Genomic DNA, 576,716 nt, shown 5'->3' on the forward strand with positions numbered 1-576,716 from the left:
GTGAGGGGACTGGGGACCAGGAGCAAGATGAGACAAATGAGACTGACAGTGCATATGTCTCTGTTCAGTTTTAAGTTGGTAAGGAGAATAACAGATTCTACTTGACATCCCGAGAACAGCAGCTGTCAAAACTGTCAGTCAGTGGGAGATTGATTCCTTTCAATTACTTGTTGAACCAAGAAGTTAAGAGACAGAAAATGTCTGTGAGGCCATCCAACTCACTTCAAGTCCCACCACATTAGCAAATTTACTTGTTAAAGTCAGCATCTGAGGGCACAAGGTGAGTTTATTATTATTTTGTGTTGACATAATAGAAAAGATGGGGAAGAACAACATCTATTCATTCATGCCACCATTTCATTCATCTACTCAACACCCTTCCCCCTCCACCTCCACCCGTAAGGTAACACTGACTTTGTGCCAGGCCAGGTGCTAAGTCCTGATGATACAAAGATGCGCTGAGTACTAAATGCTGGTCATTCGAAATTGGGAAGATTCAATCCCTGTCCTCAAGGAGCTCACCATCTTCTATGGGAGTCAGACAGAGGAGCCAGTGATGCAAATGCACTGTGATAGGTGCCCTCACTTGAAAGGTGTGTGCCAGGTACTGATGTGAAGCAAAAAAGAATGAGGTGATCACACCTTACGGTATTCAGAGAAGCCACCCCTTTCCAAAGTTAAAGATGCTGAACTGGATCTTGGAGGAAGAGGAGGAATAAGCTTCTTGCTCCTTGTTCCAACAGGGTCTGAACCCTCTACCTTCAAGCCAAAAGACACCAAATAAGCACATCTCACTTTATTATTTCAAAGTTGGAAGCATCTTAGGGAAGTAATCCAGCTTCATCATAATCATCTGAGAAAATTTAGGAAATACACATTTCAGAACTCTGATCTCCAACAGAGTTTCCGTTTCAGTAGATCCAGAGGGAGTTTCAAGAATCTGTACTTTTATGCAGTTCGGGAAGTAATTCTGATGTGTGACCACATTTGAGGATTACTATCAGACAATTATTCTTAAATTGTGGTCCCTGGACCAGCAACAATACCATAACCTGGGAACTTGTTAGAAATGAAAATTCTTGGGCCCCATCCCAGACCCATGGTATCAGAAATTCTGGAGGTGAGGTCCAGTAGTGTGTAGTTTAACAAGCCTCCCACATGATTCTGATGCAGGTTCCAGATTCAGAACCCCTGCTCTGAGGCAACCAACCAGTTCATCAGATGATACTCCTACATCGTAGCTGAAGAGAGTTCACTGAATGGATTTTGTGTATAGTTATGGGCAATTTTCAGAGAACCAACAAGGGATGCAGCAGCCCCAGATTAGCAACATTTGAAGTGGTTATCACCCCACACCCAAAAGGGCACAGGGAAGGAATGATGTTATAGGGATTTGATAGGAGATAAAATATGAAAGACGCTTCATGTTACAAGACCTGCCCTGTCTGATTCTAATGGAAGTAAGGAGGCCATGGTAGGAGTGGAATAAATACACAATGTGTTCTCTTCTCTCACCTTCCAAATTCTTACCTGTGTCTTCCACTTTGCAAACCCAGCCTGAACATAAAGGACAACTATGCCCAGGTGATTAAGTCTGGGGAGATCAGTTTCCCATGGCACAGAACAGAGCAGAGAACTGCAGAGAATGAATTAGACATAGGAACAGAAAACAAAATGTAGACAGCATATAACCAACCTCCCATATTCTCCTCTCCTCCAGCTCAACTGCCAGCATTATCTTTTCTACATTATAAGTCACTTCTACTGTGTCTATCTCCTGACTCTGCTTCGTCTACACAAACTTCTAACTTGTTACTGTTTCTATTACTTGTATCCGTTGTTCCATGTTCTAGAAGGAAGAGCTCCGGTTCTTCGTTATTTGAAGATGCCCGTCTCATTCCACCAATATCATTAACTCTTTGGATTAAACATATGCAATTTCTTTTACTGTTCCTCTTCTGACAGTGTTTGGAGTATCTTCAAGTCTGATTACCCTGTTCACAGTCCTATTTGCCATGTTCCTCTAGTTGTAAAGATCTTCCTTGCCTTACAATGGGGTTACCTCAGGATAAACCCATTATAAATTGAAAATATTGTAAGTCAAAAATGCATTTAACCTACAGAACTAAGTCTCGCTTAACTTAATCACGTTCAGAACATTTAGGTTATCCTACAGTTGGGCAAAATCATCTAATACAGAGCCTATTTTATGATTAAAGTGTTGAATATACCATGTAATTTATAAAATACTGTACTGAAAGTGAAAAGCCAAATGGTTGTATGGGTACAGAAAGGTTGTAGATATATTGGTTGTTTACCCTTGTGATCGAGTCACTGACTAGAAGCTGTGGCTGGCTGCCTCTGCCCAGCACAGGGGAGAGTATCGTACCACATACTGCTAACCTGGAAAGATTGACATCCAAAATTCAAAGAATGGTTGCTGCTAAATACATATTGCTTTCGCTCCATGGCAAAGTTGAAAAGTTGTAAGTTGAACCATCGTTAAATCAGGGACCATCTGTACTTAGAAAACTCTTCTTTATATCTCCCACAGAAATCTGCACAGACCAATCCGATTCCATAAGCATTTGCCCATCACCCAGTACATGGCAGGTAATACGCTTAAACAAATGAAGAGCTTTCAAAAGCCCTGGCTTCAAGCTCCTCACTGTAGGACCTGTACATAGGAAATGTTTCTAAATTGTATCTTGCTTCTCAGGAGCTACAAAAACCTTGATTTCCATTATTTCATGTATCTTTCATGTATTCTACTGAAGTAGAAACCAGTAACTAATATGATGTCATATTTTACTTAGGGGTTGCAACATACAATTAGATACTATCTTGCCAAGGTCGTAGTAAATGGGAGCATAGCCCTGAGTTCTGCTGCTTCTCTGTCTTGGTCAACTGTGGCCCCAAAAGTTGAACTGCAGAAAGGATAAGTGCATTTTATTTTGAGGAAGAGATATATTACGTGCTGCTCCCTTTCGTCTTGATTTCCATAGTTTCTGGAGGCTTGCACCTCGATTTCTCTGCCACCAAAACAGAGAATAGATGCCTACTTTCTTCACAGAACTTGAAAATTAACTAATTTGTGTTTTGAAGAGCCCAAACTATCCTTAAAATTATCAGAAAAGATGCAATTCATCATAATAACATGATGGATTCAGAATCTTAGGGCTGGAGGCCTTTAGAGAAGTTTTGATGCAACCATCCTTAAATTTTTATCCCACAACAGAATCACCTGAAGAGCTTCGAAAACTAGATTTCAGGCCTTACTCCCAGCATTTCTGATTTAGTAGGTAAAGGGTGAGGCCTGAGAATTCACATTTCTAACAAGTTCCCAGTTGATTCTCATATAACTGGCCTGAGAACCATGCTTTGAGAACCACTGATGTAGTCCATCCCTATATTTTAAGGATGAGATCACTGAAGCCCAGAATAATTATGAAACTTGCCAAGGAGACAGGGACATGACCAGAAGTTGAGTCTTTCACTTCTCATTTCAAGTTTTCCTCCATTACAAAACTGCTTCCCTCTTATGAATGGCTATTTCATTTAGGTTATTAGTATCAGTTTTAAGTCACTGGTAGTACCAAGGCACTGCCTTCCCACTAACCTACCCAAAATAGACACACAATCAATTAAAGACTGGAGTTTTACTACACAGAAATGGTTTCAAGATAAGCTTCCTGTCTGCCTTTTAACCAGATCTCAGCCACCAAACCCCTCCTAAAGAGAAAACCTGGAACCAATATTCTTTCCTTTTTTTAGTTTTAATAAAGGACTAGTTTACTCCTGTCTGATGGCAGATGTCTGAACACTGATTGGAGACTTTGAGAAATTCATTTAATCTCCCCATGTTTCTGCTCTCTCCATCTGTAAAACGGGGTCAGCTGTATTGTACCTCGTGTGCAAATCTGTGTGCTGTGAGGTTTAGCGGGTAAGTGACTGCAAAACATGTTGCAGATGGATGTATTACGGAGGAATGCTTAATACCAAAGTGAGATGTCATTTTCTTTCGCTCTGCATCTGTAGTTTGTAAAACAAATGATTCTAAATTCACAGTATTTTTCTCACATGTACTATTTTTTCCAGAGTGATATTTTCCCCAAGACTCATGCTGACTTCAGCTTCTGGAACCTTGTAGGTGGATCTGCTAAATTAAAGACTTGTATTTCAATTTTCTGTATAACACTGGTGGGCTGAATGCATCACAGTGACTGAGGAAAGTAGAAAAGATTTCTAGTCCTGAGGGGCACGAATAGAACTCTGTGGGTCAAGGATCTGTGAATCTAACCAAATGTGAAGCCATTTCTCTACCAAAAGGTATGAACAGAAGCATCACTGGTACCCTGGAAAAACCTCAAATGTAATAAAATATAAGTCTAGCTTGCTGGATGATAGAAGGATAGATAGAGAGCTAGAGAGAGAATTAGATTTAGATATAGATATAGATGTAGTTATAGATATGAAGACCACAATAACGTTTCAAAAATCATTAAAAAGTATACAGGATTTAAGTTGTGATGATCCAGATTTCAGTTCTGGTTAACTTTCATTTTATTCATGTTTAAGATGCGTTAATAACATCTCTCTTGCTTACTGGTAAGCCTGTTAAAAGAATCAAATGAGATAATGAAAGTGAAAGTTCTTTGTAAATTGCTATCCTTATGTAAGGTATTCTAGTTATCAACATTCTGCATTCTTTAATCTTCCTCCATTTTCTACATAGAAAAGTTGACATTTTTATATTTTGAATATCCTATGACCACATGCTGAAACAGTCTTTAAAGGAATAAAGGTGACTGAAACTAAAGCGTGAACTGAACTCCAGTATGGATATATATCTGTGCATGTATAGGTTTGTGTACATACATGTGTGTATACGTGTGTGTGTATATATGTGTAGTTGTAGTTCAAAGGTTATTTCCAGCCATAGAAATATTTGTGGAGGTCTTGTCTGGAAATTAAGAGAGGAAAGAATGGCCTGCTCTAAGGGTGAAATAGACCTGGTGGATACATCTAGAGAGATGTTGCCTCTCCTTAGAGCACAGGTCTGATTTACTCAAATTCAGACCCTTTCTCCATTTTCTATAACGCAGGATTACAAGTTGAAAGGTTAACATTTTAAGTAATAGGGCATCTTCTGTGAAGTGTCTTAAAATGTGTGTTATTAATTCCCATAAACAAACGTGGATTTTTAACTCATTACCTCAAAGCGGCCTCAGCTATGTGTAAAACCCAGTTTTGATTATGGCTTTACCTACGCTTGAGTTACATATAGTTTATTCTAGGAATTTCACTGTCATCCAGAAACATACTCACACAGAAATATACAGCTCTATGTGAGAACTGAATTACATTAAAACAACCCAAAAGATTCGACGATAGTGCTCTCTGACAGTTGAGAAATTGCTGGTGGTCTCATATGCATTTACAATTATTTACAACTGACTAATCCCTCACATCAAATTTAGGGCACAGCAGATAAAGACCTGAAGAACTGCAGTGGTCTAGTAGGGAGAGCAGAACTCCCTTGGTCTGACAAAGACTCTTAAATGCAAAGTTCTCATTTACAATCTGAGGATAATAGTGTCCATCTCAAGCATTATCAAAAGAGTTAAATGACCAAAACACACATAAGGCACCTGGCAAAAATATACAGCCTCTAGGATATCATTTTTCTCTCTTTGATAAGTTTGATCAGAAGCATTCCATCTAGAATTTGGAGATTCTTCTCACTCAGAACAGTGAGATATGGGGCAGATCAGATGGAAAACAAGTAATTCCTCACATGTAGATGAATTGAAGTGGTCTGGTGGTGAAAATAAAGCTGCAGAAAAAGAAAGATTTTGTTTTCTGCTAAGAGAATGGGGTGATGTGGAGTTTTTTTTTTTTCTTTCTGTTTCTTCCCAGCAAGGTTTGGGTGACAAGAAAGGAAAACACAAGTTTTTAACAATGACCCTAATATTCAAAACTACCAAACCTTCCAGTGTAAGAATCTCCAGACACACTAACTGAACAATAAACAAATACATTAAGTAATTCTTCTCTATTCAGTGTTCTAATCTTCATTAATAAATAACGATACCTCATACGAGCTTCAGAATTTTGTAACACACTTATTGAAATCAAATTCTTTATATAAACAAGGACCTGTAAAATGATTTGACTTAGGTCCTACATACCCGAGGAATGTCTCTGGTCCTAATCGTCCCCCCAAAGGGACAGCTGTGTGTCGAGCCTGTGACTTAGGAGGAGGACAAGAAGGAGGAATGGCATTATTTCTTCCGGCTCATGAAATCACAGTCTTAGAACCACTACGTTAGAGCAGAAAGTCACTGGGTCCATTTGGAATGCCTACAGCCCCACCTTGATGCTATCATTGGTCTCAAAAGGTTTATACTTGGAACTTAGCCTAACATAAAAGAAGAAAGTAGCGCCAGCTCCCTTGTCTAAACTTATTATACATCTTTCTTATGATTCTATCGAGTCAAGAAATTGATTTGCCTTAAGCAGGATTTTGGAACAGCAACACCAATACATTTTAGGGTGCAAAATCCTTTTTGCAAAATAAATCTTCAGAAAAATCCAAATATACCAAAAGGTTAAAATGGGGGTGACGAGTTCTAAAGTGGGACTAGGTTCTTCAGAGCAAAACTACATTAGCCTCTGAGGATTCTCTAGGGAGACATACATATGAAGATGCTGGTTTATGGGTGTAGCTAAAAATGTAAGCAAATAAAGAGACTCTGGGAACTTCTGAAGATATTCCATTTCTATCTCCTCTTAGATTAGTTGCATTCATGGCTGGAGTAAAGGGTAATTTTAAGAAGGGATTTTGAGACATATTCAAGGATCTTTGGATGACATCTTGACCTGGGGACCATACATAAGACTTAATGAATCAATATGACACAAAGCATTTTGATCAGCAAGATAATATTTCTCCACTCACCCCCATTAAATGACTTTCTGGTCCTGTTTAGCTCCTTTAAGGATCCATCTGTTTCTCAGATTCTGCATAATAAACATTCTCCTTTGTTCCAAGAGTTGTCTAGTATGCCCTAGTAATGGGAGATGTGTTGTCTTAAATCCCAAAGCACTGCCTTTGCCAGCTCAGTGTCTTGATCCTAGCTCTGCCCTTTTCTCCTTTCTCCTCTCTAGCCACCTCCCAATGTTTTCCCCTCATCTCTGGATGCAGAAATGCATGCTTTCCTATGTCTATTTTTCTTTGGGATAAAGCTGTAAACCAGCAAAATCTCTCAGTTCTTGTGGGTGTTGGTTTGAGAGCAGTTCAGCAACTTATGTTTAAGGTCAATAGCAAAATGATATCTTTTATTATGAGCATTTCTTTTGACAAACCTCTTGTCTTTGTCAAAGATTAAATCATTCAACCTTATAATAACCCCACTGACAATCTTTACCTCTATTTTTATCTTTCCTGGAGGCCTATGCTATTAATAGAAAACACACAAAAAATTAACATTTATTAACTAATGTGTAATTAATGAATTTATTTGTTAAATATAGTGCTTTCTGACATTTTATGTGTTTTAATCCCTAAGAACAACAATGTATTTCTGTTTCCAGTGGTAACATCCTGTCTTATATACACAGTAAATTTAATGGATTCTCAGATCTATTCTACTGAAAAAATTGTATCTCTATCGACCTACCTATCATATAAAAAATTGTTAAGATAGGATGCTGTGATTTCTGTTCCAGGGGTCTAGGAAAATTATTTTAGAATTTGTTTTTGGTCGAAGCTGCCGTCTTTCCATATCTATTGAATAAGAAGCTCAAATTTGGAGACTGAAAGTTAATTCCTTGAGATCTTTTTAGTAATCACTAGAGTTGTTCACTGAATATTCTAGGCACATAGTATAACTGCATTTCCTTATCCTCTTCAAATAAGACATGCCTTTTCAGCTAGCTTTGGCCAATGGAATATGATCATATTGATGTGTGATATATGTCATTCCCAAGCAGAAGTCTTCATGCCCTGACACCTGACACATCACATTCCTTTCTGCTTGTCATGGTAACTGCTGATGTCCAGGCAACAAAGGTTCTGTTAGCTTGCATACCTGGGTCAGGATGATGTAGAGAAGACCCTCCAATAAACCCACAGTGGATTTGCCTTATGAATGAGAAACCTTTTGCTGTTTAAGTCACTGAAATTTGGAATTATTTGTAAAAGAGCACAACCTAGATTATCCTGGTTGTATAATCATCAATGTTATTCACTCTATGACATCAGCATAGTTATGGTAACATAACACAGTTTGGTAATACAATAAGTGTGTTGCCAAATTAGTTGAACTTCTGTGGAGTCCTCTTTAGTTATGACTGGTGTTGGGTGGGTAAAAATGAATGACAGATCCTGTGCACTTGTAGAGAAGGCAGGACATGTACCAAAAGCTATGAAACAAAACAGTATGTATTCAGGACCCTAAGGCAGGAACAAGGTGCTAGGAAAGTTTGATTACTTCCTGTTGGAATGTCATGGAATCTTCCAAGAGGATGTGACCATGAAGCAAGCCTTAAAGGGTGGATAGGATTTGAATATACAGAGATGGTAGTGACGGAGTCCCCACAGTAGGATGTAGGGTGAACAGTCCCAAAGCAAACAAATGTAGGGCATGCTCCAGAAGGGTGAATGTGATTGCCCACCCTGGTGAAGTAATGTATTATTGACACCTGGGGGTTAGATTCTCATGTTAGGAGCCAACCTCTCCTTTGGGATAAGGAGGGCTGCTCCTCAAGACCAATCAAGTTCTGCTGGCTTCTAAATGACAGAAGCACCATATACGTGGATCTGTCTTCCTCTTCCAGCAGAGTGAGACATTTTACTTAGTGTGACACAGAGCCAAGACAATTTATTTCAAACAAGTGGCTGCATACACATTTTTTAAAAGAACTGAGTTAGTTTTTTTAAAAACTAGTTAGTTTTTAAAAACTAGTTTTTTTTTAAAAACTAGTTAGTTTTTAAAAACTAACTCCGAGCTGAGTTAGTTTCCTTTTCATCAGTTTACAGTGTCTAATACAGTATTCTGTTTATGTCTCAGTATAAGTTTCCTGACATTTTCCCTTCCAAAGGCAGAATTAAGCACTTTTATTTGCCCTCCTTCCTTTCTTTCCTTCTTTCTGTCACATATTTATCAATAGTCTACTAATACCAAGTAGTTATGATTTTTCTATAGGATTTTCTCTACTTCTTCTTGCACTTAGCAGTTTCTAGCATGTGTCATGCCTGGCCTCGAGGATAACATTCATGCCTTATTCATCTTTGTATTTCCTTGCCATTTACTATCCCCACCCAACACAGACACTTCTGGTATGTACTAGATATTTGCTGAATGAATGGTTTTCCCCCTTGTTTTCTTTGTCTATTCTTTCTTACTCAAGCATGGACACCACCGCCCATTGTATCTGCCCCAAAGCAGATGTGACCAATTTTGACCACAGTGGGCACCCAGTCATTAGAGATCTTTCCTCTCCTGTGCTAACCAGGGGCCTCAGCCATCCCATTTCAGCTGTGTAAACGAAGAGTCAGATCGCAAGGCTGCCAGGATATTTGTGGTTAAACCACTCTACCACCTTGGGATCGTGTTAACTCTGTGTTATGGTTTGAGGGATGTGTGTGGGTTGACATTGATTTGACTTAGCCTCTGCTTTTTTTTAAAAAAAGCTGTAACAGGATAGTGTGCTTCAGGTTCACTTTGTTAAAATAAAGCTAACAGCTCTGAGAGATGGTTTTGTTTGCTTTCTACCACTGTTTGATATAAAACTTGTGCCCAAGGAAGGTGAGAGGCCATGGAGGCATTCTACTTGAGAGGAGGCAACTTCCTTTCTGGCAACCAGGCTGAATATAAGCTGAAGAGTCCTTGAAATAATCAATGGTGAGGAAAAGGGAGGGGGGGCTGACTTCTTTTAGAGTTAATGTTTGCCCCAGGATATGAAGATTTCACGTTAGAAGCAATTCTGGTGGAAAGGGTATAGTGACCATGTAAAAGGTGTATATGGAATCCAGCGACAGTTAATAGGTTCTGATTTCTCAATAATACCTTTGCTCTCTTGGGCTCAAATTTATTGACTCAGTCTTGTTATGAAGCTGGACTCTCTGTCTCCTTCCTTTGACATCGTTTTCTTTTAAATGAGAAATGCTCGAAACTCTGTGTATGCTATCCTTTAAAATGGGAAGCTGCTGATCGCCATTGATGGTACCTTCTGGCAGTGTGAACAGATGCACATTTAATCATTTCTAAGCTCTTTCTGTAAGATGAATAACTTGATTTAGGCATGAAATCAGCCTAGTGGAACAGAGCAAGCTTATAACAAATCCTAGAAACTTTTTTTTTTTTTGGACGTGCAGGCTCAGCGACCATGGATCACGGGCCCAGCCGCTCCGCGACATGTGGGATCATCCCGGACCGGGGCACGAACCCGTGTCCCCTGCATCGGCAGGCGGACTCTCAACCACTGTGCCACCATGGAAGCCCCACTCCTAGAAACTTTAAGACTGGAAAAGTTTTGGAGGTTATGGTGTCCAATCCCTGACAAATGAAGAAAACGACATTCCAGATGAAGAAATTACCTTTCCAAGACAACACAGCTATTCAATGGCAAATCCAAGAGACATAGATTGAAACTGTGCTCTATTTTCAAATGTGTCAAGGTCAGGATAGTCAAAGAAACACCGAGGAACTTCTAGAGTGGAAGAAACTAAAGAAAAATAACAACAAAAGGCAACATCTTTTTTTTTTTTTTTTTTTTGGCGGTACGCGGGCCTCTCACTGTTGTGGCCTCTCCCGTTGAGGAGCCCAGGCTCCGGACGCGCAGGCTCAGCGGCCATGGCTCACGGGCACAGCCGCTCCGTGGCATGTAGGGTCTTCCCAGACTGGGGCACAAACCTGTGTCCCCTGCATCGGCAGGCGGACTCTCAACCACTGCGCCACCAGGGAAGCCCAAGGCAACATCTTTGAGTGGATCTTTGTTGCAATAAAAGAAATTGTTGGAGCAATTGGCTGGAAGGTGAATGAGGTCTGAGGATTAGATGGTTATAATGAATCAATGTTCATTTCCCAATTTTAATGACTATATTATGGGGATAAAAGAGAATTGTCAGAGTTACATTCTAAAATTCTCAGGGGTGATGAGGCCTCATGTGAGCAACCTCTTTTCTAGTGATTCAGGGGAAAAACCCTGTACCATTCTTGCAAATTTTTTTAAGTTTGAAATTATATTTTGAAAATGACAAAAAGAAAAATAAAAGAATAAATAATTTTTGAAAATGAATTCCTATTTCTTTGAACAATAGAGAAAGATTTGTCAAAAGACCCCCTAGGGTTACCCAACAGATTGCAGCCCTTTGAATTGCTCTACTTGCAACTGTCTATCAGTAGCAGTTAGAGAATCAAAGTGTTTTTCCTTAAGATAGTAATCATGGACTGGGAACTTACCCCTGTTCTTCTCATTGACATCTTTCATCTACAATGGAATAATGGCTCGTTAAAATATACCTTTACACTCAGTACTCTGAGGTAAAAAGCTACTTTATTACATTGTACCAATGCTTTGGTTTTTATCTCTTATGTCTCTTTCAATTTAGTGTAGCCCCTCCTTTCCACCTCTTGTTTTTATGCCATTTCTTTGGCAGAAATCCAAGCCAATTCTCCAGTAGGCTATTCCTCATCCTGAATTTGATACCCACATGGTATCACTTAAAGTTTTCCTTGCCGGTGAAGGCAGAGTGATATGATACCCGTGTGTTATGTACAAAGATGGGTAGCTCCAGTTTGGTTTAGTAATCAGTGACCAGGGATTTTCAAGTTCTATCCTGGTTCTAGCTCAGGGTAGCTGCCTACCACAATATAATTTGAGGGAAGTAGGAATGTCTCTTCAGAATTCTTTAAATCCCTCAAAACCACTTAAAATTAATACCTTAGTGAGAAGATAGTGATAGCAGCATGGTTTTTCAATCTTGTTATTCCTCTGCATAAAAATAGAGCAACTAGAGAGCAAAAGCAAAACAAACAGTTAAAACAAAAAAAAACCCATGAGCAATATATACAATTAAACTGGCTAACAAAGAAATGCTACAAATGCCAGACTACACCAACCAGCCAAAAGATCAACCTCTGAGTAGGTAAGACAGAGGGAATCTATCTGACAGATGTAAAAAGTGGAAAATCCCAGAGTAGACCATGGATATTCACTGTAAATCACAGCAGGTCAATTTGAGAACAGGACTGAAACTGGTAGGTGTTTATTTAGTCCAATATCAGGTGAGTGCAAGGAGCCTGTGGTAAGTAGGGTCAGGAGAGGATGGAGCAGTCTAGCCCCCACTAAATCATGAACCAGCCAGGATTCCTTTCCAGGACAGATCCTTAGACAGGGGGGACGTGACCATCAGACTTGAGCAAGATGGTACAGGAGAGACAAAGGAATGAGAAGAATCAGATAAATGTTGGGAGGGAATCAGGACCAGGAAGTCTCAGAAAGCAAACCAATGACATGTTTTGAACATACAAGAAAACAGCAGGAAATCTGACCCATCCCAAACACTTTGATAGCAACACTTTATGCCAAATGAAAATGAGGAGCATATATATGGTATACAAGAAGACATAAGCTGAGGATTTTATATCTAGCACAACTGACTTTCAAGTAGAAAAGGCAAGCAGAAAGTTCTCAACGTTTATGAACAAAGAATATTTTTCCCATGAGCCCATTCTGAGGAATTGCTACAGAATAAGCTTTCAAAAGAGACATCATCATAAAGTATGGGGTTGACTATTAAATAAATAGTTACTAGGAGAAGTAACAGTAAATGGGACTTAAAGGGGAGAGCAGGGGATTCCCTGGTGGCGCAGTGGTTGAGAGTCCGCCTGCCGATGCAGGGGACATGGGTTCGTGCCCTGGTCTGGGAGGATCCCACATGCCGCGGAGCGGCTGGGCTCGTGAGCCACGGCCGCTGAGCCTGCGCGTCCGGAACCTGTTCTCCGCAACGGGAGAGGCCACAACAGTGAGAGGCCCGCGTACCGCAAAAAAAAAAAAAAGGGGGGGGGAGCATACAGTAGATAATGGCCGCATGTTCAGACAGAGTAGGTATCGCACAACCATAAGACATAGGGAGAGAACAGGGAGAAAATAGGCAAAATGTTTACCTGTCCTCAGTAATTGTATTGGTGGTGGTGGCATTAGTATTGTTCAGAGACTGCTATGTGTGAGAAGGAGATAAATAATCGTGGGCTATGCTATTTCTATCAGCTCTTATGCCACTGAGAACCAGGATTCTCCTTTTGGAAGAAAAGGGATACATATATAACACAGAAGAGGACAAGTAAAAGGGCTGTAATCCTGAATTTGAATTGCAAGGGTCAGTATGATCTCATGAGGTAATTTATTTTAAATATAAGTATATTTCCTAGTGCTTTCCATTAAAGAGGCCTAGAAACAAAGTCCAATGAAGTAGCGTTGAACCTTACTACTACCCAGTTTGTGATGCTGAAATGCCATTTCCCACCAAAAGAAACAGGGGATTTTTGGAGAAATGAGTAATTACAGGTCTGGGGCAGGAAATGTAGAAGATGATCCTGGAACATTTTATCCTAACGAAAAAGCTATGTCATGCCAAAATCAGGGATAGAATTTGGGTCTAATAACTTCAGTCCTCTAAGCATCTTCCTTGCACCATATTCAGCCACTCTAGTGCAACAACAAACTTCCTCCATAGGACTTGCCTAGATTACATGCAAATCTTTGTTTAGAGGCTCTTTCAGTCTCTGACCTCTCTGGTTCATAGTTATGGCTAATTTTATGGCAAGGACACCTGTTCCTTGGGATCTAAACTCTAATCCACTGCAAGCTCCCTGCATATTGGCAGAAGTAATGTCCAGCTCCTATCTACTTGGGATAGATCCAAACAGGTGTCTTAGAGGCAAAAGTCCCCTTATCACATTTCAAAATGCTTTGGCATGTGGTAATGTCCATTACTGAAATCCTTCTTGAATCGGTGCATGCTAGATGCCAAGATATCTTTGAATAGGCGATTTGAAAAATCACTCTTGTGTCTTTTTGATTTATGCATTAATTAGTTTGATAAACTTGATTTAACACCTACCATGAGCCAGGCACTGTGCTAGGCTCTAAAAGGAGAGCCAATAGCAAAACATATCTGAGTCCTACTCTAATCAGCCGACAGTCTCTTCATCATGACCATCACAGGGAAGCTCATAAGGTGAGAGAATTTGTTCATGATAGACAATGAAGGGCAAGCTCTATCATGAGTCTCATGGGAATATAGCTTCAAAATGAGAACTATAGACCAGCAGTTATCTCCTTGAGAGAGGCAGGACAATGGTTTTTTTCTAAAGAATTGTGAGTCCCCCCCACCATACACACAAAATCATGGAGTAAAGATACACTAGACAAAATCAATATATTTAGCACAGTGTATGTGTGTCGAATTCCTGTAAATATGTCATATTTTAGTAGGCATTGGAACAACAGCCATGCTCATTCCACATTGACGCCCTTCTTCCAGCTGGATCCTTACTGTATAGTCAGTCACCCCAACATCTCCTCTTCCAAGCCCAAAGTCCTCCCGAAGCAAGCTCTGACAGTTATAATTGTCCACTCAGACTTGATGTTTCATATATTTTAATTTTGTCTCTTCACTTAAAGGGGAGGACACGAAAGATGGATGTGTCCATGAGTTGGGCAGATAATAAAATGACCACAAAATTTGTTTCTTAAGTAATGCTCAATGCATTAAGGAAGACATTTTGGAAATAATCTTACTTTGGGTCTTTCCATAAAACAAATAAGGAAAGTACAAATATCTCTTTCATTAGTTAATATTTAATTCTATGTCATGTTTGCTTAAAATGAGGAGCATCAATTCCTTCGTGCAAATTGTAAGCATAAATTTTATCATCCAGCATATCGCCCCTCATGTTTCGTTAAACCATGTGAAAGATGTAGATGTATCACTCACATAAAAGTCTCCTTCCTCCTTCTCTTTGTTTTCTTTCATGATAAAACAAGGGCCTTGTTTGTTTTCTCTCTTTTATTGGCAGACAGCAGTAATATTTTTTGAAAAATTTAATCTGAGGTCTGTATCTTTCCTTACATTTATCTGGCTCCAGTTCTTTTTCACAAAGAAAGATTTGTCTGTATTCTTTAGAAATTGATGACCGAGTGTCTAATTTTTTTGTTGTCTCAAGAGATTACAGATTATTTTAGCATTTTTCAACAAGTCAGACTTTATTTTGATATCTATCATAGTACTTTGTGTAATAATAATAATAGAGGATCTTCTTTGTTGAATAAAAGGTACAACTATAGCAATGAGAGTTTGTAAAAGTTTAAAGCCAGGTAAAACAAGGTTATACTGTTCCATAGCTGTGCTGAATTTAAGACACCATGGCAGCTGGTAGAAAATAAATGAGAACTGAAATATAATAGATATCTAGTGTTTGACCAGCACTACTCCTAACACTTCTGCAAATGCTTCTGAATATGGTTTTTCTCAGGAGATACTATTATATTTTCTTTATTTCCCTCAGTGTGAGTTTAAGGCTTTGGCCTAAGAGAAAACAGTTATTGTTCTTCAGCTCTCTCCTTCTCCCAGCTCCTTCCCCCTTCCCCTCCCCACTTCTTGCCTCCTTTTTTCCTTCCTTCTTTTCATTCTCCCTTTCTTTCTAACTAAAACTTAGAGATACATTTAAATTTCGCCTTCCTTTATCCTCTTTATCTTTTTTTCCAAAGGTAACTACTGTCTAAATTTGGTGTGTGTCCTTCTTATACACACTTTCGTACTTTTTCTAAATATATCTGCTTTTAAATAGTAGGAAAGTATTATTTTGTGTGCCTTTAAAGTTTACACACTTGGTGTGACATTCTCTGTGTCTGCAGTTTGCTCTTTCACCCAACCTTATGCTTGGTTGTGTTTCCATAGTGGGTGCTTCAATAATGACCCAAGTCCCTTTCTCAAAGTTCGGGAGGAGGGCACAATACCCAAACTGAAGTGAGAGTGGAATCCTGCATTTCTTCCCTCAGTTGACTAGTCTAGGACTGGAATGACCAATTGGAATCAGATGTTTTAATTTGAGACTAGGGAAATGGGCTCAGTATCCCTATGGTGGCAAAGCAGGGAGATGTGACCTGGGATTTGCCAGCATCCACGTTTCTAAAAAAGGGAGAGGGGGGTGTGATCAGTGTGAATAGGGCAGCAATCAGAATGAAGCAGAGAGGAAAGATGGAGAGAGTACTGACAGAACTCAAGTCCTTGGTCCCAGTCATCTCTGAGACTGCCTGCTTTTACAGTTTATATGAGCAGTGCATGCTTCTTTTTATCCTACTTGATTTGTGTTGAGTTTCTGTTACTAGCAATCAAATTTTTTGACTAATAAACAATATACATATTTTTCTTTATGAGAGAGAGAGAACTGGTATTTGCTGAGGGCCTACTATGTGCTAGTCATTATATAATGAATTATATGCGTTATTCCAATTAATCCTTATAGCAGTGCTATGAGGTAAATAGTATTATTTAAAATTAAGGAGTGCATAGCTGAGAAGCTGACATATAGAGAATGAAAATAATTTTCTTAAGTCGGTTAGCTAGTACATGCCAGAGCCCAGATTCACATCCAGGTTTTTCTGACTTTGGAATCCATGCTGTTTGGCTGTCCTACATTATATCATGTTAATCAGAAGGTAAACCAATTCAAAATGCCAAGTCTCTAAAGCAATGTGATTTAGTGGAAACAGGTCACTTGGTCAGGAAATTGAGTCCCAGCTCTCTCTTTTACTGGTTATGTGATACTGGACAAGCAAAATTGTTCTTTGATTATTTTCCTTCACCTACAGCAGTTTATCTTATGCATAGAATGTGTTATATAGCCACCATTTGATTAATATAAACTCATTATTTTCCAAGTAAAGCATGGATTTCCAGAGAGCTTCCCATAATCCCTGGCTCTTCATCCAGGGCCAGGTATTTATGACAGTGGGGAGGGTTAATATTTTTATTTGTCTGTAGCTAAGAACAAAGATAAGGTAAATGACCTATTCAAGGATTCAGCCCCCAAAATCAAACCCACAACTGATACAGGACACAATTCTTAATTTATAAAAATCTACCAAAAATAATAGCTATGGGTTAGCAGTGGGTTTTCAAACATATTGTTTTCTAAAATTCTTTTGGTGTCAATTGGATAATAACAATAAATCTTTGTTTAGCATACATCAAAACTAATATAACAGTACTCCATTCTGAAATTATACAGAATTATTTTGTTCATATTTTATAGGTTAAAATAGACTTTCTAATACACCATAACCTCATATGGCAGATTCTGAGGCAAAATTTAACCTTCAGGCAAGGTTTGGTCCTACCCAACAACGTAAGTATCTTTAAAGTATTTTTATCTATTAAAAAAAGTTGCACTAACTGAGAATGTCTTTTCCTAAGAATTGTTGTTTACCTGAGTACTGTGTAGGTGTAGTCAGGTTTTTCACACATCCCACATTCACCTAGAATTTGAGTGAATATTAATATTTCTTCTTTTTTTTTCTACTATAAACACTGTGTTTGAGATTTTGCATTGGTCGAGCTTTTATAGTTTCTGTTAAACCCATTTGAATATTTTGATCCTGTCAGATTTTCTCCTATTGACATGTCAACATTGACACACACAAGGCTGTATAAAGAACAAGAGCAAAAAGGCAGTTAAATTCTGTCACACAACTGGCTGGTTACTTATTGTGAACACTGATGCACTGATGAAACTTTCAAATCTAACTTTTCTCTCCAGATTTGTGACAAAAAGCAAAGACTAAGTTCTTAAATGCCTATCACTTTCTGCAGGAAAACAATATTTTAGGTCAAAACTGGTACTGCCCATCCTTTATGTGTAAAAAATCAACAGAATCTCACACACTAGGACACATCTCTCTCATCCTCTTGAACCACACAGAAAAATAAACCTATGGTATTTTAGGTTAAAAGACATTTTCTTCCATACCTATATGAATTCTTAAAGGTTTTTACTGGAGGGTCTTAGGCTACCCCAGATTCCTACTGATGGCTAGAGATACTCACCAATGCTATAGATAAAACATTTCAGCCTCGTGAGTTCGTATTGAAACCGAAGGTAGATCCTTTAAACTATAACTTGCTTAATAATAATGAGCTGAACCTGCCTTCACTGATCAAGCTCGCTTTAATGTTTTTATGAAAACTTGCATGTGTCCTTCAAGGATCATGTAGCCTAAACAATAAGATGCTTGCCCAAGTTGTTTCTTTAGGAACTTGGAGTCAGCTGTGTCTAGTTTGTCTAGTTTGAGCTTGAGCTGGTTAAGACTGGATAGGACCACCAACCCTCCAACTGGGCATGAGTGAGCATCCAGCTGGTGACCTTTTGACGTCAGAGAGCTGAAAACGCCATCCTCAGAACATGCTAAGGCAGCCATTTTCATCCCAAGAAGAGGCTTGTAGCTTGGTTGTGTCTGCTGCACCTGCACAGAACTAAGATTACCTCACCTTTTCCTTATTTTCAGTCACTTTCCCCACTACCTATACCTCAGCTTTACCCTATAACTACCCCGACCCCTCTGCTGGGGGAAGTGGAATTGAGATTTGTTCTCCCATCTCCTTGCTTGGCTGCCTTATGAATAAATCTCCTCTCTGCTGCCAACCTCAGCATCTCAGTGTTTGTCTTGCTATGTGTCAGGCGGACAAGCCTGGTTCGGTGATACTATCAGTGCCTTTTTATTTATTCTGATTTTCCACTGTGAAGTTTTTCAAAAGAGAGAATCCAGAAGGCGTGATATGAGAATGGCTGTGGATGACTAGAATCTGAGGATACAAAAATAAATTTCCATCAGTTTTTATTCTATGTCCCTGATAATTATACTTCTAAAATTGTTCTCTAGATACAAGTTTCCTGGAAAACAGACAGTGATTTCATCACATGAAATATTATTTTTTTGGTTATAAGACTTCAAAGGCAGGATGTATTTCTGGAATGGAGACATTTCTGGGTCACTGTAGCATTTCTATAAGCACTCCCGCCCTCATATGTTCCTTGGTCTTTAGCTTTTAGACTGTTCTCAGTCTCTCTGGGTATCTTTTTCCTCTTCCTCTACTTGTTTCTTAAAATGTTCTCAAGGGTCCTGTATGCAGCCATTTTCTTAGTCTACAACAAATGCAAACTTCCCATGAATTCTATATTTTTTTGACTCCAATATCTCTATTTTTGGTACCGATTTTTTCTTAACAGCTCCAGACCCATATAAACAAATGTCCCCTGGCAATCTCTCTTATAGGGACCTCAAACTTAACATGTCTGGAAACTGAATTATCCTCTCTGCTGAAGTAGAAGTAAATTGGAGTGACTGCCTGGCCCATGATATTTCCTTCCACCTGAGTGAATAAAGTTGAAGGTTTTGGTTGGGCCAATCACATTCTGTTTTCCAGAGACTTGAAACCTGAGTGAAGAAGCTAGAAAATTTAAGTGATTAGAGCTTAATCATTTTGATGGTAATTCCAAGAAAACTGCTATTGCCAGGCAGAGAACCCAGAGGTGTCCAAGTTTCTGCCAGAGTCTGTTTATGCTTCTTATTAATACAACATTAAAACCTTCACCTCTTCATGTATTCTTTATATTTAATAACTGTACTATTATCTACCTAGCTACCCAAGCTAGAAACTGGAAATCTTAATACTCATCTTCCTCACCACATTTAGTCATTTACTCAGGACAGAGCTAGGGCATTTTAGGCAGAGATTATATTCTAAAGTCTGAAATTGTCCATAGTCAAAATTTATCCTTTAAAGTCCCATAAGATTTGAGACTACCTTTATGTCTCTCAGTAGATCTAATGCACCCAATTTTTCATCCAGGGCTGGAACAGATTGCTGTTTCTTTAACTGAATAGCTGATGGAGTAGTTAATTTGCATTTAGGCCCTAAATGTCTGCAAACTTTAAAACATTAGTCTCACATGCAGCCCAGTGAGACTGCCCATAGAATCCAGGGCACTCAGGGACTAAAGCTGACCAAAGAAAGAAGAAGGGCATGTCTCTCCTTCAAGTTCATGTTCATCACATGAACTTTTTCACTCTCTCTTTCTGTGTGTATTCTCAAATTAAATGAGCATATTACAGAACCCTGCTGGGTCTCCTACATGTCTCAACCTCTCTATCCCCCTGTTAGTCATTTTGATTCAGCATAACACTTTGCTGGAATAAGAATTATTTCCCCCATTTATAGGTAAGATATTAGAGTCCCAAAGTTATCAGATTGATTGAAATTACACAGAGGGTTAGAGGCAAAGCTGAGCTTCTGATCCAGAAATATTGTGCTGTTTATACTACATGATATAGAACTGCATGGAATACACAAGAGAATTTTTATGGCTGAGATAATTCAAGTTGACTTGATGGAGAAAATGACATTTGATCTGGCCCTTGAAGAATGGACATAGCATGGACAAGCAGACATGAAGAAAGAGAATTCTAAGTTAAGGGAAGATCATGAGAAAAACCCTAGATTTACCAATTCAGAATATAGTTGGGGAAAGATGAGAACAGTTCAGGAGTTTGTAATAAAGTATGCATAAAGGGACGTAGGAGAAAACAAGTCTGGAAATGTAAACTGAGAATGGGACTTGGATGCCATCAATGAATAAATAAAAGAATGGGAGGAAAGGTGAAAAGAATTGAAGAGGGTAGTAAAAAGAAAGGGAATGTGGAATGGAGGGAGAAAAGATGGAAAGGAGAGAGAAAAAAAGATGAAGTAAATTAATCTGTTCAATAATATGCAACACGATTCTTTACCATGTCCTGGGAATCTTGCTATGATATGGAACTACTAAAACCTGGTTTTGACTAGTACAGATGAGATACATGTTTGCTGGCCACCCCGGTTAGAGGAAGAGATGAATAAAACCACAGAGTAACCTCTCAGGATGATAAAAGATTATATAGTTTTTTAACATAAAACAGCTAAATGTAAAACCATCAATGCAAATGAATTTCTTAACTGAAGGTTTAGTGTAAAAAGTGAGTTACAGAATGATTCATTGATATAAATGTATATAAATAGAATACCACTTATGCAAATTTTAAAGCCCATAAAACAACACTAAAATGACTGGATGCACACATTTAGTAAAATAGAGAGTGCAGACGGAAAGGATATATACTAACTTCAGGACAGTAGTTTCCTCTGCAAAGTAAAGGAGAGAAGGGCTAGCTTTAAGTGGATCCATATTATTTCACTTTTAAATTGAAATGAGAGTGAGAAAAAAAGAGATAAATCTAAAACATATTAAAAAAAAAAACCTTTAACCTTTAAGAATTCTGAACAGAAGATACATGGGTATTTCTTATATTACACCCCTATTTCTTTGTATATTTGAAATATTTACCAATAAAAATAGAAATTAAAATAAACCACTGAATATTAAATATTAAAATAAACCACTGCATCATCTCACTGAAAAAAAAAGGAAGAGCAGAAAAGAAAATTATAGCAGAAAACCAGAGTGGCAATGTAGTGTAAAACAAGATCAACAACTCCAGAATTTGGAGATGTATGGAAAGTGTTGGTAATTGAGAAGTAAGCTGGGCCTCTTGGACGAATTCTTTCCCTATACCTTCCCTTAAGTACTTTGATGGGAGAGGAAGTGAACTCAAGACCTTCAGAAACACATTTACAGGTAGAATAAATATCGTTGGGAAATATGTTATAAAGAATTCTAGAAAATTCTGGCAGTATAAACCTATGCAAATGACCAAGAAATGAGATAAAAATAAATATTTTATCCTCCTTTAAGCTTCTAAGCTTAAATATTTAATACATATCAAAAATATCAATAAGAAAAAAAATAAACCAATTCAGCAACATAAAAATTCCAAAAACCAGAGAACTTGGTTTATGGTAGAACTGGCTTTGCATATCATTAAGGAAATTAGGCTCCATTCAATAGATGGTAATGAATAAACAAGTTTATATGACTGAAATAAATACGTGAATCTAATTTTCTACTTGAAATCATATACAAAGTCTTTTCTAGGTTGAGTAAAAACTTAAATGTTAACACTTTAAAGTTGTAGAAGAAAATAGTGAAAGATATAAAAATAAGACAAAAAGTATAAACTGTAAAGAAAATTTTGATATATTTTATGGCATTAAAATTAATATATCTGGGCTCTTGCCTTTGGTCAAAATAGAATAACAGAGTCTGGATTTCCCATCTCACTTGAAACAACAACAATAAAACAGACAAAACACATAAAACAGTATCACTCAAGACACTGGACATCAGGAAATGAAGGACAGTGATCCCTGAGAGACAGTAAGTAGATGAGGTGAGCCCTATAATTATCCCAGCTTACTGCCTTGAGAGTTTCCAGGCTGCATTGAAATAAAAGGGATCCAAACAGAGCTCAAAGGTTTCCCTGAGTTGAGCAGATGGAACTGGGAGTCTGATGAAGCCAAGGAAGCTAGAGTTCACAGGGCAGAATGCCAGAGAGAAGAGAGGGCTGCAGGGGAAGAGAGCTTTGGAGAGGTGCAGATAATTTCCCGCAAGCATTCACCAGAGCACTGACTAGCATATGCATGTGAGGAAACTTTTTGAAACCAGGGGTGGAAAACATCTGAAAGTGTTATGAGGGGAAAGTAATTAGAACTTATAAAGAGGGATAGTGTCTGTTCCCAGCAGCAGAATGAAAATACTCATAATTCAGAAGGAAAGAAGACTATTAAGAAGGATCCTGCCTCAGTAGCAAGGGAAAATTAACCCTAGACTAAATGCTGTGTAAGACCCACCTAATAAAGCTAGAAAATTTTGGCAGTATAAAATCTATGCAATAAAGTAAGAATGAAGAATTACTGTTTCCCAGTAATTTAACTGTGTAACAGAACAAAGCCAGACTATATTTTTTGAGAATACAAAATGATCCAGTACCCAACAAGGTAAAATTTACAATGAAAAATTACAAAACAAACAAAGAGGCAGCTGAAAACCAATCAATCAAAGCTGACCTAGAAATGCTAGAATTATCACACACATACAAAATATTAAAATAGTTATTATCACTGCATTTCTCAGTAATAGATAGAATAAGTAGACAATCAATAAGGATATGGACTGAGCAACACTACCAACCAACTTGACCAAAATAACATTTCTAGAATACACCACACAACAACAACAGAAAACATTATTTTCAAGTGTGAATAGAGCATTTACCAAGCTAGACCATATCATATTGTAGCCATAAAACAAAGATCAATAAACGTAAAGGATTTAAGTTAAATAAAGTATGCTCTCTGATCACATAGAATTAAATTATAAAGAAATAACAGAAAGAACGCTGGAAAATTCTAAAACTTTTGGAAACTAAATAACACTTCTTAATAATTTAAATAACTTTGAAATAATTCATGGGTCAAAATCAAAGTCAAAATTAGAAAGTATTTTCAACTGAATAAAATGAAATCAAAATGTGTCAAAATGTATGAGATGACACTAAACTATACTTGGTAGTGGTGTTTTATAGTGCAAATGTCTATAATATAAAAGAAGGTGTCAAATCAATCCTCAGCATTAACTTTAAGAAATCAGAAAAAGAAGAGCAAATTAAACTCAAAGTAAGAATAAGAAAGACGATAAAAAAAATCAGAGCAGAAATCAAGGAACCAAAAATCAGAAAAACAATAGATAAATTTAATGAAACTAAAAATTGATCCTTAGATCAATAAAAGGTATAAACCTTTAGCCAGACTTACCAGGAAAAAAGGAGAAAAAACACAAACTACCAATATCAGAAATGAGAGAGATAATGTCACTACAGATCTGGCAGATACTAAGAGGTTAACAAGGATGTATTATGAACCACCTATGCCAATACATTCAACAACTTAGATTGAAATGGACAAATTCCTTGAAAAATACAAACTACCAAAGCTCACTCAAGGAGAAAGGTATAACCTGAATATATTTCATAACTCAAATAAAAAAGAAATTGAATTTATTTATTTATTGAATTTTCAATAAAATAAATTCAATTGCTAGTGAAAACCATTCCCCTCACCCTCCCACACACAAATATAGTCTAGGCTCAGATAAATTTTATTAAACATGCAAGATATAAATAATATGAATTCCACACAAACTTAGAAATTTGAGAAAGAGGGAATATTTCCCAGTTTATTCAATGAAACAGGCAGTACCCTGATATCCAAAAAGACAAAGACATTACAAGAAAGGAAACTACAGGCCAATATTCCCCCAAGAAAACATGTAAAAATTCTAAGCACTATTTTGAAACCAAGTTCAATACGATATAGGAAAGAACACGCATCATGACCACTGCATCGTGACCATTTATATTCTAGAAATGTATGCAAGGCTGTTTTATCATTCATCTAGTAATTCACCATATTAACTAACTGAAAAGAGGAAAAAGCAAAAGATCATCTCAACAGATACAGATAAAGCAATTGACAAAAGCTAACTTTGATTCTGGATTAAAAACACTCAGCATTCTAGGAATAGAAGAGAACTTGCTAAAGGGAAGCTAGGGAAAACCTACAGGTAATATACTTAATGATGATGGACTACATGGTTTTCCTCTAAGAAAGACAAGTTCTCTGCTCTTGCCATTTCTATTCAACATTGTACTGAAAGTTCTGATAAGTGCAATCAAGCAAGAAAAAAATAATAGAGGTCATCCAGATATAAAGGAAGAAGTAAAATTGTCTTTAATCACAGAAAACATGATTATTTAGAATATTTGAATGAACCTATAAAAAACTACTAGAACTAATACAGGAGTTCAGCAATATTGCATGATCAATACAGAAATTAATACATGATACATAATCAATATACAGAAATAAATAAATAAATACCTTAATATTGGCCAAACAAGTTGAAATTAAGAACATTATAATAACATCAAATATATGAAAACTAAAAGGTAAATTTTGACAAAAAATGTACAAGACCTGTATACTGAAAAGTATAAAACCTTGCTGAAAGAAATTAAAGAAGACCTAAATATATGAAGAGATATGTTCGTGTGTGAGAAGCCTCTCTATAGTGTTAAAATATCAATTCTTCCCAAAATGATCTATAGATTACAATCAATATCCAGGATAATTTTTTTTCTTTTTTTTTTTTTCTTTTGGTACGTGGGCCTCTCGCTGTTGTGGCCTCCCCTGTTGCGGAGCACAGGCTCCGGATGCGCAGGCTCAGCGGCCATGGCTCACGGGCCCAGCCGCTCCGTGGCATGTGGGATCTTCCCGGATAGGGGCACGCACCCATGTATCCTGCATCGGCAGGCGGACTCTCAACCACTGCGCCAGCAGGGAAGCCCTCCTAGGATAATTTCATTGTAAAAATTGGAAAAATGGATTCCAAAATTCATATGGAAATGCATAGAACCTATAATATCCAAAGCAACTTTGAAAACAAAGAACAAAGTTGGAGGACTAACACTACCTGATCTCAAGAGTTATTACAGTTCCACAGCAATTAAAAGGATGCAGCATTGGCATAAAAATAGATTGTCAAACTGCCAGATGCTAAGGTGGTCAATTAGGATAATGAACCGAACTTAAAGCAACAATCAAGTTTTTATTCACTTACTGTGACAGTACAAGCAAGAGGCACAAGAGAAAAGAGCTGACTCCCCAGTGTCTATTTTTCCCCACAGAAGACACTGGGCAAGTGTCAGATGATATGCAGCAAAGGGCAAGGGTCAGATGATATGCAGCAAAACAAGAGGCTGCTGCCTGTTTATGGACCTCGAGTGCCAGGGTTTGGGAGGAGGGAAGGGCTAGGAGTGAAAAAGTGATGAGTCAGAGTGAGGAAAAGTCTCTCAGCCAAGCCCCCCAGCCTACATATCTACCTCCTTTAGTAGGTCTCAGTGGAGGTGTCTAGGAAGAACCTCATTGGAGGCCCCAATAAGAAGGACTCTAACTAGAAGAGCCAGGGCTAGTAATGAAGATATGCATGTGGTCATGACTGGCCCAGAGGGGCTGCATCCCTAACTGCAGTTCCCTCCAGAGACTACAGTAAGTGGCTGCATATCAACCCTGGTGTGGGAAGGGCAGCTTCCCCCATAAGACCTATCGGGCAAAGCCTGTAATTGCCTGTGATTGAGCCCCAAGGATCACACATAGAATTTTGGCCAGCAGCCGAACTCCTCATAGATCAATGGAATAGAACAGAGATTGCAGAAATAGACCTATACACATACAGACAACTAATTTTTGACAAAAGTGTGGCAAAGGGATAATCATTATGAGAGAGTGTTGAAATAACCAAAGATGCAGATCCAAAAAATGAACTTAGAGCCATACCTCACACCATATACAAAAGTTAACTCAAGATGGATCACAGACCCAAATGTAAAGTCTAAGCAGTATTTATATGTAAGTCAATATATATCTATATACTCTCTATATACTAATAACGACCAAACAAATTGAAATTTCTTTAAGTAAAACCTAAACCTATAAAAGTTATGGAAGAAAACACAGGGGGAAATATTTGTTGTATTGGGTTAAAGCAAATATTTCTTAGTTATTACACCAAAAGTACAATCTGTAAAAGAAAAAAAAAAGATCAGAATTAAAACCTCTGTCTTCTGAAAGACACATGCAAGAGCAGAAAGACAAGAAAAACTGTGAGAAAATAGTTTCAAGCCACATATCTGTAAAAAACTTGTGTATAGCATATATGCTCTTAAAAGTAAAAACAGCATCAAAAAGTCTACAAATAATAAATACAGGAGAGGGTGTGGAGAAAAAGGAACCCTCCTACACTGTTGGTGGGAATGTAGGTAGGTGCAGCCACTATGGAGAACAGTAAGGAGGTTCCTTAAAAAAACTAAAAATAGAGTTACCATATGATCCAGCAATCCCACTCCTGGGTATATATTAGGAGAAAACTCTAAGTTGAAAAGATACATGCACTCCAACGTTCATGGCAGCACTATATATATATATATATATATATATATATATATACACTATTCAGCCATGAAAAAGAATGACATAATGCCATTTGCAGCAACCTGGATGGACTTAGAAATTATTATACTAAGTGAAGTAAGTCAGACAAAGACAAATAACATATGATATCACTTATATGTAGAACTTAAAAAGCATGATACAAATGAACTTATTTACAAAACAGAAACAGACTTACAGACATAAAAAACAAACTTATGGTTACCAAAGGGGAAGGAGGGGAATAAATTAGGAGTTTGGGATTAACATATACACACTACTATATATAAAATAGATAATCAGCAAAGACCTGCTGTATAGCACAGGAAACTATACTGAATATCTTGTAATAACCTATAATGGAAAAGAACCTGAAAAAAAATATGAATCACTTTGATGTACTCTTGAAACTAGCACAACATTATAAACCAACTCTACTTCTATAATGTTTTTAAAGTAAAAACCACACAAAAATAGGCAATATATTGAACAGATAACTCTCCAAAGAAGATATACAGATAGCAAGTAAGCACAGGAAAGGATACTCAACCTTGTTAGACATAAGAAAAATGCAGACCAAAATTCACATGTAGTACAGTTACATACTACATCACCATGACTCAAATTAAAAAGATTGACCATATTAAGTGTTTAAAAAGGTGTGGGAAAACTGGAACTCTTATACACTGCTGGTGGGAATGTAAAATGATAAAACCTCTTTTGAAATAAATAGTTTCCTAAAAGTTAAATAATTTAAGTGGACACCTATAATATAACCCAATCATTCCATTACTTACATATCCATTTATGAGATATGCAAACATATTTTCATACAAACACCTGTTATGAAACTTCATGTCAGCTTTTTTTGTAATATCCAAAATTGGAGACAACCCAAATGTTCATCAATAGTTGAATGGAAAAAATGCAGATTGTAGTATATCCATACGATGGAATACTATTCTGAAAAAAAAAAGTTATTGATATATGCATGCAACCAAATGGATGAATCTCAAAATAATTATGTGAAGTGAAAGAAGCCAGACAAAAAGGAGTACATACTATATGACTGCCAAAATGCAGTCTTAACATATTATCATAGAGCAGATCAGTGGTTGCCTAGGGAGGGGATTGAGGGCTGTAGGCAGCAGGGCATGAAGGAGGGATTGCAAAGGAGCATGAAGAAACTTTTGGGATTAATAGAAATGGTCATTATATTGATTATGGTGATAGTGTAATGGATGTATAACATATGTCAAAACTTAACAAACTGTACACTTTAGGCATGTATAGTTTATTCTATGTCAATTATATTGCAATAAAGCTGTTTAAAAATTATTAATTTCTGTTCATGAAAATATATAATTTTTTCTTAAAGATAATTATCAGAGAAGAGTCCTGAGCTTCACATGTTGTTGGATGGCAGAGAAATCAAGCTAAAAACTGGTTATTCTGAGAATTCCCTGGGAATGATGACTCTATCCATAAAACCGATCTTCGCCCCCTCCCAGGGTCTTGCTCTCTCTTCCGCAGATCATCTCATGATGTCTCAAAACCAGTAATGTTAGGCAGAAGAGAGAGCAAGACCCCAAACTTGGTCACAGAAAATTCCCTCAATTTCCTTTCATAACAGTAAGACTTTTCTGAAGGTTTCAGGACAATTGACACAAATTGTGAAACAAAAATATGGAAAATGAATATGTGATTGTTATCAGTGGAGTGCTGAGCTGGCTTCCACTGGCCCATGAAAGCCAACTGTTAAATGTTCAGCAGTTTTACAAACTAGTGGTTAAACACAGCTATCATTAGAAATTAAATTATATATTTTACAATTAAATAATATTAAAAGCAAAGATAGCAAACACACAAAACTCATCATTTCCTACTTAACTACACTCACTATTATGTGTGCTTTTGAGGTTTCCATCTCTTCCCAACTCCACATTCAGTGACATCATGTTTATAGTTTGAAATTGGCCATGGTGGGAATACTTACTCCACGGAAATCAGCAAATACTACAAATCAGAGCTTGATTTATTGTTCTGTTGATAGTTAAGAAAATAATGAAAAAAATGTCAATACAAATTAAATTAAAAATTATTATGTCTGTAGTCATTATATAGTAAATAGCACAAAAAATTGAGGAAATCTTATTCCAGTTTCTCAAAACTATTATCTGATTCAGCAAATAAATTTGCCCTGGTATTGACAAATCAAAGTTGTAAGAAATGTCTTTTGTTTCACTTCGGTCTTACACATTAACAAAGGCAAAAACATCAACCAGTATTCATATTGAAACCATATTCATTCATCAGTTGCAAACATGAGTTGGCTATACAAGAGTTTAGCCAAAACCAGTGGAAGTATTCCATTGTATATTCTATTATTATTTGTAAATTTTGTGCTATGTAAACAAAAACACTGTATCACTAAAATGTATTATAGGGCTTCCCTGGTGGTGCAGTGGTTGAGAGGCCGCCTGCCGATGCAGGGGACACGGGTTCGTGCCCCGGTCTGGGAAGATCCCACGCAAAAAAAAAAAAAAAAAAAAGAAAAGAAAGAAAAGAAAAAGAAAAGAACATGTACAAGATGTATAAGACTTGTATGCTGCAAACTAAAATGCTGATAAAAGGAATTAAATACATTAAAAAAAATTTTTAAAGCATTGCTTTTGTAGTACAAGGAACATCACTTATAGAGTTAAAAAGCTAATGACAAATTAGGAAATAGGTGCAATGAATATTTCATAGAGTAGTAGCTTTAATCTATAAATAATTTTGCATATCTATATGAAAAAGCTGATATTATAGCAGAAAAAGAGAGTCAAAAGTCATGAACAGAAATTTTACAAAGAAATCCAAATGGCCAATAAAATACAATAACAATCTCACCTGTAATAACAGCAATTAAATCTAAAATAAGACATCATATTCACTTTTAAATTTAAAGATTTTTAAATGATGCTCTTGGAGAAGGTGATATGGGGAAATAAAGGGACTCTCAAATACTCTTGATGGAAATAAATTGGTACATACTTTCTGTAGGGCTCTTTGAAGGTGTTTTCTATGTCTCTTGACCTTACAGTTCCACTTCTAGTAATTTATACTAAGGTAGTAGTTAAGGACATGTAGAAAGATGTAGCTAAGAGGAGGTTTGTTACAACTTTGTTTTAATAATTATATATATATATAAATAGACATGTTTAATAATATATATTAAATACAATATATACATTCAGTATAAACTTTCTTTATAATAGTTTAAATAATTTTTAAATCTAACAAGAATGAATTGGTTAAACTACTTATATACATACTGGATACTAAGCAACCATAAATATTATATAAAGAAATATGAATAACTGTCAGAATGACTGATACATAATTTTTTTATAATTTTGGTGTCAAAAATAGCAGGTTTTAAAACTGTATGCACTATTATCTCACCTTTGACAGAAATATATATTATGTACACACGTGTACACATATGCACAATTGAAGGATACACTAAAGAATATTAAAAGAGTTATTTCAGGAAGCTTTATTTCCTTCTTTTTTTTAAGCTTATTTGTGTTTAATTGTTCTGCATTGAGCATGCATTACTTGTACTAAAACCATCTCTACACTATTTCAGCATTTTATGAGTTTCATAACCAGGTGATTCAAGGACTTGTTAATGTTCAGAGTCTTTGGGATTGCAGCTGTTTTGCTTATAGATGCATTTGGAAGCAGCTTAGTAGGGTAAGTATGACCTAAGAGGGCACTCCTGGAAGGAGGAGAATTCCTTGTGTTTGCACTTTTTTGGGCTATGCAAGTGCTGTGCTGGCTTAGCAGCCTGCAGGTGGCTGCTCTCCCTGTGCCTTCGTGTGGAAATGCAAAGAGACTGACTCATTTTACTGAATCATTTTACTGGGGATGTAACTCTGGGTTTGGTTATCCACAGGCATTTCTTCTCTGACTGAATACCCTGGGGTAGGGTTTATTCTTTCTTTCTTTTTTTTTTTTTTTAACATGTTAACAGAGGCTTTTCTAGCCCAAGTGAAAGGTTGTGAATGATGGGGAGGGAGAAAACACCCTCTCACTTATATCCATTTACAAGGATTGGGGCAAACTGACCTGGGTTTGTGCCCTACTTTGGCATCTCTGAGCAAAAATCCTCAGGCTTCTGACTACAAAGTTAGAATTTTGACTGCAGGATGATGGTTTATATTTAAACCATCTCTATGATTCTATCCATTAAGATGATCCTAGAGGGGCCTCCATACATCTGTCAAGAAAGGTCCAACACAAAGGTTACTTTTGGAAATAAGAGAATGTAGAGTTTGCTGCCTAAGACATTTGGAAGCTTTCTTCTGCATCTAAATGTGAAGTCCTGTTTGTTAGGATCTCTGTTCTATGCTATGAACAATCTCCCCACCATTTCTTCAGTTGAATATATTGACAAATGCATTATTAAGAGCAAGCAATTTAACATTTCAACTTGATAACTTACACTAAACTTTAAAAATGGCCCAGGGTCTATACTAGATGCTAAGAAGAAAAATGAATTAGGTAAAGTCTAGAGGTCAACTCAAGTAATAGAGAGTCCACAGGGACTTTGTGTGAATAAGTTTAGGGTGTCCATAAAGTTGGAAACATAGGCATATATGTATAATGTCAAGGACTTCTCCAATATATAAAAGTAATAATGTAATATCATCTATGTCTCTAGACTTTAGTAGATACTTTATTGAATATAATATGATAAGTACTCTGGTGACAGTATAGAGTCAGACCCTAGATTCCAATGAATAATTATTCTGCCTGTTAGAGACAAGTCAGGAAAGAGATAGAGAGGAGGTTACATTAAATAGGGCTTTGGAGAATGCGTAAATGTTCATAAGGTGAAGGCGATAAGGAAAGGTATTCCATGTAAAGGTAACAGCACTGGAAGTAGGAACAGACTCTGCTCTTGTAGAAGATAGAGGTCAAAAGAACTTTCAAGGAAGTGGACATGCAGAGTATTGTTTATTGGGGTTGGGAGGCTGGAGTATTGAAAACTAACTGGAGACATCACGGCGTTAGTTTCCTTCCATTCATGACCCTTCCACTGGCGGCCAGAGGTTTAATGATCATCAGATGGATGCTGGTAGGGAACATAACTAACAAATTTTCAGAGAGTGGGCTGGGCAGTTAACAGGGGTAACATCTTCTATTTAAGAAGGATTAAGGGCAGATCAGAAATGTGCCTGCGTGATAATCTGTAGTGGTTTCCAATGGTATCAGATTAATGAAAAACACTCACACAGTGCCTGTCATAGTCCCCTGCAGGGCTGGAGTCTGACAGGAGAATTTCTACAGCCAACATTCTTGAGCCTGAGACCTGAAGGCTTGGTCCAGTTAAAGTCCATGGTGAACACTGCAGTTGAATAGGATCAAAGCCCAAGTACAGGGTTGAAGTGTAGAAACTGGTGGAGGAATCTCAGAGACTCACCTGGCATCACCTGGAAGCTTGTTAGAAATTCAGACTCTGCCACAGCCCAGTCCTATTGAATCCGAATCTGCATTTCAACAAGGTCCTCAGGTGATCGTATGCTACTGGTCTGTAGAGCACAGGTTTGGAGTTTAAGCAGCAACAGTCTAAAATGCTGGGTCTCTAATTTGGATGTACACTGAGATTACCCAGGGAGTTTTAAGAAATACTGATCTCTGGGACACTCCAGCAGATACTGTGATTTAAATGGTGGGGTTAGAACATCAAAGGACAGAAGATCAGAAAGGTAATCAGGAAAATTTGTCACCAAGAAACAGCTCCTTGCTTTCACAACTAAGTGAAAATGTGGATCGAATGGATGGATGAACAAAATGATGGCTGGCTGGCTGGCTGGCTGGCTGGATGGATGGATAAGAACAGGTTAGAGGATTGTGAGATCAACATTTACAGTTTTGATCAGAAATTTTGGGAGTGTACTCCCTTTCGATAAGCTTGGGCCAGCATTTCACACAGCCTTGACTGCAGACTGAGAGAGTACACGTATTAAAATGTAGATTCTGGCCACTCTCCACATCTTGAATGATCATCTTTAGAGGTGAGACCAAGTAATCTGCATTTTCTATACATGCTTCAGGAGAACCTTATAGGTACTAAAGTTTAACAAGTGCTTGGGTAGATAAAGCCCTGGCTAACTGTAGAGAGGCAATCTAAACTTAATTATTTCTCATTGAGAGGGCTCTTGGTATTTATTTGGACAGGATGATTTTTCATTGTGCGGTATTGACCCACACACTGGAAAATATTTAGAATCCCTGACTCTGTCTACTAAATGCTAACAACATGCCCTAGTCATTGTGACAACCAAAATACCTTCTCTTACATTTCCAAATGGTGCCTCTGTAGGCTGGAAATTGGTAGCTCAGACTCCGAAGTTCCCTGCCAGGATCATGTGAGCTTTGCCTATGTCTAACACTTGACTAGGTCAGAGATAGAGTTTATGCAAGTCAAATCACACCTCCTGAAGCTGTGGACACGTGCAATCGAGGAACTGTGGAGTGAAGTGCAAAGAACTCTGAACCTGTAATCAGAAGGCAGGGGTTTGAGGCCCCTCCCTAGCTGTGTACCATCAGGTTACCACTTTTTTTGCTTGGGGTTTCCCACTCTATAAAATGGGAATAAAAATACCTGGTTCAGTTGTCTCATAAGACTCTTAGGAGGTGATGAATATGAAAACACCTTAGACATAATACAATTTTATTTAGATAAAACTTAGTATTATTATAAAGAATTTACTGTTCTCTCTATTACATGGGAAGTCTCCAGTGTGGGTGTCAACTTATACCCTGACAGCACCGCAATACTGTGTGTTTTAGAAGTTCTTCCACAGCCTTGTCTGCCAACCCACAAGCCCTTTCATGGGTTAAAATATGTGTATCATGTTGCTCAAATAAAAATAAACTGCAGCTGCAATTTTAAAGGTTGTTTTTGATTCTAGCTCCTGCATCCTAAAGCCTCTTAGAATTTCCCCCATACACATTCAAGAGCAGGTGGTCAATGGGAAATTCCCATAAGTCCCCTGCATAGCTGTTTTTAGCCTGCCTTCGATAGTGAGGTTCTGCTCTATCAATTTCTTTTTTGCTATCTCTTCCTGTGTATATTTTCTTGCTCTCATACATATTGCAAAATTATTATGTAAGCCTGTGTGCCAGATATCATCCTTCCCCCGCTTCCATATCTGCTCTCCATCTGCTCTTTGCCCCAGGATCCTGGCACCATGGACTACATAAACATGCCTTCTACCTTACAGGTGAGTTCAGCCAGTATGTATATCCAGTAGGAAGTCAGAATGGGGAGGAGAGTGAAGTGAGGCTCTTTATTTCTCTGATTCCCACTTCCTGCGAAATTTACTCAGGCTGGTTGTGTCCCTGCACAGAAGGCTACCTGCTCTTTAGAAGGCAGCTTCTCTGCAGGTCTTTCTTTGTGCAGGTGAATTTCTCCCATCTTGTGACTCTTTGGGTCTTGGGATGGGATGCTGCCACTGCTGCTACTCTCAGTTTCCGCATTAACTCTTGTATTTCCTGTAAACTCCACCTACACCTTTGTATTTATTCTTTTTGAGGATAAACCCACTTTGAATTATCCTATTTTCAGTGCGACATCCACGTCCTGTTGGAACCTTTACTGATACACTGGCTCACCAAGACACTGGTTGGGGACCAAAATTAGCCATGTCTCTGCCAATCATTTGCCAAGGGACCTTCCCTGTTAAGGCTTTGGTCTTCTCCACATATAATGAAATACAAATTTTGGATTGTGTGATCTTGAAGGTACATTCCCCAGCCGCCAACTATAGAGTTTATAATAGAACAAAGTAAGAGAAATTATTCTATAGGTGTGAAATTTTGCCATGATTATCATTAGCTAGAATTTGCATACCCGTGTTCTCTTCAGTGTCATTTCATCAACTGGGACTTGTGGCATCTGTGCAGATGGAAAAGGATCTTTCTGATGTTTGAATTACTTTGACACTTATTAGTGTATGTGAGTCCTGGTGGGCGGTGGTTTTGATCATTGTTTGCATATTTGGAAATGGTGTACACATTAAATTTAGAAACGTCTGATTGTTGGTCTATGTTGTCCAAATTTGAATGGCTTCAAAAAGGAAACACAGCTTTCTGTTCTTTTAGACAACATTCATCATCGTCCATCAATCAATCAACTAGCTGTCTTGGAACACTTACTGTCACTCATGCTGATGCCAGCTTCTCAGTTACCATTGTTTTGACTCTTCGGAGGCAAAGAAAAGCACCCTGAGAAAAGGAAATGACAAGGAATGCTTGGCCATGGCGACCGTTCATTTGGAGCCAAGAGCAACGCTGTTGGCTCCCTTCAAAGCAGTGCTACTATTTTGTCATGTTACAATTTTTAGCAAACCTCCCTTGAAGGAACTTAAATCAGAAAACTTGTAGTTTACTGTTGTTGGCTATAAATGGTCTATTGAGCTGATAGGGTGACCTGTCAAGACATATTCAAGAATAAAAACCCACTTTCATTTCAGCAATTCCTAGTGAATTCAAACCTAGTTTATGTTGCTCCTTTTTCTTGTTCTATCAAAGCGCGGTACATGACATTTTGTAAAGATTATCTTCATTATCTTATTTCACCCTCATCATTATCTTGTGAACTTTGGTTGTGGTGACATTCGGTAAACAGCAGCATCCAGACACAAAGGTAAATTTTCTGCTACAAGACCAGTGCTGCATTACGCTGTGCTGCAGATGTGTTTCTAGCCTCTGAGGACTGTTACGTGCTTAAAGTATAAGCTTTCTCTACTCTTTCCAGTAGCCCAGGACAGTAAGACCACATAAAGCTGCCTGAGTGAGACAGAAGACAGAAATATGCAGAGTCACATGAAATGGCAAATGTGAGGAAAACTCCTCAGTTCTCTGGCAAGAGGTGAAGCTCCCCAAGCCAAGAAGGCAACTTTAAGTCCAATTCAAGCTTCCATTCAATTCAATCATCATCTGTACACTTCATTAAAGTAGGACCATCCCACATCTTTTCAATAATCAAGCTCTGTGAATTCTAACGGCACAATGTCATCTATAATCAGTCCTTCTTTCCACATCTGCAGCATCTCCCACTATCTAGGCCTTTATTATCTCTCTCCTTGACTTTACAATGACCTCGGTCTTAAATGGCACCCATGTCTATCCTCACACTTCCATTCGATTAGTCTTTCTGTTGTCACGGTAGATGCTCACCAAAGATTTGCTTGAAGGAGAAGATAATTTGTTTGTTTAGAGAAGCTGATTACAGAACATACATGATAAGGACAACAAAGAAATATTACAGGAGTACTACAAGTTGTCCCAGCAATAAATCTTTCTGGATAAGATCTAAGGAAGTTCTTCAAAGAAAATTTACATTGCAATATATTGTGTCAATGCAATGCTCCCACTCCACACTCTGTATTTAAGCTAAGATACTGTCTTAGTCTGCTAGGACTGCTGTATTAATATACCACAGACTTAAGGCTTAAACACAGGAAATTTATTTTCTTGCAGCTCTGGAGACTAAAACTCTGAGATCAGGGTGCCACTATGGTTGGGTTCTAGTGAGAACCCTCTTCCTATCTTGTAGACATCTGCTTTCTTGTTGTGTTCTAAAATGACCTTTCCTTGGTGTGTGCCCTTGGAGAGAGAGAGAGAGACTGAACTCTCTGGTGTCTTTTCTTGTAAGGGCACTAACCCCCTCAAGAGTTCCCCACCCTCATGACCTCATCTAGCCCTAATTACCTTCCAAGGGCCCCATCTTCAAATACTATCACATTGGTGATTAGAGCTTAAGCATATGAATTTGGGGGAACACAGATATTCGTTCATAAAAGATGCTTTGTTTTGTGGGGAAGATATATTAATTTAAAACTTTATAGTCTCAAAACCTAACTGCTATTGTGACAGCTTTGCCACCAGTCCTTCCAAACTATTTGCAGCATGGTCATGGCTGTGCTCTGTTTCTGGTGACTTCTCTCCAGTCTTTGTTTGCTTCACCAGTGCTTCCCCAGGCTTAACTGTCCTTTATTATCTGACACTCAAGGCCTTCACTTTGAAAATTCATGCAGTTCCTGTTCTTGAGTAAGAAGAGGACTGGCATTATTCAATTCTGTCATCTGCCAAGTGAACTCTGGCTTTTATACAATGCAATTCAAATTCATGGAACTAGAGTTGGAGGTGATTTGAAGCTGGTCTCTATTACTTACTAGCTCTGTGGCACTGGGCAATTCACTTTTTCCCCTGGAAATTATTTCCCCACTTGTGAAATAATCACAATAATATCTGCCTTACCTACACATGTACAAGTTTGTGAGAATAAAAATTAAATAATACACATTTGTTGACCTAAAACAAATAAGCTGCCAATTATTTCTCCAGCAAAAATGGGTTTATTTGGGATCAACAAAGAATTTCAATTCTGGGTGCTATCATGTCATGAGAAGTCACATGCAAGTCCCTGGCAAAAATGGAGAGAACTCTTTTAAAAAGGAGAAAATGAATCTGGGAGGGCTATAGTAAACAAAGAGTACCTTGAAGAAATTGAGAGTTCAAACTATAGTGGCTTTTCATTGGCTGAGTTGTCACAGTCTCTCATTGGCTGAGCTCTTGCCAGGCAATAAGAGGAAATCTTCCTTCTTCCTGTTGGGCTCTCCTATCATCATAGGGTATGAGAACTCCTATTTCTGACCTCTTGACTCTATTTTATCTGAGGCTTCTCCTCGTATATTAAGTTTTACACATTAAAGTGACATAAATTAAAAAATAAAGTACAAATGTTAGTTGTGACCATTATTATAAATAAAAAAAAATAGAGAACAGGGGTTTATTTCAAAATAATATGTAGTCCCATGTCAGTGAGAAGTAGAAAGTGAAAACTGAAATTTTCCTTTGAACAGCAGTATTCAGTCTGGGATTCAAGTACCTCTAGAGGTATAGAAAGCATTATAAGGGGTACAGAGAATGAAGAATTTTTAGTTAATCAATTTCTAGATCCTCAATATCCACATCTCCTCTTTCTCCATAAGAAAAGTCTAGGAGCTGAGAACTTCAGGCAGTTATCCTTTCTCTCTGGCCCTTTCTCTGTGACCCTTTTCTCACAACAACAAAAACTAAGGTCTCCCCCATCTTTCTATGCTGCATTGCCCCAAGGTGTAAAAATCCACAGGGATCCTGAAGCAAATGAATAATTTAAAATATCGATATTGAAAAATCTATTTTAATCAATTGATTTGATTGATTTTTATCAGTTACCATAATAACTGTTATGATAACCAGAAGTAACATTTTGGCACTGAAGTCTTACGTCTTTGAGACATTAAAAATAAGCTTAAATAGGGCTTCTCTGGTGGCGCAGTTGTTGAGAGTCCACTTGCCGATGCAGGGGACACAGGTTCATGCCCCGGTCCGGGAAGATCCCACATGCCGCGGAGCGGCTGGGCCCGTGAGCCATAGGCTGCTGAGCCTGCGCGTCCAGAGCCTGTGCTCCGCAACGGGAGAGGCCACAACAGTGAGAGGGCCGGGCACTGAAAAAAAAAAAAAAAAAGCTTAAATTTATATATGTGTTTTATTGCATAGAAATAGAGCTGAGTGATCATTTAAAAGACTTTCAAGGAGAAAAATATATTACAGGAGGATGTAATTCTAAGAGGGCAGTAGAATGAATATATGATTGAAAGGAGAAAACAGAATGATATATTATTTCCAAATATTAAGGAAGAATTTGCTCATGTATTTTTAAAAAAATGGGTCTACATATCAAACCACTATAGTATTTATATTCTATTAGAATCAACTGTTTATTTAAAAGTAATAGTCTTATTTACAATGTCAATATTTGCAATACTCTTAAAAGTATTACACTTGCAACTATCCCAATTTATGATAAAATTTTTAATATAGGGCTTAAACTGTGAAGGAAGGTAACATAATTGTTCAAAATTACCTTGAGACATGCTTCAAAATCTTTGAAGACCAATGCTCTAGTCAGTGGTTTCAAAAGTTTGGTCTCCAGGCTAGCCAACATCAAGATCAACTGAGAACTTGTTAGAAATACAAATTCTGGGGTCCCATCCAGAAGCTTTAGAGGTGGGGCCCAGCAATCTGAATTTTACAAAGCACTCCAGGTGATTCTGATGCAGGCTAAATATTGAGAAATCTTTTCAAACTCTTGCGGATCTCTTTCCTAGGATATTTGTCTTTCTCTTCCCTTGCTTTCCTTTTTAAATTCCTCTTCTCTATAAGAAATAGCAAAGTTAATGAGCAATGTGGATTTTAGAAACGCTTGTGATTTATAAAGTATCTGCCTGGTAAAAAGCAGTCATAGCTGTAGGCTGAAATACGAAGATGAGGTGATAAAGAATCTAGATTCTAAAAGCAAGTAGTTGGAGGAGTGGCCAAGATGACAGAACTGGAAAACCCTGAGCTCACCTCCTCCCACAGGCACCAAATTACAAGTATTTACAAAGCACCTATCAAGGAGAATGACCTGAAGAGCAGCAGAAAAGATTTTCCACAACTAAAGAGATAAAGAAGGAACCCTAATGAGATGGGTAAGAGGTGCCGGAGGTGGTATAGTCAAGACCCATACACCAGGTAGGCGACCCACAAATGGGAGGATACTCACAATTACAGAAGTACTCCCAAAGGACCGGGGGCCTGAGCTCCACATTGGGCTCTCCAACCTTGGGGTCCTGCAGTAGAAAGATGAGCCTTCAGGATGTCTGGTTTTGAAGATCAGTGGCGCTTACATATGGGAGAGCTGGAGGGCTGTAGAAAACAAAGACTCCAGTCTTAAAGCCTATTAACAAAATCTCACAGGTTCCCAGCACAGAGGCAGTAATTTGAAAAGAGCCTGGGTCAGACTCACTGACTGATCCTGGAGAGCCTTCCGGAGACGCAGGCAGCAAATGAGACTCTCTCTGGGGACAGTCATTTCTGGGAGCTCATTCTACCACGAGGACACTGGTGCTGGCAAGGGACATTTTGGAGTCCTTCCTCTAGCCTGAGAGCACTGGAAGCTTACCCACACACCAGCAGGCTGGCACCAGAACTGGGACCTACTGGGCTGCACAACTCGCTATGCCAGTAATGGGCCTTGCCTACCAGCCCACCCACCGTAACCAACTCTGCCACAACAGAAGGGCCCTTACAGCCCACATAGGGGACAGCACTGAAGCATATAGCTCTGGGGAGCAGAAGGAAGTGTGCTGCTGGGACAGTACTCAGCCATTAAAAAAAAAAAAAAAAGTTTTCCACAACATGGATGGATAGAGCGTATTATGCTAAATAAAATAATTTAGACAGAGAAAGACAAATATTGGGTTGGCCAAAAAGTGCCTTCAGTTTTAAAGTAAAAATAAAAGGCACATTTTTCATTTTCACCAAGAACTTTATTGAACAACATATTCACTCTTTTTTTCCACTACCTTCTGCCATTTTTCAGGCAACTTCATAATTCCATCTTCCTAAAACTTTTTATCTTTTTAAGCAAAGAACTGTTCCAGGTGTCTTTTACAGTCTTCCAGGGAGTTGAAATTTTTTCCATTAAGAGAATTATGTAAAGACTGAAATAAATGGAAATCCGAAAGTGCAACATATGGTGAATACGGCAGATGAATGAGAACTTCCCAGCGAAGCTGTACAGTTTTTGCCTGGTCATCAAAGAAACATGTGGTCTTGCATTATCCTGATGGAAGATTATGAGTTTTCTGTTGACTAATTCGCTTTTTGTCAAGTGCTGCTTTCAGTTGGTCTAACTGGGGGCAGTACTTGTTGGAATTAATCATTTGGTTTTCCAGAAGGAGCTCATAATAGAAGACTCCCTTGCAATCCCACCAGGTACACAACATCACCTTCTTTGGATGAAGGCCGGCCTTTGGTGTGGTTGGTGGCGGTTCATTTCGCTTGCCCCACGATCTTTTCCATTCCACATCATTGTGCAGTACCCACTTTTCATCTCCTGTCACAGTTTCTTTTAAATATGGAACGTTTTCATTATGTTTAGGTAGAGAATCGCATGCGGAAATACGGTCAAAAAGGCTTTTTTGCTTAACTTATATGGAACCCAAACATCAAAGCGATTCACATAACCAAGCTGGTGCAAATGATTTTCAACCCTTGATATGGATATTTTGAGTATGTTGGGTATCTTCCATGTGGTACAATGTTGTTTGTTCTCAATTAATGTCTTGATTTGGTCGCTATCAACTTCAACTGGTCTATCCTACCCTAGAGCATCATCCAGCAAGAAATCTCCAGCACGAAACTTCGCAAACCACTTTCGACACATTCGATCAGTCACAGCACCTTCTCCACACACTGCACAAATGTGTTTTTGCATTTCGGTTGCGTTTTTACCTTTCTTGAAATAATAAAACATAAGTGTTGCTGTTTTTCTTCCATCTTCAATATTAAAATGGCTACCAAAAAATTCACCAATTTTGATGTCTTTTTTTAAATGCACGCTGATATGATAGCTGTCACATACAATCTAACAAAATTGTTTTGAATGAAGTTAAAGACAACTAAGTACTACTAGAGCCATCTTATAGAAAAAAACGAACGAACCTTTTGGCCAACCCAATGCCACCTGTTATCACTTATGTGTGGAAATCTAAAACAAACAAAATAAAGTGAAAAGAGACTAATTGATACAGAGAACAAATAGGTGGTTGCCAGAAGTTAGGGGGTTGGGGGGTGGGCAAAATAGGTAAACTGAAGGTACAAACCTCCGGTTATACAATAAAGTCATGGGGATGTAAAATACGGCATAAGGAGTATGGCCACTGATACTGTAATAACTGCATGGAGACGGGTGGTTACTAGACTTATCGTGGTGATCATTTCATAAGGCAGACAGATGTCAAATCATTATGTAGTACACCTGAAACTAACATAATATTGTACATCAACTATATTGCAATTAAAAAATAATAAATGACACATACGTAAAATAAAAAGCAAGTGGTTCAGCAATCTTTTAATTCTTATTATATTGTTGAAAGCTGGTTGAAAGGCCCAACAGTTACACAGTTGGTTTCTTAGATAAGGTAACTGTCTAATCACTTTCTAATTGCCCCTTTCAATCATGACAGTGCATTAGCTATTGTCTTGAGCATTTAATCAGAGTCCTGACCATACTATAAGGCATATGCTAATGTAATAATCAACTAATTGGATAGATGAGAGGCTACCCTGAAAGGTGAGAAAGCTGATTGGGCCTGGGAGAGTAGGGAAAAGGCTAAGCCTCCTGATACACAGTGTTGCATAGCCTCATCAGTCATTCTTGGGCCATTCTCTCAGGAGGAATTTCAACAGTTTCACTGTACTGCCTTCACCGATGGCCTCTGCTTACTATCCCACAACTTCCAGGACTTCTGCAACAATCCCAGTGATTCAATGAAAAACTACTCTCTGCTAAGTACATTTGCATTGCCTTCATTTTCATCAGACACAATTACCACTGCTATCCTCAACTCTTGTCTTTCACATTGATTGATTTGTTACTATGTCCTAGACACTGTACTAAAGTGTTAGACATATCAACTTTGTTGATCCTCACAACTCTCTGGATTATGTATTGTGTTGGCCAAAAAGTTCGTTTGGTTTTAAGGAAAATAAAAGACACATTTTTCATTTTCACCAAGAACTTTATTTAGCAACGTATTCATTAACCGAACGAACTTTTTGGCCAACCCAATACTTGCATTATGTCTATCTCGTAGATGAGGAATCTGAGGCAAAATAGTTAAATAACTAGCCTATGTTCACACAGGCTAAAATATTAAGGCTGAAATATACACCTGGGCAAGCTAACTCGTGTGCTCACTTAATATCTGTTAGAAAACACATGAATTAATATATATTCATTATTTAATTGCAGCCTTACACCATCCTAGAACATAGTTTCTATCATTATACCCATTTTAAAAATAAGGAAATGAAGTCAAGTCAAATCAGATCATTTGTATTTGGCAAAGATGGGGCTTGAATCTAGGTCTATCCAATTCCCAGCCCTTGCTCTTTGCCACTATGCTTCCTCTGTATGTTTGCAGATTCCCATGCCTGGGTGCTCCTCATTAAATTAGAGAAAACAAAAAAGATCAATAGGAGGCCACCAATAGTGTAACTGTAGGAAATATGCATGCAGACTATGTTGGATTTGTCCGTGGCCACAGCTGAATTTGCAGTTTGGTGTTTTTCAGACTCTGACTCTCCTCACATTTCACCAAGAGTCTCTCCGTGGCAAAACCTGACTTTCCCTTGATTTCTGTAAGCCAGATCCGGTCACAGTTCTAAAGACTCCACAGTGTTTGTTTTTCTTTTTGTTTTTTTCTGGAGGAAAAGAAAAGAAAAAGAGAGAGAGGGTGAAGGAGGGAGGGAGGAAGGAAAGAAGGAAGGAAGGAAGGAAGGAAGGAAGGAAGGAAGGAAGGAAGGATGGAAGGAAGGAAGGGAGGACTGTTCTCTTTCCAGCCTCAGCTGCTAAGATTTTCCCCCTTCTCATCCTGCATTCTGGGTGTCAGTCACGTGCAAACTTTGCCCTTCACTGACATGACATGTGCTTCCAAATCTCAGTACCACTATACATACACACCTCAATACCTTCTTCTCTCTCCTCCATGGTTAAAATCTTCATTATCATTCAAGAATCAGTTCAAGCCTTTTCCCTGGTAATGTTCCCTTCCTCCTTAGGAGCTCTGTAACACCTTATTCACACCTCTTTTATGGCACTTAAACCTATCTTGACTCATTTCTTAGAGTCCTATTCTAGACTATGAGTCTCTCACAAAGAGGATTATATGATACAGTTAAATTCAGGAAAAAATGGAATAAACCTGTCCCCTGATTTGGGGACATTTGATGACAGTTTATTAAACCTATGACGAGGAAGTAATGCTTGAGCTTTCTGAACAAGATTAATAATTATGTGATTGTATTAGTTTGCTAGAGCTGCCATAACAAAGTATTAGGCTGAGTGGCTTAAGCAACAGAAATTTATTTCCTCACAGTTCTGGAGGTTAGAAGTCCAAGATAAAGTTGCTGGCAAGGCTGGTTTCAGAGTCCCTTCTTCTTGGTTTGTAGACGGCCATGTTTTCTCTCCATCTTCAAATGGCCTTTCCCTCCGTGAGTTTCTGTGTCCTAATTTCTTCCTTGTTTACAGTCACTCACCATATCAGATTAGAGCTCATGCATATGACCTCATTTTACCTTAACTACCCCTTTAAAGTCCCTATCTCCAAGTACAGTCACATTCTGAGGTAGTGGGTGTTGGGACTTCAACATGAAGTATCTCCCCATGAGTTTTGGGGGCATACAAGTCAGTCCATGACACTGATGGATCACATATCATCTCTATATCGTAACTTTTCTATAGTCCAATCTTTCAGCAAAATAACTGTGTCAGGGTTCTTCCAGCTATTTCAACTTTTTTGTTTTTTTGAACCGCGTCCTTACAGTAAATTTTCTCTGTTGGAAATATGCATAATATGTATTGTGACCCCTAATTTCCTGAATGGACCCTTGTTGATATAGCACATTAGAGAGTGCTGCCTGATCAGGAACCCAGGAACACACACGTGTTGCCATCAGTGTTGCCATGGCATGAGGTATTTCCAAAGACAAGGTAAAATGATCTTTTTCTGCCTTCCACTTTCCAGTTTTCGACCAAAGTTTTCTGTTCCCATTCACAGAACTTAGGTACTTGTCAGCTGGCAAGGCAGTAAGGAGATGTTGGCTCTGGTTCCCTATGAGACAGAAGGGGCAGGGATGGAAAAGAGACAATAACTTGCACATTTATTCTTCCTCAACAAAACAGTAAATTCCATGATTGTAGTGATTTTGACAGTGTTCTCCTTATTGTTTTCTTAGTTTTAGAACTAAGTCTGACAATTAATGCTCAATAAATTTTTGTTTAATAAGTTATCATCATTTTTATATGAGGACATTTATCCATTGGTTACCTGTGTAACAAGTCGAGGAGACAGAATTCATACTGTTGATATAAAATTGTACAAATTTTCATTTGCATAGAAGAAATACTATGCTGACATTCTACTAATGATAAGGCAGAGGGGTAGAAAAGTAGACTGAAAACAGCCCTTGAATGACAGTTAAGAAACCTAGGATCTAGACTATACTCTGTCTTCCTTGACCATGTGACCTCACTTCACCTTTCTGGGTCTTAATCATTGAGTCAACAAAGTTGCCTTCCTAAGTGCCTTCCTTGGGTTATATGACATAGATATGGTTATATATAGCATAAGTCAACTTTTCCAATAATTCACCAAACCCTATTGATTCAAAATATATCCCAGATCTCTCAATGACTCTTCATCTCGTCTGCCACGAGCCTAGTCTAAACTACCATCATCTTCCCTTAGGTTACTGCAATAGCTTCCTAGCTCATCACCCTGCTTCTGATCTTAGCTCTTTCAAATAGGCTTCCGCAAAGTAGCCAGAATAGGAGATCTTTTTTAACGCAAATGTGATTATCATACTTTCAGGCAAAAACAAAAGAAAACAAACAAACAAAACTTCTTTGGATTCCCATTCTTAATAAGATCTTCAGACATATTACCCCATCTGACCCAGTCTAACTCACTAACCTTATTTTATACTACTTTTCTCCTCACTCTGACATACTATATTTGGTTACTAGGAAGCAACCAATTCACTTTTTCTTCTCAAAACCTTCTCCTGTGCTGTTATCCCTTCTACCTCATGCGCTCTTACTCCCAGCCTTTGGCCCACTCTGTTTTACATAGCACTTTTCATCTGTTGCACTTCTTTATAGATTTATAACTATATTTTATAATAACTTGTTTAATGCCTTCTTTACTACCAGAATGAAAGTTCCACAAGAGAAGGAAAAGTATGTTTTGTGCAGAACTAAGTCTCCAGTCTGCAGCCAGATGCTAAGTAAACATCTCTTGAATGAATGAATGATGAGGAAGTTATTGAAAAATTTTAAACAGAAAAGAGGCTTGACCTGATATATAATCTTTCTAGAAGCTTACTCTGAATTTTAGTTTCTCCAATGTAAAATGAGGATTAGATGATATATAAGGTCCCTACCATTCTCACATTCTATGATTTTGTTCTCCTAAATCTGTAGCAAAATTCTTAACGTTCATCTGATGTTTCACTTATTACGCCTTGTCTATGACATGGGTAAAAAATTGGTGTTAGAGCTCATGACAAACAAGCTAAAGTCTGCATCACTGAACACAGGATTATGGATGCAAAGTCAAGGGCTACATGAATATGATCTTGTTGATTTCCAAAATGGACTTTCTCCCCCCCTTTCGGATTCCTTTGAGTCAGAATGATTGGCAGGATTAGAGAGACATCTCAAACTCTTCAACAATGCCCTTGAATGCGGGCTCACACATACTTGATTTAGATAACTAGAACCCTTTACATTTTTGTTTAAACTCATTAGCATGGGGACATGAAAAATCCATGATTAGTAGTGGTCTGGAGATAAATTTAACTACCTATATTAGACGACATTTTCAGAGGATATCAGGTTTAGAAGATAAGTAGCAGCCATCCCGCCAAAGTCTATCATGTAGTTAAACATTTGCTGACTCAGCACAGTTTTTTGTTTACATACATCACACACTGTGCTAGGTGCTGTGAACATGAATATACTACATACGGGGAAATGAGGAAAAAATAACTTTTCCAGCATGACATTTGGTTGATTAGAAGAGTTAAGAACAAGAATTGTGAGCCTTAGTATTTGGTCCCTTTCCATGACGACAAGGATGGGCATTGACTAGAATTATGCAGGAAGTTCCTGCCAAAAGAAAAGAAAAGTTGCTGCATCTTATAACCCATACTGCAAAGAAGGAAGCACAGCACATGGTAGGCCTCTTTGGGTTCTATAGACAAAGCATTATACACTTAGGAATACTACTCTGGCCCATATACTATGTGACATGGAAGTCTGCCAGCCTTAAGTAGGGCCTAGATCAGAAAAGAGTTCTACAGCAGATCCAGAGCACAGTAGAATCAGCCCTGTCACTTGGGCAAAATGATACAGTAGACTCTATGGTGTTGGAGATGTCAATGGTGGGAAAAGATACATTATGGAGCATAGGACAACTTTCAGTTAAAGAACTGTAGCACAGACTCTTTGGATTCCGAAGCAAGGCTACGTCTTCAGCAATAGAGAATTACAGACCCTTTGAAGAATAGCTCTTGGCATGTTACTGAATCCTGGTAGAGAAAGAAAGTTTAACCACAAGTTAGCAAGTTACTAGGAATCTGGAACTATGCATTACGGGTTGGGTTCTCAGACACCCACCAAGTAATAAAGTCAGATAGGCCCAGCAATAGTTATTAAATTGGAATTGTGCCTGAGCAGGACCAGGGATATAATAAATTCCATGAGTATATAGTTCAACCTTCCCTGCCACTCACCACAGTTGTACAAGTAACCCTCCTCTGGCTTATACTTATGACTATATGCGGATCTTAAATAAGGAGGAAAAAAACCCAAGCTTGATTACAGATGAATGAACTTGATTTCTGGGTACATACAAAAATAGATGGTGCTGCATTACAACCACATTCAGGGGTAATCCTGAGAGACAGTTGAGAATGAAAATATTCTCAATGCATAGAGCTGAGCAGGAACCTGGTTATACCTTTTATGTGGAAGGAGATGTGACCCAATGCGTTAATGTACATAGATCCTTGGGTAGTGACCAATGGCCTAGATGTCTGGTCAAGAATGTTGGAAAGAAGAGATCTAGGGTATGGATCGTGGTATTATAGTTACCTCTTTTCCTATTTCTTTGTAATTTTGTGTTCCAGTGATCTATTGCTGAGTGACAAATTACCCCAAAGCTAAGTGACTTAAAGCAACCACAATTTTATTATATCTCATGATTTTGAGGGTCAGGAATTCTCAGACAGAGTCAACTGAGAAATATTTCTGCTCCGCATGGCATTAACTGAGGTCATTTGATAGTACTTAACTGGTGGATGGATGGTCTAGAGGCCCTTAGACAGCTTTATTCACATGTCTCATGCCTTGACAGTGATATCTAACAGGCTAGGATTAGTTAGGACTATTGACAAGCATACCTACATGTGGCCTTACCAGGATGGTGACTTGAGGGTAGCTGATCTTCTTCATGGCAAATCAGGGCTCCCAGAGAAAATGTTCCAGGGGGCCTACTTGAAAGACTTTTGACCTAATCTTACAAGTCCCAGAATGTCACTTCTGTCAAATTAATTGGCAAGTCGCTAAGGCCAGCCCATGTTCAAGGAGGAAATTAGTCCCCATCTTTCAGGGGGAAACGTAGCAAGTGTTTTATGGCCATTTTTAATTAACCACACTTGTTATTATATGTGAAAAAAGTTTTTTTTACCTTCTTGTTGTCTGGTGCTTTCAGGTCTTGCATTAGACAACTGTCGTCTACCTGTCTACAACAAAAAAGATCTTCCTTATATAGTCATAAAATTCAATGTTCCTTGGGGGACTTTGCTTAGGATGGAAGAAGCCATTTCCCATCCTTTCATCTGGACACATATTGATTTCCTACTATGGACAGAGTAGTGTCTAGAGGCAGTTAGTCAGAGTGAGGATTAGATCTGTGAACTTGATCTAATCTGTGAACTTGAGCAAACTACTTAAACTCTTTGAGCTTTAATATTCTTATCTTGTAAATAGGGGCAAAATTACATGCCCAAAGTTCAGAAGTCCTTATGAAACTCCAAAAGTATTATTAATGTATGGGAAAATATTATAAACTAATTTTTTTAAAGCAGCCTTTAGTAATGTAGCTATTAAGTCAAGAAAATAAGACACAATTGAAGTCAGATAGAACACAATTACACACACACACACACACACACACAAATCTAATACCAGGTATGGTGGCTGCCTTAAAGTAGCATAAACCATAGTCATGTTGTTTCAAAGGAGAGAAAGAATATATCTCGTTGCAACAGTAGGAAAACTTTATTATTATTATTCAGTGATTCCACTATCTCGACTTATACAGGAATCTAATGGGTGATATCATACTAAAGTTCAGAGACATCACAAAGTCTCTTCAGCCCAGCCATAACTGGAGTTTTATGGAATGATGCTGTACTGGGCAAAAATGGTTTGGCTTCTGGAAATGCATCTGAACAATTCAAGGCTCTTATTAGATTTTCTCTGTTTCTTTAATGCTAGTAATAAGACCTGCAAAATAATCTGATGAAGAAAGCTAAGGTACGCAAGATTTCATCAGAGCAGGCTGCGCCCATGGCCTCTGGGAATTTTCATACTGTTGTTCCAAGCCCTGGGTGCCTATCTGGAAATCAAGAGCCCCAGCACTTCAGTCATCAACCCAGCTCCACATGGCAAAGGAGCATGTTTCCTGCATCAAATACAACTTGCTTCAGTGAATTGACTCAGATGTGGTATTTTAATTGGCCCTAAATAGAATTATCATTTAATTAAAGCAGAGGCTAATTAATTTTCTGAGTCATTGTTTGTGGAAAAGATGCTATATTCCAGTTACAACCAACTTAATTGAATAACATCAAATACTCAATTTGGTGCCTTCAGGAGGTCTATTCTGTTTCTTCTAGTTTCTTATCCAAATAGATACTTTTTTATTAAGAATAATTGAAGATAGGGTATTTAGATTTATAAAATGTCACAGTGGAAAGGGACTTCACAGAACTCCCTTAGCGTGGACATTGAAGAGACAGTAAAACTGACACCCAGAGAGTAAAAAGGAGCTATCCAAGATCACACAGCTAGTTAGGGCTGGGTCAGTTCTGAGACCAGTAGATCCTGACTCCCATTCCAGTGCTCATTCCATTATACTTCAAAACAGGAGCTTTCTGAGAGAGGACCAATGGCATGCCAACATAAGAAGCAACCTCATAGACTATTTTTCCAGTACCAACACTTTATCACTGGGGAAACTGAGGACTAGTGGAATAAAAGACTTACCCCAGTCACATAGCTAAGCCAGGATGACAGCCCCAATTTACACTCTAGTAATCTGTCCATCATAACCTGGTTTTTAGAGTCACCTAGAGAGTAGATGACCCTGTTGTGGTAATGAGCATGGATGTGCCCAGAAGAGCCATTTTTGCGATTACTGTACATTGCAAAATAATGACTTTGGAAAGAAATCTCTTCCATGAAAGTAAAAAAAGGTTGAGTGGTGTGTAAGCCTGACCCACAATCTTCCTTAGGCTTAGTGCTCTGCCTAAGGTAGGCCTCACTCTTTCAGAGACCAGTTCTCCCATGAAGATGTCCATGAAAACTAGGACCTATGGCCATCCTTCCCTCATTGGGCATCCCCTTGGCACTTAGGTCCAATCTGCATCTCACCCTGCAAATCTGAACTTACTTATAAATTCCTTGCATGTAGTTCTCAGTCATTGTTTTAAACCTCTCAAAGAAAGGGTGTCAGCTGTCATTTCCTTCTATCACATCCTCTCGTTACCTTCGTATGTGAACAGCACTCAATACGCACTCAGTATAAACTCACTACAACGATTCCCGAAAGACCTGGAATGCAGTAGGTTAGCAAGGACTAGAGATCTAAATTGTGATGGCTACTTACTCAGCATGGAATAATCAAAAGAATCTCTGTAGAAGAAGGAGCAGGATTTGAATCCAGATTCTTGTACTTATTGGTATTCGGAGCCTCAATTTCCTCATCGGAAAATGGTCACTATACTATTTACTTCAGGTGCTGTTGTAAGCATGAAATGAGACAAATGTATGAGACATTTGCACAATGCTTGGCAAATAGTAGGTACTGAAGCCATAAATCCTAGTTCCCATATTGCCTCAGAGGTTACAGGTAAAAATGCTTTGCAACTTCCTTGTTATTAGAAGGCAAGGGCCCCAACACTCCTAGTGAGTTTTTTGTTCTTTGCAACTTTGCCAAATATATTGGTCAGGTAGAGAGAACCATGCTCGATGCTCTGTTCTGCCCCACTCTTTGTCTGACATTTCCACATTAATATGCAGTTCACTGACCTTTGTTTTAGGAGGAAGTGTCTCCTGCAAAGCCCATGAGTTTGTCTCAATTCTAATTTAGATTGCCATTTTCTCTGACTAAATCAAGACAAGGAAGAAGCTAATGGTGAGCCGCTGTCAAAAGCTCCTGGGCATGTTTCTATCTTTCACACAGAGGGAGGAAGGTCAGTGTGCTCCTGTTAAGGTCAGGGTGGAGCCGCAGTCTGTTCTTATGTCACAAATTCAGCTGAAGTGAAGAAACCCGCCCTGCCTGAAATGGTTGTCTTCATGCATTCACCCTTAGCGGTGAGTTATTGGTTATTCATAATCCCCAGCCGTGCCCTGGGGAAGGAAGGGTTGTTGCCAAGTCCTCCCTTCAGAAGCACATGTGTGACTCTTCTGGACTACAGATCAGGCTAAGATGTGGGTGGCTGGCTGTGTGATGAAGGGAGGTCAGTGAGATCTGCCAGCAACTGTTGCATCAAGAGTGTTATGGGTTTTCCAATACCCAGACCTCCCAAATTTGGGGTTGCTGAATTGCTTGGGCTTATTTCAATGATCAGTCTGGATCTGCAGGTCTCAGCCAAGGGTTAGGAGACATCATAACTGCTGTAAAAGGGGAAACAGCCCTTAATGAACTTCAGGGACAACCCTACGAGGGAAGTGGAGTCTTCCTCAAAACGCCTGAGGGAGATTGCAAAATCCAGGGTATGGGAGATGGAAAGTGAGCTGTGGATCAGATCTACAGACAAGCAAGAGCAAGGCTGGAACAAATAAAGGACTCTGTAGAAGAGTTTAACTCCTCAGACACAGGCTTTGAGAGCGAGGGTTATTCCCATGGGATAAGGCTGTCAATCTTGATGTCCCAGAGTGGCTCTACCAGGAAGGGTTCCCACAGATGAGGCAAGGCTGGATCAGACTATTTCCTGGAAGGGTGAGGAAGACCTAGCTTCTCTTTGTCCAATCTGATCTAGAGCAAGATCTCACCTCCTCTTCTCCATCACCCACACTAAGAGGAAGCATCAAGGCTTTCCCAAGAGCAGGAACAAAGAAGGATTCCCTTAAGCAGCAAAACAAAGCAGAAAAATCATGAAATTTGGAATAAGGAAAAAAATCAGTTTTAAATTTCAATTCCTCTCTAACTAGTAAGTGACTTAGGGCAAATCACTTAATCCTTAGCCTCCACTTTCTCAGCCGTAAAGGAAAGAGAATGCCAACCACAGGGTGTTGATGTGAACATCAAATTAGATCAGATATGTAAGCACACACTCTATAAAGCATTGTTAATGAAAGAGATATTACTCTCTCCTCCTTACTTAGCCAATTTCTTTTTTCACTTTTTCTTTTTTTCCAGTGTTGATAAATACTGAATGATGACCGAGTCAAAGGAAGGCAGGAAGTAGTGATATCTAAGTAACAAGAAATGAAAAGATCCTCCCCCCAAAAAAGCTTAAATTTCCTTTCCTCTGGGGTAAAGGAAATGTATGGAATTAATAACATCACATTTTTATTTTGGGGGGAAAGGTGTTTTACATGCTCTATTTCATTTGATTCTTACAAAAACCCTTTTGAGTGGGTATGTCCATTTCTATTTTACAGGTGAGGAAACTGAACCTCCAAGTCCAGTTACTAACCCAAGTTTGCACAATTAGCAAGTAGAGAATCTATGACTCCTAACCCCAAGCACTTTTCACTCTGCTGTCTTAAGCAATTCACAGATCCTTTGGGATGACAAAGCAAACATAAAGAAATTCCAAGAAATTGCAAAGGGGTGGGGCGCTGATTTAAGAAGTCTTCCTGCAGGAAATTTGAGGTGGATTTTGAAGAGTATATAAAATTTGGGCCAGAGCAGGAAAGTAGGAATATATTCCAGGCCTGGGAAACAGAATAGACAAGGACTCAGTAAGATGCAGACGATGTTCAGGACACTGTGTCTGAATGTGTGCTAAATATCTTGATTCCTGAAGGAAGTTTCCTAATGGTTTTCAAAGCCCTGAATCCTTTTCCTGGTTCAGAGGTAGGAAATGCTAGATCACACTTAGAGCAAGAAACCCTAGGCTTTCAAAGATCAGTGGGGTGATGGTTTACAATCCTTGTTGCCTAAATAACCTAAGGAATTATGAGAAGTCCCTACAGAGGCTGCCTTGGTGAGTCTTGGGGAGAGAAGAGATCCCATCCTTACTACAATTCAAGAACATTTCTAAAAAAATTTAAATTAATTATTTAAATGTCTGAGTAATTTCTTAAGTTTGAAAACCGCTGATCTAAGAACAAACCCCGGGCTTTTGGAGAAGGAAGAACAAACCCAGAGAGGGAAAATAATTTGCTGAAATTCACAAAACTGTTTCATGGAAAGCACAAACTAGAACTCTAGTCCAGGATCCTTTCTCCTACTTAGATGAGACTCTTCTTGGGACTGCAGCAAATCCAAATCTCAAGGTACCATCTTGTTTGGTGGTAAATTTTTAAATTTAAGAACATACTGAGTTGGAATGTTCATCAGATGCCTGAATTGCTCCTAAAGCATTATGAGCAATGGACTCAGTTTTTCTACTGTCTGAGATGTCCTATTATACTGTTAGATGGTTTCTAGTCTTTGTAAACTGTTTCTTTATATTAAGCCTTATTTTCCCTTCCTGAAACTTTCTCTCCTTAATATTAGTTCTAATTCCTCTTTGCCAGAAGGCCATTTACATTTCTCCATGAACTCTTTCTGATCCAACTTGAACATCCTCAAAAGGCTTCATTCCTCTTTCTTAAAAAGGCATGATTTTGTCACCTTACCTACCTAACCAAATTCCTCCTAAAACTTTCCAGGATGTTTGCTTTTCTTGAAAGCTGTGGTGGCTAAAACTGTACCCTTGTTATGGTCTGACCACAATATGCCATACTTCCTCTGTTTGGAAACACCCTGCCATGAATGTAGCCTACATTTGTACTTTTTTTTTTTCCTTTAAGTGACCACACCATTGTGGCTTAAAAAAAAAAAGAAAGCCCTACATCGTTCACCTGTGCTTTTGTTAATCACATTACCCTCCCTTTGTACTTTTGCATTTCTATGTACGATCCAAATGCAGAGTTGTTTAGCTGTCCTTTTTAAGTTTTGAAATATTCGATGTGGCTTTTTTATCTACTTGGGAGATGCTTCTTTCTGCTCCGAATGTGTCATTCTCTACACATCCTTTGTTTATCTCTGAGCTTATCCTTAGTAACTTTGTAACTTCACTGATTTATCCCTCTCTTCTCTTTCTCATCATCAGTAAGCTTGCATCAAAACTTTGATTTTAGACAGTTAGCAACAAGAGAGTCAGTGAGGTGGGAGTAAACAAGGGGAATGTGAAACAGAGATTTCCTCCTGCCACAATAGAGCTCTTGCCAACTGCTTTCGGTTCTTGCTGTTTTTGATGAATCAAACTGATTCATCAACTCATTTAAGATGTGAGGACCTGACGGTTTCACTTCTCTCCTGCTATCTAATTTTCACTCCATCTGCACTAATGATAATAATAATAATGTTGTGACCCCCTGGAAATCACTTCACATTCCCATAATTATCATTTCCTCTGTAAACCAATTATGTGACTCAAGTTCCTTCTTTGGGAGAAAATTTCAAGGAATTTCGTTGAAGGGAATTTGCTTGCTGTCTTAAAATATTTCAAGGGCTATCAAGGGTAAGGATTAAAATGTGGCTTCAAGAGGTAGGATTAAGGATTTCACTGGGTAGAAATCACAGTGATGCATATTTCACTTTAGCACAGAGAAAAGAACTCTATTAGAGTCCATGCTATGTGTAAATGTTGCTGTTTGCCTGTGAAAAGGTGAGTTTCCTATCAAAGAACAAGCTGAGGCAGCAGCTGGATTTCACCTCAAAGCTTATGTGGAAGATTCTGCATTAGAAAGAACGTTTGATGACATCTCTTTTTTTTTTTTTAACATCTTTATTGGAGTATAATTGCTTTACATTGTTGTGTTGGTTTCTGCTGTATAACAAAGTGAATCAGCTATACGTATACATATATCCCCTATTTTACATTTGGTAGTATATATATGTCAATGCCACTCTCTCACTTCGTCCCAGCTTACCCTCCCCCCTCCCCATGTCCTTAAGTCCATTCTCTACGTCTGCATCTTTATTCTTGTCCTGCCCCTAAGTTCTTCAGAAACTTTCTTTTTTTTTTTTCTTAGATTCCATATATATATGTTAGCATACGGAATTTGTTTTTCTCTTTCTGACTTACATCACTCTGTATGACAGGCTCTAGGTCTATCCACCTCACTACAGATAACTCCATTTTGTTTCTTTTTTATGGCTCAGTAATATTCCACTGTTTATATGTACCACATTTTCTTTATCCATTCCTCTGTCGATGGACATTTAGGCTGCTTCCATGTCCTGGCTATTGTAAATAGTGTTGCAATGAACATTGTGGTACATGACTTTTTTTGAATTATCATTTTCTCAGGGTATATGCCCAGTAGTGGGATCCCTGGGTCATATGGTGGTTTTATTTTTAGTTTCTTAAGGAACTTCCATACTATTTCCATAGTGGCTATATCAATTTACATTCCCACCAACAGTGCAAGAGGGTTCCCTTTTCTCCACACCCTCTCCAGCATTTATTGTTTGTAGATTTGTTGATGATGGCCATTCTGACCAGTGTGAAGTAATACCTCATTGTAGTTTTGATTTGCATTTCTCTAATGATTAGAGATGTTGAGCATCCTTTCATGTGTTTGTTGGCAATCTGTATATCTTCTTTGGAGAAATGTCTGTTTAGGTCTTCTGCCCATTTTTGGATTGGGTTGTTTGTTTTCTTGATATTGAGCTGTATGAGCTGCTTGTATATTTTGGAGATTAATCCTTTGTCAGTTGCTTCATTTGCAAATATTTTCTCCCATTCTGAGGGCTGTCTTTTCGTCTTGTTTATGGTATCCTTTGCTGTTCAAAAGCTTTTAAGTTTCATTAAGTCCCATTTGTTTATTTTTGTTCTTATTTCCATTTTTCTAGGAGGTGGGTCAAAAAGGATCTTTCTGTGATTTATGTCATAGAGTATTCTGCCTATGTTTTCCTCCAAGAGTTTGATAGTGTCTGGCCTTACATTTAGGGCTTTAATCCATTTTGAGTTTATTTTTGTGTACGGTGTTAGGAAATGTTCTAATTTCTTTCTTTTACATGTAGCTGTCCAGTTTTCCAAGCACCACTTATTGAAGAGGCTGTATTTTCTCCATTGTATATTCTTGCCTCCTTTATCAAAGATAAGGTGACCACATATGCATGGGTTTATCTCTGGGTTTTCTATCCTGTTCTATTGATCTATATTTCTGTTTTTGTGCCAGTATCATACTGTCTTGGTTACTGTAGCTTTGTAGTATAGTCTGAAGTCAGGAAGCCAGATTCCTCCAGCTTCGTTTTTCTTTCTCAAGATTGCTTTGGCTATTCAAGGTTTTTGTGTTTCCATACAAATTGTAAAATTTTTTGTTCTAGTTCTGTGAAAAATTGCTAGTTTGATAGGGATTGCATTGAATTGCATTGAATCTGTAGATTGCTTTGGGTAGTATAGTCATTTTCATAATGTTGATTCTTCCAATCCAAGAACATGGTATATCTCTCCATCTGTTTGTATCACCTTTAATTTCTTTCATCAGTGTCTTATAGTTTTCTGCATACAGGTTTATTGTCTCCCTAGGTAGGTTTATTCTTAGGTATTTTATTCTTTTTGTTGCAGTGGTAAATGGGAGTGTTTCCTTAATTTCTCTTTCAGAATTTTCATCCTTACTGTATAGGAATGCAAGAGATTTCTGTGCATTAATTTTGTATCCTCCTATTTTATCAAATTTATTGATTAGCTCTACTAGTTTTCTGGTAATATCTTTAGGATTCTTTATGTATAGTATCATGTCATCTGCAAACAATTACAGTTTTACTTCTTTTCCAATTTGTATTCCTTTTATTTCTTTTTCTTCTCTGATTGCTGTGGCTAAAACTTCCAAAACTATGTTGCATAATAGTGGTGAGAGTAGGCAACCTTGTCTTGCTACTGATCTTAGTGGAAATGATTTCAGTTTTTCACCTTTGAGAACAATGATAGCATTTCTTATAAGGTCCTTATCAATCTGACATTCCAGAACTCTGGAGGGATAGAATAACACGAAAGGAGAAGAAAGAATGTTTTGCATACTTTTGCATCAGTGAAGATATACTTCCTACCTTTTAAACCCCTCACCTTCACAGTAGCAAAATTCCAAGCTCAAGAACAGACCCTGTTATATCCTCTCTGAAGAGTTACAGGCAAAATGCCCAGCATTGCTGTGCCAGCAGGAGTATTCCAGTAACCCCAAATAGCAGACTTCTCCTTTCCACCTTCCCTAATGTCTTGTGCTAGCGGAGGGGCAGGAGAACCGCAATGGAAGAAAGCTGGGTTTGACAGTTCACAGCACTTCAGGTTGGTTGGTTTGTTTTTCAGTAGCTTACTGCTACCAAGATTTTCTCTCACTCATTATGTGCATGAAGTGAATGGACAAGAGAGATATGATCATCACAGACACTCAGGGACAGAGGCTGATGGAGGCTACATTTTGGTACACACTTCCATGATTGCAGACACAAAGAAAAAAGAACATGGTGAATCATGTCCTGACTCTTGAAACTTCTACCCAGATTCTAAGGTGATAGCAGTGGTATCATGCCACTTAGTTTTGTAATTCTCTGTGTTTTTTCCCCTAAGGGATTACTAAGCATCCCAGACAAAATATCTTTCACATTTCAAGAGAAATATTATCAAAGACATCTGTTTTTTTTTGTAACTCAGCCCCATAAAACAGCATCAGCCAGAATTTACATGTTCAACTCTCCCAACTCTTAGAAATGGGAGAGAGATAGTACATTTTCTCCATACATTTTTAATTTTGACTTTTGAATCCTAGAAAGTTTAGATCTGGAAGGATCCTTAGAGGTCATTGATCTTCTCACTTGGTAAGTATAGAAACTGGAGCTCAGCAAGAAAGACTGTTGAGGAGCATGGGAGTCAACAGTGGAGCCTTTATGCCATAGATCATGTGATGCTTTTCCCAGCGCTCATTCTAATACATTTGTTATCCATGCTCAGCGCTATTGGCAGATGTGGTTATAAAATGCATACTACCTACTGCACAAACATAAGAAGTAACTGAGATCAGTAGGTTAAGCCACAAGTGTAAAGAGCTACCCACGGGACCTGTTTTTTCAGTTTTTTTGGCAAGGTCAAGATAAGTAACTAAAGAACAAAAGGACATCAGACAACTGAGTGGGAAGATTACCATTAAATGTGGAACAAAGATCAGAAAAAAAAAAAAAAAAAAAGCCAAGGGGAAAGAGCAAGCTAAAAAATTCCACAGGGACACTGGGATCTGTTCTTTTGACTATGCATGCCAATGAGAGCCACGCACAACAGTATTTTGCCATGTGCACACATGCAGCCTAATTGGAACATTGTCATTGAGCTGAGTGACACATGGTAGCGTACTTTGCATGTTTATGAGCTATTGTTAATGCTGCCAACTTGATTATAAAGGAGCTTTGTTCCAAAGGCTTTGTTAATTGAGGCAACACTGTAATGTTACAGATGGCTTATAAAAGATGCCGATGAAATTGGAAAGTTAGTATCGAGATGCCTGGTTCATCACCCACCAAGCTCTGCAAATCCCACAGCTGGGGTCCTTTAACTTTGACTGTGAGGTGAGCATTGTCCTAATGTCTGGGGCCAAAATCCATTCACTTTTTTTGTGTATTTATCCATTCATTTTTCCATCCATTTATTCAACAAGTACACCTACTTATGTTGGAAACTCAGCTGCATCCACCAACAGGCAGGATAGTCTGACACTGGCTTGTTAATAAGTTTGACCAGACCCCTTCTATGTAATCTATCTATTACCAATATATTGATATCTTGATTCCAGTCTACTCACGTACTTGTTTCTAAGTTTATCAGATTAGTGTTCACACATATGTGATGACATTTCCTCAATGTTCAATGCCTCTAGATATTACAGTTAAAATTAAATGCATAATGAAGTAAATATGGATTTCCATTCACTATTTTTTATTTCATTGATATTTCCAAAGGTATAAGAAAAATATAACAAAAGAAAAAGGTAGCATGAAGCTTATAATATCCTTCAAGTTTTAGTAAATATTTGGCTATTGTCATCTGTTGTCAATGCAAACAAATATGTATTTATTCTGTTGTTATGTAATGCCATCATCTTGGCTTTTAATGTAGGTTGCAAGAAACTACTTTGGCATTTTAGATAAAGCCTTTATAGATAATCTTACTAAAATGTTTTATTTAAAAATTTCATGCTATGAAAAATTATATTTTCTGTCTAAGTAGCATATATGCTTTTTCTTTTTGATAATGAGATTTATGTATCGGATAATGTTTCCTTTTTTGCCTTGGCCGCCTGGAAACAGATTCAGATGTGATACTATGCTTATTCATAGAACCATATCAACCTTTCAGTTTTATATGTTTATTTATTTCATTTTTACTTTGTACTGAATTTTTTATTTGTATTTAGTAAACAAATTTCACAAATAGCCTTTTTTTCCCTAAGCCATCTTAAACTCTAGCTAAAACTGAAAATAAATTAAAATGTATAAGGATCATAAAATAAACATGTGTTTACATATTTAAAATTGTCTAATAAACTTTGGATTTCAGTCATGATATAATAGTTTTTATTATACTGAAGACAAATATAACTATTAAAATATGTATTTCTTTTTCACATCTTTATTGGAGTATAATTGCTTTACATTGTTGTGTTAAAATATGTATATTTTATGTTTATATATAAAACAAGTATTCGAAGGCATTTAAGAACAAATAATACAGGCATGATCTGAGGGCAATGAACGCTGAAAGAATAAAAGCACAAGTATTCAGCTTCAAATTCACCTGCCAGATCCCCTGGAAAGATTTTCTCATTTGCACTGTAGGGCAGCTAGGGGTAGGTGGTGTGGCGCCTGAGAAGAAAGCAGCAGTCTTACCAGGAACAGGAGCCAGAGGTTGAAGTTTGTGGCTACAAAAGTGGCAAGGATTTAAGGTAAGAAATCACAGAGAAGTGGAAACCCTACAAGTGAACTCCAACATATGATATAAATATTTCATTGGAGTTTTGGCTAACTCCAATGCTGGACATGAGCAGGACTAGAAATCCAGAAGGAAAAAATGCAGAACAGTAGTTTGGAGACTACAGACATGGTCAGAGATTTAAACAACCATGAAGTGTTGGGAGCACAGAGATTCGGGCTCAAACCCCACCAAGGTGGAAGAGCTTTGATAAATACTCAGGCTTTCAGTTGAGAACCCAGAAAGGACCATGACTAGGAGATAGGACTGAGGGTTGTGTCTTCAAAGTATGAGCAAAGCTGAAATAGAGCTGACCTAACAAAGTCAAAAACCAGTCCTAGTAAGACCAAAGTGATGTACAGGTATTCTATCTGCCTGCCTGAGGAAATCTTATTCCTCTTTGGAGAAAAATAACGTTATTCAGAATGTCTAAAGTGCTTTACTCAAAATATCTGAAATCAAATTAGGAATTATAAAACATGGTAAAAGCAGAATCAAATGACCAAAACCTCAGAGAAAAATGTAGATAATTGAAACAAAGCCATAACATAGTTATCAGATGGGGACTTATAACTAGGATTAATGTGTAAGAAAATAGAGGAAAAGATAAATAATTTCAGCAGTAACTTAAAATTTATGAAAAGGTCAAATGGAAATTGTAGACCTATAAAATACTAAAGTAAACTTACAAATTCAATAGATAAGATTGGTAGCAGATTAGAAGCAAAATGATGGAAGATAGTGAACTACATGACAGATCAGTAGAAAATATCCAACCTAAGCACCAAAAGGAGAAAGATGAAAGATAAAGAAAAGCATCTAAGAAACATATGAGACAATTTTTTAATATAAAAAATAAATGGAATACAGAAGGAGAACTGATAAGAGAGGGAAAGAGGGAGAGGACTAGAGAGAGAGAGAGAGAGAGAGAGAGAGAAACAGAAGTAATAAGTTTCTAGTTGTTTTTCAAAACAAGTGAAAGGCATAAAACCACAGTAAGCTCTATGAACCTCAAACCAGATAAAATCAAAAAGAATATCTAATGTACATAGAAGGAAGCACAGGGCTCATAGTACATAAGCTTATTTCAACACTATGAAGCATTGCATAACACCTGAGCCTGGCCATTAAAAAGCTGCAGCAATACCACTAGTAAACCACCATGTCCCACCAAATCTTGCCTAGTGCGAACTGTAGGGCTGGACTTAAACTAGAACTCCAGAGCCTATGGAGAGTATTAATCCAACCTGGCCTGTCGTCTGAGGTGTATAAAGTCAAAAGAACCTGAAAAAAACATACTCAGGGGTAAGGCATTCACCCGAATAGTCTGGACAGGGGCAGAAATCAGACTCACAGAAATCCATGCATCTATGGGATAGAATTTGCATGTCTCAGACTGAGTCAGCTCTTGGGAGAAACCAACAGAAGGCAGGTCCTGGAAACATTTCCCAAGGTTTAGAGGCTTAACTGCTAAGAATCTGTATGGGGTATCATGATCTAGACCACAGCAAAGCAGAAACTGAAGAGCTCATACTGGTTTAAATAGTGCCCAAACGTACCTCTGAGTCCCTCCAGCTCCTTGGCCCCCTTTCAGTCTTCAAATTTGGAGCTTGCTTCAACATTATATTCACCTCTTCAGATCTCTCTCTCTCTCCCTACCTTTACTTCAATTTTTGCATGCATAATTATCTTGTTAACTGGTTTCTGTTTTCCTAGTCTTTGCTCTTAGAATTTGCCTCATGTTGAAACTTTGACCAATTTCCTGCTGCTACCAGCCACTTCACTGCCTCAGCCTCATACCTGTATCCAACTTGGCCTAAATGGAATCAATAGTCTTGGATTTCAGACTCTATGAACTCTCTGGACCCATCAATTTCCATAATTTACAAGGGCATTGGACTTACAACCATGGCCTGCTTTCTCAGAGGCTCTCTCTGTTCTTTTCAGCCATCATCTTCATTTGGAAGCTGGAGTACTCTGAGAAAATCATGAATTAATCATCTTTCTTTCGGAGGCAGAAGAATATCCAAAGTGAATAATGATGAGAGACCAAAAGAGTAACAGCAACAGCAACAGCAGCAGTACCAGCAGTAGTGGCAGTAATGTTCAGTGAGGCCTGGGAGCTTCTTCCTTATGAGCTGTTTCTAGGGTTGCAGATTAAAGAGTTTACCAAAGGCAAGTCATTAATAGGTTCTGTGGTGCTAATCCATATTTTATAGTTCCTTCAGAAGAGTTTCCTGCCTCCAGGGACACAGAGCAAGGCTCCATCTCAACCTGTTTGGTAGCTGGTTTTATCATTGCCTGGGTAAAATATCGAATTTGAAAATTGTTTACCCAACTTTGTACTTCATTTGTTCTTTCCTCTCTTTTGAATGTATTTATTTCTCTCAGCAATGATTGAAACACCTTTATGTAATTCATTTACATAAGCTTCCTGGGACTATTGCTGAAACAGGAATTTTTCCTATTTCACAAACAAATGGGTAACATCTCATTCCAAAACACATAACTGAGAAGTAGTAGCATGTTGAAGAGGTGAAAACAATTCATTTGGAATCATAAGACCTTATGTTTGAGAATTAAATTTGTCTTTTACTTTTGTATAGGAGGAAGTGCTGAGAGAACCCCAATCCTGAGAAGAGTTTGATAATACTTGTTTAATTGAATAAATACAAATAACTTATGCAGTACTATTGGGGAGGGTGGTGGAACAAGGGAAAGGAGGGCATGGGCTCTAATTCCAATTCTACCTTAAATTTGCTACATGACTTTGAATAATGCATTTAACCTCTATAGGCTTCAGTATTTTATCTTGTGAAATGAGAAAGCTGACTGAGTTAAAAGTTAACATTTATTAGACACTTACTACATGTCAGTTATTATTCTAAGCCCTTTATATTGAAATTATTTAAAATAACCCTAAGAGGAATGCAGTTTTTTTTGTTGCACCCATTTAACAGATGAGTACACCAAAGGACATAAAGTTTAAGCAACTTGCCCAAAGTCTAACAACTCGTAAGAAGCAGAGATGGGGGTGGGAGTGGCGGGGAGAGAATTTAGATAGTCTAGCTCTCAAATCCATTCTCTTAGTTATTACCCTCTTCTGCCTCTTTATACTGTTCCCCACTATTTTAGATGTTCTCTAAAGCCTTTATTCTAATTAATGTTGGATATAAGACTACTAAAACTTCTGTTAGGACTGTTCTCTATTAACTGAAGAAATTTGCCTTTTAGAGTTTTTCCAAAGGTAGTTCCAATAAATGTGGCAAAAACACATCTGCAGAATCTGGCAATTACATATTAGTATTTAATCTCCCTATCAGGTTTTTATTTATTTATTTATTTATTTTCGGCTCTGCTGGGTCTTCGTTTCTGTGCGTGAGCTTTCTCTAGTTGCGGTGAGCGGGGGCCACTCTTCATTGCGGTGCACGGGCCTCTCACTGTCGCGGCCTCTCTTGTTGTGGAGCACAAGCTCCAGACACGCAGGCTCAGCGGCCATGGCTCACGGGCCCAGCCGCCCCGCGGCATGTGGGATCTTCCCAGACCGTGTCCCCTGCATTGGCAGGCAGATTCTCAACCACTGCGCCACCAGGGAAGCCCTCCCTATCAGCTTTTGAGGTCACCACAAATAAATTTTTTAAGATCAGCACATATATAAATTCAAATGTCCATTAGGAAGCGCACATACCATCTGATGCAGCTGTCTATGCTATATAGAGAACCTAATTGAATCTCTAATCAGTATAACATGTGCTGAATTTTAGTGTTGTGTTTCTATTACTTTGTGATTTGAGATTTGCACTAGATGTTTTGTAAAAAGCTTACACTTCGTTTTCTGTCTAGAAAGTCGGTGCTTATTTTTGGTCCCAGCGTTGATGTTTCAAACCCTTCTTCAGTTCAGGTTTAATGTGAGTTTTTTTAGACTTTGCTCTTGGATTTAAACTTCAATCTTGTGAGTAGCTAAAATCTGCGCTTTTGTGAAGTCCAGGAATTTTTGATGAGAAGGAAATAGGGAATTTCTAAATTGTTTTCCTTTTAGCACCCTTGAAAAAGCCACATGCACTCATTTACTTTTTTTCAGAAATGCCCAGATCTAGCTTCCAGAAATCATTCCCTCACATGCCTCACATGTCTGGTTGGAGTATATTTGGATGTCAAGAACCGCTTGTTTTCCCGGAGCCTCCTGCTTTGGGAGTGCTGTGTATCATCTTTGCGCCTTCCTGGGCACCTAAACTCTTAATTTGCTGATTGCTTTTAAAACCATAAATACTCTGAAAGCCAAAGGATTCATTCAAAAATTCTGAATTTACCACCTTGAGTAAAAGCCCTTATTCTATCAGGTGACTCTCCTGTCTTTAGAATATTGAAAGAGTAATGAGAGGAAGTCTAGATAAATAGCTAAACTTTTCCTCAGTCATGAGTAGTGTTCATACACACATTATTCAAATTCAGAAATGAAGACGGCATTGTGTTACAAATTATAGTATTTCTCGGGGAATTCATAGATCTATTTCCCATATTCGGGGCAGTCTAGTGGGTGATGAATACCTGGTTCTCGGAGAAAGCAGGTGGAGCTCTGATTTGCAGTGTGTGTCAATTTCATACTCACCATGGCCAACTTCAAGCTACTGATAGGAGTCACTGAACATGAGACTGTAAAGAGTTGCCTACAATTTGCTCTTGTGAGGCACTGCGAGCTGGATCTGGCACATCCCTGCTATCCCAATGAGAAGTTAAATACTGCTTTCAAATGATGCATGACAGTAATGAGTGTGAAAGAGTGGGAATCAAAATCAAAAGATGTGACTTCAAGCCTTATTCTGCCACTGATTGTGTCACCTTAAGGAAACCATTTAAACTCTCTCTCTCCTCTCCACTGAAAAATGAGGACAAAAACAGCTTTCTTGTAGGTTCTCAGAAGGAGTTCAATAGTAGCTTGAAGTGGTAGCACTGAAGACAAAGAAAATAAAGTAAAATGACTAATTAAAGATTGTCTTTGGCGGGGAGGAGAGTAGATATAGAAAGAAGACATGTTGGATGTTAACTAGACTTACGTGATCAATTTGAAACTGAATCATTATGTTGTACATCTGAAATTAATAAAATGCTGTATGTCAATTATAGCTCAATTTTTTGAAATGATTAAAATTTTTATAAAAAGAAAGGAAAAGATTTGTGAACAGGAAGTTATTGGAAGAGTTAGCTGGCCCGAGTGTTTATAATAAGAGCAGAAGAAAATTATTCACGAATGGAACAAGCTCAGACACTCCAGACCTTCTGAGATGATCAGACCATCACAAACATTATCTTGGTCTATTCAAATGTACCATTGAAGGGAGAGTCCACAAGCCAAGAAAGGAAGGAGGAACTCAGAGCCAGCCTGCCACGAAATCCCTCAGATCTTTTTTACGCGTGGAAGTTGTGAAATGCTTTTTGCGTATATAATTAGGGAATGAAGTGGAATAGATAGCTACAGCTCAGTTATAATTAAAATATAATGCACAGTAAAATCACCTTGTGCGGCCAGTGATGCATTCGCCCAAGAAAATATTAATTCTCTTTGACTGTGTTTTCAGCCTCTTCTTTGGGCTGCAGGGAATGGCTGTTACATCATGACATGGATTTCACACACTCTTTTTGTACCAGAAGTTCTGTTTGCAAATTCTGGATGGCCCTGTATTCAATTATATAGCTCATAGAGTCTGCTGTTTCATAATGAACAGTCTATCGTTAAAATAGAGGCACATGCTTCTTTTTAATAGCACAGAGCTAATGTGCTGCTATAGATATAGGCTCCTGGGTTAAGAATTCATTTATACGCTTCTCAGCTGCACTAGTACGTTAGCTCTGAAGGATAAACGTCTAATGCAAAATACAGTCTCTTTTTTCCTGGAGCTCAGTTGCTAGGAATATAAGAAGGTTGAAAAACAGTTATATAGGAGTAGAGGCACACATGAAAATTCCTGAAGTCCTGTGTGTATATTTCTCCTCCCTTCTACATAAGCAATAATGCAGTGGTGGAAACATCACTGGGCTGGAAGCAGATGGCTGTGATGTTAATCTCAACTGGTTTCTAACTGCCTGTGTATTCCCAGGCAAGTCACTGACCCTCTTTGGGCCTCTTTTCTCCCTATAAAGTGAGGAAGTTGGACTACATATCAATGCGGGCCTTTCAGGTTCTCTTTTCTTCTTTCCCCACCCTGAGTTTACCGTATGACCTATTTCATCTATAGTAAATATACTATTACTAATTCTAATTTTTCTTGAGAGAAGCATGGCGAGGCAGAAGGGTTTCTTCCTTTGAGAGTTTATTTTATTTTGTTTTGCTTGCCAAAGGAGGTGAGATGCCAGTGGCTCAAACTGATTTCTGCTTTTCTTTTGCCAGGAGCCATTGGACACCCCATGTAAGTAACAGGTAGTCACTTTTGGAGGTTTTATTCCACCCTAGTTTTTATCGCCTCCAAGAAAAAAGAAGGAAAAGAAGCACAGTTCTGAAGTCCCAATTTTGTTCCCTCTATTCTCTGACTTATTTAGACATTTCACCTACATGTTTTTTCTTTAAATATTAAACTACTTTTTACTATTATAACAAAAGTGTATAAGGCATACCTTGGAGATACTGAGGGTTCAGTTCCAGGCCACTGCAATAAAGCCCAAGTCTAAATAAGGCAAATCACACAAATATTTTGGTTTCCCAGTGCATATAGAAGTTATGTTTACACTATAATCTAGTCTATTAAATGTGCAATAACATTATGTCTAAAGAACAATGTACGTATCTTAATTTTAAAATACTTTATTGCCAAAAAATGCTAACCATGATCTGAGCCTTCAGCAAGTTACAATCTTTTTGCTGCTGGCTGTGACAATTTCTTAAGATAAGACAACAGTGAAGTTTGCTGCATCAATTAACTGTTCTTTTCATAAACAATTTCTGTAGCATGCAATGCTATTTGATAGCATTTTACTTACAGTGGAATTTCTTTCAAAGTTGGAGTCAATCCTCTCAAACCCTGCCGTTGCTTTATCACCTAAATTTATGTAATACACTAAATCCTTTGTTGTCATTTCAACAATTGTCACAGTATCTTCACCAGGAATAATTTCCATCTCAAGAAACCACTTTCTTTGATCATCCATAAGAAACAACTCCTCATCTGTTCAAGTTTTATTAAGAGATTGCAGAAATATAGTCACATCTTCAGGATCCATTTCTAATTCTAGTTGTCTTGCTATTTCTACCACATCTACAGTTACTTCCTTCACTGAAGTCTTGAATCCTTCAAAGTCATCCATATGGGTTAAAATCAGTTTCTTCCAAACACCTGTTAATGTTAATATTTTGAACTTTTCCCATGAATCACAGATGTTCTTAATGGCATCTAGAATGGTGACTTTTTTCCAGAAGGTTTTCCATTGATTTCTCCCAGACTGATTGGAGGAATCACTATCTATGGCACCAATAACCATACAAAGGATATTTCTTAAGTGATAAGACTTAAAAGTCTAAATTGCTCCTTGATCCATGAGGTACAGAATAGGTGTTGTGTTAACTGGTGTGAAAACAATATGAATCTCATTGTACATCTCCATCAGAGCTCTTGGATGACCAGGTGCATTGTCAGTAAGCAGTAATATTTTGAAAGGCATCTCTTTTTCTGAGCAGTAATTCTCAACAGTGGGTTTAAAATATTCAAGAAACCATGTTGTAAACAGATGTGCTGTCATCCAGGCTTTGTTCTTCCATTTATAGAGCACAGGCAGAGTAGATTTAGTATAATTCTTAATGACCCTAGCACTTTTGGAATGGTGAATGAGCATTGGCTTCAGCTTAAAAGTCACCAACTGCATTAGACCCTAAGAAGTGAGTCAGCCTGTCCTTTGAAGATCTGCAACCAGGCATTGAGTTCTATTCTCTAACTATGAAAGTCCTAAATGACATCTTCTTCCAGTAGAAGGCCGTTTGTTTACATTAACAATCTGTTGTTTAGTGCGGCCACCTTCACTAATGATCTTAGCTAGGTCGTCTGGATAACTTGAAGCTTATACATCAGCACTTGCTGTTTCAGCTTGTACTTTTATGTTATAGAAATGGTTTCTTTCTTTATTTTTATTTTTTATGTATTTATTTTTCTTTTTGCGGTACACGGGCCTCTCACTGTTGTGGCCTCTCTTGTCGCAGAGTACAGGCTGTAGACGCGCAGGCCCAGCGGCCATGGCTCACGGGCTAAGCCGCTCCGCGGCATGTGGGATCTTCCCGGACCGGGGCACGAACCCGTGTCCCCTGCATCGGCAGGCGGAATCTCAACCACTGCGCCACCAGGGAAGCTCAGAAATGGTTTCTTTCTTTAAACTTCATGAATGAACCTCTGATAGCTTCAAACTTTTCTTCTTTATCTTCCTTACCTCTCTCAGCCTTCATAGAATTGAAGAGAGTTAGGGCTTTCTTATGGATTAGGCTTTGGCTTAAGGGAACGTTGTAGCTGGTTTGATCATCTACCTACTAAAACTTTTTCCAAATCAGCAATAAGGCTGCTTCACTTTCTTATCATTCTTGTGCTCATTCGAGTAGCACTTCAATTTCCTTCAAGAACTTTTCCTCTGCATTCATAACCTGGCTAACTGGCACCAAGAGTCATAGCTTTCAGCCTATTCTGGCTTTCAACATGCCTTCCTCATTAAGCTTAATCATTTCTAGCTTTTGATTTAAAGTGGGAGACATGTGACTCTTCCTTTTACTTGAAATTTAGAGGCAACTGTGGGATTATTAATCGGCATAATTTCAATATCGTTGTATTTCAGGGAATAGGGAGGCCCAAGGAGAAGGAGAAAGATGGGGGGAATGGCCGGTAGATGGAGCAGTCAGAACACACACATTTATCGTTTAAGTTCACCATCTTATACGGGCGCCCCAAACAATTACAATAGTAACGTCAAAGATCACTGATCACAGATCACCATAACAAATACAATAACAATGAGAAGATTGAACTATTGTGAGAATTACCAAAATGTGACACAGAGACACAAAGTGAGCAAATGCTGTTGAAAAAATGACACCAGTAGACTTGCTCCATGCCGGGCTGCCACAAACCTTCAATTGTAAAGTGCAAATAAAGCAAAATGCAGCATCACTCAATGTCGCAGGACTTCAGCCCTCACCTGGAAAAGATGTTTTCGTTTTTATTCTCCCATCAGAAAAACTAAACAAAAAGAAACCAGAGACAAAACAAACAATCAAAAGCCCTTCTTACTCTTTCTAAGATCAGCCCCAACTGTTAATTTTCCTGCCAAGTTCCTACCGACAATTTATCGTAAATTAAATGGTCAGCTACTAAATGAATAGGTTAATGGAGCACTTGAAAATCATAAATTTACTTTCCTTAACAAAGAATGAGTAGAAAAGACAAAATTATTTTACTATTGTAGGGAAGCATTGTGCAAAGGACATGGTCTTTGGAGTGAGAGTCCTGTGTCTGGATTTTAGATACGGAACTACAATGGGGTGTGACCTTGGATAAGTTTTTTCACTTCTCTGAGTTTCATCTTCCTCATCTGTAAAACAGAAAAAAATGAAACCTAGATTGCAAGGTAGGTGAAAGGATTAGATCTAGTAAATATAATGTGTTTGGTAAACTGGCACTCATTAAATTATATTATTTACCTCTCATCTACCTGATAGATTTTTAAAAATATGCTTTCACTCTTCTTCACCACCACCCCCACCCAAATCCTTACCCATCTAGCCAAATTGGGAGATTTTTTTGGTAAAAATTAAGAAGTAGAAAGAGGACTGGAAATTTTCCACATGAATTCAGATGAGTTAAGGAGAAACCTAGGCCTCTGCTAATTTCCTTTCTTGGATATTTAGCTGAACATAACCTCTAGGGAGATGCAAACAAGGTCTTGGCTAAAAGCATGGTGAAACAGGATCTCTAGGCTAACAAGAACCCAAAATGTAACCATGTGTTAGAAAGGTTTAGATTTCTTGTAAGGTGGGGGGAAGGAAAGTTGGGATTGAGTTTGGGAAATGGGCCATTTAATTAAACTATATTTTATTTTGTTACTCCCTAGGCAAAATATGAAACAAAACTGAGAAAACCACAATTACAGTTTGTAAAGTTTGTAAAGCCTTCACATTAATTATCTTATTTGATCCTCTAAAAATCCTGGGATACAGATAGATGAGAAGTTCACTTTACATGTCTTATTTACCTGGGAAGAGAAGAGAATATGCCATATTTCCAAGGCTTTGAACAAGTAAGCAGAATGACTTTCCTTAGACGCACACCTCCAGACATCCTATTTATCTTTCAAATACAATATAATAACAAATAAAACAACAATGAAAAGTTTGAACTATTGTGAGAATTACCAAAATGTGATACAGAGACACAAATCATACCAGTGACCAGGCTCTGATGTATTTTTTCCCCAGTGACTACCATGCAGTATCTCAGAGCTTTCTAGCAGCTTGGTTCTCTTCTAGGGGTATCATTTGTCCTCACTGAGACAACACACAGACTTGAAAGAGAAAGGCATATGACCTCCTGAGGGCTCAATTTCCTACAAATAAAATGAAAACAAATGTGCCTGCCTAGTCTACTGACACCAAAGCCAAGAAGGAAACTCTGGCTCCTAATGTGAGGCCACTGCTCATTACAAGTCGATATACTATTTCATTTAAATTTGACAAGAAGTTTCATATAATTAGTAAATATTTTCTCAGAAGTATGTTTTTGTCAAAGGTCTCTCACTGTCATTTGGAGAAAATACAAGAGTATCTGAGTTATCCTTCAAAATACAAAAGCCAGATACATACCTTGAAAGTCCCATTGTGGCTGAGTTATTTGTACCTGCCTCTGTGCCCTCATAGTAATATCTTTGCTTCAACGATGAATTTACACTGTATTATGTCACAATTTGCAAACTTGTCTCCCTGCTAAACAGTGAGCTCTTTGAAGGTAGAGCAATGTCTGATCTTCCAAAACCCAGTATGGATCCTGGGACCTAATATCAGATCTATAAATATTTGTTCAATTAAATGAAGAACCATGATAAACCCTCAAGGTTTCTTTTTCTGGTAGTATGATGGCTAGGAAACTGGATACAATCTCACTGAAAACAACTAAGTATCATAGAAAAGAAGTTCTTAATCTTATATGCATCAGTGAGCTAGAGAAGTAGTAAAATATCCTCTTGATAGAGCACTAAGTGAAGGTAGGAACACAGGAATATGATGGAGTACCAAAGGTAAATTTCACTCTGAGGGTGTTAATTGACCATTGTGAACTTGAGTTTTAGTGTTCACAGTTTCAAAGGGCATAAAGAACAAAAAATAAAATGTCTACCCAATATAAAGAATCTACAAAGATATCAACCTGCCATTAAACTGGGGTATCAAACACTACACACAGTACAAAATATTGAAACAAAACTAAACATGTATCCCCTCTCACCAGGATGACGTTAGGGGAAATCAACAGCCACAAACCTAAATAAGAGTAAAAGAAGAAAACATCACTACTCACAATTTAGCATCTTAAGCAGATTCTTGTGCCAGTTTCAGCCTAAATTCACAGTATGTTATTGATCCCAAGGTGTAGAGATGAAAACTTATTTGCACATTGACTGGTAATTCCCAAAGGTACCTGATAGAAGCAAATGCAAATACTCTCTAGAGAAATTCACCTTCGTTCCAGGTCTCAAAACAATTGTTTTGCCACAAATAAAACTGATTAAAACAAACTGTTCGCAGTTAAAAATAACAAAACACACAAGGAGACAAGGCACCATGAGTGAGAAGCGGTAAAAACGACAGAGCAGAGCTAGGCCTGATAATAGGGAAATTATTAGGTAGAGTCTATAAAATAACTGCTTAATTGTGTTAGACAGGTTTCTGAAATGGTCCTCAATTATTCCCACCTCTTAGTATTCACTTTCTTATATAATTTTCTCCCCTTGAGTGAGAGAGCCAGATGTGGTGACTTACTCTGAGGAACAGAAGACATCAAATGTGATGGAATGTCGCTTCCATGATTGTGTGTGACTGTGACTTCGGTCTCACCAGCAATCTCTGTCTCCTTGACTTGCTTGCTTTAATGAAGCTAGCTGTAATGTTAAAGAGCAGCTGAGGGTGACCTCCAGCCTACTGCCGGTGAGAAGCTGAAACCCGTAACCCAACAGCCTGCAAGGAACAGAGTCCAGCAAACAACCATGAGTCAAACCTCGAGATGTAGATACAGCCCTGATGGATACCAGGAGTGCAACGCTGTGAGAAGCCCTGAAGCAGGGGACCCAGCTGGGTTGTGCCTGGATTTCTGACCCATAGAAAATGAGAACTAATAAATGTATGTTGTTTCAAGCTGCTATGTCTTCAGGCAATTTGTTATGCAATAGATAATTAATATATTACTATATTTAAGGAAATGAAAGCAAGCATGAAAAATACATGTGGAAATTTAAAAAAGGTAAAGAGGAGCTAAATATTTTTGAAAAAGTACCAAATAAATCTTTCTAGAGATTAAAAAGATACAAAAAAATATAACAAAAGCTTGGAGGAGGGGCTTTGCAGCAGACTGACACAGCAGATGAGAGAATTAAAAAATTAGAAGATAAACTTGGAGAAATGGCCCAAAATGCAACATAGAGGGACAGACATAAGAAATAGCAAAAAAGAAGTTAAAAGAGAGGGATAGCAGAGTACAGTCAATATTTTAAAATACGCTGGCTGATAATTTTCCAGAACTAATAAAAGATATCAACCAAAAGTTTCAAGATGGTCATTAATGTAAAAACTGGTGAATTTGTCTAGAGTCTGTAGTTTAGTTAACATTAATATTTTTAATCTTGACAAATGTATCATGGTTATGCAAGATATTAACACATAGGGAAGCTGGGTGGCATGATACATGGGAACATTTCTACTCTCTTTGTAACTTTTCTGTAAATCAAAATTATTTCAAAAAAGTCAACTCAGTAGAGTTATTTGTGAGAAGGTATTTATTGCAGCTTTATCTCTTATTACATATAATTTTTCTCAATTGTAAAAAATTGAAGAAAAGTTGAAACTTTTATTAGAGTAAAATTGCTAAGTAAGTGGGAGCATTTTAAGCCAATAGACATGAAGTAGTTTAAACTGATTATTATGAACTATTGTGAGTGTATAAAAATTTCTTCTATTATAAGGTTAAGTTGAAAAGCAGAATATTTATAATAATGGTGTACATGTCATTATAAATATACATATACATATATATATATATATCTCCAAAAGTCATTTACATACATAAATTTGTATGCTTTTAAATAAAGTCTAGAAGGAAGTGCCAAAACATAAAATAGTGGATAGCAGGATAATTATGTTTTTCACTTTAATGTATTTACATAGTTTTTAAGATAAGTATAAAATGTTTTTGAATACAAAATACAGTCTCTCAAAACTAATGATCCTAATATTCTATTATTGGTGGTAAAATTTAATGAAAGGCTAGCAAACATAACTCAAAACTTCATTTGACTTGAAGAACGAACAGTGAATTTGGGAGGTTTAGTCCTTATGAAAAGAGGGAAAAAGTTTTAAATTGCTTAAGATATAAAGATATTTGATCACAACAAATTCATACGTTATGAGTTAATTAACTACTATAACCTGGCTTTTTAAAATAAAATGATTATGGAACTAATCAAGTTCCTATTTCTAAGTAAAGCAAGGAAGAAGGAGGTATGTGTGTTTGTGTTGGGGTAGAAGATGTGGATACTCTTGAAAATCCCTGAAAAGTCCTGAGGAAAGACATTTATTAAGTATAACATCAGGCCAAATGAAAGTTTTGTAAGGAATTAGAGCAGTGGAGAGAGTCCATTGTAATAAGTTCGGTTCATTAATTCTCATCTTACCAGCTCATCTGTCATCAGATTTCTAGAAATGAATTTCCTTGTGATTCATCCTTCAGCTCATGGGCTAAATTCTTGGACACGTGATAAGCCAGGGTTACTGAGGCCATATGTCTTTCATAGTCAGAAACACAAGGAGACAGGCAATGATTAAGGTGTGAGATCATGACAGGTCAAAATTCCAGAGTGCAGGTGATGTAAAAAATTTTATGTATTTTACTTTCTTGGGCTGTTTATTCAGCTTGACTTGGTTCATTTTGTACCTCATTTTCAAACAAATTTAAGGCAGAATGTGGTTTATATATATTATCAGTTATTTACATAAATTGTCCCTGAAGGTATTTATCCTATCTTTTTTCACCTTGAAGCTAAAGCTCCAATCAGCAGTGCCATAAATTGTTACCCAAACACTAAGCCCTGATTATTCTGTCAGGATTATAATTATTTTAATATCTTTCCAAAGAAACCTGCATTCACAGCACTTCAGTATTAAAATCAAAAGAGTATATTTTAAAAACGTCACAAACTTCCAGCCTCTCAGTAATATACAATAGTCTTTCCCCCAACATTTTTTTTTTTTTTTAATTTATTTTTGGCTGTGTTGGGTCTTCGTTTCTATGCGAGGGCTTTCGCTAGTATCGGCGAGCAGGGCCCACTCTTCATCGCGGTGCGCGGGCCTCTCACTGTCGCGGCCTCTCGTTGTGGAGCGCAGGCTCCAGACGCGCAGGCTCAGTAGTTGTGGCTCACGGGCCCAGTTGCCCCGCGGCATGTGGGATCTTCCCGGACCAGGGCTCGAACCCGTGTCCCCTGCATTGGCAGGCGGATTCTTAACCACTGTGCCACCAGGGAAGCCCTCCCCCAACATTTGAAACATCAAGTATGGACTTTATGAATGGGTACAACTGGTTTCAATCTTAGGACTCAGGAAAAAAATGCTGTAGTTTCATATGATGATTTTTTTTCTTTGTCCTTCTCATACCGTCTAGTTGAGATACCACCAGCCTGATTGTATTGTGGGGCCTTTAGGGACTTTCCACCTCCTCACTTGTTCCCGTAAACCAATTCTTCTCCCTATCGTGCGCCACTCCTTCTCCCTATTGAAACCAATTCTTCTCCCTATCGTGCGCCACTCCTTCTCCCTATCGAAACCAATTCTTGGAGTTTTTCAGTTGACGGGGACTTGCCAGACAGCGGGTAATTTTCCAGTTGCCCGTAACAGGTATACGCCCTAACCGCCACAATGAACAGACAACTATAACGGCCAGAAGGTGGGACAAAAGTTCCTAAGCCAATGAATTCAAAAGTCACCACATTTACCCAATCATTGTGAGAATATACCCGCCCTATGAGTAAATAAACCTATAAAAAGTATGTGATTCCGCCTTTAGGGGTTCCCCATCGGCCTCCTGCGTGAGGTTCAGGGAACCCCGGTGCATCGGCTCCTAATAAACCTCTTGCGTGTTGCAACGGCTCTCGACTCTTGGCGGTTCTTGGGCGAGTTGGAATCCCTCGTAGACCGCTTGGGTCTAAAATTTGGGGGCTCGTCCGGGATCCCCACTCGCCCCCGGGTCACAAGAACATCGGGAGTCGGAGGTATCAGGTAGGCTCGAGCCCAATTGTCTGTTTGTTTGTCGTTTGTTTGTTGCTAGCCGCCATTAGGAAAAAGCCGTGCGAACCGGCTTGCTGTGGAATCTGTATTGGACTCCTGGCTAGGCAGACGTGCCGAAAGCTGGTGTCCACGGGCCCCGGGGGACGCCCTGGTGGTCCATCTGGAAGGAGAAACAAATTTTGTCTCCCCTTCATCTGGTTCTGGCAGGTTATATAAGCTGCCATCTGAATTTGAGTTGGTTTCGGGTTTAAGTTCGCGGCGGCTGGTTCTGGCAGGTTATATAAGCTGCCATCTGAATTTGAGTTGGTTTCGGGTTTAAGTTCGCGGCGGCAATATCAATGTGTGTCTTTTGAAATTTTATTGTTTTTCTGTACTATTATCTTTCTTTTGACGGACGACAATGGGACAAACTATGATGACTCCTCTTTCTCTTACCCTAAGCCACTGGACCGAAGTTAGGGCTAGGGCCCACAACCTTTCGGTAGAAGTAAGGAAAGGAAAATGGCAAACGCTGTGTACCTCTGAGTGGCCTACATTTCAGACAGGGTGGCCACCCGAAGGATCTTTTTTGTTAGATAAGGTTGGGCTAGTCAAGTCTAGGGTCTTTAACACAGGACCCCACAGACACCCAGACCAGATACCATATATCTTGGTCTGGGAAGATCTAGTTCTCTCCCTGCCTCCGTGGGTCCGGCCCTTTGTTTCCTCAACAGGCACGTCTGCATGCGCTCCAGCACAATCGGAGATATTGGCCCTGAAGAAAACCCCAGACACGGAAAAGTCATCTGCTGCCCCGGACCCGCCAAAGGCGATATATCCTGACCTGCAGTCTGATTTGCTTCTTCTAGATTCCCCACCTCCTTATCCTCTGGCCCTAAATCCCATGTCGCCCCTAGGACCCCCAGCTTCACAACCCTCTGCACCAGTAGGGCCACCTGTTATGGCGGAAAGGGGGGGTCCCTCGGCGGGCACCAGAAGCCGGAGGGCTGTTTCCCCGGATTCTACTGCTTTACCCCTTAGAGAATATGGCCCCCCCGATAACCACGGGAATAGGCCCCTTCAATACTGGCCCTTTTCCTCTGCAGATCTTTATAATTGGAAGATGCATAACCCTACTTTCTCTGAAAACCCACAGGCTCTTACTGCTCTAATAGAGTCTCTTGTCTTCTCCCACCAACCCACCTGGGATGATTGTCAACAGCTCCTCCAGACTCTCCTCACAACTGAGGAGAGGCAACGGGTTCTCCTGGAGGCTAGAAAGAATGTGTTAGGCGCCAATGGACAACCTACCCAGTTGCCTAATGAGATTGATGCCGGTTTTCCACTCGTCAGGCCGAATTGGGACTTTAATACCCTGGAAGGTAAGGAGCACCTGAAAATGTATCGCCAGGCTCTGGTGGCGGGTCTCCATGGAGCGGCCAGGCGCCCCACGAATTTGGCTAAGGTAAGAGAGGTAACTCAGGGGCCCCAGGAATCGCCAACCGTGTTCCTAGAACGCTTAATGGAGGCTTTTAGACGATTCACTCCTTATGATCCAACCTCTGAGGGACATAAGGCCACCATAGCAATGGCCTTTATTGACCAGGCGGCCCCTGATATTAGAAAGAAGTTACAAAGCCTGGATGGCCTACAAGGTTTCTCCCTTCAGGACTTAGTAAAAGAGGCAGATAAGGTATATAATAAGAGGGAGACAGAGGAAGAAAGGGAAGAAAGAAAGCAGAAGGAACAAGAGGCTCGTGAGGTAAGACGAGATAAGAGGCAAGAAAGACATTTGAGTAAGATACTGGCCACTGTAGTCAGAGGAGGAAACAGTAGAGACAGAAATAGACAGGAAAGGCGAACAACGGATAGAAGGCGGCCATTAGACAAGGACCAATGTGCCTACTGTAAAGAAAAAGGTCATTGGGCAAGAGAATGCCCTAAAAAAAGGAACGGGGGAAGGCCAACCAGAGATAAAATCTTAACATTGGAAGAGGAAGATTAGGGAAGTCAGGGCTCGGACCCTCTCCCCGAGCCCAGGGTAACTCTTAAAGTGGAGGGGGAACCCGTCCAGTTCTTGGTGGACACCGGAGCCCAGCACTCAGTCCTCCTCGATTCAAAGGGCCCCCTTTCAACTAAAAGGTCATGGGTCCAGGGGGCCACTGGAAATAAGCAGTACTCATGGACCACCCGAAGGACAGTAGATCTTGGGGTGGGACGAGTAACCCACTCATTCTTGGTCATACCTGAGTGCCCATACCCTCTGCTAGGTAGAGACTTACTCTCTAAGGTGGGGGCCCAAATCCACTTTCAACCAGAAGGGCCCACCATAACTGACAACCAAGGGAGATTACTCCAAATCTTGACCATGAAACTGGAAGATGAACACAGGATATATGAAACACCCTCGCCTCCACAAGCTGACATGCAGGATTGGATGACTAGGTTTCCACAGGCTTGGGCAGAAACTGCCGGTATGGGAATGGCAAAATATCGGCCCCCTGTGGTGGTAGAACTTAAAACAACCGCCACCCCAGTGACGGTCCGCCAATACCCCATGAGTAAAGAAGCCCGAGATGGCATCCGTCCTCAAATACAAAGGTTACTGGAATTAGGGATCCTGGTAAGGTGCCAATCTGCATGGAATACCCCTCTTTTGCCAGTTAAAAAGCCAGGAACTAATAATTACCGACCGGTACAAGACCTACGAGAGGTAAATAAGCGGGTGATGGACCTCCACCCCACGGTACCCAACCCCTACAATCTCTTAAGTACTCTTCCACCTCAGCACACTTGGTACACTGTTTTGGATCTTAAAGATGCTTTCTTCTGCCTGAGACTTTCTTCTCTCAGTCAGCCTTACTTTGCCTTCGAGTGGAAGGATCCAGCCTCTGGGATGTCAGGCCAGCTGACATGGACTCGCCTGCCACAAGGATTCAAGAACTCCCCCACCATTTTTGATGAGGCTCTCCACCAGGATTTGGCATCTTATAGAGAATCCAATCCCCAGGTAACTCTACTTCAATATGTCGATGATATTCTTTTAGCTGCTGAAACCCAAGAGGACTGCATCAAGGGAACCGAGAGGCTGTTAACAGAACTGGGAACATTGGGATATCGGGCTTCAGCAAAGAAAGCACAAATATGTCAACGACAGGTTAGTTACCTGGGGTACTTGTTAAAAGGAGGACAGAGATGGCTTTCGGAAAGCAGGAAAGACACTGTTGCCCGGATACCGGCCCCCAAGAGTCCCAAACAAGTTAGGGAATTTTTGGGGACGGCCGGATTTTGTAGGCTATGGATTCCGGGGTTTGCTGAATTAGCAGCCCCTTTATATCCCCTGACCAAAAATGGCATCCCTTTTGCTTGGGGTGATAAAGAACAACGGGCTTTTGACCGAATTAAACGAGCCCTACTATCAGCCCCGGCTCTGGGGCTACCAGATGTTACTAAGCCTTTTCATCTGTACGTGGCCGAGAATAAAGGCATCGCAAAGGGAGTACTAACTCAGAAACTGGGCCCCTGGAATCGCCCGGTTGCGTACCTATCAAAGAAATTGGATCCTGTGGCAGCAGGATGGCCCGCCTGTTTAAAAATAATCGCCGCGGTGGCCGCTTTGGTCAAAGATGCTGACAAACTGACTTTGAGGCAGAACCTAACGATAACAGCCCCCCATGCATTAGAAAGTGTAATTCGCCAGCCACCCGACAGATGGCTAACAAATGCCAGGATGACTCATTACCAAGCCCTGCTGTTAAACTCAGATCGTATTAAGTTTACCTCAGCCACAGGACTCAACCCGGCCACCTTGCTACCCGACCCTGACCTGGAAAGCACTACCGTCATCCATGATTGTCAGGAAGTACTGGCTGCAGCACACCGTAGCAGACCAGACTTGATGGATCAGCCCCTCCCCAACGCCGACGTTACCTGGTTTACTGACGGAAGCAGTTTCCTAGAGGAAGGTAAGCGTCGGGCGGGAGCTGCCGTGGTAGACGGGAAAGAGGTCATCTGGGCAGCCACATTACCGCAAGGGACATCGGCCCAACGGGCTGAACTAATCGCCATGACTAGAGCATTGGAACTAGCAGAAAACAAAAAGGTAAACATCTATACGGACAGTAGGTACGCATTTGCTACCGCCCATGTCCATGGGGCCATTTACCAACAAAGAGGGTTGCTCACCTCGGCGGGCAAAGAAATTAAAAACAAAGAAGAAATAGTGGCACTGCTAGCTGCCCTCATGCTCCCCACTAAAGTCAGCATCATTCATTGCCCCGGACACCAGAAGGACAATACCCCGGTGACAAGAGGCAACAACATGGCAGATAGGGTGGCACGAGAAGTGGCTCTACGGGAAATCATACTAGAACTATCAGATGAGAGTCCTGGGAAACCGAATGATAGGGGAACAATTACCCCAGCCGTAACTAAAGGAACATTATCTCCTCAACAAGCAAAATCCATGCTACAACAGATTCACAGATGGACACACTTGGGAACCAAGAAGATGGTATCCCTATTACATAAGACAGGTTATGATACCTCTGGATTAACCAAAATAGCTGAGCAGATTGCACGAGAGTGCATTCCATGCCAACAGGTAAACTCCCATAAAGGAAAACTTGAGGTGGGAAAAAGGCTCAGAGGAGACCGCCCAGGAGCCTATTGGGAGGTCGACTTCACTGAAATATGCCCTGGAAGGTACGGTAACAGGTATCTTCTAGTTTTTATAGATACCTTCTCAGGATGGGTAGAAGCTTTCCCGACGAAGAAGGAGACAGCTACTGTGGTGGCCAAAAAGATCTTAGAAGAAATTTTCCCCCGGTTCGGGGCACCAAAGGTAATAGGATCAGATAATGGTCCTGCCTTCGTCGCCCAGGTAAGTCAGGGTGTGGCCAAATACCTGGGGACTGATTGGAAATTACATTGTGCCTATAGACCCCAGAGTTCAGGACAGGTAGAGAGAATGAATAGAACTCTAAAAGAGACCCTAACTAAATTGTCCATAGAGACTGGCGGTACAGATTGGACGGTGCTCCTTCCCTTAGCCCTGTTCCGGGCTAGAAATACCCCCTCCCGCTATTATCTTACTCCATTTGAAATACTATACGGGGCCCCACCTCCTCTTTTTACGCTAAGGGAGAAATTAAGTCCTGACTGCCAGAATAACACTGACTTATATGCTAGGCTGTTGGGACTTCAGTTTGTCCAAAAGGAGGTGTGGTCCCAGCTGGCAGAGGCTTACCGACCAGGAACACCAGCAGAGGCTCATCCCTTCCAAGTCGGAGATTCCGTGTACGTCCGTCAGCACCGAACCCAGACTCTAGAGCCTCGGTGGAAAGGACCATACATCGTCCTGCTCACCACCCCCACGGCTATAAAGGTAGACGGCATCGCTGCGTGGATCCACGCTTCACACGTGAAGGCCGCACCAGCATCTGCAACATCGGAATGGCGAGCCCAAAACACCAGCAACCCGCTCAAGCTCAAGCTTCTGCGATCATCAGATTTATAACTTTAACTTTGTTACCCCTACTGACTGTGAGTAATTTTAGTCCTCACCTGCCCCAGCATTTAACCTGGCAGGTAATTTCCCAAACTGGAGATGTAATATGGTCTGTTAGCCGTACTGCTGCTCCTTGGACCTGGTGGCCAGACCTTTTCCCCGATGTTTGTAAATTAGCCATAGGAGCTCCCAATTGGGACACAGCACACTCCCATGATCGTCAAAATGCCCCATCCATACCCGGTCGGGCCGGCCAATACGGCTGCCAAAACTCGGGTACGCGACAGAAACTTAGCAACCCTACCTTTTATGTATGCCCGGGATTTCATCGCCATAGGTCCCTAAATTATCAATGTGGGGGAAAGGAACATTTTTATTGTAAAAGCTGGGGGTGTGAAACCACAGGAGACACCTATTGGAAGCCCACCTCTGGCTGGGACTTTATTAAGGTGACAGCCAATTATACACACCCAACCAACCCCTTAACTTATAGGCCTGAATGTACTAAATGGTGCCATCCCCTTAAGATCTCTTTTAGTGAACCAGGAAAAAAGGATAAAAACTGGATAAATGGCCATTCATGGGGAATCAGGTTTTATAAATAAGGATATAATGATGGATTACTAATGACCATCAAACTAAAAATTGAAACCCCTACTCCAGTTCTTATAAGCCCCAACCCTGAGATAGGGCACTCTTCGCTACCTTTGGCCCCTCCCACAGCGTTACCAGAGATAAGAAACCAAACTTCTGAGCCAAAAGGAATAACAATCAAGCCCAAGACCCCCCGGGACCGAATGCTCTCATTGGTCCAGGCGGCTTTTGAGGTTTTAAATGCCACAAACCCGGAGGCTACCAAATCATGTTGGCTTTGCTATGCTGCTCCTCCCCCTTATTATGATGCTATAGGATATAATTCTAATTATAATAATGTTAACACTCCAGATCAATGTCGATGGAAACAAGAAGGAAATAGTAAATTGACCCTGGCCTCAGTATTAGGAAACGGTACATGTGTAGGAACGCCCCCCTCGTCCCACCGACATCTTTGTGCCAATTTAAGCCTCCCACAGGGCTCAGGGTATCTCCTCCCTCCTCCGGATGGATGGTGGGCATGTAACACAGGATTGACCCCCTGCATTTCTTTAGCGGTCCTTAAAGCTTCAACTGATTTTTGTGTGTTAGTTCAGCTGGTCCCCAGACTCATTTATCATTCAGATTCATCCTTTCTAGATGAATATGAGGGCAGAGGAAGGTTTAAGAGGGAACCCATAACACTCACCCTGGCTGTACTCCTAGGACTAGGAATGGCAGCCGGGGTAGGAACGGGTACAACAGCCCTCATCCAACAACCCCACTATTATGATGCCTTAAGGCAAGCTGTAGATATTGACCTCCGGGCATTAGAAAGTTCCATAACTCAGTTAAAAGAATCCCTCACCTCGCTTTCAGAGGTGGTAATGCAAAACAGGAGGGGATTAGATCTGCTGTTCCTTAAGGAGGGCGGACTATGTGCTGCACTAAAAGAAGAATGCTGTTTTTATATTGATCATTCTGGGGCTATTACCAAAACTATGGACAAACTTAGGGAGCGCCTGGACAAAAGACAACAGGAAAGGGAAAATCAAAAAGGATGGTTTCAATCATGGTTTGATAAATCTCCCTGGCTTACTACTTTAGTTTCCACCTTGTTAGGGCCCCTCATTATTTTATTGTTGCTTTTAACTTTTGGACCATGCATTCTGAATCGCCTGATAGCCTTTATTAGAGAACGCATTAGTACGGTACGTTTAAATGCTAAGGCAACAATACCAAAACTCGCAAAAAGAAACTGAAATTCCATGATTGAAATTAGTTACAAAAAAAAAAGGGGGGGGAATGTGGGGCCTTTAGGGACTTTCCACCCCCTCACTTGTTCCCGTAAACCAATTCTTCTCCCTATCGTGCGCCACTCCTTCTCCCTATTGAAACCAATTCTTCTCCCTATCGTGCGCCACTCCTTCTCCCTATCGAAACCAATTCTTGGAGTTTTTCAGTTGACGGGGACTTGCCAGACAGCGGGTAATTTTCCAGTTGCCCGTAACAGGTATACGCCCTAACCGCCACAATGAACAGACAACTATAACGGCCAGAAGGTGGGACAAAAGTTCCTAAGCCAATGAATTCAAAAGTCACCACATTTACCCAATCATTGTGAGAATATACCCGCCCTATGAGTAAATAAACCTATAAAAAGTATGTGATTCCGCCTTTAGGGGTTCCCCATCGGCCTCCTGCGTGAGGTTCAGGGAACCCCGGTGCATCGGCTCCTAATAAACCTCTTGCGTGTTGCAACGGCTCTCGACTCTTGGCGGTTCTTGGGCGAGTTGGAATCCCTCGTAGACCGCTTGGGTCTAACAGTATCATTGCATTTTTATATTTTCTGGATTAGTAATCATTAAGTGCAGATTTCTGATGAAAAATACTTGTAAACTATAAATGAGAAATCATTTTAGTATAAATCTTAATTCTCTTTTTAAAACTCTTTTTTAAATTCTTTCTATATTTGAATGACAGGTGAGTTTCATGAAGCATAGAAGAGATTTGTGAGCCCAGTTTAGCTAATTGATGCTTCTCCTTTTTTCTCTTGGAAAACAGTAATATTCAATGAGTTGACACCATTAACAGAGAGTAAATAAGAATTGAATTACAATGCTTTCAATGAAGTGGGTATGTTATCTCTCATTGATGTTTTTTTCAAAGAGCAATCAAATTGACTAAGCTCAAGGTTGGCAGATGTTCTTGAAGATTCTGTGTTCTTTGGAAAAGTGCTGCCCTGTATGGCTAGCACCCAGGCAACCTCGCAGACTCAACAAAGCTAAGTGGGAACTTACTCCTTTTCTTTTTAACTGCATCCAGACCCTTGTAAACAATTCTTTGTATACAGATATATGTACACACAGAGATTTAATTCCTTCATGATTTTGGTTTTCTTATTTATTTCAATATGGGTCTAGGGGTAGAAGCTCATGTGTAGGACATTTAATCTGCAATTGACAATAGGAGTCGGCTTTCAAAAGACAAGATATGTCTTTTTTCAAAAGACAAGATAGAGGTAAGCTCTTTCTTTCTTTTTTTTTTTTTCCATTTGCATATTTTCATTCTTTCTGAAGCTGTGGCCAAACCCCATGATACAAGAGGTCTCTTTGTGGGCAGGTTAAATGCCTCACAGAATAGTGTACTTCGTGAGCATATACGTGGAAAAATTTGGATAAATAAATGAAGCTTACATTTTGCTAATTTCCAAGAAGTTACGAGGAACCCACGGAGGAATATCTTCTCATTGTTGTGTCATTCTTTCCATTTAACGCATTTGAGTAATTTATAAGATTCTTGTTTAAAGTAAGTCAGTAGTTGAAGCATGTTTAATATTAGCAATTTTGACAAACTTTATTATTTGCATATATGCATGTGAGAAATATTTATATATTGAAGACTTCTTTTTTAGGTTTCAATGTCAATTTATGAAGTGAATGTGCTCCATGAAAAAGATCTTGTAAGTTCTCAATAGTAACTGGCTTTAAACATCAATGAGTATTTTCACTACACTTTTTTTTTCAGAAAGTATTTTTATAAAGGCATAATAACTGCAGCTGTGAGGTAATTTTTTCCCCCTCTGCTGAGATTTTGACAGCTATACTATCCTTTCAGACTTCAGACAAGCTACCTGAGGAATTATTATTATTATTATTATTTACATCTTTATTGGAGTATAATTGCTTTACAGTGGTGTGTTAGTTTCTGCTTTATAACAAAGTGAATCAGTTATACATATGTTCCCATATCTCTTCCCTCTTGCATCTCCCTCCCTCCCACCCTCCCTATCCCACCCCTCCAGGCGGCCACAAAGCACCGATCTGATCACCCTGTGCTACACGGCTGCTTCCCACTAGCTATCTACCTTACGTTTGGTAGTGTATATATGTCCATGCCTCTCTCTCGCTCTGTCACAGCTTATCCTTTTCCCTCTCCATATCCTCAAGTCCATTCTCTAGTAGGTCTGTGTCTTTATTCCTGTCTTACCCCTAGGTTCTTCATGAAATTTTTTCCCCTTAAATTCCATATATATGTGTTAGCATACGGTGTTTGTCTTTTTCTTTCTGACTTACTTCACTCTGTATGACAGACTCTAGGCCTATCCACCTCATTACAAATAGCTCAATTTCGTTTCTTTTTATGGCTGAGTAATATTCCATTGTATATATGTGCCACATCTTCTTTATCCATTCATCTGATGATGGACACTTAGGTTGTTTCCATCTCCGGGCTATTGTAAATAGAGCTGCAATGAACATTTTGGTACATGATTCTTTTTGAATTATGGTTTTCTCAGGGTATATGCCCAGTAGTGGGATCCCTGGGTCATATGGTAGTTCTATTTGTAGTTTTTTAAGGAACCTCCATACTGTTCTCTACAGTGGCTGTACCAATTTACATTCCCACCAGCAGTGCAAGAGGGTTCCCTTTCCTCCACACCCTCTCCAGCATTTATTGTTTCTAGATTTTTTTGATGATAGTCATTCTGACTGGTGTGAGATGATATCTCATAGTAGTTTTGATTTGCATTTCTCTAATGATTAGTGATGTTGAGCATTCTTTCATGTGTAGGCAATCTGTATATCTTCCGTGGAGAAATGTCTATTTAGGTCTTCTGCCCATTTTTGGATTGGGTTGTTTGGTTTTTTGTTATTTAGATGCATGAGCTGCTTATAAATTTTGGAGATTAACCCTTTGTCAGTTGCTTCATTTGCAAATATTTTCTCCCATTCTGAGGGTTGTCTTTTGGTCTTGTTTATGGTTTCCTTTGCTGTGCAAAAGCTTTGAAGTTTCATTAGGTCCCATTTGTTTATTTTTGTTTTTATTTCCATTTCTCTAGGAGGTGGGTCAAAAAGGATCTTGCTGTGATATATGTCATAGAGTGATCTACCTACGTTTTCCTCTAAGAGTTTGATAGTTTCTGGCATTACATTTAGGTCTTTAATCCATTTTGAGCTTATTTTTGTGTATGGTGTTTGGGAGTGATATAATCTCATACTTTTACATGTACCTGTCCAGTTTGCCCAGCACCACTTGTTGAAGAGGCTGCCCTTTCTCCACTGTACACTCCTGCCTTCTTTATCAAAGATAAGGTGACCATATGTGCGTGGGTTTATCTCTGGGCTTTCTATCCTGTTCCATTGATCTATCTTTCTGTTTTTGTGCCAGTACCATACTGCCTTGATTACTGTAGCTTGTAGTGTAGTCTGAAGTCAGGGAACCTGATTCCTCCAGCTCCATTTTTCGTTCTCAAGATTGCTTTGGCTATTCGGGGTCTTTTGTGTTTCCATACAAATTGTGAAATTTTTTGTTCTAGTTCTGTGAAAAATGCCAGTGGTAGTTTCATAGGGATTGCATTGAATCTGTAGATTGCTTTGGGTAGTAGAGTCATTTTCACAATGTTGATTCTTCCAATCCAAGAACATGGTATACCTCTCCATCTATTTGCATCATCTTTAATTTCTTTCATCAGTGTCTTATAATTTTCTGCATACAGGTCTTTTGTCTCCTTAGGTAGGTTTATTCCTAGATATTTTATTCTTTTTGTTGCAATGGTAAATGGGAGTGTTTTCTTAATTTCACTTTCAGATATTTCATCATTAGTGTATAGGAATGCCAGAGATTTCTGTGCATTAATTTTGTATCCTGCTGCTTTACCAAATTCATTGATTAGCTCTAGTAGTTTTCTGGTAGCATCTTTAGGATTCTCTATGTATAGTATCATTTCATCTGCAAACAGTGACAGCTTTACTTCTTCTTTTCTGATTTGGATTCCTTTAATAAAAGGAAAAGAAGAAAAGGATTCCTTTTCTTCTCTGATTGCTGTGGCTAAAACTTCCAAAACTATGTTGCATAAGAGTGGTGAGAGTGGGCAACCTTGTCTTGTTCCTGATCTAAGTGGAAATGCTTTCAGTTTTTCACCATTGAGGATGATGTTGGCTGTGGGTTTGTCATATATGGCCTTTATTATGTTGAGGAAAGTTCCCTCTATGCCTACTTTCTGCAGGGTTTTTATCACAAATGGTGTTGAATTTTGTTGAAAGCTTTCTCTGCATCTATTGAGATGATCATATGGTTTTTCTCCTTCAATTTGTTAATATGGTGTATCACATTGATTGATTTGCATGTATTGAAGAATCCTTGTATTCCTGGAATAAACCCCACTTGATCATGATGTGTGATCCTTTTAATGTGCTGTTGGATTCTGTTTGCTAGTATTTTGTTGAGGATTTTTGCATCTATGTTCATCAGTGATATTGGCCTGTAGTTTTCTTTCTTTGTGACATCCCTGTCTGGTTTTGGTATCAGGGTGATGGTGGCCTCGTAGAATGAGTCTGGGAGTGTTCCTCCCTCTGCTATATTTTGGAAGAGTTTGAGAAGGATAGGCATTAGCTCTTCTCTAAATGTTTGATAGAATTCGCCTGTGAAGCCATCTGGTCCTGGGCTTTTGTTTGTTGGAAGATTTTTAATCACAGTTTCAATTTCAGTGCTTGTGATTGGTCTGTTCATATTTTCTATTTCTTCCTGATTCAGTCTTGGCACATTGTGCATTTCTAAGAATTTGTCCATTTCTTCCAGGTTGTCCATTTTATTGGCATAGAGTTGCTTGTAGTAATCTCTCATGACCATTTGTATTTCTGCAGTGTCAGTTGTTAGTTCTCCTTTTTCATTTCTAATTCTATTGATTTGAGTCTTCTCCCTTTTTTTCTTGATGAGTCTGGCTAATGGTTTATCAATTTTGTTTATATTCTCAAAGAACCAGCTTTTAGTTTTATTGATCTTTGCTACCTTTTCCTTCATTTCTTTTTCATTTATTTCTGATCTTATTTTTATGATTTCTTTCCTTCTGTTAACTTTGGGGATATTTTTGTTCTTCTTTCTCTAATTGCTTTAGGTGCAAGGTTAGGTTGTTTATTCGAGATGTTTCCTGTTTCTTAAGGTAAGATTGTATTGCTATAAACTTCCCTCTTAGAACTGCTTTTGCTGCATCCCATAGATTTTGGGTTGTCGTGTCTCCATTGTCATTTGTTTCTAGGTTTTTTTTTTTTTTTTTTAAACGGTACACGGGCCTCTCACTGTTGTGGCCTCTCCCGTTGCAGAGCACATGCTCCGGATGCACAGGCTCAGCGGCCATGGCTCACAGGCCCAGCTGCTCCGCGGCATGTGGGATCTTCCCGGACTGGGGCACGAACCCATGTCCCCTGCATCGGCAGGCGGACTCTCAACCACTGCGCCACCAGGGAAGCCCTCTAGGTATTTTTTTATTTCCTCTTTGATTTCTTCAGTGATCACCTCGTTATTAAGTAGTGTATTGTTTAGCCTCCATGTGTTTGTATTTTTTACAGATCTCTTCCTGTAATTGATATCTAGTCTCATAGTGTTGTGGTCGGAAAAGATACTTGATACAATTTCAATTTTCTTAAATTTATCAAGGCTTGATTTGTGACCCAATATATGATCTATCCTGGAGAATGTTCCATGAGCACTTGAGAAAAATGTGTATTCTGTTGTTTTTGGATGGAATGTCCTATAAGTATCAATTAAGTCCATCTTGTTTAATGTATCATTTAAAGCTTGTGTTTCCTTATTTATTTTCATTTTGGATGATCTGTCCATTGTTGAAAGTGGGGTGTTAAAGTCCCCTACCATGAATGTGTTACTGTTGATTTCCCCTTTTATGGCTGTTAGTATTTGCCGTATGTATTGAGGAGCTCCTATGTTGGGTGCATAAATATTTACAATTGTTATATCTTCTTCTTGGATCGATCCCTTGATCATTATGTAGTGTCCTTCTTTGTCTCTTCTAATAGTCTTTACTTTAAAGTCTATTTTGTCTGATATGAGAATTGCTACTCCAGCTTTCTTTTGGTTTCCATTTGCATGAAATATCTTTTTCCATCTCCTCACTTTCAGTCTGTATGTGTCTCTAGGTCTGAAGTGGGTCTCCTTTAGACAGCAAATATATGGGTCTTGTTTTTGTATCCATTCAGCCAATCTGTGTCTTTTGGTGGGAGCATTTAGTCCATTTACATTTAAGATAATTATTGATATGTATGTTCCTATTCCCATTTTAATTGTTTTGGGTTCGTTATTGTAGGTCTTTTCCTTCTCTTGTGTTTCTTGCCTAGAGAAGTTCCTTTAGCAGTTGTTGTAAAGCTGGTTTGTTCATGCTGAACTCTCTCAGCTTTTGCTTGTCTGTAAAGTTTTTAATTTCTCCATCCAATCTGAATGAGATCCTTGCTGGGTAGAGTAATCTTGGTTGCAGGTTTTTCTCCTTCATCACTTTAAATATGTCCTGCCAGTCCCTTCTGGCTTGCAGAGTTTCTGCTGAAAGATCAGTTTTTAACCTTATGGTGATTCCCTTGTGTGTTATTTTTCCCTTGCTGCTTTTAATATGTTTTCTTTCTATTTAATTTTTGACAGTTTGTTTAATATGTGTCTTGGCATGTTTCTCCTTGGATTTATCCTGTATGGGACTCTCTGTGCTTCCTGGACTTGATTAACTATTTCCTTTCCCATATTAGGGAAGTTTTTAACTATAATCTCTTCAAATATTTTCTCAGTCCCTTTCTTTTCCTCTTCTCCTTCTGGAATCCCTATAATTCGAATGTTGGTGCATTTGATGTTGTCCCAGAGGTCTCTGAGACTGTCCTCAGTTCTTTTCATTCTTTTTCCTTTATTCTGTTCTGCAGTAGTTATTTCCACTATTTTATCTTCCAGGTCACTTATCCGTTCTTCTGCCTCAGTTATTCTGCTATTGATCCCATCTAGAGTATTTTTCATTTCATTTATTGTGTTGTTCATCATTGTTTGTTTCATCTTTAGTTCTTCTAGGTCCTTGTTAAATGTTTCTTGCATTTTGTCTATTCTATTTCCAAGATTTTGGATCATCTTTACTATCATTATGCTGAATTCTTTTTCAGGTAGACTTCCTATTTCCTCTTCATTTGTTAGGTCTGGTGGGTTTTTATCTTGCTCCTTCATCTGCTGTGTGTTCTTCTGTCTTCTCATTTTGCTTATCTCACTGTGTTTGGGGTCTCCTTTTTGCAGGCTGCAGGTTCGTATTTCCCGTTGTTTTTGGTGTCTGTCCCCAGTGGCTAAGGTTGGTTCAGTGGTTTGTGTAGGCTTCCTGGTGGAGGGGACTAGTGGCTGTGTTCTGGTCGATGAGGCTGGATCTTGTCTTTCTGGTGGGGAGGTCCACGTCTGGTGGTGTGTTTTGGGGTGTCTGTGGACTTATTGTGATTTTAGGCAGCCTCTCTGCTAATGGGTGGGGTTGTGTTCCTGTCTTGCTAGTTGTTTGGCATAGGATGTCCAACACTGTAGCTTGCTGGTCGTTGAGTGAAGCTGGGTGCTGGTGTTGAGATGGAGATCTCTGGGAGATTTTCGCCATTTGATATTATGTGGAGCTGGGAGGTCTCTTGTTGACCAGTGTCCTGAAGTTGGCTCTCCCTCCTCAGAGGCACAGCAGTGACTCCTGGCTGCAGCACCAAGAGCCTTTCATCCACACGGCTCAGAATAAAAGGGAGAAAAAGTAGAAAGAAACAATTAGTAGAAGTAGAAAGAGAGAAAGAAAGGAAGGAAGGAAGGAGGGAGGGAGGGAGGGAGGAAGGAGGGATGGAAGGAAAAAGAGAAAGGAGATAGAGTAAAATAAAATAAACTAAGATAAAATATAACAAAGTTATTAAAATAAAAAAATAATTATTAAGAGAAAAAAAAGAAAGAAAATTAAAAATACAACAACAAAAAAAGGACGGATAGAACCCTAGGACAAATGGTGGAAGCAAAGCTATACAGACAAAATCTCACACAGAAGCATACACATACACACTTACAAAAAGAGGAAATGGGGAAAAAATCATAAATGTTTCTCTCAGAGTCTACCTCCTTAATTTGGGATGATTCGTTGTCTATTCATGTATTCCACAGATGCAGGGTACATCACGTTGATTGTGGAGCTTTAATCCGCTGCTTCTGAGGCTGCTGCGAGAGATTTCCCTTTCTCTTCTTTGTTCTCACAGCTCCCAGGGGCTCAGCTTTGGATCTGGCCTCGCCTCTGCGTGTAGGTCGTGGAAGGGCGTCTGTTCTTCACTCAGACAGGACGGGGTTAAAAGAGCCGCTGATTCTGGGGCTCTGGCTCACTCAGGCTTGGGCGGGGGAGGGAGGGGCACGGAGTGTGGGGCGGGCCTGCGGCGGCAGAGGCCAGCATGACGTTCCACCAGCCTGAGGCGCGCCGTGCGTTTTCCTGGGGAAGTTGTTCCTGGATCCCGGGACCCTGGCAGTGGCGGACTGCACAGGCTTCCCGGAAGGGGGGTGTGGATAGTGACCTGTGCTCGCACACAGGCTTCTTGGTGGCGGCAGCAGCAGCCTTAGCGTCTCATGCCTGTCTCTGGGGTCCGCGCTTTTAGCCGCGGCTCACACCCGTCTCTGGAGCTCCTTTAAGCAGCGCTCTTAATCCTCTCTCCTTGCGCACTAGGAAACAAAGAGGTGAGAAAAAGTCTCTTGCCTCTTCGGCAGGTCCAGACTTTTCCCGGGAGTCCCTCCCGGCTAGCCGTGGTGCACTAACCCCCTGCAGGCTGTGTTCACGCCGCCAACCCCAGTCCTATCCCTGCGCTCCGACCGAAGCCCGAGGCTCAACTCCCAGCCCTGCCCGCCCCGCTGGGTGAGCAGACAAGCCTCTCGGGCTGATGAGTGCCGGTCGGCCCTGATCCTCTGTGCGGGAGTCTCTCTGTTTTGCCCTCAGCACCCCTGTGGCTGTGCTCTCCACAGAAGCTCCAAAGCTTTCCCCCTCCGCCACCCGCAGTCTCTGCCTGCGAAGGGGCTTCCTGTTGTGTGGAAACATTTCCTCCTTCACAGCTCCCTCCCACTGGTGCAGGTCCTGTCTCTAATCTTTTGTCTCTGTTTATTCTTTTTTCTTTTGCCCTACCCAGGTACGTGGGGGGGTTTCTTGCCTTTTGGGAGGTCTGAGGTCTTCTGCCAGCATTCAGTAGGTGTTCTGTAGGAGCTGTTCCACGTGTAGATGTATTTCTGGTGTATCTGTGGGGAGGAAGGTGATCTCCGCGTCTTACTCTTCCGCCATCTAGCAGCAGGTAAGCTCTTAACATTAAATCTGTACTGATTCTGCTGAACCATATGTATAAAATAACATATCACTTGTAAACTGGGAACGGAGTTGGTCAGAACATCAGACACTGCACTGTCAGCTGTAAGAGGGAGGCTGTGTCATCCACCTACACAGCTACTTTCCACTCAAGGATAGACAATGTAACCCATTCACAAGGTAGGTGAAAGCCTGTCTTGATTTGGATTGGTATTAATTCACATGATTGCAATACCCTCCTAACTAATCTTCCCATCCCCCTCTTCCCCCACCTCCAGTCCATTCTCCACAGGAAGGAAAGAGTCATCTTTTTCAAAACTTTCACTGGATCGGATCACATCTCTATGTGAAACCTTTCAAAACTGTTTCGTTACTTCTTAGAATAAGACCCAGACTCCTTTCCTGGCTTGGTATAATTTGGCTTCTGTATATCTCACTCTCCTCTTGTGCCATCTGCCTGTTGTTCGCCCTGGTCTGGTTGCACTGTCTTCTTTCAATCGCTTAAATAGTGCAGCCTCTTTCCCACCTCAAAGTCGTATGTGTGCTCTTCCCTCCACCTGGCGTGCTCTTCCTTCCACTTCACATGACGCACTCCTTGCTCCCCAGATCTCAGCTTAAACACTGGTTCTTCAGAAAGACCATTCCCACCTATCTAATCCAAAGTAGTTCATATCACTGCCACTGCCTCTCCCTCCCATTATTCATAATTCAGTCTCCTCACTGGTTCCTTTAATGGTACTTGTCACATTTACATAATTTTATTTGTTTACTTGTTTGGTCACCTTTCCTGAGTTCTGATGGAAGTTAGCACGTGACACAAAAATCTTCACACATTGTGCCCAAATCCATATGTCCGTGCCCCTGTGCTAGACCTCCTTGCCTCCTATCTTCCTGCTCTTTTCTTTCCAGACCCCTAACAAGAGAGTCAGGCCATTGCTCACTGCCCAGACATTTTTTTACATCTATTTATTTTATTACTTCAGGTCATTTCTTCTTTCTTCCTCACAAAGTGGGTGACCAGGTTTACTAGTCACAACTCCACTCTTTGGTAACATTTTTCCTCCCTAGTGGCTTTCAAAGCCAACTTCAAATGTGCTGGAAGCAGCCACTTGTCCATTTTTGGCCTTCATCCACTTACCCAGTTCATAAATCATGTTTTATCTTGAGGAAGAGGAAAGCAGTTCCTGCCAGGAACTGGTTGGGCACCATCAGCCAAACCTCAGTATTGCTAGAAGCCGGCCTGGAACTCACATCTACGCCTTGCTGTCCTCCTATTAAACACCAACACAATTTCACAAAGCATCAGTGTTAGACAAGGCCTCCCCATGACTATGATGGGTCAAGACAAAAGTAAGACCAGTCTGTAATCACTTATAAACACTGTAAAAAAGATGAACATTGGTCAGACCACAAAAATGACCACACAGCCCCTTATCACAGCCGATAGGATGGTGTGGCTTCTTTGCCCAAGTATAGCTTCAGCTTCACTTCGTTCATCCTGTCTTATAGATAAGATTTATCAAGATGCCCATTCATAGGATTGTCCCACCTCCTGACAGCATCCAGTACATAGCAAAGTCCCAACCCCTTGAACACTCCCCCACATAGGCTAACACAAACCCAGATTCTAGAGTAATTTCTTTCTAACACTCTTACTGAGATGTCCAATGAACCCCATGGTGTAACTTCTTCCTTGCTATAACAATAAGTCCTACTTGTTCAGCTACAGAACTGTGTGGTCTGTGGCTAGAGGGCATCGACAAGCTCTTCCACCTCCTTCAGCTGGTCTTAGGTGCAAAGTTGAGGAGGCTTTCTGGTACAACTGCTATAGCTGACAGGTGTGTCTGAGGTACTTTCTCATGGCTCTGACCTAGTTCTGGTCCTGCTCAGGCCCAATATGGGTGTACCATTTTCATCTTTTGTTTGACTGATTCCAGGCTGACTTTATGATTCAGAAGAATGGAAATCACCCAGCTGATGATGCGAAGTTATAGATACATGGCCATTTAGTACCCCATGGTCAAGTATTCTGTGGCTCTCGAGACCTGGTAAAAACCTGGAGCTCTTTTACCAAAAGACGTATTATTTTATCTACCGTGGGTCGTGTAAACTTACTCCAGAATATTAGGGTTTGCATTGTGATTCTCTCTTCGGGGCTTGCCATAAGTTTCATGCTGCATATTTTTCCACCAGACACCTGAAGTCTTCAGTGTTACCCAATACTTGGGCCTGAGCACTATTCCTAGGCATGGGATATGTTTCCTCCAGAACCCAGAAAGTGCTATCAGGCTCCCTTGCTTCCTTCTTTATGGTAGGGGATGCAACGTGCAGCATTTTTTATTTTTTTTTTTTAGAAGGCATATTTTGGCAAACTCCTGACCACTGGATCCCTAAAGACTTCACCGAATTATCAGGATTCTGAATCTTTGTAGGGCTTCTCCCCCATGCCCTGGAGCATGTGCCTTATCAAGGCTTCCAGCAAGGCTATCTCTCATTCGTCTTGCCTGAGCAGCGTGATGTTATTGATATAAAGCATCCGTGTGATGTTCTGTGGGTTGACCAGGCAGTCCAGATACCTTCATTCTACAATACAGCAAAGAGCAGGAGAGTTCACATAGCCTTGAGGCAAAACTATAAATGAAGATTGTTGCATGTCCCATGTGAGTATGACCTGTTTATTTTCTTCCTTTATAATCAGAATAGGCAAGAATGCATTTACCAGATCAATAGCTACAGCTCCTATACCCGAGAGCTTGTTAACCTGCTCTAGCAGAGATATCACCTCTGGCATAGCTTTGCAATCAGAGCTATTACCTGATTGAGCTTTCAAGAGTCTAGGCTTAGTCTGCAGGACCCATCTAAGTTCTGCACACATTGAGAACCTAAACAGAGATATGATCAGGACACTCCCTCCACCACTGTTCCATTCCTTACACTATTTAATGAGATCACTAGTCACCATCCTTCCTGGAATGTGATATTACTTTTTATATACTCTTTGGCCAAGTGAAGGAGAGGGCAGTTTCAGAGGTGTTCACTTGAACTTTCCCACTCTGATAGCTCTTACTCCGCAGGCCAAAAACCCAATGTGGGCATTACTCAGTCAAGTATATTAATTCCAAGTACTTGATGACTTGGTAAATGACCACTGGGTGGGTCTCCAGACACAGTGGACCCATTGTCTGGTGGATTTGAACCAGAATTCCATATATGACCTGATCACGTGAGCTCCCACTTCAACAGGGTACCGTGACTAACTTAAGGTCTCTGGGTATCAATGTCAACTCAGATTTCTTGTACTCAGGTCAATAGCTGTAAGCAAGACTGACTATATAATCTGCAAGGTCCACTACTAATGAAAATGTGCGGCCACTTGTTTAAAATTATTAAAAATTTCAACAGGGTGACAATACAGCATTAAACCAAGTTAGGAACCCTTCTAAATACAGAGCACACCCTTGAGGCCGGCCCTGGCTCTAGGTTTCTTAAGGGGAACCTAAAGGCATTGCCATGGCACATACTTGCCGTAGCATTAGAGGTTACTTTTTCCCAGGAATCCAGCCAACTCTTCAGTCAAAGGATTCTGTATCTAAAAATTGACTCAGGTCCACAAATCAAGCAAGAGACTGTGACTTTGTGTTGGATGACCACCTTTAGCCTCCCACTCCCCCATCTTGCTTTTCTCTGGCTGTAGATTTAAGCAGAACCCTGGTTGGCTTAAATTTATTTTTCCTGTCCATTTATTTTTCCCCTAGGTTGGCCATGACCATCTCCACAAACTCCCTGCAGGCCAAACCCCCTTGGCCGCACCTCCAACATTTCTGGTCATTATGGTACTTATGATCTCCTGGAATCTGGCAGCTAAGTGCCACTATCTGGACTCTATTACCTGGTGGTAAATGGACATCATTGCCGTGAATATCATTGAGCCCAGCTCTGTGAGCATCTCTCCTACAAGCAGCCTTGGGTTGCAGAGGAGAGCCAGCACTGAACTTAGCACATTTCTCATGGCCTTGGAGGACTGTGTGTCTTCTTGGCCCATCTAACATATTTCCCCTGGGAATCTTCTGGCTCCTCACAATATATCCTTCTAGCATGTTTACCTCCCTTAGACTCTTTATTCCTTCCTACCATCTGCCAGAAAAACTCAAGCAATTCCTCTTTACTCATCATTGTTCATCACTTTTTCCAGAGTTATAAGAACCACTCCAGCAGTGATCTTGCCCCATCCACGATGGTTCTTACCAAGGTTTTAAATCCCCTGTCATGAGAAAGTACACCTAGGTCAATGAACTCTTTCTTATGTAGTCTTATATTCCAGCCCCCTCAATCAAGAATTCTCAAAACCCAATCCCAGGGATATTTCCCTGACTTTTGTTGGTACAAGCTAGATAATTCTGGTAACTCCTTTGGTATATAATTAATTTTTTCCCTTATTATGACCAGCTGGGTTATGCTGTGCTGTGCTTTAACTGTATTTAGGGTCCTTGCAGCCAAGAGAGAAGGTAAAAGCATTCTTGATGTGGAATGTTTACTGCTTTTATAGGAAACACCTCTGTAGCAACTTCCAATATGAAGGAAGTTCTTACTAGGAAAGGGTAGTCCATTCTACAAGCTCTGAGGGTTTAGGGGAATGCTACGGTCAGAATATTTCTGTCCCCTCAAAATTCATATGTTGAAATCCTACTGCCCAGTGTGATAGTATTAGGAAGTGGGGCCTTTGGGAGGTGATTAGGTCATGTGGCTGGAATATTCATGAATGCAATTAACGCTCTTATAAAAAAGACCCCACTGAGCTCCGTAGTCCCTTCCACCATGTGAGGACACAACAAAAAGTCTGTAATCCAGAAGAGGGCCCTTCCACAACCATGCTGGGACCCTGATCTCAAACTTCCAGCCTCTAGAATTGTGAGAAATAAATTTATGCTGTTTATAGACCATCCAGTCGGTGGTACTTTGTTATAACAGCCTCAACTAAGACCAAAACGCCTACAGAACCAGCTTATCAGAGGCATCCACTTAATGTCCCCAGTCCATATTTCAGGGTCTCAGGTATTTCCAACCAGCCTTGGCTGACCATTCAAATGTCTCTTGAGCTCTGTGACTTGATCAGGAGCTCAGTCTCTTGCTTAGCTTGTTTATTTTTGCAAAGAGGCCCTCACGTCTATGTAAGCTATCAAAGAGGCAATCTGACTCTCTTACTTAGCCTTTAACTGCCTGTTAAGAGCCCTTTGTTTCTCAATATCCCTCTGCAGAGTGTCAATACAACCGAGCAGTAATCATACAACTCTACTTCCTTGTAGGAACTGTTTTCCCTGTGTCTTCCTAAAAGCCTGAGTCTTAGAAGCTGCAAGTCTTCCCCTACAGTGGGTATTTTCCCAGGTCAACATTGGTGTGATCTATAGCAATTGGGCCTCCATCTTGGAACAGAAACAATCCAGACTCCACATAGCTCTGGATGCCATTCTGTTTGCTTGACGTGTAGAGAATGAGTCAGTCCTAAATATTCAACTTCTGTCTGCATTCTTGGACCACTCTCAGGACCACTTTTATCACTTTGTGTTCTCTGAGAAACAGACCCCGAGATGGAATCAGATGTGCAAAAGATGTACTAGGAAGAATGTCTTTGGAGGATAAAGAAAAAGAAATCAGAATAAAGGGGGTTATGTCAGAGGGTGATAAAAAACTCTCTCTGAAAAAACAAGAAGAGGAGAAAATTAGGAGAATTCAGCAGAAAGAGTTTCAGACCAAAGTTTAGTCAGGCCAATGAGGTATTATTGACTCAAAATCACATTGGAGGTGTCCCATGTGTTGCAAGAATGGTCCTGGTTTGGTAGCCCCACTAGGTTCAGTGCTTGGCTGGGAGGAGCCTGGATGTACAATGGCCTCAGTGAGAAAGCAGTAAGGATGGAAGGGGCACCAGCTGTGGCTGTCAGTCAGTGATGTGTTCCACATTAGAAGAGCTGAGCTGTGTATTTCCTTGGCCGCTACATTCGCATCACAAATGTCTCATAAAATCCTTTTTTTTCCCCTCTTGAGCCAGTGGTTGGCAATGGACAGAACTCATTGCGAAACACTGCACCCTGACTTGGTGACTCTGGGCCACACCATTCCACCCTCATCCGCCAACCCACGTAAACTCTCTGAGTTCCGTTCAACCTCGAATTCCACACTTCTAAGCGTATTTCAAATCAGGGTGAGCATTTATTTCCCATTTCTTAGTAGAAATTCTCCACATAGAAACAAATCCATCAGGAAATTGAGACTCATTCTTTGACACCCATTCATCCTGGCATAATTTGTGTCACCCTCTTATTGTGTACACCTTCCAGAGACAAATTCTACAGGAAGGTATTTTTAATGGTTATTAATGGTGGGGTTTTATTTTCTTCTTTTGAGTATCAAAATGTAGTATTTTCACTGTACAAAATTTGAAAACTACAAAAAGGTATCAGCAAGAAAATATTTTCTTCACCCCATAACCCCATCCACTCAGAAATAATAGCTGTTAAGAGTTTATTAACTTCCTTTCCTTGTTTTCCCTTTGTGATAGGGTCCATGTACATTTTTCCACACCATGAGAATACATTGCCTACATTGTTTTATTTCTTCTATTAAAGGGCTTTTAAAATTTACTTTTTAAATAATTTTGTCTTGATGTTTTGTCTTGATTATTAGGAGGAAAATAAGCAAATTAGAGGAGAATGTAGTCTAATAAATACTCTCTCTGTCTATAATTATTGTGTATATATATTAATATATATTTATTAGAAATATATTATATATATATAAGTATATGTGTGTGTATATATAAGTATATACACATATTATAGGTAATATTTGTAAACATATATATTTGTAAATATACACATACACATATATCTGTATATTATACATATAGACATACATATATCTCTGTATAAATATCATCACTATATCTTGTCGCTCTCTCTCTCTTTCTTCTCTCCACATATTTCTCTTTATAAGGATCTCATAATCTGAAAAAGAAAGATGATTTTTACTTTGAAAATATATGTCTCACAATCATTATTCTAACAAAAATGATCATTCAGGCCCATGGGGAAAATTATTTACTCTCTTCGGAAGTATAACATAAGTGATACTGAGTAGGGATCCAGATGGTCTAAGTGGATCAGTGGCTGAGTAGCAGAACAATATGTTACGTACCCAAAGGCAGCCAAGAGTAGTTATGTTTTCAGACTGATGTTATTCCTGCAAGGTTGTGCTTTAAATTTACTCCTTAGAAACTTGGCACAGAGATGTTTCTGTAAACAAGACCCATTCAAGGGTCATCCCATGTGGATTCCCCTGTAAGGATACCCTGAGAATCACTTCCATCCCACAGAAGCATTTGATCAGTGCATCCACTCCCACATGCTTAAACAGTGTACACAACCCAGATTTCAAAATAAGCAGAGTTAACATTCTTGACTCCCAGCCCACATGTGGGTGCTCGTCATGAACTCAAGCCTTCCTTTAGGAGTTGGCATTTGTGGTGCTTATGTTATCACAGGCTGACTGGCCCAGGGAAAAGTCACCAAAAGACATGTGCTGGAGACCATGCATGGCCCTCCAAGACATAAAAATATACACAATGCATTCTGGATCTTTTGGCAGGGGAGCGGGCTGTCAAAAGTATGGTGATATTTTCAGGCAAACAGGTTTACCTGAGTTTCAATCATGAGTCTGCCACTACCTGGATGAGTGATGAATGCAGAGTCACTAACTATCTAGAGATAATAAGACCTAACTTGTCTAATTCCTAGAGTTTGTATTGGTTATCTATTGATAGGTAATGGACATGAGATATTTAATAAATGCCAAACACTATAAAAATTTTGGGTTTGTAGAGGTGCTGTAAGGAAAGAAGATGCAGTTTATATTTACCTTTATTTTCCCAGAGTCCTGCACAATACAAGGCATACCAAAGGCATTTAATTCATGTTATTTTATTGAGTAAATGGACTAATGTCTGGGAGTAAGTGAAGCTGGGTCCACTGCCACTGATGTTTATGTGATTGTGTGACTATGAGTTTGTTCCTTAAGCTGCCTGAGTCTTAGCTTCCTCATGCATACAATGGAGGAAATGACACCTCTTGTCCTAGTATTAATACATCTACATGACTTTTGGGAGACTGATGAGATAACTTCTATGGAAATGTTCTGTAAAATTTGAATCACTATGTACATGATTGTTATTTTTAAGTCATTTGCTGGGGTGTTTTTCGAAGCAAATGATCACTAAATTCCTTTTTAACTTTGAGTATAGCTTATTTTTTTTAAAAAGGCATTTATTAAATGTCTCCTAGTTCCTCTGTTGGGAGCTGTGCTCCATTGGAAAACAGTATATCTCACACAGCTACATACCAGAAAAGCAGCCGTTCGTTTAGGAAATAATCACACCATAGCTTTTGGTTGTCACTAGTATATACAGATCGGATCTTTTTTTTCTTGGCCCACACCCACTCCTCTTCCTTCCACAAAGGATGGCTTTTGTGGCTTCCTGATAATCAGGATTCAGAAAATAAGGCGCACATTTTTGAATGTGTGTCTGAGGGAAGGTTCAGCCACAGCTGTCTCCCTTGGGCTCAAACCTCAGGAAAGTAAATAAGAATGCTACATTCTATCCTCTCCCACCTACACACATGTTTCATGAATTCTAGTAAACATATTCTTATCTCATCAATTTAATCAGGCACCACATACCTCAGCGAGCAAGCTGGTCATCGGCAACTCAGGGACACAGCTCTGCAAAAGTCTTTTGTTTTTTTAATCTGTGAAGCTTAAGATGCAAAAAGGCAAAGAAGATCGTTCTCAACTCTACTGGAGGCCGGAGACTGGATCTTATTGATCTACTTTATGCCCACAGCTCCCAGGACGCTGACAGGCACACAGAGGAAGACTTTAAGGAATATGCATGTTGAATCTATTAATCAAACATCAAATCAGTGAGTAAGTACCATAGAGTCTTGCGAGAGAATTATACTGGAAACCACTAGAAATTCAGGTCTCATTACAATATCATCCCTTCTCATTTATTTGTAATAAGTAATCAAACAAATGCATTAGATTCAGAGTCTAGAAGCTGAAGGTCAATTTATTTTACATATTATCTTTTTCCCTCATTCTTTTAACAAATATATATTTTGTACCTATGATGTGCTGTGTGTAACAAGAGCCTAAGCAATTACTGTGGATGAAAAAAAAATTCATGTAAGTAATTGGTTGCTTAGAAGTTCACAGAAAAATAAATGGCCCTTTAGCACAAGTGTAGAACATCATGTAATACATTTTTGTGGGCAAATATTGTCCTTGGTTTCCTCCTATTTTTCTTTCTCTTGATGTTTATACTGGTTATTGATTTTATCATTTACCTACATATTTAATTTTTTAAACTTTTTCATTGTGGTAAAAACCACATAACATAAAACTTACCAGCATAGCCATTTTTTAAGTGTACCGTTCACATTGTTGTGCAATGACTCTCCTGAACTTTTACATCTTGCAAAACTGAAACTGTACCCATTAAACAACAACTCATTTCCTCCTCTCAGCCCCTGGTTACCCTGTATACGTATTTTTTAAAATTTTTTATTTTTTTTTTTGCGGTACGCGGGCCTCTCACTGTTGTGGCCTCTCCCGTTGTAGAGCACAGGCTCCGGACACGCAGGCTCAGCGGCCATGGCTCACGGGCCCAGCCGCTCCGTGGCATGCGGGATCTTCCCGGACCGGGGCACGAACCCGTGTCCCCTGCATCGGCAGGCGGACTCTAAACCACTGCGCCACCAGGGAAGCCCTGCATATGTATTTTTAAATCTCCTTCTGTGTATTTTATAAGCTACCTCAAATCACTCTGGAACAAAGTGATTTCGTGTAGATGGATAGATAGATAGATAGGTAGATAGATAGATAGATAGATAGATGATAGATAGATGGACTCTCTGTAAATGTAGCCTACAAGCCACGAGGCTTGTGGCAGTTTAGTTCCTCGACCAAGGATTAAACCTGGGCCACTGCAGGGCAGTGAAAGCACCGAGTCCTGACCACTGGACCACCAGGGAACTCCTGAGCCTACAAGTTTATAGTCATGGACTCTCAGGATTGGACAGAATCTTAACATCATATATTCAGCCTTATCTTCTGCAGCCCCAATATAAGAATTAACAGACACACTTGCTGTTTACAGCACTGACAGACATTTGTGTTCCTACAAACACACACAGTATAAGGATAAATACTATTTAATGCAACTCTCATCATAAAAGACCAAATAATGTATGGGGCATTTATAATTGTGTATGCTGAACAATAGACAGGGAAAACCTGGTTTTGATATTGATTCCCCTGCTTTCAAGTTTGTATGCCTGATAAAAGGAGGAAAACTTTCCACAGAGAAGTTTCAGTCTCTGTGCAGTTCCAACCCTCCTCCACTAGTCACACATTTTCCGGGGCAGTTATTGTTGGAGACATGCATATTGTGATGTGTCCTCCAGCCTGGGTCTTCAGTGACACCATGCCTAGTGTCATGGGCAGGAGGAGTATATACTTGGAAGCCATTCCTATACCAGGATGAATAGCAATACTTTAACTCTACACAAACCCAGCTACAGACCACATCAATGTATTCCCCCAACCCAAACTAAAAGTATCCTCTATTCAACTTGCCCTTTCCTGGATCTTAGAAGTCCCACGGCCTCTCTATCACCACTCTGTGTGAGATGAATGGTGATGAAGGGGAAATTGGAGTAGAAAGAGATGGTAATATTAGAAGACTGTATTTAAAATTTCTCACATTTGTATATTTTACAGAAACAAAATGGCCATGTATACATATTACTAAGATATTTCCTAGAACCTTAGAGGGGACTATGTAAGTAAGAGGTCTTGACATTCAAACTTTCTTAGGTTCACAGTAAATCTGTACCTGAAATGAGGCTTGGAGGAAACCCTTCAATGGGCTTTAAAAACTGAGCAATTCCTGATATGATGCACTGAGATGTACACAATATCACAGTATCACAGATGTTTCTGCCAAAAGTAGAGAACTCAATCTAATCATGAGGAAACATCAGTCAAACCAAAACTAAGTTACATTCTACAAAATAACTGGTTTGCATGCTTCAAAAATATCTGTCATGCCGTAAAGACTTGCGTTTGCCAGGGAAGGGTGGGAGACAAGAGAGGGTTGGATTGGGGGTTTGGGATTAGCAGATGCAAATTATTCTATATAGGATGCATAAAGAACAAGGTCCTGGGACTTCCCTGGTGGTGCAGTGGTTAAGAATCTACCTGCCAAAGCAGGGGACACGGTTTCAATCTCTGGTTCAGGAAGATCCTACATACTGCGGAGCAGCTAAGCCCGTGTGCCACAACTACTGAGCCCGCGTGCCACAACTACTGAAGCCCGTGTGCCTAGAACCCGTGCTCCCCAACAAGGGAAGCCACTGCAATGAGAAGCCCACGCACCACAACAAAGAGTATCCCCTGCTCCCGGCAACTAGAGAAAGTCCGTGCGCATCAACGAAGACCCAGTGCAGCCTAAAATAAATAAACAAATAAATGAAAAAATAAATACATTTATTAAAAAAAAAAGAACAAGGTCCTACTGTGTAGCACAGGGAACTATATTCAATCTCCTGTAATAAACTATAATGGAAAAGAATATGAAAATATACATATATATTCTTCTTCATATATATGTATATATATATATAACTGAATCACTTTGCTATACAGCAGAAACTAACACAACATTGTAAATCAACTATACTTCAATTAAAAAAAAAATCTGTCATGAAGCACAATGACTGAGGAACTGTTCTTGATTACTAAAGACTAAAGAAACAGAACAATGGAATGCAATGTAGGATCCAGAATTTTCTGTTGCTATAAAAAAACGTCATTGGGACAATTGGCAAAATCTGAATAAGGTATGTAGAGAAAGTAATCGCATTTTATCAATGTTAATTTCTTCATTTTTTAACTGAACTGTGATCATATAAGAGATTGTCTCATTTTAGAAAATATGCACCAAGACACTTAGAGTCAAGGTGCACCATATCTGCCTCTGACAAATGGTTCAGGAAAAAAAAAATGCAAAATGCCAAATAAGGACTTCCTGTGTCTCCTTATTTATCTCTCTCTCACGTGGGCACTGAGCAAAGGAGGGGTGGGAGTCAGGAGCAGCCCCCATACAGCTGTTCAGGGATGTCTGGAAAAGAAGCCCACCCACATTGCTCTGGAACACTGGGTGTGACTTGGAGGGTATCGGGTTTGTCTGTTAGGGACACTGCCAACCTCCTCCAACCTCCTCCTTCCCCAATTGGCCTCTGTGTTTCCTTGCATGCCCTCTGATTAGAAAAGTGTCCCTTTCCTCAGACACTTCTCTAAAGCATCTTCTTTCTTCTCAGTAGACTCTGAGACATAAGCTTTATGCACTTTTGTTCTATTTGATGAATTCCGGTGACCTGTAAGAAGGTGGAGGTCAAATTAGAAGAAGTACATGGCTAAGCTTGCAATGCACTTGCTTTTTCATTGATATAAAAAAGCATTTGACCCTAATCCAGTACACTTAAATTCTTGGCCCAGCTTTACTCCTACTAGATGTCCTACTTCAGCAAATATTAGATTAATAGAGCATAAAGCTGGGAGGGTTGGTAGGATCCCCCCCAAAAACAGAACCTGGTTTCTACTTCTATGAAACAGAGATTGTGGAGTTGAACTGAAGTTATGTCCAGAAAAGTGTTTTAAAACTAAAAACCATTAAACTCTTCAGTTCCTTTGATTTGGGTGACACTCGATGAATTTACTCGGCCACCTCTTATGCTAGAAAGTTCTCTCCTCATCCCCATATTATAAAAGAAGGGCAGGTCAGGATGACTTGGAGAAGAGAGGACCTGAGGTCCAGTTACCCTGACAAGAAATTCAGCTTCTCCAGTCACACAGCCACAGACAGCCAGAGCTCTAAGGAATGTGAGAGATCATCCACTTTAAGCCCCTCGTGGTGGCATCTGTTGTTTTCTGTTGCCCTGAACCTATTGCCCTGTCCTCGCTTAATAGAACCTCTATTTTCTTTCAGAAACTCTCTTTGCTCCAGTCTTGGTAGGGCTATCCATCAAGGCATTCAGATTTCTCCTGGCCTAACATGGCATCTTCCTTCTGAGAATTTGAATCTTAAGGTAAGTGACTCAAGTTTAAAAAACAAAAAACAGAAACCTGTTGGGTCTGACTTATTGCTATGGTGGCACTACGAAATGACTCTATTCGTTCCTGTTACTTAGATCTCTGAAGCTATTCTGGTTCCAGCCTTTTCCTAAATCTTGTTTTTCAACTTTCTCTTCCAGTCTGTGAATTTTCATATTTTAATCTATTTTTATATTTTTAGTTTTACTTAGCAGGAGTTAGTTTCCATTGCTAATAACAAAAGAATCCTCACTGGTACATCCTTCCTCTTAAAGATCAAGAATGTAAGGCCCAAAGACAGTAGGCTGCTTGCCTAAAGTCAGGGAGGAAGTTGGGACCAGAGCCCAAACCAAACCAAGGTTAGTCAGTTTCTCTCTACATCTGCTGCCTTCTCTAGAGCTACAGCAGCCTTGGAAGGAATGAACTATTCCACATCATTAAGGGACTCAATGGAATGAGTCATTATTGAGCTCTTAAAAAGTCTATTGGACTTCTGCTTTGGGCCATAATTGAGGATATGAGACCAGAATTTGTTCTTAATAATGAAAAAAAAAAGGAGCAATCCACATGTTCAACAGCCATAAAAAAGAACCAGTTACTGACATACATAACTATATGGATGTATCTCAAAAACAATATGTTGAATGAAAGAACCTACTAGACACAGAATGCATGCCATGTGCCTCCATTTATGTGACATTCTAGCACTGTGAAGTCCAGCATGGTAGCCACTAGCCACATGTGGCTTTTTAAATACAAGTTGATCAAAATTAAATAAAAATTAAAATGCAGTTTCTCAGTCACATTAGCCCTATGTGGTTAGTGGCTACCATGTCAGACAGTGCAAATTGTCGACTATTCCCTTCATCACAGAAAGGTCGATTGGATAATGTTGTTCTAGAAAACATACGTCTGATACATAATGACAAAAAAACAGGAAAGTGATTGTTTAGGGTCAGTGGTGAAGAAGGATTAACCACAAAGGGGAGTTTTTAAGGTAATGGAAATGAGGGGATTTGGGGGATAATGAAATATTCTATGTCTTGTTTGTGGTAAAGACTATATGGTATATACTATGTCAAAATTCCTCAAATGGAACGGTAGAATTAGTGAATTTTATTGTATGTAAATTATACCTCAATAAAGTTGATTCTAAAAAGTCAAGTGTTTCATGGAAGTACTTTTTTTTTTTTAACAACTTTATTGGGGTATAATTGCTTTACAATGGTGTGTTAGTTTCTGCTTTATAACAAAGTGAATCAGTTATACGTATACATATGTTCCCATATCTCTTCCCTCTTGCGTCTCCCTCCCTCCCACCCTCCCTATCCCACCCCTCCAGGCGGTCACAAAGCACCGAGCTGATCTCCCTGTGCCATGCGGCTGCTTCCCACTAGCTATCTAGGAAGTACTTTTTTAACCACTTATAATAATTATTAGATGTGTGTTTTTTTTATTTTGTTTTTTTTTTTTGCGGTACGCGGGCCTCTCACCGCCGTGGCCTCTCCCGTTGCGGAGCACAGGCCCCGGACGCGCAGGCTCAGCGGTCATGGCTCACAGGCCCAGCCGCTCCGCGGCATGTGGGATCTTCCCGGACCAGGGCACGAACCCTCGTCGCCTGCATCGGCAGGAGGACTCTCAACCACTGCGCCACCAGGGAAGCCCCTAGATGTGTTTTTGCAAAGATATAAACATGTTATTTGTCCACTAGACCGTATTTTGCTAGTCCCTGGAGATACAGAGATGAATCATAGCAAACCCACCCTCAAGTTGTTCACGGTCCAGTACAGGAGATGGGTCTTACGCAAAAATAGCTCAAATCCAGGAAGAAAGTAGCAGGTGCCCTTTCACAAGTGAAAATATCATGATTTAAGACATTAGAGGTAGGGTAGCTTCCTTTTACCTAGAGGGATGAGAAAGGCTTCCTGTTCTTTGAAGTATTTGTGAGATATATGCACATGGGGTTTAAAAACATTCTGGATGGAAGACAAAATATGGTCCAAGGTGGGGGACAAAACAGAAAAATATGTCACCCAGTGGACAGAGTGCATAAAGGAGAGCAGTTAAGAAGTAATTCACATGGATATAAATGAGAAAGGTTTGTGTTTTGAATACCTGAGTTTAGCAAAATGCACATACTTGGTTGCTAGGCGCTGAAAGGAAAAAGTGTACTTTTATCTTACATTGTGTCCAGAGTTCCAGGCCCTCAATGTTACTGTTTCCCTAAGCTCTTTACTTTCTCCTCCTCTTCCTACAAATCAAAAATCTTCACAAACAACATAATTCAAAGATGTAGGTCATGGTCAGAAAGGCAATTACCTTCTCCCAGCCTAATGCGTAACTTATTCTATTACAGTCTCTACCTAAAAGACTTAAGGTGTTGGAAAAGCATCTAACTTGCACAGCAAAGAAATAATTTATGCATTTGTATAGTGACCGGAGCCCCCCTGGGTGAAGAGGGTTGTAATATAAATGTAAGTGGCAATTACGGTAATGATAGTATAATTGTCACTTATTTTCCCAGGTTCTGGATGGTTGTGTGCCATGGGTGTGCTGTTGAATCCTGGAGAGTTTGCCTTTTGCCCTTGGTCAGGGTAGCTCTCTGCATTTATTTTCACAGTGCAGTAGGAACCAATATGTTTCATAATTATTTACCATTTAGTATCTGTCCCTCTTACCTAATAATTTTAGGATTTTTAAAAATAACAGCTATTGATGTCAGGGCATACATTTTAAATGGTCTTTTTTATAAATTAGGCTATAAAACTTTTGAAATTAAAAGCATACTAGGGCTTCCCTGGTGGCGCAGTGGTTGAGAGTCCACCTGCCGATGCAGGGGACACGGGTTCGTGCCCCGGTCCGGGAAGATCCCACATGCCTAGGAGCGGCTGGGCCCGTGAGCCATGGCCGCTGAGCCTGCGCGTCCGGAGCCTGTGCTCCGCAACGGGAGAGGCCACAATAGTGAGAGGCCCACGTACTGCAGGAATAAAAAAAAAAAAAGCATACTAAGTATATTTGCGAGTTAATAATTTCTCTGGGAGCCTAGAGCCTCTGTTGGTAAGTTAAAATATTTGGAAGAACGCTGCTTATTTCCTAGAAGTATATAAAAGTATATAAAAAGCCTGAAAAGAGCACTAGGTCTTGCCACTCAAAGTGTGATGCAAGGACCAGCAGCAGCTGGGAGCTTGTGAGAAATGCAGAGTCTCAGGCCTCACCCCAGACCTACTGAACTAGAATCTGCATTAACAAAGTTTCCAGGTGACTCGCAGGTGCATAAACATTTGAGAAGCACTGCATTAGGGACCATTATTTCACCTCTCATTTTATAAATGGGAAAGGCCAGGCACTTGATGGAACTTGGCCATGCTCAAAGGAAATTGAGTATTTTTAATTTAAGAACTCTATATGCTCCGGTCATCTGTATTTGCTAATAGCAGGGAATAAAGCCAAATACTTTAACTCCAATTAACAAATCTATAATTAATTAGTAAAATGATCTTCCCTCAAATTTCCCATTTTGTAGAACAAGCTGTTTGAATTGGCTGGGGCTCAGGCCGGCATATTTGTGAATTTCACAATTCACAGATGTTAGACACAGGCTAAGTAAGGAAGAGAATGTCGAGTTTTAAATAGCTTCTCCCTTCTATCCTGGCTGAAGCAACAAATAAAATATTTTTATGAAACATATTTTGAACCAAGATTTCTCAAAAGGAGATGTCAAATTGCTCTGGAAATGACTTTAGATTATCTTACAACTTTGATAACTTCTGATGTCACCAATTTACAGGTAACCTATGGTTGGAGGTGAAAGGAGGTTATGAACTTGCCATGTTAGTGACACTTGGGCACGCTGTTGTTTTTTGTTTTTTTTTTTTTTCCTGTTGGAGTCTATTTTAATTTAGCTTCTGAAACATATTTCATTCAATATCCAAATCCACAAAACCATGATAGGGTTACAGCCTGTATTCAGAAAGGAAGTGAATTATTCTGTATGTAGATTTTTTGATATTATATTAATTTTTGGATATATGAACAAGTTAACGGTTTTACTCCAAAGTAGCTCGAGCCAAAGCAAAACCAAAACCAGCAAAAACAATGACATAAATAAGAGAGTGGGAGAGACTGAGAGAGATGGAAAGAACTCGAATGTTTTCAGTAACAGGCAATTTGAAATAATTTTGTAAGCTTTAAAATAGTTGAAAATAGTGCATTATTTTCCATTTTAATATTACTTTAAGAAAATTATGTGTGTGTGTTTGAGGTAGGATATTTGAAAAACTCAGTAAAGGTTATTATTATTTTTTAATTAGGGAAAGCAAAGCTAAGGGGATGTGAATGGGTATCTCTTTTAGTTGAGACGAAGAGTGAGTTCTAGGTTAAATATAATCAAGGAATTTCCCTGTCTTTGCTATTTGAGATTGTGACCACAACAGGCGGTTGGCTGAAAGGGAGAATGAAGGGTGGGGGGAAGGGGGGGGGTGGAGGTGGAGATGAAGAAAAAAAACAAAACAACTTCCTAAGCAGCTCTGTGAAATATTTAGTTCCAGAAGCAGTTACAGAAGCCCTCAAATCAAATCAGTATTCAGAGACAAGGAAACATTAATTAGCTGGAGCAGGGTGGACACTCATTAGCTCTTGTTCTGTTGTGAAAGTCCAGGCTGCTGAAATTAAACTCTGATGCCATTCATGCCAGCATCCAATCACCAGAGAGACCAGAAGTTCAGAGATGACTCCAAGTTGCCAACAAGTGTGGCCACTATACGACAAGGACTCTAAAGCCGTGGTAGAGGGGGAAGAACAACTTTAGAGAGGATGCCCAGCTGGTAAGATTCGACTGTTTCTGATGTTTTAGTCCCTTGATGAATCTCATTGGCTCAAATCAAGAAACGCTCCGCCTCTTTGCAAATGTGTGTGAAGGGGGGAAGTGTCTACACTTCTATGTCTGATAGCATTTGACCCTATTGCTTTTAGCCTTCTGGCTTTATATCTATGTATACACAGGTATATGTGTATATGTTATAATACTGTTCTCCATTTGTTGATATCAAAGAGAGTTGAAGGAAATGAATTTTGAAACTTCACGGTGTGCCACCCTACAGTACTGTCCCGACCCTTACATCCAGCGGTGAGTTTAAACGTGACGTAACTTCTATCAAAACTTAATTGGAGTGCCTTGTGTATGATGAGTGTTTCTGCTGTGTACAAAGAGCAGCCTCTCTTTGTTTATGAGCACAGTGATATTATTTTGCACTTTCTGTGGACTTAAAGTGGTCTGTGGGCATCTCTTCTGGTTTTCTTTTTTAGTTCCTATCTGGATGTACAAAGTAACAAAGTTTGTAGACCATCTTCCCATGGTTTCTTAAAAAATGGTCACACCATTTTAAGATGTTTAAAACCTGTTATTTGTCTGGATCAGCGCTCACCAACCCAAGAAGAAGACATTTCACTGGACAGGAATAGAATAGTCTGTGGATGATCTTCAAGTCAAAAGAAACACAGAATAATTTTGATTTATACCTTAAAAATAGATAAATAGCCATTGTTATACCAAACAGATTGTGGCTTGTTATTTTGGCTCTGTGGCATATTTTCTTCTTGATTTGTTTCATAACAAACAGCATCTTTTGACAAGTCTGACTTTTAAAACTTAACAATTACACTCAATTTTATTTCTGTTTATAGGAAGGAACGTTTGCCTAGCACTAAGAGGGAATATTAGTGAGCATGCACGATGTGTGTGTGTGTGTGTGTGTGTGTGTGTGTTTCAAATTAGAGTTTGCTATTTTTAAACTGGTAAATGAAATCTGAACAGTGTTTTTCCAGTCATAAAGTTATGGGAGATATTCAAGTCGTATGTAGCAGTGTGATGTTAATTTAACAGTATGAGATTTGATGTTGGAATTTCATACTTTACTTTCTGAGACTAATGAGGGAGGTCCTCTGATGGCTGAGAATGGTGTGGGTCCAAAGGGGTTAACTTGTCATTCACTATGGTGCCTATTAGAGCCTCATCCCAGCAGTCCAGTGGGCTCTCTGGCCAGGACTCGGGTCACGTTGCTCAGGCAGTTAAGGAAACTGTGTGATCTTTTTTCATTAATAAGATTTGTTACCCTGTAAACATGAATGTGGACTATGTAGACATAGCTTCTTTTCCTGGGAGATTTTTGGTGGGCTGTGTGAGACAGCAGAAGAGGAAAAGTAAGAGAGAAATGTAAATGGAATGGTTGACAGAGTAAGAAAAGAAAGGAAGGAAAAAGAAAGAGAGAGAGGAAGCAAGTTTGTGGTCCTCCAGGTTGAAACGGGAAATGTGAATGATGATTTGATTCCTGCCTTGCTGTGTGCCATGAACAATAGTAGCAAAAATGAATGGCTCTGGAGTTCACGTTCCTACATAAGATTTCGTTGGTGTTGGGGAGTGGGTGGATAAAAAGCAAAACACTAAAGATTTTCTAGTTCTCAAAATTTTTTCCAGCCTCAAAATTTTCTACTTCAATAAAATCTTTGAAATACTATTTCTAAGAGGATAATTGTGATGAAACATTTGCTGTATAACGCTTCCCTTGATGGCATCTTTTTTTTAAAGTAGGTACATGGATCTATCTCAGCTCTGGAAGAAATTTTTTTCTATTGACTAGCAACCCACATGTCAATCATGTACACCTCTGTCCAGAGGTATTTCTAGTGATTGATGAGGGAAGCCTGTAAATATAAATACATGAGGAAATTGCTTTTCGGAGTGTCCCGGAAACCAGCTAATTCATGGAGCAAATATCACCTCAGTTTTTGTCAGATTGTAAAATTTAAAATAATAATAGTACTTTAAAAATATTTTAAATTTTGCTGAATTCCTGAACTTTAATCATGGTGAGTGTCACTTTTGGGGAAGGGGGGGCATGTTGGGGAGCTGTGAGATGGTGGTGCAGGGTGGTCAGGGAATATTTATTTGCCAAATAAATTGTTTTAGGCAAGATTTTGTACTTTCCATTTGTAATAAAAACTTAATCCGCAAGTAAACGAAAGAAAAGTATTTCCTGCCAAGCATCTACTCTGTGCAAGGCACTGGAAATACAAAAATGAGTAAGATATAGCTGTAATGCTTATTTATTTAACTTTATAGTACTTAGATATTTAATAACATATATTTGCCTCATATATTTTAACTGCTTTGTCAGATATTTCTAGACTACTTAGTGAATGAATGAATGAATAAGTGGGATATCACTATAAGAAATCTATAATAATATATATTGTCGAAGCAAGAATCAAACAATATTCTCTTTGATACCTAAGGAGTGAATGAGTTTGAGCTGTTTTTTCTAAGCAGACAACCCTTGCAGTTCTCAGTTTACAAAATCTATTTTAAGTAAGACCAAATTTAATCATTCCATAATCATAGTCATCTACATAGTTAAATTTGTCTTTTTCCTGACCTTGTCTTTAGAAAGAAATTATAAAAGAGAATTTTCAAAAAAGGAAAGAACAGGATTTCTTGTTATTTCTAACTCTAAGCTACCTTAATGCATAAATTTCTTTTTATCATAAAATAGAATAAATGAGAGCTGCTATTATCATTTACTGCTGAATGTCAATGCCATTCCTCAAAAGCCAATTTTAATATACATTTCAAAGTATGATGGTAATCATTCTCTCAGTTAAAATTGAGATTTCACCCTCTGTTATTTTTTCCTTTGCACCTGAACATATTGACACATTATGGATTTAGTTGTGCTCTGATGTGGATGCTAATTTACTGTAGTCTTTACAAAAACTTTTCTGAAAATCAAAACAGTACTTAAGCTATAGAGCTTAGATCTCCCCTTTGATGCTATTGACCATTACAAGAAGAAGAGAAGGTGGACAAATCACAAGTTTTGTCATTTTATTGCTAACTTAATTTTAACAAAAATAGATGAAATTATGCAAAATCAATAAATAAGAGCCAAAGGGTAAGATACAATTTCCTTATAAATTAAAACCATATACAGTGAGTTCTGTTTACTTTTTATTAGTAAATATTCAAAATGAATCTAAAATTTAGCATTTTACAAGTTAAACTTTTGTTAATTTATGGTTTGGGTTATAATTTGGGTCTTCTTGCACACTTTAGTTTTTAGAATTGCCGCCTAGTTTTTAACATAAATCTCTTTAACCAAGTAATTCTAAAAGACAGATTAAATTCCTCCAAATATCATTTTAAAAATAAACCAGCTAAAATGATAAAAAGGAATCCAGATTAAATTTTGAAACACTGTGATAGCTGAGGACTAAAAATAAGAGAAAGTAAAACATATTACTATCTGAACCACTTGTAAAATGATTTTGAGTTATTTTTTTCAGTCACCCTCTACTCAAAAGAAGCTTGAACTGTTAAAGTACTGTATGGATGAGTAAGAAGTATTTCCTGTGTAAATTACATATTGATTGTGAATTTTATGCTTTACTAGCTTAAAGGTCAACTTTATTAACTGTATTTTCTAAATATATTCCAAAAGGAGGAGGAGGGGAGTGGGTGACAGCGAACTTACAATGGATCATTTTATTTGTCAGATGCAATTGCATAAAGACAGATGTAGTCCTGTGTTGAGCGTCTTCCACTTGCTTCTCCACATCCACCCTACATCCTTCTTGTTCTGAATCCCAGGAAGCTGACTTATGAAGATTGCATTGACAGTTCCTTTCTCCTCTGGTTTCCTCTTGGGTTCAACCAGTGGGCACCTCTAGTAGGAGATCGAAGGGCAGGAGGAGAGTGAATTTGGGGTATATGTTTCCCTGCTGTTCTGCTAGGTTTTCTACGAAAGGCTGCAGGTCCTGTAGGGGCTCTAACCACAGTTCCGGACGTCTTGAGTTTGAGTAACTGCTCTCTCCTTTTCCTTCGAGCATAGGAGTGGTAACAATTTCTAGCCACTGCTAACTCCAAAAAGCCATACCATATCTCTTCTCCCTTGATCAATAGTTCCTTTATTAAACTATCTCCAACTGCTCTTTTATCAAATGCTCTTTTTCCTCCCAAGGTCATACCCAGTAGAAAAACACGTGAAAAATGTGCCCATAGTGTTGTTTATGTGCACATGGAAACTTCAAAATTTGATATAACATTTAATAATATAATTGCTGATGCCAATTAAGGATGTAGCCATCCATTTCAATGAGCAGGCCAGTTTTTAATGAGGCTAATCCATTAATTTTAGCTAGCTCCAGAGTCACTAAGTTTCTTTGTCTGACTGAAAGGAATGAGCTGACATGCTGCAGTCTGTGTAGGTTGTTATGTCAGTACTTGAAATGAAGCAAGGCAGAGGACAGGAAGGGCTGGTTCATAAAGAAATACAAAGGTACAGTTTATCAGCAGGGACTAATGTAGCCACCAGTTGTAGTCAAGAAAAATCTGTCTCCAACCCTTATAATTTTCACAAGAATACATGTCAAAAGACCTTTATGACCCACTGTAGTTAGCCAAAAGTATGATGTATCATAATTCTGTATGCTGCTCCTGAGCTGTGAGTGCATTTAAATGGCAGAGAGGCAGGGAAGTGTGTCAGCTGAGGGCACATAGGACTTGTCAAAAGACTATTATCCAATAGTCTTAACTCCACCACTCATTGATTATGTGACCTTCACAAAATCACTTAAGCTATTTAAGTCAAAGTTTCTTCATGAGATAAGTAGGGATAACAACTTCTGGCCAACTGTTCACAACTAAGACATTGAGAATTAAATATTAACCCAACCAAAGTCTGAAATGCATCCCCGTAGGGTATTGCTCAGCTCTTGTGGGTATGGCACAACAGTGAACTGGAGATTCCTTCCCAGCGACAATTGTGTCCTCATGGAGGCAAACCTTAAGTTCCATTTTGCTCTATATCATCTTTAAATTAAGCACAAAGATGATTATGAGTCTTGACATGACCTTGACTTGTCCCAGTTCTTCTGCTTTAGAACTGAGAAATCTAAAACCTTAGAGAGGTTAAGTGATTAGCCCAAAATCACACACACAAAAATAGTAGCAGAACCAAGTCTAGAATTCAAGTCTCTTCCCTGTTCAGTGCTATTTCTACCACAGAACATAACATCTTATTAGATCTGTATAGAACTTTATAATTAACAAAGTGTTATTCAACACAGTACATAGCTGATCCACTGTGGCAGGTATGGTAAGCCAAATAATGGCCTCCAGAGATAGCCACATCCTAATGCCCAAAACCTGTGAATATGTTAACTTACACAGCAAAGGGGTATTAGGTTGCAGATGGAATTAAAGCTGCTAATCAGCCAATCTTAAAATAGGTAGATTATCTTGGACTGTCCATGTGGAACCCAATGTAATCGCAAGAGTCCTTAAGTGGAAGTGGGAGGTAGAGAAAGAATAAAAGTGATGTGAGGTGAGAAAAGATTCAACAGATTTTGAACATAGAAGAGAATCAGGATCCAAGGAAGGCTGGCTGTCTCTTGAAGGTGGAAAAGGCAAGCAAGCACATTTTCCTTTACAGCCACCAGGAGAAACACAGTCCTGCCAACACCTTGATTTCAGCCCGGTGAGATCTGTATCAGGCTTCCAACCTATAGAACTGTGAGATGATACATCTGGGTTGGTTTAAGCCACAAGTTTGTGGTAACTCGTTACAGCAGCAATAGGAAACGAATTCACCACGTAATGGATTTTTATCCTCAAATTGTAGGTATGGAAACTAAAACTTTGTTTTGATTTGTTTGTTTAACTAAAATATTCCATGAGCTTATTTATTTTCTTGGTGCTGAGTGGGGAAGATAGAAGGTATGAGTGAGATACCATCCTAGACCTCAGGGAATCCAAAGAAGAGCTTCACACATAGAAATACTACAGTGAGGGCTTCCCTGGTGGCGCAGTGGTTGAGAGTCCGCCTGCCGATGCAGGGGACTCGGGTTCGTGCCCCGGTCTGGGAGGATCCCACGTGCCGTGGAGCGGCTGGGCCCGTGAGCCATGGCCGCTGAGCCTGCGCGTCCGGAGCCTGTGCTCCGTAAGTGGGAGAGGCCACAACAGTGAGAGGCCTGTGTACCGCAAAAAAAAAAAAAAAAAAAGAAATACTACAGTGAAATGTCTATTTAGGTCTTCTGCACATTTTTGGATTGGGTTGTTTGTTTTTTTGATATTGAGCTGCACCAGCTGTTTGTAAATTTTGGAGATTAATCCTTTGTCAGTAGCTTCATTTGCAAATATTTTCTCCCATTCTGAGGGTTGTCTTTTCATCTTGTTTATGGTTTCCTTTGCTGTGCAAAAGCTTTGAAGTTTCATTAGGTCCCATTTGTTTATTTTTGTTTTTATTTTCATTTCTCTAGGAACTGGGTCAAAAAGGATCTTGCTATAATTTATGTCATAGAGTGTTCTGCCTATGTTTTCCTCTAAGAGTTTGATAGTGTCTGGCCTTACATTTAGGTCTTTAATCCATTTTGAGTTTATTTTTGTGTGTGGTGTTAGAGAGTGTTCTAATTTCATTCTTTTACATGTAGCTGTCCAGTTTTCCCAGCACCACTTATTAAAGAGGCTGTCTTTTCTCCATTGTACATTCTTGCCTCCTTTATCAAAGATAATGTGACCATATGTGCATGGGTTTATCTCTGGGCTTTCTATCCTGTTCCATTGATCTATATTTCTGTTTTTGTGCCAGCACCATACTGTCTTGATTACTGTAGCTTTGTAGTATAGTCTGAAGTCAGGGAGCCTGATTCCTCCAGCTCCGTTTTTCTTTCTCAAGATGGCTTTGGCTATTCAGGGTCTTTTGTGTTTCCATACACACTGTGAAATTTTTTGTTCTAGTTCTGTGAAAAATGCCATTGGTAGTTTGATAGGGATTGCATTGAATCTGTAGATTGCTTTGGGTAGTATAGTCATTTTCGCAATGTTGATCCTTCCAATCCAAGAACATGGTATATCTCTCCATCTATTTGTATCATCTTTAATTTCTTTCATCAGTGTCTTATAATTTTCTGCATACATGTCTTTTGTCTCCTTAGCTAGGTTTATTCCTAGGTATAGATTGCCAACAAACACATGAAAGAATGCTCAACATCATTAATTATTAGAGAAATGCAAATCAAAACTACAATGAGGGGGCTTCCCTGGTGGCACAGTGGTTGGGAATCCACCTGCCAGTGCAGGGGACGTGGGTTCGTGCCCCAGTCCGGGAAGATCCCACATGCTGTGGAGTGGCTGGGCCTGTGAGCCATGGCCGCTGAGCCTGTGCATCCGGAGCATGTGCTCTGCAACGGAAGAGGCCACAACAGTGAGAGGCCCGTGTACCGCAAAAAGCAAACAAACAAACAAACAAAAACTACAATGAGATATCACCTCACACCGGTCAGAATGGCCATCATCAAAAAGTCTACAAACAATAAATGCTGGAGAGGGTGTGGAGAAAAGGGAACCCTCTTGCACTGTTGGTGGGAATGTAAATTGATACAGCCACTGTGGAGAACATTATGGAGGTTCCTTAAAAAACTAAAAATAGAAGCACCATATGACCCAGGGATCCCACTACTGGGCATATACCCTGAGAAAACCATAATTCAAAAAGAGTCATGTACCACGATGTTCATTGCAAGTCTGTTTACAAGAGCCAGGACATGGAAGCAACCTAAGTGTCCATCGACAGATGAATGGATAAAGAAGATGTGGCACATACATACAATGGAATATTACTTAGCCATAAAAAGAAATGAAACTGAGTAATTTGTAGTGAAGTGGATGGACCTAGAGTCTGTCATACAGAGTGAAGTAAGTCAGAAAGAGAGAAACAAATATTGTATGCTAACACATATATATGGAATCAAAAAAAAAATAGGTCATGCAGGACCTAGAGGCAAGACGGGAATAAAGACGCAGTCCTACTATAGAATGCACTTGAGGACATGGGGAGGGGGAAGGGTAAGCTGGGACAAAGTGAGAGACTGGCATGGACATATATACACTACCAAATGTAAACTAGATAGCTAGTGGGAAGCAGCCGCATAGCACAGGGAGATCAGCTTGGTGCTTTGTGATCACCTAGAGGGGTGGGATAGGGAGAGTGGGAGGGAGGGAGACCCAAGAGGGAAGAGATATGGGGATATATGTATATGTATAGCTGATTCACTTTGTTATAAAGCAGAAACTAACACACCATTGTAAAGCAATTATACCCCAATAAAGATGTTAAAAAAAAAGAAGAAATACTACAGTGAGGTGCAAGGAAGGGTAGAAGGCCCTGGCCGTGCAGGCTGGGGACTGCAAGTACGAAGCACCCCTCTGAAGGCAGCAAGTTTGAAGGGTGACTTTGGTTAGTAGCCTCTGTTAAGGTTTCTCAAAATGCTTCATAGTGAAATACATTTGACTCTTAGGAGGTAACTGAAACTGTGATGCCCAAATTCAGATTCAGGAAAATATAGTAATATACACATTCACTTCTGATGCTGTCAGGGATTCAGAGAGCTGTTACATCGATACCCTGAGACTATGACTTGATAAGTCCAGGTGGAGCTTCGGAATTGCATTGTTAACAAAAACAAACAATTTTGATTCATGAACGTCTCAGACCACTCTTGGGAAAAAACAGCTGCAGGCCTTCTGGTGGTATAAGTTTCCCAGTTAATTTTAGGTTTAAATTACACTGATGCCTCCCTCTGAGAAATTGAGGGTGAGGGCAAGGAATGCAAAAGCAGCATTTTTATCAAGCACACCAGATGATTGGTTTGTATGCACACCCAATTTTGAGAGAGTGAGACAAACTTGGACCCAATGTCCCAGTTGAAGCTCGTAAAAAGGTACCCCCAGTGGTATGAACAGCAGAGACCACGTGCCTTTCCAAAGGCAGACTTCATGTTCTCACTTTACTTAAAAGCCAAATGGATTGTGAGATTAAAGTGGCAATTTTCAATCTGTTTCAAGTCAAGAGAGCCAAGTTTTTGATTAGCTGTTTTGTAGCTCAAATTTGTCCTGACAGGGTTTCTATCTCCTTTAAAGAACTCACCAAGGAATACTCCTCAAGCAACAAGTGATGGATGGATAAAGCACTATAATTATGATCAAAGTCCAAAGACTCCAGCCTATGTAATTATGCACTTCCCAGCCTCTGAAAGTCACTTTGTTCCATTTAAAATAGGATGAGACATGGACATGGGGTGGTGTGTACTTTTCGGTTTGTCAAGTTTTGGGAAATGACAGTTATTAACATTTCTGTTTTACCTTAAGCCATAATATTTGGGGGATAATTTAGACGAGAGAGTTGTCACTCTATTCTTATCATTTGCCTTCCAATCTTCACTTACATTTGACTCTTTTTATTATGAATTAGACTCTTTCAAGTTCAGAGTGAAATAATTAAGCTTAGAAGAATTATGAGGGCTGAAAATCTCCTTGCCACTTTTAAATTTCTCACATCTTTTTCTTTTGTTTCAAATGAGCAAACTTAATTTCTCAAGTTGAACAGCACCCGTTCGCACTTTCCATGAACTCGTGCAGCTCTCTCATAATTGAGGGCAATACCAGCATTATAATAATAAGACTGATAAAGCATTTCGAGTCAAGAAGTACAAAATTGGGGACTTCCTTGGTGGCACATTGGCTGGGAGTCCGCCTGCCAATGCAGGGGACACGGGTTCAAGCCCTGGTCCGGGAGGATCCCACATGCCGTGGAGCAGCTAGGCCTGTGTGCCACAGCTGCTGAGGCTGCACTCTGGAGCCCTCGAGCCACGGCTGCTGAGCCCGCGAGCCACAACTACTGGGGCCCGCACGCCTGGAACCCATGCTCCGCAACAGGAGAAGCCACCACGATGAGAAGCCTGCGCACAGCAACGAAGAGTAGCCCCCCACTCGCCACAAATAGAGAAAGCCCGCACACAACAACAAAGACCCAACACAGTCAAAAATAAATAAATAAATAAAAAGAAAAAGAAGTACGAAATTGGAAGCTAGTGTGATAATTTAATCAACCACATGGTTACCTAGAGTAGATTTTTAAAAAAAATTTATATACTTTCGGCTGCATTGGGTCTTCATTGCTGCACACGGGCTTTCTCTAGTTGTGGCGAGTGGGGGCTACTCTTCGTTGCGGTTCACGGGCTTCTCATTGCGGTGGCTTCTCTTGCTGAAGAGCATAGGCCCTAGGCGCACGGACTTCAGTAGTTGTGGCATGCGGGCTCAGTAGTTGTGGCTCTCGGGCTCTAGAGCGCAGGCTCAGTAGTTGTGGCACACGGGCTTAGTTGCTCGGCGGCATATGGCATCTTCCCGGACCAGGGCTTGAACCCGTGTCCCCTGCGTTGGCAGGCGGACTCTCAACCACTGCGCCCCCAGGAAAGCCCTAGAGTAGATTTTTAATGTAAGCTTTTTTTACAGATGGTGATATAGATTGAAATAAATAATAGAATACGTACAAATTTATGATGGGGTAACACTGCAATAGAGACTTTTGCCTCTAAAGTTAAGCGTGTCATGCCTTAAGATTGTTGATTGTATTTAACTTATCCCCCATGTTGATTGTATTTAACTTATCCCCCAATCATATCCTGACATTTCATCAAGGTGGTCAATTTTTAGAGCTTCCTTAAAAATATCAGGCTTTAGATATTTTATTTGAAATTCAGCATTAGCTTTTCTTTTCCTTTTCTGACTCAGTTTTTCCATTTCTGTGCTTGAACTTAGTAGTGTCATTTACTTCTTAACTACCTAAATAATTTATTGAAGATTTCCATGGGAAAACTCACTTTCTTCCAACTGTTTTCATTGCAACCTCCCCTAAGTAAAAAGTGCTAATAAGATGTATGTTTCCATTTTATTTTTCTTTTGAACACTTTTATCTCAGGCAATGAATGAAAAACTTTCTTCTTGACAGGATTTTCAAACTAGATTATGAGAAATCAAAAGTCAGCATTTCAATCTAATGTGATATATCTATGCACCTGCACAAGCTATTTTTTAGTATCCTGTAGAGGCTGATGTGGCTTTAATGAATATTTCAAGCTTAGTGAAGAGATCTCACTGGATGACTTCTCTTCACATCAGCATTGGTGTGAATGTGGCACACTTTATAGAATCTTATGTTGAATCATGTCTTCACTGAGTGAAAGGCTTGTCTGTGAAAGCACTACTTGCCCTTCTATCTGACATTTGAGGACCCACCTTATCTTCCTACATAAAATGTATATACAGTTTTACCTCTAAATCTTGAATATTTTCCTTCTCTACTTTTCTCCTCCCTTTCTTCTTTCTCTCTTTCATAGAAGCTCTGTGTATCTTTGCTTCTTGGGAATGTAGAATATTCCTGAAAAAACTAAAAATATCACAAAACAGTTTTTTAAAAACTAGTTCAAGCTTTGCTCTGCAGAAGTAAAATTGGGGCATTTTGTGAGAGAAATTATGACAGCCACATATCAAAAAACTGACAAAATGTATAACTTCTGGATTTTATTTAAAAATATGTTTTAGTATTGATATCTAGTTTATCTGAGTTGCTAAGCAGATTTTAAAGGAGTTTTGTAACTTAGCAAATATTTAAATAAACTGATAGATATTGTTTGTTGGGATGACAAGGAGGAATAGAAAAAAGGAAATGATAAAGGCTTAAATAGTCCAAGCTTATTGGAAACTACAAAATTATTCAATAATGTTCAGTAAATATTTATTAAATGAATATATGATAAGAAGTTTAAAAATTCAAAGTTTTTTTTTTTTTTTTTTTTTTTGCGGGACGCGGACCTCTCACCGCTGCGGCCCCTGCCGTTGCGGAGCACAGGCTCCGGACACGCAGGCCCAGTGGCCATGGCTCACGGGCCCAGCCGCTCCGCGGCACGTGGGATCCTCCCAGACCGGGGCACGAACCCATGTCCCCTGCATTGGCAGGCGGACTCTCAACCACTGCGCCACCAGGGAAGCCCAATTCAAAGTTTTTAAGTACTGGTTTTTGCTATATCAGATCTTCTAGCACCATCTGAATTAAGTGCAAGTTAAAGAAAGATTTTTGAAGCTCAGGTCGAAACATAAATGTCAAAGCACTTTAGATATTCTCAGATGAAATATTCAGATAAAAGTATTTGTGACTTGATATTATTGATATCAAAAATTATTAGAGAAATGACATGTTCTCAACAATAGTAGAAGCCAAAAAAACAAATCTAGTAAAACAGTTGTTTTCCATGTCATCTTCTGGCTCCATAATTTTTATATATAAATTATAATCATAGAATAATTTCAATATTCTATTACATAAGACCTTTCCATTTGTCATATATTTTGTATTTATGATAAGTAACTGCATAAGGATTTCATCGTATCAATGCAACTTAATACATTTATTTCCCTTATTGAATATTTAGGTTGGTTATTATACGTTAAAAATAGTATATAGCCACCTTTTTTGAGTTATTTTCTTGGGTTCATTTCATGAACCAAATATTTAAGGAAAGCAACTAATACATGTTCAATCTATACAAATTGCTGTGTAATTTACCCTTGTTATCTCATGTAATCTGTTTTTTCTTAGCTGTGTAATATGCCCAGTTTGCAGATGAGAAAATGATGCTCAGTGAAATGACTAGCTGAACCAAGATGACTTAACTAGTATGTGGAAGGAACTCTTTGTATTTTCACTTTTACCTGAGTCAGAATTTGAAACCAGGACGACCTGATCTAAAGTCTTTTCTGTTTCCCCCAGAATATGCTACCAGCTAAGAAGTAAGAGGGTTAGCAAATAAAAGTGTATATACTTTTTCAAGTTTCTGGAAAACATTGTTCATTAAAAGGGTATGCCAATAAATTTTGCCTAAGAGTTCCAGTTTTAGATATTATTTTTAAATTTTGCTAATTTAGTAGATGACATATGGTTTTAATTAGCACTTTTTTATTATTAACTAGGATAACTACAGAAACCACGATTACTAATTTTCTAGGATCTCAACTTCTGATCCTGTATTTTTCAAAAATGAGGATGAGACATAAGCCACTAAATATCTAGTATTTATTGAATTCTTATTATGTGTCAGAAACTGTTCTAGGCACTTTACACATTTAATTCTCAAATCACTTTAAGAGGTATTTACTAGTATTATCTATTACTAACCAAGAGACAGTAGTATAATGTTTAAGAGACTGGTTTTTGTGACCAGGGTGCCTTGGTTCAAATTCTCTGCCAGTTGTTAGATCTCCTAACTTAATCTCTGTGTTTGTTTTCTCATGCATGATGATAGTCCACCTACCTGAGTGAGTGGCTTTGAGAATTAAATGAGTTAATTGTACGAAGGACTTAGAGACAGCAACTGGCACATAGTAAGTGTTGTATAGGCGATAGCTCTTATCCTTATTCTACAGATGAAGACATTGAGGCACAGAGAGGCTGTGTAATCTGCCCAGGTTAAAATAGCTGGACACTGGTGGAGATGAGTAGGATCCTGATTTCTATAACATTATTTTTTTATGGTCATACCTTAATTAACTCTCAGTAGATTCTATGTAGGGATGAATTTTGTCCTTAGTTTAATTGTTTTCTAACTGTTGTTGTTTATTTTGAATCACTACTTTTGCTCCCCCATTGCTGTTAATAATTCACAAATCCCTCATTCCCTAATTTCTGTTATGAAATTTGGTGACGTAAATAGAATCCTCTTCCACATTCTCTCAACTCTATCCAAATTAATTCAGCCTTTTTTCCCATTTCCACTACCCATGTGACATTTTTTCCAGTGTGGTATTTTGACTTGCCACCACCTTGACCTTTTGTTCCTTGTACTCCTCTGCTAGCTCATCTTAACTGAAAGCTGTTCTTTCTCTGAAAATACCCATATTACCCATTGTTCTTCAGTAGAAGCAAAGTCTTTTTATTCAGAGGGCCAAGGGATGGACCTAACATATTTCACGTTCAACACTGCTGTTTTCAGATCATTGCTTACCCACCATCACTCATTAATTTCATGTCTTCTGAAACCTCTTCCATCAAAGTGATTTACTGAACTTCATGACAATACACTGACTTTAGGAGCTTCTCCTCGGTAACTTGGCTCCATTTTCTTCTTTACTTCTGCCAACTCTTTGGGAACTTCAGTATCCTTTTGATGTCCTTCCTATAATGTAGTCTCACATTTCCTTGGCTTCCTTAACTCAAGGAACTCCCATTTCTGCTCTGTTGCAGTTACTGACCCATATAACCATGTCCTGGACTTCCTCATTACTGGAAGTTATTCCAGTCCCAAATCATACCACCTCACACTTCCATTTCTGATCAAAATCTATTGTCCCTTTCCCTCTCTCACACCCCCAGCCTGCCCTGAACCTGTTCTGTCTGCACACTCTCACAGGCCCCCTGCAAAAACCCCATCCCTTCTTCAAGGTTTGTCTTAATTACTGTTTATTTCATAATGTCTTCTGTGCATATTTCCTTACAAGTTTCTGTCCACCTACTAAACCCTCACTACTCAAAGTGAAGTACATGGAATATTACAGAATCTGGGGTCCTGCATCAGTCCTACTAAATGAGAATTTACATCTTAACAAGAACTCAAGGGGATTCATGGACACTAAATTTGAGAAGCACTGCTCTAGCCTAGTAGTTCTCCAGGTATAATCCTGAGATCACAGTAATAGCAGCACCCAAGAACAAGGTAGAAATGCTGATTCTCAGGCCCAATCTGAGCCCTACTGAATCAAAAAAAAACCTGGAGTTGTGGCCCAGCAATCTGTATTTTAACACACTCTTTAGGGGATTCTGATAACACTGAATTTTGAGAACCTACTTATACAACTTTCAAGTGGTGGGACTGTCTTGTTTATTTTGATATTCCTTGAGTGTATATAGAAGGTGCTTTACAAATGCAAAATAAATGAAGAAGTGAATGGCTGAGTGAATAATGCTTTTGCTTATCATTGCAAATAATGTGCTATATTTCTTTTCTCATATGCCATAGAACTTTATTTATATTTCTGTAAAGGTATTTATATGTATTTACTTTAAAAAACTAAGCTCTTAATTATTTATGAATATATACCATGTCTAATATTGAGTCCTGAACATAGTAGGTATTCAATAATTGTTTAATTCAGTTAGAATGTTTTTGTTCTACATTTTTATATTTTTGTTCTCTCTCCCTCACTCCTTATCTACCTTTCCCTTACTTGATACATTGTTTCAGATCAAGTAAAGGACCAAATAGGAGATACAAGGCAGGCAGGGACCTGACCTATTGGAATTCATATCCATATAACAACAGAAATAAATCTTAGGGAAAAAAAAGTTGATAGAAGTGAAAAAGGTAAATGAATTGGGTTTGAGACTAGAGGTGGTGGCTGGCCACACCTATAATCTATTCCCTGACAAAATGGCTTTGGTTGTCATGTCAAACCATGTGAGAATGTGTGCAGTGCAAACACTACTAGAAACCAGAGGCAACTTGGGTCTGAAATAAGCTTCGCTAGTCATAGGGAGGTCTATGATTTTCATTGCCTAAAGAACTCTGTTCAGTCTCAACCAATGAGAATCCTGAAATGAAATTGTCAGGCTGGGTAACTAATGCTGCTCTTGGCAGCAGCAGCCCATGGATTCTTTTCATTGAACAGGGACAGACTATAAATAATAGCATTTGTATCACACTTTGTCACTTCCAAGAACTCCAGAAGCACTGACAAATAGACACCAATGTTCTATGCCAGGTTGCAGGTGGACATACAGGTTTTGTATACTCAGGGAGGAGGGCTGCTGTAACCAGATAGGAACTCAAATAATGATGTGGTTCTTCAGTTTAAGATTTTAGGCTAAAAATGACTATTCTGTCATTTTGGACTTTTTCTTTATTAGTCATGCCCTAAAATTTAGGTCTTTATTGGGGCATTAAAAATTTCTAACATAGTGAATATCTGTGCTAAAACAATGACTGCTTCGTATGTCTCAGTTCTATGATGAACAGTTCACCAAGGTCATTAAATATGACCCATAAACTAATTCCAACTGTCTCCCTCATAGAGTGCCCACTTCAATAGGTCTTCCTCTGGTGGCTTTTCTAGTCACACACTACAATCCAGAGGGCTGATGGAGGGGATCAATTGATTGTGTTTGCCTAGAAAGCCATTTCAGACTCTACATGGTTGTTCTCTGGAAGCCTAACATCCCTTTTGCCATTTTCCTGATCCTACGAGGTATGGTTGCCTGGCCATTGTGCACGCAGCCTTCCTAGGAAGGCAAAAGCCAAATGATGGGACATTGTCTTACATACATAAAAAAAGCCTCTGCCTTTCTACCTTTCCTCCACTCACCATCTTGCTTTAGCAGTTTCCAGAATAGAAAAGTTAACACTAAAATTCATGAGTTTCAAAATAAGTGGACTAAAGAATATGTATGAGTTTTAAAGATATTACTATTTATTTCATTTGCAATGAGAATTTTGCTTCTTTTAAAGAAATCAGTATTAAGAAACCTTATGAGATCAACTGCATTTTTTAAGAAGCTTACAGATTTCTGCATGGAAAGATTAATTTCAAAGGTTTTTACAATATTTCTTCAAAGGTTTATTATTATAATCTGCTACTTCAGTGGGAGTACATATTTTCTATAATTTTAAGCAAAATATATTTATAGTATCAAATTTTTGAGCAAAAAAAATAAAAGAGGAAGGAGGAGGAGAGAAAGTCTTTCAATGGCAGTGCGTGCTCAGATGTCATGGCCTCTTATTTAATTGCAAACTCATCCCCTTCCCCTTCCACATTTCCAATCCCCAGTTCCTTACTATGCTATTTTGTCCGTATAATACACATCACCTTCCAAAATACTACTTCATTTACTTATGTTTATTGTTTCTTACCTGTCTCTCCACAGTGGAAGGTAAGCTCCATGAGGATATTTGTCTGGTTTATACCCTGATTTATCCCAAACACCTAGAAAAGAGCCTGGCACATGTGGATGCTCAGTGAATAACTTGTTGATTGAAAAATTACGGAGAAGCAGTTAATTTAAAAATCCTTAGTCGCTGATGCTTTCCCTGATGGCTAAGGTACAACTTCTTTAAAATGACCGAAAAAATCTGATTGAGAAAAGGAGTTTCTTCTTTCATCAGGGATATGAGGCTTAAAAGGGTGGCGACCCAAAGTCATAGAGCTGGTCAATGGGAGGGTTGGGACTTAGTTAGCATCTCGCACTCAGGATTCAGTGTGCTTCTCACTAAACTTCGCCGCTTATCCTGTTTGTAAGCCTGGATATCTTGTTTGTCCAAATCTCTCATAATTTTTCAGGGTTTTATTATGTAAAACCCTTTCACATATAGTATTTGAGCCACAGAGCTATTATTAGTTGCATTTTATAGATAAAGAAGCTGAAGATAGGGAGCCAGTGACTTGTCAAATATCACACAGAAGTCTAATTGAGGGCAAAGGCAGGACTAGATTCCTGGAAGCTAATCTAATAGCCTTTGTTATTACACATTTCTCTTGCAACTGTTGATTTAACAAATGTACTGGGTACCATCTATGCATCAAGCCCTATTCCAGGCACTAGTGAGCAAAAACTCATCCCCGCTGTCATGGAACTGATACCTTCAGTTCACAAATAAACACATGATGTGCTGGGTAGTGCTAAGTCTCTGCATAAAAGCGAGGCAGGATAAGGGCTATGTAGAGAGAATGACAGGTTTGGAAGGAATCCTATATGAAATGGGATATCATCTAATAAGTCCTCTCAGAAGAGGCGACCTTTGAGTAGAGATCTGGAGAGAATAAGGAAGAAATCTGGGGAAGAGAGAATTCCAGGATGTGAGGAGATTGGAGTGGCTGAAACAGCGTCGGCAAGAATGGAGAGATGAGATGAGATCAGTTGTTAGGGAGCAGGGCTGCAGCGTCTAGATGTAAAAAAGGGTTGACTTTTCTCTCATAAGAATTTTATTGTCTTACATTTTAAAGAATTACTTTGGCTGTGTGCTATGTGGGAAACAGACTGTAGAGACCAGATCTAGGGGCTATTGCTCTAGATGAGAATTGATGATTCTTTGTACTAAGGTGATAAAGAGTGGTAGTATCAAGGATACATTTCAAAAGCTGACCAATAGAATTGTTGAAGCTTATAGAGAAGGACCTTATTTGGGGCTTGAGTGTCATCCATAGAGAGCATCTGGCTTCCACAGCATGGTGTTACCTCAGTGAATTCATGTCAATTCAAAGCTAACTCTCCAACTTGAAAGCTTAGAGTCCTGATGCTTCAGCACAAGATCATTTCTTTGTTAACACTCAGACTGATATATGAAAATGAGAAAGCCAATGTATCATCTCTCACAATGGGAAATATGGCCATCTTGAATAAGCTTCCTTCGGCTGATAAGCATATTCTTTTCTTGTAGACATATTGTAGGGGACAGCAAATTAGATTCAGGATGTTGCTAGATGAATATGACATGGCAGAAAAATGGAGGTCAATGGATAACTTCATAGCCTGATAAATCCATCTCCATATAGCTAACTCCATAAAGATATACACACTGAGAGAACCATATAGATACTCATGTTCTTGAGCCAGAATATACATGTGTCAGGACAAAGCTGGAGACCCAATAAAATGTACCTCTCTTCTTGTTCCTCAGCCCTGACAATAACCAACAAATTCTCTATCCTTGACTACACATTTTTCCTTTAGATATGTTAGTATATTTGATCAGATTTCACTCTATTTTTGGCCTAAGATCATTTCTGTCTCTTGACTTTGCCAATGAGATCCAGTATATTTTTGTTTTGCTCACAAAAGGCAATTAATCTTATTTCTCAGTTTCTGAGTTGTCTCCATTATTAGTTACTATTATAAACTCTTATATAATTCTCCTAAAACTCTACTCAATAATTATCTGCTAAATTTAGACCAATTGAATCGAAACAAATACAGTTTTCTTTTCAAATCATGGTACCTGCTGGTTGTTGTGGTGGTGGTGTTCTTATTATAATAATAAAATAACCTAATTTCCAGATGTCTCAGTTCAGTCTACCTAAAACTAGACCTTTTTGGATATATGGTATGATAGTTTTTATGAGCTGTAATTATTAAGCAAAAATTCCTTTAATTTTCTTAAAGCTTTTGCCCTAAACCATGTTTTATTTATAATAAGATGCTTGTCTATAACCTTTATATATTTAATGATTAAATATAAACAGATTCTTAGTCTTTGTTATTATTATTATTTTTTTTGCGGTACGCAGGCCTCTCACTGTTGTGGCCTCTCCCATTGCGGAGCACAGGCTCCGGACGCGCAGGTTCAGCGGCCATGGCTCATGGGCCCAGCCGCTCCGCGGCATGTGGGATCTTCTCAGACCAGGACACGAACCCGTGTCCTCTGCATCGGCAGGCGGACTCTCAACCACTGCGCCACCAGTGGAAGCCCTAGTCTTTGTTATTTTAAACCCAAAAGAGTATGTTAGAAGCATCTCACGTCTTTCATGTGGTTCTCTGTACTTGGGGGAGAAATGGTTAAATTTCAGCCCACCCTCCCCTAGGGCTGAAGAGATTAAATAATCAAATGATGATTAGATCCTCTCTTTATGCGTGTTTGTTATTCATAGAACATTCTATATACCTAATCTCCCATTTATTTGTGAGACATCTTTGTGCTTATTACCTAAACCTGGGAAAGCGTTAAGACCCATTTGCCAGCAGTGTGTCTTACAGTAAAAAACCAGTTGAAGTATCCCACTAAACATATGAAATAGTTACTTAAGTAAAAGAGTGTTAACATGAAGGTTTTGAAGTTTTTAATTTGTAACCATTCTAAAGAAGCAAATGACAAGGGATTGTTCATGACAAAGTGAAAATATAGATTATTAAAATAGAAATGTATATTAAAGAAGATGAGTTATATTTTCCTTTACATGCTATAGGACAATAAAAATCATTTTAATCTTAAAATCAAAACATGATTATTTTGTTTACTGGCTTTAATATTAGAACATAAAAGTATCTGAGGCTACTTGATACTCATATCTTTTACGATATTTACTAAAGGGTAAAAAGTGTACAAATTGTTGGTATATATATAATTATTTTTGAATAAGTAATTTTAAGAAGTATTTTTCAGCTGAATCTTTGTGGGAGAGATATATTACTAATGCTTACCTTGAAAGAGACTAGAGTTCTCAGATATGCCAATGTTGTAATGGCTTTTTTTCCAAAAACATCTATCTAAAAAAATATCCTAAAGAAATGATCAATAGAATAAGTTGGAAAATCTAGAAATCATAAAGCCCTTTCATATTTGCATTAATGACCTACGTATTTAGAAATCTCATGTACTGAGATACCTCACACTCAGATTTCAACATAAAATTTCCTGGCCCAAGTCTTTTGTGTCATGTCCTCTTATTTTCCATGGTCACATGCCCTCAACGTACTTTTTTGTTCAGCTTGATGAGCTAGAAGGGATCGTAATTGAGTTAGTGGAGAGAAGCCAAATTTTTGCTTTTGCATTCCACTGAGAACACCTGAATGGGAAGGTCATGGGACAGTTCTTGAAATGTAGCACCCTGCAATGAATTTTATAGTAATATCAAGCCTTGATCATCAGTTAGCAAGAAATGCCATAGCTAACCTTCTCATAGACTCACAGAATTTGTGGAAGTGAAAGGAACATTTGTCATAATTTTTAAAGCTATCTTTAGTCTACTGGAACAAAATTAAATGGAAGTTGAGATATCTGCTTCTGTAAAATCTTTAAAAATTAGAGAGACTTATGGTTTAATTTAACTCCAATATGCAAGGATCTCAGAGACTGTAACTTCTCTTACAACAAGAAAAGGCTGGACTGAAAAATCAACAACTTTTCTTGTAACTATTAGAAAAGTGAGGTTGCAAGACAAATAGCCACCATAAAATCTGAAGAGGTAGGTTCATGCAGAGAGAAACACAGTAGAGATCTGCCTAGCTGCATCAGAAGCCATAAAGTGGTGGGATCATTTAACTGATTAATTGCTGGAGGTTGTGTCCACTAGCTTAAAGCAAGAGACCCTTTGAACTGCAGTCTTGGAAGAGACCCACACTTTCCTGGGCTTCTACTGGGAACCCCACCAGGTTCTTACTATGAGGATCTGAGTAAGATCCCCCATGGAAGGGAAAGGAAAGAGAAGCCAATGTGAAATAAAGTGTTCTCTATAACATCACAAGAGGACTATTATCTAGAGGGAAAGACTACCAGAGGCTCATCAGTTGGTAATCTTCCCTCTCAGGTCCCATCCACCCTTAATATCTTAGTAAGGAGGAAAAATAACATCATTGAGAGGGGCCAGGGTTTCAAGAAAATAGATTGGGAAAACTGGAGTCAGAAAACGGAATAGAGGTCAGGAGTAATAAAGCTATTCTAGTGGAGAAACACTTGTGAAGATCACATCCCTGTGGTACAGATCCACTAAAAGACTGAGGTTTAATTAGAATCGAATAGAACCTTTTTCCTCCCCAACACCTTATCACTATACCAAATGGACTCCAGTATAACATCAGTAGATTACACCTGAAAGATCTGCGAGTAAGAGACTTTCACAAAGGGATGCCCAAAATCGAAGCAAGAGCTAAAAATAAGGACACTGGAGAAATTTGAAGCCTCTGACACCTATACCTACGGAAAGTTTAATCACAGTCTGACTTCTAGCAATATTAACATAAATCATTAAACTAAAGGAAAGTTTACTTTTACATGTCCAGCTTTTGACAAAAATTTCAAAGCCTGTAAAAGGTAGGAAAGTCACAGTTTGAAGAACAAAACAATCATAACCTCAGATATGACACAGGAGTTGAAATTATCCAAGAGGAGATTAATGTGTTAAGGGCTCTAAGGGAAAAAGTCAAAAACATGCAAGAGCAGATGAATAATATAAGGGAAATGGAAAATTTAAGAATCAAAAAGAAATGATAGAAATCAAAATAATGTAACATTATGATTTATTCCAGGTATACGAGTCTGGTTCAACATTCAAAAATCAGTTTATGGGGCTTCACTGGTGGTGCAGTGGTTGACAGTCCGCCTGCCGATGCAGGAGACACGGGTTCGTGCCCTGGTCCGGGAAGATCCCACATGCCGCGGAGCGGCTGGGCCCGTGAGCCATGGCCGCTGAGCCTGCACGTCTGGAGCCTGTGGTCTGCAACGGGAGAGGCCACAACAGTGAGAGGCCCGCATACTGCAAAAAAAAAAAAAAAAAAAAAAAAAAAAATCAGTTTATGTAATCAGTCACATTAACAGGCTAAACAAGAAAAATCACATGATTATATCAATAGATGCAGAAAAAGCATTTGACAAAATCCAACATGTATTCATGTTTTAAAACTCTCAGCAAATGGTGAATTAATGGAACTTCCTCAAGTTGATAAAAAATATATTTTATAGATATTTTTTGTATGTATCTATGCAAACAACCTATAGCTAACATCATACTCAATGGTGAGAAACTAAAAGCCTTCCTGCTAAGATCAGGAACAGGCAAGGATGTTCCCTTTCACCATTGCTTTCAATATAATATTTGAAGTCCTAACTAATACAGTAAGTCAAAAAAGGAAATAAAAGCATACAAATTGGGAAGGAAGAAATAAAACATTTTGTGTGCAGATGATATAATTATCTATGTAGGAAATCCAAAAGAATCAACCAAAAACAAAAAAAAAACCCAAAAATCCCTCTTGGAACTCATAGGCAGTTATAGGAAGGTTGCAGGATATAAGTTTAATATACAAAAGTAAATTGCTTTCCTGTATACCAGCAGTGAACAAGTGGAATTTGAAATGAAAAACAATGCTATTGACATTAGGACATAAAAAAAGAAATACTTAAGTATAAATCCATCAAAATAAGTACAATATCTATATAAGAAAATCTATAAAACATGGATGAAAGAAATTTTTATAAATGGAGAGATAACCCATGCTCACAGAAATATTTAATATTGTGTCCTTCCCAACCTGATCTATACATTTCATCCTTGAACAATGCAAGGGTCAGGGACTCCAATCCTCCACACAGTCAAAAATCCGTGTATAACTTTACAGATGGTCCTCCATATCAGTGGTTCTGCATCTGTAGATTAATTAAACAAACTATGGATCATGTATCATACTACTTATTTATTGAAAAAAAATCTGCACATAAGTGGACCCAAGCAGTTCAAACCTTTGTTGTTCAAGAGTCAACTGTATATTCAATACAATCCATATCAAAATCCCAGGAAGTTACCTTGTTGATATTGACAAACTGATTCTAAATATTATATGGAGAGGCAAAAGACCCAGAAGAGTAAACATATTATTGAAGAACAAAGTTGGAGAACTTTACATTACCAAGCTTAAGACTTAAAGTAATCAAGACACCGTGGTATTTGGTGAAACAATAGATAAATCAGTGGAACAAAATAGCCCAGAAATAGACCCACCTAAATATAGTCAACTGATCTTTGACAAAGGAGCAAGGTAAGTACAATGGAGTAAGGTAGTCTTTCAACAAATGGTGCTAAAATAAGCAGACATCCACATACACAAGAAAAAAAAAATTCTAGACACAGACCTTATACCCTTCATAAAAATTAACTCAAAATGCATCATAGACCTAAATGTAAAACTTAAAACTGTAAAACTCCTAAAAAAAAAACAGGAGAAAATCTAGATGACCTTGGTATGGCAATGAATTCTTAGATATAACACCAAAAGTGTGATGCATGAAATAATTAATAAGCTGGACTTCATTAAAATTATAACTTCCACCCTGTGAAAGACAATGTCAAAAAAATGAGAAGACATGCCACAGACTGGGAGAAAATATTTGCAGAAGACACATCTGATAAAGGACTGTTACCTAATATATACAAATGACTCTTAAAGCTCAATAATAAAATGAATAACCTGATTAAAAAGTGGGCAAAAAACCTGAACAGACACCTTACCAAAGAAGATATACAGATGACAAATAAACATATGAGAAGTTGCTCAACATTATATGTCTATGGAGTTGCACATTAAAACAATGAGATACCACTGCACATGTACTAGAATGGCCAAAAAGCAAAACACACCAAATGCTGGCAAAAATGTGGAGCAGCATGAACTCTCATTCATTGCTGATGGAAATAAAAAATGGCACAGCCTCTTTGGAAGACAGTTTGTCAGTTTCTTACAAAACTAAACATACTCTTAAAACGCAATCCAGCAATTGTGCTCATTTATATTTTCCCAAATGAGTTGAAAATGTATATGCACACAAAAACCTGCATATGGATGTTTATAGCAGTTTTATATCAGTCTTATTCATAATTGTCAAAAGCTGAAAACAACCAAGATGTCCTTCAGTAAGTGAATTGATAAACTGTGGTACATCCAGGCAATGGAATATTATTAAATGCTAAAGAGAAATGAGCTATCAAGACATTAAAAGACATGAAAAAACCTTAAATGTATATTACCAAGTGAAATTAGCCAATCTGAAAAGGTGGCATAATGTATGATTTCAACTATAGGACATTCTGGAAATGGCGAAACTATGGAAATAGGAAAAGGATCAGTGGTGACCAGGATTTTTGAGGACCGAGGGTTGAAGAGGCAGAGCACAGAGGATTTTTAGAGGAATGAGAGTATTCTGTATGGTTCTATAATTGTGGATACTTATCATTATATATTTGCTCAAAGCTATAGTTTGTACAACACCAAAAGTGAACCCTAATATAAACTATGGACTTTGAGTGATAATTTGCCAAGTTAAGTTCATCGTGTCACAAATGTTCCACTCTGGTTGATGATGGGGGAGACTATGCATATATAGGAATAGGTAATATATGGGAAACTTCTGTACTTTCTGCTTAAATTTGCTGTGTACCCAAAACTGCTTTAAAAAATAAAGTCTTAAAAACAAACAAAAAGTATAACAAGAATGAAGATTACCTTTTATGGGTTCATCAGTAGAGTCATCAGCAGCTCACAGCCAGGGGAAGAAGCAGTGAACTGGAAGATGTCAGTAGAAACTTCTCAAACTGAAATTCATGGAGAGAAAAAAAACAAAGGAAAAAAAAAAAAACCATCATCCAAGAACTGTGAGACAATGTCAAAACATGTAACATATTTGTAATTAGAACACCAGAAGAAGAGAGAACTAAGCAGAAAAAAATATTTAAAGCAATAATGGCTGAGAACATTCCCAAATCAATGGAACAAAGAACTGCAGATCTTGGAAGTTCAGTGAACAAGAAGCAGGATAAATGCCCAAAACCGAACACACACACAACATGCACCGATTCTGCAGGAATATCATATTTAAATTGTAGAAAACCAAAGATAGAAAATCTTGAAAGAAGCTGAGGGGGCAGGGGGCACAGAGGGATTCTTACCTGTAAAGAGCAAGGATAAGAATTGCAGTACACTTCTCAGAAATTGTTCAAGCAAGAAGTAGAGTGAAATACTGAAAGTGTTGAAAAAAAATACAACCCTAGAATTCTACATCTAGTGAAATTATCCTTCAAAAGTGAAAGAAAAGGCTTTATCAGACATATAAAAACTAAGGGAATTCATTGCCATCAGCCTGCCTATAAGAAATGTTAAAAGAAGTTCTCAAAGCAGAAGAAAAATAATATAGGTAAGATGCTTAAGTATCTTCCTTATATGAAGAAAGGAAGAGAGTTGTGGAAAGAATAAATAAAGGTAAAATAAAATATTTTTCTTATTCTTTATTGGTCTAATGAAGATAGTTTAAAACAATAATAGCTACAATGTACTGTGTGATTAAAACATATAGCTAGGTAAAATGAGTGATAGCAGTATCCCAAGAGATGAGAAAAAGGGAATTGAGAATTTTTGGTTGTAAGGCACCTACTACATGAAGTAGTATATTGTTATTTGAAGGCAGATTAGATTAGTTGAAAAATGTAATGTGAACTCCAGGGTAACCACTAAAAGAATGTTAAATTATAATTGATACACAAATAGAGGAGATTAAAATAGGGGTCGTTAGGGAGGGTCAAATAACAAACACAATAAATAAAACAGTTACAAACATGGTCACTATTAACCCACCTAAACCAATAATCACTTTAATGTGAATGGTCTAAACATACCATTTAAAAGACAGAGATTGTCAGAGTGCAATGACAAAAACCAATACCCAAATGTATGTCATCTATAAGAAACCCAACCCACTTTATTTTTCTTAAAGATTTTTTTTTTTGATGTGGACCATTTTTAAAGTCTTTATTGAATTTGTTACAATATTGCTTCTGTTTTATATTTTGGCATTTTGGCCACGAAGCGTGTGGGATCTTAGCTCCCAACCAGGGATGGAACCTACACCCCCCTGCACTGGAAGGCGGAATCTTAACCACTGGACTGCCAGGGAAGTCCCAATTAACTCACTTTAAATATAAAGACCCAGATAGGTTAAAGGTAAGGGTATGGAAATAATATACCATGCTAACACTAATCCAAAAAAAAAAAGTAAGGAAGGAAAATAAGCTGGAACATTTATATTCATAACAGACAAAGCCAAGGAAGTCTGACAGGCGTTACATAGTAATAAATGGATTTCAGTTCTCCAAGAAGGACGTAATATTACTAAATGTGTATATACTTGATAATAGATCATCAAAATGCAAGTGGCAAAATGTAATAGAATTAAAAGGTGAAATAGATGAATCCACTATTATAGTTATAAATTTCAATACCAAAAACTTGAAGCAACCAAGATTTTATTCAATAGGTGAATGGTTAAATAAATAAACTGCAGTATATCTATACAATGGAATGCTAGTCAGCCAAAAAAAAAAAAAAAAGAATTATGGAAGCATGAAAAAATGACATAGATTAATCTTAAATTCATATTGCTAGGTTAAAGAAGCCAATCTGAAAAGGCTATATAGTGTATAATTGCAATTAAACAACATTCTGGCAAAGACAAAACTATAGAAACAAAAGAAGGATTAGTGGTTGCCAGGGATTTGGGTTAAGGATATTACTGAATAGGTGAAGCATAGAGGATTCTTTTGGGCAGTAGAAACTATTCCCCATGCTACTGAAATGGATACATGATAATGTATGCATTTGGATACATGATACTGGATACATTTGGATACATTTGTATCCAAATTTGTACTGGATACATTTGTACTAGATACATTTGGATACATTTGTACTGGATACATGATAATGATGCATTTGTCAAAAGCTGTAGAACTTTATAGGACAAAGAATTAATCTTAATATATACAAATTAAAAAAAATCATTTAGGAGATCAAGAATCTTCCAATGGAATGTGGAATGTGACAAACCCATATTAGAATTGTATAGAACTTCTCTTTGAAGAGGATGGAGGAAAGGTGCTGATCTAAGTAACTTTAGAAATGAGTCTGTAAGATGAAAGGAAAATGAACTGAACATAGAAACTGTACTCTAGTTGACAAAGTTGTTTCCTGTGAAGATATAGGTTAACAATTCTGAAACCACTATATATGTATACTGGAATTGAATAATCAAATTAAGGGATGGTGCATAGTAGAACCAGATTTCCCAACAATGTAGTGGAGGTTATGGATAAGCAGTGGGAGGAAACTAAAATTATCCATGTAATAATGCATTCAAGTTGGAGACATCGGTATGAATTCATGTATATTTAGGTCAATATAGACACAGATGGTCACATATAGAAATATTTATGGACATGTGTATATTTAAGGGTTAGCACAAACCTATACATCTCCTTGCTCTATCAGCTGAGAAACAAGAAGCAATAATATCTCAGTAGCAATGGGCACACTCCTTAATTCTAGGACTAGGCATAGAAGCAAGAACACTGCAGTAGCAATGAGCACACCTAGTACTCAGGACTTTGTTTTTAATACCTATTTCTAATATTAATGTCTCTTGGAAAAATGGCTGATTCTTGAACTGGGGCAAAAAATATACAAGATAAACCTGGAGCATTTTGTAGTTCTAGAAAGTAAAGATTTGCTTAAAATAAAAACAAAATGAACCACAAAACACAGGGATGGGCTTTTCCAAAGGGACAAAAGCACTAACTGAGAAGCTTCCAATGCCCAAAGCGGGAACAATTTGAGTAACACAAGATGTGGGAAATCGAAATCAATCTTGACAAAGAAGAACAAAGCTGGAGGTATCATGCTTCAAGTTATACTGCAAAGCTATAGTAATCAAGGCAGTATGGTATTGGTGCAAAAACAGACAAATAGATCAGTGGGACAGAATAGAGAACCCAGAAATAAATCCATATGCATATGCTCTATCAATGTATGACTAAGAAGGAAAAATATACAATGGGGAAAAGACAATCTCTTCAATAAATGATGTTGGGAAAACTGGACAACGACATATAAAAGAATGAAACTAGTGCATTTTTCTTATACCGTATACAAAAATAAACCCCAAATGAATTAAAGACTTAAATTTAAGACCTGAAACCATAAAACCCAAAAGAAAACATAGGCAGTAAGATGTTTGACAAAGGTCTTAGCAATATATTTTTGGGTTTGTTTCCTTAAGCAAGGGAAATAAAACCAAAAATACACAAATAGGACTACATCATACTAAAAAGCTTTTGCACAGGGAAAGAAACCAAGAGCAAAATGAAAAGGCAATCTACTGAATGGGAGCAGATATTTGCAATTGATATATCTGATAAGGGTCAATATCCAAAAACAATCCAATTAAAAAATGGGCAGAAGGGGCTTCCCTGGTGGCGCAGTGGTTGCGAGTCCGCCTGCCAATGCAGGGGACATGGGATTGTGCCCCGGTCCGGGAAGATCCCACATGCCGCGGAGCGGCTGGGCCTGTGAGCCATGACCGCTGAGCCTGCGCATCCGGAGCCTGTGCTCCACAACGGGAGAGGCCACGACAGTGAGAGGCCCGTATACTGCAAAAAAAAAAAGGGCAGAAGAACCTGAATTGACGTTTTTCCAAAGAAGACATACAGATGGCCAATGGGCAATGAAAAGATGCTCATCAATAACCAGCAGGAAAATGCAAATCAAAACCACAAAGTGATATCACCTTATGACAGTCAGAATGACTGTTATCAAAAAGACAAGAAATAACAAGTGTTGGCGAGGATGTAGAGGGTGCACTGTTGCTGGCAATGTAAATTGATACAACTACTACATTAAAAAAAGTATAGAGTTTCCTAAAGAGATTAAAAATAGAAATACCATATGATCCAGTAATCCCAATATTGGGTATTTATCTGAAGAAAATAAAAACACTTGTTTGAAAAGATATATGCACCCCAGTGTTCATTATAGCATTATTTACTATAGACAAAATATGAAAGCAATCTAAGTATACATCAAATGGATGAAGAAGTGAGTGGATGAAGATGTGGTGTGCTTAGACAATGGAATATTACCCAGCCATAAAAAAGAATGAAATGTTGCCATTTGCAACAACATGAAAGGATCTAGAGGGTATTATATTAAGATAAAGACAAATACTGTATGTTTTTACTTATATGTAGAATCTAAAAAAACAAAACAAACTTGTTAGATAAGTTATTTATCTTATTCTGACATTGAAAGAAAAAGGAAAGAATTATTTTTAAGCAAATGTCTTACTTTCCATTTCAACTTGTCTTTGTTTGCGGGGGGGTTAGGATGGTTCTTTACTTCAATTTTTTAAACATATGTGGATTTAGGATGTAGTTTAAAGAGAATAGTACTGAAAATGAGGAAACATAGTTGGAATCTAAATTTGACTACCAAGGGATTTCTGGGACTCATTTTTTTCCCATGTAAAATTGAGTGATTTTACCCTAATCTGTGGCTTCTCTATGGCCTCTGAAATTGCAGATTGAGCTATCGTAAAATGGACATTTTTCTAGGGTGTAAATTTATGGTTTTGACCAAATCACTATGTGTCTGTTACTCATAAAATGGCTAAAGCTCTCTGACCCTGCTGATTTCCGTAGCTTGAACACTCATTCTGTGGAAACCTGGAAGATGGTATTCTTGACTAATGTTTACAAATGTCAGTAGGTACCAAAATGATTTTTAAAATACAATTTGAGTTCTTTACAATAGTGACTCTAGTTAAAAGTATAGAATAGAGTATGGAAGGACTTCAGAGTTGGCAAGCACCATAGAATCCAGGTCTTTTAAGCCCCGTTACATCAGTGGAGGAAATTTAGATTCAGAAGAATGGATTTACAGAAATACCAAAGGATCTCACCTTAAAGCTTCTACCCTATTCTTCACAGTCCACAGAGATGAGCGGCTACAGATCTAAAAGGATCTAAGGGCCAGTTCTAGGCAAGATGAACTAACTATCTAATTCATAGTTTGAATATTTCATTTCATTCATTGTTTCATTCACTTATGCATTTAGCAAACAGCAAGTTTCTAATATGGGCCAAGCACAATTTTACATGCTTTGGATACAGGGGAAAAAAAAAAAAAATATATATATATATATATATATATATATATATATATATATGTATTATACCATTTGGTGTATATATATATATAACAGTTCTTGAATACCTACTAAAATGCTTTAGCTCACTTAATTCTCAAAACATTTTAAAGACCTAACATCATGGAGACTAAGAGACATTACTTGCACATTAGTTGTCCAAGGCTAAAGAGATGGTGTGTTACAGATTTGGCCTTCAAACTCAGATCTGACTGCCCCTCTAAGAGTATATTCTTTCACCTTTCCTGTCTCTCTCTCTTAAAATCTGCACTTAACAAACTGAAAGTTTTGGGGTGGGGGGAACTAGACACATAAAACAATAATATACATGTCAGCAACAACAGTAGCATAATATCTAGCAAAATTACTTAACACAAATTCAACAAATCATTTATTGAGGGCCTATCTCATTACTCACATCTTTTTTGTAAGCTAGAAATAGGAAGTTCAAAAGAGCTATACTCAAAGGCATACAGAAAGATTTTTTTTTTTAAATCACAGTGGCAAAGTTTAAAACTAGATGAGACCTTCCACTTTACCTGTTATCGCTTCCCTATTTTCTGAGAAAAACCTGTTCCTGCAGTGAAATATGTCTTGACCAGAACACACAAGAATCAGAGGTAGTTTGAGGAATATTGACTCAGAATTCAAGATTTCTGGCTCTAAAGTTTATTCAAGATGTCATTTTTCAGTTTTCTTTTCTTTTTTTTAATTAATTTATTTATTTTTGGTTGCATTGGGTCTTCGTTGCTGCACGCGGACTTTCTCTAGTTGTGGCAAGCAGGGGCTACTCTTCATTGAGGTGTGCAGGCTTCTCGCTGCAGTGGCTTCTCTTGTTGTGGAGCATGGGCTCTAGGAGTGCAGGCTTCAGTAGTCGTGGCACACGGGCTCAGTAGTTGTGGCTCGTGGGCTCTAGAGCACAGGCTCAGTAGTTGTGGTGCATGGGCTTAGTTGCTCTGTGGCATGTGGGATCTTCCCGGACCAGGGATTGAACCGGGGTCCCCTGTCAATGCAGTTTTCTGCCTTGGATAGTAAATATAATAAAGTTTCATCTACTTTCATAATGAATGAAATAGTAATATTTCTTTCTGTATAATTTTAATAAAATCCTTACCCTTTTATGTGTGCATGTGGTAGAAGGCTATAATTTTAACAAAGGCAGAAAGGAGATGGCTGATGGGGAGACAGTGGCATGCTGGAGCTAGCTCATACCTGTTCAGAAGAGCTGGTTATTAAATTTTCAGGAATTTTGTAAATCAGTTGTTAAACATAGCCATTATTTAAAAATAAAGCCTATTAACATAACTAAGTAAATAATATTAAAAATAAAGGCAATTAATAATCAAAACTCATTACTTTTTAATTATTTTACTACAAGAACATAGATAATAGTAAAATGTAGTAAAATAATTAAAAAGTAATGAATTTTGTAAATAATACTAAAAATAAAGGCAATTAATCAAAACTCATTATTTTTAAATTATTTTACTACATTTTACTATTATCTATATTTTTTATGTTTATATTAATTGCATTTGTGTGGTGAAACTACTCCCTTTTAAGAGTGTGTTACTACCCATCTCTTCTCAACTCTGCATTCAATGGCATCATTTTTATAGCTTAAAACTGGCCACAATGGGAGTACTTACACTATGGAAATTGACATATGCTCCAGTTCAGGGGTATTTTTCCCCAGAGATTCAGTTGACAGACATGTATCAGCATGCCACTGGGAATAGGGGAATATCACAAATACTGATCAACGACTGCTAGCCACAAAGTCAAGCCTAGTCTGGTATTATGATCTTGCGTTTATACCTATTAAACTGTTTTGGTACTGGATCAGGTCCCAGTTTGGTATGTTCTGTGTAAAAATCCCAAATAGGTTGGAGTCTAAGCAACTTGAGGATGAGGTAAATGTGATACTTGCTGCCATTGCATCTTCAAACTGTGAGGGGACATGTCTAAGGGCATAAGCCAATGTGTTGAGGGCAGCAAAGCAGGAAGAAGGGAAGAACTCCAGTCCTTGATAATGTTATTGACTCACTGAATCAATGAATTCTAGAATCACACTTCAGACATCTGGTTATGTGAAAAGTGTATTATTTTAAAGCCACTGTTGATTGGGGTGTCTATTACTTGTAGCAGAGTGCAATCTAACTGTTATACCAATTACCCTTTTTATAGATAAAAGTCAGCTAATTACAGACGAAACAGTTAGGAAAGTTCACTTAAGGTCTTATTAGCACTTCTATTTTAAAGGCTTGGTTTTTAAATTTTAAGTACAACTTTGACTTAATTATAGCCTCCAGTATATGAAAGTGTTATTTGAACCTAGGTTCTTTATGTGAAATGTAACCAGAAGGAAACCTTTAAAAGTATGAACACTCCAAATATATGTTTATATAATTATGACTACTAATGACTATGATGAATATCTGATATCCAACTTAAACTAGTTTTCCTTAGCAAAGAAAGTAACAGCAGAAGCCAGTTATTCCAAGATTTACTGAGCCTTTCTCATTTTTGGAGGTTGTTTATAGCTGTAATATACTTATGGAAAAAGTTATCAGTAAGCATGAATCCAGTTATAAACTGATGAGTAGCACCTAATTAAACATCATTTTTTCAGTTCCTTGGAAATTCTAATAGCTATAGAAACAACATCTAGTGATCCAATTTTATACTATGAAAAATGTGACCCTATAACAGATAAAGTCCATTTTGGTTGAATAAAGAAGAAGTAAGCACTTTACTATAACCCAAAACCCCCCGAGGAGTGCTACACAAAAGTAAGACCAGCTAGTATGAAAAGACTGATTACAGGAGGTCATTCTTTCTATGCAGTGGAGAGACAGAGGATAGAGAAATGAATTTCTATGGTAAGCATGGTGCCGCATATTCTACCAAAAACAATAAAATTGGAAATGTTCAAAGTAAACCTACAGTCTGAATTCCAATACTGCAGTGAAGGGAGAAAAAGAGGGAACTAGAGGAAGAGAGAGAGAGATGAATATTAATAAATGATTTGGAACAGGTAAACAGAGTAAAGTAATAATACATGATACAATATAGGTTAATATACAATTTGATTTACCCTGTGGGATGTCAAGGATCTGGAGGGCAGCTGAAGAAATTCTTTGCAGCTTCTAAGGAGAAGAGTAGAATGATGTAATACCCTAAATTCAAGTTTATTCTATATGGGTAGTTCTCTAATAACATAGCTTGAGTATCATCTTCTAACTGGCTCCAGGTCTATTAAAAGATAAAATGTTTTCATGTGTTTATTCAGTCATATGCTTTTGCAAAAACAATATATTTGGTATTTTAAAGTGACAGTAGAGGAACTTATGCTTGTGACCATGTACAACACTTTAACATTGGACAAAACATGAGAAAACTCTTTTTAGATATTGGACAACAAATAGTGCAAGCCTGCCGTTCTTGAAAGAAGGAAAACTTACGAAGGGTGTTCCATGACTGTCCTGGCTCTCTACCAGGGAACGATTTCCTTAACGGTGACAGAGGGAGCTGAAGCCTAAGCGGACTTCAGGGGTCCAACTGAAGTTAGAGGAGAAATCAGAATTAAGAGTTGCTGCAGCAGTTGGAATCTGTAGGAGAGGGCACCAGGGAGGGAGGAGTTGAGCTGAGTGGGGATCCCAGAAATTGTATGGGTGCTTCTATCAATTCTCTGGCTAAGAGCTGAGCTTACTTACCAAGCTCAGGAAGAGACTATGGGAAGAATGGCAAATTAAGGATGAGCTGCCATTTTTGCTGAATAAGTTGGCCCTTTTCTTTTCTTTTCTAAATTTAATACTCAGTGTCATAGAGGTTCTTAGGAAGTGGGTGCCTTCCTATATTGCTAAAGATGTTACAACATCATGGGGGAAAATACGATAATATTTGCCAAAGCCTTAAGAACGTCCACCATTTGACCTATGAGTTTCATTTCTGGGAATTGCTCATAAGGGGAAAAAAACAGATATAGACTGTGTACAAGGTTGTTAATTGAAGTATTATTTATAATAGCAGAAAACAACCCAAAGAAAATCAATAGCGAAATGTCCTCTCTGGCTTTAGCTAATTGATTTTGCCTAGGATGCCTTTCGCCCTTGTTCTTCTCTGAAAATTCCTACTCAGAAGTAACACAGGCATCAGTCCTGCCTCTGTGAACTTATGGTGTTCCCTACATACTGCAAGGGTTCCGCTTACCCCGCTGCACCAAAACCATCCTCCCACTTCCCACACTAGACTGGGATTCTTAGAGACGATGGGTCTTTTTATCCATGGAGGCTCAGTTACTGAATGATACATAGAGAGTATTATAAATGTTACTAATGAGCACTGGGAATCATGCCAGGCACTTCCATATGCTATTTCATTTAATTTTCATAAAAATCTTATCCTTTAGGTGCTTTTATCATTTCCATTGTACAGATGAGAACATTCAGGATTATCAATTAATTAATTTACCAAGTCCATGTAGCTATTAAGTGGTAAAGTTGAGATACAAGTCTAGGTTGATCGTAATCCACAGCTCTAATTCTTAATGATTATAAAGACATTACCTAAAAGAATAATAGTATCTAACTTATAATAGATAACCACGTTCCATGTATTAAGTGCTTTATATGTATCTATTCATTTAAGCTTAACAACTTCGCAGGATAGGTATTACCATTATACCCATTTCACAGATGAGAAATGGGGCATACAACAATTATATAAGTTGCCCAAGGCCCGAGCTAATGAGTGACAGAGCTAGAATGAAGCGGCATCCATTACCCTTTGCTGTCTTGTAAAGTTCTTACCATTTGTATGATGCTTTGATAACAATTTATAGCACATGGTCAACTCATTCGCTTCCTTTAGAGACAAATCTTTCTTTGAAGACCCAGTCTCTGAAATATAAAATGTCAGGGCAGCAGACACAGTAGGAACCATGAGAAATGCCACTTCTGAAACATGAAGGGCTATATTTCTTCCTTAGCATCTGGTGAATCAGTTCCATTCCCTATCATATTTAGCATATTGAATATCCCACCATATAGTCGGACAACTTCAGTTCCCAAACACAGCCAAAAATGATGACTTCATCTTCTGTTCCTTCACTGGGAACACGGTCTCCTCTTTATACTTGAACATGAAGTCATCGCAGTAGCCCGCCAGTCGTACCCCCATCTCACTACTTCTGAATTTGTAGAATCTCTGTTTTGCATGACCTGGAATAGCCACATCTCAGCACCTGCTCTCAAAGTGTTAAAGTGCCCAGTGTTCTCATCAGAAGGAAATCTGCAGAATTCAGACATGTCACCTACGATAAAAAATAGGTTCCCTAAGGTTTTACATTCAAAGTTTTAGGGACTAACAAGATTTGATTACATCCTAGACATCTGCAGTTTCAACAACTGCAGTACAGCAGTTGGTGAAATATTCTGACTGCAGTACGCGGTGTGAATGGGTGAAAGAGAACCCATAGAATGACGTGGTCTTCCTCTAGAAATGTGACAACCTCAAGACAATACAGCTATCTTGCCCCCCCCCCAAAAAATTCTTTCATTATCTTCCATTTAGGAATTCAACATTTATTTTGTACCTATGATGTGCCAGGTACTTTGCTAGGTGTCAGGAATACAAAGCTGAGAAAGATACACTCTGTCTTCAAAAACCTAACATCCTGTAGCGAAGAGAGAGAGTTAATGAAACAACTGCCCTACACATTATAAATGCTGTGGTGGACAGCTAGACAAGGGGCTTTGAAGGTAATATGGACAGAGCGAACAATTCCCCTTTAGAAAGTCAGAATTGTGGAAAAGGGAATTTCAGAAAGCGGGAACTGCATGTAAGTCGACATAAAAGTGAGAATATGGCTGTATTTTGAAGATTGTGGGTAGTTTATTGTGTCCAAGGCTGATGGCAGGAAATGGGAATAGGGCAGAAAGGAAATATGCCATCTTGTGGGTAATGTTAACAGCTTAGACTTAATCTGTGTATCCATAGGGCATTACGTAATTATTTACTCTCAAGAAATGGAAGTATAAAGAAATGCAGAGTAGAAGTAAAACGGAAAACTGTTAGTTAATAATGTGCTGTGAGGAGAGGAATGGTAGTGAGTTAATGGGAGTCTCTCACGTCTTACTCTATAATCTATATATATTTTTTTTTTTTTTTTTTTTTTTTTTTTTGCGGTATGCGGGCCTCTCACTGCCGCAGCCTCTCCCGCCGCGGAGCACAGGCTCCGGACGCACAGGCGCAGCGGCCACGGCTCACCAGCCCAGCTGCTCCGTGGCATATGGGATCTTCCCGGACCGGGGCACGAACCCGCGTCCCCTGCATCGGCAGGCGGACTCTCAACCACTGCGCCACCAGGGAAGCCCTATAATCTATATTTTTTTAACTTCCATGGTAAGCATGGACTAATGTAGTATGTCTGTAATGAAGACAATAAAACAAATAAATACAGAGAAAAAAAGGAAGAGAACAAAGAAGACCATAAGTATGACAGGCCCTAAGGAACCTAGAAATGAGGAGAGCCGAACAGAATGTGGAGAAAATAAGACTTTCCTAAAAATCTATGAGATTATTTTCAATATAGCCAAAGACAGGAACCAGTGAATAGGTTGCCATAGCACAGAAGAGACCTCAGAAAGGGCAGGAGATTGCGTGGTGGGGGGCTGGGTAGTGGGGAAGGAGAAAAGGGCGTGAAGAGGGTGTTTAGGGACTTGCATGAGTATGTTTGTAAAGACCAAACACCAAATGGACTGGAGATGTTGTGTTTTTGTCCCTTCTTTCACTTACTTCCCTGCTTTTGTCCCCTGCATGTGTTCCTTCCTCTGGCTCCCTTGGTTTTGAATACTTCCAGCAGTTTCTTTCTTGGTCTTCAGTGCTACTCCCTTTTCACTTCTCCTGCCTTTGTTCTTCTCACCTGGCTTCTTCTATGCTCTAAGGCCCAACCAGATGAAGTTTTCTAGAGCCCACTTCTTTTAGGTCTTCTTCCTCCGAATAACTCTAGCACCTTTGTTGAACTTCTCTTGTAGTACATGGCTTCCTATATGCTTCATAAAAGCATAAAAGTCTTAGATAACAACCAACATGGAGCTTATTTCTAGGACTGGTTCATAGTTGATCTTCAGTAAGTTTGTGTTCAGTGGAAGAAAGAGAGAAGGATAGGAAAGAGGAAAGAAGGAAAAGAAAGCTCTTCCTCTCTCAGCTGCTTTTTCTATAGAATTAGAATTGTGATAACAATGCTTATTGAATGCATTTTTCTCTTCCTAGTGGTCTTACCTTGAAAGGGTTGAGGGGTGAATGAGAAGTCGTATATTTCTTCTTCAAAGAACAACCACCGTGAGACAATATGATCTCAAAAAAGATGAGAGTAGCTAAAAAACAAATGAATAGGGAGAAGGAGAAGGGAGCAGTGAGAAGAGCCTTGTTTTGGGAATTGGAAAGTCCATATTTTAGTCTTGACCTTGTACCAAATAGCTCTGCCGCCTAGAATATTGCACTTCACATTTCTGAGTCACAATTTTTCCCCTGTAAAATGAGTTTGACTATTGAGGCTCTAAACTGTTTGATCTTTGTGGTAGAAGGACAGGGAAGGAGGGTGCAAAGCTGTGACTAGTCCTTCCAGGAGAGGAAAATAAGTCAAGTAGGAATGTGTGCTTGAGTGTCCAGGTCCAGGTCCACTCCAGGCACTGATTTCTGAGTTTTCCCCTTGAAGCAGTATTTGCAGCTTCTTCTCCTCAACATAGGCTGGGAATGGAAGAGAGTGAGTGAGTAAGAAGTAATCTAAACAAGACTGACTGGAAAGGGAACTCTCTCAGAGGCAGGGTGGTAATGCTTGGCAAAGAAACTGAGACGAGGTGTAGCAGAATGTTCTCGACTCTTTGGGACCATAGACCCTCACATCTCGGCTTTCAGAGAGTGATTGGCAGATGGCTTTCACTGTGGCTCCCTCAGAAACAGATTCATGGACCACTAGAGCTAAGTAGGATTTTAGAGTCCACCTGATTGAAAATAAATCAAAAAAGCGCTAAAGAACTGAAAAATAATTACAAATTTCACTAACTTTCCAGGCAAGGGAGCATACTGCTACCGAAAAAAAATCACTGAAAAGTTATTAAAGGGGAATTCCTGATTTTTAAGTGCTAGAAAGAGAAGTTTCATGGTGATTGGGCTACTGAAAGAGTGGAAATTTGCTCTCTGGGTAAGGGAGAAGTAGTCTATAGGTCTGTACACGGTTGGGCAAAATAAGCCTCATCATTCATTGGTCAGGAAAGAGTCTTCAGTCAGGTTTAATAGAGTCTGGAGAAGCAGGATCCCTCAAAGTCCATGGTCCCTTACTGGCTCACTGGGTTTGAATTAGTTGTGATGAAATAGAACTGTTTTGATACTTCCTAAACTAATGTTCATGTAAATGCAAAGCTTTCCTTTTACAAAATCCAACCCCTTCATTCTAGAGTTGGGAAAACCAAGACAAGAAATGGGGAAGCACTTGCCAGGTTTGAAGGGGCTTATCTCTGTGTCAGGAGTCCCTTTGTCTTTTACCCTGAATGGCAGCCTGCTGCAGAATTATGATGGCCCCTTCCCAGCTCTTTCTTCATTGACGTCTTTACTTCCTTTGAAAACTGGGAACCTAGTTTGTGCTCTTCTTTTATAATTTCAAAGGAATTTGGAATTAGGCATGAAAATGAAGTGGGCTACTACAAGAAATAGTGAGACTGTCAGTGATGTGACTTGCCCACGGGATAACAAAACAATGGCAGGGTCACTATAAAGAAATATTAAACTTCACATGTGTGGTTTACTAGATGCCCTTTAAGGTGCCTTCAAATTCTAAAACTCTGTATTAGAGGGCCTGTGAGCATTGTATTTCCATTATCCCATGAGTATGGGATACTTTGCTACCATGAGTATGTTGAAAGTAGAAATGGTGTCTTATTCACAATGCACTGGAATGTAGCAGGTGTCCAAAAAAATGTCTGTTAAATAACTGAGTGAACATGTAAACTGTGGAGCAGACGATTGGAGATCTCTTTGGAAGGATATCTATCAGTATTAGAGTATGTTATTGCTCTTTATTTTCTTTTCATTTCAGAGAAACTTTCAATGCTGTGTGGTCTCTGCAATTTTATTAGAGGCAAAGTGAAGCAATGATTAGATCAAAAAGTCCAAAAATATGATACAGTGTCTAGTTCCTTACAAGGAATTGGGGGTTGGGGGTATTAAGTTTAAAGAAATATTTTCATTTTGAGAGAAATACACTGTAAAGTGCCTAAGAGGTAGTCTTGTCTATCCTCCCCATGTCCCCCACCCTCCTGCCCCCTGCCATTGTAGAGATGAGTAACTTGAGAACTAGAAAGAGATATACTTTAACTCAAGTCTTCAGATCTCCAGGTCTCAAATATTTCGAAATGTTACCAGTGAATGTGAGTATAGGGTGTGATCTTTCCCGAGACAAGAAAGATTTATTCTGATGCTTTTGTGCCTGGGGAAGGCTCCTTGATTGCAAACACTTGGTTGCTTAAGAAGATGGGGTTTACATTCGTTTCCGACACTGAAAATATTGGCTATAGCACCCCTACGTCCAAGAAACAGCTGTTTGGTTTCCTCTTGTTCTGAAGTTATTTCCTGACCCATTCTCTCCCTAAACCCAACTGAGTCCTTATCACTGTGCTCTTTAACAAATGAAGATATGACTGCTGACAGGGTTCAATCCTCTAGGGGTTTATGGCCCCAAAGCTTGGCAAGGGAGGTGATCAAAAAACTGATATCCACTACTAGCAACCCTACTCAACTGTCACACCCTAGGACCTAGCCAGGAGCAAACACGATGTCTTGTCTATGTAAGCGGTGACTTGAGAGGTCCAGCATGGTTTCTGTTTAGAGCAGGTGAATCTAGCTCTAAATGCTTATTAGAGAGATAAAGCTGTTTCCATCCCTACATTTCTCCTTCTCGAATTAAGAATCTCAAAACATTAGAGCTGAAAAGTACCTTCCAGGTCATCATGTATTAATTCCTCACTCTAAAATTGGCAGAGACTAAGCCCCAGAGAGGGAAAATAAACCTCCTTGAATCACACGTCTGCCATGGCAAATGGGGTTTCCTGACTCCTAGAATACCTTCCAGTGTACTCTACTGCATCCATCAGCGACGTAGAATGATAGATTGGCCAACATGTATACCTTCCTTCTTATAGGTGGAGAAACCGAGACACTGAAGTACATTTAACTTGTTCAAGGTCATACATCTACCTAATGGCAGAGCTTGTTCTTAACAATTCTTTACCTAAAAATTTTGAGTCCGTTGATGGGCTTCTAGGGATTCCATGGACTGTTCGTATGTGAAAGCGTGTCAAAACTGTGTGCAAATGTATGCGTTTTTCTGAGAACACTGATAAATTTCATCAGATTTTCAAAAGGGTCATGACCCCAGAAAGAATAAATATGTCCTAGATTACCCACTTTTCGTGGCAGTTAAGGTTTTTTAAAAATGTCTTACGGCCATACATAGGAAAGAGTTTCTGTCTTGAATTTTTGGAAAACTCTTTCCAGTAGTTTATCTCCTTGTTAAAGTGATATTTATACTGAAGGGTCCACTTGAGACGTTATCAGCTACTTTATGGGACGAGGAATTGAAGGAGAATATGGTGGATATCGAAAACAGGTAAGGCTGGTTTCTTTTCTAAACTCATATATTGTGTCTTTATATTTTTGTCAGGGAAAGTCCTTGGTGTTTTCGTCTGGTAATGGTAATCCTTGCCTTCTTTCCTCTACCTTGCCACTCTCCCTGCCACAATGAGTCACCCAACCAGTTAAATATCTTGCACTTGGAACGAGACGGCATGGGTTTCAAATTCAGGCTCTGCCACTTGAGAGTTCTGTGACCTTGGGAAACTTGTTTTTCTTTTCAGACTTCCAATCTCCTGGAACACCTTTCAGTCAAATGAAGTCAGATGCTTTCTACTATGTGGGTAAAATCAAATACAGATACAAAACCCAATGAAGACTGTGTAGAGTAGGTAGAGTACCTATTAACTTAATCTGCACATCTACCATCCATCTGATGAAGGTCAGGTTATCCATGAGAACAGGATTCTAGCTCTGCCATAACTTGCTTTTTATCATTGGATCAGTCACTCTCCTCCATCCCCCATCTCAGGACCTCTGTTTCCTTGTCTGAAAATTAGGGTCATTAAAACAAATAATCTCTCCTTTATTTCTAGCTCTAACATTCTGTGGTCTCCCCAGCTGACAATGAAGTCTCGTTGGATCTGTGAAAATTATTGTCATTCCATGATATCCCCCCAGCCACACCTCGTATAACTTCCCACAGACACCTTTCTTTGAATTGATTTTGGGTGATACCCTCAGAATCCAAGAACTAAGTTCTTCAAGAAGGAACCCAAACCTGGCTGGAATAAGGGGTGGTGAGGTGAGGAATGAGGCCTTAGGACTGTTACTGGCATCCTTAACTGTTCTATTATATTCTTTTTTGCCTAGGTCTAGACCAACTCATTGTATTATCCATTTTTATAGAATCCCTCTATTAATGTAGTTTCTGATAATTACAGAACTATTTTTAGAGGCATATTTAATTCTTCTGTATGATCTCTTGTACTTTCAACTAGTGTTGAAACACATTTCCACGTGTTTGAAGTTTGTCCTGATGATGTTTGTTTGACCAGACTCTTGAACCCAGTGTGTTATATAATAGAAAGCTAACTGGAGTTGGCACTATCATGAATTTTCAGTCTCTGGTCCATCATGACAAGCAAAATACAAAGTGATTTAAATTATTCACAGTATATTTATTAATATAACCTCTGACACATAAAAAGGCAACTAGCTGTGTGTTGGAACTCTGGGTCTCTCAGCCTTCACACTATTGCCATTTGGGGCTAGATAGCTCTTTATTGTGGGGAGCTCTTCTGTGAATTAAAGGATGTTTAGCAACATCCTTGGCCTCCTTCCACTAGATGCCAATAGTATGCCTATTCCCAAAGCTGTAACAACCAAAAATGTCTCCAGACATTTCCAAATATTCCCTGTGGGACAAAATCACCCCTGGTTAAGTACCATTGCTTTAAATGATCCCTTTCTCTGTTTAAGCTTCAGGGTTCCCATCTGTAAAAGGAAAGCAGCCTCCCATTCAAGGAGTCTAAGAGTCTATACCACTGTCCTCTGGAGTCTACAGCACCAAATGTTCTCTTGTTCTCCTGCTATCATCCCTTGGGTTTCTATTGTTATTTACTATATAAACAACCCAGTTTTGTTGTAATTGGGTGGCTAACAGAAATGCAGAACTACAGAGCTAGAACCACTGAAGTAGATCATCTTGCCCAAGACACTCATGTTTGAGTGTGAAAATCAAGACCAGGGATAGAAAGTGAGCTGCTCAAGGTCAAGTTTGTTAATGCCAGGACTGGAACACAGCTTTCTTACCCTTTCTTTCTGCCATAATTCAATTTTTTTTTTATGGTTTTGGATTGTCATCTTCAGAAGCATCTTTAATCTTACCATAAGGGTGTTATTTTTACATCTCTATTATTTCATTGATAAACACCAGCTACAATTTGATACTGAAATGACTATTTAACAAATTACTGAGTTCATCTCTACACTAGTATTATCTTTTTTCCAGCTTTATTAAGATATAATTGGCATATAATGTTGTATTAGTTCAAGGTGTACAATATGATTTGATATAAGTATATATTGTTAAATGATTACCACAATAAGTTAACATTCATCAGCTCACATAATTAGAAAAAATTTTTCCCTTGTGGTGAGAAATTTTAAGATCTTCTTCTCTCTTAGCAATTTTCAAATATGCAAAACAGTATTGTTAACTATAGTCATCATGTCGTACATTACATCCCCAGAATTTATTTACCTTATAACTGGATGTTTGTTTCTTTTGACCACCTTCACCCAGTTCCTCACCCCTACCCTTCATCTCTGACAACCACAAATCTGGCCTCTTCTTCTATGAGTTTGTTTTTTTTTAATTTGTTTCTTTAGGGACTTGGCATTCGCTTCAACAAATATAAAATACTTTTGAAAGTTTGGACGTATTTTTCCTATTTTGTGTTGGGTTGGGAAAGAAAGCTGGAAACTGCATTTCAGTGACTCTAAAACATTGAGTTTGAATGCAAGTACCATCAGTTAATTATCCAGTTGTCTGTTGTTTTTTTCCAAGGCAATGATATAAAAATTCCAGAATGACCAAATGTTGGCTAAGTAGAACACAGCTATACTTAATCAACATAGATTTGATCTTTGAGTTAAAAAAAAAGATTATATATATGAAAAATTCTAGAGTTTGCAAAAATATAGGTATTTTGACATAGCTTTATGCATAATAGCATTGATTTTGTTGAAAGTTGCCTCTGTTATTACAGAGAGAATTTTAATTTCTTTCCTTGGCCTGAAAGCAAAAGGGAAAAGGAAACTAGTCTTCACGTTTAAAATTTTGATGTTAAGTGGGTTAATTAAGCTTGAGTTATGATACTTTACACAAATGGTTACCAATTTGGATTCTAGCTACTAAAGGAATGTGTTTTAAGTCATCCCAGTTTGGGCAGTATCTGCTTTTAGATACAGAAGAGTTATGTGCGCTGATGCTGTTTGGTGACTAGGGAACACTTGTCTGATTGCAGTGCTGAGAAGATAAATCCCCTTGTACCTTTCAGAAGACTTAGTAGCTTAATCTGCATGGACATTTGAAGTGTCTGGAGTGAGACCTGATAAAAGGCGGATCAACAGGCTGTGCAGTAACTTGAGGTTAAATGCCTGCCCAGCGGCTCCTAAAGATGATTCTTTTGATTTTTCTAATTGAGGTTGTTAAACAGCAGCTGTAGTGGTGAGCGAAGACTAGCAGGATGGTTTTCTGATATGTCTCTGTTTTAAGTAATAGAGTCTTTATGAAAAAATGGTGCCATCATTCACAGATTCTGTTTCAATAAGCACTTACTGAACACCTTACTCTGGGGTGGGCTCAGTGTTTGGTGCTCCCCTACACTGTTTCATTTGGTTCTCCCTACAGTGTTGCTGCTTAAGCATTATTATTATTTCCAAATTACAGATAAAAAAATGGAAGCCCCACGTGGTGAAGACCAATAAATAACATGGCAATTTTCTACTTGCAAATGCAGAAACTCCAGTATGGGATATATAGTTAGATAGGTATCACCATTCGGGATCAGAGGTTCTTAGGAATTACTGACTGGGCAGCTATGACAAAATAACATGTCTTATGCGCCTTGAGGTGGTCAGGGTAAAACTTCCATTTTCGTCTTTTGGCTGATGCGCGCTAATGAAAGGAGTTGACACACAGAGAACAGGACCGTCTAGTAGCACTGACTTCTTCACTTCCTGAAGTTAAGATAGTGAGTTCTTTTACACCCTCTAAATCTTTCAGGGATAATGATTATGGTGATGATAATAATCACATTATTCCATTCTAGGAGCCTAAGAAGGCTTGGGTCATATTAACTCATTCCAAATCTTTTTGACAGTTAATATAGTACAGAAGTGATGTTATAAACTGTGGTTAGGCAGTTTACCAAGGTCCATCCAAATCAGAGAATCTGTGATTTGTGACTTCCATAAAGCACAGTTAATCTTGGTTTCCAAGTGTCTAAAAAGAGCAATAGAGTTTGAAATTAGAGATTGGAACTAGGTTTACGAATAATGGGAAGATGATATATGGGCTTATTATCTTTCCATGGCTTACGATAAAGTGGATTAAATAAGACTCTAGAGATGAGTCTAGTTTAAAACGACTCGCTACCTCCTGCTGTTAGCTTATTAGCTGCTAAGAATAAGTTATTACTCCAGGACTCAGTTTCTTTGATTGTAAAAAAAGATAAAATAAATTGTACCTGTCTTAGATGGTTAGTGTGAAGATTAAATGAGCAAATGTATATAAAAGTGTTTAGAGTCTAGCACAGAATAAGTCTCAGTAAATATTATTTATAAGTAGTAGTATTGTATTGTACTTCAAAAAAACCCTTGTATTACAGGGAGATGACTCTAGTAATTGCTCCTAAGGGTTATATGTGTCAAAACAGAATTAAGAATTTGTCTATCTCTGTGAGGAGATGAAGCTATGAAAATTCCTCTCTTGACATTTCTAAAAATCACAATAAATGATAAAACAGAAATTTAAGTGAGGCAGACCCAACACGAATGAGAGATCAGGGAAGTCCTACTGATTACGGAAAACCATCTTTCAGGAAGTCAGAGATAAGGGTGTATGGGAACAGACTTGCAGTAACATGAGGATATGTATAATTTTTAAGCTGAGCAGGGAGTGTGGGAGAAATACAAAACAGTAATTATTTGGATAATATTTACTCCTATGGAGAATAAAAATGAAAAACAAAAAAATAAAAGATTCACAAGGCTCAGAGGAAAAAAAGCCTGGACCTGAGCTTGCCGATAGGGAGCCCAATTCCTTTTCTGTCACTTACTAGATAATGAACTTGGTTGGGTTGCTCAGGGTGTCTACAGTTATTTTCCTGTTTTGCAAAGCAGGGGTGATAATGCCTGGCATGGAGTCATTTTCAGTAATGTTAGTTGAATGCATTCTTTGAGTCTGAACTACCTCTCTTGATTTGGTACTAGGTTTTGGTTTTTTCCTTTTTCTTCTTCTTTTCCCAGATCAACACCACATTCAGGATTTACCCTTAATAAACTGAGTAAGTGGGTAACTTCTCTGCAGGTTTGAAATTCCTGACTGTGATGCATTATTTTACGGGGCATCCCTCATAGTATAGGGTTGGCCACAGAACTCTCCTCGAATTAGCCCTGGGGGACCTGTGCTTGAGAATTAGTCCTGCTGAATTGGCCTTTGGGGGTTCCTTGGATCTGAAGCTACATTAGTGGGTTAGTTACTAAGCTTCCAATGGACCGCTTGTTGTTTTAGTAGCTTCCCTGGAAGAATTAAAGGTTTTAGCTGGATGTGAAACATCAGACAGAAACTGTAGGGAAGATTTATTGACAATGAATCTCAACTTTCCAAAAGTTCATTTGAAACCAACTTCCTTCTTATTCAAAATGATTCAGATTTGAAACGCTCCAGGGGCCTCTCCCGGACTTTAGAGAATTAGGGAGCTTTTTACCTGCTGTCATAGATTATCTCTCCATTGTTTCTTGACTTGTTGAGGGGGAGATTTGATTGGTAAATCGCCTCTTCCCTAGGGCCTGAAATTCTTTACTCATTCAGAAGATAAGTAGGACTCCAACAATACATTCCACAAAGCTTTCTCCCCTGCATGGATCCCAAGGTAACCAGCCCGAGCCATGCCAAGGGTATAAGGAGCGGGGCAGATGCCACAGGGAAAGAACAAAAGGAGAAAGATGAGGTTGAGTGATGCTGGGGGTTGCTACGCCTGCTACTGTTTTTAGCTAAGTACAGAATCAGGATAGAGTAGAGCAAAAAGCACAGACTTGAATTTGAATCTTTGCTTTGTCACTGGAAATGTGATCTTGGGAAACTCAATAAACTTTCATGTTCCTTTTCCTCTTCTGTAAAGTGCACTGAATAATTTCTATCTTGAAGTGTTACTGATATTATTAGAAATAACATATGTATAAAGAATAGTAGGAAATTAACAAATCAAATCATTAACAACAGGTGTTGAGCACTGACTCAGACAATGTGTGCCAGGCACCGTCTATGTGCTCCATATGTATTTTCACATTTCAGCCCCTTGAAATCTACAAAGTAAGTGTCATTGTCATTTTTACTTGGCAGATGAGAAACACTAGAATTGGTGAGTTTCAGTAACTTTTTTCCAACCAGCTGGTGAGTGGTGTTGCCAGAACTGGAACCAGGACTGACTCCAAAGCCTGTCTCATATTAATAAGCCCCTTTCACTGCTTCTGTTTTCATGGGGCCCAATTCAAAGTTCTGTCTGTATGAAAAGGAAAAGAAGAGGCACGTGGCTCTCTGCGTAGGGTTTGCATGTGATGGGATTGAAAGAAGTGGTAGAGAGCAGGGTTGTTTAGGGTTTTAAATAAAAGTAGTTTTCAAAATCCAGTTCCTTAAATCCTAAGCAGAGAAGAACCAGGAAGTGCCTCAATGCTCTCTACTTTGGTCACACAGTCATCAGTGATCCATAGGAAAATTTAGAGCTCTGCTATTTGTATTTCTTTCTCAAAAGAAAAAGAAACAGAGGCTCAGAAAGTGATCATGACTTATCCAGAGTGAGGTAAGTCAGTTGGGAGAACAGTTTACCACACCTTGTGCACCCTCATTCAGGCCTCTAAAGAAGGAACCACAATTAATGAGATAGCGTCAAGATCCCCAACACTGATAGGAACCTGCTAGCTATCACTGACACTTTAGTGTGGATTAAAGGCACCTTGTTGTTACCTGTCCCAGAGAACATTTCTCTGGGTTCATATTTAGGCAACATGTCCTTTTTCTACTTACCAACCAGATTTTACTTATAGGTTAGGCTAGTCCTGTGCAGTAGGCTGGAAGAGAGAAGAGCTACAGTGGGGGCAGGAAAGTAGGAAGGATGCAGGAGGGTATGTGACGTGTGGATGCATGTGTGTGGGTTTCTGTCCTGCTCTGACTTAAAAGGTTAAGTGGTGATGTCATGTGGACTCATGCTCTTTTTCTTTCAAGAATATACATTTTCTGGTTCTCTATGTGGCAATATTGAATTAACTTTTTAAACCCCAGTTCCTATTACTTCCCACGTGAAGCTACCCACAATTCGTAAAGTAGTTTTTTTCGGCTTTCTAGACAGCCCAACATTTATATAACATCTCCCCAGTGTTCAGATCCCAGTTTAATTGTCCCTGTCTCAGGGAAATGCCTTGATATTAGCCTCATGCACCCCTAATACATGTTTTTTCTGTGCCCTCTATTCCTTTCTTCATGTACTTGTCAGAGTTCTATGAATGTTACTAGATTGATTGATGTCTATCTCCCTCACTAGACTCTAAGTTTAAGGAGGCACAGGTCTCTCGGGTCCAGAGCTCTAATTCCTCAGGACCTAGTATAGTGCTCAGCATGGAATCACTCAATAAATATTCCTTGACTGAATGAGTAGTTTGTGTCCCTTTGCATTGTATATAACTTTCGCATTTCTGGCACTACCATTGAATTTTGTTTCCTTAGGGTTTAGCACAGTGTTGACACTTAGAAAATGCTAAAAAAAAAAGTTTTTTAAACATTTTTGAAAGAGTAAAATGGATAAAATTGGTTAAAATCCCTCCCCCATGGAAGTTTTGTAAATTTCGATAAATCCAGGCAGCTACAAAAATTCCTAGGAGTGACGTTTTCCTCTGAGAGGAAAAATATAAAAATCACAGAAATCTAGTGTCCCAAATATTTGTAAATTGTTATGATTTTTAGATTTACATTTATCCAGCTGTCTGACTTCCCTCAAGTGTTGTCCACATCAGTATCGTGTTTTTATATATAACATAAGGTCATTAAAAATCTGATTTCATGATTGACAGCCCAGGTTTTTCTGTCCCCAAGCTGTCTGGGAGGGTACATAGTAAAGGCTCAAGGGCTTGGACTTTGGTATAAAGAATGTGTTATGGGGCTTCCCTGGTGGCGCAGTGGTTGAGAGTCCGCCTGCCGATGCAGGGAGCGCGGGTCGTGCCCCGGTCTGGGAAGATCCCACATGCCGCGGAGCGGCTGGGCCCGTGAGCCATGGCCGCTGAGCCTGCGCGTCCGGAGCCCCGCAACCGGAGAGGCCACAACAGTGAGAGGCCCGCATACCGCCAAAAAAAAAGAATGCGTTATGGTCTCAGCTCTGCCACTTTCTGGGTGTGCTCTTCAGGAAAATTGTCTAAGCACTCTGAAGCTCAGTTTCCTCATACGTAAAATAGGGATGGTAATAATAGCACCCATCTCATGGGTTTGGTATAAGGGTTAAATGGTAATAAGGGTTAATAATGCACAGTGTCTAACATATAGTAATAAGTTCAGCGAACAAGTTTAAGCTAAAAAATAAAAGGTATCTAGCTATCTCAGTTTCTCAAAAAATGTTCTCCCAATAATAGAGTTTTTATTATTTAAAAGAATTTGAGTAACTATTGTTTTTAGGACTTTGAAGCCAGAAAAGAGGAGACCATGCAATCAAAAAGATGTAAGTTATATGTCTCAATAAGTGTACAATATATATGTCCTCAAATAATCAATATTACATCAAAAATGAATCATTCATAAAATGATTCCATATGGTGACATCTTAATTTGTAATAGGAATATCAATGCCACAAGAGTGGTATCATCATTTCTAGGTAATTGGATTTATGAATTTCTGCGTATTTCCACTGAAGCAGAGGAGTTACAGCAAGGCACTGCTGGGGAGTAGAAAAAACCCTATGCCCTGGGAATAAAGAAACTATGGATTTGCTCTTACCTAGATCACTGCAGACTTGAGCAAGGAAGTGTCCCTCTGTGGGGTCTTAGTTTCATTGTTGATGAAAAGAGAGGGTTAGTTGGTCTAGGTTTTTTTAATCTTCCTTCCTCCTTACTTCTGAACTTATATTTTTTCAAATGAAATTTTACTAGAAAACAAAGACAACTTAAACGAATGCAAGCTGAACTGCTGTTCTCGATGCAAGTGGAGAAACAGCTATTTATTTATATATATAATAAATACATATTTATAATATGTATTATAAATATATATTTTATATACATATATTTATATAAATATATATGTATTTTTTCACTTCAGCATTCTGGCTCTGTTCTTCATTCTTAGCTTGCTGTTGGTGTTACCTAACGCATATCATTACTATAACTGGAGTTTCACCTTAGCACAGAACTGCCGTTCTCACCTGGAGGGATGATGCCTTCCACCCTCAAGTTAAATCAGAACCTCTAGCGGGCCTGGAGAGCATGTTGAGTTCATGAAACAGATTTAATATAATATAGAATTTCATATTTGGAAAATTGAAAAGGAACCTATTGCTTTCAAGATGTTGGGTAACGGAAAATCCTCTTGAGGGTACACTGGATTCTCCAGGTGTGTGAAAGATTTTTTTGTATGTCAAAAGGTGTAAAGGAACACTGGTTTAGACCTGGAAGAAGATCATTTGCCACTTTAAGTTGCTTATATTCTGGAGAACGTATCAGTCTGCTGTGGATTAACCATGCCAACAGCCCTTTCACAGTAGCTGTGACACTGCTGGGCCTGGGAGATCTGAAAAGAAGGCAAGATCGACTGACTTGCAGAGCTAAAGAAGAAGTGATTAATTCCATATTGCCCATTTGGACACCACGTCTACCAGACATGGACTGCTCGCACCTTGTTCTGAAATGTGCTTTTTAAATATGGAGAAAATCTCTCTATCACATTGTAATATGTCGCAATTGCCCCCTAATATCATCTCCACCCTCCCCCTTCACACACAAGATGACAACTATGGCAAACATCTCGGCAAGAAAATAGATCAGTTTGCCACTATGACCTTAATCCTTAATTCTGGTTTTTGCCCTAGAGACTCCTCCTATCTTCTGCCTGTGAGCCCTCAGCTTCTGTGACATCCAGCCATACACCTGCTGCTGGTATACTTCTCACCCATCCAACACCTATAAATCAGATCCAGGATTACCTAGATCCTACATATCAGCCAGGTGAAAGGTAAAGCTCTCTAAGACCATGGAACATAGGTTATCACCAGCTTTGATTAATAGGTAAGGTAGGACCTGAGAGAGGGCTTGAAACATTGCCTAAAGCAGCAGCAGTTCTGACCCCAGAGCCCTGCTGCTAAAATGGAAAACCCAAATAGGCCACCCAAACCCAGAAGGAATAACCCTCCACATACTGCATAATCTCTTCTACCCATAAAAAGATCTTCCAACTGTACGTAATAAGTCTCATTTCATTTTGTTTCCTTTTGGTTCCTTGAAAGCACTCTCCCGCTAGCTCGCTTTCATTAGATTTTAGCAATATATATGTGGATGAAGCATTTCAGCTTTTTGATAATTGTTGTCAACACTGATTGCATTTTAGAACCATGCTATGATAATTTTTAATAGCACAGTTTTATAACATCAGCTAAAAACAGAATTTTAAAAAACGCCTCTGTGTTTTATCACTCCAGCAAATTAAACATTTTTATTTTCCTGTTCCCTTCCAATATCTAGCTAGATGCTTGCATAATATTTGAATAGCTGTAATCACAGCACAGACAAAATTGTATTACTTAAGTGTATCATGTATGCATTTTTCTGAATCTGCCTCAGAGTGATCATTTTAAGGACCGCATATCATTGTGCCGTGTAGATTTGCCAGCATACGCTAAAAAACAGTCTGTTACGTTGATTTTAGGTGAGTTGTATACGTTTTGCTATTATTAACAATTCTGTAGTCATCATCTATATACGTTCATGTATTTTCTTTGTTTTGAAAATTGTTTTCTGGAAGTAGCTTCAGGGGTAGGTTTGTTGTATCAGAGGGTAAGGATGTATTTATGGTTAAAGCATATGCAAATTTTTGCTCTTTTACATATTTCATAGTAAAACCTTATTAAGGCAGAATGCCACTAATTTGAAATTCAGATGATTACCCTGGAAGATTACTCTTTAAAAGACAAAATAATATTATAAATATGAATATATCATAATAGTATAATTACTAATATTATAAATTCAAAATGCAAATCAAAACCATGGGATATTACCTCACACCTGTTAGAATGGCTATTATCAGAAAGATACCAGGCAACAAGTATTAGTGAGCCTGTGGAAAGAAGGGAACCCTTGTGCACTGTTGGTGGAAATGTAAATTGGTACAGCCATATGGAAAACAGTATGGACACTCCTCAAAAACTAAAAATAGAGCTAACTTATGATCCAACAATTCTACTTCTGCATATTTATTCAAAGAAAATGAAGACACTAACTTGCAAAGATGCATCACTCCCATGTTCATTGCAGTATTATTTAAAATAGCCAAGATATGGAAACAATTGAAGTGTCCATTGGTGGATGGATGTATGGATGTATAAAGAACACACACACACAAAATGGAATGTCACTCAACCATAAAAAAGAGTGGAACCTTGCTATTTGTGACAATATGGATGGACCTTGAGCACATTATGCTAAGTGAAATAAGTCAGACAGAGAAATACAAATACTGTACGATCTAAAACATGCAAACAGACAAACAAACAAAAACAAGCTCTCAGATACATAGAACAGATTTGGGTGAAGGCAGTCAAACTGTACAAACTTCCAGTTACAAAATAAAGGGTTATACAATAAATAAATAGGTCATGGGGATGTAATGTATATCTATACAACTATAGTTAACTATAGGCAACTATAGTTGATAATATTAATATATAATTAATATATAATAATAATATTATATATTATTAAATATTAATTATATATAATATATAATAATTGTATCTTATTAATTAATGTTATATATTATTAATTATTATAATATATAATTAATATATAATAATATTGATATATATTAATACTATATTGATAATATTACTATAATATAGTTAATAATATTGTATCATATATTTGAAAGTTGCTGACAGAGTACATCTTAAAAGTTCTCTTCACATGCAAAACTAATTCCATAACTATGTGTGGTGATAACTAGAACTATCGTGGCGATCATTTTACAACATATACAAGTATCAAATCATTGTTTTACACCTGAAACTAATTAATCTTGTATGCCAATTATATCTCAATCAAAAATTAAATTGAAAAAACATCAGTAAAGCAAATTTAAAGCCTGTAACTGGATAAAGTATACACGGGATCCTTTCTGTATTATTTCTTAAAACTGCATGTGAATCTATAATTAATTCAAAGTAAAAATATTTTTAATTTTAAAAATTAAAAAATAAATAAAGGGCTTCCCTGGTGGCGCAGTGGTTGAGAGTCCACCTGCCGATGCAGGGGACGCGGGTTCGTGCCCCGGTCCGGGAAGATCCCACGTGCCGCGGAGCGGCTGGGCCCATGAGCCATGGCCGCTGAGCCTGCGCGTCTGGAGCCTGTGCTGTGCAACGGGAGAGGCCACAACAGTGAGAGGCCCATGTACCGCAAAATAAATAAATAAATTAAAATTAAAAACTAAATAAATAAATAAAAACGTTCAAAAATTGTACTGTACTTATATAAATAGAAATTTATTGGTAATTAAAAGTGGATCTTAACTATTCTTTAGAGTGACTTTCCAATATTTTTGATCAGTAGCCATAATAAAAACATGCTGTTTAGGTAGCATATGTACACTGTGCACACACACACAAACACATAAATATCTATAAGGTGCACCACAAAATTTCATAAAACAATACTTACCCATACTACATGCAGTGGGATCTGATATATTCCATTTGTTCCATTGTGATTTATTTCATTCCAGAGTCATCTATTGCATGCTCTCATTCTCCCTCTTTCTCTCTCTCCCCCCCGCCCCGTTTCTTTCCTTAAGCTAGCTGTAGCCCACCAAATTTATTTCATGATCTTGATCAGTAGATTAATAAATACCCTTTGGAAGCAGCTTTGCCAATATGCAATATGTAGAACTTAAAAATGACTTACTAACATTGAATTCAAATATCTATATGTACTATCTATTTTTTTTTTTTTTTTTTTTTTTTGCCGTACGCAGGCATCTCACTGCTGTGGCCTCTCCCGCTGCGGAGCACAGGCTCTGGACACGCAGGCCCAGCGGCCATGGCTCACAGGCCCAGCCACTCCGCGGCATGCGGGAACTTCCCGGACCGGGGCACGAACCCGTGTCCCCTGCATCGGCAGGCAAACTCTCAACCATTGCGCCACCAGGGAAGCCCTATATATACTATCTTTTAACTTCAAATTTGGCACCAACAAATAATCCCTTACCAGTGGTAGCAGTCATAAGAAATATATTCAGTAAAGGAAACCAACTTGTTCTGTGAACAAAAGTATAAAAGAAACCATAATCTATCTTTCTGTTTCCTCTTTCATTCATTAGCTAGAATCTGATTTTTATTTCTGTCGCTTGTACATTTTATACCAAAATCTAAACTCTGACTCATGGCATGTAACAGCATTCAGTTTGGTTGCTTAATTTCTTCTTTGGCATGAATAAATCTGAGGAAAAACTCAAGTGGCATGTACTTACTGAGATATGGTATGCCAAAGTAGCTAGCAATGTCTGACATAAAGAAGACCTTTAAAACGTGTCTGCTGACTACAAATGGACAGATTGTAAAAGGGAGTGTATGCAGGAATATTTAGAGTAGGCTGGCCGGGGGCTTAAATCCCCAAGACCACCTGGTACTCAGAGATTTAGTCATTGATTCTTTCATTATCCTCTATTTTACTAGACTACAATGAACATTGCTTAAACTGCTAGAAAGTAGCATAACATGCAAGGGATAACATTCACTTATTAGAATATTTAAAAATATAATTACTGCTAATAGACTTCTTTTTACCCACAAATTGCTCTATGGCTTAAAGATATGGACAGAAGAGTAGTTATGAACCTTTCCATTGTTCAAGAAATTGTAGAGTGCCAGCTAATTTTTTCCCATGTTCCTACAAAATGCAATCATCTCATGTATGCAGAATGTAAGTTATTATAGTATGTCTTATTACATTCCGCCATGTAGTTACTTGTCCCCATGTAGTTATTTAGTGTTCAGCCCTGTTTTTTCTTTTTTTCCTTTATGTCATTTTTAATCCATTATAATATAATACATTATTTATCTTGTACATCATTTAAATTTAAAATTCAGCTGAAATATAGATTTTTTTTCCCCACATGATTAAGTTAGTAATTACTATCTGGCTTTATTGAAAGCAAGGAAGATACAATATTAAATAAAATACTACTTGCCCCCTTTTGATAGGATTTAAATTTGCTTTTATAACAAATTGTTATGATATTTTCCTACTTTTAAACTAAATAGCCTTTTTTTATTCCAAAAGAATTGAATTCATGAATTAGTTATAGCTTTGCTTCAAAAGACTTTAGCAAACATCAAGATTATATTTCTCTATAAACATTTCATCATTTTGTCTTAATTTTTTCTGTTCTTTTTCCATTATAGGGACAAAATCTAAAACTGAAGTATAATGTTAAAACTTTGTCTTTATGTTAAATTAGTCCTTACTTAATATAGCTTTATTTTATTAACTCTTAATGGAAAACGTAGTAAAGAGAACATTGATTTTTGTTGTTCATGGTGTTTTTTTAAAGAATTACAGTTGCAGATTTTTGTTGTTGTTGCTTTATTTAAGAATTACAGTTGCTTTTTTATTTACGATATCTTTACTAAATATTTCTGTAGATCATTGGCCTTGTCTTCGATTTATAACCTCAAAGAGGATACCTTGAGACAATGTAATAAGGGGAAAGCTATAGTAAGGAATTATAAAACAAAGGGATTGTGGTTCTTCTTTAAAGAGTTGGGCCATAGAACTTAACCTTTGTTCCCATCTTTTTTATCCATACAATGGATACCTGTGACCTTGCTTATATTTCATAGAAATATTTGGAAATGAATAAATATATATGTCAATAAGTGCTTCAAAGTCTTGAAATAAAGACACATCATTTATTTAGTAATAGCAAGAAAAATGTGTTGTGTAACACCCGGATATCAAATACTTATTTAAATCTATTATGTTTTTAAAAGTGTCTATTTTTCACTGGACTTACATTGTACTATTAAGTCATGGAGATCTGTTTATGTGTTGGGGGAAACTGATGAAGGAGGAAAGAAAAAGAGAAAATGCACTAACTTGTCCTTATGTGCTACACCTTGTAAATATACTTTCTCAGGTAATTCTCCTAACAACGCTGCTAGGTATACACTATTACCCCCATGTTGTACAGGAGGAAAATATAGCTCAACGAGAGCAAATAACATGCCCATGTCTCCCGATTGATGAGTTCCTAAGCTACAATTTGAACCCAACTATAAAACTCAGCTCTACAGGACACCACGAGGTTTCTCAACTTTCAAATTGCTGCTCTGGAAACTTCTGTTTACAGCTAAAATAGGAAAGGGCAGGGCTAGTTTAATTAAAAGAAATAATTTATAATATTACCCAAAGCAATTTCTTTTTTAGCTTCTCTCAATGCTGCCATGACAGTTGTAGCTGAAGATTTGGATCATTTCTTATTTTATCTTGCTGGTTTGCCCAACTCTAGTTCCTGAGCTTACAAAAATATACTTGCTAAACATGAGGGAAAGGGCAGGACTTATACTGCAATTTCTCTGCTTGGTTATTTATGTAATTAACATGGTCATTTCAGAGAGGGACTGGAGATTGATGAGAGGAGGGGAGGCTTGATGGAGATAGGGAAATTCCAGATGACAGAGATTGCCAGATTTCCTGCTGGCCCTTTATTACCAAAGTCTGCCTCCTACTCTTCTTGCACAGCTGTGTGCTTCATTAAATAGAGATACCTACAAATCACAGCAGGGTTAAAATGCAGAGCAGGGGGAATTCCTGTACACTGGCTGCTGCCAAGTTCCTAGAGTTTTAACAGCACACTCACCAAACTGCTTCCCTCCCCTCCAAAAATTAGAGATAGGTTCAATATCGAGTGTATTCACCAAGGATAGTGCCTCTCTGTTCTCTTGGAGAGTTTGAAACATCTTGTAGATACATTGGTAAATGTGCCGATGTCCAACGCAACATGGTATGGGTCTTGCATTGCCAGATATGAGACTTTTGACCTCGATGTTGCCATTAGTCTTCCAGTTGAGTCAGGGACAATTACCTAATCATTTGAAACAGATTTTCCCATTCATAGTTTGGGTGTAGTGCTTGTCAGAAAGCTGCCTTATGGGATTTAGGGCTAAGGACCCTGTTGCTACTACTGGTCAGGGGAGGGATAAAGGGATATGACTTAATTCAACAATGTATATTGAAAGTGGATGTGTGCAAGGCACTGTCATGACTGAAGTAGAGGATGACAACATAAGTAGGAATGGACTAATATACACTAATAGGGCTAGTGTGAGGGAAGCTCTGATGAGTGGTATGCTTGAGTTTTTAAAAAGGCACAATGGGCATATGGGGGGAAAATGCAAATTTCACTTGGATGGATTGGAAAATTTCAAGGGAGAGGTAACACTGCCTCAAGACTTTGAAGGATAGATAAAGATGGAGGCACTTACAGTGGAGAAAAAAAAAGTATAAACAAAGGTACAGAGAGTGGAGTTTAGTGGATTATTAGAATGGTCTGTTGCCTTGTGTTAAGTAGTAGCGTTATATAACTGCATTATAGTACAATCAGTATTGTTTGGCAATTAAAAATTAATGTAGTTGTCTTCATATGGGCATTTTTGTCTCCAATCAGGCCCATCTGCAGCTTATCTTACACCAAGTGTATTCTTGTATTTATGTTATGTTCATTGCACATATAGGCATTTAACTTTGTGACCCTTCGGACTTGAATAAAGAATATGAGAGAAATAGGCAGATTGATGGAGCTTCTGTAATGGGAGGATATTTGTATGGTTGTTGATGGATGGACAGAGGATGAACAGGAATGTGAAGGATCAAAGTGAAGGGTCTGGAGGTCCCTGGAAGAAAATTAGTAGCTAGCTGTTAGGCAGAATTTAAGTCTACCTTCATCTGGAGAATTTCAGTACCCAATCCAGACAAGGAAAACAGAGTAATTCAAGTTAATTGCATTTGTTGAGCACATACTTACACAAACACTACAATAGATACAGCATGGATATTGAGATACGGTAATATATTGTCCTGTCTCCAACTACAAGAAACAGAGACAGACATGTAAGCAACTATTGCACAAGATAGAATTCAGTAAGTGCTAGTAGTTTGCCACGAAAGTATAGAGGAAGACATTTATTTTGACTGGGGAGGGATAAGACACATTTAAGAAGAATTATATTTGAGGTGAGATGCAAAGATTAGCTGGGTTGTTGATTACTAAACAAATGTGGAAAGGTATTTTTGATTGAAAGAAAGAGTAGGCCATAAAATGCAAGTACTATTTCAGAATTAAGACTAGGATATGAATTATATTTTATTATGAGATGAGATTAGGGTCAGATCATCAAGTGTCTTCAAAGCCATTTCATTGAGTTTGGACTTAAAACTTGATCATTGAAGATATCTGAGAGGTGAAGTGAAACAGGTCTATGTATAAACTCGGGGGTGCTGGGGGGCTCCATTATTGCCACAGCTTATAGCTCTAAGATAGAGCTAGGCTTGTCTGAGAATTCCCCAGACAACCATAGCCTAGGGAGATAGGACTGGATTGTAATTATTGATTATTTGGCTTAAGGGTCAGATATATATTGAGATGCACAAGCTTAGCTCTTAATATGGGTTTGATGGCCACTCCTTCTCCAACCCCACCTGCTTCTGTGGGCTCTTATAGCATTTTATTTATTCTCTCCTATTTCTATTACTTAACACACTGCCTGGTAAGTAATAAGTACTCAATAAATGTTTGCTGAATGAACAAACTACTGATTTATTTTAACAAGTGAGCGAGAGCCTGGTGATCAGAGCCTGAGTAAACAATCTGTACATGAGCATCTCATATTGAGCAGGACAGAAGACTAGCCTTTGATTCTTTCGCTTTTGTCCTTGAGTACTTGGATAAATTACTCATTTCCTGAGGGAGTTCTCCTTCGTTTGAAATCGTTAGGGAACACTCTTCACTGTGCTTTACCCCCAATGGACTGAGCCAGTTGCAGCTTCAGAAAGTCAAGCTTCACATCTCCCCAATTTATTTCCTCTTCGAATTTTGAAAGGATCAGAGTTTGAAGGCTGCCATAAAACAACTAAAATTTTTCCAAAAAAATACTATCTTATAAATACCAAGGTTGAACAGATAAATTACAATTTCCTACCTAGAACAAATTTTCTGAGATAATTGTTAAATTCTTAATATTATATTAGGTATATATTACCTGGAAAATTTTTATACTCCTTTTCATAATTGCAGTTGATGCTTTCATAATATTTATAATTGTATATTATATTAATAAGTCAATAATATTATAATAAGTGCAAATCAATTTTTAAGTCTTTTAAGAGATATTACAAATCACTAATTAGGAAATATTTGATCAGTGAAAAGTTTTTGTCCACCATGGAAAGAGTGGTTAAAGTCTAGTCTTTGTTCTCTACAAAGTATGTTTTTAATATTTCCCATTTTTGCTTGACACATCTGAAATCAAAAAGCAATTTGGGCAAAGTTTGGTTTCCAACTCTCCAGTTTATATGGGGCATTCCCTGATACTCAGTGATATATTGTTGTTATCTAGAGACATATTAAAGACACCATGTAAATGAAATTGTCTGTGTGTGTGCATGTGTGTGTGTGTGTGTGTGTGTGAGAGAGAGAGAGAGAGAGAGAAATGCATGACAACACAGGACCAGACCCTCATAAGTTGGAATGTGGAAGAGGCACTATTACATTTTTAAGTGTTCTCCCTTCAATTTCTGGGCTCATCTCTTCCCTGCCATGCCACTGTGAAAGATGGTCATGTTTCCAGCATTCTCTCCTAACCCTGGTGCTCTGCTTGTCCCGAAAGCTTGCAGAGACACATGCAAAGAGATTAGGACTCAGCTCTGGTCCCTTCAAATAGTGTAGGCTCATTGCTCAAGCCATAGAATATATCAGAGAATAATGTAGATATATCAACAATCAAAGGATGAGTATAGAAAAAAATCTTGCTTTGGCAGAGATTTGATAAAGTGTGCATTTACAGTCAAGTGCCTGGAAATTCTACATGCTTTAGTGCTGCTTAAATGATTTCTTCTGTGTCTTAGAGACCTCTCTTTTAAGACTTTCTCTCTCCTTGGTGTACACCACAGTCTTTGGTAGATTCCCGTTGCTTGGGGATCATCCTTACACCTTTCCAAAGTACTCTCAAAAATGAGAGGTCACTGGTTTCTTAGGAGAGGGTATGAGAGAAAGGAGTAAAGAGATGCCAAAGATTTCCTTCAGCATATGATTCTCAGAATTAATGAGTCAATTTTACACACACACACTCCTCCATTTATATAAAAGGCATTTTTTAAAGTGCTGTCTAGATTGACATATATATACTAATATGTATAAAATAGATAACTAATAAGAACCTGCTGTATAAAAATAAAATTAAATTAAATTAAAAAAGCATAAAGTGCTGTCTAAAAACCAAAACCAAAAAAAATAAAATAAAATAAATCCAAGAAAGATTTTTTTGGTGTGTGTTCACCAAACCGTTTTATTTTCCTTTTGGGCATAGTTAAATATATGTTCCAGCTTCCCTTAAACTTAGATGTGGCCGTGTGACTTGTTTCTAACCAGTACAGTATGAGCAGGAGCGCTGCATGCTACTTCCAGACTTCCTAAGGTTACAAGAAGATCCTTTGCTTGCCTATGCCTCTCTCTCGCTTTGGTACACTACCAAACGTAAGGTAGATAGCTGGTGGGAAGCAGCCACATAGCACAGGGATATCAGCTTGGTGCTTTGTGACCGCCTGGAGGGATGGGATAGGGAGGGTGGGAGGGAGGAAGATGCAAGAGGGAAGAGATATGGGAACATATGTATATGTATAACTGATTCACTTTGCTATAAAGCAGAAACTAACACACCATTGTAAAGCAATTATACCCCAATAAAGATGTTAAAAAAAAAAGTAAGTAAATAAATAAATAGATGGTGAAAATGAAAAAAATTTAAAAAAAAAGAGCCTTTGCTTGCTCTCTATCTTCCCCTCGCCTCCCCTCTCCCTCCCTCCCCCCCCCTCCCTTTCATTTTTCTCCCTTCTCCTCCTCTCTTCACTTCCAGGTTGGATAGATAGGACCCAGAGGAGTTTTTGAGCCCTAGAGGATAGCCTGGCTACTAGATGGAAGAATTCAAGATCTCTGTCTAGAACTTGTAGGAAACCTGCACAGGAGAGTAGCCTGAAAGGATATATCCTCCTAAGACTGTGTAGTGAGAACTAAACTTTGATTGTGTCATTTGTTTTGAGACTATGGCATTTAATTTTCACTGTAGTTAGCTTTTACTCTAAAACAAGGGTCATGTAGAGTATGTTCCGGTCAGCCAAAAGATGAAGTTCTCAGGGAGAATACATTTGATCTCTATGAATGTGCTACTTTTGTTCTTCTAGGGAATATGCCTTGATCAACAAGAAGACCTGCCAAATATGTACAGTCAGCAGGATTATTACAATTTCCTACTGCCATTGATGGTGAATGACTCTATACCTTTAATAAGGTCACAAGTACTGAGTCTGACACCATCCCTGCGGTGGTTTGGGGTCCAGCCACCATGGTATATAAATCTGGCACTAAAATTAGAGCAGTTAGCCATGTGAAGAATTTGGGTTCTGTACCTAAACCACAGTGAACCTTAATGCAGAATGGTAAAGATTTATCACTGTATAAATCTCTGTGCAGTGATTTGGTTTGTTTTTCTTTTGTTAAAAAAATCAAGAGACCATAAAATTGTCTGAGAAATGACTCTGTGTCTCCGTGAATACTGAGGCTTCTGTGAACTGAACCATGCCCCTCCGTATAACCCCTGTGACTCATCATTCTCAAGGGGATGAGGATTTAACTTTAGACCACGGTATAGAACAGGGATAACAATTACCTCCCTTTTATTGAGTACCTGCCTGGTACTGTACTAAACACTTTACTCTTACAGCAACATAACACATTAGGTGTTTGTATTTCGTGTTCTCCAAATGAGGAAACGGAGGTTTAGGAAGCATAAGGAACTTGCTCAAGGTCAACCATCTGTAGTGTGGCAAAACCAGAATTCCAAAATTCCTGTTTCCACTAGTGCCCAGCCTCCTGTTATGGACATATGGACCTTTAGATTATCTTTAATTGTATTCAATACCTCCCCTTTATATATAATGTCCCTCTCATGAATATATTTTTTGTCACTTTTATTTTATTTTTGAAGTATAATTGATTTACAATGTTGTGTTAGTTTCAGATGTACAGCAAAGTGATTCAGTTATACATGTTTATATATCTATTCTTTTTCAGATTCTTTTCCCGTATAGGTTATTACAAAATATTGAGTATAGTTCACTGTGCTATACAGTAGGTCCTTGTTGGTTAACTATTTTATATATAGTAGTGTGTATGTTAATCCCAAACTCCTAATTTACTCTCCACCCACCTTTGGTAACCATAAGTTTCTTTTCTATGTCTGTAGATCTATTTCTGTTTTGTAAGTAAGTTCATTTGTATCATTTTTTTAGATTCCACATATAAGTGATATCATTAGATATTTATCTTTCTCTGTCTAACTTGCTTTGCTTAGTATGATAATCTCTAGGTCCATCCATGTTGCTGCAAATGACATTATTTCATTCTTTTTATGGCTGAGTAATATCCCATTGTATGTATATACCACATCTTATTGATCCATTCATCTGTTGATGGACATTTAGGTTGCTTCCATGTCTTGGCTATTGTAAATAGTGCTGCAATGAATATTTTGTTGTAATGAGTTGACACTGTAAAAGTTTTCTCAGATTCTCAGTCACTGAACTTTGGATACATCATGGAAACAGTGTGATCGTTTGCACATTTTATGTTCTCCTTAAATTGTTTTGAATTTGAAACTCGAAAGATCATGGAAATGTTACTCCTGATCACTTCCCTTTTAAAAAGATAGAATTTACTGCTTTTTTTTTTTTCATTCAATGCCAACATTGGAATGGTCCTATTAGAAAAGGAACTTTTCAGCTTTCACATCACTAAACACAGTGGAGATGCAAGAAAGCTATGGCTCTCATTGTGACTAGACCGAGTAATGTTATGATAACCTGAATTTTGCAGAGAAACCTTTGAAAATGACCCAAAATAAAATAACAATTATCTCATTCACATTCTTTTCCCATTGTGGCACTAATCTATTTTTTTGAAAAATTTTTACCTATCATTCCACTTGTCTCCTCCCAAAAGCATTTGCCAGAATCTCCAAGTATCATTAGATGTAATTCAAACCACGGATTGCAAAAACCTCTGAAACATGATCTCACACTTGTACAAACCAACAGATGTGTATACACACACACAAAAAGCAGTAGCTTTTTCTGCCCTAAAGCTACTCCTATGTTTCAGCATCTCTGAAATTAAATAGGTGCTACTACTATTCAATAACCTTCCTAACACACAAATACCTACTATTATTTGGACCAATTATAGGTCATCTCATAATAAACAATGTACTAAATATTATCTTTCACATGGATCAAATCATGTATTCATTTGAGACAGGGTGTCATGTAATACTTGTGACTAGGTAGTAACTTTGAAAAATAAATAAATGAAGTTTTTATGAAAAGAAAGATGTGGAGAACATAACTACAGATAGCAGTTGACTGCTCCTAGAAGGATCTGGATGAAATGGTAATTGAAAACAGATACACTGCTTTCATACAGCTGTAGTTGTAGTTTTTTAAATACAAATATGCTGAATTTAAATTTTCCTAAGCTCAATACACTAATAACATGACCTCACAAGCCTACAGGTCATAGAGAATATCTGAAATTAGGGTGACAGATATCCTGTTTAAATGAGGTTGGTCTCATTAATCTAAAGTAATCATGCTTGTCCAATCCCTAAAGCTGTTTATTGCTTCCATAAAATCTGGGAATTAGGCCTGAGGATATATATGTTCTGCACTGGATAAGCACCTTCCTTTAGAGCAGTTTTCTCTGTTTCTGTTCTTGTTTTCCTGTTAACTTGAAATTGGATCCAGCCTCCAAAAGTCAGTTTTGCCCTAAGCTTGGAAAGGGAAGACAGAATTAGTAGCAAAAGCCAACAGGTTATATGCAAGGGATAGAATTAAAGAATGAGTTAATGTGGAAAAGGAGAAAGCTCTTTGTCATCTGCTGTTTCCCTCAGGCTCCAGGAAGCTAAAATCAAAAATTGTTAAAGGCAGGTAACAGCACAAGGGGATCATCCGATGGACAGAGCACACATGTTGGAAAAACAGTGCTAATCTGTAATGAATAAACTACAAGAATCTGTCGTGAGCAGATCTAGAAATGGACTTCAAAAACATTGATTTCGGGGCTTCCCTGGTGGTGCAGTGGTTGAGAGTCCGCCTGCTGATGCAGGGGACATGGGTTCGTGCCCTGGTCCGGGAAGATCCCACATGCTGCGGAGCGGCTGGGCCCGTGAGCCATGGCCGCTGAGCTTGCGCGTCCAGAGCCTGTGCTCCGCAACGGGAGAGGCCACAACAATGAGAGACCCGCGTACCGAAAAAAAAACACCAAAAAAACCCATATTGATTTCCAAGTGTCTGGAGGGAATTCCCAGAGACAGCTTTGCAGTGACCAGAGAGCCAAGATTGAAGAAGACACAAACTCCTGGAATAGGAGTGATTTTATGTTTATTTTGGAATAAAATGTTTACAGGGAAAAATTAACCTGAGAATACTGCATAAATGACATTAAACAGGCTAAGAGTGAAGACCCTTGCTATATTATTTAGAAATCTAACGGTTACTAGAGAAGATAATCATATGGTTAAAGAAACACATAACATTTTGAAGTTAGCCAACTAACAGTGATTTGGTTTTCCATGGGGACAGAGAATCTATGAATGTGAGACTGAATGTGGAAATGCTTTTGAAATTTACCTTGAATCACTTACCTTAGGGGGAAAAAAAAGCAGCTGTTACAAACCCCTGGGAAAGGGGCATATTTAACATAAATAGGAATATAGGGAGGATTTAGATGAACAGATGTCTCTTGTTTAAATGTTCCATGTGAGGAACTTGGATGTCTCTCAGCCACAGACATGACTGAATGAGAAGAGGAAGATTACACAATTGCCACAATCGAAGAGGATGGTCAGGAGAAAACAGTAGCAAAGACAAAACCCGTAGATGCAAGAGGGAGAAAACAGTCCATAGAGAACAGTGTTTCGATGATTAACATATACAGATTACCATGTATAAAATAGATGAACAACAAGGGCCTACTGTATAGCACAGGGAACTACATTCAATGTCTTGTAATAAGCTATAATGGAAAAGAATCAGAAAAAGAATATATATATATGTGTGTGTATATATATACACACATATATGTATATATAAAGCTGAATCACTTTGCTTTACACTGGAAGCTAACATAACATTGTAATTTATATTTCAAAAAATGGTTATTGAAAAAAAATTTAAAATAATAAATAAATATGTAAATAAAATAAAACAGTGTTCTGAGTTGGTTTGGTGGCAGTGAGGGGACTTGTTCCTAGGGAAGCTGTGCTCCCTCTGGTAACCATAACTTTCTTTTATATGTGCTCTTCCATCTTCTAATTTAAAATGAATCCGTAGCTTTTGGGTAGGGGGGGGACTTATCTTGTTCTGAGTCCTCAGCTTCCTAATCTGTTTGTGGAGCCCCCATCAGGCTCATCTGTTCTCCCTTGATTACATGTCCGTACTTCACACATTCATATGTGCCCTTTCACATCTAATTTATCAGAAATCCTGTTATTACCCTCATATCATTTTTATAAACATTCCACCTGACTGACTCACTTACCCAGTCTCTCCTTTATAACTTGAAGTATTGAGGATTATGCTGTTAAAATTTTATTTTGTATGTCAGGGTCAGCAAATTTTTCTTGTAAAAGGTCAGATAGTAAACATTTGCAGCCTCGCAGGCCTCATGGCCTCTCTCACAACTTCTCAGCTCTGGCACTGTGGTGTGACATTGTCCATAGATGGCACCTAAGCAGGGCTGTGCTCCAAAAACCTTCATTTACAGAAACAGTTGATGGTAGTTTTTGTGGATAGTAGTTTATAGACCTCTCTTGTAGATGAGAATCTTCTATTTTTCTTGAGTAAAATTTCCTTTGAGAGTCTTTTTCTATGGCATTATGACCTCTCCTTTTCTTATTGTTTTTGAAATATCTTTTCCTGAAATGTAGATAAATGTCTTTAATATGATCATTTTTCATATACCTTTGAATCTATGACCAACCTGGGTTTGTTCTCTAAGTTGGTTGCCATTTAAGAAGCACAGAGCCATCAAATCAAACTTAAAAGAATTTTCTTTCATTTCATTTCATTTTTTAAAAATTCTAATTTATTCTTTTTCTCTGGAAGGATATTAAAAAAGACCCAATCCATAACTTTGAGTGATAAGTTCCTTTCTTCTTTACTCTTCCCCCATTTTCATATACATTACACTCTATTCATCTCTTCTCCACCAAAACCTATCCCAAATCCCCCCACCCCCAAGCTCAACCCACAAAATTTTCATTTTTTTACCCTATCACCTCTTTGTTCTTCCCTTTTTCTCCTTCCTCCATTCAGAAGTCAAAGAACTAGGACAAAGAGGGAGAATCTAGGCTACTGGAGACCAGGTCAAAACCCATGAACATTCCTGATTGTTTTTTTACCCTGTCAAATATTACCTTTATGATTTTCATGATCATTATTAGCTTAAGTATCAATATATCTCAATTACTTGTAAAACACACACACTTATACACAGTACCCAGAAAGAATAACACTGTAAGGAGCCTCAGAAGCCGTCCTACCTTCAACCCCTTTAGAGAGTGCATCTCTTCATTAAAGACTGGAAGCTGGCAGGGAGAGGAAAGGGAGAGACTCCAGCTACAACTTCTCTGCTACCCACTCACTGGCCAGCACCTTCTGGAAGACTTGGCCATCTCACGCTAAGACAAAGCAGGCAAACAAACACAAAAGGCTCACAGGACCACACCGCCACCACTCTGTAGCCACCTTCTGAGCATCATTGGACAGCTGGAGCGGGTAAGGCCAAGAGCCCGTGCGTAGACAAGTTTGCTCTCTCCAAGCAATGTTCGTAAAGGCAGGCTGCCTGCAGGAGGTGGGATGCCCAGAAGCGAAGAAGGCAACTGCCATCAGATGGGGTTGCTATAAGAGTGCATCGAGAGGGAAGATCTTTGTGGAGATTTGGAGGCCTGAACTGAAGTTGGGGCAGAGGTAGTTCTTTCTATAGGTAGGAAATTTTAAGAAAGAAGTCTTTGCAGCCGTGGTGTTGACTTGCAATGGGCAGTCTTCCCCAGGGGTCAGGAATAGCTTTGTGTAGATGCATTGTCTGGTGTCAGCTGAATGCAGCAAAACTGGGGCCGATTGTGTAACAGTTGAGGGTCAAGAGGTTTGGGGCCTTAAAATAGGAGAATTAGCAAAATGGGAAGGAAGCTTAGTGATCATCTAGTAATCCAATAACCTTCTTTTACACATAGGGGGAAATCAAGCCTTGAGAGGAAAAGGGATTTCCCCCAAAGTTACCTACCCTGTTAGTCTGCACAGAGAAAAAGAATATGGATCTTACCATCAAGTGTGTTTTCCTCCGGATTGCTCTTCATGATTAGAAATATTAACTTGGTGTGGAATGCAATAGGATCCTTGAGTTATTCTGTGAAGATGGGTAACAGGAAAGGGTAGTGAGCCATCTTGCTTTAGAAGTTCAGCTGGAACTTTGTTTCATAAAGTGGTTTCTCCAAACCTCCTGGAAGATGTCTCCATGTTTACTTCACATGCACAGACTTCTCTCTCTGGGAGTAAGGATCAGCCAGCAACCCAGGTGATTCTGATTTGCTTATTTTCCCCACTTGAGAATCACCAGAGCTAGACGCCAATGGTTCTTAGCCATGCCACACATTAGCAGCTCTTGTGGAACTTCTGAATTTTTCAATAATACTCCTGCCCAGATTCTACTCTTCAAAACTCTTATTTAATTGGTTTGCAGTAGTGCCCATCCATCTATATTTTAAGCATCTCATGTCTCCTGATATGTAGCCAGGTTTGAGAAATAGGAGACCAAAAGAAGCCTGAATGTTTTGGCCTGGGTTGGGATAATAGCACACAAGTGGAGAGGTAAGAGTAGCAGTTTGGAGAGATGTTACTGAGGATGAATTAGACCAGAAGAGGGCCATTGCTCAAGAGGAGAGGAGGAAAGCAGGGCAACAGGCTGGGAGGCCTATTTGGGAGAGTAATGAGGTTCATACAGACTCAGGTGGAATCACTCGGCAAGCCTGATTAAACAAAGACGTCAGGGCTTCCAAGGAAAATGTGAGGACAGATCTACCAGCTCTGAGCTGAAGTATATTTGGTTTCCTCAGCAAGAAGGAACGGCAGAGGACAGATGACTCAGAAGGAAGTTTTCTGAATTGGCAGGTAAAGAAAAGATAATAGTGGGGCAGTTCTAGAAGTGGGAGTGTGTTTTACTGTCAGAAATGCTAAGGCCTTTGTCCATCAGATAACAAGTTCAAACGTCTCCTGTAAAATGAATAATAGAATCTTGGGACCAAAGGGCCTTGGAGATCATCAGAGCCAGCCTTGTCACTTCACAGGGGAGGCACTGGAATCCCAGAGAGGGTCAGGGACTTGCCTAAGATCACCAGGAAGCTGGGGCTCTGACCTCTGTCTGTCCTGGTGTAGTCAGCACAGTGTAATGGTTAACAGCACAGCCTGCTGGGTTCGCTGCCCTCACCAAGTGTGTATCTTTGGGGAAGTTACTTGTGCTCTTTGTACCTCAGTTTCCTTATCTATAAAAATGAGGATTATGAGAGTCTACTTTATCATAGGTTGTTGGGTAGATAATAAGAGTTGATATCCATAAATTTAGAACAACAATGCGTAGCATGTAGTCTGTGTTCTATGATAGTAATTATAATTGTTACACTGTACTGTTTTACTCAAGTGATAAAAAGCCATCTTAGTGGACAAGACTGTGATAATACCTTGCCTATTTAAGGATACAGATTTGGAGAAAATGCAGATTTCTCAAGGTATTCTATTTTTGTTAACAACTCCAAAGGGATAGATTTCAGGTGAATTCCAAAGCTGTGTGTTCTCATGTGCGGTTTTGTTAAAGCGCAGATTCCTGGGCCTCATTCCAGGCCATCTGAAACAGAATCTCTTGGAGGCAGGGACGGGAGCTCTGTATTTTCCAAATGTGGACCAGGTGATTCTTTTGAATGTTAAAGTGTGACACCTACTGCCCCTTGCTGGGGAAGTGGAATAACCTCCTATGGTCAGGATCAAGGCCTTCCCCTCTCCATGAGAGATAGGTGCTATTCTCTTTTCACTGTGACAGATACGGAAATTGAGGCTCAGGGAGGCTGAATAACTTGCCTAAAGTGACTGACTTTGTAAATAACAGACTAGAGACTCTGAGGCCAGATCTTAAGACCCCAGAGTTGTCATCTTCCCAGTTATCACGTGATCTTGAGGAAGTAAAGTACCACTAGGCTTCAGTTTTCTTATCTATAAAATGAGGTAATACTGGTATCTACATCACAGATGTTGTGGAAAATGAATGCACGCCAGGCATGTTGCAGAGTACCTTGCCCGTAGAAGCAATCAGATATTAACTGTTATTTCTGCTATAGATGTTGGCATTGTTATTTTTACTCCAACTTCCCAAATATTTCCTTCAATAAGCATTTGCTTGACACCCCCTTGGTACCAGATACTCTGCTAGACTGTGAAACCACAAAAGCCAGAAACTGAAAGAAATGAGATTCCTATCTCAAAGAACCAACCACTCAGTAGAAACTGTAAATAGGAGACTATACTGTAAGAAAAGATGTGATCCTGATCAGAAAGAAACTATGAAGTGCTGTAATGATTTAGCAAAAACAAAACTTATCTACCAGGCTCTCTTAGAAAATATGTCATTCTGGGTGGGTGAGTTTTTTTTAGATAAATCCTTTAAAGAGCATTTTCTTTTTCTTTTTATACTGGAATATAGATATTTCTGAAAATAAGACATACTTACTTTGCTGTCCTTCTAAACCAAGAATAGTGTGTACCATGAAAACTGTTGATGACTCAAGGGTACCATTGGAAACGTTATTCATTGGGTTGTATCATCACACCAAAGTCCTCAGGGGCTTCTGGGGTGTACCTGTCTCTTTGTTCCTGTTTTTGGTTTTAAATTTTTTTCTCTTTTATTGTTACAAAACATCCAATTCCTTCCTTACAGAGGTTATTGTGATCTATCAGAAAGAATAAAACTTCAGAGTTAATCCAACCGGTATTTGTATACTAACCATGCTAGTCTGCAGGAACTAAGGCCATTCATTCATTCATCAAATGTTTATAAATGCCCTATTATGTCAGGAATTGTTATTTATGGGGATACAAAGATAGATTCATGTAAGTTTTTGCTCTTGAGAGGCTATAATGTGGAAGTTTCTTAACCATTTATAACTATAGTTTCCTCACATCTCTCAAGTAGAGTTAAGGCAATAGCCAACATTGAAATGTCAGAAATTTGGGGGTGTGGTAGGAGAGGGGTACAAAATACCTATATTAGTACGGTAATGGCTTTTTTCTTAAAAGCAAAAATCTTCTTCAGATTTCTTTCAGTTCACGAAAACAGGCACTAATGTAGTTCTTTAGTGAGAGCGAAGTGACATAACAAGAACTTTCAGAAAGCAGGGGATACTCTTTGCTTTATGCCAGTTCGACTTATGAAAAGTTTCATCGGAATGAGGTACTTTCAGAAAGCAGGGGAAACCTGTATTTCCAGGTGCAGTTCTAGGTCCTGGGATGCAGCAGTGAACAAGGCAATCTGCTCCCACTGACTTTGAATTCTGATGGAGGACTGACATGAGACTGACATGTATCCAATAAATACATAATACAATTGCAGATAAGTGATCTAAAAAATATATAGAAGAAGTGTGTAGAGAATGAAGCGTTTTCTTGGGTTCATTTATTTGTCTAAATTCAATCTAGTACATTCCTCAATCCTAAGAAAACGCCTCTGGTTTCCATTTCCCCATAGTCCTTCCAGAGCTCTGTGCTCATATGTCTGAGCCACGGATGTTACACGAACTTCCCATCTGGACTTCACATTAGTGCAAAACCATAACATATCCAAAACCTGATGTCATGGTTATTGTATCTATTCAAATATCTCCCAAATTCTAATTTGGGGGCGGTTTATAGGTAAATGCCTGTGTGTAAGCATGCATGTGTCTATGTTTGCATGCTGTAATGCTAAAAATGATATTATAAGTACAGTGGACTCAAGTCTCCCTCATCATGATCTTCTACCAGATGCCAGATTTCAGGTTGAGTTGATCAGAGTATTAAGTGATAAATTATTATAGGAGAGTGACGCCTGACAATAGCATTTTTTTAAGTTCATGGATTTAGAGAGACAGCTCAGCTGGTGAAAAATTTTAAATGTACGCTTTCTTTCTGCAGTGGGATCCAGGAAGGCTGGGGCTTAGCACTAAGGCCCTATGGACTTCCTGTGGGACTATCCATAAAATCCCCATGAGTCCTCATTTATAAAGTATACATGCTGAGAAGTAAAGTCCTTTCCTATTCTGTTGTTGTTGTTGTTGTAAGAACCAGGAGATCAAAAATATCGTTCTTGACTTCCACTTCCTCACTTGTTAGTTGGGGCAATGCCATTTCAACATGAGTAAATTACAATAGAATGGACTAAGGACCAAAATACTTAAAGCGTGCCAAATTGAGGAAATGAACTTAAACAAAAAACAACAAAAAATTGTAGTTCTGTGAATCCATTTGGGCTGCTATAACAAAGTACCACCAACTGGGTGGCTTCTCAACAACAGAAATTTATTCCTCACAGTTCTGGAAGCTGGGAAGTCCAAGATCAAGGCACCAGCAGATTCAGTGTCTGATGAGGTCTCACTTCCTAGATCATAGATGGCTGTCATGCCTCTGAAAATTAACATGGTGAAAGGGGCAGGAGAAGTCTCTCGGAGCCCCTTTTATAAGAATACTAATACCATTCATGACGACTCTACCGTCATTACCTAATCACCTCTCAATGACCCCACCCCCAAATACAATCACATTGGGGATTAAGTTTCAACATATGAATTTTGGGATGGACACGGACATTCACTCTATTTCAGTAGCCCTTCTGAGCTGAGTTTTGTACTGGGTGTTGGCAAATGTAAATAATAAAGCTTGGGGGAATATAGTGGAGTATAAGAGGTTGTAATTTGAAAAGGCTCCTGGCTGAAAACATGTAGGATACAGCTGGATGAATGATTTGCAAAAGGGGTTCATCCCAAAGGAATAAAGGATATGAGGGGCAAGCTCTGATTAGGTTTTGTTCAGGGCACAAAGATGAGAGACTATAAATTCTGAGTTAGGGAAATGTAACCTGATGAAAATGCTGTTTGTCTAGACAGATGATCATACATAGGTTAGGAGAGAATTCTGACAAAAGAAATGAAGGCAGGAAGAAGGTTCAGTGGGAATTGGGAGTGTGAGAGAAGGGGGCTATAAGTCAGAGAAATCTTACCTTTAAGGCTGCAAATGCTTAGGACAAAGAGTGGGACACAAAATATGAATCCTAGAGGATATGGTTCTTAAGAGAGGAAGAATTCACCTCAGAGTTAAAAACTGGTGATTGACACTAGATATACAGACTTTGATGAGAGAATTTGGGGCCTGGGGTGCTCAGTAAAGAATTATAAGGAAAACGAGCTGTGGGCAATCAGGTCTTCAGACAGGTAGCGATGAGAAGAGAAAAGTCTTCTGAAGATGAAAGGGTGGTTAATTAACTATGGTAGAAAGGAGAAGAAATGAATGTTGAAAAATACAAGAGTTTCTTAAGAATTAAGTTTATCAGTTCAGTAATATTATATAAAAAGGAATTCCTTGGTTATGTTACTTTGTTGTTTAAATTGTGACAAATCAAAAATGTTAAGGCATAAGATATGCTCTAAATGCAATTTACCCATTGAATTTTTTTTTTGTTAGGTTTTTTTCCTTTTTTTCTTATTTGATCTACAATATTGTGTTTGAGGTGCACTGAAAAATGATTCAGATATATATATATATAGTATATTCTTTTTCAGAGTCTTTTCACTTATAGAATGATCCAAGATACTGAGTAGAGTTCTCTGTGCTATACAGGAGGTCCTTGTTGGTTGTCTGTTTTATATTTAGTAGTGTGTATATGTTAATCCCAAGCTCCTAAATTACCCCCCTCCCCACCTTCTCCTTACTCATTTAAATTTCGTTTGCCAAAAATGAAGCTGGGATATAGGTTTGTCTTTGGGGTGAATAGATAAGGAAGAGACCAATCATTTTTCAACATGAAGCTGAAAAGAAAAGATTTCCATCCAACAACAAAAAGTTCTTAATGGGCCTGATTTAGATTATGTGAGTGACTTCCCGAAGGTGGATTCATCTCAAGTATTTGAATAAATTTACTCCTCCAGGGCTCTTGGGCACTGCTGGGTACAATAAAGAGGCAGTTTACTAAAAGACATCTGGGTGTTCTTCAGCATCCTTAAAATTAAGCATGACAATTAATAATGATAATGATAATAATAGCAGAGTAAACTGAAACTATGGGAATGTTTCTGAATGAAAAATATAAAAGAAATTGTGTGATTTAGAATGCTGTTGAGTCCAACCAGAAGACTTGCTCTGGAAAAGATCCAGAGAGGATGGTAATACAAACTTAAGACATAATTTGATGGGTTGATCGATTGGATGGATGGATGGAAGTAAGGTTGGAAGAAAGAATGAGAAGCCATGTTCAGAGGTTTTTTTAAATTAACTTTTATTGAAGTATAGTTGATTTACAATGTTGTGTTAGTTTCTGCTGTACAGCAAAGTGAATCAGTTATACATAGATATATCTCCACTCTTTTTTAGATTCTTTTGCCATATAGGTCATTACAGAGTATGGAGTAGAGTTTCCTGTGCTATACAGTAGGTTCTTATTAGTTATCTATTTTATATATAGTAGTGTGTATATGTCAATCCCAATCTCCCAATGTATCCCTCCTCCCCCTTTCCCCATGTTCAGAGTTTTTAACAACATTTATCTGTGAACTGGGGACATTCCCAGAGTATCTGAGTACTCTAGTGTGGGCAACAGAGACCTCAGCTGTCTTTTCTTACACTACATTTGTCAGCTACTCCTGGCAAGATGGAAAATCTGCAGAAAGGCCAGATATTCTATAATATCACTCACGGATTAGTACTAATTTCCCCACACCACTTCTTGCTTATTTTGAGTGCCAAGGATAATTATTGTGATGAAACAGAATTAGTAGGCTATTTTGTTCTCTTATAGAAAAGAAACATTCTGTGAAAAAACCTTCATATTGTGAATGAAAATTAGAAGTCATATATGTAATTTATTTAAGAATGAGCTTTGAAGTTATACAATCCTAAATTTAAATTCCAGCTCTATCACTAGCTGAGAGACCTTGAACAACTTCCCTATCCTCTCTGAGCCTAAAGATGGTCATATGTAAACTGGAAAAGCAGGGCCTATGAACTGAAATCCTGGCACAACCAATGGTAGTTCTTTCCTGCTAGTCACCAAGCAAGTAGAGCACAGGCCAAAATGAACGCCCCAGTCTGGCTTTCCTGTCCTTGGGAAGGCCGTAGTCCAGTGGGAAATTAGGAGTTGGAGCACAAAAGGTAAAAGTTAGACAAACATTGAAGGTGTTTTATTTCCAACACTAAACTATGAAAAACTTTCAAAAAAGTAACGTCTCATTCATTCCCTACATAATAGATACTCAACATATATATTGTTGAATCATTTGCACATAAACCTTTACTTGAGATACGGTATTAAAGAAGGGCAGCAACAAATTTTTACAGAAAATTTTATTATTTTTTAAAAATCTGAGCAATTTCACTACATTATTTTTTTAAATGTATTTCAGGAACAGAGATAATGGTAAAATAATTAGGAAGTGATCAGTTTTGAGTATTTGTTATCTTTCTTTTTCTAAATTATTTGTTTAATATTTTATAATAAATAATAATAATAATTGTGTTTAACAACTAGCTAGGAAAATTCTAGAAAATTTAGCAGTCTGCTTTCATTGGCCAATACTCCAGCACAACAGTGGATCCTAGGGTGAGTTCTTCAGGTCTAGACCTCAGTTCCCTTATGAAATAAGGGAGCAAGGCTAGACAGACTCTGAGATCACAGCCAACATTGACATTCTATGAGGTCCTCGAAGATTTAAACTCATGTGTGACCCCATCTTCCCACCTGTGAGAGCAGTTGGTGAGGCGGCCCCTCCAGGTCTGTTCTCATGGAGATTTTTGGTGCCAGATTCTCCCTCTAGCAGAACAGCTGACACCCAGTCAAGGGGACCTTTGAGTCAGGAAATCTAGGAACAGCCCATGTTCTTCTCATCTGCATCACTACTAACTGCTGTTTTATTTCATTAAGTGAATTGGGGGACGTTTGTCTAGAATCAAGTATATTTCCTAGTTTTATAGCTTTAAGTTTGGATGATCTAAAGGGAACTAAGGAGGCTTTAAATATTCAGAACAATTAATGGGAACTGCTGCAAGAAGCTGAGTTGGGTAATTCAGGATGAGAATTAACATCTGATACATAAATTTATTCTTACTGGACTGTGAATAAAGACCGACGTTGCGTATAATATAGCAGAATGAACTGATTTCTTTTCAGATTTCAGCTTTTCCATATATTATATAAATACATATAATATATGATGTATTTATTATATATATATGTATTTTCATATATATATGAAAAACTGCGCTGGATGGTCTTTGAGATCTATTCATTCTAAAATCCATCTATAACACTAAGGTTGTTTTGAACTTTGAAATTTTAGAGATTTGGAGACTTTTCAGGAGAGCTGAAAGAACCTAAATGTTAGACAGACTCCAGTGATGACTTTTAGGCAAGAACAGGAAAAGTGAGAGGGAATACAGGCTGTTATCAGATACCCCTTGGTGTTTTCAGGTCATTTCTACACAGTAGGACCTTTCTTTCTTTCTTTCCTTTTTTTTTTTCTTTCTTTCTTTCTTTCTTTTCTTTCTTTCTTCCTTCCTTCCTTCCTTCCTTCCTCTTTCTTTTCCAGGAAAAACAAGCTGAAAAGAAAAAAAAAAGACTTAAGACTTGCTGTCTTTGGGTGTGACTTTTTTTTTAAACATCTTTATTGGAGTATAATTGCTTTACAATGGTGTGTTAGTTTCTGCTGTATAACAAAGTAAATCAGCTATACATATACATATATCCCCATATCTCCTCCCTCTTGCATCTCCCTCCCACCCTCCCTATCCCACCCCTCTAGGTGGTCACAAAGCACCTAGCTGATCTCCCTGTGCTATGCGGCTGGTTTAATGAAACCACTTGAACAGTGATTGGTCTATGAGTGAATTGATACTGAGATTCACCCAAAGGCAAAATGTTGGAAGATATGTAGGACTTTACCTCATTCTTCCTGCCCTATGACACCAACGGATCACTTTCCTTCCTTTCTCTCAAAAATGATTTACATATTTATTCAGAAATGGAAATCAGTAATGGGTTTGCAAAGAAGAGACCTTGAAGATCCTCAAGCCTAGGCCACTGATTTGTTTTTTTTAAGGGAACCCTTTCTTCAAATGAAATCTTGCTCAGAGCCCTAATACACCTAAGACAGGCAAAAGACAAACTTCATGGTGTTAAGGAGAGAGGAGATCTACCAGTATGGCCATTTCTTTACATCTGGTGAATACACTGAGGCACGTAGGGTTTCATGAAACACAATTTGATAACCACCAACCTATCCCACAGCCCACCCCCATCTTTTGTTATAAAGCCCTCTTGATGCCTGAGGTCCTGGGGGAGGAAGTTGCCCAGTTTAATGTAGCAAGCCTGAGACAAAGGTGATCTAGGAGAAACTGAGAGGTGATGGGGGCATTGTTTTGGTCCAAGGACACAGATACAGGATGAAAGGTTTGAACTGGATTGAAATGAGGGATAATTCTGGTTTAATGTAATTACTTCTGTGTGACACTTTTGCAACTTTAGCAGACTTTTCAAATACACTATTTAATTAGCTCAATTCAGTAAGTATTGCCTGGTTACAAATTATATAGTATTTGACCTAATAGAACCAATGTATTGATTGTGTAAATGTGAACATGTATAATACATTTTCTTTAAGTAAACCTTTCAAGTAAGGCTTTCAACCACCCTTTGAAGGAAACATAGTTGAAAAAAGTAAGGTACAAAAACGTTAAATAACTTGGGAATGGCCTCATAGAATGCCAACGGTAACCTGAGATTTGAATCCAAGTCTGTCTCACTCCAAAACCCATGTTCCTTCCACTCTAACCTCAAGGAACTATCAAACTGCAAGAAATGCAAAAATGGGAGATATAGGCTTAGCCCTGAATTACTTAAAATCCTCTATAGTAATTTTAACACAGGCAAAAAGCTAGCATTGACTAGATCCAACCAAGAGGCCAAGAAAATTTAAAGAAAAAAGATTATATTTCAAATAAGCAACCAGGAAATACGTTGTGAGCAGGAGAGCACTGAGGATTGGGTAGGCATTTGAGAGGCAGTGGAGTAGACATGATGATCCGTATGTCACATTCAAGGAAACTGAAGCTCACAGAGCTGAGGGACATTTCCAAGGTGTTGGAGCTGGTTAATGGTGACGTCAGAGATACAAGGAAGGTCTTTCAGAAGTCAAAGAGAAACTAGAGGGAAAATATGAAACAAAGAAATAGCAGAGTAAGCACAAAAAGAAACCAGAACTTCCTTGTAGAAATAGTGAAAGAAGTAGAAACACTAAGTGACTATGGAGCCAACAGTATTTTTCTCTCTTTTGCTTTAGAGGAAAGTGACAGTGTCTACTTCCATCTAAGATCCTTCTTTCTTTTTGAATCAGCCCCATACTGCCTGTTACTTAAGATCTAGGTTATGTTAACTGTCAATCTCTGAGAAACTACACCTATGTTTCTGCCAACTTTAAGAAAAAATTCTCCTTTTTTGTATTGAATGTCACATACTGAACATCACTGTTACTGAGAATCTACTTCATGTTGCTGAGTTCACCTTCTAGTGCTCACCTGGCTGTCAGGCTACCAGTCATAGTGTTAAGGTCTTTGGGTATTAGCGATATGCTTATGGGTCCACGTACATGACAATCCATATGACAGTTTGTTTACTTTTTGGAGTTTGAATAATTCATATATTTGTTCACCTCCGTTTTTGTCACTGGTTAGGAATTGTTTTTACTTTTATTCTCCCCACTTCCTTCTCCTATCTTATTTGAAGAAAAATTTTAATGTAAATCAAACATATTCAAAAGTACCATCTATGGGAGAAATCTTCTTAACTGTCAGTCAGTATTAGATCTATTAAATTTTATTTCCTTTCTACTCACTAGTTGGGAGTGTATAAACCAAGTCTGGGTTCCAACTCCAAAAAAAGAAACAAAGAAAATTAATTTACCCTTTCAATTTAAAGATATTGGATTTTCAGATGCTTTTCTAATTATAGACAGATTTTCTAGATGTGCCCATCAGGGACATCATAAACTCTGATAGCCCACTCTTGTTTCCAATTCTACAAGGCAAACTTTCTCATTCCTTATTGCACCTGCTCTGCAAAGGTCATTGTATTCACTCTCATGGATTTATTTTCACCCTATGGTGAAGATATCTGCTTCTAAACTTCTAGCCCATTTCTCTCCCCAGAGTTTAAAGTTTATTCAACTGTCTGCTTCACTTTTTGTATATCCCATTGGTCCTTCAAACTTAACATGCTAAGATGGATCTCGTCATCACTCCTTTCTTTCCAAGCTGGATCTTCCAACTGTGTTTACTGATTTAGTTAGTGGAATCATCAACCACTCAGTCCAAGAAAGCTGGAAACTTGAAGTCATCCTTGACTCTACTCTTCCTTCTTCTTCTGTCAGTAACATAAACAATATCTGACAACCTTTTCACTAATAATTAAAATTTTCTCCATCTTTTCCATCCCCACTTCTATCATCCTATTGTCTTACCTGGACTTGTGCAACAACCTCCTAAATAACTTTGCCCATAAACCAATAAGCTATAAATCCTTCCTCTATACAACTTCTGGATTTATCAATGTAAGACATATCCTATTTCAATCTAATGCTTCAAATCCTTTAATACTGTAAGGATGGATACACTAGCCTACATATGTGATAAAAAATTATATACAAGTAAATACACATAGACACACATGTAGTAAAGTACAATAAAACTGGGAATTTCTGAAAAAGATCAGTAGATTATATCAATGTTAATATTCTGGTTCTGATATTATATGATAGTTTTGCAAGCTATTATATGATAGTTTTGCAAGATGTTACTTCCCATCGGGGAAAACTGGATAACTGGGACATGGATAATCTCTATATTTTTTATTACAACTGCATGTGAATCTACAATTATTTCAAAATAGAAAGTTCATTTAAAATATCTTACAAAAAATTCTTCAGTACTCACTAGGCGTATTGAAATATTTAAGCTTTTTAAAAAACATATCACATAAATTTCTACTTCCCTCTCCAGCTTTATCTCCTGGCATTCTCTGCCCCAAATTTTTACACTGTGCTAACAGTGCCATAGACTGATCACTCTGCACCATTAGTCCTTATCTGGCCTGACTGATTTCTTCTCATTATTTAGGGCTCTTTCCTTGATCCATCAGATGAGATGATATATTTCATCATTGTGCTTTTATAATATTATGCACACTTTTAATGCATTTATTAGAGATTTGTTTTCCTGCTTTACCTTCTCTACCAGGACTTTCTAGAAGGTGACGTAGTCTTATTCACTTTTTATCTCCAGTGCCCATTATCTTCTTGGCAAATAATAGATGTTCTCTATATATCTGACTTTAGTAAATGAATGTGCATCTCCATATAGCTTAAAAATCATCGACAATAAATCCAATGCCATTATCTTCTATTATGTAACTAGACCAGATCATTCATTTGCAAATTTAAGGTGATTGACTATCCTATTACACTGTTTATTTAACTCTCTATAATAATAACAGTAATGATTAAGAGCTTAGCTAATTTCATCCTGGAGTAAAATTAGTCTACTGATAATCACAATGAATCACATACTAAGATGAGATATGCACATAAAATGCAGATTTGGAGAAGGCATCTCCTGAGAAAGCTCGTGTTTTCTTTCACATGTATAGGGAGCAAGGTTAATTTTTTATTTTAAGTAAAGGCAAACTTGAGGACCCTACAACAAAATGAAACAAACAGAAATACCTTTCATTTGCAATCTATTCAGATGTTCGCTTATCCCTTGGTCTGACGTGGAATTCTATACTCCGGTTAAAAACCACCCCCACACACATTAAGATATGTAACAGGTGATTAAAAAAAAAACTGGCTCTAGAGGTTTGAGTTTATTGTCCCTGGGCCTGATGCTAAGATGGTAGTTATGAGGGGGGTGATTATGCTGAGGGTGAAATTTTTTTTTATCTTGTTTTTTTGTTATTATTCACACTTTAACATTAATATTGTTAATAGTGATAACAACACCATTATCTACACAACCCCTTTTACAGTTTACAAACTAAGTTTATATACATTATATCTCTTCTGTATCTGAGGGTGAAATTTAAGTTTTCTGAACTCATTTTCATTTTCTGATTTTACTTTTTACCTGCTGGAGGCTGAATGGGCAGATAATCAGTTGAGACATTTACGAAACGGATTTAATAATATGTCAGACTCGCTGTCAGACTTAATGAGGGAATGTTTATTTTCTTTTTGAAATCGGCAGAACGTAGATGGATAGTGGAGGTGCAGAGCATAGCAACTTTATTATTTAAGAATGAAGAGCTTTGATAGAAGACTTGATTGCCTGATTTTATGGCAAAATGGGATCCTTGCCACTGCCTAAAGAAACACCGGTTGTGTAACTTGTAAAATTTGCTGTGTATCCCTGCATGATTTTGAAGATTCACTTGATTTTTTTGATTGACTATACTTTAATTTTAATATCCAGTATCCTAAGTACAGAAACTATAATCCTAGTTTCATTTTTGTCCTTTTAAGGTTCGTAGAAACCCCAGCCCATTTCTCTTGGAAAGAAAGTTATTACCGATCCACTATGTCCCAGAGCACACAGACAAGTGAATTCCTCAGTCCAGAGGTTTTCCAGCACATCTGGGATTTTCTGGAACAGTAAGTATCAGATAAGCAAAAAACTGTTGAACTATAAACAGGTAACTGTGGATGATCGAAGTATTGCTTACTAGGGCATGTTTCTAGAATCAATAAAAATCAGTTAATGTTGTTGGGAAAAAAATATTCCCTGCAATAGTATCTCTGTGTTCAAAATTCAGTGGAGATTTATTCAGTTTCCAGCACCAAAAGATCATTATTGTTCTAAGGTGGTATAATTTTGGAGGATCAGAAGCCTCTCCTACCTAACCCAAAATAACTTCCCCAATGACTCTCTGATACTGAAATTTGTTCCTTTGGCTTAAAGACTCTCATTTACTGTTACGTTGCAAATACCCTCTGAGAAAGTAAAACACTAAATTTTGTTGGTCTGTATGCCTTGCTAGGAAAAGATCTCCTTCTCAAGATCAGGTTTGGAGATGTGAGTAAATTAAGGGAAAGATGAAACAATATCAGAGCATTGGGGACCCAAAAGGTTAGGGTGTATCCCTGATACTTTCCTTCTATTCTGTGTTCCACCTAGCAGTCCTTTGATGAGGGCAAGGATCATGACTCCCATTTTACAAATAGCGCTTAGATTTGGAATGCCAGAGATTTCACATCTGGTAATTGGTTGAGCCAGGATTCAATCCTAGGGTTTTTGACTCCAGTCAACAAGCCTTGCCAACTTTAAAGCAAATAGAACTCATTGTTACCAACTGAATGAGTGTGTTTTAGTCCCTTTCCACACTTAACACACTTTTGTTTTCCTTTATGGTAGGCCCATCTGTTCAGTTCAGCCCATTGACTTGAACTTTGTGGATGAACCATCAGAAAATGGTGCAACAAACAAGATCGAGATTAGCATGGACTGTATTCGCATGCAGGACTCAGACCTCAGTGACCCCATGTGGGTGAGTGGCATGGGCTTCCCCTTTAAATCTGTGGGCCATGCGATCCACATCTCTGTTATACCTGTCTCTTTCATGGCACATGAAAAGGCAGGTGGCTCTGAATGGGCAAGGCCATTGGAAAGCTAGTCAATGTGGTTAGCAGAAAAATAATTAGGATCTGTGGGATCTGGGTCTGCTTCAACTTTCCATGAAGCATACGTTTCCACTGGTATGGGGAAGGGGGTTGGAGATAATTCCTTGCATTCTTTTTTTTTTTAATGTCGGTTCATTGGTTTGTTTATTTATTTATTTTTGGCTGTGTTGGGTCTTTGTTTCTGTGCGAGGGCTTTCTCCAGTTGTGGCAGGTGGGGACCACTCTTCATCGCGGTGCACGGGCATCTCACTATCGTGGCCTCTCTTGTTGTGGAGCACAGGCTCCAGACGTGCAGGCTCAGTAGTTGTGGCTCACGGGCCTAGTTGCTCCGCGGCATGTGGGATCTTCCCAGACCGGGGCTCGAACCCGTGGCCCTGCATCGGCAGGCAGATTCTCAACCACTGCGCCACCAGGGAAGCCCTCCTTGCATTCTTTATCTAAATTGCTCCTCATGTCTATCCCAATTTAGAGAAGATGGTGCCAGCCCAATGTTTTACAGTGGGTGGAGACAGTCAGAACCAAAGCCAAGATCTGAATTGTATACAAAGTACTTTCCACTATGGCAAACTGGCTGTCTCATAGAATTATCCTTTTTTAATGACGGGGGATGAGGTAAATTGTACGCAAACACACAGATTCAAGTAATGGAGTAAGAGGAAAGAAGCTAACTAATATATAAAATAGGCTCCTTTTTGGCTTTACCACTGAGTCCCTCATGACGTTAGACCTCAGTTTTTCCTCTATAAAGTGGCAGAATCTTACATGCATACACCTCCCAGGCAGCTAAGGAGTGTACGGGTTAAGGATAGTAAAACATTTTTCTGAGGCGTTTAGATGAAATTTCTTGTATTTGTGCAGTCCATCATGCTAACCGGTGGGTTTTCTTTTCTTTTTTTTAATCATTCATTCACCACACAAGCCCTCCTGTGTTTTCTATAAAAAAACAAAAATTTGTAGAAAAATGGAAACAAAAGGAGCTAGAAAGAGGGTGGAGTGTCATAGAGTGTCTGCTGATGTGATTTAAAAGAGCACTTTATAAAGTGCCATGACTTTCTTTTTGCAGGGGAGGGGGTGGTCACCAAATTGCTTTATTTGAAAGATGGTACAGATGAAAGATGTTTTGGTGTGCCTTGCCTCTCTGGTCTGATGTAAGATTTTCCTGGAATTCTCACTATATACTCTTTAATATAGAGAAGGGGAAGTGGGGGAAGAGGACAGGAGACAACCAAAAATAGAAATTGTAACTTTTCAAATGCACTGATATTTTGTCACCAAATTGATAAGTGAAAAATACATTTCTTCATTGGCCCGTTCCATCTTAATATGGATACGAGTCTCAATTATCCTTGAGCTAGAAGAAGGAAACTGACAGATAAATCCAAGGGGCAGGTAATGCAAGGCCTTGGAATGTGTGATAATTAAATATAAATATTTATAAATATATAAATTCTGATTTGACAGTGACTTAGAAATTAAGATATCCCCAATTCATTTAATAATATCACCTCCTAAGCTAACAGGTTTGCCTAGGCTGGTGCTACCTATCTTTTTATATTCTCTCCAGGCAGGGATTTTCTGTTTCTCATAAAAGCAAACCAAGTTATTTAGTTTAAAATGCAGAATCAAGCCTTCTTATTTACAGCTCTTCTTCTTATTATCTTTTCACATACTGAAACATGTGGTTTCTTAATGTTCCATGTTGTTTCTCCTTTGTTTTATTAGACATTTTCTCCTTGAGAACATCTCATTCTTTTTCTCCTGTCTAGCCAATCCCTATCCATCCCTCAACACCAAGCTTGCCTTACCTTCTCTAGAAAAAGATTCCATGTCACTGTTCTCTACCAGTCTAAATTAGAGACTATTCCTCTGAAGAAACCTAGGTATATTTTTAATCATATTACTTATGACACAATATTATAGTTGTTTCTTTCTCTGTCTCTAAAGGGGACAGGAACCATATTTTGTCATGCCCAGTATTTGTTACCATGTTTGGCCCATAGTAGGACCTCAGGAATTTTTTTACTTAATTAATTAATTTATTTATTTATTTATTTTGGCTGCACTGGGTCTTCGTTGCAGCTTACAGGCTCTTTGTTGTGACTCACAGGCTTTTCTAGTTGTGGCGCACGGGCTCTAGAACATGCGGGCTCAGTAGCTGCAGTGCGCGGGCTTAGTTGTGGTATGTGGGATCTTAGTTCCCTGACCAGGGACTGAACCCAGACCCCCTGTATTGGGAGCGCAAAGTCTTAACCACTGGACCACCAAGGAAGTCCAGGAATTTGAAGTCATAAGAAATGAGACGTGGGAGTTATCTAAAAAGTCAAAATGTTCTCTTTAAAACAGTCCTATTCAAAAGAATTTTTTTTCAACGGTGGAAATGTCCTATATTCCTATTGTTCAACAGAGTAGCCACTAGCCACATGGCTCCTTTGGACATCTGAAATGTGGCTAGTGCAAATGAGGGACTTAACGATAACTTTAGTTAATTTAAATTTACATTGTTTCATGTGGCTAGTTGGTAGTTTATTGGGTAGCACAGCTCTAGAATATCACCAATCAGGGGGCCATTCTCTGCTTCAACATTCACAGCAGCAAAACTTCCTGTCCTGTCCTCCTCGTGTATTCCTGCCCTTTTGATTATAGTGCGTCAGTATAAAAAGTGTTACGCTTTTTCTTTATCTCCATTGTTTCCCCAGTTCTGCTTGAAAGTACCCTGATCTGCCATTTGAGTTCTAAAACTTCAGTCATTTAAAGTTCATTTTGGTGCTTTCACAAAATAGCTAAAGGAATCTTTGGAGAAAACCTAGTGGAGTATCTGAGAAAGTGTCAGCTAAGTTATACAATGATCTTAGAAGAGGGTAAGAATGAAGGAGAGAAAGCCAAGAAAATTCATAGATATAACTGCTCTTGTGATAAGTATCTTGTTTAGCTAAGAATGCACTGCCTTGTGGTTTTTTAGGTTATTATTATTTAAGAAATATTTAAGACGATTATTCATAGGTATTCAAAATTTTTCCTGAGCATCAGCTATGAATATATACACGTGATGTTGATTCATTTGGAATTGATTTTTACTTATGCTCATAAGAGCAGTGGCCTGATTGAAACTGAGAGTATTCAATTTGAAATTGATCTAAATTTTCCTCTTGGATGTCTGAATTACAAATTTTCGAAGCTATGGCTTTCTTAGGCTTCATTACTGGATGATGATTAACACGTCTGATATTTTATTTAATCTTTCCCGGAACTTTGTGAGATAGCAATTATTATCCTTGTTTTATAAATTAATAAATAAAAAAAGGGGGTTAAAAACCTTTCTAGGATGACATGTGTAGTCAGCAGCAGTGTCAGTATTTTGTCCACCTCACTGGGCACAATCTTTTCTCTTCTCAATCTTTCTCTAAGGTATTGTATTTGAGAGGAACTTGACCTCTATTTCTTCTTGAGTACCTCTTTTTCTATGAAATTGAGGTTTATCTGTGTGGGTAAACTTCCACGCCTCCGTCATGAGATAGTCATGCCTTAGAGAGTCACCACACCTTTCCCTCCTCTGGAGAGGCACAGGACACCACTGCTAACTAGGAAAGATGGAACAGAGTTCTACCATCACTTACTAGCAACCTGGAACTTGAAATTGTATGTCAGATTGAGGGTAACAAGAAATCAGGAAATAAGAGCAGGATAGAAATATTTGCAAGGAGCAAGGGATTGAAGTGATTCAGGAAAAGCTGGAAAACAAAATGAAATGGGGTTTTGCCAGTAGGGGAAACAAAATACGTCACTTGGGAACAACTGCATTGAGAGGAGTGTACAAGTGGAGTGAGACTGAACTTAAAAAATAAACTTGCCTGTCTGTGGCTGGTCTGTTTTCATCGCCATAGAACTGAGACATTGCTGTTAAAGTATAGTTCTATATGAATCCTGGGTTTTCCCTTGTCTTAGGACCATTCCAACATCCTCATAGATGTCCATGTGAGGAGGCCACATGGGTGAGACTAGGTAACAATGATAGTCCTAAGCAACAGGAATGGCAAAATAGTGGACTAGCTCAGGGTGTAATAACTGGTGTTCTGGTTTGGAAAATAAGAACTAGGAACCTCTGAGATTCCTGGTCCTTCTAAACTGAGAGCTGCTGCAACTGGTATGAGGCTCTTTTCTTCCATTACTTGGTAGCATATTTTCACTTTTCTGTGTATGAGTTAATAACTAAATAGTTCCAAATCTCTGTACATAAATTACCTTCCTCTTACATATAATAAAAAAAAATATGGGATCCCTGCCAAGCGTTCTTTCACTATGCAAGAAATATGAATCTGTGGACTTGAAATGACTTGTCAGATTATTAAGGACAAAAATCTTAAAATTGAGAATGTCATCCCATTTTTATTGATTTTTGAAACAACCTTCACCTTAAGAACTAGTCATGAAGAGGAGTCCTAATGTTTTGCTCTGATTATGAACAAAGGGAATATGAATTGCAAGGAATGTGTGTGCCTCTATCATTAGGATGATTTTGGTGCCACTGAAGAATAAACTACATTGGATTAGCAAATGGAGGTGAACAAGATTTCTCAAAAAATGTTATAATTTAGGCTATGTTTCCAAGATCCTTACTGTTTCTTGATTCTGTTGCCTAATATATTACTTTATATCTCAGCTTTGCCTTATTTATAAGCTGTCTAAGCATGCCTGTCATGTCCTTAAGAGGTGGATGATGATATTAACACTTAAATGTTTTCCTGGAATGATGGATGGAAACTATATAACACTTACTTTTGTACTTTTGTATTTCTTTATTCTTTGTACTTTGAAGGAAACCCTATTTAGTTGAATTGGGTTTTTCCCTAGGGATTTTCATGGTAATTATCTAAAACCATCCATTTTTGTAAATTATTATTGTAGCAACCAGTTATAAATGAAGGGTCTTCACCTGTACATACCAAAAAACAGTGTTTTTGTATTTGAAAAGACTTAGGTCACAGCACCTAGCATAATACCCTGTATCTTCTATGACCCAAGATTATATAAGATTTCAAGTAGACTGTATAAATGAGATCTAGCCACAGGCATTTCTTTAGAATTTACTTTCCTGTATGCTATGTTCTTTGTGATACAGATGAACAAATCATGGTCTCTAGCCTCAAGAAGACCATAATATAGCAGAAAGTCAACTGTGTATAAAATTACTTTTGAAAAGTACTCAAATGTATGTATTTTTTAAGGCACATAAAAAGAAATTGTTTATTGTGCCTGAGTAAAACTGCAATATGTTACAGAGGAGGTGCTTTTCATTTAGGCCTTTGAAATACGAGTCAAATTGATCAAAAAGAGGAAAGCAAAGAGTAGTTCACGTTTAGGTATCCATTATGAAAGTAATTTATTTAAAAAACTATAATGTGAAGCTCACAAGTTTTAAAAGATAAGACTGAAAATTTTGGGTAAGGGGAAATGTATATAGAAAAGAAAGACAGAATATAAATTTAAAAAATTATAACACATGACAAAGGTTTAATTGCCCAAATAAACTAAACACTTAAAAAACTGGGAATTCCCTGGCACATCCAGTGGTTAGGACTCCATGTTTCCACTGCAGGGGGCATGGGTTCAATCCCTCATCAGGGAACTAAGATCCTGCAAGCTGCTCAGCCCAGCCAAAACAAATAAAATAAAATAATAAGAGAAAGATGAATCTCCCCCTTTGGCAAAGAGTATAAGTGATTCACAGATGTTTCACATATATAAAATGTTCAACTTCTCTAATAATAAAAAATTGTGAATTGAAACAATAAGATTATTTATCATCTATTTGATCAGCAAAGATTTAAATTCTTGGTAATATCCAGTACTGGTGAGAGTGTTGGGAAACAGTCAACCTTTTTACTTCTGGTAGGAGTATAAATTGGTATATTTGGCGGGCAGTTCGCCCATTCTCATTTATTTAATGTTAAATGTACTTACCCTTTGGTCTATAAGTGCCCTTCTTAGAAGTCTTTTCCACAAAACGAAAATATATAAGTAAGTATATGTACAAACACACACACACAAACATATACAGCAATGAAGGCTTCATTGCAGCATTGTTTATAATATCCAAAATGATATGACCAGATAGAATTCTATAGACTTTGAAGTTTTGGGGGACTTCTCTGGTGGTCCAATGGTTAAGACTCCGCACTTCCACTGCTGGGGTCTTGAGTTCGATCCCTGGTCAGAGAACTAATATCCCACATGCTGTGCAGCATGGTCAAAAAAAGTTTCTGGACTGTGAGAGAGGAAACTGCAGTTTAAAGCAAATGAAGGTTAAGCCCACCATTGAGAGATGGTGTTAGTAATTATGATGTGTAGTCTTTTTCATCTCGGCAATGCTATTATTCATGAACCTCAGTGTGATTTCTGTATTTGTGCTTTATGTGAGGCATCCTTTATATTCTGATAAAGATTATGTAGAATTGATATTATTTCTTGTTAAATGTTTGGTCGACTTTGGCTAGTGAAACCATATGGGCCTGAATATTTCTTTCTGGGGAGTTCTTTAATTATAAATTTAGTGTCTTTAATAGTTACAGGACTATTGAGATGATCTATTCAATCTTGGGTAAGTTTTTATAAATTGTGGGTTTTGGGGAACTGGTTAAATTTATCAAAGTTTTTGAATTTATGTATGTCGAATTGTTTGGTGTAGTCCCTTATTACCCTTTTAATGTCTGTGGGATCTGTAATATCCTCCTGTTTCATTTCCAATATTGGTAACTTGTGTCCTCTGTTTCTCTGTCGGTCTTGCTGGAGATTTATCAGTTGCATCGATCTTTCAAAGAACCAGTTCAGCTTTTGAATTTTACAGTTATTTTGTATTGTCTTTCTGTTTTTATCTTCATTATTTTCGGTCTTATTTTATTTCCTTTCTTCTGCTTCTTTGGGTTTATTTTGCTCTTCTTTTTAAAGTTGTTTCAATTGAGTGTTTATATTACTGAGTTGAGATCTTTCTTCTCTTCTAATGTTAGTATTTACATTTATAAAATTTCCATTAAACACTGCTTCAGCTGCATCCCATAAATTTTGATATGTTGCATTTTCACTTTTGTTCACTTTAAAATATTTTCTGATTTCCCTTAAGACTTTTTCTTTGACCTATGTGTATTTCCAAGCATGTTGCTTAGTATCCAAGTGCTTAGATATTTTGTTATCTCTCCATTACTGACTTCTACTTTAATTTCATTATGATTAGAAAACATAATTTCAAATTTTTAAAATTTGTTATGCTTTGTTTCATGAGACAAAATATCATTTATTTTGGTGAATGTTCCATGGGCACTTGAGAAGACTGTGTATTCTCTTTTCTCTGGGTGCAATGTTCTATAAATGTCGATTATATCCAGTTGGTTTATGATGGTATGCAGTTCTTCTATATTCTTGCTTATTTTCTGTCTACTAATTCTATTGATTACTAGCACTCAATTACTTCTCTCTATGGAGAGAAGAGTGTTGAAGTCTTCAACTCTACTTATGGATTTGTCTCTCCTTTCAAATCTGTCAGTTATTGCTTCATGTTTTTGAAAGTTTTGTTTTTAGGTGCATCATATTTAAGTTTGGTACATCTTCTTTCTATCATTGTATAATATTTGTCTTTATTCTTGGTAGTGTGCTTTGCTCTGAAGTCTACTTTGTATTTATTTATATTAATATAGCCATTTTACCTTTCTTTTGATTAATGTTTGCGTGGTAAATTTTTTTCTCTATCCTTTTACTTTTAACCTGTATTTATCATTATATTTGAACTGAGTTTCTTCTAAACAGTAAATAGTTGTATCATTTTTTATCCATTCTGACAATCTCTTTCAATTGGTTTATTTACATCATCTACATTTAATGTAATTATTGATATGGAGTTTTTTGACCTAACATTTATTTTTTAGCTTATTTTGTCCTTTGTTCTTCTGTTTCCCTTTTTTTTGCTGCCATTTAGATTATTTGACCTATTTTTAGCATTTGATTTTAATTGTTCTATTTTGGTTCTGGCTATATCTCTTTAAACAGTTTTTAGTGATTACTCTAGAGACTGAAATATTCATAATTTTTCACAGTCTATTGAGAATTAATACTTTACCACTTCAAACGGAATGCAGAAAACTTACCACAATATTGATATTATAACCCTTCCCATGATGTTGTAGTTGTCATATATATTTCATCTATGTACATTGAATGCTGCCTCAGACAGTGGTAAAATTTTTACTTTCAACTGTCGCAAGCATTTCAAAGAACTCAAGAGAATAGTCTGTTTTATTGAACATGATATTTATCATTGATATTGTTCTTCCTTTGTAACAAAGTTACAGTTCTGACTGGATATTATTATCAGAAAAAAACAGGGAATTCCAAGTATCCTTTTGTTCATCAGAATGAATTTTTTTCAAAGAAAAAGAGATGCCTGTATTTTCTAAGCAGGACCATAAACCACGTCAAAGCTTTAATTTGCTGAATTTTTATTGATCAAAAGGTTATAAACATTCCCTCCATGCCTCCCTCATTCTTTCCTCTCTCCCTGTCTCTACACACACACATACACACACGCACACACGTGCACACACACGTGCACACATGCACACACATTGACTCACATATAACTCAATTTGAACATCTATAGATATTTTCTAACATTATAGAATTATGTATATATATGTATATATATGGCACATACTCTGTGAAAAAAGTGTTTTTAAGTAAGTCACTCCAGTCAAGTTGCGAGGGACTGGGTAACAGCATTGCTACCTGAGTCACGCAAACATTCTAAATCTTCCTTCCTGCATGTCTTCTCTTGGCTCAAAAAGTGGAAAGGCTATTTCATACAAGTAGCAATAATTTTCTATGTGTCCTGGTCTCTTAGGCACCAGAAACGCACGATGTTACCCAACTCTAAGTCTGACACTAATATGAAGAGCTCACATCAAGCTCTCCATTTTCCTTCTATTCACTTCCTACTTTGATCTCCTTTAGGCTTCCAGAGCCACCCTCACCACCCCTACTGTCCTCCTTTGTTTACTTCTATACATTCCCTTGCTCCTTTCCAAGTGTCTTGCTCCTTCCCATCTCCACCTCCCCCTTTTCTGGTCTTCCAGAAAACCACTAGAGTTTAGTGCAGGCAGATTTGATCAACAACTTTTTTTTTCACTTTGATGACTGACTACCTGCTATTTAATATAGGGCTTTACAATGTATTACTTACTTTAGAATTACAGCATGAGATTTATAGTCAGACACACTAGAATTGGAATTCTGTTTTTACCAATTTTAGCTGTGTGAACTTGATAATCTCTATGAGTCTCTCCTCCCTCTTTTGTATGGATGGACATAATATCTATCATCAACCTTGAGAACTGTGAATTTTTTTTCATTACCTGATTTGTTTTCATTCAGAGTTCCTGGTGTATAAATATACAGTCAATTAAAAATTATTATCTTTGTTATTACTTGCCTATGCTGATTTTCATAACAACTCTTGTGAGGTAGGTGAATACGCGTTACATTTTATAATAAAATACAAATTAAAAGATAGCTCTGATTATTAGAGCAATGCACACTTATTAAAAAGAATTTTAGAAGTAAGTATCAAAAGTGTATAGAATTCCTACCTAATGATAATAATTATGAAAATTTTAGGTTTTTTTCCAGTTGTTTTCCTAAAAGAAATAGATTTTATAAGACATATTTGGATCATGTCATATATAAATTTTGTAACCTGCTTTTTCTTTTCATTCTATGGTGAACATTTTTCTCTTATTCACTAATCTTCAAAACAACATTAATCACTGTATGTATTATATATCACTACATAGGTATTACATAGGTATGTAATGATTTATTTATCTGTTTTTCTACTCATAGATTTTTTTTTTTTTTTTTTTTTGGTGTATAATTGCTCTACAGTGTTGTGTTAGCCTCTGCTGCACAACAAAGGGAACCAGCCACATACATTCCCTGCCTCTTGGACGCCCCGCCCAATCCCACCCATCTAGGTCATCACAGAGTACTGAGCTGAGCTCCCTGTGATGTACAGCAGGTTCCCACCAGCTATCTATTTTATACATAATCGTGTATTTATGTCAAACCTAAAGAAGAATATGTACATACAGAACCCTATTGTGCTAGCTGCTTAGAAGTGTAATTATTAAGTAAAATGTATGAACACCAGTGTTATGGATATATATTATCAAATTTCTTTTCATGAGTTTTTATATTTTTACAACTTACACTCACACCAACTGTGCAAAAGTGCCTATAAAGTGGAAATCAATTTTGGTTATACAATCTCTTCTCTAAATAATGCAAATATGTCTACATGACTAAAGGAGTTTCCAGTCATTTGCAGATGAAGATGAAATAATCCCTCTTGATACATTTTTAAGTGCAAAAGGGATGGTAGTTTTGCCTGGAGATGAGTAAGACATCTTAATAGAGCATCTATGAGTGGGGTGTGTAGACCTAATTAGAATACAAAACATGTGAGGAAAGAGATGGTAAAAGAGGGATATACAAAGTATATTTCCAAGCTTTACCTTAGGATTAGTGCAGAACACGGGACTGGGCGTATTTTCTCCTTTGCCATCCAGCACTTCTTAACCCTTGCTTTTAGTATCCCTAGCATTCTTACCCCTTGGCTAGTACCATTAAACAATCATCAACCATAATTTGTGCCATATAAGCGCTTATGTATTAGTTCTATGGACACAAATGAAACGAACAAGAACATATATTCTGTAGAGCGAAAGCACTCTAATTTCTGGAAGATGGGTTTGCAGTTACTTATGTTGCTTATGAGGTGGCTCAGAATCCACTCCATTTAGATTACGTTCAGGTGTCACCAGAAGAGCAGACTGTTTTTCTGTTCCCTTCTTTGTACAGTGTAACCAATCGGAAGGCACCACTTTGTTCAAGAGTGCCAAGCCAGGGACTTTACCTTAAACCCAAGTATGCATTTCAAACCTTGAACAAACAGTCTGCTTAATAAAATAAGGGAAAGGGTTTTCTTTTTCTCTCTTCTCTAGAAATTCACAAACATCACTTGACAGGTGACAACTCCTCCCTTACAAAAGGGGCTGTTTGCTTTTTGCTTTGGTGTTTGGGTAAACTGCAGCACGCACTGGCAGAGAATTTATTGCCTAGGGGAAGGTGTTTGCAGTCACTGTGTTTAATCTGAAAAGAAACCCTTTTCCTGCTATCCCCTCCCTTGGTTTTGGAGGAGGGAGAGTTGGAAATGATAGCCAGGGGGGAAATAGTTCCCCTAACACCTGTCTTTGGTGTAACCTCAGCAATGTTACTTAAGACACTGTGCTCAGTGTGTATGCATTCAGAATGACAAAGTTGAAGAGGGCAGATAAACAAAAAGGGATTTCAGCAGAAACACTGGAGCTGATTCTGACCTTGCATCCTCTTAAAAACCAATCAGGTTGAAATCCTAGCATGCTGGCTTAAAGAGAATCTGATTTGTTTGAAATAATACTCATACTATTAGTCACCTGTCCTTCCTTTGGTCACCAGTTTATTTAATATAGTTTTAATCTATAAAACATGAAACAATCTAGAATATTAGACTGAGGAACTATAGACATGATCTAGTCCTAGTCCAGCCTTCCTTTAATAGATAAGAAAACTAAGATCCAAGTTGATTACTGCTGGCTCCTCCAACATTTCCAGTAAAGTTTGTGGGAGGGAGTCAGGAATGACTCAGTTTTCTGGGTTTTCTAAACCTGCCTCTATCTACTATTAGAGATACGTGAAGAGCTCAGCCTCTGGAGGTAGATGGCTGCCTGCATTTCAATCCAGTTCTGTCATTCACTATTTGGATGATCTTGGTATGTTTCTGATTCTAGTATGTTTCTGAGCCTCGATTTCCCCACCTGCAAAATGAAGATGATGCTTTTGGTGACATACCGTAGAAGAGCTGTTTAGAGAATTGAGAGAAGACATGTACAGCAGTCAGCACAATACATTGCTTGTGGTCAGTTTTCAATGGTGATTGGTTGTTGCTGTTACTGTTTAGAACGTGATAATCTGGAAACCAGAAATTATTCATCTTAAGTAGAGCAATTCCTGATGAAGGAAAAAAATCAAATTTGCTTAGATTTGTATTTTTGTATTTCCATAAAAAGAAAGTAATATTTGAAGATATGCTAGCATGCTGTAAGAATCTGTCTAGCCCATCCTTTCCCATTTGAAACTAGAGTTGAGTTTTCTTCAAGTTAAAGTAGAATTTTGAAGCATATTTCTTTTAAAAGCTGCTCATAGAATTCAAGAAAACATTTTCACTTTAATTATTAAATATTATTAGTTTTTCAGTTATTTGGCTGTCATTCAGTAATCTTAAAATAGTAAAATATTACCTTTTCCAGTCTACTAGTTAAAAGCACACACTTTGGGTATACCTGGGTTTAAATGTTAGTGTGATAATGAGGTCAGAGCTGCAGGGATTCCCAGACATGTTAATTCAGTGGTTCTCAGTGTGGTCTCAGGCCAGCAGCATCAACATTACTTAAGAACTTGTTAAGAAATGCAAATTCTTGGGTTCCACTCCAGATGTGCTAAATCAGAAACTAGGAGAGAGAGGGCAACAATCTTTCAATAAGCCCTCCAGTTGATTCTCTTATTTGAGAAACACTGGTGCAATCCATTGTTTTAATATACCTATTTTAATAGGTGGGGAAACTTAGGCTCTGAGTGGAGAGTGACTTGCCCAAGGGAACACAGCCATAATGACAGAGAAAAAACTTCTAGGTCAGTGTCTACTTTAAAATAGATATTTCTAGCTGTGATTCATCTTAAAACATGTAGAAAGCTCTGCTGGGTTATGTCATTTCAAAAATAAAAAGTTAGACTGTAACACTTTAGAAGAAGTAAACATATTTATTAACTGGTTGGCTACATGTCTTTATCAGTAAGATATTTTTAAACAAGATCGCACACCTGGTTTGTTTTTTAATTGTGAAGGTCGTTCATAAGAATCTTTTCCCTGGCGAAATGACGAAAATGTCAAGTTTGTATTCTTGTCAATTCAACAAGAAGTTACTGATTATTTACTAAGTTCAAGATATTCTGCTATGGGTACATGTTTAATAAAAGAGCTAAAAAAAAAGAGCTGAGTATATCACTACCTATAATATAGAGTTGGTGGGGGAGACAGATATGAAATTAATGAACTAGATTATAAATGAGCTAACTGATCATACCTACTGAGGGATAAATAGAAAAGATATTGAACACCAGGCCAGAGTTTGGTCATCAGCAATGATTGCTGCGCTGTATAAGTTCAGTGGCAATATTCACATCGTGCTCTTTATGAGCAGCTCAGTAGTTCTGCCATCTAGTTAACATTTGATGCTTGCTATACTTGAGATAATCTGGGGAATTAACAAGTAAACAAAGAGCACATTCTTATCCCCCAAACCTCCCAGTTTATTATGGGACAGGAGACACATACAAACAAATCTTTTCAAGATAGAAAATAAGTACCGGAGGAGAGTATAGATAAACTTCAGGAGGAATTCTGTTGATCATTTCTATCTCAAAGCTCAGGAAATATATTGGCCATGTGAAAGAGCAGGGAAAGAAATTATTCTAGGTAAAGAGAACCATTCAAGTTAGTTAGGTTAAAGGCTTAAGCGTGTGAAACATTCAGTGGAAGAAAACAGGAAATTGTGATGCTTAGAGAGAATACTTGCCTCACTTGGAGTAATGCAAATTATTATTTTTCAAAATTTCCTGGACCCACAGAACATATGTATCCACTGTCAGTTTGAGACCCCTTGACTTAAGTGTAGACATGAATTTGGTAAATTGTAGCATGGGAGGAGGGTCAGTTTGGTTTGGCTAAAACCCAACAAGCAAGAGGAGTATGGGAATAGACAAAGAGTTGAGTTGGGTTCACTTCAAGGAAAACAGTAGTACATTCTAACCTGGTGGCCTTGCTGAACTGATTATAGGGTACAGAATGTGGGTGACTAGAGGATGGGTGGTTGGAGGCGTGGAGGCGCCCGCGCGCTCATGTGATGTCAGACTCTGCCATGCCGTGTGCTCATTGTCAAGAGACGTGAGTGTGTTGGGACTATGATTAAGTCTCTCTGGATGACTGTTCTTTTCAGATAAGGACTTGTTCAACTGTCTAGTTTTTCTTCCCCAACATTTATTCCGAATATATCAAGGGCCAGTTCTTGGAGTAGGAATAGTGAGTCCCTTCACTTTACAGCCTAATGGGAGATAAAGGTGCATATCCCACTAATTAGAAAACAAGAACCATGTTGACAAAATGTTGGACTAGAGATATAAAACAAGGCTGATAAAACCTTACCTGAATTAATTATTTCTAATTAGAAAGATTATCGGACTTTTCCTCTGGTAAAAGGTAAAATGTAAGTGTGTGTGTGTGTGTGTGTGTGTGTGTGTGTGAGAGAGAGAGAGAGAGAGAGAGAGAGAGAGAGAGAGAGAGAGAGAGACTCTTATTTTGTGCAGTATGACCCTCTCACTTCCTTTGTGGATATAGGTTAGCTGAGTGGGGTGCCTATCAGAAGTATATTGTCTGCAGTGATGTGAGCTTACTTTTGGTCCCTTTTGTCTATCCAAGTTATTCTTTGTGTTTAGGAAAGACATATAATTCACCTATAGATTAAAAAAACAGTTACTTCATTGTGTTTACTTGTCATCCTCCCAAGAAGCTGAGAGCTCTTATGGATATTATTCAAGCCATTTCCCACCACACCCTCTTAAAGAGGTAGAAAAAGAACAAGTATTTTTACCACCTCAATTTTGTACCTCCATAGCACAGGGTGGTGAATCAGAAACTAATTTAGAAATAAAACCCATATGATTTGTCTTGGAATAGGGTATGGTTTGTTCTGATGGACATTACTATCTGCTTTCTTTCAAATGAGAGCTAGATGGTTCTATAAAATATGGCTTTTAAAAATAGCCCTCTCTTCAGTGGTTAGGTAGAGTATCAAGATGATTCTTCTATAACCTCAAGTTTATAGTGGAACCTTACGGATTTAGTGATGTCAGCTTCTCTAGATGAAGGGAATCAGCACAAACCATCTCTGCCATTGAATTAAATAGATGTGGCTCAGAGATATTTTATTTGACTTTCAGGAAGGGTCTGTTAGAAAAAGAGACAGCTCAGCTGTGGGAAATTGACCAGAAGAAAAACTAAGGAGGATCTAGAAGAAGAAAAACAAAATCTGTTTTGTGAATAATCAATACTGGGAAACAAATGTATTCCAAAATGTTGTCTCTTTTTCTTGAGGTTTAAGAATTAACACATCACATGTAAAATTAAGCTCTCTGGAGGACCTTTGGCATAGGAAGGAAATTTAGGGTTTTAAATATGGGGCTTTAAAAATTTACTATTCTTTGTATGTTGAAAGGCACTCAGACGTATAGCAGTCATGAGTTTTAGTGAAAAAACAGTGGCCTGAGAGTCGGGAGCCTTGGCTGCTGCCTCGCACTGCCGTCCCTAACTGGCTTTCTGTTGATGGACAAATAACTTCCCCTTCTTGGGTCTTAGTTTTCTTATGTGTAAAAACATGGAACCAGACTAACTGCTTACTCAACCCTTTCATCCTCTGTGATAGATAAATCACCAATCCCTTGCTTCTGAATCCAGCTTTGCTAGGACTCCTCTTGTGTCTTAATGTGGGTACGTAGCACAAGCAAGCACATTTTCCAGAACCATTCCTGAAAGGACCTGTAAACCAGTGTGTTCTGTTTGAAACGTGGAACAAAACCTGTCCTACACAGTAGCTCTGCTGCATGGAATCTAAAGACTTTGTTACGATCTTTCTTTTCTTTTGGTTCTCTAAGGGCAAGGAGGTTGGGGGGATTTGGTAAAAAACAGAACACAAAAGCAACACTTTTATGTCTGAGAAAATGAATACTTCCTAATCATTGTTTTTTTGTGGAGGCGAGGTGGGCAGTGAGGGATTGCACTCATAAGATTAGTCATAAATGTGAATGCTGTCTGGAGCTGGTGAAAGGAGAAGTAACTCACTCCTTCTGTTATTCTCTCACTCCCTCTAATGTGCTACCTCTGTCTTCCTCACAAGTCCCGGAGGCAGTGTTCCTTCCAAACAACTACCCGCCTAACCAGTTCATTGGAATGTCTTTCTGCCGACTGCCTCCTCATTCAGATTTCTTCTGAAAATGAACCTCTCTAAAAGCATAAATCACATTTTAAAAAAAAGTGGTAAATGTTGCACACAAAATTTCTCCTTTGGTTTTAAAAAATGCACAGATCCACCTACCTACCCCTCCTTGAAATAGCAAAAACAAAAGCATTTAGGACGATAGTCACCTTACTCTTTTTAAAGAGAAGACTTTTTTCTTGGTTGCATTTGTTCTTTAAGGTGACAGGAATTAAGCTCTTTTGATGCAGTCTTTCCTCTTTATCACATGCATGCCTCGTGATCCCTCATCCTGCAGCCTAAGGGTGATTTTATGAAAATATTAACTCATGTTATCTTTGCTGGCATTTTTTAATTAACAAACAATAAAATTTGAAGCAAAACTTATAAACTATGGATGAACACAAATCTTGCCTTATAACAAGTTTTGCCTTCATATGCATATAAAAAGGACTTAATCTAGGAGAGAAATTTAATAATTACTGAGTACGTACTGCAAAACTTTTCTTCTTTGTATAATAGCATCTTAGGCAATAACCAAGGTGTCAGTGAATTTTTTTTTCCTTTTTTTTTTCCTGATCCAACTGCCTATCTAGTTCTACCAAAAAACCCTGAGTGGGAAAGAGTCACATAACATTTTCTTATTCTGATTGTGTACAGTTCCTAACTAAATAGGGATGGTTTGTAACTTGAATTCATGAAAAAAAAAAAAGTAAAAGTGTGCCAATCTATCAATTTGTGTAGTGAAAATAGGATGCTATTCATAGTGTCCTAGAAATTGAATTTCTTGCCGTATCTGATGAAAGTCTGAAGGGTGAAGGATAAAATAGGCATTTTCTTTGCTGCATTTGTTTTTGAAGGAATTCTCAGAATCATTTGAGGTTTGGCAAATTTGAAGTGTAGTTTTGATTTCTAGTTCCTGTCCTGTAACAATGTAATGAAACTATCCTATTCGTCTATCAAGAAGTTCATCTAAAGAGTAGCTCATGGTTGGAAAACCACGAGTCTCAGTTTTTACCATGAAGAGTGTAGGGTGCTAAATTATCTGATAGACAATAGAAACAAGCCATTATCTTATGACTGAATTATAAGAAGAAAGAGACTCTTGGTTCAAATATCCCTGTAGACTGTGCAGTCTATACAAATAAAAAGACTATTGTACAGAGAAGAGGATGCTACCTTAGAAGTTTGGAAACCTAAATTCTGGTCATGAATTCTATACTATTTAGCTGAGTGATCTGACACATGTCACTAACTCTCTCTAGTTTCAGTTTCTTCACTTATGAATAATCTAGATAACTGATATTCAAATCTAGATAAGTTGATATCTAGATTTAGATATCAAGGGTTTCTTAGAATAACCCATAAAACTGAACTCTCATGCTATCACATACAACAAATCAAGTAATATTTTATTATTAGAGATTTATGTCAAGGGCTAAATACTTTGGGCTCTGGGTTCAAATATCCTGGGCATATTGAATAACTAACTCTCTCTAAGCTTTAGCGTTTTTGCTGTTGTTATTTTTTGTTTTCTTTTGTAAGATGGGATTAATATGACTACTGTGAAAACAATGAGATAGTAAATATAAAGAGATCATTGCAACAGCATTGCTCAATAAATGTTGGCTTTTTAAAATATTTACTTTTTATTATGGCAGTCATGGAACACAAAGGATTGTTTTAAATAAGCACAATTTAAGGGGTAGTTTTGTATAGAAATTATAGTGCTTTACCAACCTCAAGATCCATTTTTTTATTTTGGTATAGGTGTTATTATTGTGTAATTCTTTTTAAAAAAACAATTGAATCCCAAAGATAATAAGTAGTTGCAAATTATTATTTTAAACTCCCTTTACAATCTCTGGATAACTGTTCATCAAATTGCTCCAAAATCCTGAAAGATCTATATATGTAGGTATGTATCTATCCATACCATTCTCTAAAATTTTGATTCTATGTAATGATAAAGTTAAAAAGCAGAATAGAAATTTATTCTGGGTGAAAAGAAAAGTAAAATTTTATTTCATTAAATGTTATCTATAGTCAGTCCCTTTGAGAATACTGGGCATAAAAAACAAAGTTATGGATGTTGTTATATATGTGTGTATTTTTGTTGCAATTCATGTCTGAGAAACCAGCTCTTCCATCTGTTTGGATTAGAGATATGTGCCCAGTGGATGCAAGAGCTATGTTTGTTCCTTCCTTGGTATTCTCCCACTTAGTTGGTATTCATTTGAAGCATAATCATTTGTTTAGTTTTAATCCAATAGACAAAATAATATGGTCTCTGAGTAAAAATGTGATTATAATAAATATATACTATAGATAGTTGATGTACCCTCTCTGAGATGCATCAAAAGAGAAATAAAACTTTTCTTAAAAGACTGTACCCATTTAGACATTCAAACATGCTCCACTTCAAAGTGGCCACCTTGGGCAATTCTGTTCCTGGACCATCTCCTTTGTCACTCATCTTCAATGAAAGCTTAGCAGGAGCATAAGAAAATGTGTCCTTATTCTAACGCTAACTTTTTTTCTGAATTAGAATCATCTTATCCAATTTGATCACTCATTTTATACACTAAATTTGGCAGTGCTGAATACATTTTTGGTTCATTTTTTTAAAGGTTGGAAATTTGTCACCGCTGATTACATTCCAATAATGAGTTACAAACTGATTCATAAATGACAACAGATTGTTCACCAGGCTCAAAGTTCCATAAAAGCAGGAACCATTACTTTCTTTTCTTTAAAAACATTACAAAGCCTGGCATCATTTAGTTTTGGGCCAATGTTTTTTGAATGGTTTGGAGATGCAGCGGGCTCACCTCTTTAAATTGTGAGCGCCTTAAGGAAGTTAGTTATATGATCTGAGTCTTCTGTATGCCGCATAGAACCTGATGAAGACGCTATACTAAGTGACCCTTAATCTGTTAATTTAAAATCAGGTCAGTCCTACTTTCTCATTGTCTTGATGTAACTTTTGAAAACTAGATACAATCCCTCTAACAATTTCTTGTCTATCCTTTTTGGAAGTTTGCCATCCCCCTATGTTTTCTATGGCTTTTTTTGTTCATCTGGAACGTGTACATATTAATTTAAAATGCTTCTTTGACATCTATTAAATGGTTTGCAATAGATTTAAGCAACAGAAGTTTGGGCATTTGGGCAATTGTCAAAAAGTTTTGTGCCTAGAAGGCTGTTCTTTTTTTCTTTGAACAACATTTTTCTCTGACTTCATGCAAATTTGAAGAGGCTAATCCAAGTCATCGCTAAAGATTATTAGGCAGGACAAAACATTTAATGTTGCAAGTTTTCTCTTGAAATTAATCAGTCACTTCCACTGCATAAATTATGTTCTATGCTGGAGGTTTTAGTTTGAATGAATCAAAACTAAATGTAGTAAGGATTTAGAAAATGATACATATTCATCAAAAACTGACAAATAAATAAGATATCTTATGTTTGAATAACCTTCTGCAATTTAAAAAAGTTATTTCACACCATTATCACTCTTGATCTTCACAACTGCATGAAATGTGTATCTAGTGCCATTCAAAGTACATTAACTCTTCGGATTTGGGTGTAATTAAGTGTTATTAAAAGCCATTTAACTTCATTAATGTACAGGTTAGTATGTATGACTAAATAAAAGGCATCCATAATATTTTATATTGTTAAACAAGTGAAACTATGGCTCTTGTTCTGGAGCTCCAAGTTAAAAAGAATAGGATCTCAAAGACACATTTTCTTTAACGTTGTTTCATAGTCTACCTGCAGGTGACATTTATAATATTATATGTTATAATATATATAATATAACCGTGAAAGATATTTTCGGCACTGACCACCTAATTGGTCCTGAAGAAACCATCACTTTATTACTCATGATTGCCTTCTTTTCGATAATATTACAAACTCTCTCTTAGACCTCCTGAGTTAAATATTTGGGCATACTCAATTGTATCAGTACTACTTAAGAATGAATAAGGGTTTGCTTGGTTGATTGCTGGTTATCAGAGAGTGAGATCTTGGGTGTAATTCAACTAACTCAGAAAACGTCTGGGCAACATCTTTTCATGTCGATCAGTAGGTCAGTTCTCATCAACGTTCAGCAAATTCATTGAGTCACTTAAAATATGTTGAAAATTTTCTCTGTACAAGACCCAGTTTAGTATTTGTATGCCCAACCTAATGGTTTTAGTCGGGATATTTTCCTCAGTAAGATTTGATAATGTATTGAAAACCTTGTTTGTTGAGCATAGTGAAGTGATAAATTGTGCTTTTGTTTACATGACTAATTGTAAGGGTTTGGAAACACTCCTTTGATGTACTAAGAGCAGTTAATGAAGACAGTTAAATAAACAAACCTTTCTAATGAATCTAGGAGTTCATACAGACAGACTCTGCTAATTTGCTTCTTGTACCTGGCCCAAACTTTTATGTATCTCTTCCCAAGAGGAACACCTATTTTGAATTTAATGGAAAACCAGATTGTCTATCACTCACTTAGAATGTCAGTGCTAGAACTGGCTTTCGAGATCATCTATTAGTTAATCCTTTTTTTTTTTTTTTTTTTTTTTTTTTACCAATAAGAAAACCGAAGCTCAGAAAAGTGAAGTGACAAGCCCTAGATTACACAGCCAGTTGGTGAAGGAGCCAGCCTAGAATCCATGTTTTCTGATTGTTCCCACCACACTATGGTGCTTGCCTTTAATGTTTTAATCATACGTAATATATCTTGAACCTAACTTTGTATTTCACCAATTAATATGTACCAACTTGAGACTATCAAACTTTTTTTGGATAATGTTAAACAGTTGCTCTCACATTGTCAATTTTGCCTAACTGCAACTCATATTTACTTGGAGAAAGTATTGAGACTTTTCCTCTAATGTGTTTGGTGTTCACTCAGTGTCAAGTTTAGTGCCTAGACCGTCATGTTTGATGGAAAGGTAGATTGAATTTCTGCCGCATTGTCAGGAACTGTGTTCTAAGAGCATGCCACCCCCAGTCCCCAGATAATCCCGTCCTGCAGCCTTGGTGGTGTAATGAATTCGTCTTGCACGAGTCTGCTGCTTCTGGAGGGCTAAGCGGGGGATCAAATCCTCCCTTTGTAGTGAGACAAGCTGCCGGAGAAGTGATTGATATTGCAGACAGAAGTAGGACTTCAAGGAAGGAATAAGCAGATAAGTGGGGGTAATAAGTAGATAATACTACTACTTTGCACTTAGTGTCTTTTATCTGAGCATCTGAAGGCAGCTGTACCTTCAAACATCAAGGCCCCTCAGTGTAAAGAGAGAATAGGGTCTCTCCATTTACTCAGCGGGCGCCTCCACGATCAATAAATCAGTGAAAAGATTTCCAAAGGAAGACCAGTGGTAATTTTTTTTTTTCTTTCTCTGGGAAGCTAAGTCACCAGGATATGAAGCAATCACTCTAAATGTTATCTTGATCTTGGTGCAATGTTCTGTATGCACTTTCCCCTACAATGTTTGTATCTGAAAAAAGAAACTTCTACTGTATCAACTAAGACATTTACTGTATTTTTTAATCCCTTCTGATCATGTCAGACTATACCCCCTTTGAGTCTCATCCTTGCATTTGTTTTACTCCTGAGAAATTTCCCTTGTGAATCTTATTTTAGGTCTAAATCCTTATATCATAAATCTTTCAGACAGCTTCAAGCCATTATGTCTCCAAGAAACCATTGTGAAGTGAAGCTGTGTTTAATAAGGTGGATGGACTCATATCTCTTTGAGTATGCCTTCATTAATTTTGTACACATCTTGTTAATTCAGACAAAGAGGGTGAGCTGCCAACCAAAACTGTTTCCTTTTAGCAGACCATGACTCAAAATTCAGAAGCCAGTCCTTAGGAGAGCTGAAGAACAATACTGACTGCCACATGTTTTTTGTACGTTAGGTAACTTTGTTCCTTATTAAGTAGAGATTAGAATAATTTTCAAGATGTTAAACCACCATGCATATATACTAAGGGACATTGAAAATATTGTTGAATCATCTTCTCCATCTTATTTTTTTTTTGTTCTTTTTTTTCTGTTTTGTTTGCTAGTTGACTATGTTGTGTGAAAAGGAGATTTTTGTTGTTGTTTTTCTTTAATTATAGAAAACTCAGGGTGAGTGAATGTCTCAAAAGTTATCATACATCTAACCACGAAAGTAGTCTGGCCTTTAGCTCCATAATTACAGTATGAAAGTAACTGGCCTAATTTTAGGTGGAAAGGAGGACACAGATTCATCCAGTCTGTGTCCCCTGAAGATCAGAAAAATATCACTTGATATGGAAAACAAACAACAAAACAAACAAACAAACAAAAACAACCACTTAATTCATGGCTAGATGTTTCATGTTTTGTCTAAACACAAATTTGTTTTCTTTTAACAAACAGCATTTCCTTTAAAACAAATTTCAGGGCTTCCCTGGTGGCGCAGTGATTGAGAGTCCGCCTGCCGACGCAGGGGACGCGGGTTCGTGCCCCGGTCCGGGAGGATCCCACGTGCCGCGGAGCAGCTGGGCCCGTGAGCCATGGCCGCTGAGCCTGCGCATCCGGAGCCTGTGCTCCGCAACGGGAGAGGCCACAGCAGTGAGAGGCCCACGTACCGCAGGAAAAAAAAAAAAAAAATTCATACTTGGCAGAAGATAAAAAATAACTATATATTCAGTAGTGCCTCTACAGACATCTTTCATTGTGGCCAAATTCTTTTGTGAGCTCATGGGTTGAGACAGTGAAAGAGAAAATGTGAAAGCAGTTGTATTCATCTGGGTGTTTGGGGGAAAGTGTGTGATGAGGAGACCCCACAGATGATTGCATGTATCACTTATTTGGCAATCTCAATCTACTGTTGGTTATTCTCATCTCTTTTCTTTTTCCCTCCCACTTTAAAGTTTGTAAAACACATTGTCTCATTTGACAGTTCTCACTGTTACCTTGTAACTGAGGTGATGTATGTGGTGGTATCCCCATTAGTCAATGTGAAAATGGAGTTTCAGGTCTCTGCCAAGCCCACAGACTTAGCAAGTATCAGGACCAGGACTTTAAGGCAGGCCTTTTGACTTAGAGCTGCTGCTCTTCCAGCCAGGGATCAAAAATATTCAGGAAAAAAATATTCCAGAAAGTTCCAAAAAACAAAACTTGAATTTGCCACAGCAGCAGCTATGTACACAGTGGCTACATTGTATTAGCTGTTATAAGTAACCTAGAGATGATTTAATGTATATGGGAGGAAGTGCATAGCTTATATGCAAATGCTATGCCATTATGTATAAGGGACTTGAGCATCTGGGGTTTTGGTATCCCTTGGGTTCCTGGAATCAATCCCCTGCAGATACCAAGGAACAACGACATAGCACATCAGTCTGTTAATATGAAGGGCTGTACAAATGTTAGTAAATACTGTCATCAAATATATCCTCAAGACCCATGTCCTCAATTGGCCTTTTGGGTGCAAGTCTTTCTACAGAAAGGAAATAGAGTTTAAACCTATGTATAAATAAGTCATTTGCCACGAGCTGAATTCACTTACTTTAGCTTACTAGGTAGACAAGCTTTTCATAACCCCAAACTCTCTTCTCCCTCAAGTCAGTCTTACTTCCTTTTTTATTTTTCAGCCCAAACCCAGGGGATGCTGCTTCTCTTGCTAGATGCCAGGTTTTGTCCTTTCAGTGTAAAGTGAAAACTACCTTCTACACAACTCCCTGATGTCACTTTTCCCTCTCCTTGTTTCCTCTTAGTTTTGTCTTTCTATTTGCTTGAGCGTGCTCTTTTCTTCCAAGCTTTTGTGAGGTAACTTTTCAATATACATGAGTACCCATTATACTTCTTGGAGTATCTGAAGCATCATGTCATCAGTTTTTACAGATATCTAACTTGCCTCTTTCACTTAATTCATATTTCTTTTACCTTTCAGGAGGCTCAAACTTAAAACTGAAAAACTTTTCACCAGAGAGAAACAGCGATTAATGGAGATTAACATTTACTAATACCTTCATATGTTTATTAGAAAACCCATCATAGTGACCAAAAGTTAACAGATTTCAAAGCAGAACTTGAGGCAGCTGAATGGAGTCCATGAGATGCAATTCTGGTACCCTTAGAATGCAAGCCATGGCAACATATGTAAACACATATTTCTCTTAGTTAAATGCAATGGGTAATGTAATTCTTTCAAATGATGCAATACTAAGAATGAGGAGTGCCACTTCATATTCACAAAGTAGTTGCAAAGCTTGAGAAACTTACTTTCCATCTTTGGGTTTTATATCGTCTGTCTCTAAGATGAAAACTTTGGGCTATATGATTTCTGAAGTTTCTGAATGATGTGATATTTTTTAGTTCTATTTTTACCAGTGCTTAGAATCACTGCTCCTGTTGCCAACACTAAAAGTCAGGCATTGTCTTTCATCCCTTATCTTTAGAATACCACATTTCTCTCCAGAGAAAGTGATGGGACCCTTTGTCCTTTGCCTGCTCTTCTTGATGGGGCAAGAGAAGAGAAAGTGTGTCTACCTATAGTCCTAGGAAATAATGGGAAAAGGAATTATGAGCAAATTCTTAATTGCTTGCTAACTACTGAGACCCATATGAAGAAATGGGTCCTTGTGTTTGAATCCCTAAACCATCTTGAGAACAAACTCGAATATCCTTTCTAGGCCAGCCCCAGCTGGGTTAGAGTCCTCCAAGCCAGTGGATCTGTTGGAGGACTGGTTTTGCTTTACAGTTCTAAATTTAAGTGTTAGCCCCAGATAGGCAGAGCACTGAACTCTCTAATTAGCCTTGCAGGTCAGTCTTTAAAGAAGTAAGGGCACAGCATCTAGTAGTTTAAAATGGCATTCTGTGCATTGTTTGCTGAAGGTCAGAGGGCAAATGCTGTTGTGACAGTTGGGTGAACTTGGCAGGCACACTTCTCTGGAGGGGATGAGAGAGGGAAGAATAGTTGATGTTGATCTTTGGTGATAGCAGTGGCAGAAGACTGTCCCTTAAACTCTAGAGTCTCTTTGATATCCTTTCAATTCATGTGGAGATTTTCCATTTTTAATCCAAGGAATTAGAGAGATAGAGTCACAGGAAATAAGAGATGATCTAGCCCAAACCTTTATCTTCAGGGAAGATTTTTGCTTCTTTGTTTTTGCTTTTTAAATGTAAAAGCCAAATTTATTGAACATAATTTATGTACAAAAAGGCATCCAAGTATGTGAATGAATCTTGACAAATGTATACACCTCTGTAACTGTTCCTTCTTTTTTTTTAATTTAATTTAAAAGCCAAATTGATTGAACTATAATTTCAGGGACATAAACTCATAAATCAACTCATAAATCATAAAGGCTTAGTTCCCTTAAGTATGAGAAAGATAAAGATAACTGGAGTCCACCACAATCGTATTCGAACATATCTCTCCTATACCACCTTCCATCTCCCATATCTCGCCAAGCTCACCTAACTCCATCTTATTCTTCTGAATACATAATTTCATGTTTTTGTCTTTTGGCCCATGCTTTTGTTTTCATTCAGAAATGTCTCCTTTCTCTTCCTCCCAAATCCTTCTCAACCTTAAAGACTCAACTCCTTATCTTCAAATGGGGAATTAATCAGTCCTCCTGTGTTTCCATAGAACTGCTACTTGTAACTTATCACTTAGTATTTATTTTAGTTACTAGTTTGCATACATTTGTAAACATATTAATTTTTCTTACATATGTCTCTTCCACTGGATCAGGAAGTCTGAGGACAGATAATCTTATTTTTTTTGAGTCTTATTGCAAGACCATGCACAATAAAGGGTTCGGTTAATATTAGACATGAAAAGTATATGTGTGTATGTGTGAAAGAAATAATATGGTCTCTAAATTATGGTCTCAAATATCCCTTCTAGCATTAGTGTACCCCCAATGGATCTATTATTTCACATTAAGATAATAACAAATCAACAAATTTTTAAGCAGCTACTATCTATGTTATCCTTGACTTTTGTTTTTCTATCTAGATTGCCTATTTAGAAAGGGAGAGGAAGTAATACTCAAATCTGACCATTTTCTCAGTGAGGTGTACCAACATGAATGTTTGACCTATTCCTCTCTAGAGTAACAGTGGAGATAAAAGGGGAGGTGATCTGCTATTTGAGGATCATACATGAGTTTTAGTTTACCTAAATAGTCTTCTAGCTATTGACCATGACTAAAATGTATTATGGTTGCTGAATAAAAATTGTAAGAATATGAACCATTTGGGGAATGAGTTGGGAGAGAAGAAGATGAATGTTATCTTTTAAAGAGATGCTCAGACTGAAGTATCGGTATCCTGGTTCGGTCATAATCCTACTCACAGATTCAGGACACACCACTTATACTGTCATTGACTTAGCCCTTTGACAATGTTACTTAAACTCCTTACCTCACAGAGAATCTATCTGAATTACAAAATCTAGTGCATAAAAAGGAATAATTTTAAAAGAGGAGCATAAGTAGTTGATTAAGATGGGAGTAGTATATATGCATTTCATTCACTGAGCAACTGAGTTACAAGTAATGCCTCAGTTTTATTTTCATTTTGTTGGGGCAGCTGCTCCATCTACTCTATAGCGTGTGTGTGTGTGTGTGTGTGTGTGTGTGTTTTCAGATTATGTATAATGACGTCTGACTTTGCACATTTCTTTCTGTGATTTGAACATAACAATTGCACTGGGTTCCATTTGAAGAAATGATTTCTTTATTAGGAAGCTATTATGCTGAGTTTCTCTTTACTTTTAAGCAACGTATAGTTGAATCCTGAAGTCAGTGTCAGTCTTTATTGGAAATTACCTAGAGTTTTTAGACGCAGCTCTCCTCTTGAGTGTTTTTTTTTTTTCTTTAATCTCTTTGAGACAGCTGTTGCAGAATTGTCCAGTTAATGATCAATGCAGATAATGTTTGCTTACAAAATCAAACTCGTGGCCTCCTCGGGCCAGAAGATCTGGCTTAACCACTCAGGTCACGGAGGCACACCTACTTAGTTGCACCCCTTTTTAATCAAGTGGTGAATCAAGCTTGGGAAGCTGAAATTAAGTCAGTTCATTGTGTCTGTAATAGTAGGAAGCTCAGGAGATCAACATGAAGGGGAAAAAGCTGCTAAAGGGGAAAGAATATCTTTGGGAGTCATTTGTGGCAACAGGACCGCTCATTTTTCCTGCCTAGCATGCAAACAAATTGATTTACTCTGAGGCTGAATTCATCCGCATTGTTAAGGCCTGTGTGTGACAGGGTAATCTCTTCTGTGAGAGGCAACTTGTACGGAACAGGAGCACATGCAACCTTAAGCATAGTTTATGTGTGAATTTGAATATAACATTTAACCCCTCTGTAACCTGATTTCCTTATCTGAGAAGTGGGAGTAATAATTCCAGGCCTGCTTTGCAGATGTGTCTGATGGATCAAACCAGAACAGTCATCTGGCAAACAGAATTTGAGTGCCTATTCTGTACACTTCCCAAGCTGCAGAAGTGCAGAACTAAATCTGGCATCACCTTTGTCCTCATATTTTAGTGTGGGACTCATGAAAACAGAATTAAAAAGCAATGAGGTGAGATCTATAATAATATAGGTATCCATAGAATTGGGTAAAAATTAAGAGGCCAAAGTAACTGGCTGCTTCGAGAAGACAAGGAATGATCCAAAGGTGCTAGCACCATGCTGGGTACATAACAGACACTCAAATGTTGAGTAAAATAGAGGAAACACGTTATATGGGAGTTGAAAAATGCATTTGAGTTTGCCTGTCTGAGAGGATGGAGGAGCCAGGGTGTACAAAGCTGCAGCATTGGGAAATATAAGATCTATTTGCTCTTAAACTGCAATGTATGATATACATCCTAAGGCTCTTACTATAAATCCCCTAAACTTCTGCACCCTTCTTTGTCCATTAATAGGACTTTTTAAATAGAGGCACTCCTAGACAGAAACATAGACTACTTTAAAGCTAGAATTGATCATGGGATCCATACCACCACATTGTCATGTATGTACTCTTGATGTTAGATTTGGTTTTCCTTTTTGATAAGCAATCCCCAGGGTTTACCTCCAAACCTTACCTATGAGACTTCTAATTCCATGTATGCTTTACTTTCTTCTGTGTTCAGAGTCTCTGGTACAAAAACAACACCAAGAAGCCACTTTTTTTTAATGTTTTTATTATTTTTTTGGACCAAGGCTTATTGTACCCCACACTTACAGTGAGTGGTACTTTTACTCTCATGGCCTACTGTCACAGAGTGAAGATTACAGCAGCCTGGTGACATCTCTGTCTGAAAGAGCAGCCAGTGCATGCTGCTTTCTCAGTTCTGAGAAAACACCACAGTTTGTCATTCCTAAATTACTTTTACCCCTCTGCTGAAGGTAGTTAGGGACATCATTTATACTGGGTCCAGCTAGGACTTCAGTCTTTCTTGTTTTCCTGATCATTTTGACTTCTTTTTAAAGTGTAACTTGCCTTATTTTACGTAGCATTTTTCTGCCCAAACAGACATTATCACAACAGTTGCATAGTAAGAGTATAGTTAGTATCCCTTAGAAGTGTATGGAGACCATAAGTGTGTGGGTTTATTTCTGGGCTCTCTATCTTGTTGCATTGATCTATACATGTGTTTTTGTGCCAGTATCATACTGTTTTGATTACTATAGCTTTGTAGTATAGTGTGAAGTCAGGGCGCATGATCTTCTTCTTTGGCTATTTGGGGTCGTTTGTGTTTCCATACAAATTTTAAAATTATTTGTTCTAGTTCTGTGAAAAGTGCCATTGATATTTTGATAGAGATTGCATTGACAGAAGAATGTATAAAGATGTGAGATATATTACACACACACACATACACACATATATATATACACACACACATACAGTGGAATATTACTCAGCCATAAATAATAATAAAATTTTGCCATTTGCAGCAACATGGATGGACTTGGAGGGCATTATGCTAAGTGAAATAAGTCAGAGAAAGACAAATAATGTATGACATCACTTGTATGTAGAATTTTAAAAATACAACAAAGTAGTGAATAAAACACAAAAGAAGCAGACTCATAGATATAGAAATACAAATTAGTGGTTACCAATGGGGAGACAGAAGGGGAAAGGGGCAATATAGGGGTAGGGGGAGAAAAAGGGTTATTATGGGATTATATAGAGTCATGTGTGTGTGAAACTTTTGAAAATTGTGAAGCACTATAGAATCTAAAGAATCTTTTATTCAATTAAAAAAAAAGTGTATGGAAAATCTGAGACTGTCAGGCTGAGATAGGACTTTAGAAATCCCATAGGAATTGGCCAACCCTTTGCCGTACCTGTAGGGGGCTAAGAAACACAGAGGCTAGATAACTACTTCAAGGTCAGATAGCAAGTCACAGGGTGCATAAAGTGGAACTTAAAATATATATATATATTTACATGTATTTTATACACACACACCATGTTCACGTACACCACTTTTTCATACTTAGGATCTAGATGTAGTGCAAGTGTGAACAGTGCAGCAGAGAGGATGAGTGAAAACAGGGCTCCAAGAATGGCTCAGTTCAACCCCCATGGTCCCTGATACAAAGGTAGTGTGCACACTGGGGAGATTCAGAGATGAGATCATTGAAGTTTTCCCAAAGTTACAAACCAGTGACTTCTCCATTCTGTTGCCTGGTGCTATACCGTGTTTAACAGTGAGAGACATTTCCTATAACTGAAGATGAGTGCAGAAATAAAAGAAAGACATTAGAACTCACTTTCTCTGAGAGTCTGAATTAAAAGAGACAAAATGTGATATTTCCCTGGAGTTCGTCCAGGACTCCAGAGTAAATGCACCTCCTTTTTATTTTGCCTATGGATTTTTTTTTTTTTTTTTTCCTGGAAAGGGTGGAGAGGACTTATGTAAGAAAGAAAGCTGAGTTGCCTCAAAATACAGCCTCCAGGAAGAATGAGGCATCCCCTGCCCAACCTATATTCCTGCTGAGGAGAGAAAAAATGAGGAACTAAAAGTGAAGCCTAAAATCTCCAGCTTGATAGAAAGATTGAAAGCTTGATAGAAATCAACTGGTCTATAAAATCAACTGCTTTCACCAGCTCTTTAAAAAGGAAATACTGCAAGGAAAAGATGTGAGATATAAAGTTGATAGAGATGTTGTCTGTCTTCATCAATAGTAAAATTTAGAAGATGGTTAAACAGAAAAACGTGAACACCAAGGAGACTAGAATCACAGTAATATAGGATGCGAAATGCGTAACAAACCTAAATCCAATTAACAGATTAGAAAACTGCAAGATAGATGGGGAAATGTCCTGTTTCCTGTAACATAATCAATTTACTGGCAGAGCCAGAACTTAACCCAGAGTCCATGACTCTTGGAGCAATATCCTTTCATGCATGATCCTTAAAGACAAGATGGGTTGATTTCCCTATAGTTATTAGGTAGGGTAAATTATTTAAAACCCATTATCATACTGAAATATATCCCAGTATGGAAACAAGGAAAGGTGATGTGTTATGCAATTAGCTTGAGTGAATACTTGTTGATTATCCATCCACTTAATGAAAAGGACTAACTCTAAATGAGAGTTGAGACCTGGACCCCAGGTTTCTGCTGTTGATTCCAGTGCTCTTTCCGCTCCTCCAAGTTGGCAATTGACTGAATTGTCTATGACCACTTAACAGCAGCAGCAGCTATTTGGAGGGTATGGCAGTAAGCAGAAAGGAAAGGAATGAAATATAGTTTTAATCAGAGTATCTATTGAAATACTAGAAGATCTAATGTTTAAAAAATAAGAATTTTGGGGCTTCCCTGGTGGTGCAGTGGTTAAGAATCTGCCTGCCAATGCAGGGGACACGGGTTCGAGCCCTGACCCGGGAAGATCCCACATGCCGTGGAGCAACTAAGCCCGTGGGCCACAACTACTGAGCCTGCGAGCCACAACTACTGAAGCCCATGTGCCTAGAGCCCGTGCTCTGCAACAAGAGAAGCCACCGCAATGAGAAGCCCGTGCACCGCAACAAAGGGTAGCCCCCGCTCACTGCAACTAGAGAAAGCCCGCGTATAGCAAGGAAGACCCAACGCAGCCAGGAAAAAAAAAAAAAGATACAAAAAAAAAAAAAAGAATTTTTGGAGGTATTTAGTAGCATGTCCAGACTACAGATATGAATAAATAAAAGGATAAAAGGGTTCTGAAATCCATTTAGAACCTATTATAAACTAATCACTCCTATAGGTTGGTTAGGAAGTTTAATGTTGTAGGGTGATATTTTGATTTTATAGATGAAGGTTCAAAGAAGATAAGTAAACATACCAATATTCAAATACAAGTCGGTGTAGTTTAAAGATCTGCACTTTCCAAAGGTGACCAACTAATGGGGATGGAGATCAGTATGTTCATTTTAATAAATAATGTATAATAGCAGTAGGAGAAAGTTAATTTTGTTTGTTCATTTTTACTCTAAAATATTAAAAATATAGAAAATAATTATAGTTGCTAATGATGTTGTGGCAGGGTGAGCTCTTTTATATTGACGGTTTAAAGAGAAACTGGTATAATATCCGGAAATCAATTTAGTAGTATCTATTGGCCTTTAAAATATTTAAATATCTCATAATCAAATAATGCAGCTTCTAATAATGTATTTTAATTAATAGCGTAGTACAGTTTTTTTTTTTTTGCGTTACGCGGGCCTCTCACTGTTGTGGCCTCTCCCGTTGTGGAGCACAGGCTCCGGACGCGCAGGCTCAGCGGCCATGACTCACGGGCCCAGCCGCTCCACGGCATGTGGGATCTTCCCGGACCGGGGCACAGAACCCTTGTCGTCTGCATCGGCAGGCAGACTCTCAACCACTGCGCCACCAGGGAAGCCCGCGTAGTACAGTTTAGCTTTAAGATTATAGTGTTAAAGAAAAATGGAAACAAATCGAATGCCCAATGAGTGGGAAATGGCTAAATTAATTCAATAGCCCTATACAGCAATTTAAAAACAGGGTTTAATTAAAATACCTGAGTAATGACCTGAGTATGCAATCATATTAACAGGTTAATTTTTAAAATAACTATATGCATACATACATTTATACAGACACATATACACACTTTTAACAAAATATATCTTTAATATGTTCTATCATATGTTCAGTTTGTAAAGCATACAATATATGGAATATATATCTTTGGAAGAGAAAATACCAAAATTTTAACAGTGGTTACCTCTAGGTTCTGGGATAAATGGCTAAGAAGTCATTTTTATATAATAAAGTAATCAGAATTTCTATTTCAATATATATAATACTAAACAGCAAAGAAACTTGAAAAATATATGACAACTATGTCAGAGTTAATATCTTTATTACTAAAGAAAACACTACTACTCCAGTGAGGTAGGGATTGGAGGGGAAAGCAAAAGACATTACTAGATCATCTAAAGAAGGAATGCAAAGGGCTAAGAAACATATTGAAATACATTTAACTTTGCTCACAATCAAGGGGATTCATACTAAAATAAGAAAATGTTTGTTTTCATTTGTATAGTTGGAAAAGATCATTCTAATACTGTGGTTCTTAACCTCATGCAAATGCAATTTGATTCAGCCCTTTGGAAAATAACTTGATTCTGTACCTATCAAGTGACTTACGTTCATAAACTTTGACCCAGTACTTTTAGATGTAGGAATACGTAACATGGGAAAATGCTCATAATACCATAATAACTAAAAAAAAAAAAAAAAATGTTGAATATAATCCAATTTTGCTTACAGAATATGTATATAAACATAGAGAGGGCTTCCCTGGTGGCGCAGTGGTTGAGAGTCCGCCTGCCGATGCAGGGGACACGGGTTCGTGCCCCGGTCTGGGAGGATCCCACATGCCGCGGAGCGGCTGGGCCCGTGAGCCATGGCCGCTGAGCCTGCGCGTCCGGAGCCTGTCCTCCGCAACGGGAGAGGCCACAGCAGTGAGAGGCCCGCGTAACGCATAAAAAAAAAAAAAAAAAAAAAAACATAGAGAAAAGACCAAGGAAACTTTTAGCAATAGTTCTCTATGAGTGTTATGCTTATAGATAGCATCTATTTTTTATTTTTATTTTTCAGTTTTGGGCTGTAAATATCACATTATTTTTATAATCTAAAACTTTTAAGTGCAAATTAAAGACAGTATGAAAGATGATCTTATCTCTTTGCATATGCACACCTATTTACTTGGACTGTTTTGGATCCCTTCAAATCTCGATTTCACCATTTAGTATTTATGTGCATCTCAGTATTTTCATTTTCATCTGTAAGACAGGAATAATAGCAGCACATATATCACAAACTTTTATGAGAATTAAATGAGTTTGCTATATATAAAGTGCTCTGAAGAGTATCTGATCCACAAAATATACAAAGAGAGAAACTAAACCCTGTCTACTATGTTACCTTCTACTTGAAGGTTTACAGAAAAAAACAAAAAACAACCAACCAAACAACAACAAAATATATATAGCTTGAGTACATCTATAAGATTTAGGACAGAACTTAACTCCCCTTCTGTACCTATGAGGCTTACTCATCTTTCAGAGCCTCACTAGGGACCCTAAAATGGATATGATTTTTTTATCTTGCTTTGGAATTTAGCTTTAGACTTAAGAGAAAATTGATTTGGTGAATTAATTTAGTGGCCTTCAATAGCGTCTACAAATGCGAATTCTTCTTACCTGTCTGGAGCAGAAAAGGAAGGAAATCACTTGAGAAAGATTAGAGCTGTGAAAGTTACTCACTGTGTCTTGCTGGTCACCCTTTGACTTTATGGTGGGTGGTATTAAAATGATCTGATTGATTTTGTTCTGGGGCAGCTTGGAAAGTCCCAACATTTCTTAGCTTTCACACAAGCTCTATAAAACCCCAATATTTTTTGCCTGTTTATCATGCTGACAATTTTCCTTCTTGACAAATAATTATTGAAGATTTGACATACTATCCTTGGGTTGAAAGCATCATTTTTCTCTCTCTTCTATTGCAATTAGGTGCTGTTTATTGATTCCTATAGCAAAGGCATCCATGTCCTAATAAATACTTTGGGTAAAGAATCCATTTTCAACTTTCTGGTTTTTTCTTACGGAGCTAAATTGTTCAACTGGACTTATATTCATCAAGCTTTTAGACATGAAATGTGATATGATGACCAGAAGTGTACTCTGACCTCAAAATTCATAGCCTCATAGGGGAGACAGACAATTACACAGATTTTTTCATTGTAAGGTAGCATTTTATTATTATTTTATACACATTCATATAAAATAAGAGAAGACTGAACTTCAACTAAGGAATTGGAGAACTCAGATTCATTGGAAGAATTTGAAAATGTTTCAATTTATCAGATAAAGAGAATGAAGGCATTTCAAACTGAGGGACCAGATTGAGCAGAGGGACAGAAATGGTCAGCTGGGGCCAGCATGTAGCAAGCAGAGTGGAAAATAGGGATGATGAGGCTGAGAGGGTAGCTTGGGACCAGCCTGTGAAGAAGGATCTTGAGTGCCTACAAAAATAATTGGTTTTGGGCTTCCCTGGTGGCGCAGTGTTTGAGAGTCCGCCTCCGATGCAGGGGACGCGATTCCGTGCCCCGGTCCGGGAAGATCCCACATGCCACGGAGCGGCTGGGCCCGTGAGCCATGGCCGCTGAGCCTCTGCGTCCGGAGCCTGTGCTCCGCAACGGGAGAGGCCACAACGGTGAGAGGCCCGCGTCCCAATGGCATGGACTCATCCTGAGGAGTAACATGATCATAGTTGTTCTTTAGGAAAGATAAAGTGATGGTGAGGGGCCTCTAGAGGGAGGGAAGAATGTAGAGATATTGCTAGATGTTCATTTTCCTACGTCATTCAGGTAAATTTTTGGTGAAAGCATAGAGGGTAGATAAATTTAGAACTAGGCACATATTCTTTCTTGGAATCTCAACTGCTAATATAAAAACAAGTCACCAGTCTTTGTTTACTTTAATAAATGACTAACTAAGCCTCTTCTAACTTTTCTGTTCTCTCAATTCAATAGAACTAGAGTCTTCATGAGGCGAACCCACTAAAACACTTATCTCCATTTTTATGGCTTCATGAAACCTAAACATTTCCTTGTTCTCTATACTTACCCCAAGCCACGGGGGGCAGGCATAGATCTGAAAGACAAAATTGCTTCCACTTTTTACTTCCTAGAATTTTATAGGTACCCTGTTTTCCCTACCCAAGCTTACATAGTGTGGATTAAGAACTTCAGACAAGTATTTCCTGTGTGCTGAAGATGTATATACTTGCTTAACTTTCTTACATAAAGATATAAAATGGAGACATTGATATTTGGTATATTATAAAGATTGCATGTCAAACTAGAGAGAAAATTATTCAATAAAATGATGAAGATAAGTTATATATTTTGAGTGGAAGTGTATCTTCATTTATTTCTCATACCAATACAAATTCTAGAGAGTGAAAAGATTTGCATATGAAACAATTCAAAAGCCGACAATAATATGAAATGATAATACGGCTGAAGGATTTTATAATGTTGGGCTGGCAAAGAGCTTTCAAACTATTTTTGAAAAGTAATAAATTATAAGAGAAAAATGATATGATAAATTCAGTTATGGAAAAAATAAAATTCTTCTACACCAAAAAGCAAACCATAAATCCATATACGAGTTGAAACACCAGAAACACACACACAGGAATACACACAGTGGAAAAATATTTGCAGCACTTATGATAAGGGTTCATATCTTTAATATACAAAGAGCTCTTACATGAGTATCTGTTAAGAAGGATATTCAACAGAATTTTAACAGTATTATTTCAGGAAAACATACATGTTAATCTTACATCTTGAATGACTTCTCCTTCCAATGCACTAGATTTACAGCAGTGGCATTTTCATTCAAGGGATAGTGCTGACTCCTGATTCTGAGGCCATGAAGCTTTGAGGAATTTGAGGGAAATGGCTGAGAATGAAAAACTGTGAGCTGTGAGTAAAGTTAAATAAAGTTGTTCTGAATCCTGAGGACTTGGGAAACCTCCTTACAATCTTTGAGTTTATTTACCTGTAAAATGGGGATAATAATACCTATATCATTAGGTTATTAGGAAAATTAATGCATATTAATAAACCTTTGAGATCCAAGATTAGCATTGTTGCATGGCAAATACAGAGAATGGTTGCTTCTCTGTAACCTTTTGCTTAAGTAAATGCATGATGTTTACATCAGGTATTCACACTAATTCTGAAATCAAACGTTATCTGATGTACTTTGATTCACTCTTTTATGAAAATGTTTGTGCTAAATTCAAATTTAAATGGATTAGTAGCTATTAGTGAAGTTAATAGGAGGATATCCTAGAGCAAAAAGCATGGATTTTCCCCCTAGTACATTGTACCTTTTTCTTTATGTCATTTAAGCATCTTAGTATCCGTGCAACTCAACTGCTTCATTGTACAGTTCAAAGTTGAGCAAACTGAGGTACAAATATCCCAGCAAAATAGGAGAAATGTAAATAATCCTCTAAATCACTTCCATGAATTCTGGACAGAGACTCTTATCTTTATAATGGTCTTTAGAAATCATTTAGTTCTGCCTCTCATTTCACAAACGAGGAACCTGAATCCAGAGTGGTTAAGTAACCTGCCCCAAGGGCACAGAATTGGTAATAGTTCCTGTACCTCCTAGTTACTCCTGTAACCCCCAGTCCAGTACTCCTTCCCCTCATGTACCCAAAACACACAAGTAGCCTCAGCAGATTTATCATATCTTACATGTAAGATACACGTATTTTAGATTTTGGTAGTTATGTAGATAGAGATCATAGTCTGACTGGCATGTGCTGAAGGCTAAGGTGGTAGATAGAAAGAATTTGATCTTTTTAATCCATCACATTCTGCTGGGAATCTTTTGACTTCGCGAAAGATGAAATTTGCTTACATTTGATAGAATATCATCAACATCTGAAACTGTGGACCTTAGATTTAGGGGTTCAAGTGGTTACACTACTCTATTCATGTAAAAAAGAATTCAATAATGACTTTCTGGGCAGTTGTGCTAATGGCATTTACTCCAGATTGATTTCCAAACCTGACTCATTCAGAACTTCTTACTGGGCTATAGAAAATACAGATGTAGGTGTTGTATCCCTGGAGAGTCTTATTCAGTAGATATGGGGCCAGGTCAAGAAATCTGTTTTTAAAAAGCACCTTGGATGATTCTCAGGGTCATCCAAGTTTTTGAACCACTTAACTAAGCACAGCTTTAAGGAAACAGCTAACTGCTTTCTACTATTGACCCAGAAGCTTGCAGTGGGTGTATAATTTAAATTCATGGTACAAATAATGAAATTGCATTTTTCAAGTCATTTTTTTTTTTTTTTTGCCTTGTAGCTACAGCTTATTTGGTTAATTACAGGTAGTAAGAGATCATCTTTCCAATATTTCAGTGAAGAAATGAACATTTTGTCTGATATAAATTTGTAGCATTAGTGTTGTCATATTCTTGGACACTTGAGATCAAATGATATTACTGAAAAATTTTTGCAGAAAAAGAAACATTCTTACCAGTAACTTAGGGGCTAAAAAGTAAATATCACCCCATGATCGTATTATCCCTTATGTGCATGCATTTTATGGATGCAAAAAGTGAAGTAAAGAGGAGGCAAATCTAAGGTCATGAATGCATTTGCACACTTTATTTTTAAAGTTTATATACTAACCTATTCTGGCTTCTAATTTTTGTCTAAATTTTAGAATAAATCTAAATATTAACTTACTGTACAGATATCTTGTCCAGTTATAACTTTCACGCAGGACAGGGAATTTGGCTTCCCAAGTGTGGGGAGAGGAGTGAAGTTTAGATATAAATCTAACTGAATTATGTAGAATACTCGACAGCAATGAGCATATTTTAGTGGATCGCACAATAACCATCAGTGTGCATTTCATCTTCACTAAATCATGGTAAGCAAGGCCAGATTCTCCATGAATGTTGTCACGTATTTATGTAAATATATTTTTAAGGCAAAAGCTAATTGGTCTTTCAGACTTTAAGATTTATTCTTTTTATTAGTAATTACCTGTTTATAACAATATTATCTTTGAGCATTCATAAAAACTAGATACGGTAGAGAAAATAAATATTCAAATAGATTAGCTATTGTATTGACTCCATGTTTCAAGAAATATGATAGAAAGAAACAGGTGTTCTTTTTTAAAGGGCTTTAAAAAAATGGGCACTTTCCCCAGGATTTCTATTTCCTGTACATAATGTGGATGTTTGCTTGTTTTCACAAGTTAACGGGACCAATGGTTTAAATTGTTATTGAAACATGCTCTGGACGATCAAGTGGCTTATGTTAGCATAGCTTTGCATGAAACCACTGGCGTTTCTTTTGGGAGAAGAAGTTGAAAACCCTTCGCCTATCAGGCAGTGGATTTTAATTTTTATATTAAGGACATATAAGCATGGTTTCCCCAAATTTCCAACTGTGTAATCATTCTTGAAACTCCACATCTAGGTTTAAAAAGCGAAAACAACGAAACAAAACTTTCAGAAGCTTTCCCTGAAGTTTTACTTTTCAGATGCAGAGTGTAAAACAACTTTCTGAAGTGCCTTCTGTAAGTCCTGGTGGTGGTGCGGTTTGTGGTTTGTTTGGGGAGATTTTGTTTTCAGGAAAGAGTGTACTTTCTTATGAAAGAGACAAGGGAAAGTTTTACCTGTCTCTCTCCTGTTTTTTTTTTTTTTTCCTCCCCTCTCTTTTTCTTTTAAAGATTGGTGATAAGGAATTCTAACTACTTAATGAGATGGGAGAGGCCTCACTCCATTGGAGTGGAGGAGTCCAGGTGGAAGTTGATGGATTGGACAGGTAAAGAGAAGAGTCCCGCCCCCTCATGCCTATAGTTGGGTATATATTAGGGAACCTAGAATTATGTACAGAGAGAGAAAGACAGAGAGGGACTTGAGGTCTGTTATCTTCTTAGTAGATTCCTACTGTAAGGGTCTCAGAGGGGGTGGGGGGTTGGCAAAATCCTGGAGCCAGAAGAGAGGACAGCGGCATTGATCAATCTTACAGCTAACATGTTGTACCTGGAAAACAATGCCCAGGCTCAATTTAGTGAGGTAAGGCTTTTAGATTTTAGCACTCCATTTAGAGATGCTATTTCATTTCTATTTTTTAAATAAGAGCTTACATATTGGTGGTTCTTGGTCACCCAATGTAATGTTTTTGCAAACTGTGTATAGGAATCTCTTTTCTTGGTTAATATTTTCTGTGGAGACTGTAAGATTCTTCTTTAAGTAAAAGATGAAACAGTAGGAGAAAAGGGAAAAGAAAAATTTCTGGGTGATGTTATGCATTTGAGGAAGCCCAATATTCAGGAGTTTATAAAATCACTTTGTATAAGAACAGACTGAGAGAGCAGATCACATTCTGCCAGATACACTGACCTGACTCCTCTCTGTTGGGTATTCATGTATCACTAAGACAGATTAGTTGATTGTGTCTCAACTCAGTTAAGTTCTCAGTTCTATCTTCAAACTTCATCCTTTAAAAGCAAATGATGCTTTTTTTTTTTTTAAAGTAATCAGGTGAGATGTTTTTAAGCCATCTTCATTTTGAATTCTGTCAATCCAGAGACCCACTTAAATCCTGACGGGACTTCACTCAAGTCCCTATTGTCTGGTGATTGACTTCGACTTTGTCATCGACTGTAAGATGACAAAGTTATTTTGGAGCAATGCTTTATTAAATATTTATACATGCATACATGTAAATGTATGTTATAGCATATAGGATTTTATTTATAGAATTGATGTTTGCCTCCCTGATCTCTCCTCAACACGTTTGTCACAGGGATTTAAATCTCTGAAGGGATAAGAAAAAAATCCTAACGAGACTGTAAGGCTTTGAGGAAGTTTCCTAGGGTTGAGGGAGGTCTAACAACAATATTAGTTTACATTCCTCAGAATAGGGCAGCTGTGTTGACACTAATCAGATGAGGGGGAGAATGCAGTGTGGAGAGAGCTAGTCCAGTGTTTCAGATGAAAATGTTTGCAGGTGAATGCTTGGAAAAGTAGACTGTAGTACTCAAATAGAGCTCCTTAAAAATCAAAACAAAGTGTATAGTACTCAGACAGACAGCACAAGGAAGCGTCCCCAACAGACAACAAAGCAAGGCCAGCGCTATCACATATTGACCACACTATTGTCTAGACACCTGAACTATGTAAATATAGCAGGGGAAATATCGAGTTATCTAAAGAAGGAAAAGGAAGTGCCTATTTTCCTTTAAAACATGCAAGTAGGCTTGCTTGTCCTCAGTGGAGAAACTTGAGTTTCTTGTTTTTGCTTTAATATTGAAAGTTAGCTTAAAATGTTTCTAAGCAATATTTTTTTTAAAAAAACGGAGGCAACTTGTATGATGATCTTGTTTCTATTTGATCCAATGTTGTCCAGTTTTGATCATTAAAAAAAAGATCTGTCGGTCATATCATATCTGACTTCGTGTTCATGAGATATTTCACGCGCAGTCATTTATAAACAGGCTGGGATCTCTGTGTGTGTAAGTAAAGAAAGGTAGAAGCAAAAGTTGATGTAGAAGTAACTGTAAGAAAAGTATGAAGTTGATGTAAAGTGGAAAGAAATGATTATTTCTCATAAAAGGAAAAAAATTGCATGAATACTGTGAAGAGAAGGTATTTGTAGTAATGACTGCCTTTTATGGAGGTAAAAGTGTCATGCTGTATGTGAGAGTACGGCATACGCACAGTGGAAGAAAATACCTTTACATGAGTCGGCGTTTTTCAAAACTTTAAGGGATATGTGATCAAGAGGCAGCAGCTGTCTGTTTTCTCTTGAAATGCTGCTAATGTACATAGAGGCTACTGATGAAGAAACATGGCGGCATTTCTCTACCCTCCTGTGTCATCTCGTGTATTTCTATCATGATTTTTGTATCTGTCTGCTAGTGTGTGTAATATGCGTTATCCCCATGGCTTCGTTTCCATTCTATTGCTTAGACCGGTTTTCTTTTCTGCATAGGGTTATCTTTTAATAACTAGCCCTTTGTAGAAATGCAGTTCTACATGTAGGTATGTAAAATGCCTGGGACCACAGGGCCCTGAGAATCCAGAAATTTCATACACAAGTTATAATGCTTTAGCATTCACCTTCTGGTAACATTGATCAATAACTGTCAATATGGAATCAGCCATTTATGATTATCACAGAAGAATTGTTCAAAAATGGTCAGATTAAGAATAAAAAGACATGTCACTCGCCGTAAGAGTGAAAGTTACTTGAAAACCATAACCTGTTCTCTGACTTCAAATAATTTTTGAATTTAATTTGCTAGCAAATTCTTTGGATCGGTAACTCAAAAACGATATAAGAACACCGTTCTTCCCCTTTCCCCTTTTCCACAATTTTCCAGTTCTTCCCCCCGCAAGCAGAGCTGGATTTGGGAAAGCTGTTACTGAAGAGGAAAGGGTCTGGAAGGGAGGGGAAGGTGAGCAGGATATAACAGGCAGGGCTTAAGTTTCCACCCTTGGGTTGCAATGAGGAGGCCTCAAGCAAGCACCTTTCCAATGCGCCGGGGTGGAATGATACAGCCTCTGGGATTGGTCTCATACTTGGAGAGCGAGGCACTAAAGAAAGGAAATTGTTCATAGATTAAATTTTAGTTCCATTTTCTTGCCAGAAAACCTGGGCTGTGTGTGTGTGTGTGTGTGTGTGTGACAGACAGACAGACAAAGAGACAGAGAGAGAGAGAGAGAGAGAGAGAGAGAGAGAGGGAGAGAGTGTTTGAGAGCCCTCAAACTCCTCCTTAGAAGAATGACATTTTATTAAAAATCCCCATCTGGGCTTCTGTATGAAGATGGAAAGGTACTTTGGTGAATGGGTTACAACATTCAGGACTTCAACTCATATAATGAATCACCTCATTTTACAAATCAAGGTTAATGATTTCTCTTTTTGTAGTTGAGAGAGCTATAGATATAAAAATGAGTCCCTGTTTACTTAACTTTTTCTCTTTAGACAGAAATACACTCTAAAAAGGGCCACTGTGATTCATGGTAAGTGCTCCAAAAAGAAGTTTCCGTAAAGAACTGGTATGCAAATCTAGTTGAGAGTGAGAAGAAAAGCGCTGAGGCAGCAGTATAAACTCGGAGTGTTCAGGTCATTGCCAATTAATTGACCTCTGGGCCTGCATTGGCAAGGGAAATAGTCTTTCATGTTCCAATACTGTTTCCAAAGGCTGACTCACATTTTTTCCCATGGGAGTGGTTTTTCTCTTTATAGTTAATAAATGTATTCTTTTTAGCTTTCCCAAGTTGCACCTCTGAGATACTTAGCACCATAGGTAAAATCACAGTAGGTAAGAAGCAGAAGCAGCAGACTTGATTCGGGTGTCAGCCAGGCTACGTTCCTCACTCCATGCTGTGGTCTTAGATTGCACTACTTGTTTTACAATTGGTTGCCCTCAAGCCCAGAGGGGACTGGGAGAAAGAGATCTCAGATCACAGATCATAGATCATACTTTCCTTCACTGCTATTGGAAAAATGAGTGGTGATAATAAATCACTTATCCTTTACCTAGATAAGGAAAAAGCATGTTTGGTTTGTTTTGTTTTCTAGAAGAGCAGTGATCCTCAACGGGGGTGTGGAGTGTACAGTAGGAAGTATGAATGAATGGCTGGTTAACTATAGCAATCAAAAAAATACTGGTTGTTCTTTCATCACACCACATATATTTTCTGAATACAAAGTTTGTTAAAATTTTCTTAGACAATAAGCATATACAGAATTTGGTTTCTTTTTATATTAGCAATTGTTTCATGTATTTTATTTTTTTCCACTTTGAAAATTTTTTTTGAATTTTATTGTATTTTTTTATACAGCAGGTTCTTATTAGTTATCTATTTTATACATATTCGTGTATATATGTCAATCCCAGTCTCCCAGTTCATCCCACCACCACCACCACCACTACCACTCCAATTACAGAATTTAGATTCTATATTCTTCCTATTAAGGGAGGGAGTATATATTTGAGGTCATGAGATTTTATGTTTATCAAGGAAAGATATGGGTCAAACAGTTGAGAACTATGTTACCACAGTGTACCCAAGCTTTCTTTGAGGTGCATGTAATTGCATTGGGAGGGACTTGTGCTTGTGAGATAGAGAGGAATGGGTAAAAATCCTCCCTTCACAGTAACAGTGTGAAATTAAACTTTTCCTCTGTTGAATACATTTTAAACTTCTAATTGTTTTATGTCAGTAGATAAGGAAGAGCGAACACAGATACCCAAAAGACACCTCAGTGGAAAATGACTTGGTTATTTCCATAAATGTCTTACTGTCTTGAAAATGAAAGTTTTTCCAAGTCCAATGGACTCAGAATTTTCTTTTAGATATATGATAAGCAAAAAGTCAGACGACTGATACAGCATTATTGTTCAGTGTCAGTTTAGGGAATGAGCTGCCTGTGAAGGATGTCCAGTAGGGTAGTGGATTTTGGTTCTGGAAGAGAATGGATTGAAATGTCAAGGTAAAACAGTTGATACAAGAGTTAAGCTTAAATCTTATTCCAGATCTTCTCTTAAGAACACAATTTGGAGGCACAAGAAAATAGGGACCTGTGGCTTATTAATGTGTTATCTCTATAAACATTTTATAATTTTCACTTATACCTTTGAATTAAGTTGAAATTTGTTAATATTCACGAGGAGTAGTATTGAGGAAGAGAAACGTAGGTTAGAAAAAGAACTATAGACTTACTCTTCGTAAAGAAATGTTTACTGAACATCAGTTACATATAAGATGGTACATAGGATACAAAAATGAGTAAGAAACCGTTCCTACACTGATAAGTTACAGTTCATAGGGGGAATGAATACATACAGTTATAATTAATACAGGAGAGATCTTAAGTGTCATATGAGACATGTGAGCAAGAGAATATAAAGGATCAAAGAGAAAGAGAGTATCTCAAAGCAGGAGGATCACAAAAGCCTACATGTATATGTGTGATGCAGACACACTTGGAAGGACAGGTAGAACTTTCTAAAGTTTTAGAAATAAAAGAGGGAAGGGGGATTTCAGGTGAAGAAACAGGCGCCAGCAGAGGCACAGAAGTAGGGTGAATACTGGGGTACTCCGAAATGTCAGATAGTTCTGATGGAACTGAAAGGATGAAAGAATTAGAAAGTAAAGGGAGAATTGCAAGGTAGAGCGGCTCACGGAGCACCGTAACACATTTAATATAGTGGCAATGATAAACCATGGAAAGGTTTTAAACAGAGGAATGGTGTAATTGGGGCTGCACTAAGGTGCACTTGCGGGGGATAAATGGCTTTGTTCAAGGCTGCCTAGAAGTATAAAAATGCATTTCTCTGAACCGCACATTGGGTGCTCGTTTTGTAAGAATATTCATCACTTCTCTGGAACCTTTCGAAAGGGTAGAAATGGATTGTTTCTAAAGTCTCATGAAACTTGTGTTTTCCCTGCCATAGCTCTCTTTAATAGCTATGGTTCCTGCCATAGAGAAGTTGGGCACTATTGGTCTTGGTTTGTCCCTATTTACTCTTGCTATTTAAGTGTAATTATTAATAGCACCCCTTTTATTTTCCAAAAGTGTTCCATTTCGAAGATAAAATGTATGGTCATCCTGTAAGTAAAGATCCACTATTTATTTTATTATTTCTCCCCACTCCCCACCCCAAAATAAAAAAAAGTAGTATATATTTGGTTATAAACTAGGTACAGTGTCTTTGATATCCCAGCCACAAATCATTTCGATTATTTCCCTCACGAAAAGGAGCATTTCCTTACAACTCAACACTTACTGAGAGCTAGTTTAGTGCAGTGACGGTGCTTGTGCCAGACACTGGAAGGAAAGCAGAAATAAGTAAGTTGCAAGCCACTGGCCTCTGAAAATTCACAATCCTAGTGTGTACGTAAGGTATTCATAAGTGACTCCAGTTTAAAACAGAATGTGGTAAGAGACACCAAAGACTCTCAAAGACAGCGAAATGGGTCAAACCTGCTCATGACGAAGGTAATATTTCACATAGTTTGAGAACTAGAATTTAGCCACAGGGAGAGGAAGGAAGGTCATTCTGGGTAGAAGGTAGAAAATTAATAAAAATACAAAGAATAACTGCACAGGACCAAATGAAGGAGCACGCTATACTGACTTGAAAAGAGAATGTTGATTTAAACACTGATCTATGTTTAATATGTATGTCAAAATGGAAAGCTTTTATAAGAAACAGCAAGAAAACATGGCAAGGGCTTTTATCTCACTAAGAGCTAGAACCCATGAATATTCTGAAAGCGTGGGCAGTGTTCGGAATTCGAGATTCAAAACTTTTTCTACATGCTCTAGGAGTGACAAGTGTCATCCTGCAAGGAGGGAGAAAAATTAGTCCAAATGATTGCTTGGTCTGGGCAAAGTTAATTGTTTCCTGTTCCCATTCCTTAGACCTCTATAGAGGTAGATAAGGTGTCTCGCTCTTACAGGGACTTGGTAATTACATACTTAAAGTAATCAAAGCTAGGAACAAACTCTAGACTGATTTTCTATGTTAATTAGGATTAACTTTACTTATTAAATAGTCATCTTAGCATCAGGATGCGACAAATCTCTTCCCTGATCACTGCTCTAAAAGCAGATAGTGATCCTGGAGCTAAATGTGGCACAATATGCCAAGTATGACTTTTGTTCAAGTTGAGAATCCCAACTGGGAAATAATAGAGCAGACCTGAATATGAATGTATCATTTAAGAAACAACCCCCCCAATTTACCCCAAAACAATAACAATACAAAATCAAGATCTTGGTATCACAAATTTAAAAATCTTTGCCATAAATTTGTCAAATTTCACTTTGGACAAGGATATACATTTTCATTTAAGATTTGAACAGAAAATATTGGGGGAAGGCATGTCTTTACTTCTCTTCATATCATCGCCTCCCACAATCTCCTTCATCACGTCCATTTCACCCAGGAAGAAAATGTAGGCAATTTAAAAGATAATGGTGGGGTAGGCAAGGGTAGGTTCTTGGGGAAGGTAACTCAGTCACTTGATTTAAAGGCAAAGGGAATGGGTAGGAGGGAGAACGATGCTCTGTGATATATGGGGGGATGTCCAAGATTGTATCTCATTCCTTTCTCGTCCTTACCAAGCTTAATCCTCTTCTAACACAAAGTGAATTTTGTTGAAATGTGTTTTGTTCTGCCTTTAACTCTGCAAATATTAGGGGAAGCAGTGAAGTTCCACAGATGACCCTGTTGCTATTCAACCTCCTTTGCAGAAAAGATTAGTTACCTAAAATGTCTGTAAGGTCTTTTCAGAAACAGTACCTTATGCTTCCGCACATTTGACTTTTTTATTTGGTCTGACATTGTAGCACCCCTATCCTATCCCCAAAGCATTCCTTTCCATTTTCTGCGGGAAAAAAGGCTTAGAAAGTTCTTCTTTCTAAATTTATTTCATGTTTGAAATAATGACTAACTTTATTCTGTTTCAGTCTCTTTTCCAAAGACATAGTAAAATTGAACCGTCCTGTAAATTCTGAGATAGCTTCCCCAGATAGTACTTACCTGTCAATGTAAAATTCAGTAACTAGTGTTAAGATAAAGCACATGTTGATTCTAGCTAAGGGAATAACTGGCAACAATAAAACATTTTTGGAATGTCAGTGGATGTGTGTAGAGTGTAAACCGATATCTTATGCAAAACTTGTGATCTGAATTGCATCTTGTCTGTGTTTCTTAAATGGGACAAAAAAAAAAAAAGTTTTCCTTATAAAAGCTGAAAGAGGGAATTTTGAGTCAAGCTGTGGTGTGTTGCCAGGGGCGGAAATTTATGAAACACTCTCGTCAGCTCTTCTGGAAACACTACAAAAGAAATAGTTCGACTTTCTTATTGCTGCTAAAGCCACTAATAGGTGCAGTTCAGTATAATACCCCTATGAGCATTACCACCCCCAAAGTGAGCTTGCCTTGGAAAGAACTCTGTACAGGCATTTTCTTTTTCCTTTTAAGCTTGCGCAAAACACCCAAAGGGGCCATTTCCAATCCAGGCAGCGATCTTTCTCAAGTTCATTCTTTCTCAGATCACAGAGACAATGGGGAATATGCCCTGTTTACTCAAATCAGTCTGGATTAGTGTCACTCTATTGATGGAATCAGAATTAAAAGGAAAACCATTACTCTCTCAAAGGGCAACATCAGATGTTTTGGGAATGGCTTGATTACTTTTGAATAGACCATTTGAGACTCTGTCACCAGACTAAAGTTGAGGACTCCACAAGATCTACACAGAGAGAAACGTTAGTAACACTGGGTAAAGTAGAAAGCCCACAATAAGCCTTAGGCCTGGGAAATTATTTCAGTAGATAATCCCAAAGTGCTTGAAAGCCTGAAAATCAGAATAGTGAGAATTCAGAGAAGTTACTTTTCCTGCCTTCTTTCTATACGCCAGCTCTACCCCTCAAATATTTACCTTCAGGTCAGATCCTTTCCAGTTTTTAAAGCCTTGCTAGGGGCCTGCTTCACTCTTAAAAATGTCTCAGATTCCACCGCCCCCCCACCCCCCCATTCAGAATCACCCGACTTCCTCTGAACTCTTTGTACTTCTCTGTTCCTCCCTCATTGGTCTCCCGGTCTCTGGACTGGAAACTGTTGGAGGGTAGAGGATATGTGGTATTTATCTCTGTATCCTCCCCGGGGTCACCAAATAATATTCCTGAATGTGACGGAAGCATGCGTCTGTTGCTGCTGCTCGGAGGGCTATCTTCAGATAAAAATGTGGCATAAATACCTACAGAAATGGCTGTTTGTAACTGATCTGTACAGAAAGCAAAGCAGCCTGGTCTCCGCCTGGATGTTCTGAATCATATGGTTTTCTCTGACATCTTGTAAGACTTTTTTTTTTTTTTTAATGAGTCCAGATATTTATTTCCATTCTATTTCAAGTGGCAAGAAAGGTTTTGAAACACAGGGCAGTTTCCTGAGTAAGGAATGACTTGTTCTCTAGCAGAGGTAAACAGTGTAAAGTGTACTGCTTTCACTTAATTGATTACTCGGGAGGACAGGGAATTTGTTTGATTTTTCTACAAAACGGAACCGATTAGATTTTTATCTCGTTTTGTACTCACTTTTTAAATGTGTTTACTTGCTTCCACACCATTCCCTTCATTCATTTTGTCTCCTGATGTCTCTCAATCATCACCAGGGATGTGGGTGGTTTGCTCTAGGTGAATAAGCTTGATGATTTGCAAACACTTTCACATTTTATTTTCTATGGTGTTATTACTAAAGGATGCCTGAGAAAACTTTAAGTCATTTTGTTCTTAAACGTGGTGCCCCAGGTTTTTTTTTTTTTTTCTGTCCAAATAAGACACTAATGAGCTGTTGTAATTATTAAACTGATTGATGGATTGTTACTTTCATAATGGGGTAAATAGAATGAAATGAATAGATGAGTGTCTTTTCAAAGTAAGGCATGTCTTTGGCATAGCTGGAAACTTTGGTCTTATTTTGCAGTTAAAAGTGAATCTTAAAGGAACACTTCAATGTTACATAAGTCACCATGTCTAATTACAAAGCATAGTAAGTCACTGAAAACTTTATCTCAAATAAAATGAAAAGTGTAGCAATCAGCAAAGAACTTGACAAGCAAAAGCAAATTAGAACTTTAAAAACAGTGTTCCCCATTTGAATATGTACAGATTGAGTAGTATAGTCCTTATTTCATGTTTTAGTTTTCCATTTGCAAATAAAGGCTAGTGTTTCAACCTGTGTGTGTGTGTGTGTGTGTGTGTGTGTGTGTGTGTGTGTGTGTGTGTGTTATAAAGTCTGGGAAATGAAGTCATGAATTTAGACCATTTACAAGAAATGCTTTGTAAGTCTGATAAACTACAATCTCAGTTCCTTAAAACATACTTTTGTAAGCCCTTAATTATGGCATTCTTCTAAACTGAATTCTAGCTAACTGGGCAGAAAATCATGGAAATTAGAGAGGGAGGGACCAATTTTGTGGCCTCTCTATCAGAAACTAACATCTTACTCGAGGCTTGTGTCTGGGTGGTTTCTCTATCTGCAGGAAGTAAATCATTATATGACCACAAAGATTTTTATTCTTATTGCTGACCTAGATGCATGAGAAACAAAATCTAGACCATCAGGTAAGAAACACTGCCTTGGCACAAAAATGTGTATGTGTTTATTTCAAGGAAGTAGAAGCTCATTAATAAACTTCCCAGCTAGGTGTGAACTACCAAGTATTACTCATGGCCTTGTGAGTGACAGGACTGGCTATTCTGCTACTAGTTCCCATAACAGCTGAAGCTAAAAGCACAATTCTCACCTACCAGAACAAATCAAAACACAAAGTAAAGGTCACTGAGATTATTTGGAGATGCACTGTGACATTCAAGGGCAGTAGTATGTAAAGAGGCGACTCTGATTTGGAGACAGACTTACTTCAGAGTAAAAAAGCAATACTTGTTTGGGTCATAGTTGAGTTAGAATAAAATATACTTTCCGAAGGTGATTTTTATTTTGAAATGTTTTGCATTTATTCTTTAATATTTGCTGAACACCTACTATGTCCCAGGCATGGTTGCAGATATTATACTCAGCACTAAACAGATATCACCTCTCATAATTGTTTAGCAGAGAAGAGCAACATTAAAAAGTACTTATACAGGGGCTTCCCTGGTGGCGCAGTGGTTGAGAGTCCGCCTGCCGATGCAGGGGACACGGGTTCGTGTCCCGGTCCGGGAAGATCCCACATGCCGTGGAGCGGCTGGGCCCGTGAGCCATGGCCGCTGAGCCTGCGCATCCGGAGCCTGTGCTCCGCAACGGGAGAGGCCACAAAATTGAGAGGCCTGCGTACCAAAAAAAAAAAAAAGTACTTATACAGATAATTAATTTTCAATTATAATTATGTGATACAAAGGGGAAAGTTACTGTGCCCTGACCGTGTGAAACCAAGAATACCTATCTGGGCCCTCCAGGAAGGTTTTGACTTGGAAATGACATTGAAGCTAAAACTGAAAGATGAGTTGGGAAACAGCCTGCAGGTGCAAAAGGCTTGAGGACTGAAGACGTTTGCCTTTGAAAAACTGAAGGAATGCCATTCTTTAGTGAGCAAAGAGGACGGTTTCAAATAGTATGGTGTAGGGCAGTTTAGAGATTTGAGGCTTGTGTTCTAAGAGATTAGAAACCTGCTCAATGTGTTCAAGCATGAGGGTGGCATGATCAGATCTTCAGGGAGTTTCTGGTGCTAGCTCCAAGGAGCTGGGTCTCCAAAAGAATGGCTGAAGTTTTATATACTGTCTTTAACGAGTGGAAAATATTTTCTTTACGTATAAAATAAGTATGCTTTCATTGAGTGTAACTCTTATTTATCTTTTTCTTTTGAATTTTATTTTATTTTTTTAATACAGCAGGTTCTTATTAGTTATCCATTTTATATATATTAGTGTATATATGTCAATCCCACACTCCCAATTCATCACACCACCACCACCACACACCACTGCCCCCGCCCGCTTTCTCCCCTTGGTGTCCATACATTTGTTCTCTACATCTATGTCTCTATTTCTACCTTGCACACCTGTTCATCTGTACCATTTTTCTAGATTCCACATATATGCGTTAATATACGATATTTGTTTTTCCCTTTCTGACTTACTTCACTCTGTATGACAGTCTCTAGGTCCATCCATGTCTCTACAAATGACCCAATTTCATTCCTTTTTATGGCTGAATAATATTCCATTGTATATATGTACCACATCTTCTTTATCCATTCATCTGTCAGTGGACACTTAGGTTGCTTCCATGTCCTGGCTATTGTAAATAGTGCCACAATGAACATTGGGCTGCATGTGTCTTCTTGAGTTGTGGTTTTCTCTGGGTATATGCCCAGTAGTGGTATTGCTGGGTCATATGGTAATTCTAGTTTTAGTCTTTTAAGGAACCTCCATACTGTTCTCCATAGTGGCTGTATCAATTTACATTCCCACCAACAGTGCAAGAGGGTTCCCTTTTCTCCACACTCTCTCCAGCATTTATTGTTTGTAGACTTTTTGATGATGGTCATTCTGACAGGTGTGAGGTGATACCTCATTGTAGTTTCGATTTGCATTTCTTTAATAATTAGTGATGTTGAGCAGCTTTTCATGTGCCTCTTGGCCACCTGTATGTCTTCTTTGGAGAAATGTCTATTGAGGTCTTCTGCCCATTTTGTGATTTGGTTGTTTGTTTCTTTGTTGTTGAGCTGCATGAGCTGTTTATATATTTTGGAGATTAATCCTTTGTCTGTTGATTCGTTTGCAAATGTTTTCTCCCATTCTGAGGGTTGTCTTTTCATCTTGTTTATAGTTTCCTTTGCTGTGCAAAAGCTTTTAAGTTCCGTTAGGTCCCATTTGTTTATTTTTATTTTCATTTCCATTACTCTAGGAGGTGGGTCAAAAAAGATCTTGCCATGATTTATGTCAGAGAGAGTTCTTCCTATGTTTTCCTCTAAGAGTTTTATAGCATCCCGTCTTACATTTAGGTCTTTAATCTATTTTGAGTTTATTTTTGTGTATGGTGTTTGGGAGTGTTGTAATTTCATTCTTTTACATGCAGCTGTCCAGTTTTCCCAGCACCACTTATTGAAGAGACTTTTCTCCATTGTATATCCTTGCCTCCTTTGTCATAGATTAGTTGACCATACGTGCGTGGGTTTATCTCTGGGACTGTAACTCTTACATAAATATTCCAAGCAGAAATCTGAGTGACTCCGAGTGAAGGATACTTAAGAAAGTGGGTAAATCTCAAGACAGATTGACTGGTTTCACATCTGGGAGCTCTGTCACTTACTACCCTGAGCACTTCATCTTGTGGAGCTTCAGTTTCCTCATCTGTAAAATATGTGTAAAACGTGGGATAATAATTCCACTTAACTCATTAGAATTAAATGAGTAAATATGTGCAAAGCACTTAAACACTGAGGAACATAGTAAGACTCAGAGAGAACTTAGTGGTGGTAGCAGAGGAGGAGGAGTGATAGTAGTAGTAGTAACAGCTAAGATTCTTCTCCCAGAGGATTAAAATATGGATGCTAAATAGGGTTCAGACTTTTTTAATCTTGATGGTCACCATTATTTTATTGAAATTGATATGTCTTCAGTTTCATATCACGGTGAGCAAAACTACCTCCTGTGATAAAACATTAATCACATTTAATCACCCCAGTGTTTTAAGTCATAATTTCTTATATGGTTTAGACAGATACATTATCAAAGTTATTTTTATATATTTTAAACCCACTTTAAAAACCAGCAAAGCATTATTGATGAATCTTCTAAAGTGACCATGGTATGCTTTCCATATAGATGGTAAAACCCATCTCTAAAGATCTCCATTACTGTGTACTTTCTTCTCTTAGCATTACCATGTCTGCTTAAAAAACTATTAAGACAGGGATTGTTATAGATTGAAACTTTCCTCAAACACATTTTTGACCCAACTTTAATAAATAACTCCTGGTTCACTTTAAAGAAACTGAAACTCTGTATACTTTTCCCTATTATTTTGATCAAGAATTACTGAATATTAAATTATACCTTTCTGCTAAGCCCAATGCTTCCTTGGTATGTAATGGTGAGGTCAGGTTTTCTTAGAATTGAGATGCTCTTGATTATAATTTTATTTATTTGTCATTATTACTAAAAGGGAGTACTTAATGAAATCATAGAATTTAAAGTTTATTTTTCCTTAATTGAGCTCTACACAGTGTAATTTAGCTAAATTTGGATTGAGTTCTAGCTTCTCTACGTTTTACACTTCCTAGCTTTTCAAGTACTATGGCTAATATTTGTTGACACTGTTGTCTACCTGATTAGCCAACTTTGTATTTATTTGTCTCACCTGCCCTTGTCAGCCTTGGCTGGAGCTTTTAGGGAGCTCTCTCCTAAGTTATGGGATCTTGGACCTCAGAGGAATCTTGACACTTTGTGTCAGAGCATAACACATTCTAGTAAACTCTTTGCAGGCTGTCTTTCTAGGCTGTGGGGTTTAATGCTTTATTTTTACATTTTGTTCGTTGTAAGGTATGAGTATATTTTACCTCCACTCACTTTCTAGGATCATTTGGAAGACAAAAGAAGTGAAATATTTTATATCTAACAAAACCTGGTTTTGAGAAAAACGCGATGCTGAATACATTCTTAAGGTGAAAAGATGGTGCTTTAATTTAACATTAGAATCCAAATATCTTCTTGACCTCAAATGAAGCACATTCAATCAATTGTGTTTAATTCTAGCATAAAACAAACCATCATTCTTTGAGGTGAGGCAGGTGGTAGAAGGCTAAAAAATGACAAGCATTTCTCCCTCAGGCAGTGCTTGTTTAAAAGTCACTATTCTGCCAATATTTGGGGATAAAAATGTAGTACTGTCTGCTAGAGCATAATCCAATGGATGCTTTGCAAAGCCAGGGTCATGAAGAAAGCTGTTTTCTTTTCCCAGGAGGGGCTTTAGAGTGTTCAGAAAGCTCTTCCATGAAGCCTGAGGTGAAAGGTTTTATTAGCTGAGGAAACTATATATGCTGCCTGAAATAATTTGGATTTGTAGGTTTGGTCTGGCAAATCTGTATGAAGAAAAAAAAAACAAAAAACCCCCAAAAAAACAGTTATCTCATTTTTTTGAAAGCAACCTCATGGCATTATTTTTACATAGTATTGTAGATGAGAATGGTCATCCCTAGAAAAATGTTAGGACTGGTGCACCATTTATGTTTGATCATCAGATTCAATCTCCTCAATTTTATACAGATTTTACTTTATAGCAAACTAAGGTCCAGGTTGTTTAAGTACGTTGCCCAGGGGTAGATGGCAAATTAGCGGCAGTGTTGGGCCTTAAACCCCACGTTACCCAAGTCTAAGTTCAGAGTTCTTCTGCATTACTAGAATCCATTCACGAATCGAAGGAGCACTGAAGAATGTTTAATTCCCTAGCCATCTCTAACAGTCAGTCAAGGATTATAAACATAAATTTTTTCACATGAAATTTGGGCAAGTTATTGTTTCCTGTGACAAGGATCCATTTGAATTGAGGTAAATAAATTGATTATATGTTTCCAAAGTAACCTCTCCTATGCCTGATGTGGTCTGCATTCCCATTTTTTATTAATCTCTTGCCATATATTATTGACTATCGTTGCCATAAATTAGCTATTACAGATAGTAATAGCTAAGAAAGGCGACAAAAAGAACTTATAAAATTTCTCTTACACAGATACATTGGAGGAGAGAGATTTTCAGAAATGCAAATTATATCTATGTTCCTGTTTCATTGCACTGGTCATATGGCTTGATTGGAATTCTTTTTTGATGTTAAACTATTTTACAGGAAAGTAATTACAGAGTCAACTTTAATTAGGTATAAACCCAGGTTTATATTCAATATTAATTCAATATTAAGTTTTGTTTACAGTGATATATACTGATATACGTTATTGCTGAGCTGATGAGAAGAAAATTCAGGCCCACAGTATATTCAGAATTTAAGATCATTTAACAATGTAACCCAGGAAGGAAAAATAAAACGAAACTAAAGCAACTGCATTTATATAGTACGCTTTTAAAACAACGACCAGTCAGGAGAAATCCCTATTCTTTATTGCCATTTTAATACTAATCATCAAAACTGAAGAAATAAATCAGTCTGTAGATGACTATGGGTATGCGAAAGAACTTACGGGAGGAGAAAAACAAACAACAAGGAAACCCTGTTTCTATATTTGGGAATGGTAGTTATACTTGCTCTTTCCTAATGGTGAAAGCAGGCAGTTTGAGATTCAGCCCCTGGTATCCCTACACTTACCATACCAGCTCCATGTTTTAGAACACCCCCCAGAGTGTTCTGTGATTACCCGGAGTATATGAAGTTTCTGTGACCAAGGTGTGTTTTATCCTTTCTGTGGGCAGATCAGCTAGTTTGTGATGAAGTTGAGTACGTTTCAGCTACAGATGTTGGTAATTTTCTAGGGTCCAGGCAGTGTCTTCTATTTCAAAGTTATTTTATAGGAACTGAAGCATCTGTTCGAATTCAAAGGAAATCCACTGTTTTACTTTATCAGGCTTATAACAGATATCAGGCAAATCGTGTTCATTTTCACCTTTTATATGTTGTGGAGAAAAGACTGTCTCCTCTTTCAGACATGATAGGGTAGATATACAACACTGTTCATTCATTCACTGAGTCCCTATAGAGTATGTTAAGCTTATTCGAACATCAAGGTACCTTATTGCTGGAAAGGGACAATCTACTTCCTATTACATTTCAAATGTTCTAATAGCTTTTGTTGCATAAGAAACACATGGGACACAGAGGACCCCACAGAGTCCTTCTCAGGGCACTTTTTGGTACTCACACGAGTGTCGTGTTTTAACTTTGGAGACTATTTTACTTGTCGTCATAAATAGGCATCTCATTAGCATCCCAGCAAAACACAAATTTCTCCCTTCTGTGTTTCTGGAACTACTGAAGTAAACAAGGGGTACAGGTACTGCTTCCTTCATCCCGCCAGCTTCACTTTGGTGGAAAAGAAGAAATAAATATTATTCACATTAACCTGGCACAGAGCTAGCTTCATAGGCTGCAAAGTTCGCAGTCATGAAAGGGCCCTGTGCTTTGTTTAATGTTCTGCTCCCCCCCTTATGAAACTCTTAATAATTTATGAACAAGAGGCCCTGTGTTTTCATTTTGCGATGGGCGCTGTGAATTATTTTGCTGGTCCTACCTACCTAACACTTGTTCTCCTTGGCTGTGCTGGTCTGCCCTCTGCCTCTAATTGTACTTTGTCAACACGTCCACTGTCTTCAAATCAAAGAAATAAGCAAATAAGAAACTCTTTTGGTCGTTGTCGACTAAATGCTTTTAAAATTAACTTCAAATGTACGAATTCCTATGGCAGGTTTATGATATAAATTTTTAATAAGGCCATGGAAAGTCTGCAAGAAGATTTCTAATCATACAATTCTTACTTTGGTGGGTTTGTTGCTGTGTGTTTCAGGCTAGTTAATTCAAAGTTAGTGTTGTTTTTATGCTTTTTTTTTTTTTTTTTAAAGACAATTGAGTATACTACTTAGCTTTTGTTTCTTTAAAGTAGAATTTGAGGAAAGCTTAAAATGAAATATGTTTTCCCATTTTTTTCTTGAATAGTCAGCAGCTCTTTGCTCAAACCTGAGAAATCTAGTTTTACATTATATAAAGTGAGGCGTCAGCCCTGGAAGCAAATCCTATTGTGAAGAAAATATTTCACCCGAACTTTTTGGGATTAAAAATTATGGCATGTAGAAGCATAGCCATCAACACCTATTAATGGCTTGAAATACAGTTTCTGCTTCTTTGGTGCCACCTCATATGTTCAGTCTCACTGCTGTCCCAGGGACGTCGTCTTTGTACCCCTGAGGTAAATGGAGTTTCCATTTCTCTTATGTCCTTCAAGCAGCACTGAGTGTTTACTCACTGGCTTTTAAAGCTGGGTCCCCAAACTTTTCTCTTTACATTTATTGGAAAAAAAAATTCAAAGGGCCATGTTTCTTTGTTCTCTTCCAAGCGCACAATTAGCTTGTTCCATTCTGTGTAGCTAGAAGGAGGAGGAAAGGGTTGGCCCCACAGGCTTTTTACTGCCTGTGAGAAAGTGCCTGGCGAATTTCTTTGTCCCCTTTGTCAGGGGCGGCTACCTCCCTAATTGTACTGCTCTAGGGAAGCACGTGCCTCTGGGAGCATTATCTGATTCCTACAGGACGCTCAGGAGTGCTTTGTATACTGACCCTTAACTTGAACACAAATAATAATTTCAATCCCCTTTCTAGGCTGTTGCCGCAGGCTTGGACACCTAAGAGCTTTCATTCAGCCAGGGGTGTGTACGCCTTCGTCCGGGCCTCAGGTTTTAGTTTTGTCTCTCACAGCTGTCTCACCTGCAGTTTGCCTCACCTGTCAAGAGGGGAAGCTAAAGATGGAGGACAGGCCTAGGAGCTGTGGAAGTCAGAGGGGAGGGAAGGCGAGACTAACAGCTGCTCTTGTCAGCAGGGGGATAAGTGTAAAGAGATTAATAGTTATTTGAAGAGCAAATGGGGACATGGCATTCGGCAGTGGAATGCGAATGCATACATGTAATGGAATGGGCATGCAACCGTTAACATTTAGACAGATGCTCTCTGGACTGAATGGAATGGCAGAGTCCTTTCTCCTCCCCATGTGAAATACTTAAAGTTTAGTAAAATCATTTTCTTACGCTTAAAGTTGAATTAAAATTGTTTTCAAGCATCCGTTTCTTCGTGAGTTTGTTCTTCTCTGTAGTTTGACTTAATCTGGGACTCTGTTATGTTTCAGTTGAAGAGCCAGACTCCTCATTTCCTTTATAAAATATGTACCCACAGGACTGCCTTTTTTTTTTGCTTTTCATTTGTTTTCCTGTTGCTAACTTGAAGAAACAGTGAGGTTTCCACGTGTCAGAAGATTTCACAAAGGGAAAATGGTACACAGGCTGGTGGCCCCTTCTGGAAATGTGTCCAATTTGACTCAGGAATGACTTGAATTATCTTATCAGGCTGACAGGTGTGATGGTGTTGGCAGGGCCCTGGACTTGGAATCGGAAGATTTGGTTTCAAAATCCCTACTCTTTGCTTATTAGCCGATGCTTGAGCAAATCACTTCCCCTCTCTGACATTAACACAGAAAAGATTTTTTGCCGATGAAATGAGAAGTTAAATCATTCTTCCCATAAACATCTTATTGAATACTTACTTGGTGCCGGTTTTCCTAGAAGAAATAAAACACGTGGCAGAGAAGCTATATGAATTAATGTACTTCTGAACTATTTCAAACATAGAATCTTAATCATAACTAGATGATATTTCTCTCACACACGTTCTACTCTAGAAAATAGTAAACTGCTACGAAGAAAATGAAAAAACAGATGAAAAATTAGGCTGTTTGGATGGTCTGCTAGCATGTAACCTTTTAAAATATATAGTTGCCTCTCCCTATCCCTGCTACTCATTCCCCTCCAGTCTTCATGAACCCAGTTCCTGGGGGCAAGTCGGTACCCTGAGACAGAATTTAGAATGATGACTAAAAGGAAATTTGGAGGACAACTGATTTTTCTCAGTAAACAACAATTTGATGCTTAAGTCTCCTCTAGAACATATCTATCTAGTGGTCTTTTTCATTCTGAATACCAGGACAGAAGAAGAAGAAAAAAAAAAGAGTAGCAGTCAGTATTCATTTATTTTAAAGAATTCATAAGCAGCTACAGAGCACTGGCACTTCTTGCCCAGTTTGCAAATGAGCACGTAATCCACTTTCAAATGCTCTCGGGGAGACTGCAGTCTCCAAAGCTTGCCCGTGAAGCTGTGTGAACTGTGCAGGTCATTACAAAACATACACACACCTGGGGTTTCTCTTGGAGTTTCGAACTATGCATGACAAATCGGTCATCTTCCCTTGAGTGCGAAGTGTTGCGGACGTGAGGTGGAACTCTGTAGAAGGCACTCACCAAATGATGCCTTTTTGGCAGCAAGGATCTGCAGCTTAAATGGCTAACGTGGGGGGTTTCTGGGTGTCCCGCAGCCACAGTACACGAACCTGGGGCTCCTGAACAGCATGGACCAGCAGATCCAGAACGGCTCCTCGTCCACCAGTCCCTACAACACAGACCACGCCCAGAATAGCGTCACGGCGCCCTCGCCCTACGCACAGCCCAGCTCCACCTTCGACGCCCTCTCGCCTTCGCCCGCCATCCCCTCCAACACTGACTACCCGGGCCCACACAGCTTTGACGTGTCTTTCCAGCAGTCCAGCACCGCCAAGTCCGCCACCTGGACGGTAAGAGCACCGGGCACCCATGTGTCCTTGAACCTGATCCCCAAGTACAAGGGTCTTCTCCATTACCCCTCCCCCCTTCCCCGGCTCTCTCCCCCATCAAAGCTTAGAGCTCCATATTGAATGGTGCAAAATTTCTCCCTGTCCTCTAAGGACATTTTGGTTTGAAATATTCAACACTGACCCAGAGAGAGAGAAAGTGCCATTTAGTAGGAACAGCCCTGATCTGGGAACCAAACTGCGTTCTGGCTGGCTCCTAGCAATTTCAGTTGATGCGTTCTAGCCTGCCTCACGCTGTTGGGAGGTCCTTTGTGTGAAAGATTTTTTTTGGAAAAACGTAAAGCATTACGCCAATGGAAAATACCGTAATCATAGGATATGTGTTTGCAGTCTGCAGAATGTAGGCGTTACCAGTCTCATTATTTTGAAAAAATAAATGACCCAGTAAGGTACGATTTAAAAAAAAATGAATAAAATCACAAACACAGTGTAAAAAGAAATTAAGATCTCATCTATTAAGGAAGGGTTAAATTTGTGCATGTGGGTTCTATAACATGAATCATAGTTTATTGATACATATGTATCTATTACATGTAGAAGCAAGTTTCCCTCCCAAAATCCTCCTAAACCACACATTAGGGGCCTAAATTAGCTTCAAAGAGATTCTGATGAAAAATGTTGAAAAAAATCTTATATATAACTTTTCTAAGAAAACATGGAAATACTTTTAAAAATTAAAAAAGCTACAAGAATGTTGATTCTATTTCAGAGTTTATTTTATTATAACATGAATAAAGCTTAAATATAAGGGAGGAAACCTATAAGACTGGTTTTAACTGGTTGATCAAAGAATGCCCAAGACCAAAGTGACGCACATTTTGTCAAAGAATTTAATGTTCGCTGGGATTATAGAAATGCTTCCAAACGTCATCGTCTTGTTGAGAAGTAGCTTTCAAATTGTTTTAACAGATTTTTCCCTCTTTGGCAAATAGGTTTCTTTGGAAATCATTTCTGTTTGTATGTTACAGTATCCAGGCTCTTCTCCAGTTGTACAGTTTATAAAATAATCTGCATTAGTAACACTAAATTCCAACATAATTTCACACGTGTCCCCTCATTTTGACCTCACTTTTTTTGTGAGCTAGGTAGGGCACATTTCACAACTCCCATTTTACTAGTGAGGAAAGCTGAAAAAACATGGGGATTCGGTGGCATCCCTAAAGTTACAGAGACTTTTGTGTAGCTGGTCCTATTTCTGATTCTGCCACCCTCCTCCCACTAGATTATGTCCTTTCTTTTTCTTTTCACCATTTCACATCAGGATGTCCCACAATTGTCTAAAAATTTATCTTAGCGCGTTTCTTCCATAGTTTGAGAAGCGGTGCTGTCATGGTTCGTATTTCAACCGTAAAGTAGAAGTGTTAGCTTAAAACTTGATCTCTCTTCCATGTGCATTTTTTAGTCAATTGTGTCATACTATTTAGTCTCTTTTATATTAATAATTGTGGAGGTGGACACTCCAGGTGAGTAAACTTAGAGTAAACTTAAAGATATATTGGTTGATTGATCTAAGTAATATCTTGCTGAAGAACCACTAAAATAACCATTTTATAAGTGGATCACTGATGTGTTTTTGAATAGGGGTCACACCAACTGGATGTTTACAATCACTGAACTTCAAAGCTAACAGTTTTTCATCTGACATTTGCAGAGCTCTACTGTATTAAGGGTGAGCACATCTGAGGGATAATGGGCATGTTGGGGCCATTAAATGAAGAATCACTGCCCTCCTAAAATGGCTTAAGAACCTTGGGGATGGAGCATGATGGAACATCAATCTTTCTTCCTCCCCCCTCCCTCCCCACCTCATCATACAGAAGTCTTAACACTTTTTTTCAGTTTCAGTGCAGTTCTGAACCATCTTCCATCAAATCCCCTCTCTCAGAGAGGTACACTGTCTCAAAAAAAAAAAAAACGGTTGGGGATACCTACATAAGTGGCAGGTTAAATGTAAAGAAAACGGGGCTTCCCTGGTGGCGCGGTGGTTAGGAATCCGCCTGCCAGTGCAGGGGACACGGGTTCAAGCCCTGGTCCAGGAAGATCCCACGTGCCGCAGGGCAACTAAGCCCGTGTGCCACACTACTGAGCCTGTGCTCTAGGGCCTGCGAGCCACAACTGCTGAGCCTGTATGCCACAACTACTGAAGCCCGCGCCTAGAGCCCATTCTCCACAACAAGAGAAGCCACTGAAATGAGAAGCCCGTGCACCGCAACGAAGAGTAGCCCCCGCTTGCCACAACTAGAGAAAGCCAGCGCGAAGCAACAAAGACCCAGTGCAGCCAAAAATAAATAAATAAATAAACAAATTAATTAATAAAAAAAAGTAAAGAGGGACTTCCCTGGTGGCGCAGTGGTTGAGAGTCCGCCTGCCGATGCAGGGGACACAGGTTCGTGCCCCGGTCCGGGAAGAGCCCACATGCCGCGGAGCGGCTGGACCCGTGAGCCACGGCCGCTGAGCCTGCGCGTCCGGAGCCTGTGCTCCGCAACGGGAGAGGCCACAACAGTGAGAGGCCCGCATATCGCAAAAAAAAAAAAAAAAAAAGTAAAGAAAATGTTTTGTAGAGTACCCTAGTAAAATTTCCTTACATGTGACAGCAGTGGTATCAGGACCCTAAAAAAGGGGTAGGCACTGTGGTGATGGGAAAGAGCATCTCTTGAGAGCCAGAAAACCTGGATTCTCACTGTGATCATCCTCGTGACCTTAGCCAAGTTACTTCATCTTTCTAGAATTCAGTCTGTGCCTCTGATGAGGATGAATGGGGTGAAAACTACTTCTTCTTTTCCTTAAGATGAGATAGTATTATTAATCAACATAGTTTTTAGAAGAACTTAGCTTCTAATCAGTTCATTTGCCTGCCATTAATAAGTGACCTTGGTTAAGCTGGTTTGCCTTTCTTGGGCTTCTGTTCAGTTGTCTACAGTGTATGCTATAGATACTACAGAATAAAATGATTGAATTAAATGTCCATTCCATCCTACTAGCGTATCACATGGTATTTATATTTTTATTCATGTTCTTTCTTGTTCGCAATTAGACTTAGTTTAGGCCCAGCTACATTTCATCTAAATCCAGCACATTTGAACCCTTGTTTGAGTAACTCCTGAGATCACCTAAAAATATGTAAATTCTTAACCATGGGCACCAGTGTCTTATACATAGCAGCACCTAACTCTTCGAGCCAAATTATATATCCTCACACTTATACACAGACCTTACATTTTTAAGTGTTCTCTCATGCGACTTGGAGCCTCAGAACCAAGGCTGTTACCCCGTTTTAGAAATGAGGAAGCTTCGAGAAGTAAAGGTTACATGGCTGATCACCAGCCAAGGAAATAGAGGAACCCAGGCCTCCCTCCTTCCCAGTTCAAGTCTCTCCACCATCTTATCTAGACTGTCTTTCTCTTGATTGACAGAAGGCGATACAGACACTCGCAGGCCCTGTGTAGTATGGAGTGAAGCCACCTGACAAAGGACAGATTTTTTGTTTTGTTTTTTGTTTTTCTTCTGCAGTACGCGGGCCTCTCACTGTTGTGGCCTCTCCCGTTGCGGAGCGCAGGCTCCGGATGCGCAGGCTCAGAGGCCATGGCTCACAGGCCCAGCCGCTCCGCGACACGTGGGATCCTCCCGGACCGGGGCACGAACCCGCGTCCCCTGCATCGGCAGGCGGACTCTCAACCACTGCGCCACCAGGGAAACCCCAAAGGACAGTTTTTATGCTACATTATACAACACCTATTTCTTAGGCATCTGTGCATTTTAAAGCAATTTTTCAAAATAAAGACACTATATTTTAAAAACTGCCCACAAACTGGAAGCAGCAAAAGCAGCTGTCATTAGGAAGGGTCACATGTACCTCATATTCTTCTGGTAATTCTTTAGTAAAAATTTTGTTAGTACCATTTTATCACTTGTCATCCTTTTGTGTTGTTTGCTCTTTCAATTTCTGGTTTTACTAAGAGTCACTGCCAAAATATAATTAATATATTTAAAGTATATACACATATTTCCTTTGTTTTCTCTGTTTCCAATAATGAATGTGTGTTCCCAGTTCCATAAAAATATGGTATCTATTTTAAAATTCTTCCAATGAAATAAAGTGAAGAGCAGTGACATTCTTCCATATTCTCTCTTTCACACACACACGCACACACACAGAGTCACACCCAAACCAACACGGAATTTAGGGCTTGGGTTTCAGATTTTCTTCTTATTTCCACAGTGTAATTGTTACTTACTGATAGAGGCCTAACATTTACTATTATAAAGTGCTGGTCTAGCATTATAGCTGGAACTCATCAGCCACAGGCCAGTTGACAGTATGGTAATTTGGAAATGGCAGGAAACTTAGGTGCAGATTTCAACCCTGAAATTTACTAGCAGCATCTGGGACCTGCTCAGAGAGTTCAATCTCTTTGAACTTGACTTTTTCCACCTACAAATAGGGATGTTCATACTTTCCTTATCGTGAGGATTACATGCCACATGTAGGTGCACGTATCAGCACCTGGCTAGTCATAGGCATACATGTGTTTACTGAGTCTGAATTTGAATCCCTTTGCTTCACGAGCTTATTATAGTTTTGTTGAGGGTTCAGTTGTGCCGCAAGTAATAATTTGAGAGAATGCAAAGCAAAATGTCTTCTCCTTTTGTTTTTTCTTAGTGCTTTTGGGCTATTAGCATGCATACTCCAGCCCCACAAGACTGTGATATTATCCACTACTCAGATGTGTGAATAGATGGCATACGATGATATCAGGCCTCCCATGTGCAGACTTCTGCAGGTTGGCCGAGCTGCTTTCCTAAGTCTGTCCAAGCAGATGTAGGCTCTCCTTGCCGGCGCTAGGAAAGGTCTTTTCCAGCTTTAAGAACCTGTTGAATTCCAGCATTTATTTCTCATTTATGGGGATGTCCTTTTTTTTTTTTTTTTTTTTTAATTCTCCGTGTTAAATAAAGAATAGCAGTGGTTTTGTGGTGGCAAAAGTATTGGAGGCAACCTACACACTCACCAGTTGGGAACTGGTTCCATAAATTGTGGCATATCCACCTGACAGAATACTCGATGGCCATTCAGAAGAATCATAGGTACCGATCTGGAAAGCTTTTGGAGTTGCTGGTGAGGATGAGATAAGCCTTCTACGGCACCTGCTTGAGCTTTGAGAGGACGGGTAACGACACTACTTCTGGGGGCAAAGTGCTTTCTTTTGCTGGACTCCAGGGACAAGGCTTTTTTTGTGTGTGAATATAGATCAATCGGTCTTGATTATCAGTGTCACACACCTTTGACAGTTTGAGAGCTCTTTTCCCCACAACCCAGGACACACAGTATAATCTGTGTGCAAATACTGGGAAAATCCTCAGGTTAGTGTTTTTCTGTTGTGCTCTCCGTCTGAGATAATGACCCTGGACTTTGGACATACATCCCTTTTTGCTCTTGTGACTTTTTTCCCTTCATAGATGTCAAGGTCTTGTAGTGCAGGCACCTGGACCTAGTTCTCAGAGCCATGTCCAGCATATAATAGGCCCTTAGTAAATATGAAAAGACTTTGTTTTCTCCTCGTGGCCAAAGGAAGTAATTGCAGTCCCAAGCAGTATCCCTCCATTCTGACCTTGACTGTTAACTGTCCATTAATTCGATGCCATTTGCCTCCACCGGTGATTTAGAGAGCCCTCTTTGCCTTCCTAATCATGCCAGCCTCATGTCATGTTCAGAGCTTTGAAGATTCTGACTTGAGCAAGTGGAGATTAGGGAGGTGGCATTTGAAAGGGGAACAGCCAGTTCTCCGGAGAGTTTCATTGATCCCAGCATATCGGGTCTTGCAAGCTCGCTCCCCTTGGCTCTTCCACAGGCGAGCTGAGATGCCTGCCTGTGGCCCACCCTCCCTGTCATCAGGTTACCTGTAATGTAAGACTTCCAGAAGAAGGCTGCCAGCTCTGCAGAAATCTAATGCAAGCCAGCCCATTGCGTGGCCCTCTGGAATTTGGGGACTCTTAAGAATAGCCCATCAAAGGACATGATGTACAGACAAACTTTTCCATGGTGAATATGATTTATGCTTCCTTGCACAAAGGAAACGCTTCTCTCACCAACGCTTGAGCCTTTACTGGGGCTGGTCTTAACTGAGTGGCTGTTAGGTTTCATTGCTGAGGGACAGAAGTCAGTAGACTTATCTCTTGCCAGTGGTACATTTGTTAATCATAACAAGGTTATTTTCACTTCTTGCCAGAGCTATCCTCTAAATCTCCAGAGATACAAAAAGAAGTGTCTTTTTGTGCTTCTCCCATGATAAAGAAAATAATAACATTGAGCATTGTCACCTGTTATCCAAGCTATTTCTTAGTTGATGAGAGTATTGAGGAAGAATGTCCTAAATAAAGGGTTTGGAGATTCTTGGGGACGGTTCATGTTACTTGTTTAACTCTAGGTTTTGGACTTTAAAGTGAATTTCAATTGTAAGCCATGCTATAGGGGTGTTGTCCCCACATCCAGAGCAGAATAACTTAGCAAGTTTGCCCTAACTTGTTTAAATTAACTCTAGGTTAATGTATTCGTGATAAGGCGACTTCACCTAATCTGATGTTTAGGGCCCTCCCAGACTGTGCTCAGTGATTTCCTGAATCCACGGTAGAGTTTCTATTTAAAGGAAAAATATTTTATATTTATTTATTTATTGCATCTAATGTTACGAGAACTGACCACTGATTAAGAAGAAATAAATAGCAAATTTAACTAAACTTGCCTTTCTTTTTCTACTACAAAGAGAATAACAGCAACCCCCCCTTTTTTCCCCTTCTTTTTCTTTGTCCTGTTCCTCTTCCTCTTTCTCCTTCTCCTTCACTTATATTATTATTCATAGTAGTCAATTTCGTTTTGTAGATATTACCAGCCACTTGGTATTCTGTTTTTCCACTGTGGCTTTGGTTTCCCAGAAGGGTGGATTATTATCAGGAGGATTGTGGTATAAATAAATTACCATGGAAATTTCCATCAAGAGCAGGGATCCGATCATCAGGCCCATTTCCCTAAAAAATCACTTCCACTAATAATGGACTACCTTGAAGGTGGCAAACCCAAATATCTGTGGCACTAGGGGGTAGTGTAAATGAGTCAAGTGGTGGGGATGGAGACAGTGGCAAAATGAGCTTACACACCTTCTCTGCAAGGGAATCTGCTCTGCAACTCCACCCTGTTGTCATGGGGGAAAGTAGGGCTGGAGTTAAAAGATGAAACTTTCAAGAGCATCTAGAAACCTGGATTTGCATGTAATATCTCCAGATCTTTAAGTGGTATATTCATTTTAAAAAAAAAAAGTTGTAAAAACCAAAAACCAAACAAAACAATAGTCAGACTGAAGGCTGTCTTTGCAGTATATTTAACAGTGACAAGGGACAGTTCCTTAAAATTTAAATAAAATAACTGGAAACTACAGCAAGCATCTAAGGGGAAAGTTACAAATAAATATATTCCATTTGGAAATAGTAATTCTCTGTTCCTTTCAAAAGTCCTATAGATTGACTGCACCCTCCCACCCCCTACAATAAACTAAGCAATACATTATCAAAGTAGATCTTTCTCAGTTTGTTTTCGTGCAGTTAATGACCTTCCTACCTTCATATTCCTATAAAATTTATTTTATAAAATATAATGATCTGCGCGTTGGATCCTTGGCATAAGGAGAGAATCTTCTGTTTGTTTTGTTTTATTTATTTATTTTTGGCTGCATTGGGTCTTCGTTGCTGTGTGCGGGCTTTCTCTAATTGGGGCAAACAGGGGCTACTCTTCTTTGTGATGCGCAGGCTTCTCCTTGCGGTGGATTCTCTTGTTGCAGAGCACAGGGTCTAGGCACGCAGGCTTCAATAGTTGTGGTGCACGGGCTCAGTCGTTGTGGCTCATGGGCTCTAGAGCACAGGCTTAGTAGTCGTGGCACATGGGCTTAGTTGCCCCACCGCATGTGGGATCTTCCCGGACCAGGGCTCGAACCGCGTCCTCTGCATTGGCAGGCGGATTCTAACACTGCCACCAAGGAAAACCTGTTTTGCTTTAATACTTAGAGAATTAATGCTTAATACTTAGAGAATTTATGGGACTCCATAACTTAACTAAAATTGGCCAAAGCTGTACCCAGAAAAGGCAGTGAGATTGAAAGTGCTTCGAATCAGTTTTCTCAGCTCACTAACCAATGGCTCATTTGTAATTAGCACATAGAGGGTGTGGCAGAACAAAAATCACCAGAAAATTGAGGTATAGACAGAGAATAATGTCACTGTATTTTTCTTGAGCCATTAAAAAAATACTATATATCATTCAGTTTGACAGAGATTTCTTCAAGTCATCCCTGAATGATGGGTGCCATTTATTGCTCTCAGTGTCTTCCCATATGTGAGCTTTACACCTTCTCCTGTTTGCATTCCCTGATGTTAACCATTTCCATAGTGTGATCAAGTCTTGTAACTGTCCCCACCCCCTCTGGTGGAGAAGGGAATATGTATTTTTCTCATGAGAGGTATTTAGCAATCAGCTGTCATGTCATGGGTAAAAGCAACTACATATGAAATAAATCCTCATGGTTTTATAGCAGCAGCAATTAGTATGTCTGTTAGGTCACTGGAGCCTGAAGGAGGCATGAGATAACATAGCTCTCTGTTCAACAGCTTCTAATTCTTTGAAATTAAAGAAAAGTTTATTGTAGAACAGAAAGGAAAATCTTAGACTCTTTGAAGCCCTGCAGATGCTTTGTAGACGTGGAATGGTTTTTAGCACAAGGGGTCCTGTAATTAGGCACACAGGGGCCTAAAGGTACTGATCTCAGCAGCCATCTCTCCTGTGGTTTTTAATAAAGATTACGACCCCATCATCAGGCTGCCCTCAGCTGAAATTTAAAGGAAATTGAGAGTAGCCAGAGACCCTAGGTCTAATTTACTGTGAGGTGAATTAGGGAGGGATTCTCACTTTATAAATAGAATCAGCCTTCTCATTTCACTTTGAATCTAATAATGAAGACTCATGATTTCTTGGTTAAAAAAATAAAACAGTATAATTTGCCACCTTGTTATTTTATTAGAAGGGTCTGAAGAATTGGAATGTAATTTCTAATTGTTTTATGCAGAGTTAATTCTGTGTCTTCAAGTTCATCAAACAGGTGTTCTTTTGTGGGTTACTCATTTAGTTTGCATTTTTGTTTTCCTCTTTATGCTGTTTTGCCAGTATCATCTGCGCTAAATCTTGTGGAAAATATAACAAATAAGATGAGGACACCATTTCAAAAGACTTTTCTTTTACTTGGGGTGGTTTCCAAGTTGTATTAAGTCAAAACAATAATGATTGCTTACTTAAGGATCCTCATTTGAATTTGAGAAGTCATCTGACAGGCTCCTGAAGAGTGTGGCTCATTAAGTAGAACACAGAACTCCGAAGGACAACTTGTGGGCACTAAAAAACTCTGTGATCTGGGGCAAGTGACTCTGTTTGTGCTCATCTATTAAATGGGTATTGTAATATTTTCTTGGTAGGATTGCTGTGAGGCTTAATTAAAATTTACAAAGTACTTTGGGAGCCTGAGAGGTGAAACTCTAAAAACACCGTATGTTATTATCTTAGGATCCTGCATTTTTGTTTTTAGATTTACCTGCGTGAATAGTACATCATATCCATGCTTACAATTCAGGCAGTTTTTCGAGGTTTTCCATTTATAAGCAGACATGAAATGAAACTGTATAGATCTATAAGTCCCTAGAAATAAGTGTAGGATAAATATATATGTTTGCATATGTGTGTATTTTTTTTCTAATGTAAAATAATTTCTTCTTAAAACATGTTTAATTAGATCCTGTAATTGTTAATCAGATAATTTTTTTCTTAGAGTCTCAGTGCTTTATTGGTAATATTTCAGCAAACCAGTAACAGAGTTTTAAGTTGTGATCATTTTGACTAGGTCATTAAAAGAAAAATTTACTTTTTATTAAAAATGCAAAAATACATACATGTATTTACATAAATACAAATATTTTACGCTTGTTGAGTAACAAAGGAGTTAATTTACTATAATTTGGGCTTCAAAGCTATACCTTCTTTCTCTCTCCCCCTTTTGCTTACTTCTTTCCTTCTACTCTATCTGTTAATTTGAGATTTTATGAATCTAGAGCCCTAACATTAAACGTTATAAATTGCCTATCTCTCTCTCTTTTTTTTTTTTTTTACTACTTTGTATTCTTGGAAAAGCAAATTTCATTTTCCCATAAGAACAATGTTATAATTATGGATTACGTTTCTGAACAAGAAATTGTCATCAAGTAAGTCATAGATATGATTAACTGTATGTCATAAAAGCAAAGTTCTATAAGCTACGGTAATTGTTTAAAACAGCAAAATGATTTTCATAGTTCTATAAAATTTGCTTAAATATCATGTATGCCTTGACCTATGTGTGTTAAGTTTACTTATAAAATCCTAACAGTTCTTTTTATAAACTTGACTTATCTAAAACTGATATGCTATTGTAATAAACGTTTAAATTAACATTTGACAGACCAGAATTTTGATGCATTTGACATGTAATGATTTGAGAAGCCTATGTTTCTCAAAATAGGGGAATTAGAATGAATAGTTACAAAATGTATTCCTTTTGCTAAGAATTATATTCAAAAAATTTCTGTAGTATAGACCATTATTTATTTTAAGACAGTGAATCAATTTTAAAAGATATGATTACCAATTTTGCACTTAAGAAAAGAAAAGAAAAACTGGATCCTTTTGAATTTGAAAATAGAGTTTTGGTGTATGTTTACTATCCCTGCCTGCCACCGCACTCTCCAGAGTGGAATGGTCTTGAGAGGAAAAATTGTCCCCCAAAGCAGCTGGTCAGGAGAAAGGCTAGGAGTGCTACTGGAGAGAGTTCCGTTCCTTTGCATTAGTGATTGATAGTGGAGGTGTTTGAGGACACAAATTGTGTATTAGACCCAGGGTTTGGTGTTTCCCTCTAAACACTATCAATTCAAGTTTATCACCTACCCTCACTCTTCCAACCTTTTTGTATGAAACAATGGAATTAGTGGGGAAGGCCTTTGGGAAATTGTGTTTAGTTGGTAATTAGATAAAGCAGATTGCCCAACATGTAAAATACAAAGCATTTTCATAATAGAAATTTGGAATAACTTTTTTGTACTTCCAATGCATAGGAAATGTCTCCTGTTGTGATAATTAATAATTCCTTTTCTGAACTAATCCACATAGATAAGTAACCTCTTTTTCCTTTACTTATTCTCACGCCTAGCATGTGTTGAAGTTATGCATGTATAAATAAATGCACACTCTTTTTAAATGCTTTAGTCTAACTTTATTCCCTTTGAGTTTAGGAAGACACTTGGCAAATAACTATTTTAATTAGCCTTTCAAGAGAAAATCATCAGCCTCTAAAAGTTACCATGGATAACTCATTCTTTAGGCTTATATTGTCCTTTCATAATATTCACTGGTAATGGATTATGTTTTATGTTTATCTTCAAAGACTACAGCTTACACTTTTGTATATAATTGTAACAAAGGCATATCTTGCAGGTATTTATATTTTATGTCTGAGAATCATCATATAATTTAACAAATAGTAACTCATTCATGAACATTTTGGTGCAAAAGTTGGAATGACAAGTGATGAGGAACTTGAGATCTAGGGAAGAAAAGATGTCTCATTCAGCAGCAGAACCAGAAGAAAATATAGACTTCTTCCTGTCTAGTTTCCTACTCATGAAGCAATTAAATATATAGCTATTTGTATAAGTTTCTATAATGTATTCATATTTCAGTTCTCAGCTATAATGCTTTTCTTTGCATAAAAATTTTAGACATAGGTGTTAAAAGGTGTAAGAATTGTGCTGGGAACAGTCTTTTTGTTAAGTTTTCATAGAATCTTCTCAGCCTTCACCCAAGTGTAATTATCCTCTTAGATACTTTGGGATTAAGAGTGGGAATAGAGAGAGGAGACTCAAAAGAAAGAACAGGAGAGAGAGGAAGTGAAACGGTTTCTAAGAAAGTAGTGAGTGGATTCTTCTTTAAAGGAAAATGTGTACACTTCGAATTTGTAAGTTCAATGTTTTCTAAGACACTTTTGTAGTCCTGATAGTGTATTTTCATGATATGGACTTCTACTTTGAGGAAAAGAGCCAAACCAATTCAAATGGAATGTTCAAATTCAGTCTAAAATCTTCACTTCATTGATTACTGCATTCGATAGTCTACTGGATGTTTTTCTTTGACGTATAAGAAAATACCTCTTATTTCCTTTAGTTGTCTTTTTAGGAGCGCTGACTAAGCTATGTCAGAAAAGGAGAGGAATGGGGACTTCTTACTTTCTTTTACCTAGCAAGTCTTATTTCTTTTTGAGAACTGGGCACTTACTTTAAAATTTACACAATACTAGATGGTCTTAGTCAATAAATATACGGTAAGTAAATATAATTCTATATACTTTTCTAAAATGCTTTGAAATTTCCTGGAAAGAAAATCTCTGTAATTATCTGCTTGTGTTTTAGTAAAATAAAATTAAGCAATAAAATTTTAAGTCCGTTTTCCCAGGATAGTAATGATGGTTTTATTTTGTCAGATGTGAGGTTTAACTCGTTAGTTGGTGCCACAATGTAATAATTGAAACCATATCTTCATGTAGAAGCATTTTAAAATTTTATACATTCTTTCTACCTGTTAGAAGTATTCTTTTATTACAGTTACTTTTGAATATAAGTCTTCCTTCCAGCTAACTCAGAACACAGCCTAACTTCAAAAAACTTAGGTTGGATTCTGACATTCATCCTGTTTGCCTTTGAGGATCCTAGTAGGTATCCACATATATATAGAAATGACCAGAGCTACTTGGATATCTTTTGTCGCTGGTCTCAATAAAAGCGTCAGCCACGCTCAGCACATGGAGAACGCTTCAAGACAAGTTAATTAGAAGCAAGGGATTTTTCTTTTTTTAATTGGTTAGAAAATTTGTTTTGAAGTTGTCACTTGGGCATATGCTTGTGGGGCATAGATTAGCTCTTAACGTATTGCTTTCTTAATTTGTTTGGCATTAGAATTTAAGCTTCGGAAACCAAAAATAATAATAATACTTTGAAACATTTAAGCAGAAGAGGGAATGATCTTTTTTCCATAAATTCCTGACTTAAAATGAAAATATTATTTCAACTGCTAAATTACAATGAGATGTGATATAAAATATATAACCCTGTAAAATATGAGAGATACTTACAAGTGTATCTGTTTTAGTTACCTTGCAAGACTGAAAGTTACAAATATTGTGACCTATCTTAGCGCTTACCCATCCAACAAAGCTTTGCCTTTTTCTGAAAGAAGGGACTGTGGTTCTTGTACTAAAGAACAAGCAAAAGTGCCTAAGGAGGCAGAGTGGTGAGTGGAAAGAATTCAGGATTGGTGGTCAGATAGACCTGGGGTTGAATTCCACCTCTTTCTATCTGTGTTGCCTTGGGCAGGACACTGTCTCCAGGGCAGTTTCTTCAACCCTAAAATGGGGATAATACATCTTCAGGTAGCAGGGTTATTGATAGGATTAGACATAATGAATGTGCAGTGCATAACAGTGCCTGGTAAATGGTGATTTTTATTAGGATGAATTATGAATTTAAGATTAGAATTTGGACTAAACCTGCCCTTCTCACAGATGCACCAGGAACTGCAGTAGGGAATCCAATCTACGGAGTTCCTCTAGCTTCTGATGCCTTCCGCGATGTGGAAGAGGTGATATATTAGAACAGTCCTTTAAAACTTGTACCCCAATTAGGAGCAGGGCAAAATGAATGTCTGCCTCGGGCATACTGAGGCTATAATCTGAAGGGTTCCATAGAAAAAATATAATTTGTTTATTTTTTTGTAAAACTTGTTTCGATTTTGCATTTTAATACAAATATACATTTAAATATATTTATCTCCCTCTTTTAAAAAGCATCATTAAAATTAAAGTTCCAGGAAGATGGGTAATATTTATCTTGTGAGTTTGAGTTATACTCCGGCACACTGCCATTTATATTTCTGACGTACAAGTACCTTAACCATTTAAGCGGCACAATTTTGAGACACATTGATTTGCTCTGGGAGAGAGCCCTGGAGGTTAGTTATTTTCGCAGCTTCAACCCCAAAGGAACAAGGACGCATGCTCCGAAAGGGTGCTATTGTTAATCGGTGACCAGAGCTCCTTTTTTAGTGCTAGCTTTTCTGAAACCAGCCACATTCTAGACTTGTTGCGATGGCCCCAGAGGGCACAATTAGCACAAAAAGGGAGGAAGTCCCTGGGTGGCAGATTCCAGCTCAGAAGGAAGAATGGCCAGGGTTCTACAGGGCTGGAATGCGCTACCTCCAGTGATAGTGAGCGCTCAGCCCCTGGAGCAAGTCAAGATAGAAAGGAGACCCTTGGCTCAAGTTTTAGGTGAGAGAATGGATCAAGTGGCCTCTGAAGTTCCCTTTGAATGAAAAATTCTGTGCACCCAGAAGAGAAGGCTTTTGTGTCCGGAAAGAAAGAAGAGGACAGCGGTTGACCCAGCGGTTGGTTAAGTGGGGAAAAGAGTACACTTTCCAGAGAGGCAGTGGGAACAGCTGAAGCAAAAACACAGAGGCCAGCCTGCTTTGCTCGCCTGGAGACAGGACTCTGCTATTCTGCCTGAAGCTGTGGTCACGGATAGGAAACAGCAGAAGTCAAGGCTCGAAAGGTAGGATGGGGCCAGCCTACGTAGGTTAAGGCATTTGGACTATATCCCACGGGCAGTGGGCTGACACTGAATACTTTTTGAGCACAGGAATTGTCATGCTCGGGACTGTAGATAAAACCCATTAATCCGGCAATGTATGGAGGTTGGTTGGAGGGGGCCTGGGGGAAGGGAAGCAATTTGGAACATGCCACTGTAGTGCAGATACAAGATGGTGGGCTCGCTCCCTCAGTGACACGGTGCACTGATGTGGGGAGGACAGAAATGAGAGAGGGCCAGAGGCAGCTGCTGAAATTGTTGCTTCCAGAGGCTACACAGGAAGGCAGGGAGGAGGAATGGAGAGCCAGGCAAGGAGCTGAAGTGATTAACTCTCTTACTAGCGGAGATCTAAAGGCTGCCATTTTCTAGCTGGGGCCTTTGCAAATCTCTTAACCTCCGTGGTGTCTCTTATCTCTAAAACAAGGCTAATGACACCTACTCTCCAGTGTTGTTGTGAGGATCCAGGGAGATAATGAAGTGAAAGTGGTTGGTAAACTCAGAAGTCTGTCCTCATGCAAACTGCTTCTGCTGCCTTGGGATAGAGGCGGCGGGAAAGGCTTGCAGCTTCCTGTCTTGCAAAATGAACGAACATTCGCATTTTTTCACCCTGAGCTCTAAGCTAAAGGTACTGGCTGAATGAGATGATTCTTATCCAGCCTATTTCAAAACTTCCTAGATGTTCTCTCTCACCCCCAGTAATACAAGCTGAAAGCCTGTTAGCTCCCGAACACTTGGCCCTTCTGCCTTTCTTCTCTCCCTGAGCAGAAACCCAAGTAGTCTATAGACTAGAATCCACACTCTTCTCCTGGACTGATTGAAAGGGCTGGTTGCAGGAGATAAGGACCTTTTTGTAAGGCTCTTCTAACTGGGTGTACTGCAGAGGCCTCCCTATGGAGACGGTTATTGTCTATTAAGTTGGCTGCTGTCACAGACAGCACTGCCCGTTTCCCTCAGTGCTTGATAACAGATGCAGTAACATCCATGCCTAGGTCATAAGCCATCCCTTCCAGGGACTGATTTCCCCCTTGAAGCACCAGTGAGGGGAGAGGCCCTTGTCTGTCAGAATTCTCATGACTGAATCATTGCCATGAGCTAATGTCTCCAGCTTTGTGAGTCAGTGCTGGCCCAGCCTCAGTGTTGTAGGCAAGAAAAATGAAGACACAGGTTAGACTCCCCTCCCGTCATTAGCTTGCGTAGGGGGAAAGCAAACTGAGCAGTTGTCAGAAAGTGGTACTTTGGAAATCAGGTGTTTGGTTCTTCTCCTCTGTAAGGATGTCGGATAAGTGTAAGTTTCTTTAAGCGTTAGCAGTAATATTTTTACAAATCCTGTGATTTTGTGTGCGCTTTGTTTTGCTTCAGGCAAGGTAGGTGAAATGATGTGCTTGGGAGATGAATGTTCTTGTAATAGGCAAGATGTAGCTTGCAGGAAAGCATCTGTAACCAACCCATTCTGCATGCGACAGGGCCAGGACTTGTTTGTGTTTTATTGCCTGTTCAAACATGTCTAATTTTTAAAAGATTTATAAACTTTTTAGAGGATTCCTCTTAACATGTTATTCCTTCGTATAGCAAGTATATGTGTTAATTGCCTGGTGGTTAAAATATATACCCTCATGGTATGTGGACAGTGGTAATATTGAGCTAAGTGTTATCAAAATAGTTGTCAATACGAAGTAGATGTAAAAAATATTAGGACTGTCAGGAATAGTTCATAAAGCTGCCTATTAATCCAGTAGGCAGAAAGAAATTATGGTTTCCAGTTTTTTTACTCTTCGTGGTAGAGATTTTGTGCAAAGAAGCGTGAGAAGAGCACCTGGATATTTGTTCCCAAATACTCAGAGATATTGCTCAAAACTTGATCAAAAAGAAAATAACAGAAAGGGGGAAGAAATCAGTGATGGGGGGAATAAGCTTAAATACTATCAATATCAATTAAACAACAGTATTTTTAATTGTCTTGACCCCTCTCCGTCCTTTATCATATGTAGATCATATATATAATTATATTTATATATATATATATAATTATGAGTAATAAAAAATATCCCGTGGAATAGTGAGAAGCCTACTTGTTTTGTTGTTTTAGTAGATGTTACATGTGTACCTTCTTAAATCTGTGTACTTTAAGAAGTAGTAGGGTTTTATGGCCATGATCTCATTCTTGACACCCTTTGGGGAAGAAGGTTGAGGGTATGTGCTGTAATTTATAACAAATATTCAGAGTGCACAAGATGGATTACTATTCCCCACTACTTCTGCAGCCCCTCCTGTTTTCCCTTCTCTTTCCCATTCTTCTTTTTTTTCATTCTGTCAAAGACATGAGTTACAGTGGTGAAAAGGGCAAAGAAAGCAAAAAAAAAGGATAGGAAATGGTAAGAAAAATAGGAAGGAAACTTCCAAAACTTAATGTTTAGTGGCTCTTTTTAGAAGAATGAATCCTTTGAGCTTCTAAAAGTGAAGTTAGTATAATGAAAGTTTTCTTCTCCATAAAACCAAATCTTTTCAGACTTTCTGAGGCTTCTGTGAGTATTGTGTGTGGCAAGGACAAGCGTTGTTCTCTATCTTAGAAAATTCAGAAATATTTTGTCACTTAAAGTGAATCTGCGTTGATTATATTTGATAGGTTTCTTAGAAAAGGCATTATTTCACATTCAGAAGCTTAATTTCCCTTTTGTTAAATTTTTTTCTTGGAATATTTAAAGTTTTACCTTCTCTGAAGCTTCAGAATTACTACCCACCCAAACAGGTATGACCAAGTATACACTTATCATAGCTGTCATAGAATTTCCCCATTTGGTGCTTTATATGTTTTGTATCATATGCATATGCACACATGTCCCCAGGTGCCTTTGTTGAAGCTAGGTTGATGACCCCGTTCATTAAGTCTCAGTTGTTACAATTCGCTGAAACACACCTTTAGTTTCAAAGTGCATTTCTTGAGCACCAGAAGGTGCACTTTGGAGAAAAACACACATTAACTCCACAGTTTACCTGTAAGCAAGGGACCAGACCCCTCTGAGACTCAATTTCCTCCTCTCTAAGGTGTAAATAATCTCCCTTGCAGGTTGTTGAGAATGCAGTGTGGAAGCCTTCAGTCCAATGCTGGCCACTGAGCAGTCCCTTCCTAAATCACGCTAGTTACTATTAGAGCTCGATGCTTTAGGGTAATCCTGTTCATAGGTAAGTTAGCCCTTCTTCAAAAGGCTCACAATCCATCAGGGCAAACTGATAAACCTCGCCGTAATTCAGTGTGACAGGTGCTATAATCTGTCTGGAATGTCCCCCTACCCACCACCTTCCTTGTCTGCCAGGCAGACTCCTATTCAGCCTTTAAAACTCACTGAAAGCCTTAATTGTAGATGAAGCCTTCCCTTGCCACCACTCACTCAGGAGTTCCTTTTCTTACGTTCATGACACTTTGTACATATATTCAGAAGCACGGTGTACCGCCTGTCTGTCTCTCCATTACCGTGTGAACTCAGAGGCAGTAGCTTTGTCTTTTCATCTCTGTATCTTAGTGCTGGCACATATAATGGGTCTCAACAAATATTTGTCAGATGGTATCCTTGTCTGAACAAAGCGTGATGCAGCACAGAAAACAAACTGATTTGTCCAGCTTCACAGAGGACTTCACGTTTACAGTTGGCTCTCCAAAGATGAGCAGGGTCTTGCAATGGGGAAAAAGAGAAAGGACATTCCAAGTTGAGGATCCAGGTAAGTGAAGGCATGGAGACGTAGCCGTGTTGTGTAAGTCTAGGAGTAGGAAAGAGTCTGGCATACCCGGACCGTGCAATGTTTGGACGAATTGGAGAGGAGCAGGAAGTGAGGCTGGAGAGAAGTTCACAGAGCCAGATGGAGCGGGCCTCTGAACCCTCCTAAGGAGTTTGGCTTCAGTCTTGAAGGCATTGAGGAGACACGGAAGGGCTTTGAGTAGGGGGGACGACATCATATTCTATCGTAGGAAAATAACCGGCAGCAGGGTGGAGGTGGGGAGACTAAAGGCAGGGAGGCTATTGCAATAATTCGGATACTAGAGTAGGTAAGGGGAAACGAAGGTGAGTGTGGGGTTGGGAGCGGATTTGCAGTGTGCATTTCAGAGATGGAAACCCACTTCCCACAATTGGGGTTGTTTTGACTCCTAACATTGTAGCATTTCCTGCACAGTTGTTTTAGAGCTACTTCTCATCAGGACTGCAGTCATAAACAAGTCAAAGAATATATTCCTCAAGTGTTGGGGGAGTTTCTGGTGTTATGCTTTTACTTTCTTCTCTTAGGATTCGTCTTGGTTATGTATCCTACCGCTTTGCCTATGAGAGGACACACATGTCTGTAGTTGGCCAGATCAAGAAACACCTTCTGTTCTTTCTGGTTCTGCCTTGCATGGAAAGGGTCTGGAAGGAAGGTTTTTTTTTTTTTAATTTATTTATTTATTTTTGGCTGCGTTGGGTCTTCGCTGGTGGGTGCAGGCTTCCTCTAGTTGCAGTGAGCGGGGGCTACTCTTCATTGCCGTACGAGGTCTCCCCACTGTGGTGGCCTCTCCCGCTGCGGAGCTCGGGCTCCAGGCACACGGGCTTCAGTAGCCGTGGCTCGAGGGCTCAGTAGTTGTGGCGCACAGGCCCAGCCGCTCCACAGCATGTGGGATCTTCCTGGAGCAGGGCCCGAACCCATGCCCCTGCACTGCCAGGCGGACCCCCAACCACTGCGCCACTAGGGAAGCCCCTGGAAGGAAGTTTTATTGATTGAAGAAGGAAGAGCCCTGGCCAGGGAGCCGGTGACTGGTTTGATGGCTTTGGCCCAGGTCCTTTTGCTGCTTTGGACTTCAGTTTCCTTATCTATGAAGAAAACATATTGAAGGAGATCATTAATCCTTCTTCCGATTTCTTATCCTAAATATAAGAATGAACACTTATGGCCTTTTACTGGATTAAAAATAATGTATCTAACAGTAGCTCACAGAAAGTGGAAGTATCTTTCACTTCAGTTTTGGGTATAATGCAGAAGAAAAACAGGAATGCTATGAAAAAAAAATAGCAATGCTAGTTTACAGAAATCAGTAACTGGACAAATATGCTTTGACCCAGGGCTGGCCCTCAATTCAGTTCAGTAAATTGAATTATAAAATCTCTCCATTCTTTTTTGCTGAACGTTAGAGGTGAATTTGTTACAAAGGATATTAACTGGTAAAACACAAACAAACAAAAACTACTTTAATTTTTACCTGTACCCAAAGAAAGATTCAACATTTTCTTGACAGATACTATATTTCTAAACCTAGCTGTAGGAATTAGACCAAGAGGGAAGACTTTGTAAATCACCTACCTAGAGATCCAAGCATCTGAAAAGAGGAATCAGGAAATCAATGGTTCTTCCTGCTTTAGTACCTGGAACATACTGTTCTGAGAAGTACAATACAGGGAGTGTGCTAATTGGTACTAAATATAATATGATTAAGAGCTTGAAGCATTCTGAAAGCTAGATCCATGCAAACAAGTTAGAAGCTGACTGTCAATTATTAGAGAATCCAAGTCCCCTTCTCCTTTACCTAATTTTTTGACCCAGATATTAAGGGAGTGAATGGAAGAGCTAAAGAAGAGTGCATGTGTTATTTTAAAATTATAACTAGACAGTGTTTGGAACAACTTCTTTGAAAATTAGTTCATTGCCTTTCTTAACTAAATTCAGTGTCAATGATCTCTATACTTTTCTGACAATTTTCTTCAAATATTCGCCCTTTTAATTCTTTCATTAGCAAACTAAAATGTAGCCTTAACTTTTTTCAACCAAGATAAACTATTTTTCTGGGGTAAATTTGTGCTCACTACCCAGGCACATCTCACCTGATATATAAAAATCTCTCTTTATACAATTTGGGAAGTATTAATATTGATTAAATATTAGCTACACTGTCAGTCTTCATTTTCTTGGACTTAGGAAAGAATGGCCAGTGGCCATTTGCTGGGATTAGAATAGGATGGGGGAAGAGGGCTTTGGTAAGAGAGCATTAAACTGTTGACACAAAGACAGTTCAGCGTATCTGGAGTTCAGAGTTTAAATCTGACAGAGAGAATCTAATTGGTGGATAAAGCTAGACCTTTATAGATTGTAGTTACGAGTTACCCTTTTATCAGTCTATCATAGTTCCTGATACAAAGGATAGATAACTCGTGGGTTTGAAGAACAAAACTAAATATTTTTTTTTAAATCTACCTTTCAATTTGATTTATTGTAGCTCCCATTTTCATGGCAAAGGTTAAGGATAAAGTTCATTTTATCAAATTAAAAAAAATTCTGAAACTATCTAGAAATTGTATATGAACATTAATTTTATTGGAGTGAGAAACTTCTAGTTTAGTGACAGGAGTTGAACTCATTAGCATCTTTTCTTTCCTAATGGTGAGTTTGTATCACAGACTTCAATGATATATTTCTTAATCTCAAATATATTTTTCATTTGCCTGCTTTGTATCAGTGTCGTTTCCCTTTACAAAGCATGCAAGATTATTCTTGTTTTATTATGTTTACCACTTGAGTGAAAGATGGATAAGGTAAAGTCTCCATCTAGAATTCATAGCCTTTTGGCTCGGAAGACAATTGAAGATCTGTAATTATAATAAAAGAACCAAATTAATATGTGTCGCAAGCAAAAAATAAAGTTTTTCTGGGCATTGAAGGAGTAAGAGAGCACGTTCAGTAAATATTATTGGAATAAAGGAATGAATGTGTAAAAGTGGAGTGAACATCACTTACAAGGTCTGGAGCAATTGAAACACAGAATCGTGTAAGACTGTAAGATTTAAACTATTGTGTAAAATTGTTGTAATACAGTACTAGGGAAATGAGAAAGACAAACCCCAAAGTTCCTGTACCAGCTTTTTCTGGATGAGGTAGTCCCAAAGTGCTAACTCAGAGGAACCGCCTGGCCTTCTGTTGTCTGTGTGGTTTCTCTTTCCAGGGCCAATGCTGCCAGCTTCCCCTGAAAAGAAAACTGATAGGGGTTCAGAGTCTAGTGAGGTGTTCTATCTCTGACAACAACAACATAAATCCTTGTAATTTGATGTGGAACATAGTTATTTATCTACTTGAGGTTTCTTAGCCTAGTCTTTCTGTGCCTATTCAATATTTCTACTTGAATTGATTAGTTATCTGTATTATTAGTTTTCCACCCAGTGGACTGGCTTAAATATCAATCTGTTGCAGAGCATAGTTTAAGTAGGCAGAAAATTTTGCAGTTCTCTTTTTTTTTTTTTGCGGTACGCGGGCCTCTCACTGTTGTGTCCTCTCCCGTTGCGGAGCACAGGCTCCGGACGTGCAGGCTCAGCGGCCATGGCTCACGGGCCCAGCCGCTCTGCAGCATGTGGGATCCTCCCGGACCGGGGCACGAACCCGTGTCCTTTGCATCGGCAGGCGGACTCTCAACCACTGCGCCACCAGGGAAGCCCTTCGTACAGACGATTTTCACTCCCACGATGTGAGCTTCACAACAGCGCTCCATGTTCAGTGTGTTATCCTCATCTTCCTGTGTAGGAGGAGGACACAGAAGCTCACAAGTGAAGTGAGGGGCCTGAGTTCTCTAGGCTGCTAGACGGTGGAGGTAGGACTCTGTTTTCTGGTCATGCGCTCCTGTTACCGAAGTGGTGCAAGTCCGTTCCTCATCTGCCCTGTTTGGGCCCCCTCCCCCTTCCTAATCTTATTCCTCTGTTACAGGAGCACTATAATTAAAGAAGTGGGCATTCGGCTGATAAGCAGTCATTTTAAATTCACAATCCATAGCGCTTGCATTTTATTTTTTTTAATTACTTTTTTAAAATCCAACATGATCAAATGAGGTTTATTTTTTTCCTATTCTTTTTCAAATTCTTTTCCCATTTAGGTTATTACAGCATATTGAGCAGAGTTCCTCGTGCTATACAGTAGGTCCTCGTCGGTTATTTATTTTAAATATAGCAGCGTGTACGTGTGTGTACAAGGGCTTGCATTTTAATTTTTGGCGTGGAACTTGGTGTGCCATGAAATCTGTCATGTTCTCATTAGAAGAAATGAATCTTCAGACCATGTGATCGTTCTAATTGCTTTTTCTCAGTGGGTTTTACTAAGTGACTGGCAAATGGGAAATATGAAAGTTAGCTTTGTATTCTCTGCACAGGGCTTGATGGGCCTTACTGTTCTTCTTATAGTCAGCCCCAGGGACTGGCACGTGGGCAGTTGTTAGACCCAGTGTCCTGAATCCAAGGAGGCTGCTCAGGAACAACTGTCCTGAGTAGATAGCTCAGGTACAGTGGCTCAGATACAATAGCTGGAGCTAGAGACAGCTTACCAGCTCAAACCAAAAGTTACAGTAGTGACCTAGCAAGGGAGGGTAAAATAAAAACCTGTTTGCTTCTTCTATCCTTTTCTAATAAAACATACTATTTGACTTCAAATTTTACCTCTAGCAGGATAGTGAGTTATGCTTGTTCTCCTGAATATGGTGTTATGGTGTCAGGAGTTGGCAACTGATGGCCAGCTCCAAAATGTAGGTGGTGGAGATGAAATTGCTAGTTACCATTTACTGAGCATCAGGCCAAGACCTCCATGAGATACTTAACATTATGGTAACCAATTTATACAAGAATTCTGCAAGGTAAGTGAGTAATATTCACATTTCACAGATGCAGAGTTACATACCTTTCAGGTCTAAAGTCATCTAGCAAATAAATAGCAAAGCGATGGAGATCCTATCAATCCAGCGATGAATGATCCTTTTTTTTTTTTTTTTTTTTGATGTGGTCCATTTTTAAAGTCTCTATTGAATTTGTTGCAACATTGCTTCTGTTTTGCGTTTTGGTTTTTTTTGGCCGTGAGGCATGTGGGATCTTAGTTCCCCGACCAGGGATCGAACTCACACCCCCTGCATTGGAAGGCAAAGTCTTAACCACTGGACCGCTAGGGAAGTCCCAAGGAATGAATGACCCTTGAATGAAGTGTCCTTCCTGTTATTATCTTGGCTTTCACTGTCTTATGTCTGTTACTATCTTATAGCTGTCTTTTGCCTACCCAAATTTTAACACTCCTAATGAGATAAAGAGAGCAAGGGCAAAGGCAGGCTGGATCTTCCCTTATTCCCTATTGGTAAAGAGTAAATGGGATTAGATTTGCTAAAGCCCTCCCTCCTCCATTCCTGGTTCCTTTACTTTGCTCCCATCTCTCTGCCCCTGGGGTAGGGAAATAATATGAACTTCCACTCAATTTAAGCCCTGTATCATTATTTAATTTCCTTCCCATTTCCCTGTTCTACCTAAATCAAAGAAAGTATGGCGGGAGAAAGCAGGAGTGATGACAGTGATGACATCCAGAAGAAAACAGGGTGAATGAACAGGAGCGAATAAGAACTTCAGACCAGTATGCAAATAAGTTCATCTCTAAGTATAAAAAAACATTGTGCCTTTGGCTTGAAAACTACCTTCCCAATTTGTGAGCATGTTTAGGATTATGTAAGTACAGTGTCTTCATAACAAGCCCAACACCTCTCACCCAAAGAATGCAAAGTGCTTTGCAAACAGTAGAACTCACAATACCCCTGTGATCTAGAGACATTTTTTTTTAATGATCTATTTTATAGACTGGGAAGTCAACTCAAGATCTACTGATCTGTCCATATCGACAAAATAGATCTAGGACTAAATTGTAACTCTAACTTCCTGTCTCAGATATAAACCAATCTAGAGTATTAATCTCAGCTCAAAGATAGCAATTTTCTCCAATTTCTTTTTCTTTTTTAAGAAGGAAAACACAAACTACATAGTAGATACATTTGCATAGAAGGTAGATCTTGAAAATATTTGTTGAAGATAATAGTACCTGTTTTCCTAAAAAAAAAAAAAAAAATCAGAAAATTAGGTCTCTGGGGCTTCCCTGGTGGCGCAGTGGTTGAGAGTCTGCCTGCCGATGCAGGAGACACGGGTTCGTGCCCCGGTCCGGGAAGATCCCACATGCCACGGAGTGGCTGGGCCCGTGAGCCATGGCCGCTGAGCCTGCGCGTCCGAAGCCTGTGCTCCGCAACAGGGGAGGCCACAACAGTGAGAGGCCCGCGTACCACACACACACACAAAAAAGTTAAGTCTCTGCTCCACTGGATTTCGAAATCAGAGTAGTTTTAGCAGGTGGAAAAGAATTGTCCTTTTGCACTCTGCCGTTTGTCTTCGCATGAAGAACCCATGAATTCAAGTGGAAAATATCTTATTTTGAAAGATGCACGGGAAATAAAGAATTGTCCTGAAGAAGTTTTGTTCAGAATGTACAAATATATTAATGCAGGTAAAAGGGAGAAAACAAGTGGGATGTGTGTGCGCATGTGTACATGTGTGTTGCAGATAAAACAGATTTTGAAGGTTAGGAGACATGACGATACTTGTAAGGAATGAGGGAGACAAGACCGGAGGCGCCGGGAAGCTCGACTACTGTGGAGTGCTCAGTTGAGACTTGTTCTTGCCCACGGCCTGCGGCATTTATGTAGAAACTGGGGACGCTTTTACTCGTTCCAAAGCCTTACCTGATCAGACCTGCCCAGGTTTGAGTTTGGGAAAAAAAGTGTTTGAAGTAAACAGGAAAATTACTCACCTTAATGATGTGTTTTACTGGCACTGACAATGCTTTGATAGTCTGACAGATTCCTTTTTTTTTTTTTTTTAAGTTTTGGAGAGTAGTGACTTGGGGGGACTTTATTCATATTCCATTTGGAAAACAGATTCTTAAGCTTACCCGCTTGGTCCTGTGAAGGCCGGGAGAGTGGGCTTTGTGCCGTTCACGTTCATGGGATTGCTCGGGCTCCTTAGTCTAAATCAGGAATTGTTCATTAGAGATTTCTACTGAAAAGCAACAAAAATAAAAGACCATTCATTCTGTGTACATTCCGTGCATGTGTCTCCCCGACTGTCCCGTCGTTGTTGCCACAGAAGAGATTCTTCCTAGCACTTGGGCTGCGGGTTCCTGAACTTGTAGGTTGCTTTCATTTACAATAGTGATTAAGACCATAATCCAACTGGTTTGGTGCACCAAACAGAGCAAGCACACCCTTTCTTTCATCGGAAACGTAATTCTCTGCTTAGGATGGGTCATGTTTTTGGAAAAAAAAAATCATGTGTATTTTGATATTTTGTTCAAACATGATAATTAGATGTTGATTTCTTATATTTGCTTTTCCTTTCTTTTTTTGCTAAACTTGTTAAAGGATACACAGCTTTCAACTTTGAGAGCTGAATCACACATTTTAAAATATTTTCACCTTGATTGGGATAGAGATGGGTGGTCTGGTCCCATGAAAGGAGTCCCATGACAAAGAAAACCTGAATTCTTAGTCTGATATGTCCCTGATTCACTGTGACCTTGGTGGAGTCCAGTCTTGTGCCCAGATTGGGATCCCACACACATAGAGTTATAGGGTTTACTAATTAAATTCCTTTGAGCTCAGATTCTGCATAGTTTAGGAAGCTATGACTTGTATAGTTTGACAGAATACAGATGGATGGCTAAATTTGATAAACTTCAAGTCCTAATGCTAACAGACTAAAAGAGGGAAGAATAAATTGTAGGTTATGAAGGCCTTTAAAACAAGCAATCTTTGCCTACTCTCTCCCCTTAGTCCTCTGATTGGGAATCCCTTGAGCATTTTTTTTTTTTTTTTTTTGTCTAAGTCCCAACTGGAAATGAATCAGGTGGCCAATAAGATAAAATGAGTGGAAATATTGACTGTAGTGTGTGTATACCAGCCACCTGGTGTCTCAGATATAATGAGTATAACGAAAGCATTGCAACACGTTCTTACTACATGCTCAGTCCCCATTCTGTTAGCAGCTATTTGCTTGTAAGATGTTTCATAGAAGTGGGTTAGGAAAGATTTGGCTTACTCGTCAGATGTTACCGTCAGCAGAGCTGTCTTTGAAGGAAGTACTCAGAATGCACACTTCTTTGATTGATTGGATAGTGATTTATTTCCATGAGTATTTGCTGTTTTCAACAGATTTCACTCTTGGTTCTATCCACATTCCACATTCAAGAAAATGTCAATTTTGGAAGAAGAGATTTTTTTTTTTTAATTTGGTTCTCCTGAAGAGATAAATCAAATGTATGTGAGCAACTTAGAATGTCAGGAATCCCTCTTTGGAGAGTAGATTTTCTGAGTTAAGTTGGCGTATAATATGAAACTGAATGTGTGCAAAGTGTTAGAGGTTTGCAAGAGTCATCAGCATTTATTAATGGCAATTTCACCCAAGGGAGATGGACTTGTTCAGAAAACACCTTTTAGCACTGGGGATAGTAGGCGATTAGAAAGTATTGGGTTGGACAAACCAAAATGTTTTGCACTGTGACCTGTGGAAATAATGACATCAAGTAGCCAGTGTATGCCACCATTTCTCATCTCACTTCCCCTAGTCATAGAGTCAATGACGTCTTGCTGATAATGGTTTTGGCAGTATCTCTCATACTTATTCTCAATGTCTCTATCCCGCAGCAAGCCCGTAGGCCTCTGGTTCAGCTAGTGCACTTGGCCCCAACTCTGCTCCTCCCAACTCTTTGTCTTCAGGGTCAGCAGAGGGATCTTTCCAACACACAGCTCAGATCAAAGATTGTGGATGGCCCATTGTTGGTGACTTCACACTGACCTCTAAGCATGTCACGCTCTGATCAAAGTGTTCCTTTCTGGCCCAATCTACCACTAATAACAATAATCCCTTTCTGTTTGTAAAATGCTTTATGTTTTTCAACACACACACACACATATATATTATCACATTTAATCCTTATAACAAACCTGTCAAGTTGGCAGGTATTATCCTCACTTCTCAACTGAAGAGTTATGTAACTTTTCTTGAGATTACACACTAATCTGTACACAGGAGAGCAAGCCTTCTGCCTCTGTGAGGATTGTGTTCCCCACCGTACGCTGTGATTCCAAATCTACACTCTGACCCACAGTCAGACATCAGAAGATGATTTTTGTTTGGTTTTCTGACCCCCATGCCTGGTCTCCTGCTGTTCCTTCTGTCTAAGATATTCCTGTCTTTCTTCCCTCATTCCTGCCTGTCAAAATTCCCTCCATCCTAAAATAAGATTGGCAGAATGTTAATAACTGTGGAAGATAGGTGATGGATAATGGGGTTCAATAAATTTGAAAATTTCAATAATACTAACTTAAAACTTCTGTAGATTACTGCCAGCTAGGGTTGCCAGATTTAATAAAAACAAAACAAAACAAGCAAAATCCAAGATGTCCAGTTAAATATGAATTTCAGATAAAATTTTTTTTGGCATGAGTACACTCCATGCCATATTTGGGATGTACTTACGCTAAAAAAAAAATGATTTATTGGTTTTGAAATTAAATTTTAACTGGGTGTGCTGGATTCTATCTGGCAATCCTGTTCCCAGCTCAAACGACAACTCTTTATGCAGAAGCGAGGTTTTCATCCCTCTTACTATACTGAGTTCAGCATTAGTGGCGTGACAAAAGTTTGCACATCAGTTTAAATATAAACTAAGCCATCACACTGTCCTCCATAGCCTCTTGGGCCTCCTTTCCTCTCTCTATCCTCCTCCATTTTTTCCTTCTTTCCTGCCTTCCTTTCTTCCTTCTTTTCTCTTTGTAAGTGTCGTATCTGTTTCCTTCCTCTCTTTTCCTTCCTGGTAATGTTTCAGATTTGTTGGCAAGGGCAGCTGCTCTTAACAGGTTTGTTTTATTATTTTTCCTGCTATTTCTAAAACATTTTAATAGATACACTCTGTAAATCCAAGGCGTAACTAAGACAGTTAGGTTGCATTCTTTTCCCCATTGGGGCGAACGAGAATATTAAGTTTATGAAGAATGAAGAAAAAGTGAGCAAGATGAAGCATGTTTCCATCTTCAGCAAATGAACTCTAAAGAAATAGGAAGTAACATTATAATAAGCTTTTAAGAGGTGTTGCAAGTAGAGGTAAAGGTTTGTTTAAATCTCTCCCCACTCACCACCTCCTATCCCCACCCCGGGCAAACACACACACACATACATATTCGTGGCTCCCACAGTCCCTAATTATCCAGCATGGAAATACACATCTCAAAATTATTTTAGTTCTTATGGATTTATTTAAAAAGGGGGAGGAGATCAAAAGTTTAAGACTTGAACTAAAGGTATTAAAGGGCAAATCTGATCTAATTTATTAAGTTTCGTCTTTCCTTTTTGGCAGTATCTTAACAATACCCCTAGGATCTCAGTATTTCAGAATGCTGACTTCCTGTATTTATGTAGAATAAAGAAACTCAGCAATTTGTCTATAAGATGGTGTAGCCTTGAATGAAATTCATCTTATTGTTGTTCACTTGGAACCTTAGGGACAGCTGTAGTTGAAGGAACCCTGAAGTCTCTTAAACTTTTCTCAAGTTCATTGTAGCAAACTTAAAAGTTGTAATAAAAATACAGAAAGTCGAAGGAGATCAGCAAGCATGGCCTCTGTTTTGAAATCCGTTTGCTACTCATTTCCCTCATTTTTAAATCCTATTATATTTACACCTGGGCATCCATTTCTCTGAGATGAAAGGAATGAAGGATATAAAATATCAGAGTAACAATGATTCTCAACAATTATTGTTGGTCCTGTTTCATGGAGTGATTTAAAACTCTTTGCTAATCTGACTTAGTTCCTGTCAGAAGGACGGGACAGTAGGATTACAGTTTAAATATCGTAGATAGAAGCACAAGAAGAGACGCTGCTCCCACCACACAGAAGCAATAATAAAACATGATGCGTTATTAGGAACCTCAGAAATAGAATGAAGAATCCAGTTTCATTGATTTCAGTTACAGTGATAAAGCCTCCTTCCAATTTTTTGTCTTTCCGTCTCTACTTTCTTTATTTCCTGATTCACCCCAGAAACATATCTTCCCGTACATTAGCTAGGACTTGAGTCAAAGATTAGTCTTTAGAAGTATGTTTTGAAGTCTTTGTGTCACTAAAATAATTTTGCTGGTCGCTGATCTAGCAGTAGAGCTGCACAGTGGAAATAACTGCTGAGAGCTGCTATTCGTCAAGCATTTGCCCGGGACCCAGCACTGGGCTGTAGACACTGCAGGGTTTCCCCCATTTAACCCTCACCACAAGCTTATGGTGGGTGGTGGCATCATCTCTGTTTTAGAGAGGAGGAGCCAGAGGCTCGGGCAGGTTGCACCACTCGGCTGACCACACAGGGGTTTGCAGGGGGTCAGACTGTTGCTTCCCTAGTACCCCGAGCTGTCGCTGTACAGGTTAAGAGCGAGGGCACTGCCCTCAGGGGGCGCTGGAATTGAACCTGGCCCTGCCACTTAGTAGCTCTGAAAGATTGGGCAAATTATTTAACCGTTTTGAGTCTCGATTCACTTATCTGGGAAGTGAGAGCAATAATATCTACTTCACAGGTTACCGTGAAGATGATATCAGACATAAGAAACTTAGCAAAGTGCCTAGGCTTAATGTCAGTAAGTGTTAGTTTGTTTTTTAACAGACATCAAATGTGGGTCCTATTCCTGCAGCTATATCACCAGTGCTCAGGACTCAGAATATTTTAGCATTAGGGATGGCAAATGTTGTGGTTCATTGAAAGATACAGATCTTAAAATTTTCTTTTCCGTGTAGTAATCCTCAAAACTGTAGATGTCTAGTCATAATTCAGTCTACTAATTGAAACCTGAAATTAGAAGCTGTACCATCGTTTTAGGAATGGATTGAGCTGTTTATCTTTTCTTCTCAAAATAAAAATCTGTTAAACTCTTGATGTTCTAAAAACAGTTTAGCTGTATGTGTGTGTGTGAAAGAGAAGGGAGGGAGAAATGGGGGAGGGTAAGCACATACAGTAAGGGTTTAGAGGGTATTTGTTGCAATGTTCATCAGCCTACATCCCAATAACCTGGGATTTTGAAGCCAGAAAGCGCTTTGGTATTTTTGTTGTTCCATTATTTTTGTTGTTTCATTATTTTGGTATTTTTGTTGTTTCATTATTTTCGTATTTTTTTGTTTCATTATTTATTTCACAAAATAATGTTTAAGTTTATATTCTTTTTGTGCCAGCTATGTATATATATATATAGATATAGATATATAGATATAGATATAAAGATATATATATCTTTCCCAAGTGGTAAGTTTCTGGAGGGTGGGGACTCGCCCCCCTCCTCCCGTCCTTGCATATAGTACAGTGACTTGAACATAGCAAGGGCTCTGTAAATGCACAGGGAGACATCGTTCAGTGCACCATATGATGTGTGTACAAGTACAGTAGGTGCCCTGGATTTGACGTTAAAACCTAGACTAGAGGCTTGACTCTGTCTTCTACCCTTGTTTTGTTGTGAGCAAACTAGTTTACCTACTTGAGCCTCTTTCTTCTGACAGAAAGGGGATAAAGGTGATTTTCTCAGAGTTAGCTGAGAGTTAAATGAATAGCATTTATGAAAATGTTCTATAAACTCTGAAGGACTCCATGAATGGGTGAGCAATGGTGTCATTCATGGAAATCAGTAGATGCTATCACCCTCCATACTCTCTGGATATATTCTCCCATGTCTTCTCATAAGACTGGTTCCTCTAGCCTTCCAGTAAAAAGAGTCTCTCACAGATCCAAACACATTAAAATGATTGGAATAGAGGGCTCGCTTTTAGGGTTAATTTGCAAGTGAGACTCCAAAATGAGCAATGAGTCTAACAACAGACCAGATATGATGGGTATCATCTTGCAAAGGATGCCTGGGCCACGATGTAGGGTAGGACTCTAAGTGCCTCTAGCAGTCAATGGGTTCTAAATGTGTTTCTGTTCTCTGCAAAGACACAGCCTTCAGCAGGGAATAGAGGTTTAGGAACTGTGCACTGTGAGTCTTTTTAAAAGAGAACACCAGACCATGCATGTGGACGTACAGACAATAACCTTCAACCCTAGTGTCCAGGGGTTGAAGAAGGACAGCCACTGAGGAGGAACTCCTGCTAGTTTGGGATCCACAGTGTGAGGCAGTGTCCTGGACCAGGGACTGGCACACATTCCTGCTGGGCAGTGGCCGGAGCTCTGGGCAGGACTGGTGCCTTCACAACCCAGAGGCTGCCTTGTTGATATGCGAAGGTGGGAGCTGAGGAAGGAGTGGGGGCATCAGGTTTGTGCCCCAAGGGGAGAGGAGTGACAGATGTAGAAGCCCAGGGCTTTGCAGGCTATTGGGAACAATGAGTCACCCTGAGGGGGAAGGAAGACACTTTCTCTCCCTTAAGGGTAAGTGATGGCTGAAACTCAGAGCTCTGCCCTGGAGGGTGGCGTGGTCAGCCAGGCATGCCACTACGGCAGTGGAAGGGAAGCCAGTGGTTGGCATTATCGTCTCTCGCCTACAGTGTGTGTGTGTGCCCAGAAGGCTCTCCGATGAGCCTGGATCACACCTTCTTAGAGAGAAGAGGTATAGGAATGAATGGTTTGCAGTGAAAAGATCACGGGGTTGGAAGTTAGGAGTCACAGGCTCTAATTCTGTCCCATTGCTGACTTCTGGTGTGACCTTTCCTCTGAGTCTGTTCTCTCATCTGTCTGTTGGAGAATTAAACTAGTTTTGTCCAGTGGGGCGAGGGGTAAAAATTTTCTGCCCACCATAGTTGTTGCTAGAAGCATTTTCACTTCCCAGATAATTGTATCTTCCTGTATCACTGGGGGACGTCCAGGTTTGTTTTATTGAGGGACATGGAGTATGACAGGGAGTCAGGAGACTTGTTTGCAGGTGTTTACTCAGCACCGAGAAGAGGACAAAATCCCTGAAGTTCATCCTCAGCTCTGTCATTTATTGGAGTGTCACTTTAAATATTTGAGCCCCAGTTTCTACACATGTGAAAAAGGAGAGCATTCTCACTACAGGCGTCTCCTCATGGTTGTTGTGACTTCAGGGAACACTAAAGGTCAGCTGACACTTATTGAGCACCTGCTGTATACCAGTCACTCTGACAAATGCCTTCCAGTGTCTGCTTCGTGAAGGTCACTGTGAATGGGATTACTAGTCAGGCAGGGTTGGCAGGGGGTGGCACTGACAAGAGACACTAAATGAAAGGTGAGTTTACCCTCCTGGGGAGATAAAGTTGCAGAATTACCAATCAGGACTGTCAAATCTTTTTCAACTGGCTGTCCAAAGTCACACCCTCAGGCAGCTAGGATAAGGCTGGCAGGCTCCAACCCCACCCCTTTCCAAGGTCGGTGCCAAAATGCTGCCCTCCTGCAGGGAGGCTGCAGCTGCCTCCTTTGGGCCAGGCTGGTGTCCAGGGCTGGCCACAGAGCTGCCTGTGGCCTCCTGGAGAGGTCCCAGGGCATGTTCCTCTCTGCCAAGATATAGCTGCTTTGTGGTGCAGTCTGAGTGTCCCCCCTCAGCCCCACCTGCCAGGCCCCGTGGGCTCCCGGCTGGTCTTCATGGTAAGCGGGTAGTAGACAGCCCACCTGCTTGATGTCAACATCTGTGGGCGCGGCCCCAGGAAGAATGTGCCTCTCCCAGCCTCGGCTCAGGTAATTAATCCCCACAACTGACAGGTGGCAACAGGCGGCCCTTTGGCTGGGGCCATCAAGAAAAGTGCTTGGAGGAAGGATTCTTTTCTCTTAAACTATTAAGAGCACAAATCGTACATGTCTGGCAGCTAGACGACTGTGGCAGGAAGGGAGACGTGGAGAAGAAGTGAATACCATGCCAGACGACTCTGGGGCCAATTTGGGGATCTCCACCTGCCTGATCAGTAGGATAGATCCAATAGGATATGGTGGCCCGCATCCTGTTTGCAAGCTCACTTTGCAGAGTTCCCTTCCTTTGAAGTAGATGTAGCCCGAAGTGGAATACCTTAGTTGCTAATGAAGAAGTTGAAGCCCGAGAGGGGAAATGATTTGCCTCAGACGCTGCAGGAAATCATGGTGCAGGTGGAGGATCAGAGCCCTGTCCTCTTGACTTCCTGTCCACAGCTCTCTAGGCAATATTTACTGCCCCAGTATACACATGCACTTCAGAAATGAGGTGATAAAATTGTGGTCTAGTCACAGGAGGGTAATTAGTTGGCTCTTGAATGCTATTTTGGTTTTCCACGGAACCTTTTAAAGTTGGCTTTTCAAGAGGACACCCCCAACCCAGCCCCAAACCGTATACCCTCATTCACTCCCTCTTTTCATTTTTGGTGTTTCGGTTTGCCATCCATCACAGAACATTAGACTGATATTTGTTTAGAGTGTATTTACTTCACTAAAACCTTTGAAGTGGCTACTTTTTAATTATTATTTTTTTTTAAAGCCTCCCTTCCTAGATGTGAGGTTTATAAAGTTTCTCAAGTGAGTTTATTTGTAGAGAACAAATCCAGAATATAGCGTATAATTAGCTCATACAGTTATATAAGGTTATTCAATATATATACAGTATGTATGCAATTATATAAGGTTATTCGGTATATTTCAAGCAGCTCATCCTGAAGCTGTGTCTATTTCTTTCTAGCTAAGACTCTTTTTCCATTTTAGTGAATTGGTTATTTATCATTAATTTTCCAAAGCCTCTTGATCAAAAATTAGGTTTTGACCCTTATATTTTTATTTTCAAGTATCTCATCTCTCCCCCTTATTTTTTTTTTTTTTTTTTTTTTTTTTTGTGGTACACGGGCCTCTCACTGCTGTGGCCTCTCCCATTGCAGAGCACAGGCTCCGGACGCGCAGGCTCAGCGGCCATGGCTCACGGGCCCAGCCGCTCCGCGGCATGTGGGATCCTCCCGGACCGGGGCACGAACCCGCGTCCCCTGCATCGGCAGGCGGACTCCCAACCACTGAGCCACCAGGGAAGCCCCTCTCCCCCTTATTAATCTTTCCCCTGCCAAAGCAATTGCCATAACTTAATCGTGTCCTCTCTGAATACCCTGTCTGCTTTGTATGATTTTCTTTCCTGACTATTCCAATTATTGATTTCATCACCCTCTTACCCTTATAAAAGGGCCTTTTAAATTTGGCATTTCCCAAGAATACAGTTTAGAAAAGAAAAAAATTTTAAGTCACTGACTGTTTTAGGATTGCTCTGTCTAAATTAAGGCAGGCTTTGTACTTGATGATCGCTGAGCGTGGATGAACGCTGTCGTGACAGCTTTTGAGCTTGCCTTTTTTTTGCCCCCTGCCAAATATTTTATGTTATTTAAGGTAGTACAGACCCACACCTTTCACCTCTTGTATTCTTTGAGCTCTCTGAAAAAAAGAATTAAAAACTAGAAGTGCACCTAGCATTTCCTGTTAGTGAATGGTAGTTGTCTTTTAGATTATTTGTAAGTCTCATTATTTTTTCTGTTAATTTTAATCTACCCAAATTCTTGCAGAAGGCCAGAAATGTCACTGATGTTTTTAAGCATTAGCTTAGGTTTAACTCTCCTTTTGCGACCCAGCCATCTTCAGAGTAGGTAATTTGCCCTAAGTCTTAATGGACCTCACCTGCATCTGGTTTTATATGCTAAGGTTAGTTCTGTGGGCTAACGGCCAGTAGTAGGTCATAATGTACATAGTATTACATGAGAAAAAATTTAAAACATTTTCTTTTAGCGTGACAGCATGCCAGATGTGGATTTATCTGGAAGCTGGCACTGTAGCATCAGGATGGCATTGATGCTGCCCTACATAATTGCTTCCCTTGAGTAGTAAGGTGGATTATATAATTATTGATTTGTTTATACTATCCATATTCTTGGAGAATTGTGGGTCAAGGCAGCCTTGCAATTGGGATTTTCATATAGTGTGGCATTTCTTCTGGAACAGGTTGAAAGAGTAAAGTTGTTTTTTGTTTTGTTTGATGGAGTGGGGAGGAAGGGTCTTTGTTCCACCTTTAGGAAAGAGAGCTGTTAAAAAATTACGCAGGTGTGTGCTGATATTAGCTGGCATCTCTATGCATTGTGATACTGAATTACCAGTCTGGCAGCCAAGAGCGTGTAATATAGTATGTCGACTGAGGCAGGTGGTGACGGTGGGCCATAGTTAGTGGAATGCTTTTTTCCCCCCTTCTCTTTGCAACATGTTATTAGTAAAGGAGCTGAATTTACTCTTGTTTTCCCAAATTCCCGGAGTTATTTTATTTGAACATGATATTTGGCTTTAAGCAGCTCACTCCTCAATACACCAAACCTCTTCCCTCCCCTTCCCTTCCAAAACAAAACTTAGGCAAAGCTTGCTTTTGCATTTTGTCAGGGATAGTGTATAGCAACAAAGAGTTTATTTCATGTGTTAGTTTTGAGGCACCTCTGTTCCATACCACTGTAGAAATACTTTGCTCCTGTGGATGTTCAAGACTGTGTAAGAGGAAATTTAGTTGAGGCCCACCCCAAAATTTCCCTTTTCATTCTTGCTTGTAGGCTAGTACTTCCTAGGAATAAACACACTCTCAAATGTGCATACATACACGTAAGTACATACATTGACTCCTACTCTTTTATATATTTTCGATCTGGAATCAGAAAGATGATCAATACTTTGTTTTCCACACTCTTTATAAAGAGTTACCTTGCCAGTGTGAACCTGGTAACTGGTGTCTGTAACAGATTTGTACCAGATCATAAAATATTCAAAATAGAAGAAACATTATAGATCATCTAACAGAGCTTCCTCATTTTCGCCCCGTGGATTCTTGGCTCAGGGTTCAGGGAGATCCTATGCATTGCCTGAAATTCCTCAGTGAGTGAGTGTCAGAAGTCCATGACTTCTTTGGAGAGATCAAATACTTCTATCTTTGGAAGAAAATTCTTTCACATGTGCTTTCTTTTCTTGTTTCTTCTCATCACAGTATTTCATCTTCTAATTTCACATTAAGATTTGCATAATTTAAGCAGCCACAAGTTCACGTGCAGTCTTACCTAACTAGGCACAAAGATTAGTACAGCCCACTGCTGACTTATCAAACCTAGGATCAGCTGGAGTAGAATTGGTTCTTAAAGAAACTGGTGGGCATTTCATGTTATTCTTTTGTTCAAGATCCCATTCTGAGAATAAGGTTACGAAATAGGGAAGAAAGATCTCAATTTCTAGAGAAACGTGTTTACTAAACTAAAAAGAATGTGATATTGGGTCGAAAAAGCACTATGGAATATTGTAATCCTGTAGGAAATTGGTGGTCATATTTTATTTTTTAGATGACCTCTGAGCTTTGTATCTGTTTTTCTAATCATATTGCATTTATATAAATTCACTCTGCTACCAAATACACCAGTTCCCTTTTGGCCCCATACAATGAGCACCAACTGCATGATGCATGGCGAGGAACACTGGTCTTTATGTCAAGACGGTCCTTATTGCTGAATGGATTTAAGCAAGTCTCATTTCCTCTCTGGAATCAATTCCTCTTGGGCTCCTCCTCTGTAACTGTAGTGGCTGGACCAAATGATTTCTAAGCTTTTCCTGATCTAACCTAAGAAAAGCTTAGCAAATGTATCTTACACTAAAAATTCCTTGAAACAGGTGAGTCAATAAAAGAAGCATAGAACCAAATCCTTGGTTTAAAATGTCAAATTTTTTTTTTGTGGAAACTCAATCATTAGAGTATGTTAAAGTTGTAAAAAATATGCGCTTTTCAGAAGTAGGAAAATCTGAGTTTATTCCCATGTTGCCTAGATTTAGTTGAGCAACCAGTAGAAATCATTTTTTCAGGGATGCCCTCCTAACCCTCGGGACTAAGTAGAGCCCCATGTTTTATCCTGTTTCCCTCTGCTTTTTCAGAACATATGTCACAATTTTAGAAATAATTTATTTAATGTCAGTGCTTCCTTTAAACCAACTCCCTTAGGGTAAGGAATACTGCTAGTTCCCTGGAACCTAGGGCAGAGCCTGTCATGAAGCAGGTGCTTAATAAATACTTGTTGAATTAATGACCTAACTTCACCTCTCTAAACCTAACTTTTGTATCTGAAAATCAAGAGGAGAAGCAGGTTTAGACAAGATGTGCTGTAATGTTTCTTCTGGGTTCTAATATCTTATTTCTATATTCTGTGTCTTCTAAAATCATAAGTCTGCAATGATTTTACAGGTTGGTGCTACCCATGCTAAATTCATTTAAGAAAAATTTTAAGAAAATTTAAGAAAAAAATATTTCAAGCATATAAAAAACAATAAGTAAATTTAGACATCTGAATATCTACCAAAATGTTTCCATATTGCTTCAAATCTTTTCTTTAAATAAAATATGGCAGATAAAGCAAAAGATCTCCCTCCATTCCACTTCAATCCCTTCTTTCCTTCCAACAATTAAGATGAAGGAAATACATTTGTATGTAAGAACATGAATAAGTCTTAAAAACATGAGAAATAGAAATGCCAGACCACTGAGATTAAATTTTGAGCAGTGTCGTGTAAGTAAATATTAAGTTCACATAAAATTATATTACATGTACTTATGGATATATGCAGGCATATTTTACAAATGTGTGGAAGCAGATCAACAAAATCCATTAGTTTTTTACACAAATGAATCTAGTAACTTGAATCCAGTTTAGAACCCAGTGATTACTAGCAGATAAATATGAACTGTGTGATTCATTGCAAATGGTTAATCTTCAAACTTTAGCAGACTTTTATTATGTGGCAACAACCAGTTCCTGAAAGGTTGAAATAATCATGTTTCCACAGTGTTCCCAAGATTACTTAAGCTACACTAAGCACTTTATGTGGACGATCTTAGAAATAGGAGGCTTCAGTAATAATCATAATGCATACATGCCTTTTATGTTGGTCTTTGCTGTTGACTAAGCCTTCTCATATCTGTGATTTTTTTCCTCCACTCTAAGAGATGTATATTGCATATTATATTTTTTTTTCTATGTTATGTTTGTGAGAGGTGAAATAACTGCATAAAGACTCAGGGAATAAATAGAAGAGGCAGAGTTTAAATCTTGTCTTTTGACCCCTAGTCCAGTAATATTGCTTCCCATTATTGGTTTGGGATAAGAGTCCTTTTCCAAAGCTTTTGGCTTTAAGAATTAAGCCCTTTCCTCTTCTACAACAAAATTGGCCTGTTAATTCCAGTGTTACCTCATGGTATTTTATTTTCCTTGTCCGGAATTAGAACAAATTATTTTTTCTTTTCTCTATCTGTTGATGAGTCCAATGACTAAGTCCTGTCTCATTTTGCTCCTGAATGTCGGGAGTCCTGCGTTAAAACTAACTCTCATTCATTCTACTTTGACTTTAGAAAAGAGATAAGAAAATGACATATTATTTCTGCAAGCATCTTTAGTTCTAATGAATAATAGTTCTTGGCCTGTTTTGGTACTTCCATGCGTATCTTTCACGATGAAAGCTAGAAGACTGAGTTTTAGTAATTCCAAAACATTTCTTCCATCTCTTCACCTTTTTCTTCATTTGTACTGCTCTAGTTTAGGCTCCCCTCATTTCTTGTCTGAATGGGTCCTAATAAGTCTCCCTTCTCCCTACTTTGCCTCAGTCTTGCTCCTCTCAGCTTTGTTTTACTTACTACATAGACACTGATTAGGTCTTTCCCCTGCTTTGCAATCGTCAGTGACTCTCCTTTGCCTGCTGGTAGAGTCCACCTGTTTCTTGTGACATCCAAGTCTCCTCTGAATCTGGTAGCTGCCTTCTTCGCTTAGCCTCATTGCTTTCTGCTCTGCCTCTCCTCCTTCTTCCCCCAGCGCATCTCTATTTCAGCCATATTAACATCTCTTTGCTTGTACTCATGATGTTCTTTCTTCATAGAGAGCCTGCCCTCTGCCTCTTGACTCTTCCTTCCTCCTGTTTTTTGGTGTACCGTCTAGTTGGTGATTAACTTGTCTTTTTTAAGGCCTAGTTTAAATATCACTACCTCTATAAAACCTTTCTTCTCTGCTTTAGTGGAATATATTTACTTTTCTCTTTCCCTCTTACGCCAACCAATCCATCAGCGAATCTGGTTAAAATATATCTGGAAACCAGATGCTCTTCACCAGCTCCCCTGCTGGTCTAAGCCACGCTCATATTTTTCACTTGGATTATTTGCAGTAGCTTCCTTGCTGGTCTCTCTACTTCCATCTTTGGTCAACAGAGTTTATTCTTCACATAACAGCCAGAATCTTATTAAAATGCAAATCAGATCATGTCACCTTCTCAAACCTCTCCAGTGGCTTCCTATCTCACATCAAGGAAAACTGAAGTCCTTACTCTGGCCAAAAACCTTGCATGATCTGGGCCCCAACTTCTCTCTAAATTCTGATCATATCCCCTATCACTCTATCCTTTGTTCACTGCTCTCCAGTGACACTGGCCTTCATGACAGACATACCCACCCCAGAACCTTAGCACTTGCTGTCTTCAGTAATTGGAACATAATTTCCCTAGGAGTATGAATGGCTCACACCAATGCTTCCTTCAGATCTTTCTTTTAATATCAACTTACCAAAGTATTCTTCTCTGACAACTCTAGATAAAATAATATCCTTCTCATATAATGGTCTCTAACTCCTGGCTCTTGACTCTCTACTGCCTTTAAATTTACTCTGATTTTCTTTATCCACTATCTGACATAGTATTCACTTGTCTATTCTAGAATGTGAGCACCTTTAGAGCCTTTGCTTTTGTTCACTTCTGAATTTCCAAACCTAAAACAGACTCTTGAATATAGTACTTTCTCAATAAATGTCAAATTTATTAATTAGTAGTTAATTGCTCTATCTGTAATTCCATAACACTTTACATACCTATAGCATTGTTTGTATTTCACTCTACTTCTAAACTGTGAGAAACTTGAGGGTAAGGACTGAGTAATTTTTTCTTCCAATTTATTTTACATTTTAAAGACTATCCTACACAGTGAGGATACATAAGTTTCTCCACTTGAGGGTTTTTAAGTCTTATTTCTGTCTGTTCCTAGTACAGAATAGAGTACATGGCATCATATAGTATGTGCTCAAGTAAATGTTTGTTCCATAGTTATTGAATGATGTGCAAAGGGGCAGATAAATAGATTTGATTTCTAGTTTGCAATGGCAACTGCTTAGCAGATTCTAAGGTAGTCAACGTTTTATTTTCCACTAAAATATTATGAATTCCAGAAAAATGCCTAACTAAATTAGACACTCAAGCTATTGACAGTCTCCTGTAGCAAATTTATTACTTAAAAAGTATGGAACTGAATTGAAAAATGTCAAAGGATGCCCATACTAGCTCTTGCTATAGCTTGCTATATTCATGGAAAACTACAAAAGCAAATTAAGGGCATGTATTTAAAAAAAAAAAAGCATAAGGGAACATGATTTTAATGAACCAAAGAAAGCAAAAGCATCAAAAAAACTGAAAAAAAAAGGTTTAAAATGTTGCTTCAGTACGAAGTAATAAAACATAAGCACTGTAAAGTTGGAGAAGAAAATAATAAACCTAGAATAGCAAGTTCTGATGAAAAGATGACTGGATAAGGTAAAAAGGGAGATAGATGAGATAAGCAAGTTCAATTGAAATGCAATAGAAGAATTTCAATTCTTTGTAGTAGAATAGAACAGAATTAACTCTAGAAAGCCATACTTATGGTAGAGAAAACAAATTTGAGAAGCTTTCCCAGAATGCAAATAAAATAAAAAGATGTCAACAATTAGTGTTTGAGTATATGAAATGTATGGTGGATAGAGAGGGATATCCAGAGTAAGACTTATATGTTTCTAGAAACTAATAAGAGCAAAAGGAACAAAAACACAAGTAAAAAAAAGGAAAAACTAAGAAATTTACTGATTTGAGTTCAAGCATGTAAGTTGAAAGAGCTCACCAATTTCCAAGTTATTTCGAGAAAAAAAAGGACATATTTAGAAACATTCTCACTTAAAACAAAAATAAAAACAGAATAAAGAAGGAAACAAAATCCTGAAAATATCTAGGGAGAAATAAGCAGCTTGCTTAATTTAAAGGAAAAAAGTTCAAATTGACCTCAGACTTCTACAATGCTAAAATATACATTGACTCAATTATCCAGTTTCAAGAGATTCAGTTAAAATTAATTTATGTACTAAAGATTTGTATACTAAAATATGCTCTTCAGTGTTATTTTTAATATTTTTACAATGGAGTAATTTATACTATAAAAGAAAACATGCTTAAATAAATCATAGTATATCCCTTTTTAATACTATAAACATAACCACATAAAATTATGTTTTAAAACTAGAACAGGCTCATGATATGTTAAATAAAAAAGGATACCAAACTTTTTATGATATGCCCCAGTTGGTGTATATGTGTGCGTGTGTGTGCACGTGTGTGTGTGTGTGTGTGTGTGTGTGTGTGTGTGTGCGCACGTATAGGAAAAAGTCTAAAATGTTAGGGGTATGTATCTCTGGGTAGGGGGAATATGTCATATATTTTCTTTTTTCCATAATTTCTTTTATGTATACATGTTGTTATAACTATGAAAACAGACAGATTTATAAAAAAAAAAAAAGAAGAAGTTGGATAAGTTTTTAATCCCCATAACTGCTTCTAATAGCAACAGCACTACAGGGAGAGAAACTTTATAATTTCAAACATAAAGTTTGGAATGTTTAATATCCACCCAAAAAGCTGCTGGAAATTCAATGCAGTGGACTTGGATCACCAAAGAAATTCTTAGGTTATAGTAGATTCTTTTTTCAGGTATAAAATCAGTTGGGTTCTTGATTTGATACCTGTCAGTAGGAAAAACCTAGCTAGAGATCAATATAACCTTGGAAGAACAATGAAAAAAAAATCTGTTTAGAATGGTAAGAAAATGTGCAAAGGGGAAATAAGTTCAAACTAGAAGGGGAATCCATGAAACAAACCAAAAACCTAAAGAAAGAATTATTTCTCTCAAGAATGTTGTATTGTCCCTTATTACATTGGATACGAAGTATAATAGAACCCAACCCCCCAAAAAGAAATGCTTCATGTGTTCCTCAATGTTAAAAATTAGATACATCAGAATGTTGTAGATATAGCTAAAGGAGTGCTTAAAGTGAACTTTGTAGAATTAAATGCTTACGTTAGGAAAATATGAAAGTCTAAAATCAATGATCTAAGATACCAATTTAAAGAAGAAAAACAAAACAATAGCAAATTGAATGATAGTTCAATTAATGTAGTTAGACAAGAATAAAAAATTAAAAGTCATGCATGTTAGAAAAGAAGAAATGAAACTGGCTTTACTTGCAGTTGACATCATCATCTATGTAGAAAATTGTACCTACAAAAGACTACTAGAACTAATAAGTTTAGAAAGATTTTGTATATTGACAGGATATATGGTCAATATACAAAAATCAATTATATTTTATGTACTAGAAAAATACAATTAGAAATGTAACATTTTAAAGTATTATTTACAATTAAAAAGTATTAAAGAGGGCTTCCCTGGTGGCGCAGTGGTTGAGAGTCCGCCTGCCGGTGCAGGGGACACGGGTTCGTGCCCCAGTCCGGGAGGACCCTGCGTGCAGCAGAGCGGCTGGGCCCGTGAGCCATGGCCGCTGAGCCTGCGCGTCCAGAGCCTGTGGTCCACGACGGGAGAGGCCACAGCAGTGAGAGGCCCGCATAACACACACACACACACACACACACACACACACACACACACACAAAAGTATTAAAAAAGTAATCTAACAAATTTGTGCAAGATTTGCACACTGAAGACTATAAAATATTCCTGAGAGAAAGTAAACATGTTCTAATTAAATGGAGATATATACCATGTTCATGGATTAGAATATACAATATTGCTAAGATATTAATTCTCTTCAAGATGACCTGTATATTCAACACAGTCTCATCCAAAATTCTACCAGGCATTTTTGTGGGAATTGACAAATTTCTTGTAAATATTATATGGAAATTCAAAGGACCTAGAATAGCTAAAACAATTTTGGAAAAGAAGAACAAAATTGGAAGAATTAGATTACCTGATTTTAAGACTTGCTATAAAGTTAGAGTAATCCAGACAATGTGATACTGATGTATGAATAGATCAATAGAAAAGAAGGCAGTGTCCAGATAAAGACCTGAACACATACGGTCAATTAATTTTCACAAAAGTTGCCAAGGATATTCAATAGGAGGAAAATATAATCTTTTCAACAAACTGTGCTGGAACAATTGAATATCCATTAAAAAGAAGAAGAGAAAGAGGAAGAGAAGGGAGAGAAAGAGGAGACTGAAAGCAGATATAGGACTAAATGCAGGAGCTAAGATTATCAAGCTTCTACAGGAAAACATAGAAAATCCTTCTAACATTGAATTAGACCAAAATTCCTTAGGACACAAAATGCATGAGCCTTAAAGGCAAAATACTGATAATTTCTTAAAATTAACTGTTTTGGAAAAGCACAGAAGGTGGGGTAAAAAAGGCAATCTATAGCCTGGGAGAAAATATATAATTTTTTAACTTATATTACATAAAGGACTTGTATCCAGAATACATAAAGAACTCTTTTCACTCAAATTATGAACACAAGCAACCCAATTAAAAAATGAAAATTTAAAAAGTGTAAAAGATTTGAACAGACATTTCAACAAAGAATAGCAAATAAGTATATAAAAATAATATAAAGTGAATATAAATAGATTTATATTTTAAACTTTTCATTATATAAAATATAAATATAAACAAAGTATATATGTATATGAAAAGATACTCAAGATCATTAAACATCAGGGAGATGCTAATTTAAACCACAATGAGAACCACTACATACCTGCTAGGATGGCATTGAAATTGACAATACCAAGTGCTGGCAAGGATATGAAGCCCTCATACGCTGCTGGTGGTGATGTAAAATGGTACAACTTCTTTGTAAAACAGTTTGGAAGTTTCTTATGAAGTTAAGCATACACTTAATCAGCAATCACGCTTGCAGTACTTATCCAAGATAATGTAAACATATGTCCTAAGATTTGTATATAAATGTTCATAATGCAGTTGTCCCTCCATATCCATGGGAGATTGGTTCCAGGACCCCCAGTGAATACCAAAATCCACAGATGCTCAAGTCCCTTATATAAAATGGTGTAGCATTTACATTTAACCCACATACATCCTCTTTTATGCTTTAAATCATCTCTAGATTTCTTATAATGCTTAATACAATGTGAATGCTATGTAAATAGTTGCTGGCATGGCAAATCCAAGTTTTGCTTTTTTGAACTTTCTGGAAAAATTTTCCTCCATATATTTTCAATCCATGCTTGGTTGAATCTATGGATGTGGAACCCACAGATATGGAAACCAACTGTAGTTTTATTCATAGTAAATAAAAACTGGAAATAATTGGTGACTTGATAAATAATGGAATTCCATTCAATAATAAAATAGAATGCTGATACATGCAAAAACATCAGTGAATCTCAGAAGCGTTATGCTAAGTGAGAGAATCCAGGCACATAATGTACAGTATTATTCCATTTCTATAAAAATTTAGAAAGGCAAAAGTGTAACGAGGGAAAGCAGGTACAGATTGCCTGAGAATGGGTTGGGGTGAAGATTAACTGCAAAGGGGAAAAAGATAATTTTGATGAGGGGTGGGGACTCGGGGAAGGCTGGGGAGGGGATGGAAATGGTGTGTATCTTACTCATGATAGTGGTTACATAAGAGTGTACACGTGTCAAAAGTCACCAACATGTACACTTAAAAGTTGGTGTTTTTTTATAGTAAATTACACTTCAAAGCTGATTAAAGGAAAACAAAGCATACATACCCAAAAGAAGAAATTGGTCTTTAGATTTACAGAATCTCAGGTCAATGTTTGGGAGCATTTTAGAGGTCAATTTTCAAAGCCCCAGAGAGGAAGAGAGACATTAAAAGAATCCAGATGTATTCCAATTTGTAGTCTCTGCTGACTTGAATCACCAGGGTATTTTAAAATCTTGGCATAAATTAGATTCCCGTTTTTAGTGATCTTGTAGAAGCATGGAAAATTGGTGAAGATGATAGTGGCTATTTGGTGGGGGAAGCGGGCAAGTCTAAGGAATTATGAATACACTGTAGGCCAGGGAGACTGAATTTAGTACTGGAAAAATATTAAATGTCATCACAGAACCAATTTGCAAATAATGAAGGAAATAGAGTAGCAGAAACTTGGCTTTGTCAAGAAGGAACCATGCCAGACCACTTCAGCCCCTCTGATTACTGAACAGCAGTTCTGGAAGTTTAACTGGAAGCAACAATTGGAACGTATCCTGGCCCTGGTCAGACATTTAGATTTAGTCAGTAGTAAACCCTCATCACTAAAATTGGAAAATATGGTTTATAGCCCCAGATGCAGCCCTAGCTGAAGAGTAATATCTAAATTTTCCTGGCACGGTGTGGAGAACAGAAGGAAAGTATGTTTGAATTGTGGGTGATGAATGTATGGTGTGTTTGAGGCATGATGAGGTTTGCATGGGTAGAACATGGGAGTGGGAAGTGTGTGTGTTTGCGGGGTGAGGGGAAGGAATGAGGGGAAGATAAAGCCAGAATACAAAGGGCCTTCATACACCATGTGAAAGAGCAGGACCTCTTTCATGAATTCCCCAGAGCCGTAATAGAATTACTGACAGACAGCTGGTCCTAGCCTCTAGGTCGGCCTCCTCCTAGTCCAGGATTGTTTCCCTTCTCTCACTTGCTGCTTCTCCCTGCACTGAAATGAGCAAACATTATTATATTGAGAAATAAATAAAGAGGAATTATTCATGGTAAGTAGATCATTTTTGAGCTCCATTTGAATGTTAGAGAAGACTGTATACCTCTTAGGTTGATTCGGCAAATAGCCACACGTTTGAGAATTAGAAAAAAATAAAAGTACAGAAATATGCACCGCAGAGCCAAGAGAATGAGAGATGAGGAACTACTGTCCCAGGACTATGGATGATTCCTATATACTGGTTGTTAACCAGATCTTCTCTGTGACCTCAGGCAAGTCCTCTGCCTTCTTCTTATCTATAAAATGGGGATAATAATACTGATCCATTATCTGTTATCTGAAATTCTGAAATTCAAAGAACTCTGAAAAACAAAAGTTGCTTTGGTTTTGTTTTAATTTCATAAGTTCGTGGCAAACTCAGGTGGTGGTGAAACCTGGCCTGAACATTGAGAGTTTATGGCCATTTCCTACTTAGTGTGAATCTTCATGAATTCTGAAGAAATATTAAGATTTGATTATAGGGTGGCCCACTAAATCCTCCTGGAGGTGTTTATAACATACGCTATATGAACTCTACTCCCTTTCTAAAATCTAAACAATTCTGGATTCTGAAACATCTGGCCCCAGGGGTTTCAGATAAGAGATTGTAGATCCGTAGTACCTTCCTATTAGGCTTCTGTGAAGATTAAATTTCTTATTCCAGAGCTCAGAAAATGGTGAAGTTATTATTGCATATCATTACTGAAACACAGAAATTAGATTCCCCCTCCCACCTCTTAAGGATGAGTGAAGATTTAACCTGATGAAGCCTGAGATTGTTCTTACTACTTTTACGTTTTAGTCTGTCAAGTGTGATTTACAGTATATCAGCTATTGAAACAGAACGTTTCTCTTAACTGTCCTACTTATCCTTCTTTTCTTGCAATCTTTACACGCTTGGATGGGTGCCTTATTTGCCTTTAGGTGTTAGCTGACAAACTTTTTTTGCAATCATCTTTCCTAAGGTGCATTTTATGAAACTCATGTTTAGATTGTACATCTCCTAGTTTAGTTAAAACACAAACAGATATGCTTATTTTCTGAGAGTTCTCAATAAAAATGAGTTCATAACATGCTTTAAGACGTTGTCTTTATTTGTAAAGTCATCGGTTAAAAACACTAGAGGAAAAATATCTACCTAGATTTCTTTCAGTGTTTCCCAAGTAGAATTTTTTTTCTGTGGTTGATCTATGGCATGCTTCCTATTTCTTCACGCTATATAAAACCCTTTTGCTGTGTTTAATCCTTGACCTGTGGGCATGGAGAAACAATTATGTAATACACGTCTAGTATTAAGAAAATTTTAACTGAAAATTTCATATAATGAAATGCTTGGGAGAAAAAAAATTATTTAAATAAATATTATATTTCAAAAGGAAGAGGTAAAGCAATTTTTTTTTTTTTTTTTTTTTTTTTTTGCGGTACGCGGGCCTCTCACTGTTGTGGCCTCTCCCGTTGCGGAGCACAGGCTCCGGACGTGCAGGCTCAGCGGCCATGGCTCAAGGGCCCAGCCGCTCCACGGCATGTGGGATCCTTCCCGACCGGGGCACGAACCTGTGTCCCCTGCATCGGCAGGTGGACTCTCAACCACTGCGCCACCAGGGAAGCCCTTTTAAATGTGTTTTTCCATGGGACATTTGCCTCTATTCAGAGTTGGGTTGGAACATAGCAATAATGAATCCCTTTGCCACTCTGGCTCCTGCTCCCCAGTGTCTTTTCCCTGGAAGGATGTTGCTGCCAATTTAGGATTGTAACTGTGTGTCTGTTTACCTTTGTTTGGGTAAGTGTTACTGGGTACCCTGCTCTTGGCCAGCAATCCCACTACCTGGGTGGTTTCACTCAACATCAGAATGAGGAGGAATGCAGTGATGAGGCATTGACCCAGAGAACAGGCGTGATAAGGTTTAAGGATTATAGTATAAAGATTAGAATGTAGACTTTCTATATGGTTTCAGAGGTGGGAAGAGGAAACAAGGATGGAACTTTTTCTTCAAGGTGTCATGCTTTCTCCACCCTATTTTCTAATTTTACAGTCAACCAACCACTGAAATTCCTCTCCCTACAGAAGGTAGTGTGGGGAGGAAAAATTTCAGTCACTTGTGAGTGAAAAGATAATCTTTTTGCTGTGTTGTAGCAGAGCAGTCCTTCTTTCATGAGAGCGTATGACCAAGTGGCCCCTTCCAGATCCCTCATTCTTTTAGGCTATGACCTTAGAAGATAAGTGCAGTCATTTGCGGGAAATTTTGCTTTGCAGTTTTCTAGTTGGTTGACCTCAGGTAAAATGTCTTCGCTATCTGCCAGATATTCTATCTTAAAACATCTTTTTTCCATAAACCCTAATTCCTCTGAGTATTATAAGGGGGGGATTAATTATAGTCTGTTTAATAATACTCAGTACATGAGAACATTGTTTTTCCATTTAGTTTCTGGTGCTCTGTAAAGCTGTTCATAGCATTAATCATTGAGATATTTCTGAGAATCTCTTTCTTCATCCTAAAGAGAAGATAGCAGGAAATAATGACATAAATGTGTTTTGATAAATGTGAAATAGTGTGTAGACATAGGATTTTATTTAAAGTGGAAAGAAATGATTAATTTGATCAATGAATAGAATGCCCTCGAATAAGATTGCTAGGTGTCCTGCATATAGTAGCCAACGGTGAACGCGATGCCGAAAGCTCAGCCTCTGTACACCAGTGCCAAATCAAATCTCAGATATAGAGTTTTGGGTGAAATAGAAGAGAATAGCTTTATTGTTTTGCCAGGCAAAGGGGGGGCAGAGTGGGCTCCTCCCCTCAATAGCTGTGTGACCCAACCCTGGAGGATTTGGTGAGGAGTTTTATAGTGATGGTTCAAGGGCAGAGTTGATGATAAGATTAGGGCGTGTGCAGAGGCTGCACTCCTTTAGTCTGGTCTCAGGTAGTCTGATGAGTTTTTCTGGTTGCTTTAATCTGGCCTCAGGTGGTCTTCTCTGGAATGAAGAATGCTCACTCCATTTGTTGGGGGTTTTGGTTCTATAAGGAGCTCAAAGATATTGTTTTGTGGATCCCTTGAGGCAGAACCAGGACCTGCCCCGAGGCTGCACTATTGTTTTTTGGCTGCTCCTCATTTGTCTCTGCATCCTCTCCCTTCCCTGATTAGCAAATGTTTGAAACTTCCCTTTGGGGCTCAGGGAGGGTCATGGAGGCTAGAGTCTGTTCCCTACAAACAAGGAACGGGGCACCTGGAAAGGCTTCTCTACCCAGGAGCCCCACAGGGTCCTGCTCGGTTTCATACAGGCAGCTATAAAGGTATGTGTTTACAGAAAGTAGATACATGTTCCTTGTTCTGATTTTGAACAGGTATTTTGAACAGTATCTCCTATTGTTTCTTTTCTTTCCTCCACCACTGGCCCATCTCTAAGCAGTATTCCACTGAACTGAAGAAACTGTACTGCCAGATTGCAAAGACATGCCCCATCCAGATCAAGGTGATGACCCCACCTCCTCAGGGCGCTGTCATCCGTGCCATGCCTGTCTACAAGAAGGCCGAGCATGTCACTGAAGTGGTGAAAAGGTGCCCCAACCATGAGCTGAGCCGTGAATTCAACGAGGGTAAGGAGAATGGGGATCTGTGGCCGTTCAACTAAGTTCCTTGAAATGGAGCTCCTGTGGAGACTTTTGTTTGGTGCCCACTTACCTGGTTCCAACCTCTGTTGGCTGATGGCAGCTCAGGCTACCTTTTTGGCTGACAAGACTGTCTGAGAATAATGAGTAAATTTCAGGCTTTCACAATGATTGAACTGTTTATTTTAATATTGGTAATTGCTCAGTGACCTAGACTTGCCTCTCTACTCCCTACTACTGCTTCCTTCTTCTTCTTCTTCTTTTTTTTTTTTTAATGGGAGGGTTTAAGGAGAACATGTGGCCCCTGGTCTGTTGGGCCCTGGCTAGGGGCTTCAGTGCCTCTCCCAGGGTGATTGTCAAGGCCAGACCAATTAGGGTCTAGAAGGGGAAGAGATAGGAGCATAAAAGATGAGAAATATTAAAAAAAAAAAAAAATAGAAGAAGGAAGTAGGAACTAAGAAAAAGAAATGAAGACAAATAATGGACAAGACGAGTTAATAGAAGATCTAGAACGTGAGCTGGGGACAGGAAACAGTAAAGTGAAGGACTGGGAGTCAAACAGCAGGTATCTTGGGGCTACCTTTAAGTGCTGTATCCATAGGTAAGTTAGGCCCCAGCCTCTGAGCCTCAGATCCAGTAATAGTTTTACAGAAGAGGTCATTATTTCCAAGGGTCCCCTTACATCTGCTGTTCTAAAGTTCTTTGAAGGCAGGCTAAGTCAAGAAGACAGAAAAATAGAAAAGAAGGACAGAAGAAAGCAAAAAGATTCATCAAAGAGTGATGAGGGTGCAGGAGGGTTGGGAGTTAGGATACTTTTTATAGAAATTATATGAAAAATAGAAAGATTGGTAGGTAGCCAATGTGTATACGTAGAGAACATAATAGATGCTAGAGAAAAAAGTAATGGAGAAAGAAAATAGACATTTAAAAAGAGAAAGTTAAAATCCTCCCAGCTTAATACAACTATATTTTACAGACTAATCTCTAGTCCTTGTTTATATGATCTCCTTATCCATACCTTTGCATCTTGCTTTTCACTTAACAATATGCTATAAAGGTTATTCCCTAGGCTTCATTATAGGTTTCCATAATTGCCCTCCATCCCTCAAGGTGACATAAGCATTTCTTTTTTTTTTTCTCACTGTTTGACATAATAGTTGTTTTTAGTTTTTGCCATAATAGATGATGCTTCAGAGAGCAGAGAGCATCTTGATACACTTAGCTCTTTACTTGTATTGAATATCCGATTTGTAGAATGAGTGCAGCCAAAGGTTAAAAAACACTTTCACGTCATTAACTCTGGGAGCAGCTTCTTTCTTTTCGAGTTCCACCAGGTATCACATTTTGTGAAACTTTGCCTATACTCTTTTAAAACTTGCTTGCCTTTTCTTACCCTCTAACCTGGGGCTCTTGCAGCGCAATAAAAACAGTAAGTTTCCCAGCTTTATGACCAAAGTAAGATGGAGACTTCATGATGAAAAGAAGAATAGGCAAATTGAAAGTTATATCCTTGCCATCCGTAGCTTCCTATTTAGTGTTTTTAATGGTCAATTTGGGAGCAGTATTTTCTCTCAAGCTACTATATTTTTTTAATTAACTTTGCTCCTTTTTCTTCCATTTTCCAGAGAAGCTAGAAAAATCACCTGTATGGATCAGGTCAGAGGTGTAGTCATAGAGTTCTCTACCGCTTGAATTGTTTACCTTGAGCATCAGAAACATGGGACTGTTCCCTTAAATACAGATGAACATTCCTGTCCTTTCTGTGGCTACATGGGTGGTGATACTTTCATGTGTTAGATCTCTGGCAACAGGATCGATTCCTCTTTTCAAGGATGTATATTGCCTCTATTACACAAGCCATTTCTTTGGCCACCAATGTTCTGTCCATACAGTTTCGTTTTGTTTTCTTTGTTTTGAGAGTGAAGAACTAAGAATTTTTTTTTCTTTCTCCGTTCTGCAGGACAGATCGCCCCTCCTAGTCATTTGATTCGAGTAGAAGGGAACAGCCATGCCCAGTACGTAGAAGACCCCATCACAGGAAGACAGAGTGTGCTTGTACCTTATGAGCCACCTCAGGTAAACAGATAAGGATTGGGCAAACTTGAGATTATTAGTTTTGGTGAGAGGGGGTGTTTCAAGCATCAATTTCTATTTTAGTCCTTGTTATAAAACAACTAACCTTTTTGTGTTTCTTCTCTCCCTCTTCTCCACAGGCCACTTCTCTATCCCCCTTCAAAACTCCTAAATTTGTGCTAAATTTGTACTTGGTAATGTGGCTCTGTGCCCATGTTCCCATCTTAAAGGCAGACAATAATTGAATCTACAGTTGAGTTTATACGTGGCATTATTACCCAGAGATCTTAACTGGCAATTCAGCTAGTAGTGGATGTACACGAGTACTGGATACAAGTATTTTTACAGTGGCCTGAAAATGGGAGACCCTAAGATGGAACTCTTAGCTGAAGTTTGAACGTACAGGTTCGCAGGTTAGAAAAGCAGAGTGGTGTGGCAGAAAGAACACTGGGGTAGTGAGAACAGAGACTCTTCGTTTGCTGACTCACTCTGTGGACCTTTAGCTTATAACTCTCCATCTCTGGGCTTCAGATTGCCTCACCCATAAATTCATATTCTGGACTAGATAATTTAATTCTGAGGACCTTTGAAGCTCCAGAGTGTACTTTATAGAAGTGTACATTCACATATATGTTGTACTGTTTTTTATCCACCTCAGGAAAATATCCCTGGAGCATTACTGCTACAGTTAGTAATTTTTTCATCTCTCTCTTTTCGTATATGTGATGAACCCTATTTGAATTAGGTGATATGATCAGCTTGCAAATGAATATGTAGGGTCAAAGATGGTTATTTTTTAAAAGCCTGTTTCACCTTGGGTAGGGTCCAATGTTACAGATATTAGCTTTAAGCGTCCCAAGATCCAAGGCAAAGAAGAAGCTACTGTGAATTTCACTGTTTGCCTTTGTAGAAGAAGGCATATCGCTTCCTCAGAAGTGGCGTTGTTTAAATAAGTGAGAACTAAGAAGGAAGAACTGAGAAGAGAGAACGTCAGTTCAAACCATGGTTAACACCGACTGTTTTTTCCCCCTCTCCGTGTTAAGGTTGGCACTGAATTCACGACAGTCTTGTACAATTTCATGTGTAACAGCAGTTGTGTTGGAGGGATGAACCGCCGTCCAATTTTAATCATCGTTACTCTGGAAACCAGAGAGTAAGTGGCATTTGCAGAATTGTCATTCTGTAGAAACTCTGGGCAGAGGGCAAAGTGAAATTGTGTTTGCTTTATCATTACCTTTGCATGTGCGGCAGAGAGCTACCCTTGATTTTGTCCTTTGTGCTTTAAATCCTTGCTGCAAACACTTACATAAAAGATCTAAGAAAGTGGAGACAGGACGGGGTGGGTAAAGGTAGAAGAGAAAAAAAAAAGAATTGCGAAGGTGTTCAAGTCGCTTCATACCTGAATTCTTGACATTTGACTGGAATAGTTTCTGATTCGACAGTGTTTGTTTTCATGTGGCCCCTAAGGCATTTAACAGTTTCTTTGAATAAGTCTGAGCTGCCTATGGGGATTTTATCTGGAGACATCCACTGGCTTAACTCAAGTTTCCTTCAAAATATGTAGCTAAATACAGCTGTTCAGCTAATGGCTTGGAGGTTCTTTGCAGAACAAATGGATGCTATTTACTAATATTGCTCATGGCGTGTAAGCACTTTTGTGTTCCGCCAGATGCTTTGGGGCCCATCCTCAAAGCAGCCATAGGGGAGCTGGTAGTGGTGGTGCACTGGTGATGGCCAGCAGGGGTCTTTTCAAATTCTTTTAATTTAACCCTTTCTTCTCCTCTTCTCTAATTCCTAGTGGGCAAGTCCTGGGCCGCCGCTGTTTTGAGGCCCGGATCTGTGCTTGCCCAGGGAGAGATAGGAAGGCAGATGAAGACAGTATCAGAAAGCAGCAAGTCTCGGACAGCACAAAGAACGGTGATGGTACGAAGCGCCGTAAGTAGCTGTAGTGGCCAAATGGGGTAGGGTTAAGTCTTCTCCAGAGAGGGGGGGCTGGGGAGTGATCTTTGAGAAGCTGCAGAATAAGACCTAAGGGCTTTAGAGACAAGTATGACCCAGGGCCCCAGAGCTGATGGGAGCAGCTCTCGCTGAAATGGACTCCAGGTGTACACTATAGCTTTTCAAAAGCAAATCATCACGGTGAGGGTTTCTTAGTCAGCAACGCTCCAAATATGACTGCCAAACCAGTAACGTCAGCATCACCTGGAAACTGGGTAGAAATGCAAATTCCTAGTTCCCAGACTTGCTGAATCAGAAATTCTGGGTGTGAGATCCAGGAACCTATGTTGTGTAAGACCTGCAGGTGATTCTGTTGCCAATTAAAGTTTGAGAAGCAGTATCTTAGCCTAGTGGTATCCATTTACTTTTCTCTTATTGAGCGTGAGGGTTGAAAATGCCACCTGCCTTCCTCATGAGTCTGGGGGAATAGTGAGATTTAAGAACACATTTTATAAAGCACAGTCTGGGAAATATGCAGATCTGGGTTTCATTGAATCTTGATGTGTAGGACCCACTTGGGGCTTTAGTTACATCATTTACAGTGAGGCTAATGATTTAGGTCAGTTGTTTCCCAACTGGTCTTTTTAAGCAGTAAAAGCTTTTATTAAAGAAATATTTCAAAGAATGCAAAATGCAAAGCAGAGCTGCTGTAGCTGAAGAAGCGGGAGTCGGGGTGGGCTGTGGTCTCATGCTCCACTCACACCACCTCTTGCCCATGAGGTACACGTCCCCAGAGGCCTTCAGGTAACAGAGGTTCTTCAGGTAACAAGCGTTTGAAAACCATTGATCCACACGAGCTACTAAAGCGTGACACATAATTCTAGAAGGTGTCTTGCATAAGCCTGATATCACTACAGCAAGTATTGTAAAGAACATCACACTATGAATTGTATCGTGAAAAAGGTTTTAGTCTTTTTACTGATTATTCTGCAGAAGAAATAAAAATTTTTGTCGCATTTTACAGGACAACAGTGTTATAACAACTGACCTCCATTAACTTCTGGCTGTTCAGTGTGATTTGCTTTTCCAGTTAGTCTCTTTTTCTCCTCAAAAAATCATATGTATAGGATTTATATTATATATACCATATCAGTAGTACATATAATATCCATAATTATATCTCCACCCTTATTTTCCTCTTGGGTCTGTCTGTTGGCCTAGCTCCATACACTTCCCTGAGCACCTCAGTTACCAACAAATCAGTAATTTTCAGTAAGAACGATTATTTGAACTCTGGTAGGAGAATCCTCTCTATACCCTGGATCCTGGGTGTAGTTTCTACCTTGTGGAAACCTTAGGGATTTATGAGATTAATTCACTCATTTTACCAAAGAGAAGACTGAGGTCCTAGAAAGAGAGACTGCTTATCAGAAGTTGTGCGATGTACATACTGACATCGGAAGGGTAAACTCACAAGGCTGAATGCACTGGCAAGACAACCTCTATAGCATGCGTTTACCTCCTTGGAAGATAAATGACCTGAAAAATAAAACACAAAACCAATGTATCTTCCTTTCCTGAACAGCTGTTCACAGACCCATGCCAGGAAGAAACAAGGATTCCTGCAGCACTACTTAAGCCAGAGGCCATTTCCCAGCCTCCCCGACCTCCCCTGGGGTTTTCTTTCATTTGTTTTCCCTCACCTTCCCTCCTCCCCGCTTCATTATTGCTAGGTTTACACCTAAGGTAAAAGCAATCATCACCAATTACTGGCTGCTTAGAACTAGAAATTCTAATCTCATAAGTGTTGCTTGTGCTACTGTCTGTGTAATAAATGTATTTATTGCTTCAGAAATGTTCCCAGGATGAAACTTGCATTTTTCCTCCACCAGCTTTTCGTCAAAATACACATGGCATCCAGATGACATCCATCAAGAAACGAAGATCCCCAGATGATGAACTGCTATACTTACCAGTGAGTCTCCCTTGGGTATTCATGATCGCTTCATTTTTACCTTCTTTGAATGAGCTTTTACTCTGGGGTCATCTTTCGATTATCTGTGACAATGAGAAGAGGGTGATGGAGACTAGTGAGATAAAACAGAGAATTTATTTTTTGCAAAATTAGGGAATTACTCCTTCCCTCTACAGTTCTGGAACATATTAAAAGTGTGGGCTCTTCTACTTACGGCTCACCCAGTCAAAGCTACCTTCCTAATAAAATTTTTCTTATGCCAATATTTAAAATTAATTTGTACTTCATTATTTAAGAGGGATAAGATGATTTTAGACAGCATGGTCATACCAATTTAGGACTAAAATTTTGTCAGAAGGCATTCACAAAGTCGATAATACATAGTGAATTGCCTGGGATTTCTCTTAGGGAGTGCTATAAAGAAATCCAAGTCAGGCAGACTCTTCAATTATATGGGAATGGCCAGAGACTTGGCCCAGTTATTGTGCAGGAGGGTTTTTCATTCCTACAAGGAATATAAGCCCTCTCAAGGTCACCAAGGTGCCCCTTTTTAGGCTATGGTTGTAGTTCATCGAATTCTTATTACCTTAGGTCTTTGCTGTCTAGAGTGGTAGCAGAGTTTGGGTAACCAGTATATCTCTTGATGCCATCTACACTGACTTGCGACACAGACAAGCTAGGCCAGGAGATCTGACTGGGATTAACACTAGGCCACAGGTTTGGGTGTGCCGTGCTTGCTGCCCTTCCTTCTTCGGGCCCTGAAGGTCGGGTAAGGGAATTAGACTGCTTGCTGGCAGAATAATTAGACAGTGAGTTAGCTAAGATTCTCAGTGTCTTGTTTCTCAGCCTACATATGGAAACTGACATACGGACTCTAAGTTAAACATTTTCCTGCTATACTAGATATTCCAAAAGACCTAGTATGTTTTCAGCTGATGAGATAGAAACCACTGGAAGAGCTGTTTTTCTCATGAAATTTCAGTTTGTACTAATGGAGGAGATACCCTGTATTCTGTTACATCTTATTTTTAGTGAAGAATTAGCCAAACTGAAATGTGTAAAGAAAAAAAAAGAACTCTTAATTTACCATGAATTTGGTTGGTATTTGTTGAGTGGCAGTAATACGAGACCCTGAGCACTTAGAGATCGGTAGGATACAATTCTTACCTTCCAAGATCTTGCGTTCTAGTGAGGAGACAAATAGGCATAATGCAATGAAATCAGTGCTTCAGCAAAGCTAGGCATGACACTGTGGGAGCACATAGGAAGGATGGAAGAATCAGCCTAAAAGACTGAGGTCAGGAAAAGCTTCTCAAAGAGCATGATCCCAGAGCTGGGATTAGTAGGAGTTAACCCAACAAAAGGCAGAGAAAATCTTTCCATTTCTGAATTCTGACAGACTCTGCCTCTCATGCTCAGGGAGGAGACAGGTGATGTGCTAGGGTACACAGGGTAAACAGACACTCACTCTCGGGGTCAGGCAAGTGCCCTTTGTTCTCCACTTGCCTGTCTCTAGTCCTGGTCCTGCTCAGACATTTTTGTTTGTTTGTTTGTTGACTGGGATTACTTTTTTTTTTAACATTTTTATTGGAGTCTAATTGCTTTACAATGGTGTGTTAGTTTCTGCTTTATAACAAAGTGAATCAGTTATACATATACATATGTTCCCATATCTCTTCCCTCTTGCGTCTCCCTCCCTCCCACCCTCCCTATCCCACCCCTCTAGGTGGTCACAAAGCACCGAGCTGATCTCCCTGTGCTATGCGGCTGCTTCCCACTATCTACCTACCTTACGTTTGGTAGTGTATATATGTACATGCCACTCTCTCACTTTGTCCCAGCTTACCCTTCCCCCTCCCCATGTCCTCAAGTCCATTCTCTACGTCTGTGTCTTTATTCCTGTCCTGCCCCTAGGTTCTTCAGAACCTTTTTTTTTTTTTTTTAAGATTCCATATATATATGTTAGCATATGGTATTTGTTTTTCTCTTTCTGACTTATGTCACTCTGTATGACAGACTCTAGGTCCATCTACCTCACTACAAATAACTCAATTTCATTTCTTTTTATGGCTGAGTGATATTCCATTGTATATATGTGCCACATCTTCTTTATTCATCTGTCAATGGACACTTAGGTTGCTTCCATGTCCTGGCTATTGTAAATAGCTGCTCAGACTTTTTAAAGCTTTTAAGAGACTCTCTTAAAGAAGGAAGCGCATTTTACCTCCACTGAAAACTTGTGTTCTTCTAGGGGTAATTACAGTTAGTTCTGGTTATTTGTGGTACTTATGCTTTATAAAGTCACTGTGAACACTGTACTAGCAAATACTGAATCATTGCTCCTAGAGGAAATACAGGATTAGGTTTCTGTGAGCCTCTGGTCATGTTTTTAGTAACTGATCAATGCATTACCTTGTTTCATGTGTGTTTCTTATTTAATATATGCTGTTGATTCATTAACATTGAACTCACTGCCCATAGCACTATAACTCATGGCTGATCTAAGCTTATCTAACACATATTTTCTCCATAAGGCACATCACAGCCTTCTTGCACTTAGGAACATGAGATAGCATGGCAGCTGCCCTGGGGAACTATTTTAAATGGAAAAATCACCCACAAAAAGTGAAAAATGTGGCCCTAACTAGACCATGAGAAGGACACCTGTTTCTAGCATGAGAGCTGAAACAAAAAGGCGGAGCATCACTTTCTTCCCCCTCAGCTGGGAACTTGCACAATGGTTGAATCAGCTTTTCATCACTCTGCGCATGTCTGTGAATGACTGCAAAGCCTGCCAGTGTTGTCTTTCCTGTTACAAATAAATGTTAACAAGTAGGCGAATTCGTCCATGCAGAATCCACGAATAATGAGCATTGACTGGACTCCTGATAGTTCTACAGCTCTTCATTTTTTCTTCACTTTTCTTCTGCCCTTTGACATAGGTGAGGGGCCGTGAGACTTACGAAATGCTGCTGAAGATCAAAGAATCCCTGGAACTCATGCAGTACCTTCCTCAGCACACGATTGAAACATACAGGCAGCAGCAGCAACAGCAACACCAGCATTTACTTCAGAAACAGTGAGTGTGTCCCTGTGTCATTTTAGGAGATGTGAGTAAGATGACTGTTTATTCAGGTCAGCAACAGGGTGACGGTTGGGTGATGTAGAAGATGAGGTTGTGAGCAGAATGTGGTAGGTTCAGATGGGCTGGTGTGGGACACCTTTTTTCACTTCAACAATCTTCTGTGTTTCTTATAACCTTCCCTTTGAGAAGTTCCACCTGTATTTTGAAATTGAATACAAACCATTTCAAGTGAATTACAAAAAAGACTCACACTGACAGAATTAGTTCTCTTCTCTATGCCTCTGATCCAAGCACATCTATCAATAGTAGAACTTTGAGTACACACTCTATTCTAGTAATAATGTGTCTGTTTAAAAACATGTACTCTTCCTCATCTCGATAGACTATCTTGTCCCTCTCCTGGGATGCACACAATCCACTTTTGGGAAAACTGTTATAGAGACAGCACATAGGTTTTACTATAAGTGTCTTGAGTGCTGTGTTGAGGATTCAGAGTCCCAGTGCATGCTCCTTTAGCAAACATCTGGATGCAGAAGGGCAAAGTGGCATCATATTGCCGTGTTTTAACATCCCCATTCTAGGTCTTCTTCCAGCGATACATGTTTACATCAATGAGGCCAGATTTTGCAACCATATTAGAATATACATACAACCTATTTACATGTTAATTTTTACCTAGATTCTTGGATCTTTGATTATGTTAATTGTTTTATGACTAACCTGAATAAAATAGCTCTTATAAAAGGAAGAGACTCCACTTATACTTACCCTTCTGTGGTTAAGAATAATCACTTGTTAGCTTAAAAACTATTGTGTCTGTACTGGAAGTATTGCCAGAGTCTCTGCAGATAGATGTAAACTATAGACATTTGGGGCTCATTTTAGTAATTCAAGCATTTGACTTTATTCTTCAGGCAAAAAAAAAAATAAACCCAAACCATCTTGCCGAAGTCAAAGATTGTCTTTTACAATAGAAATGTAAATAAGCAATAAATAGTGGATCTTTTCTCATATATTATTAGCTACTCTAGAGAGATACCTATGGAAAGTGTAGTAAAAAGAGATTGCTTTTCTTTTTTAAATCAAAATAAATGTAGGTGAGAAGGTTGGACTGCATTTCTGATAGTCAGAAGGCATCCTCTGAGCCCATACCTACTGACTGTGAGGTATGGGGTGGGCAGCTGGGGAATAGAAAATAAGTATGCTCTCTCTTTAAAGGACTTCAGGCTCTTTGAGCATTTAAGACCTTTTTTGCCTGGAAGAGATCTCACCATTCACTTCTGGCACGAAAGTTTGCAAATCATAAATATAAGGTTTTAGAGTAAGGCTGACTGGAAAGTTGAATCAGGCGGTTCCTTGGGGACACAGGGTACTCCAAAGGAGAATTAGAATTCAAGGTTACAGAATTCCCATTGCCAATCCTATATAGTCTTTAGGATATCAGATAGAAATATATATTAATACCTTCAAGTGCAAAACTGATTTAGTTCTTATAAACTCATAAAAGAGGAATCAAAGAAATAGACTTGTAGCATCAATTACAAACCCAAAGGGGATAAATGCCTTCTCCAAGATATGCATGTCACGCTATTAAGACATACTCTCAGATCGTCACCAGTTCACTCTGGAAATGTTTGGCTTAGCGAAAATGACCTCAGAAGAACTACTCCATAGCAGATCATGCTGAACTCGTTGCTCCATGATTTCCTGCCTTTTTTTTTAACAGGAAAAGTTCTGTCAGTATTAAATGGTGTGGTTTGAAAGGTCTGACCCTTTAGCACAGGGGTTGGCAAACTTTTTTTTCTGTGAAGCACCAGTAGTAAATATCTTAGGCTTTCTGGTCCATATATATGGTCTCTTGTAGCTCCCCAGTTCGGAAGCACAGCAGCAAACCACAGACAATATGTAAACAAATGAGAGCAGCTGTTACACTAAAGTTTTATTTTATGGACAGTGAAGTTTGAATTTCATATAATTTTCACTTGTCATGAAACATTCTTCTTCTTTTGAATTTTTCCTACCTTGTAAAAATATAAAAACTATTCTTAGTTTATGGGCCAGGTTTGGCCCAGTCACTATAGTTTGCCAATCCTTCTTCTAGATAAAAGAGTGGCTCCTTCATGGCTTCTCGATGTTCATATTTTTTTTTATTTTTTTTATTTTTTTTTATGCGTTACGCGGGCCTCTCACTGTTGTGGCCTCTCCCGTTGCGGAGGACAGGCTCCGGACGCGCAGGCTCAGCGGCCATGGCTCACGGGCCCAGCCGCTCCGCGGCATGTGGGATCCTCCCAGACCGGGGCACGAACCCGTGTCCCCTGCATCGGCAGGCGGACTCTCAACCACTGCGCCACCAGGGAAGCCCCGATGTTCATATTTTTTGATAGGAGTATCTGGAAGCTAATCTATATATTCTAAAGTAGAGAGGTATTAAAAGATTTTAGGAAGTTTTTTAAGGTGTCATTTCAGTATCTAACAAAACAACAGTAGTCTTTAGCAGAGGCTTCTCTTGTCTTTCTTCTGGCTGAAAAAGACATGCCCATCTAGGCACAAAATACGGTTCATCATCATCTAAGACTGGAATAGTTGACGTGACTCATGTAATAAGCTTTTTACTGAAGATCTGCTATGCGAAAGCAGTAAAAATAGAGATGAGATAGATGAGGTTCCTGCCTTCCTATAGTTTACGGTTTGGTGGTGAATTCCTAACTAGAACACCTTTTGAATCTTAAGAAATCTCTGGAAGTTTATTCTCAGCATCATGTAAGTTCATAGGACAATTTTAAACAACTTGTATAGATTATACAGTAGAAGGAATAGTTTTGTCATAGTTTTAGAGACTTTACAAGCCAAGATGATCTGTTTCATTTGGAGACATGTGCATTTGTTTGTTTACATGGAGTACATGAGGATATATAGTCCCATGTCCCTGGATGATGAGTTATCCAGGGCTTATAACTTATCTAGCCTAATTGGCTTGCATTGCTTTAAAGGGAAATTGTTTTATTTATAATTAATATTCCATAAAACAATCTATTTCATCAAAGAAGAACATATATCTTAAAATTATTATTTTAAGAAGCTCAAAAGATTTTAGAGACATATTTTCACTTTTCTGCATGTGTGGTGGTCACAGATAAATAGCGAGGAATTTGTAGCCCCGTAGTTTCCTGTGGCGTCCATTTATATGTATCATTGCATGTTTTTGAGTGCTTGTCTCACAGTGTATAAGAGCTAACCTCAGCTGTGATAACTTGTGCATGGAAATATAACAGACTGCAAAATGAACTCTTTGCAAAATGTAGACATTTGGTCTAATTACGTCTTTGTTACATTATATATACATGGGTCTCCCTCCAATGATTGATATACATTTATATAAATTCTCCAGTTGCTGTATTCTTCAGCTTAGTTTTTTTCAGCTCTTTTATTTTTATACAAAGCTCCAAGAAAGAGCACGAATGATTAGACAAAGAAAACTGGAAATCTAATTCCTGGCAATCATTTGAAAAGAATACATCAGCTTAGAAAATGCCTATGATAGCCTGTGATTTCCTTTGCAAAAACTTAGTACCGATATTTTATGCTGGTAAGGAATCAAGTTCATGCTTTTCTTTATAGTAGAGTGAAAATTAATGGGAAGAGAATACACTCTGTACGAGGTAGCAATAAAATATTTTCAGTTTAATTGCTTCTGTTAGTTCCTCACTATATGTTTTCTCGCTGCTTGCATTTCATTTATGCATGGTTTTCCTGATTCAAAAATTCCTTCACAATTACCTTCATGATCATAGGCTTTCTGGAGGATAAATCTTACACTGAGTTTTTGTGAATCGAGTTGTTATAGCTATAAGTAGGCTTTATTCCATTTATAAGGAAATTTGATTTTAGTTGACTTGCTCACATTGGAATAAACATAGGGAGTTCCGTTCATAGGAGCCAGAATCTAGTGAGAGGACAAATTGGACCCATTCTTGCCACTAGACTCCTTACCATCATGTTTTCAAGGGACATTAACTCTTAAGACAGTTTTGCAGCAGACACTTGAGACCTTTTTAGCAATCTTTTGACATGTGTACTTTTGACCAATACTATCTCTCGTTCATTTTTTTTCTTCTGTAATTTACCCTCCTTCTTGGGTAAGATCTGCTCTGAGAGCAGCATTACTTTGTTAAAATTTTACTTAGCCCAACTCTGGAGAATTATTTTTAAGTTTCTACAGGATAGATGTACTTTGATTTTACTACAAATGTATGACATCCCGAGGAGCTCTTAGTGTTTCCTTCCCCTTTATGATCACTTGATGATTGCAGCTTATTAGTATCCATGATATAGGTCAGAGAATACTGGAGCAGAACAGGATCTTCAAGACTATAGTTCTAGCCCCATTGTGCTCTAGCTGGGGAAACTGAGGCCCAATGAACTACACCTGTGATTTCATAGCCAGTTCATAATAAATCTGAGACTAGAATCAGATCTGGAAGACATAGCTCCTTACAATATTCTGGGCTGCTCCATTAGTTAAGAAAGTCATAAGAAAACACAAAGCAAGCATTCATTCCCATTTTTCTGTCCCTGTTTCAGGTAGTTGGTATTTACCCTTGTGGTTTCAGCATAAAGTCTTATTTCTTTAAGCTCATCTGGCTACGATTTTCTTCAAGAATGTTGATAATTATTCCTCAGATTCATGTATCTGAGAAGGAAGCAAGTAATATTTTCAGAATTATCAATGTAGAAGAAAGCAGAAGACACAAATCTTTCTCTCATTCACTGACAGATATGACTAATACCATATTTCTAAGTCTGGCTTAGAAATTCTCCACACTTCCAGAATATTTGTTTGAAATTGCCAGTTTCGTAGATTAAAAAAAAGGTAAATATGGGCAGTTTCATGGGGTTCAACCTTATAGGTCATGGCACCGCACAAGCCTTTACAGTTTACACAGTTAGTTTAGAACTTCACGAAAATGTTAGGAAGTTGTCAGGACAGAGATTTATTAGCTCTGAATTGGCAATGCAGGAAAAAAACCCTCAGATTAATTAAATTCAGATAGATTAAATCACTTTTCTAACTTCTCACATCTCATTGCAGAACTTGTCTCAATTCTAGTCTCAGTGTGTAATTCTCTGGTCCAGACATTTTTTTCATAAGTGAAGGATGATTTCTGCATGTTGTCTTATTCAATCCTTGGTCCAAGAGAAGCCCCAAGATGTAATATCCACACAAGAAGTCGAAGCCATTGTTCTTTAGTTGGTAATAAATTGCTTCCCTACTAATTTGTATTCTGGCATCTTCTTTAAGATGATCCCAATTCTTGCTGGTGAGATGGCTTACTAAATCTCAGCACCGAACAAGTGAAAATTGCTTTGTTCCTTTGTAAGGAGTAACCAAATGTGATTCAAAAGCCATCCAGGCAGTAATTCCCAAACAGTTCATGGGGTTGCACAACCCTTAGGAAAATAAGAGGATTTGTTCCTGGCATCCTTGTGTCCTAATTGATTTCTTCATTATGCAAAAGTTGCTTTCGTGAGTTTGATATGTGCATTTCTAGGCCAAGTTTGTGACTGAACGTATTAGGCTATTTATCCATCACAATCTGGGCACATGCAAAATGCTCATTAGTAGTTCTTTACAAAGGCATGATGACACAGCCCCCAGACTGATAAGATCATATTTCTTCATACTTCAGAGTTAAGCTAGACAGGAACAGTAATGACGTATCCTAATTGGGAAGATGACATTTTACAAAAGATTGAAGTTACTTCTTGTCTCTGCATTCCTTTTTGCAATTAATTGAGTCCAATATGCCAAGCACCATATTGAGCATCTTGACCTACCTTGTCTCAGTAGTCCTCACCTAAGTAACCTGTGGAACTTCTTAAAAGTGTATGTATGCCTGGGTCCCAGCCTGGTCTCAGAAAGGATCCTGGAAAATGCATTTTTTTTAAAGTTCCACAGGTGATTCTAATAGTTCTAGATAGCTACCATTGCCTTCTCTCATTTCTTCTTCATAAAAGTCTTGGGAAGTCATCTCTGAGTAATCTTAAAGGAAGGTAAAGAGGAAGGAACAAAAATAGCCGTGCGGCATTCTGTTCTGACTATACTATGATCATGAAGGTAGAAGGATGTGTTTCTGTATTCAGTTGATTTGAATATATGAAGTCCTAAGCCTTCATCTTTTCTTTTCTCTGGTTCCTCTCTGCAGTCTCCTTTCAGCCTGCTTCAGGAATGAGCTTGTGGAGCCCCGGAGAGAAAGCCCGAGGCAATCTGACGTCTTCTTTAGACATTCCAGCCCCCCAAACCGATCAGTGTACCCATAGAGCCCCATCTCTGTATTTTGAGCGTATGTGTTTGTTATGTTTCCGTGTGTGTGTGTGTATGTGTGTGTGTGTGTGTATGTGTGTGTGTGTGTGTGTGTGTGTGTATCAAGCCCTCGTAGCCAGGACTTGAAGACACTTTGGCTCAGAGACCCAACTGCTCAAAGGCACACAGCCACTAGTAAGAAAATCTTTGAAGGGACTCAAAACTGTACAAGAAAGGACATTTTCTGCAGATTCTGTATCCTTAGATCTAGCATTGGTCCATCAGGAACCCCTGATGTGTCTGTCTGTGAGCTTTTGTGTTGTTTCTTGGGAGGGAGGAGCTCAGGTTGGGAAGAGGGGCATTACGATGTTTATTGGAACCCTTTTCTGTTACCTTCTGTTGTGTTTCTCAAACTCATGAAGAAGCTTTTGAGCAGGTCTCAAACTTAAGATGTCTTTTTAAGAAAAGGAGAAAAAAAGGTTGTTATTGTCTAGGCAGAAGTGAACTGTAGGTGACTGAGAGACTCAGGCCCTTTTAATGCTGGTCATGCAATGATACTGCAAATAGTAACAAGCTAAGGTGTCAAATGTACTGCTGGGCAGAGAGGTAATAGCTACCATGAGTAGCCACTGCGGGGAATGATTTTTTCTTCTTTTTGAGAACTTGCATTACCAGTATCCTCCCCTCATATGTAGTAGAAAGTTCACTAATTCTGTGTCAGGTCCTGCCACTGCCACCCCATGTCAGCATCTGATGTGATAGTCTTCCTTGCTTTTGGAAACCCTCCAAAATTTGTGTTTGGACCCCAAGGCAGGTAAACCTCTTTTGTCATTTTAAGAGGAGGGTAAAACTACCCCAGTAATATTCTTTCAGGCAGTCATATATCATTCTTCCGTGTCCACCATGGAATTCAAAGTCCTCTCACCAAATCTATAATCAACCCCTTTGATTGGAGCTCCATAAAATCAGCCATATCACTGACACTGTTCAAATTGCTGTGTCCAGGACACTTATGCTTTGTTTAAGTGATGTCCAAGCGAACACGTTTTTAAATCAACACTCCTGGCCTAAAAATTAAAGACAGGAAGAGTAGATAATTTTTCATTTTTGGTTCAAAGACTTTAGAGAATCTATTTCCATTTTAAATCATATTTTAAAATAATAGTATAAAGACTTAAAAAATCTGCTCCCCACACCAGGTCACCAGCTCTTTATTCTTTGTCACCACAGCAATGATTTCTTGTTATTGAGGCTGTTGCTTTATGGATGTGTGATTTTAATTTTCAATAAACTTTTGCATCTTGGTTTATCTCGCAGTTTTTCTTTTCTGTCTCTTTTGCTTTTTGAAATTCCTTAAATGCTAGAATATTTTCATTTAAGTGCTTGAAGTACCATGTGTAAGTCTAAAGAACAAGAAGAATAGGTCACTTTGGTTCTGTCTACACTATTGTCATAGTTGGTGTTTTTATTTAAGTTACTCTGTATCAAGGTCATCAGTCTTAAAAGTAAATTTCAATGCCCATGCTAACTTGAAAATTTATTTTAGCCCTGTGCATGTTTAATTTCATCGTAAAGAGCTAGGCACTATAGCGTCATTTGTTCACATCTCTGAATAAGCCTTGAGTTATATCTTCAGTTGCCAAGTTCACTAGAAGAAATTTAAATCAAATTCCAGTTTATTAAATAAATTGGCTTCTGTGACAATGGTGTTAGGAAATATCCAGAAATCTGTAGTGGAACCTGTTGTGCATAGGTTTTTAAAAAAATTACAATACATTCTGATCTTTGAGTAACAAGTTTTAAAAACTTCATAAACCACCGTTCTTAATAAAACTAATATAGTCACTTAGAAAAATACTTAAGGAAAACAAGAAAAATACTTAAGAAAAAACATGTTTATGTTTTAGATAAAAGTGTAATAGTAAAATCAGATGATCCTGTTACATTGGCACTGTTTTCAATTAATCTAAAAACTTTCTAATCCCTTTTAAGGAATGCACAAATTCCTTAAAGGGTTAGTGAGTATGTTTAATTTTTTAATGTTTGTTTTTCCTTCTGGAAGTTTTTTTTTCCCTTTCACCCTATTTTTATGGACGTTTTTAATGTGTTTATAGTGATGTTTATATAAATGCATACATTTGAACTGATAGAAAATATTTTATAATTACAGTTGATCTAGCTGGAGAATAAAGGCTACCTTTCGTCTTTAGAAGCGAGATTCCTCAGCTAGAGAGAAAAGTTACATGTGGGGAGGTACTGGGCAAAATTTCGAGGAGAAACAATTCCTGTTCTCATGTTCATGTCTTCCCTTTTTCTGACCTGCCCCATATCCACGATGTTTTGCTCTACCCCCAATATCCCTTTCCCTTCTCGGATCCCGCCATGCAAAAGTGGTTTGGTAAAATAGATTCACCCCGATGTATTGCCAAATTCCACTAGAGAGTTGCTTTTTCATTAGCAATGGAAGATTTAAGGCCAAAGAAGGAATCCTTTGGTGGAATTCTAGGACAAATTGTAGGACAATGTCCAGGGCACTTACATAATCTCATTTAATCTTCACAGCAAGTCTTCTGGAGTGAGTGTAATGCCTGTTCTACAGATTAAGTAAATGAGACTCCAGAGACCTATGTGATACCCAAAGTCATTTAATTGATTTGTGTCAGATTGAGAATGTGAACTCTAATATTTCGATTGGCTCCAAAATTTATGTTCCTTCTTTGTTTGTCTATGGTTTGTGACCTACCTTCCTCAGCAATAATTTAAATGGCTTAAAATAAATGAACTAATAAAATGGTCAAAAATAAAGACCACCAAAAACAGGAGAAAGGAATTGTAACAGGATTTGGAAGAAGGCATTCACTATAATTGAGGGTCCAGGGAAAATTCATAGCTCTTAAATACATTTTTACTTTCCTAGTGGTGGGCATTAATGGTTCAAGCAACACTTCCATTAGCTCTTGCTGTACATTTGACTGATTTGCGAGGATGGGAGAGATATGTAGACATTTGTTTAGGTTACAGAGGACCAACCTGCCTCTGGAGTCTGGGTAACCTGGCATCTTTGTTACTTTGTGGTGGGCAAAGGTAGAGGAAGAAGCACCTAGCAAAGCTTCTTTTGATCACCTTGCCCTGAACATTCTTGCACTTTGACATGGACTTACAGAGGTTCCTAGGTGTATTCAAATGTGCTGACTCTTATGCAAGGCTTCTACACAGGGATGGAGTGGGTTTGAGGATAGCTGGGTCTCCCTTTACTATATCCCTTGCTCCCTGTTCCATCTTGGTCTCCTATTTCCTCTTACTACTTCACCCACTTCTTGATGTAACCTACTGCACTCCACTGTCTTACTTCTGGGAAGGTGTCACAGAATGAAAGGAAAAACTCTTGGACTAGGAGCCAAGAGACCTCTCAGCCCATCATTTAACAATGTGTAACTTAGGCACATTTTTTCTCAGAGTCTTATATTTACCCATCTGTACAACAGGCATAATCATTTCTGCCCATCCCTACCCTGCCATCCCATGTCCTCCTCCACGAGATGTGAGACTCATTTGGAAAATGGGTAAAGGAGAGCTTGGTAACCTGAAGAATCTAACAGTTGGGAGAGTTTATTATATAAACACTCATTTCTACAACATGGATCTAAACCTGTCTTCTTGAGAAGGGCTAAAGTGAGAAATCAATACCCTCCTACTTTAAGACAGTGATTCTAAAATGCAGCTGAATTGTCAATTGCTCATTAATTGTCATGTTCTTTTATGCAAATATAGCATATTGTTTGAATGCTGTGGCTCTTGAGTGATATGGAATGGAGCCTCCCCTGTTTTGTGTAATTATGGAGAATGCAGAGCGGCAGCTTTGAAGTCCAAGCCTAGCACGACTGTAGCACTCAGGTGTTAGAGCCACTTGTTATTTTTTCAAACATTATTATACCATGTTTGTTTGGAACTTGGATTCATTTACAGAGCCTCCTAAGTCTGATACACATACACACACAAGCAAATAAAACTCAAAGAAACATTTTTCTTCTCTTCTCTAATAAAAATATGGCTGCAGCAGGGAGGAGACAAATAGGAACAAAATAATACATTTTATTTGAGGAGTGTAAACGGGGAGGTTTTCCCCTTTTACATGCTCAGCCCAATCTTCATTCTCTGGTCACAATAATGACTCACTGTAAATGCCCGACAGTGTGTATAGTTCTTCCCCATCTTATCCATTTGGTTCTCACCATAGCCCTACAAGGTAGGTTGGATTGTTATCCCAATGTATCCACTACTCTATGAGCTTCTCCGAGATGGGACCATTTCTTATTAGTTTTCCCACCTCTAGCATCTAACTCATGCAGTAAGTGTATATATTTTAAGTTTTTATATATTTTAGTTTTCTGATGAGGGATATTTACTGGCTTGCACAGGGACCTATAGCTTTCTAACATATGCTGGAGGGAGACTTAAACGTTGTTTATCTGACTCTGTATCCTTCCCCGATTCTAGTAGATATCACTAGTTCTATATTCAAGGGAAAAGTCAGGCATGGCAGTTGAATAGGGAACGTTGTATGTAATATAATACATAGTATGACAGACCAATTCTAGTAAATTTACAAACTGAAGTAATGCCGAATGGAAAACTGTTTGTTCTTTTTCTTTGTCTCTCAAGAGACTTGTGGAAACTTAACAGAACGGTTGTTTGGACTCCTGGGTTCCCCTTGTGTAGAGAGGCTGTTGACATTCCGATGGGTTCCCTCATGGCCCATGAACAGCTAAGCTGAGAAAGCGTGTTTCCGTGTTGAGGCCTCTGCATGATGGCAGGTTGTGCTACCAAATGCCCTGTTTGACTGGCTTTGTGGTTATTTTCTGCATATGCCCAAATGGCCTAGGAAGCTATAGGTGAGACACCTCAGCTGCAGTTCAGCATGGCGTCTCCGTGTCTTTCATAAGCCTTTGGGTCTTCACTCAGTTCTTTTCCCTTATTGATGTTCACATTGAAAGGGATGGAGAAAACAATAGAGGGAAAAAGAAGATGCAATGATTTCCCGTCTCACAAAGGAGATGCTTTAGGAAGATATTCAGCTTTGTCCTCTACTCATGTAGGAAACACACGATTTGATGATAGCCTTGTGATCCCTGCCAAGGTAGGAGAGATTCTCAGATAGAAGCACACATAAGTCCCTGTCATTGTTCTGGAGGAATATTTTTGCAAGTGTACAGTTAAGGCTATGTTTTAATATGAGACCTGTTGGAAATGACCAGTCCCCACTCTTCAGCGTCCTGTGCTCACCATCCTTCCCGTGTTTGTGTTCCCAGGACCTCGATGCAGTCTCAGTCTTCCTACGGTAACAGCTCCCCACCTCTGAACAAAATGAACAGCATGAACAAGCTGCCTTCCGTGAGCCAGCTTATCAACCCTCAGCAGCGCAACACCCTCACTCCCACCACCATTCCCGATGGCATGGGAGCCAACAGTAAGAGCATCTCCCTTTAGCTGCAGCCGGAGGACCGATAGGACTAGTGTAGGGGAAGACTTTGCTCTGGGATGGGGGGAAGGCTTGCTCTGAAGCTACGTGAGAGGCCCAGTAGACAGGACAGATCAAAGTTGAGTGGCTTAAATTCCTCACGGTGAACTTTTTCTCACTTTTAAGATGTATGGTTCATTACAAAGCACACTGGTAGAGACAGAGAAGGCTGTTCCTTTAGTAGGGATAAGGATCTCTGTGAAAAAGAACAGTCCACTTCCTACCAACCTGGATGGGGACCCACCTTCTACATTCTTTGAGATAGTCAAAAGGAAATATGTCCAACTTGTGGGAAGTAGCATAGTGTGGTGGACTTAGAATCTAGAGAAATAGATCGTAGTCTGGACTCTATAGTAGCATTAGCTGCATAACTCTGGACGAGTCACCTCTCTGCTCTAACGCTCAGTTTTCCATTCATACAATTATCACTCTGCACAGTTAACAAGTGTATGCGTCTGTGGCCCTACACTTTTGGGCTTCTCAACTCATCTATTCCATCCTATACACAGTTATTAAGGAATTGACATAGGGAAGGGAGTCTCCCTTTTATTTATTCACACACAGATTCCTCATATAAACTAAGTATAACTGTAAGAGACAATGTGAGAATCGGGCCTCAACATGGATGATGAGTGGTGCATAGCTTTTCTGTAAATATAATTAGCTTGTCCACTAGAACTTAACCTAGCAGAGTGGATACCCAAACTTGAAAGGAAAAAAAGATGGTAAAAATGCAGAAGGGATGCAAAAGCCTAAATACTGTCCATGTATCCTATAATCACCCTCATAAAACAGTGCCTCAGTCTTGTCCTAGAAATCGTTCATTATTTTGATCAAGGCTTTAAACTTGCATTTCACTGTTGCCTTGAAGAGACTGGGTTTTCTTAAAGAAGTTAAGGGAGGCTAAGATTATGACTCTTTCTGGTTCTGATAGCACATGTTTAGATTTTAATGAGATAAGAGATATATAAGGTTTGGTTACCTGGTATGACAACGAAGACATTAGAGCCAGACTGCTCTCTCACTAGTGACAAATACATCCTAAGACTCTAAACCTGACCCTTTGGCAGGTCTGCTGCTTTGAGAGTAAAAGGAAAAGGAACCATTTATTTTTTTGCTTTCTTTCTGGTGACGTCTTAGAGTCCTCAGCTTTTTTTTGAGATGACAAAATAGTGGTAGTGGTAATGATCCTTCACATTTGTGTTACAGTTTACTTACTTTTTCTTACTTATGCTTCATAATTTTCCTCTGAAGACAAAATTTGTTTCATAAATATTATTGGTATTGAGCTTTTCTTCTCTATAAGTGAATGTTTACAGTTTATGGTTTAGTAAGAAACCAATCCAGGTTGGTGGTGTTCCCAAATATAATCCTGAAATGGACCAGAAAAAAGAGCTGGGGTCTTTCATTGCATCCTTCCTTATGAGGCATTTGGTTCCCTACAAATATTGCGATAAATCCTCCCATTCCCAAACCAATATTCCAAAGGTCCCTCTCTCATTCAAAGGTTTGTTCACTTAAGTTTTCTGAGCATCTGCTCTGTGCCAGGCACTGTGCTCGGGTCTGTGGGGACCCAGACGTGCATAAGGTCTAATCTCCATGCTTCAGGAGACTAGCCTAGTGAGGGAGACAGAAACATAACCCGTGAAGACAAATACAAGAAGGACTGTATTAACACCAGGAGCAGCAAGCAATTGGGACAGAGCATTAGAAGTAGAGAACAAAGTGGGAAGAGGTCGTCCTAAGAGAATGTACGGAGGTCAAGAAGTAGGTAATTAGTTTGGAGTTTGGCGACTACTCTGTTCAGTGAGATGTAGGGTGCTTAAAGGGGTGTAGTGAGAGATAAGACTGAAAAGGAAGGCTGGTAGATTAGGCCCTTGGTAACATTAAGCCAGGCGAGATGGACCACTGGGATGCTGATATGTGATGACGGCAGTAACCCTCTCTGTTCCTCCTGCTTCTCTTCAGTTCCTATGATGGGCACCCACATGCCAATGGCTGGAGACATGAATGGACTCAGCCCCACCCAGGCTCTCCCACCCCCTCTCTCCATGCCATCCACCTCCCACTGCACCCCCCCACCTCCGTACCCCACAGATTGCAGCCTTGTCAGGTGAGTCCACAGCATGTGCCCCTGGGGGCCTGTCCTAAGCATCTCTGGGTGGTGGAGGGTGGACACCATCAAAGTTAATAGCACAGTTGGAAAGAAAGCAAAGCAGCCCAGTGGTGGGAGTTCAGCCACTGTTATCTCTGATCTATGGAGTCATCAGCAGCGTTTAATCAAAGTAAACCACAACGATCAGCATGGGAAAAAGTGAAAATGTGAGTTGATAGGCATATCATTTTTCATGCCTGATTCCCCCATCTTCACTTACTCCCCCCCCCATCACATTTTTACAGTAAGCTGTGGCCTTCAAATTGGTGCTCAGGGCTGGGGTTCCCAAATGGGCACTCAACTTGCTATCTCGCTCCCTTTCCTGCTCTCTAGGCCTCATAGCTCTCAGCCACCATGGGATCATTATTTTGGAGTTGGATGTCCATAAAAAAGTTTGAATGTTAGTAAAAATGGCAGGGACTTTCAAGAACCTGATGGCCTCTTTTGCTTTGTCGTATGGGAACTGGGGACATTCCAGGAAAGGGAGTTCAGATAGCCAGAAGAAAGAGAGGCATGAAGTCTGGAAAATTCTCTTTCCAACAGAGGCAAGCATCGGTGCCCGAATCTCATGCCTAGTGCCCTGCTTCGTGTGCAGAATGATTTTCTCATTTGGCTGCTGGAATAATATGTGTTGGTTCCCATGTGATGGATGCAACAGTGCTAGTAGTGTCAGAGAGATGGCAAAGTGCATGGCTCATCATCCAGCATCCGGCTCTGTGACGGTGGTGGCATCACCGATCTGAGACCAGAGCCGTAAAGGAGTGGGTCTGTGTTTTGATGAGGACACCAAGCAAAAAGCATGAACGACTTCACAGTAGAGTGGCCTACAGTTTTTTCTTAGCCACATAAACCATTCTCAGAAACCCCAGATATAAACAATTGAAGGAGAGGTGCTCTTTTTGAAGTGAAGAGCTAGGAGGCAAGAGGGCTGGAAACCTGAGCACTGGACTCCTTCCTTTCACCCCCTGCAATGGCTCCTAAGACACTGATATGGAATCCCTAGAATTCCACCAGTCACCATTTGAAAATCTCTGCTCTGCAGGCATCTTTAAACAGTTGATTTTAATTTTATAGACCTAAAGTTCGTGTCCCTAATCATCCCCAGACCTCCAATCCAAGGCCCCACATATATTTTATCTGCCCCTAATCTCTTATGTAGGGCATCCCAGGGCAAAATGTTGGGTTTTCCTTTATCTTGCCAATGCAGTTGGGGTGAACTTTCTTTTTCTGTTTCCTCCTTCCTCTTCCCTCCTCCCTCTGCAGTTTCTTAGCGAGGTTGGGCTGTTCATCATGTCTGGACTATTTCACGACCCAGGGGCTGACCACCATCTATCAGATTGAGCATTACTCCATGGATGTAAGTAACCGTTAGACTTTTCTCTTGAGTTTTATTCCTTAAGTTCCTCCCTCTGGTGACATTCACCTTGTAGTTGAATCCCCTCTGTTTTTTGTCCTACCCCCGGTCCTCAGTTTTGCTGGGACCCATACCATATTAGAAAGATTCCCAGGCCTCTGCCTCTACATGTGAGATGCTCAGGATCAGTGGTCCTCAGCTTCTCTGATCAGTCAGCAGCTGTCTGTTGTGTGCATACTATATGCAGAGTGGGAGTGAGATCTGATTCCCACCTTCAAGGAATGTATGATCTCTAAAGAACTCAGAGCACTTTTTGGTTGTTCTCATTAATTGGCGTCAGACCCCAGGGAGGATAGCAGGAATCAGGTGATGTTATTCTCACTTTAAAACATGGAGTGACGACAGTATGGTCATTTGCCATGATGGGTTGATGACAGAACCAGGAATAGAACCCTGAGATGTGAGCTTCCAGTCTTTAACTCTGTTGATTGGCCTTTTCTGCCTTTCTTTAAAATAGGATGTCACAGAGGATTGAGCTGTGCCTCTCGATTAGAGCCATATGTTCATTCATGGTCAGTTCTACCAGAATAGGGCCCAGCCATCCCTGATCACTGGGAAAGATCACTGGTCATGGGTTCGAGTCCCAACTATACTTCTTAGTGGTAATGAGAACTTGGGGTTATCACTTTGCTTCTCTGGGCCTCAGTTAATCCAATCAGGTTCAAAATCATTGCCTTCTGGCTCTGATAGTCTTGGAAGCAAGCTGGATAGGGGGGGACATTTTCTTGCTTCCTACAGCACTTCTTGAACTACTGTTCACGTGGGTGGGAGCTCATTTTCTGGTTTACAACAATCTGGTTTTCCTCCCAGGCTGCTCTTTATGCTGCTGTCTTTGGGGTTCACTATCCTCCTTTCTAGCTTCCAGAGGGCCCTTTGGGCTGGTGGAAGAAGATGTTCTCTGTCTCTGCTGCCGCTTCTGTAGTTGGGACCTCTTTTTGCCCCCCACCCCCCCTTGAGCACCGATGCTAGAGATGTCCCTGCAAGCGTGAGAACACCTCTGCCCTCTGGTGACAAGTATGTGCTGTGCTGCCCCTATGCCCGCCCCTCTCCGCTCCCTCAATCACCCCTGGCTGCTGCTCCCTGAGGGAAGAAATTATAAGTAAAAGCTATAGAGAAAGCTTTAGGAGTACGCTCCGACAGGTTTCAGAGAACTTTACAATGATGTCCATCCATTGAAGGCAGTTTGACACAAGACAGTGTGTTGCCCTGTGTCTGAGAGCCTTACATGATGGAACAGGAAATTTGTCCCTTCCCTATAGTTTTAAAGTTTTACCTTCAACTGACTCACCGTCCCCACTGGAGAGTACGTCAGGGTGCCCCTTTGGCTGCTAGGATCTGCTGATGCCCTCCACAAATCTGTCTCTGCTGGTGTTGGCTAGGTCCTGGGCCAGGCTCTGGGCCACAGCTTTCTCACCTGTCAGTATAAGTTAAAATCTATCCAGAGAGTAATGCAGATTAATGGAGCCTAGTGTACAGAGAGTTTTGGACTTACTGGGAGTTTCAGAAGCGTAAAGAGCTATGCTCACTTATCTATTTGTGGAATAACTTCTTTATACTGTATACTATTTTAAAAAATTTTTATTGGAGTATAGTTGATTTACACTGTTGTGTTAGTTTTGGGTATACAACAAAAGTGAACCAGTTTTACATATACATATATCCACTCTTTTTTTTTTATTCTTTTCCCATATAGGCCACTACAGAGTATTGAGTAGAGCTCCCTGTGCTATACAGTAGGTTCTTGTTAGTTATCTATTTTATATTAGACTAGTGTGGAAACATTGTCCATTTATTTCTTGTTTCCTTGGCTTCTTAGTCATTCATGCCCCTGGTGGCTTGGCTGCCAGACCCTGCTGAGAGCAAGTGCAATAGCTAAGGGATCGGGCCGTGGGAGGCTTTCTGCCCCATTTGTACTGTATGTACAAATTGGACTACCCGCACTGCACATGGAATTGGACTACCCACACTGCACATTTCCAAATTAGGAAATATTGGGAGGCTATCTAGTTTCCGCATCCTCACTTCAGCTTCTTCCTGCTTATCACTGCAAGTAGACACCTCCTTTTCTTCTTGTCTCTCAACACCAGTCTCAATTACTTCACATACCTCCCTGGAAAAGGAATATGGTTAAATTTTGGAGTTGTTATAAGTATTCCCTCTAAGATGCAAGGATGGGTTAATCATGGTATAACATAGTAATAATTCAGATGATTAAGATTTACATAGTGTGCTTTATAATTTGCAAAATACTTTCATATCCACAGCTGCATATGAGTCCACAGTATGTGTTGACCTAAAAAGGAATTGTATCCCATTTTACCAAGGGGGAAACTGAGGCCAGTAGAAAATAAGTGACTTAATGAAGGTCTAGAGCCATTGAGTGGCACAATGTTCTTTCTACCTACCATACTGCTCCATAAAAAACGCGAGCCAACACTAAAACAAGCTAACGAGGAGCTAGTGCAGGTAAACAGAGATGCTACCACAGTTAGTTAAGATCAACCATCTTTGTAATGCCTTCTACCCCCAACCACAGAACATGGACACGTACTCTGTATTTTGATACCCTGATTTATCCAAACACCAAGAGACCTTTTGGCCATTAGGGCAGTTTTAGTCTCAGAGGCAGTCCTGAATCCACAGTTCATTCACTTAATTGTGTAACTTTAGAATTATCAGCCTCTCTGACCTTCAGCTTTTCTGTCTTTTCTGTCTATAAAATAGGTGGAATAGTATCTACCACTAATCTTAGCATTAAATGAGATCATGAATAAAAAATAATTAGTTCAACCTCTGGCATGTCGAAAGTGTTCAATATCTGTTGGCAATCTTTTGTTCCCATCTCCTCATTTGAGAAGTGGTGGCATTCCATTAATATCTTTCTTCCAGTGATTAGAGCGAGGTAGATTTGAGAGTTGGAAGTTTCCTTTATCTGATGTTTTTGTTTGGGGATTTGTGTTCTCTGATCTAAATATTACCTCTGTTTTACCACTGAAGAAACTGAGACCAATAGAGAATAAGTAAAATGCTACCTACAGGAAGAGATGGCACCTCAAGCCTGTATATCTGTGCTTGGTTACATATATGCCAAAGATTAATAAAGAGCTAATTTTATTTTCCAATTTAGAGTTCAGTAAATGCAGGTCAGTTAAAGCCAAGCATTGGGGAATGACAGAATGGTGTGGACTAAATGTCAGTTTGCCTCTTTGTCTTAATTCTTCCTGATTTGCTTCCCTATTGCACAGGATTTGGCAAGTCTAAAAATCCCTGAGCAATTCCGACATGCCATCTGGAAAGGCATCCTGGACCACCGGCAGCTCCACGACTTCTCGTCCCCTCCCCACCTCCTGCGGACCCCAAGTGGTGCCTCCACAGTCAGTGTGGGCTCCAGTGAGACCCGGGGCGAGCGTGTAATTGACGCTGTGCGCTTCACCCTCCGCCAGACCATCTCCTTCCCACCCCGCGATGAGTGGAATGACTTCAACTTTGACATGGATGCTCGTCGCAACAAGCAGCAGCGCATCAAAGAGGAGGGGGAGTGAGATGAGCGTTGCGGTTCGAGCTCTTTCTGTCTTCCCACCCGCTAACCCCACTACAAGGCACCACTGTTTGACCAGCCAAGCATTCTTCCTAGCTCCTCTCCTTCCTCTTTTCAGTCAGGTTTCTTAAAGGAAGGAGAAGGAAGAGGCTACATTTTACCTAATGTACAACCTGGCATCTGATTCTGATTCTGGCTTTAAGCCTTCAGATCTCTTGCTTGCCAGGACTGAAATTGTCATGGCTAGGTAGAAGTGAGCAAAAAAGCAGTGGGTGTCTCCTTAAGCTGCAGAGGTCTCTCCTTGACTTTTATAAAGCATTTTCACCCTTATAGTCTAAGACTATATATATAAATATATAAATATACAGTATATATTTTTGGGTGGGGGGCATTGAGTATTGTCTAAAATGTAATTTAAAGGAAAAAAATTGAGTTGCACTTATTGCCTTTTTTTTTTTTTTTTTTTTTTTACTCTTTGGATGGCTTATCTATACCCCATCTCTCAAGGCCAGCCATGTATGGTAATAGGTATCTAGATCTTGATAGGACATGTGAGTGACAGTGACATGTAGGTGCCTTCAGTTCTTTTGATGCTAAACACATGCCACATCAAACCTTTGGTTAGATCTGCTTGTTATTACATGGGTGAGACTGCATACATATGTACACGATTCTCTATGTTGGTATATTTTATGTTACTGATATCCCTACTACTGATAGTGGTTGCCTTTGGGGTGATTTAGTTCAAGTACAAGAAAAAGTTCATGTTCACACTATCACTCACCATAGGAAAGGAAATATTCTGTTTTGCTTCTGGTTGGGATTGGGGAATGTGAGTCATGGCTGAAATTCCTAAAAAGTCATGGAAGCCAGTTAAATAACACCTGGTATCACGTGTCTGGGTATTTCAGCAATCTCCTCATATTTAATGCCAGACACCTTAACTCTCAGTATTTATTGGCAAAGCATTAGCTGCATTTACAAATGCCTGTAAACCAAATTTCACTACTAGATTGATTAACTCAATTACACATTTGCTCCCCTTGTTAGAATTAAGGTTGATTTGATTGGGATGAACGCCATCTGTCTAGTTCTTGCAATAAAGCTTTAGTGTCTATTAAGAATATCCAGGAAAAACAGGAATCGTACAGTGTTATTGAATCTCCACTAAACAGTAAGAGATCTCAGTGAGCCATGAATTGAAATCCTTGGAGGTCTTTTTGAAACATAAATAGTATTATTTGGTAAATGTTTCTTCTGATGACCCTCATGTTCTACAAAATTCTGCATATAGAGGCTTGTTGATCTCTCTCTCTTCAAGGTTTAAAATAGGAGCAGCGATTTGGAAAATATAAAATTATGAGATCAGTTTTCCTAAAGCATCAGTTGTATCACCATATCACTTTTCTTTTTGAACAATAATAGTTTGACTTTGTTGGAAAGTAACTTTGAGAACCCAGTTTCCCGTCCATCTGTCTTTTGGACTGTGCATACACATAAAAATGTCCTGACAGATCAGAGGATGAGCCTTCCATTGGAGATGTTGCCTGAACCACATAAGCGAAGAGTTGTCTTCAGACTTTGAAAAAACGTGTAAATGGAGATATTGCTGTACATCTTTTAGAAACATACTTTGTAGCAAATACTTTTTTTCAAACTATAAAACAAGTATTTTGTATATATGCTAATGAGCTCTAAAAGCCTGCCGTGCCTTCTGGTAAAGGGCTATCATTGCACATAAGCTTCCATTTTTATTTTAAAGTGCAAAAGGACTAATGTGGCTTAAAAATATATATGAGTTTCATCTGAAAACTGTATATATGTTTTGCGTGTGAACATGCATACTTTGTGTTTCACTGTCTTTTTCTTCTTGGGATACCGGGTTTTCCAGAACCAGAGTTGAAATTTTTTTTGTTATTATTATTGTTTTTGTATTTTCCTGGAAACACCATTTAGTAAGACTACAATGTCAAATTTTAAAATGCCATTACTGTAAGATGGGGGGAAGGGAAAAATTGTTTTTGTTTTTTATTTTTTAGTTTTGTATGTTAAAGAGAGTGAGTCCTTGATTTCAAAGTTTTATTTTGCATAAATGGTAATAAGCACTGTTAATACGTGGAACAAGCATGCAGGTTTGAAAACCTATTAACGGGAAGAATGAAAGCCATGCCTTGGCAATGCTAGGAGGGCAAATGGCTTCCTGGGCTATCAGGAGTGTTTGAATAAACCTAGGACATCCTCTGAGCTATTTCAGCACTCTTCAGGTGGCACTAAGGACTCAGAAATTCCTTCACTGTATATCATGGGTTTGGCATGAGCCAAAGTGAGGCACAACTACTGGCCTCACATCCTGGTGGCGACTTACGTTTTTTGAGTGTATGAGTAGCTAGCGTGAGGGGCGAAAGAATATTAAGACAGACAGAGGGGGCATGGGCTTAATGGAGTTCTTGTGGCCTCAGTTCAGCACAGTTAGCTGAAGAATGGATAGATTTTTGTTTGGAGTTGATTAGAAATGGAAATGGAGACTAGAACTTACTTCATTAAATCCACTTACCTTTTGTTTTCTTGATATTCCCCTAAAGTATAGTATGCAGGATGTTGAATGTTAAAAGGTTGCATTTTTTTATTATTTTTATAATTGTAAAAAATTAAGTCAATGCCAAATGTTTTATATGCTTTATTAATGTTTTTGAAAAGTTTTTCTTATAGATGTGATGCTTTTTTTTTTTTTTTTTTTTTTTTTAAGCTTCAGTTGCTTGTCTTTTGGTATTTTGGGTAATGGGCTTTTGGTGAGCCAGAGGCAAATCCACAAGCCACTTATGTTTGCCAGGACATGCAATAAAATTTAAAAATCAATAAAAATGCATTGAGAAATGGTGTTGGGTGTGTGTGTGTGTTTGTCTGTCTGCCTGCCTGTCTATCCTTTGGCCTTATTTTTACTGAGGTAGAGGAAAAAATACTGAAAGAAACATTAGAGAGATTCAAATATTGATACTTCTAATCCTGAAACAAAGTATCATTATTTTCTTATTTTAGCCAATCTAAAGACCAGGAATATTCACCTCATTTGGTACACAAGATACTCGCAGATTTAATATGTTATTTGATTGAGGTCAGAATGAGTGTGCTTTGGAACAGGGACTAGACTGCAGATATTCCTAATGTCTAATTTAATGACCTTCCCATGGAGCTCAGCAATGACCTCCTCAGGACTGCAGGCTGGAATGCAGATCACCCTGATTTTATGTGGGAACAGCACTGCAGATGGTGGGCTATGGCATGTTCCCCGTTAAACTCAGTGTTAAATATCACCTTTCAATTATATATATTGATTCAGCAAATGAAATATCTTCTATCAAAACGGTTTAATGATTTTTTTTTAAAGAAGTAAGTTTGTTCTTTTATGGACTGACATTAGATGGCATGAAAACAATTTAGTACCTTAGATTTATAAATTACAGCATAACATATATATAGTATTTACATATATAAACGTGTTTTCCTATTAATAGTTGTAATCACATGATGAAAAAATGCATTCCTATTGGCAAGGCAGTTTCAGCTTAAATTAGGGGTACCAAAAGATTCCAGTTCTTATTCCTTAAATTTAGGTGTTAGATCCATCAAAATGACATGGTTGATAAAATCACTGCCAGAAAAAGAAAAAGCAGTGAAAATGGTTAATCCTTGATATACTATTAAGGCACTTTTTTTTTTTAACATCTTTTTTGGAGTATAATTGCTTTACAATGGTGTGTTAGTTTCTGCGTTATAACAAAGTGAATCAGTTATACATATACGTATGTTCCTGTATCTCTTCCCTCTTGCCTCTCCCTCCCTCCTACTATTAAGTGGGGCTTTGGACTGAATTGTCATTTCAAAGTCCCACTTTGGACTGAATTGTCATTTCTTTCTTTTTTTTGAGCAGTTCTAACCATTTGTATGGATTGGTACTTCATGACTTTTATTCTTTCTTAGAGGTCTTCTGAAGTGCATGGAAACAAAATTTTTTAACTTTAAGCCTTTTTTTTAGAGAAGTTTTGGCTTCATAGCAAAATTGAGAGAAAAGTACAGAGACCACAGATGCTTAGCTTCCCTCATTATCAAACCTCCCCCCTCCAGACTGCTACATTTGTTACAACTGAGGAACCTATGTTGATACATCATTATCACCCAAAGTCCACAGTTTACATTAGGGTTCACCCTTGTGTTGTACATTTTATGAGTCTGGACAAACGTATAATGACATGTCCACCATTATGGTATCATAACGAGTAGTTTCACTGCCCTAAAAATCCTGTGTTTCACCTATTTATCCCTCCCTCCTAAAAACTCCTGCCAGCAACTTTTACTGTCCGGCAATTTTTTAAAATTGTCTCCATAATTTTGCCTTTTTAAAAATGTCATATAGCTAGAATCATAGTATACAGTCTTTTCAGGTGGACTTCTTTCACTTAGTAGTACACATACATTTAAATTTCCTCCATGTCTTTATGGCTTAATATATATATATATTTTTTTAGCACTGAATAATACTCTATTCTCAGGACATAACCAGTTTATTTGTTCATTTCCTATTGAAAGATATCTTGGTTGCTTCCAAGTTTTGACAATTATGAATGAAGGTGCTATAAACATCTGTGTGCAAGTTCTCATGTGGACATAAATTTTCTACTCCTTTGGGTAAATACCAAAGAGTGTGATTGCTGGATTGTATGATAAGAATATGTTTAAGTTTGTAGGAAACTGCCTAATTGTGTTCCAGAGTTGCTATGCCTTCCTATTAGCAGTGAATGAGACTTCCTGCTGTTCCACATCTTCACCAGCATTTGGTGGTGGTAGTGTTCTGGATTTTGGCCATTTTAAAAGGTGTGTAGTGGTATCTCGATGTCTTAATTTGCACATCCCTAATGACCTAAGTGGAGTATCTTTTCATATGTATATTCTTCATCTGTATACCCCTTTTGTGAGATGTCTGTTAAGGTCTTTGGCTGATTTTTTCATCAGTCTGTTCTCTCAACTCTGAACACTTAAAAGTTCTTAAGAATTCCAAAACTACTTTTTAAAAAAAGAATAAAATGTATCTATTGTAATTATCAAAGGGCCTTTATAAATCTAAAGTGCAGAATGGAGAGTTAGTTATTTTGTTTTCCCATATCTTGAGACATTGTCTCTTTTTCTCATTCTAGGAATTACTTTATCCTAACTTATCAATTAATTCAATGATCAAAGAACCCAAAGACTAAAATTTACAAAAAGGAAGAATGGTGGAATTGTCCAAAACTATGCTGTCTAATATGGTAACTACTAGACATATAGGACTACTAAGTACTTAAAATGTGGCTATTCAAAACTGAGAAGTGCTATAAGTACAGATTGCACATTAGATTTCAGAGATTTAGAATAAAAATAAACAATATAAAATAGTTCACTGATAATTTTGATGCAGATATGTGTTAAAAGATGTTACAGGTTAAATAAAATCTATTACTAAAATTAATTTTACCTCTTTTTATATTGTATGTGCCTACTTAAATTTGGAAAACTTAAATTTATGGAAGTGGCTTTCATTATAGTTTTATTGGACAACTGGCTTAGAAAGATGATGCAGTAAAAAGACTGGAGGGTGATTAAATGAATTTACTATTGTATAATTATCCAGTTTTCCTACTGTGTTGCTCAAAACTTTTGCATCATCTTTCAAGAACGTATAGAATAATATGAGAGACATTTATCTTTGTAGTCTGCTTTTAGTTTTTTTATAAGAATTCAGATTTTTAAAAAAATTTTCTCCTCATAATGTCCAAGAGATTAAAATTGACAGAGGAAGATGTTTCAAAATTGTTAAATCAGAAGATAACTATAGAGAGTGCCACCTGGGACCCTAGCGATGATGGTGAAATGAATTGTCTAAGTTAAATCTCAGACTGAGTCTTTGTGTGATGATATCTTAGATGAACTTTCTCAAACAAAAGGCTCAATGGTTGAGCAATATAGTTCTAAGGATGAAAAAGGATATATGGTACTCTTATATAGTTAATTATTAAACAGGTAAATTTCATCATGTAAATTTGGGGACAAGAGCCTGACCAATTCTATTTTTCTAAAAGGACATGTGACAGTATTCTTTAGCTCTGATGATTCTTGTCACCAAAATTTACCCAATATGCTTCACGAGTGGACAAATACTGAAGGTGGGTATGTATTGAAGGTATTGATAAATTGGAAGAAACTAGATGATGTAGAAATTTAACCCCCTGAATTGATCATTCTAATTGAATGAATTTAAAAATAAAAATATTTTGCAATTTTGGAGCAAAGAATATGGTCATCCTCTCTCAACAAAACCATAAGCCATCAAATGTTATAATTATTTTTAAGTATTGCAAATAATGATGCAAATACAAGATGAACAATCAGAAGTAATGATAAGCTAGAACGTATCAGAGATGTATTTGAAATCAGTATATACAGGATGGTTATTTCCCAGGTTGCAGTGATAGTTCGTGAGCAGTTAATTGCATTCAGAGGATATTTCTCATTTTGTGTATACATACCTCTAATATCATGAAAACAAAGAACACAATTTTAGGTTTACTATATTTAAATTCTTATTAAAATTTCTGATGATGTTTTTCACTCTTCACTTCTGTATTTCATAAAGTTACTAAAATATTTTTAAAAGAAATTAGATGCAGATGATATTGGACAATGACTTTTTGCTGTTACACTGTTAGTTATTAGAACAACTTAACTAAACATACAGAACACCAAAGACTTACTGTTGATTAAACATGCTTGGATTATCTAAAATTTGCATAGGACTTCTGAGATCCAGGGACTATATTTCTGTGTTTTGGTGCCCTGTCCAAAGTTTCTAGAAGGTAACCCAGGGATTATAGTTGGTATACAGGACACTGCTGATAGCAAAATAAAAGTATGAAATGATTGTATGTGTGTGGCGGGGTATACATTGGAGCCTTCCTGACTCAGGAATCTTGAGTCAGGACACCTGTAGACTGGCAAGAGACAGTATTCACTCTCCCTTCAACAATTCTTTCTCTTTTCATATTCCACAGTCCTCTTACTAGGTAAACTGAACATAGGATACGTCCAGCCTTGAGTATAGATTTCCCAGCATCCTCTTTGTAACTATAAAGGCCTTAGTATTTATTATTAGTTTATTATTATTTTTCTGAATTCAAGGCTTTTTTTCTTTTTCTGGTGCTTCAGACTCATTCCAAAAATGGTTATGCACATGTATAGATTTTCATGGAAATACAAAGAGAAAGTGGAGAGAACAATGGACCGAAGTCTGATGACTGCGGCCCGATGCTTAATTTTCTGCACCACAGTTTCAGCATCTGTAAAATGAGGAGTGTGAACCCCTAACTTGTTACTATTTCAGTAATTTCCTTTAGGAGAGAGCTGAAGAATGGCATAAAACAGCTCCGCCAATATAGATATGAGGTTGTAGTTTTAAGACAAATTACAGTGTGAAAACTCAACAAATGTGTGTATGGGTATATATATATATATATATATATATATATATATATAATATATGTATAATACATATACATTTTCAGATAATAGCGGTTCATTAAAGTTGTGCTCTTATTTTTTATTTTTATTATTTTTTTTTAAATGTATTTATTTTTGGCTGCTTTAGAGTCAGTGTTGGGTGTGTGCTTGAAATTTATGGGATTTGTAACTCCTCACACTAATCCTGAACCTACGTGCTAAGTGAGTGGCAAGTACTGGCAGGTAAATTTCTCTTTTGTGATTCTGATCAGAATTCTAGGCCTTGGATCTTGGAGGGACAGCATTTTGTAATTCGAGTAAAATTTAGATACAGTGGGCCAAAAGATGAGAAGAAATTTCTAGCAAAGAGAGCTTGGCTTACAGAACAATATATAGTAAATGAAGAATTTTATGGAAGTTTAATTCATCTGACATTTGTTCTATAATTTGGGGAGTACCACCATTTTATCTGTAAAAGAAGTTATGATGATTTTGAATATTGGTTTTATATTCCTAAACTCTAGGTACTGTCTTTTACAAGTTGATCATTCTGCCCTACCATATTTTAGCTAAGTTCGCATTAGCTGTATTCAATTTTTTTTTCAACTTACCAATACCTTCCTAATACTACTCTGCTCCATTAATGAGTAAAAATTAGAGAAAGCACTCATTATGTCTAGGGTACAGAAGAGCTGGAATTTTAAATGAGAGTTTAAGGAGGAAGAAGACAAATATCAACCCATTGCCAGATTCTGGGCTGTGAAATGAATAGAAATTCTGCTGTATCATTCCACAGGGCCTCCTGCCAAATACGTTTTGGATATGTTTAGAATGTTTGCTCTCAAGAGTTCTAGAATTACAGTGGCATCAAGGTATATTATATTTGGTATATTATGGCAAATTTTGGTATTCATAAATATCCAACAGGAAGGTTATAAAAGAATGTTCTTGGAAATTCATTTTTGTGAATCTCGCCCAGGAAGGAGAAACCAAGCCCTTGGAAAAGGATTTCTAAGTTCAATACTATTCTCAGGCCACTGAGAGGTGTGTGGGCGTGTGGATTTGAGTGCACATGTGTTTTTGTTTTTTCTTTTGCTACTTTTAAGATAGGGGCATCTCAGTGTCCTTTTCCATTCTTGCCTTTTGCTTCTTCAGAGACCTGGAGGTGTTTTATCTTAAGTGATGTACTTGTAAGCGGCACAAACTTTCAGCAAAATGCTGTGAATGTTGTTTTTGGAACATTCCTATTTCCCTGCCTGTTCCCCTCTCTTTTTTTCTACTGGAGACACCCACATCGTGTTCCATTCTCCACTCAAACCTGATGTTCCTAGGCGAGTGGTAATTCCCTCTACAATGGATAGGGCACCAGAGTTATTTGCACATGGCCAGGTGTTCCAAGCCATTCCTTGGAGATAGTGGCTTGACACTTCATTCCTATTGACCCTCACCCTGAGACTTGTGATACCTTCAAGAGTCACATGCAGGGCAAGGAGTCACATCTAAAAGTAGTCTCACCCAGGCCCAGCAGAAGGCATCATAATGTCCCATGGTTGGCTGGTATTCAATCAGGATTTGGCAATCAATGGGTGTTTTGTCTTCTTAGATACTGCCCTTCTTCTTCCCTCTTATAATATCCTATCCATGAGTACAGAACATAGCTTGGCCGCCTCTCCCCTCCATCTTTCATCTCCTTAGCCTCATTACTTCTTGTCCTGGGGTACAATACCACAGTCTTTGCTCATCATCACAGCCTCTGTAACACTTTGACCTCCCTGGATGAGGGTAGCAGGAGTGTGAATGTCTGCCTCTCTCCCCTGATTATAATGCATTCTTTCCTTCCCTGAGGAAAACACTCCCCCGTCTCTTGGCTGAAAGCCTATTTTCTTATGAACCCGGCTCCAATGATTTTCATGGTACTCTTACGCAATACCAGGCTCTCCTCCTTGTGTTGAATGGGTCGGTGCATTCCTGGTGAGAAAACAGACGTAGTAAACTCTGTTAAGGTGTGAGAATCTGAAAAGGTAGGCTGAGCTCAACAAAGATCTGCACAGAGGTAGCATGTAGGCTTTGGTGCTATGAAGACTCCCTTTGTGCTTCCTGTCCAAGGGGTTGCTCAGCTACCCTTGATACTTTCTGATCTGTGCAAGGCACTGTGGGAAATTCATGGTTGAGAAGGACACAGCACTATGATCTTGGAAGTGGAGTCCAAAAAGAACTTAGGAATCATCTAGTCTAAGTTCCTCATTTTATGGAGTAGGAAACTGATGTCCAGGCAGGAAATAGGACTGTCCAGCATCTCACAGCAGGGCTGCATCCAACTAGCCAATCGCAAGGAAGAACCTTCCCTTCCCACTTTCAGTGCAACACAACCCAGTGTCTACTTCAAAAAGGTCTCTTTTCCATACCACAGCAAGGCCCTTGCTCTTGTTCTTATTCTTTTCATTTTTCTCTCTCTCGATAGAACATGGCAATTAATAACTTTGGATGCTGCTTACAAGTCGATCTTTCTCTAGCTCTCTATTTGCTTTACTGTTTTCCCACCCCCATGCTTTTGTTTAGCCATAAAGACTCCTGACCTGAAGCACTCTCTGTAATTCATATAATAGGGGTATTAGAACCAGTTATGACTTTGATGTTCTCAGGGCTATGCAAATCAGGCCTTGCTGCCTCTGCCACTTGGTTGGCTCTTTTGGGTTGTTTTTTTTTTAATTTGTTTTTGAATGCAAAGACACACTGTGGTGCTTGGATAAAGAATGAACATTTCTGCTTACACAAAATTTCTTTTTAAGGAAAAAATATGTAGCCAGTTCCATTGCCTATCTAGCAATGGAAAACCTAGGTTCTCCTTGACCAGTTTTGGATAACATCTCTCACACTATCAAGAAATCAGTGTTCTGGATTCACTTCATTATAAAGCAGAAACTAACAACAACAACAATATATATATATAAAAGAAATGTTAGGGGGATAAAGAATGAGCAGATATATATGTATCTATGTGTAAAAATTTACAAGAATAACTTATGTGAAAAAAGCAAGGTATAGAAGATTGTGTGTAATATTATGTATGTATGTATGTTATACGTATATACACAGATATATACGTGTAGGCACGTATATGTATACACACACCCACATTCACGGACAACTATTAAAGGAGTCCATAAAAAACTGGTAATGGAATTCTCTGGTGGTCCAGTGTTTAGGACTCGGCACTTTCTCTGCCAGGGCCCCGGGCCTGGGTTCAATTCCTAGTTGAGAAACTAAGATCCTGCAGGTCCAGTGGCACGGCCAAAAAGAGAAAGAAACAAACTGGTAATGGTGTTTGGCTTTGAGAAGGAGTGTGGAGTGGCCGGAAAAGAGCATGGGAGGAGAGAAATATACTTTTCATTGTATATAACTTTGTATTCTAGAATTTTGTACCATGTGCCTATATTACCTGTTCAATAATAAATAAATAGATAGATTAAAAAATCAGTGTTCTGCACTGAAGAGTGTGTACAGAGAATATGTGTTGAATGGAAGGGTGAATGACAGCTAGGCTCTGCAGTCTGACCCCTATATTCTCATCTTGACTTCACTACTCATCACCTGGTGACCTTGAAAAAATTATTTAACTTCTCTGCCTGATTTTCCTTATGTGTAAAATGGGGTAGTTGTGATCCCTCATTACTCTGTTAATGCCTGCCAAGTATTTTTTTAAAGCCTAAGCATGGTGAATTGTCTCTATGTATCAATTTTATTTTATATTTTCAATAGAAAACGTCTCTAGCTCTGTCATAGGTGAGTCCTGAGCACCTGTCAGGTTAAGGCTCCTAATCTGAATTTCTAAGTTTGGCAAAGTGTTTTCTCTGAGAAAGATCCTCCACATTCTGTAAGGAAAGCACTAGGTGTTTTTTCTCCATTCATGTTCAGAGACATCACATAAATCCCAGTCTGGGATGATGCAGAGATAATAGAGACAGAAATGGGAGGAGCTGTACTACAGGGAGTAGGGACAACACAGACAGGAGAGTCCAGAGCCTGGGTTCTGATGCTCCCTCTGCTATGAACTCACAGGAATCCTTGGACAAGACACGGCAGTCTCAGTCATTCCCATCTCTAAGAAAGTAGAGAGCTCTAAGTTTTCTTCTATCATTAGTATTCTAGACACATATAGTTCTCCATGAGGTAACCCACCATTTGAGAAAGATAACGAGGACTTGACTACATCCTGACATTACATAGCTAAAATTAAGAGACCATAACAATTAACACTGTTTAGGAAAAATCCGTGGGAGGTGCTAATGGGAATCGCTGGGATAAAAGCAAAGATTTGTGCAATAGCTATAGGTATTTTCCATGACAATAACCCCTCATACCATGCTTTTCGCAGCTGAGACACCCTTTTCTAATCTCTCAGGAAATAGAAGAGACAAGGTCAACACAAGGGAAAAGAAGTGGCAATAGAAGTGTTCTAGATTATTCATACACATAGAGAAATATTACCAAGAAAAACAAAGCTAAAGAAAATCTGGTAAAAGTCCTTATGATTTAGATTCATTGCAAAAATAAGTATTAAATCTTTCTATTTTTCACATACATTAATACAAACTTTTCTAAGAAATTTCATATAAATGATCTCTTTTGACTTCCACAATCCTGCAAAATAGGCAGAGCGAATATTATCCGCTATAGTTTATGGTTGAGAAAGCTGAGTTTCTGAGAAGTTATACACATGCCCAGGTTCACAAAGCTAGTTTGTGATAGAATCAGAGGTCACACCAAGTCTTTCCATCCTAGTTCAAAGCTTTTTTCCATATCTCTAAATAAGCAAGTAATTTTTCAGTGGGTCACTCCCCTTGGGCTTAACTCCTACAGATCCAGGAAGCTGAAGCCTGTGGTCTTATCCCAGGCAGTTTCGGAATCTATCATCCACAGATTATATTCAATGAACCCAGACCCCAGTTGGAGGGATAACCCTTCAATTGCTGGCCATTACCAACAGATAAAGTCCATCTACAGTCTGTCACTGGTTTATGCTTTAAGTCTAATGTCATCCAAACAAGCTTAAGTAACCAACATTCTCTGCTAGAATGTAATCTCCACTAGGCAGGGTTCTTTGCATTGTTCACTGATGAATCCTAATACAGCAGTCACTCAATAACTTTGTAGAATGAACAAACAATCCTTGAATCTTCATACTTCTGTGCACTGCTATGCTATTCTCTCCAACAGAATGTCTTGAGCCCTCCCTCACGCATCTTAACCTACATCTAGGGCTAACTATCTTTCAAGTATTAAATCAAGCATCACCTCCCCAACAAGGTTTCCTTGAGTATCCATCATGGAAATGACTCTATAGCACTTAGTTGCATTCCTGTGTCCATGATACAGTATGGAGGACCTCTGCTATTCAGTTTGATTTTTCTTTTTTGGCCGGGGTTTTTTTCTGAACGCTAAAACAGCATTTTAATTGTTGTGATGTAGAACATAAACAATACTTCCCTTATCCTCTGGGAGAAAAAATGGAAAAGAAAAAAGAAAACAAAGCAAATAGAGTATATTTCCAATTACACTGCCTATCTGTCAAAAATGCCTTTTAAAAAAAACAGGTACTTTTTTTTTTAATAGCCTTATATGTCTTTGTTTTTTTTTAACATTTTTATTGGAGTATAATTGCTTTACATTGGCGTGTTGGTTTCTGCTGTATAACAAAGTGAATCAGCTATACGTATACATATATCCCCATATCTCCTCTCTCTTAGATCTCCCTCCCACACTACCTATCCCAGCCCTCTAGGTGGTCACAAAGCACCAAGCTGATCTCCCTGTGCTATGTGGCTGTTTCCCACTAGCTATCTATTCTACATTTGGTAGTGTATATATGTCCATGCCACTCTCTCACTTCATCCCATATTACCCTTCCCCCTCCCCGTGTCCTCAAGTCCATTCTCTACGTCTGCGTCTTTATTCCTTTCCTGCCCTTAGGTTCAAGAGAACCATTTTTTGTTAGATTCCATACATATGTGTTAGCATACAATATTTGTTTTCCTCTTTCTGACTTGCTTCAATCTGTATGACAGACTCTAGGTCCATCCACTTCACTCCAAATAACTCAGTTTTTTTTTCCTTTTATGGCTGAGTAATATTCCATTGTATATATGTGCCACATCTTCTTTATCCATTCATCTGTCAATGGACACTTAGGTTGCTTCCATGTCCTGGCTATTGTAAATAGTGCTGCAATGAACATTGTGGTACATGACTCTTTTTGAATTATGGTTTTCTCTTGGTATATGCCGCATAGTGGGATTGCTGGGTCGTATGGTAGTTCTATTTTTAGTTTTTTAAGGAACCTCCATGCTGTTCTCCATAGTGGCTGTATTAATTTACATTCCCACCAACAGTGCAAGAGGGTTCCCTTTTCTCCACACCCTCCCCAGCATTTATCGATTTTTTGATGATGGCCATTCTGACCAGTGTGAGGTGATACCTCATTGGAGTTTTGATTTGCATTTCTCTAATGATTAGTGATGTTAAGCATCCTTTCATGTGTTTCTTGGCAATCTGTGTATCTCCTTTGGAGAAATGTCTATTTAGGTCTTCTGCCCATTTTTAGATAGGATTTTTTGGTATTTTTGATATTGAGCTGCATGAGCTGCTTGTATATTTTGGAGATTAATCCTTTGTCAGTTGCTTCATTTGCAAATATTTTTTCCCATTCTGAGGGTTATCTTTTCGTCTTGTTTATGGTTTCCTTTGCTGTGCAAAAGCTTTTAACTTTCATTAGGTCCAATTTGTTTATTTTTACTTCCATTTCTCTAGGACATGGTTCAAAAGGATCTTGCTGTAATTTAAGTCATAAAGTGTTCTGCCTATGTTTTCCTCTAAGAGTTTTATAGTGTCTGGCCTTACATTTAGGTCTTTAATCCATTTTGAGTTTATTATCATGTATGGTGTTAGGGAGTGTTCTAATTTCACTCTTTTACATGTAGCTGTCCAGTTTTCCCAGCACCACTTATTGAAGAGGCTGTCTTTTTCCATTGTATATTCTTGCCTCCTTTGTCAAAGATAAGGTGACCACATGTGCATGGGTTTATCTCTGGGCTTTCTATACTGTTCCATTGATCTATATTTCTGTTTTTGGGCCAGTACCTTATTGTCTTGGTTACTGTTGCTTTGTAGTATAGTCTGACATCAGGGAGCCTGATTCCTCCAGCTCCATTTTTCTTTCTCAAGATTGCTTCCACTATTCAGGGTCTTTTGTGTTTGCATACAAATTGAGAAATTTTTTGTTCTAGTTCTGTGAAAAATGCCAGTGGTAGTTTGATAGGGATTGCATTGAATCTGTAGATTGCTTTGGGTAGTAGAGTCATTTTCACAATGTTGATTCTTCCAATCCAAGGACATGGTATACCTCTCCATCTGTTGGTATCATCTTTAACTTCTTTCATCAGGGTCTTATAGTTTTCTGCATACAGGTCGTTGGTCTCCTAAGGTAGGTTTATTCCTATTTATTCTTTTCATTGCAATGGTAAATGGGAGTTTTTCCTTAATTTCTCTTTCAGATTTTTCATCCTTAGTGTATAGGAATGCAAGAGATTTCTTTGCATTAATTTTGTACCCTGCTACTTTACCAAATTCATTGATTAGCTCTAATAGTTTTTTGGTAGCATATTTCGGACTCTCTATGTATAGTATCATGCCATCTGCAAACAGTCACAGTTTTACTTCTTCTTTTCTGTTTTGGATTCCTTTTATTTCTTTTTCTTCTCTGTTTGCTGTGGCTAAAACTTCGAAAACTATGTTGAATAATAGTGGTGAGAGTGGGCAACCTTGTCTTGTTCCTGATCTTACTGGAAATGGTTTCAGTTTTTCACCATTGAGAATGATATTGGCTGTGGGTTTGTCGTATATGGCCTTTATTATGTTGAAGTAAGTTCCCTCTATGCCTACTTTCTGGAAGGTTTTTATCATAAATGGGTGTTGAATTTTGTTGAAAGCTTTTTCTGCATGTATTGAGATTATCGTGTGGTTTTTATCCGTCAGTTTGTTAATATGGTGTATCACATTGATTGATTTGTGTATATTGAATAATCCTTGCATTCCTGGGATAAACCCCACTTGATCATGGTGTTTGATCCTTTTAATGTGCTGTTGGATTCTGTTTGCTAGTTTTTTGTTGAGGATTTTTGCGTCTATGTTCTTCAGTGATATTGGCCTGTAGTTTTCTTTCTTTTTGACATCTTTGTCTGATTTGGGTATCAGGGTGATGGTGGCCTCGTAGAACTACTTTAGGAGTGTTCCTCCCTCTGCTATGTTTTGGAAGAGTTTGAGAAGGATAGGTGTTAGCTCTTCTCTAAATGTTTGATAAAATTCACATGTGAAGCCATCTGGTTCTGGACTTTTGTTTGTCAGAGGAGTTTTAAACACAGTTTCAATTTCAGTGCTTGTGATTGGTCTGTTTATAGTTTCTATTTCTTCCTGGTTCAGTCTTGGAAGAATATGTACATTTCTTCCAGGTTGTCCATTTTATTGGCATATAGTTGCTTGTAGTAATCTCTCATGACCCTTTGTATTTCTGCAGTGTCAGTTGTTACTTCTCCTTTTTCATTTCTAATTCTGTTGATTTGAGTCTTCTCCCTTTTTTTCTTGATGAGTCTGGCTAATGGTTTATCAATTTTGTTTATCTTCTTAGAGAACTAGCTTTTAGTTTTATTGACCTTTGCTATTGTTTCCTTCATTTTCCTTTTCTTTTATTTCTGATCTGATCTTTATGATTTCCTTCCTTCTGCTAACTTTGGGAGTTTTTTTTTTGTTGTTTTTCTTTTTCCTCTAATTGCTTTAGGTTGCTTATTTGAGATTTTTCTTGTTTTTGAGGTAGGATTGTATTGCTATAAATGTCCCTCTTAGAACTGCTTTTGTTGCACCCCATAGGTTTTGGGTCATCGTGTTTTCATTGTCATTTGTTTTTAGGTCTTTTTTGATTTCCGCTTTGATTTCTTCAGTGATCTCTTTGTTATTTAGTAGTGTATTGTTTAACCTCCATGTGTTGGTATTTTTTACAGTTTTTTTCCTCTCATTGATATCTAGTCTCATAGCATTGTGGTCAGAAAAGATACTTGATATGATTTCAGTTTCCTTAAATTTACCAAGGCTTGATTTGTGACCCAAGATATGATCTATTCTGGTGAATGTTCCATGAGCACTTGAGAAAAAAACGTATTCTGTGGTTTTAGGATGGAATGTCCTATAAATATCAATTAAGTCCATGTTGTTTAATGTGTCACTTAAAGCTTGTGTTTCCTTATTTATTTTCATTTTGGATGATCTGTCCATTGGTGAAAGTGGGGTGTTAAAGTTCCCTACTATTATTGTGATACTGTTAATTTCCCCTATGGCTGTTAGCATTTGCCTTATATATTGAGGTGCTCCCATGTTGGGTGCATAAATATTTGCAATTGTTATATCTTCTGCTTGGATTGATGCCTTGATCATTATGTAGTGTCCTTCCTTGGCTCTTGTAATAGTCTTTATTTTAAAGACTATTTTGTCTGGTATGAATATTGCTACTCTAGCTTTCTTCTGATTTCCATTTGCATGGAATATCTTTTTCCATCCCCTCACTTTCAGTCTGTATGTGTCCCTAGGTCTGAAGTGGGTCTCTTGTAGACAGCATATATATGGGTCTTGTTTTTGTATCCATTCAGCCAGGCTATGTCTTTTGGTTGAAGCATTTAATCCATTTACATTTAAGGTAATTATTGATATGTATGTTCCTATTCCGATTTTCCTAATTGTTTTGGGTTTGTTATTGTAGGTGTTTTCCTTCTCTTGTATTTCTTGCCTAGAAAATTTCCTTCAGGATTTGTTTTAAAGCTGGTTTTGTGGTGCTGAATCCTCTGAGCTTTTGCTTGTCTGTGAAGGTTTTAATTTCTGCATTGAATCTGAATGATATCTTTGCTGGGTAGAGTAATCTTTGTGGTAGGTTTTCCCCTTTCATCACTTTAAGTATGTCCTGCCACTCCCTTCTGGCCTGCAGAGTTTCTGCTGAAAGATTAGCTGTTAACCTTATGGGAATTCCCTTGTATGTTATTTGTTGCTTTTCCCTTGCTACTTTTAATATTTTTTCTTTGTATTTAATTTTTGATAGTTTGATTAATATATGTCTTGACATGTTTCTCCTTGGATTTATCCTGTATGGGACTCTCTGTGCTTCCTGGACTTGATTGACTATTTCCTTTCCCGTGTTAGGGAAGTTTTCAACTATAACCTCTTCAAATATTTTCTCAGACCCTTTCTTTTTCTTTTTTTTCTTCTGGGAACTGTATAATTTGAATGTTGCTGCATTTAATGTTGTCCCAGATGTCTCTGAGACTGTCCTCAATTCTTTTCATTCTTCTTTCTTTATTCTGCTCTGCGGTAGTTATTTCCGCTATTTTATCTTCCAGGTCACTTATCCGTTCTTCTGCCTCAGTTATTCTGCTATTGATCCCTTCTAGAGAATTTTTAATTTCATTTATTGTGTTGTTCATCATTGTTTGTTTGCTCTTTAGTTCTTCTAGGTCCTTTTTAAACATTTCTTGTATTTTCTCCATTCTATTCCATGATTTTGGATCATCTTTACTATCATTACTCTGAATTATTTTTCAGGTAGACTGCCTATTTCCTCTTCATTTGCTTAGTCTGGTGGGTTTTTACCTTGTTCCTTCATCTGCTGCGTACTTCTCTGTCTTCTCATTTTGCTTAACTGACTGTGTTTGGGGTCTCCTTTTCATAGGCTGCAGGTTCGTAGTTCCTATTGTTTTTGGTGTCTGCCCCAGTCAGTAAAGTTGGTTCAGTGGCTTGTGTAGGCTTCCTGGTGGAGGGGACTGGTGCCTGTGTTCTGGTGGGTGGGGCTGGATCTTGTCTTTGTGGTGGGCTGGGCCATGTCTGGTGTGTTTTGGGGTGTCTGTGAACTTAGTATTATTTTAGTCAGCCTCTCTGCTAATGGGTGTTATGTTCCTCTCTTGCTAGTTGTTTGGCATGGGGCATCCAGCACTGGAGCTTGCTGGTTGTTGAGTGGAGCTGGGTCTTAGTGTTGAGATGGAGATCTTTGAGAGAGCTCTTGCCGACTGATATTCTGTGGGGCTGGGATGTCTCTGGTGGTCCAATGTCCAGAACTCGGGTCTCCCATCTCAGAGGTTCAGTCCTGACACCAGGCCAGAGCACCAAGACACTGTCAGCCACATGGCTCAGAAGAAAAGGGAGAGAAAAAGAAAGAAAAAGAAATACATAAATAATAAAAAGAATAAAATTATTAAAATTAAAAAATTATTAAAATAAAAAAAATTTAAGTAATTTAAAACAAAAAGCAGAGAGCAAGCAAACCAATAAACAAATCCACCAATAATAAAAAGAGCTAAAAATTATACTAAGATAAACTTAAAAATCAGAAACAGGGCTTCCCTGGTGGCGCAGTGGTTGAGAGTCCGCCTGCCGATGCAGGGGATGCAGGTTCATGCCCCGGTCCGGGAAGATCCCACATGCCGCGGAGCGGCTGGGCCTGTGAGCCTGGAGCTGCGCGTCCGGATCCTGTGCTCCGCAACGGGAGAGGCCACAACAGTGAGAGGTCCACGTACCGCAAAAAAAAAAAAAAAAAAAAAAAATCAGAAACAAGTCAGTCACATACCCCAAGTCTACAGTTGCTCCCAAAGTCCACCTCCTCAATTTTGGGATGATTCATTGTCTATTCAGGTATTCCACAGATTCAGGATACATCAAGTTGGTTGTGGGGATTTAATCCACTGCTCCTGAGGCTGCTGGGAGAGATTTCCCTTTCTGTTCTTTGTTCGCACAGCTCCAGGGGTTCAGCTTTGGTTTTGGCCCCGCCTCTGCATGTAGGTTGCCCTCAGGCAACGCTTAGCCCTCAGTCGCCCAGACAGGAAGGGGTTAAAGCAGCAGCTGATTAGGGGGTTCTGGCTCACTCAGGCCGTGGTGGGGTGGGGAGGGAGGGGTATGGAATGCGAGGCGAGCCTGCGGTGACAGAGGCCAACATGACATTGCAACAGCCTGAGGCGCACCCTGTGTTCTCCCGGGGAAGTTGTCCCTGGATCACAGGACCCTGGCAGTGGCGGGCTGCACAGGCTCCCAGGAGGGGAGGTGTGGATAGTGTCCTGTGCTTGCCCACAGGCTTCCTGGTGGCTGCAATAGCAGCCTTAGCGTCTCATGCCCATCTCTGGGGTCCACACTGATAGCTGTGGCTCGCGCCTGTCTCTGGAGCTCATTTAGGCAGTGCTCTGAATCCCCTCTCCTCACGCACCCCAAAACATGATCTCTCGACCCTTAGGCAGTTCCAGACCTTTTCCCGGGCTCCCTCCCGGCTAGCTGTGGTGCACTAGCCCCCTTCAGGCTATGTTCACGCAGCCAACCCCAGTCCTCTCCCCGGGATCTGACCTCCGAAGCCTGAGCTCGCCTCAGCTCCCGCCCCCTTGTCTGCGGGTGAGCAGACAAGCCTCTCAGGCTGGTGAGTGCTGGTCGGCACCGATCCTCTGTGTGGGAATCTCTCCGCTTTTCCCTCTGCACCCCTGTTGCTGCTGTCTCCTCCGTGGCTCTGAAGCTTCCCCTCCGCCCACCCCCTGTCTCCACCAGTGAAGGGGCTTCCTAGTGTGTGGAAACTTTTCCTCCTTCACAGCTCCCTCCTGAGGTGCAGGTCCCGTCCCTATCCTTTTGTCTCTGTTTTTTTCTTTTTTCTTTTGCCCTACCCGGGTACATGGGTAGTTTCTTGCCTTTTGGGAAGTGTGAGGTCTTCTGCCAGCATTCAGCAGGTGTTCTGTATGAGTTGTTCCACATGTAGATGTATTTCTGATGTATTTCTGGGGAGGAAGGTGATGTCCACATCTTATTCCTCCGCCATCTTTAAGGTCCCCCCTCTCCAGGTACTTCTTGACACAAGAAAGATAGAAAGATCATTCTTGCCTTAGAACCCTAAACATTAATTTTTAGGATAGGCATCCATTCTGGTCAGTGTGTACCTTCTGAGTGGTCTGTGCTCATTCTGTATGGGTTGTTAAATTGTTTGTATATATCCTCTTCTTTTATTCATGATCATATATCTCTTGAAAGTTCCTCCTGCATAGTGGCCATTTAATATTAAATATTAATATTAAATTTTCTATCCCAACTCCTAAATAAAGTGCTTAAAACATAGGAAGTGTTTAATAAAAGTTTGGTAGATTATTTTCTAAGTTATAAACACTATGCAAGAAAGAAAAGCAGGTAATATGTTTTGCTTTCTCTGAATGGCTTTCCGTGTAAGGAACTAGAATGGTAAGGAGATATTAGATAGGATATTTAAAATTTATCTTCATATGCATATATAACTTTTTCCTTAAAGGTTACCTTTTCAATCACACTATATGGGCATTAACTGTGGTTCAGTTTCTATTACAGAAGGAAAAGAGCTGTGACAATGGGGTGACAATTTCTAGCTGGGAAACAACTTCTTGGATTAGAAATCTAACCTGCTCTTTCCATCTTCACCTGGATTTCCTCCTGGAGTCTGAAGCTCCACTAACATGTACTCCAGCTTCTCCTTGATTGGCCATTGGCTTGCTAGACATGCTTCCTATTAAGGAAAAAAATGATTTAGTGTCAACAAAGAATACTTTAAGCCCTTAATGTGTACAGAGGTTTTTAGTATACACAGAATTTGTACTTTAAAAAATACAGATGGTCCCTGATTTAATGATGGTTTGACTTAACAGTTTTTTGACTTTTTGATGGTGTGAAAGTGATATGCATTCAGTAGAAACCATACTTAGGAATTTGAATAGTGAACTTTGACCCAAGCTAGTGATATGTGGTTCAATACTCTCTCTTGATTCTGGACAACAGCAATGAGCCACAGCTCTCAATCAGCCACATGATCAACAGAGTAAACAACCCATACACTGACAACCATTCTGTACCCACACAACCATTCTTTTTTTCACTTTCAGTTCAGTATTCAACAAATTATGAGGTATTCAACACTTTATTATAAAGTAGGCTATGTGTTAGATGATTTTGCCCAAATCAGGCTAAGTGTTCTGAGCATGTTTAAGGCAGGTGAAGCTAAGCTATGATGTTAGGTCGGTTAGTTGTATTGAATGCATTTTCAGCTTACGCTATTTTCAACTTATGATGGGTTTATTAGGATGTAACCCTTTTGTGAGTCAAGGAAGATCTGTATAGCCAGGTTTAAAAAATAGTGTGATACATATTCCTGTACTTACACCCCAGAAAGTATGATTGTTAACATTTTTTCAAATTTACTACAAACCTATATGTATGTATATGTGTGTGTACATGTCAACCATTCCAACAAAGGTAAAGTCCCCTTTATCTTCCATCTGCAGGTCTATATATCTTTCTCTGTTACTTCCCCGTTACCTTGGGCTAAAAACATTCTGTATCACAAATTTAGATCCGATTAATTTTTATGTCACTTTCCATAGTACAGATATGTATATTTCATAGACACATAATAATCATAAACACAATCATATCAGCTGCTACCACTTATTGAGGTCTATTTTTACATCCAGATTCTCTACCCTCATACAGTCCTGTAAAGTCAGTGATGGTATTGCCATGTTACAGATGAGGAAACAGAGCTTTGAATATTTGAAATAATTTGACCAAGACCATGCAGAGAGTAAGTAGAAAGACCATGATTGAAACACTGCTTTTTGTACTCTAAAATCTCTGTTCTTTCCTCTGCACCTTGCTGCCTCTTCTAAAATGACTGAATAAAATATGTGGCAATGCTACTGAACTTGGAAATACATATATTTTAAATGTGTTCCAGACTCTATGAGGTGTCTTTAGGAGCAGGATAGATGTGAATAAGACCTGCCCCTTGCCCTTTAGTTGCATATAGTCTAGAGTTTGGAGAGAAAGTAGTGGAAGATACAGAAGCATAAACAAATATCTATAAGGATTTTCAGAGTGAGATTGTGGTATGAACTACTTAGGAGAATCTAGCAAAAAAAGAAACACTTTTGATTGGAGATATCTGAGGCAATGTCAGAAAAGAAGCAACATTTGGGCTATCTTGTGTAGTAAACATCTCAAGCGAAACGATCAAGGCATGACAATATAGGAAGCCAGTTAACAGGTGGTTTCATTAGCCTGGGGACCTGAACGGGAACCTGCAGACCTGCAGTGTCACATTTGTATATGACCAGGAAAAAGAGACCACTGCATCTTCTTCAGGGCTTTTTTTTTTTTTTTTTTTTTCTGTTTTCTGAAAGGATTACAGAAGTTTAGAAAAAGTCTATTCTCTTGGTACTTTACAGCTTAACCATTTAATAATTGCTAGTGGGGTTAGCCACCCTTTGGGACATTCAGAAAATTTCTCAGTTGCCTCGGGAGTAACTTGCAGTTTTAACACTTTACAGGATATGGGGTGATGAGCGGGAACGCTCTAGTGCCTTGGGGTCAATGCCTTTTGGGGAGTTGTCCATGTAAGGAACGGCACCAAGAAACGGAGGAGAGCTTAAACAAGCTTTATTTGGGATCGCTCCCGGGCGAGGTTCACTGGTCTGAGAGAAAGGGGCCAGAGAAGTCGCGCCCGGGTGTGCGCGCGAACAAAATTTATAGAGGTGGGCGCAGGGGAGGTGCTTGCTGTGTGAAGCAGCCCTTTTTTGGTAATCTCTCGGGTGTTGTGGCAATGTCAGGTGTCGGTTGCATCAGCCTCAGAGCCGTTGGTTCCGCCCCTCAGGGAGCGGGAAGACCGGGGCCGAGTGGTGTGGCAATGTCAGGTGTCGGTTGCGTCAGCCACTTTGGCGGGGGTTCCGTCTGGCTCCCTGGGCCCTTCCCCGGACCTGCTGGCCTTACAGTCCAGTCTTGTGTGCTGAGGCTGGCTGATACAGGAATCATTTGATGTCCATAGAAACACGAGATACTACTGAGAAAATGACAAAATCATAGAGTACTGGCAATGGTGAGCTTATGAGGATACTGTTGCCCAGGTAATTCAAGTCAGTCTCCTAAGGTCTCAGAGCCAGCCAGTGATAATCTGGAGTGACTTCCCAGGTGCTTCTCCACAGCCACAGCAAAACTCTTTCCATCACCCCACGGTAAAAACATTCCTAATTGCTTCTCTGATTTTCCTGTGCAAAGCATGCTCCAGTTTGACTTGAGCTAAGCCATAGTACACTAGCAAGATCCTGAGAGTGAAAATTACTTCCTAGGTTATTCGATGAGGGCAACCTGCCCTCACTGCTCAGGTCTTATGTGGTAAAGAGACAAGTCTGTTCTTTCCCAAACCTCCCTAGTGTTGGTAACCGCACCTGGGCCTCAGGGGAAAGGGCCTCTCCCAGTTATCTGATGAAATTAGCTTGTGCCACCACGCCCATATACTGCTGTTCCTAGAAGATTTTTATTGCAGAGAAGATGACACACAGGAAGGTGACCACTGTGGGCCCAATTGGAAAGACAGTCCCATCAGAGCTAGATAATACCTGCATTCTTCAAAGGCCTTTAAGTATTCATGCTGCTTCAGTGCAGCCAAAGTCTGCCTTGAAAGGAGACCCAGAACGCTTTTTTGCAGCAAAGTTAATCCCAGTGAAAGCTTCTTCAACTAAAGCAAGCTCTAGGGGTTGAGAAATAGACAAGTGAATTAAGCCATAATGACTCAGCTCCTCTTTCCTCTCTGCCCTGGTCTACCAGCCAGGAGTGTGGGGAGGAAATGAGTTAGGTCAAATTTATGCTTGAGCTCTACGAAGCAAAGATCTATCCACGCCTAAGGTGATTTTGCTAAAAAGTGCTATGTCTTTACAGAAAGTCTTCCCTAGCCCCTGGCTCCAGTAAGTAGGAATTTCACATGTATGAGTCTGGGAAGAATGTGAATGGAGAGGAAGGCATGGATGCCTATCAAAAGGCAATTGAGGTGTGGCTAAAGTAGCGGCTTTTGCACTAAAAGAAACTGGGTGATTCACTATGTTAGGTTAGACTCTCTACCATCAGACCCAGAAACAAAAATTCATAATGTACAAGTGATTTATTGACAAAGTGTTCCAACAGAAAATAGTAAGAGAGTCCAGGAAACAGGACAGGGATGAAGAGAATGCCAACCAGGCAAGGGTACCGTGTCAAGCAAAGTCCTGGACTGAGCAACTTCAGCTTGAACTTGAAGTTGAACTCTCGAATATCAAGTTGCCTCAGAGAGGTCCCAAACTAAGGCCAGAGAGCTTGAGTTTCATAATCCTGTACCTATCATCATTGGTAAAGGGCTCTCCAAGGAGTATATAAACTCCAGGCCCCCAGCTATCTGTGTTTTCCAATAAAGGGCTCTTGTAATGCAAGAGCAGTCCTCCAAACACAGCCACAATTTCAAGCTGTTGGAACTGAAATATACCAAAGGCCAGGACATATATTTAAGAAAAAAAAATTTTTTTAATCTGCAAACAAAGTAAAAAAATAAAACAACACACATTAGCCTGAAGGTATCTATGCCTTAGCGCAATAGTATCCTACCAGCTACATTTCCCCAAAGTTTTCTTTTGACTTGGAGATCTGTGTTCAAGAGAGTTACCTTCATTTACTAATTTATAGGCACTGTGCTAATGCATTTTATGGTACCATGTTTGTTACCGCATATATTATATAATATAGCAAGACCATTGGAGCTTAGCAGTCCCAGGTTTAAATCTTGATTTGTTCATGAACTAGCTGAGTAAATTTATGAAAGTTACTTTACCTCTGTGTGACTCAAGGAAGTGGTTGTGAAGAATAAATGAAATAACCAAGTACGACTTTTTTTTTTGCGGTACGCGGGCCACTCACTGTTGTGGCCTCTCTCATTGTGGAGCACAGGCTCCGGACGCGCAGGCTCAGCGGCCATGGCTCACGGGCCCAGCCGCTCCGCGGCATGTGGGATCTTCCCGGACCGGGGCATGAACCCGTGTCCCCTGCATTGGCAGGCGGACTCTCAACCACTGTGCCACCAGGGAAGCCCCCAAGTATGACTTTTAATAACCTGGTCATGGGACATGGGTAAAGTCTCAATGAATATTGGTTTTTAACAAAAATGATAATAGCAATAATAATATTTTTCTTTATTTATTCATTTACACAACAAATATTTATCAAGCACCTATGAGGTATCAGAGCCACCTCTAGGCCAAGAATTACAAAGGTGTTAGACAAAGATTATGCCCTCACAGAGCTTACATTCTGGTAAGAGAAACAAATAATCACACAGACAAGTAACTAATGCAATATCAGTTACTGATAAATGCAATAAAGAAAACTGCAGCAGGGCATAAAGTAAAGAAGAGTAGTGGAGTGGGAGATGGAGATTATCACTACATGTGATGGTCAAGGAACACCCTCTGGGAAGAACAGCTGAGCAGAGACCTGAATGTGTTAAAGGGGTGAGCCACGGAAAGAGCCAAGGAGCAGTGTTCTGGGAAGAGATCATAGTAAGAGCACAGGAGGAGAATATACTTAGCATGTTAAAGAAATAAGAAGAATCCAATGTGGCGACAGTAGAATGAAGCAGGCCAAGAGTACTAGGAAATAGAGCCAGAGACAGTGGCAAGGACCAGACCAGATCACGTAGAGCCAAGTAACCCATGGTAAGGAGAGTGACTTTTTTTTTTTTTTTTTTTTTTTTTTTTTTTGTGGTACGCGGGCCTCTCACTGTTGTGGCCTCTCCTGTTGCGGAGCACAGGCTCCGGACGCGCAGGCTCAGCGGCCATGGCTCACGGGCCCAGCTGCTCCGCGGCATGTGGGATCTTCCCGGACCGGGGCACGAACCCATGTCCCCTGCATCGGCAGGCGGACTCTCAACCACTGCGCCACCAGGGAAGCCCAGGAGAGTGACTTTTATTTAATCTGACTGTGATAGGAAATCACAGGGTCACAGTGACATAGACGGTGACAAACTTGAATTATGTTTGTAAAAGACTTCTCTTTTCCTCATGTGCCCCTGAAGGGCACAAGAGCGTCTATGCAAATCACTTCCTAGCAACAGCCCTGGATCTCACACAATCCCCAAGCTCAATGGGCAAACTAATCTCTAATAGCAAACACGAGCTACCCATTTATTCATGTCCCTATGTTGTCTTTTGGAAAATAATAGTAATGCTGTCCAACATTTACAAAGAAATTCTCCATAAGTAATCTCTAATATAAAGCTATGGCTGCCGATGCACCATCAGAGTATCTTTAACCTTTAGTTCCTCCTATTTTGCTTGTTTCCAGTTTGTATCTTTAGCTTTTCTGCCTTTTTGGAATATAGTCTCTCACATCAAAATAACTCCTTTAGGAGTTAAGTTAAGCCTGCCTGACTTGCTAGAAGCAAAATTATACACCGTTAGAAATTAATTTTTTGATATATTCTGTTTCACAGGACGTTATTCCATTCACATACCTCTGATGGCTCCTCACTGACTACAGATTGAAGTTCAGTCCTTAGCTGAGTGTTCCACTCCTTCTCTTCCTGAACCGGGCAGACTTCTCCAACGTGCCTCAGCTAACCACGTTCTTACACAAGGAATCACCTGCCATCATACAATTCTTCTCCACTGTCTTTCAAAGATAACATGCACAGTTTTACTGCCTCATCATTGTTTATTTCTTTTATTTGTCTAAGTATAAAGCTTCTCTCAATGCCAAGTTTTAGTCCCACCTCTGTGTGGGTCTTCCCACATGGAGAAGGATTGTCTCCATGACAATCCTTCACTGATCATTCCCTCATTCTGAACTACTTCTACAGTTGCTAAACTTTGCATATGATCCCTTGGATTATTACCGATCTTTTGAAGAACACATTTATCTCTACGGGCCATCTGTGAACTTATTCAAGGTTGGGATCACATCTCTGTACTCCAGGCACTCTGCCTATTATACCTGACTTTCCCATCAGATTCATCATTGTTAAATCCTGCTGAGTTCACACGTCTGTTTACCCCCAGCACACCTACTTTTGTACTTTTTTTTTTATTTTTACTGAATTGTGCAAGACATTGATCTATCTTTATTTTTATGAAACCTTAACTTAATCTCTATTCCAAGCTCCCCTTTTGCATTATGAAAGCAGTCTCAGTCTCTTCAGGCTTTTTCCTTTCTTTGCCTGATGTTTAGTTTAAGTTGTGTTTGGGGAAGCTCAAGTATATTCAGTCATCTGTCCCCTCAGATATCCACTAAGAATTACATGACATGACCCTGTTTGGTCCTTAGATGCGGTGTCATTTCTGAAAGGTTGCTTTCTCCTATGCCAATGCCCATCCCAGGCCTGAGCTCTCTCCTTGCTAGTTTCAGAAGCATGGTAATTTCTCTGATGCTATTCAGGGCCCCACCTGCCTAGACTCACACGTAATGTCCATTCTGAAGTCTTGCTACTTTCTCAGGGACCCGTTCTTACAGCAGGAAACACAGCTCTTCTCTGCAGTGCCCACCAACGCCTATCTTCTCATCATTAGATATGATGGTCAAGGGAAGCCTCTCAGGGAAGAACAATTGAACAGAGACTTGAATGAGTTGAAAGAGTGAACCATGAAAAGATCTGAGAAGTAATGTTCTGGGAAGAGGCCACAGTAAGAGCAAAGGCCCTGGATGAGAATACACTCTTCATCTCTGAGTGAGGAAATCTTTGGTCTGGAGGAAGCCAAGTCACATCTTCTTTCCAATATTTTGTCTCTTCCCCAATTCTCTAAGTTGCCTTTAGAGATGTATAACCAAAATCCAGGAAAACATTAGCAAGTCACTTTCTAATTCTGCCTTGAAACTTCTCTATCTTAAGGCAATAAGGCTAGAACAACTTTTGTTTTGATTAGGCAGTTGTGTGGACATATAGATAAATTGCCAGGAAAAATAATGATCATGGGTATAAAATAATATCCTATCATAATTATTTTAGTAACTAGCATAAACTTCTTCTTTTCCACCTGATTCATCAACTTGGGAGACAATTTAGACCCTTTCCTCTTACCCATCTCCATTGGTCTTATTGTACATGAAACCAAAGCCAAAGATAACTCTTCGGCCTAAAATTAGGTCCAGTAATAACCAGGTCCAGAAGATTCTGCTTGAAAAAAATAGAATGGATAAACAAATGAAAAAATTCAAAGTAGATGGGGATAAACTATACATAAGGAAGAGATAATGTGTTCTTGATGTTCAGATAAAGAAGAAATCAATTCCACTTTATGGTCTCTTGTCTTCCCTAAGCTTCACCCAACTGACTACATATACTAGATATCATGATAATGACAATAGTCATAGTATCCATTTGAAGATCAACTATAATTTTCTTTGTTTTCTTAAAACAGGAATTTGGGGCTTCCCTGGTGGCGCAGTGGTTGAGTCCACCTGCCAATGCAGGAGACACGGGTTCGTGCCCTGGTCCGGGAAGATCCCACATGCCTAGGAGCGGCTGAGCCCGTGAGCCATGGCCGCTGAGCCTGCGCGTCCAGAGCCTGTACTCCGCAACGGGAGAGGCCACAACGGTGAGAGGCCCGCATACCGCAAAAAAAAAAACAACCAGGAATTTGATGTTGTTTGGAATAAACAGAATTTCTTCTTTCCCAAAGCGCACTGCATGTAGTTATGCAGTGAACGTGGGCACAACTTCCAAAGTTGTGACCTTTACTGTAGATATCATATACTTGTATGTTTGTGACAACAACTGTAGTGAGCTGGGGAAAAAAAGTGTTTTGTTGTAACAAAACCAGCATATGATGACAATTTCCCAACAGAAAGAAGTAAAGGGTCTTGGGTAAAGGACAACATTTTATAATTTACACAGTTGCCATAAAGGCTAGGGGCTCTCTAATTTGCTCCTCAAAGTTTTGCTTTTAAAAACCACCTGAGCTCTTGATTTCATTCATACCAGTAGGCTTTAGGAATACACCAAGAGCCACCATTTAGTTTAAAGAAAACAAAGGCAACAGACAGCCAAGACCCCTAGACCTTTTCTCTCCTTCCACAATCATATATTAATGTATGCAAAACACGATAGTAGGGACCCACCTAGAAGGAGCCAAAGTATGATTACAGAAGTGCTTTAGACTTAGCCATCACCCTCAGAAAATTCACAATCGAATTTATGAAATAACACAGAGACCAATAGAGTACGATGTGATGAGAGACATAACTAGTACAAAGTGTTGAGGAAGCACCAAGAAGGAAATAACTAACTCTGCCTTAGGGGATAGGAGAGAGCTTCAGTGAGGAAGCCACATTTGAGCTGAATACTATAGAATTAGTGGGGACTTCCCAGGCAGAAAAGGGAGGGAATACTTCCCAGAAAAAGGAAATTGCACATACCTATTTCAGGAAAGTGAATGACTCTGTTACAAAATATTAACTGAGGCTGGACCTTGGGGTGCAAGGGGTGTGGAGGAGAGTAATGAAAGACAAATCAGGCAAGGCTGGTTGAGGACTGGGAAAATCGTGGAGGGCCCCGTCTGCTAGGACTTTGAATTTTATATGAACATGGAGCAGAGAATTGCAACCACGTAAAGGAGAACCTTCAGAAGCTGCTGAGAAGAGTGAGGCACTTTAGAAGCTGAGTTTTAGACATTTCTGACAGCACTGTGGACGTGGACTGGAGGAAATCAGAGGCTTAGTGGAATTGCTAGTCCAGGTAGGAAAAAGACAAACCTAATTTCAGGAACCACTTAGGAACCTCTGGCCATGCAGGGCATGATGGAAAAGCCCTAACAGAGTCAGAATCTGACTCTGACTCTAGTTCTGTCCATGGCACCAAACAGTTCATGCTACTAGTTCCCGGTATGCCACCTACTCCTAAAGCCCACCAAGAGCACAGGTATTCATTTACAATCGCTTTATGATATGGCTCTCATAGAATTTTGCTTCTTTTTTTCAGGGCATTTTTCTCATGTTTGGAATTATTCTGTCATATGTGTGATTATTTGACAACTGTTGGATGATCCTCACTAGACTCTAATCTCTGAATGATCAAGAATTGTGTCTGCATTTTGCTCATCACTGTCTCTGGAGGCTAGTAGAGAAACTGACGTAGAGTAGATGCTCAGTAAATGTTTGTTGAAAGAATGTTGACTGAAATATTGAGAAACAGTTGAGGTGATGACATTCTGCTTGGGAAATGTTTAGCTTTGCTTGCTTTTCAAAATGACAAACAAAAATTCAATCTGTGATTTAATTACTATATAATTAAATTTTTTGACCCTTTATATCAAATTTGCTCTCCAACACTACATGTGAACACTAATTCTGTAAGTTATATTCCAGATCTGAAATTCACTTGAAATGGGAACCAAATTTGATCACATTTTTTTATTTTATGGACTTTAAATTCCCAAAATAAAATAATACCGACTGCTTAGCCTGGATTTAATGATTAGTATTTCTTTCTTTCTCTCTCTTTCTTCTTTCTTTCTTTCTTTCTTTCTTTCTTTTTTCTTTCTTTCTTTTTTTCCTTCCTTCCTTTCTCTCTTCTTTAAAAAATTTTCTTCTATAACTAAAGAGGACTTTTTTAACCTAAGGCAAACCAATTTTTCTGTCATGACTTTAAATTTGATGAGGTTCCATTAAGAAACTCCATGCATGTCCTACTTGTTACAGGCATACACATAAAGAGACAGTCAAAGCACTTCATCAAAAGCAGAAAGATTAAGGCAAAAGATTACACAACAAAACCACCCACATTCAGTTTTGCAAGTCTAACAGTCAGCCTGAATCATCACCCTAGAGCGCCTGCATTCCGTTCCAACCCAAGTCTTTAGCTTACCATTCAAGACCTGAGAAAACAAAATATTAGTATTGGTGACCAAAAAGGCAGGTGTGTTTCTCTTTCCTTGGTTACTCTTAGCCCTGGAGGCAGCAACTCTTTCTTGTTTTTTTACTTGGTAAATACATCTCTTGTGAGATAATTAAAAAACCAGCAGAAATCTTAAGATCACCAAAGAATAACAACTAGTTCTAGTGACAGAATCTCTGGCTTAAGAATCTCAGAATATAGTTTTTGAATCAGTCTTACCCATCCGTGGCTCACTCCCATAGCAATATCTCTCATGTTATTCATCCCATCCTTTATCCCATTTTTCTCTTCTTACATTTTTATTTATTACTTAGCCTGAAGTAATGACCCTCTCCTGTTAATCCTAGTCCTGCTTCAAGTGTGCACTCAAATGTCACCCTCATGTTCTCTCTTGTCATTTTAGGAAAACTATATTATTCTTCTGTCTGCATTCCTGCAGTACGTGGCTTGTACACCTTTGCATACTATTTCTACTCTCTACTATACCAGTCACATGGTTGTCTGTCATTTTCCTGTTATTAGATTGCAAACCCCTTTAAGTCAGTAAATGTGGAATTCATACCCATGGGCCTACTTAGAGCCCAATTTGTGCCCTAAGCAGTGTAGACAGGTGATAATAAATCATAAGTGAATGGATTATAAAAAGTATTTGAGAATCTTTACAATAATAGATATAGATACAATAAGACAATTAAGTTACAAATAAAAGAAATATTTTTATGGGAACAAGAAATGAAAATATAAAGCAAGGTCAATAGAGTTATTGTAGCGGAGCATTAAAAGTAACATTAACTTCCTGGCAACTGATGAAAAAAGAGAGCTAAAGAACAAGATTACTCATATGAATTGGATAGGAGTAAGTGGAAACTGAAACTAGACCAGTTCTCACAAAGACTGAAATTGAGTCTCAAATTATCACAATCCCTTATAGAATTGAGATGATCAACCTTTTTTTCTGTGAGCTAAAAGAAAAGAAAATACCTTTCGGAGGAAGAAAAAAATACAGAGATGCAATAATTTTTATATACAAGGCCAAGCATTCAGTCAAAAATTACCAGTTAGGCCAAGAATAAGATAAAATGGTGAAGACAAAAACAAACAAAGAAAACATAGCCCAACAGGTGAAAAAACACACAGAAAAAAAAAATATTTTTCCAAACTGACAAAAGGAATTAATCCACAGATTCAAAAAGTTCTATATAAAACCACCCTTAGACACATCAGGGAAAAATTACGAAAAAGAAAACAAAAGCAGAAAGAAAAATTTAAAAGCATCCAGAAAAAACAGACACATTTCTTTCAAGGAAGTAAAAGACTGATAAGTTAACTCTTCAAAGGAAATTATGGGACGTCTGAGAGCCGCTGCCAGCACCACAGATGCAGATGCCACGAACAGCGTAGGGGAGGCTTGCGCCAACATGAAGCATGAGTACAATTAGTTCTTCAATCAGTTGTTTGCACAGGTTCCTCAAGGGGGATGGCTCTGGGGACCCGGGCACCTACCTCTTCAAGTGCTACCAGCAGTGTGTTCAGAAAGCAATAAAGGAGAAGGAGATTCCTATTGAAGGACTGGAGTTCATGGACCATGGCAAAGAAAAGCCTGAAGGCTCTTCTTGACCTTGACAGTCACCTTGAAAATGGACTCCTCAAATCAGGAAATTGAGAACTCTGGATCGTGTCAATTAAAGCTGTGAAGATAACATCGATTTGATGCATTTGGGTGGGTGGGGGGGGAGGGGGTTACCTTTCTTCCTTCTTGATATTTTTGTCTCACTTGTAAAAGATGATGAACCATCACTCTTTGCTTTGAGATTTCTGGCTTTGGCATCTCAGCAGGAACGTAGTGTGCTAAATAATGGGATTATGGTTGCAATAGTTGGTCTGGGATCAATTTTAAATATATCTTGTGTGTAAATGCTGATAAGCTTGTCAGGATGACCATGGTTGCCTGAGTTATGCTTTGAAGGACATTATGTATACCATACTGGGGTTATTATTCATGGAAGCAACTGCTTAGGATCTCTGTTTTCTCTCAGGGAGCTAATGCTCTGGAAAGGATTCCCAGCACAACAGTTTTGATCAGTGCTTGAGAGCACAGTTTCATTTTTATATAGTAACTTAACTGTTAAGATTGCTGGTGGACTGGGTTAGCTAAGAGGAAGACAGCTTTTAACTGTTCCCTACCTTAACTAGAGGTGTCAGATCTCATATTAAGATGTGAAAGCTTCAAGAACACTGCAGTGAACACCAATTCAGAACTCATGGTGTAGTTTAGGAATTAAGATCCTTGGAGTGGCTATGAAAGAAGATCCTAAATTTAAAAGATTTGCTCTTGCTAGCTTTCAACTTAAGTCAATGAATTAAGTCAACCTGTATATCATAGAAGTGCCAAAATGCTGCATCTGGTTAAGGGGTGGCAGGTAGGAAGAGTTTGCTTCATTTGCCTTGTTTACCCACCCTGCCTGTAGTCATGAAGACTGAAAAAAATTGTAACATTTAGTTTCCATCATATGCCCCTGGAACTCAGTGCACTTTATGGAACAACTATCGCCCTGTAATCCCATACATCCCATATATACATGGGGGGGAGTTTTATAATTTAAAAATGAAGATTTATCTAAGCTAGGTAGTATGGTATAAAAAATGGAAACCTCACTGATTTCTAAACTTTCTACAGTAAGCTACACAAATATCTTTTTTTTTTTTTTTAATGCCTTAGTTCAGACTCTTTCATGTCTCCCCTGGGCTATTACAATGCCTTTTCTTTTCTTTTTCCAAATCTATTTATTCATTTATTTTTATTCATCTGTTTTTTTGGCTGCGTTTGGTCTTCACCGCTGCACGCAGGCTTTCTCTAGCTGCGAGGAGCGGGGGCCACTCTTTGTTTTGGTGTGCAGGCTTCTCATTGTGGTGACTTCTCATTGCACAGCACAGGCTCTAGACATGCGGGCCTCAGCAGTTGTGGCACGTGGGCTCAGCAGCTGTGGCTCATGGGCTCCAGAGCACAGGCTCAGTAGTTGTGGTGCATGGGCTTAGTTGCTCCACAGCATGTGGGATCCTCCCAGACCAGGGCTCAAACCCATGTCCCCTGCAATGGCAGGCGGACTCCCAACCACTGTGCCACCAGGGAAGTCCCGAAATATCTTCTTTAATTGTTTATATAATGGCACCCCAAAAATGTCAGGGTCAGGTGGGCCCTTACACACTTTAGAATGTCATGTAGTCTCCATAATTGCATATCTTGAGTAATGTGGTTCAATTTTTTATGTGTCCATATAGTGTGAAACTTGATTTACAGAAGGCCTAGATTCTATTACCTCTTCTCCACTTTACCAATTAGTAACTTCATATTTAACATGACCAGTCCTTACTGTCATTGCAATACATTTTGCATTTATATTTTGACAGGTTAAGGTCCATGATACAAAAGTTATTTGGAACCCAGCTGAGGGAGGCCAGGCAGCCAGCTGGAGTTAATTATATATGTCCTGAAATAAGCCTGGCCACAAGTTGGTCAAAACCTTGCACCGTTTTGAATCTTACCACAAAACTGTCTGGTTGAGCTTTGAGAATAAAACAAATTTTATTGTAATTGCTACTGAGGGAATATTTTTTCTGATTGTTCCTCATGCTATTTTGACTTTATCCTGCCCATAAAATGATTCCAACTATCTCAGCTATTTCAAGGGCTTTACATTTTGAAGAGGAAATTTTATTGCTCTTTAAGGGTGATTTTGTAAGTATTGCTGTTGTTTCTCCTAATTCTTATGGCTACAGGAAGGTTTTAATTCCAGAAACAAATAAAGCCAGCACTATATGCAAAAAAAAAGGGAAATTATGAAAGCCATAAGAAAAGAAAATGATACTGAAAAACAATGAAGAATAAAGCTTATAATCTAAAATTATATACCAAGGGAAAATATCTTTCAAAAGTAAACATAAAATAGAGACATTTTCAAATAAATAGTGAGAAGATTCACTGGCATCAGACAGGGACTAAATGATATACTAAAAGGTATCCTTTGAGTAGAAGGAAAATGACCCTAAACAGAAATGCAAGAAGGAAATTATCTTACAGAAATGTAAATAGGAAAAAGTAATCACTGGAAAGTAAGTAAATAGAAATGAATATTGATGATATAAGCAATACTGGTAATATAATATGAGGTTTTAAATATATGTATAATTAAAACACTCAACAATAATAACATAAAGGGCTGAATGGGGAAAATAGAATTTAATTGTCCCTAATTCCTCACATTTTTCTGAGAGATGGACAGAGTGCTAGTATAGAGTAGGCGCTAATAATTCCAGGATTTATGCTGTAACCCTTAGAAGAAGAGAAAAATAATTTATAACTAATAAGCTAATAGGTGGGAAAATGGAATAATAATTTAAAAAATGATTAATAAAAAGAAGATAACAAAAGAGGAAAAAAGAGGAACAGATTGGGCAAACAAAAAACAAATAGAAAGATAGATTTAAACTTAAAAATATCAGTGATAAATTATCTGTAAACAGACTACATATTTCAGATTTGATAAAAATAAAAATGCACATTCAATTTATGGGTCACACCATAAACATAAATCTGTAGAGAAGTTAAAAATAAAGGAGTTGAAAAAGATATTAACCAAAATTTACCAAGTGTTATTCTATTAACCTCAGGCAAAGTAGGCATTAAGGCAAAAAGCATTATTAGAAATAATAAGAAATAAAAATTGTAACAATTATAATTCTGCCTGTACTTAATAACACAGTCTTAATATATAGAGTAAAATTTGATATAACTACAGTCAAGGTGAGAGATTTTAAACTTTCTCTAAATAACTGATAGGAAAAGCAGACAAAAGTCAGTACACACAGAGAAGATTTGAACTATATAATTAACAAACTTGATCTTAATGTTCCAAAGTATTAAAATAATAGAGTATGTTTACTAGAAAAATATAATATAGCATACTTACAAAAATAATGTAAAAAATCTCAAATGTTTGCATATTAACCAATATACTTCTAAAATAATCCATGGGTCAATGAATAAATTACAATGTAAATTACAAAATACTTTCAATGGCATACAGAAAAATGTGGCATATGAAAACTTGTATTATGCAGCTAAAACTGAGGTAAAAGAAAAACTTTTGACTCTACAGGCATGGCATGTATTGATACTAGAAAAGGAAAGTTGTATATTATATTCATTTGTATAAATATACAAATGAAAACTTAAATCATAATATGAAAATAACATTATTGAATATAACATTATAGTAAACAGAAAGAGAACAGAAAGAAGATAAGTTCAGAGTACAAATTAACAAATAAAACCCAAAAGTACAATAGAGAATATTAAAAAGCTGAAAAAAATTAATGAAATGATAAACATTATAGCAAGATTGATCAAGAATACAAGAAAGGACAAATGACCAGAATTAGGGAGAAAAATGAGACATCATTATTGATACAGATATTAGATAATAAGAGAGTGTTAAGAAAAAATTTTGACCAATAAATTTGCAAACTAAATAAAATGAACAAACTCATGAGATCATAATTTACCAAAACAGACACAGAAAGAAAGAGAAAATCTAAATAGTCCAATATCTGATTCTTAAAAAAGAGATTGTAATTTTAAAACATCTCACAAAAAAAACTTGCCAGGCACAAATGGCTTCAGAAGTAAAAGTTCTCAAACATTTGTAAAAGGAGGAACATCACAGAAAGAACAAACGAAGGCAAAATAAAACATTTTTCTTTTTCTTAATTGATCTAAAAGATAACCATTTGCTGAACATATAAGAAAAACAATGTATTGGGTAGTTATAGCATATAGATAAGTGAAATGGATGACAACAATGCCATCAGAAATAGAAGGGAGGAACTAAGAATCGTCTGTTATAAAATACCTGCATTACATGTAAGTGGTATAGTGTTGTTTAGACAGTGGACTTTGATTAACTTGAAATGGATATTGCAAACAATAGGGTGATCATTAAATAATTTAGAATAAGTATAATAGATTTGCTAAGAGAGGAGATAAATGCCATCATATAAAATAATTAACCAGGAAAAGTTTTAATTAAACTAAGTCAGAAAAGAGGGAAAAAAGAAACAAAGATCAATCCAACTATGTCAATAATCACTTTAAATGTGAATGGTCTAAACACATTGAAGAGAATAAAATGTCAGAGTGAATAAAAACAAAGAGGACGCAAGAGTACATTGTTTTTACAAGAAACTCATTTTAAATATAAAGACTCAAATAGGTTATTAAGTAAAGACATACCATGCTAACTATAATCAAAAGAAAGCTAGAGTAATGTTATTAACTTCAGACAAAGCAGACTTCAGAACAAGGAAGAACAGAGTAGGAAGACTAAAATCAATAGAAGAGAATAGAGGCCAGAAATAGACCCATACAAATATAGTCAACTGACAAATGTACAAAACCAATTCCATAGTGAAAGGATAGCTTTTCAATAAATGGTACTGGATGTCCATATGCAAAAAAAAAAAAGTAAGGAAAATAAAAATTAACCTAGCTAGAACTTACACCTTTCACAAAAATTAAGTCAAAATGAATCATAGACCAAAATGTAAAATGCAGAACTATAAAACCTTTAGAAAAAGAACAGGAGAAAATCCATGTGATGGATTTTTAGATACAACACCACATGTACAATCCATGAAATAAAATTTTAAAAATCATCAATTGGTCAATCCCAATCTCCCAATTCATCCCACCCCCCCATCTCCCTTGGTATCCATACATTTGTTCTCTACGTCTTTGTCTCTAGTTTTGCTTTGTAAATAAGATCGACTATGCCAATTTTTTCAGATTCCACATTAATATACGATATTTGCTTTTCTCTTTCTGACTCACTTCACTCTGTGTGACACTCTCTAGGTCCATCCACATCTCTACAAATGACCCAATTTCATTCCTTTTTATGATTGAGTAATATTCCATTGTATATATGTACCACACCTTCTTTATCCATTCCTCTGTTGTTGGACATTTAGGTTGCTTCCATGTCCTGTCTTTTGTAAATGGTACTTCAATGAACATTGGGGGTGCCTGTGTCTTTTTGAATTATGGTTTTCTCTGGGTATATGCCAGATTGCTGGGTCATGTTGGGGTTGATATATATACACTATTTATACTATGTATAAAACACACAACTAATGAGAACCTACGGTATAGCATATGGAACTCTACTCAGTGCTCTGTGGTGACCTAAATGAGAAGAAAATCCAAAAAAGGGGGGATATACATATAAGTATAGCTGATTCACTTTGCAGTGCAGTATAAAGTAACACAGTATTGTAAAGCAACTATACTTCAATAAAAAAAATCAGTTGAGCTTTATTAAAATTAAAAGCTTCTCTTTTGAAGATAATGTTAAGAGAATGAAATACAAGCCACAGATTTAGATAAAATTCTTGTAAAACACATAACTGATAAAGGGCTTATATCCAAAATGTACAGAGATCTCTTAAAAATCAACAATAAGGAAACAAACAAGCCAATAGAAATGAGCAAAGGATCTGAACAGACACCTCATGGCAAATAATCATGAAAAGACGCTCAACATAATTTGTCATTAGAGACTTTCAAATTAAAACAATGAGATACTACTATGCATCTACTAGAATGGCTGAAAATTTAAAAATTGAAAACAAAACCTGACAATACTGATCACTGCTGCAAATGCAAAGAAATAGGACTTTCATTTAATGCTGGTGGAAATGCAAAATAGTATTTAAAGGTTGGAAGACAGTTTGTTAGGTTCTTACAAGGCTAAACTTATTCTTATAACATGATCCAGCAATTGCACTCCTAGGTTAATACTCAATTGATATGAAGAGTTATACCTACTCCAAAATCTGCACAGAAATATTTATAGCAGCTTTATTCATTTTCACCCATCCTGGAAGCAGCCGAGATGTTCTTCAATAGGTGAGGGGATAAACAAATTGTGATACATCCATGCAATTGATACTATGCAATGATAAAAATAAGTAGCGTATTGAGTCATGAAAAGACATTTAAGAACCTTAAATGTTGGTTGCTATGTGAAAGAAGACAGTCTGAAAAGGCTACATATGTATCATTCCAATTATATGATATTCTGAAAAAGGCAAAACTATAGAAAGAATTAAAATATCAGTGGTTGTCAGGGGCTCAGGGAGAGGAGGAGATGGTTGAATAATTGACACATGGATGATTTTTAGGTCAGTGAAACTATCCTGTATGATATTGTGTATATACATAACATCATGTGTTCATCAAAACCCATAGAACTTTATAGTACATAACATAACCCTTAAGGTATGTCAATTTTAAGCAATCACTTAGGAAATTGGAGGATCCCAGGAAGGAGGGTAGACTGTGATGAGGAAATTTAATTGTATTACAACTATATAAAATAACGTCTCGGGCTTCCCTGGTGGCGCAGTGGTTGGGAGTCCGCCTGCCGATGCAGGGGACGCGGGTTCGTGCCCCGGTCCGGGAAGATCCCACATGCTGTGGAGCCTGCGCGTCCGGAGCCTGTGCTCCGCAGTGGGAGAGGCCACAGCAGTGAGAGGCCCGCGTACCACAAAAAAAAAAAAAAAAAAAAAAATAACGTCTCAGAAGGGCTTAAGGGAAAAGGTGTTGGGTGAAATTTGGAAATTAGTTGAGTGCGTAAAACTAAAAGCAAAAGGAATTGCACATAAGCATTGTACTCTAGTTAATAACGTTTCCAATGGGAGTAAGGGTATTAATTCCTAAACTGCTATATGTATACTTAAACTGAACAATTAAGTAAGTGAATGGTAGGAGCTGGATTTCTCACTGTTGGCATGAGGGTTTACAGATAAGCAGATTAAGGAGACTAGAGTTATCAACGTTTTGGGTTTTTTTTTTAATTGTTTAATTTTATTTATTTTTTTATACAGCAGGTTCTTATTAGTCATCAATTTTATACACATCAGTGTATACATGTCAATCCCAATCACCCAATTCATCACACCACCACCACCACCCCCCTGCCACTTTCCCTGCTTTGTGTGCATACATTTCTTCTCTACATCTGTGTCTCATTTTCTGCCCTGCAAACTGGTTCATCTGTACCATTTTTCTAGGTTCCACATATATGTGTTAATATACGAATTTGTTTTTCTCTTTCTGACTTATTTCACTCTGTATGACAGTCTCTAGATCCATCCATGACTCAACAAATGACCCACTTTCGTTCTTTTTCATGGCTGAGTAATATTCCATTGTATATATGTACCACTTCTTCTTTACCCATTCATCTGTCGATGGGCATTTAGGTTGCTTCCATGACCTGGCTATTGTAAATAGTGCTGCAATGAATATTGGGGTGAATGTGTCTTTTTGAATTATGGTTTTCTCTGGGTATATGCCCTGTAGTAGGACTGCTGGATTATATGGTAGGTCTATTTTTAGTTTTTTAAGTAACCTCCATACTGTTCTCCATAGTGACTGTATCAATTTGCATTCCCACCAACAGTGCAAGAGGGTTTCCTTTTCTCCACACCCTCTCCAGCATTTGTTGTTTGTAGATTTTCTGATGATGCCCATTCTAACTGGTGTGAGATGATACCTCACTGTAGTTTTGATTTGCATTTCTCTAATAATTAGTGATGTTGAGCAGCTTTTCATGTGCTTCTTGGCCATCTGTATGTCTTTGCAGAAATGTCTATTTAGGTCTTCTGCCCATTTTGGGATTAGGTTGCTTGTTTTTTAATATTGAGCTGCATGAGCTGTTTATATATATTGGAGATTAATCCTTTGTCCACTGATTCATTTGCAAATATTTTCTCCCATTCTGAGGGTTGTCTTTTCGTCTTGTTTATGGTTTCCTTTGCTGTGCAAAAGCTTTTAAGTTTCAGTAGGTCCCATTGTTTATTTTTGTTTTTATTTCCATTACTCTAAGAAGTGGATCAAAAAAGATCTTGCTGTGATTTATGTCAAAGAGTGTTCCTCCTATGTTTTCCTCTAAGAGTTTTATAGTGGCCAGTCATACATTTAGGTCTCGAATCCATTTTGAGTTTATTTTTCTGTATGGTGTTAGGGAGTGTTCTAATTTCATTCTTTTACATGTAGCTGCCCAGTTTTCCCAGCACCACTTATTGAAGAGATTGTTTTTTCTCCATTGTATATCCTTGCCTCCTTTGTCATAGATTAGTTGACCATATGTGCATGGGTTTATCTCTGGGCTTTCTATCTTGTTCCATTGATCTATGTTTCTGTTTTTGTGCCAGTACCAGACTGTCTTGATTACTGTAGTTTTGTAGTATAGTCTGAAGTCAGGGAGTCTGATTCCTCCAGCTCTGTTTTTTTTCCCTAAAGACTGCTGTGGCTATTCGGGGTCTTTTGTGTCTCCATACAAATTAAAAAATTTTTTGTTCTAGTTCTGTAAAAAATGCCATTGGTAATTTGATAGGGATTACATTGACTCTGTAGATTGCTTTGGGTAGTATAGTCATTTTCACAATATTGATTCTTCCAATCCAAGAACATGGTATATCTCTCCATCTGTTGGTACCATCTTTAATTTCTTTCATCAGTGTCTTATAGTTTTCTGCATACAGGTGTTTTGTCTCCCGAGGTAGGTTTATTCCTAGGTATTTTATTCTTTTTTTTGCAATGGTAAGTGGAAGTGTTTCCTTAAAATCTCTTTCAGATTTTCCATCATTAGCATATAGGAATGCAGGAGATTTCTGTGCATTAATTTTGTATCCTGCAACTTTACCAAATTCATTGATGAACTCTAGGAGTTTTCTGGTGGCATCTTTAGGATTCTCTATGTATAGTATCATGTCATCTGCAAACAGCGACAGATTTACTTCTTCTTTTCCAATTTGTATTCCTTTTAATTCTTTTTCTTCTCTGATTGCCATGGCTAGGACTTCCAAAACTATGTTGAATAATAGTGGTGAGAGTGGACATCCTTGTCTTGTTCCTGATCTTAGAGGAAATGCTTTCAGTTTTTCACCATTGAGAATGATGTTTGCTGTGAGTTTGTCATATATGGCCTTTATTTTGTTGAGGTAAATTCCCTCTATGCCCATTTTCTGGAGAGTTTTTATCATAAATCAGTGTTGAATTTTGTCAAAAGCTTTTTCTGCATCTATTGAGATGATCATATGGTTTTTATTCTTCAACTTGTTAATATAGTGTATCACATTGATTGATTTGCGTATATTGAAGAATCTTTGCATCCCTGGGATAAATCCCACTTGATCATGGTGTATCATCCTTTTAATGTGTTGTTGGATTCTGTCTGCTAGTATTTTGTTGAGGATTTTTGCATCTATATTCATGAGTGGTATTGGTCTGTAATTCTTTTGTGTATAATATCTTTGTCTGGTTTTGGTATCAGGGTGATGGTGGCCTCATAGAATGAGTTTGGGAGTGTTCCTTCCTCTGCAATTTTTTGGAAGAGTTTGAGAAGGATGGGTGTTAGCTCTTCTCTAAATGTTTGATAGAATTTACCTGTGAAGCCATCTTGCCCTGGACTTTTGTTTGTTGGAAGATTTTTTTTTTTTTTTTTTTTTTTTTTTTGCGGTACGTGGGCCTCTTTTTTTTGAGGTACGCGGGCCTCTCACTGCTGTGGCCTCTCCCGTTGCGGAGCACAGGCTCCGGACGCGCAGGCTCAGCGGCCATGGCTCACGGGCCCAGCCGCTTCGCGGCATGTGGGATCTTCCCGGACCGGGGCACGAACCCGCGTCCCCTGCATCGGCAGGCGGACTCTCAACCACTGCGCCACCAGGGAAGCCCTGTTGGAAGATTTTTGATCACAATTTCATTACTTGTGATTAGTCTGTTCATATTTTCTATTTCTTCCTGGTTCAGTCTTGGAAGGTTATGCTTTTCTAAGAATTTGTCCTTTTCTTCCAGGTTGTCCATTTTAATGGCATAGAGTTGCTTGTAGTAGTATCTTAGGATGCTTTGTATTTCTTACAGTGTCTGTTGTAACTTCTCCTTTTTCATTTCTAATTTTATTGATTTGAGTCCTCTCCCTCTTTTACTTGATGAGTCTGGCTAATGGTTTATCAATTTTGTTTATCTTCTCAAAGAACCAGCTTTTCGTTTTATTGATCTTTGCTATTGTTTTTTGTTTGTTTGTTTCTATTTCATTTACTTCTGCTGTGATCTTTATGATTTCTTTCCTTCTGCTAACTTTAGGTTTTGTTTGTTCTTCCTCTAGTTCCTTTAGGTGTAAGGTTAGATTGTTTATTTGAGATTTTTGTTGTTTCTTGAGGTAGACTTGTATAGCTATAAACTTCCCTCTTAGAACTTCTTTTGCTGCATCCCATAGGTTTTGGATCGTCGTGTTTTCATTGTCATTGTCTCTACATATTTTTTGATTTCCTCTTTGATATCTTCAGTGATCTTTGGTTATTTAGTAACATACTGTTTAGCCTCCATGTGTTTGTGTTTTTTACGTTTTTTTCCCTGTAATTAATTTCTAATGTCATAGTGTTGTGGTCAGAAAAGATGCTTTATATGATTTCAGTTTTCTTAAATTTACTGAGGCTTGATTTGTGACTCAAGATGTGATCTATCCTGGAGAGTGCTCCATGCGCACTTGAGAATAAAGTGTAATCTGCTGTTTTTGGATGGAATGTCCTATAAATATCAATTAAATCTATCTGGTCTATTGTGTCATTTAAAGCTTCCGGTTCCCTATTTATTTTCATTTTGGATGATCTGTCCATTGGTATAAGTGAGGTGTTAAATCCCCCACTATTACTGTGTTACTGTCAATTTCCTCCTTTATAGCTGTTAGTAGTTGCCTTATGTATTGAGATGCTCCTATGTTGGGTGAATATATATTTATAATTGTTATATCTTCTTCTTGGATTGATCCCTTGATCATTATGTAGTGTCCTTCCTTGTCTTTTGTAACATTCTTTATTTTAATGTCTATTTTATTTGATATGAGTACTGCTACTACAGCTTTCTTTTGATTTTTATTTGCATGGAATATCTTTTTCCTTTCCCTCACTTTCAGTCTGTATGTGTCCCTGTTTCTGAAGTGGGACTCTGATAGACAGCATATATATGGGTCTTGGTTTTGTATCCATTCAGCAAGCCTGTGTATTTTGGTTGGAGCATTTAATCCATTCACGTTTAAGGTAATTATCAATAGGTATGTTTCCATGACCATTTTATTAATTATTTTGTGTTTGTTTTTGTAGGTCCTTTTCTTCTCTTGTGTTTCCCACTTAGAGAATTTCCTTTAGCATTTGTTGTAGAGCTGGTTTGGTGGTGCTAGATTCTCTTAGGTTTTGCTTGTCTGTAAAGCTCTTGATTTCTCCATCAAATCTGAATGAGATCCTTGCCAGGTAGAGTAATCTTGGTTGTAGGTTCTTCTCTTTCATCACTTTAAGTATATCATGCCACTCCCTTCTGACTTGTAGAGTTTCTGCTGAGAAATCAGCTGTTAACCTCATGGGAGTTCCTTTGCATGTTATTTGTCATTTTTCCCTTGCTGCTTTCAATAATTTTTCTTTGTCTTTAATTTTTGCCAATGTGATTACTATGTGTCTCAGAGTGTTTCTCCTTGGGCTCATCCTGTATGGGACTCACTGCCGTTCCTGGACTTGGGTGGCTATTTCCTTTCCCATGTTAGGGAAGCTTTTGCCTATAATCTCTTCAAATTTTTTCTCGAGTCCTTTCTCTTTCTCTTCTCTTTCTGGAACCCCTATAATGTGAATGTTGTTGCCTTTAATGTTGTTCCAGAGGCCTCTTGGGCTGTCTTCATTTCTTTTCATTTTTTTTTTCTTTATTCTGTTCTACAGCAGTGAATTCCACCATTCTATCTTCCAGGTCACTTAACCGTTCTTCTGCCTCAGTTATTCTGCTATTGATTCCTTTTAGTGTAGTTTACATTTTAGTTATTGTATTGTTCATCTTTGTTTGTTTGTTCTTTAATTCTTCTAGGTCTTTGTTAAACATTTCTTGCATGTTCTTCATCTTTGCCTCCATTCTTTTTCCGAGGTCCTGGATCATCTTCACTATCATTATTATGAATTCTTTTACTGGAAGGCTGCCTATCTCCACTTCATTTAGTTGTTTTTCTGGGATTTTATCTTGTTCCTTCATCTGGCTCATAGCCCTCTGCCTTTTCATCTTTCTGTGAATGTGGTTTTTCTTCCACAGGCTGCAGGATTGTAGTTCTTGCTTCTGCTGTCTGCCTTCTGGGGGAGGAGGCTATCTAAGAGGCTTGTGCAATTTTCCTGATAGAAGGGACTGGTGGTGAGTAAAACTGACTGTTGCTCTGGTGGGCAGAGCTCAGTAAAACTTTAATCGGCTTGACTGCTGATGGGTGGGGCTGGGTTCCCTCCCTGTTGGTTGTTTGGCCTGAGGCAACCCAACACTGGAGCCTACCTGGGCTCTTTGGTGGGGCTAATGGCAGACTCTGGGGGGGCTCAAGATAAGGAGTACTTCCCAGAACTTCTGCCAGTGTCCTTGTCCCCACGGTGAGCCACAGCCATCCCCCGTCTCTGCAGGAGACCCTCCAACACTAGCAGGTAGGTCTGGTTCAGTCTCCCTTGGTGTCACTGCTCCTTCCCCTGGGTCCCGATGTGCACACTACTTTGTGTGTGCCCTCCAAGAGTGGAGTTTCTGTTTCCCCAGTCCTGTCAAAGTCCTGCAATCAAATCCCACTAGGCTTCAAAGTCTGATTCTCTAGGAATTCCTCCTCATGTTGCCAGACCCCCAGGTTGGGAGGCCTGACGTGGGGCTCAGAATCTTCACTCCAGTGGGTGGAATTCTGTGGTATAAGTGTTCTCCAGTCTGTGAGTCACCCACCCAGCAGTTATGGGATTTGATTTCACTGTGATTGCGCCCCTCCTACCATCTCATTGTGGCTTCTTCTTTGTCTTTGGATGTGGGGTATTTTTTTGGTGAGTTCCAGTGTCTTCCTGTTGATGATTGTCCAGCAGCTAGTTGTGATTCTGGTGTTCTCACAAGAGGGAGTGGGAGCACGTCCTTCTATTCTGCCATCTTGGTTCAGGGCTCCTCATACGCTTTCCGTTATCTATGTTTTAACTGATTATATTTGGAGACATCAATATGAACTCAAGTTTAGCTTAAATTATACATATAGTTGTTTACAAATAGAAATACTTACACATATTATATATTCACTGATTAGTATATTCCCTTGTTCTGTCAGCTGATGACATGTACAACTTTTTAGAATGATACAAATTATTGAAACCAACACAAAAGAAAGAGAAAATATGAATAGCCTTATATCTATTAGAGAAATTGAAATAGTAATTTGAAAGTCTCATCCATGTAAAACCCTAGTCCTTATGGCTTCACTATTTTTAAAAGTCCTACACAAATTTTTTCATAAAAAGGAGGAAACATTTGCCTACTCATTTTATGAAGTCAACATTACACTAATACCAAAACCAGACTAAAACACTATCAAAAAAAAAGAAGAATCTGGAAGACCAGTCTTCTTCAGAAATACAGATGCAAAAATTCTTAGCAAAATATTAGCAACTTGAACCAAGCAATATATAAAAACTACATCAAATGGGGCTTTTCCCAGGAATGCAAAGTTGAAGATTACACATTTAATCAATCAGATTCATAATATAAAAAGAATAAATGAGAAAAGATTATCATTAAATAGATACAGATATAACATTGACAATACCCATTCATTATAAAAACTCTCCTCAAATTAGAAATAGAAGACACTTTCTTTAACTTGATGAAGGGCAATTTCCAATGGAAATAGAAAGTAACTTCATACTTAATGGTAAAAAGAGAAATTGACAAAACTGCGCTGGTTGTAAAAAAGGGTTTGAAGAAAACAAGAAAACTTTTTTTTTCTTTTTTTGATTGCTGCCTATGAATTGACACAGTTAACTTCTTTTACAGGTAAGGCCAAATGAGCACTTTATTCACTTCGATGGGAATATGAATTGGTGTAATCTTTTAGGAAAACAACTCCACAACATGTTCAAGGAGCTTTAAAATGATCATACCCTATGACCTAGAATTTTCAATTCCTAGAATCTTCTAGAGAATCTTATCAAATATACAGGTATATATCTAAGTATAAGAAAGGTTACTGAATAATCTTTTTTTCATGGAACCATATATCGAACTTGAATTGAAAATGATGGTAATTAAGATTCCTTCGCTTTCCTTTTAGTGCACACATTTTACCTCCTAATCTATTTAGGAACTCAATTGTTTGCTCCTCCTCCCACAAAGGGAAGACAAAAGAAAGGAAAGACATTCAACTATTCTGTGACCTGTCTTTAAGCTGACAAAGAAAGGAGTTCCCTGTGGGTGACAAGACTAGTCTAGGGAGGCTTACAGCTCGTAGGCAGCTGAACAGAAACAAACAAACAAACAAAAGCTATGCTCCTCAAAGAGTTTCAAGGAGGATAATCTTCTATGAAACTGCCCCATTTTGGAGTAGTTTGGTCAAAATTTTTATCCATTCAGTTCAGTAGAGCATTGATGTGACAAGTGCTAACAAGACACTAAGCTCTAGGTTTTACCAGGTGGACTTTCTCTGTTAGAGATTAGGGTTCTATTCTCTCTGTAGGTTCTTGAGATCATTCCACCCCTCTTCACATTTCATCCCTCTAGGCACAATCTCAACAGAGTGGCTTACGTTTTAAACTAATGCTCTTCTTTCCATCATCTCGGGCTGTTTATAGAGATGCTTACTCTATTAACTAAGAATAACTTTATAATTTTCTAATACCAAGCAATAGATCATATTTTTTTCACACACACACTCATTTTGCAGCATTACTTATTGTGAGGTATAGGCTCAGAGGACCCAGAGAAGATCCTCTGAGGAGTGAAGATTTTTGTTGAGATCTCACCCTAAAGTAACAACAATAAACGCTAGCAATCAAAACAGCCGTTAAGGAGAGACTGGTCAAGCAAATTGTGGTATGACTATATATTTTTCATGCAAAAGTTATATTTATGAGCCAAGACTGAGAAAATTTCACCATTGTTTATAGTAAGTGCTCAAAAACACTTGTCGAATTAATTTGTTTTTCGTGTATCTTATAGTATGGACATAATATATATAAATTTACATGCTGCCTTTTTCCCATTTATCACCATGAACATGCCTATAAGCATTCTTTGAAAACATGACTTTTAAGTGACTGTATAATATTTCATTATACATTAGTAAACAAATTGTGACTAACTATAATAAAATATATCAGGCTTGTCCCAGGATAAAAATATAAATGTTATTTTCCTCAGACTTATTTCATTGTACCATTGTATCCTATGATAAATGTTATCAAAAGAATTTTCTCTCAAGATTTACCCATGTATCTCTATCAAAAAAAGAAAGAAAAGAGAAAGTGGCCTGCTCAGAAGCAACTCTATAACTCTCCAAGGTCACCAAAGGAAACTCTGTTGGGTCTACTATGAAATGATTATATGCACATAGAATTAATTAGTTACAATAACCTTTCATACTGAGTATATCATTTGAAATTTATAATAACCTTGTAGTGTTGACATGACATGCATTAATGCCATTTTAGACATGAAAATACTGAGATCAGAGAAGTGACTTACCCAAAGTCACATGGATAATTAATGATGGAACAATGGCTCAGTTTCTCTGATAATATAAATTCAATCAGTGCTCTTTTCACTACATCTTGTAGTCTTTTATAATATTGCTCTGTAAAAAGTAGAAAGCACCAAGAGCGGTTTTACATAAAAAGTACAGGGTATCTCTTGACTATATATAACCAGTACCTGTATATAAATATAAAGTCTTATGTTGTTTTTTGCCTCCATTTTAGTTTTTACCAGGCTTGCCTCTCTGATGCTCAGACATACTGAAATTCTAGGAGGAATGTTTCTTCTAATGCCTCAACTACCAGATTTTCAGCAATATTCTAAGTTCTTGCTTTGCAACAGAATTTGTAGAAAGTTTAGCAGATTGCTAAATCTTATTCTAAATCCCAGTGCAAGGAGATTGACAGTGGGGCAATTGGTATCACTGTTTGAAATTTACACTGTTTAATGGTTCTCTAATTTCAGTGGACATATGAATCACCTTAGAGAGGTTTAAAACATAGAATTCATATGATCTCTGACTGACCATACCAGATTCTCTTAGATTTGGGTTTAGAATCTGCATTTTAATAAGATTTCTAGGTGGATTTAATGCAGATACTCATTAGAAATAATTCTCTATGGCTCTATAGACTTTTTTTAGTAAGGAATGTTTGAAAAAGCAGTGAAATGTCTTTGGAGTCCATGTGTTCCTCCACAAGGATTAACTTTCATATAATCATGTCTTTTTAAGCATGAACACCTCTGCCTAACTTTTGTTCCTCATTTACCCTGAAGAGAGTATTAGCTATCAAATAGAAGAAGGTGTCAACTTAGAATCAGGTCATTGGTTGCTGACTAGCTGTGTGACCCTGAAACCTTCAATAAAGTAAAGAGAATAATCCACCTGGACAAATGCATACAGTGGTATGGCAATGAAATTGAGTGATAGAAGTGAGAAAACTTTGACAACGAATTCCCACAATAAGAGAGTATTTATTAGATTAGTTCTCCTACTCTGCTTCATAGTAGAACCTGAGGAATGTCTTAAAATTTCTGATGACCAGGCATTAGTAATTTTTTTAAAACTTCCCAGGGAATTTCAAAGTGTAGCCAAGTTCAAGAACAGTGGGATTAGACCAATCTTTGCATTTTTACCTTCTGGAATGGTTCAATCTCATTAGAAATTAATAAACATTGATAAATCACAGCTGTAAAGTCCATTCATTGGGTTCTCTGGGATCAACACCACTCTCACCATAAATCAGCAATGTTTTATGATGGACAAGAGCACAGCTGCCAAGCCGGCCATTTTCATATTGTCCTTCAGTGTAGCTTTAGGTACTGATTGGCTTGGATTAAAGAAATTGGCAACCAAGTCAGAAGAGTCTCAGGAAAACAGCTGCCATGCTGTACATTGCCACAGGCAAAAGATCAGCCCTTCATTTTGGGGAATGCTAGTCATGAACCACGTGTCATCAGTCTTACCAACAGCTGAGCTCCATTTTCCTTCAATTGAGGCCGAGTCACTTTTCTAGAATGATGACAGCAATAGAAGAGAGTAGAACATAAAAGATTCATTTAGGCTTAAAGGAGGCAACGGTTTGTTTCCGATAGAGATCAACACGTAATCCCCAATTCTGTCTTGGAATTAAGAAGAAGCACCATGTGACTGAAGAAACGTGACCTGACAGGAGAATTTATCTATCACTCTCAGCCTTCTGATAGTTTCAAAGACACTTGGACCTATAGCATCGTTCCAAGTTCCTTCGTATATACCTGCACCAGAGCACCAATCTTACAATTCACTCCCTTCACCATGGGGGCAGCATGGAATCACCTCCAACACCCCTCTAGCACTTACATTAATCCTCATTGCGACATCACAAAATGGCAGCTTTCTTTTCCTACTCTCTTAAAATTTAATTCCATACCAGGAATGTGAAGAGCTGTATTTGAGTGTAGCCTTAATTTAACTAAATAACTGTTAGTAGTTCACATATTGTTTCTGAGTCTTAATTTTCTCACCTGTAAAATAGTTAGTAATTCTGATTCAGTAAGTTTTGGGGAGTTTTTTAACATCTTTATTGGAGTATAATTGCTTCACAATGGTGTGTTAGTTTCTGCTTTATAACAAAGTGAATCAGCTACGCATATACATACATCCCCATATCCCCTCCCTCTTGCGTCTCCCTCCCACCCTCCCTGTCCCACCCCGCTAGGTGGTCACAAAGCACTGAGCTGATCTCCCTGTGCTATGTGGCTGCTTCCCACTAGCTAGCTATTTGACATTTGATAGTGTATATATGTCCATGTCACTCTCTCACTTCATCCCAACTTACCCATCCTCTTCCCCGTGTCCTCAAGTCCATTTGGAGACACTTTCTGAGCTATAAAACTTTTACAAGTAAAATCATTATTACCATTATCCAGAAACCCAGGACGCCTAAGGAGTTTCTCTCTTCATTTAGAATATTATCTTCCAACCTTGCTATAATTTCCCATTAGTTCCAGGAGAGTTTTTGTTGTGTTATTGTTGATTCTTTGGGGTTTTCTACGTAGACAATCATGTCATCATGAAAAAAGATAGTTTATTTCTTCCTTCCCAATATGTATACCTTTTATTTCCTTCTCTTTTATTAGCTAGCATTAGCTAGAATTTACAGTACAGTGTTGAGTAAGAGTAGTACAAGCAGACATCGTTGTCTTATTCCTGATCTTAGTAGGAAAACACCTATTTTCTCACCATTAAGTGTAATGTTATTTCCAGGTTTCTTGTAGATGTTCTTTACAAAGTTGAGGAACTTCCCTTCTATCCTCAGTTTACTGAGCGTTTTCATCATGAATGGATATTGGATTTTGTCAGATGTTTTTACTATATCTATTGATAAAATCGTAAAATTTTTCTTCTTTAGCCTGTTGAGGTGATGGATTACACTAATTAGTGTTTTGAATGTTGAACCAGACTTGCATACCTAGAATAAATCCCACTTCATCATGGTGTATACTTTTCATTAAACATTGTTGGATTTGATTTGTTAACATTTTCTTGAGGATTTTACATTTTTGTTCTTGAATAGTAACTATCTTTTGATACATGAGTTGGAAAGTGCAGTTGTAACAATAGTGTGAAATTGTTTCAAGTAATTTGCAACTCATTGTGGATATATTTATCCACTAGCCTAGGAACAACTCAGGAGCACTAATTGTCACATTTATTTTTGTATTATCCTAGAATGCAGCAAAGCGTATTGCATAAAGTAATACATTAATAAATATTCATTCATTCAACTGATCAAGTGAATGATTAATAATGTTAAAATTAAGTAGGAACATTTAGACCCCACTCTGTGCCTGGGACTGGGTTACGGGGACACAGAGGTGAATAAATCTCGACTCCGTCCTTATGAATATCACCGATGAGTCACAAAACTTAGAATTGTTATAAATATGATAACTACTCTAAATTTGGAGCACCATTCAATGTAAAAATGGACCAAACAGCAATATCCTGTATTTGAAAGCAAATTCTCTATAGCTAAAAGCAAATTTTCCAGTAGATTTTCAGGGTATTGAAATAGTGCAAATTATAAGTGAAATACTTATCTACTATGCAAACAAAGGGGTTAGAAAATATAGTTTGTAGGGGCAGTGGATGTGGGATTTTCCCTTTTTCTTTATTACTTTAATCACTCGATTTAATTTAATTTTTTCCTTCCCAGTCACCCCACCACCACCACTAACACTTATCTGAACTCCAGAGTAAACAATGAAATGGATACTTAGAGTACACATAAAGTACTGGTAAAAGTGTTTGCAGTAACAAAGGTAGGACACATGTCTGCTATTAGCTTTTCTATTCAAGGGCAACACTGAACTTTGTCACAGGAATCTGAAGCATAGAGGCAGAAAGAAAGTAGTTATTTAAGAATTAAATAGAATACTGTGTGGAGTTAGTTGTCTATAAAGATATTCTTTCATTCATGATGTAATTTACTGAACAAATATTTACCAAATTCTCATTACATGGTGGGCCCTATGCTGAGTACATCAGAGATGAATAAACTATGGTTGTCATGATTTCAAAGGAACACACAGTCAATGGAGAAAGATAAGGGATACACGTGGATAATTCTAGCTCAGTGTCTAACATAATGCAGGTGCTCTTTCAACAATTATTGAGATCCATCACTTCCCAGACACCATTCTAGGCCCTTGGGATACAGCGCTGAACCAAACAGACAAAAGTCCCTGCCTCTAGGTTACTTATAACAGGGTAAGAATTTAATGGTATTGAGAGAGAGAGAAGCTCCTAGTACCCTAACAAGAAATACAGGTAAAAAGTTAGTAGCGTCCTATGGAATTAGAGGGTGGTTACATTGGATTTGGGAGAGTCAAGGAAGGTGAGCCATAAATTATAGTCTCATTTTGTTTCATTTTCTTTTCCTTTTTTGAGATTCGAAAGAAATGCAACTGAAGCAGAAAAGAACAGGTGAGTCACAGTCTCCAGTGAGGCAGGCAGGTGTGTGTGTAGTGGATCCTCAAGCATTTTACTGTGGCTGGGTGGGTAGGATGTGTGGTTGGGATGCTAAGACATAAAGTTGGAGAGTTAGATGAGGGTCTAGGAACTTTAAGTGCATGGCTCTGTAGCATGGATTTTGTCTTTAAGGCAGAAGAGAACTAATGACAATTTTAAAGTAGAAGGATGATGTTAGAGTGATGTTTTCAGAAAGATGGATGTGTATCACTGAGGACTAGAGAAAGGAATTGGAAGCAAAGGTGCATCTATGTTAACTATGTTAATTTAAAACAGTGAATAAATGTGCATGTGAACCAGTTCTAGTCTAAGAACAGAAGCTGAAGGTTGTCTCCATGAACTATGCATCAAAGTGTATGATCTCAGACAAGGGCATCAAGATACTGGAGAAGAATATTCTAGAAAGTCATAGCTGGTCTCTCAATGTCTACCCTGAGATTTATAAAGCTTTTGAGGAGATTCTACTTCATCTATGAGAAAAATAGCAGAGTCATTAAGGAGTATGATCTTAGTGTCCCCACCACCTGCTGAGTCGTGGGTGACAATGACGACTCTACCTCTTCTTGCCCATATCCACCTCCAGGAAAAGGAAGGGCATTCAGATCTTCCTAATATCTAGGGCCTTTTTTGTCATAGCAGTGTTCCTGTGCCTTACTTCTTATCACTTTAAGCTGAAAAAATAAAAAAGAAGCAGGGGGAACGAGAAGATACCACAGCTTTGCACATGATGGTTATTCAAAGGAAAGGGAGAGAAGTGAGGAACATCAGTGGAATGGAGATGATACAGACAAGGCAGTGACAGGCACATAACTGTCTCCCAAAGATGCCAAACAGTAAAGTTTACATCTCCTTATACATGCAAGGCCATGGTATGTTGGGAAATAAGAAGACAAAACAAGATAAAAGATAAAACATGAGGAAAGACAACATTAAAAAATACATATACACACTGATGGCTGGTGGATGGTTCCCAGCTATTGTAGTATAAAACTATATCAAATAATTAAGTCAGCAAGTGGAATGTAAGATCACCCAGAGCCAGCCTTGCCTGGGCCTCTGACTGCTTCTAAGACAAAGTGTCATGGAGCCTTGAGTGAAAGGACATGGGCTATTTTTTGAGTCTTAAATTTCTCAGCTCCTACTTTTCCCCTCTTCTCTCTCTCTCTCATTCACTAAACTGTGGATTTTAGGTACACGGTGCAAATTTCATGGCAACTTTAGAGAATGACATGGCTATGGTGAGCTATGGAATATTTAGGAAATGAAATTAACATTCAAAAGCTGGATCATTTACTTTGTCTTAATTGTTCCTATTTACTTACTTAAGTCCATTTGTGCTTCTAACTGGCACGCTTCTCCCTGTGTGGCAAACTCCTAGTCATTTTTCAAGACCCAGCTCAGATTTAACTCCCATGTGAAGCTTTCACTTTCCCTCTCAGCCTAAAGCTACTCTGGACTTTTAACTCCATGTTTTTCTTTTTTCTTTTGTATACATTTCATTTATAGAAATTATAAGGCATTTAATATTTTATGATCTATCTTTCACTCCAACTAGACCTAGGCCAGGGCTATCTGATTCATCTGTTTTCCCCATAGCGAATAACACAGCCCTTGCTACATTAGGGGCAGACAATACACACTAATAAAATAAACAAATGAGTAAATGAGTTGGTTGACCACTTCCTGTCTCTTCCTGACACTATAGGTGTAACTAGTACTTTTTCAAGTACTTTGAGGACCTGTCACTCCCATGCACTGTCCTCTGGCTGGCCCGGTGGGAATGTGTCTGGACTTTGCCATGTAGTTCATCCCTTTTTGGGCTGGAGAGTCATCAGACTGGGTGTTAGAAATCAGCTCTACTACCACTGAGTCACGGTGCCTCTGGGCACTATGGTTCTACTCCATGTGAAAGGTCTCTCTGCAGCATTCTTGCAAGATGAGTTTTCTAATTAGTGTGCCCTTATAAGGTGCCAAGGGAATGGCTGGTCAGCATGGCGGCCCATGGATGGGGAAATAGTGGCCAAGAGACTTTGCCTAAGGCTTTTGGGTGGCCGAAACCTTCCAGTTAACATCTGGTGAGAACATAATGACTCAGTGCTCTACTCCTCTCCGCAGCTTCCCTCACCCATCAGCTATCTTCATTCTGCCAGACCTGGACCTCAAGTGCATGAAATGGTGATGTGATTCTATGACTGAGCTCTTGACTACATTCTGCACTGAAGCCAGAAAGCACAGGCTTAAGGGGCTTTGTCTTTAAATAGCTACAAAAGGACGTGATGCTTCACTGAGTACCCTTCGAATCTAGGGCCTTCGATTGGGGCTACTCCCCAGGAAAAGGGTATTACAAGGCCTAAGAATTTACAGAATGTCGAGAGACTGATAATACCTGAATAGCAATAACACTCACATGTATTATGCCTTATGACTGCTTAAAAGATTTGTATACTGCTGTATATAGCCTTATGAAGTATGTTTTTTAAAAAATATGCCTTTTTAAGATAGATTAATAAACTGTTCTGTGTTAAAAATTTGAAAATATTGAAAAAACAAAACATAAGTTTTCTTATAATCCCACTATTGTTAATTTTAGGTATTTCTCCTCTCTCTCTGTCTATATATATATATATATATATATATTTTTTTTTTTTTTTTTTTTTTTTTTAAACATGGTTCCTGACACTGTAAGAAAGGGATGATATGATCTTCATTTAATGGTTGAGGAACTGAGATTGTAAGTTAGCTGGAAGAGTTTTAGGAATGGAAAGATTGGCTACTCTGATCATTTACTATGCAATCTTGGCTACATCTTAAAATTTCTCCTGATCCCTACTTTTCTCTCCAAAGAAATTAAAGGAATTCAGAGCCAGTATCACTACACGCTCAGAGCCCTGACATGAAAGATGATCTTTAAATTCCAAGTATTAATGTAATGACAAGTTCATGTATATGTAATGGGCAAAGACACCAGCTAAATTAACCTTTAAGTTCAGACTTGCTGCCAGGATTCCCATGAATTAAAAGACTGTCTTATGAGTTAATTATTTACCTGACCTATATTCTTTTTCACTCTGTCCATTTTTTTGGGTCGCCGAAGTCTAAAAGGGAAGGGGATGAGGTAGCCCAAAAGATAATGAGACGAGGGGATCAGGTATTATTTTGATCCAGGAAATCACCAGCGAATGAACTATAACATTAGCCAGCCCTGCACTAGTAATTAGCTGAAGTCTAAAAGGCTGATTTCTGCGTTCAAATGATCTCATGTCTTATGAGTTAAATATATCTTTTTTGTGGGGTTCATACCCTCTCCTCTGATGCCTGGACATCATGACAAGGGAACTCTACCTAAAATAGGCAAAGATTAAAGGAAATGGGGAAGTGCCCACCCTTGGTCAGAAGAACGGCACCCAGCTTCAATACATATATCTCCTGACCAGGAAAGCTGCTGGGGCAGGAAAGGAAAAGGATTCTGGGTTTTCATATTTGCATTGCTGGTCTGTGATCTCTTGAGATTTCTTTTTTTTTTAACTATGTCTTTATTTTGATTAGAAATTGCCTTCTATTTAGGAGAAAACTTTGATTCTAGGGGCAGAGAGACCAGGGTAGGATGTAGAAGAAAAGGGCCAGAGCTGGAAACATTGGCTTGGTTCTGAGCTCTGGAATCTGGGTTCCGGGAGAGAGAGGATCCTTCTATCTACTACTTGCTGTAACACCAAATTTGGGGTGGAAAACAAGAGGCGCTCAGAGCAGAAGTTCCTTTTAAGAATAAAGACTAGAGCTCTCCTGGTGGCACACTGGTTGAGAGTCCGCCTGCCGACTCAGGGGACACGGGTTCGTGCCCCGGTCCGGGAAGATCCCACATGCCTAGGAGCGGCTGGGCCCGTGAGCCATGGCTGCTGAACCTGCGCGTCCGGAGCCTGTGCTCCACAACGGGAGAGGCCACAACAGTGAGAAGCCTGCGTACTGCAAAAAAAAGAATAAAGACTAGGCATTAGCTGGAGCATTCCTCATATTGTTATCATATAGTGGATTGGCAGCAAAAGGCAGAGAACATCTCAGGTATATAATTTACAGAAATACCCAAACATTGTTATTTAAACTAAAGTGAGTAATGGCGATGACGATGATGGGGTTGATCATAATTACTGCTGTCGGGTATGTTCTGTGTGCCGCTTGACGTGCATTATTCTCTCTACAACCTTGTAAGTTAGGTATTTTTTATTCCATCGCACAGATGAGGAAGACAGTGTTCACAGAGAAAGTACACGACTCTCAAGATCACCCAGCTAGTTAGGAACCAGGCCAGAAAGTGGGGCTTTCACAGCCAGTGAATTACTTTCGCTACCTGCCAGCCCCAGTTTTGTGCCAGAGCCTTGGGTTTGGTCCACTATCAGTGCTGCAGCCCCTCAGCAGAGAATGCAGGAAGCCGAGGCTGGGTTCTCTGGAGACTCCTGCACCTAAAGCGTCAGGGCTACTGATCTAAAAAGCCCTCACCAGCAGATCCAACTTCATTGGGTGGTAGGGTATGACAGCATTACGCAGCCAAGACTGCAGCCTGAAGGGGAGGATCTTCCCTCATGAATTTCAAATAATTTCCTAAGGTAAGAAAAGAATTATTTCCTAAAGGAAGGAAGACAGAGGGGTGGGGCCTGAAAATTATGGGGAGAAGAATTGCAGGAGGCTTGGGATGATTTCCTGTATCTGTCAGAGAAGATCACACATTCACATCTTCCTTCAGACCCAAGCAAGTATTTATTATTATTTTTTTTTTTAATTTAGAGAAGAGATTATCTTCAGACAAAAGTGGTACCAATATCCTGCCACCCTGATTAAAAGCAGGAAAAAGATAAAATGATTCCTCTATCCTTCGTGGCCTGGGAAGACAACACCTCCCGGGGAAATGGCCCTTTCCCAGTGGCAGGCCCGCTGTTCACTTTTGAAGCTGCCCCTAAACCTGTTTGTTTGGGAGCTCCGGTAAGAACTGTGCTCCCTGCCCACAGGCTGGTCCCGCATGGCTGCTCCTGCAGAGACCGTGGCTGGCTTCCCAGATGAACAACCACGACAGTCAATTACATCAAGCCAATTAGCAGTAGCGCCCACTTTGTGCCAGCAAGGCTCCCCTGTGGTCTTACCCACGTCTGGAAAAGGGCCCCGGGGCCTTGGGGGGAAGTTGGTGAGTTGAGAGGCTAAATGTTTAGCAGTGATCTCCTCTCAGAACCTCTTGTCTTAGAGATAAGTGAGGTAACCGGGAAAAGACCAATCTCTTACACCATTGTCTGCTAAACAGCCTGCAAAGAATATGGTTTTCAGAATCTTCCACTGGCTAGGAACACAGTCTTCCCTCAGCACCTAGTGAACGATCAGAGGTGGAGCTTTATCAGATATGGCCTTTGGTAATGAGGCTGTGTTTGCCCTGCCTCTCGCAGAACCCGGACTAAGGACGGGCCCTTTCCGTGGAAGGAGGGAGGGAGGCCAGGGAATGGGACAAGCATTTTCCTAGGCTCCATGCTCTCTGTTCCCACCTTTACAGAGAATAAGAAGTCTGGGTTCAATGGCAAAGTCTAATCACCCATTAGGCCCTTACCTTGAGCAAGCTGCTTAAATTCTCTGAGTTTTGGTTTTTTATTTACTAAAATATGATTGTACAGGATCTAGGGATGCAGAAGAAACCAGGGATTTACAGGGAGCTGGGGTGGGGAGGGAATGACTACGAAGGGCAGCACGAGGGTGATGGGACAGTTCTGTGTCACGATTGTCGTGACTTTACACATTGGTCAAAACTCAGAGCCTGAAAAGGGTGTCTCAATCTAAAAATAGATAAAATTTTTAAGTGTGGTTAAAAAATTTTTCAAAGGTCAGTTATAAGGATAAAGATGATAAAAGGTTTGAAATGACCTCGCGCAATGAATGGCCCATACAGGTCTTAAACATATACCAGGGTTCTTTTGTTTTTCTTTTCTTTTTGAGCTTGCTGTTTTCATCCATAAAATGGGTATGAAAATATTACTTCTTATAAAAAGTTTTATCTTCTTCCTAAGCATGGTGCAGCGATAGTATGAGATTGTGAATGTAAATACTTCATTGGCAGTCAAGATGTAGCAATTCACACATCCATTCACATTTTTGAATGTTTTTGCTGTGTCTGGTCCTGTGTAGGCCCTGCTGGATACCTACAACAGAGTTGTGCCTTCCCTACTGTAGCTCATAGCCTCGGGAGGGAGGCAGAGGTGGAAACACCAGAGTAGCGAATGTTGCACGTGTGAAGTTCCGGCGGCCAAAAGACGTTTCTAAAGGACATCTCAGGTAGCCTCTTATCTAAGTATTTTCTGAAGTGAGACTTGGAAGGCAAGTAGGAGATGGGCCCAAGATGCAGCAAGGAAAGGAGAAGGGTACTGCAGGCTGAGGAAGCTCTACGTAGAATGATCTGGAAGTGGGGAAGACCGAGGCTCATTTACGAGCAGAGGACCTTTCTGTCTGGTTGCTGTCAGGGATGGTCCATTTTGAAGATTCAAGCCTTTGACAGGAGGCTGGACCAAGTGAGCATTACAGAGTCTTGTAATCTCTTGAGTATATGATTCTACAGCTATCCTTGTCTCCCTCTTTGTACACAATTGAAGGCAACTTTGACCTCGGTCCCTTTCTTCTCATTGAGCATCTGGGTCGGAACCTAGGAAAAAGCCTTTCCCTTAGGAATGTGACCTCTAGGTTTCCTTGCATTTGCTTTTGAATAATCACTCAGCTCCCAACCTGAGGTTTTCACCACCAGATAGGAGGAGGCAGGAGTCATAGAAAGGTTTCAGATCCTCAAAGGCTGCTCAGTGATGTCAACCCAATTACCAGAAACAGTGCTGTCTGCCCGGCAATGCCCCTCAGGTATCTGCACTTGTGTGGCTCTGGGTGGAATTCTTTGATGTGACACTTGGGGGTCTTGCTGACAGATATTCTGCCCCTCTCTGCCTCTTTTTTTCTCCTCCTGAAAAGGAAGCAGAATCAGCAATGAGGCAAAGCCCCAGTTGCCTTTAAAGAGCTTCAGCAGTTACAAGGAAACCCTGCAACTTTGGGTATTCTGAGAAATAAATATTTAAAGGCCAGGCCTGATATTGCACTATGATGGAATGGCTCTACCAGTTATTAAATAATTCCAGACTTTTATAAATAGCGACTTCCCCCGGCCCAGCCCCTGGACCAGTCCAACCCCTGCTGCCCCCTCCTCTAAAACCCCCGGGACGTCCTCACGATCCAGCAACTGACAGGGTAAACCCTGCATGGAGGGCTTCCCCTGGACTCTCCCCCACCCCCCAGTGCTTTATTTGTTCTGATTGGTTAGAATATATTGGTTGTTATATATTGTAAATACCACCTCTCTGGAAGAAAGACAACTGACCAACTGACTTCCCTGAGCAAATCATTTCTTCTCCCTGGGCTTCTATCAGTCAATAAAAACTAAAATTATTATCATTTTATTAGATATGTAGAGTTTTTGGATTTGTTGATTTCTCCGGTCTCTTTCACCTTTAACATTCCATGATTCTATAAACTGTGAAGTTCAAATTCCTGTATCTGTGGTCTGGTTAGTTCGAGTACTTGTCCAGAGGAAGTATGCGTCTGATAGGAGTAGGAACTTCTCAAAATCATGGATTTAAAGTACTTTAGAGCTGGGAGTGGCTTAGAGTTCAGTTCACCCAGCAGGCTTTTTGGAATATGTTCCACTGAGCTCTAGGGAGAGTACAGAGGCCGACAAAGAGTGGAGACTGGACAGGGCTCCAAAGTCCTGGCTCCTGCTTCAGCCCAAGCTCCCACAACTTTTCCTGTTATATACACTGGTATTCTTCCCAAGATTTTATGTGTCTGGATGGCAAGATGCTAAAATCCTTCAATCCTGGCTTGCTTGGCAACTTGCTCTCACTGAGGCCATGAGTAAGTTACTTAACTCCTTTGGGCCTTGGTTTCCTTATCTGTAAAATCTGATGGCACTGTTTCGCAAGGTTTAGAGCACACCAAAGCGTTCAATACAACGTCTGGCAAGAACTAGGGGTTTGATATCTATTAGTTGGATCTAAATTCAATCCATGGTTTCTTCCTTGCAGTGGAATCTAAGTTCCCAGAGCCACTTTGAAAAGATGGTAAACACACACGCACACACACACACAAACACACACACACACACACACACCAGGAACTGCCAAGAGGACATTTCAACAGCAACAATTACACTTGCAACACTTGCTATTGCTGTGTTACCAAACAAGGTGACAACAGCAAAATCCTATTCAACCACAACTGCAGAGGGAGATCGCCCTGATAATCCCCGCAACACCACGGATTTGGTTACTGTTGAGTAACTCACTGACCTTACTGGGCTTAAGTTTGTATCCATACAGTAGCTATACAGGAGAAGTTGAATAACCGGTCTGGTCCCTCACAATCAGGGTGTGGCAGCTATAGCACTTGAAGCACTTTAAATTGGCTAATCCATCCCCTTCCACCCTCTCTCCAAGGACCCTCTCTAAGATGGTGGCCAATAGGTTTCTCCCCTCAAGACAGGTGGGCAATAGACAGAAAGCTGTGTGCATCTTGAATTACTTCCCTTTGCTGAAGGGAGGATACTTTTCCAAATGGAACAATCTAGAACAGCCTCTCTTCTGTTAAACTGTCCGTTCTCATATGACTAATTTGAGAATCCACCCACTCTGGGGGCCATTAGGCAGGTGTGCAGAAGGATATCCAAGCAGTGTTCTAATCACAAATTGTATCAGTGCAGGGTTTTATGATCAGATGGGGATTGGCCCACTTTTGGTGTCATTTTCCAGACTGCTAGGATAATTTATCCCTGGGCTGAGGTTCAATCTTAGCCCGATAATGAATTGGATGTGTTATCTTGGATCAGCCGTCTGCCTCCTTTGCATCTCCTCACATATGGAATTCTCAGGTCTCTTATACATCTATTTTTTTGTCTCAGTTGGAAATTCCACAGTGCTTCTCTTTCCCTTGTTAATGTTTTCTTCCTTCTGAGCCCTCTTTAATCACAAGTTTGGATTCTGGCTCTTACGTATCATTGACTGCTAGACTTTGAGAATACCACTGCTTGGAGCATCCTTAAAGATCCCTGAGTCCAAGGCCTTCATTTTAAAGATGGAGAAAATAAGAACTAGAGGGAGAAAGTAATTTTCTCAGTCTCACCCAAATCCTGTGTGGCTGAACTAAAACTCGTGACTCTCAGTTAATTGTCCTTTGATTGTGTGTCCACTCCTTCCTGTAATCATGTATACATGAATTCAATCAATATTTCTGAATTTCTACTCTGTGCCATGTACTATTTTAAACCCTGGAAGTGTAGTAATGAATAAAATTCCTGCCCTAGAAACTATATTCTGCATGGTGGGAGACAGGCAGCAAACAGAATTTATTAGGTAAAATGTTAGATGGTGATAAGGGTATGAAAAATAAAGCAGAGAGGGGGAGTGGGAATGGCAGCTGCAAGAGTTCAAGTGTAGAAAGAAGTCATGGAAGATCCCCTAAGAAAGTATGCTTTGACCTTGACTCCATGGGCGTGAATGATGAGCCATGTGAACACCTGAGGGGAGAATGGTTCGGACATCAGCAACAGCAAATGCAAAGGCCCTGAGGCAGGTGCATGCTGGATGTGTTCTAGGAACAATAATGAGGGCAGTGTCACTGGAGCTAAGTAAGGAGGGAGTATATAGAGGGAAGAGCAGAGGGTAACTGGCTTAGCCAGTGAAATGGAAAATGAGCGAAAGATTTTGAGCAGAGGGGTAAACATGATCTGACTTATGTTTCAGAAGGATGACTCTAGCTTTTGTGTGGAGAATACACTCAAAGGAGACAAGGATGGAAAGCAGGACAGAAGTTAGGAGGCTTCTGCGATAATTCAGCAGAGAGACAACAGGTGCTTGAACCAGGACGTTGAGAGTGGAGGTACTACAAAGACATCTACTGTGGATAGCAGGGGAGATGGATCTCATCTCAGTAGTTAGGAGAGTGAGAAGGGTGGCAGCAGGTTGGGGGTGGACTACTTACTCAGTGGGGAGATGGAAATTATAGCCTGGGGCAGTAGCGGGTCAGGAAAGGCTTCCAAGAGGAAGAAGAATGCAAGACAAAAGCTGACTCACGTGTAAGGTGACCAGCTGTCCAGGTTTGCCTGGGACTGTCCTGGTTTGAACACTCTTCAGTCCCAGAGAAACGGGGACGGTTGGCCACCCTCCTGTGAGAGTTTCCTGGTGAAGCTGGAGAGGTTTGGAGAAGATGAGAGTGTTCTGGGGAGAGAAGACAGAATGTAAACATCTAAGAGGCAACAGCGGGCAGTGTAAGGTAGGGAGTCAAGGAGAGAAGAAGGTACACAGGGCTCCAATGTGCACAGTTCTGTCACCGTAAGAATAGTGACACTGGTTTTGATGTCAGTGGAAGGATGTTAAGCGATGAATGGTAACACTAATAGCTTAGCAGTTTTATCCCTCATTTCAGTTCCTTCTTGTAAAAGAGATATATGCAACCCCCATCATTTATAAGTATCAGATGAAAAGTGGAAAGCAAGAAATCAATAAACAGAATAGGAAATAACTTTGTACCAAAGCATTCCAGCTGAGGGTTGACTTGCCACTTGGAAGTCCTCCTGTCCTGTAAGGTCACGTTCCCTCCGAAACCAGTTTACTTTTTTCTTCGCTTCCCTATTTGCCTTATTGACATCGTTATTTTCCTAGGCTCAAAATCTCAGAATCATGATTTTTATCTTCATTCTTTGGTGATTCCATCAGCTACCAAGTCCTTATTTCTTTTTTCTTCAAAATAGCTTTTCTCAGTTTTTTACACTGCTGCCAGCCTGATTCAGGCTGTCTTTACATTGTGCCTTGACAGTGTTAGACCAGAGGGTGTATGGGACTAGGGTAGGAGGATGGTGGGATTTGACCCCCCTGGGTTGCGGCAATAAGGGAGTGTGTTTTCTGTAAGGAATTTAAAACCAGTCAATTTAAGGTCCATTTGCTTTGTAGCACTATTTACAATAGCCAGGACATGGAAGCAACTTTAATGTCCATCAACAGATGAATGGATAAAAAAGATGTGGTACATATATACAATGGAATATTAATCAGCCGTAAAAAAAGAATGAAATAACGCCATTTGTAGCAACATGGATGGACCTAGAGCTTATCATACTAAGTGAAGTGAGTCAGAAAGAGAAAGACAAATACCGTATGATATCACTTATATGTGGCATCTAAAATATGACATAAATGAACTATCCACGAAGCAGAAACAGACTCACAGACATAGGGAACAGACTTGTGGTTGTTAAGGGAGGGGGGGTGGGGAAGGAGTGGATTGGGAGTTTGGGGTTAGCAGATGCAAACTACTATGTACAGGATGGATAAACAACAAGGTCTTACTGTATAGCACAGGGAACTATATTCAGTATCCTGTGATAAACCATAATGTAAGAGAATAGGAAAAATAATATATATATATACACATATATATGTATATATAGTTAAATGAGTCACTGCTGTACAGCAGAAACTAACACAACATTGTAAATCAACAATATCAACAAATAAATTAAAAATTTTTTTGTTTTTGTTTTTTTGTTTGTGGCCTCTCCCGTTGCAGCGCACAGGCTCCGGACACGCAAGCTCAGCGGCTATGGTCCACGGGCCCAGCCGCTCCGCGGCATGCGGGATCCTCCCGGACCGGGGCACGAACCCGTGTCCACTGCCTCGGCAGGTGGACTCTCAACCACAGCGCCACCAGGGAAGCCCTAAAAATGTTTTTAAAGGTCAGTCTTCTTTGTATTATTTCTATGTGCCAGCAGTTAATGGCAATCATAAAATCTCCTCCCATCTGGAGCAGACCACTCCCACTTACTGCCACCACAGCCTCAAATCCTGTAATATTTTCTTTATTGGTATCTTGATTTCTCTCCTTTTCTTCCATTCCCTCGTGTGCCAGATTTGCTATGCAACTGCAGCAAAGAACCACCCATCGCTAGTTTCCCTAAACCTCAGAAACCTTCCTGAGGTTTACGGGATCAAGCCCCAATACCGCAGTCTAACTCTTGGTCAAGCTCTTGGTAACCCGAAGCCAGCCTAACAGCTGAAACTTATCCTATTACTCTGCATCCCAAACTCTCTTTGCTTTCAGAGTCTGCGTCACAAGAGCCATGGTTTCCTGCTGCATTAGCTGGGAGAAAAACTAGTTTGGGGATCCTAGCCCTAACAGAGACTGCTTGTGCGACCTTAAGCGCGTCATTTTCCCTCTAAGGGTCTCAGCGTTCTTACTGGTCAAATTAGAATAATACCTGTAGAGCTGAAGTCGCAGGATTTCAGCAAGGGCCAAATGAGGTCACGGTTGTGAAAGCCTCCATCCACGTGAGCCGTGATGACTGTTATAAGACATAGAGGTAATACTTGTTGCAGTAGTGGTTGCCATGGTTACAGTGCCATGTTGATGGCAACGCAAGACTCTTTGGTTTTGCTGTCTATTTTACCTTTTGCCTCATCTTTGCCATGCCATGTCCAGCTCATCATTTAAGGAACAGCTCTAGACCAACTCCCTCAAAAACTCTTCCTGTGGGCTTCCTTGGTGGCGCAGTGGTTGAGAGTCCGCCTGCCGATGCAGGGGACACGGGTTCGTGCCCCGGTCCAGGAAGATCCCACATGCCGTGGGACGGCTGGGCCCGTGAGCCATGGCCGCTGAGCCTGCGCGTCTGGGGCCTGTGCTCCGCAACGGGACAGGCCACAACAGTGAGAGGCCAAGTACCGCCAAAAAAAAAATTTTTTTTCCTGAGCTATTTAAGCCTACTCTAAACTCTGCTCTCTTCAAAAATCTCCAAAACACACTTTCTTTGTGTTTGCATAGGTACCATGCTTATCTTTTATTGTGCAGCCTTCCCAACCTGGACTCTCAGTCCACCTCTTGTGTTACTTTAGCACCCCTCCGAATACCGAACACACAACCGATATTAAGCCACGACTTGTCAACATGAATGAATGAATGCACAGAGGCATCTCTTTTTTTAACCCCTTAAGGCAAAATATGCCGACAGTGCCCTCTGCTGCTAAACAATGATTCTGTGTTTCCTACACAGTGGAAAAGCAAGTGAGAGAATGTTTAGTGAAAGGAATAGTTGAAAACTGTGCTTCTCAACATGCTGAGACAGAGAGGATCAGGAAAAGCCATTGAATTGTCCTGGTCTCGGGGAGGCTAGGAAGTCAGAAGGGCCAGATAAGGTGGCTGCAGGAAAGGCGGGCATCTCCTTTCTAGACTGATGACAGTCAGTTTGGAATTGAAATGCCCTCTCGATTTTGTACAACAAATTTCCCTTCTCCTGTGCCCCTGTCCCAGAAATAAGTGTGTTATGGGGCCAGAGATAAATCTTAAATCTAATAGTGTGAAAAATAACTTTGAAGATTCCAAAATGCTTCATGGGAAAATGCATTTAAAAAAAAACGTCATGAGAGCTGGAAAACATTGCTAGAGAGATCATAGTTCGTTTTCCTTCTGTTGAGGCATTCTGATATGGAAAAATTAACAATTGCCTTTTAATGATGGCCTGCTAAGTGCTTGGTGTTTTCCTTCTATTATCTCGATTAAATCTCATGACAACTCATCAGATAGCTATCACTAGCCCTTTACAGATGAAGACATTGAAAATGAGAGGATAAGAAATTTGGCCATTATCAGAGAGCTAGTAAAGTCAGCAAGGGTTTCCAAGTCTAGGAGGCATAAAATCCGAGCCTTCCCTGCTATTATATACTGACTCCAGGGATGGGGCTACCTGGGACTTAAGCTCAGATTCTACCAGTAACTTTCGTAGTAAAATCAAGTGAATAACCGCTTCTCTGGGCCTCAGTTTCCCCAACTCTAAAATAAGGGGTGTAAGACCAGATGCTCCCTAAGGCCCCTTCCAACTTGCAGTCTGTTATTTGCAGCGATCTTCATTTGCTGAACTATAAATACAAAGTCTTATTGTGACCATGATTCTCCCTTGTGTTTCCACCACAGGCTTGATCTCCCCAGTCTAACCAGATTTGAACAGTTCAATGTGGACTGAACAATGACCACAAGCACTCTATGCTCAGCTTTGAGGACTGAGATATTTTTCTACTTAATTTGTAAATCCGTCTGCATGTAAATGATGCATTTCATTTCCCCATAGAGTTCAAAGCATGATGGATATTCTAGGCTGGTTCCGAAAGTAGAGCAGTTTGAAGTTGCAGCATGCCAATCTGTCACAATCTTTAAGTGTTTTGGTGGGCAGTGTGTCCCGGGTTGGTGGGCACACCTCGGTAGAGCGGAGTCCCCAGGAACAGCATCTCCCTGTCCGAGTGGTGCTCAGCCTTTGAAGTGGATCGCTGGTGCTTCAAAGCAAAGTTCATGGTACAGGGAGCAGCATCAGATGTACTTTTATTACCCTTAGAGACAAAAAAAAAACATTACTGAGAAGCCAAATGACTGGGAGAAAAATCTGTACCCTGTGCTCAGCCCTGCAGCTTGGAAGATCAGAGAAGATTCAGAGCGTTCCTCATGAGGAAACCGGAGTGTGCTGGAACAGAGCTGGAATCAGACCTGGTACCCTCAGAGCAGTGGTAGCAACCATCTTGCTGAAGACAGGAGCCTCCTTCTGGATTTCCAGAAGGTATGGAGGAGTGGGGAGACCTAGAATCAGATCAGCTCATAGTAATTCCTCTTGCCTCCTAGCTTTTCGTAAAAAATGATCAGAACTGCAAAACATCCTTAGAGAGTACAACCGCTTGTTTTTTTTTATTTGGGGAACTGACATCTATCAATACTATGACTTTAAGTCAATTTATTCGTCTACTCTGGGTTTCTTTTTCCCTCTGTGTGGATAACGGTCCCGTCTCCTGGGATGCTGTGAAACACTTAGTGACCACAATGCTAAACAACGAAGGAAAATGGAACACTCTCCAGAAATCTTGACTCTGTGTAGTCAGCGGAGGTCCCACGATGCCTTCGTGCCTGTTCTTTACTTGAAGTAGCTAAAGGTAGAAGAAATTGCATATTAAGACTTCTCAGAATCCAACTGTGCTAAAAAAATGTTGTTATAACTTTATCTTGGATACTGAGAGGGAAAAAAACTGAATAGCATTTATTTAATTACCAATAATAACGCCAAATAAGTATAATTCTGATTCATATTATCTTGTGAGGAAAGAGTATTAATTATGCCCCATTAATGCCTGTTGGAGATGGTTTGCTTCCAAGGAACCCCAAAGCTTCTGAAACTCTGCTCCCTGTTTGACATTGAAAGAGATGTCCTCACTAAAACATTCCACAGCTCTCTGGTTTCACCATAAGCTTGACTGATTTACCAGATGCTGTAGGCTTTGCAGAAAGCATGACTGAATATCATCAGATGGGCTGGAATATTGTCATTACTCCTATTTCTAAGGTGAAAGTGTAAGAATTTGAGAGAGTGGACTGGCCCCGGGGCATATGGGATAAAAGCTTTCTTGGACCCACGGGCAGAGGGCAGTGCCGCTGGGTGAGCTCATCGCCCAGCACCTGACTGATGGGGTTCCCCTCAGCTTTTTCTGATGCCGGCTGGGGCTCTGCTTTTCAGCAGGAAACCTGGTCCTCAGCGGCCTCACTCCACCCACTTCCAAAAACCTCCTCACAAGGGAATAAAATAAAACTTTTAAATTGGTATTCATGTGGATTTTCACAGCATTCATTAACATGCTTTCCCAGAAAAATTTGTAGTAAAGATGCTACCCCACCCCACCTTCAAAACAACAACTGTAAAATAAACTCTCCAACTTTTCTGAAAATTTAATATTTTAGAACCCAAGAAACTACTGAGTTCGAATTCAAACACTTTTTCAGTTGAGGACATTGTGGCTCATTTCTGCTTATTGGTGACAGACAGGCACTCAAGACCCAGCTTAACTGCCACCTTCTCTGCAAAGCCTTCCCTCTCTCCAGCCACTCCTTCTCTGAACTCACATGGCCTTTTTTTTTTTGTACCTGCCTCTATCATAACCCTTCTGTCACCGCACTTACCTCATTTTATATTTTTCATCAGTTTACATCTACTTTTTCCACTGTACTTAGAATTTCTTAAAGGAAGGGATGAAATCATACTCATTTTGGAACCCCTCTCTAAACCCACTACTAAGTAACAAACTGTCTAAGGAATGAATTCATGAATGACAAGTGCTTTCCTATACCTCCTTCGCTGTGCCTGTTCCTTTCTCTGCTTACAAAATGAAGATTGCACTGATGTGTCTCTTAAGATAATTATGTACTTCCATTTGACTGCCAAGTGCTTCAAGGTCATAAAAAAACTTTATAAATGCCAACCATGACTACAACCCTTTGAAACAATGGGATATATGATTTACAGACGGGAAAAAGATGAGACATAACAGGTAATCCTTCTTGTCTGATCCCCACTTTTATCCCCACCCACCATCAGATAGTAATTCAGAGGTAACAATGCCAGCTTGGGAAGAAGGAGGAGGGTTTAAACTGGGGTCTAGATAGGATTTCCAGGGCCTTTTTAGGTACCTCTGTCTTGAGGGAAGTTACCTGAATCTGACAAGACGGGCCAAGGGCAAGAGTTCCCAGAAAGATGGGTGACACCCAATTCCCAGTTTCAAGGGAGGACTCGGATAGAGAAGGCAGCTGGTTGGCCCTTGCAAAGCAGAAGATGGCTTAGAGAAGGACTATTAAGGTGGAAATGCTGTCAAACTCTGCTCTATCCTCAATCTCCAGTAACCTAACAGGGAAAGAAAGGGCAAGACTTACCATGTTCACCCTCTCTCCAGGTGTATCATAGCAAGTGACCAGAAAAGGTGGGTTGTATACTGAATTAACAGAGCATGCAGATTTTCCTCCCTAGCAATGTGTGTCAGGAGAAGAGGGGGCTGGAATATTTTGTTTGGCTATTTTTCTGGTGGGCTCTTCATCTTTCAAGAAACTATTGTATTCAAATTCCATAGTTTCAGAGGTGAGTCACTCAAAAGCCAGCTTTTCACAGAGCTGATGCCATCCATCGTAGAGCGAGGCAGGATCAGTGATCAGATGGTTCCAGACTTGACGCTGTCTGGCCTCCGAGGTCAGAAGCAGGCACAGAAAACACCGTGATTTACCCGGGGATGTGAGAATGAGGAGACTGACAGCAAGAGCCTGCAGCTGCAACCCAGCAGTGAGCTCCAACGGTGGTGGACGTTACGTGTCTCAGTGTGCCTGAAGAAATCGCCCAGGTCCAGAACGGAACGGGCCCTTGTGTCTCGTGCTGGAAACATCAAATTATCTGGGGGGTAGAAGATTTGCGGGTGGGATGAGGGGCTGTGGGGGGAGGTCACTTCACATCACAGGCTTCTTGACAGGATGTATGTAGCCAGGGATCATAACCATGGGCTCAATCAAACTTGCAGTTTGGGAGTTTCTGCAAGTGGCTCCTGTCTCCCGGAAGAGTTTTGGATGTGGGAACAGTTCAACTTTTTCTCACTTCTCAGCCATACATTGTCAGTCACCTTGGGATGTTTCATTCTTTGGCATCAAGAACTAGTGAGGTGGCCCTCATTGCCTCCTTTCTTGACGTCAGTGAACGAGTTGTTCCCCATGGCTGTCTTCTGTGAAATAATTCAGCATTTGTACTGCAATTAAAACTCATAGGTGTATGTTATTAAATGGTACTGACTCATTCCACGGTTTCTCCTCAGCTGAAGAAGTGCCAGAAAATGCTATGCACAAAGCAGTGATGAAGACTGTGTGCCTCACACATCCAAAGAGATCACTCTGTCCTGTGTCGGGGTTTTCTCAAGAAGAAATTGAAGTTCCAGATTCTTTCTGCCTTGGAGGGAGAGGAAAATGGCACCTGACTAGAACCTTCTTCCCTTCTTCCCTTTTGTGAGTTTCATAAAAGCAGGGCCAGGCACCAGGTATTTGCTTCATTGAATTAGGCAACCATGATCAAAATCCCTCAGAGGAGATACACACAGGAGATTCGCCTTCACACATCAGCAGGAAAATAGAGGAGGAGAAAAAGTTTAGATTTTATAAAAACCTAACTCTGTTCTTTACATGAATGTGCCATTTTATATTAAATATGCCTGGGGGCAAACAAGCTGGTACTTTATTTCTTCCCTCCTGTTCAAAAGACTGTGCTTCTGCCTCAGACATGGACACTCCAAGCCCGGGGACCACAGGCTCTGACTTCTCTTCACTGCTCTCCGTTTCCTCATCTATAAAATGGGAATCATAATCTGGGCCTGGAACAGCTCTTGGCGTTCCTAGTGTGAGAACCTGTTCTGCGTCATAAACATTCAATACAACAATACAAGTGAAAAAATAAACTCTGTAAAACCGCAGGCTTTGGGCTTCCCGGGTGGCGCAGTGGTTGAGAATCTGCCTGCCAATTCAGGGGACACGGGTTCGAGCCCTGGTCTGGGAGGATCCCACATGCTGCGGAGCAACTGGGCCCATGAGCCACAACTACTGAGCCTGTGCGTCTGGAGCCTGTGCTCTGCAACAAGAGACGCCGCGATAGTGAGAGGCCCGTGCGAGAGCCCACGCACCGCGATGAACAGTGGCCCCTGCTCGCCGCAACTAGAGAAAGCCCTCGCACAGAAAGGAAGACCCAACATAGCCATAAATAAATAAATAAATAGATAGATAAATAAATAAACTGCAGGCTTTTTACGCAAGGGATAGTCATCAAGACAAGTGGTTGTTCTCCAAGTGATATCGATGAAGAGTCCTAGACTTGGAGTCATAAAAATTGAGCTTCTTAGCCTAGGCTGCCTCAAGCACATACAGTACTTTTAAGTGAATTAGAAAAAGGCACCCCTTGTGACAGAGTCCTGCAGGTCTGTGGACTGATGAGCAAGTAGCATTTTGGGGCCAAACAGAAAAAGGCACACCTTCCTCTAGTGGACGCTGCCCTGTGCCTGGATTCTCATATAACTCAATTCAGCAGCCCTGGCTCTTCCTGCTTAAATTCTGGAACCACACAATCATTTTTATTACCTCTGAGCCTCCTTTTCCTTCCAGACAGAAAGAAAGAATTGAATTGTGATTTCTATGACCTCCTTGAGCTCTAAAAGCTACAAAAATTCTAATGAGCTTTCCCTTCCTTCTACACAAGGGACTAGGCATCACATAGATTGAAATTCCTGAGCTTGATCTTTTAAAAATCATCTGATGACACTCCCTAATATTTGAATGAAATTGTGTATGGTTTGATGTGGGGCAGATTAAAACATAAATGCTTGAGAGTATACGTGATGTCCCAGGTAGAACCGGACACGGGTAGCCTGCCAAACAAGAATAACGACTCTGCGTTGTCAGCAAGGAAACAAGATGGGGATCTACCCCAATGCCCATCTATTGAGGTCTCTGCTCACTGTCTGTGGGGCTGAATGGCAGTCAGTGCTGGAGTCCTAGCCTCTCCCAGAGCGCCCAGAGCATCCAGGAAGCGTGGGCTGTAAGGAGCCAAAGACTGTTTTCTTTGTTGACGCCTTGTTGCCAGAAAACAGAAATTAGATCCTTGGCCAGAACCTCCTATCAGCAAATCTGAGTGCCAGCAAATGCTTCTCAGTAAGAGAGCAAATAGTAACCTCCCTTTCCAAAGCTCAGGGATTTTCAGCCCTAAAATTAGGTTTCAAGTTTTAAAATCACACATACACATAATGGACCCATTCACAATTCTGAAAAAGTTGGTAGAAGTAAATTTGGTTGTATTTGTGAATATTTCTAAAATCAGTTTCATGGTTTATTTCATTTTAGCTTTGTTTTGTATTTAGAGCAAGAGGGAGGGCTTTTGGAAACAATTACAGCCAATGATGTCATTTTCAGAGAAGGAAACTGAAGCCCAGAAAGGGAAAGAAAGTAGCTCCAGGTCACACAGCAGAGCATATTTGATCAGGCTGGGATTATAATCTGATGCTCTTTTCACTCTCCCATGATGAAAATGCAACCAGAAGGTTGGGTGAAAAACGGATGGCACATAAATCATTATGACTCAATTTTTCAGTCTCAAAGGATGAATGTTCTTACCACTACCCAAGATCATAAATGGCAGAAAGTAAATGTGATTTTAAGAAAATGCTTTTATCTGCTGGTTTTCTTAAGGGCTACAACCTCTACCACTGTCCATCACAGAGGCAGATGATCTCCCATGGGTTAGTGGAGCAGACTCTCTCAGCTAGAACAATCTCAGTCCCCACCCCCCAAAACATTGTCTGCAGTGTCTTCCTTAGAATTCACACCAAGGACCAGATGTTCTCTGGATTAACGCCTGTTTGCTAACCATCTGTTTCTTCACAAGTAATGCTCCCATCTTCTTGTAGCCCCAAAGCACCTGCCAGCAAAACTAGCCATGGCCCAGTATTACCCCGGGTGGTCCCCAAAGCTCCTGGGGGATCACAAAACCATTACCTGGAGACAAACAAAACATTTGGGGGAAGAAAAATAAACGCCAAATATTAAAAGAAGGCTCCCTTTATTTAAAAAATCAGATACAAGCACTAAAATCCGTGAGCTGGAGAGCACCGAAGAGAAGGGGACCCCAAAATATATGCAGATGGAGAGTGGAATCAATCAGAAATCCATTTTATTCTTCCTGAAGAACAAAACACACCTTCTCAACAGTGGACCCCACTCTCAGGCAATGTGGCCATGGTGCCCTGATTCAGGTGGGATTAAAGATTTCCTTCCAAAGTCACTGGGATGAAGAGCCATTCCACTTCAACCCCTGTACAACCTTTTTGAAGACACAACTCCTCGGGCAGTCCTTTCTGGCACCCGGTTGGAGGGCGAATTGAAGTTTCCAGCGTAAGGGTGCTCTCTGCTGAAAACACCAGAGTCACAAACTCCACCCAGGCCCTGGGAAGGCTGAGCTCCCCCATCTCACGCCGTCCTCATCAGAGTCGTTCCTTTGCAGAGCTTGGGGGCCCTCAAGCCAGCAATACCTGAAGCAGTTCTGACCTCACCAGAGACTCCTCAGACTCAAACTCATGGCCGTCAGCCCTGGGGGAGATGGTGGCTGAAAGGCACACAGCCAGGAGGGCCTTCTGAGTCCAAATCACACGCTAACTTTAGACGTGGGCATGTCAGGGAGCTGTTGTTTCGCCAAGAATGGACTTACTCTTTCTGCTTGAGTTTTAGGATCTACAGCAAATGAATTGTGTGTGTGTGTGTGTGTGTGTGTGTGTGTGTGGTGGGGAGGGCGTGACTGGGCTTTGAGAGATGACCTGTTGAAAAACCAAGACACAAAGACTGAGAGGGGAAAAGCAAGCATCCTTAGGCACAGAAGGGAGATCTGGTCACTCATATTAACCTGTTCATTTATACCGTGGCTCTGTACAAAAATAAAAAGGTTCTCATAAGATTAACAGTTTAAATAAATATCTGATAGAATACTCTTTTTCTCGTTTTTATAGCTCATCTTTGGGGTTGATATTTGGTCTGTGCTTCCCTTGCTGTGCTTGATCCAGGATCGCGATCACTTCATCAGCCTGTATTCGCTCCTGCAAAAAAAGACAATTTACACATTGCTGTTACAAGCATACTAGTCAGTGGCAGAAGCTTCCTCAACACTTCCAGGCATCCATCTGTAATGGATGGGTGCTAAATCTGGCTAAGAAGGAAACCTCATCTCCATCCCTACCCGGGTACCTTCTCTTAACTTCCCTATGTCCTGAGCAATCACTTTCCAAGATTTCTCTCTTGCCAAGCAATCTTGTATATTCAACTGCTGACTTCCCTTGCTACTTTGTGGTCCCACAGAGATCTCCAATTCAGTTCTCCAGGTCAGTGTTCAAGCTGAATTCACCATTTTCTCCCCCACAGGCCTACTCTGTCCCCTTCACATATTTCTTCTCTCAGTAAAGACCACCACTGCTCCCCGATTTGCCCCAAAGGCCTGACCAGGGTTTCTTGGATCTGATAAATCACCAGTCCTCTCTGTTCTGCCTCCTGTTTCTGCCCCCTCTTTTTTTCAGTGCACATACTGTTGCCTTACTTGAGGCCACTGTTTCTCAACCTTGGCACGGCTGACGTCTTGGAGCAGATAACTCTCTGTTGGGTGGGTTGTCCTGTGCATTGTAGGATGTTTAGCGGCATCCCTGGCTTCTGCCTACTACAGGTAACCAGTGGCACATGCCTGGCCCCAAGTCGTGACAACGAAACATGTCTCTAAATGTTGCCAAATGTGCCCTACAGGACGCACAATCGCTCCTGCTTGAGGACCATGGGTTTACGCGCTCATCCTCTCTTAACTCAGTTACTGCGGCAGCTTCCAAATTGATCTGTTTCACACCCCCTCCCACGTGCTTCTGATGGACTCTCTGCACTTGAAGCGTGATCCCCGCCCTTTCCTGCTCACTGCTCACAACCCTCACGTGGGTTCCCGTGGCTCCACGCTCCAGGTCGGACCTTCTTTTTTTTTTTTTTGTGGTACGCGGGCCTCTCACTGTTGTGGCCTCTCCCATTGCAGAACACAGGCTCCGGACGTGCAGGCTCAGTGGCCATGGCTCACGGGCCCAGTTGCTCTGCAGCATGTGGGATCCTCCCAGACCAGGGCTCGAACCCGTGTCCCCTGCATTGGCAGGCGGATTCTCAACCACTGTGCCACCAGGGAAGCCTCCAGGTCCGACCTTCTTGATGTGCTTATAAGGACTCTGACTTTTCTCTCTTCTTCAGCTCACCTTGTCTTCCCCCCTCGCCTCACCTTACATTCCACCGTCCTGACTTACCGCAAGGTCTCTGAATGCAGCACTCTGAGAAGGACTTCCTAATTCTAGTCCAGGTTAAGTGCCCCTAGGATTTAAAGGATGCTTCCATTGTGCTTTCTCTTATCCCCACACCAATCCTTCAACAGGCCCAGCTGGTCTACCTCCAAATGGCATCTCCAATCGCCCACATCTTTTCACCGTCTTTATCATGACTCTAGTCTACGATGTGTTAGCTACAGTAATCTTTCCTCTTCTGTAACTCCTGGGGCTGGAGGAGGTGAGGAAGGAATATGGCGTCCCCTGTACAGTTAGAGTAGAATTCATATTTCTTGAGCAGCTTTTCCATCCGATCGCCACCTCCTCTGTGCCCTCTTTTCAGCCCGCTCTCCGCCTTGCATGCCCTGTTCTGGCCACCCAGGCTTCCTTTGCTTCTTGACTGTTCTGTGCTCCTTCTTGTCTCTGGGCCTTTACAACCTCTTCTCCCCCTGGAATACTCCTTCGAAGACCTTTACCACGGTTAGCTTCTTCTTGTCACTTGTCTGGGGGCCCCTCACACTTCACCCCCGGCTCCTTTTTACTCTCAGATCAGTTGCCTTGTTCTCTTTCCCACACATCATTTCTCACTATCTGAAAATCCCTCAATTATTTATTCTTTTACTTATTTGTTGTCTTTTTTCATTAGAAGGTAAGCTCCATGAAAGCAGGGAGTCTTGTCATGTTCAGTCACTGTTGTTTTTCCTGTGTCCAGAAAAGCTACAGACATTTGGCAAGGGAGTATTATAGTTGATGAATAAATACAGAAGTGGATGAAGGGCTGTCCCTGTCTAAAATATCTCTCCCTAAGGAAATCATGCTCATCTTTGAAGGCTCATGTCAAATGCCATCTCCTCAACGAAGCCTTTCCTGGTTTCCTCTTTCTATCCCCTAAACACCATGCATTTTTTTAAATTAATTAATTTTATTTTTAACTGTGTCTCGTCTTGCTGCATGCGGGATCTTTCATTGCTGTGTGCCGGCTCTTCATTGCGGCACATGGGCTTCTCTAGTTGTGGCATGCGGGATCTCTAGTTGTGACCTGTGTGCTCAGTAGTTGTGGCGTATGGGCCGCGGCATGTGAGATCTTAGTTCCTCAGCCAGGGATTGAACCAGTGTCCCCTGCATTGCAGGACGGATTCTTAACCACTGGACCATGAGGGAAGTCCCCACCATGCATTTTTGCCTCTAATAATTCCTACTGAACTTTGCTGTGCTTTTATTACTCAGGCCCCTGTATTATCTCTTCACTTTGACTTCAAGCTCCCTGAAAATAAAAGTTATGTCTTATCTAGTTTGTATCTCCTATAGGTAGTCCCTAGCACAATATCCAGCATAGTGAGTTATATAAAGAACATTTTATGACTTGAAAACAAAGCCTCTTGTATTCAAGAGCTTGTAATTGAGCATAATGTTGACCAAAAGGCACCTACGAGGACCAAACATACTGAATAACAGAAAACTAAACTGTCTTGATGTCCAAGTAAAATGGGCGAGTATTACTTTTATGAATATGGGGAGAACATCTTGCTGATTAGCAAACTGATATAGATACAAAATGTTGCAATCTGAATGCACAGGAGACTGTTGTCACGTACATCCTGAAAGGAAAGATGTTTAAGAGCTGCAAGTCTCTATACAAGCAACTGAAGCTTCTAATATTGGGCATCCTTACCGGTGTATGCTGCTAAATACTCCTTGAGAATTCAGTGCCTTTAAAAGTAATCTATGAGCATGGAAGTCTGCCAGTTCTCATGAGGTATTGATAGGCAGGCTTTCTTTGCCCAGGGATTCAACCTGAGAGCAGATGCCTAACTCAGGGACTCTGAAGATTTTTTGCACATTGAAATCACCTGGGGAGCTTTTAAAACTTCCGACACTTAGGTTACAGCCCAAATCAATTAACCCAGAATTTCCAAGGGTGGTAGACAAAATGTCAATAGTTTGTAAAGATCACCAATTGATTCCAGTGTGGAGCAAAGTCTGGGAATCACGTCATAGGCAAAATTTTCTAGCAGTTGCTTCAGAGGCTCTGGTCATTTTCTTCTGTGACCACTAGATGTCACCACAGCCTGGAGATTGAAGAATTTTCTTAACACTGTACTTTCCAGGTTAGCAAGGCTCAAGGAGAACTTAGTGTTAGCTTATTTAGATATAAAAAATATCTTGGGAGAGAGGGCTGAGGTAATGAATAATAAAACAGGTTATGTGTTCATTGAATTAAGCACTAAAGAGAAAAAAGGACGAGGCAATTTTTCAACAATGTGATAGCTGCACTGCGTACTCAGGTACCTAGGTTCCTTAGTCCAGAAGGAGTAATGTGGAGGAACGCTGACATTATGGATGTGGAGACACAGGAGGAGAGAGGAATTACAGATGAAGGAAGTGAAGTTTTCAGATCTCTCCCTGCTCTGCTCCCTCTGTCAGGACCATTCTTTTCTCTTTCTGTGGCTGGCTATCTTCCTCTGCTCTCTTAGGATTGCGCTTATATACATAAGTCTTCCTTGCTATCCCCCTGCAAACGCAGACTGTTTTCTCCCCGTCATTTGCTTTTCAGCCTTTCTAAGCTCCTCGTGGCCAAAGCTATGCTTTGTTCAACTGTGTCCCCCCAGGGCCTACCTAGTGGAGTTTTCCAGACACAGAGTAGATCTTCCATAAATATTTGGGAAATATATGAAAGAATGCTTAGGGGATATGGCTTAAAAACTGAGCCAGGTTTGATGGCAAAAAGTATATGAGAAACTCATTTTAAAGTTTCTGATGAAATTGGATTCAATTTAGGGATGTAAAGAGGAAATTTGGTTAGAATGCCATTTTCAACACTAGAATTTCATAGCTTCATTAAGACTCAAGGCTGGAGGAGACTTTGAAGTCGTCCGGTTTAGCCCTTGCCATGAAGTTTCAGCCTCAGGTTCAGCGTTCCATGCCAAGCAGTTGCTGAGGCTTTGACTGGAGCCGTCCAGTGACAAGAAACTCAATACTTCCAAACAAGACAAGTTCACCAAATAGTGCTGACGATTAGAAAGTTATTCCTTATGTTGAGCCTAGATTTTCCTCCCAGGGGCTTGTATCCAGAGGTCTTAATTCATCCCTCTGCAGCCTCACAGACAGACACCATAATCTCTGCCCACAGCATCCAGAAGGATGTGATCATGGTCTATTACCCAGGCTAAGCATCCTTAGCTACTTCCAATAGAATAATAACAATATTTTAATATTTAATTTACTAGTAGTAAATGATAAACTTGCAGGTGTCCTCACCCTCTTCTACATATGTTTCATAAATTATTCAGTGAACTCTTAAAGGATTTGTTGAGAAAACAAATCAGTCTTCCCAGTGACCAGTAAAAAATGATTCCTCTCTCGATGCTACAATTTATTAATAAACTCAAGACTAATTAGAGACTGCCAAATATGGCTGTGATGTCTATTTCTGCAAACCTTCATTTCTAAGAACCCATCTGATTAAGAACTGCATTCATAGCCCTTCTTTTCCTCAAACTCATCCTACAAACGTCAAATGTGTAATTGCTAGGTTATGGGTCTGATTAACAAAATCTGTTCTTGCTTAGAAAACAGAGCCAGTGTTGGAAACCAGACAGAAAGGATTCTGTAAAAGTTTTTGTTTGGTTTGGTTTTGGTTTGGTTTTTTTCCCCATGATCTCTAAGATCCCTGAAGGGTTATGAATCAACCCAAAGGGCTTTTCTGATAAATCGGTTCATGAAGCAGGTCTATAGGATGTCTCAGTGGCTTTCTGGGTGGGTCAGAAACTCACCAATTCTCTGTAGAGTGGGTCCAAGGTAAACCACAGAGCCACAGCACACCTCTGGCCCTTGGTGACTGCCTTCACCCCATGCGGGTTCTCTCCTCCAGATGAGAAGCTGATCATACGCCCACACTTTGGTTTTATAGAGGCCTGAGAAAGAGAGTGAAAATTTGACTCTCAATTCCTATACTGTTAACATTTCTACAATCCCCCTTCTCTGTCCTTCTAATGGAATCCTGGGGTTGAAAATTGCTTCAATTTCCTCGTCTGTAAAACAAAGATAAGGTCAAAACAATACGTAATTCAGAAAATAAAGTTATCAGGTAAAACGGTTGGCACAGTCCATGGCAAATGGTAATCGCTCAATACATGCTATGTTGGTGGCTGGTAAACTCCATGAAGGCAAAGCCTCTCTCTTTTAGTTCACGTCTCTAATTTTAGCACTAGTACAACATCTGGCCTAAGCAGATGTACATTTAATATTTGTGGAATGACAAAAACAAACCAAGGGGACATGTAGAGTGCTGGTAAATTCTTATAATTGATCTAGGTAGTGGTTCCATGGATGCACCCTTTCTAATTCCTTATTGTGCATTTATGGTTTGTGAACTACTCATAATACAAAAATGTTTTAAAGTCAAGTCTAATCCCATGTGATACTTTAATTCCTGTTACAATATTCCTGCCCAGTAGTCCTTAGCCAATGTTTTCATACCTCCAGTGATGAGAACACACCACCCCTTCAGATGACCAATTCCATGGCCTCCAGAGCTCTGGAATGATGGGCACAGTCCTTCCAAGCTTGGCTCAGATGGAGCTGTCCACTAATGATTAGGTAGGACAGGGTAGAAGGGAAAGAGGCACTGCTGGGGGCCCTGAGCCAGAGCATTAGATCAAACAAGCAGGCTCTCCAAACTGAGTAAGCGGAAGCGATGGAATATTAGGGGTCTTGCTTCCGTGAATAAAGTGTCTGCTCTAAGCAGAGTTCATTTTTCTTTCTTGAGAAACACAGAAACCTGACTTATTCCATAGTACAGCTTAGAAATAAAAGCAAGAAAGTAGCACCAATCGTTGTACTATTTGATAAGATGGACCAGTTCTAACTAGCTATTTTCTGAATTGAATTGAGTTGATACGTGACCATTAGAAGAACTTTGGTCCCCTTCAGCATAAAATGGGATGGCTAAGTTTTTCCACTGCCATCCTCAGGAGGAATATTTGGAAGATTTCCTGAAGTCCTTGGACGCTACTTAACGTAGGTACTCCCAGACTGTGTGACGAACTTGTGGAAGGTCAAAGGTAAGTGGAGTAGTCAAAGATCCTGAGGTGTGTGTGTGTGTGTGCGTGTGCGTGTGTGTGTTGTGTGTGCGTGTGTTAAAAGGAAGAGCAGAGAAAAGCAGTCACTTTCTGGGTTACTCTTCTGTTCACGATAATTGAGGAGTGATTTGTCTTTGCGAGAGAGAGTTGCTTTTCCCAAGCAGCTTCATCAAAGTGACTTTCTGACATAAATCTAGGTTCCTAGTTACTGGTGCCTCCAGCATCAATCTGATTTTGTGTTTCTGGAGCAGGAATTTGTTGTGCATTTTCACACAGAAACAGCAAGTTAACTAATACTAGAAGACATATGAAGCAGGACAGGAAAGCCTTCCTATACGCATGGCTTTAGGATCTAATTTCAAATTTTCTGAGCTGCTCATCCCCTGATGCTGGTCAAGGGCTTACTTACCCACACACGCTTGCCATTGCTTCTATGTGATTAGAGTCTTGGCCTCAACATCTTACAATACTAAAGAGAGGCTGTGGGAACAATTTAATGCTTTGTCTCTGATGGAAGAATTGAAAATATGTTTACACATGAAGAACTTTGGGAAAAGAAGCTATCCATTGCCTGAAGCAGTTGGGACTGGTTGCAGGTACGTGGAGTCACAAAGGACTAATCTTATCAAGTGGAGAGCATCACCTCTCATAGATCAGGTATGCGGAGGAATAAACAAGCTCCACTAATGACATTGCTTCTAAGGGAAAATGTATTCTGAAGTTTAAATGATTGTAAACATACGTTTGGAACACAGACCCACTGAGTTTAGTTTTTCATGAAGCAAATGGAACTCATTGGATTTTATCTTTTTCAAACTTGCACAGAGAAACCAAAATAACGAAATACCCAATTTCACAAATATGCTGCTGTCGAAAATAATCCATGGCTCTTCCAAGTATGATGAAAGAAAATTCCTTTTGATTTGCATCTAACTGATGATTAAAGTCAGAGAAGGCTTTGTGCTGTACTTGCCTTGAATAAATGTAAATCTTCAGCCACCATTCAGTAATTATACAATTTCCAGATTTTTCCAAAGTAAAGAACTTAGGAGACTATTCTTCCTTGCATAGCACAAAGCTGGGGCATTTCCCTGCTCCAATTTTCCCTCCAGAATCAAGGGAGGGAAAACTGAAAAGAAAAACTATCCATTTCTCTTTGTTATTGGCACTGGTTAACTAAGAATTTTAATTATCTACAAAATGCTCCCAAAACTCTACCATATGCATTAATCTGAAGTAGAACTAATTTTTGAAAATAGCTCTCTCAACTTGGAGCTTTTTCATTAAACATTGTTTAAATTAGTTTTCTTTACTTTTTAGGGGATGGTGGTGGTTAGATTCAGTACTTTTAAAAATAGCTGCATCTTGATCTTAAAAGTATAAATCTTTTAAAAAGGAGTAGTATCTGCTTTCACATCTTTAAAAAGCAGAATTACAGTTAATTTTAATTCAAAAATTGGTGAATTCACACATATTTAATGATTCATTTATGATTCATACATATCAATAATATTCCCGCCTTACTTATTTTCAAACATTGAACATTTCCAAATATGGCCACTAGATGGCGCAGAAGCAAAGAAATCTTTTCAACCACCTGCCTGATTTTCTTTCCAATTGTGTGAGATTCAAACAGTTTTGAACCTGTTAGCAGAGCTCAGAAATCAAATGCTTTCTGCACAGAGGCTTTTCAAAAGTTGATATTTTTGTACTGGCATTTAAACTGAGCCTGGATCATCAGTCTTGATTTAATTTCCCAAATCATGAAGCATCAAAATACTCCCATGATAATATTTAAGCTTTTTACAAAAAAGAGTGTGAGGCATCATGACCTTTTAAATATACAGTACATTAAAGAGTATGAAATATTTTTCTTAATTATATCAATGTTTCTGGACAATTCTAACCAGAATTCCCATAGGTTTTCCCTTTAAATCCAGTAATACATCGTTTTTATATCATTTGCTTACACCCTGGTAGTATGCCATGAATGAGACCAAGAAAAGGGTACAAAATAAGAGGGGAAAGACATAAAACTCAGAAAAAAGTTGTGGAAATAGCTTACATAATGCAAAATCCTTGAAATCTATCACATACATGTCTCAACTATTTTGATTTTGTACAGAGGAAAGAGATATCTCATAATCTACTTATAATTCAAGTATCTCCTCAATCAGAAAACCTCTTTTTTCTACCATGGCATATGCCGTTCGGCTTAAAAACCAAAGATTCTGGCTATACGGTTTATATGTGTTCAGTAGGCTGGTTGTCCAAAGGCATTAGTTTGCTTAGGAAGATGGTGGTTGAGTTTAACTTTCGATTTTTGATCTACGATAGTGTGTTTAGAATCTCTTCCAAAGTATGAATATGTAACACATGTGTGTCTGTGTGAATGTGTATATATCAATTTTCAAGTATAGGTTTACTTACTATCAGAATTATATATATATGTATACATATATATATACACACGCATATCATAATTTGGATAATGAGGGGTATGGAAGCCAATGCTCACCTAACATACAGAGCACCAGGGTACTTGAAAGCCATTCTGTAGAGTCATTTGACTTGTTATAGTCGTGGGTGATTTAAGAATAAGTGTTTTTAAAAAAAAAAAAAAGAATAAGTGTTTTTAGGTTCCCATCAGATTACTTGGCAAAGAATCAGAAGATCTAGGTTCTAGTTCTAAGTCTAACACAAACTAACTATATGATCCTTAATATATATTATTTATATTACCCATCTGTAAAAAGGAAAAGAAGATTTTTATTGATGATTCCATTTCTAACATTTTATAATGTATACATTTACTGGATCTCTCTCCACCTCATGAATTCTCAAGCTCAGAAGTATTTGAAATCCAGCAGTCTTTGGAAAATGGCAAAATTGAGACTAAAAATGCTAGATAAATTTGCAAGAATCGGCTTGCTTACGGTCACAGTTTTGGCATCCATCTCAGTGAATATGAATTCGCCTCCTTCAAAGTCATCATTCATATATAGGAGAGCACTGTAAGAAGAAAGGGAAGCAATTTGTACTCTTATATGACTACACAACATCACCGCAGAACACTGCAGACTGGGCATGAACTGACCAGCCTGATTAGTAAGTTTCCTCTGAACTAAACATTAAAATGATTGACCCTCCTAACCCTCAAGCGTAAGATCAGATGTAGGGTCATAACCCTGAAGTATTTATTTATTCCACTCAGGTTAAAGTTTTAATTATATGTCAGACTTCATCTATCATTTCACCTCCTCCAAATAAAATCTAGCTAGGTTTAATCTAGCCCTTTGATCTCGCCCACAGCATCTAAAACTCTGTTCTTTCCTTTTATACTAGTAACTCGAAAGGATGTATTTTTTCCGTTAAGTAGCTGGAGAGATCTAAGGGGTGTATCCAAGTCTTGCAGATAGGGGGCGCTCAATAAACATGTTTGTATAGAGCACAGGGTAGTAATAATTAACACATTATATACATGATGACTACAACTCCTGACTGTTTACACAGTAAAATATCATTCAATAAGACAAAACTTTTTTGTCCTGAGTTTTCAGTTTCTTACTTACAAAATGCAGACATAGATAAATGATGTGTTGTGATCCCTATGCCTGCTGAGATGCATACCCTGTGTTCTCAGACTGAGATATTAATACATATACCACAAGGAGTATGTTTAAATAAAAGCCAAGTGAGAAAAAAAACCCATAAACTTTACTTTTTATATTAAAACAAAATGGGCATTCTGTGGAATAAGACGCAACAAATCGTGCAGGGATTTTTAAGATAAAAATATGATATGCTGAAATCACTTCTCAGTTGTGGCAGCCGCTTCAGAAGACTGAGCATTTCTGCTTCATTGAGATGAATGTGATGACAAGCAAAACAGATCAGCTTTCTAGTTTCCATGGGGTTTTGATAACTGTTGGGCACAAGTTTGGTTCTGAATCAGATGCTGGCAGTACCTATAGTCCCGGAATGTGTAAGCAGGAGGCTCCTTCCAGCATTCATTGGCCTCTGGATCCAACAGGCAGTTGTCAGCATGGATGGGATGACTGAGGTCATTTCTTCTATCCTGTTGACCTGCCAGAAAAGGGAACAGGGAAGCATGAGAAATTGAATGCCGTAACCTCCAAGAGCAAAGCTGGCAACCTGTCTTCTCCCGTGGCTGGTGCCCCTTGCAAATTTGAGGATCAGAACTCAGAGCAGGCTAAAGAACGCTGGGCAAGCACCGTGAAGAGACTCTGGTCCTGCTTCGATATGAACTTGATGTAAAAAACTGTAGGCAAGTCACACCTGTCTCTTCAGCTATAAAAGTTCTCCGATATAAATATACATGCAGAAATTCCATGCATTTCATGGGCTGTACTTTGTGTGGGACAGTCAAAGGATGAGGATAAAATGCAAACGTCAAAAAGAAAAGATTTGGGCTTCCCTGGTGGCGCAGTGGTTGAGATTCCACCTGCCGATGCAGGGGATACGGGTTCGTGCCCCCGTCCGGGAGGATCCCACATGCCACGGAGTGGCTAGGCCTGTGACCCACGGCCGCTGGGCCTGCGCGTCCGGAGCCTGTGCTCCGCCATGGGGAGGGCCACGGCAGTGAGAGGCCCGCGTACCGCAAAAAAAAAAAAAAAAAAAAAAAGAAAAGAAAAGATTTGATGCAGCTGAAGGTTCACAAGTAGAAAAGTCTACTTCTGTGACATTCTCTCCCCCCCTCCTCCTCAGGAGGGTATAGAAGAGAAGATGTAGAGGAAAAAAATAGTGATGCCAGGGAGTGAGGAGGTCTCTGCCTTTTGAAAACATTTCTTTCAACAATCCTTTTTATCTTCTATGCTTCCCCTCAATGCTGGTGGGCATAATGGTGACTGTAATTTCCAGGTTCTTGAACCCTGAAAAGTGAAACCTAGAGCAGAAAGGTATTTTTCTGTGTGATTGTAGCAAGCAGAAGAAATGGATTTGAAAGGGAAAATAGGTCTTCTAATACTTTAGGGGACCAGCAAAGTAGAAAAAAAGGGAAGGGAAAAATCAGAGTGAGTGAGCTTCTTTTGTTTTAGAAATGTAGAACTCTTCTGAACCGTTAGTCTGACACGTTCATAGAGCTTTGTCCTGCATTGTTTTCTTTCTCATTTCACTGTGGGTAAAAGGGAACATGTTCAGATTCTGGAATCTCACCAGACAGGGCTGTGCGGCAGACCATGTGTGTATAGGAAAAATACAGCGTTGAGTTCAGCATGAAATAGGATTCGACAATCTTTCGAGCCTTCTCGCTGATGTCATAAAACAGACGGGCACTCTTCAGGGAGACTCGGCCTTCATAACCAAACTGAAGAAAAAGAAGAATATTAGAAACCACTGGGTTGATTGGAAGGCTGGAGGAAAACAGATGTTAGGTTTTATTAAGCCAATATAGGACGCTCATCTCTCTGTTGGCTCGTGGGAATACTACTACAAACTTGCGGATTTGGTTTAGGAAAATGAGGGAAAGTTGAGAGCTAATTATCCCTCTCCTCTCCTCTCAGAACACTTTCCTCACTCTTCTACAAAAACACCTCTCGCAGTACAGACTGATAACTTTTTTGAGTACGTTTTCGCCATTGGACCTTGAGCTACTTGAGGACAGGGGGGTTGTGTATTGTCAGATGCCAATCTAGGAAATAGAGTTTGATCAATTGATAACCGAATGGAGGAATGCAGGAGTGATTAAAAACAATGAAGGTGCCATTTCATACTTGCTCCCTTCAATGACCTGATAGGTCTATATCTTAAGCCCTTCTCTTCCCTGTATCTGCCATTCCCAGAAGATCCTGGGATGACCCTTAGGAATTCAAAGCCAAAAAAAGTTAAGTTTTACTTTGAGTGCTTTCAGGACGGTTGCACCTTCAAACTTTTCATTGGGTGTATGGGGTGAAGTCTTTCCTCTGTATCCATCACCAACAAGCATGATTCCCTAGAAGCAAAATACAGGGTGCTTTATTAATGAGGATAATGAATTCATCCCATCTCCCTTTCTGCCTTGACCGCCAGAAAACTGAGAACCAAAGTCAATACTCAGAACCGTCTCCATTTTATTCTAGGATTCCGGTATCATTAATTCTTCCAACCAAAAGAGGCATCGTTATTTAACTTTCACCCCGCATTTTCATTATAAAATGGTGCCACCACTTTCTGTAGAAATGGGTAGAACATAAATAATTAATATATTGATTAATTATTGATAAAAATAAAGAGACTTTTCCCAACAACTTTATATGATAGGCAGGGCACATGCTGGATACAGTTGTCCTAGGAATGAAGCCTCTAGCTCTTCCAGACCCAAGAGCTATGTCCAGAGCTGGACAAAACTACAATCACCCCAACCCAAAGGCTATGAAAGTGCCTCCACAATCAATGTCCTTCTCCTAAAGAAAGTAACGTTTCAGGCCTGGTTTCCTGGCTCCAAGTAAGTCCAGGACCAAAGCTCTTCCATGCTCAGGCCAGACCAGCACAGCAGGCTTCCGGTCCTCACACTAGCCACGCTGTGCAGCTCCCGGCACTGTTCTTTTGACAGGACGTTGTCCAGGAGGACGCGCTGAGTCCCATTCAGCTGCTCGGAGTTGTAGACGAACGTGATGTTCTCATAGAGCAGAGGGCCACCTGCAGGGACAAAACACATGGTTGTCCTTGTTACCTCTGTCCCCAAGGCGGGAAGCACAGAACACCCAACAGCTTTCAATGTGCAGTTCAGGAGTCAGTTTCCTCACGAATATTTAGGAACGCAAAGACAAATTACAAATCTGGAAGCCTGAGAAACGCAATATGGATTCAAGAAAAAGGCAGATGTCTGGCTACCAGGTTTCCCCATGATGTCGTAATTAATATATTACATTTGTATAGGATTCGGGGATTGATAAACTATTTTTTTTCAGTTGATTCCAGGGATGATCCTGCAAAACAGACTGGGCATCTCATAGGATTCTTCTCAGTGAAGACTTTCCAGGATTTTCTCAGCGGTGGGCCCCTCCCTTCTCCACAGCCCTGGGTTCCTACCTCTGCCACAACATCTCATGCAATTACTGGGTGACATGACCTCAGGGTAGGTAAAGACTTTTTAAAGAGATAGCAGGACAACCAAACAATTGAAAAAAAAGAAAGAAAGAAAGAAAGAGAGAAAAAATTATTTGACGACATGTTTGTGTCCTCAGTTCCTAGAGCAGTCCTCAGTCCTAGAGCAAAACCTTCACCAAGTAACTCAGGGAATAAATGCCCATCAGGACAGTCATAACCAAGTCACCTGACTCCTTGCCAGTCTTCTTTCCACCACCTACTGACTCTGGATGGTCTGACTTTTGGAATATCTCTTTTTCTCTGCTCTCTGGGCAAATTATGTCGATATATATATTTTATATATATATATATATATATATATATATATATATATATATATATATATATATATATATCTCCCCCACAGGAGAGTTTCCTGTAGGCACCTTCCCCCTCACTGGACAGAGCTTACAACTTTATAAAATTAGCTCCATATTGGCTCTTCAAAGCATGATGCTTTGGGGCTATGTTTTAGGTAGCGAAATTACAAAATCTAGACCTGACATGGTTCTTTCCTCATAGAGAATAGGACTGAAGGACAAAGCCTCTGACGGTGAGGAAATCTTCCAATGTAGCAAAGTACAAATACCTTGAACCAGAAAACTGAATAGAAAAGCAAAACTTGTTTTTCTCCTCTTTATAATATTCCTCCTAAGGGACCTGATGCCTGTCAACAAGGGCAGCTCACCATGGAGGGCACAGAGGTGAGGAGGGCTCCTCCCATTCCCCACCCCCAGTTGGGCAATGGTCACCAGCACACTGGTCTAAAACACATCATTGAAGGAGAAGGAGACAACTGAAATTGATGTCTACTCTTTGGCTTTAAAACAGATTAGTCAAACTAGGGAACGGCACTGAATGTTATTAGTCCAGTTGGGATAAAAGAGTTAGTACAGCCCATGATTAATGGAATATTAAAATAATGGGACAGTGTTTCTCGGTCTTGAGTAATGTATGGTTATCTGTTAAAGCAAAAGTTCCCTAAGAAGCTTCAGTGAATTATTTGTACTGCAGTTTTACTTCCATGTTTGCAATCATAAAACTGTAGGTACAGTATTTACTTTTATAGCTTCATACAACTATCATACCCAAACCAATTTACAAGATTAAATAAAAGCAAGACCATAAAACCAGTTAAATTCAAATTAACAATCTTAATAAAATGGTTAATGTTGTTTTGTGGAAACTAAAAAGCAATGTTCCACATGAATATTCTAATGAGTGATCTGGCCCTGGTTCTTCTGAGCCAGCATTCCTCAGAGTGCTTTTGGTGTGTGATGACTCATTCTACTACAAGTTTTCTCTGTTGAAACTACTGTGGAATCTTAGTGGACCATAATGAATTTTAGCCTTCATCTGGTCTTAATACATTATTCATAAGTTTGTCCTACTTCAATTCTTATTAGTCTTTGACCATTGAAGTGTTATTAACCGATGCCAATGTGATGGTAACTGCATCCATACCCACTGAGGTATGAAATCTCATGGCAGTCCTTGGCTATAAGGGGTTATTCAGATGACCCACTAGTTGTCCCTCTTATTATTTTTTTTTTTCTCTTAATTTTTTAAATGGCCGTCAACATTTATAAATACAGAATTTCTTGGATTCCAGGAATATATCCACAAGCTCCCAGTTTTAGTATCAATCTTTTGGATGAACAGAAAATACATAACATAAATATCTATAACTGTAACTATCTATATCTATATATCTCCTACAACTCAATGTTTTTCCAACTGTGCTCTACAGGAAAGTTTTTAATGAAAAAAGAGTTTATAGATCAAATATGTTTGGGAAGTACTGGAGTAAACAACATTTAAGAGGACTTCTTGGAACTTTTAATATGTGAACAGGCATTATGAATACCAATATAATATGCAGCCATTCTCACCCTTAAATTAGCACAATACCCACCCTTCTCTCCTTCCCTCCCTCCCTCCCTCCCTCCCACCCTCCCATCCTCCTTCCTTCCTCCCTCCTTCCTTCCTATGGCAGAGAGACTCTAGGTTGGCCCCTAATGGTCACAGCCTCCTGGTACTCATAGGTTTGTGTACTTTGCTTCCCTCAAGTGTGGGTGGGGCCTGGAGCTTGCCTCTAACTAATAGAATATGGCAAAGGTGATGGGATATCACGTCTTTGATTGGTTACATAACATTGCAACTCCTATGTTGCTGGTTGACTCAGTCTGTTGCTTTCTCAGCTTATAGTCTGATGAAACAAGTGGCTGTATTGGACAGGCTCACACGGCAAGGAATTGAGGGCATCCTCCAGCCAACAGTCAACCAGAAACTGAGAATAGCCTTCAGGAATCGAATTCTGTCATCTGAGCTTGGAAGAAGATAGTTTCCCAGCTTTAGAAGAGACGTCAGCCCTGATCAACACTTGATGGAACCTTGTGACAGACCCTGAAGCGATGGACCCAGCTAAGCTACCCCCATAGTCCTGACCCACAGAAAGTGTGAGATAGTAAGTGTATGTTATTGTAAGCTGCTACCTTTGTGCTAAATTTTTTCACAGCATGGAATGGACCTCTTAACAAAAAACACAGTTTGTCTGGGAAAGGTTGCTCTAATCTATATAGTTAAGATCCATAGCCACATTGAGACTGTCCCTCAAATATTCAAAAGTGAATGGCATATTCCATTTCCATTCAGAAACATAGAGAGAGACGTTCCTTCAACAAGAAAGACGAGATACTTGCACGTTCACTGGAAAGAATTTTTTAGTATAAAATTCGAATACAGGGCTTCCCTGGTGGCGCAGTGGTTGGGAGTCTGCCTGATGATGCAGGGGACACGGGTTCGTGCCCCGGTCCGGGAAGATCCCACATGCCACGGAGCGGCGGGGCCCGTGAGCCATGGCCGCTGAGCCTGCGCGTCTGGAACCTGTGCTCCGCACCGGGAGAGGCCACAACAGTGAGAGGCCCGCGTACAGCAAAAAAAAAAAAAAAAAATTCGAATACAAATGGAAGACAGATCAAGAGTTTAGTGGACTAGGTTGGTTTGTACTTTGCCATGTTTTTCTCATTTTCTATATTGAGGGTGTATCACTTTAAATACATTAGTTTATTTTCAAAACATGACTTCAAAAGTTATTTTAAAACATTCAGAAAAGTGCCTACCATGCTTAAGCTCTGTATAAGTATTTTCCATTATTATGATGATCATTTTTGAATTGTTAAAATGTGCCTGGTATATTGTGTTAAGTTTGAATGAGACATCTTAATAAGCATATGGCATAATGGATTATATTTAAAAGAGAGCTACTGGGATATTGACAATTTCCCCAACCATGGCATAAGCAATATACAAAGATCAGGTGAAGGGACAGAGTGCAACACAGAGTCTAAAACACCTAAATTCTAACAGGTTTGGGCAGAATCTGTATAGACATCTGCCTTTCATGTAGCTCGCACAACCACCAGTAAGCACAGAGCTTCATACAGAGGTTTCCCACACATCCATTTAACAAAAAACAGGCAACTACCTACCCACTAACCAAAAGGAAAACAAAATGTAAAAGGAAAAATAAATCCTGCCATTCAAAAATGCAAGTCTACCAGCCTATAAATGACTAGTAGCACAACAGACAGAGAAAAACATTAAAATAAAAATAAAAATGTAGTCCAATAAGTTGTGGTTCCTGGGATCTGATCTGACAGCTTCAGCCAACTCTTAACCACAGCCTAAGGAGGTTTAGTTAAACAACTTAATTCTTCTCTCATTCATAAAGTATGTGCCTGGCTCTGTCTCTCCATTTGCAATAAAGAGGGATCTTACAGGAAAATGCTCTTTTGTGTTCACTGCCTATGGCTCATGGCAAGAAGATATATTTTACCATAAATACGACAAGGTCATATAAGTTACGACGGGAGTGTGCTAACAAGCCCTTATATGAGCACCGCCCTTTACAGTTTACAAAAGACTTTCATATTCGTCCTCTCCACAGAGTTGCTATCCTTCTGTTACAGGTAAAGGACCATAAGGGTCAGAGAGAGTGAGTCTCTAGTTACCCATCACTCTGGAGAACATCAGACTAAGATACGCTTCCTGACTCCAAGTTCAAAGTTATTTCTACTCTACCCCCGCTGACTCTGGGATTATTCTCGAGCAGGGCTTTTGGAAAACTGGTGGTTGAAAGAAGAATGGATAAGTGACAGATGTTTTTAATAAGATGACACGCATATTCCAAGGGCTGGAGTCGCTCTGGGGTGCAGTAGCCCTGAGTCACTCCCATCTTAATGCTCGGAAGACATCCAGTATGAATACTACTAAATACTGTTAGGTAACCAGAGTAGATGACAATCTCTTTGTGGAAAATGAGAATAGCTGAAATATATTCTATCTGGAAGCATGCATCCTTTCTTGCCTCCCTGACATCTGCTTTCAGCCAGACTAAGATGTTGAAAGTGTTTTCTCATTGGGAACTTTGCCTCTGTCTACCACTGTTCTTTATTTAGACCATATTTTGATCTCTAGTGACTGCACAGAAGGCTTTCCAGTAGGTTCCCAGGGAACATCCTATGATTCATTAGCCCATTCAATGGCAGAAATGATAGAATTTGGCCACCCAGTCAATCATGACCTTTCTCCATCCTGTGTAGTTTTCTGTTCTACTCTTCCCATTAGCCTTCTTAGTCAGTTGCTGGACATCAGATCCCCTGGTAGCCAGGAAAAAAATGCTTTGAAATTTGCCAGCTGTCCTGGAGCTTCCCAAACACTTCCCAGCTTACTGGCATGTACTTCCTGGGTGATTTCTCAGCTTAAAAAGCAACATGAACTCTGGCTGCCCATGAAGCTCTCTGGCACTCGTAAAATAGCTTGGGCTTTGTGACGACAAACTGAGGTCCAGGTCAGATTAGATGAGCATATTATCCTGTTTACTGCCTCAAACTGACTTGGAAGCTGAGGAAGGAAAGGGCTGGGAAATGTGACAGCTGTAGAGAGCCAGAAGTTTTCAAATCAGCTAGAGGAATGTGCTGACATCTCTCCTGTTGGGGAAAGGGGGACTGTACTTACTCTCAATGCAGGTTTTTGAAAAACCTCTTCTTATCTTGCAATTATTTAATCAATAGGGGATACATTTCAGATATCTAGACACTTCTATGTTCCATCATCAGGTGAAGAACAGAAAATGGGATTTGGATTCAAAAGCCTGCTTAACCTATTACAAGCTCTGAGGCTTTGGATAGGTCACTACATCTCTGTGAGCCTCAGTTTTCTTACCTGTGAAGTGGGGGACACTTGTCTCACAGGAGATGCTGCCAGTATTAAAATGAACTGTGTATAAATTTGCTGGGAAAATTGTAAAACATATAGAAGTAGTAATAATTGTTAAGGATTACTACTGTTGTTAGTACTACACTTGCTAATAAGCTATGATTACAACAATGTTTGGCTCCATTTAAAACCTATGTTTGGCAACACTCCACCTATGGCTCCAGTCATTTTGAGGTTATGTAAACAGGCAACTAATATCCTGCTGTCTCCATCTCTGAGCCTTTTGTGTCCTTTGTTTCATCCACTTGAATGGCTCCCTCCACACTTCTGTCAACCTAATCTAAATTCTACTGATTTCTAAAAGCCCTGATCAGATATGTGCCTCAAGGATCTTAAGTTAACTAATATCCCATGTGACCTGTCTCTTCAAGTTCCCCCGATACACAGTCTATTCCATGCTCTTTAGCACTCCCCTCCATTGTGAGAGAAGTAAGCCAGGTAACCTCTCCAAGCCTCAGGTACTCAGCTGAGGACGGCAATGATCATATAGTCCCTGCCTAGCTCACAGGACTCCTGTGAGTGAATTTGGTAGCGCTTTTGTTGAAAACCAAAAGTAGTGATATACACAACTGAGACATTCTTGTTTTTGAGACTTGCTTTCAGAATTTTATGAACTGGAGTAGTTTAGTCCTATTCTTTATTTTTCAATGAAAATGGGTTCTGCCCTGATCTGGGTAAGAACTGGCCAAGTCCCAGCCTCCCCTTCCCCTCCTTCTAAAAGTGCAACAGTACTTACCCTCTCTTAGGTTTCGGTCTATCTTGGGTGATGACTTTTTCTGTGCTGATAATCCATGAACTTCTGCCCTCTCCACATTCACTCCTGAAGGGACCCTGCCCATTCAAAAAAAAAAAAGTTGAAATAGCAATATCCCATTGAATAAAGATGTTCAAAGGCAAAGGATACCTTACTCAGGTAGTCTATGACTTCATATTGTATATTTTTGTGGTTCACAAGTCCACATCTTTCAAGATCAAATTAGATGCCATTGCCTCCGTGAAGCTCTTCTCTATTTTCCCAATGAGTGTGCTCTATTTCACTTCTCTAAATCTTCTTAGCAACCTTTATTACAGTTCATTGTATCCATAATGTAAACCCCTTGAGATTAGACTTTGAGTACCAACAGAGCATGAAACAATGATCACGTGCATGTTTACAATGCTCAGAGTGCTGTATTATATGTCTTGAATATAAAGCGCATCACTGAAAGATGGTTGAATTGAAATAAATCATGTCCGAGTGTAGTGGTTCTCGACTATTCCAAGATAGAAGACATGAGTCTGTGTCAAACCTTGTGAACACACACAATTGCATGATGCCCTTTCAATATATACAAATTGAGCAAATCCAAATATGCATATACATTCTTGGATCTCTTGCAATAATTTGAGGTCACCCAGGGGTTGAGCCCTTGAAGCTCAGTGAAAGACCACAAGATTTTGAATAAGAAGGTCTGGATCTGCCAGTCCTTCATGGTGAGACACTGAGTCCTTTGCCTTGTCAGGGCCTCAGTTTCTGGTTTTGATAATAACCTGGACCTCAAGATCTTGTGGACTAAGAATGCCGCCTGCCATATCAGTAAACGGAGGATGTTGCAACCATCAAGCCATCAGCCACTACAGCCTCCCCTGATGGTGAGCCCTGAGGAACTGAGGATGGAAACGGGATACGCACCATCAAGCAGTCAGGCACTGCAGCCTCCCCGCAACGGTGCACCCTGAGGGGACTCAGGATGGGAAAACACAGGACACTGGCCCCAGAGAGCTGAGGTGCATATCAAAGGAATGATTTCAATGAGCCCAGGCTCTTGAAAGCTTCCCATACATAGAAAAGCGTAAACCCTAAATTAACTAGGGATGTCTTGTTTTCTTTAATTAACAGTAATCTTTTGCTATTCTGACTGTCTGCTTTTTGTTACAAAACTCGTATACATCCTGGCTCCTCCCTTAACTCTTGGGAGCAGTCCCTCAGAGCCATCTGAGAGGCTGTCTCCCGGGCTTGAAGTCCTCAGAAAATCCACTGAATAAAGCATAACTCTCGGGCTTTCCCTGGTGACGCAGTGGTTGAGAGTCCGCCTGCCGATGCAGGGGACACAGGTTCGTGCCCCGGTCCGGGAAGATCCCACGTGCAGCGGAGCGGCTAAGCCCATGAGCCATGGCCGCTGAGCCTGTGCGTCCGGAGCCTGTGCTCCGCAACGGGAGAGGCCACAACAGTGAGGGGCCCGCGTACCACAAAAAAAAAAAAAAAAACCAAAAAACATAACTCTCAATTTTAGAGTGCATATTTTTTTCAGTGGACAATCTCAAACATGTAACTCCAAAATTCTATGACTCCTTGAAATGCTCAGAACATGTAAACTGACTTTTGACATCTATCATTTTAAAAATTGCGTTTTCTTCATTTCTGATTGAGTCCATGACACTTAATATTTTAGCTTGTTGTAAAACTTTCTGAGCTTGATGCTTTCAAATAAATGCAGTAAGAAAATTTAGCATGAAAAAGATAATTTAATTGTTTTTTTCCTATTAAAAAATCAAAAAGGGCATCCAACTCTCTCTGATTTAGAGTCACAGAACATTTAGCCATTAGAGATCACCTGATTCAACCCCTGATGTGAGGAAAAGCATGAGACCCAGAGAGGAAGATAAATTATTTAAGGTGCCTTGGAAATAAGAGGAAGAGCTGGGACCAGAATGCAGAACTCCTAATTCCAAGTTCAGAGCTCTTCTAATTATATCCCTTTGCCTATTTCATAGAGCCCAAGTTCTTTATAATAAATATGATTATAAGTATTTCTTCTCATTACAAATAAACATTCTAAATGGAGAACTTACTGATTCTCATCCTGTCGTCCTCCATATTGAATCCAATAATTCTGTTTTAAATTTAAAAAAAAAAAAAACTCAGTAGTTTTGTCACTAAAATTCCATGTACAGAAATAAGATAAAACACTCAAAAGACCTAAAATATTAGAAAACTTGCATATTATATAAATCTATAATATAGTATTTATTTTTAAATTTTAATAAAAAGGAAGGCTAAGGTTGGTGCAGTTTTGGCTAAGACAAAATGGATTAAAAAAATAGCATGGAATTAGCCTGGGCATCCATCCCTTTGTCCAAGAAAGTGATTTAGAATTTGGTAGCAAGAAGACACTTAGAAGATAATTAAGTATAACTCCTTTCACTTTTATAAATAAAACAAATAAACAAAAAGTCCAGTCTGGTTACTCATCTGTATAGGATCATAAAGTAAGTGATTTTTTTCCTAGGGTCATTTGGGATAACATAACTTTCAAAAATAGTAAGACCGGATGTAAACATATTAGAAATGTTACACTAGAAACGTACATTAAAATTATCTTAATTTAAAAAATGTGTCAATAAAAACATAATATAACTAAGAAAGAGACGAAAAATGTGTTACAAATAGGATATATTATAAACAGTGCTTTTTATATTAACTATTAACATGTACAGTATATAAAGAACTTATATAGCAATGAACAGATAAATGAATAAAATACATGTCCAGGTAAATCAAATGAGAGGACAAATACTTAATAATAATTTGTGAAAAGTTGATTTTTGCTGGTAATCAAAGGAATACAAATTAAAACAACAGTGGTGCACCATTTTGTACGTAATATATCAGGCATATGAATGAGTTTAAGATGTTATTTCTCATTGCTGAGATGTTCATGGTAAAACTATAAACTTTTATGAACTGTTAGGAATAACGAAGGTACCAGAAAAGTCTCCTAGAAAAAAAATTTTAAACCTTCTCATATCCTTTGATGGCAGAGTTAACCCACTTCTGGGAATTTATCCTATGGATACATTTCAGTAGAAAGAAAAATGCTTAATGCATTCATTTGGGCACAAAAAACCAAAAATAAATAAAACAAATGTTCAACAGCAGGAAAAGAATTAACTTATTTATTGTACATCAACTATAGATGTAGCTAAAAATAATTTTGAAAGCTGTAAAGATATAGAAATTGCTTATGCTATCCCAAATAAAAATCAATAAATAAAAACAGAAATCTATATATATATATAGAGGTACTACTTCTACAAAAGGGATGTCTTCATATGAAGAATGTTTAAAAGACAACATAGGAGACTTCCCTAGTGACACAGTGGTTAAGAATCCTCCTGCCAACTAAAACCTGGTTTTTTGAGAAGATAAACAAAATTGATAAACCACTAGCCAGACTCATCAAGAAAAAAAAGGAGAAGACTCAAATCAACAGAATTAGAAATGAAAAAGGAGAAGTAACAACTGACACTGCAGAAATACAAAGGTTCATGAGAGATTACTACAAGCAACTATATACCAATAAAATGGACAACCTGGAAGAAATGTACATATTCTTAGAAAAGCACAATGTTCCGAGACTGAACCAGGAAGATAGAAAATATAAACAGACCAATCACAAGCACTGAAATTGAAACTGGGATTAAAAATCTTCCAACCAACAAAAGCCCAGGACCAGATGGCTTCACAGGAAAATTCTATCAAACATTTAGAGAAGAGCTAACACCTATCCTTCTCAAACTCTTCCAAAATATAGCAGAGGGAGGGATACTCCTAAACTCATTCTACGAGGTCACCATCACCCTGATATCAAAACCAGGCAAAGATGTCACAAAGAAAGAAAACTACAGGCCAGTATCACTGATGAACATAGATGCAAAAATCCTCAACAAAATACTAGCAAACAGAATCCAACAGCACATTAAAAGGATCATACACCATGATCAAGTGGGGTTTATCCCAGGAATGCAAGGATTCTTCAATATACATAAACCAATCAATGTGATACACCATATTAACAAATTGAAAAATAAAAAACATATGATAATCACAATAGATGCAGAAAAAGTTTCTGACAAAATTCAACACCCATTTATGATAAAAACCCTCCAGAAAGTAGGCATGGAGGGAACTTACCTCAGCATAATAAAGGCCATATATGACAAACCCACAGGCAACATTGCTCTCAATGGTGAAAAATGAAACCATTTCCACTAAGATCAGGAACAAGACAAGGTTGCCCACTCTCACCACTATTATTCAACATAGTTTTGGAAGTTTCAGCCACAGCAATCAGAGAAGAAAAAGAAACAAAAGGAATCCAAGTTGGAAAAGAAGAAGTAAAATTGTGACTGTTTGCAGATGACATGATACTATACATAGAGAATCCTAAAGATGCTACCAGAAAACTACTAGAGCTAAACAATGAATCTGGTAAAGTAGCAGGATACAAAATTAATGCACAGAAATCTCTTGCATTCCTATACACTAATGATGAAAAATCTGAAAGAGAAATTAAGGAAATACCCTGCCTTACCATTGCAACAAAAAGAATAAAATACCTAGGAATAAACCTACCTTAGGAGATAAAAGACCTGTATGCAGAAAACTATAAGACACTGATGAAAGACATTAAAGATGATACAAACGGATGGAGAGATATACCATGTTCTTGGATTGGAAGAATCAACATTGTGAAAATGACTCTACTACCCAAAGCAATCTACAGATTCAATGCAATCCCTATCAAACTACCACTGGCATTTTTCACAAAACTAGAACAAAAAATTCCACAATTTGCATGGAAACACAAAAGACCCTGAATAGCCAAAGCAAACTTGAGAAAGAAAAATGGAGCTGGAGGAATCAGGCTTCCTGACTTCAGACTATATATACTACAAAGCTACAGTAATCAAGACAGTATGGTACTGGCACAAAAACAGAAATATAGATGAATGTAACAGGATAGAAAGCCCAGAGATAAACCCACGCACATATGGTCACCTTATCTTTGATTAAAGGAGACAAAAATATACAATGGAGAAAAGACTGCCTCTTCAATAAGTGGTGCTGGGAAAACTGGACAGCTACATGTAAAGGAATGAAATTAGAACACTTCCTAACACCATACACAAAAATAAGCTCAAAATGGATTAAAGACCTAAATGTAAGGCCAGACACTCTAAAACTCTTAGAGGAAAACATAGGCAGAAGACTCTATGATATCAATCACAGCAAGATCCTTTTTGACCCACCTCCTAGAGAAATGGAAATAAAAACAAAAATAAACAAATGGGACCTAATGAACCTTAAAAGCTTTTGCACAGCAAAGGAAACCATAAACAAGATGAAAACACAGCCCTCAGAATGGGAGAAAATATTTGCAAACGAAGCAACTGACAAAGGGTTAATCTCTCAAATATACAAGCAGCTCATGCAGCTCAATGTCATAAAAACAAACAACCCAATCCAAAAATGGGCAGAAGACCTAAATAGACATTTCTCCAAAGAAGATGTACAGATTGCCAAGAAACACATGAAAGGGTGCTGAACATCACTAATCATTAGAGAAATGCAAATCAAAACTCCAGTGAGGTATCAGCTCACACCAGTCAGAATGGCCATCATCAAAAAGTCTACAAGCAATAAATGCTGGACAGAGTGTGGAGAAAAGGGAACCCTCTTGCACTATTGGTTTGAATTAAATTGATAGAGCCACTATGGGGAACAGTATGGAGGTTCCTTAAAAAACCAAAACTAGAACTACCATATGACCCAGCAATCTCATTACTGGGCATATACCCTGAGAAAACCATAATTCAAAAAGAGACATGTACCACAATGTTCATTGCAGTAGTATTTACAATAGCCAGGACATGAAGCAACCTAAGTGTCCACTGATAGATGCATGGATAAAGAAGATGTGGCGCAAATATACAGTGGGATATTACTCAACCATAAAAAGAAACAAAACTGAGTTATTTGTAGTGAGGTGGATGGACTTAGAGTCTGTCTGTCCTACAGAGTGAAGTACGTCAGAAAGAGAAAAACAAATACCATATGCTAACACATATATGTGGAATCTAAAAAAAAAAAAAATTGGTTCTGAAGAAGCTAGGGGCAGGACAGAAATAAAGACACAGATGTACAGAGTGGACTTGAGGACATGAGGAGGGGGAAGGGTAAGCTGGGATGAAGTGAGAGAGTGGCATGGACATATATACTCTGCCAAATGTAAAATAGATAGCTAGTGGGAAGCAACCTCATAGCACAGGGAGATCAGTTCGGTGCTTTGTGTCCACCTAGAGGGGTGGGATAGGGAGGGTAGGAGGGAGACACAAGAGGGAGGAGATATGGGGATATATGTATATGTATAGCTGATTCACTTTGTTATACAGCAGAAACTAACACACCATTGTAAAGCAATTATACTCCAATAAAGATGTTAAAAAAAAAAAAAAAAAGAATCCACCTGCCAGTGCAGGGGACACAGGTTCGATCCTTGGGCCATGAAGATCCCACATGCTGCAGAGCACCTAAGCCCATGTGCCACAACTACTGAGACTGCACTCTAGAGCCCATGAGTCACAACTACTGAGCCCACATGCCACAACTACTGAGCTCACGCTCTGCAGCTACTGAAACCCACATGCTCTAGGGCTCGTGTGTCGCAACAACTGAGCCTGTGTGCTGTAACTACTGAAGCCTGCATGCCTAGAGCCCATGTTCCACAACAAGAGAAGCCACCTCAATGAGAAGCACATGCACCGCAATGAAGAATAGCCCCCGCTCACCACAACTAGAGAAAGCCAGAAAGCCCGCGCAGAGCAAGATCCAACGCAGCCCAAAAAAATAAGAAAAAACAAGACAACATGGACACATGGAAAAAAGTAGTCAGCATGATAGGTAGTACGATTGTGACTGATTCTGTTCTTTTGAAGTCTTTTTATTGTTTAAAATGTTTAAGAGAAATGTTTAAAAGAAAATACAAAATGTTGTATACAGAAATTAGGAAATAAAACAATCCAGAGGCAAACATTACATTCAAAACATTTCTTTCCTATCCAAGTATATTTGCTTTTGACTTTAGCTCTCAGTGACATGGAAATCTGTTAAAGTCTTTTACAGTTCATCACATATACAGGGTAAACACCCCCTCCCTCCAGTGTTTGTTTACAAAAGGCAGGGGATTATAATCTTCAACAAAAGGGGCTGGGGAATACAATCATAAATAAGAAGTCCACCGAATAGTTCCTTTAAAGACCTTTTCCTCTCTCCTCTTTGTTCTTACCGGCTCAGTGTATGAAAATCCCAGACCCTCTGCAGCTGATTTTATTAGTTCTGATTCCAGTTTATGATGCTTCACAAACATCGCCAAATCCTACAGAAAAAAAAAAAGAAAATGTATATTTAAATAACAGGTAAAAGGTATGATTAATGTTCAAGTGGAAATAATTTTCTTTAGACAGTAACAAATGAGCTAAAAAAATATTCACAGCTGCAGAAAATGTCTCTATCTCTGTAGATTTTCACAAGCTAGCACATAGGCGAAAAACACGCTTTTAGCATTACTAATTAAAGTTGCAATGAACTGAGTCCTAGAACCTTTACTAAATTGTTAGCTATCTTTAAGAGAAGTGTTATATTTTTACCAACTCTCCCCAGAGCACTGAGCAGAATAATGAGTTTCTTCTCAGAACATGGGTCTCACCTCTCTGGCCTGGATAGATGCTGGGTCAGTGCTGTCATCCAACAGACTCTCATAGTAATCAACATTGTCTCTGACATCCTCATCATCCGGATGGAGTAGAAGATAGGCCTTGGCACACTCCAAGGCTTTCACATATTCGCCAACTGAAAAACCCAGGAGTTGCGGCATTAGAGTCAGTCTAGGTTGGTCTACAAAATTTTTAAAAGATATGTCAACACATCCATGAGAGTCAGCATGAAATGATCGGTAAGAGGGAAGATGCTACCTCTGTATAGCACAGGGAACCCTACTCAATACTCTGTAATAACCAATATGGGGAAAGAACCTGAAAAAGAATGGATATATGTATAACCGAATCACTCTGCTTTACACCTGAAACTAACACAACATTGTCAATCAACTGTACTACAATATAAAATAAAAATTAAAAGAAAAGAGGGAAGATGCCGTGAGGCTGAGTAGAAGCAGCAGAAAGAGTTGCAGATGAAAGGAAGGACAGGATTTCAGGTATTCCAAAGGTACTAACTTCGGTCTGCTCTGCTGCTAGATGTCTTCAACAAATTATCAAAAGCTCCACCTGAAGATATCTGCTGGCAACTTACATTATTTAATACAGAGTAGAATTTTTGAAGTTAATTCTGATTTTTGTACTGAATTTGAAAACATGATATCTAAGACCAATTTCAGCAATCCAAATTCTATTAATTGCTTTTAAACATAAGATGCTCACTCTTTCTTTCTCAATGAGACAAATGGAAATTAAAACTTTATTGAGATATCAATTTTCACGTAATGATTTGGGAATATTTAAAATTTGATCATATATTCTGTTGCTGTGCAATGAAAAGTGTCCTCCATGTGGAGAAAAACTCGGCAACATCTGTCAAAATTACAAACAAATAAACCATTTGATGCAGCAACTGTACTTCTAGAAATTTATCCTATAGGTATTTATATGCAAACGTAAATGACATACAGGAAATATTATCCATTTGATCATTGATTGTAATAGTAAAATATTACCAACAACACAATGCTCATCAGTAAGGAGACACATTAAATAAATTATAGTATGGTGATATCTAGATATAAAGAAAAATTAATGAGGAAGATCTTTATGTACTGAAACAACTAGATTGAGCCATATAAAACTTCCCAAACTTGACCATTTTTGACCAAGCAAAAGGGAAGTTCATAGGTCCAACATACTAAAAGAAATCTGATATGTATCGTTAAGTGAAGAAAACAAGGTGAGGAAGAGTGTAAATAATGTGCTATCTTCTATGTGTAAGAGGATAAAATAATTCAGAGACAGTGTGTGTGTGTGTGTGTGTGTGTGTGTGTATGTGTGTGTGTGTGTGTGTTGTTTCTGTATAAAATTTTGGAAGGGTAAATAAGAAACTGTGGATTTTAGGGCGTGAAATTGGGTTGTGGGGAAAAGAAAGAGAGGTTTTTAAATATTTAGTCTTTAAACCTGTGAGTATATTATCTTTTCAAATTAAGTCAAAAAATTAAATTTAAAAATCACATAAAATATCAATCTAGTATAACTTTCAGGGCATTGTCACAACATTTGCCCACTTGTGGTTTCACCATCTGCTCTTGTTCTGAGCTGTAGTGATGTGAGGTGAGACAGAAGATGCATACACACCCATAGCTTGATTACAACTGAGGAAGGTGGAGGACTAACCCACAAAAATTCGATGTCTCTTGTGATGAGCCACACCCCTTCCCCCCAAAGTTTTTCACAGATGATCCACGCTTTACCTCGATAGTAGGCAAACTGCAGGTAGTCATAATGTAGGGGAAGAAAGTTCTCGATTGGTGAGAGGCGGCCAGGGCGGGTGGCAAGTTCCCTCACGCATTCATGCTGACAAACCAGCACCTGCACATAGTGATCTGAAAAACAAGAGCCAAGAAGTGGGTTCCTCTCATCTGCTCAACGTCCAGACTTCAAAGTGAGAACCACGGTTACGCAGGGCATCTCACCTCACCACACACTCTTAGAGAGATATCATTATCATCCTCATTCATGACCAGAAATCCTTTTCACAAAGAAAGTAAGTGACTCGCCAACTTCCTAACCAGTGATCACTAGACTAATTACTAGTAGATTCTAAATGTATGGCACTCTTTCCTTCCGTGTATTCTTTTTCTACATCTCCTGAAAGTGACATAGGCCATCTCATCCCACCCATGCCCAGCTGAGTAGATTACTTTACTTAACAACTTGGGGGTCTCTTTTAGGACTTTAGATGGCCTGAAGTGTCCTGGAGTCAGGATGGGAAGTTCAGATCCCAGTTATGTTAAGGACCGGTTGAGAGAAAGGAACTGCCACGTACGTGGGGAGTTCACACAGAGAAGTGAAGCCACAATGCTCTTTTTCCCTGTTAATATTTTCAAGCCACTTTTACCAAAGGGGAAATAAAAACAACATTCCTTTACATCCATTGATCAGGAACCTATTCTACCCAGTTACAAATTAGTCTATCACCTGGACACTATAAATCCTAATACTGTAGGGACTGGTAAAATAGGAGAAGCTAAAGAATTTGAAGAAGCATTTTGGCTCTTTTTCTTTGTTCCCCTTTCTTTGTTCCCATTCTTCTCACTTGCAAACAGGCCAGGATCCTCAAGTGCAGGGGTTTTCATGCTCCTTTTAGCTCTGGGTTCTATCTCATACAAGCATGAGCAGAGGAAACACAAGTGGCTAATGTCCCAGAAAGAAAACGCTTCTTACATTTTGCCCCGACTCTGATTTCTACAATGAAGATAGAGGCAGTCTTTTCCATTAAGAGAATAGTCCATTCATGCTTGTGCAGAGTAAGTTCTCCTGAGAATAATGATAAAACCACCCGACTTCATGACTGCACAGTCTAATCCACAACTGCCTCCTTTCAAAAGGCTTTCTATTATGCAGAGTCTGGCTTGTATCTAGATGACCTTGAAGAGGGACCCCCAAAACACAGCAGAAAGGAAATAACTGTTTCCTGGTGTGTAGGGAAATGTGCTAGTTCTCTTAAAACCTGGCTAACTCAATCTAATATAGTACAGCTAATAGGATCACTATCATCCATTGGTTCTTAATTTCAGTTGGAAGACATGAGGAGAAGAATGGGTTATGTTTATTTGATTAGCATGTTATAAACAAATAGCTAGCTATTTTATTTCTTAAGAAAACAACAAACAACTCTCAAGCATTTCTCCGAGTTTCGCTGGCCATTTGCTTTCCTTTTTACCTTTTAATATACACTCTTAATTCCAAAACCCAAGCAAAAGGAAAAGGTGGGAAACACACCCAACAGGAATCCACAATCTGAATGAAAGTATTTTTCAAAGTAAGATATTAATAGCAGCAAAATAAGAGTGACAAAATGATATCCTTTAGGGCTTCAGTGAGCATGGCTGGTAATAAATAACTGCATTCAAAAGCCATTTGTAGTTTTCTCCAATTGGTAATGTTCTTCCAAGTCTAAAAGTAAAAAACTCTGGCTTTCTAAATACATTCTGTATTTTAAAAGCCAGTTTTACTCCTAATCGAGAATAGTTTTGAACCAGGCAGGAATTTACATAGTTAGAGTAATGATATCCCTTTTTATTAGTTGTATTCCTTGCCTACTTTCTATAGCAAATGTTACTGTGAAATGATTATGTTTTAATAGGTTTGAGATTCAAGACACTCGCATGGGAATACTTTTAAAGATTTCCATCTCATTATGAACTGGATATGCTTCAAATTCCTGAGAAGACTTACCATATTCCTGCAACATATAATATTTGATTAAACTTGAGGGACTATGAATTTTTTTATCACTTTTCTTTATTGGAAGTGGGGTGATGGTGGTGGTAGCTGTGTTAGTAGCCTGACTTAGGAGACTTCTATTCTTTTCCAGCAACCAACAGGCTGTGGTAACCTCAGAAAATTGCAAAATGTTAATTTGTGGGAATTTGTCAGTCAATTCTCTTAAACCAGATCTAGGACATTTGCCAAAGCTATTTAGTGGCCATTGGTAGAGGTAGGTGTAGAGAGGAATGTGGGAATGAAAGCAGGGAACCTATCCTTAAAAAAACTACAAGATAGTAAACTGTAATAAAGGAAAAGCCTGCCCATTCTCAAATAAAAGATTAAGTTAAAGAAATATTCAGCAATTGAAATGTGAAGCACACATAAAAGTGACATTCAAATGAGCAGTGTTTACAAAAATGCAAGTAAATGGCTCTGGTAGAGGCCCAACAAAATAAAACCTTAAGGGAAAAAAATCCCCAATAATGCTGTATTGATTTTAAGTGAATTGAGTTGAACTTGGGTAATTGAATGTGTAGCAAATAAGTCACTTGACAAATAATATATTTACAATAGCCAAGGTATGGAAGCAGCCTAAGTGCCCATCAATAGATGAATGTATAAAGAAGATGTGATATATGTGCACACACAAGGAACAGCACTCAGCCCTCATCCATAAAAAAGAATGAAATCTTGTTACTTGTGACAACATGGATGGACCTAGAAGGTATTATGCTAATAAGTCAGAAAGAGGAAGAAAAATACTATATGGTTTCACTTATATGTGCAATCTAAAGACAAAACAAAACAAAACAGAACAAATGAACAAACATAACAAAACAGAGACAGAGTTATAGATACAGAGAACAAATGGGCCAGAGGGGTAGGTGGGGGGGGAGGAAAAAAATAGGTAAGGGAGCTTAAGACATACAAACTTCCAGTTGCAAAATAAATAAGTCATGGTTATGAAATGTACAGTGTGGGGAATATAGTCAATAACTATGTAATATCTTTGTATGGTGACATATTTTAACTAGACTTATTGTGGTGATCAATTTGAAATGTATAGAAATATATATATTTCTAAAATGTAAAAAAAAAAGGCTAAAAGAAGGCACATTGATTTTCAGTTTACTTCTTAGTCTAAATTTTGATAGATATTTCCTAATTACCCCTCTAAAAAACCTCAACACAAACTTGCGCAAGGCTCTTAGATAACCTCATCCACCAAAGGGCAGACAGCAGAAGCAAGAAGAACTACAATCCTGCAGCCTGTGGAAGAAAAACCACATTCACAGAAAGACAGACAAGATGAAAAGGCAGAGGGCTATGTACCAGATGAAGGGACAAGATAAGACCCCATAAAGACAACTAAATGAAGTGGAGATAGGCAATCTTCCAGAAAAACAATTCAGAATAATGATAGTGAAGATGATCCAGGGCCTCAGAAAAACAATGGAGGCAAAGATCGAGTAGATGCAAGAAATGTTTAACAAAGACCTAGAAGAATTAAAGAACAAACAAACAGAGGTGAACAATACAATAACTAAAATGAAAAATACACTAGAAGGAATCAATAGCAGAATAACTGAGACAGAAGAACGGATAAGTGACCTGGAAGACAGAATGGTGGAATTCACTGCTGTGGAACAGAATAAAGAAAAAAGAATAAAATGAAATGAAGACAGACTAAGAGACCTCTGGGACAACATTAAATGCAACAACATTTGCATTATAGGGGTCCCAGAAGCAGAAGAGAGAGAGAAAGGACCTGAGAAAATATTAAAAGAGATTATAGTCGAAAACTTCCCTAACATGGGAAAGGAAATAGCCACCCAAGTCCAGGAAGCGCAGAGAGTCCCATACAGGTTAAACCGAAGGAGAAACATGCGGAGACACATAGTAATCAAACTGGTAAAAATTAAAGACAAAGAAAAATTATTGAAAGCAGCAAGGGAAAAACAACAAATAACATACAAGGCAACTCCCATAAGGGTAACAGCTGATTTCTCAGCACAAACTCTACAAGCCAGAAGGGAGTGACATGACATATTTAAAGTGATGAAAGGGAAGGACCTAAAACCAAGATTACTCTACCCAGCAAGGATCTCATTCATTTTCAATGGAGAAATCAGAAGCTTTACAGACAAGCAAAAGCTAAGAGAATTCAGCACCACCAAACCAGCTCTACAACAAATGCTAAAGGAACTTCTCTAAGTGGGAAACACAAGAGAAGAAAAGGACCTACAAAAACAAACCCAAAACAATTAAGAAAATAGTCATAGGAACATACATATCGATAATTACCTTAAACATGAATGGATTAAATGCTCCAACCAAAAGACACAAGCTCACTGAATGGATATAAACACAAGACCCATATATATGCTGTCTACAAGAGACCCACTTCAGACCTAGGGACACATACAGACTGAAAGTGAGGGGATGGAAAAAGATATTCCATGCAAATGGAAATCAAAAGAAAGCTGGAGTAGCAATACTCATATAAGATAAAATAGACTTTAAAATAAAGAATGTTACAAGAGACAAGGAAGGACACTACATGATGATCAAGGGATCAATCCAAGAAGAAGATATAACAAATATAAATATATACGCACCCACCATAGGAGCACCTCAATACATAAGGCAACTGCTAACAGTTATAAAAGAGGAAATTGACAGTAACACAATAATAGTGGGGGACTTTAAAACCTCACTAACACCAATGGACAGATCATCCACACAGAAAATTAATAAGGAAACACAAGCTTTAAAAGACAAAATAGACCAGATAGATTTAATTGATATTTATAGGACATTCCATCCAAAAACAGCAGATTCTTCTCAAGTGTGCACGGGACATTCTACAGGATAGATCACATCTTGGGTCACAAATCAAACCTCAGTAAATTTAAGAAAATTGAAATCATATCAAACATCTTTTCTGACCACAATGCTATGATATTAGAAATTAATTAAAGGGGAAAAAATGTAAAAAACACAAACACATGGAGGATAAACAATACGTTACTAAATAACCAGGAGATCACTGAAGAAATCAAAGAGGAAATCAAAAAATACCTAGAGACAAATGACAATGAAAACACGACGATCCAAAACCTACGGGCCACAGCAAAAGCAGTTCTAAGAGGGAAGTTTATCGCAATACAATCCTACCTCAAGAAACAACAAACATCTCAAATAACCAATCTAACCTTACACCTAAGGGAACTAGAGAAAGAAGAACAAACAAAACCCAAAGTTAGTAGAAGGAAAGAAATCATAAAGATCAGAGCAGAAATAAATGAAATAGAAACAAAGAAAACAGTAGCAAAGATCAATAAAACTAGAAGCTGGATTTTTGAGAAGATAAACAAAATTGATAAACCACTAGCCAGACTCACCAAGAAAAGTAGGGAGAGAACTCAAATCAATAAAATTAGAAATGAAAGAGGAGAAGTTACAATAGACACCGCAGAAATACAAAGCATCCTAAGAGACTACTACAAGCAACTCTATGCCAATAAAATGGACAACCTGGAAGAAATGGAAAAATTCTTAGAAAGGTATAACCTTCCAAGACTGAACCAGGAAGAAATAGAAAATATGAACTGAACAATCACAAGTAATGAAATTGAAACTGTGATCAAAAATCTTCCAACAAACAAAAGTCCAGGACCAGAATTCTATCAAACATTTAGAGAAGAGCTAACACCCATCCTTCTCAAACTCTTCCAAAAAATTGCAGAGGAAGGAGCACTCCCAATCACATTCTATGAGGCCACCATCACCCTGATACCAAAACCAGGCAAAGATACTATAAAAAAAGAAAATTACAGACCAATAACACTGATGAATATAGATGCAAAAATCCTCAAGAAAATACTGTCAAACGGAATCTAACAGCACATTAAAAGCATCATACACCATGATCAAGTGGGATTTATCCCAGGGATGCAAGGATTCTTCAGTATATGCAAATCAATCAGTGTGATACACCATATTAACAAATTGAAAAAGAAAAACCATACGATCATCTCAATAGACGCAGAAAAAGCTTTTGACAAAATTCAACACCCATTTATGATAAAAACTCTCCAGAAAGTGGACATACAGGGAACCTACCTCAACATAATAAAGGCCATATATGACAAACCCACAGCAAACATCATTCTCAATGGTGAAAAATTAAAAGCATTTCCTCTAAGATCAGGAACAAGGCAAGGATGTCCACTCTCACCACTCTTATTCAATATAGTTTTGGAAGTCTTAGCCACGGCAATCAGAGAAGAAAAAGAAATAAACTGAATACAAATTGGAAAAGAAGAAGTAAAACTGTCACTGCCTGCAGATGACATGATACTATACATAGAGAATCCTAAAGATGCCACCAGAAAACTAATAGAGCTAATCAATGAATCTGGTAACGTTGCAGGATACAAAATTAATGCACAGAAATCTCTTGCATTCCAATACACTAATGATGAAAAATTTGAAAGAGAAATTAAGGAAACACTCCCATTTACCATTGCAACCAAAAGAATAATATACCTAGGAATAAACCTACCTAGGGAGACAAAAGACCTGTAGGCAGGAAACTGTAAGACACTGATGAAAGAAATTAAAGATGATACAAACAGATGGAGAGATAAATCATGTTCTTGGATTGGAGAATCAATATTGTGAAAATGACTATACTACCCAAAGCAATCTACAGATTCAATGTAATCCCTATCAAATTCCCAATGGCATTTTTTACAGAACTAGAACAAAAAATCTTAAAATTTGTATGGAGACACAAAAGACCCCGAATAGCCAAAGTGGTCCTGAGGGGAAAAAAATGAGCTGGAGGAATCAGACTCCCTGACTTCAGACAATACTACAAAGCTACAGTAATCAAGACAATATGGTACTGGCACAAAAACAGAAATATAGACCAATGGAACAGGATAGAAAGCCCAGAGATAAACCCATGCACCCATGGTCAACTAATCTATGACAAAGGAGGGAAGGATGTACAATGGAGAAAAAACCGTCTCTTCAATAAGTGGTGCTGGGAAAACTGGACAGCTACATGTAAAAGAATAAAATTAGAACACTTCCTAACACCATTCACAAAAATAAACTCAAAATGGATTAGAGACCTAAATGTAAGACTGGACACTATAAAACTCTTAGAGGAAAACATAGGAAGAATAGTCTTTGACATAAATCACAGCAAGATCTTTTTTGATCCACTTCTTAGAGATCCACTTCTTAGAGTAAAAACAAAAATAAACAAATGGGACCTAATGAAACTTAAAAGCTTTTGCTCAGCAAAGGAAACTACAAACACGATGAAAAGACAACCCTCAGAATGGGAGAAAATATTTGCAAACAAATCAATGGATAAAGGATTAATCTCCAAAATATATAAACAGCTCATGCAGCTCAATATTAAAAAAACACACAACCCAATCCAAAAACGGGCAGAAGACCTAAATAGACATTTCTCCAAAGAAGACATACAGATGGCCAAGAAGCACAGGAAAAGTTGCTCAACGTCACTAATTATTAGAGAAATGCAAATCAAAACTACAATGAGGTATCACCTCACACCAGTTAGAATGGGCATCACCAGAAAATCTGCAAACAACAGATGCTGGAGAGGGTGTGGAGAAAAGGGAACCCTCTTTCACTGTTGGTGGGAATATAAATTGATACAGCCACTTTGGAGAACAGTATGGAGGTTCCTTAAAAAACTATAAATAGAATTACCATATGACCCAGCAATCTCACTACTGGGCATATACCAAGAGAAAACCATAATTCAAAAAGACACATGCATCCCAGTGTTCATTGCAGCACTATTTACAATAGCCAGGACATGGAAGCAGCCTAAATGCCCATCAATAGACAAATGGATAAAGAAGATGTGGTACATACATACAATGGAATATTACTCAGCCTTAAAAAGGAATGAAATTAGTTTATCTGTAGAGACGTGGATGGATCTAGAGACTGTCATTCAGAGTGAAGTAAGTCAGAAAGAGAAAAACAAATATTGTATATTAACGCATATATGTGGAACCTAGAAAAATGGTACAGGTGAACCAGTTTGCAGGGCAGAAATTGAGACACAGATGTAGAGAACAAATGTATGGGCACCAAGGGGGGAACATGGCAGAAGGGGGTGGTGGTGTGTTGAATTGGGAGACTGAGATTTACATATATACACTAATATGTATAAAATGTATAACTAATAAGAACCTGCTGTATAAAAAAATAATTAAATAAAATTCAAAAAAAACCTCAACAATTTAAGACCTATATTTTCACAAATATAGAGTATTAGTAACCTTTTAATCTCTGCAATGTGATTGATGGATATGTCATCTCCTTCCTTCCTTCCTTCCCTCATCTTTTCTTCCTTCCACCCATTCATTTAACAGATATTCACTAAGCACCTGCTATTTGCCAGTCACCATAAGTAGGCACTGAGGATTAAGCACTTAACAAGATAGGGCAATAGCCAAGTGAGAGAAGACAACATTTTCAAGTCTGTAAGTGGAAATGAGCCTGGCGTATCTTAGGAATTAAAATAAGTACAGCGGGAATAGATTAAAGAGATAGAAAAAGAGAGACGATGAAAATGAACACTAGTACGCAGTCATGAAAGTCCTTGTTAAAGGTTTTGGGTTTTATTTCAAGTGCGATGGAAGCCAGTGGCGGGGCAGGGTGTGATTCAGCACATCTGTGAGCAGACTTTCTGTTTTTTGGAAAACTGTTCTGTCTGCCTACAGAGTAAAACCTGATCAGAACATGAGGACCAGCAAGGAGACTATCACAGTGAATTAGTTAAAATATAGTGTTGATTTGAACCAGGGTGGTAGCAAAAGGACTGGAGGGAACCAGGAAATCTCAAATGCTATTAGGAAGTAGCATCTTTCAAAGTTTGGTAACAAGTCGGAGGGGAATAAGAATTGAAGGAAATGTTGGATTGAAAGATAACTTCTAGGGGTTTGGCTTGAGCTACTAGATGAGTGATGCTTTTTATGAAGACAGAAAACATTGAAAGTTGGGGAAAGAAAACTGACTTCATTAATTTGCATTTCTATGAGTATATGAGAAGTTGAACATTGTTTTTCATGTTTTATAACTTGGAATACAATATGCACTCAACAAATATGTGTTAAACATTTATTATTGAATAAATAAACTTTGCCCATTTTTCAACTGTGTAGATCTTCAAAGTATGGGCTCTAGAGTGAGAAAAACCTAGGTTTGATTCCCAGTTTCACCTTAATCCCATTTCTTAATCTTTCTGAGGTCTAAATTCCTCATTTAAAAGGGGAGAAGAGGGTGAATAACAATACCTACAAGGAGTTGTTTATAGGATTAAAAGAGATATAGCTATATAAAATGCTCTGTATATTTTAACTGTTAAATAAATTCTGCTTATTTTTATTACTACCAATAAATAAGAAATGAATTACCAGTACTACTAATAATTCACAGTCTGTGTTTAAGTATTAATGATATTAACTGTTTTCCTGTAAACATTTTGCAACTTTTTCCACTTGCTATTACAAATCAATTTGATTAAAGTAGCTTTTATATTTATAAATCTTATGTAAAATCTATCTTTTTCTTAAAATTTCTTGTCTTTCATCATGCTAAGAAGAGCTTTCCTACTGTTATACAAATATTCCCTTGCATTTTCTTCTAAAAGTTCTATTTTTCTTATATTATTAATATAATAGAATTTATTTCATGTATTTTTTCATATGCAGCAGAGAACTCAGTTCCCACCATACATGGTTAACTAGTCAACCTCCCCAATTAATGTATAATGAACTTTACCTACTATTTTAAATAGTGTTATATTAAAATCCCATATGTAACAAAATATTCATTTAAGTAATAGAAGAAGACTATACAAAGATATTCACTACTACATTATTAACCATAATAAAAAACTGCAACTTCCTTAGTATTCATCAGTAAAGGACTGGTCAAATAAATTATGCTTTCCCCATATAATGCAATAAGGTAGATCTACATGTACTTACATGAGAAGTCCACAATATATTGTTAAGCATAAAATAAAACAAAAACAAAACATATACTGAAAATCAATATTTACAGTGTTGTCTTATTTTTATAAAAATGAAATAATAATTATAAATAAATACCTAAATATTTGTGTATGTATCTGAAAAAGCTTGGAAGCATAGTCACCAAAATTTAAGCTAGGGAAAGTAATCCACGGGAGAGAGGATGGCATACGTATATGAGAATTTTTTTACAATTATACTTTTTACAATATATACGTCTACATTATTGGAATAGTTTTACAGATGGCATGTAGTATTTCTATAAACAGGAAATCAAGGGAAAAAATAAACTTTACCTGCAATGGCTTCATAGAGACCAGCTTTATACCCTAAGTACTCATACTCCTCAAATCTCTGAGGCCCCTCACACAGGGCTCTGCACTCTGTATCTTCATTGAAATATTCTCTTAAAGCTTGTTCAAAGTACTTGATAGCTAGTTCAAAGTCATCTGCCTCATAATGTTTAACTCCTTCACTGTAACTCTCCTGTAAAGAAACAAAGAAAAAATTTTTTCAAAGAGCACCCAAGGGGCACTTGGATGGCAAAATGCAGGCAGACTCTGGATCACTTAGGTAGGTGGGTGTGGGACTCTTGTGCTGTGGAAGATAAAGAAGGATCGCACTGGGAGATAAAGGGAAACTTCCCTGGCTTCAACTAATTGTAAATGAGAAGGGACTGACTGAGTAAGCCTACTGCTGTGGCATCAATCAATTTCATTTTCTTCCTGAGCTCACTCAAGACTACATTTTCTAACCCTTTTAAATGCAGGTAGGGCCATGCAACAAAGTGCAGGAAGATGGATGTGGGTGGACGTGACACTCAATTCCAGGCCTGGTTCAAATATATATATTTTTGTGTGTGTATACTGCAATTTTACTTCAATTGCATAAACAAAGTTAGTGTGTAAGAAATTTAAATGAAACAGTATGGTAAAATTATCAGAGAACCAAAAAATCTAAAAAGGAAGTACACCTAAAACATGAGAATTCAACGTTCATTAATGTTGCATCTTCAATTTTGATTGACACTTGATGTTTGCAAATTTTGAAACAAACTTTGAGATCATGATGACTATTTTGAATAGATTTCAGCACCAGCACTAAGATTTGTGCATTCAGTTGGTTTGCAGTTGACTTGTTAGCCATGTACATAATGTATAGTACAGATTTGTCACAGATCAGATCACAGCGTTGAAGGAAAGAAGTACCTTCCTGTAATTAGAAAGGATCCCCTAAACTGCACTCAGCTTAAGACATCCAATGTACAAGAGCACGGAAACCATCATAATAAAGTGGCTCCAGGGAACATAGTTCATTTTTTAAAAAAATAAAAGGAAAAAACACTTTCATCTAAAATCTTCCTCTCTTAGCCTTTTCTTCAGTCCTCTTGGAGGCCACACATTGAGAATGGTGATGTATCCAATTGAAAAAGATGCCCTTTCAACACGCTGTGAATTTCAAGTAAGATTTCATTTAAAGGAATAATTATGTAGCTTAAAAAAATCAAAATTTGTAAAGTACAGGTACCGTGGAAAAAGCCACTGGACTAGTTGCTGGGAAACCATGGTGTGACCCTGAGCAATTCACATGGGCTTCAATTCCAGTGGGTAAAATTGAAGTGCTGGAGTGGGTGCTGAGGCTCAGAGAGGGTTACAGACATTTACGTCACATCTTACTTTTCACCATATCATACTGATTTTCTAAGTTAATTTTCTTTTTCTTTCAATTTTTCAACCCTGAATTACAATACTTCATCTTGGGAACTCTGAAAGTGTAAAAATGATACCGTATTGGACGTTGGAAATCAATGTGAGATATCCATTCATAGGAATTTGCTTTGAGTCCATTGAAAATTAGGAGCACTAAGTTCCTCATGGTTAGGACAGGGTCCCCAAAGCTCACCAGGTGTGGTTTGGCATCCCGATCTACCAGCTGGAGGTCTTCAACACCCGCCATCGTTCTGTAATTCTTGATGTTCTGCTGCATTTCCATGTGCTCAGGGTTGGCCATGAAAAATGTGTGTGCTGCTTCCACTGCCTTTTCCAGCTGGTTAAGCTATAAAGAGAAAAAAAGAGGATCAAATGAAGGCAAATATTTCTAAACTGGGTTCAGTACCAGTCCAAGGTCTCACAGACAGAAAGTGTCAGGGCTGAGTTTTAGTTCACATTCACTCTACCCAGCCTCCACACTAAAGGGCAAGAGGTTAATAAACAGTGCTCCTAAAATGATATGTGGGTATTTTGGCATTGGTGAAAATGGATGAATGTGCTTTGTTCCAAGTTTGTTTCCTTCTCCCTCTTTTCTAAGCCATATGTGTTTTCTGGGAAATTGAATCTACATGCTTCTGTTTGTCTTACGATTGATCAAAATTAAAATCTGCCAATGCTGTGCCACCTCTAATTCACATTTTCAATATTTTTGTCTTTTATTTTCTCTTCTTTTCTTTTTGTTCCTTTTGCCTTTAATCCTGACAATGGAAGAATAAACTGTGACTTTCTGAAGGATGAGATTAGGGATACCTCCCACTCCTCCAAATCTGTTTTCAGGCTTTAGAATGTGAAGAACACAAGGTTAAAGGGAATAAATTTTTCCAATCCAGAAGAGATGCTAAATACAGCACACCACATTCCTTTGATTGAGAAATTGATTCCAAACTTACAAGTTGGATTCTCATTAATATAAAAGGAAGGATTTTTAATAAACTACAAAGACACTATAAATCTCCTCTTAAACCACTTAATAAGCTGCTCTCCATGTAACGTGCAATGATGCATTTTTTGGTAACAAAATGTAATTAAATTTACTTGATTTAATACATTTTGCCCTATGCTTTATCCATGGAGAATGTCTATAGACAGAACCCTTTGCCTCATTTCAGAAAAGTGAATATTCACACTAGTACTAGTCATTTTCATGGTGAAATCCAAATTATGCTTGGTCTATTTTGAAGTATAAAGAAATGAAACTCACTGTTACTGAACAAATAAATATAAAATCATGGAAGGCATATAAGATTCACCTGAGTAGGCTTTTGATAGTCTGGCCACTCAAGTATTAGTAAGAAATAGAAAGTAGTAGTAGGTTCCGGAGTTCCCAGTCACTGCCTTCTCATGATATATAAAGAACTGTATCCCTTACTACAGAAAACATAAACTGCCCTATTTTAAGATCTGATATCCTTAACCTTGTCTAATAATAGTAAAGCCTTCTCCTTTTTTTTTTTTTTTTTTTTTTTTTTTTGTGGTACGCGGACCTCTCACTGTTGTGGCCTCTCCCGTTGCGGAGCACAGGCTCCGGATGCATGTGGGATCTTCCCGGACCGGGGCACGAACCCGTGTCCCCTGCATCGGCAGGCAGATTCTCAACCACTGCGCCACCAGGGAAGCCCTTTTCTTTTTAATTTGCATATTCTTCGCTACTGGCCTTCCTTCCATTAAATCAGCTTTCCTTGCCACTTTTACCTTTGTTCTCGATTCTGTGGTTTCAGAATTATTTTTGCTGTCAAAATCATTCATTTTGAATTCCTGGTTTTTTTCTTAAATTTCCTCAATTTCTCACACACCAACACAGACAAATATGAGTTGTATGGATATCTACATAGTGACAAGCATATAGCTATAGAGGAAAATGAATAGGTCCTAAATCGGGTATGTGTCTACACTTACTGACCAAGTGAACCTGGAAAAAGTCATTTAAACACTTGTGTCTTGGTTCTCCATTAAGAAACTGCCATACCACCACCTACTACATAGGATTTTGGAATGATTTAATTGTGTATTATATATAAATGTGCTTCAGAAATCACTAAAACTCTAAAAAAATAAAACTGGATACAATTTATATAAGATCTATTCATTTCAAGGATGTGAATATACTCTCATTAATGCTGGGTATGTACAGTCTACAACTCCCATAGACACATAATTTATGAGGATATAGTGAGGTACTTGTGGTTGGTGGAAACGGCCTCCAGTTAAGGGCCAAACTATAAGTTCCGAACACAACAGGTTAGTACTGACACGCTCTAGTTTTATAACACCAGCCATTAACATTGAACGAAAATAGATAAATTTTTATAAATTTTGCACTTTCCTACCTTCATGTTTTGCTCAGACTGTTCCACTGACCTAGAGATCCTCTGACACTTGGATTTTCTTGTTGGAAATCTAACATATCCTATAAGGCCAAGCTTAAATCCTGCCTTCTCTAAGAAATTTTTTCTCAACCCTAAAGCTACAGTCAAGCACTGCAATATCATTGTATCCCTGTTCTTCTACTGGCACTTAGCATACTCTGTCATATGTGGCACCTACCTAAGTACATTTGTTACTCCTAGTAGAACTTTCCGAGGATAGGGACCACATGACTTACTTATTTCTTTGTTTTCCACCTACTTTACATATAGATGATGTCTATGATATGTCTAGGAAAAGAGAAAAAATAAATTCTAAGAAGCAAACATTTACACACAAATCAAAAGGTATATTACATGTGAGTGTGCTTCATAAGCTATAATGGACTAGAAGGATGTAAGTCTAATAACAACATCTCTGAGAGCTTCCAATACTGATGATCACTGATGAATGTGATTCAGTGGCTCTTGAAGACTGTTAGCCAACACTGATACATTGGTTCCTTCTCTTAAGTTTGACCACATTGGTTTTTTGCTTATTTGGTGCTTTCCCCATTTATAACCCAGTATTAAACATAATGCCATGTTCCCCAATATAAATATAAAGAAGATTCCATGACTTAAGGTTAATCCATAAAACTTATTCATGAACTGGCTTTTAAATTATTGTGAACCAGTTCAGGAAACTAGAATTGGCTGCCAGAGATTATATATAAAACAGGCCATGATTTTAACTGGAAGCCTGATATCTTTGTAGTTCATTTTTGAAATTAGATACACACATCTGAAGTGGTAGGAAAAGTCCAGGTGAACATGTGTGTGCTACATATAAGCCTGTACTATTAGATGGAGATTATTATAAGGCCGTATAAGTACTAGGTTTCAGCTAAGGAAGGATCTACCTGCTACTCCATTGAAGCAAGCAAGAAGCTAACTGCCTTTAAAGGCTTCAAACTGGATTTCCTTTAAGACCAGACCAAATTAAAACATACCACAGGAGAAGCTAACTCTAATGTGAGGGTAACTCTATGCATTAGAAAAGTAAATTGTAAAATAAAGAACAACTGAGGAAAGGGGAATGATTCAGCAAGATGGTATCATGCTTTGGGGGAGCTTGCTGCTCTACTGAGATATGAGAAATAACTGGTAAGAAATGCCTTCAACAAGCACTGGTTCACTTCATCTCAGGCTGTGAAGAACTAAGGCAAAAATTTTCTCCTGCCAGCCATGCTCCATGAAAAAAGGCTGATTAAATCAACACCCTGCTGATGTTTGGAAGTTACTCAGTCAACTGGTGAGTGAACCAGACTCTACTGACACACAAATGGTTTCCATAATGAATAATAAAGGAGCATTTCAAAAATGTTTAAAAACTGTCAATAGCTATCCATTGACCACAGAGGTGATTCCAGAAACTATGTACCACGACATTCAGGAAACTGTAGGATTTGGCCCCTGCCCTATCTTTCTAGCATAACTTCCTCCTATTTACCACTATGCAAACTTTTCCCAGGAAAGTTCTAGAAAAACTTCTAGAAGTTTTATAATTTACCAACCCCCATTCAAGAAAACACAGGCTCAGTACTCCAGCCATACCAAATTCTTTATTTCACTCATTCATTTATTCAACAAATATTTATTTTGCATTAAATCCATGCCAGGCACTGTGAAAGTCGATGAGAATAACTACATGGCCAAAACAGACAAAAACCCTGCTTTCCAGATGTTTACAGTCTCATCCAAGGGGACAAACCTCAAGTAAATCAATCATTAATGAAAATAAGTTTAGATTGCACTAAGTGCTATGAAGAAATAAATGAACAAACAATACAGTAAGAGCTGGCTGGGCTGGGTGAAAGCAGGACTCCTTTAGATAAATTAGTCAAGTAAGGTCTCTGCAATGTGATTTTTGAGCTGAGACTTAAACGTTGAAAAGCCAGTCATGAACAGAAGAGGAGGAAGAGTGTTCCAGGCAAAAGAAAGTCAAGCAAATGGAAAAAGCTTGACATGTTTTAAAAGCAGAGTAGAAACTAAGAAGAGAGATTTGAGAAGTTGGATAACAGATCACTTGTACGCTACAGTAAAGAGTTTGAACATTATTCTAAGTGCAAGAGGAAACGATTAAAGAATTTTAAATACCTGATACATATTTTCAAATGATAATTCAGACTGCTATGTGGAGAACAGATCTTTGGTAGCAGGCAGGAGAACACTGCAGTAATCCAGGTCAGAGGTAATGCTTTCACATCGCAAAATAAAAATGGGACAGCATAGGTTTGCCCCCTCTTTTGAACCCCTCCCTCTTCCATTCCTTTGTCTTCCTTTCCATTTTTGCCCATCCTTGCCATAGCAAAATTTCTCAATTCCTAAGGCAGACGCATAGCCCAAAAGGAAACAATTCTAAAATTTCCAAACTTATTTTAGGAAAGATATACAAGTTCCCTCTCTTGTGAATTAGCATAAATATGAAGCTCAAATATTTTGAGTGTGAGTTTAGAACAGCTTGTAAGACATGTGCAAGAAAGGAAAGGGACTAATTCTAAAACACATTAAAAGATGTAAAGAACACTGCGTCCATATGGGAACATATGTATATGTATAACTGATTCACTTTGTTATAAAGCAGAAACTAACACACCATTGTAAAGCAATTATACTCCAATAAAGATGTTAAAAGAAAAAGAACACTGCGTCCTTTTGTAAGAGAATATTTAAGATCACATTCCATTTTCTGAAGCCTTTTATACAACTAGTATAAAACATCAAGCCTGAAATAAGTAATTTCCATTCTTGTACTCAAACGACTTTTTCAATAAGGAAAGGAATTCTTTCTCTACTTTCCCCACCCTAACTTTGGGAATTCATCCAATATCATGCATTTTAGTTTGATGCAGTGCTATATTTTTGCCTTGGCTCTTTACTTAAATTTCACAATATAGCAACTTTAGAGAATTTTTAACCCCATATGAAGTTTCTTACCAACTGCCAAACATGTAAATAGACAGTGAAGACATCCTGTTTCTAAGCCACAGCAGAATTTTTAAGCTCTGATTAGTAGCATAATCACATTAGATGCAGGGGGAAGGAAGTCATCAGATTACAGCATGTACATCATCCTGAACACTAAAAATTCATGGGCTAAAAACTTTCTTTTATGAAGCGGGAGGATTTTTTTTTTATTAATGATGATACCCAACACTTTTGTAGATACTTCAGCTCTTGCTAATGTCTCCAAATTTACCTCAAATTTTTGTCAACCTAAAGTTAATTTTCCTTCACAGAACCACATCGTTAAATAAATAAATAAACTTCAAATAACTGAGCAACATATTAAAAGAATACTGTTGGGAATTTCCTGGCAGTCCAGTGGTTAGGACTCCGTGCTTTCACTGCCAAGGGCCCAGGTTCAATCTCTGTTTGGGGAATTAAGAGCCCGCAAGCCATGGCATGGCCAAAAAAAAAAAAGAGAATACTGTTAAAATAAAGACCCATCCAATTTTGAAACAAAATTTGGAAGCAGTTTGCTTGAACTACTGAATTAAACTAAATCCTACAAATTACAGTGTTCCAAACGTAATGACCAGGATTTTTCATGAGAATTCAATCTTAGGAAATTCCTAAACATTTCCATATAACGGAGTAAGATTTTTAGAGAGTCCAAAAATAGCTATATGAAAAAGAACTTTTCCTTCTTATGCCATAAATTCTGGCGATGTTACCATCCTTTGTTAATATAACTTGCAAAAAGCCCCATATATTGAGCTCTTTTCATAATTCAGTTATAGTAAATAATTGGTTGATTTTCCTGATTAATTTATAAAATTAATTTCACCAGACATTGAGGACTACATGATAGACTGTGTTGTCCTTTTTGTCTTGACTACAAGGAAGCTCAGAACTAAACTGTATTTTCATTTACTGTTAACTGTATCATGCTGGTTTATAGTATATCAAAGTGAAGCTAGTATATTTCCATTTTTTTCTTTGAGTTTTTTTTGTTTTTGCTCCCATTTCAAAAATCTAATTATACAAATAATTGCTTTCACAAGGTAACTCAAAGTTCTTTTGGATACAGAAAAGGTGCAACTTACTCAAAAGATAAACCTCTGTAGTAAAGGAAATTTCTAGTAATTAAGTTCTTTCCTGCATGGCAAGGGAGAAAATTTAGAATTTTTTAGCTTTAAAGAACACATAGGGCTTCCCTGGTGGCACAGTGGTTGAGAGTCCGCCTGCCAATGCAGGGGACGCGGGTACTCGTGCCTCGGTCCGGTAAGATCCCACATGCCGCGGAGCGGCTGGGCCCGTGAGTCATGGCCGCTGAGCCTGAGCGTCCGGAGCCTGTGCTCCGCAACGGGAGAGGCCACAACAGTAAGAGGCCGCGTACCACAAAAACAAACAAACAAAAAAGAACACATAGTAATTCACACATTAGGTGTTCACGCTAAATGAAGAAAATTAACTTATCTTTGCATTTCCAGAATGTTAGTCCAAAGTGTAGTCATGGTTATAAGTAAATATTTGTAGCTTTCAAAATGCTATTTGGTAAGGTTTAGATGAGAAATGACATATTTAAAGAGTAACATTTTCTCTGTGGAGTAAGCTGGAAAGGAAACATATGTCTTTTTAAAGCACTCTCTTTTGCCAACTGCTTGTATCCTTTCCTTCAATTACTTACTGTCCTGAGCCTGAATAATGGACTCCCGTTTTTTCTAAACGCTCTAAGTTTTAATCTGATGTTTACAACTGAACGTTAGACACTGATGGTGCCTTGCCACCGTCAAATGAGGTTACCAGTATGAACTCAGTGGAACGACAGATTCTATCAGTTAAGCTTTCAGGAAGATTTCTTATCTAAAGAAAAACCATCTCTCAGGGTAACAAAAACACTAAAGTGAAGGAGCAAAACTTTTAAACGAGCTACTTCATATTAGAGACTATTTAAAACAAAAAGTCCTTGAGTTTTTGAGAAGAAAAAAAACCAGGGAACTCAAAGTATTTGCCAAAAAATATGTGTGTGCTTAATTGCACAAAGTCCTCAGGCTGTCTGTGTATTGTTGTATTGTCTAAGTCCTAACAAGAGAACACAAAAGACTTGGATGGCTGCTGGGTAAGGAGAGAGTACTATCTCAGTGATGGAACGTAAGCAAGTCACATCTGCCACGGATCAAATGAAATTAACGTGTGGTTTATTGGTATGTTACTGTTATTTTTAGTTTTAAACATTAGGACAGGGTAAGACTGAAAGACTGAACAACTGGGAAGGCATCTTAACCTCTGTGGTATTGTCCAGAAGTCTCCCTTGAGGTGTCAGAGAATGACTAACGTTACCGAAAAGAAAGTTTAGGCTAAGACCTCTCTGACCTTTGTTTCCTGCTACTGTTTTTCAAAACACAGCTTTCATCCTCTTTAAAAATGTCTTTGGAAGGTCACTCATTTCATGTTCAGTTTTGCCAACATCCCATGACTGTTGTAGTAATCATCACTTTAACATGTAAAGAATCTTATTCGTGTCTGATTTTGAAAAATAAATAAATAGAAATCCAATGTCCCTCTTTATGATCTCAGAATTGTACTCTCCTTTGTGACCCCCATATCATGTGAACATAATTTTGTTTGTGAGCTTGTTAATAAGAATTTACACGCGTGTACTGTTGTGTAGTTTGCAAAGCACATTACAATACTACTAACAAGAATTAAAATAATAAAAATGATCATTTATCAAGTGTATACACAATCCTGATTACGAAATTCTTCAAGAAGCTGGAAGATGAACCCCTGTACATCACCCCGGGCCCAGTGCAAAAGTAGTTGATCATTATTTACAAGAGCACAGTCATAATACAATGAGCTACAGCACCACGGGGAAGCTAGTGCTGGCACAGTCTGAGCGGCCCTTCATGAACCTGATGGTATGAAAACGAAGTTTGTTGTTCTAACTGTTCATGCATGCTTAGCTTCTGCCTGGCTTTCATTATGACAAATGGAGATGAATGCTGTCTATCCCTAGTGACCCATTGAAAAGTTCTAGCTGGCCATCACTTTGCTAGAGCCAACAGCCTCATTGCTCACTACCAGAGTTGTATCTCCTCAGCGATCAGCAGCCAGATCACATTCTTTACACCAAACTTCACAAAGGTGCAATCATTCGAATTTATTTGTCAGATACGATTGCAGAACGGCAAATAAACTGGATTTGGGCTTTCTGCTTCTAAGATATCCTTTAAAAATCAGCACAGAAATAGCTTAATATAGATCTGGCACTGATTTTTCTGCTCTTGAGAATACAAAAAACTTTTCAAAACTTTTTTTGTATATCAGCCACATCGTTTTGTGAAAGAACAAAGTGATGGGTATAAAATGCTCGTCATAGGTGAGAAGGAGCGGGAGAACCGAGGACTGAGAATCAAAGTTTGGGTTTAGTTTCTGTTTCTTTCATAAGCACCCACGTTTCCTGAGCGGATGACAGATGAAGGAATATGTGTCAGGGAAAAGAAGTAACACACTGGGCTTTGCCTTCTTAAAAATTGTAACAGTGCTAGGATAACGCTGGAGATAGCTCGCCAAAGTTGATGATTTGGGGAGGGGCTTTAGGGTTTAGTGAGCGTATAGAAAAATGCTATCATTACCATTTCTACCATCTTCTTTTCATTTCGGTCTCCCTTCCATTTTGTGTTTATGAAACAAATTTAACATTCCACCCAAACCACTCCACTGTGAGAAATATAAGAATAGCAAACAAGCAAATCAAACGCTTTCTCACTTGTACCTTTTTAGTATAAAGATGCCACATTCCTCTATGAAATATAAACTTTCTCTTGCTCTTATAAGGGTGGGGAGATTTACTTCAAAAAGTATTTCAAAACCTTCACTTCAGCTTATGTAAAAGAAAGCACCATGGCTGCAAGCCAAAGGGAGTTTCACTCCAAAGACCCCTCTTGGAGGGGACTTCAAGAAGAGACTAAGGTCCTTTCAGGTATTTAACCCATCAGGATGACTAATTGGTACTCTTAACCTGACAGGCTGCAGGGTCTTATTAAAGAGGTGTTTTTTGTTTTGTTTTGTTTTGTTTGCGGTATGCGGGCCTCTCACTGCTGTGGCCTCTCCCGTTGCGGAGCACAGGCTCCGGACGTGCAGGCTCAGCGGCCATAGCTCACGGGCCCAGCCGCTCCGCGGCATGTGGGATCTTCCTGGACTGGGGCACGAACCCGTGTCCCCTGCATCGGCAGGCGGACTCTCAACCACTACACCACCAGGGAAGCCCAAAGAGGTGGTTTTGATGATAGAGTTCTTTCAATGTTTCATTAGCTCCTCTGGCATCACACCTGTACTTTGTGAAACATTCAGCCATAGCAATAACCTTAGGCTGTATTGTAAATTAAATATCCCTGCCATATACACAGGTTAAATATAAACCCAAACATTTCCTCCATACCTCAGTCAATAGACTGTATTGGAAAGAAGTTCCAGTCCACCTGAATTTCTGAGGACGTTAAAGCTTGGAGAAAATCTGCTTACTTACTGAACATTTTTCTGTTACTTTAGTGGAACTTGCATTGGTCTTCTGAAAATTAACTTCCATTAACCAAGATAACCAGGGCTAGAAAGGCCCTTTAAATCACATAGTACTAGTGCTTCACTTTGCAGGTGGATAAAACATTTGCACAGAAAATCAGTGGCAAGACTACGGTTAGAATCTACACCTTTTCTTAAAACATTCACAAACATGTATTTGGGATTTTAATCCCTGTGATTTCAAAGTAGAGGTGAGTTCATGTAACAAGCATTTCCTGCTCACCTCTGCCATAGAAAGAACTGTGATAGATGTTCTCTGAGGATATAAAATATTTACAATATAGTCCTTGACCTTTTATTAAATACAGTCCAACGGGGCAAGGAGACTTACATGACTATTAATATCAAGAACTAAGTCTGTACAGGTAGAGTGAGTTACAGTCAACACGGTGCTATTGAAATTGAGAGAAATTTGAAACTACAGTAACCTGGAAGGTACAGGAAAGGCCTCATGGAGAACTGAGGACTGAGACTGGGTCTTGAAGGACAGAAAACATGTGGATGTCTCAGATGCAGAATAAGGTGAGCAGGAAGACATAGGAATGACTCAGATGTTTTTATAGAATAGTAATTTGGCTGAACTGGCTCATGTGGAAGGACTAGATTGCGGAGTAATGGAAAACAAGGTTGAATGCAGCTGGAATTTGGGGACCTTTGAACACTAAACTGAGGTGTTTTGACTTTTATTTTTGAAAAAGAGACTCAGATATATCTATGTGTGCATGTATGTGAGTGTAGTTATGAAAATAACCTCTGTATCATTTAAAAAATAATTCAAAAAATAAAAATATTTGAGGTAACTATAAAAGTGTTTTTCTTAAGACTTTTTTTTGGGGGGGGGGAGCAATTTTAGGTTCAGAGCAAGATTGAGAGGAAAAACAGATATTTCCAATATCTCCCCATGTTGCCAAACAGACATAGCCTCTCCCATTATCAACATCCCTAACCACAGTGGTACATTTGTTACAACTGAGGAACCTACATCAACATACCATAATCACCCAAAGACCATAGCAATCACTACTGGTAGTATACATTCTATGGGTTTAGAGAAATGTATAATGACAAGTATATATCATTATAGTATCATACAGAGCATTTTCATGCCCTAAAAATCCTCTGTTCTCCATCTATTCATCACCCCCACCCCAACCCCTGGCAACCACTGATCTTTTTACTGTCTCCATAGCTTTGCCTTTTCCAGACTGTTATATAGTTATAATCTCAGTATTGTGACTTTTCAGATTGGCTTCTTTCACTTAGTGATGTGCATTTGAGGTTTCTCTGTCTTTTTCACTTGATAGCTCATTTCTTTTTAGCATTGAGTAATATTCCACTGTCTGATGTACCACAGTTTATTTATTTATTCACCTACAGTATGAATAAATACTGTAGGTATGTCAGTATTTGTGAGCAGTAGGTCATGGCTTTTTCCAAGTTTTGCAAATTATGAATAAAGCTGCTATAAACATCTGGGTGCAGATTACTGTGCTAACATAAGTTTTCAACTCCTTTAGAGAAATACCAAGGAATGATATTGCTGGATGGTGCAGTAAGAGCAGTTTAGTTTTGTAAGAAACTGCTCTTCTGTCTTCTGGAGTGGCCTCACCATTTTGCATTCCCGTCAGCAATGAATGAGAGTTCTTATTGCTCCACATCCTTGTCAGCATTTGATGTTGTCAGTGTTCTGGTTATTGGTCTCATAGTTGTGTGGTAGTATTTCATTTTTGCTTTAATTTGCATTTCCCTGATGAAATATGATGTAGAGGATTTTTTCATATGCTTATTTACGATCTGTATATCTTCATTGGTGAGGTGTCTGTTAAGGTCTTTACTCATTTTTAAAGTGGGTTGTTGGTTTTCTTATTTTTGAGTTTTAAGAGTTTTTTGTATATTTTGGGTAACAATTCTTTATCTCAAATGTGCCTTTTGCCAATATATTTTCCCTAGTCTGTTGCTTGTCTTCTAATTCTCTTCACATTGTCTTTTGTAGAACAGAAGCTTTTAATTTTAATGAAGCCCATCTTATCAGTTATTCCATTTATGGATGGTGCCTTTGGTGTTGTATCCAAAAAGCTACTGCTATATCCAAAGTCATCTATGTTATCTTCTGGAATTATATTTGTGCAGTTTAATCAATTTTGAGTTAATTTTTGTGAAGGACATAATTTTTTATGTAGATTCCTTTTTTTGTTGTTTTTTTTGCATGTGACTATCCAGTTGTTCCAGCACCATTTTGAAAAGACTGTCTTTGCTCCACTGTATTTCCTTCACTCCTTTGACAAAGATCAGTGAATATATTTATATGGGTCTATTTCTGGGCTCTTTACTCTGTTCCATTGATCTATATGTCTGTTTTTGTGCCAGTATCGTACTGTTTTGATTGCTTTAGGTTTGTAGTATAATTTCAAGCTCGGAAACATTGGTTTTGTTTTGTTTTGTTTGGTACCTTTCTCAAGATTTCTTTGGCTTTTTGGGGTCTTTTGTGGTTCCATATAAATTTTAGGAGTATTTGCTCTAGTTCTGTAAAAATTGCCCTTGATATTTTGATAGGGAGTGTATAAAACCAGAGATCAACTACAAGAACAAAACTAAAAAAAAAAAAAAAAAAAAAATACATGGAAACTAAATAACACACTACTAAACACAAAATAGGATGATGAAGAATTCAAAGAGGAAGTCAAAAAATACTTTTAGACAAATGAAAATGGAATCACAACTGTCCAAAACCTATAGGATGCAGCAAACGCAGTTCAAAGAGGGAAGTTTGTAGTGATACAGGCCTCTCTCAAGAAACAAGAAAAATCCCAGATAAACAATCTAAATGTACATTTAAAGGAATTGGAAAAAGAAGGATAAGCAAAGACCAAATTTAGTAGAAAGAAGGATATTATAAAGATCAGAGCAGAAATAAATAAAATAGATTAAAAAAAAACAGAAAAGATCAGTGAAACTAAGATTTGGTCCTTTGAAAACATAAACAAAATTGACAAATCTTTAGCCACACTCATCAAGGGAATAAAAAAAAAAGAGAGAGAGAGAGAGAGAGAGAGAGAAATAGCCCAAAGAAATAAAATTAGAAATAAAAGAGGAGAAATTACTATGAATGCCACAGATATACAAAGGATCATAAGAGAATACTACAAACAATCATATGTCCACAAATTATAAAACTTAGAAGAAATGGGTAACTTCCATTGTATGTAGAAACATACAATCATCCAAAACTGAATTATGAATAAATAAAAAATGTGAATAGACTGATTTGCTAGTAATGAAATTAAACAGTAATTTAAAAAACTCCTCCCCCAAAAAAGTCCAGGTCCAGAGGGCTTCACAGGTGAATTCTACCAAACATTTAAAAAGGAGTTAATACCTCTCCTTCTCAAAGGATTCCAAAAAATTGAAGAGGAAGAAACACTTCCAAACTCATTTTATGAGGGCAGCATTACCCAAATACCAAAACCAGACAAAGACACCACAAAAAAGAAAATTACAGGCCACTATCCCTGGTGAACATAGATGTAAATATCCACAACAAAATATTAGTAAACCAAATTTAACAGACATTAAAAGAATTATACACTATGGATCAAGTGGGATTTATTCTAGGGATGTAAGGGTGGTTTAACATCCATAAATCAATCAGTGTGATACACCACATTAATAAAATGAAGAATAAAAATCATATGATTACCTCAACAGATGCAGGAAAAGCATGTGACAAAAGTCAACATCTATTTATGATAAAAGTTCTCAACAAAGCAGGTATAGCCGGAACATACCTCAACGTAATAAAGGGCATTTACGACAAACTCACAGCTAACATCATACTCAACCCTGAAAAGCTGAAATCTTTTCCTCTAAGATCAGGAATAAGACAAGCATTTCCACTCACCACTCTTATTCAACACAGTATTGGAAGTCCTCACCGTAGCAATTAGAAATAAAGAAATAAAAGGCATCCAGGGCTTCCCTGGTGGCGCGGTGGTTGAGAGTCCGCCTGCCAATGCAGATGCAGGGGACACGGGTTCGTGCCCAGGTCCAGGAGGATCCCACATTCGGCGGAGCGGCTGGGCCCGTGAGCCATGGCCGCTGAGCCTGCGCGTCCGGAGCCTGTGCTCCGCAACGGGAGAGGCCATCCAAATTGTAAAGGAAGAAGTAAAACTGTCACTATTCGCAGATGACATTATACTATATATAGGAAACCCAAAAGACTCCACCAAAAAAAAATTAGAACTAATAAATAAATTCATAAAGTTGCAGATCCCTTCCTCCAGGTCAGTTAGTCTCTGATGGTACTAGAGCAAGTTAGGTTCTGGTTAGCTAGTTTCTCCTGAGGGTAAGCCTTGTTAAGAAGAACAAAGTTTCTCTGGTGTACTTCAAAATGGTTCCTTTTCCCCCTCCTTGCTGGAAGCACGAGGGGATTTTTCTCTAATATTTACTGTGAGAACCTGGTCGAGTTTCTAGAGGTAAATTTCACACTATTGAGTGTGCCCCTCTATGATTGGGTCCTCCACTGGAGTTTTTAACGCTCAGAATTGTCCATACTGAACCTAAAGCAATTTGTCAATTACAGTTTAGGTTTTCCTACCCCTGCACTGGTCTCCTCAGTGGTTTCTGCTAATTAGTCTCTGCTTCATAAGCCAAGATAACCTGTATTCATCTGTCTATCTCTCCAATCTTGGAAGCAGTGGTTTGCCCAACAGTCTCAACCTCTTTTACGGATCCTAGAATAGTTGTTGATTTTTCAGTCTGTTTAGCTCTTTACTTGTTGCTAGGATGGTATGGCAACATCCAAGTTCCTTATGTGCAGAACCAGAAACCAGAAGTCTGAAATACATTTCATTTCTCAGCAGGGGGAAGAATATAAGAATGGCACTATATAACCAACTTGATATTCTTTCTCTTGTGGAAAAGTTAGCCTGGTGTTTGTAGGATAAACTGGGAGTAAAGGGAGACTGGAGAAGAGGCAAAATTCCTGGAAAACATTGTGATTTTTTTCTCACATAAAGAAGAAGTAAGTTGACTGCCTTAGTCACCTTAGGCTGCCATAATGAAATACATTGAATGGGTGGCTTAAACAAGAGATATTTATTTTCTCACAGTTCTGGAGTCTGGATATCTGAGATCAGGGTGCCAGCATGGCCAGGCTTTGGTGAAAGTCATCTTCCTGGTTTGCAGATGGTCACCTTCTCCTTCTGTCCTCATATGTAGTGGGCTGCTCTCTGGTATCTACTCTTATAAGGGCACTAATCTTATCATGAGTGCCCCACTCTCATGACCTCATCTAAACCTAATAACCTCCCAAAGCCCTCACCTCCAAATGCCATCACATTGGTAGTTAAAGATTCAACATATGAATTTTGGGGGAACACAATTCTGTCCACTGCATTAGTCAAAGGAAATGTAAAAATTAAGGACATGCTTAAAATTTCAAAGCCAGTCAGTTATGGAATATGATTGAAACAGCAATGGAAATCAGTATTTTTAGGAGATTCCAAAATTTTGTTGTGGGTTGAAGAAAATATTTCATTTTGAACTTGGTTGTGTTTGGTGTAATGGGAGGAATGCAGAAGAATACATCTCCTTAGCAGTGAAGAATCTTGACTGGAGCACTGATCAGTTGAGAGTTGGGCAAGGTCTTCACCTAAGGCACACTTGGGATCTTTGGTCCAGAGAAAGAGAGGACTTTCAAGGATGAAGGCATGATCAATTGGTATAAGTAACTCAGAGCAACCCGGAAGTGCAGGGAAAATGCCTTTGGGTCTGTGGTTAACCCTTATCTTGCTAAGAAGTGTACTCCCCTGGATGGTCATGAGAGTTATTATTTTTTAATGTTTTTATAGTTAATTAAGGATAAGATAAACTGTATTAAAAAGTAAATTTATATAGGGTAAGATTTTTAGAATCTTTAATATGCTACTATGATAGTTCATTTCTATAAATGGAATTTTTTCTCTACATTTTTCAAACTTTTTTGACCAAAGAGCCATCCTTCCTTCTTCAGAGTGACTCAAGGAACTAATCAGCCTTCTGAGACTCTACATTGTTGGTATGTATATAGCGACCCACACTGTGGGTAAACTTCATTAACTGATGAAAGAATGGTTTAATTGTAAAATCATTACATAAGTGATCCCGGAATCCCAAAATGCAAATACTGAAATGGTCCTTATACATCATTTGGTGTAAGACTCCCTCCTCCAATACTTATGTGAATAAGATAACTAAAATATAAAGTGAAAAATTGTTCTCAGGGTCACATATATCCTGATAGAAATGCTAGATCCCACAACCTGGTCTTCTAATTCCAAAGTTAATGGTGTTTTACTACTTCATTGCATCTAAGACTAAGTGGCCAATCCTTTTTATTTAGCAGGAAAATAAAGAATGTACCATTTTGGCTAAGTACATATAAAAAAGTTACACCCAAAATATATCCCTCCAAAAGACATAAAAGAACACTTTTCTCCATGCCACCCAGAGTAAGCAAAATTAAAGTTAAAAAGTGGTTGCTAATGAGGACAGAAGAGAACTATAGGATTGGGTTCAAATGAAGAGACTGGTTTGAATTGAACCACAGCCTAGAAAAATCATATCAATAGACTATACAATTATATTCAGTGGTTAAAAAATAACTCAGGGTTTCTGATTTTAACTTTGCACATACTGTGGGTTTACATTGGCTTCCTTCCCCTTAAAATGTTATGTTGTGGCAGAGTTTAGCAGCTGCATGTTTGGTTTATACTAAGAAAAGATTGCCATTATGATCTTCCACATATGGAGTTCAAGCCTCCCACTTTTCTGCATAACGTAATACAAGGTTTGTATTTCTAGGGAAACTGAGGTTCAGGCCACTCCACTTTGTCTTTCAGTTCAACCTGACCAACATTTAATGAGGGTCTTATGCTGGGTATTGGGTGGGTGGGGATGATAGGGAGGAATGTGAGTTAGTTCCTGCTTTTTATTAGTAATCTGCGGGACGGGGTGAGAAATCAGACAAATACCTATAATTCAGGGTTGAGTATGATTAAGAGAAGAGAAGTAAAAACAAATACTGTAAGGATTCAAAGTAGGAAAAAGCACTTCTAAATAGGTAGATTTGGGTCTAGAAAGTCTTCACGGAAATCTTATTATGAATATGGCATTTGTAATGGAACCTGAAAGATGGATGGAATTTCAACAGACAGAGTCACCAGGAAGGGTGACTGAAAAAGATGGATGGAATTTCAACAGACAGAGTCACCAGGAAGGGCATCTCACAATTGGTAAGACACCAATAAAAAGTGTTATCCATATGTAAGGATTAGTTTGTTGGAAGTACGAGTGTTGAGAGTGGCTTAAAGTATGCAAGAACACTTAAAAAGTAGGCTGGGGACAAAGTGGTATGGGTTTGAAGCTAAGCACATATTGTATCACATTTGGGGGAACACTTGAAACTTTCAGAGCAAATGGAGTGACTTGAATCTTCTGAAACTCGCTTCCAGAAACATCTCAGTCTCATTGGAAAGGAGTAAGTCTAGGTTACTAGGTTATACTAGGTCAGTCTGTAGTGAGGCAGCTTAGATCAATCCCACTGAGCTCCAGGGGCCAGTATACCCTACTCCATCCGATCAGGTCTCAACCTGGCCTTTCATCCCTAGCATTATGGAACCAAGCCACATAATCACACTCTGAAAGTTACAGCTGGTCAGGCATGCCAACAGAGTGCTAAATTGCCACATTTCCCATTACTGGAAGACCCACTTTCTGTTAGTCTAAAGCCTCTTTAAGGCTTTCAAAGACTGAAAGCCTTTTAAAGACTCCACTGCAAGTCCAATTTTCAATCAGAAAGAAATCCCAGCCAAGTTATTAAAATGAACATAGCCATCCATCTGGGAGTTGCCATCTCTGCTCTCTTTACCCAGAACATGTGGTCCTGCTACAAAATAATATAAGCAGGGTTCATTCTTTTCATTTGAAAACACCCCCATGAGGCACTAAAGGAATTCTCACTTGCTTCTCCTCAGAGACAGTTAGGCAGAGAGATTCTGTTACTCTTTTATTAATCTTTGCCTCATGCCCCATGTGAGCAGACGGAAGTCTTATAGGAAAGGCTATATGAATTGCAATGATTAACCTTGTGCTTTCCTGTTCAGGAAGTGAAGATGTTGAAACCTATAAGAGTAAACCTATAAGAGTAAAAGGATTTAGGGAGCCTAAATCCTACTTCTCCTACTCCAAGCTCTAGTGAAAAAGAAGCTCAGAGAAAATGTTCATATTCTTAAAGGGAAGAAAGTAAGTATGCGTGTGAGTACTTAAGATAAACAACAGTCTCCTACCACTTATTTTATGAAGAAATTTAACATAGCTAATCTCAAGTCATTATCATATGTAGGCTGGGCAGATATTAATGTCCCAATTTCACAGTGACAAAAATGAAGCTCAGAGAAGCTAAATAATAATAGTTGTTACTATTATTGAGGCCAGAGACATGAAATAAATGTCTTATATGTATGACCACATGTTTATGAGCTGAATTGTATCCCCTAAGTCTCATAGGTCAATTTAGGTGAACTCTTACCCCAGGACCTAAGGATGTGACTGTATTTGGAGATAGGGCCAAATATAAGAAAAAAAGATGAGGATACAGAGAGAGACATCACTGACACTAGTGCATAGAGGAAAGGCCATGTGAAGACACAGGGAGAAGGTGACCACCTGCAAGCCAAGGAGAGAGGCCTCAGAAGAAACCATTCCTGCAGACACCTTGATCTTGAACTCGTAGTCTCCAGAACTGTGAGAAAATGAATGTCTGCTGTTTAAGCCCCCCAGTCTGTGGTATTCTCTTATGGAAGCCTTAGTAAAGTAATATACAACATTTTTAAAATGAAAATAACAGCGAGGTAGGAATCAATAACTTCATTTGCAACTGAGAAAACTAAAAAGCCTAAGTAACTGAATCTGACTTTAAACCCAGTGATGTCTTACACCAGAACTCGGGCCCTTCATCTCACTGCTGTATTCCCCCAAGTGATAAGCTGATCAACGACAATGCTAACAACTAAATTAGGACATTGTAACTTTTAACTCAGTGTTCTTGCCATCAGAGTATCATGAAATTACCTTGGTAGGCCAGTTTTGACATTAAAACAGGGTGGGAAACAGGGTTAAGAAAAAAATAGAGTTCCAAATGAAAATTAAAATACCTGGTTTTCCTTATCATTTCTCAGGATAAGACCAGAAAATTCAAGACAAATGAATCTTCTCTTCTAGGCATTCTGGAATGGTACATCTGTTTTTATTTATGGTACTTAAACCTCCCATTCTGAAAAGGAGTTTGATCAAAACTCTTCCTCTAAGCATCCTCTTTCACTTTATTGTAACCAAAAAGTTTTCCTAATGCAGAAAGCTCCCAAAGGGAAGATACTTTCCTGGTATTATTTTAATTATCTGGTAAAGTTCCTGAAAAATGCTGAAAACTCCTAATACCAGAGAACCAGACAGAGAAGTCTGCCTGGGAAATGTCATGGCAGTTTTGTAAAGCAGAGTTTCTAAGACTCCATACTAACTCTGATCTGATCAAATTAAAAGTGAAGTTTTTAACAATAGGTCTGGATTAATCACAGCATAATTATTTGGTAGAGTATTATACGCCCACTGAGACTAATGAGCCATGCAAAGATGCTCAAGATACATTTGAAAGAAAAAAGCAGGCTGGACGAAACTATGAATAGTATGAACCCATTTATGTAATATAAATTCATTAAAAGATTTTATACACCAGATGTTAATAGCAGCTGTGTTCAGGTGGAGTCAGGGAACTTAACTTAGGACTTAATAATTAATCTCTGTTTTTCATCTTGTTTTCTAATTTTCAAAAACAAATATGTGGTATGGCTGTGTTATGAAGAAACAGAAATGGAAGTCAAATGAGAAAGTAAGCAAAAGTCAAGGTTTATTATGATTTCCTGAAAAAAGAAATATACTAGTCAAGGAAGGACTTAATCTTGGAAGAAGCTCTTTTAATACCATCAGTGAATTTGATTTCTAGAATTCAAGGAAGACAAGTGAAATTCTGAGAAGCTGTGTGTGTGTGTGTGTGTACCTGAGCATTCCTGTGTGCATAAGGGCATCGTGTTTAAATGCACAAAGGCAAACAGCTGTGGGGAACTTTCTTGTGAACTCCTGTTCCCCTTAATCTATTGAACACTGAAGCCAGAATAATCTTTCTAAAATGCAAGTCTGATCTTATCCTTCCCTGATTGAAACTTTCAAAGGCTCCCCCCTGGTCTGAGGATAAATTCATAGTCCTTAAGTGACTCCCAAGCTCCTGCCTAACCGGTCCTGGTTTACTGGCCCAGACTTTCTTTTCACTATTCTCTGTTGCTTTCTCAGCTATGGTCCTGTTGGATTTTGTCTCAGTTCCATTTACTCTCTCCTCTCTGAATTTCTATGTTCTTTTTTTCGAAAAAATATCCTTCCAAATCTTTGCCTAATTATTTCTTACTCATCTTTAGTTGTTTGCTTAGACATCATTCCCTCATAGTGCCTCCCTCAAGGCATTACAATCATCCATTGACGTGCCTGAGTTCTCCATTGGTTCTCTTGGGGCAGAGTTATGAAGATGTTGTTTACCAGGATACAGAAAGTTATGAGATTTTGCAAGTTAAAAAAATTGATGCAGGGCTTCTCTGGTGGTGCAGTGGTTGAGAGTCCGCCTGCCAATTCAGGGGACACGGGTTCGTGCCCCGGTCCAGGAAGATCCCACATGCCGCGGAGCGGCTGGGCCGGTGAGCCATGGCCGCTGAGCCTGCGCGTCCGGAGCCTGTGCTCCGCAACGGGAGAGGCCACAACGGTGAGAGGCCCGCGTACAGCCAAAAAAAAAAAAAAAAAAAGGATGCATTTGTAGAAAAAATAGAACAATATTCTCTCTTAATTTGAAGATATGCTCAACTCACAAAGAGCTCTGTCTCTATGTGGCTCTGATTGGCTATTACATTGCTGGTGATTAACCCTCCTTGGCACATCTTGGGTTTTCAGTAACTGGATGAAAGGCTGTTCATGTAGTTGTCCACTCATCAAACACTGGAGAGTTTTACTTAATGTGTCAGTGTAGGCTAGCCACCAATTATAAGTGATAGGCACACAGGACATGAGTGTGTCCATCACAATGTATCAATATCAACATAGTAAGAGATGACAGCATTGTGAGAGCTACAAAAAGTAGATAAACAATAATCGGGTGGTGAATTAAGTACAAAAGAGAGTGATGTGGGTATGCAGAACACTTAACTCAAAACTGGTGGCATTTATTCTATCCCCAAGTTTTTCAAATTATGGAAGATGATTAAAAACTGTAGCACTCTCCTGATAGCTGTTTTCTGAAAGGAGTTTGGTTAAACTGGAACTAGTAAGTCATTCTTGAGCAATTTTTAAAGATAAAAATAAACTAATAATAATGATAAGAATCTGTTACCAAACCGACTAACTGAAAGACATTTACTTAAATAGGCATAGACTTCAGCCAGCTACCTGATGACAGATTCATTGGTGGAAAGACAAGCAGGTCTGTCTTCTTGCTACATGGGATGGGGCAAGGGTGAAACATGTAAGAAGAGAAAAATATACAAATAAAACCTGTAAATTCCAAAGAGAAGACAGATTTTCCTTGTAAATATTTTCCCTTAGGACTTCTGACATCCTTTAGGGAAATGATGATTTTAAAAACCCTGGCTTTGCATGCTGCTAGGTTTTCAAATATATTTTCCAGAACTGGAGGGTAAATGGAATGGTCCTGGCTGCCAAATGCTGATGGCTTCAAAAATCCTCTATGAGAAAAGAAAATTGAGTCAATTAAATCATCACCTCATCATTTTCGCATATGAAATATTGCACTGAGACCAAGAATTTGGTGTGGGTAAGATATCAGTAAATCTGATTTGATCCCATTTTTTAAAAATAGGAGAAATTATTTATCTTTTTCTTTGTATTTGTCCTCAAGAAAAATACTTCTTTGGGAATTTAGGGAGAAAAAATCTTCTTTGGGAATTTAGGGAGAAAAAAACTTTCGGTGGCAAAATATAGACAAAATATAGACAATAGATAGCTGATTTATGAGGAGCACTTATTACTTACAGGTGAGGAATTAGAAAGAGATAATGTGAAGAATATAATACGTGCTGGTCTTTGAGGAAAAGTGTGATTTGGCTATGAGGAGTGGGTGCTCAGCAAAGGTTTGCTAAACTAAAAGAATGAATGGGTGAACAAATAAATACTTATTTCAGGTCTACATGAAATTGGAGAATTTTTGGAATTTTCTTTTCATTGAAATTCCATTCTCCAGTTGTATCCGAATAATTTTTATTCTTTCTGAGAGAAAAGTAGACAGGGGACCAAGAGGTACGGTTATGTGAGAAAGCATATCACTGGGGAAAGAGAGGTAAAACTACATAAAGGAAGGGATACTTGAGATCAACCTTGACAGACGGATAGGGTTTGACAGCTGAAAATGGAGAGAAAAACGTATTCTAGGAGAAGTAACTATAACTGAGAAAAGCATGCTATGTATTGACAAAGAAGTTCTAATTGTCTGCAGGTGAGGTTGATGACGGGGAGAGTGTGAATGTACTCGAATGAATGAATGTAGACAACAGCCCTAAGCCCACAACATCCCCTGTGGCTTAAGTCAAAATGAGGGGCTCACTGTTTTCTATGCCATTCATGGGGGTCTTGTGGCTTCTCCAATGCCTTGGTCTTAGCACGAGAGCCTTCTTCATCTATCATTCTGATCTATATCACTCTTCCCCATAGCCAGCAACATGCTCTCAAGCTGATATCTTCAGAACTGCAGGAAATTCTTTACTAGACTTGTGAGGAAGGAGACACTCAGGTAATGAAGAAAGTATGGGACCAGGACACAGGAGACATGGATTCTAGTTCTTGGCAACTTGCTGAGTAAACTTAAGTAAGCCAATCAATATTTCTGAATCTGTCACTTCTGTAAAATGAAGGGGTTGGGCCAGGTGATTTTTAAGATGACTTCTAGCTTGCTGTGTTTACATATTTAGATTATATAAATTTTAAGAATGAAAGGCAAAAATAGTATAATCAACTTAATCCCTTTTAGAAACTTAATTGTGAAAAATTTGAAGAGTGTTTCAGTATATAACAAGCCTTACCCAGAGACCCTCTGGCTCACCCTCCCTTCACTCACTGAAGAATAATTCATTCCCATCCCATAAGAGACTATTCCACAGTAGAAATAGCACTTATCTAGTTCGGAGCTTGCGATGAACTCTCTTTGTCTGTCTTACTCATCCCCTTTTGACCAGCCTAGACCTACTCCTCACGATGAAAGATCTACTTGAGAATGGGTCCCACATTTCTGATCTTTCCTAAACTGGCATCTTTAGGATCAGGTTTAGTTCAGCATCATTGCACTCACTGGGCCCATCATACAGAGGGTAGATTGAGGCCCTCACTACTTTAGCCTTTTGGGTATTCCCGGAATGAGCCAGTACCTTTGGAGAACCACTTCAGACAAATCATAATGGCTATATTCTTGCCTGGCCTTAAATTCTGCCCGAAGGATAGGACCGGAGATGAATGGTCCACTAGAAGTAAGCAGTTAGAAAAATCTGGATAGAGAAGTTTGTGTGTATGTGTGTGGTGGGAGGGAGCAAGGAGGGGAATTTGCATTCTGCTTTTTGAATGAGTGTTTTCCCTTGGAATTCAGGCATGCTGGTAGGTCTCTAGTAAATACACTTGCTCTTTAGTTTGTTGTTCTGTCTCTCAATCCTCTTAGTCAATCATCAGTCACTCTATCTCTGGCTCATTTATCCTAAGGGAAAGAAATCCACAACAGAGTTCACTGGTGGGATTTCCTGTTCTTCTGCTGATTTCAGTGTGTGGTAAATCCTAATCTTAGTTTAGTTGCCTGGTGTGTTTAATGGGAAGAACAGTAATGCTTAATTTTTATTCAATGTAGCTTATTTTTTCACCTGGAATATGATTTGTGGAAAGAATGACAAGTTCATAAGTTACAAATCTAACATAAATTTACTATATTCCCACTGCTTTTTCCATTGAATCTCTGCAATGGAAAAGACCATAAGAGTCACTTGGCCAAACCTCCACCCTCTCTTCTGGTGCTTAAATCCTCTGCAAAGTTCTGTCAGTGGTCATGTGACTTCTTCTTGAATACCCCCAGTGACAGGAAATTCATAGTCTTCCAAAGCAGCCCATTCCAGCTTTGGACAGCTCTGGCCATTCCAGTGTCCTTTCTTATGCTGACTAGAATCTCTCTTAAAATTTCTACCAACTCAATCCACTAGCCACGGCCATTCCAAATAGGTCTAAGGTAGCCCTTCAAATGTGTGTACAAAATCAATGAGTTCTTTCAGTAAAAAATCTGGTTCCTTTAAGAATATTTTTATCAGTGGCTACCGATATCTTAGATCTGAAGCCAGATAGGTGGCAGCACACTCTATTATGGGACCTGCCCCATCCTCTCTCTGTGTGTTCCCTTGAATTTGTTCTTTAACCCCTTTCCAGCTGTCCTGTCAGTCAGAAGTAGTCTTCTGTATCCTAAAAGAATTTTGTTCAAGGAAGCAGTATATCATATGGCAATGTCATTTATTTTTCCTTCATAAATCAGGCAGCCATGGCTTGAGCAGTGCAGTGAAATTCTACTTACAAGTATACATTTAAGCCACCTCAGCTGCTCTCTCAGGAAAGAAAGGAAAAAAAAAAAAACTATTTTATTGTTGGTTCTCCAGTTACCAAAGTTTGGGAATCATCCCAAAAAATATTTCAAAAGGAGATATTATTTCCAGAGGCTAAATAGCACACACATGGGATGCAAAAGGTTTGTTGATTCTATGGAGCCAGTAACAGCGTGGTAAATATATCTGACTCCTGACAATAACCAAAACAAGTCTCAGAGACAGCTTGGTTAATGGGAAATGGATTGAAAAAGAAATTCTCCTCTGGCTTTCTCCTTAGCACATTTACTGCCAGCAGTACACAGTTATGTGTTTGCCATGGAGCTACACCCCTAAGCCACAATGCATTATACATGTGGTGTGAGTTGTTGAGTGCTGTTGATGCCACAGCCCCTGCTAGTCTTGGAACAGGAGGCAAGCTTTGTTTGTGGATACACAAGCAAACAGATGAATATTATAACTCTCCACAGTCTATCTCCTGAAAGGTTTCTCTCTTTCACTTGAACGATCTTGTCTTTGTGATTAAAGCCAAATTATTCGGGACACTGGAATGGTGAAAATTGGTCCCAAGCGGGCAGAAAGTGCTTTAATGCCACAGAAAACTCTGTAATGCCATAGACACATATTCCCCCATATATACACATACATATTAACTAAGTATAACCGATTCGAACAAGTCAGTGAAAATGAAGGCGTTCAGCTTATCTTTCCCATGAGTTATCAGGTGAGTGAAGACACAGTGGTCAATTCCATAGCCTTTTATGAATTTATCCTTTTACTATGAAAGCTTTTACATGCAGCTGCTCAGAGTTATATGAAACTTTACAAGGAAGTGTTATTTTACTCAGCAAAAATAATTTCTAATAAGAGGACATCTACTTTAAATTACTTTCTTAGCCATTGTGGTTAGTTCTGCTAAACTAATTATTCACATTTTCTCACCAGTTCAATCTCACTTGTACACAGATGCACATTTCTGCAAAATAATGGTAATAATAATAATAGTAATAGCTACCACGCATTGTACTGCTGTGCTAAACACTTTAAATATATTATCACATTAAGTCTTCTTAACATCATTATAAGGTGAGGGGTAATAATCTCATTTTTACAGATGAGAAAAACAAGGCTTAAATGTTAAATATTTCAGGTATTTCTAGCTCTACTACTTCACACTGGTAGTTTACCTTCACACTATAGGCCTAAGGAGAAAATGAATTATAAGTGGTTGTGGATGTATTTCCACATGTTATCACTTGGATTGTTACACTCCTCTCTTTAAACAGTTCACTATTCTAGGACAGACTAAATATTTCTGTCTTTCCCTCTAATACAGATGTCTGTAAGCTCCTTGTGTGGTAATGGGCCAGATTACTATGGAAATAGACGCAGAAACCTTAATGCCACTGTGACTAATGTAGGAAGAAACCACTGGATTCTATACCACTTGTTCCTATCCAAAATACACACAGGAGACTTAGAACACCCAAGGAAATTTAGACTTAGCTTGACCAAGACCTCCCTTCAAAAAGTCAAGAGAATTGCCATTCATTCAGTAACTGGGAAGATTCAATACAGTCACTTCTTTGACCTGACATTTAAGGAAAGTTTAGTCAGACAAACAGAAGAGAAAAATCCACACGAGGAACTGGCCCTCCCAGAGTCTGTGAACACAGACTCCTCTCAGGCAATGGAGGTTAATGACACTGATATTACTTTAACCATGTTTTTCCCTAGAATAGACACCTATTTTTATGCCAAAATACAAGGTATTTCTTTCTAATCCAGAAGTACAATGTGAGAATCTCATATTCAGAATGGCTGGAGAGGTTAAGCTTAGTTTCCAGAACTGAGAAATGGTCAAAATACTCAGCAGCATTGGTTCAATGATTTAATGATTTAGTCTTACATGAGAATGTCCCTCTATCCTTACATCCATAAATGGCAGGATGCTTACAGTCATTCCCAATTCAGTTGACCCTTGAACAACGCAGGGGTTGGGGACCCATCCTCCATGCAGTCAAAAATCCCATATAACTTTAGAGTCAGCCCTCCACGCAGTTCCCCCATACCTGTGGTTCAGCATCCTGGGATTCAACTATTAAAAACAATGTGCGTATAAGTGGACCCATGCAGTTCAAAGTTCTACGGTCAATTGTATTGTTAATTTGACACTTTGTAAGAAGACAGATGAGCTGGGTCTGTCTTCCATTTCGAGAACCTCAAACAAGCCACCACACTGCCCTCCTAGTTTCGATAAACTCATTAATGAAATAGCAGTGATGATTCCTACATGGTCTACCTCGAGGGGTTGCTGTAAGGGACAAATAGAAAAATCTATGTGACACTACTTAAAACTCACGTACACAAATACATACACCAGCAAACCCACAATTGAGGTTGCTGCAATTATTTCTATTTAAGTATGTTTCCTCTCCATCGTGATGACAAGAACTTGCCATATTTTCTTGTTATCTTGAGTATTTAGGACAGATGGGCATTTAGTGAATGTTAACGATAATGATGAGAATGAAATTAAACATGCCTTGCCCAGTGGACACAATTCTGCCAGTAGTCATGATTGCTGGCCGCAAGAGGTGGCACAAGCCTGAGGACTTTGATTAGAAAGGTTCACAGTTGGTCTACTTCTGTAATAAGGTAGGAAGCTATGACATTAGTTCAAAGTTTCTTCCATTAACTGTGGTGACCACCACCTCCAGAAAGGCTAAGTCTTCCACATCAGGTTTCTGGTGCAAACAAAGGTAGTGATTCAAGAAACCTGTATCACGTGTCTCCACCGCACCAGATGAAGTCAGCATGCAAGTGGGTCATGTGGATAATGTAAAAGTCAAAGAGATTTGGGAGAAAGTAAAATCAATTAAAAATAAAATCAATCCCCAAAATATTCCTTTTGGGGAACACTGAGAAAACTTTCCTAAGAGCCAAGTTTGCCTCTTCTTTTCCATCTTAATCCAACCATCTTATCCGTCCTATTTTTATTTAAGCAGCTTACTGGATCCCCAAATATAGTATCAGCAGTAACTTCAAAGAAGCCATGATGAGTCTTTCAAGGACTTACCCTCATAAGCATCATTTTTATGGTTGAACAGACCTGACCTCCTGGTCTCATCTTAAAAGTCAAAGCTTTCCCCTTTCATGAAAGCCTCCTATGTCTGATCAGTCCCAGCTACACAGCAAAGTTAAATAGGGTCACAGTTAAGTGTGGGTCTCTAGTGTGAAGCCCATCCAGGGGTGGGGTGATTTTTCCTGTGCGTGGTCTGGCTGGGCAGCTGCCACAGACACATGTTGATCATTTTAAGCCCGCTGAAGTGCTTGAAGACTAACTGGCCTTTCAGAAAGGCTTCCTGAGGAGTCATTTTTCCAAGGAGGAGTGAACTCAGTCAAAAATGTAAAACAAAAGAAAGCAATGTCTACAGAATCCTAGTTAAAATGCTGGAGTGAAAACTGGCTGGTTCTGCAGTTGAAAGGAGCTTTTAGGCATACTTTAGTCCAAATCCCACAATTTTATAAAAGAAGAAACTGCGAACCATAAAACAGAAATGATTTTCCCAAAGTCACTTGGGAAAACTCCATCCCCAAGGCCCTAACTAACCATCTTTGACTTATACTATGCTAGTCTTCCAGATGTTTAGTCTAAATAATGCCTAACTACAGACTTCTGGAAACCCATGCTTACAGAACACCCAACATGAAAAGTTTCCAAATAATCAAAAATTTGGATTGAAAAATTAATATAACAACAAAAAACATCTGAGCAATTTCAGAGATTTCACACCTTTCATGTAAATGTTTTAATCTGTTGGAGAAGTAAACACATCAGAAAGTACAAAAGTGTTTCCCTTTCTTACGCATCATTGTAGCTCATTAAAGTAATAATAATTTGCCTCTGCCTCTGCTTGTTTTTTAGCATTTCTTGAGCCTGGAAAGTGAAATTCAATTGGCCTGGTTCACTTTGTTTTTAAAGTCTTCCTTTTTTGATTTTTGGGATTTTCAACACTGCTATAATGCATAAATCCAAAACACATTTTTTCTCACTTATAATTTCCTTTTTTAAAAAAGTAGCTTCTTCTTCTCTGCAAATATTTTATTCCTAGATTATGTAAACCCTTTCTCAACCAGTTTTTAAAAATAAAGTCCACACTTAAAGCTTAAATTGTACAAATTTGTAATATTCATACTGTCAGATGCCTATCTACCTCGCTACCCATCAGCCAGCCCATCCATCCATCCATCCATCCATCCATCCATCCATTGACTTCCTTTCTGTTAGCCTATTTACTTAAAAATGAGATTCTTGAGAATTCTTATAATGCCTTCCTCATAGTATTGTTATAACAATTAAACTGAAATGAGAGCTTTGTAAACTGAACATATACAGATACTACTTGTTCTAATATTGTAGCCTGGTTCTTCAATCAGTGAAATGCATGGTCCTTCTTAGGAGCTCTGTGAAAATTTATTGGGTGTATAAAGCTATAAAATTAAAACTTTAGGCAGGGGGGGAAATCTCTAAATTTTATTTAAAACATTTGGCTTTCTACAAGCCAAGCACTGTTTTAGGTGATTTACAAACATTAACTCATTTAATCCACATAACACTCTTATAAAGTAGGTACTATTGTCATTCTCATTTATATATGGGGAAACTGAGGCACTGAAAGTAGAAGGAACTTGCCCAAGTTCATAGAGTTGGAAATAAGAGAGAACGTAATTCCAACCCAGGCAGTTTGGCTCTGAGGCATGTGATTTTAAGCTATGATGTCTAATTCCTTGCCATTTAGCTCTGGAGAGAGAAAACCCCAAATAGATAATACCGTACTCTGAAGTACGGATGATATAAATTTACCTCTGTGTTCTATCCATAAGGACAACCAGAAAAGGGTATCACAGCCAGCTAATTCCACCCCTGTGTAAAATAACTAATGAGAGGAAGAATGGCTGGGTACCTGAAAAGTCTAAAATAGAAGAATTCACTGTGAGAAATTATGTCCATATAATGAAATATAAGATTATAAAGAAGGAAGTCATTACTTAACCTATATTGTAAATATTTGTTGTATTTTCAGTAACATAAAATTAAGTAGCTCTCTAAATAAAGTAGATGCTGTTAATATTACTGACCCTTAAATGAGTAACGGACTCAAACTACTAATTTCCAATCATTCCCTGCTCAGGATTTCATGTAGCCGTCTTCCCACTGGTTGCTGGTACATGTGTTTTGCACACAGGAGGTCCTCTGTTCTGGGTCTGAGCATACACCCTCCTCCCTGTTATCACAGAATACAGTTCTAAGACCAGGCTTCTGCTCCCTGCTTTGTCTATATTGCTGCCTGAGCCCTCTGTACTCCATTCCTTGGCTTTTCATTTGAAGTGGCTCTCCTATTCCTAGCAACAAGTTCCCTCCATTTCCACACATTTCCAGAAGAGTGACTGATAATCCCCATATCGTCCATGATTTGAAACCCAAATTTACAGTACCATGCCCAATAAGAGACAAATAATAAATGTTAGCCCTTTCCTTAAAGGGATAATTACCATATTTAGCAAAAGAATAGGAAAGCCACTCTCACTCAGAATACCCAGTAGTAATCTGTTTGTGTCCTACTTTAACAGAGCACAAAGTCAGGGTTAGGGGTTTAATGTAAAGTCAGGATTGGAAGGAACAGGGATACATGTTTAAAGAGCTATCCCAGCCAAGCCCTGGAATCCAGAAATCCTCCACCTCTTCTTTTAAGTTGACACACTTGAAGGGGATGTTCCTTGTTAGATGTTTCCATGCTGAGAGGCTCTCATGGTGATGCACCCAGATCAGCAGCCATAGCTCAAACCAAGGGTCTTTTTGACCATAGGTGTCTTGGCTTAATCTTTGTAGTGCCCTGCATAGGGTGTGATATGCAGTGAATGTTCCTAGAATTAACTAAAATTCTATGATTCTTAGAATGGAGACCCTGTGTTCTATTATGACGTTATTATTATTTGGGGGTTTGTTTGGGTTTTCTCTTAGTTTTCTTATAAAGTCCATTCTTTAAAAGCCCAAAGATGTCTCTGAGGATATAAGAGAAGAAAATGATAATGTGTCAGGACTTGGGCTAAGCGAGTCTAGGGAGAGGAGAGTGAGGAAAGCAAGGAGAAATTTCCAGGAGCCAAGATGGAGGTAGAAAGCAGGAAGTTGCCACTAACTCACAATGTCCCTTACAGGCCTCTTTGATTTCTATTAGGTTCTTGCCAACTCCTAGAAAGCTGGCCTGTGTTTCTTAAGTAAATATTTTATTACCTCTTAAGGACAGAGTGAGGGTGGTTAATATTTACTGAGTATCTATTGTGAATTTAGCATCTTGCTGACATCTCACATATGTTATCTGATTTAATGGAGCTCTCAATAACTGGGTACCAGAAGCTGGTGATCCCAGCAGCTGAGACTATTGATTCAATTAACCATGAAGCCCTTGTATCAGAGATAAACCTCTTATTTAATCTCTTGCTGATAATTATTAACAAGAAAGTTTTAGGGGAACAAAAATATCCAGGGATTTTTAAGAACTGCAGACTGTTACCCATATTTATTCTTAAATAGCCCCCAACTTGACAATTTCATTTGGTGAGAACTGTATGTTTACATGTCAAATTGTGGTCATTCCTTCACAACTGATAATCCTTTAGAAATGCCAATAGGCAATAGGAAATTGGGGACTTCCTTTTTTTTTTTTCTCTTTTTTCATTAAAGTGTCTGATCTGTTTCTTGCATTCAACATAATTTTGGACTCAGAATCATATTTAATGACAAAATATTAGAGAATCATTATCCACAGTGCTATTTAACCCTGTTCTGGAATTTTGATCAATAAATCAAGATATGACAAAAAATTATAAAAAAGACAAAATTTGTCACTACTTGAGGAACAAAAACAGTTTGCTAAACTGTTAGATTTAATGAGTTCAATCAAGTAGCTCTATAATAGACAGTACAAAAAATGTTTAGTTTTCCTGTATTCCTTTAGTAAACAATTTAAATATATAAAGATAAAAGATAACATCTACAGATTGAATATGCAAACCTTTAAAACAATGACTTTTGTAAGTTATGTATTACAGCCATTGGAAGAACACTAAAATTTCACTAAAAGATAGAAAATATCTAAATAATCAGAAAAACAGTGAGTTTCTCTTAAACTTGACCAAATGATTCTGATGTTCCCTTGAAAAACTGAAAAGACCAAAGAGATAACGTTTTGAAAATCAAAAGCAATGAGGGCAAATTTGCTATAATAAAGCCACAGTAATGAAAATACTCTATTAGTGAGAGAAAATCGGACAGAAAATCAGTGGAACAAACTAAATAGCCCATAAATAGATCTTAGAATATAAAGGAACTTAATATAGTAAGAATGAGGCAATACCAATCAATGAGAATAGTATGTGAATTCAGTTAATGATATTCGAAAAACCGTTGATTATTTAGAAAACATCACTTTGACCTTAGCCTGAGATCAAACTAAATAATAAACTGCAGATGGAGTAAAGAGTTATAGGCACTAAAATGCATTTCAAATTATATATTTAAAAAATCTAGAATAAAATGGATGCAAATCAATAAAATTAGACATGAAAAAGGAGAAATCACAAGTGACACTTCAGAAATACAAAGGATTATAAGAGACTACTACAAATAACTATATACCAATAAAATGGACAACCATGAAGAAATGGACAAATTCTTGGAAACGTACAATTTTCCAAGACTGAACTAGGAAGAATTAGAAAATATAAACAGACCTATCACAAGTAATTAAATTGAAACTGTAATTTAAAATCTTCCAACAAACAAAAGTCCAGGACCAGATGGCTTCACAGGTGAATTCAACCAAACATTTAGAGAAGAGCTAACACCAATCCTTCTCAAACTCTTCCAAAAAATTGCAGAGGGGGGAACACTCCCAAATTCATTCTACAAAGAAGCCACCATCACCCTGATACCAAAACCAAAAAAGATATCACAAAAAAAGAAAACTATAGACTAGCATCACTGATGAACATAGATGCAAAAATCCTCAACAAAATACTAGCAAACAGAATCCAACAACATATTAAAAGGATCATACACCATGATCAAGTGGGATTTATCCCAGAAATGCAAGGATTCTTCAATATATGCATCAATCAATGTGATACACCATAATAACAAATTAAGGAATAAAACCCATATGATCATCTCAACAGATGCAGAAAAGCTTTTGACAAAATTCAACACCCATTTATGATAAAAACACTCCAGAAAATGGGCATAGAGGGAACCTACCTCAAAATAATAAAGGCGATATCTGACAAACCCACAGCAAACATCATACTCAATGGTGAAAAACTGAAAGCATTTCCACTAAGATCAGGAACAAGACAAGGATGTTCACTCTCACCACTCTTATTCAACATAGTTTTGGAAGTCCTAGCTACAGCAATTAGAGAAGAAAAAGAAATAAAGCGAATACAAATTGGAAAGGAAGAAGTAAAACTGTTACTGTCTGCAGATGACATGATAATATATATTAAAAATCCTAAAAATGCCACCAGAAAACCACTAGAACTAATCAAAGAATTTGGTAAGGTTGCAGGATACAAATTTAATGCACAGAAATCTGTGGTATTCCTATACACTAAAACCGAAAAATCAGAAAGAGAAATTAAGGAAACAATCTCATTTACCATTGCAAGAGAAAGAATAAAATAACTAGGAATAAACCTACCTAAGGAGGCAAAGGACTTGTACCCAGAAAACTATAAAACACTGATGAAAGAAATCAAAGATGACATAAAGAGATAGAGAAATGTACCATGTTCTTGGATTGGAACAATCAATATTGTGAAAATGACTATACTACCCAAAGCAATCTACAGATTCAGTGCAATCCCTATCAAACTACCAATGGCATTCTTCACAGAATTAGAACAAAAAATTTTACAATTTGTATGGAAACACAAAAGACCCTGAATAGTCAAATCAATCTTGAGAAAGAAAAACGGAGCTGGAGGAATCATGCTCCCAGACTTCAAACTGTACTACAAAGCTACAGTAATCAAGACAGTATGGTACTCGCACAAAAACAGAAATATAGATCAATGGTACAGGACAGAAAGCCCAGAGATAAACCTACACACATATGGTCACCTAATTTACGACAAAGGAAGCAAGAACATACAGCGGAGAAAAGACAGACTCTTCAATAACTGGTGCTGAGAAAACTGGACAGCTACATGTAAAAGAATGAAATTAGAACACTAATGAACACCATACACAAAAATAAACTCCAAGTAGATTAAAGACCTAAATGTAAGACCAGACAGTGTAAAACACTTAAAGAAAAATATAGGAAAAACACTCTTTGACATAAACCACAGCAAGATCTTTTTTGACCCACTCCCTAGAGTAATGAAAATAAAAACAAAAATTAAAAAATGGGACCTAATGAAACTTAAAATCTTTTGCACAGCAAAGGAAAGCATAAACAAGACAAATAGACAACCCTCAGAATGGGAGAACATATTTGCAAATGAAACAACAGACAAAGGATAAATCTCCAAAATATACAAACAGCTCATGGAGCTCAATATCAAAAAAAAAAAAAGTCCTATTAAAAAAATGGGTGGTGGGGCTTCCCTGGTGGCACAGTGGTTGAGAGTCGGCCTGCCAATGCAGGGGACGTGGGTTCGCGCCCCAGTCCAGGAAGATCCCACATGCCGCAGAGCGGCTGGGCCCGTGAGCCATGGCCGCTGAGCCTGCGCGTCCGGAGCCTGTGCTCCGTAACGGGAGAGGCCACAACAGTGAGAGGCCCGCGTACCGCAAAAAAAAAAAAAAAAAAAAAAATGGGTGGAAGACCTAAATAAACGTTTCTCCAAAGAAGACATACAGAGGCACATTAAAAAGATGCTCAACATCACTAATTATTAGAGAAATACAAATAAAAAGTACAATGAGGTATCACCTCACACCGATCAGAATGGCCATTATCAAAAAATCTAGAAACAATAAATGCTGGAAAGGGTGTGTTAAAAAGGGAACCCTCCTACACTGTTGGTGGGAATATAAATTGACACAACCACTATGGAGAACAGTATGGAGGTTCCTAAAAAACTAAAAATAGAACTACCATATGACCCAGCAATCCCACTACTGGGCATATACCCTGAGAAAACCAAAATTCAAAAAAGACATGTACCACAGTGTTCACTGCAGCACTATTTACAATAGCCAGGACGTGGAAGCAAGCTAAATGTCCATCGACAGATGAACGGATAAAGAAGGTGTGGCACGTATATACAATGGAATATTACTCAGCCATAAAAAGAAACAAAATTGAGTTATTTGTAGTGAGGTGGGTGGACCTAGAGTCTGTCATACAGAGTGAAGGTAAGTCAGAAAGAGAAAAACAAGTACCATATGCTAATGCATATATATGGAATCTAAAAAAAAAAAAGGTACTGATGAACCTAGTGGCAGGGTAGGAATAAAGACATAGACATAGAGAATGGACTTGAGGACATGGTCGGGAGCGGGAAGCTGGGGTGAAGTGAGAGTAGCAGCGATATATATACGCTACCAAATGTAAAGTAGTTAGCTAGTGGGAAGCAGCAGGATAGCACAGGGAGATCAGCTCCGTGCTTTTCGAAGAGCTAGAGGGGTGGAATACAGAGGGTGGGAGAGAGGCTCATGAGGCAGGGGATATGGGGATATATGGATGCATATGGCTGATTCACTTTGTTGTACAATAGAAACTACCACAGTATTGTGAAGCAATTATACTCCAGTAAAGATTTATTTAAAGAAAAAACCAAAAAAAACAGATTTTGAAAAAATAAAATACATGTGAATATTTCTTATACCTACATAAGGATAATTTTATTATGCTTAGAAGTGATGGAAGACACAAGTAAACTGCAAATCAATTAAAATACTAAATACCCTAAAATAAACTATAAAACAACTAGAATAAAATATTTGTAGACATTTCTGATTTCTATAACAGAAGACATCAGTAGGAAAAGCTTGTCAATGTGAACATACACAAACTAGAAAAAATAAACCCTTATGTATACCTAATAACATAATCATGTGGGAGAAATATTTTTAAACAAATGTTAGCATCTTAATATACATGGAGTTTTTGTAACTTTTAAGCAAAAATCACTAAAACTCTAATAAGTATCCCATAACTCACAAAGAAACAAATGCAGGTTGGTAACGAACATTTAAAATTTCAGCTAAGATTTGTAACAAGCATTTTAAAAGTTCGACTAGAGATAGCTGACCAATACTCACTAAAAGTGCCAAGATCATGAAAGACAAATACTGACTGAGAAACTATCAAAGTGGAGGAGACTAAAGGGACATACCAACTAAGGGACATACCAACTAATACAATGTGTGATCTTGGACTGGATCTTGGAGCAGAAAAATGACATTACTGGAAAAATTGATGCAATTGGAATAAGTCTGTAGTTAATAGTATGGCATCACATGTTAATTTCCTGGTTTTGACAATTGAATGTACCATGGTTATGTAAGTTGATAAAATAAGGAGAAATGGGTAAAGGATATCTTATTTTTGCAAGATGTCTGTCGTATTTTTGCAAGCTTTCTATAATTCTAATATTTTACTCAAAATAAGAAGTTAAAAAGAATTAAGTCACCATGTGACTAAAGGGGAAGAAAGAAAGCATAATAAAATGTGTTGTATGCTATCAATAAAAACAAACTGCAAAGTTTTTCTTCGGGAAAAAATAGCTCAATTACATAAGAAACAAAGAATTACAAACAAGAATTAACAAACCGTATGGTTTAAGCAGTTTACAAAAGAGTGCAGAAGCCCATCTAGCCTGAAATCCCATGTTTATGTTTCTTTTCGCAAGCAGAAAGGAGTAACATTCATATTCTATCACTCAAGATAAAGAGGTTTTCCCCCTTTCAACAGTTTTGTTCTTTTACAGTCAAACATTCAATAAACAGAAATTTGCATACAATGGTTCCCTTGGCAACCAGGGAAGCTCCTGTTTTCTGCTTTTGGGTATATATTTGATTTCCTAACATAGTTCTCCCTACAATTTCAAGCTCATATTATGAAATACTTTTTAAAGTGATATTCAACCGAACAAAATGTTCTAAAAAGATTTAATGTTTTTCCCCATCAAGTGGTAACGTAAGACTCGGCATGATGTAAAAGCATGTAAAGGAATTTACATAGACTTCTAAGTAACAGTGCTGTGCAGAGGGCTGATTTAAGTAGCTGATATACTTAATCACGTATCAATAATTATTCCTCATAATCTCAGTCAAAAGTCTGATGTAGTAATGATGGTGACACTCAAAAACCCTGACAGCCAGACTTGCGTTTTCTGTGTTGGTATTCCCTCTAGGTATATTAGGTACAGCCATTAGTGTTATAATATGACCAATGATTTGCCTCAGAATTTGGACATCATCTTTCACAATAAACATGGGAATTCAGCGGTTTCTACAGGATTGCACAGTTTCAGATATAAACAAAAATATAGGGAAATATTCACATATTTTCCAGGTGATTCCAAGCACTCATATAAAAAATTTGAAAACAAAAAGAAGATAGACTCAAAGCTCCATACTGTTTGATTTCATTTATAGAAATTCTTGAACTGGCAAAACTTGAGGAACAAAGAGATCAATGGTTGTTAGGGACTGGGGGCAAGGGAGGGGATGAATATAAAAGGGCAGCGTGAGGAAATTTTGGGGGGTGATGGAACTGCTCTGTATCTTTTTTTTTTTTTTTTTTTGCGGTACGAGGGCCTCTCACTGTTGTGGCCTCTCCCGTTGCGGAGCACAGGCTCCGGACGCGCTGGCTCAGTGGCCATGGCTCACGGGCCCAGCCACTCTGCGGCATGTGGGATCTTCCCGGACCGGGGCACGAACCCACATCCCCTGCATCGGCAGACGGACTCTCAACCACTGCGCCACCAGGGAAGCCCTGTACCTTAATTTTGATGACAGTGATTACTTGACTCTATGCATTTGTCAAAAGCAATAGAACTGTACACCAAGAGTGAATTTCACTGTATGAAAATTCAAAATAAATACATTTTAGATATTTGAAAATATCTGACTGAATTATGTTTCTTTCTCCTCTCTTTCTCCTTCTCCTTCTTGTTTTGTTTCTAATTTGCTTCTTTAGCCATCAGGAATAGTTGTCACAACAAAGGACTTGGCATCAGAAGACCAGCATTTGACCTTTGACTCCTGCATTATTTGTTGCATGACTTTAGGAGAACATTTTAACTTCTCTGGTTCATTATATATAAAATGGTTATGAGAAGAATTGACACCGAACCCATCCCACTGTATTTAGGAACTGAGTGAGTTAATCAATATAACATCCTATAAACATTATCACATTTTATCTGAACATAAAGCTTATTACATAGGTAAAGTTTTAACTCACTAAAAATTACAGGGTCCTAAACAGTTAAATAATTTATTCTCTATTTTGAAATTTTGATTGCATTTTGGGGGACATCCTTTTTGTCACTCCGTTTTGATCCACCAGCTATGATCTATTTACCAATTCTCTGTCACCCATCAAGGAACCTATGGGTTTCCCTTTTACTTCTCCTATTTTGTTGATATGGTTAACATGCCCTTTGCCTTAATTTTCACTAAAAGGCAGCAGGGTTGGGTGTTGCACTATTGATACCTCAAAGTTATTCTTCTTTAAACAAAAGCAAGAACCATCTGTTGAGCTTGAGGGCATTTGGGAGATTTGAAGCAAACCCAGATCTCATGTAGGAATGTCTTACCAGGCTTTCTTCCCCTAACATGTGCTGCTAATTAGCACTGAGATTTGGAGTAGGGGAAGGGAACAAAAGGTATAAGCAGAATATGTGCTCAATTGTTAAGGAAGTTTAGTTTGTCATAGATGGGAAACTGCAGTGAAGAGTCCCTGGAAACTACCTACTAATAATTTTATTCTATTACAATCACCGTCTCTGCTACTGTTATACTTCTGCATCATTTGGCTTCCCATTTTTCCACTTTCAGAACAAAATTTACCTCTGAAAGTCCTAGCGGTCACTACCACCTCCTTCCTACCTCTGTTCTTCTCTAATATGAAGTGGCAGTTTCTTTTTTACCACATGACTCTCCCTTTTCTTCCAAATTCCTTCTCACTGCTTTTTATGTCGTCTTTGATTCTCACTGTCAACTAATGATGCAGCCTACTTATCGCACGTGTCCCCAAACAAATAGTAAATGATGAGTACACACAGACTACATATATATGTGTGTATATATATGTATATATTCAAATATATATATTTAAATAAATAAAATACTAGTGAAATCCTATCAGAACAAGTGCCAAGAGAGTGATCTAATCATTTTGCACTTTGGAACTGTCTTGAAATGATTATTGCTTAATGACTAACAACATTTAAAGTAGTATATCACTTTATAGTTGACAAGCTGCAGCCTACAGATATAATTGCGTCATGCTTACTATAATCTTGTGAGATCATTCTTTTTTATCTCCATTTTAAAAATAGTAACATTGAGTCTCAGAAAGAATGTGAGAACTTATGATTGCATGGAGACAAGGCAGGGAATTCAACTCATAATCTAATGTCAAAACACATGCATCTCTATTCTTTCTATTTCTTCCTCAACCTCATTCACTCAACCTACTATTGACCTTTATTCAAAGAAAACAAAAGTAGTTCTTCCAAGTTTCCTTTGTAGAATCTGACCCAGGCCAGGGATATCCCGGTCTCTGCACTAGCACAGTGGTCACCCTGCTCCTGCCCTTACTATGATATAGACTAGGCAGTTGTCATGGTGTATTAGATACTTACATTGATTCATTTAAAAGCAAAGGCCTCCAAAAACATGGAAAATCTATGAACTGGGTAATCATTCTTTGAAAAACTAAGTTGACAACATTGGCAAGGTAGGAAGGATATATTTACTTGTAATATAATAAAATTTTTAACTAACAAAAAAAAGTATCATGGATTGGCAGATGCAAAAGCCCAAATAACCTAAGATAATAGTAATAATCTCTATGTGGTCTATTTTTTACTGTTTATTTTAGCCAGTCACATAACCCATTTTATTTGACTCTCAGGTGAAAATGGAGTATCTGCCCATTTTAAAGATAAAGACACCGTAGTTGAGTAATTTCTCTGAAGTCACACAGGTAGAAAGGAAAGAATTAAGGACTATAATTTATGCCTTTTCATCTTAATTCTAGGATCCTTCCACCAAACACACTGTCTTCCCTAAAAGGAGAAGTAAATTATAAGTCAAATATGCATTAGTGATTTTTTTTGTTTTTTTTTTTTTGTTTTTGCGGTTCGCGGGCCTCTCACTGTTGTGGCCTCTCTCGTTGCAGAGCACAGGCTCCGGAGGCGCAGGCTCAGCGGCCATGGCTCACGGGCCCAGCCGCTCCGCGGCATGTGGGATCTTCCCGGACCGGGGCACGAACCCGCATCCCCTGCATCGGCAGGCAGACTCTCAACCACTGAGCCACCAGGGAAGCCCCATTAGTGATTTTTAATATTACTGGATTATTACTTTTAGAAATTAGCATAAACTTCAGATTTCTCCCCAGAAGAATGCTCATGTGTACACAATTGTGCATACAATATTATGGATTTCATAGATCCCCAAGCCTCAACAAAAATATGGACTCTGAGGACAAATGACTGCTCTGGATAAAATCTTCAGAAAATAATAAGATACCGTGATCTGAGATTTTAGCAAATGGATTTTTAATATCAATCCTTTTCCCTCAGTCTCAATCTCCCGTACCTGTGCATCCTATGCGTTTGCATAGAATTGCTCTCTTCATATAGTTATTAATCAGCATGCTTTTTAAGGTTATTTTAAATTACTGATGCACATTAGTCATTTGAATTATGAATGTTGATGAGTCTACGGTAAGGCATTTTGATAAAATCAAATCGTAAGCAATTTAACTGTGGATGCTGTATCTAATTCTTTTTTTTTTTTTGCCTTTTGCTTTTCTTCTGATGCCATATATTGCAGATATTCGATGTTTGTTACATGAAATCATGATTTAAAAAAAATAAGACAATGGATTATTCCCATTGCAGTGAATAAATAGAGGCCCTGAGCTTCTACACAGGTGGCATAAGGCTGGCCCTTGCCACAAGTACTCTTTCCTCCCTGCCCCGACTGTGATTTAGTGACCTTCAAACACACCCAGAAAATATTCTTGTGCCTCTTGCTTATGTACTCCATCTTGACCCCCAATAAAGGCACTTGCCCATGGGTCCTCTTTCTCTCTCGACCCCCCCAGCTGCTTGGTTGAGCTGGCCCCATTGATGCTCCCACTACATGACTCCCTCATGGCATGTAGTGCCTCTCTTTAGAAGCTGTGAATATAATAAACTTTGTTTTCCTGAACCTTGTTCCCTCTTGTGGCCACACCTGACTAACCATCTCATGAAAGAATGCAAAACACACTCAAATGGTTTCACAAAATGCTTATCTACAGCACCTAACGACGTAGCAAGAGAAGACCTGGCACTGACATGGAATCCTGATTGGTCCCAAGCCTCATAGAGGCCATGAGTGAGTAACAAGGTAAGACACACAGAACCTTTTGGCACTTGAGCTGCTGAGGTCTCTCGCAGCCTCCTGAGCATCCGCTCTACCTCCAAACCTTAGGCACAGCCCGGCATTATCTCTATCACCTCCCGTGTCCTCCTAGATAACAACCTAGATATGCCCAAGAAAAACTAACTCCAGAATGGGAAAAAAAAAAAAAATGTAAAAGACACAAGCAGGAGTCAAAGAAAAAAGTTATCTAAAATAAAAGCTAAATATTTTTCAGTTCACATTCCCTCTAAAACTCAAGGGATGAAATAAGGATAGCAACTGGCATTGCAGCCTAGAGAAAGTTGTTCCTCTAGGATGCATTAATCATTGAAACCAGAGATGGAAGTGACTGCATAGGCCATTTATTTCTTCATCAAGGCAAGCCAGAAACATACCTTATAGTTTCCTCCCGAAGTACATACAGCATTTATCATACCCTGAATAGAGCCATATTCCACAATAATTCATATTTTATGGTCAAGACAGAGGTTAAGAGTTTGACGAATAAGCTATACTTAGTATGCTTCATTAGAACCTACTTTAAATTTTTTTTTTTTAACAATTGAGCATTATAAGGAAGGAAAATTTCATGGCATGCATGATGGTTGAGTTTTCCACTAATAGTAAGGCCCCTGAGATCCCTCCAAACATCATTGCCAGGTGTAGTTAAATGGCAACTGAGAGTTAAATGAAAGCATATATTCCATTTTAATAAGGGTGATTCTTTTCATTGGTATAGTGTTTCACGGACTGCAAAATTTAATGCATCTAATTTTGATATCATAACTTTATAAGATGTAGCATGCATTATCCTCACTTCCTCACTTACAGATGAGGAAACAGGCCCCAGAGATACTAGATTACTAGTTAGAAGTCTTATGGATTGTTAGTGGCAAAATCATCAGATCATTCATTCATTTTTTTTTTTTTTTTTTTTTTAATATTTATTTATTCTTGGCTGCGTTGGGTCTTTGTTGCTGCACGCAGGCTTTCTCTAGTTGTGGCGAGCGGGGTTAGTCTTTTTTTTTTTTTTTGCGGTACGCGGGCCTCTCACTGTTGTGGCCTCTCCCGTTGCGGAGCACAGGCTCCGGACGCCCAGGCTCAGAGGCCATGGCTCACAGGCCCAGCCGCTCCACGGCATGTGGGATCCTCCCAGACCAGGGCACGAACCTGTGTCCCCTGCATCGGCAGGCGGACTCCCAACCACTGCGCCACCAGGGAAGCCCCATTCATTCATTTTTAAAACGTGTAAGTTCATAATATACACTAGGAATAATAGTGGGAACCAGGGATACAAAGATGAGGAAGACAGTCTTTGCTTCCAGGAGTTCCAAGTCCACCAAGAAGCATGCAAGGAACACACATAAGATTCTAAAGATAGACTACACTATATCCCCAAGAAGGCCTCCAAAATAGCATGGGCACTCACAGGAGGGAGGGATCAATATGAGAGATTATTTGAGTTGATTTTCTATTTATAGTGAACTTGCTTAGGGTAGAAAATAGGACTGATTCATTCTTTTTTATTTATGTATTTTTGTATTTATTTATTTTTGGCTGCATTGGGTCTTCGATGCTGCACGCGGGCTTTCTCTAGCTGCAGCACACAGGGGCTACTCTTTGTTACGGTGCGCGGGCTTCTCACTGCAGTGGCTTCTCTTGTTGCGGAGCACAGGCTCTAGGCACCCGGGCTTCAGTAGTTGTGGCATGTGAGCTCAGTAGTTGTGGCTCGTGGGCTCTAGAGCGCAGGCTCAGTAGTTGTGGTGCACGGGCTTAGTTGCTCCACAGCATGTGGGATCTTCCTGGACCAGGGCTTGAACCTGTGTCCCCTGCTCTGGCAGGCGGATTCTTAACCACTGTGCCACCAGGGAAGTCCCAGGACCTATTCATTCTTGTTTCTCCTCAGAGTCTAGAACATCCTGTAGGTGTTGGTTGGATGAAATAAATAAAATGAACGCATTAAGCTGTCTGTTCCCTGTATTTCCTTTATGTGATATAGCTAAAATGATTACTGTACACTCTAGGATTAAGGAACAGAACAAAAACTCACTGGACTGTGGAGAAATGAGAAAGGTAACTATGGTTGCATTAGACATTTCTTAAAGGTGTATTCAGCCTTTTAATCCTTTTCCATGCAATGACTCAGCATTTGTGTATCGATGCCCATAGTAACTGGCACCACAGAAATTTGCCTTACAGTTTATCCCTGTAAGGCATTATGTATTATGGGGATGTTTCCAAGGCACTGACAGAATATTTAAATAGTTTTTATTGGGTCTATATTATGATTGCGTCTACAAATGATTACGTAGCTCATTTAATCCACAAACCTGAGTTCAAAAAAGGGTGATTTCGGGGCTTCCCTGGTGGTGCAGTGGTTGAGAATCTGCCTGCCGATGCAGGGGACACGGGTTTGTGACCCGGTCCGGGAGGATCCCACATGCCGCCGAGCGGCTGGGCCCATGAGCCATGGCAGCTGGGCCTGCGTGTCCAGAGCCTGTGCTCCGCAACGGGAGAGGCCACAACGGTGAGAGGCCCGTGTACCGCAAAAAAAAAGGGTGATTTCAGGCTTGTAAGAGAGAATGCCAACTAATGGTTACTGAATCTGTCACTTGCAGAATAACTGGAAAATCAACCTGTTCCATCAGAGTCAAGACCTACAACTGGATCATCTTTTTGTAAGACATGAATCTGATCTGAGTGGTCATCCAAGGACAACTGATGTATGAACCAAAGAAAAAAAAATCATATCCATCATATCCATTCTCCATGAAGGCAATGCTTTCATCTTCATGATCATGAACATGGAAAGTAGCATTTTTTGAGGTGTGGTGATGATTTTGACTTAAGACATGTGCATCTTTTAGTTTGTTGGCCTTATGCAAAGTAGCCTCAACTCAGAGCAAACTGAATTCTTGTCTGGAAAGCTACTGGCCTTGCAGATAGACTGGATATATTTCTATCATACTATATGCACAAAGTGAGTTAACCAATATGTGATCCATTCAACAAATATTTACTGAGTATCTACACACAGCTCGTATGTAATAGTCATAAATTAGGTTCCATTTGGTGGCTTGTGTGACCTTCAGGGAAGCACTAAAATCTGTGTTCAACACAAGTTCTTCATTTGTTATTTTCATACCCCGTTTCCTTTCAACTTATTAAGAGTGCATTTTCACCAAGAGGGTGGGAATAAAGAGAAGAAAACTTTACTGCCTACTCAGCAAAATGTTTAAAATCTCAGTCCAATAAAGGGTCGTGAGAGGCTCACAGCTGGCTTCTACTTAGTGCAATTACAGAATGAAAACCAGCACTTTTGTCAGAGCCTGCTTAAAAGTTTCCATGCCTGACTTGCAAATGCTTAAAGGAAGTAACAGCTATTCTGCAACCTGAAAGGCCCCAAAGACCTAGGTCAATAGCTCAGCATCCGGTTTGGTCACTGTTTACCCTCCATTAACATTTTAAAACTTAAATTAAGTAATTTCTCCCAATTGCTTTTATATGTCCCCAAGGACAGAGAGAGACAATCTGCCTTTATTGGCCATAAGGACAATTCTGAACTGTTGAGTGGAAAGTAATACCATAAACAGAACTTAAAAACTCATGGTCATGGGAAATTCAACTTTTTAAAATTTCTCAACATATCAGAAAGTAATTACTTCATTTTGGTTACCTAGTTTTTTACAGTTTAGAATCACATATACACACAAAACACATTCCTCTAAGGGAAATACATTAATGATTAAAGTCTATAATTGCCTGGATGTCATCTGGCAATTAGGTGCTTTAAAGACAGTAAACTGGCCCCTATTTTCCCAGTGCAATGGTGGAGCAGTGGAGCGCGAGGAGGGAGAAAGTTATTTATTTTGTTGAAGACCCATCTGGAGTAGATCCTCTGATACGTAACTAACCTAGTAGACATAAACGGGAATCTCAGATTATGTACTGTGTTGGGGGCTGGGGATCACTGGGTATTTGATGCTTTTTAAAAAAACTGGTCAAGTCCATAAAGTTTATTGCACGTGTCCACGAAATTTCAGTGTAGACAGCAGAAAGTACAGTATTAGGAATCAGATGATATGGTTCCAAAATTTTTTTTCATTTGTTTACTTTGTCTCCTTGTCAGGACATCCTATGAATGTCATTTTGTGTGTGTGTGTGTGTCCTGGCCATCTGTCTCACAGAAGTATTGTGCGATATATCAAAATATATCAAAGTAGGTTACAAACTCTAAAGCTATATAGCAATGTAAGAGATTATTGTATTTAAGGAATGATTTTAAAGATTAATATGGCAACTTCCTTCAGAACAACCTACGAATAAAAACACCATATTTTCTATTTCATATCATCTCCAGTCCCAGTTTTAGTGTACTAAAACTTTCGGCCTGGATTCAAAGGAATGGTTCCTATTTCACATTGGCATAGTTACTGATACCTTTTAAGGGTATGTGGGATTCCAGCATGTTGACTGTTATTAGTAACAAGAGGCAGTGAAAATTTGTCCCCAGAGCTCCACATTCTGGAGAAAACTGGTGAACGCTTATGTTTGCTTTTCACAGAAATAAAAGAACACTTTGGTAGAAAGCCTGAGTAGGAAAAAAGGCTGATCGATTCTAATGCTAAAAATGAAGGCAGGTGGAGCTTTTCATTTGAAATTTAACCATTAGAGATAGTCATTATATATTTTTCCCCTAAAATAATCTCCAGTAACAGAGCAGAACCAGATACATGGCCTATTAGTGAAGGGCTGTGAAAGAAGAAATATAAGAAAGTGCTTGGAAATATATGGAATGAAACAATTCCAAAATCACTTTTACGGTATCACTATTATAAACGAATAGAGGTGTGTGTGTGTGTGTGTGTGTGTGTGTGTTTGAAGATGGAGTCTTACATTTATCACATTTCTAGTTAACTATAGTAAGGTCTCATCTGAGACTTATTACATGCTTTCATGAAATGCAGGCAGTTCTCGCCCACTAAGAACCAGAGCAACAAATCAAAATTAAGGAACTAGTGTCTCTAACATCCAGAAAGCCATGAGGATCCCACAGACAAATGGAGACGATGAGCCCACAGAGTGATGAGTGGAAAGAGTGCTGATTTGCTATGGGTAATTCACAGCTTTCAGCAACTTTTCATTCTTCTTGAACTAGTACCTTATGCTGGTGGAAGGGAGAACGGCAGCCTGTAAGATCTTTATTGGGAAAACATTATACCTCTTTCAAACCCTTATCCTGTTCTTGATATCAACCGAGTGTTTATGTCATGATTAGAAATGATAATGAGAATAATGATAATCAACCCCCAGCCGACATGCTCCACAAGTCCTCAGCAATGTTTCCCAGGGTTAGGTGGAGGAGGCTGAAGTCAAAGAGTGACACGGTGTCGGGGCTGAAAGGAAGCACAGAGGCCACCCTCTCTGATCTTCTCAAGGGGACACTGCAGCTCAGGGATAAATGGGGTGAGGATGGAAGGTTTGTTCAAGGTCCTAAGGGTCAATAGCAGAATCAGAGCTAAAATTCAGGTTTCTCACTAAAATATTCTTTCCACTGTACTCACAGTTTCCCTTTTAGTTTTCTAGCAATTGCAGGAAGAGGAGAGAGATACAGAAATATAACTAATTTGACTGCTAAGTCAGCAAGTTCATTTCTGATGGAAAAGGAAAAAAAATTAAAACAAACAAAAAAGCTTTGAAGGCAATAAGGCTTTGAATCTCAGTGTTATCAACTACTGGGCAAAGTACTAAGCCTCTATGATTCTTACTTGCTTGTCTACAGTTTAACTAGGATCTAATTTATGCTTATTTTCTCTTCCTAGTTTCTAGGACAATATTTTTCATTTAGTAAATACTCAGTAACTGACAGTGCCTGAGGGAGGCATGATGCCTTAAAACAAATCTGGGGTTTTATAAAAACTCCAATCAATTTCCTCCTCTATGTCTGCATCTACACCACCACTGTACTGTCCAGGCTCTATGTGATCTCTTTCAGGGTTAAGGAGCTCATTGGATTAGATTTGACTGTGCTGCCCTGCGACTTTATAAAATCCTCCCATTCTGAGTGGTTCTGACTTCTCCAGGCATTTCTAAGAAGTCCCACCTTATTTCTTCCTTACACTCATTCCAAAACTTGAACACAGCTCTCAAATTCCCATGTTATCTTCCCCCCCCACCAGTTAAATTTTCCCATTTCTTAGAGCTAAGTGAATTTCCTGTCTTTCTTTCATCGGCAACTATTATGACTTGTGTTTCACGTACAGTGTAGGACAGGACATGCTACTGATGACATGAAGCAGCCCATCTAACCATGAGGTGGTTAATCATTTGATGACAGTTGTTTATCCTGTCCAAAGGTGGTCCAAAAATTTGTATAAATAACATGCTGCTAGCTGGACCTCCATGTGCAACATTCCTCTCATTTACTATTTTAGGTTTACAATTACTAACCAACTTCAGCTGGAGAAGACATTCCTTTTGTAATTTATGAACATTAGCAAAGCTACTGACTATGGGTCAAGGTCAGTCACTTAAATCGTTAGCATATGTAAATAGAGTAACCTGCCTTTATCTATGATGGTAAAGTTTTCTGGGAAGAAAACAATCCAGGCAACAGAGTTATTTCATAATTCAAATAATACTGACAATGCAGGTGGTCTTAGTGCATTGAGGTACAAACAGAAAATTGCATTCTTGCAATTTCATAAAGGCAAATGACATTTGGGGAAACTTTCTCCTTCTGAAACTAGAACACTCACATCAGCAGAAGGACAATCATAAACCACAAGTATTATTTTCTGATAATCAGGAAAATTGTAATTTTCTCTTCTGAGTTCTATTTTTCTTGGTATATATTATCTATCCTATTATACACCCTTTTATGACTATCAGAGTAGGAATTGGTGAAATTCTATGTGGCACATTTCCAATTAAGAAATTCTTAGAGTCGGCATAATCATCAATCCGTTACCAAAAACTGCCCTAGTGATGCCCTGATAATCTACATAAATTCACGTTCCTCCTACCAGAGAACAATATAGGCAATAGAGAAAATAAAGTACAACATATTTCATAAAATATCTGCTAACTATGATATTCAAACTTTGAAATTATAATCTGCCCATAAAATGATGCTATTTTTTGAACACACACACGGTGAAGTAAAAAATTTTTCTTTTCTAGCAAATCTGCCTTGAAATCAGGTCTTTGTTACTAAAACTGGAGGTTTGGAATGTTATCTGGATGAATTCCAGGGAGAAATCAAATCAAAACAACAGAAATATCTTGCTTTACAGGCTTTCCCAGGTAATAATAAATTCTTAGCAAATAAGTATAACATTACAAAGAAAATTGTTTACATATTATTTTACTTTTAGCATATTGCACATCTGTTAAAGTATACGCAGGGTCCAAAAAATGTCTTTAAAATAAAAGCACAAACAAGGGAATGAACAGGTGTCCAACTCCTTTTTCGAGATATTTTGAAAGTCATCAGCCAATCCTTCCTCAGCACTAGTTAGAGGTAGAAGTTATTCCCTAGATACTCACCACCTTCTCACCACACTTCATAATCACGACACATTACATACTACTTTCGGCTGAACCAGATGCCAAATGGGAGAAGTTTTACTGTACAGAGGAGTCAGCGTGGTGGAATAATACAGAAAATTTCAGCCAAGGCACGTTCCCTCGGCTCCCTATTCCCTTACAGCTGCCATGAGGCTTCCTAGAATGCATCACACACAGCATACTGTTCTGACATCTGCCTCCCTGTGGTCCCAGTGAGAATTCTAAGAGGTTGATATATTATATTCCACTCAGGAGTGGAGAATGAGACACCTCACCAGGGACACTTGATTACCTCTGCAAAGGCACACATTTATCAACAGAGTGTATACACATAAAACTTCCAAAAATAATATTTATCGTAAGGCAGCTTAAAATAAAGACGTATATAAAAGGAAAAGACAGTATTAGAAGGAAAGACCAAACAAATACAGAAAGGAGTGATGAATTGTACCTGGAAAGTAAATTGGGAATCATTTATTCATTCCATAAGTATGGAGTAAAGCTCTACTAAATGTCAGGTAAGGCTCTTGTCACTATGATTTAGTGGAAAACAAAAAGTCTCTGCTCTCCAAAAGATGCAGATAAAGTGGAGATATATAATAACTAAGAAAACTGCTAAATCACTAAGATTATTATAGATATAACTTTTCAATATAAAAATTAATATTGGATAGCGGGATAAAGTAATTTGGGGATGAGGGGACTCCTTTAGCTAGGGTGGCCAGGAAGCCCTCTCTGAGGGGGTAATATTTGAGCTGAGATGCCAATAGCAAGGCCAGGAAAGAGAAGACTTGGAGAATGTGTTCAAGGCAAAGAGAAAAGAGCAAAGATTCTTGGGAGAAGCACTTTGGCATTTTGAGGAAAAAAAAAAAAAATGTTGGTTTGTCTGGAACTTAATAAGCTGGATCAGCAAAAAAGGCCCAGATCATCTAATGCATTGCAGGCCAAGGAGCTTGGATTTATTGCTAAATGATGGGAAAATTAATGCAATTAAAATTAATGCAATTTACACTTAGATCTGAGCTTCCAAGCAGCTAAGATCTTTATACTTGTTTTTCCTTCAGCAAGGAAAAATAGGGCTGTCATTGTAAGAAAAGGCATCTGAAAAAAACAATCAACAAAAATATTCTTTTTCCCATTAACTTGGCTTCCTGTTTAATAGATTTTATTCTTGCCCATCCCCCTGCCCCAAAATTCTTTCATAAATCTTAGTTCCAATTATAGCAGAGAGAAAGAGAGAGACAGAGGGATAGAGAGACAGACACAGAGAGAGAGAATGAAAACTAACCGCAGAAGTGTAATGGCCAGTTTCATGTGTCAACTTAGCTAGGCTACAGCCCCCAACCAAACATTAACCTAGATATTGCTGTGAAGGTATTTTGTAGATGTGATTAATGTCCATAATCAGTTTACTTAAGTAAAGGAGATTATCCCAGATAGTCTGAGTGGGCCCGATTCAATCACTTGAAAGGCCTTAAAAAGAGAATTTCTTCTTCTTCCCTAAAGAAAAATAACTTTCTTCTGTAGGTGGCAGCTTCAGCTCATGACCAAAAGTTCACATCTGCTCTTCCTGATGGCCTGTTCTATGGATTTCACACTTACTAGCCAGCCCCCCAATCATGTAAGCCATTTCCTTACAATAAAGCTCTTAATATATATCTGGTTCTATTTTTCTCGCTGAACCTCACTGGTCCTATGTCACACTTACTTTGAAGTAATGTCTTAAAGATAATCTGTGCCAAACACCGAAGAGGTAAAGATAAGCATAATTCCTTCACTCTATGACCACACTAAATGGATTTATTTATGTGGAAGACAAGGAAAAGAATAACAGTCAACTTGTATAATGGGGCCAAATTCAAAATTCAATTGTTCTGAACAAATGAAATCATGGTAGATGATGACGAAGACAGGATCAGGGCTCTCACCCATTTTGGGCGTGAGGGCCACTCTAGTCCCTGATACCTTATCACAGTGACCAGTGATGGCATAGAATTAAGAATAAACATTTCAACACAGAAACCTCACAGATGAGAATTTACTTTAGAATTTACTGTAAATCTCATTGACAGATGAGAAACAATAAGATATGAATGAAAAAATTGATATAAAGGGATTTTCCTCAGTAAAATTTGCAATTAAACAAAAAGAGGATTAAACTAACTAAATGCCTATCATTAGTGTGAATTAAAGAAATTTGGGGTAATTTATATCATGAAACACTGTTCAGCCATTCTAATTAGTGTTACAGAAGAAGATTTAAGAATATCGAAAATTTTTATGATATATTGGGGTTAGAAAATATAGGTTACAAAAAGTATTAGCAAGGTGATACCAGTTTTGAAACAAATGCTCATAAGTTGGAAACAAAAAAGACTTGGAAAAATACCTCATCGTGTTACCAACGACTATCCTTGGGCATTGAGATTTAATAATAAATTTAATAATTTTCAGTTACTTCTTTTTACTCATCTCTACCCTTTATTTTTTCTTTGACAGTGAACACATATTATTAAAAGAGTAAAAACTATTCAAGTTATTTTAAGAACTGAATAGCCAAGAAGTGTCCTTCACTTTAAAATTAATATACTTTGCTTGAAGTTAAAAATCATTGTGGCTAACAGTAAGTATGATGTCCCTATCACATCATCCAGCCATCTTCTGACCCATCAGAATTATCAGGTTGAGCCCGTGCCTACCATCCACTTTCTCACACCCACAGCACCTTCAGTCTTCCCAACCTACCACAGTTTCACCAGCTCAATGTCAATTAAGTATCCTCATCCCAACTGCATCTACTCTTTATATCCCTGGATTCCTTCAACATTAATACAAACCTTCTTTCTATCATGTCTAACATGGCCATATCCCATTCATTTTCCTGGGGTATCAGTTTGCTCTCCCAAATGTTCACCACCTCCGTAATGGTGCTTCTGCCTGAGACCTTCAAGAAGAACCCAAACTTGACTACAGTCACTCTTAAGGACCTTCTCTGCTCTTCTCTGACAAGGAGCTACATCAGCCTACTCATCACTTCCTAACAAGCTACAAACTTCCATCCATACTCATTAGGTTTTCTATGCTTTAAACCCCTTTTTGAACCCATCCCCTTTGACACAGCACAGAATTCTACTCATATTCCAAGGAAGAACTCAATGATCACGTATTTCATATCCTTCTAATGCTTCCAATCACAGTCAATTCCACTGAGCTCTCACAGAATTGTGTTTTCCCTCCACTCTGGTACTTAAGATATCCCGCTTCTTATTCTAGATAGTTGAATCCATTTTCCTCTTTAGAGCACACTTTTGCCTTATTTTTTTATTTTTAATCTCATATAGTAGACATTCAAAAAAGCAGTGGACAGAATTGAAATGATCTAGAATGTGAAAGAAAGAAATCATAGACCTTAAGAATAAAAGGATAGATTAGACCTTCCATCTTTGATCTCTAGTATCAGCATCACGCTGGCAATCAAAAGTACTGACTGCATTGGACTGAAAATCCAATGACTTTATGATTCTATCCTTTTGTGGGGAGCAGTAGTAGTTCCTAAACTTGGGGGCACAAAAGACTCACCTAGGTAGGTTTTATTAATTTATTTATTTTAATATTTTGGATGCAAATGCCAGAGCCTAACATAAGATCTACCAATTCAGACCTTCTGGGTCTGTGAGCCCAAAACCTGTGTTTTAAAAAGCTTGAGGTGATCCCGAGGCATAGCATTGCTTGGGACATCTGACCTAAGAATATGTCTTTATGTTTCCCTGGTTTGGAATGCAATGACACTAAGAAAAACAAAATATAAGCTAGGCCATATTATTAAAAAGCAAGAGGTAATTTTTTTGGCTATTGATATAGACTTGCCTTACACTGAATAACAGAGAGATTATTTCATCCTTCCTGATTCATATGGGTCTTATGATTTCCTATATTCTAGAGTAGTGGTTGTCACACCAAGTTCCCGGAGGTACCTCAAGGACTGTAGGCCACAGAAGAGACACAGTTTTACCAATAAAACTCTTCATTTATTGTTATATTTTTCTTCTTTTTAAAAATCAAAATCATTCAAGACTTTTCATTTGAAAAATGGCTTCTGCTAATTTTAAGAAAAACGGTTTGGAAATAATGACTCCAGATTTTGCTTTATTTTATTAGAGATCCTTTTACTTAGGTTATTGATGGACTCTGAATTAATAACTAAATACTTTAAAAAGAAAAGGAGAGTGAGAGACAGAAAAAGGAAAACATAAGCTTGATATTATATCTTTGGCCTATTTCAAAGTTATTATTTTCCATTTCTTTGGCTAAATGTATGTTATGTAATATTTACATAAAATACTCATACACATATACTCCTGCAGCAGTTTACCCTATCTGAAGACTTACTATCTGATTGGACTATAGGGACAACAGCTGGAGATCAGCTGCAACATATTTGGGGAACACTGTTTCTTCTTGATCAGTATTAAATCACTCACGAGTTTAAATAAAAGTCCTGTAAGAGACAGGAAAGAGATTCTCTTTACTGTTTTCTATCTATATGTCCTTCCACTCCTAGAATCTTCCAGAGGAACAAAAAAAAAAAAAAAAATAGCTTTGCATGTGTGTGCATATATGTGTGATTGGCATTTCAAGAGCTAAACAGCAGTATTGGAATTTGCTTCAGATTTTGGCTTCAAATTACAGAAGACGTGAGTAAAGGCATGTCCATGACTCAGTCCTCAACCCTTGCCAAAGCAGTAGTTTTCTAGAAAGAAAACTACGGGGGGAAAAAGCCCAGAAAGTCAGAAAAGAGACAAAGAAACTGCTACGCACATTCATAACTTGTGCTCATAACTAAATCTTGACAGTGCCATAAGGAGCAGAAGATCGGTGTTTAGGAAAGAGAAATATACATACATAAGGCCTACCCAACATTTCTGTAGACACACAGTTATTTTCAGTCACATTAATTAAGCTCTGTGCATGGTGCTTGCACATAAATAAAACCAGATGTTTAAGTTGTGGTTCAACCCTGTATCCTCTCACAATCTACTCCTGCCCTCCCTCACCACGCTCAATAAATTGGCTTTTTGCCTAAACTGCAAGGGAGGGGAGGGGAAAATTAAAAAAAAAAAAATAGCTCTGGAGATGCAGGCTTACTTTTCTCTTGATGAACAGTTGATAATGTGTGGTGACTATAACAGGCTTTCATGATCTCTCTGAGGGAAAGTGGAGAATTGTAGTCTTTCTGAGGCAGTTGGGATCCTAAAATGATTATTTTTTCATCATGCTATCAACTTATCAACCATCGAGACAACTACGTTTCAGTTTGGTCAGTTATATATGAGCATGCCTTCAAACTCACTCTCTGAGGGCATGATGCCAAGTGAAATAAATCAGACAGAGAAAGACAAATACTGCAGGACATCACTTATATGTGGAATCTAAAAAATACAACAACTAGTGAATATAACAAGAAAGAAGCAGACTCACAGATATAGAGAACAAACTAGTAGTTAGCAGTGGGGAGATGGGGGAGGGGCAATATAGGTGTAGGGGACTAAGAGGTACAAACTATTAGGTATAGAATAAGCTACAAAGGTATATTGTACAACATGGGGAATATTGCCAATATTTTATGTGGAGGATAACCTTTAAAAATTGTGAATCGCTATATTGTATACCTGGTACTTTTATATTATTATACAGCAAATATTATATTTCAATAAAAATGAATTAAGCCAAAGTCTAACAAATTATATTAAAAAAAACTCACTCTCTGATACACAAGCACAGGAAACACACACACACAAATACAAGTGTTAGTTAACATGTGAATGTGTTAATAAATATGGAGAGAATGGTTTCATGGAATCAAAGTCATTAGGTCTCCCTCCTCCAATGCATTTTTCCATATGTGTTCTGAAGCATATTTGTTCCACAAAATGTGACACATTTTTAGGATCTAAATTAATTTGAGAAGTGATGGGTTACACAGAGTTAAACAGGTTTCTTTAATGTAGGACTTGCAGAGCATCTAATATGCTGATGTACACTGTGAATATTCAAGAAGCAATACCCTAGATAGTCTCTCTCAAAGCTAGTTGACTCAGAGTCTTGGGGACTATCTTGTGAGGGTAGTGATCTTCAGGGCATGCTGTGAGAAATGCTAATCTAAATTAACCCAAGATATTTGTCCAGGCTCCGGTTGAACTTTTCCTGAGTGAAGAAAACCACTACTTTCCAAAAAAAAGTCCATTCTGTCTTACAAAACATCTAAGTCAAACATAATTTCTTTAACATTGAACCGTAATCTACTTCCCTATAACTTCCACACTGCTCTCGGTTTTGTATTTTGGAAGAACAAAAACAGGCATAATGCAATCCCTTTTTCTTATGCTAGATCTTCAGGCATTTGAAGGCAACAATTATATTCCTACACAGCTTTCTATTGTGCAGAAAAGAAACTTCAGTTCTTAAATGAATGTGTTAAATTACATGCTCTAATCCTCTCTATTTGAATGTCTTCTTTAAGAGAAGGCACCAGAAATGAATACAAATTCAGATATGCTTCAATAGATGAAGTCCTAGATCTTATTAGTTTTTGTCTAGAAGACATATCTTATTGACGCCTATTAATTTACTAAAGCTTTTGAGTCCTTCTCATAAATTTTGTGGCAGCGCATGAATGTATGTACGAGTTTTTTGAGGAATGTTGGGAGAACACAAGTCTGCTAGATTTCATTTGCCCTCCATCACAGAAACTCTTCTGTATAATAAATTGGTTCTCCTTTCTCAGTTATCTTACCTCAGTCTCACGCACATTTTATCATTTTAAGAGAATGGGGTGTAGTATCCTGGCACTTACTATCAAAGTCCTCTTTCCAGTTTAATACTAATTCATTATTTGACACCACGTAAATCCTTCCAAGCTATTACAAAGCCACATGATACCAATCAGAAAAAACTTCTCTAGCTGGTTATGAATATTAGAATATAATAAAAGACACTGTCAAATGCCTTCTGAAATTAAGATATTAATCTGTAGCAATTTCCTGGTCTGCAAACCCAAGTAGCCAATCTCATAGCTGTAGATAATGTAGTTCTTATTAATTCACCATCTATGTCATCAATAACAGTACCATCATATAATTTGATATGTTATGAATGTTGTGGGAATAAGACAATGTTGATTGCAGCTGGTGTAATTGCAGGTTAGGATCTGAAGGAAGTAGGCCGTCAATAGCTGACAGGTCACTTTAAATGACAGGAGAGTGAGGAAACAAATGAAGAAAAAAATCACCATAGTCATGATGATAAGCAACCAGTACACAGGAAGGCTTTCCTTTTCGTTTTTGTTTTTTCTTTATAAAAAATGGGAATGGGAAAAGAGGTGACATAGAATTTTATAGCATTAAAATAAACAATGTCATTTCACTCTGCTCAAACAATGCAGTTTAGTTTGAAAGGGTTAAATAATTTGCTCAATCTTCTGTACCACTAGACTCCTCAGTTAAAAACAAAAACAAAAAAAACACCCAAATAGATACAAATCCTGGGTATTCAGTAGCTGCAATAATAAGATTTTACCTAAAGGAGAGTTGATTTTGAAAAGTTATATAGCTTAGTCTACTTTTTCTTAAAAAATTAAAAGAAGCAAAGGAAAACTGCCACTGGCAAATTCAAGTGTCTTATTGAATTGTCTTCGGCCATACAAAGTCGCTCATCTGTAAAATCCCCAATGATTTAATTGCAACATAGAAAATAATATCTGCAATACGTATTTGTCATTTTAAGAACAGATATTACTTTCAAATCACTTTTTCTCCCCGGGGATTTAATCTGCCAGATTTCAGCCCACAGTGAATTCTTGCAGCTGGGTTAGGATCCCCCAAGAAAGGGCGTTCAAAACAGAAATGCTGAGGAAGGCATTTCAGCCATGGAAGGCATTTCAGCTGTGGAGGAGGATGGAAAGTTTCTGAGCGCAAGGATTTCCCCTCTCAGGCCCGGGAATGCCATCTCACAAGGCTTCTTCACAATTTTTTCTGCTCACGCTTCCACAAGAGTCAGATCTTACAAAAAAAACCCAAACCAAAAAAAAAACCCTCTAGAAAATAGTTCTCGAGGGAACACAATTTTGCTCCTGGTAACAGACGTTCTCAAAAATAAAAGAAAAACAGACAGGCAGAATAAACAAATCAGTAAGGTTTAAAACGAAGTGAACTATTACCACAGAGTAATAATTTTTGCTAACATTTTTTGAGATCTTGCTCTGTGCCCAGCATTGTTGTTCTCCTTGAGGGAAATAACATTATATCACCGTTTTAGACAAATATAAACTGAAGGCAGAGAGGTTATTAATTTGACTAAGAACACGTGACTGTGTGCATGGAAGTGTAATGAAAGTGTATATATGTGAGTATGCATATATGTGTGTATGCATATGAGTACATGTGTGCATATACATGATATATATAATCTTTACTGACAAATAATTGGTGGCCAATAAATTACACATATTAAAGAACACAATTTGATGAATTTTAACATATGTATTCACCCACAAATGCCTATCATAATCAAGATAAGGAATATATCCATCACCCCTAAAAGTTTCTTTGCAGCTCTTTGTAATCCCTCTCTTTCCCTTTGTACATTTGAGACTACTGATCTGCTTTCTAACCTATAGGTTAGTTTGCATTTTTAAAGAACTTTATAAAGAATTTTATAAAAGGAATTATACAGCATATACTTTTCTATATGGCTTCTTGCACATAGCCAACACAGAGATTCAGCTATGTTGTTGAACATATCATTAGTTTATTCCTTTTTATTGCTAAGCAGTATTTCATTGTATGGCAATACCACAATTTGTTTTGTCATATACTTGTTGATGGACATTTGTTTCCAATTGTTAACAATACACATAAAGCTGCTAAAAATATTCAGGTACAAGTTTTTAATTTCTCTAATGATGTTGAGTATCTTTTCAAGTCCCTGTTTGCCATCTATATATCATCTTTGGTGAAATATCTGTTCAAATTTTTTCCTGCTTTGTATTTTTAATTGGTTTATCTTATTATTATTGAGTTGTGTTCTTTATATATTCTAGATACATGTCTTTGTCAGATACATATTTTGCAAATAATTTCCCCTGGGCCATAGCTGTCTTTCCAGCTACCTTTTTATTACAGTGTCTGTGTTTCCAGCTACTTTTTTATTACTTTTTTTATTGCTCTTTTGAAGAGCAATCCTTTTAAATTTCAATGGGGTCCAAGTTCTTCATATTTGCTTTCATAGTTTACGCATTCCATTCCCTATTTAAGAAATAATCACCAAATTCAAAGTTGCCAGGATTTTTCACCTATGTTTTCTTATATAAATTTCATATTTGTAATTCTTATACTTAGGTCTATAATCCATTAGAGTCAATTTTTGTATATGGTGTGAAATAAGGATTGAGCTTAATTTTTTTGCATGTGGATATCCAATTTTTCCATCACCCTTTGCTAAAAAGATTATTCTTTCTCCATTGAATTACCACGGTACCTTAGTTAAAAATCAATTGACTATATATGTAGGGGGTTATAACTGGACTCTATTCTCTTAATCACTACACAGCATTACACTCAGAGGCCACTAGCTAAACACTGAGGTCACTGAAACAATACCTAATCAGAGGCCCCCACCCCCACCTATACTTTAGTTTCCAAATGCCTAATTTACTATCAATGAAGTGATGTAGGCGATGACAGTAACTGGCTTATGTAATTATGGTGTTCAAAAGAACACCATAATCCGAGGAACCTACATTTTGAATAATCTGCGGGTGAACTGAACTGGTCTCTGAGGATCTAGTAAAGTCATCACCTGCTATTCAGACTGACCTGAGAGCTCATACCAGAAACGATATTCAGCTTTGTCTTATCTTTGGGGTCTTGAGGGAGGTGCAGGGAGAAGAACATAGAAGCTCAGAACTGAGACAGACAGTACTGGGCTAGCAGGTCAACTGTCTGACAACAGGATTACCTTTATCATGTATGATATCTTTACTCAGTTATCAAGGTTTGACTGGACTCCTACAGAGAGGCCAACATCCCTCCCTCCCCCTACCCAGAGCAGCCCATTCATCTAAGGATAGTCCTCTCTCTCACACTGTACAATTCCTATGATCCTGAAACTCTCACCTATGAATCCAAGTTTTGTAGCCCCACATGGATTCTACCTGCCTGGCCATCAGTCGTATGAAGACACAATCAGGTACTGCCCTAATCTCCCCACCACACCCAGTGTTATGGGTGGGAATAAAGGAAACTAATCTTAATATTCCCCCTTCTTCACTTATAGAGTTGTATGCCCCTTACCATCTTGTTCTCCACTTTGAATAGCTCTCCTTTTACAATATTCTTCTTAAATGGTTAGCCCAAAACTGAACACAATTCTTCTACATGGGCATCCCATGGTAATGAGAATGCTGACCTCTGTGCCCATAAACAAGCTTTAATGGGGCATTTTAAAGTTAGGAATAATAACAAGGTGTGCATAACAAACAGTCTCATGTTCAGTAGTCTTCTTCTTACTTATCCAAGTTTGTTTTAGTTTGGATAAAAACTAAATATTCTCAAGTTGATTTTTGAGTGACGTTATATTTAATTTTTGTAAATCTGAGTTTGAAAAATTGAAATTCACATTAATGTGTTTTTAATTACACTCCTTTTACTTGAATAACAACCATGATAACAAACAATTTTTCAAATCTTATAACAAGGACCTTTAGATGCTAAACCAAATGTAAGCAGAATTCTGGGATAGAAAGTCTTGCCAGATACAAAGTGTTATTTTTCTCTTTCTCTAGTTTCAGTAAATACCAAAAGGCCCAGTACTTAGATGTGTAAGGTATCCACTAATTACATTTCAAGAGTCAGGCAATGGTCATAGTTATATTTCACAAAACTATCACATTCTCTTGAAGGAAGTCAAAGATTATTATGTGGGCATTGAAGCAAGTATGAATAAAATAGACTCTGGTTTCCAAAAAGGGAATACAGAATATAATACCATTCTCAATTTTATCCTCCTGGCTTTACTGATTGATACTTTTGATAGATAATAAAAGTAATCTTTATAAAGCAATTCCAGGTAATACAGCTCTAAAAAGAGCCTATATCTTTCTTCTTCTTAGCATGTATCATACTTTGTAATTAGGTATTATTTGTATGTTTAGTTGTGTTTTAGACAGAATGTTTGTGTTCCCCGCCCTACCCCTCAATTCATATGTTGAAGCCCTAACCCCAGTGTGGCTATATTTGGAGATAGGGGCTTTAAGAAAAAAATTAAGGTTGAATGAGGTCATTAGGGTGGGGCCCTGATTTGTACGATTGGTGTCCTATGGATCAGGCTATAGAACAGAGGGTCTTACAAACCCCTCCTCAGATTTGAGTAATTTGCTAGAGCAGCTCACAGAACTCAGGAAACCCATTTATTCACTAGAGTACTGATTTATTTTAAAAGGATACAACCCAGGAGCAGCCAGATGGAAGAGCGGTCCCAGGCAAGGTAGATGGGAAGAGGAACAGAGCTTCCGTGCCCTCTCCAGTCACACCACTCTCTCTTCATCTCCATGTGCTCACCCAGAAGCTCTCAGAACTCTGTCCTTTGGTTTTTTTAAGGAGGCTTCAGTGCATAAGCATGATTAACTAAATCACTGGCCATTGGCAGTTGAGCTCAGTCTGCAACCCCTCTCGCCACCCTGGAGGAGAGGTGGGAGCAGGGACTGAAAATTTCAACCCTCTAATAACCTAGTTGGTTCTTCTGGCAGCTAGCTCCCATCCTTAGGTTACCTTAGGGCTTTCCACGAATTGCCTCATTAACATAATAAAAGATATCTTCCCTGGAAAATTCCAAGGGTTTTTGGAGCTGTGAATCAGGACCCTGGAAAAACACTAACTTTATATGTGAAATATATTCTGGTCATCTGAATGACCAAATACATATTTCTTATAAATCATAATATCACACTCTGAAAAGCCATATCAATAGGAAACATTATTTCACAGGGGTGTGGGTAATAATCTGGATTAATTCATCCGTCTTTAAAGAGTCTTACCCATAATCAAGCTTCTAAGCACTAACAGAAACGTCAGAGACTTTTTCCTAGCTCCAGGCCACTGGATGCCTTAAACATGCCAGCACAGAGTCTATTTCCATGAGTCCAGGAAACTGGATTAGAAAAACACATGCAGCTGCTCAGGCTTCCCCACTTCCTCTGCCTGGGGAATGTCCTCAAATCCATGCCCTGCCCAGACCCTGCTTTGTCTTACACAGGCTACACTTCCCAGGCCTTAACAGCCCAGACAGACTCTCTGCCTTCACCGCAGCCTAGAAACCCATCTTCGGAAAATGTGATCTCATCCCAGGATAACCTGGGTTCATTTATACTGGAGAGAACCCATGAAGCTGCTGCCAACCTTCAGACAGAGGAGGGATGCAGGGGAACAGAAAGTGATGTAGAACAGAAAGAAACAGAACTACCTATAAATCAATTTTGAAACATTTGGAAGACCTGACTTTAAATCTCCCCTTATCCTGCCGCCTTTTACATAGTGATGGGTAGCTTAGAGCCTTGCAACCCAGGGTGTGATCCCCAGACCAGAAGCAAAGACATCAGCTAGCTGGGAACTTGTTAGAAATGCTAACCTCAGGCTTCACCCCAAACCTACTGAATAGAAACCACGTTTAAACAAAATAGCCTAAGTGATTTGTATGCACATGAAAGTCTGAGAAGCACTGATTTTCACAGTTTGGAGTAAGAGCTAGAGAAGGTTAAGTCCCCAGGGAACTGTTTGAAACCTACTAGTTCTGCTCCCTAGTCAGGCCCTGGACAAACTCTTTGCTCCCTCACAGCTCTCTTTTGAGGCCTCCTTCCATCAGCGCTAGCCCTTGTCTTGTCCCCTGGGAACAGAATCCTGCAACACTCTTCCACCTGAAGCAGGCACTTGGTCCTTTGGGGATTTCCCATAGGTGTCTATCTAGGTTAACGATGTGGATGCAGAGAAGGAAGAAAGAGGCTGCCATGATTTTGTACCTCACAGATCCTCCTGCAGGAGACAAAATTCAACCAAAGTTGCTAAAGTGTGGGGCAAATAGAGATGGTGTGGGGTGAGGTCTTGGTTTTAGGCAGAATTTAAATTCCTCTACATTTCAGAAAACAAACAGAAAAAAAACCCTTTGGCTATCAAGAGCATCGTTCCATAAAAACATGGGAGTGAAGTGAGAGATGAAAGGAGAGGCACAAAACTACTTTCAGAGCCTAAGGAAGACATGGAGGTGGGGGATCACCATTAGAGGCTCCTCTCCCTTCTTCCCTTCTCTTTCTCAGTCACTCACAGCACTAATGCATAGCTGACCTTCAACCTGAAATAGTCAGAAATGAGAAAAGAATCTGAGATCTGTCTATGGAAGATGCGGGTAGTTGAGATACAGAAGCAGCTGGGGCAGATCAAAAATGGGATGACAGGCTATCCTGTCAGCAGTACCTCCCCCAAAATAAAAGAGTACAAGGGAGGGCATGGAAATTCCCAAGATCCCCTCAGCAGCTCTTGACTGAACAGAACTTATTTCACAGGGGTGTGGGTAATAATATATCTTCTACACGTGGGTAATAATATATCTTTTACATGTATACCTAGGGAGCCAGCACAATGCCTTGTACATAGAAGGTTTTAGTCCATGTCTCTGATAATTGCCTTTTTGAAGACCTAATCCTTTTCCAATAAGATGGGGATATGCCATACTCTCCTGTGTACAGGTAAGCAGCACTTATCAAATATTTTATGAGTCAATTTTTTAATTTCACAGTGAAGATAATGGGTCCTGATGGATTTACTTCCTTACCTCCAGGAAGTAAAAGTGTGCCTGAACCAAGGCAAAATCTGCTGGGATCCACAGGAACTACAAGAGACAAACTCCTGTTGTTTCAACCCGGGTCAAAGTTCTGAGATGGAATGGGGAGTCAATGATCCCAAGAATGCTGGAAAAACTTGGTAACAGAGTGGGAGTGAGGGCAAGAAGGGGAATGACCAGGAATGGAAAGGATGACATGTTTATATCAACTTAAAAGAGCAAAAGAGACTCATTGCCTTGACAGGTTCAACAACATGCTGGAAGCTGGGGAGAGAAGGGGCCCTGTGCTTTGCTGATATAGACAACAAGTTACAGGGACTATGTGAAAAGGTCAGCAAATGCCAACCTTCATTTGAGCTACTGCTGTTATTTTAACCCTGTTGCAAAGGGTCACAGTGTTCCATCCCAGATAATGAAAGGATGTGGGGAAAAGAGCAGAGAAAGCACAGAGAAAATGGAAATTCACCAAACAAAGGCCAGATTTTGTTCAGGGAGAAATCAACTGGCTTCTGCTGGAGAGTTTTTGTAGTGATACACTGTGGCATCCTCTCTCCCCTGCTGTCCTACTAGCTTAATGGATTGAGGAAGGAGGACGTTATTGTTAGCTACCAAGAAGGCACATCCAGTTGTGGAAGTTCCATTCTGATAACCACATTCCTGGATTGCCTCCTGGTACCCAGGACTGTCCTCAGACAAGGCCGGGCCAGAGAGGAAGCAGGCCCAGACAGGCGGCACCTGCTTCGTGGCAGCTGGCAAGGCTGCAGTGGCTTCCTACCCTGAGCTTCTGTAGCCCTGTGGGCATGCTTCATTATGTCCCAACCTGTGCCACAGAACATAATGATCTGTCTTCACATTTGTCTGCCCCACCGATTGTATGTTCCTTGAGCGGCAGTTCTGTGTACTTTCCACTTTTATAAAGCTGATGTACATCGCAGGTGCTCAGGATGTGTCTGGCAAATGTATCACAGAAAGATGGAGCAAGGGACTCCGAGCACAGCTGCAATGGACAGTGGCACTCTCAGCACAGCTGCACGAGGCAGCGTCAAAAGCACATAATTGTCATCCAACACTGGAGAATGGAAAATTGAAAAGGTCACTGGTTTCCATCATGGAGCCCCTCACTTCCTCTGCATCTCCAGCCATACCGGCATCTTGAAAGAAGCAAAGACCAAGGGAAGGAGAAAGCTGTGAACTGTCAGTACTGGAAAAAATGACATTTTCCTATTCATCCTCATATCCTCATTTCCCTGCTCTACTCGGCTCCCAGAACCCTTCACCTCCACTGTATCTGCCACCGACACCTTCCAACAGCTCTGGCCACCGCCCACGAATGCAGGCCTCCTGGTTCTGGGAGGTCTTTAGGATGTGGAAAACAAACAAACAAACAAAAGGGAACCACAACTAAGAAGTCCGCATGCCGCAACTAAAAGATCCCATATGCCGCTACTAAGACCCAGCACAGACAAAATAAATAAATAAATAAATAAATAAATAAATAAATAAAAGTAAATCTTAAAAAAAAAAAAGAAAGGAAAAACTGAATGCCAGCTAAGGGACCAGAACAAATATATTCTTGAACTTTCTTCTGCATCCTGCAAGAAGCCTAACCATGCTCTCTTCACAGCACGTACTTGTTTATAAGTCTGACTTCTTATTTCTCACACTGTGAAAGTGAGGGTGTTTGCTCATAACATGAGATTTTGTAAGGCCAAGGAGTACCATCACGATTCTAATTAAGTTACACTGGGAAAACCTAACTAGGCGAAACCATACTTAACCCTGAGTTGTGGTTCCATTTTTAAAAGATAAGAAATTTTTACCAATTGACAAGTTAATAAAGAAATTCAAAGTAATAATCTTGGATTGCTGAGATATTAAGGTTTTGGCCAAAATCAAGAATTTTTTAAAATAGGCTTTATATGTCACTTAAGCATTTCGAACGTTTTGATGAGAACATTTTGCTTCAATCTAATACAATGCCTGAGAAATACCTGAGTATTTTAACAAATAGCTGGAAATGTTTGTCTTCAAGCAGCCTTTGGAGGGAGGCACCGAATTTACCGAAATTCACTGCTTTAGAAATTCCTAAAATGCGTGGGGGTTAAGGGAAAGAGGTAGCCGTTACAAAAATACAATACCTGCCACTACAAATAAAGCATATGGCTAAATCCTAATCTAGGTATCTATTTTTAAATTACACTTAAGATTTGTAAGGAAGTTCATATCTAAATTGTAACTCATTCAACAGCCAAAGCTACCAAGTTTCTGAAAGTTACAAATGAACACAAAATCTATTCAAGCTCATGTACTAATTTTGTGGGAATTAGAGGGACCATCAATGCCAAATAAGAAAAAATTCTGGATATTTTTAACAGTCAGTGACTCATGGAAGTATTTCCCTCTTACTTGCTCGATTTCCAACTCCTTTTTTTTTTTTTTTTTAGTCATTGTTCGTCTTTTGGTCAAGTCATCATTTCTCTGTTCTTAAGTAACTGAATGATATACTGTAACTTATTCACAATAGCCTAATTTAGACTATGATCTCTACTTCCTGAGATGAAGTATATCCCCAAGGGACAAAGCAAAGATTTCACATCAAAGTATAATTTGGTGCTATTTTGTTCCACTATCTCATAAATGGGAGAATCTGATTATAAAAACTTCAGAGAAATAAGAGTGGATTGTAAACTAAAATCCACCCATTAGCATGCTAGAAATGTAGGGAAGCGGAGGTTGGGATGTCAGGAATGACTACATGGTTTGCTTTATTTTGATTACCCTTATGTAACACCAAAAGCCTGCTTTATTCCCGTTGGTGGGGCTCTCGGCACAGCCGATGCTGTTGTTTCTGACCATGGAGCCTTTACAAAGTGAGACTGAGCTGGAATCAAAAACAAAACTAAAACATCTTCTTTCCCTACTTCCCCTTCTTCTTTCTTCCCCCATAATTGCCAGAGAATCCCTGCTCCAGTTTATTTTCCCTGGGCCTCACGACAGCATTCACAAAGTATGCTGTGTTTGGGAATTTACTGTGTACTAATCTCAACTGAGGGAGAACTGATGTCCCATAAGGCTGCACATTCCAGTGTAAGGTTGATGTCACGAGCTTATGGGTAGACTTTATTTACTGCTAGATGGTTCAATGTTTTTAATGAAAAGCTCCGATGATAAGGTAGAAGTGAGAACAAAGGCTCAAGGAAAGGTCGGGCATTACAAAGATCTGGAGCAGGGTGATGGGAATGTGGGTTTAACCACAGAACTCAGAGACAGAAATAATTCACCCAGTTTGTGTTTACCAACCCCCTCCTACTGTATCCAAATAATAGTAAGCCTTGCAGATTTCAATTCCACAATGTCCTACAGACCGTTTCTTATTCTCTATTCTTCTACCAATACCCTGCTTGAAGCCACCGGTACCTCTTAGTCTTGCCTCCTTCCTACTCAGTAAGCAAACTGATGCCTAAGAAGTAAATATACTCATGTATTCTTCTCTTAAGAAATTTTTAAGAGCTCCTCATTGCCTTCAGAAGAAACAGGGTATGATGGAGTGAAAAGAACATATGTTAGGATCCATGCAAGCCTGGATTCCAATCCTAGTATATTTCCAGTTGACCTTGGGCAAGTTCCTTAGTCTGTCTAGGCTTCAGTTTTTCCCTTGGTAAAACAGAGAAAACAACAACTATTTGTGGTTGTGAGAATTACATGAGAAAAAGAATGTAAAATGCCTGGCACATATTAGGTACTCAATAAATGATAGATGAACTTTCTCTCTTATCAAGTCCTCTATGATATACCATAATATACTTTACTAATCTCGTCAATGTGCAACAAACAGCAGGATATTCTTTCCCCAGCTTCCTGGACTGTCGTTTATCCTTCATCACAGTCACCCTACATCAATTGTATTCAAATGCTACCCATCCTTCAAAATTCAACTGGAATACCATCTCTGTTCTCAAATACAAAGGGAGTGGGGACTCCCTTCAACCTTCATATTTCCCTGTGGATCTCATAGCTCTTTACGTTTACCTGTCTTTTGGCACTTCCTAATCCTGTGCCCTGTACCATAAAGAGATGTATATGACATGTCATATCCCCTTCCACTGCAGACCTTGATGCAAACATCATTTTATTTAACTCTCTAGTCTCAGAGTGCCTTGCAAGAATAGCCCCATTTAACAAATTCAAATTGAATAAATGAATAAAATAATTTCTTATTCTCAAGAGCAATCTCTGATAACTGAAACCCCATGGGTGATGCATTACCCATTGCTCTATCACTGAATGTTGGAAAACTATACTTGTATACTGTAGGCTTAATAGATGTCCAGTGAATACTTACCAGTTAATAATAACCCTGGCACTATTATCATGTGTGAACATTGCACTTTCAAAGCAAAGCTACACTGCCTATGTTGAAATCCCAGCTCTTCTACTTACTAGCTTGGGCGAGTATCTTAAGCTCTCTGTGGCCTGGATTTGTCATTTGTAAAATGGGGCTAATGATATCTTGCTTCAAAGTGAGTGATTTTTCCATCATAAATATAAATATCTCTCATATCTGCAAACCCCATTCTCTACTCCAACTATCACCAAGGACTTCAATAGGGAGCAAGTTCCTGAGACAATGAACTGGTGAGAAGAGAAGGCTAAAGTGGTATAAAACCAGCGTTGGGAGCAAGGATGAGAGTGTGGAGGCAGGGAGTAGTTGGGAGCCACATAAAAATCCTATGGGACAATTTTGTTTATGTTGAGTTCTAAGCTTCCATTACTTTATGGGGTTTTTTTGTTGTTTTTTTTTTTGCGGTACGCGGGCCTTTCACTGTTGTGGCCTCTCCCGTTGTGGAGCACAGGCTCCGGACACGCAGGTTCAGCGGCCACGGCTCACGGGCCTAACCGATCCGCGGCATGTGGGATCTTCCCGGACCGGGGCACGAACCCGTGTCCCCTGCATCAGCAGGCGGACTCTCAACCACTGTGCCACCAGAGAAGCCCTAGTTTATGTATTTAAAGAAGTTATATCAAGTTATTTTTCTATTAAGCCCGTATACAGGGTCCAAACCAAATTCTCCAATAAATGGCTTCTGAGATGTTTTACTTCAAAGTTAAGAGTTCTACCTTTACAAGTTGCTTCAGAATCTATGAAAAATGTGCCATGTGTGGAATGCAGCTACTGGCAAAGGACAGGTTGCTTCTAGTTAATCAGTGACGAATAGTCTGCAGATAGCATGAGCTGTGGGTTATCAAAACGTAAACAGTAATTCTGCCCTGGAGAGACTCAACATTCATCATTTTCAAGCCCGAGCACAGAATCCTACTTCCCGGGATGCCAAAGCCAAAAGGAAATGTTCTTGGGACAAAGATATTTTGCTAAACTCTCACACAGGTCAATGAATTTGGCTATTAGGGACAGACTGCAGGACTAATGGTTCTCTTTAAATAGGACAACTCCACCAGACACTGCTTGGTCAAAAAAATTATTTTTAAAAATCATAACTGCAGTTGCCTCCAAGACTTCTGTTTTGCATTTTTTCGTTTGAAAGGCTCTGTCTGAATTTTTATGTTCTATTAAATACCAGGTATGTGCTTTGTCAGACATCCAGATGATAGTGCTTCAATGAAGTTTCCACCCCCGGTGTTCAGTGACATGTAAATGTGTCCCGTCTCCTCCTCTTCATTGTCATGGTTGTTGTGATTATAGTGAATATTATTATTGGAGTGAGTGAAGCCTGTGGTGAACCAGCAGAGACCCTCTGAGCTGCCTCTGGAACTTAAGCTGTCACTCCAGATCTGCAGGGAAAAGGACTGGGAAGAGAGAGGCAGAGGCCTTAAAGGGAACAGCTAATTTTTTTTTTGGCGGTACGCGGGCCTCTCACTGCTGTGGCCTCCCCCGATGCGGAGCACAGGCTCCGGACGCGCAGGCTCAGCGGCCGTGGCCCACGGGCCCGGCCGCTCTGCGGCATGTGGGACCCTCCTGGACCGGGGCACGAACCCGTGTCCCCTGCATCGGCAGGCGGACTCTCAACCATTGCGCCACCAGGGAAGCCCCAGGAGCAGCTAATTTCTTAACTATTTTCTGCAAGGAAAGAAATTGAGGAGCCTCCATTCTCTCTTTCCTGATGAGTTAGATGTGAGATTGTTTATATTTAACTATGTATCTATGGAAACAGTTCAATTTAAATCAACCCTAATAAAAAATTAAAACAAAATAATTTTAGCATAAAAATTCTCAATAACAAAATTCTAGGACAAAATTAGGTCATTTTATCTCTGATCCTTTCTGAGGAGTGAGTCAGGAGACAGGGCAAGGCTGAATGGACAAATGAATCATATTCCGACATGAATATTGAGAGACTAGAGCTGACAGGTTCAAGCTGGGGCTTATTTTGTAACTTGATATAAATACCATTAACATCTCACATTTCCAGTCTTTGTGAATTCACATATGTATTTATTGTTTTAACCTATTTTTATTGAGAGTCAGGGTGTGCAAGGCACTTTGGTAGGCACCAAGAATAGGTGCAGAGCAAATAATGGCATAGCTCCAGGCTTTACTGAAGTGATCCGATGGTTCAAATGTGCATATGTTAAAAATCAAAGATGCCCACATTTTAACATGATGAAATTTGAGTCATTCTGTATAATTTTGTAAATCTCCTTTAAATTAACAGAGCATCTTGAGCATGTTCCTGGAAGGGGAGCTAGCAGGATGACCTACTGGCGAACCATAAAGTAAGCCTTCCTGTTTTGTGCCGGGCAAGATTCAGGCACAGAACAAAGCCTTCAGATACAGAACAAATTCAAAATGTAATGCAGGCATATTAGGTACAAACAGGAGACTGAAGAGGCGTTCAGCTAATTTCATCTTCAAGGTCAAGCCTGCTTTTGCACAGAGAGTCTGGGCTGTTGGTTTCTGATAGGTTGGCTCACCGGGCTCGGAGGACTCCCTGCCTAAAATCTCCTTGCCCCGGAATGCAAGATGTCCAAGGTCTCCAGGAGAGCACGGTCTCCATGGAAGAATCCAGTGTCTCCTAAGATCAGTGCAGACAATGCCAGTATTTCAAAGTCTGTCGGGTTGTTCACTAAACCTGCTTTCCTTTCACCTTGAGCACGAAGCTAGAGCATATTTTCCAGCCCCTTTGCATTAACTGTCACAGTACTGAATTAGAAAATGAAGTATGGATACAAGAGATATGTCATTTCCAGGTTTACCCAAAAGAATCTCCTGTGTAATGCTGCACTTTCTCTTCCCTTGCCTACCAGCTGGCTGACCAATGTCAATATCCAGGATTACTTTGGAAGCCGTTTATTGAAGATGGTAGAGGAGCAGTACTTGCCACCACTCCCCACCACCACGTGGACTTTTTACAAGAAATAAACTTTTATTATGTTAACGCTTGAGATTTAGGAGTTTATCTTTTACAACAGCCAGAGTTATGTTAATAAAGACCCAGAGTTTTGTTTTGCTTTTTTTTCTGTACCTGCTCCTATGGAATTCTAACTGAAGGCTCTCGCCCCCTCTCTCTCTCTATCCCTCTCTCCAGCCAAATCCTTGGTCAACTTTGGATTCAAAAAGAAATATTGTTTGGTTTATTTTACCATTCCCTTAGTTTTATATATAACCCCAGAAATATTTGGTCATCATATCTGCCTTTGTCACCATATGAGAAAGCCTTTCTGGACTACTGCAATAGCCTCCTATTCAGTCTCCCATGAGACTGTCCTCTTACAATCTATTGTCTGATTAATGAAACAAATCTGATAGTGAAGTTCCTCTACTTAAATCATTTAAGACTCACCATCTACATTACAAATTTCTTAATGCGCCATTCAAGCTCATGCCCAATCTGGCTGCAACCTACATCTCCAGCCTTGTCTATTCAGAACTCACACACAAAAATAAAAAACTCACACAAACAAAAAAATGCCAGAGACCCCTCATCTGGCCTTTTGCTTATGTTGTTCCTCCCACCTAGAATGTCTTCTGAATGCCTTCCCCTCCTACCTTTCAAGATCCAGCTCAAATGTCACTTTCTGGGTAAAGCTTTCTCTGAAAGTCACTTAGCTGAACAGTAATTCTCTCCACTATATCCACAGTAGTTTATCTTGACACTTAGCTTTAATTATCAGTTTCTTAGCTCTTTGTAGACATAATTTGAGTCTGACTCATCTTTTTACCTAGTAAAATGCCTGACACATGTCTTTCAAGAAATATTTATTGAATAAATAGTAAATGAAGAGAAAGGGGAAGGAAGAAGGAAGGAGGAATATGAATAACTGTGAGGTCCTTTTCTACAGTCTAGAAACTTGAGTTCCATGTTTCTGTCACAGAAGAAACGAGACAAATCCTTGTGTGATTCTCATATCCCTTTCAGTCATTATTTCCCTCACACACACACAAAAGAAAAAGAAATAATTAGCGACAAAAACTCCCAGTGACAAATTTTCAGTGCCCTTTCCACTATTCTATGTCAGCTCAATTTCTCTAGGGTTTCTCTTTGGATACATAGTGGTTCTGTGTTACTCTCTGGTATTTAATATTAATTTACCTATGGTGCTGGCCCATTAACCTACTAACCATATACTTACGATTCTTCCCGCCCATAAGTGTCTGACAAAAAGGTTTTTTGTAAGTATTTACAAAAGCTGTTTAAGATAAATTTTAGAAATCACTTAAAGCATCCTTTCTCAGAACTTTCAAGAGAATGTATTGTCAGCAAACATTTCAAAGAGGACCTTAAGAAGGAAAGTAACCTGCTGAATTTCAACAGACAATTAAAACTAAAAGTGAAACCTAAATAACAAGAACTAGAAAGAAAGTGGGCAAGTTAGCCTTGTCCCAGCCTCTGATATTGACAAGACCCCAGAGACCTCAACCCCAGTGGTCACTGTAGGTCCCCCACCCTGGTCTGGCCACACGAGGGGATGCTCAGCCTGTTGAACAAATATAGATGTTTGTAGGAAGTCATCCCCCTCTCTTTTTCTCTCACAGAAGTTGCTGGGTATTAAAAATGCCAGATTTAGTAAACTGGGCTCACTCTAAACCTTAACTGATATCAAAACTGAACAGTTTCCTATCTTTTTTCCAACGTTTCTAAGAACCTGGCAAAGACACATAGAGTAGTACTATGTAGGAGATTAGTTTCTTTGGAAAACTACCATTTCATCAATTTACCAATGCAATATTCCTGGAGGATGAAACAGGAGCAGAGAGGGCAGTTTCACAAAAGCCAGAGTTGCAATTTCCTGAGTGAGAAGGCTTATCACTCAAAAGGGTCTCCTATGTTGCTCAGTGGAAAGACTGATATTTGCTGATCTACGTAATGTATAATTTTCTTCTTTGGCAATAATTTTCAGTTCTCCTATATATTGATTCTTTTTTTTTTTTTTTTTTTTTTTTTTTTTAGCCATACGCGGGCCTCTCACTGTTGTGGCCTCTCCCGTTGCGGAGCACAGGCTCCGGACGCGCAGGCTCAGCGGCCATGGCTCACGGGCCCAGCCACTCCGCAGCATGTGGGATCTTCCCGGACCGGGGCACGAACCCGTGTCCCCTGCATCGGCAGGCGGAGTCTCAACCCCTGCGCCACCAGGGAAGCCCAATATATTGATTCTTTTACATCCAGAAAATGAAATTAAAGTATAATTTCTAAGACTTTTATTTTTAAAAAAGAAGTTGCAATTTGTTTTCAAAGACCAGACGTAATCTCCTATTATAACTCTCCAAATTCTTGCTACACATACCATTCCCCGCCCAGTGGAATCCTGAGAAACCATGAAAAAATGCTTCATATTAATGAGGTCAGTATTTTCATAAGTGACACTTAAATTAGTTTCAACAAAAATTCTATTCTCTGATATATTTGTCCAAAACAGCCTCACGCATCAGTGCCTTCCACACAGTAGAAACTCAATAACTATTCGGGTAATTAAGGAATGAATGTCGGCCCCTATGTGGTTTAGCCCCAGGCCCTGGAGTTGTATCCTTTGGAGAGAGTATACCAAGAAAAACAAGAAAGTCTATGGTGACACACTTTTGTTTCTCTTCTGGAGCATTGCTAAGACTTTGGTTTCCATGGTTGCCAATAAAAGGAAATTGCTACTTTCAATGTGTGGCTTAATTAGCTCACCAATCTCACTGGATGTGAGCATCCAGTGACTTTTCACTGACCTTCAGGGTTAAAAACAACTGAGGGTTCAGAGTTCCTAGAAATCTTTTCCTAGTCTCAAAGTAGATACAACATATTTGATGGGACATTTTAAACTCCTTCTATAAATAAATCTCCTCTTCACCTACCCTAAGTTCCAGCCAAAGAAAACTTTCCTATAAAATTTAAACACGTTCACTTTTCCTCCTTTCCCAGTCCTCCCTATGTGTTAAAATTCTGCCTATCTCTTCAGTGACTGAAATGTCCAAGCACTCCAACATTCAGAGGTAAAGTAAAAATGAAGATCCAGCAAAGGAGACAGAAAACAGCCAGTTAAACAGAAGGAAGTCTAGCAAGAGTGATGGAAAGAATGGCTAGAGAAGGGAGGGTTTCAAGATACAGTGTGTGAAATACTACTGAGAGGTCAAGAAGTTGAAGTCAGATAACTGATCATCGGTTCTAGCAAGGGGTAGACCACTGGGGACATTTATGAGTGCCATTTCAGTGCATGGTATAGATGGAAATCTAACATGAGTACTGAGGAAAGTGAGAGAGAGGAAGTAGGGACAGAAAGTCCAGACAAGTTTTTAAAGTTATAATAATGGAGGAAAAGTAAGGTCAAAGGTGGTTTATTTGTTTTAAGATGGGTGCATTCAGGTAGGTTTGTGAGCTGATGGCAATCATCCAGTGACTACAGAGAAACTCATGATGTAGAAGAGAAAAAAAGTATAATTGTAAGCATGAAATCCTTTGGAAGGCTGGAGGAAATGGGCTAGATCCAGGGTACTAGTAAAAAATCTTGATCTAATGTTGATTTTGTATAGAGATTTATTTTATTTCCTTTCATATTATTATTATCATTATCATTAGTATTGAGATAGGAGAGAAAGAAGCAGTGTCTATCTACCTACAGAAGCTGGTGGATTGATGGACTTGATTGTGACAAGATGGGATTGTACTCATCTCATGACCTCTACCTCATTCTCTTAGAAGTCATAGTACATTAGCAGTTGTAGAAGGGGTTCTAAAAAGAATCTGGTTCAACTTTCTTGTCTTGCATTTAGGGTAACTGAGTTCTAGGAATGTCCAGTGAGTTTCTAGTTACAAAAAGCCATGTGTCCTCTGAAAGAGTATTGGGGATTCCTCTTAGTCATGCTGCCTCTCCTTTTTCTCTCCAGCATTGTCAAGAGAACCCCATCCAAGGAAGGAGTACAGCAAGGAGGCAAGAGTTTATGGGACAATAAATCTTGACTATCTACATAGTCATTTTTCCTTCCCACATTAAACATTCTTATTTTTAACAGGACACATTCACAGCCAGGCTTCTCAAAAACTTATCTTTAGTAAAAACACATTGTCTGCCTGAAGCAGGAATTTCCATTACCTCAAACCTGCCTCAAATTCCAGGCTCCTGCTACAGCTTCATCTTTCATGTTTATGTGTTGCCCTCACTTCATTAATTTCTCTTTGTTAAGCCCAAAATGTTGGTTTTTAAGCTGACCAGAGCAGAACATATTAAACACAGACTGCACAGGATCTTTTTCAATGATTTAAAAGCAGAATAAATTAAATCAAGGAAAATAATTTATTAGAGAAATTTTAGAAAGTAAGATAACTTGGCTCTAATTCTGGATTCTGGAACTTTTTTTTTTTCCCACTAGCCTCCAAGAGATACATCAAATCTATGTAACTAATTTCCTCAATAAATACCAACGTGTTCCAGGATGACATCTTTGCACTGAAATTGATGAACTCAGCAAAGTTCCATGACCTTGGCTTTAGCTGTCATGATTTGTTTTAGATAGTAACCAAACTTTCGATTAGAAAAGTTAAAACTAAGATAATTACTATTCAAATTATTCCAATGAGGATTTTAAAAGCACTCTTGGACTATTTCACTACTTTCTGTTCCAGAAAAGATCATACTCACTATCTTCTTGTACTATCCATGGGTCTTTCTAGGCACACACATGTTGAAACCAAAAAGAAAAAGTTGCAAATGTGAAAGAGTCCTCTGAGAGTGATTAAAAAGGGGATTTATTTTTCTAGTATTTAGGATTTATTTCAAATTAGCTCTCGGTAAATCTTCTGATCTCAGGTCTAAGTTTGGGTGATAAACAATTCAAGAAACAATGACGAACTAAGAAAAATATGTGCAGGATTAATATCCTTAGCCATAAAGTACATCCAATATAGCAACAAGAAAAATAATCGATACCTCAATAAAATGGACAAAAGGCATAAGCAATGATCAATAAACATTTTTAAAGATGTTTCATATTTCATAATCAACAATGCATATTAAAACAAGATGTACTTCTTATCCATCAAATTGTCATAGTTTCCTTTATTTAAGTATAATTTACAAAGCTGGCAGTGGTTCTAGGAAACAGATACTCAGCCTCCTATATTTAGCGTATTAAGTGATACCAACTTTCTCAAGGGCAATTTGGCATTATATATCAAATGTCTTAAAGCATGCATACTATTTGATCTAGCAAGTCTACTCTTAGGAATGTATTTTTAAAAAATGATGACAAACGAATATTTAAATTAAATAATGAGCATCGTGCAATATTTATGAGAGTGTAAAACTGTACACAGCCCAAATAACTAAGCAGGTATTTGTTAAATAGATTATAATATATTCATATAATAGTTACATTATAGCCACTTAAAAATTTAAGAGGTCTATTTTATATTTTTTAATTAATAAAGGTTACAGAACAACATGCATAATATGATTCAAATTTTAAGTATACGTGAACATGCAGTGTGTGCATATCTGAAATTGTATACATTAAAGTGTTACAAATGGTTAGGCTTAGGGGATGAAGCTGACTAAGTACTGATTACTTAGAATTAGATTTCTTATTTGTACTTTGCTTCTCTGTATTTTGCAAATTACCTGCAATGAGCATATATTTTTCCAGAAAAATAAATATTGCTCTTAAACCACTTAAGAATAAGTATTATTCTTAAACTCCTATTGTAACAGCTTCATGTCATAGTTACTACCTTCCTGTACTGTTCTTAAACTGCATTTATATGACTGCAAATAGCAAAAACAAAATCACATGATTATATAAAAAGATGATATAAACAGTAGCATGTAATCAACTCTGTAAAAATGCTGATTATCAGAATTTGGCACTAATGAAACACAGGTATCTAATTTGGAATTCTGAATGGACTGCAGATGTTGATAAACAGTCTTTGTTAAATAGATGTGCAGTTTGACTTACAACCTGTGCAATTTTTTGTGCGTATGTGAAAAAGATTAAAAGTGAATCCAGCCATTGACCCCTGACTTGCTCCTACAGACTCACAGCAGAGCTAGAAGGAAATATGAAAGGTCACTGAGGCTAACCTCTCACCCCAACTCCTGAGTGCTACAGATAAGAAATGCTGCAATGGCTTGGGTGTCATTCCAGTTTGAACAGCTCTGAGAAGGCCTTATTCCTCACAATGAACCACAAACCATCTGCCTCCTTTCAACTTCCAGGCAAGTTTGAGCTAATCAGCTACAGGCCTGCTTGAATGTAGACAGTAAAAAGATCATCAACCACTAAGGCCTAGAATGCACCCTGTCATGTGGTTTGGGAACTGTGGCTGCCACTGCAACTCTGGTGGGCACGACCGAAGGAAAATGACAGCTGTGTACCCAGAAACTACAGTGTGGTCAACGAAAGTAGGACAAGTGCAAACAGCAGGGCCAGAATTTCTAAGGCTTGGCTGATGGCAACTGAATTTCTTTTTTCAAAGCCAGTGGTGCAGTGGGGTATGGATGTTTTCATAATCATGAGCTAAAGGAAGAGATGTTTGTGATAATGGAAACAGACAGTCCAAGTGCAGCCAAAGACTTTTGTTCTTTTTGAACTAAAGCCATGCCTCAAATGAGCTACAAATAATAAGACTGTTCGGTGAATCAGGACTTTGCCTAAATTTTTCAAATGATAAAGAGGACTTACAAAGAATGCTTTTGAGGGCAGTTTGCTTTTTTGTGTGTAAGGATCAGCTATTGAAGCAGATCATTCAGTGAATGATTTGTCATTAGATTAAAAAATATCTCCACACCAAAAAAAACCAGGATATTTAACCTACGAGTCAGGACACTTGGATTTTACTCTACAGTCTTTATAAAAAAGCTATGTGATTCTAACTAAATTACTTAATCTTGTACAGTTTCAACTTATTCATTAGTAAAGTGTCATTGAACCACTTAAGATCTCATTTATCCCATTGAGTCTGAATCTAAACCTAGAACACTAGGATTCTAAATTTATAATCTCACAGCAAAGATTTCTCTATAAAGAGAAAGCGACCCCCTAATTTTATAAAACACAATATAATTCCCATGTTTACAAAAGCTGTACTTGTATGAATATTAGAGAACCAACCCCATCTCATTACAGCCACAGGGGAAAAGATAAAGAGAGAGGGGATGTGTGCACATGTAAACACAAGCCTATTGTCTCTGTACCCAACACTCTTGATTGTTAACTGTTTGTTTCATGTCTTTTTCTCTCACTTTCTCATGCATCCTCTTAGTTCCCTCTAATACATTTTAGAGGGTTTTTAGCTCTGGTTGATTCTGACTCAGCCCCACTGGCATGTGTGATTCAATGGTTTGTGTCAAACATGAGTTCCAGCCAGTGCCCTCCATCCGACGTGTTCTCATTCCTGAGCCTGATGGCAGAACTGGTCTCCTAGCAACACTGAACATTTTCTCTGCCTAGTCATCTGTAGCAACTGGCTCTTTTTCAACGTTCTCCTTCGCTCCTTCCCTGTCCAGACAAACCAAAAACCTTTATGCCATTAAATGGATCTGAGGTCTGGATTCAGATCTGGAAAATCCATTGAAATTACATTTTTTCTCTCCCATGCTAGGTCTCCTTCTCCCCTTTTCGCTAATCTCTTTTCTGTCTCTCACTCAAATACACACACACATCAGCAGACAATGGTCTTGATATCTATTCTGAGTAATGGCAATATTGTCTAGTACAAACACATGGAATGCTCCTTACTAGAGGTAAACTTAAGCATCCTCATCACCTCTTTAATTACGTCATCACGTAAAAGGGGGATGATAAATATCCACCTCACAGAGTTTGGGTGAGAATCCAAAGATACAGTGAATAATAAAGGGTTTTGAAATAATAAAGGCTGCATAGACATTCATTATTACATTAACTGAATTAATTTTAACAGTAAGCAGAGGAAATGACCTTTACATACAGATTTAGGAAGAGAAACATAGGAACAACGTTGTGAAAACTAGTCATTATTCACTTACTATCAAAGTTCTGATCATGACATGACCGGAATTTACCCTCTCTTTATCATTCAAATTCCAAGTTTAATCAGAGCCTCCCAGAGAGGACTGATTGCAGCTGATGGGAATATGAGACGGGGAAAAGGGAAATGTCATTAAATATAGCAATTTTCAGATGGTTCAAAATGCTCCTGTTGGCCCAAGGGAAATAAATCTACAGAGGGCCCTTCTACCTGCCTCCAACATAGCTCAAACTAAAATGGAGGTACAGGAGCTACTCTGAACCCTTTCCATCCCCTTCCTCAAGAGACAATAAAGTAGGACTAGAGTTTGGAGGTAGGTAGGGTGGAAAAATACTTAAGGGGGAGAGGAACTTGGTCAGCCTTCAAAATCCCTAAATTGTAAACTTCATAAATCCAGAGACCAAAGGTTGTTTGTTTTATTCTTAAATTATCACTGTGCCTTCATTGCTCAGAATAGGGCCCAATGTTTGGCAACCTTTTGATAAACATTTGTTGAAAGGTGGAAGAATTCAGTAGTCAGGGATATGAAGCTGTTTATTTTAGCAGTTTTACTTCCATTTATGATGAATTTGATTGAAACTAATATGATTACTACTATTGAACAAGAAAATATGTGTCAATCATTTGGCATTTAATAGGATCTCAATAAATGGGAGCTGCTGTTGCTTCATCTTCTACTACTATATAATTCAACCATCATTTATTACCACCTGCTAAAGGTAAGTGATTAGAGGAAATTATGTACAAGGAGCTTTATAATTTAGCAAAGGAGAAGTACAAACAGTAACAGCCCCACGAGACAGAAGAGCATATATTATACGAAGACCAATTGGCATACATGTCCACAGACTGGAAAGGGCTAGAGGGAGCAATGTCAAGTATTACCACCCTCACTCAATTTCATAGAGAAGAAAAAACAGGCTCAGTTCCCTAGGCTCTGACTGTACATCTAGACTTGTCCTTTGTTTGTTTTTTATTTATTCTTTATAAGAGTATCATTTACTTCCTGCAAACGAAGACTTTGCACTTTCAGGGAAGCAGCAAAGAAAGCAGTGTGTATGCCTGCATATTCTTTGTCAAAGGATGCAAGAATCGTCAGACAGCTCCCTTGGACCCTCCATTAGAAGGTACAGGATGGAGGGAGGACTGTCTGCGTGGAGGCTGTATGCACAGTGGTTGAAGGTGTGGGCTCTGGAGCCCAAATGCCCACTATGCTCCAGTCTGAGCTCGGTCACTCACTAGCTACGTGACCATGGACATCAACTTAACCATGCTGTACCTCAGCAGCCCACTTTGTAAAGTGGGGACATAACAGCACCTACCATAAAGGATAATTGTAAGAATCAAGTTAATACATGTAAGCACAAGTGAGCAATAAATAAATTAAAATTTTATTTTTATTAGGATATGATCTGGCAGCATCCCTTTATTTATTTATTTATTGTGGTACGCGGGCCTCTCACTGTTGTGGCCTCTCCCATTGCGGAGCACAGGCTCCGGATGCGCAGGCTCAGCTGCCATGGCTCGCGGGCCCAGCCGCTCTGCGGCATGTGGGATCTTCCCAGACTGGGGCACGAACCCGTGTCCCCTGCATCAGCAGGTGGACTCTCAACCACTGCGCCACCAGGGAAGCCCAGTATCCCTCTAGATATATGCCCACAGGTTATAACATCTTATTTCCTTAACAACAAGTTTTCCTGGGATTGAGAGCCCACTAACGTCCCAAAGACATAGAAAGACACTGCCAAGTGTGCATCTCTCCACCTTAACTGAGTATCCACCAACACCATGCACGGGGATTGGAACTGGTATACAGAAATAAATAAGACATTGAACTTCCTCTTTCTTAATTCATAGACTTGAGGTAGTATGTTTACTGGTCAAAAGTCTGGGCTTTAAAGCAGATTGATCTGAATTTAAAATGCTGTCTGTCATTTACTAACTGTGTGCCCAGTTTTCTCATCTGTAGTGGGGAGGGAGAGTGTTAATAGCAATGTCAGATATTTATGATAGGCCATTTACATAGTGTATGAAAAGTGATTAGGGCAGCGCTCAGATTATAAAACAATTCAATAGATAACTTCACTGTTATTATATAGTAGAGAAAGACAGGTTATACATTATAGTAAAGGCAGAAAAAACAAATAGAGAATCTACAGGCATGGACTAGTTAGGTACAGTCTTGAAAATCCGTTCAGAGGGTGGAATTAAAGCTTGAAAGGCAAAAAGAAGAGTATGGATAAAACCACAGATATGGGGGGCAGATAAATTGGGAGATTGGAATGGACATATACCCACTACTATATATAAAATAGATAACGAATTAAGAACCTACTGTGTAGCACAGAGAACTCTAGTCAATACTCTGTAATGACTTATATGGGGAAAGAATCTGAAAGAGTGGATATATGCATATGTATAACTGATTCACTTTGCTGTACAGCAGAAACTAACACAACATTGTAAATCAACTATACTCCAATAAAAATTAATTTAAAAGACACAGATATACAACTGAGCATGATGAATTCAAGAAGCTGTAGGCATAAATAGTGGGCAATGAGGCTGAAAAGAAAGCAAGGTTACATCATGTGAAGGACCTTGGGTGTTGCGTTAAGAGTTTTAGTCTTTATCTCATTGTCTCCAGATGATCTTGATGACAAACCTGGAAGAGAATGAAATTTGAGCAATTTTTATAACCTCCACTATAGGTGGGGGTAAAAGTTGAGGGAAAAATCATTTAAAAACCCACTAATCCAGGCAATGTCTGTGATGAAGTAAGGGAGAACAAAATTAAAATAATGGCCTTCTCATCTGCTAGATTCACAGACACCTTCTAGAATCTCTTAATTAAAGGAAGAGAAACATTCTGATGTTTCATTCCTAAACAGACAATAATTTATTTCAAAAGAAGTGCAAGGTTTAGATTGCCATGCTCATGTGAGCAGCTCTGACTGACATTCACACCCAGTTAAACTATCTCTTACAGTGACACCAAGCAAACAAACGGCACTTCTGTGCCTCAGTGTCCGAGTTTCCTACATAATAGGAAAAGGATATATATCTTTTTCATAGGGCTATAGAAATTATCAAAGACTAGATTATAATAAGTATTATACATTTAAATAAAATCTTTACGATTTTCTTATCTGATTAATTTTTTTTTACTTAGGTATATAATTAATATATAAAAATATAGCTTCATGTTACCATTGACCCCAAATAGAAGGGCTTCCTACATTGAGTTGTATATACGTTTACAAAACTGAAATTGAATATAAGTTGAAAGAAAAAGAGTGATTTGAAAAGGGAAAAATGGCCTTCAAGTTTTTTCAGGGAAACGAGTCTGATTCCTAAAGTGAACTACCATCCAGTTTGACCGTCTTCTCTTCTTCAGGCCTAAGAGCACAAGAAACGCTTTCTAAGCCCATCTTTCTAGTCTGGAGGAGAAGCAGAGTGGTACATCTGCCAGCACTGTGTCTATGCCTACCCTAGGTATTATCATTTTTCATTGCATTATTCTCCTCAAATTTTTTAAATGATCAATTTACTTTAAACCAACTCTACCTTAGAACAAAAACGAAGTTATAATATGAAATGCAGAAAAACTGAAGGGATTCAAAAAGTCAGTGATAGGACTGGAGCGCTAGGAAGAACATGAAAATACCCAGCCATTTATTCTAACAAAATTACAATTCACGGAGTTAAAAAATGTTCTGAATTTCTGAGGCACTCTGAGACATGAGACTCAAGGCACTCAGCTGAATAGGCTAAACAAATCAATGGCTAAAACACTGGCCTTGTTGTGAGATGAACCTCAGATGTCAGTCCTGAATTTGTCTTCTTCTAATTGTATGAATGTGCAGAAGGCAGTCTTGATTTCCTTGTAGAAAAATGTCTACCTCAAGATTCTTATGAGGAATGAATGAGTATATTAAGGCATGTACTTAGCAGAGTGCTTTGCATAGAGGAAATGCTCAGAAAGGATTAACTACAAATCCTAATGTCTATAATAAGGGAAAATGGAGAATTACTTACAGGAAGAGACTATACACACACACATTTTTTGACAAAAATTGAAATTTTATTGTAATCATGTTTTGATTAAAGAACATAATACTCCAAGTTTAAGTGGGTGAATATGTATATATAACTAGAATTTTACAATGCAGAGAATCATGGAACTTACCTGCATCCACCCAAGGTCATCAAAACTAAGCAGCTAATAAGGGTGTCTAGCACTTTCTCTTAAGACAAAATTGATTTTCTGAAGTCTTGAAAACCCACTTATGAAAATACTTTGCAGTCTTCCTTCTTCAGTATAATTTACCCAAGATCACATTTGGCCTGAGAAATGCAAAACATTTTACATATTTTAAGGGAAAGACAGGGAGAAGAGATGGGATGCTCATGGCCAAGTCTGAACAGCATGAAACACTAAGTCATCAGAAGTGTCAGGGAGGAGGCATGCCTCATTCATCTACATCAAAGGAAGAAAGCCCACACCCTTTCTATTTTGGATAAGGAAAAGGAATTAACTCCCTGGTGTGTTCTTTTCCAATAAAAACTACAGCCTGCATAAATATCCTCAAGACTCAAAAAAATTCACATTTGCAAAAAGGACCAAACCATTTTCAAAGGGTTTTTAAATGTTAATCTTTTAACTGGGGAAAAATGAGGGGGTAGAAATTACATCTGTCATCAAAGGATCCTCCCTTCTAAAAATGTGTAATTGTGGTGTGGCCTGCCCCATCACTGGCATAAAAGCAGCTCTAAATAAAAGTTCTTTCTAAAATCAACTGTGTATAAAAATTACCTAGGCACCCATAGAGACCTAATCCATCCTCAAATCGTGTACAGCCTTAAGGAACATTTCGGATTAACATCAAACATTTGTTCCCCTTTGCCAATTGCACTCAAGAGCAACCCTGGGCTCCATACAAGAGAATCCTGCCTTGTGGCTCCCACTGGGCTTGTATTTGTGTTCAGACAAAATAATTAGCTTGTTTAAAAATGAACAAATAAACAATAACCACAAACTTGGCTGGAATTTAAAAATGGGAATTTGGATGTTTTCATTATAGTAACAATTGATACGTTAAAAGCCTTTTAATGTGCTCCATGCCCATTATTTTGAAAAAATATTACCTCAAAGGCAAAAGATACCTGTCAAAGCAACTTGAGTTGTTAGTGAGAAGATGATTTGAGGAGCAGTGTGATTCCTCAGTGACTTAGCTTGAGTCAAACGGCTATTAAAGGGCAGAGTCAGGATTTCAATCAATTCATGAGAAGCTTAGGACTCAAATGAGCTGATTGTGTATACTGTGCCTACTGTGTGTGTAGCTAGAATTCCTGAATCATTCCTCACTATTCAGTTCCTTGATCCTGCAGTAAAACGTCCTCAATGTATTTGCAGCTAACGAGCTTCAGGATGGGAAGATTTCATAAAGAGGTCTCTACTAGCCCTTTGAATGTGGAGGACAGAGGATTTTTTTTAAACCAACCTTTGCCACGACTTAAAACAGCATTTAAACAGCATTTTTTAATCATCTAAAACGTAAATAATATTATTTTGTGTCTAAATTATTCAGAAAGTTGTCCTAATTTTCTCCATCTCTTGGCCAGAAGATGTACCTTTAGTCTTAGGTCATGTTATTTACTTACAAGTCCTAAAAGCATATTTGAAAAGGAGGGAAACTCAACTGTGAAGACTCTTTGTCAAACACCAATTGAATAAATGAATAATTATGGATGCTAAAAGTAAAGCTGTTATTCTAGCCAAAGGCCTTGCAGTTGTAAAATCGTATTAAATGTTAAAAAAATTAATATATAAAAATATGCCAACTCTATGAAATGCCTTTATTCCATTTCTTTATTTTTCCTTTAATGAGACGATATGAAATAACACGAAACACACAAGCTTTGGAGTCAAACAGACCCCATCTCCAATCTTTTCTCAACTGAACTTTTTGAGCCACAGTCTCCTCAGTCCTAGAGCAGACTTAATATCTATCTCACAGTTTTTTATTCAGATTAAAAAAACACTATACAGATTTTGGAGGAAAAAAATTAGAATTATGTTCAACCCAAATGCTGAATTAGAGAGCATATGCAGGCTTGGCTTAAAGAACTTAGATATGAATTATTCTTACGTTGCTCCTGGTGAAACTCTCTCATTTCACAGATATAACAAATGAGGCTCAGAAAAGAATCGTGGCTTTTTCAGGGTCATAGTAAATGGGGGGAGGAAAAGGAGCTAGAACCTAGTGATCCGTCTGCTGCACAGCATTGTCTAATGATGCAGCCATTTGTGACGTCTGCTGTTTATACTGGGGGTTTTAGTATAACCAAGAGGGCCAAAATGTTGCATTACCTATCTTTGTAGATGCAGACATACTTAAAGCTTGCTAACCCCCTGAGATGCTACAAGTCTCTGGATATATGCGGTTAAATATATAAGCTTTTAAATGGAGAACAGAAGTGTTGCCATAGCAGGAAAGTGACTGATTTCCCAATTGCCAGACAAATGCCTGCACAGATTAATTATCTAATCATGTGTAGCTCTGCACAATCTAATAGATTAAACACGTTTCTTGTAAATGAATGCCTCTTCAGAATTGTTACTCTTATTGGAGCTGACTACCTATTTTCCTGTTCATCGTTCAGTAACAATTACTTTTAACCCTTTATTTGAAACAGATTAGAAAATCCAGAGGGAGAAAATACTAACGTCTACACACAGGACTGACTTTTGAATTAATGACATATTTAGTATGTTTGTGAACGTCCCCCGCCACAAACATGGATTGTAAAAATGTGGCATATTTTCACTTTGTTGAAAAATTCGTCCTTACCTTGCTTAGATCTCAAATTTAAAAATCCACACTTCTATATATTCCCAGTAAGTTTACAAAATTAATAACATGTAATGGTTTGATTTTTAACTTTTCCCTGGACAGGCGAAGAGAGATGTGAATATTCTATTGAGTATAGCAAAGCATATTAAAAAGACTTCAGTAAAGTTCCTTCTCTATTAGTGCAGAAGACTGCATGTTTGTGTTCCCTCCCAAGATTCATATGTTGAAACTCAATCCCCAATATTATGGTTTTTGGAGGTGGGGACTTTGGGAAGTGATTAGGTCATGAAGATGGAGCGCTCATGAATGGGATGAGTGCCCTTTGAAAAGAGACCCCAGAGAGCAACCTTGCTCCTTCTACCATGTGAGGCAAGAAGGCAAACATCAAAGAACCAAATTCAGTATCTGCCAGTGCCTTGATGCTGGACCTGACAGCCTCCAGAACTGTGAGAAACAAATTTTTGTTGTTTCATAGGCCACTCAATCTATGGTATTCTGTTACAGCAGCCCAAAGGGATTAAGAAAATTACCAAAACTAGCCTTACTAAATTTACTTCCAAACTCATTATACTGTTTATTTTGACTGATGGCATCACTAACTACATCATCACCCAAGCTACAAATGCTGACATCATTTTCAACTACTCATCCACCATATTCAAACTAAATCCGTATGACTCTAATCTTCCTAGTATATCTTGACCCCATTGTCTCCTCTTATTCTTCACGGCGTCTTCTAATTAGTGTCACTGGATAGTCTCTTCCTGGATGAGAAAAGAGGATGGACAGTGCAGAGAGAAACTCCTGGAGAAAGAATCAGACTTTTATGAAAGAACCTAAGTACCATAGCATGAGGTGTCAGCTTCCCTGGGTGTCACCTAGAGGTACTGCTGGCCCCCAGATGCCTAGCTCTTCCTTCTACCTCCCAACCAGCAGCGGCCTTCCTGGTTTCCTCAGCCTGCATATAGCCTGAAGGGGATCCAGTCCTCCAGCTTGCACAGGAGAAACTTTAGAATTGATACAATCATGGTTGTGCAGAGTCCTGAGGTCATCATGCAATGAGAGTGCAGTGTGTAAAGATTTCAGTTTCATAAATGGTTAGGACTAAGGAAATCATAAATCTGAACTCTTCTGCCTAAAAGGTCAAGTGGGACCAACTGTACCTCGGTGAATGTCAGTCCAGGGGCCAGAGCCAAAGGACTCCATAAGGATCTGGACAAATCTTCTCTCCTGATACCAAGAAGTTACATTAAACCCTTTCGAATACTTAGAAACAATTTCTATTATGTTGCAAAGGAGCATAGGGAAGAAACAAAAAATCTGAAAGACTGAGTATTTTCCCAAAAAGATTGAGTTATTTAAAACAGACAAGATGGACTTCCCTGGTGGTGCAGTGGTTAAGAGTCCACCTGCCAGTGCAAGGGACATGGGTTCGAGCCCTGGTCCGGGAAGATCCCACATGCCGTGGAGCAACTAAGCCCATGTGCCACAATTACTGAGCCTGTGCTCTGGAGCCCACGAGCCACAACTACTGAAGCTCGTGCACCTAGAGACTGTGCTCCGCAACAAGAGAAGCCACCGCAATGAGAAGCCTATGCACCGCAACGAAGAGTAGCCTCCACTCGCCGCAACTAGAGAAAGCCCACGCACAGCAACGAAAACCCAACATGGCCAAAAATAAATAAATAAATAAATTTATTTTAAAAAATTGAAAATAAAACAGACAAGACCATAAGGGGACGAGATGTCATTAACTGGCAAGTTAAAGTCCCTCTCCATAGCCCAGCCCCTGGCTCACTCTCTACTCAGTAGGATAGAAGCTTATGAGAAAGGTTACATCTGTTATGGAACATAAGCTTTAACTTATTTGCACATGTGAGTAGTAAGTAAATTTGCAACCCCTATGTGATTATCCATGCTATTGACTCTTACTTGAACTCTGCAAACTCTTACCCATCTACCCAGACCCAGTTAAGGTCACCTCCTCTTATAATGTCGCAGCCTGACAAATGCCACCAGGTAGAACAAATTCCTTTCTATGCATATTCCACAACACTCTGCATGTACCTCTCTATAAAAGTATTTTTCAAATTCTATCACTACTCTTTCAACATCTGTATCACCTGCTTTAAGATTCTTTAGGAAAAGGTCCATGTCTTATCAATCTACACTGCTCTACAATATAAATTAAAGATCTTAGTGCACCTCAGGAACTCAATATTTGCTGAAGAATTGATTAGTAATTCCAAATTCCTATCTATAAAATTCCATAATGCTCCTAATTCCTGTGCGGGTTTGTTTCTGATGAGTATTCTTGGGTACAAAGTGAGTGGGAAGAAAGAAGAGAAAGACAAAAATTGTCTGGATTACTGTAAATTAAAGGGAGAGTTGACTACCCTACAGTGTCATAGATAACTAATCAGAAGGATGCCTTATTATATTTCATTGACAAATAAATATTAGAAATAAAGGCATTGGCCCAAGTTTTTAATAAATTCTTGAAGCGATTGCCTTCTGACTCCTCAACACATGAATTACACTATTAAAGTTTTTCTTATCAAAATTACATGCTAGATTTTCAACTTGACTTTAGTCAAGGTAAGTTTAACAGAGACCAAATAAAAAATTCCATCTGGAACACATGGAAACAATCTTCATTTCAATAGATCTAAAGTCTTGGTTGTTGATAAACATAAAAGTTAAAGCCTTTTTTTAAAGGAGCTCTTTCTTAGGTCCTTAAAATGAATACCCCCTTTAAACATTTTTGGAATCATTAAAACGTTATTTCCTCAGAATATTAATATACCTAATATTGCATCTGTAAAGTCATGCTGTGGGGTAAAATCCCTGGGCAATACTGAGTGACATAACTGTACTGGACTACATTAGAAGCTTCTGAGATGTCTTGGGTGGAAGGGAGAGAAGGCAGCTTATTCATTAAGCCCAAAACTTCCATGTTTCTTTGTTGATCTGAAAACTAAATCTGTGCTTCTTTCTACACTGCTGATGGTAAAGAAAACATGTGGGTCTCTCTTGTGGCTGGACTGTCAGCAAAATGAGTCAGACTTGGGGACAGAAGGATAAGAATTGTGTCTAACATCATACCCTTCTCTTGGCTTATACTTGATAACTGCAATATTGGGGTCAACATTAACACAACCTATGAGACCAGATCAGAAGAAGGGTAAAGGGAAATTGTTTTTTCTCCCCTAACAGCTATGGACTTGTGAGAATGTCAAGGACTGATCTAAAGAAAGATCCTTGTGCTTGGATCTCTTCTCACTTTAAAAAAAAAAGAAACTAATTTTTTTTAAATTAATGAGATTCATTTTTATTAAAATGAAAAATTTTTGCATAGCATTTTTACATATATGACTGCCAAGGAAACAGTCCCTGTAATACTTGGGGATATTCAGGAGTGAACTTCCTTTCACCCATGGAACGTGCAATATTTGACTCACCTCTAACCACCCTCCAGCTCCCCTGTACATACACCATCCTGAGCACCCAGAGTGTATGAGAGCCAGAGGGAATAAGAACTAGATCTAGTTTTGTTAGAAGTCTTCCCTGCAGTCCCTGGTGTCCTCAGGCAGATGCTGGGGGTTCCACAATCACACCGCACGCTCTAGTCCTTTATCTCTTAGGACCCCTGCCCGCACCATCCACAGACAATGACCAGGGAAATTTCCAACGGAGTGAATCAGGGGTTGAAGTTAATTAAAAATCCCAAAGTAGTCATATGAAGGAAACACAATGCAGGATGGGCCCCCATGTCCTTAGGCCAGATTATTAAGAACTGCTTAATCTCCCCTTCCCTGTGATCTTCTCCCCCTGCCCTCCTAACCAGAGGCAGGACCGGGTGGATGCTCTCTACTGACTCTAGAGGGTAGTCGCAAATGCTTACCATATACCCCATCCTCTACCTCCCCTCTTTTTGTATCTTGTCAGTGTGTGGATGTACCTTTTATAGGAATAAGCCAGGGAGGCCTTTGAGACATTTGAAGGGAAACATGTCAGAAACTGGGAGACAAGTGTTTGGTTGTCATGCTGGGGCTTTCCAGCCCCATGGAGTCATAACAATCTGGGCAGGGCAACACGGGTGTCCAATTTGTGAGGTCTGTTAAAAAAGACTTGGAAACCACAAGGCTACCACCCTAGTGCAATTTGGGTTTTCGATCCCATATTTAGCTCTAGTATTGCTTGCTTCCACATCATATTTCAGTCACAGAGTGAAGAAATGATGAATGGAGGCCTTTGTGGGGAAAGCTTTCTGGGCCTGGCACAGTCTCAGTGGTTGATGAGGTAAAGGACTTGTGGTCTGGTGTCTGTACCATAAAGTGAAAGGAATGTGAAGTCAGTGAGTCTCTCTGTAGGGAGATCATCGAAGACCTGGTGGGTAAGTCTTCACAACTGCTCCCTCCTTTCTGCTCCAACATCATCTTTTCATTTCTCATTATGCATCAGGTCACACATGTTTCTTACCTAAATAAACATGGCTATGTCCTCAAATAATTGGTTATTTCTTTAGAGGACAGTATTTGTTTCCTTTTCATTTCCTTTTCTTTCTGGGGTCTTCCAGATCATAGGCACTAAATATGTGGAGTTAAATGCTTACTGAAAACAAAATATTAATCTGGCAAACAGGCAAACATTTTAAAGATCTCATTTTGCAGTTCTCACTGTGCAGATGAGAGATGTGAAAAATCCTTACCAACTATTACCTTAGAAAATGGACTGTATACCTAGTAGAATTCCTCATTGAGCACTTAGACATCTCCAAGGCTTTATACAGGATACTCCTCTTATTTGGATCCTGTTTCCTCTGTGTGAGGGCCTCTCACTCATTTGAAAGGCATAACTTCAATGTCAACTTCCCAGAGAAGTTTTGCTTGACTCACCCAGAGTTATACATCACTGAGTACTTTCATAGTCCTTTTCACACACTATTTTTAATACTGAGTTATGTGTCTGTGTACCCCCTCCCAGAACTATAAACCTCTAAGACAAGTTCTGTCTTAGACATTCTGTTATGTTTACTATATGATGTTTGTTCTCTAAATGAATTAAATACTGAAGCTAATTTCTTATTGTACAAATGAAGAGGAATGACAACCACAAATAAATCAAAAAGCAGGTAATCCTAAAATTATGTGTGTTGATTTTCATATTAAGTCTATTTGAAGAGGCAAATTTACCTTCTATGTAACGTTTGCCAAGGGATAATATCAAGCTTAAGTTTGCTGAATGCCTTGTGGTCTGAGCTAAAGCATCCGGATTAATGCAAGTGGTTCTAAGAGTCACATTTGCCATGTGGAAGAACAAGTGGACACATTTGTTACCTTGATTTAATGGTAACTTAATTTAATGAATATAAACTCTCAATCTCACGCTTCTCCCTAATTCACAGTGAATGAAATAATATCATAGGCTATGCCAGGCTGTTTCCCAGTTCAAGAAAGGAAACAAGAGTGCTATTACAACAAGTGTACAGCACCACTGACAACTTAGAAAGAGATGCACCTTGATGTCTGTAAATGGATATTTGGCACTATTATATATATATTTACGTTAGATAGTTTTCTTAATGCTGATATATAAAAGTTTAAAGAAATATGGCAGAAGCCAGACCTCCAACAAATAGACAACTTGTGTGACTGCGAAAAGAATGAAGTTTTTTAGAATATGTAGACTGGCAGAGGAAAAAGGCATTTGACGTTACTAGAGGAAAAGGATGCTAGAAACTCAGTATGTTTCTTGTGTCTTGACATTCTCTATGAAGTGGGGAAGGTGGGATACAAAGAGACACACTGTAGAAAAGGAAGAGAGAAGCTGACCTGAGCTTTATGTGTCATCAAGGATGTGCAGCCACCTTTCCCAGTAGGTCGTTGCCAGACTATATTTCTATCAAAGAGGAAATGTGTTAGCTGAAATAATACACAAGGGCCATGTAGGTAGATATTCGGGGCAACTTGCTACTAAAACAACTCCCGTGTCAGGTGTCACTTGGCACCAACACTGTCAATCTTTGACTTGCTAAAAAGAAAAACCCTCTGAGGAGAGAGTTGGCTCAGCAAAATAGCTGGTGCTTAAGAAAGACATAAAAATCTAGAAAATATTCCCATTAAGAGCTGCATCTCACTTACATAGCTATTTTTAAAAACAAGAGGAAGGGCAAAGGACGTAGGGCATTTTTCCAAAGACAGGATGCTGTTCTAGTTGTCTGACATTACAGAGCTTAAAACTTGATTATTAAAAAGATTATTCTTTCTGGAAGCCAGGACCTGAAATCTTTTTCGTCTTTCTGGTATGTGCTGCTTTATTTTGGAAGCTCATTTATTTGAAGCAATAAATTGTTCTATTTTATGTAAGGTAATTAAGCACAAATAATTAGATTTCTAAGAAGGGCAAAGAGGAACAAAGTGGCAAGGAAAGTCACTTCCTCTCTCCCTATCCTACTTTCTTTCTTATATTTGCTTCTGTTCATGGAATCACAATCCATCAGTTCCCCAGGCTCCAAATCTCTGGGTCAATTCTGCTGATCTCCCTCTTTTACCTTTCCCTTCCTATTGACAAAAACAATATAAATGCTTATTAATTTCACTTTCTTAATGTCTCATACATGTGCCCTCTCTTCTCCTTTCCCAGCACACCACCCTAAATTCCGTCCGTTATCAAAGCTTGCCTTAGTAATGTGGGAGATAAAGTTATTCCTAGAATGAAGGATTACAGATTTGGGGACTATAAATGATTCTGGACATCAACTCACAGAAAAAATACTGAGCAACACCAGCAGAAAACTGCTAAACGACACTAAAACCCCAGCTGTGAGCACACAGTGACAGTAAGTGGTAGACCTCAAAGACATGGCTGTGCGACATCAGTCTGCAGTGATCCGCAAACAGGGGTTGAGCCTTGCAAAGCTTGACAAGATGGAAAGCTATGGAAGAGAGTGACTGCAATCCTTACTGCATTACAAATGCCCACAGGCCCCTATATAAGTGAATAGTTAAAGAAGCTGCCCATGGGCTTGGTTTGGACAGAAAGGTAAACAGAGGAGGAGCGGACATCAAGGTAAGTTCTGAAATACTAGATAGCTAGGAAGGGAAAAATCAAGTAGAGAAATTTGAGAAGTTTAAAGGAAAACTCTCAAAGCAATGTCCTCATGATGGCTGAATTCACAGAGGCTGGTCGTTGACAAAAGCAAGGACAGTGATGAAACCACAAACCAGAAGCTGAAGCCATCAAGACAGGTATCCAGGAGGGCAGGAGGGGGATCGGCAGACAGCACTGGTGAGAATGTGACAGGATGTGGGGATCAAAATAAGTGACTGTACAAAGACTGTTTGTTTCCTTTTGTTTTGGTTTGGTTTAATATCATTGTCACCAGGATTAGCAGTAGATACATTAGAAATAATTGAAAAATTGGTGGCTTTTTTATAAGCTTTGCAAAACTCACCATATGAATCTTTAATGAAAATTCCATGAAAATGGAAGATTAAATGCTGTAAGTTTATACTGTTCACTGAAAGATTCTACTGAAGTTATTTAGGTTTCCTTTCACAAGATGAAAAATTCACAACCTTCCCGTTATCACCTCTGCTTCCAAGAAGAAAAATGGTGTCGTGTAGCATAAACCAAAGTAATTTAGAATAATTCTGAGACTTTCACAAATATTTGTACAGAGCAATGGCTAACAATCTGATAGACTGTTTAACCAAAATTGAGAATGTGCTGATCTGGCAAATTGATCCCTATTCTATTCCCTGCACCTCTGGGGCTACATACATTGCAAAACCCACTAAACGGCAATCTAATACTGATACTATTCCTTCCACCCAGGAAGGCAAACTCTTGGACCACATCCTCCCATCTACATCCACACTGTTTTGAGTTACAAGCAGGAAATCCCAAGCCTCGAGCTACATTTCTTATTTTGCTTTCTTCAACACTGCAGTCCTAGCCTTGGGATTCTTGCAGAAGGCATTACTTTGGGAAGTTATTTTCCATTTCTCTTGTATATCCGGTATCCTTCAATTCTATGACCCTGGTTGCTGGCAGCAACGAGAACCATTCTAGATACATCTGTCCTAATATATGAAACAGTGAACGAAATTTAGCAGTCAAGTCAAACAGCCTACTGATTCACGTTTCCCCTACAATTTCCACAGAACCTAGGCACAGTGCCAAAAGTATTGGGACAATGGTGGCCTTGGAGAGGCTGACTCAAGGTCAACAGCCCTGATGTAACAGTTTGGTTGTGCTTGAGCACATATACCAACAACAGTAGAGTACTAGGTTCCTTTGACATTCTGCTCAGCCCAAAATAGAAACTGGGATAGAAGCTGGGATAATAAGAAGCCACATGTACGTAGTATTTTGCAATATACAAAATGCTTATACAGCCAATACAAAGAAATGTCTCCCCAATGATCTTACAAAAGTAAGGAGACCAAGTATAAGTATGCTCCTTTTCTCCACCATAAAAGAAATCTCATATTAAGATGTAAAAATATTTGTCCAAAGTCATGCAACTAGAAAGGGAATGACCAGGACAATATCCAGCCTTCCTGACTGGTCATCCACAATTGTTTGGTTGTAGCAAGATAATTCTGCCATAGCCAGGCCAAACCTAATCAATACCACAAGTCTGAAAGCTTACTAAAAGAATAGAATCAGTATTTCCCAAAGTGTGATCCATTAGGTTTAACAGAAAAGCTAACATGTGTTTCATGCTAATGACTTGTTAGGCATATCTAAGCACTTTACATGAATTAGCTCATTTAATTGTCATAATACTTCTGGGAGTTGCTCATCTGACAGACAGGAAAACTGAGACTTATTATCATGCTCATTTTCCAGATGACAGAAGTGAGCCTTAGAGACATTAAATCACTTGCCCAAAGTTACAAAGCTATACACACACAGGAGCTTGAAGTTGATTTGTACCTTAAGTCCAAAATCTATAAAATATAAAGAAATACTCCTGAGAAAGATACAGTGTTCAACATTTTGCTTATAATTCCCAATAGGAAAGAACAACAAATTCCATCCAACGCTTTAAGAACAGGGATTTAAGTGGAAATTTCTCTTGGCCACATAGTGAATAAGAACAAGACAGGGCTAAGTCCATGAAGATATATCAGCTTAGGGGAAAACTCAAAAACGAGTTGCTATTCTAACTTATTACAGCTCAAGGGAAAGACATGTACATATATCATGAAAGGCAAAATCGAAACCAAAACAACAAAACCACATGTAATTGTAAACCATCTCTTTCAATGTACTATTTTAGATTCTGAAAATCATGTAGTCTTCAGCTGATCAAAGAATGGAATCCACACTGTACATCAGTGTTTACACTGAGCACAAGTAGAATATTTACAAACTAAATCCAGACATAAACCAAGAACTCGACAAATATAATTGAGGAGCATACAACTGTTATTTCTTTCATGTGAAATGGACAGTTGGGACTATTACCCAGATGGCTCAAGGAAGACGAGTGGGATGTAGATTCCATCTCAGATGGAAAAAGCTTTGGGGTAATCCCACATTCAGCTGTGCCACTGTGCTAGCTGTTGGCTGGAAACAGTATTCTCATACCCAGCCCCTCCTATGCTGTCATAGATCAAAAAGCGCCCATATATTAAAGAGAGGGCCAAATGACTGAATTAGAATCTCTGTAGCTCAGAAATACCACATATCAGAAAAGATAAAGATACAAAAGAGCAGCAGCATGAGGGCCTGGAAATGGAAACTTACTAGAATATATAGTTTTGTGGCTACAAAGGACTCTCCAAATCTTAACAGAGAACAGCTGCGACATGTCGGCAAGAACGCTGGCCTTGGTCCACAAAGAGCTCCCCTGAGTCACAGTGGACATTCTCTCAGCGTCTGACTGGACAGATCATGAAACTTCAGCTTTCCTTCTCATAGGGCTCTCCTGAGGAAGTGAGGACGTGTGTATGAATGTCCTTCACAGATTTCCAAGCATGATGCAAACACGAGCAGTGATTACCTTCATTTCCATTGTAATTGTCACCACTCAAAAACAAAGAGTACTCAGTTCAGGAAGCTGAGTGCTGGGATATATTAGGCATGTCCTGACTCTGTCACTGATACACTGCATGACTTAAAGGAAGGAATTGCTCTGATTTTTCCAACACTGATTCTTTCCATGCATTTGAGTATCGGAAATAATGATACTGGTTTCTCACGCACAGTTCGATAACACAGTCAATGAGAGACTGACTCATAAACAAGCTACTAATAAGAAACAAAAGTTTTTAAACCCTAAGAAGGCATAGCACTGACATAACTTCAGCCCTATGATCATGCCAGTTGTGATTTGAAAAGTAATGAGACCCCCCACTTACTACACTATGGGGCCAACTCTGACCTGCTCACATGTTCACATTCCTTAGTTTCTTTCTAACCTGCAACACATCTAGAAAGTCTTACTTGAAGGCCCAATTGTGACTGCTCCTGGACTCCCCACAAATTGCTAGATCATCTTTGGGAGCTGATGTTATCACAGGAATTCAAAACAAGAAGCTGCAAATATTCTAACCATTGGCCTTATTAAACAATTCCTGCGCCAAGTGTTGTTTCAAGCAACAGCTTCCACTCCCTACTCCCCAACCCCCAGGGACGAAAGCATGCATGGGTCTGGAATGTATGAAAGGAAGTCAGAGATCTTAAAAATGTCAAGGACAAAAAGAAACCTCTACATATGCTCTCTTACATCTTCGCGGCCCATATTTGATTTATGTAAGCTCAAAAGCGTTCTGAAAAATACTTTTAGGTCATATTATTAAACTTTATGGCCAGCATGGATGTTGTCATTGTGCAAGTAAAAATGAGCAGCTTACCAATCCAAAAATGGGCGGAAGACCTAAACAGACACTTCTCCAAGGAAGACATACATGTGGCCAACAAATACATGAAAAGATGCTCAACATCACTAATCATTAGAGAAATGCAAATCAAAACCACAATGAGACATCACCTCTCACCAGTCAGAATGGCCATCATCAAAAAATCTACAAACGATAAATGCTGGAGAGGGTGTGGTGAAAAGGAAACCCTCCTGCACTGTTGGTGGGAATGTAAGTTGATACATTATGAGACACCTTATACATTATGAGAATGTAAATTCTCCATTATGGAGAACAGTATGGAGGTTACTTAAAAATCTAAAAATAGAACTACCATATGACACAGCAATCCCACTACTGGGCATATACCCTGAGAAAACCGTAATTCAAAAAGATACATGTACCACAATGTTCATTGCAGCACTATTTACAATAGCCAGGACACTGAACCAACCTAAATGTCTATCGACAGATGAATGGGTAAAGAAGATGTGGCACATATATATACAATGGAATATTACTCAGCCATAAAAAGGAATGAAATTGAGTTATTTGTACTGAGGTGGATGGACCTAGAATCTGTCATACAGAGTGAAATAAGTCAGATAAACAAATACCATATGCTAAAGCATATATATGGAATCTAAAAAAAAACCGGTACTGATGTAACTAGTGGAGAGGGTGTGGAGAAAAGGGAACACTCTTGCACTGCTGGTGGGAGTGTGAATTGGTACAGCCACTATGGAGAACAGTATGGAGGTTCCTTCAAAAACTACAAATAGAACTACCACATGACCCAGCAATCCCACTACTGGGCATATACCCTGAGAAAACCATAATTCAAAAAGAGTCATGTACCAAAATGTTCATTGCAACTCTATTTACAATAGCCCGGAGATGGAAACAACCTAAGTGTCCATCATCGGATGAATGGATAAAGAAGATGTGGCACATGTATACAGTGGAATATTACTCAGCCATAAGAAGAAACAAAATTGAGCTATTTGTAATGAGGTGGATAGACCTAGAGTCTGTCATACAGAGTGAAGTAAGTCAGAAAGAGAAAGACAAATACCGTATACTAACATATATATATGGAATTTAAGGAAAAAAATATCATGAAGAACCTAGGGGTAAGACAGGAATAAAGACACAGACCTACCAGAGAATGGACTTGAGGATATGGGGAGGGGGAAGGGTGAGCTGTGACAAAGTGAGAGAGAGGCATGGACATATATATACGACCAAACGTAAGGTAGATAGCTAGTGGGAAGCAGTCGCATAGCACAGGGAAATCAGCTCGGTGCTTTGTGACCACCTAGAGGGGTGGGATAGGGAGGGTGGGAGGGAGACTTAAGAGGGAGGGGATATATGTATATGTATAGCTGATTCACTCTGTTGTACAGCAGCAACTAACACACCATTGTAAAGCATTTATACTCCAATAAAGACATACAAAAATAAAATAAAATTATTTATGAAGAAAATGAGCAGCTTAGTGTGGTAAAAAAGGTAAGAGAAATTTTTATTACTATAGTAATAGTAATTTTTTAACATCTTTATTGGAGTATAATTGCTTTACAATGGTGTGTTAGTTTCTGCTGTATAACAAAGTGAATCAGCTACACATAAACAAGTAATAGTAATTTTATGACATAAAACAATTTAACAAATTATACATATTCTCATATGAATAAGAAATTACTTGCTTTTTCATTACATTTGTATAGAACTTGAACATCTTTTAAATTCCTTCCTGGGTCCTTATAGTAAACTTGTTGCATAAATAGAGTAAATATTTGTAGCATATCCCCCATTTCAGAGAAAGGGAAATTGTTTCAAAGAAATTAAAGACTTTTTCAGGGATCTGTGGAATCAGTCTATTGTTTTGTAATCAGACTGTATACCATTTAGGATTTAAACAACACTAGGGTAGAGTTAATCTCATGCTACAAAACTAAAAATTAAGAAGGTGAGGTCTGAAAATTAGAATTGTCACAATTCTTCTTAAGTTATATAAGCAAGATGTAAGACAGAATAATAGATGATAGGCAGCCCATTAGAAAAATAATACTGATAATAATATAACATCAGCAACAATTATTATTTACTGAGTGCTTATACTATGAGCCAGGTGCTGTCCTAGGTGCCTGACAGGTATTCACTCATGAAATCCTCACAACACCCCTATGGACTTAACCCTGTTTTAAAGACAGAGGCTTTAAGTAACTTGTGGAAGGTCATAAAACACCATCTCATTTACTTTCTAGAACAGTATTTCTTAAAATATATCCGTCGTCCATGGCTTATTACAAGGACCGCCAACAGTTTCAGACTTAAAAGTGATTTTGTTAAGGTATATTGCACTAATTGAAAATGTAGGTTCAATTAAACTACATTTAATTGAAAATGTAGATTTCAATTTTCATAGAAATCCCATGATGGTCTTAATAATCATGACATTTTTAAGGTCATACAAGTTCTTCGCTGCACTACTCTGGGTGTTTTCTGTCAGCTACCATTCAGTTATCAAGGTGCATTTAATCTTTCTTACTTTATAACATTTACAGGTTGTTTATTATTATTAAATTTTCAATTGTATTATCATTGCTATGTTTTGATATAGTACCATTTTACAAAAATAAAAAGAAAAAAAAGAAAAAGATACATGGTTTCTTAGTGATTCACCAAAAGTTGATAGTAGAGATAAAAACAGTAACAAACATCAGAACCAAAAATAATATAACTGATTAAAAAAAGACATTTTGCAAAGTTACACTCCTTATAGCAAAAATAATTACACTGAATACTACTGCCTAGAAGCTTATAAAAAAGAGTCTAGGGGGCTTCCCTGGTGGCGCAGTGGTTGAGAGTCCGCCTGCCGATGCAGGGGTCACGGGTTCGTGCCCCCGTCCGGGAAGATCCCACATGCTGCGGGGCGGCTGGGCCAGTGAGCCATGGCCGCTGAGCCTGCGCGTCCGGAGTCTGTGCTCCGCAACGGGAGAGGCCACGACAGTGAGAGGCCCGCGTACCGAAAAAAAAAAAAAAAAAAGAGTCTAAAATTAATAACACATATTATGACTAGAAAGAAAGAAGAATGAGCTTCTGGAAAAATTCCATCTTTAAATGACTGCAAAATGTCACATAATACAATACATACAATGAGGAAGGACAATTACTATCATATGTTTTGATATAACTATATTTTACTGTATAGTTGGATAATCCACTAGAGAAGAATCAATCACATCTGGTCAACTGGTACATATGTAAGGGAAAAGTCAGGAATAACTTGTTCATTTATCACTAAAAGCCCATGCATCATGAAAAAGACTTCAATGTTCCAGTTCAACTCATAATATTATGTGAATCAGAACATGGGTGTGTTGGAACAAGATGTGTTGAAATCCAAGTGGATGATAGAGCACTGATTTTTTTATGCAGCAAACAAAAAGTACATTTCAAATAAGAGGTCTTGCCTGAATGTCGATACTTAAAAACTGCTTTATTTGGGCTTCCCTGGTGGCGCAGTGGTTGAGAGTCCGCCTGCCGATGCAAGGGATGCGGGTTCGTGCCCCAGTCCGCGAAGATCCCACATGCCGCGGAGCGGGTGGGCCCATGAGCCATGGCCGCTGAGCCTGCGCGTCTGGAGCCTGTGCTCCGCAACGGGAGAGGCCACAACGGTGAGAGGCCCGCGTACCGCAAAAAAAACTGCTTTATTCGTAGAGAACAGTTGGTATTGACGTTTTATATCCTGATCTTGACATTGTCATTGTCCTTGTCCTTGTCATTACAGGAAATAACGAAAATGTTGAATAAAATTGAATCTTAACTATTAGCTTACAAATTTTCAGAAGGGAGTCTGCAGAACTGTGTAGTAAATACAACACTTTTTCTAACACTGAATTTAGAAAAGAGAGATACAGTTTTTGAATTGAGTGATGAGATCAAAATATTTCTTCAGGACACTGACACTGGTGAAAAAGACTACTTCTATGATTGCAAAAGGCTTGCCTATTTGGCTTTCCTCTTCAATATATTCAGTATTTTATATTGCCTAAGCTTACCATTTTAGTGTCTAAATATCAAAATTTTTAATGTTGAGCGTAAGATACGAGTATTTACTGAGGCCACATTGAGGTAGGTGCAAACAGTTTAATTGCTGAGAGTTTCACAGTTTACTAACATTTAATGACCTTGTTTTATCAAGGATATATTCTGCCAAACATTAAAACATATTAAAGTTAATAGAGACTTTCAAGATTATACATTCCAATTACCTCATTTTATAAGTGAAGGAACTGAAGCCCAGAAAGGAGAAATTCATCATCTTATCACCATAGAGAGTTAGTGCCAGAGTTATAGTTAGAGCCACGGTCTCCAAACTCATTACTCTAACTGGCACTGTTTCTAGTGCATCCACCCAGCTTCACATTAATAATCGTAAATTGACCTATGAACTTGGCACCCTCACGAAAGAGCCCTCTTTAAAAATGATGACCAAGTGCACAGAGTGGCATTTTTAAATGCCTAACTATATGGAGTATCTTAAAGGGATAAATTCATGCCTTAGGAGAATTGACAGTTCAATTTCAACAAACAAGTATCAAGTTCCTACCAAGTGTAAAGAATCAGTGATGTTAGCCATGTGTGCATGTTGAGGTCAAAGACTTGCACATAATAATCTGGAACATAGGAAGTATTGATTATGGGACTGTCATATGGATTTTGGGACAGTGAGAAAGAGAAAAGAGAATTGTTACTTAGCGTTTTTCTTATTCTAAACCCTAAATGAAATTGGTTTCCCGTATGTAACATGGTAGGTAAATCTTTATTAAATATCCTACTGGGAAAATGAACTGGAATGATCACATACTTATTTATGAAGAGTTAAATCACAGTATTCCAGAGGGGTCTCCTCTATGGACCTATAAATAAGTGAAAGGGCAGGCGGGTGGCAACTCAGCTATAAAGGGCTGGGACTTTTTACACCTCTAAGGAAAGACTTAACAACCTTATATGAACCATAGCACAGTCCAGTTGATCTACTTAGGTTTGATTTAGTGGTGGTGAGACTTTTTTTGTTTAACTCACTAGATCACTGGCTTATTCTAAAAGGATATAACTCAGGAACAACCAAATGGATGAGAGACAGAGGGCAAGGTATGGGGAAGGGGCTCGGAACTTCCAAGCCCTCTTCAAATGCCCTACTCTCCCAGCACCTCCACACGCTCACCAATCCAGAAGCACTCCAAACCCCATTCATTTGAGGTTTTATGGAGGCTTCATTATGCAAGCATGATTGATTAGCTCATTGGCCACTGGTGACTGATTCAACCTCTAGCCCCTCTCCCCTCCCTGGAAATCAGAGGGTGGGACTGAAAGTTCCAACCCCCCAATCAACGTTGGTTTCCCCAGCAACCAGCCCACTCCTTAGGTGCTTTCCAAAGGTCACCTCATTAACATAAACCCAGCTGTGGTGGAAGTGGCGATGAGATCTGACTAGAGATTTTTCTTAGAGATCAGAAAGGCTTCTCTGTAGCTTTTTGCAGTAAAGCATTGGTAACAAAGATTACCTCGAGTTTTTTTAAATAAAGTCCACTCAAATTGTATTCATCATCATCGTCACTATAATTTTTTTTTTTTTTCGTCACTATAATTTAAAGATCACTTAAAGAATCTACATGAAGACTTCTGATTCTGAACAAGATGGAGTAAATTCATTTCTCCCTAGACCTTCTCTTAAGCACACCTAAAAACTCCGGACAGACACAGGAAGATTCTGAACCGTGGCATGAAGAGGCAGACGGGCTAAGGACCTGCCCCTTGAACACAGAGGTGAATTTCCTGGGTTTTCTTTTTGTCTCCCTTATATCCGTGATTGGACTCTGCCTGCAACCTGGACATACCAATGGGAGCAGACACAAAAAAGACCCCCCCCAAAGCATGCTCCCTTTAGTTAAAGAACCGAAGTAGTGAGGCATAGCAAAATAGAAACATCTGTGATCATACTTGCCCAACTCCAGCCAAACACCAGGGGAAAAAAATCTTGCTGTCCCCTGCCCTTGGTCAGCTCCTAGGGCAGGGAGCCTGGACTTCTACTCCCCTCCTCCCCAAGGGTAGCAGGCACTCCTCCCCCTCCCAATTAGAGAGTAAGAAAATAATTTCAGAGGAGAGGGAGCCAGATAAAGGGATTTTTTTAAACATTCTTTAGGAACATTTAATATCCTTTAAATGTTCTTAAATATGATGATCTGGGCAGACCCCCTAGCAACTCATATGTGAAACTGACCAGAATGGACATTGGCAAAGGTTTGATAACTGAACTACAGTGTGGAATAGGGCAAGGTTTTCAGTTTAGCCTCGGGATAGCACACAAACGAAGCAAATTAGCAGCGCCAAGGCTCTGTGAACAAAATTGGGTTTTCCGAGTATACCATAATACACTCGCTAAGAGAGTGCACCCACTTTCAATTCCTAAGCGTGTTTGTTCTGATCAGTTGTTACCCATTTAACCTAAAACTCTCACTGGTACTATGCAATTAAATCCTTTTCAGATGTTATCTCAGAGATACTTGAGCCAGAAATCAAAGGACTGATGCAGATCATACATATGGATATTATTACTGCTAAATATTCCGTGTGTGTGTGTGTGTGTGTGTGTGTGTGTGTGTGTGTGTGTTTCCGTGTGTGTTTTAAGGCCTTGGCACTGTTGGGTTTTTTTTTTTTCTTTCCTTTTTTGCCTTATGTAAGTTATTTATAGGGAGTGTGCTGGTGACCATGGTCTAAGATTACATTAGCCAGAATTAAGAAGCAGGATAGAGAAAAAGCTGTAAGATTTTTTCCAATGAAAAAGTCTTTAATGATACACCATCTGTGGGTATAAGACATTTTCATTTCATAAGATCATGGAGTCTTATTAACTCTGGATTGGAAAATATGTTAAATCTTATCTATCTCAACATTGCTTTAATGTTTAAACCTTAAATGCAACTTCCCTGTTTAGGCATTTGCCTGACTTATGTTTGAACACCTTCTTTTTGGGCTATGTATTATATCTGACAGCTGTCAGTGTTAGGAAAGTCTTCCATATCTGAGCCAAGGTCCTGTTTTCTATAACTTCTGTTACTTCGGCCTACTTGTTCAATTCCTAGGTGCCATAAAGATCAAGAACAATTGTCTCAGATAACGATCTTTTTAAAACCTCTTTTTTTATTTAGTCTACTCATCCCTATTTCAACTGTTTCTCATAAAACATAGTTTTGAGTCTTTTATCTATATGTTTTTGTCCTTCCTGAATGTGCCCTAGTTTATCTTGTACCTCTTAAAGTACCACCAAATTAAACATTAGTGTGTCCTTCTTCAACCTTTACTTTAAAATGACTGATTGTCCAAAGGCGAGGACTAGAGCATCAGACACACTGAAATTACCTCCCTTCTTTTGACCTTTTAAACTTCCTTTATCTCCATTATACTGCTTTGTATTCCATTACTTTATCTCATCATTTTTCTTTTCCATAGGTAGATGGTTGGCTCACAGTGTACCAGTCCACTGAAGTATTTTAGAATCTCAGGCAGAGGTAGCAGAGTTCTTATAAACCATCTGGTCCAACTGTGCCCTTGTCCAAATGGAGACCTCAAGGCATTAGTGCCACCATTGGAGACAGGGCCTAAATTGCTTGATTCCTAGACTCATAACTCACTATATTTTTATTTGAGCTACTCTTCCACTTGCCTGACTGTTATACAAGAAGCGGTCTTATTTTTGGTATCTGTGATGAGATGTTTGTTGATTCCCACACCTAGGCCATCTCCCAGGAGTACCTGAGATCAGGGTGGTGAAGAGATTTAAAGGGGTTTAAAATTCCCAAGATGTGTTGGTCTGTGGGAAGAGATTTTATCTGTTAATAGGAAACAGTGAAGGTTTGGAATGTGTTTGAACAGAGTCTATTTTTTGAAAAATACAAAGAAGAGGCCACAATCTCAGGAAATTGTGAAATCAGAGGGTTAGAGAATGTAATGGGGAGAGAGCAAAAGGACTTTTCTCAAAACAGCAAACAGCAATCCCAAGTTTTCATTAAGAAGATGACTTGTTTTAGTCTGATGGTGAAAGGAGACTGCTAAGCATATGCTCCAATGTCTAGAGAATCAAACTTGAAGTCAGTAGCTCCAACTGAGCAGGTAAAGTTCCTGTTTTGTGTGTCCCCAAGTTTTCTCTACCTACTGTACATGTAATTATCGTCTCAGTTTATCATGATATATTTGCCTATCTATTCTTTTGCCTTTCATATTCCCTTACAAATTTTCTCTCTCCATAGCAGCTATGAGGCAAGGAATAAGTACAGTTGACCCTTGAACAACATGGAGGGATAGAAGCACCCACAACTGCGTGGTTGAAAATCACATATGATGTACAGTTGGTCCTCCTTATTCACGGTTCTGAATCTGTGGATTCAACAACTGGGGATCATATAGTGCTGTAGTATTCACTACCGAAAAACTCATGGGCCCCCATAGCACAAACCCATGTCATTCAAGGGTCAACTGTACTTCTGTGTCAATGCTGACCTAAGTAAGCCCACAACACTTTTTTTAAAATTAACTTCTCACAAGAAGCCAGTGAAGTGGTGTGATTATCCCCATTTTCCAGATAAGAAACTCAGGTTCATACATGTGAACTTTTCCAGTGTCACATAACTAATAAAAGGCAGGACTCTTTTGAACATAAGCCTGTTCCATGTCAAAACCCAAAGTGTGAGAAGTAAAAAAGAACCCCAATTTTGTCATCAGAAAAACCTGGATTCAGATTCTGACTCTATTACCGACTAGCTGTGTGATCTCAGACATACCATGTAACCATTTAATCGGTTTCCCCTATTGCAAAATGAAGAAATGGGGAACATTTGGCTACACCTAGGATTTCAAAGAAACCTGAAATGGCAAAGTGGCATCTCCCTTAACAGTTGGTAAATATTCACTGTTGTGCATGTGGAATCTGCCCCAAAGCCATTCCTTCCTTCTCTGTTTCACCAGGAAACTGAGTGGCTCTGCTACCCTGGGCTGTATCAAGGCAGAAACATCTCAGCCAAGTATGGGGCCTTTGGCATTACAGGAGTGAAGAAAGACCAACATCTGCTTCCGGATGATTGGTTTTATTACAGTGACATGGATTTCAGAGGATGCAACATCCATGTTTGTTTTTTGTTGTTTGTTTGCTTTTTAACACCTTTATTGGAGTATAATTGCTTTACAATGGTGTGTTCGTTTCTGCTGTATAACAAAGTGAATCAGCTCTACATATACGTATATCCCCATATCTCCTCCCCCATGTTTGTTTTGTGTAAACTCCCTTCACATGTGGAGTCCTGCTTGGACTTTTTGATTTATTGTTCTTGCCTTCCTTTACCTAATTTTTGCTATCATCTCTTCATCTTCCTCCATCTATTTCTGCATCTTCCTCCGCTATGGTATGAATGTTTGTGTTCCCCCAACATTCATATGTTGAAACCTAGTCCCCAAGGTATTAGAAAGCAGGCATGTGGGAGCTGATTAGGTCATGAAGGCAGAGCCCTCATGAATGGAGTTCATGCCCTTATAAAAGAGGCTCCAGAAACCTTCCTGCAATGTGAGGTCAGAGCAAAGCAAGACTCTCACCAGACACCATATCTGCAGGCACCATGATCTTCGCCTCCCAGCTTCCAGAACTCTGAGAATTAAATGTTTGTTGTTTATAAGCCACCAGCGTATGGTCTTCTGTTATATCAGCCCAAAAGGACTGAGACACCCTCTGACTCTCACTCTCTCAATCTCACAATCATTTCTTCTTTCCTCTGACCCCCTCCCATATTCCCCACTTTCCAGCCTTCTATAAGATGGCATTTGGGGTTTGAGTCAAGCTGCTTTCTAAGAGTATATGTGATAAAGAACTAACCCCAAGAAAACCAAGAGTTGCAGTGGATTACTTTTACATGACTGAGTTCGGGTACTTTCCGAGTTGAATGAAAAACACATTAATTCTGGAGGTTGGAGTTCGCGATTGAAAGGTGTTAGTTTGTATTGCTAAAGTAACCTGTCCTGTCATGTTCAGATAATAAGTAGAGAGAAGCCAGATACTCTGGTCTTTCCTACAAGCTGAATCAGCGCAGCCACGGGCAGGACCAGCTAAGGGATATAAGCCCAGTGATTTGCATCTTGCAGAAAGAGGCTCTATTTCCAATGGAATTCCCCTCATAAAAGATATGAAGCTATAGCCAAACTTTTTCATAAATATCATGATTCATCAGTGGGTATACTACCATCTAGCATATGGGTTGTCCAAAACTTGATTTGTACTTGTCAAATGTCAATGCCCAGTTATGTTAAACATGGTTACATGTTTAAATCAGTGGTTCTCAGTGTGGGGTGATTTTGACCCCAAGAGACATTTTGCAATGTATAGAGACATTTTTGGTTGTCACAGCTTAGAAGCAAGGTGAAGTGTGTTGCTACTGCTGTTGAGTAGGTAAAGGCCAGGGATGCTGCTAACCGTCCTGAAATGCACAAGACAGCCCATCACAACAAAGAATTATCCATCCCAAATGGCAATAAGTCAAAGTTGAGAAACTCCAGTTTAAATGCCTACTGACATGAATACCCGCAGATTCCACTGTGTAATTGAGCCCTTGATCATCCTATTGAAACAATAATTGTCTGTGAGAAGTCTCTGTCCCTAGTGGCATTTCTAAATGCCTTGTACTACAATCAAATGCTGATTGTTGATCCTGGATTCAATCTGAAAAATATTACTAAGAAATAATTCTTACTTCAGTGGGGAAATAATTTTTTTATGGTCTTCTGGATTAATCTTTGATACTATAATTTGAGATCATTTTTGAAAACGGCCAAATCTGGCTTTAAGGTAATTCACTGTGTCTGGTGTCCTCATTATGTGTTGATTTTTTTGTGCAAGCTTATTAATCTTGACGAAGTGAAAACTAAAAAATTAGCATTCAAGCAGAAAGAATAAATCAAAATTGGCTGAATTAACTTTCCTGTGATTCAGGGTTTGTTAACAATTTCTCTGTTTTGTTTTAGATTTATTTATTTTATTATATCTTTTGCTTTTCTCCATTCCTTTTCCAGAGTTCCAGTATAATTACACTGTAGTCTTCAGCAGTGTCTCATTACTTGCACAAAAACTCAGCCCATTATTTGTAGATAATGAATTCCAGCAGGATCATTCTGATAGCCCTGAACTTCTGGAAAATCTGACTTCTTGGATCTCCCTCCTTCTGGCTCTTATACCTTCATTTCCCTTCCAAAGAAGATTCTTTGCCTCATTCATTTTCATTAGATTTATTGGGGGAATACCATTAATCCAGGGGCCTGTTTATGAGTTTTTCCCAGAAATGGGCAGAATAGTACTGCAAGGAATAACATTGCATAAGGTAGCTTTTATTTTCAGGGTCTATCCCATTTGGCAAATAATGTAACTGGCATGCTATGTGTGTCAAATTAATTTTGTTAAGTTTGTGGTTTCAGTGTGTGTCTTACAAGTAGTGGTCATCGGCAATGTCACAGAGGTGGGAATTGGGATTCTTAGATTCTAATCCTGACTCTTCCATTAAATTGCTGGATAAATTTGGACAACTTGATTCTTTTTCAGATTTTATTTTCCCATCTTTAAAATGGGAGGATGGGGACACAAATGTTCTATGAACGTGGCAGGGAGCAGTTGCAGAAAGATGGGGAGCCGAGAGGAGAGGGAAATGAATATCTTTCCCAACATATGCTCAACTCACGCACAAATCATATGGGGAAAAGGGACATAAAAAGAATTTCATAGTAGATGCCTATGTCTGTGGAGCAAATTAAATAAGAAGCTGTATGGCCTTCATTTTATTAGAACCAAAGCCGTAACATTACCTCTACCACTACCTACTTCTCTCCTCCCTTGATTGATCCCAACAACCCTCTCCTTTGTAGAAGTAATTTCACTGTGTAGATCAACAGTAAGACACGGAACGTGAAAGGAGAGAAAGAGAGAAATAAGTATAGAAAACAAAGTAAAGCAGAGAGGGGTGTGGTCAAGTGAAATCAGCTTCTTCTGACTATAGCCTGCAGCTCTCCTCAGTACTAAACCCCCAAAATCATACACATGGCACTGAAACATACCATGCAGAAGGCTGACTACAAATCATTTTTTTTTAAAGATATGTTTGGGCCATTTGGCAAATGAGGGCCAGCTCTCATGGAAATTACATAGCTAGGAAGTCAGACAGCAGGAAAGGACGGATGCATAAAAGGACAGAAAAAGAATTATAGGAGAAAAGCTGAATGGAAAAAAAGACAGGAGAAATTATTTTTCCTAATGAGAAATGCAAAATTTTCCACCAGACAACAGTGACTCTTGGCTAAGGGGCCAACTTATCACGTGAATGAAAATGCAGGGTGGGTGAGGTAGTCCAGGAAGCAGGGCCTTGTATCAGCACTGTCGCTGGAGGCACCAGGTCCACCGCAGGTCTCAGTGGCACCACTGATTCACCGGACTGCCCCTCAGGAGGTAGCAATACCCACTGCACAGAGTCTGGAAAAAGCACTGGACTATATTAAAATATTTACATTCCAACTCAGTTCAACTTGCTCACCCTCCTTGATTCGTCCTGAAACCTCTGAGGCCAGTGTCATCAGCTATTAAGTGACAGGGATAGACTTCTTCATGATTTCTGAGGTTCCTTCAAGCTGTAGCATTTTTACCGTTTTAATAATTATCACTCCTCACCCTTGCAAGACCGCATTTCTTAAGGAAAATACTTATCCCTCCCTCTCTCACCCCTGCTTCACTGCCACAAACCAATTATTTAACTTGGAGAGAGAGGGTTGAACAAGATGCTCTCTTGGAGTTCCTTCCAGCTCTCCAAGATCCGGGATTCTAAGACACCCAAGTTTACTCAATTCCTTAGTAATACAAAAGAACCATTATTACACCAAATCCAATCAGTTTTCATTTTAGGTGAACCCATGCACTTTTCAGAATTTTCAAACTCCATCCACGAAGCAAACTGACATTTTATCAAACATTCCCAAAAGAATACCACACACCTATCCCTTTGGAGTTTATCACTGAGCAAATGATATTCGTGACAGAATACATTTGGTCCTCAGAGATGGGATCTGTGGAGACAAGCAGTTTATTACTTTCTTTTATTAAAACTTGTAAAGGAATACCTGTTTCTCGCCAGACTGAGATAGGAGAAAACCTGTAAGCAAGTGCTTCCCTCATCTAATTGAATTTTAAGCTGCTGTGGCACTGACTGTAATCACAATGGATGACTGATAAAGAGCTGACTGGGCCTTCAAATGGTCAGCCCCCTGGAAGGAAACAATAGAAATTCTATCTCCTTAGCACACAGGAACTAAATGCTGGCTACACAAAGAAGCTCCCAGGTTTCCTTCCTAAGGCGTGGGACAGAAAGATGATGACTAGTGAATTTTGATGATTCAAGCTCAAAAAAAAAGAAAAATACCAAATGTAAGAAGAAAAAAAATAGTCTCATCCCTTGAGGAAATAACCACTAGGAAACTTCAAAACAACTATTTCAAGAAGACATAAAATCAACTTCCTATTTGAAATAATTTGGGGACAAAATGTACATAGTCTACATATAGGTAAAAAGAGATTGAAATATGGGATTTGGGAAAAGTTTTTATTCTGAACTAATAGAATATGTATCATGTCATGTGGCCTACGTTTCAAACTTTTTTAAAGGCCTTCATCTAGAAAGAGAAAGAAGTTGATAAAGCAGAATAAGAGTGAGGAAAATCCTTGAACTTACTTTTTCTCTTTTCTAGAAACCACTAATAAAATAAATTATGGTCAAGAAAAAGGAAGTTTGGGGAGCTGACTCTAGGAGGGAGATAGAATCGCCTAACTTAATTGCATTTCCTCCCCCCCTCCCCCAATCTTAAGAAGAAAAAGAAAGGTCAAATAGCACAAAGCACCAACTTAGAAACAAAACATGGAGGGGCAAGCTTGTTTTAAGTAAAAAACATAAATAAGCAGCACTGGTTGTCTTTTTTTTTTTTAATTTTTTTTCTTTAACTAAATGGTTGGGAACACTGAAAGAAAAACAGATACTGTCAAAGTATTCCTGATTATAAAGTACACAGATTAAAAAAAAGAAAAGGATCTCGCTTACATTTGTTTAAATTCCACAAATGTACATAAAACAGGAACAGCGTGTCAAGAATTTTCCGAAGCATAGTTTTAGGAAATAAGGATTAAATTAGAAAAAACAATGGAGGGGGAGGGAAAGGAGGTTTGCAACATTAGCCGGAACTTGAAAGTAGAAGAGAGTGAAAAGTCAAGCAATCTACAGTCCTCCTATAACTTTCTCCCCCAACTGACCAGTCAGGAAACCAAATAACTAATTTGAGAATACCTTCTGCCGCCACACAGAAATCTTTTTCAACAATATTTCATACACGAGCAACCAAACTATCATTCATTCAACAAACATACACTGAGCATTTACTGCTACTGCCCCCTGTTTTAGGTATTTGAGGGGAATATAAATGCTGAGACCCAACTCAGACCTACTGAACCTAAATCTCCAATTTTAAATCACATTTTTAATGCCCAGGGGATTCATAATAATCATCCATCTGCTGATCTTCCAGATCTGGAAACTCCTACTTTAGGAGGTACAAAAATGACTGTGACCATTCTTGATCTCAGGGAGCTCACATTAAGTGATGAACAAATATATGAATTTCTCCAAAACAAGGTTAAAAGTGAAACATGATATGAGAGGAACATATTCTTTACTGTGGACATTCAGAGGAGCGAGAAATGATGGATTGTTGGAGGTTGCAGAGAGAGTGAAAGAGGATCTCACAGAAATAGGTATATTTGTGCTAGTACACTTACCATTTGAACACATAGAGAAGAAGGTGGGAAAATCTACTGTTACAATAATAAGAGATACATCTCCAGTGTTTCTGGAAACAGAAATGGGCCCTGTCCCCGGTGCTTTATATAAATCCTCTCTTAAACCTAAACCAGTCAGGTAGGTCCCATTATCTCCCCATTTTGCAGATGGGGAAACTAAAGCTTAGAAAGTTTATGTGATTTGCTCGCAGTCACAGAGCTAGAGATTGAAGAACTAAAGTTCAATCCCAGATCAACCCCATGCCAGAGCCTACATGTCTCCCAAAGAAGAATAAATAAACCCAGATGTGCAGAGTGTCAGACACGTAAGATTAAGCATCCATTGTTCCCTCTAGCTGAAGGACGGCAGAGTGGGAGGAGACTGGGCCTGTAAAGTTAAGGGGCAGCCAGGCTGAGGGGTGCTGTATTCAACACTGTGGGCTCTATACAGAAGCAAGGGGAAACCAGCGAAGGTTTCCGAGGAGAGACTGCTCTGATAAAAGCTTTATCTTAGGTTTTAGGCTGTGAATCATGAGTTATATCTTACAATCTGAAATAATAAAATTTGAAAGTTTGAAGAGTCTCACCCTGTCTTTAAACAAAAAAGTGTGGATAGGATCTAAGTGGAACTACCACCTCGTAGCTGTCCAGAGGATTTCCCAGCATGCCAGGGCTTAAGGAAGATTCTACAGAATAGCCCTTAAGATAAATGCAGTGAGTGTCTGTTACCCCACAGGACAAGGACTGACTCATTCCTGGAGCTGTCCAAATCTGGCAAAAGGATAGCCCTGGGGACAGAGCATTCCCTGGGACCTGAGGTGACTCCACGGGACAGTGGATGTGCACAGGCATGACCAATTATTGGCAGATCCCAGACCCCTGACTCCCAGTCCTGTGCTCAATTCATCAAATCAAATCATATGTGACACTGGGTGAGCCCCTTCCCTTGTCTGGATTTCCCTTTCCTCATCTGTGAAATGAGAAATTGATCTCAACAGGCCTTAGATTTCACAATTCTCAATCTTTCCCTTCCAACACTCTAGCATAAAGAATCCGCTTCCATCAGTAGCTCACTAACTGGGATTTGGGGGAGGAACAGCATCTCCCAAGAGCTTCTACAGTTTGCAAACCCCTAGCTGAGAATAAATGTGTTTCCTTATCTCTAGGAATTCTGCTAGTTCTGACCATATTACAGGATTCACAATTCTCAAATCTTGGCTACAAAGTCCTCACTGAATTCAATCTGGCCCAGGATTATTCTTTTCAAATGCAGACTGGATCACTGATGTCCAAAGTAAGTAAGCAACACAAGGTACCATGATTATGTGCAGGGAACCCCTCTATCTTCAGGGAATGAACACTTTAGGATTCAAACCTGTCAGAGCCCAAAGATACCATTATTTTGAGAGTTTTGTTTTGCTCTCAGAAGATTGTGTGTGTGTGTGTGTGTGTGTGTGTGTGTGTGTGTGTATTTATGAGTGAAATTCCCAGGAAGCCAAGCAAAGGCTAAAATTGTGGCGTTCTTGCGGGGAGGGAACACCTTATTTGATGTTCATAAAGATGCTCCTGTAAACTCCAACCCATCAAAAATGAATTTCCAAAGGGGTAAGAAGATTTCCTCCTTATGAGATTATCAATTATGTAGAAATTGTACCTATCGGAGTGGAGGTGAACAGGAAGCAGATGCAAGATTTGTTCTGCTCTCAGAAACATTGCCAGTAAAACAGAAATTAGCACATGAACTCACATAATTTTGAAAGGACTTCTTAAACTTCATTGGTTCATCAGACCACAGCCAGTAGTTCACCCACAGAGCTACCTGTGAGTGACTCTCTCCTGTAATCAATTCACTGAAAAAAACTGAGGCATGTTAAACCTATGGCTTCATCTTCTTTGACCTCCAACCAGGAGATGGGAGCAGGAGAATGATAAATGTTAACATCAGCAGTGAAGCAAGTGTAATTACAGAACCAAAGACACTCACATTTTGAGAGTTACCTCGTGGTTATTTATTTTTATAGAAGTGAAAATAAATATGCATTCCTTTTCCAGACCTGAGAAAGGAAAATGTGCCCAAGATGTGTGACAGAACAATCAACAGGACTACCAACCTCACATCTGAGACTCCTGGGAAGACAGTATTACAGGGCGACCAAACCCGACCACCCACACTCTGCTCTGGGAACTAGCTTAGTATATCTTCAGCTGTCGGGTACTCACAAGCCCCTCTCTGCCTGCTACTGACTGATTTCTCTAAAGACCACCAAAAACTGTGCCACTCATTTAAAAGAAAGCAGATTTATACTTAATACATGCCTCAGCAAATGCTTCAGCAGGCACAAGCAAATAGAAGACAAATCCTGGAAAGGATTCAGGCTTTCTCCTTATTTCTTGCCCAAGATACTAAATCTAGCAACTTAGCCAGAGCATTGGGAGTTAAAGAGTTAGTTACAGCTGTGATTTCCTGAACTCTACCCAAAACTGCAAATCTGCAGAGAGCCCTACCAACTGTGAGCTCAGAGACCTTGTGGGATGAGCTGCAAAAGACATTAGAATATCAGCACCTGGTGTGTATTTTCACCACTCCAGAAATGCAGCCTGGTCCATTGGCTGGCATGGCCAACCAACCAACCCCCAAAGCTGCCACTTCTCCAACAGCTGGAGAACAGACATTGATATACTGACACAGAAAGGCAGAAGGGGGAGAAAGTGTAAGTTCAGAGCAACATGGATGAGTGAGAGTGGGAGATTAAGGAACACAGGCTAAATTCTCTCTGCCGGAGCATTCACTTAGATCTTTAAAACTGTGAATGTAGGGAAGATGTCAGTATACACTGTCTGCCTCCTGGCACTAACTTCAGGCAAGTTGAATACACAAAAATAAAACCAGAAAGAGGGAGCATCTGGTGGTGAATAACTCAGTCCGATGCTTACCTCCAGAAACTGGAAGCCTTCTATCAAAGGAGAAAGAGTCAGCACTTTGGGTACTTTTAGTGAGACTGTCTCACACAGATTCACCTCTTCCATGCATACCTCCTCTTTAACCTTTGATCTTCCCTTTTTGTGCTAAGTGCAGGGGAAAAGACAGAGGGATGGGTTTCGGAGCAAGTCTACTTTTAACTCTGCTGTTTTGAGACCGCTCTCTTTTAAACTTCAAAGAAAAGGTGCAGACTAGCTTGTAGGAGGGATGAGGGAGCGGAGATGGAAGAGAAACTGGGTGAAGCTAGACCAGGGAATGAAGCGAGAGGAGACCTTATACTAGACCCGGCTCTACCAACGTTCAGACATTAGTGCTGAATGGGTACTTTAAACGTCTTATCAGTACAGTCCTCTTTTTGAGAGAGAAGTGGATGCCGAGAGAGCTAATGGCTTGCCCAAATCCATCGAGTGTTGGTTACAGAGCTCGGGCCACCAGCTATGTAGATCCACACATGAGACAGAACCGTTAAAGGAGACCCAGTCAGACTCGCTAAGGAGCAGCGCGCCGGCCAAGAGACGGGAGCCGCGGGGAGGGCTGGAGCGCATCCCAGGGCAGCGAGGGGCGTGAGGTGTGCGCTCCGGGTACCTTGATGTAGGCCCGCTGCAGGTAGTTGTAGGGCACTCGGCGCTGGAAGTCGCTGCGCACATCCTCGCTGGCGCGGTGGCGGGACGCGGGGCCCCCGAGGCGCTGGCTCTGGCAACTGCGGTAGCAGCGCGCCCGTTCAAGCAAGGCGCGGAAGAAGGGCAGCTCGGCCCCTGGGCCAGCGCCGGGGGGCACGAGCGGGCGGCGCGCGGCGCAGTGGCGGGCGCAGCGTGCGCGGATCTCCCGCAGGCGCCGGTGGCTGCGCAGCGCCGCTTCTAGGTCGCGCACGGCCACCTCGTAGTCCCCGCTGTAGTAGGCGGCCACGCCGCTGGCGTAGAGCAGGTCGAAGGGCTGCAGAGGCCCGGGCTCGGGCTCGCGCTCCGAGAACCGGCCGTCCGGGGGGCCGCCCCACAGCGGCGGCGGCAGCAGTAGCCAGGGCAGCAGCATAGGCAGCTGCGCCCAGATACGCTCCCGCATCCTCCGCCGCGGACGGGCGCCGGCCGGCCACGCTCGCAGTCGGCTCTGGGCACTTGGCGTCCAGGCCCCGTCTCTCGGCTCCGCGGGCGAGATCGCCGGCCCCGCCGCCAGCCGGTTGACCCGAGAGCCTCAGGTGACCGGCGGCGCTCGGCAGACTGAGAGGCGGAGGCCGGCTCGGACGGCCGCTCTTAAAGGGACGCCCACAGCTCACACGCTCCTCCTGCTGCCCGAGCCTCTGCTCGCTGCTCGCTGCCGGCGCTCAGCGCGCGCCCTGCAGGCTCCCGGCTGAAGCCGCCGGGAGGCCAGGGCCCTCACACCCCAGTGCCAGCCAGAGAGCCAGCCCCGCTGGGGGCCAGCCCGGGGGTGGGGTGGGGTGGGGCAGAGCCTGACGCGTGGGGTCCATTCGAGGTTGCAGAATGGACATGATTACTCCCTTTTTAGAGAGGAAGAAAAGCCGGCTTAGCGAGGATAGGGCTTTCATCATTTTCTGAAATTTGTCCGTGACCTCGCAGTTTGCAGCGTCCTTCACCTTCACGTGGAAGCTCCCTCTCTCCGGCTGTGAGGAAAACCCTAGAGGGCCCGTTGGCTCCGTTGGGAGGCCTGAGGAGAAAATTGATTAGTCCACGTTTATAGAACTGTGAAAAAGCGAAGGAAGGACTCAGTCCTGGGCCTTTCGAATCAAAGCTTGCTTACTGCTCCTTCTCTTAGAGAAGGTCCCACCCTTGTTTCTCATCCCACTTTGTATGGGTGTGTGTCTGTGCATTGGGGCAGGGAGTAGGGACACGGGAACAGTGAATAGCCCACCTTTCTGTGCAGAGGAGGGCGTTACAGGACCCAGAGAATTGTTGGAATGGCTGTACTTACATTCTGCCTCGGTCAGTTTACCAACGCCGTAAACTTGCACAACTGAGCCTTAGGTTCCTCATCTACTATGGCAGACAAATATCCCAGCACGTCAAACGGTTTTCAGGTCTAAGTCTTTTTTGCAAGAGTTGAACAAAGAGGCAATTTAATAAATCCAGTACTCCCAGGACTTAAGCAATGAGCGTCAGTCTAGGAATGGGAAAGCTGACAGAAGTGGGTGCCAGGCTCCAAAGGACTAGCTGGAGGCTTTCCTGTTCCTCTGTTTCTCCTTCCGCTTGAATACCTTCTGAGCCAAGGTATTTCCCTTCTTTCCTGTTCCTTGGCTTCACACTCTCACAAGGATTCCTGACTCCTGGAAACATTCCTGTGGTCTCCTAGTGCTTGTAGCAATCTCACCCAGGTCTCCCTGGCCACTGGGATGGTGAACAAGAGGGAAGGGCAACAGGAAAGAACACTTATCGTGTAGCTGATATGAATTCCCCAAGAAGGTTTTTCTGTGGAATCACCACTAGGCCCAGGAGGATGCCAGAGTTTTGTGCTCATTCCTTCACTCATTTTGTTGGGTTTGACCACTCTGGCCATAAACAGCCTTGGCTCTGGAACTCCAAGGAACCCCAAAGAATCATGCTCTTATTACTTTTCTCCACCAAACCTCACTTGTTTGGCTTATTCCACTGATGGAAAAGCTTCACCTTGGAGCTATGTCCTCAGTACTTTGGATGTTCAGTACTCCAGAATGTGCACTTAGGTCATCCACCCAGACTTTTGCTCTAAGGATCTGTCTCTCTTGTCAGATAAAGACTTTGGAGTCAGGAGTTATTAATCCACTTGTGGAAGGTTTTGAAGCATATTGGCTAGGAAGTCCTGCTGTGGGACTGAGGGCAAAGTGCCAGCATGCTTTGCTATGGATTATCTCTACATTCCATGACATTTCCACATCATCCACATATATGTCAATTAAATTTATATCTTTGGATACCTACACTCAAAGTAGGTATTGTGGGGGAAAGGGCTATAATACAAGGGCTAGTCTAACATCTACCATATAATAGAAATGGCAGATGTTAGATTTGATTCAAAGTGCTATCGAAATGCAGAGACTGCAAAGATGGCTTCTGGTTGAAGGATCTAAGAAAACTTAGGGGACGAATTGGCACTGGCACAGAATCAAAAGCTTACAGGTTGTAGCCGTACCAAACTTTATGCTGATTACCAAACTGGCATTTGCTTTCAAACCTTCTGCATGTCCTGTTACCTTTTCTCCCTCTGTACAAACTCTATCTGACTTTATAGAAAGTGTTCAACTGGCATCTCAAGTGTGCTTGAAGTTTGGAATCATTTGAGAAGGCAAAAATACTGATATCTGGTTCTCACTCTGAGAGATTCTGGTTTAATTGATCTGGGGTTTGGCCTGAGCATTGAGATTTTTAAATGTTCCCTAAGTGATTCTAATAGGAAGCCAAGATTGAGAACCACTGGTCTAGAGTCAATGCCATAGCCCAAAGAGTAAGTCTATGAGTCAGGGCCCAGGTGCACAGAGGATTCATGAGTCTGAGATGTGCCATCCCTCAGATCTCCCCTCCCCAAGAAGGAAAATCTGATCTGCCTTTTAAGGCTGAACCAGAGCAAAATTCATGACCATATGGTGATAGAAGCCACACAGGATGGAGCAATTGATTCCAGGCAACGCTCTACCTAATGGTATCAATGCTGTGTTGAGAAAGTCCTCTCTCGCATTTCTGAATGTCTTTCTGGGTTTACTAAGAATGCACTTCTTCTTTAGCTGGGCCATTTCTTAGACAACTGGGTCCCATCTCAGAGATTATGATTCACCAAGCCTGGGGTGGAGCCCAAAAATGTGCATTTCTAGCAAATTCCTCGGTGATGCTGAGGCTATTGGTGCAAGAATCATATTTTGAGAACCGTTTCATCAACACAATTCCTCATGAACAGTGGTACTCAAACTTTGTTGTGTATTTAAAAGCTAATTAAAAAACAAACAAAGAAGCCCAGAGGCCCTGGCTTTGTAATTGAATCCAGTCTGGGCCTTTATGTTTTTACCAAGTTCCCCAGGGGTTTTGACATCCACCGAAGTTTGAGAACCATTGCTTTAATCAGTGACTTTTTCAGCCCATGAGTCATTTGGCAATTGTTGGTTTTCACAACCAGGGGAGAGAGTATAGTCGTACTGTAGGCATCTAGTGGGTAGAGGCCAGGGGTGATGCTAACCATCCCTTGATGAACAGGACAGCCTCCCACTACAAAGAATTATCCAGCTTAAATTATCAACAGTGTACAAATTGAGGAACCCTGGGATAGAACATAGTTTGAGCACTGCAAGTCTTACTCAATTCCCTTATTTTACAAATGAGGAAACTTAGGCCCACAGGTCACATAGATAGGCAATGGCAGGAGTAGTATGCTTAATTTTATACACCAAAATGTAAAACATGTATGCTGAATGTCATGGAGCACTGGATGATAGTAGCTTTGCAAAATTTTTTTGAAAGAGAAAGAAAACAAAAATGCATGAAAGTAAGAAAGAAACAAATGATGATTTGAGAAAAGGAGCCACTGGAAGCATAAGATGTTGAAATTGCTGCTGGGAGCCTGCAATTTCGCTTTTGTTCTCCATTCCTTACAAATTCAGAGAACAGCCAAAGCACAAGAGAATCCATCCAAAAGCTCTAGAAGGGATTCCATCATTTCCTTTTTTTGTTATCTTTGGAATGAATCTTGACAGAAGCTTGAATTTCCTTTTGACTTCTGTTTACAAGTCAACAGCATCATAATTGCACTTAGGGAACCTCCAGCAGGAATGAATTCAGAAAAGGGAAGATCTTCAAATGCTTCTTGTTTTTCCCCAAATCAGCTTAGTTTTTTTTTTTGTTTCCATAGGTGACTTCTCTCTTTCCTGCAGAATCTTTAGGGAACAATAAAAAGTGTACTCAGGCTTTAGCAGTAGACTCAACTGACACTTTCCATAAGCAAATCTAACACTCGTTTATTTTGATCATGTGTAACCAGGGCTCTTGCTTACTCCAAACATCTTTGATTCCCTTGAAATGAAAGGAATAATTCTCACTATGCAGCAGCCCAGGCTGTTCAGCTGCTGTTGATGTGGAGGCAAGGGAGCTGTTTGGAACTTTTTTTCTTATTCAAATAAGATCACCTGAAGACTTTTTTCCTCCAAATAAGTTAGTGTGAAGGGCAAGCCACCAACAATCTGTCAACATGAGAGACAGAGAGAGAAAAGGGCCTCCCTGGAAGGAAGAGGGATATTTTTTTTTAGAAAAATTAATATTTAACTTACATTTAAAATCAAACAGGAGCTGCCACATTCCAGGACTGTCTGTTCCTTTCCAACTGCCTTAATAGCTCTGTCCCTGTGCTTACCTTAATCCCTGATTGAGCTCTAAAATTCCAAATCAAATAAAACATTTGCAAACACTCTGTCCCCACACTCTTCTCATGGAGGCATTCCAACCTCATTCCTCAGGAGACTCACATTCTAGCTGAACGAGGAAAAAAAAGTGAAATAAAGAATGATAATTATTCCCCAAATAATTTAAGTTAAAAACACAATTTAGATTGAAATTCGGAGAATCCGGTGGGCCTACCCTTATCCAGTGGACTTGGTATCATGCCAGTTCTTCTCACAAACATGTAGTCATTTGACTTGCAAGGAAGGGTCTCTCTGAGTAAGGTATTCGGACTGTAATTTTACCAGTGAGAAAGCTGAGGTTTATAAATGAGGGATGACTTACCAAAGGTTAGTTTGCACGTTACAGGGCCAGGACTGAAGCCTATTTAGTGTTTCTCCCACTGCACTACACTGCCTCTTTCTAGGCCTTAAATATCTTCATAGCCCCTGTCAAAATTCTGCTTGGGTTAAACTTGTACAGACCACATTTTTTCTTTAGTTACCAACTTTGTTTTATGTTCCTCATTCAGCTAGAACAGGGGTCCCCAACCCCCAGGCCAAGGACTGGTACTGGTTGGTGGCCTGTTAGGAACCAGACCGCACAGCAGGAGGTGAGCGGTAGGCAAGTGAGCGAAAATTTTTCTGTATTTACAGCCGCTCCCCATCACTGCCTGAGCTCCGTCTCCTGTCAGATCAGCCACCGCATTAGATTCTCACAGGAGCGTGAACCCTACTATGAACTGCACATGTGAGGGACGTAGGTTGCACGCTCCTTATGAGAATCTAATGTCTGATGACCTGAGGTGGAGCTGAGGCAGTGACGCTAGCACTGGGGAGTGGCTGCAAATACAGATTATCATTAGCAGAGTGGTTTGACTGCACAGAGACCATAATAAATCAATTGCTTGCAGACTCATATCAAAACCCTATCAGTGGGCTTCCCGGGTGGCGCAGTGGTTGAGAGTCCGCCTGCCGATGCAGGGGACACGGGTTCGTGCACCGGTCCGGGAAGATCCCACATGCCGCGGAGCGGCTGGGCCCGTGAGCCGTGGCCGCTGAGCCTGCGCGTCCAGAGCCTGTGCTCCACGGCGGGAGAGGCCACAGCAGTGAGAGGCCCGCGTACCGCAAAAAAAAAAAAACAAAAAAAAACCCTACCAGTTGAGTGGCAAGTGAAAATAAGCTCAGGGCTTTCACTGATTCTGCATTATGGCGAGTTGTATAATTACTTTATTATATATTACAATGTAATAGTAATAGAAATAAAATGCACAATAAGTGTAATGTGCTTGAATCATCCCCAAACCATCCTCCTACCCCCCCAGGTCTGTGGAAAAGTTGTCTTCCACAAAAAAGGTCCCTGGTGCCAAAAAGGTTGGGGACCACTGAGCTAGAGTCACAGGCTCATAAACGTTTTCTACAGAATAAATGTGGACAAGGTGTGTGTATCTGTGTGTAAAATCATATGTATTGGACAGAGGCTGAATATGACTGTGAACTCAACTTGATAGGTGATCTAATGCCTGTCGAAACAGTCATGACCGCGAGAGTAAATAGGTTTAATTCATTCCTACATTAGAGATGTCAGGTCATTGTTCGTGGATGCAAAGAAAACCTTACCCATCAGAAATTCTGGGAGAGATGAGACTGTATGCATGAGTGATACATCATTCTAGGTTACCCTCATGCCTTTCCTATCTTTGAGACCCACCCTCCCATCTCCATCCTTGAATTCTTCATGTGAAACCCCACATTTCAGGCTCAGCCCTGCTGTAGTAGTTGGAGGAGGCTTTCTCCCATGGCAAAGACAGCTTCACTGTTCCTCAACTGGCCTGCTCTGTCCTTGAAATCTGATTTAGAAACTGAAACCCATGTCTTCTCCTGTTTGAAGATATTTGGGTTGATAATCACTTCTCTTTTTCCAATTTCAATTTTGAAACCATTTGAAAAGACTCAGAAATAGAAGCAATAAATACCCAAATATCACTTTGTTGCTGAAAAGCAGGTTTGGAGAATATGGGTTTTAATATGCAGTAAATGACCTTTCTGTTCCTTCTGCCACCCACGCCCTGAAATCAAACTACCTGCCTATGCTCAGGCCAATCTGGTCAACGACTGAAATATTAATCTAGAAGTTTTCTCATCATGACAAATAAGGAGAATAGGGGCTCCCCTCCAACACTCTACTTATCTAAATAGAATAATTATCACCCCGTTTCTTCTGAAATGGGGCCCTGCTTGTTCCTGCTTGTTCTAACTGAGGCTATTTTCAAACCAGTCCCCTATTCCCAGCTTTCGGACATCACCAACGCCAGTAAGCTGCCTGGACTAGTGCCTAGTTCTTGTTGACAGTATCCTTAGGTCTGCCGTGGTACCCACCTTCTGTCTCTTACAGTCACCCCTGATGTGGACTGCTTTGCTATTGGACACCTGGCTGAATTTCATCCTGTTGCTTACTGATTCTGTATGTCTAAGCCTGGCCTACTAAAGTGTTTCCATTCTGTTGTCAGACCTTCCCTCTGTATCTGTTTTACCCTGCTTGTGACTGGTTCCCAAGCTGACACTGGGGCCTTTCCTGGCTACAGCAGAACTGTAGGTATTCTCATCTCTCCGGCCTCAGCTTCATAGTGAAAGGATGGAGGAGACCACTTCAAAATGAAACATATCAATTTCCAGCAAAAACAGACTGTTGCAATTTCCACATTTTGTTGGGGACCTAGATGGAGAGCTAAATGTAGAAAGCACAGGAAGGAATATAAAGGTAACATTTTTTGGTAAAGAATTTACATTAAATTCCCTGGTAGCATTAAACTTTTATCTTTGTTCAGGTTCAGCTAATGTTAATTGAGGATTCTGAGCTGGAAATATTTTGTGATTTTATTTGATCCTTGGAGTTGGGAGTTGGGGAGAAGTTATGGATATGTGGTTATACAAACTTTACAAATAAAGAAATTTGGGTAGAAAAAGTTAAAAGTTCACAGACCAAATAAGTTAGGGAGTCACGACTTGAATGAGTCCAGAGCCCACTTTCCTGAAGCTCTCTTCCTTCTCCTGTTAGGGTCTCTAGACAGGAATTTCTTTTAGTACCTTCTGACAGAGGCTTTGTTCTAGACAACTTCTCCAGCCTTCTGGTAGCCACCAGATTCAGCTTCTGGTGGGATCACAGGGAAATAAAAAAGAGCCAAGTATTTGGGCAATAAAGCCTCAGCTACTAAGACACCCTGAATTCTAGAGCTGTGTGCCTGCCTCTCTCACACTGTCTGCTTTGCCCACTGTTATCACCATTTCCTTCTTTTTGGACCATTTCCAACAATGTCCACGTCATGAATGGTCCAGCCTATGGTACCCTGCGTGCTGGCATCCCTGCTTCTCTGGAGAGCATTTAGATGTGCCTCTGCCAGGACTGCTGAGCCTTCTCCCTGGTTCTGTTCTCCAGGGTCTGATAGGTTTTAGCAGCCCTCCCAAACTGCTGGAGGATGAGCTCCCTCCAAGTCTCAAGGAGATGTATAGCCCTTCTCCGCCAGCCCCAGAAATTTCAACATCTCATTAATAGCTTTGTCTGTGGCAAAACTAGGATAAATTGCTTTTGAAGTAATAAAATGATACATAATTTTAATTTTAAATATATATAAAACATAATTGCCCCATCTTTTACGAAAATTTGATTTGTAGACACAAAGATTAACAACCTATATGATTTGCTACCAACTATAGAATAAAAGGAAATTAAGTAAAGAGGCAACATTTACCATATATATATGGGAAACTTGAGAGGAAAGAGAAACAATTTTGTTTTCCTTTTGAATAAAGAAAAGTATCCTCTGCAGAATTTTTCAAACTGTTCAATAAAACTTCGTGATCAAAATAAAATTATCAAAGCTAAAATACCAAAATCCATGTTTTTAAACTAGATTATTTTGCTTACCACATTGATTTTAAAGAATTCATTCGAACAAAAACACTGGCAGAACTCACCATAAAACGCACCAATGTGGCTCTGCTGGAAATCTCGTCATGCATTGTAACTGACTATTTTAGGTTCTGACTTCACTACTCATTTTGGCTCCCCTGAAAATAGACTCCAGCTTCCTGATTACCTGACCACCTGTTCCTCCTCCCCAGCCTGGCTGGGTGCCTGCCTGTGGTTTCTTTAACCATGCTGCCTCATACACCAGCCCACTCCTGCTGGTTCTCTCCCAAATTACCTTTCATTAGCAGGACCTGACCATGTGCAGATTACCCAAATGGAAACTTATTTTTAAAATACCTAATGAGGGCTTCCCTGGTGGCGCAGTGGTTGAGAGTCCGCCTGCCGATGCAGGGGACGCGGGTTCGTGCCCAGGTCCGGGAAGATCCCACATGCCACGGAGCGGCTGGGCCCGTGAGCCATGGCCGCTGAGCCTGCGCGTCCGGAGCCTGTGCTCCGCAGCGGGAGAGGCCGCAGCGGTGAGAGGCCTGCGTAACGCAAAAAAAAAAAAACCCAAAAAACTTAATGAACATCATCCTCTTAGCCTTTTGGGAAGGAAGAGATTTACTACATCTTAACACTGTCTGTGTTCTAGAAAATACTATTTGAATGAGTGAATGAAATAAATGTATTTCAAAAGAGCCAGGCACATAATATAACCCTGGACAGGAAATCAGAATGCCCTGGATCTTGTTCTGGCTCAGTCGTGATACCCTAGGCAAGACATTCCTTCCTGGGCCTCCTTTACCCCCAGTCAGGAAAGGAAGTTGTGGAACTGGACTTCTGAGATCCATTCCAGCTTTAAGTATTTTTTGATTCTTTCATTTTAAAAGTGTAATGTTATCACATTCTTAGTGGTTTTCCAAAGAATTACTCCCCCTCTTCCTACATTTATCTCTGGGATAAAGCTAAACTTAGATTCCCAAGCAAATTTCAAAGCTCCCTCTGGGGTCGTTAAAAGTCTCATCTTACTTCAGAGCTTGTTGGTTTTGCCTTGAAATATCAGCCAGCCTTAGCCAGTAGAACAGGAGACGAGTTATTGTTTTGAGGTAACCGGAGGCGTAGTAACAATTCCAGGCACTGAAGAGTTGATCCATATGCCTGCACTCCCTGGGGAACCTCCAACCTCAGCATATCCAGCATATGTACTCTCCTTCTCTCTCTCTGCCTTTACCGGCAGGAAAGAATCATGAAAGGAATCCAGGATTTAGGGAAAATAATGAGTAGAGGTATTGCTACCCTTTTCTCCCATCCTAGTTGATAAATGGAGAAGGTAAGACCCAAATGCAGCGATGAAGTGGCTCAACTGAAAAAAACTTAATAAATAATTGGCCAAACCAATATCTTAACTCCTCTCTTCCATTGAATCTGACACCCTTATCACCTTACCCTTGGAAGAGGTCAGAACGTAAGTAGTATACTGACTTGTGTCAATTTACTTTTGGAGGAAGGGACAATTTGTATTTACAATTTAACTTATCTCCAAACCACTTTCAGATTTTTAATCAGAACTTTTAAGGTACGGTAGAGTATATTCATATACATATGATGTATATATATATGCTTAAAAACTTTTTAGATAACTTTTTCCTCTTAGTTCCAATGAGGTAAATTAAATAAATAAAATCTCCATTTTCTCCCACTTCAGTCCTAATACACCTACAAAAAAACATGGGACACTAACGTGAACTTCTGCGTCTCAAAGACTGCCAGACCTTTGATTCTACCATGCAAAATGTAACCATATGTCTGTTTGTTAAAATAAACATAGAATAAATTGTATGGTTGGTTGCCTTCAAAGTAGACACCCTGGATGCCATATACTAATTCCATTTATGATACCAATGCTTTGGGAAGAATTTGTAGAGAAATTTTGCATATTATTTTATAATCAAAACTGAATTTTTACAAAAAAAGGGTCTTCCTTAACTTATTTTCCAGAATCAACTTCAAGTGACATTTAGATGTCTCCGGGAATCAAGTGTACTTTGAAAAGATAAAGAATTACTACCATTAAAAATATTGCAATCGGGGTTTCCCTAATGGTGCAGTGGTTGAGAGTCCGCCTGCCGATGCACGGGACACGGGTTCGTGCCCCGGTCCGGGAAGATCCCACATGCCGCGGAGAGGCTGGGACCATGAGCCATGGCCGCTGAGCCTGAGCGTCCGGAGCCTGTGCTCCACAACGGGAGAGGCCACAACAGTGAGAGGCCCCCGTACTGCACAAAAAACAAAAAATTGCAATGACTGAAGCCAAACTTCTAATGAGTCAGAGGCTTTCCTTTTGATTCATGAATAATCATTTAATATATAATAATATTACTTTAAATAAATGGCATCATCTTAATTTTTGTAGTACTTGATCATTTTCAAAGCCCTTCTACACATGCAAAATGATAGATTCTCTCTCCCCGCCTGGTCTGATCTCCTAGGCATTCCTTGTACAAAGCCTTTGGGTTATATTGCAAAGCAAGGGAAAAGCAAAATCTCACTCAGCCGCTAAGACTGCTATTAGCACACGCTCATCCATATCCAGGGACTGAATACTCCAAAGCAATCCATTCCTCCTCTTTTTCCAAAACCCCATTCAATTTCCCTCACTGAAAACTTTAGCCAGGAGGGAAACAATTTTATTAAAGCAATATACTTAATTTTCTGAAGGTGTTACTGCATTTTGAGAGATAAACTTAACCAAAATGATTCCCAAAATTTAGGATATATGAAAGAGTTACTATTGAATGTCCTATTCCTCTATTTTTTCCTCCACTTCATTCCTGATATATCCACAAGAAAACAAGACTGACTTCCACACTCTGCATCTGAAAGGCTGCCAGATCTCAGATTCTATCACTCCTTATTGGAAATTCTCTAGGAATCTGCTTCTGTATTATTGCAGGATAACAGGAAAGAACAGATGAAAATAGGAGCTTATCCTCACTGCCTCATTTTAATCAGCAAAACTTATAACCCTTTTCTTGGAAGATTTTGCCATAATTGACAAAGGCTTTCTGGCAACCCTGAAGGACATTAAAAGCCAGAGACAAATTTTTTTCATTTATTCATTTTTTTCCGCGGTGACGTTCCTCTTAAGAGGGTCTCTCATCTAACATTTTAAGAACAGATCAATGAAGCCAAATTATGTATTTATTCATAATCTCTGTTCTTTTTCCACGAGTATAAATCAAAACTTCTCAAATTGTCCTGAAAATGAAACAGATCAAGATCTGGGGATTTCCCTCGTCCTCAATCCCACAGTGAGTCTGGAACTAAGTCAGCGAATGAAGTTTGGTAACTAGCTTTCTGATGGTGGTAGGCCAAATCACCAGCCTCCTACTGCCATGCTTGTCCAAGTTTCCCACTACCTTCCCTTCCCCCCACAATCACACACTGACCTACTACTCAGAGAGCAAGTTGAAGAGGTTATCATAAGCATCAGTCTCAACAGAGACAAGCTTGAATAGTTAAGCTCATAGGATGCTCTGGGATGAGAAAAGCTTTTAAGATCATCTAGTGCTTTTAAGATTCAGCTGAAGACCTCCAGGCCTAGAATGGAAAGTTAACACACAAGCATACAATGATTTCGTGGCTAACCTAGCATGAAAAAATACTTTGATAGACAAAGCTTTTTCTTGGGAGAAAGAATTTATCAAGATTGAGGTTTGAACTCTTCCTAGCTAATTTGCTTCAATTACCATTAGACTGCAATCAGTGAGATGCTTTAGAGGTACTTAGAGTCCTTGAGACCTTTTGGAACCCCTGCTTCCACTTCAGCCAGAGCTTTTGGATTTTATATGCATATAATGCATTAGAAAAGAAAGGTGCTGTGGTTTTGAAACTTGGAAAAACCCTCATTTCAGATAGGCCGAACTTTCAACCAACGTACCCTCATACAAGTCCAGGCAGGATCTGGGGAGGAGAAATTCCTAAGGACAAAGAAAACATATACATAATTTCTCAAGTTCTCAATACCGATGTTCAAAGTTGAAAACATCAATATTGTTCAATTGCACGAGACTTTATAAATTGCTTTTGCTTTTATTTTACATTACATTTGTGATATGCTCAGACTTCTGTGGAAGAGAATATTATTTACTTCTAGGCTACAGGTCAAAATGTCCAAGGAAACAAAAAAAGCATGCTGTAGTCAGCAGTCCTGAATCTGAATCCACCAGATCTACAATCTGAAGACGGATCCAAACACAATGGAAATTCAATGAAGGGTCAGGGGTGAACTCTGAAAAATAATTTTACTTCCGAAAGGCAAGCTGGAGAAACTCGGGAAAACAAAGACAGAGCCACTGGGTAAATCCAACCAATTTTCTCTGGGAATACCAGACAAGAGAAAATATTTCTTGGGACTTCCCTGGTGGTGCAGTTGTTAAGAATCCACCTGCCAATGCAGGGGACACGGGTTCAAGCCCTGGTCGGGGAAGATCCCACATGCCACGGAGCAACTAAACCCGTGCATCACAACTACTGAGCCTGCACTCTAGAGCCCGCAAGCCACTACTACTGGTTTGTGCTGCAACTACTGAAGCCCACACACCTAGATCCCGTGCTCCTCAGCATGAGAAGCCACTGCAATGAGAAGCTCATGCACCAAGACGAAGAGTAGCCCCTGCTTGCCACAGCTAGAGAAAGCCCACGTGCAGCAACGAAGACCCAACACAGCCAAAAAAACAACAAAAAAAAGAGAAGATATTTCTTTATCAAGTCTCTTCCCTCAATTTCATTTTTTCTTTCCTAGTCTTCCCCATATTATTAAATTCACCAATATCCACCTAGTTGCTCAAACCAAAAAATCGAAAATTATTCTTGAGATCTAGTTTTCCTCATACTCAATAGCTAATCACTCAAATTTAAAAATATATTTGTCCACTTGGATAAAGAAGATGTGGCACATATATACAATGAAATATTACTCAGCCATAAAAAGAAACGAAATTGAGCTATTTGTAATGAGGTGGATAGACCTAGAGTCTGTCATACAGAGTGAAGTAAGTCAGAAAGAGAAAGACAAATACCGTATGCTAACACATATATATGGAATTTAAGAAAAAGAAATGTCATGAGGAACCTAGGGGTAAGACAGGAATAAAGACACAGACCTACTAGAGAATGGACTTGAGGATATGGGGAGGGGGAAGGGTAAACTGTGACAAAGTGAGAAGAGGCATGGACATATATACACTACCAAACGTAAGGTAGATAGCTAGTGGGAAGCAGCCGCATAGCACAGGGAGATCAGCTCGGTGCTTTGTGACCACCTAGAGGGGTGGGATAGGGAGGGTGGGAGGGAGGGAGACGCAAGAGGGAAGAGATACGGGAACATATGTATATGTATAACTGATTCACTTTGTTATAAAGCAGAAACAAACAAACAAAAAGTATTGGCATTAAAAAAATAAAGTATTTGACATTTGACTCAAAAAAAAATATATATATATATTTGTCCATTCAAATTTTAAAATAAAACTCTAACTCATTCCCTTTGTCTCCAATCCAGTCCACCACTCTAGAGCAAATCACCATAATCTGTCACTTGGTAAACTGAAATAGCCCTTTTTCTGGTCTCCCACTTTTCATGATTGTCCTTCTCCAATTTATGCTCCATACAACAGCAAAAGGATCTATTAAATTCGTGTAAATATGATTGTGTCATTCCCCATCTTGATATTCTTCAATGATTTCCTATTGCAGTTGAGATAAAATGCAAACTCCTTAATTTTTCTAAAAGGTAATGCATGATCTAGCCAATGCCAAACTCAGTCTTACTTCTTGTAAATTTCTTACTTCTTGTAAATTTCTTCCTACTTCCTACCTCTATTTTTACTGGACACCTCTCATTTTCATAAACGTGCCCCAATATTTCACACCTCAGATCCTTTCCACGTGTTACTCTCTCTTTTTAGAATTCTCCCCGTTTTTTAGTTATCAACCTAAATATTACTTTCTCAGAGGGATTTTTGTTACCCCTACAATGCTAAATCCCTCTCATAATCAATTGCACTGTACACTCTCATTTTTCTTCATGGCACTGAGCACAATGTATATATTTGGTTTCATTTTTGTCGTTCTCCTTTAATAAATCACGAGCTCTATGAAGGCAGGAATCAGATATTTTGTTCACCATCGTGTACACAGTAACTAAAACAGTACCTGACGTTTACCAATACTGTCAATTGACTAGTCAACTGAAAGAACCAATGAATGAATAAGTGAAGTAAATAGAAAGATAACAAATATTCAGCTGATATACACCATGAAAAACTCAGGGAAAGCTTCCTTTTTCAATCTCCATGGTCTCTGCAGCTTCCATCAATTTGTTTTCATCATCCCCCATGATGAACAGTAGACAACAGTTAAGTGAATTCACTTGGCATCTCTTTAGATATTTGAAACAACTCATGTTTCTGAATTCTTTTAAATTCTTTCATCTTTCATAAGATACAAAATAATTGCATGAATTTAATATGTATCTTTTATGTTTCTGTTATGTTCAAGGGACTTGCCTGATTTAATGGAGAATGCAAGAGTAGATAATAGACCTGTCCTCAAAAAGGACAATCTAGGGGACGTAGAAACAAACACAACTCAAAGTATTAATACAAGGTGACTTTTGTTTTAAGAAACTTCAAAAGACTTTAATACTTCTAGCTTCTGAGAACTTTATGGAAGAGCTAGTAGTTGAGCTGAACTTTAGGTAAGATTTCAATAGAGCAACATGGGGAAGATATAATGGCATTCCAGGGAGAGAAAAAAGTATTAAAATATGCACATCTTTAGAAAACATAGAGCATGTTTTGGAAAGAGAAAGGAGCCCAGTTTTCTTGGAGCATATGTTATAAGAAGCAGCTACCTTATGACCCCACAATTCCACTCATGTGTATATATTTTAAAAAAATAAAAATATTAATTCGAAAAGATACATGACCTCAATGTTTACAGCAGCATTATTTACAATTCCCAAGATACAGAAGCAACCTAAGTGTCCATAAACAGATGAATGGATAAACAAGATGTGGTATATATAAACAATGGAATACTATTCACCCATAAAAAGATCAAAATTTTGCCATTTGCAGAAACCTGGATGGACGTGGAGGGCATTATGCTAAGTGAAATAAGCCAGACAGAGAAAGAGAAATACTGTATGATATCACTTATATGTGGAGTCTAAAGAAATACAATAAACTAGTGAATAAAACAAAAATAGAAACACAGACATAGAGAATAAACTAGTGGTTACTAGTGGGGAGAGGGAAGGGAGAGGGGCAATATAGGGGTAGGGGAAAAAAAGGTTAATATGGGACTACGTGAAACCATGTGTATGAAACTTTTGAAAATTGTAAAGCACTATAGAATTTAAAGAATTTTTCATTCAATTAAAGAAGCAGCAGCAAAATATAACTGGAAAGGAGGGAAGACAACAATTTTTGGAGGCCATTTATTCCCTGGATTTAGTTCTACTTATAGAGAATTACCATCTATTGAAACTCTTTTGCACATGGCAAAAGATTAGACTGGAGCATGAGAAACAATTGTATTATGTAAGGAGACCCTGCACCCCTAGTTGAGGGGATATAAGTGAGATGATTTCTACAATTGCTTAGGAAATAGCACTATAGACGACAAGTAGGATGTGGTGGAGGGAATGGAAAGAAGAGTAATGTTAGCCATTGGTTGTGATGAACAAACTCAGGTATGTTGTATATTCTGTGAGATTTCTCCAGCGGAATTGAGCCTCAATCACTCACAGCAGTACTATGCCCCCTAA

The 576,716-nt window shown here is 38.9% G+C and overlaps 3 protein-coding genes and 1 long non-coding RNA gene across 7 annotated transcripts; 2 read left to right on the plus strand and 2 right to left on the minus strand.

Annotated features, from left to right (window-relative positions):
* Nucleotides 1-32,580: 32,580 nt before the first annotated feature.
* On the minus strand, nucleotides 32,581-69,372 carry LOC116752756. Its single transcript, XR_004349572.1, has 3 exons — nucleotides 69,338-69,372; nucleotides 39,699-39,765; nucleotides 32,581-32,628 (listed from the first exon to the last, which is right to left on the minus strand). It is a non-coding gene; the product is annotated as an uncharacterized LOC116752756 (long non-coding RNA).
* Nucleotides 69,373-110,477: 41,105 nt separating this feature from the next.
* On the plus strand, nucleotides 110,478-332,680 carry TP63 (tumor protein p63). Of its 4 annotated transcripts, none has more exons than XM_032631612.1 (14): nucleotides 110,605-110,666; nucleotides 191,759-191,887; nucleotides 192,648-192,780; nucleotides 251,744-251,998; nucleotides 301,825-302,011; nucleotides 303,984-304,099; nucleotides 305,140-305,249; nucleotides 305,895-306,031; nucleotides 307,927-308,009; nucleotides 310,952-311,088; nucleotides 322,705-322,862; nucleotides 324,882-325,026; nucleotides 326,332-326,425; nucleotides 329,728-332,680. In XM_032631612.1, exons 1-14 carry the CDS (start codon nucleotides 110,605-110,607, stop codon nucleotides 330,022-330,024), a joined length of 2,043 nt encoding a protein of 680 aa, XP_032487503.1. In that variant the 3' UTR covers nucleotides 330,025-332,680. The 4 variants fall into 4 exon arrangements, with proteins under 4 accessions (XP_032487507.1, XP_032487503.1, XP_032487504.1 ...); XM_032631613.1 differs by having other exon boundaries at nucleotides 305,895-306,019; XM_032631615.1 differs by lacking the exons at nucleotides 324,882-325,026; nucleotides 326,332-326,425 and having other exon boundaries at nucleotides 329,728-329,867.
* Nucleotides 332,681-362,699: 30,019 nt separating this feature from the next.
* LOC116753690 (TP53-regulated inhibitor of apoptosis 1-like) lies at nucleotides 362,700-362,966 on the plus strand. The gene is given in 2 exon segments (XM_032631701.1): nucleotides 362,700-362,761; nucleotides 362,763-362,966. Coding segments are annotated over 2 exon segments (198 nt in total). The 5' UTR covers nucleotides 362,700-362,720; the 3' UTR covers nucleotides 362,920-362,966.
* A 41,041-nt stretch (nucleotides 362,967-404,007) lies between these two features.
* On the minus strand, nucleotides 404,008-560,851 carry P3H2 (prolyl 3-hydroxylase 2). Its single transcript, XM_032631111.1, has 15 exons — nucleotides 560,214-560,851; nucleotides 445,944-446,096; nucleotides 444,338-444,527; nucleotides 433,926-434,057; nucleotides 432,159-432,301; nucleotides 431,739-431,828; nucleotides 426,463-426,503; nucleotides 424,367-424,461; nucleotides 417,773-417,900; nucleotides 417,119-417,214; nucleotides 416,440-416,590; nucleotides 415,233-415,350; nucleotides 414,201-414,276; nucleotides 409,957-410,097; nucleotides 404,008-404,941 (listed from the first exon to the last, which is right to left on the minus strand). Exons 1-15 carry the CDS (start codon nucleotides 560,685-560,687, stop codon nucleotides 404,849-404,851), a joined length of 2,121 nt encoding a protein of 706 aa, XP_032487002.1. The 5' UTR covers nucleotides 560,688-560,851; the 3' UTR covers nucleotides 404,008-404,848.
* Between the last annotated feature and the right edge of the window lie 15,865 nt (nucleotides 560,852-576,716).

The sequence above is a fragment of the Phocoena sinus genome, chromosome 4, assembly GCF_008692025.1.
Source record: "Phocoena sinus isolate mPhoSin1 chromosome 4, mPhoSin1.pri, whole genome shotgun sequence".
Lineage (NCBI taxonomy): Eukaryota > Metazoa > Chordata > Mammalia > Artiodactyla > Phocoenidae > Phocoena > Phocoena sinus.

Coding starts and splice junctions, on each gene's coding strand:
- TP63 (XM_032631612.1), top strand. CDS start 110,605: ATGAATTTTGAAACTTCACGGTGTGCCACCCTACAGTACTGTCCCGAC. Junction 251,999..301,824: donor CCAAGTCCGCCACCTGGACG/GTAAGAGCACCG, acceptor ATCTCTAAGCAG/TATTCCACTGAACTGAAGAA. Junction 325,027..326,331: donor ACAGATTGCAGCCTTGTCAG/GTGAGTCCACAG, acceptor CTCCCTCTGCAG/TTTCTTAGCGAGGTTGGGCT.
- P3H2 (XM_032631111.1), bottom strand. CDS start 560,687: ATGCGGGAGCGTATCTGGGCGCAGCTGCCTATGCTGCTGCCCTGGCTA. Junction 446,097..560,213: donor TGCAGCGGGCCTACATCAAG/GTACCCGGAGCG, acceptor TTCTCTTTATAG/CTTAACCAGCTGGAAAAGGC. Junction 417,215..417,772: donor AGCTGCACAGCGTGGCTAGT/GTGAGGACCGGA, acceptor TTTTGCTTCTAG/GGAATCATGCTTGTTGGTGA.